The following is a 553,491-nucleotide window of genomic DNA, read 5'->3' on the forward strand; positions in this document are numbered from 1 at the left end:
GTTTTTGCCTTGAAATACCCATGGTCTACTGCAATGCCTTGCAACTGTTATTGCAGTGTGTTGCAAAACCAATTAATGCATGGAGACGTTCTTTTTCTACTGTTTACTACTCTGCTTTTTCAAGTGCCATGAGGACTTCTGATTTAAACAACATCACAAAATAGTGGCTACTGGCTGTTTTGACACAGAAATATTGATATTTTATCCTTCTGGAAACATGACTGTGAAAAAGCCAAGACCTTTATGGCCCTCATCACATAAAACAACCTTCTTGAAACATTTCACGCAGGTGCGAGAGCACAGGACCAGTCAATATCCACAACCCTCATAGAGCAGCTACTGTATTCATTGTCTTGTACCGGTAGATAACTCCATCACTCCCACTACCACAATAATTCATTCAATGGTGGAATATGGCAAATGTTTCTCATTACCCCACATTAAAATGCATGCAAATGTTCTGTAATGACTACAGAAGAGCATATAAAAATGATTTCTGACTACAACATTGCCGAAAGAAGTGAAGTGGGTGGTTCAGTTGCCTTTCAACCATAATCTTGCTCTATGACTCTCCGTTCCATTGCTGCAGGAGCGCTAAGACATGAATAATTACCTGTAATCCACTTGCGACCACCTGTCCAAGGTGCACCCCCTTTAGTCCACTGCATGCAGGGAGAGGCCCCAGCCCGGCACACTTTAACAGTTTAGGCAGGCAATGTAAAAAATGGATGGACGCCTGTTTTCAGACAAGGGAATCGCACTCCGATAATGCCATGGTAAGTCAGTTCCTGCAGACTTGAGACAAAGACAGGATCTGACAGTAACCAGCTTCTACATTTATATCCAAATTGTTAACATGCTGCAGGGCTGACAGTTAGGAACACTACATCTTCTTCAGGCATAGGACTTCCTAATAAATTAGTGCATTAGAGCATGAGCTGCTCTTGAGATTAAAACTGACCTCAAGTCTTGTCAAGTCCATTAGAAAATGACATTTTAACTTTTAAGATCCCCAAATGGTAAAACAAGAATTGAACAGAATGTCTGTTTTAAAGAGGCAGGCTCCAGCTGGGGAATATAAAAACATGTAGTTATGTGCTTGCCCAAACATGCCGCTATGCTGATGGTCATTTTCTTTTTAACTGCTGATTGTTTTAATGAATTTTAATAACTGTTTTCTTTGCCTCTGGAAAAACTGAATTCATACCAGAGGACAAGATAAAGTTGTTGTGTTTTGTCAGCAAACAGGGAAGTGTGTGATAACTTAAGCAGCAAACAAATAAAATCTGATTTTTTACTAGCATTCACATGGTCGCAGCTTTCACCACTTTCGACCTTTGATGCATGTCTTACGCCCCCCCTCTCTCCCCCATTTTCTGTCCCTCTCTCCCTACATTAAAGGCATAAAAATATTATTAATTAATTATTAATATAACCAAATATTAGCATTTATGTGAAGTCTTCTATTTACCCCTGGTAACAGGGCATTTTTGTTTTCAGCACAGTCACAGGTGGTGTGGAAATTCTACCGTCCAGAGACTGCTCCATGTTTGAGTTGCAAATATTGTGTGTTCCGAATGAGCTACTTCCTGATTGCCAATCAGCCAAAAACTGTATTCTGTGAAAGTGAGGATGTGCTTACATCTGAGGAGCCTTTGCAAATAGCACTGGTATGAACCCATTAACAGGCTTACCATATGCAATGGGTGAAATGTTTCAGAATTTACAAACTGTTGGAATGCAACATCGGCTTCAGGTAAGAACTCAGTCTGTAACCAGGTCTGAATTTAGAATAGACTGGTCCCTACGGACACTGAGCAGTGTACAGTGTACTGCATTCACAAGTAGAAACATGCAACAACACAAAATCATTCTAAAAGCTTCTGATTTAATTTGACTTTGGTCAAAAACCATCCATGGAAATAAATGACAAGATAAAAGTATGTGGTCACTGCTGCACTGCGATTCTCAATTCTGCCTGACTATGTCTAAAGTGCCCTAATGGCTCGAACTTCTCCATTCATGTGATCAGTGAGAGACCTTGGCTGAAGTCAGGAAATCTTTGAAACAGAAGTGATCCAAAACAGCTTTCGCAGCAAAGATTTCCCTTCTTAAATGACCCCTTTGCAGACACAGTGCATCTTGAAGGCTATTGAATGAGTTGTCTGGCGAAATCTGGAGCACCTGGCCTCAGTGCTCACTACCACACAGCCTGACTCCCTGCACCTGCAGCCCTTCCTCTGGTTTTGCTTAGGTTTTCGTTCCATAGCCTACTTCACACCACACTCCACACACAGTTATGCTATGCCACTATCTAACTTAAAAATCAATCCAAATTTAGCGCTGCATTTCCATTTTTACTCCGCCGTGTCCCCCCACAGGCAGGGCTATGACAGTGTGTGAATTAGAAACCATATGAAGTACCTCCATAAAATTGTCATTAAAGTCTGTCATCATCTTCCCTACATCGCACCCAAAGGGTGTTCAGCTGCTTCATGCAATGACCAAAGTAAACTAATATATGGACCAACAGGGTTTCATCATCCATCTGCAAATCACACCAGATCTCTTTCTAAAATGTATCTTGATATATTTAAAATACCACATTCTTCATTAACCACATTGAGGCTGTATTCTATGGCTGGGCTAAGCACATCTGCCACACTGACAGCAGCCCTACTAAATCAAATTCAACTGCAAGCTCCTTGCGGCAGCGTGCGATGAGTATTTCAAAGGTTCTGTACAGAAGACAGTCACACTCATGTAAATGCAAATTAAATGCACATGCTCGCCGTTAATTGCTATAATTGCCTTCAACCACATCCTGAGGCCCTTAGCGCCAGCGGGGTGTGGAGAGGCTGACCAGAGCCAATCAAAGTCCGCTGAGAACTTCATTTGAGGCTCGGTAATGGCCTGAGCTCGGGCCCTTGTTTTGAAGCACTCAGTCATTCTGGCGGTTACTCACATGGGACACGAACACCGCGCTGCTAACCCACCGACGCCGTCAGTCCGGCCACCGACAGCCAAATAAGGTAATTAGAGGGGAGAACCCGGAAGACTCTCCATGGCAACCCGCTCCCAAACAGGAGGGGCAAAACAATGGACGAGCGGGGATGACATGATTGACAGGTCGTTGCGGCTGGCGCTCGCTGCATTCATTAGCGATATGAGCTCCCAGCAACACACGCAGACACAGAATACGGTGATATTATCGATGGATTTCATGCAAAAAGCTTTACAGCAGCAGTTGCACACATTAAAAACACGCCGAATATCTAACAAAAGCGTCATAAATCTTCTCCAACACACCGGGTCCGTGTGTCCTCATCAATATGCCTCCTCCGAGCACCTGCTCACTTCAGAGAGAGGGAGCCGGTTTATTTCCACTTTACACGGGAATTGCATTGTTTATTATTATTACATTGCTGTCACGCCCTCCTCCTCCTGAGTTGTAATGGCACAGGCTAAAACTTGGCTTTGCAAGATAATCACCACATGGATTTGCCGTGTCGATGTTACCTCTGGTCCTCCTGTTCCTCGTTGTTCTCAAAGGCGAGCAGACTCTCCGGTGTGATGTGCGGTAGTCCGAGCCTCGGCCCAGCACCGTTATTCTGGGAGCAACTTGGCGGCTGCGGTGGACACTTGTGTTACAACCGGGGAAACCTCACATCGGAGCTACTTGTCAGGCTGCTGCTCACGCGTCCCCTCCGTCACGCGCCACACGCAAAGAGAGGAAAAAAAAAAAAAAAAAAAAAAAACCCGAAGTATGCTAACTGGTTTAAAAGTTAGTTCCTGCACTGGACTACGGTTAATTCTGACTAATTAGTGCCTGCGCCGTCCTGCTGTATGAAAGGCAGAGCAGCCTCTATCCCTCTCATCCACAACAGAGCTGGATGCTGTCCGTCACAGCAAGTGTCTCCGCCCCATCACCACCCGCACGGTGTTGGAGGAAATGTGCGACTGATTCTTTATGATGATTTAGAATTAATAATCAAGTAATTTACTGTTATTGGTGCGTAATCAAAGCTGTAATTACTGATGGAAAAATATAATTCAGTCAACCTGGCCATTAAATGCCACAAAACACAGAATATTAGTTCAGTCACATGTATCAGGGTTTTTTTTTTCCAGTTTGTTTTAGTTATTTTTTTTTTAATTGTATGTCATCATTTCCTCTGTTTTCTATTTTTCTAGGTAAAACTAGGAACAACTATTGTTATAATTCAATAGTGCTTGTGGTATCGTCAAGTCAGCTTACATACAAAAGAAAACGTGTAGTGAATATTATTTTCAAAATAAGAGTTTTCAAAGCGACACAAAACACCAGAGGAAAGCACATACAGTAGCCTACAAGATAAATCTGTGCAGAAGAAATTCATTGGTTTTATTATTATTATTATTTGATTATTATTTGGGTTTAGTTTACATTTTAAGATGGACAACCTTGAAGAATTATAATATTTGGTAAGCACTGGATTGCGTATTTGTTGTATTTGTTCAGCCTATCCATTTTCTTATTATTTATTTATGTTTCTAAATTGCCCTATAAGCCCCAAATTAATGTGTCATACAGCACTGAAACTCGTGTGCATCATTGGGAGGGATGAAACCAAAAGTGATAAGAAAAACCTCTGATTTTATCATATCAAAAAGTTGATCCGTGGACCTAATAAAGATATTTTCAAAAAGCTGTATACTAAAAGTTTTCGTCTGGTTAAAAGCTCAATCAATATTTTAAACCACCAAAACGTGTTTATTATATCAATGCTTTTATTTTGAAGTAGTATAACCGGAAAAGCAGTCATTACTGTTTACTGTTAACTTGCCGATCATTATAGAGACTAGTAAACCATGTATGCTGTAAATTGACCAATCAGAGCGAATTTCAGGGTTTTGGTGGAAGTGCGCTCGTTTTAAGTATGTACAGTGCCCGGGTGGGCGGGATTGGGGACAACGCACGGAGAATAAACCCTAACTCCCGCTGTAGAGGCTTATGGGACGACTGGAGACTCAAATCCAGGTCACTCGATGTGAGCACTTCCTCTCAGCTGTCAACATCGACCGTAACGGGACAGTGAGTGCAACTAGCCGACACTACTCAGCAGTCAATTGTGTACAAGACAACAGGCAAACAATTAGCTGAGCAAACACTATTTCCAGTCTCGTGTGTTGCGCGTAACTAATTTTAGGTAGGTAGGTAAAGTTTGCTTGGTTTGTCTCGGTGTCATGGCTAACTTATGTCATTGGCTTTAGTAATGCTAACGTTAGCTACGTTTTGCAGGGGTTACCAAGTTACGCTGGGTCTGCTGTTAGCGGTAGAAGTAGCCACATGCAGCTACAGCGTTATTTAATCGCCGTTTGTTCTGTAAGGAAAGACTTGTGTGTTATTAGCCGTGTACGTAACACACCGAGGCTATGCTATGTGGCTAGCTCATGTTGAAGCAGCACTGTAGCGACCAGCGTTATTAATAGCTTGACACGTTGCTAACGTTTTTTCACTTATTCAACACAGTTGTATTAAATCGTCAGCATTTGCAGTCAGTGTTAAAGACCAAATCACGTGGCTGTAGTGGTACCCTGCCTTAGCACATCATTGAATGACACTGTGACTCATGGATGAGCTTGTGTACGCCTCTTACTTAATTGCGACCTTAGCACTCATTACAGTTATAAAGAATGATAAAGATAATAAATCTCTGTGATATTAACACTTGCTATTCTGAACGTGGGTCAGCTTCACAGGCGTACACAGCATGCACTCTGGCTGCTCCATTTGTTTGCCCTACAGCCAAGTACACAATGTAAGTATTGAAATGATCACTGTTTAGTGAAGTATATGTATGTATTTCCTCCACTTGTGAGCTCTGTGGATACACAGAAGAAAACCTGTAGCTGCTGTTATCTCTTTCTGTACAAGAATGCACAACTTAAATAAACCTAGGCCACGATCCTGCTTCACAACATTTATGCTGTGTCCACACTCCCACACATCTACACTGTCAAACACTAAACACAGGCGCTTGTTTCGCTGTCTGTTTCCTCCTCTTTGTCAGATATGACACAAATTTGAAGGCAGATCCCCCAGTACACCCATGTGCATCATTTTCTTCAAGTTTGATCCCCGGCCTGCATCCAAAAATGCCTACAGGTGAGCAATTAACCCTTTCAGCAGATGATTATGCTCAGTGCAATGTAAGTATATAAGAGGTGTCATTTGATCAGCCGTGCATTACAGGGAAGGGGATTTCAAAAAACTCAACATGGGTCACAACGTAGGCCATGTTCCCAAAAGATCATGAAATGCATCGTCTGCAGAAAATGTATCTTAAATGCACTTAAAGCCACAGTGTAGCGCTATAGCTACAGACATGGTCAAACAGTCACCGATCCCTATAAGAAGTTCTTGAACAAACAAGGGAGCTGCCTCCAAACATGAGAAAAGTATTGGCTAACTAGAAATACTCTGTGCACTGAGGCTGGGAGCGACACAATTCTAACCAAACACCTTGTTTTCTGTAAACAACCCCTGTTTATTCAGAGGTCAGAGCGCACAGTCACCCACTGAACTGTACACTTTGGGCTTGTAGAGATTTAGTTTAGTTTAGTTTAAGGAAACTCTGGAAGAGCAGCCAAAGAATGGTGTCTATAAGTAAAATGTCTCTTCCAGCCTCATAAAGCACCACAGTGTGTTTATGTTAACTTCTGCCACCCACTGCTGCACCCACTGTTTGGTCCATCTTGAGCAAGAATATACAACAAGAATAAACAATATGTTAGGCTGGATATTCGGGGAAATGGGCGTACAAATTATGCATGATTTTTCTTTTTTATGTGGCTATAAAAAAATTTTTTTAAAAACTCCACAGTGTTGGGTTTGAATATTTTCACTCAGTTTGCATCATATGGCCTCAGTGACGTGTTGGAACATGCAGCTTCAGAACATACAGATAAATATATTTTCAAAATGAAAATAAATGTAAGGGGGGAAAAACTCTTACAAGCTAATAAATCGGGTAGTTTCAAGTCTTGGCATCACTGCTGTCATGCAGACAATGCTGCAGTCTTCTGTTTCAAGGGTGTAACATGGGGCTTTGAGCAGATGTGCAAATACACACAACCAGCAGTACCGTAACAAAGAGAAATATATTTCCTGTTGTTTTATCATCTGTTTTATAAACTTGTGGAAAAGCTGTCAAGTTTTTTTTTTTCAAGTTATTTACTTAATTACATGCTTCCTATAGAAATAGCATCACATCTCATGCTCAAGTCTACCATTTCATAGCATTGAATGAACCTTTGTGCAACCTCCATGTGTCCTACCCAGCAGTAAATGCTAACTTCTTTCAGTGGGCAGAACAAACCAGTGCGTTATGAGCAGTCAATGTGAGTTACTGGGTGATGTTGCGTCCAGCTTATTATAATCCCCTTGAGCTCGAGAGAGAGCTCTCTACCTGGCCACAGTCCATCTCTGTCCTTCCCTCTGGGAGTTTGACCCTGCCTAAGGAGATCGCAGCAGAGGTGTGGTGCGAGTACTGACTCAGACCTCAACCTGGGGAAAGGTGAAACGTACTGTGTCCTAATGTGGTTACATCAGTGCTAAATATAGACTACTAGTTGCAGAAGTATATTTCTTTTCTTGCAGTGATGTGTAAATCAAAAGGAATGTGCGGCAATACTTCAATTAAATTGGGTTAATTAGTAGATTCCTGCAGCACAAAATGACAAGAATGAATACCTGCAGGGGGTTAAATGAGTTCATGTTCAGCACAAATGGCTCAGTGATTACCCACATGCTGAGATTTCTCTATTTCAAATCTCAATTTCTAGCCTGCTCTGTTTTTAATACAACTTCTTGAGCTGCTCAAAGTAGTGCCGCAATTGACAAATCAGCATTGTAATATGAATTTGACCTGCTGCTATTATTACACTTCCTTTAGGCAAGTCAATGTCATTTGAATATCAGCAGCTCCACTAGCAGTTCCTAGAGGCCACTGTGTTCATTGCACCCGGAAAGATTAGAGTTTTGGACTAAACAAATAACTTACTGATAGTTTTCATAGAGATTTTACAATGGTAGAGATAGAACTATTTAACCCCTTAGGAGTATGATGTCCCTCATGGCAATCTGCTAATTACATTATGATATGTACTGTAAGATCCTTGTGGGAGCATGAATAAGCTCATTATATTTCATGGCAGCCTTTCAATTATATATTAACATTTTTAGTCACAGTAGTGGTGTGGCTCTAAGGATGTCAGTGTCAGGGTGTTCAGTCCATTACTTTGATCCAGACTGAAATACCTCATTAGCTATTGGGTCTTGGACTGCCATCAGATTTTGTATTGACATTTGTGGTCCCCAGAGGATCAATCATAATGACATTGGTGATCCCCAGACGTCTCCTGTCGTGCCACCATGATGTTGACATTTCTGTTTTTTCTGGACATGTATTGATGACCACTAAATGGATTGGCATGAAATTTGATATCGTGGGTCCCCAGAGGATGAATCCTAATGACCCCCTGACATTTCCTGTAGCACCACCAGCAGGTTAATGTTTTCACATATCCAGTGAAATATCTCAATATCAACTCATGGTTGTACAAGTGGGAAAGTCACATCATCACCAATAAAACAGTTTCCTCTGGGGACAGTAAATATCTGCAGAAACTTTAATACTTTTACATTTATTATCCAAAGGAACTCATCTCAGAGCAAATGGTTGGTCAGAGGAAATTTAATATGACAATGTGAGATCAATGGTCAAGGGCTCCTAAAAATGATATAGTATGATATGATGATAATCGTGAATATCCTTGAATGCACAACTCCACCTGAAGTGGCTGCTGCCAAGTCCAGAAACCACTGTGTTTTACTGATTACAATAAAAACCATCAGAGTTCAGTGTTCGTTAAGAGCTTTGATACTTCTCCGCTTCTCAGTATCCCTCCTACATGATGCAGCTGGCTGGCTGACTCTTACTTTGATTGGAGCTGCTCACATGTGATTTTCCCCTCAGGATCCGATAGCAGATGCTCTCTCTGGTGTAGCATCATTACTGTTAGTTTTGTTTTGTGGAGCACCGGTGGCTCACACAGCGCCATGGGAACACGCTATCATCAGTCCTTTATGCACAGAGGCTGACCCCTATTAGGCCAGTTTGGTTTATCTGTTTGCTCTTAACAGGATCCAAGCTTCCATCTGAAAGATTAATAAGGGGACCACTGCCAAGCTTAGAAGGCACATACAGCTATTAAACAGGTCAATAAATTTAATTGGCCTTTTATTCCTCTTTTCTGTCCTGTGTAGTTTCAGTTTGTCCAAAGGGTATATAAATACCCGTGTGCAGTGTTTAAATCCTTGTCTCAATGATCTTTAACTCCAATTCTATAAAGGTGCCGCATTTAGTTTTACTGACAAAGACAAATATTGGTTGGTGCTTTGCATGCTTAGAATACGTAAGTCTACAACCGGATTCTCAGCTAAAATGCTATCTCACGTTTACAAAAGTCACACGGTGCAATAGTGAGAGGTCATCTTTTCCTCTGAGCAAAGGAATAATTGTTTTCTGTGTTTCATAACTGCTGAATGGGCGAGATGAGCTGGATGGAGACTTGTGTGCATGTGTATTGCTATGTGAGTAGTGAATAACAGAAGCTGAGTGAAGATATAAAGCCATTAAGTGATGTTATGTTTCCAATTGACAGTATTGACCTTTTAGTAAAGGCGTGTAGAAACGAATGGCTAGTATTGCATTAAACACAGGCCACAATGCAGTTTGAAATTGTTAATGGGCTCGAACATAATGGCATTGTTACTCCGTGACACGCTGAATAATAATGCAGGTATAGTGCAGTGCTTAACTGACAGGCAGCATGTGTCACATTCAAGGTGATTTATTTCAAATCAGATCTCACTCTTGTTCAGGCTGATTATTCTTGTTTGTGGCAGTGAATGTTTCTGTTTTAGTCGTGCTTTGCTAACAAGAACAGATTTGGCCTTGGACAAAACACATTGAAAGGTTACCAACGCCAGACAGGCACAGACGGCTTTACAAAATGAGATGAAGATGAGATGGGTTATCTAAAGGAGTCACACATTTAGGTAAATGTTACGCATTTGAAATTGTTTCAACTGTAAGGTTAAAAAATGATCCTGTATTGGCTGGTTGACTCTCCATTGAAGCTGTATGTATCTTTTTTTAATGGCTACACCATTACATCAAATGGAAATATTCTGGGTGTCTTGTGAATCATTTTACATGCATTTGCCCGAAATGTAGATGATTTGGTGACTCTGGAAGATGCTACAGTTTGAAATGAAGTTCTGTGGATTTGATTCAAAGTTTGCCTGCATAGTTTAACTACAGATTCACCAGTGGGTCAGTTGGGTTTAGGTTAAAGATTTTGGTTTTAGATAAAGACCTTATAAATTAGTTTATATGGTTTTATAGGACTTTGCTCTAGAACTTTATACAACCTGAACACTTTAGTTGACATCATACCGTCAGTATTGATGTAGCAGCATTGATATACCAACATTAATTTTGTCTAGATCAACCAATTGCAGTATGAAAGTCATTTATAAATCTAGAGCAGTATTGAAAGTGGTCATGGTCATTTAAATTACCTGTAAAGCATCAGAAACATAAAGACCAAAAAGGCAATCGTACCAAGCTGCTGTATTACACGGACACAAACATGTTTCTCTCCATGTACTTCTATGCACTTTATTGAATTATAAATGTTGATTTGGATCACTCTGGGTGTTTAAGATGGTTAAATGCACCTGCCATCATAAAGCTTGTCAGCCCATTGGTGAAAATGATGTAAAAAATATGGGTGTGGTTTCCATCTTTTAAGCATGTTGATCAGATGAAGATCCAAAGTGAGATCGAAACGCTGTCAGTAATTAAAAGATTTCTGCGGCATGGCGTGAGTGTGCAGGCGTTCCTCGTACCTCGCTCCGCTTCAACTGACACAGCTTGTACTCAAACCTGGTGACCCTGAAGTTATGCTTCACTTTACTTCGTCTCTATTAAGACTGGCTGTCTGTAACTGTTATGTTGGCTTGCCCTTTTGATGTCACATTGCTTTTGATCCTCTCTTCTTCGGTCGTCATCAAATAACCTCCTCCTCCTTGTAACCTCGACCTTTTGTATCTTCTGCATCCTGCTCAATTAATTTGTGATATCACTGTACTTGAAGACTCCTGGATGCATCTGACGCCTTTATGAAGCCAGGAAGAGACTCCGTTTGTTACAGCAAACCTGTGACACTGAGTCCAGGAGTCAGCAGCAAACAGGCTGTCCGTCTGTCCACCAACTCTTTGACTTCTGGGGCTGGATATCGTGTGTTCATGGTCGTTTATGATGGATCTGTTGTTGAGACCAGTGACGGCGCTCTGTAATACCTTGTTGGTTCATGTCAAACACGATAACAAAAACCCCTCTAAACCCCCCCGCCCTGTGTCCATCTCCTCAGGCTAATTTTGGCTGCAAACAGAGATGAGTTCTACAACAGGCCATCCAAAGCTGCAGACTTCTGGGGAGCCAACAGTGACATCCTCAGCGGTAAGCTAATCCAGCTCACCACTCACCATTTCATAACTAGATGGACTTTATTGATCCCCCATAGGGGGAAATTCACGTTACAGCAGCAACAAGGCAGGGGCAAGATAAGCAACAATAGAAAGAAAAGAAATGAAATAAGCAACAGTAGAAAAATGAGCAGTATTAGATAAATATATATTGTAATAACCCCACAAATACACAGTTTTAAGAAAATAATGACATAAATAGCGCTGATTGAATTACTCCTTGCTCACCTTCTTTATCAGGAGATGATAAGTAAATATAAAGCAAGTTAGACTAGTTAGTTGTGTTGTGATGTATGAAGGTTTTGCATCTATTTGACCTTTATTTAACCAGCTATCTCCCAGTAAGGTTGGCTGGCTCTTGTGCAAAGGAGCCCTGGCCCAAACGGTAAAAAGTAGTGAACAAAACAATACAGAATCATGCAATAGATAATATGTTAAACTGATGTAGGAGAATTTGTTTGAAATCTAGACAAATGGGATATGTAGCTCTGACTGAAAATGTTGGCTTTTTACCTGTATTTGACTACAGTTTTATTTAAGGCTAAATAGCTTTCAATAACTAAGGAAAAATCAGTCTCCTTCAACCCAAAGTCCAGTTCTCCTCCACTCCATCACGGGACACCCCCACATGCAGTAAACTATATTTAATTGACTGATGTCTAATATACATTATAGCCAAGCAGAGGAAATCAATCACTCTTTTCCTTTTTCTTTTCCTGGTGAAGGAGGAAACGCAGAGATAGCCTCGTTGTTCATCCGTCTCCTTCTCCCCTCTATAATAGAGGGGTCAGGACTCCAGTAGTGGGCCCTTAATTGATGGCTGCTTTTATGCGATGTGACAGGAATAAATGGCTCTGCCTTATCTGCAGGGCTGGGGGTAGCGGAGGCAGGGCCCTGAAGGAGACATAGCATGACGAGAAGGGAAGTAAGCTATAGCTCCCAGTGGGATAAGGCTAGCTTTCAGTCCACCTCCCAGAGGAGTAGGACCGTTTGGCTCTCTTGGTCACTGTCAGTGTAAGCGGACCTGTCTTTATTGATCACCAGGAAGTGCACTAGACTTGCATTGCCTCACCTTTTTCATGCCACGGGAAGAAGAGGAATGTAAAACTAAGACAACCTATTTATTGATGGACTGACTGAATTTCATTACTGCCAAAGCAACACAAGGGTTGTCCAATCAAAAGACAATATACTTCTTATATACTAGTTCTAATTTGTGACTTTTACATGTCAATCGCAGTCAATGGAGATTACATCAGTTATCCAGCTCTGTATCTTAATGCAGGCTCAAAATGTTTTTTGTTACTGCCTCTGCCAGTCTTTTGTTTTGGAAGGACATCAGGAAATAGATTAAGGTCTGTGTTTAATAACATTTACTTTTGTTTTTATGTGTGTATGATTTGCTGATAGTTTTCTAGGATGTTTCCCTCAAAGCTCAATCTAATAAACCAAAATAGGTAATTGTATATTATTCATTTGTTATTAGAAACTTTATTTTTTTTACTTAAATTGCATTTCCAGCTGACCTCCTTAAACCACAAAATCTAGCAATCAATTATAGGTAATCAATTGGAAGTTGAACACTGTCTCAATTTCCCCATAGCTGGTTCCCCTTCTTTCCAGGAAAGAGGTCATGAAAATGATACCAGTAAATAATTTGTCACCCAGTGTACTACTTAAAAGTATTCAGGAAACACTGCAAATAATCTCACAGTAGTTGAGCTGTTTTCAATTGATATGATGGCTTCTTGAAAGGCTACTAATAGCGTACAATATAATTTACCTCCAGGTGAAATCTGATCAGCATTGGTGCTGCGTTTATTAAAGTTTTTCCCACTTTTGTGTTAACCAGGCCTGGATCTCGAATATGGCAAGGAAGGTGGATCATGGCTGGGGATTAGCAAGTGGGGCAAGCTGGCTGTAATTACCAACTACATGGAAGGACGTGCCAACCCAGATGCACAGGGAAGAGGTCAGTCAGCGGTGAAAAAGTCTCAAGTATATTCACTGATAAGATGGTTAGTGTTGCATCAGCAGCACAACATGACAGCATTTTTACTGCAAGTTTCACACATCTATCTTTTTATTATTTACATGTACATATGTACGTGGTTTATTGAGTGCAGAATTTATGAACCACTTCTGCATAATTTATGAACCCCTTCTTTTTACGTTTGCCGTTTTGCAGGATTTCTAGTTTCTAACTACCTTTCGGACAAGGATCAGGACAGCTACTCCTACTTGAAGAAGGTGTCGACAGAAAGCCACCTGTACAACGGCTTCAACCTCATCACAGCAGAGTTCAAGTGAGTGAAAGGTGTGGTGAAATCCATCTGAGTGTGAACTGATACAGCCGAGTCAAAGATGTGTTTACGTTGTGCGAATCTTCACACTGAAGTTTGGTTGCAAAACGGCACAGCCATACTCTCAATGTGATACTTTTCACAATTTGAAATGTATTCCAGAAAGTTAGGTAAAATACGTAACATGGCCACCTAAGGCAGTTGTTAAACAAGTGCTTCATTGCACTACATGGGTGCCATGAAGTTGTAGAATTCTTGCACACTACAGGATTTTAAATCTTAGATTTTTCAGGGCTGTAACTCTGTTCTTCTGAATTCTGGCCTCATCTTGGAATGAAACCACAGAGACAGCGTCTTCATCTCTGGAGTGCAAAGCAGACACGACTGAAAAGAAATCTCAGATCCTGAGCTGTGAACGAGCTGGCATTAAAATTCTAAAGGAACACCTGTTCATATTTCAGGGTCTCAGACAAAGAAATCTAGACAGCAGTAAAAATAATGAGGGTTTTTTTCCTTTTTCTTCTCCGTGTCTGCTTCACCAGCCTGACTTGACTGAATTTGGTGATCTGTATGAGGGTAAAAAAATCAAAGTTGGATCAGTGCACACCAGGATAGCTGTCATGATGGAGGCCCCTGTAGACAATTGGCATGGAAACGGGTCTCCGTGTCTGCCAGCGAAAGGTTAGAAGTTCAGCTCCAGCGCACACCCATACCAAAGTATATCCCTGTTGGGGGAGAAAAAAAATCAGGGTTTCCACAGTGGAGTTTGGTGTCATGATCCGTGTATCCTGGTAACATTGCCTCAAGCAGGATCCACACTCAAAAGGGTTTTTTTCTAAGCTTGTACATCCCATCCTCTACATTTTTAGCATTGCTATCAGACCAGAGGTACATTGGTTTTCTGCCATATTAGGTGCGTAATATATCATTTCACCATATCAGCTACTCACTGCTGCAACCTTCAATAAGGTGGATATGATACAGATTATTGAAACAATAGATCCTTGATTTCAGACAGAGGTACACGTTCTCATTTGTAGCCAGTGACAGGCTACATTTCATGGCGAAACTCAATTGACGCCTCTGGCTGACATTTTAAAACCCTGTAAAAAGATCTTAAATATGAACTCGCATACAAGATATAATTTTAAAAGCCATAGGCCCAAACTGCTGGTCCCAGAGAAAAAGTCAGTATCCTCAGCAAGTTGAAGAAAAGAAAATAAAGACACAGCATTGTTCTTATACAGCAGTCTAAAGCTAGTTAGTTATTTCTTTCTCAGTCACCCAGTTTAGCTGTTTAGCTTACATACTTTGGCAAGCTAGACAGAAGTTAGAGGTAGAAGTTTTACATACAAGAGTCAGTGCTTTTAGCTTGAAGACTAACCAGTGTTTTTGGCAAACATAATGCTCGCATGTCGCATAAAGTGTTTGGCTGGTGTTTCTGGAGTGTACACTTCCCAAATCCAAAAAAGAGCAGGACAGAGTTGCTAATATTATCCTAAATGTATTTATAGAAGGATCCAGTCCGAACAAGACGCCACCATCCAAACACACAGTATCTCTCATAGGTCAGCCCCATGCACACCACTTCAACATGTGAAGAAATCCAAAGCTTGACAGATGTGCCTTGTCATAGTTCTTGTGTTGTGATTGGACAATTTGGGAGGGGGGTTTAGGAAATGGACAAATGAGTAAGATGCAATTATTTTCTTTACCTGGTGTGCCAGATGGTTTGTTACACCGAACCATTTGTTACACAGAACCATCTGGGAGGTTTTCCATAGAAACTGTTTGTAAAGAGGCAGGCACGTTCAGACAAGTACTTGGCTGGTGACTGGATGAACCATCTGTCAGTCACCGTCTAACAGATCAACGGACCATATAACATAGTTACAGTTCTTTTTGGAGGACAGGACTGTTCTTCATTCTTCCCTCAATAAAGAATTACTGTCCCGTTCAGATCTAAGTGATGCTTTAGCAGCACGTGAGCCAACCTCTTGTTGTTTTTGAACAGACAGTTGCATCTCGCTGTCGTCACACCTAAACTGCACCTGTGGCTTACGCTGATTAGTCGCAACCACTGTGGTTCGGCCACAAGCACATAGCTTGGAGTCTGGCAGGATGGATATTTGTGCAGTGGTGATCTTGTGAATCCAGCTGCCTCACAATGTAAAAATTGCAAATTTCACAGGAGAGTTGCAAGTCGTCATGGTCCCAGGTTTTTAACTCCGCCACAAAATATCAGCTACTTGCAGCCTCGGTCCAAAAATATCCATATTCAGCCTTTAAAATTTCACAAATGACTAAAATACAGCTGGGCGGCTTGGCCGTCGTCTTTGATAGGCTGAAGCCATCAAGATATGCAAATGTCCTCGTTAAGACCAGGGGATGTAGTCACGCCTGTGCTGCCCCAGTGGTATTCTACTTTAATGTAAGAATCAGGTGCCACAACACGCTTATGAGACACCAGCAAGGAAAGACGCTCTGCACATGTTGTATATGTCTGCCACTTTGACTGGGCTGGTTTTTTTTTTAGGGAGCCACATTCACTGCAAATAGAGAGGACACACAGTGACAGAAGGCAAGCTTACATCTTTTTAATAAACACCGTCATTACCAGCCTATTTGTTTTCCATTGTAGCGTGTCCAGCAGCCCTGAGGAAATAAGGCATTGAGTTTCTTTACGAATCAGTAACAACATCTGGTGGAGAGAAAGTAGTCTATATTACAATTAGAGGGCTTCTCATTCATCTGTAACCAGAGGCATGATTTATGATCTCATGCCACATTTCACCCAGTTTGTGAGTTTGCGATCAACCTCATTGAGATGCATATTAGAGAAAGGGTGTAAACTTATTACACAACCCAGAGGCAATAAAATATTTTAGGCTGATTTATGTATTGATTCTTTTTAATTGTGATGCTTGTAAAACCAATTCTGCCTTGATTAATAATCTATAAACATGTTAGGTTGAGTTCTACATGCAAGTAATTTGGTCAGTGGCAGCCGCGCGTTTCCCTGAACATCACACCGAGCCTTCCCTCAGTGGAGCTAACGCCATATATATTTAAATCTTGATATTAGACATTCTCAGCTTGACGCTCTCAAGGCTCCATATCCAACATTTCATCTGACTTTTCTATAGCTTTGGTTTTTGATCGCACTTTATGTGACTCTCGCTTTTAAGTCAGTGCCCAGAGATTATCCATTTTAATGAATATCCCCTCTGATGTTTGCTTGCAAAGAAATGCCTTGCTTAATGCACTTTCAGTCAAGCAGAGTGTGGCTGCTTTATAAAAACAACTTTAAAAAGTGTTTTCAATCTGATGGCCTCAAACCATGTGTTGTAATTCTTGGCAGAAGTTGTTTGAGCTGAAAAAGAAAAACAGCGGTGCAGCAGATAACCACATTCCAGAGTATCAGGGGTGGATGAACTCTCAGCATTTTAAAGAGCAACAACTAAGTATTTTTTCCAAGCGCTATTCATCACATTTTCTTTGAGTAGAATAGAACATAATTTTATACTGAATAGAATCATCATTAGATGCTTACAGTAAAAATCTAAAAATCTAGCCTGTTTTGTTCATTGAGTGAATCCAGATGTCAAACAAATTGCCACAAAAATCTAAATAATGTTGGTTTTGGCTTTGCGATTGTTAACATGGGGTCACATGTTACATCAGGAGGAGAGCTGAATCCCGCTTTATTTTGCTGCAGTCTATCTGATCCAGTGTGGGACTTTGATTTTGATTAAAAAAAAAAAAAATTACCAAAGTTACATAAAGACATTATGGTATTCTGTCCTGCTGCATTTATCAAGTCAGGAGTCACATTGAGGTCACACGCAGTAGCTGATTTTGAAATGGGGTTGCACATGGGTATATCAGTGTTATTTACAATGATTAATTAAAGTTAATCATTGTAACTGTGCATCTCAATATAGCAAGACTAAAGCGCTGTCCCAACCAAGAAAGATAACTATTATGATAACTATAAATATCTCATTGTAGAAATTGTTCTAATTCAAACGGATGGCAGAGACCACTCCACAATTTACATAACGACAATGACAGTGGGAAATGATATTGTTAGGATCACTTTTAGAACGATTTGATGAATATTAATATCCATTTTATTAAGCAGCCGACACAGCTGGAGCCATGCTTTGTGTCATAATTTAATAACTTTATCATTCATCAGTGTAAATGCTCACATCGTTATGTTTACCATTGTAGTTATCTTTCTTGGTGTGGACAGCCCTTTAGTCTGCAGCCTCACTAGCAGTTCTGTGAGGCTGTATGTAGACACAGTGGTGTTCGGAGCTAAATGTTAACACCAGCGTGCTAACAAGCTGATTTAAGCAGGTACTATGATTACCATGCTCAACGTTTTTAGTTTGATGTGGGAGCACGCTAACATTTGCTAATTATGAGTGAATACATAAGTATTTCATCATAATCCAAAGTATTGGAAGTCAGGATTCATCCTCTGGGAATCATGGATATCTGAACCACGGTAATCCATCCAATAGTTTTTGAGATGTTTTACTTGATGCAAAGCGGTGGGCCACATGGCCGACCAACATTGCCATTCCATAGACTATATATAAAGATGGATGACATGACAGTTCCCCAAAAGTGAATCCATACATCGTGGTCGCCCCCTGGTGGCTGACTGCCGTATCGGTCATAAGCCCCACCCACTCTATGTTAGCAGATGGAGCATGGGCCAAACTAAAAGAATCAAAGTGCGTGCCAAATACATTTTTTCTCACTGATATCACCAGCACAAGATGGCAGATGGATATTTTGGCTTTTTGCACAGTTGAAGGAAGAGTGGGCGTGTCGTCTATCTTTATATGCAGTCTTATGTGCCACCCGCAGAGCCATGAGGCTAGCATGGCTAAAAATGATTGAAAACGAACAAACACCAAACAAATCAAGTGTTTCCCCCCACTCCATGCCTTTAATGCCTGCATGTGTGTGACTGGATAAAAGAGTATATGCTGCCGTTACCCAGAACCCCCAACAACCTGCCCATTCACATTCATACATTCTGAACTGATAATGTTGAAAGCTCTTCCAGCAATCTCCAGGCAACTACAGCACAGCTGGCGATGGGGAAACTGCTCTGCAGCCTCAGTATAGAGGACTCTTCATTAGGACACCTCCCAGCCAGCATACTGATTACTTCTCTGACTGAGACCCGAAAAAGCCTCTTCCCTCCTCGTTCCCTCTCTGCCCAGCGGCCTTGACCTCCTGCTGTTCCCTCATCTCAGCCCAAATCAACCCACAGCACACCCGATGGAACTTTCAATATTCTAGCCATCTTCAAATGGCAGAAATAGAGCTATTTCCCTGCGAATCCTCCACCTGCTACCTCCATGGCCAATTTGATACATATCACAGGCAAAGCATATATGCAGTCACCAGACCTTTGAGGTGTTGCTGAGTTCGGTTGACAATACCGAGATCACAATAGTAATTCAGCCTTTGTGTTTGCCCACAGCAGAGCTGACAACACATAAACGCTTTACAGATTCTTCCGTTTCCCTTCAGGTCACAGTGCAATCTGGTTCCATTTTAGCAGCTGCTGTGCACAGGCATGTATGAGGGGTGAGTGCTATCACCCGAGTCAGCATTGGGCAGTGGTGCTGTCTTCATTGTAACCATAGGAACACAGAAAAAGTAGTCATCTATTCAGACTGTTCAACTGGTTTGGGTACGAGCTGGAGACAGTATTGAAGGTCTTTGATTTGTTGTTGTCAGAGAGATAGTGTAAGTCAACCTACAGCTTAGGGGGATCTCCCACAGCTGCTTGGACACATATTGTCCTGCCTTTAGAAAACGCTCTGCTCCAGGAAATTCACACAAGACAGCCGAGTTCTTGCTCAAACAGTTACGGATGACCTCTGCACAGGGCCCACTGTTTTTTGTCAAGTTTATCGCTAGTCATTTGTAGGGAATAAAAATGAGAGTGCAAGTGAGGTTTGCTCTTGTCGGTCTGTGTCATCACAATATTTCCTCAGTCTTTGGTAGTCTGCTGAGATGTGAAATGGATTGGAATGTCCCAGAGGAAAGCATGGAGTGAACTGTGATGTACAAGAGATTAAACTGACTGATGAGATGATTTTAATCCAGTCAGCACCTACATGCTAAAATGCTACATGCATTGATGTCATGTCACACTGTCTCTTAAATCATTCTGGTTAAGTATTTGGGTTGACATAATAGATAAAGATCCTCAGTGCCTCGAAGACATTTGGCAGAGGAAAATGAGAACAAAAATGTAAGTCTAACTTGCTTCTTTTATCTGATCAACAGTTCAAAACCCAGAGATTTTCAATTTACAGCAATATAAAGCAGAGAAAAACTTAATCTTAACATTTGAGAAGCTGGAACAGTCAAATGGTTGACATTTTTGCTTGAGAAGTCAAACGATTTAACGATAACGAAAATAGCTGTCAGTTCATTTTCTGTTGATTAACCCAGCTGTAAACATCAGATATTAGATGTTGTTAATGTGTTTTACGGCAAACATTTTCTGCTTCCAGTGATATATGGTATAGACCAAAGGCCAATTTGTGTTTTGGCTTTTAAAACATTTATGGCAGAGCTACAAGCGCAGCAGCATATTCTGTTCCTGTCTTGGCAGCTCTTTACTGGGAAACTTTCCAAGTTAGATGTTGAAGCAGTGTTGCACCACATTTCAGATTGACTGATGCCACTGGTATGGCTGTCATAAAATTGACTTAAAAAAAAATCATTCCCCTGCTGGTTCAAAAGATTTGGTCATAATTTATTATTCACTGTCCTGTACCAAAGCTGTCACAGATGCCCTTGATGTCAGAGGGAATTTATGCAGCCCGCAAAATCTGTCTAACTGAGGACTTAGCAAAGAGCCTAACACCATAACTAAATGGTTTTGTGGTAGTCAAAGGTGTTTGCAGCACTAATTTGTATTTTGAAGCATTAATTTTACCCTGTTGTTCCTTTAGGATAGTTTTAAATGCTGCAATTAACTCTGGTGTTAGGTATTTTCCCATTTAAATCTACAAATAAAGCAGGCCTCTTAATTCCTGTTTTTCAGGACAGTGGGGAAAAAAACCATCATTAAAGAATACTGAATGGTACACTGTTGATATTCTCTTTCACCCTGAGCACTCACTCTACACGATTCCTTCAGGAGCTCTCCTTTGAACATTGCTGTATTTGCATTCATTTCAAGAGCAAAGAAACATTATGACTCTTGACACAGTCTTCATAATTAGACATAAACAAGTTTTTTTTTTTTTTTTTTTTTTTTTTTTTTAATCATGCAATCTCTAATTTCCCACCTTGCTGTGTCCCATGTAGAGCCAAACAGGACATTGTGTGTTACTATGGAAACAGAGGCAGCCCTGAACCCATCCATCTAAAACCAGGTCTGTGTTTTTAATGTGGTTGCTGTAGAAACCGTTCATTTCGCATTTACCTCTCCTCTTGGCCTCTGGCCCATTCTTCTTTGCATGGCATTTCCATGTCGATGTTGCTCTCAGATTATTTATGTATTGGAGGATGTGCCACAAAACCACATACAGAATTTACTAGTCTGTATATTTGTCTGTATTTTTAATTTCCCCTCAGCAGGAATCTACGGCCTGAGTAATTCCTTGCTGGACACGCCATGGAGGAAACTGCTGCAAGGCAAGCGGCACTTTACCAGCATTGTCAGCGACCAATCGCTGTCCTGCGATGGACTGGTGCAAGAGCTGCTCGGCGTCCTAAATAATGAGGAACTGTGAGTGGAGAACGCCCACTTAAACTTTCCTTTGTCGTGGATTCACACATCATGACAACACATTTCATGAAAAAAAAAGCAATTCTGCAGGTTAAATATGGTGGTGAATTGCCATTGATGGTGAACATTGCTGAATATTACCAGGCCGGGTGCCATATGTGTGGTAAAACGCTGATTGATTCAGTGTACACAGAGCTGGAATATGCCAGATTTTATAGATAGTGTGTCAGTGCTCTGAATGAGCTGTTGTGTTGGACTGCAACCCAGCGTTGTTTCCTCTTGATAACACTGACTTTTGCATGATGTTGCCAGAAGGGTATAGCAAACAATATTGAAAAAATGGTTTGACATTTTGGGAAATACACTTATTCACTTATGAATTGGATGAGAAGATCGATACTGATATGTAGGGAGCAGTAAATATGAAGCTACAGTGCCGTCTAAACGTCACAGTGTAGAAAAGAATTGTGGTTTTATCTTGTCTCGAGTTTGTCAGTCAGCCAGCCGAAGCTCCATGAAGTTAATGCAATACCAAGAAATAGTCTGGTGCACAGCCCCCCCTAAATCCACAACTTATTGTTTCTACAATTCCACGCTTGTACAGATTAAACAGCCAACATATAACACGTCAATTAGCGAGCTTTAGAGGTGCTGAGAAGCTGATTTTGTTACCTTTGGACAGATCCAGGCTGTCAGTGTCCTCTGTTTCCAGACTTTGTGCTAAGCTGAGCTAAGCTAACCAGCTGCTGGCTATAGCCTCATATTTACTGTACAAATATGACTCTTAGCAAGAAAGTGAACAAGTATATTCCCCAAAATGTGGAACTATTCTTAGAATACATAAACAATGCAATAAGCATGTGACTTCTATATTTTGTTTTGATGCGCATTGCTTTTATTTCCAAATTCATGGTTTAGATAATTGGGTCAAACTGGGGATTTGTTTAAAATCTGTCTGATCTGTGGTGATTTGTGGTGTTGTGGTTTCCACTTGCGCTCAAGCTGATTTTGGTCCTGACAGCCACACATCTCAACAAGAGAATGTCAAGTGAAATGTTTTTCATACCTGACAGAAACGATGGCCCATCCTGCAAAACTCAGAATTCCCTTCTTGAGCAGATGAAAGCACAGAGCTGTAACAGAGTTTCAAATATCAAGCAGTGCTTTTGTCAAATGAGATAAGTATAGTAGACGTAAATAATAATTGGGAGCACCCAGTGTGTCTTGCCAGCTCTCAAACATTATGGAGAAACTTGTAAACTAGCTCTTATTTATGTATAAATGCATCCAGATGCTACTGCATGGCCTATTTTTTGCCAGAGATATTTTCAGAGACACGTTTGACTGAGCTGTGAGTTAAGAGAAACTTTGGAAACAAGCCAAATCATTCAAAGTTGAGACTGAAATTTAGGACAAGCAAGTTGAGGAACCGTTACATTATTTATGGATATTATGGATCGGTTGATTGCTGGCTGATTGCTTACTGCATGGGCAGCATGACAGAGAATGATAAGCAGGGTTTTGTCATGGGTTTTTTCAACAGGAATACACCTGATCCAGCTCAGGAGAGCCAGGGTGATGGTTACAGCAAGTCCATGATCCAGGCTCTGTCAGCGGTGTGTGTTCGCTCCCCTCATTACGGCACAAGGTCAGTGACCTCCACCCACGCCAAATCTCCTGCTCTATCTCCTATTGTTTGTTTCCACCTGAGTTGACTGACAGGGCTGTGCTCGCCCGCAGGATCATAGAGAACACAGAACTGTTAGTACACAAAAATCCCCAGTGTAATCAATCCTCCAGAGCGAGGAAATGAAAGGGGATCTTCTGTACTGTAATGCCACGGTGATTAATGGATGCAGAGACTGTTCTGTAGCCAAAAGGTCAGATGGTCAGTCTTTGATGGTCAGCCATCAAAGTGTCCTTTAGCAGGCCGCTGTCTGCCACAGCCTGCTTATTCTTGATATGACTGATTGTTAAATACTAACTCTTGAATGATCAGAAGTTATACTCTGGCCACATGCATATGCTTTTTGCTTCTTTTTTTTTTTTCATTTAGTCATTTATTTTATATTTTTTTGTGTTTGTTTGCTTGTATCTCCTGTGTCCCTGTCCATTTAGGACCAATACAATTATCCTGATAGACGCAGAAGGTAACGTGACCTTCACAGAGCGCACCATGCCCAACGGTGACACAAGCAAATGGAGCACCAATTCTTTCCAGTTCAAACTACAGGCGTGAAGAAACTGATGGAGGAAACTCACTCTGTGCCTTTCTGCATCCCCTTTCCTCCCATCACCCCCACTTCCCCCGCCCCCCCTCCTCCAGCTGCACCTCACCGTCGCAGCTATGTGAACATGAAGACTGATCTGCACTTTTTCTACAGCTAGTCAGCGCTAGCTGCCTCATCTACACCAGTGACATGTATTTCTTATTCTTGATTTAAGTTAAAATGCATCTTTTGATAATGTGTGCTAATGTAAAAGATTGCCAAAGAACATTTATAGTTTTTTACCTACATAACAGCAGGGTGGGGTTGCATCAAAAAGTCTAATCCATTACAGATTGCTGGCAGCCTGCTTTGAACAGCAATCAATACCTTTGTGCTCAAGATTATTTTAATGCAATCTAATTCATTCTTATCGGTGTAAGATTCTTTCCTTTAAATCCACAATGTGGAGTGAAATTAAGTTCCAGACTCCAATTATAAAAAGCGTCGTTTAGCTACAGCAGTTAAACAACAGCATTTTAATGTCAAAATCCTGCAAAGGTTTTCTGTTTCACACAATGAGAAGCCATAGTCACCAGCATTTTTCAATAGAATGTGTAATCCGATTTAAATTCACAGTAATTATGGTAGATTAGAGTTACCGACTACTTTTGACACTTCTCCTTACTGTAACCCTGTTACAGGTCATTCATTATGTATTCCCCAACCCTGCACAACACTAGTACTACCGTTGGCTACAACAGATATTTCAACTTTGATGCAAATAGTTTCAGGCACTGGATCTCTGACTGCTTCCATGGTAGATTAATACATATTACAGCTGTTTGACAATAAAGACACTGTATCCAAACACTCACATGTGCTTTACCAAATAATTATTGTTGTCTGCAATACACAAGTACGCTGTGAGGAACCCAATACCCCTCTATATCAAAAATCTCGGCTGGTTCCTCCTTTTACCACATGTATTTTACAACACATGTTACTCTCACTAAACAGCCTGAAGGACACTATTAAGTGGTTTAGAAACTAAAACAGGAAAAGACCAGCTATCAGTAGTAACCCTCAATAAATTCTTGAATAAGACTACTGAAGAGGCATTTAAATGACTATTTTGAACTGAGTGGTAATTCAATGAGGACAAACTTGGTTAATGTCACCTCTTCAGCTGTAGAGCCCACACCTTTTTCACATGCTTTGATCTACTGTCAGTTTTTGGAGATTTCATGAAGCCTTGTGGCTGTTCCAGCCAATGTCTTTATTCTCTCTCAAAAAGCCATTAGGCCTTAGATGACATCCTCACAATGACAGAATTACAGACATGGCCAACATCACTACATTCATTTAAAATGTGTTGCTTTGAGAAGCAGCATCATTTATCTCAGCCTGTTCAAAATCTCCTTGAGTGACCTTGAAGCATATAAAGTAAACAATTATTTCAAGAAACCATCTCTACTATTCCTGTGTTTATAATAGAAGAAAAAGAAGAAATGAATTAAACTGAACGCTGGTTCTGCAGTCTTTACTTTACTGTTTCCTGTTGGTGAATAGTGACCCCAGCTGACAAATGGAGATATTGCAACTCACATGGCCCTCCCGTAATGTGACTGTAGGACAGGCATGAGTCTAATTAATTTATACTATAGGTGCAGAACATGCACAGACACCATGATCTAGAAGATGAAAGCAGTAAAAAATAGAAAAGACAATTTATCAGACTAAGTATTGGCAACTTAAAGGTTTATGGCAACGCAGCATCTACAGATCAACTCTTTCTTATACATACCTGACAAAGAAAATGGAATCATTATGATGATAGAGTATTTTTAATATAAAGAGCAAACGTAAACAGCCTTTTCAGACCTTTCTGATGGAGACATACCACCACTTTTTGTCTTCTATACATTGCAGTGTCCTGTTTGTGGTGCAGAACCTGTGCAATAAAAACTACAGCTCCAAAAAGCCTCACGCCGACTGTGAAAGGAATCAAAGCAGAACATGTTTCCATCCTTCATGTCTTCGCTATTCAGGCGTTTACATGTCAACGTGTTGCTCATCGGAGCAAATGTGTAATGTTCTTCACGCTGATTGGTTCAATCATACCAGTAGCTGTCTCGCCGGGACGTTGTGATTGGTCCACTGATCGATCAATAATGAAAAAGCCGGTACTGGGAGGCGGGGCTTGGATGTTGGTTTGCCGCTGTGGTTTCCTTCAAGATGGCGGCGCTGCAGCTGAGGCAGTATGGCGGCGCGTCCAGAATTCAAATAATTTAGAAACGATAGTTAGGTGGCCAAACGGAGACAGTCGTGTCATATTTATCGGTAAGTATTTCCCGAATAAACTGTTAACAAGGTAGCTGAGCATTTCTGCGGACGCAAAGGTCTGTGCAAACTGGTGGTCGTTTGCTAGCATGTTAGCATTGATGTTAACGTTACCAGGGGCCCGCTGTGCAACTGGGGGCTGAACAGATGCGCTAAAACTCTCCTTTTCATCTCACGATAAATTTGGCTTTATTTGAATTTACATAAAGGTTGCTCATATTGCCAAGCAGGAGGACCTTTATGTTAGTTTGTCTAAGTTTGCGGCTACATAACGTTATTAGTAGTGGTAGCACGTTAAATATCCTGTCATATTACGCTTTTAGTCAGGAAGTTGCACTGACTAACTCTGTTAACTCTCATTGATCCTTTTTTTTCTAGCTCCCAGAAGATACCAGTGGAGGATGAACAGTGCCTAGATCCCATATTAAGCTGAATGCATTGTGATTTCCAATAATTGAGACAGTTATTCTGAAAAGCTGTCTACATTAATGAAAAGAACAATGTAGTCAGCTTAGCATTTTCACCTCTGGTACGTGGTCTATGCAGGGATGTGCTTCTGCATGCATTCTGGGTGTAGATAAGAAGAAAGTTTCTCAACAAGTCAGATTTTAGAATAAATTATTAGTCTGTATACATTGTAGTGTGTATTGTAGAAAAAAATGGAGATAGATGATGTTCTACCCCCTCTCCCCTTGGAGCCACCTGATGATTTTGGCCAAGATGAGGGCAGAGCACCTCCACCACCTCCCCTGCAAACGTCCAGTGACGCAGAGGTAATGGACGTTAGCTCTGGTGGTGATGGATATACATACACCCCAGGGGACGGGGAAGCCCAGCCACAACAGCCCCTCAGCATGGGCTCAATAACTTTCTGTAGCCACCTCTCAGATGAGGCCAATCCCAGCCCACCGTGCCCCAGAACAGCCCGCCACGCTCCCCCGGTCACCAAGTTTCTACCAGACCTCAAGCTGCTCAGAGACGTTAAGATCAGTGTAAGCTTCACTGAAAGCAGCAGTAGCAAAGACAGGAAGGTTTTGTACACAGGTGAGGGGCAGGAGGGAGGAAGTGATGACGGCTTAGACAGTCTGAATGGTGAGTTGCATGACTCGACTAGTGAGCAGGAGGTAGCTGAGGGTAGCTCTGGTGCAGGAAACATAGCAGGCAGAAGTTCAGAGGAGGCTGAGGTAGACCTGGAAAATAAGGTAGAGTTTGCTGTCCTGGATGAGTTGGACGACTTCTACGAGAACTTCCTGGATCATGACGATGGGGAGCATGGCGGCTTTAAGTCTGAGGTCATAGTTCAGCAGGAGCAAGCAGATGACGAGGCCGTGACATACTCCTATGAGGTACGTGTGTTCTCCTGTCTGCCGTCGTCATTATCAGCTACACGCCCAGTTTTTCCTTACTGTCGACCAGAAATAATTAACGCCGAATACAACCTATACAGTACAGTCAGTGCAAAAGAGGGTCTCCCCTGTGATTTCAGTTCTGCATTTTAACAGCAGTGGTGCAGACACGGTGTCAAAAAAGCCCAAGTTTCTCCACAGAAAATGATGGCTGCTGTAAATTGACTGAAGTCCAAACAAAATGATTAAAGCTGCGCTGTATTATGGATTATTCTCACTGCACTCACAACCCACGAAAGCCTGCATAATCTTTTTTAACAATGCAGTTTTTAGCAGGAACACAACCTAATGGACGGATCGTTGGTGGTTTTCCAAATTCCAAGAGACCACACATCAGTACAGCATGTTGTATCTTATGCCAAAGAGGATGCTGCTAATTAACTATCTCCCTAGTTTCAGGTTACGCTTTTTTTAAAAAAAAAAACAAAAATAAACTTCCTAGTTGTATGAAGCCATGCATGTTAATTACACCTCTACCCAAACACAGTTCACCAGAAATGACCCTTTTGGAAAAACTCAATAGCCACCTCTCAGAAAATAGTACAAAACAGGATTTTGGTAGGAAAATCGGCTATTTGGTTTTTCTTTGAGTGTCCTCGCAAATACAGGCTGTTTATAGATATTCTATTGGCTGCAGAGAATGATAGCATACACATGGTTAACTGTGAATTAGAAGGAAAAGCACAGATAGAACTAAATCAAAACACCAATAAAAATGACTGTTGTGATCATTTGTTGATTTTTACACTGCATTGCTAGAGACCTTTTTCTGCATCGTTAAGCTGGACTGGTAAGGCAGGATCCAATGTTCCATTAAAGCAGCACAAGTTTAAATAAATGTTTGTTTTTGTTTATTTCTTTGTTTTTATCACTGAAATGATAAATGAGATGCTGGAAGAGGTTAGTGCCATTTTTAATTTCTCCATTAAACACAGGCTCTCCCTTTGACACAAAAGTAATCAACTGTAATAACAAGGGAGGAATCAAAACTGCTAAAAATGTGCCATTTAATTTTTAGTAGGAGTTAATATACAATCAGTAATATCTGTTCAGAAGTATTTTACTCATGAAAGCAGATATGATAATTTTTCCTGAATTGTTGTAGACTGCTGTGTGGTTTTGTTTGTTTCTCTGCACCAGCTGTTCACTTTATGGCACAAAGCTGCTTCTCAGGCAAAGCACTCAAAAACTCCCTTAAAGTGGTGACCCACCCTTGTCTTCCGGCCTTAACCATTGACTCTTCCAGGAGGAGTTTGACAATGATGTCGATGCTCTGCTGGAGGAGGGCATGCCGGTCCCAAAAAAGATGCGTCCGGCAGAAGACAAATACGGTGGGGACAGTGATCATCAGTCAGATGGCGAAGGAGGTGTTCAGCCCATGATGACCAAAATTAAGACTGTCCTGAAGAGTGAGTGGTGGAGCTGTCTGTTTCGGGGGCAATATCAAGGAGCTTGCGATAGAATGTGTTTTCAGTACTATTGGACACAATAAACCATATTTTAAACAGTATCTGCTACGTTTGTTTTACATCAGTGTAATTTGTATGCAAAGTATGCTGTGTGTTGTACTGCTCTGAAATAGCGTCACAATCTAAAAGCACTCGCTGCCAGGGAGGTTTTTGACATGTACACACACGGTGGTGAGATGTAAAACACCGCATGCAAGGACTCAGTAGACTAATCGGGTTCAAAATTATAGTTGAACAAGTAAACATGAGAATTCAAATGGCACTGTCTTCACTACGTTCAAAGGAGCTCAGTGTTCAAAATATTATTATAATATAATATAATATATTATTCATAGTTAAAGGTGTCTTACCTAAACTTCAAAATGCTGTGATACTTCCTTAATCCAGCAAGGTGGAGGTAGAGCAGCAGCTCCTTTTGGGTAGTGTAATGTTTATTTACTGTTTGGTGACAAAAAGTTGAGGTTCTGTAAGGTTGGTCCTAAACCTGATTTTCATATCTTTTTATGATTTAAATTAAGATGGTTTTTAATATTTATTCCAAGCCTGAGGTTAATTGTTGCCCATTGTGAGTGTCTCTTGACTGCTTGTCACATGATTGGCCTTTAATAATTATAGAACAGTTCACCACATAATGTAATGGTGTAATGATTAGTGCCTGCGTTGACATTTTGCCCTGTGCCAGGTCGGGGGCGTCCACCCACTGAGCCTTTACCTGATGGATGGATCATGACATTCCATAACTCAGGCATTCCAGTCTACCTGCACAGAGAGACCAGAGTGGTTACCTGGTCCAGACCCTACTTCCTTGGGACCGGCAGTATTAGGGTAAGCTGCAACACAAGTGTCATGTCTAATTAACCTGCCATACCACTAACTGACAGTACTGCCCAAGCATTTTGTTACAACTCTTGGTTGTCTTTTTGATGCAGAAACATGACCCTCCTACCAGCAGCATCCCTTGCCTACACTACAAGAAAATGAAGGAACAGGAGGAGAAGGAGCTTAATGGGGAGGTGACAACTAACGCACACCTGTCTCCAGCCAAACCTGGTGAGGAGCCCAACGGTGAGGAGAGAGCAGGCACGTCAAAGGTTACGGCTGAGGAGCAGGACGGCATGCCACCCTCCAGTCTGGCTGACGGTGTTCCAGATGGAGAGGGCACCTCGAATAACATCCTGCAGACTAAGGAGCCCCAGCCCTTTGACACTGCCCAAGGAGCCTTAGGACAAGTCAAGGCCAAGGTGGAGGTCTGCAAGGACGAGTCCATGCGTAAGGATTTTTCATCGTGCATTGTCAGTGATGCGTTTGAAAGCGTTTTGATCATTGTGTGTTTGCTGCTGTAAGAATTCTGGACGAAGCTGCCTTTCATGAAGTGATCTTGACTCAAAACTTCCTCACAGATCTTGAAGACTTCCGTGTGTACCTGGAGAAATGCTTTGACTTTGAGCAAGTTACTGTGAAGAAGTTTCGTACCTGGGCAGAGCGAAGGCAGTTCAACAGAGACATGAAAAGGAAGCAGGCAGAGTCAGAGAGACCTATCCTGCCTGCCAACCAGAAACTCATCACACTGTCAGTCCAAGATGCACCTACTAAGAAAGGTAACACTTATATAGATTCATGGGTTTTCAGAAGAAAACAGTTAATCATTAGTTATCATTGAAAACCATGAAAAACAAAACTATCAAGCTATCTGCAATTACATTCCTTTAGACCTACTGCAGTGTAGTTAAAGAAACTTGTTGTAATTCTCCTCTTTATATCTTTTTGCAAAAAGGGTGTAAGTTAAGTAGAGTTCAAATGTACTAAACTTTAAAACATTTCTGATTATGACACCTATACTGTAAGTGTTTGAAGTCCTTTTTAAGTGTATTGTTTGTTGATGTATTTCAATGTTTCTGTTTTAACAGAGTTTGTCATCAACCCTAATGGAAAGTCTGAAGTTTGCATCTTGCATGAATATATGCAACGTGTCCTAAAGGTTCGACCTGTTTACAACTTTTTTGAATGTGGTAAGTTCCTCCTTTTAATTGTTCTGAGGTATTTTAACTCCTATGCCACCATTGCCTTGTCAGGAATAAATCGTTTAAGAAAAAAAGTTACCAAGGTGTCTGAAGAGAGGAGATCTACACAATATGTACTACATTCTGTCGTCTACAGCTTAGTACACATCACATTGCTGTTACCTCCCTACCTCCTGCTTTTCAAGTATGTTGTTGAGTGTGTAGTGTGGTGCAAGATATTCATAATAAAGCCAACTGATGTCTGTTTGTGTACCCCACAGAGAACCCAAGTGAACCCTTTGGAGCGTCTGTCATTATAGATGGAGTGACGTACGGCACAGGAACTGCAAGCAGTAAAAAACTTGCCAAGAATAAAGCTGGTAGATTCTATTATTTATTATTACTTGCATTGTGATAGGTTAGTTTGCATATTTCATGAATGAATATACACTGTACTAGTAACAGTGCGATTAAAGTGAGGTCTTCTGGAGGAATTTTGAAATGAACTCAAACTTGCACATATTTTGTTACAGTTGTGAGGTTGTTGTAAATTTACAGCATTTAAATCAGTTGAAAGGTTTTCATAAGGAACTATGATCCTGGGGTATTCTAATCAAACTGTTTTATACATCATACTGGAGGTGGGTGGCACTGCCTGGAATGTGATTTTATATTGGTTACCACAAGAATGCTAATAAGTTGAAGTCCACCCACTTAATTTCCTCTCATAACAGTCATTTATTTTTGTTGCACCTTCCTAGATAAAGAGTACAACCTATATTCTTACTATATACAGTAGAAAGTTACACTGGTAAATGAGTGATATAATACGTCACCAGCTCTGCTCTCACTTGTAATCTGGTGTAAACTTCAGCTCGAGCCACACTGGAAATCCTCATCCCTGACTTTGTGAAGCAGACCTCAGAGGAGAAGCCTGTGGAGGGCGATGAACTGGAGGTACTTCTTTCTTCCTATGTTCTTACCTGGATCTTTTTCAGTGAAGTGGAATACAGTAAGCTTAAGTTCACGGGCAGGTAACAGGAGTTCTCACAACGAGATCTGCTGCTGGAAGTAGAATATGTGTCCCTTGAAATTTTAATGCACCTTTTTAGAATTGAAGTTAACAGTCCATGCACTCTGCTCCACAGTATTTTAATCATATCAGTATAGAAGACTCGAGAGTTTATGAGCTGACCAACAAAGCAGGACTACTTTCGCCATATCAGATTCTTCATGAGTGCCTTAAAAGGTAAGGGATGATGCAAAACGTCACCAATAAAGTCCATTTCTGATTATTTTTGTTTGTGTAATTGTTTTAAGTGTTTATCTAATGTTGTAATTATTATGGTATCATTGATATGTCCGTCTTTGTGAGTAGCATAAAACACACCCAAAAATACCATACATATTTCCCATAGTTAAAGTGGGTGACAGTTCTAGTTTGTCAGTAGAATCCCACACAAATGCCATAATCACTGTTATTGTTTTACAGTACGGTCGTCCACATTAATGTTCCAAGTAATTTGTAGTGAATTAGTTATTCTTTAAGTTTTTGTGTGTCATTATTTTACATATGTTCATATCAGAGATATAATAAGATGACGTCTCTGTTCTCTTGTGTTGATAAAGACTGTCTGCTTGTTGTTTGCCTTGCTGGGCAGAACCTGTGCTTGTTGGCAGTGCCTTTAATGCTCTCACACAACCTGTCACGACAACTTTGCCATCTTTCACTGTTGCTGTTGCTTAAACAGCCTGTCTTCGCACTGTTGCCAAGGAGGACAGCGTGCCAGGTTGCAGATATATATATGCATATATTGAAAATGTACTGTTTCATCTCTCGTGTAGAAACCATGGAATGGGAGACACCAGCATTAAATTTGAGGTGATCCCAGGGAAAAACCAGAAGAGTGAATATGTGATGACTTGTGGGAAGCATACTGTGCGTGGCTGGTGTAAGTAGGCTGTAATCCTCTTCTACCCACACGGTGAGACTGATGTGTAGAGCTGAGGAGAGTGTTTATTTCAAGGAACATGTCTTTTACAGAAGAGTAACTTACTTAATTGTAGCTTTCAATTGCATGTTTTCTACATTTGCTACCAGGCAAGAATAAGAGGGTCGGAAAACAACTAGCATCTCAGAAGATCTTGCAGATGCTTCATCCACATGTCAAGAACTGGGGCTCACTGCTGCGCATGTACGGCAGAGAGAGCAATAAGATGGTCAAGAAGGTGAGTGTCCTCTTAAGCACTTCAGCAATGCAAAGCTTCTGTGATTAAGGAGAACTGTGGAAAGCAAAAGTTTGGCTTCATTTATCTTTTTCTATAAATACATAGCATCTGATTTAAAGTGCATTCTAATACACACATTGAGTCAAACTCTAAAGGCCTAAAAAAGAGTCAGCAGTTTTCAGGCCAGAACAACCAGTGAAATGTGGTGATATTCTAGTAATAAAGATGGTCCTCCATTGCAGGCACATCTCCCTGACTTTTAAAACAACTGATCTTTTGCAGGAGAGCTCTGACAAGAGTGTGATCGAGCTCCAGCAGTATGCCAAAAAGAACAAGCCAAACCTTCATATCTTGAATAAACTGCAAGAAGAAATGAGGAAACTGGCCACACAGAGGGTGAGGACTCCTCTCTCATTTTATAATGTCAGCTCTAACAAGTTAACATTCATCCTGACATCGGCGACCCCCATCCCGTTAAGCCTTTTAGCAGATTTGCACTGTTTTCAGAATGCCCTCCTCATTATTATGGGAACTTCATTATTTTTTCTGTACCAGGAGGAGACCAGGAAGAAACCCAAGATGACCATAATGGAGTCTGCCCAACCAGGAAGTGAACCACTCTGCACTGTTGACGTTTAAGTCTCTGAGTCACTGATGAACCACAGCACTGAAACCCAGTCACTGTCAGACATCACTCACCACCATCCATCACTCAATTATGCATCTCTGAGATCTAATGGCAATATAGTTACACATTGACCAGGCCGGTAGAACTGCTTGCTTCCTTCACTCACGTTTTATTGGTTCAACTGGTAGATGAAAGGGTAGGATTAAATGCACTAACAGACAGTAGAGCAAATATCGTCTACCTCTCTAGATGCATCCTCGCTATGGCACTAGAAAAATAAAAAATAAAAATCACCCAGGCTGCAGGAGAAGTTAGCACGAATTGATGACACATGAACCACATCAAAAATACAAATGCATGCTTTTTTTGACGGCAAAAAAAAAACACATTGGTTTTGTTTTGAAGTGTTGTTTTCAACAGTCGCAACCTTAGTACCAGTGAGTGAGTACCAGCACCTGTTAGTTTTTGTTTTGTGCTTAAAGTATTTGAAAGGGACTACTAATAGTTGTGTATTTATACCAGTCATTTAATTCGGGAAACAAAGTTGCGTGTGTGTTGGATATTTTAGTGGTCGGTGTTATGGATATTTTGGGTGATGAATACAATATTTGCCGTTTCCTCAGAATGGACAGTTGCTGTCTTGGTTTGCACGATTAAAAACATGCGTTGTGAAGTGATCACTATTCAGAACTGTTGTTATGCACTTGTGTCCTGTCATTTCTGTTGACTGATCATGTTGGTACAGGAACAACTGCTTTTTGGATATTTGGGGTGACTTTTGTATTTGGAGCGATTTTGTTGCCTTTTTTTATCCTCTTGCTTTGTCAATACAAGAAACGGACATCCTGCTCCCCATGCTAACACTGCAGTAAACCCAAGCACAGGGCCACAGGGTACTGTTATGTTTAAGGTAAAGGATCATTTCTTTTATGCTCTTAGTTTTTGCTAGCTTTTTATTCAAATACTAACACCATGCACACCCACTAACCCCTTAGTTCATGTCAGTAGCTTTTCATTTTGGTGCCCTGAACAAGTTGTGTTGGCTACATGTTGCCTTAGTTGATCCATTTCATGAAGGGCTCAGAGTAAATACAGTGCATTGGACCTAAAACACCCTTCAACAGGAAGTGGAAAGACCAAGCCCCCTTTACTTGATAAAGCATTTATTCTTTAGCCAATTAGTATTTTAATGAAGACAGCCCACAAAACACCAGATACTTTAGGTAAAATGCCTACAGCATGTGCAGATTTTTTAAGACTTGTCTTAATGGATTGTGCATTTTGTGTGTGTTCACCATCATTGTGACCGTTGATCATACTTTCTAACCACAAGTAGAGAACATTCTTCAAAAGGCAGTCTTGCGAAACGTAGTTGGTACACTGACATGAACAAAATACGATCAAGTCATTTAGTCCAACACAAGCTGGTGAAACTGTGCATACCAAAGCTTACATACAGTCTTATGCATTTTATAGAATAATGTTGCTGCAAACTGTACAGTAGAATCATAAGGAAATGCAGAGAAGAATTACTTGCTGGAACAAAAACTGCTGTGCATTCTTTGTCAAAGATTTGGCCTGTGGTTTTTCTACAAAATGTACGAGGACACATCAGTTTAAACACAAGGCTGTTGTGATATTGTAGATCGCTTTAAGAATGTGCTTTCCCCTCTGTGCGTATGTCGTCTTGCCAAGCGTGTCAGTGTGAGAAGAGAAAAAAATACTGCTTTTACATGTTACTGTTGAGTTGTACCAATGAGTTGTTTGAGATGTTGCTGCCTAGAAATGAAGTATGTATTGCAACCTGAGCTCCATGACTTCAGTGATATTTGTTATGCAAAATAAAATGTCTTGACTAATGACTAGAAGGGCTTTGCTTTATTCAGTCTCACAATGCTGAAACACAAAGAAAACAGGTTAACAAACTGAGGTGGCACTTATAGGTAAAGCTATTTATTCCACAGTATTTTATGCAGCACTGTTCCCATCAGTCAAACAAGGTATCCATTTGAGGAAACCAAAAACTAAGGTTTTCATCTAGGTAGCTTGAAGGTCTAATTAGTAAATACAGCTGACAAGTTCTCAAACTAAAGGCAGAACAAAGGGACATAAAGCTCAGCTAACAGCACAAAGCTCATTTCATTAACAGTTTGAAGCACAAATTAAAATTGCATTATGCCAGAAGTGGATGAGACATTGGTGAGTGGTAAATTGTTATTTGGATGAACTGACTTAGAGGTTAAGACTGGAAGGCCTTGTAGATACTTAAATGCCAGGAAGGAATACTGTTACTATTCCTTTTTCCTTGGGGTACTGTGTGTGCATACATTTCTACTTTGGAAAGCTCATGCTACCTATCGAACTGCAGCGGGCCTGTTTCTAAGGCTAAGACCCTGTCTCTTCCTGAGTGTGGCTGGTCTTCTGCTGCTGGGAATTGTAGTCCACTCTCTCCAGCAGCAGAAGCATCTCCACGTGCATGGTCTGAGGGAACAGATCCACGGCCATGGCCCGCACCGGACGGAACGGAGCCCCATGAACTCTGTTGGACGGTGCTCTGCAAAGACTGACAAGATAAAAAAAAATCCAACATGAAAGATTAACATTTTATAGAGTTGGACACTTTAAAATTATACCTGTATGACTGTAGCAATATCTATTTAGCCAATACCTACAAGTGGACTGTGTTTAAATGTGGCTGATTTAATCATGACTCACTCAATGAAGTTGTTCATGGCTGCCTTAGCGTTGCATGCCACATAAACCAGCCTCTTCAGGTGCTCTGCCCTCCTGATAGCAAGGATCACCTTGGAATCTGTTTCAGACAAGACCTGTTAGCATGTGACACATGTGGAAGTGAGTGGCACGCATGTTCGTGTTGTGGCTGTTCACTCACGTAGGCCTGCCCTCGGTGGGTCCACGATGGCTGTGATGTTGGGCGACACGAGGGCACTGAGGATGTTGGGGAACACGTCCTCAGCTTTTCCACAGTGCAACTCAACATTAGTTAGACCTTCGAATATGAAAGCAAATGAAAAAAAACTGATTTAAAAAGAATATAGAAAGTACACTTGAAGTCGATCTAACTGCAAAAGGGTCATTTTATGAAACCAGGACTGCAGGATGACCATCTATCTACCGGTGCAGTACACAATCAAGCTCACAGCAGCTTTATGAGCCCTTTACCACTGACCAGAACACTGAATAACACATCTGTTGGCACCATCATGTCCTGCACTGATAAATACACACACATCACTGGTGGTAGTTTGATGTTATTTGGTCTCTCACCATTGAGCTTCGCATTAACTTTGGCATCCTCCACTGCCTCCTGGCACAGCTCAATGCCAATCACCTTCTTAACCCTCTGGAGGCAAAAATCAACACATATTAAAACCTCAATTTTCATCCCAGAAGCAACATTTCAAACGGGTATTGTGACACAGCAATTAAAAACAGTGCAGAGGTCTTTGGATGCGAGGCGTTAGGACTTGAGCGTCTGTTACGAACTCGTGTCAGCTGTAGCTATCAAAACATCATCACAGGGGAATTGAGTTTCTATTAGGAATAGCTACGGTCACCTTAGCCAGAGAGATGCCGATGGTCCCTGTTCCACAGCACACGTCCAGCACGGTGCTGTCCTGATCCAGCTGGGCCCATTCCCCCACAGCCGAGTACAGCACCTCTGCAGCTCCTGTATTCACCTGCCAGGTAACACAGACACGCTGAACACCGGCACCGTTTGTGGATGGAGGCTTTTCCAGCTGGATCCATCATGTATTTGTGTGCCATAAGATAAAATACACAACTCTAAGCGTAGCTGGAAACGGCGCACATGGTTGTGGTAAATCCGTCTCACCTGGAAGAAGGAATGAGGAGATATTCTGAACTTCAGACCCAGGAGCTCCTCGTGAATGCAGCTCTCTCCAGCCACCAACTCGCAAGGCAAATCCTCCAAGTTAGGAGAAGTCCTTCAGAGCCAAAGACACAGATTTAATTCAGCATTCAGGCAGCTTTTAGTCGGTCGTTCTTCCTGCATGATGTTCTTACCTCTGACCCTCTCTAACAAAGTAAAGAGAGGTCACCCCACTGTCTTTCCCCTCTCCTTCTGTAAAGTACTTCCTCATGGAGCTCTTCAATGCACCGACCTCCTCTTCCTCCAGTTTCTACAGGAGTCGTTGAACAAGTAAGAGAGAACTCTAACAATGCATGATGCTATTTTCAGACATGAGATCACACACACATTTTGTGGACAGGACATTTCCTCACCTGTGGGTTGAAGAACGCCACAGCCATGGCTTGTTTGGTCCTCGTGGTGCGTACGGTCAGCTGCTTCCAGTGTCCATCGTATGTTTCAGGACTGTACACCGAGTACGGCGTCGTCCTGTGTGCAAACACATTTTCAAACCACTATTTTAGTTTTCCGGGTCCAGACTAGGACATGAGACCCTGTATTGTGTTTTTCATCTGCATATCTTGCTGTGGACAATCATGTAATAAGTGAATACCTGATGAACTTCTGAAACTCGCTGACCACTCTCTTGGCCTCAGCTGAGACGTGGCACGTCTCAGCCGGCCCCACCACAGCGCAGGAGCCGCCTTTGTATTTCCCCAGACGGAAACCGATGGTCTTATCCTCGCCGTCAGCACCCACCGAAATGAGGAACTCACACTTGTTCCTGTACTCCGTCTGCCACGATAAAAGGTAGAGAAACATGAACATTAGACACTACTGCATTACAATTAGTGAAATAACACAGCTGTGTGCATCTCAGTAAAACCAAGCCACCATGTAGTTATACCTGTGTGGGAGATGGTCTGATAGATTCCAGAGGACAACACATTTTGTTGTATTTCCCTTTCTGTGCGAACAGCCACGGCAACATGGCTTTGTTGGTGCTGCCAATCTCTCTGAAAGACAAACAGTGTAGTATTAATGTATGTTTGACACAGAAACAGAACTTTTTTGTTCAGTGTTTTGTCAACAATGTTTTTGCAGAATCAGGCAGTAAAATACGCCATCATGAGCATCATAAGAATAAAGGATAGTAAAACTTGGTGCTTCCATAGATACGGTATTAGCTTTCAGTGACATATTTGGCCTAAATCTAGTGCTGACAGAGCACAACACCTGTTATGGACACACATGAGGGTGTATTTGCGTATCAGGCTCTACAATAAATGGCAGCACTCACTTGGCCAGCCTCTGCAGGACCCCCACCACCTCCTGCTCCTTCCTCCTCAGCTGCTCCTCATAAGGCACATTCCACAGAGGCGTCACCACGTTGGCTATCTGGACACTGAGCGGCTCTTCTTGCTCGTCCCCCTGCGTCCGCTTGGACGGGGGCTGCCCTCCCGCGCCCTCCCCCTCCTCCTGTCTCCTCTTCCTCAGGATGGGGTCTGCTTTGGGCTTGGCCAGCTTGACGCTCAGCACCTGGCCCTTCCACTGCATGCCATGGACCATCTTCATGGCCTTGTCGCGCTCTTCCTCATTCTTGAAGGTGACGAAAGCAAACGTCTGCTTTCCAAACAGCTTGATTTTGTGCGGGTTGAGGCCGTGCTTGGCCAGGAACTTCTTCAGGTCGTTAAAGCCGATGAACTTGGGCAGATTCCTGATCTCCACTTTGTAGATCTCGGATGTGAAGAGGTCCTCCTTGATGTAGCGGTACATGCTGGGGTCAGAGGCTGCCTCGGCTCCCCCTTCAGCTTTGACGTCAGACTTCCCATCATCCTGGCTGGAGTGCTGGGGGGGTTCATCTGGCTTCTCCTTTAAGGCTGGAGTGTCCTCGGCCACTGGGCTGGCACTAACATCTGCCATCACTCTGCTGGGTGGTACAAGTATTCATTATCATCACTGAGATAGTCAAAGAGACCAAGCATATGTGAAAACCAGTTACTGACCAGACAATAGTTATTTTACTTTTTAGCAATTTTGACAATTTAATTACATGACGGCTGGACAGTATGTACATGGAAAAGGAACACATTTTTAAGATAGCAACATGTAGATGCAGTAACTTGGCTTGTAGCTTGTATGTCAGGCTAAAAGACTGTTCGTCAGACTGCTTAAAGAAGCTGCGTTCATCTTTACACAAACCTTTTCGTCAGCATCTATTTTACTACCGGACAGTTAGTAGTTTCCTAATGTGCTAAACATCAGCCACGACAGTCCAGATAATCATTATACATGTACCTCAACGTCTCACATTTACTGTCAGTCCCACTGCTCACTGAAATGTGCTGGGCGTCGCCATGTTGAATTCACCACGTGAAGAGGTGAACTCTGAACTCCTTTAAAGTGATAGTCGTCGTGACTACGTAGTTTCATTTTTCATGTTTTCAAAATCCTTTGTGTACACTTATACGCCATGTGAAATTATTATTCTTTCAAAATAAATAAATAATGTAACCTGTCTTTTTGTAAAGTTTGGTTACTATAGCAACTGCCCGGGATTACCCGTGAGGCAGTTCATTTGTAAAAATGTAATTTTTGTTTCTTAATGCTTTACAATATCACCACAGTATGATGTACACTTATTTTACGAATGCTCAGTAGTATTCATAAAATTTCACGCATGTATTTTACAGTTCGTTCAATTAAAGTATATATATACTGCAGTATATTCACAACAAATTGTTACATTACATTACATGTTCCGGCTGCTGATCAGCCGTTAGTGAATATATGATTGAAACTGCATCTGGCACGTGGGATGGATCCAGGCACGAGACGAGAGAGGCGGTGCGTGCGCCGTCACGATGTGGGCGCGGGCATACGTAGGAAATTCGGCGCGCGAAAGCTACAGCAGGAAGTGAGGGTAGCTGAAGGGAAACGGCGGTCAGTCCGGGATTTGAATCTATCAAACTACTTCCATAATCTACAAACATCTACATTACTATGGCAGACCCGAAGGTGAGCTCGCTCATTTTAGGTCCTCTAATGTATTGTGTTCGCTTTGAAGTCGTTATTTTGTGGCAAATGTGATATTTTACATGTCATAATTCGTCAAAGTTTGCAAAGGAAGCTACGAGCCAGATATGTCGACAATGATGTAGTATTTTGCGATGCTAGAAAAGCTAGTTGGTGTGTTTTCCAGGGCTACAGGATGTAATAGAAGCTTAAAACTTTCTGCCAGATAATAATGTCCAGTACAAGATTGTAAACTCCTGCGCATTTTTTCAGAGTGAAGGTAGACTTAACTAAAAAGTTCTCTGAAGTATGCAGCTAGTCAGCATGTTAACATTAGCATCACTCTGGTCATTAGCTGCTTAAGGAGGCAATGGACACAACCATCTAACGACTAAACTACATTATGGCAGTCGTCTATCAGTTGAACAGGGTTCTTTACAACCTGCACGGAAGCGGCTGGACAGCGACAGCGGGGTCAGCTAAGTCCCCAGTCTTTGTCTGCCAAGCAGCTGCTAACAGTAGTTGGCTAATGTTAGCTTAAGTAGCGGGGCGCTGCAGCCGGTGACTGCGTATTATCCGTCAGCAAACCGTTACACGGTTACATTAAGCGGAGTGCCAGTTAGCCCAATAATCATGTCACCAAAGCTCCTGTCAAAGTCCCTAACAAGTGTTAATTAGCGACACGCACCGTGGTGCGGAAAGCCAGATGATTAGCTCTCGACTAGCAGGCTAGTGAAAGGCCTCGTTAACAGGCTAGGCAACTTCACAATGAGTTGCTTTGGAAAAACAAAGTTGAACAACTATTAACATTAATGAAGGAAAATGCAACATTGACAAATCCAAACTTGTCTAATATCCGCCTAATCATCCAAGGTAGCGGCCTTGTTGAATTAATTATACAGTTACTGCGATATTTTTAAAAGTCAGTAGCGCTACTTTTGGCTAAGGCGCAAAGACTTCACGTTGGGATGCAGCTAACTTGCTATGTCGCTAACTAGAAAATCCCGTAAGCGTACTAGGCTAGCAGAGGGTTTAGCAGCCCGCAGAAAGGAAAGTTACCGGCGTGTGCTCGGTTTCTTAACCGCGACAGATTTCGCACATCGTGTTATTCACGCGGTGCTCTTTTCGCACTTTGTCACAGGCCGTGGACGTGCACGCTTTTCTGCATAGCCGTCTTTGTCCTTTTTTGCATGAAGGATATGTTTTTTTTGTTTTTTTTCCCTGCCTTACTAGTAATGTGCATGTTCTCTCACTCAAACGTGGGAACATGTAACCCCCAAATAGAAAGATGCTTGGCTCAGCAACAACGATTTACTAAAGGCTTTGCCAGTTTCCCCCTACAAAAGCTATACTTAACCAGTGAGCTCTTAAATCCCTCTATTGAAGCATTCATGGCCTGTTGGTCAGTTGTCAGAAGTCACTTATTCCCACTGAGTTTTAAAGAATCATACTGACCCACGCCCCATGCCCACTTAATTAAACTTAGTATGAGTCTCAGACACAGATTAGTGGAAATATTTGCTTTGAATTAACATACTGATGGCTTTTCCTTTTTAGGACCAGGAGGACCACGACACCACTGCAGACAGTGCAGAGGACTCTAATCATGATCCCCACTTTGAGCCCATCGTGTCCCTTCCTGAGCAGGATGTGAAAACATTAGAAGAGGATGAGGAGGAACTCTTTAAAATGTAAGCTGATTTAATGACTGCTTTTGTTCACTCGCACGTGTTATGATCATGCTATACGTTTAGCTGTGAGACTGTTTGGTAAGCCAGTACATTGGTGTCTTCACAAGCAGTGGCATCCTGTTAATGAAGTATACCACTGTTTTCCCAGGCGGGCTAAACTATATCGTTTTGCCTCTGAGAACGACCCACCTGAGTGGAAGGAGAGAGGAACTGGTGACGTAAAACTGCTGAAACACAAAGAGAGGGGCACAATCCGTCTTCTGATGAGGAGAGACCGAACCTTGAAGATTTGTGCTAACCATCACAGTGAGTCAAGTCAATTTAAAGAGAAAATACAATTAACTGACTATAATAATATACATTGAAATAGCTGTTTCCAAAAGCAAATCTATTGGACTGCAAAAAGGTATATGAAGTGTACTTGTACAGGCTGATGCATGGGCACATGTACCTTTTAGGGGAAAAAACAAAGCCATGTATATTTTCTGATGTCCCCATAGGTCCTTGCACTTCTCAGTTAACATGTCATCCTTTCCCCCTTCCCAATTATTCGTTAGTGTGTCAGTGTATCTGCAAGAACCAGTACATCTTGCTTTCTCATTATAATCTGCCCGGTATTGGTACAAACGTTTGCAACTTGGTGAGCTAGTATTCACTGTGTTTTTGTTCTCATCAGTCGTGAATTATAACTTTGATGTTCCAAAGTGTGGTGGTTGTGTTCGCTGCTTGGATGCATCACATTTACATGAGCAGCAGATTGGCTCAGACGAGTGCTTTACACTGAATGTTTGTGTTCCCCCAAGCAAATAAGAGTCAAATGAAGGACAAGAAAAGTGTAAGGAGACAGAATTAATAGTTTTGCTTAGTGTAATAAACACACTACTGGTTCTGGTAAGAACAGAAATGGTTGCTTGTTAGGGAATGTAGTTCAAAGCGGGTGGTAAACAATAAAAAACAGCAAGACGGATATGGTCAACATGTACCTTACAGGAAAGTTGAAAGGAAGGGAGTGAAACCAATGATTGGGATCTGAGCAGTCTGCCCAGGGGATTCAGCTCAGTTGGTAGCTGGTGGAGGATCCTCTCGCCAGACCTCTTCCCTGGCACTGGCTACAGGTCGGCTGGAAATGTTGGGTGGGAACGCATTACTTGACATGGTAACTAATAATAAAGCGTTGCCCCCAATATTAGAGAACCACTACATGTGATGACCCCATCCAGGGTATATACTCGTATATCTGCCTTCATGTGTTAACCTCACCCCCCCCCTTGTAAACCACAGTTGTACCCACGATGGAGCTGAAGCCCAACGCTGGCAGTGACAGGGCATGGGTGTGGAACACACTAGCAGATTACGCTGACGAATGCCCCAAACCTGAACTCCTGGCAATACGCTTTTTAAATGCAGAAAGTAAGTATTAATACATCTAAACCAATATCACACATGAAAGGTGTTTGTCTCTTCAGGGTGACTACTATATAGCCCAAACAGCTGTAAGAAAACCACTTTGTCCAAGTTTTGGGTAACAACATCCCACCCAGCAGCTCTTCTTACTGCAGCCTCATTGGCCACCGTACAATAGCATGGTGATGTGAATGCATGCCAACTCTCTGTTCCATTTGCAGATGCTCAGAAGTTCAAGGTGAAGTTTGATGAGTGTAAGGGGGAGGCCAGAAAAATTCTAGAGGGAACAGGTATGTAAAACTTTGAACAAGTTTGTTTGAAATGTTTGCTACTTCAGTAAGAAAGTGCCTTGGTTTATTATTTGCTGTAATCTGTGTTACATGGTAACACAGCAGTATTCATTATTTTCAGAGTTGCCAACACTGTTTTGCTCGGGTTTGAGTTATTTGTGTAAAGCTGCCTTTTAAATTAAATTCAGTCTGGAGGTAACATTGCGATCTTGTATGAGTCTGCAGACTCACTCTGTTCTTCGCTGCTCACTCCAGCCTGGAACTTTTTCTGTCTGCTACATGAACATGCAGAATGTAACACTTTACTGGCTTTCTAAAAGGCTGGTGTCAATATGTTCTGCTACATTACAGTTCACACATTAATAATATTCTAATGTGCTCACATTAGCACAAGGCCCCACTGTCCAGCTCAAATTCTAAATGTAGAGGCTGTAGGAAGAGGTGGGATATCCCCAAGACAGTGAGCTGAGATGCAAAGTGAAAATAGCAGGAATGTTTTCTCTTAAGACAAACTTGCATTCTAGGCAAGCTGACTTACATAGCTTTTGAGTTGACCGCACACTTCACTGTTTTGCCACAGGCAACACTGATAGCGCAAACAAAGTGGCCGAGAAGCTGGAGGAGCTGTCCGTAAAAGACAAGGCTTCAGGAGAAAAGAAGGAGGACAAAAAGGAGACTGAGAAGAAAGAAGATGAGAAAAAGGAGGTGAAGGCGGAGGGGAAGAATTGAGAACCAAGAACTTGCTTTGCAGATCTTCAATTTATCAGTTTTTCCTCTTTTTCTACAATAGACTCTAAATGAGCTGAATTTGGACACTTGCATATTCTTAGTTTTTTTTATTATCTGTTTTGCCTCAAGATCACAAGTCCTTGATGCCACTGGGGGGGGAAAATACAATATAGTGAATTTATGAAAAAAGAAGCCCTTCCCTCCCACCCTTTCCCCCCTGTACCATGGAATGCCACACTTCCCATCCTTTTCATCTACAGTTCAATGTTACTTTTGACAAACTGTGAAAAGAGGCTTGTGATAATTCCCACATTGGGGTATTATTTTTTTGTTTTGTTATTCTGAACCAGAGTTTGTTTGTAGGGAGAGAGGATAATGTAGCCTGCTTGTTAGCAGCACAGGGTCAGGGACCAGGCATTATGGAGGTGCATTTCTAAAATCAAATTCCATGATGCATCTCAGTGGGCCTTCTTACCCTGTCCATGCTTCCACGGTTAGAAACAGCAAGTAACGTGAAGACTTCTCAGTGGATGCCTTGTAGACATAGTTTCTTGGTTGCTTCTTTCTATCGTCAGTTCTGTTGGGAACTGACTACAAGAGGAATCTGCTACAGACAGTTGAGGGGCATCAGATGCGTGCTGCAGATTGCAGTGTCCACTGATAGCTGACTGATAGGAGATCAGATGCACTTAGCTAAGCGTTTCATTTATTTCCTTTATTTTTTTGTTTTAAATATTTGAAAATCATTAAGTCCAAAGTCAACGGTTCATCAGAGTTCGGTGCAGCTAGCTCTGACTTAAGTTCCTCACCAGGAAAACCCTGTTTGTATTCTTTAGATCATAACATTCCCAGACTTAAAGCATGTAGAGTATATGTAACAGTGTGCCCTATCTGATCTGTGTGCTCACCACCCTCTCCTTCTCTTTCCACTAATTGAGTTCTTAACCTTGCCTCTAAAGCGCATCTAAGTGCCAGTGCATCTGTAAATACATGTATATGGATGAAATGTTGCTTTTCATTTGCACTCAAATGATTTGAAATGTTTCCTCCACCTTCGAATAAAAGCTGTCAAAGACCACACGTTCGCATTCATATAAAGTCACTTGTTCTTTGTATCGCTAATGATAAAATGTGCACCTCATAAATAATACTGCTCTATGCTAACACATTGTGTTGAGGGTAGAAACGAGATCATGTGACTGGTTACATGCAAGCAATCCTGCAGATTGATGGTGTTTTAACTTCTAAAATTTGATTGTTGCATAACAGCTGTGGCCCAAAGAAAGAACTGACTTTACCAATATGGTGCAGGTGTTCCATGTTCCAAAAATCAATTCATTCACCCAAAAGAGTTGGAAACTTTATTTACTCTGCTCAGGTCATTGGGAAATACTTCCTCTTCACAAAAATAGGAACACATGTACATTTATAGTATATTCTGTGTTTTAATACATATTGAGCTTTCTATTTTGAGTTTCAGAAAACATAATCAGCTTGTGGCTGATGGAACAGATTCATTGCTGACTGTCAGGAATGGTCCCTGACCTGCAGTGATGTCCATTCCCAAAAAAACAAAAAAAGGAACATTGGACTAATGGCAGTCATCTTAAAGAGGAATGACATCGATAGTGTTTTGATATGTGGTCAAACGGGAGTCTGAAAGGGTGTTTTCAGGCAGCCAACGGTCTATTCAGGTATTTCAAAATGTTCCAGTTAGCTGTTCCACTGAGACAGACTTACCAAACAAGAAGCCCTGAATACCACAACCTTACAATAGACAATTTAACAATTCAGAAATACATGACTTGAATAGAGTATCCTGTGTCAACGTCACATTACTGTATCATGCTAAGGCAGCTGGGTGAGAACATAAATGGGAGACCATACTAGCCAGAAGGTTGTAAACTACAGCGAGCTTTGATAGCATCCAACCTTATCAGGAAGTAAGACTCTACCTCAGCTACCAGCCTTTATACTGATCTCTGGAGAAAGGGATCTACGAATGTATGAAACAAAACGAATCCTGTAAAATATGGTGTCATCTGATAACTAAGCACTGACTTTCTTCCAGAACTTTGCCGTAAAAATTTTTTAACCCAGTTTTGAGTTACTCACAATTGTCATTCCTACCATTTGCTGCTCGCTACAAAATACTAACGGTGTTTCATTTCCCTAAGTGTACAGGAGTGTTCCAACTAGTCACATGTATGAAACAGCTTTTCCTCTCAAAAGGCAACAATGGTTTAATCGTAATGCAAAAGTAGCTGGATCCATGTAAATTCTGGTATATTCTTTCATATTCAGTTGATGCTAAATATAAATAAATACCTCCCACTTAGATATTATCAGTTCATTTTTATGGTCAAAAGTGATAAATGTTATGAGATTATTTTTTTTTTTTAAATCAACAGCAAGAAAACAAGATTTTAACTGAGTGGCAGGTAATACTGGAGCTGTACCAGACAGCCGCTGCACAATGATTTAAAACGTTCAGTCTTCATGATGTCACCCTGTCATTTAGACATTAAGGGCTGTAAATCACATGGCAGCTTCTACTGAGGGCCCAGTCTTTGGCTTGTGGACAGCACGTATTGGCAATTCAACGTGGACCATGTGACTGTTCACCAGCCAAAGATTGTGACTTTAATATTTCACTTCCTCTCTTAGAACAAGCTATATTAACTTCATGGATTTCACCCATGATCATGATCTTATTTACTGAATTTATAATTTATCAACAAAACACTCCACTCAAAATAAAACATCCATTTCAGGCTTAATTATCTGTATAAAAAAGATGTATCAAACATAGCTTTTGAAAGGTCGGGTATATAAAAAGGAAACAAAACGATTAAAAAAAACCCTACAAAATAATGAATGGGTGACCGGTTCTGTTCATTTTACTACATGGGACAATGGCTTGTTTCACTACTCTTCTCCATTCCTATGATTATAACACAAACATGGTTTACATACTAAATCATTTTCCTCTTTTTTTTTTAGACAGCATACACAAAAAAAAGTTGTTTTGGTTGTGCGAGGCTGGACTCATTCTGAACTCACTGAGAACTGTGGGGATGAGGTATTCTGATCTTTCAGAACATATCTAACGTACTCTGTCCAGCACTTGCGTCATGGGTCATGAAATCAGCTGACTGAACTTGACTAAAACAAACAGAAGCCTATGATGATGTGCTGCACCTTCATGAAAGGAATAAAGGGGGCTAAGCTATAATCCAGCCCTACAAACCTGCACTCGACTGGGCCAAAGAAGGAGACGTTCATAATGTATGAATTAATATCTGCTAGCATCTCTGCTGGTTGCATTCAGTCCTGAGAAATTTCTCTTTGACAAGGAAGAAGTTTATGTTTACTTGAAATCGAAAGCAAGTCTTTCTCATTGAATTTGGAATGCAACCACCAGACATGATAGGGTGACCTTCCCCTCTTGGTATCCCTTTTCCCAGCTTGTCACCTCACTGATTTTATGTTGCCTGCAGTTGCAGTTGGTGCTAATCTAACTGATCCGTCCTCCGTCACCTCTCCAAGATGTACAACTCCACCAAATATGCTGGAGATGACATTAACAGCGCAAGTTAATGTGAAGCACCTTGACTTTCTTGAGGTCGACTGACTTAGAAAGGAGCTTCGTCTGCTCACGGAGGTCCGTGGTGAAGATCTCAGTGTTTAATTCATTCTTCAGCACCTGCTGGAGCAAAGTTTGTGTGCGACATTTGGAGCAACGTACGCTTCATGACCACAGCTGAGAGACAACAGTAATAATATTGACAACCTGTTGGACGGTCCACTCTTACGAAGATGATGAGCCACAAAATGTTAACATGACACTCCTCACACATAAAGCCTGCAGCGCTATCAACTGACAGCCAACCCCTCCGGTACAGACACACACAGGCATTTGGCTAGACAGACCCACACAAGAGCAGACAGATCCTCTGATTGGACAATAACTCCAAAGCAGGGAGCGCTATGTGCCCCTGACTGGCCGTTATCTAGACTTCACAAACACAACAGAAGAGGGAATCTCTTTGTAGCAGGGTGGCCATTGTCGTTGGAGGTGGATGCGGTGCTCCTGCTCACACCGATATCTCATATGTGGTGCCTCCTACACCTGTCACCTTTTTGACGTTACCGTGGCGACTGGGGCTGAGGGTGGCACCCTGGGCACTGGGGTGGCAGTCCATCTGCCCATTAACTTTCATGGCCTCTCTGACGGGAAAGAAAAGAACAGAGGAAAGTGTTCAACACAAACAGTCAGGATGCAGATTAGCTGTCTGGAGCATGACACGTCTTAAATGGCAACAAAATGCAATACGGGTGATTACTTGACAGTGAAGTTGTTAGTAAGGAAAAAAGCTTGGAAATGTTAAGCAGGTGAAAAGCATGCAAAGGAAAAAGAGACACACAACTTTATTCATCTGACATTTGTCAAGTAACACAAAATGGATATTTTACTAGCAAGGTTAACATATAAATCAGAACAGAACATGTAAGAATTCATGCCAGACAACACTTAATATGGACACAACATTTGGACAAATACCATACACTGTTTACAAATGCTACACATTGCCTCCATTAGGACACTAGTGCCAGCCAGTTGCTGACCGCGTCCAGCCCATCAGTCCCTATAAGGGCAGTACAATGCATGCAGTCCCACAGGGGTAACATTAGGATTCATACCTTGGGCCCCCCAGACGAGGTGAGTCTGTCCTCTCATGGGCATTGATGTAGGAGAGTTTCTGGTGGGTATAGGAGGGGGATCGGGGCATAGCAGGGGAGTGGGGCTGGTGGGCTGGGGAGCGGTAGGGGCCGTCGGGGCCAGTGGCCCTGCTGTGGCTGCTGTTGCTACTGTGATCTGTGTGAAGGGAGCTGGATGAAGTCCTAGGGGCGCGGCCCAGCGTGGAGCCTGCGTGGCGCAACACAGGGGTTCGTTGCCCATAGCTCACCAGCCCGACCCCCATCAGGTTGTCCCTGGAGCCTCCATAGGCCGGAGGTGTTGGGCCTCTGGAGCCGGGGCCACGAGGCCCATCTGGGTAGCAAGCATTATGGGGTGCACCGTAACCCCCATCAAACACACCAGAGTCCTGGGCATAGATATGGGTCTGGGAGCGCCCATGCAGCATCTGACGCTTCTCCCTCTCCTCCATCTCCTTTCGCTCCTGGATGGAGGCCATGATGGTCTGGGAGAGGTTGTCGTAGCGCACCGGGGATGGGTCCCTATCCCTCGGATGAGGGGATTGCCTGCCCACCCCCCTGGGCAGCATTACTGGACTGTAGGTGGAAGTGACCTGCTGCCTCTGCATCTCAGGCTCCCGGATGTGGCACATTTTGGTGGGCAGGTAGGGTGAGTGGAACCCCATGGAGGGCGTACCACGGTGGGCCATGCACTCACTGGCAGTGGCTGGGGAGATGCTGGGGTTCAGCAGGCTGTCGTACGAAAGGCTACCATTCCGGTTGGAGAGCGTGTTGGGTGAGAAGACACTCTTGTACGGGGTGGAGGTGACTGTCTGCGGTTGCAGGGCTGGAAGCTGGCCTTTCTCCGGCCGGCGGTGACCCTGCTTCAGGCTGAGAGAGCGGGAATTCATGGAGTCAGAGTCCAGCTGGAGGGGAGACGACTGGAAAGTGCGGTGGAGGGGAGTGTTGGTGTATTCAGGCAGGTCCAGGTTTGGCTCAGATCTGTAGTCATGACCCCGTACACCCTCTTCCAAGATGGCAGAGGTCTTGCAGTCATCGGGCATGACAATCTGTGGATCAGATTAGTAGAATAACATCTCAGATCTTAGGGAAAATGTGACTGAAGTCCTTTTGCACCAGGCAATGAAATCCTGCTAATCTTACTACCATAATAATGATGCTGCATTAAGAACGCATCTCGTACATAAGTGCCAAACAAATCATGTCTTACCTTCTCTCCAGCAGTGTGGTAGTGGACTTTCGGCATGGTGCCAAAGGACGGCCTGAATTTGTACATGGCTGGAGTGGAAGGGTGGGTCTTACCAGAAAGAGAACTCTCTACGACACACACACAGAGAGAGGACCAGAGTTAAGACTGCACAGACATTAGAAATGACACCATTACACCGGCTCTGATTGACTTTGTTCATTTCTGGGAAAGAAGACAAAACCTCAGAGATGAATTCCAAATTAATTCATGAATTATCAAAGTAAAGAGGCTGTAGGGATCGAGTTCTCAAAAACCACACCATCGCCATTCCCGCAGAATGAAAATGAATTGGACTGGGTGGGTCGTCCATTCTGTAACTGATATGAAACATATTTAAGGCCTGCAGCTGCCAGCGGCCCATCCTCGACCGGCAAGCATGTAGCTGCTCCTTTGCTCTGGTGCACAAGTGTCTCTGAGGGATATGCCAAGAACTCTTACTTCCTCCAAACTGTTTATAAAGAGGGAGGCAATTCAGTTTGTCCTGCTGCAGTACTTTGAAGGACCACCAGGCAGTGGTGGTGCTCCACAGAAGAGCATAAAGTGTTCACTCCCTGACATAATGCAGCATGACACTGGAGATCCTCCGGAGATAACCTGCCGTAACGATATCTTATTAACATTTAATACTATTGACTTCAACAGTATGGAGAACACATTAGCACTGGCTAACTACAACCACACCAGGATCTGTCACAGTTCCTTATTTTTAGCAGATGTCTTCCAAAAGCAGGTGGTTATTTTTTGGTTAGAGTCCTGGTTCTAGACCATATTCCTCTCTCATCCCTCCATTTGACAGAGCTCCGTTGCCACACACAACCAGAAAAAAAGGTGGTGATTCATGTTGCAATGCTTCATTGTGAAATCTTTCCATTGTGCCACAAATCAGGTGCTGATTCAGTAAACACGGCTTGCTTTTTTGCTACAAATCATGCCTATTATCCAGCGTGGCATATAAAAAGCCATTGACCTGCCATTTGGGTGGACATTTATCACACTGAACTAGGGCCAAGACACACACAGGGACACTGGTGATGCACAGAGGGAGTTTGGTACATCCCTGACGGCGAAAGAGAAATGGGATTGACGCTGCCTAACAGGAGAGTTGTTGGTGAATACAGGGAAGTTGCGTTCCTGTGTCTCTTACCTTCGCTGGAGGTCAGCTGACTTTTCAGCTGGTTGTACCTGTCAGCTTTGGGCGGCAGCGGCGGCTGGGTCTCTTTGTCGTCCAGGCCGTCCAGACTGCTTTTGGACTACATGGAAGAACAGCAGGGTGTTAAAAGCATCCAGAACAGGTGGGGCAACAGCAGAGGAATTAGACGGAGCATGTGTTAGTGTTGGGGATGCACCAACACAACTCTCGCAGATGGTTGTAGGGTAGCAAAGCTGCACTAGGCAGCTGCTCTACTTGAGCTTAAATGTATTCTTTTTCTGACTAATGAAGTGGAAATGGGGAAAGGAAATGAACAGTTGTTTCTCTCAGTAGAGCATTAATTTGGTCATATTTTGATTGAGCATTACACTTCTATAACAATGTCAGACTCCTGATGGAGAATTAATTTAAAAAAAAATCAGTGTGACAGAACCAGAGATGTCTTCTTTTTTATTCCACGCATTCTTCATCCTCATCAAAAACCTGGTGACTACATTAACTACAATGCAACTGGACTGCAGACAGTTCATGCAGAGATTCGGCTGCGCTGTGCTACAGTAGTGGGGACAGACGATAACTACTATGCCTGTAAGGACAATGAATTAGCAACACCAACCAATTACAAACTGTTAACTTTAACAATAAATGGCATGAACGGAAACCAACGGCTGCATATCTGTGAATCACTCAGCTTTGATGTCAAGTGCCTAATAATATCCTTTTAATGAAAAAATGACTTGAATGTAATAATCCCAAAAATAATCCTGTTACATGTTGCCTTGAGTAGGAGCTTGTTTGGGAAATGGGAAACTAGGAACAGAACTGTGACTACAACCCATTATACGTTTGTGAAACGAGACTATGGGAAGAAACCAAAGCAAGAGAAAACGGTTACACCACTGCAGATGAAGGACTAAATGTAGGTCAGTCGGATGATGGAGTAAGAGAGAAATAACAGCGAAAAAGCTCTGTAGTAATTGTGAACACTCACCTTGGAGCTGACGATGGTGCTGTGGATGCCGTTGTCGCTGACCTTGATGGTGATTTGTCTGTCTGACAGGTCAGGTCTAATGAATGGGGGCTGAATTTTCATATGGGGCTTTTTCCTCGGGTCCAACATGTACCTGCAGAGGAATGGCATGAGTAAAAACAGCCTCTTTATTGTCACGTTCACACTACTTTTCAATTTTCAGTTTTCATATGTATGGTGCAGCAGTCAGCATTGGCATTATACTTGCAACAGTGTCCACTGCCTCTTAGGAAGCAACCAGGATGACAAATTTGCAACTCTGTCACAGCCAAACCAGCACAGGCAAATTCTTAATGTAGTCTCACTGCAGCCTAAATCTTTAGAATTTAGTCTTTATTTCTACATGAAAAATACTGTTTCCTGTATCTTATGTTCACCTAGAATAGCTTCTATAATGTTATGTGCAGTGAGGCTTGAGATTCTTTATGAATAAATGGAAATAAAAACAATGCCAGTTTATATTCCATGGGATTGTTACATATGTATATACAGATATATGAAGTGATGTATGTACTGAACATGTATGCCCATCTATGAAATAAAACATATCGAAATGTACAGTAAAACAGGTAACAATGACAATGTGATCTCAGCACTCACTCCTCTCTTACTGCACCTTATCTCCCTTCCACAGATATACAGCAGAGTACTATGATGAAATTAGCAAAGCACTTTGAATAATCCCATTTGGCTGGTTACACACTTTAAAACAGACATGTCCAACACCACTTCCTAAGTGAGTCTTACAAGGTTTTTGTTTTAATGTTTAATGTCAGTGACTCGATTAATGTTTAATAGTTAGCATGAAAACTTGGGAAGTAACATTTGGCATATTTTCCGAGCCGTCTTCACATATTTCAAGTAATCAACTCCAACATATGAAAAGCCCACGGCACTAAATGAATGGCACTGATCTGCTGCGGCACTGCTGATTATTAAAAGATTCTTCTGACATTTCATTCACTTTCAGTCAGGTCCAACATGCTTTGAGTGGTTCAGTAAATAAAAAGCCTTCCACTGGGGACTAGGCAACAACTTTGAAGGAAGATGCTTGTAACAGCATTTCACCCCCACCTGCTGTTGTCTCTCTGCAGTCACACTGTTGATTTTTATGGAATGGGATTTGTCCCTATAGGTTGTAAAACTGGCGTTCTGGGTTTTACCCATGTTTTGTGTGTGTGTGTGTGTGTGTGTGTGTGTGTGTGTGTGGAAGCACGTTGACTAGCTCTGTGCTTTGTTTCTCATTAACTGTTGTTCTACAGAGTGATTCAATTCTCTCAGCCATCTGCCTCCCCCCGGGGTTGCTGGCTGCTTTCATACAGAACTGGATACACACCTCCACAACCATCTAAGAGCATGTGCATACACACACATAAATGCTGCCAACTGTGTTACTATTGCAGCTATTGCGATGGTGCTACGGCATGGATGGCATGGGCTTTTATTGGCCCTGGTACACATGCATATGCATAAGAGTGCATCTGCATAAAAACACACAAACAGCGGCACTCATTAAAAATCATTAGGAGTTAAATCTGCACTGACAGAAAAAACCCTGGAAAGCATCTACTGCATACATACATACACACACATGCAGCATTATAAAGCATCTTACCTAGGTGCCAGGGGACTGCATAAGACATACTCCACGTTGCCACAGCAACCCCTGGTGAAGGGATTTACTCCTCCACGAAACTTGCCCGTCACCTGAGGAACACAACGCCTTGTTTAGATCCAGCAGCAAGGGAAGCACAAGGCCACAGTGCACACACACACACACACACACACTTTTCCATACACACAGGGGGCTACTGCTTGAATACAAAATAGGTGATTCATGTTGTTGAAGCATCACATAATTAGTGCATATGGGATTATTCGTACGGCTGCTGTGTTGGCCCTTTTACTGGCTGTTTTTACTATCTTTAATGAGGTAAATCTGTTTCTGTGCCCAGTTGCCAACAGTCAGGCGGCTCCGGGCGTGAATGTTTGGACCAGTGTCAGTGTGGAACAGGGCTGCACGGCTCTGTTGATCTTCGCTGGATAAACAACAGACGAATGATTGTTTGTGTGTGTACTTTCAGAACAAGCTCCTCTGCTGGTCCCTCCTCACCTGTTCGTTGGTTGTTCGACCTCGAGCAACAAGCACCATATGGAAACCTGTGAGTCCCATGACTGGAATAAAGAAAAGCCCTGCGATGCACATCACCACTAGACTGGACACAAAGGTCAAGCTCAACAACAATATAAAGGTGACAAGAAGACGAGCTGATGTATTGTAACAACCATTGACTCCGCTAGAAGGACAAAGCTAACAGCACCAAACGCTTGTCCACTCAGGAAACATTATTCTGAAAAATAAGATGAACAAGCTCAAGTGCTCATTTAAAAAAAAAAAAAAAAAAACAGAAGTAGGCTTTGCAGTGTGATTTCCAGTGAGTGAAAGGATACGTGACAGTGGTGTGCAGTGCTCCCAGTCTCTCTCGGTGGTGGAGGACAAAGATGAGGCCGAAGGAGAAAACTCCCACCATGTGGATGCTCAACGACAGCAGGAAGAGGAAGAAGTAGCGATAGTTCCTCCTCCCGATGCAGTTGTTCACCCAGGGACAGTGGTGGTCGAAGTCCTGAGGGAGGAGGGAGGGAGTCACACTTGTGTTTGCTCCTTGTGTCGCTAGTCAGACATTGAGCCTTAATAAATAATAAAACATAGGAGGATACAACGCGGTGTAATTCTGCAGCCTGTGTGTAGGAGTGTATTAACGTCCTGATGTGTGTGTCTTACGTTTGTACGACCAAAATGAGGATTTGACAGCCAGTACTGACGACTGTATTTTACGGTTGAAGCTGCCAAAAGCTTTATGTTTATGCTTGATGTTTATGCCAGTAATTATGATCTTTAATGATGACTGTTTTTTTTGTGCTAAAAACACAGATATATCAAATTATTTATATATATATATATATATATATATATATATATATATATATATATATATATATATATATATTTGTTTTTTCAGTGTTTGTCTAGAATCTTGATTCTTGGCAACACGTCGTATGTACAAACAAACTACATCACATATCATATCAAACATGCCCAGTGCAAACAGGATCACATAGTTGATAAAAAGCTAATATTGACTACCTTGATGTTTATTTAGATTTTGGTGTCTGCATGTAATTGCGTTTGTATCCCCCACCCACACACCCACACACACACACACACACACACATACCTCCACACAGTTGTCACAGACGCTGCAGTGCGAGCAGCGAGGCGGCCTGTAGAAGTGACAGGTAGCGCACCACTTCATCCGGACCTGAATGCCCTTGATCTCCACATTCTTGTAGAGCGGCGCTCGGAAATCATCGTCCTTGTCCTCGTCTTCATCCGCTGCAAAACACACACACACACACAGATGGGCACATTAGCAGAACAGATGCATATTGTGTGTGTGAGGAAAACAGTCACAAACGCAGGGGAAAAAAAGGATGATTCTGATTTCTGTATCTCAGTGAAGCTCACCCCTCTGCTGGGGGCCTGCAGAGAGAAATGAACATTAAAGACATGACCTGCTCCTTCAGGCCTGTTTTTAACATTAAGACTGATGAACAAGCACCCCCATAACTTCATACATTATCAGAATGGAGGCTTTTTTATTAGGGTTAAACCTCTAACCCAGGCCAAGCTGGTTCCTTGCTCTGACACAACCATAAGCCCATAAGCTCTAAACTACAGTGGCAGAGTACAGCAGTGGCATTTCTGCTGTCCTGCAGTCAATCAAAGTGTTTATGAGAGCCTTTGTACAGGGTGCCACTTTCCTGCGACTGAGAGCTTTTTGCTTTGGAGCTGCTGTGCAAAATAAAATGTCTTTCAGCTGATCAAAGGGCACTTTCAAATGATCTACACGGTGCTCCAACCTGAGAAAATAATTTCACAGTATAATAATAACTACAGGGAGATCCAGGTACACACACATACACACACAAAGAGAAAAAAAAGAGAAGACAAAGGTACAGCACAGAAATAAACAGTACCACAAGCCAAGATTGCTCTGTTATTATGGCTGTCAAGTCTCTTCAAATAGATTTTAAAGGTAAACCGCCTGCCAAACCAACAAACACAAAAAGCAGCTACGCCTGCGTCTCCTCTGACAGCTTCTTTTCTGTAAACGCTCCATGTGTAGACTATCCATCAGACAAAGCAGTGGCCTAGTTCATACAAAATACAGTTACACTGCAAAAATAACATGCAGTTTGGTTCAATTACAGCTTTGGCCTGACATAAGAGAAACAAATTCACTATGACCTGAAGTATTTTCACCTCTTTTTACTGAAATTGTTGATTTGCATTAACAGCTCTTTTACTCATTTATTCCTGATGAATTTCTCATGTCTACTTACACCTCATTGCATCTAAATACATGTAGTGTCTCAATCTTTATCAAGTACATTTCAGGCTAAACCCTGTTATCACCTTTCATGTTAAACTGTGTTCATCTTCAAACATACCTGCTGGTGGTATAAAACTATAGAATTTAGTCCTAACATTTTCTTTCAACATCCTCTGGGATCAAAGACAAAATATTTTTTCTGGCACGCTGCACTTCTCGCGGGTCAAATCCAATTAAATGAAAGTCACCACATCACCACATCCCCATGTCACAGTGGGATACAGTTGTGGCACAACTCTACAGTGTGTTAAACTTCAAAGTCAGATCCTGCATAATGTCAGAGCACCTTTTAACCACGGGAAACTTTTCCAACAGACAATGTCACTGAGTTCTGCTAAGTGAAGTACATTTTGCAAAATTGCACTAAATTGTGAAAATTGCAGAACCTCCTGATGTTTTTTTGCTTGTATCTGTGTAGCTGTTAGCCACGGTCATCTCTCTCTTCTCTCTATTACCTCACTTTGCAGTTTCGGCAAAAAAGAAAATGACAATAAATTGCAGTGCCATTCGTCGATGACCTGAATGGAGAAATCCTTGGTGCACACCAACCTTTCATTCTCACTTTTATAATCTGGATGATGGAGTGATTTTCTGAGCAGTTCATGGCTCTGTCAGTTCTTTTCTTTTTTTTTTTTTTTTAAGTCAAAACTTTACTGGTGGGTCTGCTGCCTTTGAGATATATAATCAAGAGAAAACTCCTCGTCCCTCGGTAGTCTATAAAACCCAGCAGGGCAGTGGAAGCAGAAGGCCACCGTCACCTCTGGGGAGGCAGATAACCCGCACTTCATACAACCTAATGATTATTACCCTTTTATGGGGAGAGAGAGACAATTCCTTATCATTTACTAGCGCATTACAAACATCCCTGGGGATGAGTTCAATCATCATTACTTAACCCAGATAGCGCCAAGCACAAGAGGCCTGAATCAGTCAGCACGGCTTGTTTGACAGGCTGAGCAGCTGAGAGATACTCAATACTGCCTGCTACATGAAACCTTGTATAACTTCCTGCATGTAGAGCATGCTGACTTTAACAGGCTGTATGGCTGATAATGGGGTAGTGGGTTTCCCCAGAATTCTGCTGTGTTAAAAACACCATTTACACCTTCACCAGCATGCGTACAAACCTCTGGGGTAAACACCAGGGTCCATGAAGGTTGCCATGCTGAAGTTGGCCAAGACGAAGAGGAAGACCAGGCCATTGTAGAGGGGCACAGCGGGAGAGATTACCTTCGTCAACCAGGGGCACCTAGAGACACAAACAAAGGAGCAGAGATTAGGATTCTTTCTGCCTATCACGTGGCACCAAATCACATTCAGTCACATTTTAATTATTGATGTGATGTGATTCTCTTGTTCAAGTATGAGTGACCATGACATATTGAAATGTGCCTTTTCAAATGAGCCCTCTCATCCTACTCTTATGAGTCTTGGTAATAAAGTGGAGTGATAATCACGACAGGAAACATAAGGAGAGTGACTTAGAGCATGCTTGGTATTTATACAATAAAAAGAAATGGATGTGCCTCAAAGACAATTGCTTGCTTCCTTCATGCTTCCTCCTTATTTAGGTGTCCATCTTAAAGAATAGAAAGATGACAGCACCATGAAGAGAATGACAGCGCCACGCCCATCTGAGCATGTAAACCAAGCTGAGGTGACGCTGCAGTGGTCTACTGTTAAACGGCTTTTCCCATCAGCCAGTTTTTGGCCAAACTACACCCAGTGACACAGGACACTGCCACATGGCAGGAGGGGACTTTGGCTCTCTGTGATGACAGTTACAGATAAATATTCAATCAGCACAAAGGCCAAGATTGAATTTTTGGATTCAGAGTAGATGTCACACTAGTCCGTGTTGAACCTTCATCTGATGACATTTGCATGTGCAGGGATCTACTAACCTATGTGTATCTATATGTGTATAACACACTGAGGGAAATACAGGAGGAGCACTCACTGTTATCCTTATTACCTGGTGCATATAACCCTATCTGAATCGTGACTGCATGATGCAAAATATAGCTATGAGTCCACAGCAATGCTAGCATTATTTCAGGTCTGATGAACTCCTCTTGCAGTAAAAGCCTCCCTCTGAACTGTGGCTCAACCTAGCTGTGGGGCATTTGCCTTCACATACATGTGATTTAACGCTCTGCTGTGCTGATAAATTAGGCTGACCACCTCAATAGTAACGTGTCAGGTCAGCCGCTGGGGTCATCAGTGGAGAAACTCCTTTAAATTCCACCAACATTTGGCATCAATACTGACCTTCTCCACTGCCTGGAAGTCATAACTCAGTCAGCGCTGTAAAATATTCAACTGTGGAGACACCTGAATCACACCCACAGCCCTGCTCAATCACTTGGACTGAAATGTCAAGACACTGCATGCTTCCTAGGGTGCTATCAGTCGAGCCAAGTGTTTGTACGGTCGCTGTAGAGATGAAACACCGCCCAAATGAAGATGTATTAACGCCTACAGTTGGACATAAAGCAGAGATCCTGCAGGACAGACACTCAAAGAGAATTTATGAATTAATAAAGTATCTTGCAAGAGAGGGAGGCGTTTCAAAACGAGACGTTCATTTTCCCTTTCCAGCTCTCTTTCCCGACACGATGACTACTACGCCCATGGCCACTTGCACACATCATATACACACATACACACACATTCTGACGTCAAAAAGTCAATTCCTGTTCCCCGTGCCCTGCGATCGTCTTCAATCTATACCGCCTTTCCTGCTCCTCCAGTCCGCTTTTGCTTTGTTGAATAATTCAGAGCTGAGAATCACTGACAGAGAATAGAGAGGTGCTAACGGGAATGAGGTGGCCTCCCATAACCAGTCTGCAGTGGTCCACAGCTTGGCGAGGGGCTCCATTCATTCCTGTTTTCATGTTCATTTTTGTTGAAACTATCTGTTGCTGCAGTTCTTGGCCAGGTCTGCATTGTAAAAGAGATCACTGATTTCAACAGGACAAACCTGGTTGAATAAAGGCTAAGTAATTAAAAAAAAAAATCTTCCAAGGTATCAGTGAACACATCAGGACAACATTGAAGATGATTATAAGTGACTTCATTCACATCACAGCTCACATTATAATCATTGTCTTAATACTCCATTACATGAACAGTATAAACTCATTAGAGGCAAAGATACATTTCCTTATAATTAGACAATCACCAGGAAATCACATTCCGTTAAGAAGGCATGCAGCGGATTTACAGCTATAATTATGTCTTTTTTAAAGATTTTTCGCCACACTAATAGTGTGGCTAAAAACTACTCGATAGTTAAAGAGGTTAAAAATTGGATGGGATTTGGCTGATTGGATATAATGATAGTAAGTGTGACTCTAGTGAGGAGTAAAGAGTAGTACCATGCTGTGTCATCACAGCTTTGGCAGCGAGTAGACAAGGTACAAGTGCCTAAAAAAAAGTGATCAAAGAAAAGCAGTTCCACCATCTTACAAAATCCCAATTTACTCGGCTGTCAAATGATCATGTAGTTTTGCCCACAATGATTCAGTCGGGCCAGAGAAGGGAAAAAAGCGCAGCTGACAGCATCCATTTTAGGAGCCTGGGAGCAGACAGCGTGGGAGGAAAATGTGACTGAGAAAACGGCTGATTAAGGCCACAGACATTGGTTAATTGTGTAGGAGTAACAAATAACCACAGAGCGCTTATCAACACTGTTTACTAGCCACTTGTACTGCTTGTGAAACCATGGGGCAGAGAAGCCTCTTTACTTGTCAAAAGGTTTGGACAAGATTTCTAAAACTGTAGGGACTTTTGCTGCCAAAAGTGCTCTAATGTAATGAGGTTGTGTTCCTAGTTCAAAGTCCTGAGGCTGGCTAAAGTGGAAGAAAGGCCTGGATTCTGTTTGGTAATTAAAATTGCCTGCAAACAAGAGAAGGAGAGGCAACGAAGCGGCCACCTTGGAAGCAATCAGCATTTAAATCAGCAGCTCAACAGCCCCTGAACATGCTCTGCACACTGTCACGACGGACGTGGAGAGATAACATTCATGCTGAGAGATAAAAGAAATGAAAATTACATTTCATTCCCAGGTTGAAATGAGGAGAAGAGCCAGGTAAAAATGAGGGATTATTCCAGGAAAGAGGAGTAATCCACAGCTTGGTCCTCAGGCTGGCAGAGCAACACACCGTCTCCTCATAACCTTCAGGTCAGGAGGAGGCAGCCTGCCACCACAGCTATGAGCACAGCTCTCACACAGCAGCTTTCACTTTCTCTTTGTACCTTAGCACCATCGAGATGAGTTTGGACTCTTTTCTGGAGCGTACTCAGTTTAAAAAGGACTCGTGGACATTTTTATCCAAAGTGTTTTGTCATGATACGCTTGTGATTCAACTAAATCAAATGCATCAAAACAGTTTAGTTAATGTTTCACAATCAACTGCTTGAATATTAACATGAATGATATTACAGTGTGTCATCGTATATCTAATTCTAATGGCATTATTATTATTATTAGGATTATAAATGCTTGGAAATTTGTGAATTCATGATGATAGAGTAGATGAAAAAACAGCACAGTGGACTTACAAACCTGAAGTCTCCAGAAATACTGTTTGTTAACAAATTCACAGTAACAAAATACTACAAATAAATAAATGATTATAATAAAACAATATAATAATAAAAATGAATAAATGAATTGATGCAGCTTTAATTGATCCCTTCCCTTACTCAGTATTCTGGTCATTCGACTTTCGCTGCCCAGTTTCCAGAAGTGAGCAGTCAAAATCTGTGTTTTAAATATTCATGATAGATTCCTTTAGGTGTGACACACACTCGGATCAAATTCATGTAAACTTCAGTTTTACCTCGCTCTAAGCTGTATGGTGGCACTAGTTTCCCTTTCTGTGTTTTTTTTCCTTTTGCAGGCCTCATCTCATTAGTGGATAATAAAGATGCTGCATCTGAAATCCACCCCTGAGACGTGGTGAGATCACAAAGCACAAACACACACTTAGCTTTGTCCATCATTAGCTTAGGGACTGAAAGACAGAATCTTAGCCTAAGGTATCTGATCATGCCTTCTCATTCGCCACAGCAGTAGGGGAGTCTACGGTTGGGTTTTAAGATTAGAGAAAACACCCCGGCTTTCTGGTGATGATAACCCAGCTGTCTCTCAAAAAGCCTGGGCACAAATCCTGTCTTAAAAACCCAGCTGATTGCCAGCCACCCTAAAAAACACAGGCCTTGAGTCCGTTGATTAAACAAAATCTGGGTGGAAGGAACACTTTGAAATGAAGCCTCTAATCCCACTGCTGAGGAAAACCTATGGAGGGAGGAAAACGGTACGTGGTTTATGTAAACTAATTAGGAGCTTGATGAAGAACTTACAGCTTCTTATGGTGGTAGGATTGGTGTGTTGGCACGGTTACAGCTTTAAATAAGACTGCGATAATCAATCACATCTAGCATGGAAAGCCGTCTACATGCTCGCTACACACTACACACCCCGAAAGCTATTTGGCTACTCAAATCTTTCTGTCCTTCATTTGCCTGCTTTTGGATCGGAGCAGAAAAAGCAGCCATGCCTTTGAAGTTACTCTTATCTGTTCTTCTAGTGGCTCTGGGACGAGGGTGGGGGGATTTTGTGGGTGGAGGGCAGTGCCATCAAAGAGAAAACTGAGTCAACTGAGTCCTTTTGGCACTGACGGGTAGCACTTTTCTTGGTCCAACATGAAGGTAGACATTTTCCCCAGATGCCACTCTTTGTGAATGAAGGGTGATGCACTAACACACATGCATGTGTCTGACTCATTCAGGAATGAAGTGCAGGTCTGCTGCTCAGTGAAATTCAAGTCAGCCACCTGAACTCAGTCCATTATTATTGTCAAGATTCCACTTGATTGTCGCTCTTGAATCCTTAATGTTAATCTCTCTCTAATAAAAGAGTTTGGTCTAGACCTGCTCTTTATGGAAAGCGTCTTGAGATAACGCTGTTATGAATTGGCACTACATAAATAAAGATTGATTGATTGACTTATATCCACTACATCCAATCTAGAAACACAGTATCATGCATGACAGTTACAGGACTCCTACTATTTAGAATATTACTTCCAAAAAATTGGGAAACTAACAAAAGACAGACCATCTTTTTTGACAAAGTCCCTACAGCTATACAGAAGGCATCATACAACTGTTTTCATAAGATAAGTAGTACTGTGTGACCTGTGAAATCAGTCTCTCCTCTTTAAAAAGCAGCTTAACACCAGCTGCTTTAACCTCCCTTCTTTCTGCCGTGATGTGAAAGTGAGCTCCACTTCCAACCAGAGAGGGCAGTGGCACTCTTCTCGGCCCAGTATTCTGTTACGGTTTAATCTCAAATACAGTAGCTCCGACTTGCTTTCAAAGTAGAACAGGAGAGGCAGTAGACTACTGAGCTAAAAGAAACAAAATCCCAGTTAATACCCAAATTAAATAACAAATATCTGATAATAGAGCTTAAAAGATTTTCTAAAAGACTTACTCTGTTTGGAACATTTCATTCTCACAAAGAGCCAGACAACCTTCAGCCGCCACTGTGGTTAATATAGTGCTGTGTAGACTAAGAGAAAATAAAATACAAAGCATCTCCAGTTTAAGGTGTATTCTAAAGGATCAGTGTATAACCTATTATCAGGACCAGAAATCAGCTTAATCAGACTGTAATGTTAGTGAGCATGATTAACACCTGTAAGAGGAGACAATGCTGCCTAGGAACAATCACAGTAATATGTTCAGTGGGGCACACATGGAAGGCCTGTTCTCCTGCCGACTGCCAGCTGAGACCCAGTAATCCAGAAGCTGTTGCGAGGCTGATGTCATTTCACCTCTGAAGAAGTGTTTCTTAAAAAGGATTAAAAATGTTAATTGCATTCTAATGGCTTTGGTCCTGATTGCTGCATTAAGAAATCTGTCTCACCGGGCCCATCATTAACAGTCTGTTACATTATTTTACCCCCCATCTTCACCCTGCACCACCTGAAACACCGCTGGGATTATTTTCCAGATTCATTTCCACTCTTCGAGATCTGTCAAACTTATTTTACTCCTCGTAGGACTCATGAACAGCAGCATCACTTGCTGCTGACTCCACTGGGACCTGCCAATCTCTGTTGCAAACCCATCTCTGAGGCTCTGCATTCACACACACGCACACACACACACACACACACACACTTGTCATTTAGTATTCTACACTCCAACAGGCCTGTTGTCAGTGCAGACAGTGGTGATGTTTGCCGGAGGCGTGGAGCTGAGCAGTTCAGATGGGAGGCATGAAATCCATTTCCTCAAACCCTAAGTTATTCATTGGGGATGGGTATTCTCTCTTTTTTAGCCACAAACTGGACAGCAACACGATATCTAGCCAGAATTGTATATTCGCATTTCCCACCTTTAGTCTAGAAAACGTTCCCAGAGCTGAGAGTGATGTCTTCAAACTGAATTGCTTCTTTTGTCAGAATTGACGGTTGACAAAACAAGCAATACATTTGAGGAGAACAATGGAAATCTAAATTGTCATTTTCTACTGAATCCCATCAAGACATGTTCTGGTGAGTTTTTTTCCACCAATAGTTCAATTACCTTGTTAAAAATTCTAAACACTACATCTGTTATTTTCCCCCATTGATAAAAACATTCACATCACTAATTAGACCACTGTTGTCTCCTGCACTAGCTGTGATGCCACAAAAATCTCGCTTTGTACGTAGACACGTTAAACTCCGATTTAAGGTGAGCACAGGGGGACTAGAACAATGACGTAACAATCAAGCAAAACACATTTTTGATTGAAAAGGGGCGTCAGGTTTTTTCTAATGGTTATTGTGCATGAACAGACTTGAAAATTACCACAAACCTTATAGATTGGGAGACAGAAAAAAATCAAGCCCCATTTTAGCTGTGTTTATTGATGAGGAGACAGCCTTCAGGAATGACTGCCTTCACTCTGAGAGAACAGAGCAGAGGAAGGACCTGTGCAGCTGCAGGGTACACTGTGCTCCATCTGCATTTCAGCTCACTGTGATTTGCATTTTCATAATTGCACAAGAGGTCCATTTGAAATGAAATAGAATGTTTTGCCCCCCAAATGCTGCCCTCTTGTAATTTACATATTCATAACTCCGTCATTATTGTGTGTAGAAAGAGGAAAGCAGGATAGCTGTCCCATCCGGAAAAACATTTCCATTCCCCTCAGCAACAGATGTAGTTTAACCAGTTTACCACAGTAAATTAAATCACACTAAAAATAAGCCCAGTGAGCACTGATACTATTACCTACACTGCCTGGTTCCTTACCTACATGGCTCATGTTTAAATCAACAGTTTGACTCCAGGCTATATTTACAGCCGCTACATAACAAGGAGCTCAGGAATTCATTTTTTAAAATGAATTTGATTTTGCAGATTTCGAAGAGTCAAGGGTGTTTTTTTTTTTGCAACACTGACTGTAACTTAATCTACTTTAGAATAACAGAATTTCATTCATATTCCCTGCAGAGTTTCCTATTAATGTGGATTAGCAGTTTGTGGGAGCAGATGTCACATTTTTCAAACGTGGATCTCGCTTTGTGATAGACCACATATTTCCATATAACAAGAGAAATACGCTCTCTCACACACAGTCACACTTTGCTATCTTCCTGTTTATTTCCCCCATTAGGAATCCATGAAAGAAGAAATCTCTCTCTCTCACACACACACACACACACACACACACACACACGCAAAGTATCTCCCAAAATGACCTCACTCACTCCAGTAAACCTCCAACAAATCAACAACGTCTGCTCTCATAATCCAATCAAACAAATGTCAATCACTCATCCTCATGGAAAACAGTTTGCGTTGAAACGAGTCCAATAACTGACACAACAAACACAACCATGTGAATGCATTCACAGACACAGTGTGTGGTGTGAGCTGGTGTGTAGTGTAATCTCCCCAAGGGGTGATGACACATGTGCTGCCCATCTTTCAGGCTCCCCGTGGGAAACTGGAAACCAGCACAGTGCCCCTTAGTCAGTTGGAATAAATGAGGTTTATGGGGCCAAAGACACTGAGGCTTAACTAGACAAGTATAGTAAATATCTATGGGTGTTTAGACCACAGTGGCGAGGGCAGTCAGCTCTGCCAGTGCAACTGTTGCCTCTGTGTTTGTGCGTGCATGTTAAGCTCCGCCACTTTGAAATATGCATCTGTGTGAAACCCTATCTGGATATTGACTTTTGTGCAGGGATGAGTGGGTGGATTCAGCTAACATGGACGCCCCTCCCGTCAGACAGCAATTGGGGCTGCTCACTCAGTTGCCAGGCTGATATGTACAAGGGGAAAGCAATGCCTGCAGAAGTTGGCTGGCCCTGTGTCACATTCCCAGCCACTCTTATTCTAAGCCCTGAGCACAGCGGCCTGCGTGTGTGGAGTTATGACTCAAAGAGGCGACAGACAGAGTCACTTAGTCTGCTTCAGCAGCTTGTTTTCAGGTAACTGGGTGCAGGACATTGGTGTTGCACAATTAATTCAACAGAGGCAGTGAGTTACATTCAACTCCATGAAGACTCTCTAAGAATGTTGATCATGCAAGAGTTGAGCTCATCCTACTGTAACAGCTGCAGTGAAGGCCCGCTCACACCAGAGAGGGGCACAGTGAAATTCGTCCACACGCCTTCTTGTAATACGAAGTTCTACAGGCTGGTAATGTTGTGACCACTCAGTTAATCAGTGAACTACTGTAGTTGGCAAGGGGGAAGAAGGCCTAAAACATAAACTTGTAATGATGTGTGCCACCTGTCAATGCATCTTCCCAATTCATTTTTACATCAAGATTAATCAGACAATCAGGCTTAGTTTGTGAATCAACTCCATGACAATTGAGCAAACTCCTTAAGACTCTTTGGTCAAACTACTGTCAAGAATGAGCTTTCAACTCTCTAGCCTGAATGTTAATGATTTTGAAATAACAAATAAGCAAATCAAACAATAAGACTTCAAGTCCCTGTTTCTTATCCAACACATCTAGCTGACAGAGGCCAGTCAGTGCACTTTGGTAAATGTAGATTTATTCTCAGCCAAAGCAAATGGAGACAGGCACCCGGCTGGGACAGACTCAGCAACTGTGAGGAGAAGATAGATAAGAAGGACTGAGGTGAAACCTGAGGAGGTACTCCAGAAATACAGCAGATACACAGACACAAACAAACACACACACACACACGCACAGAGGGAGTGTAATGTCAAATGTAAAAGCCAGAAAAGCACAAAACCTTCAGAATTTTGAGCAGCAAGACAAGTCGCTGACCTTAATGTCCTGGCCTAAATACACAATGACCTTCCACCATCTAGCAGACCCCTCAACCCCGCTCTCCTTCCAACGCCATTATGACTATTTATCTGCAAGCGCCATCTGCAAGCTGCTTCAGTGAGGTCAGTCCAATTCTCTTCTCACAGGAAGCTGAGGCTGAGCCAGGACCGGACCAACACACAAACACACACACGATGTGAAGATTTTAGAAAGTTTACTCATGGATACAGAGGGCTGCACATCTAAACACACACATAGCTGATGGTAAATTGATCTGAGGTGAGCATGAATACTAAGAGCTGTCGGCAAACACATGGAAAGTTGAATTTATTTGGATAAATTAAGCCTAATCACACAAACATGCACTTTCACACCATGCTATACACAGTCACGTTGCTTCTCTGTGGGCAGCGTTGGCAGCTACAGGTGAATCAGCCTGCCTTCTGGTCCTGGTGATATTTACAGTACAACACTCGCCCACCTTTCCAAAAACCACTGATTAAATGGCAAACAGTGTTGCTTTCACATCTCTAGCATGTCCTGTCTGCTAATCCACTTAATCACATAACCAATCCATAAAATGTGGAGCACAATGGCAGTCGCGATGTAAACACACCTCAGCTACTTTTGTGGCTAATAGCAATAATAACAGATTTTCACATTCAGGAAATTGTCCTCACTGCACACAGTCGATCACGAAGGCTGCACAGTCATGCCTAACCGCTGATGCAGCAGTTGTCAAGCCACAGAAAAGTCTGGTTGTATTTTAAATCCACTTCATGTTGCTAGATGCTTGTCTGGCCCTGCAGAGCCCATCAACCTAATGAACTGTTCATTAATCAGTTTAATGTACACACACACGCACACACACACACACACACACACAGGTCCTGGCTAGTCCAGAGGTTGGCAGGGGTGGATGGCACAAGACTCGACTGGTACAACAAAACAAGGGGAGGTACACAGATACATTCTCCAGCTCCCTGACAGCCAAAGCTTAAAGTAGATATCAGATATCGGGGTGTTGGGAATCATCCTGGAGAGGCCTGTGTAGACACAGTTTGTGAGGCAACATCTGTCAGAGTGACAGAAAAGAAACAAACCAAAAAACTGCATCACTAAACTTTTGAGTTATCTGTTGCAGAAGCTGTTTGTTTATGTACATCATTTAACTCGGCACTGATCATTTCATCATTTCATTACTGTAGTCTCACTTTAATTGTCCTCTCTGTGTCTCCGAGCACTGGTTTATGCGAGCTGATGTTCACTTCCGCCGTGGGGGGCAGTAGTTTGAGTCAGACACAGTTACAGTCCCAGAGCAGGACCTCATGCCTCATGCTCAAACTATTTTATTACTAGGCTCACCCAGTGCCTCACATTCTAAACGAATACTGCAGCCTGAACATCCCTAGCAGTGGGACCACTTAAACATCAGTCCACCCTTGCAGTAAAGACGATATCAAGAAGTTGCTCTTTCAATTCACCAACAACAGTAAGTTCAACAAGCCCAGATATACTCTGTTAATTCTAAACTCAGAACACACAACTCTGACTAGAGCTGAAATACCCCTCTTTCAGCTCCAACATGTGCTTTGAGTGCTTAGTCAAACCCAGTCATCGGGTCCAACACCTCCGTCAATTTCATTTGGAGTGATTTGACCTCCCGCTCACCTCTAACAGATTTGACATCATGGCAAAAAGTCATTATTGGACTTTCCCATGAGACAATATTATGAGATATTCAGAGCCAGAGGAATATGACATTCTTAATCCTAAGCGATTGTCCATACGCCTCTCATAATGATGTACTTTCCAATTCAACACAGCTGCTGACAGATGTGGAAAGAGATTGAATCCACAGTCAGACTGAATATACAGTATATTTAGCACAAAATACCATGGTGCACTGGGGGAGAGGCTGAGCCAAAGTTGCTGTGCAATACTGACAAACTATGTGCTGAATGTTACAAACCTGATATTAAAATTGAAACACAAAGATGCATCTCTTAAAAATGTGCATAAAATATCTCTGCGTGCAAGGTGAATGCTTAAAATATACAGCTGTGGTTTGAATAAAATAAGAGACTAACAAGTCTTTATATAGAGTGTCTTAATACAGCACAAGAACCCTTTGTTCAGGAAACTGGCTGAAACACTGCCGTCTCACAGGATTTTCAAAGTATAGTACACGATTTATTTATTTTTTTCATTTACTGTATGGTGCATGTGTTCCATGTGCAGTGCATGGCCTTGGACTCTGAAGAGAGGTTTCTGTGGTGCGGTGGTGGTGGGCTACATAATGGCCCAGCCTCCGCAGCAGCACACACGCCCATGATGTATTATGACAGGCTAGGCCCAGGACCAGACCCGCTCTCCCACCACTGATGTCCAGATGTGCTTCCCCATGGGCCTTGATCTGATGTCTACCATTGTACAGTAGGTGGGAAATTAGTTACGGTTAGCATAGGAGTGCATGTGTCTTCTTCACGGAAAAGGTGCTTAATATAGCCTTTATGAACATCAATATATTACCTCTGATCTCTTGGTATCAACTAATGTCATAATGCTTCAATCTTCACTACTTCTAAAAATGAAAAGAATGGTTTGACATTTCAAACACATCTGTTAACTATCTTGCTGAGAGTTAGACGAGAAGAATGATACCACTCTTGTGTCTGTCCATTAAATATGAAGCTACAGCCAGGAGATCATTAGCTTAGCTTAGCATAAAGACTGGAAGCAGGGGGAAACAGCTAGCCTGCCACTTACCAACACCTCTAAAGTTCATAAATGTTTCATCTTCTTTGATTAATTTGTAAAAAACTGAAGAGTAAAAACAGCATGTTGTGGCTGTACGAGGGTTTATATGCAAGACCATGTCTTGGCTGGGTGCACTGATCGTCACAATGAGGCTGCCGTGCAAACTATCTGAGACACAATTATGTTTCTTTTTTTTTTTTTTTTTTACCTTTAAACAGAGCCAGGCTAGTTGTTTCCCCTGGCTTCAGTCATTATACTAAGTTAAGCTAACTGTCTCTTCCTTGTGAGAGATATACCTAACTCTTTGTATAAAAGAGCACAACACCACATTTCCTAACAAACAGTACCTCCTAATCCTGTTTTGTATCATTGAAGAACACTCCCAGCAAACCCAGCCAGTTGGCAGGCAATGTAAAATCCAGTCAAGACTAATCTGGTTGTTTCATTCTGTGTTTAAAACTGAAGGCAGCAATGGTTGATTGTCATAATACAAGCAGAAATTTTAAATTCACTCCACTGAAAATGTAATTCCTAACGTTGCTCAAAGGTTTAAACATGAGAATTGATTTAAATTAGAGCATCTTTGGATTTAAGAAGCTTTTCAGAGCAAAAAAAAAAAAAAAATCCATCTTGGGACCCTTCAAAAGAATCTCCTTCCTGAATTGGACGGATTTAACATGAATTAGCCACATCCCCAGTGTCTTTGTGAAGAATTTGAGGGAGGCCAAATTGTCCTTCACTTTAAGCTCAAACCTTCTCCGTCCCCCTCCCTTCTTCTCTTTCTCAGTTGTTCCTCTTCATCCATCATGAGCCGGGGAGCTGACGCAGGTGCTTTCTCTAAACCTCCCTGAAGAGCTGCCATCCCCCTCGGCTCCCCCTCCTCTTCTTCCTCTCTTTCTTCTCCTTCATCTCTGTCTCCATGCCTCCCACCCTCTCTCCTCTCTCCTACTGAAGGAACTCATCAGTGGCCCCTTCACATCTGCAGGAATCTTAATTGTATGTTGTCAAACGGGGATTTTTTTTTTTTTACCCAGCAAGGGATGTGATCTAGATCAGCTGGGGGACTGGAGAGAGGCTGAGCATGCACATACACTCACATACCCTTGAATGCATAAACACAAGGTGCATACATATATACAGTACATATGGATGAGCATGCTTGCTGTACAGAGGCACAGAGAGAGAGAGAAAGCAGAATGAGAAACCTCTAAGGAGATGGAGTATGGCAGCTACGTGATATCTTACTTCCCTATTCCTTCTCTGTTTGGATAGCTGCAGGGTTTGGGACGAAATGTGACTATCTGCTGGTCCTTTTGCAACCCTTGTAAAAGCACAGAGGACACACAAATATGGTCTGCCGGGTCTCCGCTCAGCAGGCTGCAATTGTGACACGTCAGTGTGGGCCAGGGGACCACGTCCTACGTGCTGCAGAGGGAACAAAGGCTCCCATTGATTTGCTGAGCTTCAACAAGACGAGACAATGATTCCTTTTAGCAACAGAGGCTGGCAGCACTGGGCAGAACCCCACCAGTGTTCTCTCGGAACTTGGGAACAAAGCGAGGGATGGACAGAGGGTGGGAGGGTCAAAAAACTGGGTTGACCTGTCTTCAATGCAAGCTCTGTGGCTCCGGCATACAGCACAGAACGGTATGACAGCACATACATGACTGGGCACATTCACGCCAACGCTGAGCGGTTGCATAATTGATATTAGAGCAGCGTTAGCTTTTTTACGGAGAGCATCAATATATTCTTTTACATCGAGTGCCGATTCACACGCCACTGCTCAGAGAGCCTTGCTTAGCTGGCAGACTTGTTACTAGTGGACAGATGTAAATATAGGTTGCTGACGATAAACCCTCACAGGGTTACAGCTTCCAAGCCCCGCCACCCAAAAAAAGAGCTCCCCCTGTGATGCAGACTCAATTGAGCACCAATTCTTTCCAAGGGAGCATTTATGGACCTGCTGAGTGAAACATAAGAGGGATGGATAGCAGTTAGAAGAGCTCAGGCTAAAAATGTGCCCTGTAGCAATGTAAATGGTGGCACAGAGGTGCCATTCAACATAAAGGGCAAGCACAAAGTATCACGGCCAATTATTCCATGTGTAAGTGGTTGGATGATTTGGGGAGTGTGGAGCACAAGGGTTGAAGAGCCAAAATGCCAGTGTACCCAGTCCACAGACAATTGGAAATTTTCTATTGAACCAAAGTGTTTAGTCACAGCAGGAACAGTACCTCTAGGACTTAAAAATGGAGAATTACAAATTTCAATGCGCATTGAGATCAAAAATTATAATATTTCCACATACAAATGCTTAAATATAAGCTCAGCTATTGCTGATAGAAACTGATTTACCATGAAAAATGAAAGGAGTGACCCCCTGACTCCTTGAAAAGCCAAACCAAGATTTACAATTTTATCTGGCTCTACGCACACACCCAGGGATTGTGTGAATATCATATGAAAAGGCAGGAGTTATCTTCTAAAGCGCCTGCTGCTGGCCTACTTCCCTTATTAAGGGGATTCCTCTGGATGCCTCTCCCTTGACGCTCGGGTCGCGCCATCTGCTCCGGCTGCACTGGGGAGTTTATTATGGCGCTGACAGCCCTGCGAATTGTTACCCTTAATGAAATTGTGGAGCAATATGTAAGGTCTGATCCGCTTAGGGGGCTGTTGAGGTCTTCCTCCCTGCAGCCGCGGCAGGCAAGAGCTGGAGAGTTAGAGCAATGGGAGTCTGGCTGGAGCCATATGCAGGGATAAACGCTGATGTCAGGTCACCGCTGATTCAATAAAAGGTACTCCAGGGCTGCTCTGCTAGACTTTTACAATAACAACATTTTCACATCAAGGATGTGGGATTTCATTACTGAATTGTTAAGTGATTCCTGGGCATATCTTTTGCTGAAAGACTCAGCGCAGTGAGCAGGCGACATGCTGGAATGAAGACTGATGGCCTTATTAAGATAAATGTATTTTCGTCTTTCACAATACTAACCCCTGTTACTCTGAGAGTACGGACCTGGAGAAGATTTTGATTGATTTTATCTCCACTTGTTCCCTTCTTGCAGTTTCACTGCATCTGACATGAGCCTCAACAGCTGAGTGTTTTATTCTGGGTGATGCTCTAAGTGGCTGTTTCACAGGAGGCTAATGAGAGAAACTGGTAATAGCTGGTGTTTAGTTAGAGCACAATTCAGGCCATTTAGTGCAACGAGCTCTGTTTTGCGTTTAATGCGTTTGGAAAGACAGTCTATGTCTATAAATACACATGCTGACCCAATTATAGGTGGAGTAAAGTCATCTGTGATTTAGTCCGTTTGAAGCAAGCCAAAAAAAAAAAATCCCCTTGTGCAGGCTGGGTGGGGCTAGCCAATACTCTGAAAACAATTAGAGCCAGATATTTAAAGAAACAGTCAAAAATCCATTATGATATGTTGTGGAAGAATTTGACTTACAAATGCTGTTATACTCTTTTTGCCCTCCCAGCATGCTGTTGGTGATTTGCAGGTTAAAACCAGACACGATTAGAATAACTGAATAAGTGTTGTTCCAACATCATTTAAATAAGTGTAATGCAGACCACGTTAAATGTTGCTACCATAAACTGATCAGTAAAATACTGAGGCAAAATACCACATGTGGAAAACATTGAATGTAGGTGTGAGTTTATTGGTAGCCATGTGTGTCCACATACTGTACAGTACGGGCTGTACGTGTTGTGAATCTAAATCAATCAGGGTCCTCACAAAAGAACTGCCGAGCCGTATGGCTGAGTGGACGTGTGCATCCTTTTATCAGGTCCCTGAAGGGAGTTTTCTGAAGGCTGGATTTAGGTTTTTTCCACTTGCTGTCATCTTTTCCAAATAACACAGAAACCAGAAACTCCCCGTTTTGCCAGAGAGGAGGCTTTAATGAGCTGAAGTAAGGAAGCCACCATGGGCGAAAGGTGGAGGCTCAAAATTACCAGCAAGCCAGAAAACTCGTTGGTTTGACATTTTGGAAAAGTGTTTTCTTGCAGAGAGTTACATGACTGTAAAATGGCAAATTGTCATTTTTAGACGTCACTTATTGAACCGATAAACGAGATTTGACATTTTAGTTAGTGAGTTTCACAGGTGCTAGTAGATGGACTTGGTTACCTTCAATTTATGCTAAGCTAAGCTATGCTAGGCTAAGCTAACCGGCGGCTGGCTCTAAGTTAATATTTACTGAACAGTCATGAGAGTGACAGCAATCTTGTCATCTAACCACATGAGAAAAAGTTTATTTCCCAAAATGTGGAACTGTTGCTTTAAGGTGACGGCCAAATACTTTCCTGAAGATAAAATCAGCAGGAAGCAGAAAAGCTAAATCGGATTTGAAATGCATGTTTATGCTGGATGTCCGCTACAACTGTCACAGCTGGATCTAACCTAAGCATAAGCACAATATCTACAGCACTGTTATGACTTTAAGCACACTTTGCTCATGCCAGTCTTAACACAGCATTTGACTTCATTGTCGCCTGTGTGATTTGTGATCTGCACTCACACCTTCTCAGCCTTTCAACACCTTACCAGCAGCACAGTCCCTATAGGGCCAATCACATCCCTTAATTCAACCCACATTCATCCAGATCATGCATACTATTTCAGCACTGTTGCACTTGTAATTAACACAGTTATGTTCACACTTGCATCTGGGAGTTGACTCATAGTTCTGCTGTTAGACAGTGATAAGCAACTGTTTTACTCAGGGGCATGGCAATTGCATTTGCTGAGAAAAGTTTCCCCCACTTGGTTCAGGCATATGCACACCTGGTGTCAGACCAGATGGGGAGTCCTCGCACACCACAACCCCAAATCAGTGCACCAGGAATCTGCCTCACACCCAGGCACACATTAGGACCCTGGGCGTAATGGGCAAACATCCCCGCTGAACCAAAATAGAGCTCTACTTCTTACTAATCCCAGATGAACAGGTGCTTCTATTTAAAGGACCAAATCCTCTCCAATCCACCCACTGGAATCCCAACCCTCTTTCTCCTCCCCCACTCTTTATTGCATACGGTTTTTTTTTTCCTCCCTATTTTTCTTTCCTCTTTCTGCCTTTCCTGGATTGTGGACAGAGAAACAAAAGAATTAATTCCTGAATGAGCTGTGGAAATCTGCATGAGGAAAACCACTTAAGAAACCATGGCTTCCACCACCCTTCGCCCTGAGAGAGAGCCAAGGTGTTTGACTGAGCATGCTGTTATCAAGCACAATAGTGAATGGGCACTTCTCATTCAATTTAACATTTTTCTTTGAGTGAAATCAGTAAAACCTGGAGATGATAACCAATATTAACCAGTGCAATCATAAATGCTCATTGTCTGAGGAAACATGACCACATGAAGCAGGTGGTGCAGTGGAGATTTGATTTAAAGCAGCATTAACAAATATTTTTATAATAACAGTGGATTAAGTGAAGTTACACGTGTGATGTGAAAGGGGTCACTCGTAGTAATGAACCCACGGAGAAGTATCAGCCAACTCCACACTTTAGCTCTACTTAGCATTTTAGCATCTGTCAACTCTCTCCTAAACCACATCCACGCATATAAGGACATTTCTAAAAAAAATCCACACAGAAAAACAAATGCTCATGTAAGTACGCCAGGCCAGTAGGTGGCAATAGTATGTTACCATACCACCATAGAAGAACAGTGTGAGCATACCTTTGCAGTGTACTTATAATACATCTATCGGTGTACTTCGAACTGCATACAGAGAGGTGGATTAAAACTATTGGGTGCAAAATATTTGCTTGCCTCCAGGCCACATTGTAACGATGAAGTATAGCTAGGCTGCCTTGTAAACGTACAATTAAACTAAGTAATCTCAAACACACAGAAACAAATCAGTAGCCCACCATCTTGGCTGGCATGCTCAAGCCACATAAACAACACTTGCCATATTTCTGTTGTGGTCCTCATGCAAGTAAGGAAAATCACATAGTTTTAATTTGAAAAGCATGACAATAGATGAAGCATTGCATAAATATAGATAAGGACTTATATTAAGAGTAAGAATCAAGGCACTCATAAGGACAGAGATTCTAGGAGCCAGTCTAAGCCTTATTCAAAGCTGGATTTTGTTAATAAGCAGCTTGGTGGCAGAGTGTCCCGTTCTGCATGTCAGGAATAGAAAAGTGTTTATTTTCCAGTTGAGCAGTTAATGAAGCAAAGGACATTGTCAGAGTATTATTTGAATGGGCTGGATTTTTATCAGCTCTACCATTCTGCACTATCTGCACTTCTACTTCTATTGTACATAAAAGAGTCAATAACAGTCAGGGCAGCAAAGAGTGGAGATTTCCTTGATCCCACACTGAGTTCTTAGTAAAGTTCACGCAGAGTGCTAAGGCAACATGGATGACAGAAAAGGATTGGAATCAGAGGAAGAGGGAGAAGTGGAGGGGGAGAGGGCAGTTACAAGGTTTACTTTAGGCTCTCCTCTGTTTTCTTTGACCTCAAGGCCTCTTGAAAAACGGAGAGGCCCGTCTGGCGGTGCAACACCTGGCAGACACTGAGTGACGGGACAATATGGTGTGCGTCTGGCTTTGACAGCAGCTTCACGTGGCATAAGCACAGCATGGCCGACCGAAGCTCTCGTGAAAGCAGCTGAGTTTGAGCTCTGCTAATTATAATTTTCCCCTTCAGCCAGAAACCAATTTGTCTCGTTTTCAATACCTCCGAGTTTCCCCTATCGCGCTGACAGAATGGCTCAGGGCACTGTTTGAAAAGCTGTAATGAAAACGATTTCTTCTGAGAGCCAGAAGGGGTCTGGATTTAGCCTTGAAAAATGCAGCAGGAATAATCCCTCCACTCCTATCGCTGTAAGTGGGTGGAGGAGGTAGAGAGCAAGTGGACATAAATTCTATTGTAGCAGTCCAAATCTGTTTTGTTGTTAAAGGGGGAATAAGGTTGACAGGCCCCTGGGGCTAGTCTGGGGAGCCAGCTATTCACACAAGCACAATAACGACCTTTCTAAATATGAATTTTGTCCGGCTTGTGCAGTCTTGGCTTTTGTTGCAGACACAATGTGACATGCATTGGCTGTCTCCGCTCTGCAACATATAAAGAGAAGGAAAAGGCCGGGGGTGTCTGAGTGTGGGACGGTGTTCCTGGCTTTCTTAAAAGCTCCCGTTTTCTTTTTTGTGGCCTGACCTGATGTGCTCACCACGAAAAAAACAGAACAACACACTAGGGTGGTTTGTAGGGTGGGTATAACTCATAAGGGATTTTGAAGCCAGACAATTTGATGTTTGTACTTTGGGACTGCTGCAGTACTGTTAGTGTGTGCGGTCACTGATACATATCTGATATTTCAAGACAAACAGCTAACATAGCACATAATTCCATTAAAAAGCATGACAATAACACTTGAAGCTGACGCTCATGGCTCTACGAAATAAAATCATGTGTCTGACAGTTAAAAGAACGATCTGGGAGGGAAAAGATTGGACCCGTTAAAGCCAAACCCATCCCAGCATCCCTTTGGCTGAAGATTCACTCTGAGATCCAAATAACTGGATCCCATGAGCGAGGAAGAGTGTGGCGCTGCACCCTTCATGACTTGGCAGAGAAACACTCAGCACTTTGTGTTCACACTCTTCCTCCTGGCGCTAGAGCTCAGTGACACAGAAGCCCCGCAAACGTCCACCGAGAGACGACAGAGAGACAGATAGTCAGGCGGAGGGGACACTGACAGAGCAGTGGCCTCGGTGGCGTGACTCTCCAGGTGGGATATGAAAGAGTGGAGAGGATGTCATCGGGAATCAGCGGGTGTGGTGAGACTTCTCCCACTTGAGGGTCTGGTAAGGCCCGGTAACAAAAGCAATTAAAGTTTTGGAATTTTGCGATGAAATCAATCAATTTCACTCTAATTGGTGTAAGAAAAAGGCAGATCATGTAAAGGATCAATAGTAAAGGGTCTCGACAGTGCTGACTTTAGAAGGACTGGAGAACCAGAAAGTCTGAAAGTGGAGAAGCTATTGTAGCTTATTAGCTGTGTGTTCACTATCTGCCTTTAGGCAGGGCTCTATTGCAAGAATATAAGAAGGAACTTTGCTGTGTCATATATATGTATTCCATCATCTCACCAGCACCTGAAACAACACGAACCCACCCAATGTAAACTCTTTAAACTCTCTTCTCTGCTTTTTAATGGACTGCTCTCTCTTAGTACACATAATAAATAACTTTGTGTTGTGGTTTCATAGCTGTGAAATTGTGGACTCCTGACACACGGTGTTATATACGATTAACTGTGCAATCCAATATTAACGATGTTGATTATTTCCCTTTGCTGACAGCAGAAACATGCAAATGCAGTACAGGAGTGAAGAAGGCAAAATTATGAGACACTGATGATCCTATCATCATTATTATATATATTATGTAAATGGGGCACATGAAACAAGTCCACCTTTGCATGTTTGTCTCCCTCTTGGCAAATGATTTATAAAAATAAACAGACTGTCAAATGACAATTAAATCTTAGTACGTTAATTTGCCGAGTCAACATTCTGTGAAAATGTAATAACAGTAGAACAAGGCAATAAAAGACTGAACGAGATGGAGTTAAACTGGAATGCCTTCGCCACATTCCTGAATCTGTGCTGCCCATGAATTCATGTGTTTCCACAAGGACTTTATGCAGACAGTTTCTTACATCTGAGACTCAGCTGACCAGCCTGCATGGTGCATGGACAACGCTGTGCTCTGCTCCAGTGTGTACCAACATGAAACTTGGGTGCTGCCCTCTTGCAACATTATCAGTGAGTGATGAGCCAGATCTATGCTGCTCTGCCCACCAGGCCTCAGAGCGAACAGCGCACTCATTGTGACTACCATATGAGGCCTGACACCATCAGTGGGTCCCATGACAGGTCAAAGGATTTTTTTTAGGAATCAAAGTGAAGTTTCCCACCACTGATAACAAGTGTATGAAGAACAGATATGAGCAGATCCGAGCTCTCCCCTCTGTGAACTCAGCTATAACACATTGAACCGTTTCACACGACCCATTTTGATGTAACAGGATGCAGAGGGCATTTTCTGATCCTCCTTCCAAAGAAATCATTCTCCAGGCCAAAACTTTCACTTACTCCCCTGTTCTTGGCAGGCATAAGGTCAGGCAAAGGGAGGCACCGATGAATGAGAATTTTTCACTTCGATTTTTTTCCAGTTTAGAAAAATTTAAACTGTGTACTGCTTCAGGGACTGCACTGGCTTCCTCTGCCCTGCAGTAACCCGGCCATGACTCCACCTTGCTTTGCTCTTTTCCCCCTTCCTCATAGACAGCAAGGAGTGCCTCGATATCATCTCTTTCAAAACTCCTCATCTTGTCGGCAAACACTTTAACGCCATCTATCATTTGAAATCGCATCCCTCCTCTTCATCTTCCTGACATTTCTAGTTGTTAACGAAGAGTATTCAGCTCACTGCCTCAAATGTTGCAGTGTAAAAGCCAAACAGTTTATCTGACTCGAGCTACCTCCCTCCTGGCATGACATGCAAGAATTCAATTCATTTTCCACCAGATTTAAGTAGATAGAATCAGCAAAGGGATTCTTTGAAGTGACTTATTGCTTCACTGGGGAAGGCTAAGCTTTTGGCTTCATCTCTGATGTCAATGCTTTAAAGCAAGAGTCGCAAAGTTGAGGAGAATGGAGTGGGTGGTAAAATGATTTTTTAGCGTAGCAATCATAAATAAATATGTAAAAATTGCATCTGCCAATGTAATGTGGCTTTTAAGTGTGAAAATGACGAGGAGATTCAAGTCTTGATTAATTTGTGCAAACGGCAGACAGTCTTCAGTGTCAGTGTCTTTTGTGGCTGGTAAAGAAAGCTGGTGGTTTGGTGTGTGCGTGTGTGTGTGTGTGTGTGTGTATCAGGAGTGTTACTAGCTCTTCACAAGCCATCTCTGTCAATCATGTGGTTGCACGCCTTTGAAACGGAAATTTTCCATTTCCGCTACCTTGCTGGACTGTTAAATAGAAACACTGTTGAAATAACGCTCCCACTTTCCAGCCAAAAAAAGATTTAATTAGAGGATTATTTCGCTTGTTTACTGGCCCTGTATCTTTGTGTTCAGCAGTTTTCTGACAGTTGCTGTGGGGTGGTGGTGGTGGTGAGGGGGCTCAGTCTCATTCTGTCTGCGGAGAAAAGCAGCAGAGTGGGGTATTAATTGTTCCGCTGTCAACCACAGGCACTCATCTCATCCCTGAACCATTAATCATACAGTGAGAGGCCGGCCAAAATCACAGATCACATATGTATGAAGGCAATTTGTAACACCAGGAATGTGATCAGAAAAAGCTCATTTTGATTCCCATGCTGGTGCATATTGGCTCAGCAGTGATTTCTTTGGTTTCTTTGAGATAGTCAGTAGAGCACACCTTGCTCATCAGTGCATTTCAGACTAACTGGCAGGCAGGGTTTACAGTAAATACACATATGTGAATGAAGGAACTCATTAAAACGACCACAGACAGAGCAAAGGCTGTGTCTCTCCACGCAACAATGCTGCCTCTCTTTTTCATTCCACATAACCTCCCTGGAGTCTGGATTATAACCAGCGCCGGCCTGTCCTGAGCCATGAATAAAACGAACGGTTCATGAGTCAGAGCCTTTTACATCCACACCTATTCACGAGGAGAAGAGAACAGCAGCCGTTACTGGGAGCAGCCTCCACCTCCCTCCCTCGGTTCAATGAATGAATGGAGGCTCTATTGAGCCTGGATGGTCTGTTGCTTCAACCCACAGTGGAAAATATGATGACCCAGCAGCAGGTAGGAGAAAGAAGCTTCTGGGACGGCATGAGTGGGAGGTCCCACCGCCAATGTGACCACTTTACACACAGCTGCTCGTATGTAATTGTCAGTTACAACTTCTACAAAGACAACCAGAGTGACTTCTACTCTCAAAGCTAAGGGTTCACCTTTGTATTGAAATTCTGACCAACTTAGGGAGTTTTTTCAAAAACTCACAAACATCGCCCCCATTTGCACCAGAGGAGCCTGCTTCTCTAAAACAGTGAATTTTTTTTGTTTCTATATTGTGAATTGTGAATGCAGCGTTACAACCAATAGAATCAATATAAGGTATTAACATAGTGCTCATGGCAACAACTGCTGCAGGTAGTGAATGCTCTGATTATTGCAGCTTGCAGGAGAACACACAGTGCCTCTTGTGTCATCTTCCTCTCCTCTCTTTCCACCTACCTACTCACTCAGCCTTTATTGCCAGAGGGCAAGTGACCATTTGTCCGGCACTGAAAACAAGTAGGACTTCACCTCAAATGTCTCACTCCCTAACAGTGAAGTAGCTCTTCGGTCAGAGAGCGTTGTGACATTTTGACTGGGGGAGTGCGGCAATAATCTGACACGTTAAACGACCCACGGTGACAGACTGTGAGAACCAGCAGCACCATTTACTAGTAATTAGTAACACATTAGTAACACAGCAACACAAAGGGCAAACGTTTGACTTTTAAAGAAGTAGCTTAGATTGATTTGTTTGTGTTATAACAGCCTCAAGGCGCCTTTTTCTTAAAAATCAGCCACTTTCATTTTCAGTGTCCCATGATTTCACTGCTGTTTCAATGTGTAAAAAGGTCAAAATTGCTCTTTCCATAATGGGATTACTTCAGTCAGTGAAACAAACAACGCTACACTGCAACACAATACACTTATCTAACTGAAAAATCACTTATGTGTGAGTTAGATCATTTATTAGACAGTATCCTTTACAGCTATGGTTCTACCCAAACCCTGTCCTCGCCTAACCGAGCAAAGCAAATTACTTTTCAGAGGTGGTGGAAGAGAACAACATGACAGGCTTTGGATCCCCCGCCCTCTGTCTCCTACTACCAATCTAACATAAAAGTGACCTGTCAACTCGTGGCTATAAACCATAGTACTGTCTTCATCACAGCCGTTGCATCATCCAACAGAGAGCCCGTTCTTGTTGCAATTGTGCAGAACAAAGAGAAAAAGAGTTTTCCATTGAAGGCTGTAAAATATTCATAGCTGTCAAATATAAGAGGAACTTGTCCTATTTCAGTCAGACCACTGAAGTGCCATTTAACAATATGTAATCAAAACACATTCGGTTTGCTGCTGCAATCATTGAAGAAGTATCATTATATCACACATACAGTAGAGCCACTAAATTATGATTCATGAGCGACAGGGTCAAGGGTGTAGAGGCGCACCAGCTATGAGTAAATAACTGTGTAAAGTTCAGACAACACAATAAAATAAGATATGGTGGCCTTATTGGTCAGGTGCAATGTTCTATTCATGGTTGCAGTGCAATTTAGATATTTATAGTTTTCTAAACCACTGTAAACTAAACCACTGTACGTAATGTATGCTGTTCTCTGCTTGCGTCCTTGGAATTCTTGCCCTTATAGTAATGCACACACACACACACTCATTGCAGCCAGGTTGTGCTAAATTAATGACCCTTATTGCCAGGCAACAAGGTAAAACTGGACTCAAGTCTCTCCAGTTGAAACGCTGCTAACTAACTTTAGGTGGGTTCATTTGACACTGCTTTCATGCTGCCAGCGATAGTGTTTCCATTATTCCTGAAGCCACCCATACTAAATATGTATGGCTTCTAATGAAGGCACTTTGGATAAAAGCAGTACATTACACCGGGAGAGTGCCTACATATTTGGTATGGGTGGCTCCAGAAATGTGCTTCGGCTAAAAGCGTCCATTAAACAGCAGATAATATTATATAAAGCAGCAGAATGTGCTGATACAATGGGCAGTAATAGGAACGTAATCAGTGCGCTGTGATTATGTGGAGCCAGGCGTCCCATCCTGCAGGGATTAGTCAGGGAAAACTAGGCCTTGCATTCACCTTGCCATGACTTCACACCTTTTTATAGCCGTGACAGGTCACAGTTCACACTCACATACACATTCACAGCTGCATAGCCAAAAAACCACGACAGGCTGAAGCCTTAGTTAAGCACCTTGCCCTCGGCTTGCCCCTGCATTGTGCGTGAACAGCTTGTTTTGTAAACTCCCGTGCGTGTTTGCTCTGTCTATTCAAGCTGTTAGGTCTCACAGTGGGAGCGTCGGTGCATCTTTGTGTTAAAAACGCCTATATTTGGGGTTTAGCACAAAGCGAACATTTATGTTGTGTTTTTTTCTTAACGCTGACTCTGCTCCTCTGTGTACCTCAGAGCTGACCTCTGCCCTGTGAGGTCAATCTCATAAAACACCTCAAGCCAAGGGGGACATCATTGTTACTAGCCTGCTGACACTTGTATTGCAACAATTTCCTGTGGTTGACTTCACAAAAGAATGGAGAAAAGCTATTAAGCTGGCATCCAAAGATTGCAAATAAGGAGAGGCGGTGTTAAGCCAGGTGGCAGATAATCTGTGCTTGGTGAAAGTGCCGACACACACTACCTACAACAAGAATTCATTTCAGACCCATGAAAGCATGTGTCAATCACCCTGCATCACTGAATCAAAAGCAGTGATTGAGGAAAAGGCAGTGACGCCTGCAGTGTAAAAGTCTTCCAATTTGCAAAGAGCAACTCGTTGCTAGTACCAATCAATTAGCTGTTTCAATAGCGACATTCATTTCAATGTAGCATTAACAGGCATCGCTGGAGACCCAGTAAATGATTTGAAACCCATCCAGTACCATCATTTTAAATGGGGTATAGCCGTGCAAATAATTACTGTTTCCTAGGAGCAACAATGCTTATGAGTATAGCTAAACGACTGCTGGAAGGCTCTACTTTTCTACACAGGGAAGCACCAAGTGTATTTGCAGTGTCGATCTCTTGGTGTTTGTTTATATAATGTTAGTTGTTGCCACCCCCAGCAAACCTGATTTCCTCGGCATGACTCCATAGATTGAATTGCTGTTGTGTGCGTCACAGGAATGAAGTGTCCTCGTTGGATCAAAATGATCTTATTCATGCAATGAAGTACGGTACAAAGTGTTACAGCAACCTGCTGCATTTGACTGTTCAGTCCTGGTTAACAAAGCAGTGTCCAGTTTCTCCAGCTGCCACTGTTTTTCCAGGAGACTCGGTTTATACATGATAACCAGCCTCTGCCCACTGTGTGTGTGCATGTCTGTGTGTGTGTGTGTGTGTGTGTGTGTGCATCTCTTTGCGCAAATGCACAAGCATGACTTGGGGCAGGTGTGTGTGTGTGTGTGTCTATCTATCACTGCTACACATGGTGTACTGTATTGGCCCTGTATGGAAACACCATCTCACCATATCAAACTGACAGCAGAAGTGTCCTCTGTACATACAACCTGTGCAAACCTTTGAAGGAAACATTCAGTTAACTAACAGTGACATATAGTCATCATTTTTTCTCTCAAACTTTACCCTGCTGTGTTTTGCTGACATAAAAGCTAGACTCATTAGATAGTTGGGAAGCAGCTAGCAACAGTAACAATTTGGCAATGCTACTGCATAATGAATAACAATATTTCTAATTTTATCTTTTTAATTTTTTTGATTAGAAACTGGACTGTGGACTATAGAAGGAGACAAGCCTCCAGCAGAGCCCTGATCCTCATCTCCTGAGTCAGTATCCGCTGTTAGGACTGGGCCTCAGCCAGCTGTGGCATAATGCAGGCCTCATTAGGCCCTGGCATCAAAGAGACTGGCAGCACCCGAGCAACAGAGTGCCGCTAAGATACTCTATTTCCTCTGAATCCCAGCAGGTGTAAGAAGAGAACAGAGGTCTGATCTCCATTATAGGCTAACGAGAAACTCTGCAGTATCCAGATTGATTCAAACTGTGCCGTGTCACCGCTTCTTAACATAGAAATGTCTTTATTTGACAAGATAATACCTCGGCATCCCAGAATTGATAATATACTGGTAATTTCAGTACTATGACTTAGCAAAGATGAGTGTTATAACTGACTGGTAGAAATATGGAGCCAAGTTTAAGAGGTTTCTAGAAATGTTCCTTGGAAATTGATTCCGACAACCTTAGTTCGTTGTTAGACATGAATAGTGCATCAAGCATATCAATCAATACAAGATATTTGTAAATGGAGAAGAAGAAGAAGCAAAATATTTCTCTACAGGCACTTTGCTTTGATTGTGTGCCACCTCTTTTCTACTTCTGACCAGATTTTCCTCTGACTTTCTCACCTGATTGAAACTGCCACTTTTTCTACCTTTATAGTTAGGTGAGTTTAAAGGAGTCCATACTTTCTAGTTTATTTTCAATCAATCACTGATACACTGTCTTGGTCCTGTATATAATCTGTAAATACTCACGAGAACATCACATGCGTATAACTCTCAGTAAAGTTTGTTAAAATAACAGTGTCCAGCTGATAAAGGAAAGTACTGAGCCTTTCATAAATTAAACTACACAGTATAATTGTGGCCCATTTTTAATGATTTGCAGGAGTGATCAGCAGAGAGTCACAGTGAGGATAGGGAAAGGAACTGAGAAGTGGAATTGCTGATTTTGGTGTTTTAATGGGATTTTTTGCCTATAGCGAAAATGTAGATGAATGCCAGACTTTGATACTTAGAACCAACATCACCATTGCATGTGTTGAATTGAGCTAGGACAGGCCTGAGCATATCAAACAGAAAGACTGTCCTTGCTGAAAATGCAAAACCAACAGGATGAATATGCAGGGATGACACATGTCACCTAAATCCTGTGACTTCTGTTTGGAGCAAAACATCTGCATTTCGATAGACACATCAGCTAATTATGCCCATCTGGCGGAGACTGATCTGACCTCAGCCTACATTACAAGATCAGCGTGTGTGTGTGGGTGTGGATCTGGGTTCACGCAGCGCCAGGAGCACGAAGCGCACTTGTGATGCACAGGTGTCATCAGCAGAGTCACTTCCCCACTTAAGCCCCAGGCCCATCTGTTCCATTCATACCCAGTGGAGACAGGTCGCAGCCAGAGCCAGGCATTACAAGTCGACTGATGATCGCCAGGTGCTCAGACCTTATGCAAAGAAGAACCCTGTGAATATAACAGCTTTTGATATCGCCGAGAAGTAAACATCTCCATCAAGAAGCTGAAGATTTATTCATGTTTGGACTCTCCTATACTTGATGATGTATTTGGATGACTTGTTCAAGTGGAGGAAGATAAAGAGTTTATCAGAGCTGTTTGCTCAGTGAGCTGGCCGGGCCGTGTCAGGCCCTTGGGTTTGTACACAAGAGGGTGATAAAAATGTCCTCTGGATACGGTTTGAAGATAACAGCTGGCAGGAAGCCAGCCAAGCCAGCCCAAAAAGCTACTGAGATTCCTGAGTCAAACAGCCAAGTTAAACTCCTAAATGCTCCCAGAAGCACCATTTATAGTGCAGCACAGATCTCAGAACTGCCACGCCGTTGTTTTAGATTTAAAAAAAACATTTTTGAGCCACTAGTCTGTGTAGAAAAAAAGAACAAGAGGACCAAAACGGAGATGAGAAATGAACTACAACTACCAGTCCAGTGATTGACAGTTACCTGCCTTTTAGCCTTGTTACCCATTTCAATGAGAGAGCGCTGTGCTCCAGTTACGGGGGGGGGGGGTTAAAAATAGGCCTCACTCAGTCACCACTTAGCCTGGCAATGCGGAGAGCAGATTGTAAATGAGCACAGAGAAGTGCTTGAATGGCAGCCCTTGTCGCTGACTCTCTGGGCTCTGACACACATGCTGAATGTAAAGCACCAACACACACTGCTAACGACTGAGCAGTAAACACACTTATCATGCATTAAGGATCTGTCCGTGGGGCAGATAAGGACAACAGCAGCTCTGTCTCTCCAGAAGTGTGTGACAAGAAATCACGCAATCATGCAATCACGCTTAGTTATATACTCAGACCTCCATTCTGGTTTGCAAATGCATCATCTGCAATTACAGCATCAAACAAAAAAATCCTTGTTGCACTGCCATACTTAAACTTTACTTTTGTTCCTCCCTTGCAGGCACGTGAAGCGGCTCAGTACACGTCATTCTCTGTAAAAGTGTCTGACAGGTGACGAGCTCCCCAAAGTGACCAAAAACTGCGTTCTGATTGACGAGATTGTGGCAGAGAGCCTCGTTGGCGAGGTGCTGCCTGACGCACAGGGGTGAAATGGTTCCTCTGGGCTATAGGGAACGTGACACACGAATGCAAAAAGCACCTCTCTCATCCCCTTATTACTCTACCAACAAATTAAATGTCAGTTACAGAATGTTGAAACACTGATGTTAAAAAACAGCTGCTGGAAGAGTCTGGAAACAAAGCTGATGAGAGTGACTAGAATGAACCAAATCAGAACAAAAGAAAGTAAAGTTGTGGCACGTAAAACCAAAAATGCACCATAGAGCTGAAAGAACTACACATTATAGGTGATGCTTCTCTATTGGCTCGTCACTAGGAGCCACACCTTTCATGTTACAGGTATTTATTTGACCTGTTGTTAAAATATAAATGTATTGATTAGTTCAGCTTTGATATTTTCTATTTGTTAACCACCTACCATCTTTTACATTTAATCACAGAATATTATACTATAGTCATACATAGTAGTAGTATACTACAGTAAGTGTGTCTGCTACTGTCGTGAACCCAGATTGTCTCCATTGTATAGTCTCAATATATATAAGAAAATAATTAGCTCCTGCTTCATGCATAACCCATGAGAGGGAAGATCAATAGCCCTGCTCATTCTGCCTGTGCTTCATTAAGCGCACCACGAGCCATCACTTCGACAGGGCTTGAAAAATGTGTTGGCAGCACCAGCAGCCTCCCTCCTAGTCGACGCCGCTCTCGGGGCAGAGCCACATGTCTGCAAACACTGCTTTAAAATACAACTGTGAGAGAGGCAGACAGTATCACATGTCTGACTGCTCCTGCGAACCTACAGGCTCAGTCACATTGAATATTGACCCCGCGAGCTACGGAGAAGTGATTATGCAGTGATTGCATTGATGAAACACTTAGAAGTGCACAGGGTCACAGTATATAGCACTTTTCCTCCAGCCACACTTAATGCCCTTGCTGATCATGGTTGTTCTAAAAAAGCAGTTAAGAGTTCGCAGGCTATGTGAAACAAAAAAAATCTGATTAGGCCTTTAATGTCAAAAGCAATCAAAGTCTTTTACGCAGCACCATGTGTTTTTTGTCTTTGTAAATCTGCGTGTATACGAGGTGCGAGGTCGTGCCAAGCTAGGGGGCTGATGCGAGGACGTGACCCGGAGTGTGACTCAAGGAGTCTATTAGCAGCACCGACCTGCTTCCCTGCTGCCTTTCACCCTCCTGTCACCTGATTCACACGGTCGCCTGCAGGCTGAGCTACTGTTACCACGATGAAGATACAGTGCTGATATCACTTGGTTCAAAACTGGATTTTGTTCAGTCACTGAAAGCCACATCTGCTATGACTGCTGGGATACAGTATATATATATATATGATTTCTAGTCTCTGTGAAGCTATCCATCTGTTCCAAGTGACTCTAATGTGATGTTCTGCTAAGGTACAGTACAAATATGCATACACATGTCCCTTAATTTTACAGAGCATGGATGTTATGAGGTGGAAATGCCATTCCAGAGCTTCTCCTCCCTGCCAAAAATCTAATTATGTGCGAGCTCTGAATGCATAATTTTTTTTATGACATGAAAGCTGTTACCATTTACAAATAATTCATACAATTAAGCTAAATCAAAAATCCTACCAAAATGTAGCATATCAGTCAGTAGGTAAAAAAGATATCTTCATATGTTCATGTTTCCAGATCCATTTATTGAACTTCTGATGTGTTTGACGAGCAGCCTGCTTCCCAGTCTGGTTTGCTGTACCTTCTCCGAGCTTAAACCGAGCTATTTTTCATGATGGTTTTTACATTTTAAAATATGTATACTATATAGACTGTATTTTTCTCTCACGTGAAAACTCATTTTCTGCTTCTTACCATAACAAATTATGTATTACTAAGATTTTACAGACAATGGCGACAGACACAGTGGTTCAAAGTCTACATGACTAACATCATGACACGCTCCTGAAATTGTGAGACAGATGCTCTGATTTCTATTAGTGATGGACTAAAAATATCATTTGGTGGGAATGTTCAGTAGAAGCAGGAGGCACGTTGGGTTTTTTTTTTTTTCTGTTCTTCGGCCTCAGCTCTGCATATCTGCACCAGTGCTTTCCTGTTCCAGCTGCCATCGCACCTCACCCCATGCCACATGAAAGCAGCCTGCACGGGCAGCTGCCGTCACGCTGCTGTCACCGTGCTGAGGCACGGGCCGCAGACACAACAACACCAACTCCTTCCCCATCATGGCCAGAGCTGATGTTTCTATCTGAGGGTTTGGGCTGAAAATTTACATTTCAGCGACACTTATGTACGGGATCCTTTGGCTCTGTACTTGGCTGACTGGTTGAGACAGCTGAACCATGGCTACTTTTGCTTATGCTGAACAATTTAGTTGGTGCTTCCCAGAGCCAGGTGTAGCTTCACACTGCTCAGCAGTTTCTTTATGATTCCTGCTGCTCCTCTTCCTCCTCCTCCTCCTCCTCCTCCTCCTCCAGTTTCGGGAAACTATTCATTTGGGCCTTCAATCCAGTCAGTCACAACATTGTTGATGGGAGTTATTGCTCCCTGGTGGGTCATTTGTCCTGCAGTTCCTGCACTCAGGCTCCTATAATATCCCTAAAGATACCAAGGTCAATTTAAGTCCAACCAAACGCAGTGTGGATTTCCTGCAGCAAGGACATCTGAGACCTGATTACCAAAACTAATGCAATTAATATAGTTTGTTTATTACACACATTACAGTTAGCTTCATCACACTGGAAAAATACAATGTACTTTGTACTTAAGAAAATGCTCAGAAATACAGATGCATGCAAGAAATGTGTGTAATAACGTGTAAGAGTAATACTGCAATGCCTGAGTAAAACAATAATTAAAAACAGTTTGCAAAAAAACTTTCAGGGTATTTCAAGAAGTGCGTCTGATTCTCCTCAAATCAACGAGGAAAACTTAGTTGTGAAAGTAAAATGTGGCAGAGGTCTCCAGGGAAGACCTCAGACTCACTAATAACATTCTGCACACACTCTCAGGGGGAACTTCTCAATTTGCACCCAGCGTATTAGTGCAGGCGGAAATATGCTTAGGAACGAGGAACGCCGGAGCCCGTCACAGATAAGCTCTGATTTCATTAACACGGAGCAATGTATATTATGCAAGGCAGGTTAAAGCCACAGACACATATCAGGGGAGCTTTAACCTGCCACAGTGAGAACACATAAACATGTTCATCTCAGACTTTTCCCCATGTCACAAATCATCACTCAATGATGACATGAATATACTCATCGCAGGTGTTTGTGAAGCACTTGTCACTGTAACGGCAACCTAACTGCATCCTCTTGCTCTTCACTTAGACCATGGCAGATTAAAACTTCCACATAGGTGATATAGCTGGGAGAAAAATGTGAACCGACACTAGCCGTCATCTTCGCAAAACACATGGCGGAGGAGGAGGAGGAGGAGGAGCAGGATCAGAATGTAAAATGAATAAAGGGGGGCAGCGGGCACAGAGCTACACATGGCCTCATATAAAGGTCGATAAAACAAACCAATTGATATTCACGGGTTATCCGGCCCATCGTTCAGTGATGCTAAAAGCCAATATGCTCAAGAGCTACATTATGACTGCTACATTAACAAACCTATGTGGGTAAAGTGGCACTGAAGTAGACTTTCTGTCAGAGAGAGAGAGAAGGGGAGAGGCTGTGAGACAGTAAGATGAGTAAATATCTGATTGGTGCAACAATTTAAGCAAATTTCACAAAACATATGCTAGAAATTTAAGCTTAGGGGCAAAAGGTGCCTTTATAAGCAGGGTGGCCCTGATGTCAACACAACGGGAATACTATTAAAACCATTTGAGGGATCAGCTGGATTTGGCCGGGTGGCTAATAGTTCTACAGCAGTTTAATCAGGACTTTAGCAATTATTCACACTGCTGAGAATGCTCACAGTGGCAGTAGTGGTGGAGGCAGGCTGCTATGCAACAGACTTTGAGCAACAAGTCTGCTGTACATGTCGGATCTGATCAAATGGTTTTAGGCTGCTGGACTAAGTGGGTACAGCCAGGTCACTAAATTAGATCACTGCCGTGTGCACGTCGGATTAAGACTCAGACTAAGATCCAGATTTGCAGTAAAGAGGCACAGCAGTAAAACCAAGGGCTCTGTTTCAGTGCACCTCTCATTTGGCTTCAGGTCTGAAGATATTTTGCACTGAAGTCAGAGCATAATTTTCCTGTGCAGTACAGCCAGTGTGTGAAATCTTAGCTGTTTTACAAAAAAAGCCTGGCTCTGGGTTCCATCTCTCGAGATGGACTATTCCAGCTAAGTCCCCCACGACAAGAGGCAAAACAAACAGAAAACATTCCTCCCCCTGGAAGAGATAAAGCAGGATGAAGCTCCTTCCTTGGGACTTCAAGTAAGTCTTAAAGCACTTAAGGCTGCACAACCACATGGCACACTGCCTTACAAAAACATCCCGACAACCCAACAGACCACTCACTAAGCCCCACTCTGCTTAGTTATAGCTGCTTCTCCTGTCAAGCTTTCCAATCTTTGCACATGATTATGGTGGCAGATTTACAACTCAAAGTTTTAATTTCTAGCCAGCCATCGTAGATTGTTTCGGCTGTCATGACCAGAACCCCACAGACTAAATGTGAGCCTAGTTAATGATGTGCTCCTTGGCCTTGAGAGTGATTCTTGGTCAGGTTACTGCTCAAAGTAGTAAGCTAGTTATCTGGCTAGTTAGATGACGTTGAAGCGCTTTTAATCCATTTTGTTCTGACTCTTTAAATGCAGGCTCATGCACACTGCTTTGCCTTATGGGAAAATTTAAAGCTTAGCAGACCTGCTGGGCCTCGGTAAGGTGGAGGGGGTCAATAAGCCAGAGCATCCTGAGAGCTGAAGGACCACGTGGCACGCTGGTGAACGAAAATATCCAGAGCACCCAATGATAATGCTTGACTGACCCTTGAAATGTGAAAAGGTGCTATGCACACAACATGTTTTCGAGGGGAGCAACTGTCATGGTTTCGGTTATGTGAGTAACTGTGGTTTCTGTATGTGCATCACACTGATGACTGATCCTCCAAAGAGGTACGAGTGAGGAGTGAAGAATCCTCTGCTTATGGATCCAAAGTGGAACTTCCTGTCCTTGTTTTCCTGAAGATAGAGCAACTATGGCTTTATCAGCTGGACATGGATGACACACACAAAAATTACAGGCCTTTCTGCAGAATTTTGTACACTGCTGAGCCAAAGAAAACAGTGCAGCAGAGGCAATCTACAGCTCAGAGCTGGCTGGCTGCTCCCCGACAGATGGTTCTGCATCGGTCACAGATGTGGTCAACAACTTCCTTCCCCACCATCACGAGTATTAATTCACTACTCTTTATTGGCTGTCCACACTGTGTCATAAAACTGACAGCTGAATAAGCTGGTTCCTTTTTACTGGTTTGAAAAAAACAATAACTAAATAAAACAATCTTTGGGACTAAAATTGAAGTCAGTTCAAAGTGTCAGTTAAAACTGAATTACCTGGAACCTCAAACACAAGTCCAAACTAAATCCACACTCTGACCTTTCAAAACAAGCTTAAAGATTCAAAGTGTGGCAGAGATTTCTTTCCATGAGACACTCAGACACTCTGCACTAGATGGACCTGGAGTCTACAGAGAATGGTGAAGGCCTGAGGGCTGAATACATGTGTCCATTGTGAATTTAACCCCATTTTAAAATATCCTCACTGTCAAGCATGATGCCTTTCCTTTAAATAGACACTTTAAAAAAAAAGAAAAAAGATAACACAGTAACTGGTTGGAGCACAGTGTCTAACCTAAAAACTGGTTCATGGTGAAGCTTCACCGAGATTTACTTTCTCTACTTTCATTTTCACATGTGCCAGAGGAGTTCGATTACAATTTCAGATATGAGAGTGGATGATGGAGACTGGGTGAAAGATAAAAAGGTGAGGCAGAAGGCAAACAGCAGCTACCTGCAGGACACTCACAACCTCGAAATATATAAAACAGCTTTTGTGCTTTTGAGAGGTGACCATTTTTTAAGAAGATAAAGCCACTGAAGGAATTCCCTCCATGTCGCAGCAAAATGACTACAAAATAGTCAAAATAGCTTATCATAGGGGCTGGTGGGACGGCCCGCATTTATTAGCCTCTATGTTTATGAACAAAAATGGACATTTCTATCTATAAGTACATGGCATTTGGCAGGCCAAGCCCTACATGTATGTATATAAAATGGATGCCTATTCATAAACTTTCCAGAGAGGTGTGAAATAATAGCATGAGACAGACATGACAGGATAAGGTCGCCTCTGCAGTGAACTACAAAGGGACTGGGCAAAAGCCTAACAGAGGCAAGCCTGGCTACAGTCCCCTGGATCCATGGCTTCAAAGAAAAGAGCGACCACTTGTATTTATAGAATGTCACCTCACACGAGCACTGATGGATATATCTGAGCAATGGTAGCTTGGAGTCATATGTTTTCAAATCTATTATAATATTATTCTGTTTTCCAAGAAATTATCACATTGAAAGCAGGTTTAAGTAGAATAAAATATGCACTATTGACATTATGGCACACTTGTTAGCAAACGGTTGATTATCTACACATCCAGCAGGACAGAGATGGAGCAACAGCATCCATTTCACTTCTTGTTTTAACTCTGTTTTGGTCTTCAGTAAGTTTGAGCAGTAGGTTTGTTTAGCTGGACAACGACAGGAGCAACATTCAGGTGATAATTCTCTGTAGGTTCATTACTACAAGCGACCCCATGCACATCGCTTTCAAATGTTATTTGATACATTGCTATTATAAATTATCGTTATAGCTTCTTTAAAGGCATTATGAATAGAAACATTTTGGAATTTGGCACCCCCAGTGGTAGTATCAAGAGGACATCAATATACACCACAAAGACTACACCAGAAATGTCCCACAAATGTATTCAAAGTTCACATTTTGTGACCAAAACACATACCCTTAGAATGAATTCACAGATGCTATGAATCACATAAAAATTCTACCCATAGTAGCTTTAAATCAGAAATGTTGCATCTGCATGGTTCTGTGGTAGTTCTATGTTTTAACTCGGCCACACAGATGAAGGGGCAGTGGCTTTGTTTACTGTGCCCACTCATTATCATCACAGACTTGTAAAACCGCTTACTTCAAAAAAGTGGCTAAGATGCGGAAGACCTGCCCTTCTAATCACAGAGCCTATCAGCCTGTCCTCCCCGGTGTCCCAGAGATGGACACTGCTTCTCTTGTCAACACTGGGAGCCTCGGCTTCCTACAGACTCTCAGAGAGCCACTCCAGCCGAGGGTGTTAAGACATAGAGCTCTGTTTCTACTTATTACCAGTCATGGTCTCCCTCTGGCAAAACAACATTAGGGGAAACAGGGTGGAGACACCCATGGAGGGAGAGGCTGGAGGTCTAAATTAATCCCACATGCTCCCTGAGAGGAGACTTTCCAGGCGGCCTCGGCTTATTCGGTAGTGGGAGGGTGATGGAGTGCAGCAAAGTCTGAGAGCACCTCGCTGCACTTTCCCGCACTTTTCGCCCACACACTGCTGTGCACTGAATCCACATGGAATCCATTTAGCTCAACTACGGCATCACAAGGCACCATTTTTTGGCAAGCACCAGAGCTCCAGAAATCACTGCTTCAGAGAAACCCAAAGGTCTTTAAATAGACATGCAGAAAGGAGCACAGTCACGAGCTGCAGCGGGAAACAAAATGAACTCTATTGATCCAGAGTAGAGCTGACACATTCGGACAAGTTTTAGAAAATTTCCTCCCTATTCGTAAAGGCATATCAAAATTTTCTGACTCGCATATATTGAACACAACAGTGAACAAGTTACAAAAGGAAAAAAACACAAGTTCAGAGCTTGGCAGAAAGAGGACGGGCTAAATTTAGAAAGCACTAATTTCTATTGAAGCTCGTCATCTGCTTGGAAATCATGCTAAGGACATGATGTTCCATTTGGACTCTTCAATACCTGCTGTTGCAGATGTGTGTGCATTTGCTCATTTATGTTAAATCCTGCTAATCTGCAAAGATCTCACCCTGCTAAACACATATGGTGTGATGTAAATAACTTTCACTGGAAATTAGCACTCAGTTACAACCATTAAATTGCACAAAGTAGGAAACATGTTTTATAGTGTGAAGAATTGTTTCAGCAGCAGCTCTGTAGCAGTGCTGTATTTTGGGATTCTCATTATGTATTTGCAAAAGGGTACAAAGACAGAGGAAAGTGTTGCTCCTTAGTACAGTTTAACAAGCTTATTATATTATACCCATCAAACACGACCATTAACACGGAGGAGCAAACAGTTTAAAAAGTAGTAACTGTGTTCATCTTGTAGAGTGGTATGTCTTTTGGTTTTGCCTTAACCTGAAACATCATGTCATTTCAAGTTGGCATCGGCTTGTGTTTGCGTGGTGTGTACAGTAGGCAGTCACCCTGCTCACGGACACACAGTAGCCAGCGAAGAGGATCTGTCGGCTTTATCTTAACCTAGTTGTCATGCAGTGACAGGAGGACTGGGATGGAATGAGATTAGTAGACCTGGCCTTTTATTCACTCGGCCTCTTTTACTCACCAATACAGATGAGGCGGACTGCTCCGGCGGTATGAAAGCTCTGCCAGCGGCCTGCTGCTCAGGCCTACTGGAAACTTGATGGAGGGAAGACAAGGTTGCAGTTCAGGGTTACTTTTCTTGTCTGTTTGCCTTTGTATACTGGCCACTGGCTGTACTGCAGGTTGGGTCCGAGCAGGACTACGAGCTAAAGTGACCAGGGAACTACTTCTTTAATTAGGAAGCAATAATGGAGAAATGAAATTAGCCACTTTATTTTTCTGCTACACCCCCTAGGAGTCTTTAAATGACCTCTGTTGGACTCCTGACCTCCCGATGAGAACCACTGCTCAACAGCTTTACTCTGAGGAAACACAACAGCTGAACATACCTAGGCTCGACAGATATATGGCTTCCCTAGCACGGTAGACAGGGCTGGTTTTATGTGTGTGTGTGTGTGTGTGTGTGTGTGTATCTTGTATGTGTTCACAGTTTAGTAATAGTTTGCTCCCATTCAGACGTCCCTTAAGAAACACACTATGTTAGATCATTATTAGATCAAGACATTTTCCTGAAACTCACATTTGACCACATCACTGTCAAACCGTCAGCAGCTAAAAATACTCTGCATCTGGAGTTCAGACCACTGGAGTAACACCATCACTTCTCTCTCCGCTACTGAAATGAGACATCAACAGAATCCATTCAAGATTTTCTCTATTTGCATTTTCACCATGACGTATGGCACCAGAGATCAAAGTCACTGCATGTGGAACAGCCACCTCAAGCACACTCCCAGTGACCTTTACTACATAATGACTCCAAAATAGCTTATTACTTAATGCAGAAGCGTCACATAATGATGCTCAAACATTCACTGACAATCATCTAAACAAGTGTTTTAGGGACAAATATGTATAAGGAGCATAAGTGTGTAACTCTGTACAGGCAGAAGAATGAAACCTTTTTTCCTTACAGTACACTGACTGGGATAAGTTCAAATGAATTCTAATACACTGAACTCTCTGATTCCCTGCAATCCTCTCAAGGAATCCTGAGGCCCCCCGACCACCACTCGGGACCAGTGGCATCTACAGCTCTATGCATAACAACTATAGTTCCTGGAGCAGTAATGTTCTGCATTATAAAAGGAAACAACACAGTGCTGGTGGATTTCAATAGAAAGCATCTCAGATTGGAGCTACATGATGGCATCAAAGAAAAAGCATTTCAAAGGAGTTTCGCTTCTGTATTGATGAAATCAGGGCATTATGGGAGGGGGTGGAGAGGGGTGGGGGTTTAACACAGGGACAGACTATTTGTAAGTATAAATACATAACAGTGAATTAATTCTCTGCCACACCATGAAGCCGTGGAACAGATTAAACCATGTTTATTTAGAAAGCTATATGACTAGTGGATTGGTCCACAATCTGTGATGTTTTTACAGTTAAAAAAAAAGCTTTGGGTCAATATGACTGTGTCCTTATCTTGTGTATTGGCTGAAAGTGAAACAAGACCCTTCTCCATTCACTATTGCCTGTCACCTGAAGTACCTTCTGGGAGCAGTAGTGACACAACCCTGTACTGCAACTGTCAGTCTCCAGGCCCTCACTCGCAAGGTGCTGATGGATGAGGACCTACACAGGAAATTACATCGTTATCTAATCTGACAACGCTGGCCACACTGTGCCGGCCTGCTACTGGTTTTATCCCCACTGAAGAAAATAAAGTGGCTATCTCATCAAACCAGGAGACTGCGCCACATAGATTTTACGAATAAGCCGCGGGAATATTTTTGGCCCTGGCGAGCTTGTGTGTCTATCGGCTCATTTTGGCTCCGTCAAGATAATCAAATCTTTATCCTGCGTGCGACATGAGCACAGGACAGGTCCTTATCCACCTCAGCTGAGAGGCTGAAGCCTAGAGCTGTGACAGTGTGTGAGGATAGAATAATAATAACTCAGTGAATGTTTCTGATGGCAAGATGAGGGGGACATGTTGAAGACGAATACAGATGAGCTTGCCTGAAGATTCACTTGGAGGTTAAAGTTGTGTGAGCATGTCATAAAAGTCTTCATGTTCGTGCTGCAGAGGAGGTATCACATCGGGGAGGCTGAGATTCTCCAGTTTCTGATGTGAGGTGCTTGCTCAAGAGCTACTAAGGCACATTAATAACATGTCAAAAGGCAATTTCCTCCTTGTGAGAAATGCTCTGCCCTTGCTGTGTCCCAAACTTGGAAATATATCCTCAATCGCACATTTAAATAAGCAAACTAAACACAAATCTGTCCAAGTGCCATGTGAGCAATATTTAAAACAGCCAGCCAACATGGTCTGGCTCCCACAGTGAGTGTAAACAGGACGGGTTAAACCAACAATTCATTTAACTACAGTCAAACACGGAGCACTTCGAAGCGTGTAACACCACACAGGAGGAAGGCACACAGGCTCTAATGGACACTTATACCGAGCATTGACGCATTAGTGGTTGCAGGCTTGTTTACAGAACCCCTTGACAAAAAGACAACAGCCGCTCAGCATAATCACACGCCGGACGCGGATTAGGATCAATGAACTAACATTCAATTATGCTTTTAGACCCTCAGTTAATAAGACACAGAAGACCATGATGTTACACGCAGCAGGGTGAAGAGGGAACAGGTGGACACAGAGACCATACTGAAGACAGTTTATTCAACCTCCAATGCAAATTAGGTGTATTGGAGAAATTAAAAACTTTCAGCTGTGTTCAATGAACAACTCAAACAAAACTCAAAATCCCACCAGAGATTTTCTATGGGATTCAAGTCAGGCGACTGTGATGGCCACTCTAGTATCTTCCAGGACTTTTTCTGAAGACAAGCCTTGGTGGACTTTGAGCTATGCTTGGGATCATTGTCCTGTTGGAAGGTCCAATGCCACCAAAGCTTCAGCTTCATCACAGACGGCCTGACGTTTTCTGCAAGGATTTCCTGACACTTGATTGAATCCATCTTGCCCTCCAAACACTGCAGGTTTCCAGTGCCAGAAGAAGCAAAGCAGCTCCAGAGCATCACTGAGCCACCACCATGCTTCACTGTAGGCAGGGTGTTCTCATTCTTCCTCCTCCTCCAGACATACCGCTGATCCATAGATCCATAGTCCGTCTTGGTCTGTGGTAGGCTAACCCAGGGTTTCCACTCTATCACCTCGCTAATTAGTTCAACTTCTAACTAACTTGTTAACTTGTTAACCATTAACTGAAAAATGAAAAATGATGTTAAGTAAATTAGGTGGGTATCCAAGCAGCGTGTGGTATGCAGGGCTAGTTTTTCAGTTCGTGGCAGTATCACATCACCTGGTCCCACAAAAACTGGGCGATTGCAACTCAGCTTTTTTTGAAGGTATTCAAAAGTATGTGCAAATGCTACTTGACAACATACAATTAATGAAACGATAGCCTCCTGAAGACCTAGCTATGTCGTTATTAGTCAGAGGTTAAAAATCTAACTTTTCAGTTAATAAACGGTGCTCTGTGCCTTTTATCATCATTTTTTAGATTAAAAGAGGAATGCTTCACTTCCTCTATACAGCCACGTTTGTTGTGAGGAAAGACCAAGTTCCTGTTCTGTGGAAATGAGGTAGCCTCTGTAACCATTTTGTTCCAAACACCAGTTTCCCAAATATTTTTCAGTAAAACAGAGGTTCTATATAATTAAACCTGTAAACTGGTTTTACATTGAACCATCTAGGAGTGCCACATATATAAACCAAGACATAGAACCGAAAATGGTTAAATATAGGAGCACCTTGTTTTTTTAATGTCATTGCCCTCTCTGCCATATTTCAACAACTCCGCACTCTCGGAAATACCTTTAAAAATCTCCACAAGAGAGTGGAGCACAAATGCAAGACAATGCATTGGGTAGGATCTGAATGAAGTCTGACTAAGTGGCTATACAGTGAAAAGGAGGAAACAGATGTGGAAGCGGTAGATTAGATCCCGTCAGGCCCATTCTCATGTGCAGCTCTGCCCTCAGCCTGGTGATATGCTGGCTCCAGCTGCCACCGCTGACTACCTCTCTCATAATTCACCTCCACACAGCAAGAACTGCTGAACACTGGTCTCGCCCAGATGATCAATTGATAGTTGCCACACATCCATCCATACCTACTCAAGAGTATGGACTTTTAGGCTTAGCAATAAATGATAATGGCCAGCCTGGCAGTTTGGTTTCCTGAACAGGTTATTCGTTTGGCGTGCGGTCAAGGGCAGTGATGAAGCCACTCCGAGGAATTACGGAAAGGTTAAAGAAAGCTTCTTCAATGCAGCCACGCAGAGCTGGGACACATTTAGACATAGCGAGAAGTCTAAGCTACTGTATAATACAATCTCGTTATGGAGCCAGATAAGGCTGGGATAATATTATGATGGCTAAACCGTGACTAAAAGCTTAATTTATCATCAGTATTTTTTGTGATGAGTCGTGCTCATGCTGTGGAGATATAAATATTTCTGTGCTAATGTGTTCTAATTCAAACTCTGTGGGAAACACAAACTGTAAGGTGTCAGTAAGCCAAACACAGTAACACACCATGGACAGTGTGTGTGTGTGTGTGTGTGTGTGTGTGGCCAGTGATGGCCCCAGGTCTCCTCCTCCATTGCCCATATGATACCAAGTGGCCTGCTGGCAACAGTGAGACCTTTAACACACAGCGTCCTAGGAATAAAAAAAGATTTATGTCCCTAGCAATCTGCTGCATATGAGTGTGCATGAGGGACTAGTTTAGTCCAGCTTTAACCCCTGCATGTCTTAGTCTGTAGCTGCCAGATAAAGTTTGTAACACATAATACCTTTTAAACAGAGGCGTACCGCTGGTCTGTGGTTTGCACTGTAAATGCGTAACTTTGCATTGCAGCCAAAGACGAGGCCGGACTGGGTTCAACATAATGGACTCTGTGTGTGTTTCAGAATGAGGAGGCATGGCCTAGTTTGGACATGCACGGCTCCCCAGGGGACTCCATTATGCCCGACTCAATCCTCTGGACCTTTTACTGTGAAATGAAAGAGCAACAGAGTAAAGTCTTAATCCTCACCCTCGAACCATCTGCTGAGGGGATGCACCTTCATGTGTGGATTGAAGTGAACCAAGAAAAACCAAGAACCTCTCGGTAGAAAAAAATTCTGATTTCTACTATTTGCGATACAATATGGCTGACGTGCAGATCCCTGCAGATAAATCACAACACATTCATTTTACATCAAGAGTTGTAAATCAGGCCATTATGCAAACCCCTAGACCGAACACAGAGGAGTGCTGGGATTTTTAAAGCTACAATCTAACCTACAGACACAAACACCGTGTTTCCTTCAGTCTCACTCACTGACCTGAGACTGAGAGTGCGAAAACCTCTCAGAGTGCAGCTAAACCACGTTCTATATTTTCCTGCATTTGTCCACAGGAGACAAATCATGTTCAGAAAAGTGAGGAACACATATTGTGTCACACTATTGCATCCAACACAGGTGCAAGCAACACACAGCAGCTCCTATTAGGAGACATGTTGGGTAAAAATGTGTTGAAACTGACACAAATATCTTAGTATGCAAATATAGTGACAGATCCAATATGTCGTCATGAGCCACAGTGACACAAGGCCTTTGAGAGACTGGGGGCCTGGGAGGGGCGAGAAATCATTCAGCAATTTTATGTTCTGGCAGACAAAGTCTAAAGGATGGTCAGATGATCTATCCATACGGTCCCCAGCTCAGGTCCACGTCAGAGATTCCCAAAATGATTTTTTCACCCCCCCCCCCAGGGCTCAAGCAGGGATGTGAGCCTGAGCATTGGCATTGATGTCACTGCTAATCCATTCACCTGGGGGCTCAGACCAGACACATCTCTCTATCTGCTCTTATCTCCCTTCCTTCATCACACTCAGAGCACTAACTTCCTCATTCATCAGATCAGATGGGGGGGGGGGGTGCTACATGACATGCGGGTCCTTGTGATGCAGCTGGTGTGAATGACCCACCATCACCTGCTTGTCAGAAATTCACATGAACCGAATTAAGATCCGTGAGGACCTGTTGGTCAGAGGTCACCCATGATCCTCCTTCCCTCCACAGGAAAGCCTGACCTGCTCTACACACACTGGGTGAGATATGGTGGAAAGCAACTGGACACTTGTGCAGGACAGGAGCACAAGCCTGCACTGATTATTACTCTTCTTGATGGGTTGTGTGACACTGTAACTATCCTGAATGAGTGTGTGTGTGAATCAAACAAACCAGCCTGCTGGCCCAGTGAAACCATTTCTATTGTAACGACTGGCTGCAGCAGTTCTTCCTTTGGAAAGTGAGTGTCTGCGGCCTAAGCTGTGGTCTCCTGCACGATCACAGCCCCGTTAAACTTGCATGGCTTATTGGAAGTTTGCCTTGCACTTATAATGGCTGAGTGCTCTGTCTGAGGCTGCAATGAAAAACTGCTTTATGCAAAAAAAAATCGCTGCTAGATCCCCCGTTCATGTGGATCCACTCACAGAAAACACTTCTTCTGCCTAAGTGACTGATTCCACCCGTGCAAACTTCGAGCTGCTAACCCACTCCTGTCCGTGAGATCTGGGCTGCACACAGTGCGTGAAAATCCCGGCGTGCAACGAATGAGAAGAAGACTCGATGCAAACTTACGTGAAAACGAAGAATAAAGTGGTCGATCCCACAAGGAGTGTGGCAGCAGTGGACACTGGGATGTATTTGGTGGGTTTAAATCTCTTTCCAGCGCTGTTGGGCATTCTGTAATTTCCACATTCCTCAATTATTTATTCCGATTGGAGTCGCATGTAGAAAAAAGATCCAGTGTGCAGTAAGCAGGCCTTGCTGTGGCTTCTAAAGGTACAACCGGTCCGTCTTTGCTATCGTTGAAGCCGCATAGATCCAGGCAGAGAGGAGCAGGAATACACAGGGCTGTGTGAAAGCCTGGAAATCCCACCCTTCCAATCCAGCCCACTGGTGAGGTCACTGAACCGCTTGAAAAGGTGGAGCCTGTGTGCAAACCTCCGGGTGTCTCCACCAGAAAATGATCGGAGCCTTAACGTTGATTATCCTGCATTACGTCGGAGAGCATTAGTTATAGTCTGCACTCGGTTCTTTTTAAGCAGAGGGATATAAAGGCTCCGGTCTCCTGCAGTCTTGCTGCAAATTAAATTAATTTGACATGAAAACGGCTGTCAGAGCCCACAGAGAAAAGCTGTTTAATGTTTAGGAAGCTGCACTTTACATGCAGCGTTGCTTTGCTGGAGGAGAGCTGCACCAAACTTCATTTAGGATCTTGCAGTTTATTGTTGCTTTGCTCACCTATAAGCACACGCACGTGGACATGCCAGGTACAATAGCTTTTAAGAAGTGTCAGCCTCCAATCTTAGATTCGGTGTGGTTATACTATACTTTATTTAAATGAAACTAGAGTTGTTCAGATGATTTTACTCAGTCCATCCACAATCGTCGGTCACCTAAACAGACAACAGGAAGACGAAGTAGCAGACAGAAGATATTGTAAGAGCTGAATTTTTTTTTTTTTGTTTTGTTTTACTGCTTTTGCATGTTGATTTGTGTGGCTTTAAACTGTTCATAATGTCCCAGAAGCTCGTACATTTAGCCCCGCTGGAATAACGCATGTTGAGTGGAGATTACAGAGCAGAAAATAACCAGGGTCGTGAATTTAGGGGTCAGAGCGCCCTCAAGTGGCACAATTCAGGATTTATGCGATTTACAGTTCCAACTGTTTTGGCTCAAGCGAGCCACCGTAATGTTGTGGGATAATGGGATCCTGCCTAGATTAGCTTGCTATCTCCTATGCCGACTGTATTTTTAGTCTCCAGTTTAGAGCCACTGCTCGGTAATATCTGTGCCACAGAAACGTGTGTTGGTTCTTTTATTGGAGGGGGAATTAACAGCCAACCGCCATTTACCAAAAGAAAGCCATACATTTGCGAGGAGGAAACATTTACACCCTGTTAACCGTGAGCGCGTGAAGCTCGGCCAATTAGCTAGCAATAGTTTGCTTCCCCGGCGGCTCGCAGGATGTCGTACAGGAGAACTTTAAAACTTATTTGTGGGTTCGCCGGAGGCTCTGCCGTCCTGGTGTTCGCGGCTGCCGCTGCCGACTCCCGCGGATACTTTGGCGAGCAGCGCGGAGAGGTGGCTAGTCGGTGGTCAGGGTTCACCACCCTTCAAGCTGCGCAGCCGGCGTGGACACCTGCCAGCCACACACCAGCCCCGAGTGGATACTCCTGGGACTTCAACTGGGATAAGTACGTGCCCTTACACGCGTTGTTTCTTCTCTGTTTGGTCAGCTGAATGTAGCTAGTACTGTGATATTTCCTCCATTTCCCTCCTTCCTGTTTTGGACAGATTGAACGCCACACCAAATCACTGTCAAACATACGTCAATTTAGTAACTGGTCTTTCAACCAGGTTGAACTTTAGGTGGATTTTGGTGAAGGTACATATGGGACAAAATGTGAACACTCTGCTAATTGAATTTGTGTTTGGGAAGCACCTGAATTTGTGAGATATCATGATCCCTGTTCTCTGAGCAACAACGTTACTGACAAGTCAGTCAGCCTTAAATAGCTATTGTTTAAAGTCGAGCAGCCTTAAATTGCTATTTTTTTAAATTGAGTTTGGCTTAGAGGTTCTTAAAAACGTTCTGCATACTATCATGCTGACTATCTTAAATGTGTCAACCTGGTGTTCCATCCTTCAATTTAACCATGTGAGACAAAGCCACTTCTAATCTCAAGATCCCCTCGTCTTAATGTGTTCAGGAGAGACCCATCTACGCTGTCCAATGGGAAGAAGAAAGAAAATGCAACTGAAGACCCCAGCACCGAGCAGGACAACGGCAAACCAAAAGCTACACGCAACATCCTCCTCATCAGACACTCCCAGTACAACCTGAGTGGGAACAGCGACAAGGAGAGGATCCTCACTCCATTAGGTCTTTATCTCCAGCTATATCACTTGCACAGTTGTTCGAAACGAGCTTTAATAGGTGCTGTTCTGTCTCTGATAGCATAACAGCATGGACGTACTGTGCCAAACTTTGGAGGAACTACTTGTTTGATTGCCTGTTGTCCTACTCAGATTTTCCCTGACTGTCTGTGTGTTATAATAACCATTGTGTCTCTTCTTTCAGGTCGCGAGCAGGCAGAGTTTACGGGCAAGCGGTTGGCAGCTCTGGGACTGAAGTACGATTTTCTGATCCACTCCAGCATGGCCAGGGCCACAGAGACGGCACAGATCATCAGCAAACACCTTTCAGGTAGTGGATAGATGCACACTGGGGTGTCTGTCAAAGCACTATTTCACTTCATAGGATTTCATAGGATACATTTTCTATGAACAACACTGTCAGTAAACCACTAGAACTAAGGTTCAAGGTATTGGTGTAATGCTGCTTTTGAACTCCAGTGCATACTTTAGATGTTAGTGGTATATTGTATATCCACAGTCATCATACATATTTATATACGTGTGGTTGTTAAAAGTACCTGTGTTTGCACCCTTAATATATCAGGATTTACCCTAGTGCAGTACATTTTCAATTTAAAATCCATGTTTGATCTACACTTTAAGTTGCTGGTTGATACGTTATACTGTCCTGTTCATATCTGTTGTAACCTCTTATCGTTTCCTGTTTAGCAGCTGAGATTGCGTACAGTACCCGTCACAGCTGGTGCAGAAATACTGAACAAATCACAAATGTATACTGACATTTTTTCCTCGCCCCGATTGTATTACGGGTCCAGGAGTGGAGCTGTTGAGCTGCGACCTGCTGAGAGAGGGTGCACCTATCGAGCCGGTTCCACCCGTCACTCACTGGAAGCCCGACGCTGTGGTGAGACACGCTACACCCACGCTCCCTGCAGAGTGGGCTGCAGGCCTGATTTTCTGTATTTACGTATCCTTGTTTTGATAACTTTCTGCTGGCCACATGTCTGTGCAGGTGTTCTGTCAAGTGCTTGTTAAGGCTTACAGCTGCAAAGATCAGCCAATACATCAGTGCAGTGTTGCAGGAATGGCTCAAAGGAAGAGTTGATTATCAAAATGCCAACAGTACGACAGCTTAGGATCAATCTTTTTATCATCCTATTTATTATAGGTTATAGTTTATTACAGTTGACGCATTTAAATAGACATTTTGCCATTCAGTTGGTAAGTAATATTTGATTGTTGAGGAGTTTGGTTAACAAACTGCAAAAACCTCCCCCAGTGATTTCTAGCCATGCAGGCAGTTTTGGTTTTCTTCACACCTTTGAAAAACCTCAACAGCTAACATAATTAGATCATTAATACCAACAAAATGAGACCGAGAGCAGTGCAGCAGCAGGTTTGCGACCTCAGTGATTCAGTGCTGAATTAGCCTTTAGTAGAAGTTGCTTTGTCCACATAGTTGGCCTTATTTTGGAATGAAACTCTTCATACATTCCCTACAATGCACTGCGGCACCATGTATTGACTCTGTACTGACTGAGGGGTTCAAACAGAATCCTCTCACGTGACAAAGGTGGCTTTCAACCTCTCTACCGTCCTCCAGCAGTATCACGAAGATGGAGCTCGCATTGAGGCAGCCTTCCGCCGCTACATCCACCGGGCTGACCCCAAGCAGAAGGAGGACAGCTACGAGATCATCGTGTGTCATGCGAATGTCATCCGTTATTTTGTGTGCAGGTTTGTGTTGCCGGCGGAGTCGGTGGTGGCGCACTCAGCTCAGGCCAGAGTCTGGCCTTCTTGCTTTGCCAACCATTGTGTTTAAACTATGCTGCAATTGTTTTTCATATTTTTGTATTTGACTGAATATGTGCTTCACTTGTGTCATTGTGCTCTGAATGGAATCTTTTAAAGAAAATCCCTGTTTAATGCAACTATTCTTGCTGCCAAATACACACATGTGCATTTCCTGGTGACTGCTTGTCCTGTGCGTCTGGTTACAAGGGACATTTACTATATGTAGTTAGTTATAACAAGGGATTAATATCCTCCCAGTGGCTACTTACTGGACAATATCACACATGCACACAAATCAGATCATTTGTTAAATACATGCCCTGTGAAGATGCATTTGCTCCAGGACTAAGCTGCTCATATCTCTCTGTTCTTCTGCCAGGGCTCTGCAGTTTCCCCCAGAGGGCTGGTTACGTATGGGACTGAACAACGGCAGCATCACGTGGCTCACCATCCGCCCTAGTGGCAGGGTGGCCCTCAGAACTCTGGGAGACACAGGTTTCATGCCCCCGGACAAACTAACACGGACCTGACGGCCCAACACTCCGCAGGTTTCTGGGTCGTGGTGAGAAGCCCGGTCAGCTGGTCGCAGGGTCAAAGCTCAGTTTTCTCCTTAAGTGTCTTGAAAATTACTGTTGTTGTTATTTTGTATTTGAACCACCATCACATCATGAGAGAGAGAGCCTGTGGTTGTGATTACTTCCATGCCATAGAATGCCAGCAGAGGTGATTAACAGCTGCACAGCAACTCCTGAATGTAACGGAGGATTTTTTCCGCAAATGACTGATTTTTAAACCAAAAGAAGTTGTATTTGTATAGCTGTTGTAAATGCGAATCGTGCTCTCAGCTTTGTCATGATGGTACGCTGAAGTGTGGTACGGTCCAGCAGTAGTAAATAAAATGATAGCTTCCATTTCTCCTCTTGTTTCTTTCCTCAAATGAATTGAGATTTCTCCAAAAAGCACGGACACATTGGCAGTAAAGTAGGAGTGATGTTTTATTGATTAGTTGAAAGCAAATGAGGTCTAGACATACAGAAAGAGAATTCACCATGAAAGTTAATTTGTAATAAAGCACAGAATGCTAAAAGCACAAGAAGCATGTTTTAAGTTTTTTAGGTGCATTTTTGCAAGTTCCACATTCATAAACATTCAGAGACCAGAATTAAATCTGTTGTCACCTCAGAGCACAACGATGACAATACAATCTTCTCAGTGAAGTAGTTTGTGCTCTCGGATAAAGGTTAAGTTCACAAAAAAATTTACATTCAGAACACTTGTTTCTCTCGACCTAAGTGGAGTGGCGATCTGAAACTTTGAAATGATTGGCTTTTTTGTCCTAGACATAGTTGACAAGCCCTCATACGGCGGTGAATTCATCCCTAAATTACAAATAATTTGGATACAGCAGGTTTTTGCGTCATATGCCATCATTTAATATGTTCTGGAAAACTGCAAGAACCAGTCACGTGTGCGCAAGTTTACTATTGGCCAATCTGAACAACCTAAGAGATTCATGACATAAATTTGGGCATTAAAGCTCTATGTGCTAGTTTTGAAATTAACACTGAATCAAACTACTTCTTGTACAGTTAAAAGTACTGCTGATCCCACTGGGAATCAGCGCCCAGCTCTCAGCTCATCAGTTGGGTTCTCTGTAAGCGTAAGGCAGTTGTTCCTTAACATGGCCATCATAAGCAAGTTAATTCTGTCAGGGGTCTGTTTTGGAGTCTGCCACCTAGTGGTTGAAAATAACTTGATACTGCTTTAAGGTGGTCTCAGACTGGGCAATTTATATTTCGCCCTCCGCACAAATTGGAAATTACACATCACTTAAGGGTGTTTTGTCATTCATACTCAAACTGTGAGAGATGCTTGTGAATGAAAGATATTTCAGAGAGAATAAAAATTGCACAGCCTCAGGCCGCCGATAGTGGCACAAAGGAAAAGTCAAGACATGTCCAGGAACCACCGAGAAAAGATGGAAAATGTATGCATTTATTGAACAACAAAATAAAAACATGGAGGGTCTGAGTCTTATCAGTTTTTCCCCATGTTTGCCGTGATCATCTGTGACCGACGCAGCCAGTGAGGTCGCCATTTCCAGATGTTTCATGTATGAGCTAGAGAGTGTGTCCAAACTGACAGAGAACTGGTCCATCACTTCAGAAAATTAAGGCAATTCCTGAACTGAGGAAAACATAGGAAATGGCAGTCGGTTTTAACACCATTAATAAAAACATTTAAATTTTGTGCTACTGACCAACATACAAAAAATAACTTTTAAAATATTGACATTTTTACTTTTTTTAAGAACGTCCTCAGTGACAGAATCCTGTTGAGGATTCCACACTAAGGTTTTTGTGATGAACTAACTTTGGGGAGTGCGGCTTGTATTCACGATATTCAAAAAAGTTGACTGAGGCTATGATACAGGTGCTTCACACTTGCAACATATAACATTACCATCAATTCAACATGGTCCACACCCATACAGTACATAAATTATCAGGGTTTCTTCTTTCCTTTTTAAAGTCTTGAGTGAACATCACAACCCAACGTGATGAGAATTCCTGTGTTACATAGGAGTAGTACCATACATCATTATACAAATCTTCCAGACACTTGTGCATATTTCTGTTAGGTATGTGGTTTCTGAGCTCTGATGTGGCCACCTCGGTGCAGCTGGAATTGTAGTGGGAAGGGGAGGGCGGCGTTAGGGCTTAGAGAGGGTATGGCCGTAGTGGTGGGGGCAGGGGGGGAGTGGGCAGTTAGACTGGTGGCTCATTTAAGTGCTTGAGGCGGATGCGCTGGATGTAGCTAGGGTTGGCAGGGCTGTAACGGCTGGGGCTGAAGTCCGGCGAGGCGGTGTGCCGGGCAGGACTGAAGCGACCAGAGGGAGACATCAGGCCGCTGACCGGGGAGCCGGGGGTCTGATGCGGCATCCTGAGTCGAGGTTTTACCACCGCGGGGCTGGGCCAGCTAGACACACATCAACACCAGTCAGTGGTTACATTTACAGTATCGTTCCTTTGCTACTAATGCTGAAAGGTAAAATTAGTAAAGATTTTATTCAAACGTCTACAACCTGAGACCTGAGCTGATATTCAGGCTTCTATTGTCCCGCACGTCGACAGCACGTTTCAGAGACATTAACAACACCCAAGGCGTGATGTTCTATGACTCACTTCAACTTTTGCACATGAAATAAACTTTTTTTTTTTCTTTTGCATCTTAACAGCCTCTTCCCTTTTTCGGTCAGTGTGTGGGGATTTTCTACAAAGAGATGGGACTGTTGATTTTACGCTACTTTTTAAAAAGCCTGAAGAGTGGAAACTCTTTCACAGTCGTTTTTCTTGTCTTATAAATTCTCCAGAACAAAACGCTCCACCCCCAGTCTGCAAAACTGCAAAAGCTGAAGAGCATCTCTGCACCAGACAAATCGGTAGAATTAGCACACTCCTATATTTTGTAAAAATGTCTGACTTTACAAAAATGACAGACAAGTTGTTGTTTTTTTTTTTCAAACAGACAAATCAAATATTGGGCAGTCATCACTGTCCACATATTTGTCATTTACTATTTCAGGTTGCTGGCCAGAGAAATCCTTTCAGTGTGATGTAGGAGGACTGTATGAACGACCCAGTGGAGACAGACTGTAAAAATAATACGGCCTTATGTTAATGTATTTAGTCTCTGCTTGAATGGACAGTTTTAGAGTCTGAATACTGTTTCAAGGCTTGAGATTTGTTAGTACATTTATATTGCATAAAGCATTCAGCTTGCAGTCTATCTAACAGGCCGGTATCTGAAGACAAAACATGTAAATGTCAGTGAGATCATGGTCCAGCAACAGGCCATGCATTTCTCTCACAAAATTAAAACTGAATTGTTTCTCCACACAATAACTAAGTATTCCAGTATTTAGCGTTTAGTCTGATTTAACTGGCCACTGAGACCATAAACCTCTGACTGGGTGGTGGTGGTGTCCTCGGGTGGGACAGCATCATAAACACACAGTAAAATAAGCAGACCAATAATAGAGAGTGACAAAAGGTGTCAGCCAAGCCCACTGACCTCTGCATGTCTGAAGCAGAGTACGGCTTCATTGTGCTCTTCCACTTGTGAATGCTGGGATACTTCTGGGGATCGAGCTCTATGCCTTCTATTGCAGACAGCACCTCTCTGTCCAGCTTTGTTGGCGAGTCCCTGTAAAAAAAACCACAGGATTAATCTACTGTATTATTATCATGAATTAACATCGTCTTAACTGACTGTGGCTCTAAGTTCCTTCAACATCAACCCCAACCCCATCATGCCCTCTGTAGGGAAACCAGCGTGACTCACCCATCAATGAAAAGTCCTCTTCTAATGTGCGGTGGGGTCCTGGGTACAAACTCATTGGAGTTATCTAAGGACTTATAGGAGGACCCAGAGGATCCTGAGCTGCTCAGGTCCCTCCCCCCGTGGTCCCATGACTTGGACCTAGCACAGACGTTGCGTCCCCCTGATACTGACCCCCTAGTCCTGCCCTGCACCTCCAGGCTCTCCTCCGTTTCAAAGTACTCCTCTGAGCTGCCACTGCTGCGCCTCTCCTCTGACCCTCCTGCCTCCGTTCTCCAGCCTGGCCCCTCCGCGGTCTCACCGTCCTGACTGCTGTGACCGAGAGACAGGCGGTTCAGCCCGGAGCCCAGCTCTGTGAGTGAGGTTGAGCTGTAGGAGTCCCGGACCTCCCTGTGCCGGCTCCCGCCACTGCTCCTCCTCTCCCTGCAGCTGGTGGGGCTGTCCAGCGGCTCTTGCAGTGACATGCGCTCAAACTCTACCATGAGGTTGGAGATGGGCGACAGCAGGCAGGACGAGGACGGGGAGGTGCGAGGGGCTACTTTATCTCCATTCTGAGTCCTATCTCTGGAAGAGGGGCACACCCCATTTTTGCAGACAACGCCGGGCGACAGGAGGCCGTTGTCGCAGCAGCACAGCAGGTCCTGCTCGGCCGCAGTCTCAATCAGATCGGCCCCGCGGTGGTGCAATTTGAGGGGCAGGATGTGGAACTCACGGCCACCCACTGCTCCCTTCAGGCCGTCCTTGGATGCAGCAGAGGAGGTGATGCTGGTGAGTGCTGCGTTCTGCCGGTTCTTCATCTCCTCAAGGCTGATGTCATCACCCTCATCCAGGAAGGCACCAACAGAGATGGAGTTGCAGAACTTTTTGGGCTTGCCTGCAACCAGAGACGGTGAGTCAGCACAACGGGTTTAGAACTAGTCATCATTACAGGGTAGATTCATCGTATCATTTTTCATGGCAGGAGATTAAGTAGCTTAGCAAAAACCTCTGTCTATTTCATATCTGACATGAGGCAATATCTGAGAACATTACACTGATGATTACACCACAATGCCAATTGACAGGCTGAGTTAGACTGAGCTGGAATCTCTGCAGCCAATTTCTTATTTCAGCAGTTAATACATTTTTCATGAACAGCGGCTCCCCGGATACAGAGCAGGTGAGGGTACCTGGAGATGGGGTTTTGAACCTGTTGCTGGTCTCATTCTCCCCAGGCCCTTCATGAGCCCGTGTGCTGAAATCCCTCTTGTTAAGGTACTCTTCCAGCTTGCGGAGCCCCTCCGTCGATGACAGATCCACAAAACTGTCCAGAAAGTCCCAGTACTCAGCCCATGGGTGACCCATCCCACGAGCCAAGTCTCTGTAGACAAAGAATGAATTATCATCTAGACTATCACACATAAAATTCAGCAATATTGCTGTATTTATTAGTCAAGACACTGGTGTCCTCGTAGTTGCTGGAGCATTAATAAACCTTTCACTGACTGACTAAAAAGAACACATAAGTTTGAATTTCCCTGCAACTTTTTAGACTGATTTATGTGTGAGACACTGTTAATATTACTGCATTCAGACAACGAATTCAGATGCTTTTGATCATTTCAAGCCAAGGTCTTCATATATATTTGATCCAAACAACAGTATTCATTAATTACTGTATTCTTCCTCTACATTTATAACACTGAGGATAGGCTAAAATGTAGATGCAAGACAGAGTGGAGAAGATAAACATGTTTATCCTACAACTGCAAGAACGAGCTCTTCCCAGCAGTATCACCCTTACTGTTGCTTATGTTATAAAGACAACATAAGCAGAGTAAAGTTTTGGACGTACCTGCCCACTCTCTCTGCCCCACGGTCAGGATCAGACTTCAGAATGTGGTGGAAATGCTCCGCCCTGTCTCTGGGCGGTGTCTTCCAGGACCGTCGAAAATCATCTGCCTACAGGGGAAGACAGAGTGTTTGTCACTCAATTTGTTCACAGACCCAATGCAATGATGTGGCGATGGACTTCAGTGAACACAGGCAGGTAATGAGGTAAAGAACTTGCTTTAGAGGGACTCAGCGGGCCAACAAAGGCTGTGACGGTCATCATTGGATCTATCGGGCTTCTTGTATGCCGCTGGAGCAGTGAGGGACTTTCTGAGGACTCAGGTGACCACAGTGCACCAATGATGGGCTGAGAGGTGTTGTCGGTTGCCCTCAACAAAGGGACATAGCAGCGGTCTGTGAGAGAATGGACAAATTTAGATAACATGTTTGATGGACTTTTAGTCACCACATGCATTTTTAATCAGGGTGGCCCTGGTGGGAATGAATCCATAAACTAGTAGTGTCCTTCAAAACAAAATCAGATTTGGTGTATTGTCAAATATCTGTTGCATATGGTGCTGCCACTCAGGGCTCAGCATACAGATATACAGAGCCTACTGCAATGTTCACACACCAAAGTCAGTACAGTACAATCTTAGACTGTAACTGGCACATTTATCCAACTTCTTTTCACACCCCAGACTGGCTCTCAAGTGACTGAACAAAAAACACACAACTAGTTCTTGTTATATCCATCAGTCATAAGCATGGAGGGGATCATGTATTTGGTTGGGTGTGTTCAGCAATTCTTGCTATCAGTCAACAGGACAGAAAAACTAAGAGGAAAAATGTTGAGGCAAACAGCCAAATTCAAACTACATGCTGTAACATGTTGCTTCTATTTAACCAGGCCTGTGTGTGTGAAATGTTTTAAGAAATGTGTGCCCTTACCCTCCAAATATTCACTTATCTTCTGCTTTACTTCCTGGGTTTTATTTTTTCTGCTACAGATTAGCTGTGGAAAAGAAAGAAAAACAATTGGGATACAACAACATACAACTGTTGCTGTATTAGCTGGGGAAAGAATTTGCTCATGCTCGTCTATGTTTAGCCTTCAACGTGCAGTGAATGATTGTTGCCCAAAGATATAAAAAGCAATCTAAAAGGTCACAGCCTCAAAACCACAGTGAACATAACTGCATCTCCCCTTAGCAGCTATTGGCAGGACCAGGTCAGTGTTCAGCAGTACTGTACAAGCTTGAGTAGCTGCTAGACAGCTCTCATACGTATGTGTACACATTCATGAACACTTTCTGTGTAATAAGTCCCAGCAGGACAGCCCTGGCTACACTGAAGGTTTTTCTTACTAAATGTGCATTTTAGTAAATAAGGGTTAAAAATAAAAGTCCTTACATCACAAGGCCTCTGGCCATCCTTGTTCTTACAGTCCTTATAAACGCCAGGATGCGAGCACAGGACATTGACCACCTCTGGGCACCCAAACTTACAGGCAAAGTGGAGTGGTGTTTCAAAGCCCTGGAACATACAGACAAACACAGCAGGACACAATATAAACCAAGCCCATTAGCTACCTCTTGAAAGAATTGAATCTGCTATTGGTGGTATGGAACTTACAGCCTTATCTGGAGTGTTGAGGTAAAGATCTACAATGTAGCAGATGCGTTTCTGCAGCATAACTTCCTGGTCGTCTGGGTACATGAGGCGCATAAACTCGGGGTTTTCCAAGGTGTCAAGCAGCAGCTGGGCGATTCCTGCCTGGTTCTCCTTGGCTGCCACGTGCATTACATTGTACCGGCAGCCCTCCTAACCAGACAAAACAAGCTGTATGGATCAGGACATAATCCTCTTTAACCTCCTATCAACAGGAAAGGATGCTTAATTTTGTCCAAAAGCAGCATCTGCCCTTAAAATCACCTGCCGAAGTTGGGGATTTATCACCTAACATTTATCTCATATTTTTAAAGGTTCTCTATGCAACATTCAGAACATTAACATGGTATAAAAAATTATTTGTTTTTTTAAAGCTGCAGTTGAGTAACAGCAACCTGAGCAGAGTATGAAGTCAATCTCCCTCTGTGTGTGTCAATCCTGAAAGTACATGAGAGTCTGTGAATTCTTCCCTGAGTGAACCCGTAGCACGGTGAAACCATGCTGAAAAACATCTCAGAGCTGCTGCCCAGCGACAGACTCAGCTAAGCTACTAAGCTAACACAGTAGCCCAAAAGCTGAGAGAGGAAAAGGTTGAAGTAAGAGGTTGTGTAGAGACGTGGCTGCAGAGCTGCAGTGGCAGGGGTTGGGGGAGGGGAGCGAAACATTTGTTTTGGACTGAGACTGATTATTTATAATATTATAGTAGCATCAAATTTGCTGGTTTAAAATAGCAACATCTAAAGACTGATTTAATATGGTAAAATCTGAATGCAAATGCAGCAAACAATGCTGCCACTTGAGCACCAGAGTCGACCAAGAAATTCACTTGATGTTCTCACCTGCACAATAGTAGGATTATCTCCTGAGCCAATGAGATACCGTGGGTTGGTCATCACAAGGTCACTGAAGGCCACTTTGTCGCCCTTTTCCACAGCTTTCCTCAGTTTGGCGGTCAGGTCCTGTGTGCGTGGGCTCTTGAAACTGTTGGCCCGCTCCCGGTTGATGGTATCAACCTCCATGTTGTCTGGTGTGAAGAGAGCGAAAGACAGACATTGCTGTAAAAAATGGTGCGTCTGTTTGTGACACATGATATCTCTGATACAAGTGACCTCACAAAACATCACGATTACCTCACCGCTATAGTGACAGTGAAAATTACAATGATCTGTTCAGAGAAGGCACTTAAATTCAAAGCAGCAAAAAGATGCAAAAAAGTAGAAAAATTCACATTATTACTGTGGATAAAGATCTGCCATACAGTGCTCTATCAGACGATCAGTGTGCCAGACTGTGATGAAACCTTGATTGAACTTCTGACAAAGTATGTAACGGACTGATTGATAAGGGCCCTTCTACAGTAACATTCTCACACAATGGATCTACTCACCTTTGCTAATGACAAGACCTGGTTTGACAGGAGAAACACAGGGTGTGGATTTGTTGGGAGAGGGGAAATAGTCACAGATCCCCTTCGCGAACTTCTCTGCATCCTCGCGGTGGGGAAAGGCTTTGAAGCGGGACCCCTTTATCATCTTTAAAACTTGAAGAGCATCTTTCTTATCTGTGTACACATGTGCTCTCTCTACAGAAAAAAAACATAGAGAATCAGCTTGTTTTTCCATTTTCAACACTTCCTTTAAAAAGAGTGCCTGGTTTTTCTTGTTTCATTCATTAGTTTGTCAATGTGACTTTCTAACCAATGGTTGAGGGAGTTTTTTTGCTCCCCCCCTTCTATCCAGTCAGCCTGTAAAGTCATATTTTGATGAGAAGGATCTACAAAGTGCCACTGCTTTTGCAGTTGCAATGAAGCCTTTCCTGACAGATTAACATTACCAGCACTGATTTTTGTGGTCACTCAAGATTAATTTAGATCAATACTCTATTCCAGAGAGGTCAGTCCTACTGCCCTGCTGCTTACCATCGATGACATAACAACAAATATCTTCATCCACTCAGCAAACAAATGTGGATGTCAGACTACATGAACAGCAAGTACTCAAATACAGAAACTAGGCGGCATAGCAAACATCACAGATAAACAAACAAGTTAAGCCTATCAAAGAAAATAGCACTCAAAGGAGTTATGTATTCTTCTAAGGCTGCAACAAAGAGAAACCTTCAAGAATTTATATACTCTGATAAAACTGTTGCCATTTCTTTAAATTGTTGTTTTAATTCAATTTTAATGTACATATGTATGTTTCTATCCTGTAGTTGTAACAGATGGCCTTTATTTGATAGCAGACATTTCAGAGATGGCAGGAAATAAGGGGAAAGAGAAGGTCCACATCTGGAATCAAACCAAGGACATTGTGATTACAGTATACGGGAAATGTCTTAACCACTGAGCTACAGCCATTTAAGTGTTAACACATTACTTCCTCAATGTCAACGTATTATTGTTGAACACCACTAAATTAAGTTAACTCTGAATGAGTCACTGTTGTGTTTGGAGTGCAAAGCATTTATTTATGTGTAACAAAAAAGATTTTATTCATCTACCTCACTAAATCATTGATATGAAATGATGAACTTGAACAGTGGTACCCAGTAAACTACAAAGCTAACTATTTTAGTAGATTTTTATGTTTAGACTGATGATCCATGTACTATGTTTCCTCCTTCGTTGATTAAATTCTGATTTTGTGCAATGGTTTAGAGGTATTCATTTATTTAGTTACTACACTTATCTAAACTCTTTCACTCTTTCAATTCCAAAATTCAACACTATCTGGTACGTGAACTGTGATGAAACTTTTGCAAACTCACGATATGCAACACTGAAATCTGTATGACACCACACAAAGTAACAAGATGAGCATCTCTTACCATTTCTAGCCAAAACATCCTCCCACGGTGGACATACTCCATAATAAAAGGTTGGAGACACTTGTTCCTGCCGTGAAGGGGTTGCGGTTTCGGACTGAGAGTTACTGCCCTCAGCAGAGCTGTTTGAGGTTGTCTTCACTGAAATCTCCTCTTCCTCTGGAGGGTTGAGACCCACACCGTAGCCAAAGTCCAACTCCTCACTGGCAGCCTCAATGGGGTTGCTGCTTGCAGCAGTGGTGGGTGCAGCTGCTGCGGTGGCACATGACACAGGTTTGGCATGATCGGCAATGGTTGTCGCACTGCCCAGGACGCCTGCTGAAGAGCCGCTGTCCAATTCATTGGCACTGCTCTCTGGCCCGGCCAGGACTCGGGCTAACTTCCTCTCAAAGGTGGCTCGGGTGGTAGCTGTGATAGGGCCGCACTTGAGGTCTGCTCGGGCAAACTCCTCTCGCAGTTCATCAGCACTAAGCTTCCTCAGCCTGCTCAGAACTGCCTCCATGCTTCAGCTCCCTACAACACACCACGCAATACACTTCAGCAAATTGACCAGCAGTTGTTAATAAACCAAACACCCTCCATGAAATGTGATATTCAACATTAGTCTCTTTTTTTGGTGTTACTCAAGTACCAACAATCATAATGTATAATTTCTTGTCTCAAATAAGACTTTTACTTTTACTAAGTGAGATTTCTTCCAGAATGATGCCTTCAATAACAATTACTAATGCTTAAAAAAAAGTTGATGTGAATATCAATATTGATGTCTTCTGGCTTTGCTAATGGTCTACTCCATACAGGCCCATCACCATTACTTACAAATGACATCCATACATTAAGAGAAAAGATTCAATTTTAGTACTAGCCTATAATCAGCCTGAACGCATTGCTTTATTTAATTTGGTATGATTGTGTCAACACAGCTCGGTCGGCATCACTCGCAAAACCACTAGCACATGAACCAAGACACTGATGAAAATCTAAATAAAATGACAAAGTCAGTTTAACAATCAAACAATCCAACAACTGCAACTACTTGGTGTGGACGTAAATAGTATATGACTTCACCGAGCTGCCATACATCGTAAAACACAATACTGACTGATTTTACCAACAAGGAAGCCCTTCAGGGCAAAATATTTCCATGTAGGCTGCATAAATCTTTTGCAGAGCTCATGTGAGCTCAACAGCTGCAAAGTCTTTTACAAAAATAAATCCCTGTAATGCTATACAGCAGGTGATGCTGAAGTTCCTTATACCACTATTATTAACCCGACACGTATCTTATCAGAACCAACCACACTTGAGTGAGACTCTGCTAGCATCTGCTAGCTAGCTTGCTAACCAACAAGTCAGCTTTAACAGCCGGGAGCGTGCAAAGTTAGCATGAGGGAAACTACTCAGATGAAAATCAAAATTAAGCGCAAAGCACGCAATTTGTTGCGGATCAACGATTACAAATACACAGATATCTGGATAAATTATTACAATATTGGTCGGTTCATTCCCGTGCTGTCACGCCCAAGTATGTCATTCGAGGTGGGTTTTCGAGCTCTAACGTAACAAATTTGATACGTCTTGGTGGTGATGATGCCGATAAAAATCAAAGAGTACGTAATGACATCTAGTAACAAATGTGTCCCCATACTTACCAAGGAACATTTTTATTTAATATACGCGGAGCTTTGAGAAACCGCTGTTAGTTTTGCACAGATAAACTGTTGGATAGACACAAAGCTAGGGACGGTCTGGAACAGTCTCATTGTTTACAACATGTTCTGCGCATGCTCAGTTTCAAGGGAGGGAGCACGCTGCATTCCCGACCTGTGGGAAAATTCTAAAGTGGACGCCTTGAAGGTGACAGGCGCCGTACATAAACTGAATTATCACATTTCTCTTTCAAACACTACGCAGTGACAAACTATCTGCATGATACCTCACAGTGGTATGTGACACTATTCTGAAGAAAGTCACCACTAAAGTCCCTCTACACAACGCCAATGTTTGTATCATTGCCGTTTATTTCGGTAATTACTACATTCAAATGAAACGTTACACAAAATGACTTGCTGGTCCTTGTGGCTGACAAATTCTGAACCTGGTTTATATTTAAAAGAAGTTACGTTTGACATCTTTACACATTTGATGTTAAAAGCCACATCACAACGAATGTAGTTCGTTCTGTAGTACAGAAGTTGTCGTGCCTTGCCGTGACGATCGATTTTATTCTCACAAAACTGGTCCAATATTAAAAAAATAAATAAATAAAAAGCTAAAGTCGCTTAAAACTGTATTTTGAGAACGTCTCTTATATTTACGAACTTTCCCCAAGTTTTGAATGTAGCATCATGCTCTCCCTTAGAAGACGTGACTAATCCAAGGAAACGATAACAAAACTCATGACTAGATTTGCTGGTTAATAACATGTTTGTCTGTTTAAAAGAATAAAATGAAGAATTGGTGTAAATGCAATGTTGGTATAAACACCACGGTAAAGAATATTCGTGTTGGCACTATCCCATGCATACAGGCCAACTTGGTCTGGCATTTATGAGGCGAGGCAAGCCAACAACAAGACGTGACCATTCTGAACAAAATATAGTTACCTAACTGATGTTATATAACGTTATATCATTATCTGCTTAAGGTGGACGCAAAGAAAACGAGTAAGATTGGACACACAACGCACCCTAGGAAGCTGAGTTTGACAGGAATGCTAACAGTCATTAGCCATTTAGCAAGACACGAAGCTAATCACTCGTGCCACCGGTTAGCCATAGCAAACGTTGATATGTGCGGTAAGAACTCAGTTCTTGTCTTCTTACCGTACACATGTACCATAGTTAACTGCAGTGCACTGCTTGTTCAAAATGTTATCATTAAATAGTGACATTCCCACCTCCTCCTCCTCTCTCCCCGGCTACTGTTGCTAGGTGTCTTCTCACCGCGATGGTTTCAAACAGCAGAGGACGAGGACCCGCGTTTGTCTAACATAGTGCCTGAGCAAAAATAACGACTTTAACGTGGGGAAATAGGACAGAATTTGACACCTATTTGTGAAGTACTCCAAAATGTTCATCAAATGAGCACAGACTGCAGTGACAGATGAATAGTGCAATTTTATGATAAATACGATCACATCTCCCAACACAAATGTTAAAACAGGAATGAATCAATTCAAATCTTTGAAGAAAAAAAAAAAGATACAGCAGATACAGCAAGGTTTATGCATAAAGCGCAGGTGCCCTAGCTAATGTTATTACATACTACCTAACGTTACAATGAAAGGTAGCTAGGAAGATACAGTCCAAAATTTTATTTCAGAACACAGTATATATTTGTTATTTGCCACAATAAGCAGTCTCGTTAAAATATGTATTGTCCCTTTGGAATTGCATGAACATACAATGGTGTTCAAAGTTTTAGTGTGGGAATGAGCACCAACACAGCAGCTGCAGCACAGTTGCATGCAGAAAGCTACTGTACCAGCCAATGACCCCTCTACACGGAAAATTTAGTGCAGCTGTACCAGAATTACTATTGGCTTTGATTTATGGTTTGCATTTGATATCTTGCATTTCATCTTCGTTACACTATTAAACAATTACGATGACTTTACAATCATACAAAAAAGGAAGTGTATTATATATTAACCTCTGCAGTCAATTAACTTGTCCCCTTACCCATGAAACAACCATAAAACATGTAGAACATCTGATTCAGGGATAGTCATTTTTTGTAAATACAGTATGTACCAAACGTAACAGAAAATGAACACATCTGATTGCACCTGCTGTTAGAGAAGTAACATTTCTGCTTTATCTTTCAGCTTTCTCTGTCAGTTCAGTTCTGCTCATCTAGTGTGCAACGTCAGTTGATGTGACCCACTTATTTTACAATAGACTATTCTTCAGTAAGGATTTGCACACATATACAATATTACATTACATCTTGCATACACCCCAAGTAGAAATATGCTCATTCAAACCAACATAGTCCTTTACAGCATATTAAAGATTGCTTAAGGCTTTTTTTTTTGCTTACGAATTACTGCAGTTCATGCTAGACAAAACTCCCCCATATATAACTGAGATGAATGTTCTTAGAGTTCAAGAACCCAAGATGATATGGTTACAACATATGTAATTAACACTGCACTTTAAAAAGAGGGAACACAAAGAAACGGACCCCACTTTTAACTTAGTGAAAAGTACTGATGTTTCATCGTCAACTGCTTAGAAACCATGTGGATGTGGAACCATGTCAGTTAAATCATGGATGCGTGACTTCACTTGTACACAGGCACAAAGAAATGGAAGAACAGTCCACAGCCAGTTTTGCCAAACTCATGGTTTGTTTCTGTCACCAAGAACTCTTTCGGAAATAATGTCAGCAATCATTAAGCAGCGCCAAGGGCACTGTTTTTATGTCACAGGGAGGACGACTAGATACCTGTTAGTGAGGAAAACTGCAGACTCAACTGGAGAAAACTGGCCCAACAGATCAGTTTAACAACTAGACCGTATTTGTAGCTATGACAACACAACTGAAGATGGGGGATCCTCTTGGAGAGGCTTTCAGTAAACCTGTTAATCCTGAACTCTAAATAAATAAATGTGACAATAGCAAAACAAAAATATTAACAAACTTCAAATAAAAAGGAAAGAATAAAGCTATGGTATATAAAGTATTACTCTGCGAAAGCACGTCTGTGCTGATGGGAGAACGCCAAATGTTGGCAGCAATTGTTAAGAAAAGAGAAAGGGAATTAGGGGCTAAAAAGTGCCTTTGTGGTTAAAAAAAAAAACCACTCTCCCTCTATTGGCCTGAGAAAAGTTTTTCTGTTATGACTGCTGCTGTTCTGCTTCATTGTTATTTTCCACCACCCTGTTGTTTAGTGGCGTTGGTGATTTGGAGATGTTGTTTTGAAGCCCCAGTTGAGCCAGTTCCTCCTCTGTGTTCGTCCATGAGCTCATTGACTCATGAACTACAACTGTGTGTTCCTCCATCTGCTTTTGGAGGCTGTCCATCTCTTCCCTGGGAGAGAAGAAAAAAAACAAACATTAAATGTAGTTTGGCATTTGCATAACTGCATAACAAAAAGCTTCATATAGGTGTGTTGATAACCAAGTCATTTGGTCTGAGCAAGAGGCTTACTTGAGCTGCCGTAGACAGTTGTGCAGGTTGTTGAGGGGCTCCTTATTGACTGAAGTTGATGGTTTCAGCAACTCGTCCAACAGGGAGGCAGGCACTGGGCAGTCTGGGATCTTAACTGGCGTCACTGGGTTGGATGGGTTCCCGTCACTCTTCAGCTCCATCCGCTGCTGCTCGAACGAAACCATCATTATAGGGATGTATTTAGTCATTCAACAGGCATTTCTTACATGGCATTATACTTACAACAGTGGCCTTTGCGTCATTATAAAAGAGAGGGGTGGAGGCTTTGAAAGCATTACTCATAGAAATTAATGGATACACCCCAGCTGTGTAAAAAAAAAATAGCCAGTACCCAAGCTGTGCATGAAACAGCTAAAAAAGGACACCGTTTGCATGTCATTACTTCAGTAATGATGTTTTTTTTTTTTTTATTAAAAATTGGATAATTCACACTAATAAAACATATCAGCTAAGTACCTGAAACCCTTCAAGCCAGGACAATTAAAGCTACTTAATACTGGAGCCTGACGAGTATACGAGTAGGCCAAGCTTATGCGTCAATATGGTCTCAGTTATATTAAAATGATGACAGATGAGCAAATGCAGATGCCATTTAAATCAGAACCAATATTTAGCAGTTTCTTCAAAATTCAAAAGGTGAAAAAAACACCAAAAATAGCACAGGACACAACACAGAGAAAAAACAAGGTGCCTTACCTTCCTTAGCCGGCTCTGTTTGAGGTCCTGTTTGAGTTGCTGGTTCTGCAGCAGGACCGTCTTCATGCTGTTTCTGAGCTCACCCACTTTGGCCTGGAGCATAAACTTGTCCTTCCTGGTGCAGCTCAGCTCCTCCTGCACCGTCTCCAGCTCCACCTTGATGTTCTGATGAGACAGAGAGTAACATTTGTTAGTTATAAAACCTTTTGAAAAGGGGAAAGTGGTGGTAACGGTTTAAATATGGTTGAGAAATAACTACAGAGCTCACTTCAACCATCGTCTCCCTCTAGACACTAACTGTGTACTTTAGTTTAAGTAATCCTGTGTATTTGTAAATACGGCATTTTATCTTTTTTATCATCTAGTTAAGCAGCTACTTATACATGGGGCCTTTGTGTCCATATTTCACAGTTAAATGAATACTTGCCTGCAGAGCTCTCTGTAGGTTGTCCAGCTCCCTGTGGTGACACTGTTCCATCATCTCTGCCTGCTGCTTCTGAGCCTCAATCTCCCTCTGCCTCTGCTCCACCTCCCACTTCAGGTCCTCCACCTGAATGAGCAGACAGTGTTAGACATCAGTGTCCCTAAGAGGCTGAAACTGATTTTAGAGAACTGGCACACTCTTCATGAAAATGTTGGCCAATAACAAGAGAGGACATGGTCAAAATGTTACATTATTATCAATTCAGGCTAATCAATATTATTTATAAAAGCTCATAATAAAAACACACTGCACCATGCTGATCATATCAGAGGTGAATGCCCATGGCTTCTCTTGGCCAAGATATTTAAATAAAGATCATCCCAGCTAAATATTTCAGTCCATCCCTGATTTAGAATCCGCACCTCTTGGTTAGTGAGGGGCTGCTTAGCCAGTTCATCGTCCAGTTGTTTCTGGAGTATCTGGAGCTGTGAATGGGCTTCAGCCAGCTCCTCTTGGAATCTGGAAACTTCCTGAGCATGCTGCTCATCCCGAGCGCTGCACAGTATGAGAAATTCACCAATAAGATGTACAACTAACACAGATTTTGCAACTCAATAAAAAACAGTAATATGCCGTATTTGCAGTATTCTTGAATCAGGAAAAAGTATGTACTGCAGTTTGAGGGATTCACTCTGCAGAGCTTTAACCAAGTCCTCTTTGGACTGCAGGTCCTTCTTGATCTCTGACAGCTCTAGCATGGCTGCCCTGTAGTGTCGTCTATTGTGGGCTGCTTCAGCCTTTGCCGCTGCCACCTAAAGGAAACATCACATCATTACAACCTGAAAGACTCCAGGAGAGCCAAATGCTCCAGATCCAAGACTGGTGACAAAGCTACAGGACTTATTACACATGTATGGCACAATTAAGCTTTCTAACTTTTCAAGAGGCTTCTTCTTGTGCCTAATGCCAAGCAAGTTACCTCAAAATAAATAATCAAATATGTTTAAATCACACACTCTGGATTATTTGAAAGACAAAACCGAAATGCTGTGCAGTAGGCCTTTTGACTTCCTGTTGTATGATTCAGAGCTCCTACCTGTTCTTTAAGGTCACTGACTTTAGTTTTCTCTTTTTCCAAGGCAAGCTGTAGAGTTTGTACCACCTGCTTCATCTGCTGGTCCTCCTCCTCTTTACGCTTGAGGACAGCTTGAACCTTGAAAAAGCACGAATAGGACATCAATGTTACAAAAACACACAAAATTGCATAATTTCTTGACCACTTTTCAAGTTTAAAACTAAGCAAAATTTAAGATGCAAACAAATTTTTCACCTGCAAGTTGAGCTGGACAAGATCTGCCTCTCTCTTTGCTAAGGCGGACTCCAAAATGTTGGCATGCTCCCGCAGTGAATTGTGAGACTGTGCCAATCCAGCCAATTTCCCTTTTTCATGTTCCAGCTCAAGTGCTAGCTTCTTGTTGGCATCTTCTAACTTTCGAATCCGCTTCTTGAAGCATCGTGACTCTTGAAGCTGTGAAATCAGTTCATGTCGTTAATACGAAAAAACACTGAACAGGCCTGTGATCAGTGCCAGAAAATGGAATAATTGTTCACCTCATCCTCGAGTTCCAAGACCTTCTCCTGGTACTCCTCAAGCTCTGTGGAGGTGAGGGTGATCACTTCCTGCAGCTCCTTCTCAAGCATAGTCTTGCTCTTAGTGACAGCCTGTAGTTCTGCCTGGAGAACCTTAATCTTCTCCTGGATGATGAATAAAACCACAATGCATTTCAATGCAGTCCAGTTACTCAACAGACGCATTTATTTACAATGAAATGACAAATATTTTTATAATAAAGAAATATGAGTAGATGACCGGAGCAATAATATCTAAGCAATAAAAAAAAAAAAAACATTAGTTGTTAACTATATTAGCGTTCATCTTTGAGACTATGGGGTATACAATATAACAAGTGTAGCATACAAGTTAACTGCAATTAGGAATGTTAAATGTTACTTAATCTTTAGTTTTGCTTGACTGTGGTTAAGACTAATATCTCTGTATTGTGTGGCAGAAAAACAGGTGTTACACACTTTGTATCTCCTGATGTATGTAGAGAGCATAGAGAATCATACAGTTAGTCACACATGTGAGAATGATGCTTCTCCTTATGCCAGTTGCCTGAAACTCTGTGCCAAACTACAGGGTCTAGCTGCAGAGTTTTCAAGGAGCTCTAAAGGTCTGGCAGGTCTATACAGTACCTGTAAGACCTGGCTGTTTCCTCCATCCGACACCTGGGCCTTGAGTTTGACCAGCTCCGCCTCGGCCGTCTCCTTGTCAGTGAGAGCCTCTTGCAGCCTCCTGCTCAGGATGCCAACAGCGTTCTCGTAAGCCTTGTGCTTGGCCTTCATCTCCTTCTGAGCGCTTGTCAAATCTGTCCCCAGCCGCTTTACACGCACCTTCTGCTCTGATATGGCCCTATTTGATGCAAAAAAGAGAATGATACCAATAAAAGTGTCCATGTAAAAACTAGGTTGTTCTGACAGCAGGTCAAACAAACACAAATACAAGATGCAGGTGTGCAGATTGTACATCTTTAAAATCATATGCAATTCACAGGTATAGATGACACAAATACAGAGCGTGATGGTGTGGATGGATGCGCTTTTCAAACCACACGGACTGACTCATAAGTCTATGTGGAGATGATGAGTTGTATAAGCAATGCCCTTTCTTTGTATTTATAAATAGCACTTGACAACAGAGATATGCATCATAGTCCAAGTCATTACTGAGGGAATCATTCCGCTCCCCAGTTCTCCCAACAGCACATGACTCACTTTTTGGCTTCTGTCTCCAATTGCTCCACCTGCTTCCTCAGGCCTTCGTTCTCCTCTGTCACTGCTGCTAGCTGACTCTGATCAAACTGTAGAGACTGAAGTGGGAGGAAACAAAACACAAATACTTCACATCACAGCGAGATTCACAGTAATACCACTGACCACAAACTAACAACTACTTATACTACAGCCAAAACATCAACATTTACTTTACTTTTATGAAGTAAATTTGATCAGAAATATTCTACAAATCAAAACATTTCTAATTACCTGGATCTGGGTTTCTAGCTGATCCCTCTCATTCTGAATGGCTTGCAGATGGGCCTCCATGTTGCTCATCTGTTCCTGGACTCTCGCCACTTCCTTCTGCAGCCGGGCCTGCTCCAGCTCTGCAGTCTGCTTCTCCCCCTGAACGCTCAGCAGCTCCTGCTTCAGGTCCTTCACTTCGGTCAACAGACGCTTTTTGGTGGACTTGAGCTCACTGATCAGCTGGTCTTTGGAGCTGGCATCCCGACGGTAGGCTTCCACCATTACCTGTCAAGACAATAACTGTGTCTAGCTATTGATGGGAGTGCTTTCTCATTTTAAAAAAGGAATGTAAGCAGTCATGCTCATATTTGTCATGACTGAGACAGTAGGCAAAGGACTATTTGCAATATACAGAAGATGGATGAAAGAGAGGGCTGATTTAAATCCCACACTGCATCATCTCTAGGCTTGAGTGAGATATATTTGGCATGGTTATGGGAAACTGAACAAAAGATTTATATATACAGAGTTGTACTGGCTTTATTTTTCCAGCCAAAACAGTATTGTGTTTGTTCCTAAACAAGTAGTTCATCAGTAATGCCACAGTACCTCACACATCACTGACTTCCCATTGACGTAGTTACTTTAGATGCAGTAAAGAGATGCAGTTTGTTGATAATGCAGCCACATTATTATTCTTCTTTGCCACCAGAGGTACACACTAGTTTGCTTTTCATGGATTGATGAAAGCCATCCCACGACAATTTGATGGGTCGTGATGAATGTTATTGCATGAGACTGAAGCGTCTACAAAAACTCAAAGAAATCCAATAGAATTCACATTTCTGTCATTCTGTCAATAAACTCCTCCCTCTTTCTGACAGCCGTTCAATGCAAAACGAGCAACATCCACCATTGCTAAATCCTCTGAGCCGTGTCAACCAGCTCTCTTCTGAGACAACAGCCATCTGGCCATACAATGCATACTCCCACAACAGCATAAGCCTTAGCCAGCTGCTAGATTCCTGACAAGTGTTTTATAAATGTACGTAAAGTCTACACAGTTTACGCTTCTCTTCCTTACCCAGTATGAGAGAGCTCTAAATGATCTTACATAAGAGCAAGGGAATTGCTTGCCTTTTGTTGTTGGAACTGCTCCTTCAGTTTCTGAGCTTGTTTCTTCAGGGAACTATTTTCCTGTTGAAGAGTTTCAATCTGTAACACAACAAATGCCTTTCATTATTCACTTCACCACAAAAGACAAAACAATATGCATACTGGTACTGTTCTATTTAAATTCTTGAATTTTTGTACAAACTGATCTCTGCTTAAGCTAAATAGAAAACACAAGGTTAGTTTTCTATGCCATTACCTTTTGTTTCATTGGCACTTTCTTATTTTCAACTCCCACCTGTCTCATACCTGACTGGCTTTGACCTGGACTTCCTGTCTGAGCTGATCCAAGACATCTGAAGCCACCAGAACATCCTCTCCGAGTTGTTCAGCGCCCTCGTCAAGTTGGCTCTTGTCGGCCCGAGCAGCCTGCAAAGCTACCTCTAGGACAATCTTCTCGTTCTGGAGGTACTGGATGTTGTCATCCTTGGCGCTGCTCTCTGTCTGCAGCTCTGCCAGCTGGGCCTCTAGCTCCAGGTAGCGGGCCTCTAGCTGATTGATGGATTGCTCTTTGGTGTGCAGGTTCTCCTGAGTGGTGGTGAGCTGGCGCATCAGCTCCAGATGCTCTTTCTGGAGTGACTGCAGCTGCATGTCCTTCTGGGAAAGGGTCAGCTTCACCTACAAGGGGAGTGTGAAGGGCAGTTAAGAGCAGAATACAAAAAGATTTGCACTGCCCATGTGAGTAATAACTGTTACATTTGGCATGACTACCTGCTCCAATTCCCTTTCCAGGGTACTGGCTGTGTTGGCCAGTTTAGTTAAGCGTTCTCGTTCTTCCTCAAACTCGTCCAGTTTGTGCTGCAGATCATCTTCCACCATGGACTTTGCATCCTGGATCTGCTTGTAAGCAGCTTCCTGGGTCAGCATGTCGGTCTAAGTCCCAGACGGTAAAGGGTTTTACACAAAGACAGATTTTTTTTTTTAAAAGACACCTAATAATCTAAAATTGTAGTCCTTGTAATTTAGTAAAGTCTGCTTTTATCAAAGGACTCAATAATGAATCTTCAGGTGTTGCTTTTTCAGTGGATACAAAAACTTTACAAACATGATGATGGCGTATTCAGACAGGGATGATGTGGAGTATACCTCAATGCTCTGCAGCTGTACAGCAATGCGTTCTTTGTCCTTGATGGAGCGTTGTTGGGTCTCAGTGAGCTGGTTTGACAGAGTCACATTCTCCAGCTTGAGATGTTCCACAACACCAATCTGAGTCATCTGTCCAGCCTGTGCGAGGAAAAAACCCAACAAACTTGTCACGTCAACTCTGAAAATGTCAGGCCTTGATGAAAAACCAACCACATTAGCATTAACCTTACCTGCATGTTGGCCATTTCGCTTTGCAGTCGTACTCTTGCCTCCTGGGCCAGTGCTAGCTGCTGCTGGTACCACTGTCTGAGCTGCTGGAGTGAGTCAATTTCAGCCTGGGAGGTCTTCAATCGGCTCTGCAGGGTGCTGCGCTCCAGCTGCACTTGTTGAAGCTGGCTCTGAAGACCACCCATCTGCTGACGCAACTCCTGAACTGCGAGTGTGAGACAAACACATCGAATTTAATCATGAGTGGATATGCAAACAGGTAGTCAGTGTGTTCTCCAACATAAACTCAAAGCACAATAAAATATTTTGACTATTTATTATTACACTCAGCTCTCCGTCACTCACCTGTATTGTCTCTGGAGGTTACAGTGTTTTGCATCTCTTCCACCTTCCCCATCAATCTGTTGTACTGGTCTTCAGCTACCTTCAGGTCATTGCTTAGAGAAGCCAGACTGGCATTCTTGCTCTCCAGACTGCCCTGGAGTTCCACCATAGCTTTCTCTAGCTGGCCGCAGTTCTGCCGCAGTGTGCCAACCTCTGTAGTGAGGGAGCTCTGCTTCTCCTGGCTGGCCTGAGCTTCCTCCTGCTTAGCCTGCAGCTGAGCATTCACTGTGGCGAGCTGGGCCTGAAGTTCTGTCTTCGCCTTGAGAGCCTGGGGGACAGGACAGCGTGGTCAGCACTTGAGCCAAATTATTCTTTTTCGAATTCAAATTATGATAGACAATCTGGCACCTATCAGCCGTATCTGTCCCCACACATCGAGTTCAACATGGTGGACAATATATTAGGGTGTAAACTTGTCCATATCCATATTTATGGAAACCCAGCCAGTTAGTGTACTACAGAAAGAGACTTCAGTGAATGAAACAACACATACTAAATACAGGTAATGCACTTCTTCTAATACAGTAAACCTTCACTTGTCCATTTGGCAAACAAAAAAACTATAGTTTTATAGTTGACGTGTTTTTCTAAATCATGTCCTTAGGTTAGCATTTACCAATCACCAAGATCTGATGTTGCAAATCTGGCAAATATAGGGAGCACAGTTCGCCAGCCAACTACCTGATTGATATTATGAAATCATGTAAAGGATAGATGCACAGCATAACAATTAATGATTATAAATAAATTAATTTATACTGTGACTCATAGGAAGGTCTAATGTACAACAGGTTGACAAAAGAGGAAAAGCTTAATATGAAACTGTGAAAGACTCGACTAAAACCTGTGCTCAATTCTGAGGGTGTAATGGGGCTGTATTGGATGATTTTTGTGGTATATTTTGTCCATTCATGTACATATTGTGTATTGATGGGTGATTTCTGATACTGATATGTTACACTACCTGATTAGCTTCAGATGACAAAGATTCAAGCTGACCCTCCAGCCTCGTTTTCTCCTTCAGCACCTGCAGCATTTCATCGTGGCCCATCACTGAACTCTCCAAAGAAACACTGAAACAAATGCAAACAAAATTAGTGCTCAAATTATTAGTCTGTTGACAGAAGACTGACAGAATTCTCTAACAATTTAGACAATCAATTCAGTTTTAAGTAATCTACAGTTAAAAAAAACGTTTTGTAAGTTCCTCCTGCTTCAATGTGAAGACCTGCAGTTCTCATCAAGCAATGTTAATGCCTAGAACTGACGACTGTAGTGATTATTCTAATCCATCCCAATCTGATATTGACAAATACCTGCTGGAGAAACTGTCCCTGCGGCTGCGAGGCTCCGCTGTCCCTTCTCTGTCCTGCTCCAGCTCCAGCTGGTGGTGTTCTTCACTGGCTGCCTGCAGCACCTCCTGCAGGGATGGGAACTGACCCATGGCCTCAGGGGCAATCTCCCTCCCCTCGACCGTGTAGGGCCCCCGCTGCCTTTCCACTGCTGCGGAGAGCATACCGTATGTCCCCCTGGTAGACACACTGCTGTAAGATGAACTGTCACTGTCATTGCCGTCATTCCCCGGCCTCGTTCCTGATTCGCTGCCGTCAATCTCCGATACATTGTCCCCGACTTGAAGTGAAGCACCTGGCTGGCTTTCTGTCTCACAGGTGCTGCACTCTGACATCACACTGGCCTCAGACAAAGTGGACACCGAGCTAATGGTGGACTGGAGGGAGCTCATGGTGTTGTCTGCTGTTCTTACTCCTCCTCCTCCTCCACCTCCACCATCACCATCATTCTCAGGAGACTTGTAGTCAGCCAAGGAGTGGATCTTGCTCGGGCGAGGTGATTTGGACTTTCTCTCCTTGGAAGGGGGAATACCCAAGCTGCCCAGTTTGGGACCACGGGGGACACTGGTCCTCAGGAAAGAATACTCCTTGGTCATGGCAACAGTGTTGGCCCTAGGCAGAGCCTCGGGATGCAGCATGAGCTCTGGATCCAGGGTGCTGAATGGCCTGTTTTTGGAGGTGGTCCGGTGAGACTAGAATCAGATAAAAAAAAATGAACCATGGTACTCCCATCCTGTCAAAATCTGACACAAGGCTGCCCAGCTTGAAACACACAGTGTGAAGGAATCAAAACAGGAATAGTGATGACTCTAAAGAAAAACTACATAAATATAGGGCACCAATGCTCAGTGTTCTATTGGCCTACAGCTTCAAATCTTCTTCTGGGTTACATTCTCCAGTAAAATAGCATGTTTAGCATCCAACTTCACCTGAGTTTAAGTGTTAAGTCCTTCCACAAGAAACACAAGTTAGGTTGAAGGTACCTAACCTGGCAGCTACTCCGTTCACTCACCCTCTCCTTATGTCTTTGCACCCTGTACTGTTTGAGCTGTTCCTCCAGACGCCGACGAGCCTCCAGGCGAATCTTCTCCTCATTCTCCATCTCCAGTGATGGCTTCTGGTTGGCTAAAGGGAAAATATTTTGGGCCAAAAAGCGGAATGTTCCTTATCATTACATTCCGCACAACTACGCCACTTTATTTACACATTCTGGTTGGAGTCAAACTGCCTTGAATCCTGCATTCAAACAGCAATAGTAAATAAATTATTCAAACTGAGTTTTTTGTTATGTTGATCCCTGGGCAGGACAGTGACTAATAAGTCAGAAAACTGGACTGCAGCGTTCTCCATCTTACCTGACAGCTACTGCAGATTTTAAAAGGAGCAGTATGGGTGCAAATGTAAAAAACTTGCAATAGGTGTGCAGCTAGTGTTGGAATGAGTTAAAGGAAGACTTCTGTAAATGCATTAATGACAAGTACATTAGATCAGCCATGTTGATGTATTATGTATGTACTATGAACAGAGATATTATAGCATATGTTGTGTGGTGCTACATATATTCTGTGTGGGACTTAGGATGCAAAGTTAAACAAAATCACAACAGTTCATGCTAAGCCTAAAAATATTGCATTTCATAGAAACTGTGCCCAACTTTAAAATGCCACCAAAAAGATAACATACTGAAGGGATTAGTTCCAAAACGCAGCCATTAGTCCAAATAATGTTCCAAATCAAGCAACCCACACCAAATTCTAACCAAGCAATGCCAACATGAGCTGCAAGAGAGAGGGTAGATTCAAACAACTAATAGCAATTCCCACTAAATCCTTTTGTTCAGAAAAAAATAAAGACAGGGGAGTTAAAAAAGGATGCGTACATTAGCCAAACAAGCAAACATCCCACACCAAAATGAGGTTAAATACATGGGGGTATAAGGGGGCATTCACTCCACATAAGTTTATGCTTACACAATTCAGTCTCCTGCATAGGTATACTGAGTCTGAGTGACTGCAACGAATCACCCGTGTGAACCGTGACCCCAGCACTAGCCCCCTCAGACTTCTCTATCATCATGGGTGGATAAGCAGCCACACCTGGGGAGGGCTCTTGGGTCTGAGAGTTGACAGGGGAGCTGGTGCTCTGGGGAGGGGCTGTTGGGGGCAGGGACCCATTTATATGGTTGTTCCCCACAGCATTGAAACCCTCTGCCAGTCCATCTCCATTAGGCATCACATCTGAACCGACAGGACCTGAAAAGGAAGGGGAAGAGAAGCCCCGTGGAATGTGACAATTAGTCATGATAAGTTCTTGTGAACTAGACTGCAGAGTGAAAGTTATTCCACTTGGCAAGCTGGCTGCGCAACTTTGTCAAGCTACAGTAGCTTAAGTCAAAAAGGTAGCATGTGGCTACTGAAGCATCCGTTAGCTGCCTGAACCTCTAATCTCGTATCAAGGAGCATAACCAGGGCTCATCAACATTCACAGGGCTCACATTCAAAAGCCTTGAAAACCTGTTTTCTCCATCAGCTTCAACCTTTAAAACGGCATGGTCAAACAAAAGCACATCATTTTCGGCCAAAGTTGGAACAGTATTTTTTGTGAGAATTTCTGTGTGTGCTTTTCTCACTGGTTTGAAGTGGGATGGGTTCCACTGGAAAGAGGTGGTGTCACAAATGTCTGTGCACCACCAAGAATTTAACAGCTGAATCAAATCTGATGACAGTTATGGTTATTTTTGCTGATCAAACTAAACAGACAAAGTCCTGTCGTAGTGTATAAGTTAAGCTTTTTTGTATGATGATGTATGATACAATTTTAATACAAAAGGATGTTTTTTTTTCCAACGTACAACTTGTAACTACCTACAATCGAAAATAAAGCCCATATGCTACTTAAAGGAGAACACCAACAAATGAACATATTAAAATCAACACAGTAGTCATGAGGAGTTCTATTGAATATGTGAAAACATATCGGAGTATGTCTGAGAAAAACCTTTGTGAAAGCACACGTCAGAGTCTCTCTGTGTTTGTGTTTGACAGTTTTTATTAAATCTACGTCTTGTCTGTCCCCCCCAACAAATATATTCAGCAATTTTCATATTGCCCCGTTTTTTCTTTTATAGACTATTGGCAGAGTGTCCTGCCTGATGTTGACTAATTAGAATTCAGTTCAACAATTTAACACATTAGTTCAAAAAGCCTTGTCACATGGAGCAGCAGATGGCCTCAGGCCTTGTAGTAGCCACCTGAACAGGTCATTCATTGTATGCATGGATACAAGTTCTACAGTAAAGTAAGACCAGTAAAACGGCTGAAGGGGAAAGAACTTTGGAGATCAGAGAGCAGAATTGGAAATGAGCTAATCGCAGCACTGAGAGTTATTCTATTATGAATATATCACAAATAGGCCCAACACAAACAAACTTCACACAGTCCTCATCTGCCATTATACGTTCACATAGAGGAAACGAATCCAAGAAAAGAATCCAACCCATCCAAGTGTTTGCTAGTAATTGCATATTGAATGAATAATTCAGAATGCTTTTCTTACAAATCTGTCCACAAGTCTTTGTGGTTGTGGTTGAATTCTGGCATGGCAATGATTGCATATTTTAATTTTAAAGAAATGAATTTGTGTACTTTGTTTTTCTCCACAGCTCTACCAATTCATTGCTACCACCTTTCCATTTGTTTTTGCCTTTCAGCTGTAATGGGGGGGTGGCGTCATATTAAGGCATAATTTCAGCACACTCTCTTATACACAATGAAACCTAATCATATCCTATTGAAACAGCATCAGTACTCACCATTATGCAAATCCCCTTTTGTGTTTTGAGTGTTCTCCAGCCCTTGTTTTTGTCTCAGTTGTGTTTCACTATCCACAGCATGGGCTCCAGCTTCTTTGGAATTTATAATGTGGTCCCCTTCATAAGCGTTCACCTCCATCTGAGCTGCTTCTAATTCGTTTGTATCCATTTCCACTGAGAAACTGAACAGTAACAATACTGCTGGTGCAACTTTGGAAAGGACTTCTCACAAGACCATCTTCTTAGAAGGCGGGCCAGCTGGGAGCATGTCAGTGACACTGGACACAGACAGCACTGCGGAGAGAATACACAAACACAGCTTAACATATGGCTTATAATTTGCAGATCTGTTTTAGACAGATCTCTCCTGAGGATTTAGACATAATGTTATGTAACAACACAGAGTGCTTTAATTCAAACATAAGCTAGAGTCAGTGTCTAACTAGCTGTCACATATAAACTTAGTTAAGATTAAGGGGAATATCTGTTTTGCTGTGCGTAAAACAGCTGCTGCTTCTGATACGAGTTTGCCGAATTTATGCAAACAATTCAGAACAATACGAGCCATGCTTACAAAATGTGTACATTAACCGACAGACAGGTCCGGCTTGCATTTATGAATTTTAACGAGAGTCTGGAATCAGGTTCCCTCTTTATTAAAAATGAGCTGACAGCACAAAAACTCCTGCATGTTTTAAGTTATGTAATTATCGTATGCTACCTGGTATTTTAGCTGTCAATGATAGCGTTAACCTTTGACTCCAGGCTGTGTTGCTAAGTTAGCTATCTGACAGTAGTTAGCTTCCCCTCCTAGCCTCTGTTGAGTACGGGTTCATGCCGTCTTTCTGGAGTTACCATTACAGAAGACATAAAAACGAAACAGTCATTGATAAACCTAAGTGTGAATGCTGTCACATTGCCCTTGTGTGTTGAGTGGGTTTAGTGAAGCTCTGCCGGTCAGTGACAGAGAGGATAGACTTCAGGTAGGGTGGGATATAACTGGCTCACCATGCTAGCGAGACAGCTAGCGTAGCTAACTATGTGTTTACGACGGGACCTGTCAAGCTAAATTTGCTAACTTGCTAGCTAGAAACGCCAGTGCATGGGGAGGATTTCTCAAATATTCTAAATAAATCAACGAATTAGCTTCTGTCGCGTAAGTACAAAGTACAAAGTTCATGTGTTAATTACAAAATGACAGTTTCGGCAAACATTACAAAGGACAATAAATACTCACCTCTTTGCGAGCTTCGCCTTTCACTACGTGGCTGTTTGGTTTCCGTCCCTTATCTGTCCGACTAGAAACAGAGGGCGCACACACACATCTGGAGGATAAAATAAATCTTGTCAGACAGCTGAGTGTCTCCTGAGTACACTCCCAGCTTCTGGATCTCGAATACAAAAAAAATATATTGCGTTAATTTAGTGAGTTAATTTTATGGCCAATGCACGTGACAATGGTTCATGTACAACACGAACTATAATAAGGAACGGACAGAACCATATCTGGCACACAGGTAGACAGGTTAATCTGGTTAATCTGTCTTGTGTCACAGTGCTTCACTATTATGGTCAGAGACCTGCGCCCAGTGAGGCCGCTGTGGCAGCTTTCAACTACCATTTGCCTCCAGAAATGTCATTGCATGCTGCCAGTACCAGCTTTTGATCCCAATTGTTGCACAGAATACATAAATTGCTTTAATTACCTTAATACACGCATCATTATATAATACCACTGCTTGAAGTAATGATTTTATGCTGGATTTCACATAGAGGATTGAAGTTAAGATTGTTATATTGGCCTTTTATTTAAAATATCAATCACTGTCGTCCATAGCCACAATTTGTTGGACTGCGTATGTGCTCTAGGCTTTTATCATTACTCCACTGGTTGTGTGTTGGTTCTGTGTATGTAGGAATCTACAATATGTAAAATGTTGAACATGTTTCCAGGAGTTGATTCATTTTTCGGACTACATTGTGAATAGATTTGTGCTTCAGTGCTCTCGACTGTTGACGATGCTCATGCACTATATTCTATCTTTACATTCATCTGTGTAAAAAGCAAGTTTATAGTCGGATCTGAACTCAAAAATTGTGTCCAGTACGCATGTTCATGCATTAGCTGGACATTGAGGACTGGCTGTAATTTACAGATCACAAACCCCAGCCACAGACTCCTTTCAGGGCCCTGTCACCACAACAGATAGCTTAGGTATATTACATCCAAGTCTCCAATCAAATGGCACAGTCAAAGGAGTGAGACACACTAATGTCATAGATTTACAATTTATTGCAAAAAAGTATAAGGCCGTGGGTAAAATCAGCATTTTTAAAGAAAAGCTTTAACATTTTAAAATTTAAAACCACTGTGTAGGATTCCATACGGCCCCATTTTGATGCCATCTAGTGGTGGTATCCAGAATGACACCACCTTAGCCATGAGGCACACAGTGAATGGACTGAAAAAACACATTGACCTTAACCAATTCTCAGAATTACACGAAAGATCTTAAACTCTCTTAGGAGGGAATGTTTCCAGTCTGCGTTGCCAGTGGCCCTCTGTATTTTTAAATAGTTTGTTTAGATACCATCCCCTGCATTTCTGCATTCACTAAACTAAGTATTTGACATTCTACCAGTTTTGTCCACATAGGCTTGACAACAGGTCGAGCCACAGTAGCTCAGATGCCTATCTGAGGTCCTGTGTGGAGGAGTGGCACTCTGGAGCAAAATTAAACCGTGTGCATCTACCACACTTACCAGTCTGCTTTCATGCCACTGACAAAAGTATTTTGTCAATCAGGTCTAGCAGCTGAGTCCCAGGGATTTGGTGCAGTCCTAAAGACATATCTGACAGGATGACTAATTAAAGAATTTTGGAATAGCAGCTCAGAGGAAACTATGCAGGCCGCACTGTGTTTTCTACACATCACTAAATGAAGTGTTTGTTCTGATTGTTGAAGAACTCACCAAAATTATAGCTCACTCTTAAGTTGATATGTCTTGGAATCAACAACAAACAAGGTATACATTAGGTACATTTGGTTATTCTTTAAAAAAAAAAAAGTATTATAGAGCATGATTCATTTGGAAGGACACACACTCCTTGACAGAAATTGAGAAAAAGTACAAGACATGAGGCTTCAAACAAGATGGAAACAGATTGAGCCAGGCTATTGTTTCCTGGGCTCAAACAGAGTTCTGAAAGAAAGACGAAATAATTGTTCATTTATTTCATGTAGATTCAGATATATGACTAATATTATAATCGGTAATATAATGTATATTTCTCAGTGCACGATAAAATACTATATCAGACAATAGCAACAAAATAGCGAGACTTTTATTGTCAGAAACTGGACTGGACAGTCATACACATAACAACAATAATATGACTTAACTATTTGAATGCCATTTAAAAACGAATTCGATGTAAATAATGGTTAAATTCCCGTACAGTGGAGCACAGGAGAGTTTTTAATCTGGGGGTCTGGTCCTGTGTTCGAGTTCGCCCATGAACGATGGAAGCGCGCTCCCGATGCTTCAGGTGAATGAGAGGGAAGCAGAGCGGTGGGATACGGTTCACTGTGCGTCGCATTAAAAGGAACAATTAGAGGAAAATGAGTTGTGTTACATCGCTTGGGGCGCATGCTTTCATGACAACATATCTACTCCTGGTGATGGGATGCGTTGCACAGAAAGTAAGTTGATTTGTTGACAATAAACTGACAATAATTCACAAGCGTTACCTCCAGCCCTGTGGAGTGTCGTGCTCACTTGTGTGGAGAGAATCACGCCACGGACTCCGTTCGAAAATCCTGATATTTAACAGTTGATTGCTTCTCGGCAAACATTGTGATCTCAGGGGACTTGAAGCAAGGCATTTTAAGAAAAGATAAGTACCACCATTCACTCCGGCATACACCAGATACACAAAGGAACATTTGCGTCAGCTGCGTTTTAAATTAAAAAATTTAGTCCGTCTGTTTTGTCAACTACTCCGTACAACCAAAATACAGTACACTGTTGTTGGCGGTAGCGAGGTGCATGCGCATGAACCATTTAAAAAAGTTGATATTTTAATACTCTAAGTGTTTTTGTTAAATAACATTTATGCCGACTATATTAGAACATAACTCTGCTTCGACTAACGTCCAAGTTAATCTATTACAGTATTAAATTGATTGGCAGTTAGCGATGGACTTTCAAATTTACAATTTTTACAACTGAGTTTTGCGCACATTCGGTTTGATACACAATAGTACGTAACATTACTTTCTCAAAGAGAGTCTTACGCTGCCACTGAAATTGCGAAAGTTGCGTGGGAAACTAAATGTATTGCATTGAGAAGTTATCAAAATGGTCCTGTAGTTGGCTTGTGATTTGAATCGGTGTCTGTCCACAACAGTCAGCCAGTACATCCGCCTAATGGAGCCTGTACTGTACTTTAAATGAACAGGAATGCTTCTTTTTTTAAAGTTCGCATCTTGAAGTGGGAGGTTCAAGTTCAGTTTCCTTATTTATTTTATTAAAAATACCCCATGAGGTTATTTGACTATGAACCACAGTGAAAGACCCTGTAACGTTAGCCCCAGTCAGACTTCTGTAATCACCTTACATCATGCTCACTTAATCCTGTCTACCTTTGCCATTCAAGGAAAGTTATGAAAGTGTCTGGCTATATTTTAACATCTCCAAACTTCGTGGCACATTATATCCTCTAGGGCTTTCAAAGGGATGCTTTGATGGCACAGGCATGTTTTGATGTTACTGCACTTCACAGAGTTGGAGAATGGCATGCAGAGTCCAAACTGCTGAAATGAGAACCACATTGAGAGCATGTAAACCTTATGTTGTACTTTTCATACTCATTGAGGCAAATTCCCAAGCTTCTGCGCCTCTGACATGCGAGGGGCTCATGATCAAAAGTTTGTCCTCAGTCAGGGGCTGCTTCTCAGGCTTGTTTTTCATCTTATCAGGCTGTGATTCATGTTTGGCATGTTGTCGTCTCTCCTGTTGTAGAGTTAAAGCTCCTGCCAGGTCATAGCGAGGCTGTGTGTGTGTGTGGGTGCTTCCAGTTTCATTGGCTGAGGGTTAAAAGTTGTTTAGATGCCATAACCTTAGGTCTCGCTCTGTAATTTGGTGTGTATGGATCCTTGCGCCGTAAGATGACTAAGGATGAGAGCACATGTTGATGTGCAGCCGCCTGGAACAGTCAAGTTTACATAGACGGTGGCAGAGGTGGGCCTTGGTGCTCGCTCCTGAATATAGTGATGTCACTAATAGCTAGAGCATGTATTTGTTAATATGTCAGTATGTCAAGCTGAATATGTGCTCTATCTTATTTCTGGAAAGAAGCAGCACCATTCTTAATACGACAGGCACGTTCACTGCCTGCGATGTGCTTTCCTGCCAGATTTTCTAGCGGAGTGATTAAAGTGAAGCATCCAAACTGTAGACACCCACGCAGTCCTCAGATCCCATATTCCTCTTTTTCATTCACATGTGAAGCAAGATAATGTCCCCGTGTGGTGCAGTGGCTTGGTGTTGCAGCACAGAGGGATTACCCTTGACACAGATGTCCTCTCTAGGACATCAAGACCACATTGCCAGCTAAGAGAAGCTTCCACCTGTCAAGAGTCATCCTCTTCCGCTGATGGACAACGGTGGCTCAGCAGCACAATTCTTAGAACTGGACAACAAAAGCCCTTGGTATATTGAATTGTCAGCGTCTCCAGCTTTAGTTCCTGTGTGCATAGGGTGCTCACTATCTTTGCAATTATCTGCCTGAGGGGACACGGTAAATGATGTCTTTGTCCTCTGCTCCCCTTTTGTATTAAGTTGATTTTTGGAACAGCATAAACAAGTTTGGAATTTATTCCACCCGCCACAGAAAAAATGGGAGGCATCCAAGTCTGTCGGTCCACAATTCAGCTCTGTGGACGAGGGAGAATGAATTTGATCTTTGTTTTGTTGCTCCACTCTGTCTGTTAGAGGGTTTAATTTGCAGTGGAAAGGGGGGGCATTCATCTTTAATTGAATAGATTTGTAGGACCCCAGTGAACTGTAAATTCACTTATTCCTCCCATTAATTATTTGACAACAGATACACATGGTCTGTCAACAGATAAACATGTCACGTGTCATGTGTATCAGTGAAGTGCAGTGGGTCTGAAGAGGAGATGGGATGAAAAGGCCATCAGACCATCAGAGTCAGAGAGACCGAGAGAGTGAATGAAAGCCATCCTGTGGTAATATCAAAAGTACAGGATGTACACTAGATGGGAATTTCATGTTGTTTCCTAACATTAGAAAGGCCAAACCTCACTGAATTGAGGAAAACATTTTAGCTTTCAAAATAAAAGCTCTCGGTATGAACTGAATTTGTTTCACTTTCCTCGTCAGAAGGTGAGAGAGTACTACACTGCTGATGCCCTGATCCCAATTCTTCATTATTGGGTATCTGCAAATACAGAGTCTGATCCCCTTTCCCTAAATGTTAATTAAATAAGCCATCAGTTGGAGAAGGCCTGTCACTCTGTTGGAGGTTTTGGGGCTTTAAAAATCACTCAGTCCACCAGCGGTTGTAGAGTGGTGTCACAGAGTGATATTTCCTTTACCTCATAAACAACCTTTGGCAGAGTACAGACGCCAGCTTGCAGAGAGAACACAAACCAGACAACAAGTTTAATTTGGTTCTGCCAGTCAAGGTCAAAGTCAGTGCTTGCCCCAGTCTGAGCCTCTCATGTGTCACCATCACATTCAAATCACAGAGCTAAGCATCTGATTTGGTCTAAAAAAGAAATGCCAGACATCTCTGAAAAACCCAGAATGTCATTTAACAAAAGTCAACACTCTTCTGAAGGTATTTCCAGAATGTTTAAAGACTCCTCGAACCACCTGGATAAATAAAATATTCCATCTGTCGCATGGCAAGAAAAGATGCCCTCAAGTAGCAAGTAGTGTTTTCTTACCCAAAGCAAGCAGAGAGAAAGAAATATGTCATTTCCGGCTTCCTGGATAGGAAATAGAGTTGCAGCTTGAGAAACGGGTTACAAATCTTTCTTGTCTTTCCACAGAGGGAATTTTTCTTTTCATCCACAAGGTTAGAGTCTTTGTGGAATCTTGAAATACCTTTTAGAATAGCAGGAAGTTTTTTTTAAAAAGATCGCCCTGTGTTTATTTTCTGGAAAATCAGATTCCCCATTATGTGCCTCTCATGTATTAACATTACATTCGAGTCACATAATGGGGCTGAGTGAATACATCAAGACAGCAGGTGAGACAGGATCAATAAATAGGATGATATAAACGTTAAAACTTAATGTGGATTGTAGTGTTATCTAGCATAATGAATATATTTGGAGCAGAGGGTTGTAATGTCTTTGACGATAATTGTCAAAAAACATGCTGTAGTTGAGGGTTTATCAGCGTTTCTGGAGGTGATATTCAAAACATAAGCTTGTCGGATAATTTGGATGCCGTGGCTGCATTTATACATGTTGTGTCCATTTAGACTCTGGCCATTTAGACAGTGTCAGTACAGTGCAGCCCAGCCTAGGCGACTGGACTTGTCACTGAGGTGCTGCTGAAAGACTTATTATCATGGATGATGGATGGATCACATTCCGAAATCTGGAAATAATTTCTCCAAACTGGTTGAAACCACAGTGCAGATAAGGTCATGATTCACCACAGGGCTCCACAGGTTTAACAGCTACCACAGCAGCAGCAGCAGTAACAGCAGGAAATATGTTAATAGGTTTTGCACCACAAACATGGAAGAGAGAGCCTGCATCTGCCCGTCCTCTCGCTCGCCCAGTCACACATCTGTGTGAGTTTGAGGAGCCCTGGCGGTAATAATTTCCGGCGTTCCACTTTTCCATGTAGGCTACAGTGATTGTCCCATGATGGTCCTGTAAATAAAACTGTTGATCAAACATGCATGGGCTCAATGAGGCCTTTCATAAGTCACCCATGATGCACAGGGTGGTGAAAATGTGCTGAGCCAGTGCCACAGTGGCCAATGAGGGCGACCCTAGAAATGCCTGAGCTTAATCAGGCCGCCACACCAGTTGTTTGTAAACTCACCCTGGCTTGAACTAGAGCCACAGACATGAGCCCACCAGGAGAGGCATTGACATCACAGGGGAGATATGTGATAAATCCTGGGCTCGAGTATCAGCGCTTTTCACAGCTGTGGAGAATGACCTCAAGGAGCTTCGTCTCTATCTGTGTATTCGTGGGGAGCTGTACAAAACCTAAAAACATATATGGGGCGTCTTTACTGACATTGAGTCGCAGCTGCTGGTTCAGTTGTCTAAAACCTTCGAAATCCTGCTGCAGCTTGTTTTTTAGCTGCATGTTTCTGTTTATGATTGGTATGATAGGAACTGTTCCTCTTTTTAAAAAAACATCGGTGTCTTCTAACTATTTCTGTCTCTAATTGATGCTACTGCAGAAATTCTTTTGATTTTCTATTTTGGTATAACTTTTATGTGTTAATATGTAAAATAAACTGACATGTAGCTGACTGACATAGTGAAGATATAGCTGTATTACATTTGTCCTCACTAGGATGTCAGGTCTGTGTCACTCAGATCTCAAGCTCTGTCCATTTACTTTAAAGTAAGGATAAAGGAAATGAATTCACTCCAGGCTACAAAATATCGATCCACAAAGCTGTGCTATGCTGGCATTGTGAAATGGATAGACCTGTGAAATTGAGTGTGATTGTAAAGCCTCCTGAGTGGACGGGTGCTGCTCAAGCGTTAGCCTGTGAAGCAGTGTCACTTTTCTCCTCCAGTAAACAGGGCTGGTGAGGATTCCTGCCCCCTTTTGAGGGGCCCGCCTGCCTGTTTATGAGCCGGTCCAGGGCTGTTTGTGCATGAGAGGCACAGTGTGTGTGTGTGTGTGTGTGTGTGTGTGTGTGTTAACAGTACTTCAGCAGAAGCCAGCTCGTGTTGCAGAGTTTTCGCAGCGGTGTCGTCAGCCTGGGTGGTTTAAAAAAAATCCACGTTACAGCCAACAGTTAGGTCAGACTGCAGACTTCTGTTTTGTCCAATAAAGATGTACAGACAAGTAGTCTTTTTTGGCTTGTTTACCTCTATAGTACAAAGCTAAACAAGCTGTAATACTATGCATTTTTATTTTGTTTTGTTTGCTCTAGCATTGTAACAGAAGACAGCTGTTTTTTTGCTGATTTCTCATCTTTATTTCTCATCGTTTACATACCAAAAAATCAGTCTGGGGATTTAAAGTTTCCTCTGTGGTAATTAGACACACTTATGAACCCCAACATAGAATGTGATTTTTTTTTTTTTTGTGTGTGTGTGTGTGTTTTGTTTCTAGCTGGAGTGACAGAAAGTGAAAACGACAGAACAATCCTTTTTGTGAGGGGCCTCTCAGTAATGACAGCAGCTGGTCTGACATGTCACCGAACAAGTCATTTCAGACAGCTTTGTGCTCAGTTGATCTACTTCTGTCCAGGGAAGCCCCTGTCAGTGGCACAACTGGGGCGCAATGACCAGCCGGCTCTTATGTAAACTTTCAGCTTGCCTTGTACTTATTAGCATCACTTCATTAAAATATTATCTGCCCTCCCAGTTTGTGGAGTGGCTCACAAAACGGCACTGCGGCCCATTGTTTTGCCATGAGAAAAGGCACCCTTGAATAATTAGCGGCCTGCCAGTGGAGCGGCCTGTGATGTAACAGAACTGAGATGTTTGGCATTATAAGAATGTCCCATTTCCATTCGACACTGTGGCACTTTAGGGCCTTTTCATGTGTAGTCTAGCATGCACATCCCAGGGTGCTGGGGACCTCCCGGCCACCACGTCCTCGTAGGAGAGATGATGGTCTCTGTCCACGACAGAGTTATCTTTCATCAGATGCAGGATTTCACATCATACAAGAGACTATTAATTTACAGATGAGCTTTTTTTTTAGCCTTTTAAAGTTTGATTTATTTAGATATTTAAAGGTGAAAAAACAGGATGAAACAAGTCCTTAAGGGAAGTTGAGAAAAGTCCAGTGAAACAGCTATCGGGCAAAGATAAACTAACATTACTTTCTGTAATTAACAAACATACGTTCTCTCACCACGTACAGAAGGGGACACGCTGTCCTTCTCTTCTCCCTATTATGCCTCCATATTGTGAAATGGTTCCCCTCATTGCGCAACCTCGCTGCAAACACTGCGAACCCCAAATCGGTTAACTCTCTTTAACCTCAGCAGGAATGGCATTTGCCTGTTCAAATGTCATGCGTGTAATCTTTGCTGGAGCACATTCATCAAACGTGCACAAGTGTAACATGTCATGCACTAATGTAATTGCTTCCAAATGTCAGTCAGGGAGAAAAACGGCAAAATACGACTATCATTAAGGATTTTATTTTTATTATGTTTAGGATTAAAATATATGTCAGAATATTCGACTTTCAGTTTGTGTCCATTTGAGTTTTATGAAAAGTGAGCAAACATTTGATTAATTTTGATGCCAATCATATGCCACCATCATCTCACTGTCTTTGACAACAGTACTACTGTTTGCAAATGTAACTAGAAAACATGGCTTGTAGTAAGGTTGATTATTTGTGTCACTTACAACATAGATAGTGCAGACTAGTAAAAGTCAAATTAAGCCAAAATGCTACTAGAATCAGTCATCTTGTAATGATCAAGGCATTTAAAAGCAGGGTATTCAACTTTTTAAATTTTATTTATTCATCTTTTTTTGTGAATTACTGAATGCATCCTTATTTTGGTGCTTTATGAATAATCTTAGCTGTTATTAGGTGTTGCTGGGGGTTATGATCAATTATAGCAATATTGCGGTTATTGGGACAGCCCAACAGCAATCAATAAATCAAGGATTTCACAAGAAAATCTGGTGTCTGTGGCTGTCAAAGGCCTGTAACAAGCACGTCAGTTTGTTCGGTAGAAATGATTGGACAGCTGGCCTGGATACCTACCTACATATCTGAGTACCTATGCACACTATCATTGTGCGTGAGCAGAATCTTCCACAAGGCTAGGCTAGTAATGCCTTTGCTAAATGCATTCAGGTGGAGATAGATGGTCCACGGAGCAATCAAACTCCCTGGCTCCATAGACTTTAGCTTTGCTTGTGTCCTTGTTGCCCTCTCTCCCCCTCCAATTTGAACTGTATCTTCAAAGTGATCCCTTCTGCTTTTAGTCCAGTCCAGAGCACAAGTGTGGCCCGCGGGTGTTGGTTTGTTACCTGTCTGGCATGGGGGTCTGCCGGTCTGGGTCATTCCCACAGTCCAGAACTGAGGCCAACAGGAAAGCTCATAAACACACAGGCCCCCTACAAAGGTCTGGTCCTTAGCTCCATGGTCCAGCCACACATCTGCCTCTGTTTAGGCCCCAGGTCCCCTTTACATCCCCACACACCTGGGAAGAATTACAGCCAGCATGTTTGAAGAAATTCCCTCCCCAGGGTTACCCAAGCAAGCAATACAAGCAAAACACAGGCTTTGATATAAAGGCAGAACAGCAGGATTGAGTAGTTCAATTTCAAGCTGGTTTGCGTCAGTGAGTAATCAGACCACTAGTCGAGTGTATTATTTGCTGATAGGTACCTTGATTGTCGGTGCCTTTGACATAGAGAACTTAATCACTTAGTGGCCATTATCTGAATACATGACTCATCTTAGAAGCGTGTAGGCAGAGTGTAATATAACACCGGTCAAAACAAAATGCCAAAGAACGATATGAATGCTAGCATGGGTGGCACCAGTGGGAATCAAAAGCCTTGGCAGTATTTGTGCTGAGCTGTATGAGTCATGTTAATTGTCACCCTGTGAAGGGGTGTCAGTAAGTGTGCAAAATAACCCTTCAAATGTGAAATTCTTTGCTTATAGTGCCTTGATATTAGGTTTCAAAGTATAACATGACTAATTTCATCTAATTTACGTCGCAGGTATACTTTGACTGTGGTGCCAAGGTGGATGTGGTGGATGTCCAAGGCCTCATTCTGTCCCCTGGCTTTCCCTACAACTACTCCTCTGGGACACATTGTGTTTGGCAGTTCTTTGTGCCTGTTGATTACCAGCTTATTCTGGAGATATTTGACTTTGACGTATTTGAAAGCCATGACTCTGCTGCACAGTACTCTGCTATCTCTAATTTTGAAGAAGAAGAGGCAGACAGAGAGGTGACTTTCACTCCTGGCAGCTTAGCAGCAGATGAAACTTCATCAGCAGCTAAAGATCTTGTGCCTCAGAGTGTCGGGGATGTCACAAAGACTCAGCAGTCCTCCCAAGATGGTGAGGTCAAACAAGTAGTGGTCCAGGAACAGTCGACAAAGATGGAGATTGCCAAAGTGTCAAACTCTGCCAAAAGATCTGCAGATGCCTCCTCTGGCCTGTCCTCGCCTCCTTCTCCCTCTCTTCTCCTCTTACCTGGGGCTGTGGCTCCAGGAGACAAGGCTGTCAACTCCGCCTCCTCATCCCACCTCAGGGGAGAACTCAGTCCCACTTCTAAGCCAAGCCCAGTGGTGGAGGAGACCACCCTTGCCTTGCCACACTCCACTGACACCCCAGCTGTGAGCCCCGAAACCCAGCACTCTGTGCTTGACGCCTGCCCCCACGACGTCCTCTACATTTCAGACCTCATCACCTTCTCCTCCAGGTTCTGTGGGTCCAACCGGCCTCCCAGCAGCCAGCTGGTTTTCGGCTCCAGCCAGGAGATGGTGGAGGTTATCATGGAGCTCATCACCACCACCCACTGGGGCCGAGGCTTTGCTCTCCTCTTCCACTACCACAACCTGACCGAGCCAGGGGGGGACCGCCGTGTCTCCGCCCCCGCAGCCAGCAAGGTAGACACTCTGCTGGCTGCTGTGAGTGGAGCAGCCTTCTTCGCTATGATACTTACAAGTGCCCTCTGCATCGTTTTCAGGTAACCAAAGTAGATCAACTTTATTCAGAAAAGCAAAGAAAATACAAAAACAACAGACAAAATAGATTAGAGACTTGAACTGTTGAAACTACCAGATAGTCAGCATCATCCAGTTCTGTTGGTTTTTGACTTCAGTTTGCCACTAATGAATTGCAACAACACTGTGAGGTTTTTCTGATTACACTGTGGTTGCTGTATGGGCCAATAGTTGTCATAAATCATCAGTCACATTTAGTGCTGAAATTATTGGTTGACAATAAATTTTTATAATTTTTTTTAAGACGTCATGAAATTAATGAATCCTTTTGGGATTTCTAAGGTGCCTAGGCTCAGATTTGGACTTCATTATTATTGGGTAAGCATTTGTCCTTTTTCAAAACGCAAGCTCAAAAGTCATAATAAAAGCCAGAAATTATGCACCAGGTGAAGCCAGTCATGAATATCAACTCCCTGGAAATATGAGAGAGACTAGTATGTATTGCATGTTTTTTCAATTAAAACCAGAGAGCAAAAGTTTGTTTATTGTTTTATACAATGCAAAATTGTATGAAACAATGGCTCAAAGGATCTTTGATGGTTGCTCCGTCCACCACTTTGTTACAGGGCAAAATATTACACCAAATACTTGATGGATTGCAATTGATGACGCCCTAACTTTTCCTCTAGTGCCACCAGTAGATTGATATTTTTGATTTTGAGAGTCTTTACAACTATCAGATGGAATGCAGTGAAATATGACAAGACCCCTGAGTTTGGGTCCTAATGAGGCTGGTTTTCCCCCTGATCCTCCATGTGGCACCATCACCAGGACAATTTTTTTCATTCTCCAGTGAAATCTCTCTGCATCTACTTGATGGATTGGCACATTTTGCACACATTCACAGCTCCTCAGAAGATGTTTCCCAATCTTTGGTGATTCCCTGGCTTTTCCTCTAGTATCACCAGCAGGGTGACATTTTTGGTTCAGATTGGAACGTTCAGAGTGACTGACTTGGACTTTGGCACAGGAAATTTGTGGCCTTTTACATTTCTAGTGTGTCCAATGGCCAGAAACCTGCAAGACTAATAATATTCCCCTCAGCTTCCACTGTACTTTGTGTTAGCATGCTAAATTTAAATGGTGAGCATGTGAAACATTGTACCTGCCAGCATGTTAGCATTGTCATTGTGAGCACATTGCCTTGCTGATATTAGCATATAGGTTATATAAGTACAGGCACACAGAGCTGCTAGCATGGCTTTAAATGTACAGTATCTGGCAGATAAAACTTACACCCTCTGGTTTTTGTCCTCAGTAGATATTCTCCTGAGAAAATTCACAAGTCATATCTTTGATTTCTCCCATGAATGAAAATGGGATGACCTGACAGCAAATGCACACACACAGATGCACACAGTCGCACATACACAGTCACCACTTTGTTATGTTGACTCAGCTGGAAGCCTCAGTCCCTGATGTGGTGACCCTTGGAGATTAGGTGGGTTTGGCTGCAACTGTGCGGCTTCCTTGATGTGGAGCATTCTCACCATAGACAGCGGGGCATTCAAGGTACAGCACCTGGCATCAATTCCAGCACACAAAAACAGAGAGGCTGCATGAAAGTGAATGGGCGGGGAAGTAAGGGGAAAAGGGACAACGAGGAGAATTAAAACTCAATGTGAGTTTTGTACAAATAGCATTGTCAGACAATCAAAAGGTGTAATTTACAAACTGTTCCCTCTTGGCCATCCCAGGGGACGATGAATACAAGCTGTGGGGTTTGTAATACTATCTGTTCTGACAGGGTGGCTGTTTTACCCTACTGGTGCACATAGAGTCAAAATCCAGCAAGATTTAGATTTGTGCCGACCTCACTATGCAGCGTGCTGTGAGAAACACCCCTGTGTAATGTGATTTGTGTTAATTTCAAATGCAGCTCAGTGTCTCCAACTTATCCATTAGGCACAATAACTCTGCGGGTTCTCACCATTATAGACAGGGAAATTGGAAACACGTTTTCAATAAAAAGAAAGTGTAATTAGCAGGAACAACAACACGAGTCATTCAGAAGCCAGGAAATGCATTACCATGAAACGTGGAGCTCATGAGTTCACAGAAATCATTGGAAAACAACTAGTCTGGCGAGCTAGTTGAGTTTAAAGCAGCTGGGAAATTAACTGCCAAGATCCCCTCTGGTCAGAAAACAGCCAAAGGTGGGTTTGAGTCACAGCATGGGATGCCCTCAGTTAACCGGGGGCTGCTAAATAACTCATTCAGCTGTAAGAGTAATTTTTAATAGCAGGGTACTTGCTCAAGTATTTCTGCATGCTTCGTTGCGTCATATGGACTCAAGAGCAGAGCAGAAAAGCATGATAAGGGGTGTTAACTCATTTTCTCAGGTGTAAAAGATTCTTAATATTTGCAGCTGCCAGTGTGTCTGTGGAAACAAACACGTGACATGGTTATCGGCAGTCAAAAAGTGACAGTGATGCATCCCTACAGGAAAAAAGCAATGCATAGCAATAATGTTTACAACCACTATGTGAGTTGTGGCATGTGTGAATGCAAGATTGTGGTGCAGCCTGCTCTATCATCCAACACCACAATACAGTAACTATTGAGGGGGAAATAGCCACGGGTATGTTGGAGCCATTATATACTGAGTGAAGTGGTTACTATGTCAAAAAGCTCCCATTTCAGTGTAGTTGTATGGGATAGTGTCCATTTTTACATTTCTGGGCAAGTTGTGAACACCAGAAGGATTTTTGTTCTTGGGAAAAATCTGCTAAGAGTGAAAAAATAGGGGACATTCATAAAATCTGGTTTTTGAATATGCCTATAATTACAAACTGAATTGCAGTACTGTATGTTTTCCAGACCCAAACTGTGTCCAAAAAGAGCCAGCTCCTGTGCATCCAGCAACTCTGAGGTACAGACACTCCTGTATACTCTTTCTTCCCCCTTTGTTCTCTCTACATGTCCCTCTCTCTTTCTCCCCTACCTGCTTTCTTGTTTCTATTGCCTTATTTTTTCAGACATTCCTCCTAAAACACAGCTTTGTCTGGGATCACCAGACATTTCTTCTAATAAGCTTTGGTCAACGCTGTCTGTGGCTGTAGCGCTGCCCCTCCACTCCCCACAGGAACCTCGGGTTCACATCATGCGATACAGTCAGAACCTGCTGACATTGGTACTTGCTGTTATCCACATTTATCACATCAATTTATATGATCCTGTCTTTCTATGAGGAGGAACGTTTTTGCAGTTGACACAAGGCTGTACTGTCTCATTATCTGTGTCACTTGTGTCTTACTGACAAATACAGTTTTGCATCTCAGTACTTTTGTAGCTCATTTTCTAACCAATGTAAAACATTGTCCATAAGTCCAAAAGCCTTTTGTGACCCAGAGAAAGCTGCATAAAACCACATATTGTCTGAATTGCCTTAAGGATGAGTTCTCTTTTAAAGGGTCAGTTCACACTAATCAAGAGCTGTGACAATTAGTTGATTGATTGATTACTTGAGTGACAGAGAGTTAATTGGCAACTACTTTGATAATCAAGTAATGGCTTTTCTATAATCATTTTTATTTTTTAGCTAAAACACTAAGCATTATGTTGTTCCAGCTTCTCACATGGGAAGTTTTGGTGCTTGTCTTTGTCATACATGATAGTAGTTAACTGTCCCCTCGTCCTGATTTTGGACAGATTAATCAAACCTACTCCAATCACAAAAACATGTTTACTCACATTCCAGTAATGCTATCGGGTCATGCACACAGTTTTGGGTTTATGTGCTAAGTATATGAGGTATTAACCTTCTGTGTTGCCAAACTGTTTCAGCTATAGAGTGTTATAGTGGGTTAGATTGCAGGAGTATTTCTAATACACACAAGGCAAAAAAATGACTCACGTGTTTAAGTGATTAATGTAATGTAATATAATCATAAATTATACAGAATTTCCACTGATTTAACTAAAAGCCTCATCATAACCGATTTACTCCAAGTATAATAAGATCTCACAGGAGAGTGATTTGAACTGTAAACACACTGTTGGATACTCTTTTTATACTGTGTGTACATGAATTTGAGTCGACTGCCACTGTGCTGTGTGAGTGGCTTTGGTTTGATTTCCTCTGTGAACACGTGTCCTGAACATGTTTGCACTGCTGGTACAATGATGAAGCACTGTGGATAAACTGAATGGTGTTGTGCTGTGTGCTTGTGCTGTAGGTGCCAGAGGGAGTCCAGAACACTGGGGCTGAGGTCAGCGAGCTGCAGCTGATGGCTGAGAATCAGACTAACCTGGAGGCATCCACAGAGCAGGACAACAACAATGACAGCATACCACACACAGGTCAGGACACACTCCTGCACACACACACACAGGGGAAAGACTGATATATTGCACTGCTGATGTTCAGTTGTTCTCACTTCCTCTTGAAAATGTTTAAGATATATTGTGTGACAAAAAAAATCCCAAAGAGCAATTGTAGCAACTCCAAAGCCCACAATTGCTCATTACTGTGACTATCATTCATTTTGACTTACATTTTAGAATTATTTTAGGAATGATAATGATACCTTCAGGAATATAAATCTGCCGTTAATTCATTTCCTGGCAAAGCTATGATCAGAAAGTTTTAGTGCAGTCATTTCAAAGTGAAGGCCTGGGGTTTGAAGAATTTCTGTTAAATTTTTCAAGTCAGTCAAACAGTGTGCTGTTGGATTCTCTGCTGAGTATCTCGAGGTGGTATGTGTGTATGTGTATGTGTGTATGTTCACCTGTGGTAGTTATCTAGACTGTACTAGAAATATGTCATATTACTTGACATTAAAACAAACTGTGTATGAGGAACCCACTGTGGCCTGGGTGGGTGTGCAGAGTTTTCAATGGAAAGTAAAATTGCATTAGTTTTAGAGCAGCACACAGGCTTGATCCTGGAACAGTTCGAAGTTCTCTCTCTCTCTCTCTCTCTCTCTCTCTCTCTCTCAGTGGGACTGAACCCAGGCTGAGAGATTTGTGGGTTGTGGCATTTAACCCACAAAGCAGCCTGGGAGTAGTTTGAGCAACAGGGGAGTACAGTCCCCCTCTCTGTGTGCTGCAGTCACGGTGTAAGGAGTTTACACCAAAACACACAGCTTATAAACAGTGAATTGAGATTAGCCTACTCTGCATGTTGTTTCATTTAACCATATAAATTGCAGTGCAGCATCATAAGCTCTACTGCTTTTCTGAGTGGAAACAGTTGTTACTCAATGTGGAGCATTGGCATAAATAAAAATTCAATGGTGAAAACTGTTCAAATGTACAAAGTCTGAATTTACACACAATTACCGTCTCAAATGTAAATACTGCTTTACAAGTACTGCTCTGAGTTGATTGAATGCAACTATGCACTATTACCAACCATTATTCAATAAAACTATTAGAATGGCCTTGTCATCAGTGTTCTCAATGTATTTTATGTTTTTTTTTATCTCTTTTTGTGTTTCTGTAGTCAGTCCTGGCAGTAACATTTCCCAGAATGCAGAGGTGGACCTTTCCTGCAGTGGTTTGACTGAACTCGACCTTGGTGCGGATGAGGTTTTCATCGTGTCTTCTGCCCCCAGCCCAAGCAGGCTACCATTCTCACCTCACACAGTAAGGCTGAAGTTCCTACCAACACAGTTGTCACCTAGTTAGGACACTCAGTAGCCCTTAAAATCTACATGCTAGCAGCATGGCTCTGTGGAGTCTGTCACTAAGTCTGTCAGTCCACCACTTTGGTCCAGACCTGAATAGCTCAACAACCATAGGATGGAATTTTCCATGAAATTTAGTGCAGACATTCACGATCCCCAGAGGATGTCTTTGGTCATTCCCTGGCTCTTCCTCTGGCCCTACCGTGAGGTTGGCATTTGTGGTTTTGAGTGAAATGTCTCAACGAGCAGATGAATTGCCATGAAATCTGGCACAGACGTTCATGTTCCCCACAGGATGAATTGTAACAATTCTGGGTAATCCCATCACTCTTGACCTGGTCCATTTGGCTCCTTTGATCAATGACCAAATGCAAAACTAATGAGATTCCCATCATCCTCAGCTGGACTTTATGTTTTGTGCTAATAGTAGATGTTAGCATGCAAACATTCAAAACTAAAATGATGAACATGGTAAACACTATTTCTGCTAAACATCAGCATATCAACAATGTCATTTTGAGCATGTTAGCATTTAGTTCAAAGCACCTCTGTGCTTACAGCTTCACGGACCGGTTATGGGTGTAGTCTTGTTTCCTCATTTCTCCAGGCAAGTGGAGAAAGTAGCTTTACGGGGGACATTGAAGTAGTTTATTTGAGGCCAAACTCTCAGTGAGTGATTTCCTCCTAAAGTAATGATAATCACAAGTGACAGGGCATTCATTACTTTGAGTTGGTGCACAGTCCCTAATAATGCTGACTCCATTTTATGGTCATACGCAGCGGTTAAATAGACTTGGTGCGAGCACATAGACCTACATAATGGCGTCTCCAGTTTATGTTGTCACGACTTAAGCCCTGAATATTTTCAGTGCACTGCCCTGAATATGATTTTAAATGTGAGCCCATTGCTAGATTGACAACTTCCCTCCAAACCTTCCTCTCTGCACCACATGCATTCACTTTCACTGTCTGCCGCTCACTCTCTCACTCGCTCAACCTCACACTTGCTCAGCCTCATACTGGCTAAGCATATATACTACACACTGCCCTATTATTTAAAGGAGTGGAACTACTCTTTGAACAGTGGCTCTGACTGTCTGACAAGTTACAGCGGGAAGAGTAGAGGAAAACTAGCAGAGTGAACAGGTCCGTGTGGAAAAAAATCAACTCATTCATTTATCGTTCATTCATTATCTGTACCGCTTATTGTTCAGGGTTGCAGGGGGGCTGGAGCTTATCCCAGCTGACATTGTGCGAGAGGCAGGGTACACTCTGCACTGGTCTCTAGTCAATGGCAGGGCTGATCCATAGAGACAGACAAACATTCGCCCTCACACCTACAAGCAATTTAGAGTCACCAATTAACCTAACCATGCATGTCTGGACTGTGGGAGGAACCCGTGCAAACTCCATTTGGAGAGTTCACAGCCGGCCAGTGGGTATTCACCTGGAACCTCTGTCAACTCAGTCTTTTTAACATCACAATTCATATTTACTTTCCAGATTAATTATGAATTGGCACCTTACTTACTTTTTAATGTAAGTAAGGTGCCAGAGTGCATAAAAAGCATCAAAATAGAACTTGTTTATAAGAAAAAGAAGTCCTTGGTGAGAATCCCCCAACCCCCCCTGCAGAAGTCCAGGTTAAGCCACAACTGTCCTCAAATGTTAGAAATGCCCCTTGGCCTACACTCTTTTGTGCCTTAGGTTCACACATCTTCAGCAATCTATATATTTTTATACTTCTCTTTATCTTAGTAATTCAGCTGAAGCGTTCACAGGCCTAAATGAGTTGATGCAAGAACTTGGGAACATGAGAATTTTAAATGGATTTTCTGTTTTTCTGTCAGTGGGTTTCTTTAAAAGCCACCCAGTCAGACAGCACAGATGGTAGAGTGGTGGATGGATGGCAAGGTAGGAAGAAAAGCAGGGCAGAAACTGACAGGTTGGATTACACAAAGTAAATTGCTCTGATACTCTGCTTTAGTGATGTTTCAATGTTCTGATTTTACAACATGATACTATAACTTGTATTGAAGATAGTTTGCAGCAGGTTGCCTGCACTCTTTGGTAGCTGTTACACTTGCTTTCAAGCTCTAGATTGAGTTAAACTGTCAAGCACGCTGGCACCTATTACAATCTCAAAACTACAGGATTAGGTAACCCTAACCCTCAAAACCACAGAGCCTCCCCACATGACAAATCCCAATTTAATTCCTGGTTGTTCACATTGTAAAGTCTAAAACTATGAGGCGATAAATGGGAAATGAATAATTAATAGATAGGAGAAGCGGTGAGGAAGAAGCAACGGTTCGACCAGGCATTTTTTTCTCTGCTCTCTTTTGTATTCTCTTGGAATAAGAGTTGGCATAAAACAGCTTTGGCAGCTTTTTGAAGGACTGGCAAGCTTCTCTGCAGCCTAGGCTAATGGAGTATTATCTACAGAGCCAGATTCCCAGCTCCAATTGTGTGTGTGCATTTGTGTGTCTGTGTGTGTCATGCTTTGGCACGTAGTGTGTGGTCTGCCTGTGTGTGTCCTCGATGCAGACGTCCATGTAAATAGTGTTTGAGAAATGTTGGTTGGGCTAACAGTGGCAAAGGTCACCTAAAAATGCCAAATTCATCCCATCACTGTCGTTGCCAAGTGACCTTTAGGATTAACGTGGTATTTTCATGCCACTCACCCCCAAATATGTTTCATTAAGCCTTGAACTCTCTCTTGATAACATTTTGTTGCAGCAGACCCCTTCTAATAAGAGCTTCATCTTGGCTACAATAAAGCAATGAGTAGGCTATAAAACCTTCCTTGCTGCAGGCAGAGTGATGAGATGAAGGCAGATAAAATCTGGATCAAAATGGTCTTGTACGTTCCTCGCTTTCCGAAATTCGAGAGAGTTAATACAACTTCTCTGTTTGTCCAGGCACCCCTTAAGGTCTTAAGGACCCCATCTTTTGAGCCACGCTTTGTAAGCCACAGTGTCTGCTGGCTGAATTCTCACCTTGTGTGTCAAATCTAAAAGTTGCCATTGTGTTTGTGGGGCTTTAGTGACCAAAAGAATATTTTATTTAAACCCTCAGCTAATACTTGTCTAGACAAAGCTAGCTGCTAGTGATTCTGTGTGAAGGATTATCTGGACTGGTTCACTGTGTGATGGTTTCACCCGCTAAAACCTTCCCCTTTCCCCTGATCAACAGCAGCTGACCAATCAGGGAGGATTTTGCACATCTAACCTGTCGATCACAATTAGCCTCTCCTGGTTGCTCAAGCAAATATGACCTAAACAAGTCTCAGTGAAGTGAAGTGTCCTCTCAAATGGTCGTTTCTTTGGACCTGTAATGCACAGCTTAGATGGCAAGAGTTGCACATACACAAGACCAAAGATGTGCGTGCTGTTCTTTTGACAGCTTCAATATACAGTACTTAGTAAATAATGATTGAGATTGGTACGTGAGCCACACATGCTCAGCTGGCTGGCTGTGTGACTGAGCAGGCCAAGCTAATCAGCACAGTTCCTTCTCATTAATCCATTAATGTAGTACACAACACAGTCTGCAGGGAGAAATTCAGGAGGAAATGTAGCAGGTGCAACGAGCAGACTGGCAGTCAGTCAGTCAGTCCCTACCCTCAGTACTATGTTGCTGCATGCAGTGATACTATTTAAGTGCTCATTCTGGTTGACAGCAGTTTAAGGATTAGACAATATAGAATGTTTTTCTTACCATATGAGATGTTTAAGATCTTTACTTGTATGTCTCAATACTTGTTTGTCAGGTGTCTGTCTTCATCAATGAAATGCACAGATCTGTTACCTTGTGTTGCATGTTTGTATTATGCATCTGTTTTCATTTACATTAATATTATGAGATGAAGCAGTCTTTCCATCAATGCCCAGTACCAAAGACAACAAGCCTGCTGCTCAGTGCAGGTCATTGACCATGTGTTGGTGCAGTTGAGTGCTCGAGCATAATGCCCCCTCTGATTTGAGTTATTTATGTTGTGCAGTTGTCTTCATTCCTAATTAGTTTGTTTATTCTCTCTAAGCCATTCTTGTCCCTTTAACCTTTGTTCTTTCAGGGACGGTTTGTTTGCTACACATTTTTCAACACATTCTTGCTTGGTATTCACAAGTGAACGCTTGAACTCAGTTTTTGCACCTTGACACTGAGCAGTTGGGGATCATATACATTAGAGACAAAATTAATCTTTTTCCAGGCAACTCTCAATCTCCCCAGACACCTAAATACACCCAGTATGGCAATTAAAAGCCCGTTGCAGACAAGCCCACACTGCTTATTTCATGTAATCTCTGTCTCATAGCAGCGGGAGAGGTTTCTGCGGCACAGTGACACCGGTCCCGGCCCTGCAGGTGACTGGCCTTCACCAGACTCTACAACCTCACCGACTGGTACCAGGTCCGCCAAGGACGGCAGCGGTGGCTGTGCCAGGCCGAGAGCGTGGAGTGTACGAACCTTCCAGGACTTCTTTCCTCCGCTGCCGCAGCTGCATAAGAAGTGGTGCAGTTGGAACTCCACTAGTCCCTTCACCAAGCTGGTGGACAGCGTTAGTATTAGAACCTTTGATGCTTTTCTGTGCAGGAGATGATTTCAGTTGCAATATACTCTGAATACTGTCTGTAGAATTGTCTTCGTGCTTAAGTTAAAAGGTCAGTTAACCAAAAGTACAAAAAGAAATTCTCACTGACTGCCTGTGGTGTGTCAGTAGTTAGATTTCAAAACTCAAAATGACCACAATAGTAGGAAAAACTCTCTTGCCTAAAACACCAGCACGGAGCCATCTTACTGTTATTAATTACATCAGTGCTTAGCCTTTTGTGACAAGTCTAAAAACAGTCTCCTATCATTCCAGGCTCCATCTGGTTTGGTAGGTGACTGCAGAGGGGGCGACAGCAGAAAGGTCTTCTCCGATGTTCACCTGGACGCCAAGGCAGACAACAGCACCATCTCTGACTCATCCATCAGCAATGCCTCCTACCCTCTGACGCAGCCTGCCCAGAGGCAGCGGCGTCTCAACTCCACCAGCAACCTGCGGCGCTCACGCTTCACGGGGCCTTGCTTTGGCCTGCTCTCAGAGGCGGCAGACCCTACAAAGGCCTCCGGGGTTCCTCATGTCCAGGGCTCCCCCTCAGAACCCAGCTCTGGCTCTTCTTCCTCCACCCAGTGTCACATTGAGAGTGGCCAGACCGGAAAGAGGCGCGAGTTCCTAGGCGAGGGCGATCACATCAGCGTGCCGGTGTTCGCCATCTCTGAGGAGGAGGACCGGCAGCCTCTGGTCTCAGCTGAGCACCTGGACCAGACCTCTGCTGTGCTGAATGGATTGATTAGGGGAGCATATGAGGGAAAGAGGCCTGTCATTGGAAGCACCAGCATCAGCCCCCAGAGCCAGAGAGCCAGACCAGAGTGGAGGCAATGGGGGAGCCAGGTGACAGGAGGAGTTGGCCCACCCCCTTCCAACGAGTCAAACACAGTCAGTGACAGCCAGCCGTCTCTCAGTCAGTCCACAGTGCTGTGCAGTGTGACCAACCAGATGTGACCAGACGGGGCTTTAAGTCCGTGAAAAGAGCAGGGACTCTGGTGGGCCAGTTACGAATTTCTGAACTCCCTTAGTGCCATTTTGTGAAAAATATAACCCACTTCTTTAATTTCTGAAATCAACTTTTACAAAATGATTACTACATATACTGTAGCCTTCTGCTGGCAAATATATTCCTCTCACGTTAGTTGTTTTCTATTTTTATAATACTGTGTTTGGATAAAGATGGAATAATATGCTGCTTACTATGCCAAGGCGGTGCCTGCTGTGGTATTATGTGTTTAAAAAAAGATGAGTATTTGCAAACATGAACAAAAAAAGTATTTTGTCAGTGAGTATTCCATAACATCCCAACTCTTAAGAGCACTTTTTAAACCAGATTTATTAACCAGTTTGATGCTATTCAGTGAGTTATAATACTCCAACCATTGCTCCGTGCTTTCAATAGCTCATTCATTGTGGATTTTGTGCTGCCTTGTGCCAGTTCTCTGCTTTTTTTTCCATTAATGTGGTTCTTTTTTAGCACAAGCTAATAAATGCTTATACAATTACTTATTACCCAAAAGCGTAGATCGTACATTAATATTGCAACATTGTATGCATACAGTATGTACTCCTAAGGCTCGTACTGGATTATAAAAGGGAAATCAAAATAAACGCATACAGAGTACTAATATACACCATTATGTAGTATAAGAGAGCTCTGGCAATCACAATAGTATTTAAAATGAGTTATGAATTAATGTAAAGTTTTAATAAAGGCTATGTCATTGACATGTCGTGTCCTTATCTGATGTTACATGACCAGTAGAACCTCAAACAAACAGAAGCCAGAATCATTTTGATTTTTGATCAAGCACTTGTTGAGTTTTTTAGTAGGGTCACACCCCAAACACCAGGTTCTGACAGTGTTCCTGAGGAATCTTAGCCCATTCCTCATGAACAACAGCCTCCAGCTCTCTAATATTCTTGGGTCTGCGTGCTGCAACGGTCTTCAAATCCCACCAGAGATTTTCTCTGAATTTTGCCCTGGTGATCTTTGAGGTGTGCTTGGGATCATTGTCCTGTTGAAAGGTCCAGTGAAGCACCAGCTTCAGCATAACGTTTTCTCCTAGGATTTGCTGATACTTGATTGAATCCATCTTGCCCTCCAAACGCTGCAGGTTTCCAGTGCCAGAAGAATTAAAGCAGCCCCAGAGTATCACAGAGCCACCACCATGCTTCACTGTAGGCAGGGTGTTCTTTTCAGTGTCTGCCTCATTCTTCCTCCTCCAGACAAACCGCTGATCCACAGACCTGAAAAGTTCCAGTTTTGTTTCATCGCTCCACAGAGCAGAATCCCAAAACATCTGTGGCTTGTTTCAAGCATATTGGAGCCGACTAGTCTAGTTCTTTGGGGTCAGTAATAGTGTACGTCCTGGAGTTCAGGTATGGAGGCCCTCAGCATTTAGTATGCGCCTGACTGTAGAAACTGAAACCTCAGTGTCTGCTGCCACCAAGTCTTGCTGCAGGTCTTCTGGAGTCACTCGAGGGTCTTTGGCCACCTGCATCCTCAGAAATCTGGTGGCAGCCGTTAAAGCTTCCTCTTTCTGCCACATCCAGGTAGTGTAGCCAGTGTTCCTTTAGCTTTGAACATGTCAACTATGCTTCCAACGAAGAAGAACATTCAGTGCCTTTGCTATTTTTTTTTTTTTTATCTTTTCCTTGTTTGTGCAAGGCACTGATCTCCTCTCTTAACTTTTTGGACAATTCTCTTGACTTACCCAGATTCTCTCACTGTGGACAAACCTGCAGCCAGTCCGGGTACTTGATGTGTTCTATCTCAAGCACTGTGATGCAACTAATGAGGCCCTTGATGAGTTGTATCAGGTGTGCTTGAGACAACACCTGATTTGCAAATGAGTGCTCTTATGAGGGATTCTACTTAAGTTGAATCATTTTGAGACCAGTAGTAATTTAAAGTAGCATATTGTGTTGCAATTTTAGTTGTGTTGAGTTATTTAAATTGTTCTCGTTTGAGTTTGAGATCAGCGAATTTGGCCAATACACCTAATTAGCAATGGGGGTTGAATAATTTTGAGCGCAACTGTAGATACCATAGTAGAAAGTGAAGCTGTACATCACCACTACTTAAAGAACCACTCAGCATCTAGTCCCCCTTCCTCATTAAATCACAAATTTTGTCAAATCTAACTGTCAAATGTCTTCTTCTTCTTCACGGAAAAATTAATTGGGGGGTTTCAGGTTTCTGTATCACACTTGTGATATAAAAGTTATTGACAAAGCCAGTCAGTTTCTACAGACAGCTACATCAGTCTTTTAATATGTAAAGGCAAATCAGATCCATAAGCATTTCAGAGACAATTTTAGCACTGCTAATACCACATACAGGGTAAAGAGGCATTCATCAAATGCTCAAACAGTCCTCAAAAAATGATTGCATGTGCCTAGTGCTACTCTACAGACTTAACTAGACGTCGATTATAGTCTTGACTTACTATTCAAATAGTGCATTGCATACGAAGTTTACAGACATCAGTAAGCACTTCCATCCCTCATGCTGAGAGATGCCTGCCCAGCTTTGAACTGATGTGAATGATGCCTGATGCCTGTTCAGTCTCCCATATTCTGGGGAGCTACTATGAGGTAGAATGAAACCTGCCTCTTCCATACTGCTGAGCAGCCTGGTCCAGACTTTTGCACATGAAGTGAGTAAATATTTGCCTTAGTATACAACACACCCCACTCCAGGGAGAATGCAAAGCACTCCTCAAAGCCTCTTTAATACCAATTCCTGATTGGAGCGGCTTGGGACTGTTGTTGGCTTAGGGTGCCCAGATCTCCGGTAGAGAATAATTAAAACTCAGCCACTCTGTCAGGGGATCGACTGGGTTTGTGCTGAGAGCCTGAGCTGCTAAGGAATGCCAGTGCAGACCCACCATGACTGAAAGGGTGAAAGAAAAACAAACATCTAAACCACCTTGCTAACAATACAAATGAACTCAGGAGCTCAGGCAGAACCCTGGAAAGTGCCCATTTACGAACCCATTTTGCCACCAACAATTACAATTTAAGTATGAAGAGCTAGATTCCGAGACAACACATACTGTGTCCATAATTCACTATGGCTAATGTTACCAATATATCAAAAATGCACATACGTGTCATACTAGTAATTCAGCACTTAAACTATCAAGGATATCCTTTAAAAAAAAAGTAATTTTTCTTCAATTGCATTTTTCTTCCATTTCTGGCGGACAAGTTATGTGCAAATATCGTCATTGTTGTACAATATAACCACATCTAGCAGACATCTTTAGGACATTTAAGTGAACTGAAAAACTACATTAAAAAAGGAAAAATGAGACCAACATAAAGGAGTAAAATTATACAAAATGTACTGGATGCAAGCTAAGGCCCTTTAACATTTTCTACCTGCCCCCCTCTACGCACTAATAATAGTAAGCCTACAAAAAAAGGGAAACATCAAGCCTATTACCTCATCCTTGTGTTCCAATCTATAAGGCCTCATGAAAATAATGTCTGGATGGTTTTATGTGACTAGGCTAAAAACATTTTTTACAGTAGACACCATTACTAGCTTTGCATGCTTGCATGATGGGGACTAATTGACACTTGGGTGATGATAGTCATAAATGAGGTCAACAGGTTCAACATGACTGTCCAGTGACAGCTTTTTGCATGTTGACACAGACCATCAAACATGTTTAACCTGCAATTAAAAACAACAAATCAGCAGCTTTGTGTACCTGAGGAGCCAGAGGAAATCTACCCAACACTCTTATCATTCAATATCCCCAAAACATCTGAATAAACCTCTATCAAAATTCTTGCAAGGTAAACTGTAAGATATCCTGTAGAACTGGAGCACAAATGACACCTTAACAGAACATACTGATTGGCACGATTTTCCAAAATGTTGGTTCTGCAAGTGTATCCTCTACTCTGTGGGCCAGTGCCACTGAAAGCAACATCACCTTCAGCATATTTAACACACTGGTTGCCTGGAGTGCAGCCTGTTTTTCCCTCTCAAGAGTCTACTCGGAGTAACTGTGCATTTCATCACAGCTTAGCCCTTACTACAAGGCTCGGAGAATGCGTCCCTTCTACACTACTTTAATCACCTTGGAGATGATTATCCAGAGCAAAGCATACAACCGAGGCAACAACACAGCACATTGATCTCTTTCCCAATCCTATACAAATATCACAACGGATTATGAATCTACCCTAGCAGGTATGCAAGGCTTTTACATGGCTTTTTGCCCTCGTCTGGGGGCACAGTAATGCCCTGGGAAAACAAGAAAAGCCCCTCAGAGGGGAGACATTTTCACTTGATAATGCAGCTGTATTGTATCTTGTAATACTCTATATCACTTTATTGCGATATTTATTACAAATGTTTTATGGGCATTATGTTGCAGGAAGCCCTGGATTGTTAATTCTGCTTTTTATAAGATGGTTAAAATACATCACAAGCCTCAATTACCAAGCCTGGGGGAGGACATGGTATACAATATGCTCACCAACATGTGTAAGCGTACATAAATGCCCTGAATTTATAGAGACTGCCTCACTCGCTCATCTTCTGGGAAAAGTAACATTTTTGCCACATAGGCTGGGGGACGTATACAGAAGCAATTTTAAAAGATAAATTACTCTAACGACTGGTGGCTGGTTACCTGGTAGACTAAAAATGCATCTAAATTTAAAACAGTGGCTGGTGTTAAATGCCATCACAGGTTTTAACTCTATAAATCAGTTTAAACCTCCAGTAAACATTGACATGTAATGTTATTGTGCATAGCATTGTTTCACACAGCCCTGCGTCAAGAGAGACACTGGTCACTAAATGGATATGGATTGTGATTTCTGCATTAGGTTATTGCATAACATCTGCAAGGCAGCTACCTACAATGGACACAACAAAACGTAACAAGATTGTGTCTACGAGATGCTCAGTTATCTACATTTGACACTTGGGTGAGGAGACAAACCAGTCCACCTTCAGCTCTTGAAACGTGTCTGCTCACATATGTGGTTGAATTTCCTGAAATTAGAAGAAAGAAAAGAAACCACGTTGATCACATGCTGCATGTAGGAACGCAAAACCAAAGGGATGAGATGACATGGTTTTCAAACAGCAGACACAAGGAACGATAGGACCGATTTATACAAGGACTCCTTCTAGTGGTGCAATAAGGGAACAACAAGCACAGGGCTGGCACCCACCCATGTCCCTTCAAAGTAACAAACTCCATCAAACTGGCTCAGACAGCATGCTATAAAAAGGTGTGCTGTCTATTTATGCCATTTCAGATAGACTTCTGAGCGTTTATAGATATGTTAAATACAACGGAGAAGAAACACAAACCCATTTATAATTTTATATATCTGACGACCAAGTATTAGTTGTATTACAGTCCATTTGCCTTTGATTGGTGGATGCAGGTGGGGTCCACTACATAATGTTTGTACTGTTCACGGGTCGCAACTATTTTTTAAACAACAAAATTATGGCTTCTGATAAATATATAGGTTTTGTGCAAAGTTGATTTCTTAAATCTTGCAGTGCTTGTTGCACCACATTGTTTGTCTTCTATATAAATTTCAATGTTTTTTTGCCTTCCACAAGAAAACTTAGTGTCACTGTTGCAGACGACATGAGTCGACGATGCTTTTTCATTGCACTTCTACCCTCCTGAGGGTATTTAGGCTATCGGAGACTAAACCAATTTCCATATAAAGGTGCTTTGACTGCAAAAAGACTTACATTGCATGATGTGCCTTCACCTGCGTACGACAGTTACGTCCCCAGTAACAGTCAGGACGAGATGTTGCAGCAGCTGATGGAAAGAACAGAAAATGTCTTAATAATAATATAAGCATTTTAGATAACTTACAATGAAAACAGCAGCCTTTTATGCCTGTCTGACCTGGCAGTTCAGATGATGGGATGTTCTGTCTGTATTTGTAGGCCAGCTCCTTGAACGCTCGCTGGCCACAGCACAAGCACAGGATGGCATTTGCAGTGATACGACGATCTGATAGAGACAGTCAAGGACAGGATGTCACCACTTTTTATATGACAGTGTGGACTGTGCCAACATTGCAGTAAATGAGGCACTGTCACAGTGGATCTTCTGAATATATCTGTATCAAAGTCGACGACTTACTAACGCACATGCCCTGGGTTTTGGTGTGAAGGCTCACCTGTCAGATAGTACTTTCCCTGCTGCAAGCTCTGCAAAGACTCCTGGTGCAGATCTTTCCATGATTTCCCTCTGGAGGACAGGTAGTTCTGTTGGAAGGATGGAAATACACAAACAAAAGCATTTAAACATTGCATATGATAGGGTTTCACAGAAAAGCCAACTAGTTGACCATGAAACCACCAGTCGATGGTGAGCATTACTTTAGACTAATTGTTTCTGTGGCAATGCATCCACAGCAGATATGCAGTGGAAGGTGCTGTGGCTAGTAACTGTTGACAAGCCTCTTGAAATGAGTTATTTGGGTAAAACGCATGTTAAAAATCTAAACGGTCTATGGTACACAACCACTGACTGGCTGTAGCTGTATTGTGCTACTATGTTAGCTGACTGACCGAGTCTGTATTTGAGCAGCAGCTCTCACTTGTTCTTTGGCTCGGTAGTGTGCCGTTTACTATGCAGTGCACCTATGCAGTGTTACTATATAGTGTACCAAAACAAATGTGAGCCTCCGGCTACAGAGGCACACATTTGTTTTGGTCTGAGATGCTGAATATCAATTATATAACCTTTAAGTTAACAAAAATTAAAAAGTTATTTAGAGAAGGAAAGACTCTTGGCATTCCTGCTGAAAGCAGTTGTGTTGTTATTGCAGTCAAACAGCATCAGCGGCTCAGACAAGCTTGCTGAGGGTTGAGGCCAATCAGATTGGGCTCATAAAACAGCTTCTCTGAGCCAGTTGAAAACGCTGCTATTTCACCTCCCCTCAGGTTGGTCCCACCTACATTAGTTACCTGTTCTTTGGTTGTATTGGAGACCATTTTGGAGGAGATTTTATCATTGTTATTGCATGAAAAAGGGTATGCCTCACACAATTGATCAAATACTTTTTGGGAGCAGTTGATGACCACTACAATGCAGCAGTAGCCTCTGACAGTGGGCGAAGATATGCATTTCAAGCATCACACATTCTTAGCATGGTTCTATCTGCAAATAAGGTAGCAGTTGCCCTAATTAGGATCAACCACCCATACAAATAGCAAATGGTCTACACCACTCACATACTGACTGTAATGCATTCTAACATATAGATGAATAATTAACCAATTACAATATTATTGGATTATCTACTCCATTTTACCTGGAGGATCTCTGATTCATAGTTGTTGTTGTTCAGAACACCATCCAGGCATTTGTCTGTCAGATTGAGCTCTGAAAAAAAGAAAACCATGAAACATTTTGCAAACTATAACACAACATTAGCAGTACAAATATATCTACATCGCAGAAGGGACTTTGTTTTAGGGTTTGCAGGTTTGTACCACAGATGCAGCTCAGGAATTCAGAGACATAAAAGCTCCGTGAGCGGAGTTTAGTTCATCTCAGCTGCTAAAGCGTAGGTTTCTCCCACGTTCAACCAAAATGACTGAGTCAACCTGCATTTTAATCTCATACTGTGTCTTCTTACTATATTAGTATTACTCAAATACCTCGAACATGCTGGACATTTAATGTACATATCTATCTGTGTATATGCCATGATGTTACCTGACACAACATGTGTACATGTTGTGGAATTAATCCTGATTAAGACTACACTGTGCTTGTTGTAAAAGGAACAGTTATTCTGCTGTTTTTTCACACAAATATGCGGGAATGTGTTCCATTCGTTTTCCAGTCTGCAACAAATAAAATTTTGTGGGAGACACAAGAGTGCTTATAATTTGAGCCTGCAAAACATCCCATAATGGTAACAGCAGAGATCCCCCTGGGGCTGTTTTGCTGAAACAGATACATACCACTGAATCGAGCCAGACAGCCTTGACAGCCAATCCTCTGGCAACCCCAGTACATATGACAGAAGGGTCGCTGGCACAGCACACCTGCCAACACACAGCGCATCATGCATATGTAGTAGAGTTTCTAAATCTATCATATGAATGGCTGGTAAAGTTGTACTTTAACTGCGATCTGATTTTACATGTATATTTAATATCTCATCATACTCAACAACCTTACACAGTTTGAGATGTACCAGCACCAAGTGACTTAAATTATCTAACTATTGTAATTTGATATATTAACTCCCGGTCTGTTTCACTGTGGTGCAGTTTTCTGACTGACAGCATAATTTCATTAACCACATTACATCACATTACATTTCTGCAGAGGGACTAACAAGGTCAGGGACCACTCACATTGTTGAGCAATAACCTGCTGGCTGTTAAGCTCGGCCCGTCTGTCTGGCATTGGCTGGAGGCAGCAGGTGCAGATGAGATGGCAGCCCTGAGGGGGGCAGCGGTACTCCTGAGGATCTGCAGATAGGACGGGAGCAGAAAAGGGTTTTAGACAGCAGTCTAATTCTCCAACTACTGAGCACACACATTCTTGTTTGTTGTTTTTGGTAACAGGATTCTAACTGTACCCTGCAATGTGCCACCGAGTGAAAAGTTTAACATTAGCTACTGATCTTATTTAATCTACACTCAATCACCTGAGGGGATATCAGAGGATGTTGAGGGCTGCTCCCCTGCCGGCTTTGCAGACCCCTCCTCAGTTGCTGGTTTGGGTGGAGGCGGGATCGGTGGTGGAGCTGGCAGCCCAGTGAACCAGTAGTTTGAACCTGTGGCAAACAGCACCTGACTGACATCCATCCTGTAACCAGGACACTGTCTGCACATCACTAGAGGCTGACTGAGGACAAGAGACACAAAAAAAATGACAAGGAGTTGTTCACAAAACAAGCAAAAGTGTCTACACTTGAGATATTTTACATGTCAAATTTAAGGCTGGTTTTAATCTTTGCCCATGCAAAAGATTAAGAGATACATTTTTAACTGAGTTGCTTACGATGTAAATTCTCGTTTTTGGCGTTAAAAATAGGTCAATGAAATATTCATAGACAACCTATTTTTCATTCAAAAGACTGAAACAGAATAACAGAAACCAATGAAAACAAGAACCATGACAAAATGTATTCCAGGTTTTATCTATAAATAAGAACTGAATGATACTGTGAAAGATTGATGAATGATGAAATGGACTAACAATTGTTTCAATGTATTTTAGTGAAGAGGTGAGTGAATCGGCTTCTTAATGATTCTGAGAGAGCAGGTAGTTGTTAAAATTAATTAGAAAAACTTAAAAGAAAAAAAAATTCCACTGACGGAAAAACAAGACTAAAATGACTTTAATTTTTGTTCACTAAATTTTGTTCACTAGATTTCTAGTACAACACTTAGACTACATCAAAATCGGCCAAAAATGAACGCTGGTTTCCCACAAATACAAACAACCAGACCATTTACCTAAAGTCTGAGGAGTCACTATCGTTGTCAGAGAGCTCGAAGAGATAATCTGAGCTGCCCTCCTCATCTGAGAATGAGCGCTCAACTTTTGGCTGCAACATGTCCTGAGTTATCTTGTTGCGGCTGTCCATGCTCTTCAGGTCCTCCTCACTGCGACACTTTTCTGTGGGGACACCAATGTATTTAAACTCAGTATCATACCAGGCAAGCAGATAGTTATAGTCCTTCTCGGTCATGTCATCTTAGGTAGAAAACCCAGCTGCATTTTGCTAACAATTTTAAAAAGCTTGTTGTGTGAAACCAATAAAAGGAGCTGACATGCTGAATAAAATAAACTGCCAATGTGTCATTAAGAGATACTATTAAAAGGATGTTTATCTGGGCAAACCTGGGTGCTGGATGAGGTAGGCCTCCACCAGGTTGTTCAGGATGTGGTTCTTACGAATCCTCTCCACAGGACAGCGGCAGGTGGGGCAAAGAGAAGAACGCTCCATCCAGCCAGAGTAGCAGGCAGCACAGAAGACGTGCATGCAAGGCTGCAAGCTAAAGCAAAAATTAAGAAACTTAAGAATCAATCTGACACACCGCTGGCCCTACAAGACTACATATTTCACTCCCCTTACCATGGCTATCTGTGTATATGCCATGATCTTACCTGACACAGTCATGCAGCAGGTCCTGGCAAATGACACAGGTCAGGCTCTCCTCCATTTTGTCTGTCTTAGTCCCTTCCACTGGTGGTTTAGACAAAACACTTCCCTTAGCTGAACAAACCACTTCTGTGCTGGAGGTGTGCGGCAAGCCCAAATCATAATCTTTTTCTGTAAATACAATAACTGTACATTACATGCTACACTGAGTGTGGGTTGGCTTATAAAAATCTCCCACGTCGGGCTCGAGGTTGACAAGAAGCATTCAGGAATCTCCAGTTTAGAAAAAAAAAACCCACAAACATACCGTCATCGGTTTTCCTCCTCTTGCTTTCTGGCTCCATGTTTTCATGCTGTGCTACAGCAGCATCTTTAGCTTGGGCTGTTAAAATGGAGGAACAACAGACGTGGGTCAAATCAGGTAGTCTCTGTTTAAACAAAGTGCTTGTTCTGACATACATAGATGATGGAAGAACTTAAAAAGTTTAAACAGGGGGCAGGACGTGTCATTTCATGTCATTCTGTGATAAATACATGTCATAGCAAAATGTTAACAATATTGCAATGTGGTTTACATTATGACCATTTCCAGCAGCCACATGCATGGCTGGATGTGAATATATAAACGTCGCCATCAGCTTCACTGTTAATGGAGTTGGAACTTCTGTAGCGTGACATTAAGAGAAAAACGCCGCACAAACATTGAACAACGGCTGCTTATTGTACCATGCAATAACTAAACTGACCTTAGACAAGAGACGCCAGGACCTGACTCAGCTTAGTTCTATCAATCAATCATCACTTTGTTGGTGGTCAGTCAGAACAGCACGTTCCAGTGTCATGACAGTCACAAAAACCAACCTTCTGACATTTTAAAATGTTGGGAAAAGGGAGATGTGTCAGTTAAACAGTGTGGTGGGGATTTGAGTAGACAGCACTGTCACTTTAACACCAGGCTGGATGTACTATGATTACCCCCAGCTGGACACGTTTTACCCAATACGCTCTAAGCTAAAGTCAGTTTAAAGTTCAGTATTGATCAGCTGCAATCAGCAGGTCTGTCTCCATCAGTGACTGTGATCAGAAAGCTATTTCAACAAGAGAGGACAGAGCAACAGCTCTCTCTGCCCCTATTTTAATAAGTACTTTGCAATATCATTATATTATTTTACGGCCATAAAACACCAAAGGCCAAACACCCCAACATCTGACAAAATATCAAAATAAACTACTTAAGGGTTGAGCCAACACACATGTAGCCTACACCGTTGATAACAGTGCATTTTAAAAAGGAACAGTTTGGGGAGCCAGGAGCTGGTTAGCTTAGCTTAGCACAAAGACTGAAAACAGGGGGAAACAGCTAGCTCAAAAGATACGACATGTTGTGTATTTTATTGGGGGAAGTATCTAATGTATCTCACCATGAGGTTACCAGACGGGGAAGTCACTGCTATCTGCTAAGAAATAGTCCTGAACATAACCATAACCACACTCCTGCCACCAAAGGAACTGCTCTGGGTGATCATTAACAACTCGGCCACATAAATTAAAATGACTTCACAAGCTTGATGTAGAAAACAGAATGCATACAAAAGCGATGCACTGTTTATTTCCAGAGGGAGAGCTGAAGAGAAAGTCCACAATGCATCAGCCCTGTTCAGCAGTGTGTTAGCGGAGAACCTACCAGAGGCAGGATGGCCTGTGGTTGCCATGGGACCAGAAGTGGTAGAGCTCCCAATACAGAAGTGGGAGGTGGAGGTGGAGGGTTGGGGTTCCTCCTGAGTTGGATCACGAGGAGCCTTTGTGAGCATTACAGGCTCCACAGAGAGTGACATCTCTGAGGGTGGAACAGGAGCGGGGCTGTGGGCGGCCCTGTCCATTTCTAAAGTTCACATACAGGGAGGGGGTTATTAGTGAGGCATAGTAAAGCTGTGGAACTAAAGTGGTTGTGGGGAACTACTTACCGTAACTGTGCTGTGACATAGGTTGCTCCGCTTTGATTGAGTGGTAAACATAGGCGATGTCTACAGGGCGACAAGAGAAGATGTTGTCTGTCTTTTCCTCTTAGAGATTCATACAAAACATTACCCTGACGGCTAACAAAATGAGCAGCTCACTTTGTTCCGGTTCACTCTTCCTGTATACAAAGTAGATGACATCGCCGTTCTGCAGCATGTGAGTTTGCTTCTTGACCAGTTTGGACATGTTGATCACTGTGCCATTGGTGCTACAGACAAACAGACATCCAATTGGATGAGTCAGTGTACAATGTAAAAAGTGTCCTGTAGAATTCACTGATGGGTGAATATTCAGCATATGGTACCTCATGTCTTCAAGCCACACCAACCCTGAGCTTTCATCTTGTACAATCTTGCAGTGCTCCCCTGATACCAGTTTGTTGGCTGGAAAGGACAGATAACATCCTGACAACAAAATGATGAAAAAACAACACCATGAGAACACAGAACAGACACAATACAGGCTCTCTAGGACAGAGTCCTTAAGAGGATCTACAACATATGTTCATGTGCATTTCCTTTTTTATCCCCTCTGAACATTCAAAAATGATACTCATACGGTAATACAGTTGTGCGTATTCAGCCCGCATTTTAAAATAAATAACTTGAAAACTGAACCTCATACTACTGAGATTCGCCATGACATTTCCAAACCTTTTATTACCCAGACATAAGCAAACCAATTAAGCCTAGTCACTTTGCGCTGCAAAAAAAGTAGACCCCCAAAGCTCTCAACAACAAAGACGACACAGGGGAAAATATAGGCCTAACCTTTTCTTAAGCAAAACCAATACAAAAAAAAATCTACTTAATATTCTGCACACATGTTCTCAATGGAGGCCCTTTGTTATCGTCACAAGAGGCTGTCTAAGTTTGGTGCACTAAAGAAGTCTTTGTGTTTTCAAGGGGGAGGCTTTAAAGGCCCCAGACAGAGACAGCAATGTCTGGGGTCTGTCTTTTGTTAAGAAGCACCACCACATTTAGAGCTTTTTAAAGCAGGTTAAAAATATGAACAAAGTTTCAGAAGATTGGACTTGAGGTGACAACAAATGTTTTTATTTTTCATTCCTGGACAGAGAGTAGCCTACCCTTTTTCCTGCCAACTGTGCATTCCCTGTTGAAAAGCAGGACAGTTTCGCTGGAGTCCACTTTGACCAACTTTCCCCACGGCCGTCCTCTCCTGTGACTGTCCATCTCACCCGGTCTTACTATGAGAAGACAAGTTTGGGAATGTTTAAACTCAAAATGATAGCAGCAACGTAGCATCAATGTTTTCTTTGTTACTGTTCAATAGACTATTACACGGCAGCAAAGAGAAAGCGAAATTGTTCATCATTCATCAAAATGAAACTATGCACGTGGCGTGCACACACACACACACACACACACACACACACACACACACACACACACACACACACACACACACACACACACACACACACACACACACACACACACACACACACACACACACACACACACACACACACACACACACCAACCAGATGGATTCTGATGTTCAATGTTAAAAATTAGACACTTAAATACACTCAGCCTCTCTGCAGCTCTTTAGCATAACATTAACTCTTTCGTTAAATTAACACATTCATCCACTCTGCATGTCATTATTCATCCAAATTCACAGCTTGCACATATTTCAGTAAGATGGCTGCTTAAAGAGCCACAGTTCTCTTAAAATTTTCTTTTTTTTTAAATTTGATCTGAAACACAAAGCTGTAGAATATGTTCAATTCACATAAGCCGAACTCACAGGTGGACTTTAACTATTCAGAAAAGATTATGTACAAATGATGTGCAACTTGCCAATAAACAAAGCTACATAATACAGAAAGTTTCCAGTCAAGTTTGGTGAGGAGCCCATGAGGACAGGATCTGCTGTGGAGATCTGGCTCTCTCTAAGCTTGCTATCCACCTAGCGTCAGTAGCTCACTTTGCTGTGTGACAAGCTGGAAAAAAAGGATGAATTATTTAAACCTTTAGACTATAATCGTGACAAAGTGGTTCCTCCTTCACATGCTGCGGGATATCCCCACACCTGAGGCGAACACACTCAACTTCGCTCAATAACAACACTAAGCTAACGGGAATGCTAACATTAGCAGCCAGCCGTCCGTCCGTGTGTGTCCAAGAGAAGCACGAGAGGACACCGGGACAACAAACCGGTAACGTGAAACTTATCTAGTGTCTGAAACGGCTACTTTACCGTCAAAAGCGCAGTTTGAAGTCGCAGTTTCTGTGTTCAGAGCCGCTTGTTCTCATGTTCCAGCTAGCAACAAGATGTACTTCCTGGCCAGGGCAGGGTTGACACTATATTCCGTCATCAGCTGATGGAGGAGGGGCAGCGGGCTCCGGGTTTAACCCTTGTATGGTGTTCGGGTCTGCGGGGCCCCTTTCAGTGTTTTATCAAGAGAAAAATGATTCCATTAACTATTTATTCAAACTCAGACTCATTGGCCTTGGCTCATATTGATGAGTCTGAGTTTGAAAAAATGATTAATCGAGTCAATCTTTTGATAAAGAACAGGAAAACGGATGAAATCGTAAAACAAGGGTTAAACTCCGACTTCATCTGTGTGAACTGATGCTGGCATCCTCTCACACACACACACACACACACACCATCCGCTGGTAGAGCTGATGTAAGAGTCACATGCTGAAATTCATGCAACAAGAAGCGTTTGTGTTAAGTGGCACAAAATACACCTGTAACTAATACCTGCAACAAAAAGGTGCACAACATTTACATCTGAACCACCTGCTGAGGGAGAAACATGTTCACAAACTGCACTTCCATGAACAAAAGTGATCTTTACTAGTCGTAACACTGTGGCTCACTGCGGGTTGAGACAATGTAATGTCTGCAGGTGTATTTACACTTTCTACAGTGTATAAATGGTGTACACCACCTCTGTGTTTGCACTTTTATTTTTCTTCTATTTATTTTTCTCTAGTATTTAGTAATCGCCCAAAATATGAGGAGCATTCTGGGGTTTTAAGTGGCCCAGATAAGGGCAATACTGACACTGATTACTGATGCAGTTATTGGCTGTTCCACTTGTCTCCACTTCGGTCTAAAATGACAAATCAAAGAGGAGAAGAGCAGTTGCTTCCCTTTATTCTTTACCATTAGTTACTCTGGATAAAGGCATCAGATAAATGCCTGAGGTGACATGCTAATTTAAAAGTGAGGGAAAAGGAAGTATTCATTTTTCACCTTTACATCAGTTCAATGTAACAATCAACACATCAGCTCCTGTAAGTGGATGAGGAGAACTGGAGGAAGGGGCCAGATGGAGAGAGCGGGAAGCATGGTGTGTTTGTGCCCTTGGGGTAGGTGTTAGGCATGGTGGTGGTGATGGGTGGGGGCTGGTGATGTTTGCCACCAGGACACCAGAAGTCCCACAAGGTAAATGGCCCCTCACGAGTTCCTACAGCTCCCTCGTACATCGTGGGGGTGATCTCTGAGAGGAGCAGTAGGATTTCAGGTACATCTGCCTAAACTAACTCTGAATCCACAAGGATTCTCTGCAGACCTTCAGGTACTGCAGGATGGGCAACATCCCTGCCCCATGCAGGCTGAGGTGAAGCAGGCTCCTGGGTTCTTGTGACATGCTGCTGCCCTCCAGTGTTTAGTCCACAGTAGTTGTTCTCAAAAATGACAGCTATGAAGCGCTGTTCAGGTGCACCACAACCTTCTCTGCTTCTGTCACATCATCACTGGTGAGGAAATTGATGATTATTTCCTTCCTCTCTTTAGGAGAGGAGTTGTCCAGCAGGAGCAGACTGGTGTCTGTGGAAAGCATGCTGTTTTCATCACGCCTCTCCACTTTTTTCTGTCAGGTTGGATAAAAAGTCCTAGTAAAAATTGGCCATTCCATGACAATAGGCACAAAATACAGCAAATCTAATAAGAAACATAAAAAATTATGTTTTGTATATTATATTATATAAATATTGTAATATATTATATATGATATTATTCTAGAAAAATATTGATTAATATCCACATTTAGCCGTTATTCTCCCCCCAAAACTTAGGTGGAACATATTCCCTACGTTTCCAGCTGCTGTTAACTCCCACTGCGCCTCCTGAATGTTTGCATTCTTGCAGTGATTTTGGTCAAACTCTGAGCGAGGAAGGTAACAATCGTGCCCAGCCTCTCTGTGGTCACCTGAAGAGAAACAAGCCAAAAGAGATGGAGAGTCTCTGGTGATGGCTTAATTGCATTTGTATTATGTAATAAAGCCTCTATAATGTTTCAATTTCAGCTTTGATTCTTCCCAGGAATATTGGGAAAATATGATTATCAGAAAAATCACTATCAGAGTATAGTAGATACAGTAGTAAATGTCTAATGCAGTAAATATGCATCCAAAAACATAAATATGGTCCTTTTACATGTGTAGATACCCATAAGGAGCGTCTTGGTCAATAACCAAGCAAAAGTAAGAAATAAAACAACCAGTTCTCAATAATGAAGCCCTGATTCATTGTCCAAATGCAGATTACATCACAGGTTTGAATCTGCTTTGAGGAGAATTCACATTCACAAATACAGGTGCAATTTATTGTACTAATATTTGTTTTAAATGTAAATTTACCTGAGTACTGTACTTAAGTATAATTTTAAGGTACTTGTGCTTTACTTGACTATTTCCATGCAACTGCATACTTCTTATATCCCACTTCACTTCAGATACTTTTTTACTTGACTGTATTTCTTGGACAGTTATAGTTACTAAATAATTCAGGTTAAGATTTCACATAAAATTGCTCATAAAATACAACATGTTGTGAAAGAGTAAACCAATGATTTCCAACATTTTTGGCTTGATTTTGGCTTGATTTTGGCCTATTACAAAAACAGAAGGTGTCTAGTTGGGGCTCCTTTTTGCATTTCAGATGTCTGTGAGTTGTCAGCACTAGAGTTCTGAACTTCACAGATGGTTTCATTTCAATCTGTTTGAGGCTGAAAAAGGCTGAATTACAGATAACAGAAAAGCCCAATAAATAAATACAAAGTTATGTAGCAGAACTTTTTTTTTTTCTCCCTTCGAACTCCTTTGATTATCTCATGACCCCTCAGATTTAGCCTAACCCCAAAGTTTGGAACATCTGGACTAGATTACTTAACTGTATCTAAAGTGGTTAAAACTAGCACCACCTCGACCAGCTACAACAACATCATGTAACTTACACATTGTTTCATAATAATATATGACTCACTGGGCTATTTACATTACTTTTACCGCTGATATTTTAGGGATTTTTGCTGGTGATACTTATGCTCTCAATATAGTATGTAAGGAGGAGGTTGTGGTGGTGGTAGAGTGAACTCCAGCAGCAAATGGTGAGTATATCAGTAATAGTGAGTGTCACGTTGGATTGCACTATAAAGCTGCAGATATATAATTGGATGTTACTCGTCAGCTGATAGATTAATGTACCAGTGATTGTCAAGCATGAATGAAACAACTGATGTCAATCAACCAACTGCTTCAGTGCTCTGCCTGAAGTCAACTCATTTTGCAATGTGTCATACAGTACGTCAGTCATTTTGTTTCTTATCTCATCCTGATGAATCCTGTTTGACCTTGTAGCCATTTTAGAGACATACAGTGATCGAAGTTTCAGCTCGTTGTTTAAACTGTCCGGCCCACAACGTTACCGTCTAGTAACATGGACATAATGGAACATTTAGAGTTAAAGAGACAGATTTTTGCCACAGGAGTTGGTAGAGACCAAAAATAGAGATAAAAGAGGGAGAACATTGGACTTAAATTTGGCATGCTGCTGCCCCCAAGTGGCCCCCAAGTGATCGGAGTTATTGCAATAATGGAAAGCCTCGTTCCATTTCATACTAACTGCATTTGCTATGTCCACATATGTAGGGATTTCCAATGCTTTGGTCACTACTATATGAAAAGGTATTACACAGCTTGCATTGTGGGACCACTGACATTTTTGATATAGGATCTTACAGTCCAATTACAAGTGGGCTGATCTTTCTTGTTTAAGAAAGCCCAACATGTCTCTCTAATAGAAATAGCAAGTGAGTCCTTAATGCAGGACTAATCTCTGCAAACCTCCATCTATTCCCTGGCAGTGCATTATTAATGGGCAGTGAGGAGGCTGGTGAGTACAGGGGCCTCCCCTCACTAATGTGTTCATTCCTCATTGTTAGATGTCTGGTGAGGAAAACACAAACACATGCTGCCTTCTTACAGACTCATACCTACAGGCACACAGGCACACAGGCACACAGGCACACACACACACACGCACACACACGCCCGGCTACACAGTAGTGTGCCATCCATGCAGAATACGTATACTCTTACGGGAAATTATTATATTTTTAGTTGGCATTCAGTGTTGAACACAGAATCCTCTGCAGATCCTCTGATAAGGTCACAACAGCAAATTGAATGCAGCTTATTGAATCCCACACCCACGCTGTCAATCAGCATTTCATAATTGGATCAAAGATTACTTGTGGCAGCTGTATAAAACATCAAACGAGTAATTAAATGAAATAATTAGAAAATAAACCTTAATGTTGCCTAGTGGGAATGGAGGCGGGCTGAGGAACGTGATTCTGCTGTGCTCTCTGAAATTATCTGTCTCTGGCTTGGGCTAATTGCTGGAGGATGTCCTCTTAACTGAGTGTGAAAAGCTGTGTCTAATTACGGCAACATTAATCAGGCATTAGCATGTTATCACAAGGTTAACTTATCAGGAGGGGCCCAGAAGCAGCTGGAGGTACCATGCTGCACTGGGTCAACTGGGCCACAAGGGGTAGTGCTTGTTCTTTCTATAAACCATTACTCAGCCCCCTTGAAGTCGAGGGCTGAAATCAAAGGCAACCATGTTGGATTACACTGAGCGAGCACTGTGGTTTTGAGACTCCTCTGTGTGGAATTAGAACGTCCAGAATCAATACCAGCTATTTCCTGCTTGTAGTGGGGCTGAATTGAGAACATTCATCCTCTGGGGATTCAAATTTTTAGGTCATAATTTGTTAACATCTTACTTAGCACAGACACACTAAAGGAGAGATCCTTACCATACACTGAGTGAGGAATTACATTGACTGAGAGACTCTGCGAAATCAATGGCAAGCAATTGTGTGCTTGGTGGAGCAGTTCAGTTCAAAGTAATGAAGACTGACTGGACGGATATTGCATTCCAAATTACCCCACTAGTCACATTTGAACACAGTTAAAACATCAGCCATCACTTATTGTTGTGAAATGTAAAATGTAAACGATTTGCTGCTGCCACAGCAAGCAGTATGGATTATTTATTCACCGTTTTTATCTTAAATGTGCTTTTGAAAATGCAGTGAACGCGTTGCTATAGTTATTCTAATTGTGTGTTTTGACCTATTTCTATAACAGTGAAAAATGTGCTGCAAGTAACAGCACAAAGGTGTATGTGCAATTTTGAGTCATCGCATGCCAAATGACCTGCATGTGTGTAGATTAAAGGTCACTTCTGGCAGCAGTTTGGTTCTGTGCCCTGACTTCATTACCAGCAGCTCCAGCGTAGTCTCATCAGGATTCCAGCAGGACAGAGGAGCCGTACCTCCAGCAGCCCTGCCAAAGGCGCTCATTTGTCAGAGAGGCATGGAGATCACAGGCCGACAAATCTCCCACGTCTCCCACACTGTCAAGCTCTTTGCCTGCATATCAAAGACAAAAGAACAGAGCCGGAGAGCAAGAGAGCAGAGCAGCTATTCTATTTAGAGATGGTCCGCCGTTTAAACTCCCCGAGCGTGCCCTTTGAAAACGCCTATTAGCCTGGGTGAGAGAGATTACAAGCAAATAAAATTACATTCATTGTGATATTTGATTTCATAATACCCCCAGAATTATAATTACACTGCACTCACACTTTTCATTTAAAAACCATTCGGCGACAACAAAGAATCAGAGATGGGAATGAGCAGGTTGTGCATCTAGCGAACGAGAGCACATTATCAGGCCTGTTTCACTAGAAATAACAATAATGGGAGAAGAATGGAAGCACTAATAAGAATGTAATCAGGTGAGAGAGCTGGATTTAATGATATGGAACAGAGGGCTTTATATTCATCTGTCAGTCTTCTGGTGGAACAACAGGAGAGCGTGTTGGGAAGAAAATGGCTTTTCTGGTGTTACATTCCCCTCAGAAGCTGCAAAATGGAAGCAGATTTTCTTTTCTTTTAAAGCCCGCTTCTTACCAACAGACACGGGGGTTAAATCCCCCGTCAGGTGTCAGTTGCAACCTGTCTGTCTGTCAGGGTTGCACCAAAAGCACAACAGTGTATTACAGGGGGAATGTGGGCATATGCTGTCTGGCTTAAACCAACAAGCAGAAGGGAAGAGATAAGAGACATTCTTGGGCGGCGCAGGAACGAGGCATGAGAAGGGCCAGCTTGATAGCAGTACTTGTTGTTCTGATGTGTTAAATAGCTGGCCTTCAACACCCCAATCAATCGCTGAGTGAGCCACTGTGTAGCCAAGGGTTGTGTGAGATAGCCAGATGGCTGAAGTCAATGGAGCTTTGCCTGGTCTCTTGTGTCACAAAGGGATGATCATGACTGGCCACACAGACTGGATAAAATATATGAAATATTGCAGTTTGTCTAGGTTGATAAGTGCAAATAGTTGTTGTTTCAGGCTTTAGGCTAATCAGGAGCAGAATAATAACACATACATCCCCAAAATGTTTAACAACATAGTTGGCCTTGGGTGGCTATCATGGCCATTTTTGTTTTGGCTTGCACTCTTGGCTTGTCTGGTGTGATAAATATTACTGTAGATCTCACTTTGTGTAATGATGCCTACCAACCATTGTGTGGTACTCCTGCCATTTGACACAGGGAAGTGGGAGGCAGCCAGTACGCCAATGTGTGCATACAAGAACGTCTGTGGGACAAGACAAGCATTTTGAACACTCTCCAAGACCTCCAGAGGCCTGCGCTGACTAATCTGCAAACAATCCGCTCTGCAAGCCCCATTGCAAGTGGAAGAACAAGCCCCTTAAGCTGTGACATTAACGAACACAGCGAGATAAGATAGGGTTTGTTATCATGGCGCATGGAACTCCTGCCCAGATAGGAGATAAGAGCCTTTCAAAGCGTGTTTGCTGCCAGACAAATTTCCAAAGAAGCATGGGAGGCGGGCAAACTCAGGTGTGGAATGCTGAGAAGCCTCGTCGAAGCAGGTCTCATGAAGAATACGATCCCTCTGCCATCTATCTCATCATAGCCACCTTTGGTATTTTGGTGAGTGAGGGTTCTAACACATTGACGACACAAATGTGATCTAAAACCAGTGGCCACTCTGTGCACAGCAGTGTGGATCTTCCTGTGCTGAAAGAAGCAATAAGAGATATGCGTCAAGAAAATGACCTCACAGTGGATGTGAGATATCAGAGTGAAAGAAGGTTTTCAGGGTTTCATCAAATAGGAAGTGCAGTGTTAGAGCATTATTTTGAGTTCATACATTATTCACATGCTCAGGGCCAGTGGAGTGCATTTAAAAGTGTCTCCAAGTGGTGGTGACGCCGCACTGACTGACAGAAATGATGTTTCACTTAAACATTGGAGGAATCAACATATGGCATTGCTGTATATTTGATTTATGACTTTTTTGCCACTGAGTGACCTGGTTTTCCCGTGTTCATTCATTTTCATTCTAAGCATTGTTTAAACCACAAAAATTACTGGGCTCAAAAGCATACTCCTCAATACTTGGAAATTGTAAATGTCCACATGTAGGAAGAATGTCACTTTTGAGAATGTGCTGATAATTCCATGTGGTTGGCGCACAAAGACCAAAAGCAGACTTTCCAAGTTGAGCATAGATGTGCCATACAAGTGTTTATCACGCCGCCGTGCCAGAGAGGACCAACCAACTTTGTCATGCAAAATGCAATCGGGAGTATCACAGAGATCTCCTGCAATGAATCTGAGGGCTGACTGATACACTGAGTCTGAGGTTTGAGAGTGGAGGCAGAAGCATGTCGGTAGATGATATCACCATAATCTAGGACTGATAGAAAGACTCCCTCAGTTGTATTTCTGCTTAAAAGGAAGCTGGATTCGTTTCTGCATAAAAATCTGAATTTTTGCCGTAGTTTACTGTTTAGATTTTCAATATGGTGTTTAAATGTAAATGGTGTCATCGTGGTTAGGTGTAGACTTTTAAAATCAATACCCTAGTTACCCTACAAAAAAAAAAAATATGTGATCTGCATTTTCATTTTGTATTAACATGTGGAAGACATCAACTTATCATCCAAAGGTCTTCAGATATAAAAGTGTGTTCATGCCCACAATTTTGTAGATAGAAGCAAAACATTTTCATGTTATAAAACGTTAAAATAATTAGTTTTCTACAACAAGAATTTGTCTTCAATTTGAATGAATTGTGTATTCATCCCATGTAATCATTGTGGAATCCTATGCCCTTTTGCAAAATTGTAATAGGGCAGTCAGAGATAAAGTAAGGAATTGGGATGCTATTATTCAGTCTCTTTCAGCCCCCAGAGTCTTCCTGCTGGACCAGGGACAGAACCAAGGTTTCTGTTCCTGTATCTGGTTGAGCTTGTTGAGGTGAAATGTGATCTGACTGCAGGTAATGTGCACTTGAGAAGTTAGCATTTTTTGATGATAAGAAATAATATCAAACATAGAATCAGGCACACAGTGGCCTCTTGAAGCTGACTGAAATGTAACCCTATCAGCCAGCTAAAAAAGCATTCCTCGATTAGTCGGTAATTCATCGTATCAAACCAAATGAAAACCACTCCATCACTCATCAAAGCTAAAAACAGACACTGCTGATTTTAGAGCCCTGCCTGTGAGGGAACACTGACAGTTTAATATTTAAGGTCTGTGTTTTCAGTTGAGGGCTAGATGGTTTTATGTGGAAAGATAGGATGTTTTATTTTTAAATGTGTTATTAATTCATAGCCTGTAAAAACAACCTTTTTGTCAATTTTATAATTTCATACTGGAAAGGAAATCCTCACACACGGACGCCAAGAACTAGGTGTTGCGTTTCTGCCAGCCAACTGCATAAATGCTTATGAATATGCCCACACCACCAGAGGGGATGGACTAAATCGTAATTCTCATTCTGCGGCTTGGAAAAACTTCCGCCTTCCTGGATGCCAAGCGGCTCTGAGGCGATCCCAGTGATGAGCCAAGGAACGCTCTGCTAACTGAGCTCTGGAGAAATACGGTCACGGCAAGATCCATATTCAAATAAACTTCACTCTTGGCCCATGCACACAAGCCATGTTGTCACCAGCTGGCAGTGCCTCTCACCGCCCCTTCAAATACTGAGCCACTTTTGATTAACGTCTCTACGGCTAATCATGTGCGTTGGCTGTGCCAAATTGGACGAGCCGCGTATGGCCTCCATTTGCCTTGAAATCTCTTTTTTTTAAAAAAAAAAAAAACTCATTCGAAGCATTTGAGAGCCTCCCTTTCTACCACCCACCCCTCCCCTTAGTCTTCTCTTGTCTAGTGCTCATACATAGAACAGAGAGGGTGGTGTGGCGGCACGGTGCCATCCTGTGGGTCCCTCAATGAGAGGACTATCGCTGCCAGATGCACCCAGCTGCATAAATGTTATTCATTTTTTATGGCTTGTGTACATAATATGGCCAGTGTGGTAGATTGTGAGGTTCCACTAAAGGCTGGAAAAATCCTCAAAATTGAATCAAACTGGAAAACTTATTTTGGCTGGTGGCTGTTCTGAACCTCCTCTTTTTCCATCTCTCTTAACTCTCTTCCACTCCTCCTCGTCTCAGATCATGCTCTCTGAGGTTCCTCTGTGAGTGATTTACAGTATATTCTTTCTCCGATGCTGCATTGGCTGGTCTCCTTGTGCAGCCATAGTGGTGGTGGTGTGAGACAGCCAGAATATTTGTCATAGGTCCAGAGGTGCAAAGACATTAGACAGCACTTTGTCACTAGAGTCTGGAATTCACACCATTTGGCTGTTTCCAAGTCAGCTCCTTAACCGCTGACTGGCCTGGTTTCTGTCAGCTGCCGCTCTGTTGACATTGAGGGCTAAAAAAAGATGGCAACATGGAAGGATGTATGCTGCTAGCCTTTTTAGGTGGTCGAAACAACATGCAGTCTACAAGGAGTGCTGTCACAGGGATCCACAGTCAAAGCCCTTGACTTGGTGCTCTCTCTCTCGGTTAACATTTCAGATATAGTTTAGTGGTTTAGAATGGCTCTCGTCAGGGTTTGCTAACCCCTGCAGAGAGATGGGCTTGAACTCCGAGCGGAGCCACGGTCTCCCAAATCACCAGGCCCAGCTGAGGCCCCAGCAATCCAAATGTGATCATGGCGGGGGCCTCCCGTCTCATTACCAATCTCCATTTCAAAAAAGCCTTCAGATGGGAACTAATGCATTAGCGCTCGCTGGGGGAAAAGTCTAGGGAGCCACTGCATAGCGGCTCAAAAACGCTTTCATACATGTTTTATCAGCGGGGGAAGAGTGAGCAAGAGAGAAAAGGAGCTTGGACTGAACCATTCATTTGTTGCCCATCTTATTAGCTTGGCACTGTGTTATTAGCTGCCATTGTGCTCTATAAAAGCCCCTTAGGCCTGTCCCACTGTTCGCTGAATCTGGGGTGAGCTCTGTGCCAAGTACTTTTTGGAGGTATTTGAGACCATGAAAATTCAATCCCAAACCCTCAGCATTGAGGTTTCTCACAGATAAATGAAGAGGATTAGTGGAACAATAAAACAATGTCTTACCTCAGATACAACCGTATCCTATTAATTGGGATTATAGTGGAGAAATATGTAAAAGAAAAAAAAAATTCAATCTTGTATCAAGCTGTGACAAGCAGTACACGAGGCCCTGTCACTGTAACAATGCTTTGTCAAATAGAATGCGTTCCAAATCACAAACAAGTAAATATAGAAAATCATCAACAATCCCACAAAAAAGCATGGACATGTGAAGAGCGGCTCTGGAAAAGAGCTGACAATTGCAGAAGCTGTAATAACCCACCTTGGGTTGGATATGCTAGGCAATGTGTCAATTGATTCCTATCTGATGATGGACTGTGTGCTGAAATAAATTGACCTTGCCAGACGATGAGTGAAATTGATGGAGCTTTTCATCTCCGGAGGGCCGTTCCACACTCAGCTGTAAAATGGATAGAGCACAGGACAGAGTGATTGAGTCGGGGGAAAATGTAAGGTGTAGGTGTTTTTTTTCCTTCTACCAAAGCCTGCTTGGTAAATAATAGTTACGGGAGAAATGACTATGCGGTAACAAGTACAGGGGTTAAGTACCTGTTGTTGACTAGATGATTAGGACCAAAAGCACACAGCGCTAAAGCGAAGCTGGCCACTGACAGATGCTACCCGTCGGAGAAATATGTGGCTCAATTACTGAGAGCCTAAATTGAAAGTGATAGTGATTTAAGTCTTCCCAATACGGCAGCCTCATTCTGGCAAACAGTCTTTTCAAGGAGCCCTTTTAAAAAAGCCTGCTGGAGTGTGTGAGACACAGGAGCGCCATTGATTTTCAATAACATCCCCTAATGACCTGGCCACGGTTTGATCCACGCTGTCATTATGGGCTGATACCATGGGACAGGATTGGTTGGTCTCACAGCACACAGCAGCGAGATGAGTAGTGGGGGCATTATCAGGATGAATTGGCCGTCTCTGGACAGGCGGCGAGCACAGCCGAGGTCTTGTCAATAACAGGATGGGGCACCTCAGGGCTCCCGCCGCAGCCCACTCCAGAGTGCCTTCCGGCCTCATTAGAAAAGCAGATGAGTGGTGTGCATGAAGAGAGGAGGTGTATGAGAAGGGAGAGGAGCCTCTCCTCCACCATCCAATAGCCTGTCTCCCAGGCATTGCTCCTCTTAATGAGTACAGACCGCAGGTCAATATGCCGCTGGGCTGCCAGTCAATACCGGTTACCTGCAACACAAACACTCAAAACCTGCTTTCATACAAAATCAATGTCCTATTAGTCCCTCCCTGTATTGCCTTGGCCCAATCTCATCGATCCCTCTGAGGAGCTCTGCAGCCCATGTATGACAGATTACGGTCAAATGATCTGATGGCTTAGACTACTCTGCAGCCAAGTATGTTGCCTTTATGCTTTCAAAGTAATAGCTTGATATCAGATGAGCAAATGCTCTAAATGCCGAAAAATAAGGCCCAAGCATTATTGGCAAACCTATCAACCTCACAACAACATTCAACATTCACTCAGTGGGTTTGGTTTACAGTCAAATTCAGTACTTATAGCCAACACTGACAATGAGTACCAGGATGAAAGACAAGCAACAAATGTATGACATTAGGTCCAAACTTTATTCCGTACATTTTAAACCATGAATGTTCATTTTCATTTTTTGCACGCCTAAAACTCTACTTGTTTTGTATACAAGAGTCTAAGAAAAACAACTGCACAACACCACAAGGTTGACAGAGAAAGTCCTTTTGCCATCCACTAAAAAGTGTCCTTCTTTTCTGTCTGGGGCTGGTCCAGTTTATGACTTGGAAGTCTTTTTATAATTCCATCATTATTTTATTGATAATATAAACATGTGTTAATCCAAGTTTCTCTCAGTGTCACCAGTATCATCTGCTTCCTCCATGTGATCTCTTCGTTAGGGTGCTGTGTGCTGCTTTGCATAGATTGCAGATGATCCTTCTAGGCCCCCTTACAACACCCTCCTGTCATACTTCCCATCCGTTGGCCAGGCTTGTCTGTTGCCATGAAATTCAACAGAGAAGTGATTCCCCATGTTTCATTTAATTTTGTTTTTCTAGAAATGGTTAAAAAGACTAATAAATTTACACGGTAATTTTGCAGCGAAGGAATATCAACAAGTTATTTACATCTGTTTTCTTTACAGAGACTGAACAAAGACCTCATAATATATATTTATCTGCATATCTCAAAGGCAAAACAAATGAACAAAACAAATTGGTAATGTAACATTGTACATTGTCATCATTGAGGATATCCTGGTACCATGAGGTTAAATTACGGAAGGTTGAAACCAAAATCCAGTCTTTACAGTGGGTCATAATGGATATGTCTCACAATCAACTGGGATAAATATTGTAAAAGGCGTGACTAATGCACAAAATACATCAAATTCATAGAAATGATATCTATACATGGAACAAGGATAGGAAATGTACAAACTCATTTCAGGACCGCTCTTTTCGCACAAAGCTGAAAAAGGGTATTGGATTAATATATTAATAATTATCAAATATTTAAGTCGGGTATAAACATACACATATTTGTGTTCTCTTTACCGACATTATTCAACCTCCAGTCCACTAAAAATAAAGACACGGCATGTGCTTAATCAGCCTTACACACCTTTGCTTTGTACAATCATACCCTTTCCCTTAGGGAATTTTGCTCTTCTCTGGCGAAGAGCAGTGCATTTTGTTTACAAGAAGATTTCAGATTAGGGGAGTGGGGCTTGTGAGTGCATCTATTAAGACCTTGTGCACTTTTCTAAGAAGCTACCGAGCCTCTACCTCTTTGGGGTTGCGAGATGGCGAGTAGTCCCGTGGGTCCTGGGTGGTGGTGAGGGGGGTAGTCCTCCTGGGTGAGGCTGGCCTGGCACTGCCAGCTGGCACAAGGGGTGGGGGCGCACTGAGTGCGGCAGTAGGGGGTGTTCTGTTCAGAGGGCCGTTGTGTCCTGTGGAGGGGCTGAGTCTAGGGTAGGGCATGCCGCCTAGGTGGGGCATAAAGGGGGGCATGTGGGGTAGATGGCCCTCCATGGGGGACTGGTGCAGCTGATGGAGGCGTGCTCTGTCCAGCTCCTCCCTCAGGTGAAGGCGTTCTCGCTCCTCTGCCTGCTGTCTCATCCTCTCATGCTCCCGGCGCACCTCTAACAGGTGCTCGTGGTGAGAGTAGTCATGAGCCTCTCGTTCGCGGTAGGCTCGCTCCTGTTCATACACACTGGGGAACCGATGTCCTTGCTCGGCCCTGAGCTGGAAGTCCATGCGCCGCTGCAGGTCCAGGCTGCGGTAGGCCTCTCTAAGTGGGTCCCAAGGGAAGGCCGGGTGGGGCAGGCGCTCTCTTCCAGCCAGAGGACTGACTCCCATGAAGGGAGCCATTCGAGCCCGGTCCAGCACATTGAGGCTTCCCATCTGGGGCATGGCACTCATGGAAAGGGGCAGAGAGTGAGCCATGGGGACACCGTGCAGGCCAGGTGCTGGGATGTCACTGCCTCGTGGAGAGGGAAGAGGGGGCTGCTGGGACAAAGGTGGGTGGTGGTGGTGTGGGTTTCCTGGTTGGCCGATGGGAAGAGAAAGAGCTTGGCCTGGTGGTAGGGGCGCGGGCTCGGAACTCACCACCATGACCTCCTGCTCCTCCTTCCTCTCCTCCTTAATCTTCATGTCATTTTTCACCTTGTGGAGGAGCTCTGCAGGTGGGGGCTCTTTCCTTTCACTGTCCTTGAGTGTAGGTGGGGGCCCACCTGCCATCTTCATGCCCTGCTCATTGATCACTGCCTTGGAGTATGGAGAAGGAGAACGCTGAATTGGTTTGATGGAGTCTTCTGAGGATCTCCTCTCTAGCATCTCCTTGCCAGGCGAGCGGCTCTCCTTCACCTTCACGTCAGCCAGTGTGGAAGACTCTCTGTGGCGCTCCAGCAGCTCCTTCTCCGCCTCACGGACCCGGTCTACACTGCCACTGTGATGTCGCCCAGAATCACTGGAGTTCTGGCTGTTTGAGCGAATCAGGCTGCTGATCTGGTAGCTGACCGGTGCAGAGGCCGGAGATGAGCGGTTTGAGTGGCGGTTGCGATCCACAGAATCTCTGTAATGACATCATAAAACATCATCATACAATAGAAGCATCATGTAGATGGTTTGTATTTATGCTTTCACTTTTCACATTGAATCTGAGTTGTAATTATCTTTTGAAAAATACAGGTCACCATGCTGCGGTCTTCCTCTGGTAATGTTTACTGCCTTTAAATTTGACAGTAACCCCTATGTTAAGCTATATCATCCATGGCGACACTTCCAATTCATTTTTGACCGATACTGTAGCTTCTCTCTTCTGCCTGATTGATTTGTGCCTGTTTTGTTGATGGATCCATAAATTTAATTTATTTCAGTTTCAGCGGGCAGTACTAATGGATTGCAGAGCTGTTCCTTTTTTCTTTGGTCTTTAACACTACATCTCTTTGCCTCCAGAGCTGATTTGGGTGATTCAAGTGTGTTCATTTTGTCCAAACATTATTTAATCATCTTGTAAGTGGTCATGCTGGCTTGTGGCCATGTCTTTAAAGTTGTGATCATGTATTTGAGTATTTACTATATCTGAATATTCACAATTTCTGTCCTTCACATTTTGTGATCAAGTTCTGATCAAGTCAAATGTTGAATTTTGACTATAACAAAAGTGTATATCAAATGCATTATTGCAGAAGTCTTATTTTTCTGAGTTAAAATCCTCCAAATGACACCTAAAGAATGATACATAAAAAAATTGCATTTGCCGCAAACTCACCTGTCTTTATCCTTCTCCTCTTTTCCAATGGATGAGTCTCTTTTCTCTCTTTCTCTCTCTCTTTCTCTTTCCCGTTCTCTCTCTCGCTCTCTCTCATGGCTGTTGGCTGAGTTGCTTCTCTCAGCGTCTGTGGTTTTGGGCCACTGTGGCGGGGTGGGGAAAGACGGAGGGGTGCGTCGAAGCCTGTTCCAGGTGTCGTGGTGGGGGCTGCCAAACGTGGGCAATCCTCCTGCCCCCTCCTTGGTGCCAAACATATTGTTGGACCCTGGAGAGAACGGGGAGACAGGCATGGGACCCACTGTAAGCTAATTGGACACAAAACCTTCTTGAGGACACATAAGATGAGAAAGACTCAACAACAAAAGCTGCCTTTGTCTTTGTCTCTGAAGGTTCTCTTACTGAAGCTGTTTGAAAGAGTTAGAGGTTAATGGCTCCCCCACCACAGAAAAAACTCTTCTCATTTGCTTTTGGACTAAAGGGCTTCTCCCCCTCCCTTCTTTGGACTGGATGAACAGGGGATACTCACTTGCCCTCTGGAGTTGAGGGCTGTGAAAAGCCAAGGGAGACCTTAGCATTCCACAGCATGTCTATTCCAATCACATCCATTTTCACAACAGGGTGACTGATTTGGCACACAAAAATAGGAGGGATAAAGAGAAAGAGAGAAAGGCATAGAGAGAAGGATGCAGGGGGGAAAAGAAAGCCCTCTATGGCGGTGCAGAAGGGGCTTGTCAAATAATTATTGGATGAACGGCCACCAAACAGCAGACCTGAGAGTGCCTGTTGGCAGCAGCGCAGCCAGATTAAAGCCAGGCTGTTGGGGACATGGTTGGTGGGTGAAGTGAAGGCAGGGAGGAGGTTTGCTGTGGTGTGTTGTTCTGCCTAGTTGGACCTCCTTGGTCTTAGGCTGTTTTGACACAGAAACTGGAGCTAAGTGTCTTGATTTTTTTCCTCCCCTCCTGGCCCTCCCTGTGGTCTAACGCTGCCCTGCTCTGTTCTGTTACTGGCCATAGGGGCCAGATTGAAGGGGGGAGCGGTGGAGGAGGAGAGGGGGCCAGCGCTTACCAAGCGAGGGGTTGCCTAATCCTCCGAAGGCACTGCTTGAAAGGTTGCCGAGGCCGCCAAAGGAACTGGAGCGACTGAAAGGATCTGTAAAATGCCAAACAGGGATTAGCAAAAGGGGGGGCTGGCTAGCGGTGCTCACCCCAACACCAACCCGTTCCACTCGGCTTTTCTCTTACAAGCGAGCTGTGGTTTTTTTTAGCGCTGCCACCCTAACTCTCTGCCTGGTAATCCTGCAGTAGCCAGGTCGCCTGGATGCTGGATTCACTGCCACTAACTGGAGTGGAGTGTCTGTGACCCTGCTGGGGCCAGTGGAACAACACTGCGTGATGGGAAAATTAGTTTGGAGTTGTTAGAGTTCAGCTGAAAATAGACTGTGGTCGGGCAGGGGGATTAGAAGCTGTAAAAATTAGGCTAGACAGACCACAATGATTTAACTGGAGAATCGGTGACTGATGGGCTCCACTGATGCAGACTAGAACCTCCAAATGTATAAAAATAGCACAAATATTTACCCTGAGAAGTCAGTGAACAACATTCACCAACTGATAATTTGCAGTCCCATTTTAATTCGCAGAAAATCCATCAGGAAATGCAGATATCAACAGATTAGGGTTTAAGGATTTTCAGCTGTGGGGCTTGGTTAGTATATCAGAAAAGACAACAATTGAGTAATCTCCTCTGCCTCACACTTGAATTCCCCGGACAGGAAAATTTTGTTTGCTAAATCTTCCTCCTCAGAGCGCCATACATTCATAAGCACAAACTGGATTGACTCAAGGGCTTATTCCATGAAATCAACTTTCCACTCTGAACCCAAATTGCTTCTCAAATAGAACGGTGTAAAATAAATGAATACATAAAAAATTATTTAATGCACAAATGACTCCAACAACATTAACTACCTTCCATTACTTTTTAAAATGACAAAATCAACTTTGCACGCATACGAAAAAATAGTGTCATATATACTGTTGCACTGTGTGTTGGTTTTCTGAAGAGTTATGAGGGAGACTGAATACTAGGCTAACTACATCTTTAATAACACTGGACAGAGTTATTGAAGTCTGTGTTATGAATCATACTGTCTGATTAAATGATGGCTACACTCTCCATTACAATGAACTTTGACTTTCCTCAAGAAGTGCTGCAACCAACTGACTACAGTGGCCAACTGGACTCCCGTAAAATAAACATGAGATCAAAAGTAGAAATGTCTAGGCTTCCAAGTACACCCTGGTGGCTTGTAATGTGTTTAAAACATGAGCGCAAAAGCGAGAGAGTGAGTGAGCAAGAGATGGAGAGAAAGAGGAGATAAATGTATAAAAAAATTTGATCGGGGGGTTACTTACACTTACCTGCCAAATGGCTAGGAGGCAGGAAGCCGCTGGGGTGGGGGGCGTGACCATATGGAGAGGGAGCTGGGTGGCCAGAGCCTGTCGAAGCAGAGGGGATATAACAGTGTTATTATTCTCCGGTCAGACAGTCACAAATTGTCAAATTAGCCATTAAAATACAAACCAAAATTATTCTCCATCAAAATAACCACAATTCTGACCCGAGTGATTAGCCAGGACTAAAACTGCAAATTTGAGTAAATATCAACAAGCATTTTTCTGAAAACTGCTTCCCAAACCTGTTGAATACACATGTAAGCTAGAGGGGTTTAGGGATGGCTGAGTAATGCCATTGACCAAATTAGCAATTGATATTTTGCTTCTATTTCAGCTGTTGCATGTTTGTGTGTGAATCTATAGTTACTTATTAAGGTCAGTTCCTGACTGCAACAAGCTGGCCACTTTCACAAAACACTGTTACCATCATCCATATTCCATGAATTGTTAATGAAAGAACCAATTACAGGAGTGCCTCTGACACACGACTGCATAATTACCAGTCAAAGGCCCTTCGACTCTCTGTTGCCCTCCAACGCAGGGCAAATCAGTCAATTACCTAACTGAGAGTCATCCATATTCATAGACATATCTGACTCCCTTTACTGGCAAAACATTTGGTACAAAAACACTATAATTAAGTGAACATTATGTGAGAGGAGAGAAGAAAAATTATGCCATTTCATTACAGTGGTGGAGGAACAATTTCAACATGCAGCTATAAATGCTCATTTGCATAGAGACAAAAATGCCATTGGAAGGCTTTGAGAATGGTATAATTGGAGTGTTTTGAATGATTTGTCTCTGCAGGTGCAGTTCGTCACCCTACTTTGGATACTGTGAGTCCTACTGACCTGTCGAAGAGAAGAGGGGTCGTGCCAGGTCATGAGGGTACGGGAACCCTGGGAAGACTCCTGGAGCTGGGGGTCGACTGAACAGGTCCAGCTTCCCGTTCATGTCTAGTTTGTGAGGATCCAGCTGCATTTGCTACGGTCGAGAGGGGCAAAGACAAGGAGAGGGAGACAGACAAAGAAAATTAGGTCGGTAGACAACAGTACCAAACATTTCCAGCAACACAGTGAGAGGGATTTATCCTTAGCTACACTGGGTGGGAGATCAGAGGAAGACAGATACATTAACAATGGCTCAATGTCTCCAATTCTGGCCAACTGTGTTATAACAAATATATGTAAGCTGATTAGGGAAACTAAATCCTTGGTAACACTGGTTGAGGGCCCATGAAGGACTGACACCACTGGGCCACTGGCATTAGCAGATCTCCATGGCGAGGCCACAACTCCCTCTATCAGTGAATATTTCCAGACAAGCATTTTTTGGTCAAACAACTATTACTTCAACTACTAACTCTGTCACTGAGTGCTATAAATGTGACGGTTTATGATCCTTTCTCTTTAGGTGAAGTGAGCCATGCACATAGCCATCACTTATACTTAGGAAGTGTAACATGTATTCTTACTGTATTTTGGTGAATATGTTGAAGTCTTAACAAGAACACTTAACAAGGAGAGACATTATTTTTGTTGGATTTTTTTGCTTTTATTATCTGTTATTAAACTTTACAGCACACTGTTTATTTTTTGTAATCTGCCATTTTTCCACCCACATGGTCTTTCTGAATCTAGTAATATGATTATACATTATTTTAAAGGTAAAGATCAAACTATCCGATGTGATCCGCCCTTTATACTCCATTATTAATATACTGTGTCTGGTTTTACATGACAGCAAGATTCTTGTACGACATCGTTATCCATCTCACGCACCTTCATTTTCTGCTGGTGGTGGTAGATCTGCCATGCGATCTGGACATGCACTGCGCACCACTTGCCAGGTTTCTAAAAATTTAGAGAGAAACTGAGGTTAGCCTGCTGGCTTTGAAATAGGGAGCTAAAAATGGATTCTGGCACTGAGATTTTCTGGCCAAACTACAAAGTGGGAACTCGTCTGAATTTTCAACCAAGCAACAGATTAAGAAAATCTAACCCTGACTTTAGCCCAACAGAGACCTCAAAGATAACCTTAAATGCAGCCAAAACCCTGCATTTCCTTGATCAGGACTTTTAAAGAATTTGCAGTTTTAGACTTTGTGGCCTGGCCAGAGAGATGAAACATTTGACAAGAGATGGGCATGGCACCACTTACCCTAACAGATGTCCTGAATGGATCTGTTATCTGTATGGATAAACAGACAATAATTATCATTAACAACAAAGACTAGTAGCCAAAATGTGCAGTTCTGCAGAGCTCAAAAATCACAAGTGTTGGGAAGAGTCAATTCACACTGGGACAAAATGTGCCCACAGAGATGCCTGAAGAGAAATGCCTTCTCTCAAAAAGATGTTAATGCAATTACAGGCACCCATACCTCTCTAAGACACATACTGTGTGTACTGCAGATGTGTGGTTTTCACCAGAGGGAACAGACCTGAAGCACACTGGCTTGGATGAAATTAGCCTGCTTACCCGTGGATCTTTCTGTAGGAGTGTGTGAGGTACTGCTCCAGGACGTGCCGCTACGTCAATGGGATTAGATGCCTGACAAAGAGAGAGACAAAAGGAAAGAGATACATGGTGATCATGTCAAAATGTTTATAGATCAGAGAAAGAAAAACAGAATTTGTTAAAAACTGTACACTACAACATAGACAAAACGTTTTTCATAACTGGATCTAAGGATGAGTATCATCAGCTTAAAACCGACTGGCTTTATTTAATTGTAATTTTCTACTAGGGAAGGCATAAGAATAAGTGCTGTAATCATGGGCATCACTCCCACTGTTTCAGTAGTAGAAGAAGATCATCGAGCGAGTGATGCCAGCATCACTCTAACATTATATCCTCTTCCAGTAGCACTATAGCTCACTAATCCTCAACGCCTGCTACTGTATGGCTGACATTAGTAGATAAAACTCCAATGATGCTGCAGGCGCTGAGCCATGCCAGAGTAATGCATCTCTGATCTCTCCAATCTTCTCTTTAAGTCTTTGGAGCGCAAGTGCCTAGATCAGCCTTAATAATCCACCCCTACATCAGGGATGGGAAGATCCTGCAGGGTGACCCAGGTCACCAGCCCCTACAAACAAACACACACACATCCAAAGCCCCCCCCCCCCCCAAAGCTTCTCTCCAAGAATACTTAGCAGGGGCTTTGGACGCATAAGACTGTTCCTTGAACCATCTGGAGGGGCGTTCGACAAAAGGGCCCCTCCATGACAGAGCCCCCTGGGAATAGGGCCAGTGGATTTAGGCCAGCTTTGATTGGTGGCTTACATCAGGTCACAGCCGCTGGGCATCTGCCAGACAAACTCACACCCTCCCACCCCCATCCCTCTCATCTCCACCACTCCTGCATCTTCTCTCCTCTGCTCTCCTAAACAGACAGACATCGTTTTCTTATCTTTGGCATGGCCGGTGATGGCCCGGGTCAGCACACAGCTCAGACCCTGGTTCAGAGGGGTTTATGGATTTAAATGGGATGGAGGGGAGGGGGGGGGGGGTTATTAGCACCCTGTTCCACATCTTCAGTGTCCAGAGTTTTGCTTTTCTCACCCAAGACAGTTCAGCAGAAGGATGTGTGGTAAAATATCTACTGTACTGTAAGTGTAGTGTGTAACCTAAACTTTCTTTTACTTTTACGACTATACCCTTCGAGGATATTTCTTTTATGACACACATACATAAAGTGTGCACTAAGAGCTACGGGCATACAGTATATTACAAATCTGATTTTACCACTTCCGTGCAGAGTCTATTCATTATTCCATTTATCAATTTCCTATGGTGAGAGTGTGCAGCCTTTTGACTCTTATATATTGCATTTTTACACTGACACTGAAATGGTGACTCTACTTAAGTGCATGACATTTTATAAAGAACAAAACAGCCAACTTGCATGATAATATTTTGGTTTCCTTTTGTGTGCCATTAGTGAATCTTTGCTTCAATCATGTACAAGCTTATGTGAGTTCTCTTGTGCCAGTGATTCCTGAAATTCATTGGCTGTTGTAGATCGTGGGTTCAGGGTGGGGATGTGGGGCTAACCTTGGGCTGGAAGGCTCCTTGCAGTGAGCTGAAGGGTCCTGAGTGTGGGAGCAGCGGGGGCATGCCTGGCATGGTGGGGGGATAGGAGGGGAAGAACTGGGGAGAAAAGAGGAGGATGGGAGACACAAAAAACAATCATACAGAGGTATGTACAGGACTCAAGCATATGCACACACAAAACCACAGCCACAAAAAATGCTCTCACGGCAACATTCAAATATGTCAAATATTTGATTTGCCAAATGCAAATAACAAATTTAAATTAGAATGACAAAAAGAAACTCACGTTTGAATGTCTGATGAATGGATTGTCCAGTTTGGGGGCGTATTTGTCGAACTGGAAGAGATAGGAGAACAAAGAATTAGGAGACAAAAATCTACAAAATTATCTACTTGTCCAGAATCCTCATAGGAACGTCGCATTATTTTTACATCACAAAAACAAAACATATGATTAACATTAGTGAATGGTAATCAGCAGGGTTTTGATCCAGAATAATAAGCCCTGGAGTAAAGCAGCTGGCTTGCACCAGTCATGGGTTTACTTAAACTGCATGGTCACATAGGCAGTTAAATTACTAACAATACGACTGCTTTAGCAGACTGCCAAGATGAAGACAGCCTGCATGATTTTCCAATTGAGCATACAAGGGTTGGGCGTGGAGGCCCAGCTTGGGAATTAGACCATTTTAAAACCAGACCAGTTGGTTCTATTCACTGGAAAATTTGTAGAAATGTGAATCTAATTGCTTTTGACTGCTATGCCTTTTTTTTTACAAGCTGCCCTGATGGTATAGATGGAGGGGTAGTACATGGAAATGTATAGTTTATTTTTGGGTGTTAGACTTCAAAAGAGATTTAGTCAAAAAAACGGGCCAAATCTCGGTACATAAAATCATGGAAAGAATATATGGAGCCTCTTGTGTGTCTGTGTTTTATGATTAAAACCGTATTGAGAAGATGACATTTGCAGTGGTTAGGAGCTTAATTCAGGACATCTCAGCATGAAACTGATATAACCTTTAAATACTGAATTGATGAGAGGAAACCTTTTCTGTGACAGGCCATATGCCCACCAGAAAAATCTCAATTGAAATTTTTCATTTCTGATCGTGTCCTGAACACATGAGAATCTAGTCAGTAAACTGAGAAGGAGCGGTAGGAAGGAGAGAACGGAGAATGTTGCCCCATGAATGAATGGGGACTTTGTATGTCTATTTGCAAGCCAGTACTGGCTCTCTATTTTGAAACAGGCTAATTACAAGTGACAGTAACTTATTCCTATTCCACAAATACACAAACCATTTGCAGGTACTTTTTGCGAGTGTTTTCACAAAGCTCTCTTGGCAGGCGTAGACATTTTGGGTTTACATAAAACAGGAAAATTAGTGGGTATGAATCAGTGTTTCTGTGTGCGCGTGTGCAGCGACACGGGTGGTTGAGGGGGGAGCAGGAGTGGGGCTGGCTAAGCTGCTGGTGGAGACACAAGGTTTGGGTCAGGGGCCCTCTGGTGAAGCAGGGCCATTCACATCTGCACACAAAATGGCTGCAGCGGCATCTATGGTGTTGGCGGCCTTGTTTGTGGGCTATAATGGGCCCAAATCAAAGACAGACAGCCTACTGAGAGGAAACGTCGAGCCAGCTTCCGAGCTCATTAAACAGCTCCTCTGCATTTCTGAAGGCGCGGCCTGTTTAATGTCTGACACTGGGAGAGGGAATTTGGCCGCTTTACGGGCTTGTAAAAAAAAGAAGAAAAAACAAAACTCTTGCCCTTGTAATTTATGGTGCCTGTCAAGGTTTTGTAGTAAACAGCTTTGGCTAATTAAAGCTTAATATTTCATCTTATAACAATTAAGGATATTCCTTGTCCAAAGACATGGCAGGGGCAAGGGGGCGGGGTAGGAAAGACACTCAGTGCTGCCATTTGGCAAGCCAGCTGCTTGAGGGCGTAGAACAATAAACAAAAATAGAGGCTTCATAATTTCATTAATTACAGCCATTAGCCAAGGACTGTTACATAGCTGAAATGACATGTGGCGTCTAGAGAGCAGGAGAAAATAAAAGAGGGAGTGAGAGAGAGAGAGAGAGAGAGGGAGAGAGGGAGAGAGAGAGAGAGAGAGAGAGAGAGAGGATGCACGACTGGGCCATACTTGGTGTGCCTTATCATAACAATACAGTAAAAGCAACCACAACATCATCATTACTCCTGCCTCTCTAAGAAAGCACAAAAGAGAAGAAAAACAGCATTGTTACTGAGGGGAGGAAGGGAGGGGAGAAGACAAGTTACAACACAATGTCAATTAAAAGGAAAAAAAACAGCACTCTCAAATCCCATCGTAACAACACAACAAGAGACGGGGGTATGTACATCATGGGCCACATATTGCCAGCATTAGCAAGATGAAGAAAATTGTCTCTTTCATCTTCAAAGAGAGGGCTGTGTACTGTATACAATTCCTACCACGTCAGGAATGAACAGCAGACCAGATAACAGCGTGTGTGTTGTTAGAGGGGTTCATATTCTTATCTGAGACTGGGCCATAAATACCAGAGCTTTGATTTCTAATGTACAGGATGAGGATAATGTTGGAGTGGGGCCTTAATGGGACCACAGGCTTTTAATCAAAGGTCATGACATGATGGATCGGATTTATTAGACTAATGCCAAAAAGCTACAAATGTCTGATCTGACTGTCAGAGATTGCTGGGCATTTGAAATGATGGATGAATAGTCATTACCTTTTTTCCTTTGTACTTATTCCCTCCCTCTCCCCAGACTTGATGGCAATCAAAGCACGGAAGCAATTACAAACATTATCAAAACAGTTTTGCAATGATGTCACCCCCCTCCTTCATCCGCAATGAAGTCATTTGTCTGACTGTAATGCTTTTAATTTGTCATTGGCAAGTATGGTTCCCGTTGAGTTGTTCACACACACACATATACAAGTCTGCAGGAATGCATTAACACACACAAACGCAGATCTGTTTGCCGGTGCCTTTGTTGGTCTTTGTGAAGAGACTAATGAAAACATTCAAAACCATTTAAAACACATCCATATGCAAAAAAAAATGAAAAGCCTGCCTTCAGGCAATTCTCCTTTTTTGGTCCTTAGCAAACATTGAACAGCAAACTCCATGTCAAAGTTAAGATGAAGGTGAATAATTTAAATTTGGTAATGTTGGCTCGTTTTGCAGACATACCACAAGTCAGAAAATAGCCTCTGTGGAGAGTGATGCATATTGTGTGTGTACGGTTTTAGAAATAATTCCACTATGGAAGAAGAAGTTGCAAAGCGAAGCTTTGTCGGGTGTGACCAACCTAAACAGAAAATAGCATGTCTCTGGATGAACTAGTAGACGTGTTAGCATGTGTATTTGTGTGTATAAAGGGGGGTGACAGCCAGTTGGCCATATCTGCCCAGCATTCGTCATTATTATAGAGGAACAGATGTGATGCTCCCATCTTTAGCAGCAGGACAGTGTGCAGAAATCAAAGAGTAAAATCCTAAGCTACAGTCATATCTTCTGAAGGGAGGGGTCCCTACAGCTAAGGGACATATTTGGTGAATTTTGGGGTAAAGGAAAAAAAGGGAGGAACTGATTGAAGAGGAGATCGGGAGGGGTGACAGGTGGGTGGGTGGGAAGTTACGGGAGCTTTTCTTTTTTGGTTTGTTTTTTACTTATCCTCACATTTCTGGCTTGGGTACGCACCATGGGGGGTGCGGTGGGCGGGGTGAGGATGGCGGCCGGGGGCAGACTGGCGGGGAAGGGCGTGAAGGTGTGCTGGTGGGTGTGTTGGTGCTGGTGCATGTGCTGGTGTTGGTGAAACTCGGCCCTCAGGAGTGACACGGGGGCCAGCGGTGAGGCGGACGGCCCCCGGCCCCGCTCTGAACTCTGAACCAGGAAGCGGTTGTTCAGCTCCTGCCTCAGGAGGTCATGCTCTGCAAGAAAGGAGAGCGAGGAAAACCAAAAAAAAAAAAAAAAAAAAAAAAAGAAAAAAGGGGTGGGGAGAGGGAAGGGGGGACACAAGAAAAAAGGCACGGGCGCCCAGTCAGTCTTCACAACAAGGGTAGAAGAGAAGAAAGAAAATAGTCACCTGGCATTCTCTGTTTCTCCAGCTCATGCTGTGAGGGTTTTCTACGTGGGGACTCATTGGTGGTGGTAAGAGAGTTGCCTGTGACAATGTGCCAATCAGAATCCCCGAATGAGGCTGGCAATACATGATTGGTTGGTTGAATGATATCAACAGGCTGGTATCTAAAGACAGGAGAGAACCAAGAGTCATCCCAGCAGAAAACACACACACTCTTGCCCTCTATTAGAAAGTCAATGCACAACTGGCATATTCATTACATATTTTGGAGACACCCATCATCGCTGGAGACATTTGTTTCCTTCTATTGCAGCATGAAATTGCTTGTTTTGATGAAATCATTGAACATACTATCAAATTATTACAAATCATATATTGATATCAAGAGAAAACACAATTCTGCTTGTTGAGGTTGCATCAGGTTGCTGACTGAGTGCATCATTTTTCAACATGCAACTGTTCAAATGCTGCTTTCAATGAGCTGAAGATGTCTCAAGCTGTGACGACTGTCCATTTGTTAGCTGACATTTCCCAGTGATGCATCCAAGCCCTCCTACAGTGACTTCTAAAATTTCTAAACTACTATAAATAAAGTCCAACTTAAAAGCCAGTGAAAATAAGACCTAACATTAAGGCATGAGGGAGAAGCAGCATACTATTACTTTTTACACTAAAGTCTGATTTATTTCCAGTCTGTATAAGGGTGATTTGCTTGTGAGGCCGTTTGGGAAATTTTGAATTCACTGATGAGGTTAATATGAGCTAAACATGTGCTGCACTGACTGGACTTTTCTGATACACAGGAAGCCAGAACAACTGACTTTTTCACTGACCTATTATCTTACTACTGGACGTCTTTACATACAGTGCTTTTGAATTTGGCGCTAAATTATAATTTACTATTCTAGATTCATAGGCACTTAGAAAACAAATTATATTTTAAAAAAACTAGGAAGAGAAGAATATTCGAAGCCCTTGTTACCAAAATACCTTTTCCTTTGACAATGAAGCCTGTGTAACAGTTCCATGTACAAAATCAGTAAAGGAGGAAATAAACCTACATACATTTAATAATGCCATTCATGCATCATTAGAGAAAAAATATAGGGTTGGCTATACTCTACTGTAGAGTTTCAAAGGATAAGTAGGTAAAAAATGTAGCAAATGAGCACTTACCATTTCAGCAAATCATACATGAAAACTTGACTAGCTTCAACACCATAAAACACATATTTTGTGATATTGACATGATTAACTAATTCACATCACATTTTGCAGACTAGTATGCACTTAGTATGCATACTGTAGCATTGTATGCCTATGTAAATATCAACATGAGCAGTCTAGTAATACATACACCCTGAAATGTAAAATCATGCAAACTGTTACAAAGCCTGTGTTCTGCGTGCATTTGTATACTATTACACGTCAATATTCAAAGATGCAGCTAAATGTGTTCAAGCTTTAACTCTTTACAAAAATCTGAAAATGTTTTAATAAGGACACTTCTGATACAGAAATGTCAGAAATTAGTGTAATTAAATAATTACTACTGTTGTTTGCCGCACTTTGCTATGTTAACTGTCTAATTAAATCAAAATGGACACTGAAGGCCAGTGTTGGTCTTTTAAAACCTTCCATGTATCCTAAGAACTTGTGTCCGCACTAAAGCTGCTATCTGGCTTGTGAAGTGTGAGGCTTTACCTGGATATGGGGTGCCGGCGGGGTGCCCAGGCACCACTAAGCTGTTAGTCGGTAAGGTTGGTGGTGGCGGCAGTGTGGCTGGGGTTGCAAACATGGCCGGATGGCGATGGGCCGGGCTCCGTAGGGAGGAATAGTGCGAGGTAGAGAGATTAGCTATGGACAAAGGCAAGGCAGGGGCTGAGGAAGGGAGCCCGCTGAGGTGGTGGTGAGGGGATGGGGGCAAGTGCTGTTTGGGAAGGCCCACTGGACTGCTCCTGTGGCTGAAGATTTAATGGCAAAAAAATACAATTCTCCATTAAAAGAGTGATGATTTAGTAATGCAAGTGAACACTCTGTGTCATAGAGTGTTGTTCAATGAAAAACAGCAAATCTGACAGGTGGTCATTGCAAGTTTGTGTGTGGGAAAATCAATATCCACGTGAAAAACAGTGAGTATTGTGTAGAATAGAGAATTGTACAATATCTTGTTGCACTGGACTACATTATATTAATTTGGAAATACTTTATTTTGTTGCGGTCTCCACTAGACTGGTAACACATTAAAGGTAAGTGGTGTCTGCAGTCTAACGACCTGATTACAAAAAGTACAAAAGGTGAAACTGCTCCCTTATTGTTAGTCACAAGCATTTCTATTTCTAATGGTCTTACACAGATTAGTTTGTTACACTAATACTGATCGTAGTAGTACTTTCCTGCGCCTGTGACAAAATGTGCCCATTCTAACAACCTACCTGATTTCGTGGAGGCTGTTGTACAGTTGGTGATGCACCTGGTGGCTGATTATTGGCCGTGTGTGGTGCTGTGGGGGCGGAAGAACACGGGGCTCCGGATGGGAGTGTGGGTGAGGAGGGTGGGGCTGGGGGTGGGGTTGTGCCCTCAACAGGGCAGGGGTAGGGACAGGGGACGGAGGTTGCTGCTCCCTCTTGACACTGAGAGGAGGTGGGGTGGGGAGGCGCGACCTAGGGGGCTCAAGGGGGGCCGCCGCTGCTGCGGGGGCAGGGGAGCCCGTGGGCGCCGAAGCCGGGGTGGGGCTGGGCACGGGAGGCGTGAAGGGCACCTCACTGTTGCTCTGCTCCTGGCTGCGCTGGAGCCCTGATACTTTGGCTGAGCTACAAGTCTTGGACTCAGGACTCTCATTCGCTGGCACACCTGAGGACAAGAAACAGAATAATGTAAGAAGCACATTTGTAAACCCCTATTTGAAAAAGTTAATCTGATGGTGTAAACTATGTATTGGCCATCTCAGATGTCAAACCTAAAGCACGTAATAGCCATACAAGGATAGCCATTTGCTACTACGTGTTTTCAAAGGAGTATACATAATCAATGATAAATAAAACATAGTTCCATTTCCTCCTTTAAAATGTTGTCCCAATGTCATCTGCCCAAGGTTCCTCTTGTTTCCCTCTCCCTAGGTTCCATTAAGTGTTTAATCAGGTCATTTTCATGCTTGACTATAATCAGATGATCCAATTTCTTCCCGCAATCCAGTCAGTATGAATAAATCACAGCTAATTAAACTTAAATGTCGGCCTCTATTCAGGGCTTTGCTGAGCACACAATCTGGCATGAAATAATTATGTTTCAATTGTGCTGTGAAGGGAGATCGTGGCCTCTTATCTTGGCCTCTCTGCCATTGCGCCTTTCCATCCTCCCTTCCTGATCTTTCAGGGGATTTGGGAAACCACAGCAAAGCACTCTGAACTCGACCACTTTCTCTTTACCATTCATCAGGGTCTTTTCAGCAGAGAAGAAGGTTTTATAATCAGCATTCCACTGAACAACGACTTTTCATACTTAGGCTTTTGCAGTTTAATGACTGTAATTATATGCTGTAGAAGCAGGAAAATGAAAATGGCAGAAAATGCAGCATCTCGACACCTTTCACATACCAAGAATCTCAAAGCACTTAATGAAAAAGAAAAGGCATTTGGCGGTGTATTTTGAGTTAAAACAAAAACAAAATGGGCCACAAAGAAATGAGATGGTAGTGCTACAATTACAACTACAACAGCTAAAACTCTACGATGGCTTCTGAACTCATTATTACCGCTAGTGGTGGAATTCGTTTTAAGCACAGAAACATAGAAAAATGAGAGAAAGTGTTCACACACGGAGAAAGATAGGGACAGAGGAAGCGAGAAGACAGCCTGGTGGAGATGAGGCTCTCTAAGCAGCTCTAATCTACAGCTCTGATGCAGCAGTACTTCAGTCAGAGGGCTTACTAGCGCCTCAATTAAAAAAGCTCCACGGGCACCCTCGACAGTAACAAAAAAGAGAAGAAGAGAAGAGCCGGGAGCTGCTGTCAAGCCAGTGAGAACTCGACATGCAGCCCACTAATGGAATATCCAGTCCCTATTAACAGCCTGCTTAATCTTTCAAGGATCCTAACACCCATAAAAAGACCAATAAAAAGACAGGGCAGAGCTTTTATTTTTTTATTTGTTGAGCTCCCCCCCTCCCTCTCTCCTTGTGTTTTATAGGAGAGCTGGGGCTGGCTAAGGTGTCACGATTTTCTAATGAATTTCAGGGTCCAGGCGTATATAGACTAAGGGTCTGGGATTTGGTTTACAGAGTTGTCAGGCTCTCATTCCTGCAAGCGAAAGAGAAAGCAAAAGACTGAAGGCAAAGACAGAGAGACAGACACAGACAGACAAACAGGCAGAGAAGCAAATATCCACTGTTGAAATGTCGTCACTGGGTGATGTTGCCGTGGCAACCTGTTCTCCCAGACACAATGCGATGCAAGTTATACTGAAGGAAGTCTCACTACGACCAGTATGAGATAGAGTGGGGTTTCTAATACTAATGCTGGGAAGCCAGGGCCACAGTGAGCGGCGGGTTATCTTAATGATGATTCTAATGGGCTCTAATGGAGGCAGGGAGGTATCAGCTCAGACCGACCCATCCCTCATTAAAATCACTCTGCAAGCTAAGACACACACATGCACACACGCACACAACAGCAGACGGAAAATCCAAAAAGTTTTTTAGTGTTGTCATATAACACACACAAACACACACATTAACACACACACATAATAACTTCATTATAGTGAGGGACAGCACAAGGCAAAAAAAATCAGACCAAATCTGTTGAAGAAAGCAAAGGATATAATATACATTACTTCTTTGCTTCAAAGCCGATGACAACATGTATGTGTTGTTCCTGTTCTATAAGTATAAATACAGTTATTGTGTGATAGCACTTGAAACTGCAGGTGCTTCAGTTTTTTTAGTAGCAAGAGCACTAAACAGCTAACAGTAGGAAACACTGGTGCTGTGAATACCCCTACTTAATAGATTACTTACTTTTATACGTGTTTCAGCAGCAGCCATTTTGAGTGTAAGCTACACCCAGTGGTAACAACATGACACAAATGCCTCTCTGACACATGTCACCTAAGGGCTATATGTAGCAAAATCACTGCTGTTTCAACAAACAGCGTCCCCTCGCCACAAAACCCCACAACTGTCAGCTTAAGTTTCAAGCATTTCAACAAACTGCCAAATTTGGCATTGTTTTGTTCTTCTTTTCCTTGGGAGATGGAACACACTTTCCCTGCAATCACATACTGAGGAAAACAGTAGGCAAGCCACAGGCAGTCATGTGAAACAAATGCCATATGAGTGTCTGTACAAAAAATGTGCTGTCCCGAAGCCCTGTCCCACAAACCTGAGCAGATGGTGTGAGTGAGTCAGGCAGGTTGGAGGGCAGCCTGGAGGTGGGGGGTGGCACCCCCCTCCCACACCTCTCCCGTTAGCTGGGTTAGTGCACCAGGGGGACAGGGACATTCCCTAGGGGGGTGTTGGCAGGTCTGCTCACCAGATGACATCTCATCCTAGTATTGATCTTTTTATAGTTGTTTCTGTGGCCCTGCTGACTCGAGGGAATTGAGCCCTGCCTTGTGTGCACGTGCCTGTGTTTGGGGTTGGTGGTCGGAGGGGTGGAGAGGGGAGGGACTATGGTAGCAGACGGATAACACTGGGCCACTGGGATTCACTGGTCATGACTGATGTGTCCAGTGGGGAGTCTGAGGTGAAAACTGTGTCGCTACACAGCTGTTTCTGCCTCCAATATCCTTCACTTGTGACCCCGTTTGTCCCTGTGGAACATCTGGAGAACTGGCACCGATCTGGTCCTATGTGGCCTTTACGCAGCCAGATGGTCCAGCTTGAAATGGCTTGGACCAGTTTGGAAAGGCTTGACCATCAGTGGGAGGAGGATGGGTTGGTTTCCATCATCCAAGAAACCTCAATAAAGGAGTAGCTCCCCCACTGCCTCGAGGATATGCTTCTGAAGCACGTGTCATGAGGCATATGTCTGTTGACACAATGCACACAAAACACAGGACAGCACTGCACATTTTTGGCCTCAAATGCTTTGAGTTGCAAAACTGTAGCTGTTGAAGCATTCACTTTGAAGCTTTTTTAACACATTTTAAACACACACCTGGCAACCTGCACATGGACCCAATGACCTCATAAATGAGACAAGGGCCCTAGAGTATATTCTCATTCTGCCTCCAACTAAAACCCTCGGCAAACTAATGCTGTGAATGCAAATAAGTGTGCTACATAAATTACCTGCTCACTGCTGACATGATGCCAGTATATACAACAGCTAGGGAAATAGAACCAGTATGCAAAAAGCCTTTTCAGCTTAGATATGAGACTATGCAAATTCTTCCTGGAGTGGCGTTGAGGGGGGGGTTGGGCACCAAGAGAAGCTTAAGGCCACTGGGCATTCTCATTTACTAGGCAAACACTGTGGTTCACTTCCTTCATGGCTTTGCCAAACCATAAACAGTCAGGGCACTGATAAAATAAGGACATGAACAGACACATATTTAAATGAAGCGGCATATCTGCTGAAAGACGTTGGAGGATGCAGAAGGTATGTGAGAAAGCACGCTGCCTTGATCCGTCTCCCGCTGGCTCTGGTTGACAGAATATTCTGCTGCTCTTGACGGTTGAGCTCACAATGATTTGGTTTTCTAGACAAGCAATCTGCACAGAGCCAAGGCTTAGCTCACGAGTGAGTGACTGTGGAAGATGGCTATAACAGATACTGGCAGAAGGCAGGAAACCGCAGTCTTGCCAATCAACACTTCATTGCCGTGAGGTATTCAGTCATAAAAAAAGGTGGGGTGATTTCAACAAAATGATTTTGTATGAGAGGAACAGAAGGGCTGAGCAGTGTCGAGTCATCGTGCTAATAATAAAATCATAGGAGAAATTTGCAACGGCTTGCTTTCCCTCACACTATTTAATCTGACTCGAGCATCTCCAAGCTGGTAACAAGGGGAGCCAAGGCGACGTTTTTGCAAATCACACAGAGATGTTATTGCGGGAGTGGACAAGGAGAAAGCTGGCCAAGATAGCTAAAGAGTGGGAACTGCTGGCACGTTTCAATTATTTGTCTCTGTCTCTTTGCTGCAGTTGACAAAAGGAGTGGATGGCAGCAGAATGTGGATGGGTGTTAAGCTGTAACACGTTTACAGTCAAAGCCCAGGCATAAATTGAGAACCTAATGCTCATTGCGGAGAGCTGGCAGCTAGAGCTGTCAGATGAATCAGTTTTTCCTGCGCATATCGGATCACAATTCAAATACCAGCCATATGGTGCAGGACACGTGTCATTCACCTCCCATGGCACATATACCAATATGGTGGACGGACGACAAATGACATAGAGCATATCTAAAAATCAAAGAAGACAGAGCGAGGGAGAGAAACAGATGCTTAAATGTTAACTTTCCAAATCCTTTTATATCAGTGGTGCTCCAAAAGCATTGTTAAACCTTCATTAACCCCCGACTACAATGTGATTCAGAGAAGTGAGACGGCTCGACACATCCTTCCCTGTATGTCACTGAATCTTGAGCGGAGCCCATCCCCTTGCGGAGCTGTTTCCAGCAGAGCTCATGGGCTCTGGGACTGCCATCAGTCTTAGCTTCTTATGAACACAGGCGGGTCATCTAAGGTCACTGCCACTGGGTTCTGGTAAATAAAAGGGGGGACTTCTTGGAACTTTCAACAGAAAAGCTCATGTCTAATGGCTCCTCTGACATGGCCCACCCTGCCAGCCTGGAATTTGACCCCTTTCACTGTCACTGACCCATCACTGACCCTGGTGACCATTCTTGGCCTGAGGCTACTGTGGACAGACAGCCAAAAGGCAGGGGAAGGGAGGGGCAATCTGAACTTAAGGATGAATTTTGTGTTGAAAAGAAGGGGAGCCTTCAGGAGTTATTTGTGCAATACTGCAAGCACTAGCCTTATCATTTCATTAATTAGCATGGCATGCCTGCCTGATGGACTTGAACGCCGCAGCGGCAGCTGTCTCAATTGATTACAGCAGTGGACGTGGTGCTGCAATTATCGAGGTGACTGGAGACAACGCCTGCCACTTCTAATAAAGGACTTAACTCCTGCTACCCACATCACAGCACAGCGGTGGGAGGACAGTGGCAGCCTCCCTGTGTCTCCCATACCTCTAAGACCTTTTCAGAGTCTCTCCACGGGCTGCTGTGGAGCTCAGTGTGGGCTGTAGTTCTTGAGCAGCATGTCAGCTTTACTTAAGCTCGCATAACGCCTGAACAGCATCACTTTGGTGCCCCACAGGAAAGCATCCCCTATTAGCCCACCAACTGGCTCACAATCCATGGAGAAGGGAAGGAAAGGAGGTAGGGAAGAAAGAGGGACAAAGAATGAGACGTAAGAGACACAAAGACGGGGAGCTTTTGCCAGGAAGCTTCAAGTCCAAGCAGAAATGGAGGGAGCGAGTGCTCAGCAATGTAAACAGAGGCACTGCTTTCCAGTCTCATTTCATGTATGAACATGCATGAAGCCCACATGCTTCTAAGTGGATACAATATTATCTTTCAGTGCCGTACTGATTACCTCTCAATGGAAGGGAAATGGCTGAGTGAAAATCCTTCAACAAATCCTAAGTGGCATGACAGTGGGCTGAAAGAGCCCGCATGTTTTTCTTTTCCTCCTCCTCCATCTCCATTTTCACTCCCCACTCAGAAAGCAAAGCAACAATTGGAAGCTGACAGCTCCTTACTGTTGGCCATACTTCATTCACTGTTTTGACATATGCAGCCATTGTTATTTAGTGCCATGAAAGAGGTAGGACAAACATCTTTGCCAACATCATCATATTTCCTCAAATGTTTTTGCAGATACAGGGGCTTGTCGGTATGAGTATCACAAACTGTGGCTTACACCCAGATGTTGCCTCAGCTACTCACCTGCTTCATACAAATATTGCAACCATTTTTATAATGTCAAATAATACCCTCTGACAGCCAGGAATGCTGAGGTAGCTAGCTTTTCCAAGTGGTGGTATTCTATAGGTGGCACTAGCTAAAAACAAATATGTCTTTATCAACAACTGCCAGACAGCTAAGTCATCAATCAGCCACAACATTTCTTCTTCTTGTCATGTTTACATGTTGAAGCATCCTGTTATTACAGGCCAGGGCTGTTGATCTCCACTATGATGATCACAGCTCCGGGTTTTAAGTCATTCAAAGGATTACATTGTACATTATAGCATACCACAGGAATTTCATTGCACAGAGCTGAACAAATAATTAACTTCAAACAATCTGTTACCAAACTATTTGCAACCGCGGCATCAGGAAAAGCTACAGTAAAAATATAGTATCAAGTTTAACTTCCCAAACTCATTCTGGCGCATTTCAAAATATATTTGTTTCATGACGATAATTTAGTTAATGAAAAATACACTTTTCAAAGCCATTGAAATCTAGAACTAATGAAAGTTTGCGACATTTTACTTGATAGATCACTTAAATGATTAAATGCATTTGTTATTTACCATTTTTTCATACTCTGTAGCAAATTGTATAGTATTCTGAAGGATCTAGAGTTTATGTGAAATGTCCTTCACAGGAGGAATGGCTGCAACAGAGTAAAATCTTGGTGGACTTTTTGTCCAAAGATAGTGCCCCAGTTTGCTTCAAAGTGCTCGTACTTAAGTTTCACATATCTGTGAGCCCCCAGGGAAACACACTGCCCAGTATAGATACACTGATGTAATCAATGCCTCCTCTATAGGAGAATCCTGCTGCGGAGCTGCTCCTGGGGTGCTGCTGGGTAATTAGGCTTACAGATGGAGACCCAGCAGCTGTTGAAGACTAGACTAGAGCTGCCATTTTCTCCTGTTAATGGCTACATGCCAAAAGAGCTGCATTCTTATGAGTTACAAGCCTTTTTTTCTGCAGCAGTCAGAGATCTTGCGATATGTGAAAGACAATTTAAAAAAAAAAGAAAAGAAAAAAACGTACACTAGTCTGAGTTTTCTTTTTTAGGGGGAGCGATGAATTACATGTCAAAGCTGATGACACACTTAGAGGGCTGAGGTGGAGATGTTTGAAATAGCTTTCATACAGAGCTTAGTTAGACAAATACACAAAAGCCTCTTCAAAATCACTCCCCTTGCTTTCCCAACTATCATGTTCTCCACAACTGCAGAAAAAGAGTGACAATTGGATGGTGTATCAGGTTCGCAAACATTTGCTGTCCTTCCTTGCACCCCATTCATCATTCTTGATTAGAGAGGGAGCATCACAGAGAAAGAAGGATAAAGTGACCCAGATTGGGGGAGAAAGAGGTTAGTTAATAAGGCAGAGGAGAGGGAAGAGGGAGCAGGGGGCAGGGAGTTGTGTCAGGTAAACTAATGGAGACAAGGCCTGGATCCTGACCTGTTGGGCTGCTGCTAACTGTCTGCCCCCATCACTTCTAAGCCCTAGCCACACATATGGGCAGGCAGCAACACACACTCACACAGAGAATCTCGGTCTGGCCTCTTCGAGCCATAGTGGACAAGGAACGTTAACAACAGCCTGCACGTATTTGGGGTTGCAATGAACTGCCACATTTCACTGGGGTGTTCCAAGTGCAGCAAGTGAAGAATTGATTTGTTTGGAGTGTGAAGGCGGCGTGTCAGTTTGGGGAAATGTGTGAATGTGAGTACGTCTGTGAGGAGAGGGGAATGCACGGTGAAACAGGAGCAAAATTGGACTCTGAAATGAGCCAAATCGCTTGTGAGATGAAACAGACTACACCAGGAAAAAACAAAACAACACAAGGCCCCAGAAAAGTGTTGAGCAAGGCAGGCTGGCACGAAAACAAAAAACAGAAACAAAACAAAACAAACACAGTTTTCTTTCTGCTCGACATATTTCAGACTGCAGATGACAAAACAACACTGAAAGAGTTAGAGGAATCAAAATCAAACCGCCAAGTGTGTCTGACTGTTTCATGAATCCGTGTCGAAGTGGAGGCTCCACACCACATCAAACCCTGTAAATTCTCCTGAAAGCCTCCTCTTTCCCTTTACCAGCCAGCGCTTAGATTATTGTGTGCAGCTAAAAGGTAAGTACTGGGAGCGTCACACTTGAGAGTGTGCTTTAAGCACCATAAAGTATGAAGACCCAGATGGCTCATCCTCCCTTAAAAACATGTCCACTCTTCCTCGGCTCCAGTAGCACCTGCTACCAAGATTAGGTCAGTGCTATGCCAACCCAGCACACTAATACAGTGTACTGCAGCTGATAAGCAGCCCAGGGCACTTCAGCACTTGCCCCACACTTAACAGTTGATGAATCAATACCTGTATCATTAGTAATAGCGATAGCAATATAGATCTTTACCAAAAACACGGAAAGCCATAATCTTGATGTAATTTGTCACTGTTAGACTACAACAGATGTGGTCTTTTGAAGGTCGATATCAGTCCTGATAGGTTTGGACTGAACCAGAAGTGAAAATGTTGAAATATCTTATTCCTGCACCAGTAAGATCAAAGCATTTAAAGATTTCACTAATACATGGAACACACACACACACACACACACAACACAAAAGTACATAGAGGTGGAAAAAAAACTGATCTAACAAAAGCATCAGCGAGACCATGTAAACGTCTAACTCAGGTTGATACTGGTGATAGTGTTCTTGTATACACTTCACCATGGGTCATGTGGCATTGGAGCAATTTCTCCCACTCCTCCCAAAGCAAACAGCAGTGAAATCCCAGTCCTGCTGCTCAACCCTCAACACAGCAGCACTAACCCAACAGCCAGGGAGGATGGAGCCCGTGCTCTGCTGAATGGGGTATTACAGTCAGTCAGAGGCCATTAGGGGCCCCACCACCAGGGCCCAGTGCGGGGAATTCACCAGTAGCCAAAAACAACAGCCAAACAGATGACCGCTTGAATATTGGAGGAGACCACACTGTGCATGTTTTTTTTTAACCTTCCCTGAAATGGCCAAAATGTAGGCCTCAGTGTCTCAGCGAATTACTGCCTGTCTGTTAACAAACACTGGAAAGATTAATGGCACTCACGCCCAGTCAAATAGAGGACCAAACACAAGGCCTTTCTCTGCAGTGCGTGTCGGGTTACCTCTTTCACCAAGTGTTGAGTTCAAGGCTAATAACTAGGCTCTATCACAAACTTCTACAAACTAAACCCTCTGTCAAACATATTGTAGTAGTCCAAACCTGTGGTATTGCTTCTAGACAGAGTGGCTCTGATAAGCCCCTGAAAGAAATGTGGATACTAATATGCTACCACTGGAAAGGTATGGAGCTCAAAGAAACTGAGCAAACAGTAGAAGAGGACCACCCACCTGGAAATACTTGGAAAATACTTTATAAGGTAGGCTGATATTTCTGTTTGATTTGGGAACTTGTTCCTTGGGTTCATCTCCTTTCTCCCCAGAATCCTCTCTGGCACATTCTTCTAATGCATGGATGTCCTTGTCTGTCATGGAATCTGAAGCATTTTACATCCGTTCTGTTCCTGGCGATGGTTTTCCCATCTTTATAAGCCTGTGTGAACTGCTTCCCAAAATGTCCAATCCATTACAAGCATGTTTGTAATATCCATCTAGGCTGACGACTGTCCCCTTGCCAGCAATTGTACATTATCCAAGCGTCGTGTTTGGCCACAATCGCCTACCATCTGGCTTTGTCAATGAGCGTTACAGCCTCATCTGCAAACAACATTGGCTCTGAACTGCTCAACACAGATGAGCTTAAAAACGCACATAGCAGGGAACTGGGATCTTCAAACAAATGCAGGGTGGGGGGAAAAACCCACTCTTGCTGGCAGAATGACTGGAGCTTGGTATAAAGGATTAAAAACAAGAAAACCTGCAAGTGATCACAGGCGACATGCTTTACATTTCAGGCCTGACAGTAGTGATAAGACGCTACTCATGTATTCTCCCAAGTAAACAATGAAAATGCCTTCCACACTGCAGCTGGCTGCATCTCCATTGGAGGAGGAGGAGAAGGATTAAGATTAGACAGAAGATGTGATGAGAGCTACTGCTCTCTAGTGCTATCCAGTCTAAATTCCTCCCTTTATCCCCCCTAAAGAAACAAAAAAATAAGGAGCCTACATCCATTTAGCTTCCCTGTTGAGAGGAGTCAACCTGTGTTTCACAAGTTGGTCAGCTAACTGCAGGGGCTGCAGCTTATCTGCCAAACAGCTTTTCCCTTGTCAGAGAGCCTCTGATTTCTGAACTCACTGGTGAAGCATCAGCTCCCTACACACAGCTAAGACCTTGGCTTACAGCGAGGCAGTTAGTGAACTAGCCCTAACACAGTAAGACTGCTGCTAAGAGGGGTTGGGTTCAGCATGCAGCTTTGCTTGTCAATGGGATTTCTTTGCTTATAAAAGTCATTTATTGAATTATCTTTTCTCTGCAATGCTTTACTCGCTGAGCTTAGCCAAAAAACTCATATCAAATAATATCTTAACCTTTTGTCTCGATGACAGTAATCCTGTTACATGGTTTCAACATTGAGAATTCTCCCTGTTGTGTGCTTGCAATTGATGATTAGGCCAATAGAAATGTCTGAGTACAAGTGTCACATCTGGGTCGAAGCCACAGTAAAAATTCACATGTGCTTTTGTTCAGCATAGTGTACAATGCTGCTGATGGTGTAGTAGCTGAGGTGTAGGTGAGGGGAATCGTGCATAGAGAGGCCAGGATGGCAGTAAACTGGCATTTTATCATTTAACCTGAAGTGAAGAGACAGCATTGAAAAGCCTCAGGGGAGTACTGGCCTCTGCTGTGTACAGGAGATGGCTTTGAGGCTGCACAGTAATGCTCAGTATTGAAGTGACTCAATATATTTACTTTGACTTATCCCATACAGTGTGAAGCCCTCGGTATATGCCAGCCTTAACAGTAAGATGAGATGCACAGCTCAGAGATGACAGACCACTGCCATTATAAACCAAAGATGTATAGTGAAGGTGCAGCAGCCAAAAAGCTGCTCATGCCCCTGACAATCTACACTTCTAGCCTACATTCCCCTGTGGCCTTTAGTGATTTTGTAATTGCACCCCCTGCACAGCTGAAGCTGAATCCATATTCTGCCAATAAGCACAGAGCCACACAATGGAGCCTAATCACAGAGCCTTCAATGTGACTCCCATTTTCTGTCACAATAGCTGATCACCACCCACGGCCTGCAGACACTGATGACAGGGACTGATAGGACTGACTGACAGATGTCAAGTGTCCTGACATGTAATGGCTAACATACACAAGGGGGGGAAATACACCGGCAATCTCACATAGTTTTTGTTTCAAGATTGAAGCTCAGCCAGCAGTGACCCAATACTCTAAACAGGGGCTAAGTTAATATTTCATACATGCTGGGCTCTCTGCTCAGAGCAGACACTTTTCTAATGGACATTTTAGTGGTAGAGGGGCCCCAGAGTGCACAAAGGGATGGCATGACATATCTGCAATGACTTTACAAGGCAACTAATTGCTGTGCATAGAAATTCAGGAGTGTCTTTGAAAACAGGCGGCTTGTAAGAGCCGGGGAAATTCAACATCAATTCCTGAATCATACAAAACCACACAATTCCCTTCAGTCAGATTTTCAAGGTGCTGGGCAACAGACGGATTGTGGGTAATGTGGCTTGGTCCCTTTGACTGCCTGCCACTCTACGTAAATAATACATGGCGATGTTATCGTAATTTAAAACGCTATAAATATTGAAGAAGAATTAAAATAATTTATGGAACACCGCAGTATAACAGGATGTGTGTGAGTGTATGTGTGTGGGAGTGTTTTGTCTACTTTCACTCCCCTCTCACAGCTTATGGTGAAACGATGGGCAGCAGCAGTGCAAGCTGGGAATTCTGTAATTGCTTTTTCTGTCCCTGAAGCAGCCCTTCCTGCTTTAAATCAAAAAAGGCAATCTCTGTCAGTAATGGCTCAATTAATAATTAAACACGTGTCTTATCTCCGCTGAGCTCCCCCTATTTATTTTCATCTCTCTGACAGGGATGGCTGCACAAACAGCATTAGCACTATCAATAAAGGGAGCATTAATATCAGCCCCTTTCTCCAAAAACAAATCACCCTGCTCGTGAGCTGTCCTACGTCTGTGAGCAGTAATAACCCAAAGATTAATAAAGAAACAAGACATATTCTTTGGTTTTCTCCAATTTCCAAGTATTTCCAGTGTCTGAACTGAGTGTCAGCTAACCCGTCTGCCTTCTGCTAGGAGTTTGTAGCGTTTTAGTATTTGAATTAAATCAGGACTTTTTCAAACCAATCACAGTAGGAACCCAAGGTGAGTTTCACCAGACTCAGGTTCCACAGCATTGATGGCTACTTTCAATTCCAGCCTTACTAATGTGGCTGTGTGAAGCCTCTGCAGCCCTTGTGTTTTTCCAACAACATGTCTGCCCTCCAGACATCTAGCTTGCCTGCTAGCCAACCAGCCACACTCTCAATCTACTTCCACTCTATCCTGATTCAACGCTGGCGAAAAGGTGATTTGTTGGTCAGAGGGTCAACCTCCATTCATTATTTAATGGGTGAGAGGCTGCAAACAGTCAGACCTGCCGCCGAGGTTAGTGATACATTACACTGACCTGGCCAGAGGAGAGCTGCCTGGCCGAATACAAACATGCTCTCTCATCTACTTCACTATGCCTGAGCTGCCCTCAATCCCCCCTGTGCCTGACCTTGCTGCTCACTCTCCAATCTCTATCCTTCCTTCCTTCTCTGGCATTCAGAATCCAGCAGGTGAGACTGTGTTTCATTTTCCTGAAGCCTGCACTGCAGGAGCAGGCCTGTAGCCATGGCTGACCCAGGTAACAAAAGAGGAGGAGGAGCAGGAGGAGGCCATAGCTCTTTTATTGACATGCAGCAAACAGCAGTGGCGGAACAAAGGCCACTCAGCACCTATTGAGAGAGCAGGCCTGCAGACAGGGTGGTTGATTAGCGATTCGACACGGGGACCCTGGACTGTGTAGCACATAATGAGAGCTTAGGGAGCAAGCCATGAGCTGATGGGGGAAGGAGGTATGGTGGAGGTGGGCTGAGGATAGAGGAGGCGAAAGGCGGGGTTCTACCAAGGAATTGATTTCCCACAATATCAGACTGATATATGAGTAAAAGAGCTCAATAGAAAAAAAAAAAGAAAGGGTATGGGCAGATCCTAAATCCTTAAGCTACAGCATTTGTAATGTGTTTATATATAAACAGTTAGAGGATAAGCCCTAAATCCACTGCCAAGCTAAATGGTTTATGCATCTTTTTTGTTTGTTTACTTCTGTGTCAATTAAGCAAATTGGTCCTACATCCCTGACGAGCAAGTGAGTGGATTTTGCATTCATGTCCAAAAGCTTCTATCTCTCTGAGCACCACGGTAACCCTGTCTTCACCTTTCAAGTGGCCTCAGAGAGATGTTAACGGAGTCAGATGTGCATGATGGGAAATGTGTGTGTCCTTTTTTTCTCTTCTTCGTCTGCACACTCTCTCCTTCCTTTGTTCCACTGGTCTAATCCAGTATGTGTGGGCCGGTAAGTTTAATGGAAACAATTTATTAAGTCCGGCTTAAAATGCCATCTGCAGCTAAGCCTCCCAAAGCCGCTAAGCTCCTGGTTTTGCCCCGGAGCTTGCTGTGTTCACGCTTACTGTAATGCTCTGTTTAAAATGAGCACAACGGGTCAAAATTAATCAGGATTACAAGGGCACAAATCCACTTCAGAAATGGGTTTTCTACCAATCTTTCTCCTGCAATCCCAAGATGCCCCAGGTTTGTCTGGTGGACTGCACACCACATGGGTTTACCCTCACACCATGGCAGGTAGTACCCAGCTAGGTCAAAAGGACCTGAGAGAGCACAAGGGGCGGTGAAAGACGTTGCCTAGACTGTACCTACTGCTCTAAAACCCACAGATACAACATTCAACATAGTCACTGCAGATTCCAAAGTCTTCTTCTCAGATATTTCTAGCCAGTCACAGCGAGGTGATAACTCCCCACCACTTCCATAGGCGCAGCACCGAAATGTTATAAGACAGCCTACCAGTGAAGTGTTTATCTGGGCTCTGTGGATGTGCCCCGTTCATGCTCAGCAGCTACATTTAGCTTCTCATTCGCCTTCAAGCAAGCGACAGCAGTAAACTCTGACCTGCAATTCAATAAGAGTAGCCCTGAGTGGAGCACAAGTCTTCACAGCGCTTTTACTTAAACATGCCATCCTCCAGGAAATCAATAATTTGCAGGAGGTTTAAGACAGGAAATAAACAAAAACCAATAACTGTTAGATAATACTTGCCCTTTGCTGTACCTTCCTACCTCATAACCACCAACACAGGCAGACATTCAGCAGAACTAGTTCTTGGCTAGTTCCTGGGTAACAATATACAAAGAGAATTGCATAGTGTGTGCTGTGTTATTAAAGATACTATTAGCTTGTCCTATTATCGCACTATTAGCTTGCATCTATAATAGATTGTCAACAGACTAGAGATATAGAGAAGATAAAAAAGGAAGTATGAGAGAAAGAAGGCAAGAGTGTCTGGGTTTTGCTCAAAACCGTGTTCTGTGTGCATAATTACAGCGCTCTGCCTTCGCTGATTACAATGTTGGTCTTTCCTCTCCTCTATTAATCCTGAACCGTTTCATTAACATGACAGACTGCAGGCCTGTGTGCAATTTGGACTTAACCTCAACTGTTTGTACCCGTTAATGCTCACCAAAATAAAGTTCAGAAATGAGCACAATGTTGAAAAGCAAAGAGGAGGTAAAAGAAACAACACTCATTACCTAGAGAAATGTACAAGCCAAACATCATCAAAGCATTTTATATTTATGTGTGCCATAATGTTTATGTGTGTGTGTGTGTGGTTCTGTCTGAGTGTCTCCCAGCGAACAACTCGACAGGCCTGGTGATCAGAGGAAAGCGGGCTTTTCATTGGTCCCATAGGACCATGAGTGAGACCGGTAATGGGACACATACGCCGCATTCTAAACCAGAGGAAAACAGCCTGTGGGGTGCACTGTATTACACACACACATTACACACAGAAAAACCAGTCTAGGACAAAAACAAACACTGTCCTAGAATCTATAACAGCACAAAACAACATCAGGATGGGTGAAGAGAGCTGGCTGGTGGCAGCTCAGCAACTGTAGCGTAGCTAACTTCTTCCTCATCATCACTAAATCACACATCAAACTGCTGATTTCTTTGCTGCCTCACCCTTTCTAACCCATAATTCTTAACTGGTGCCCTTGGTACACTGGTACATTACTGTTTCTTCCAAACAGGATCTAGTTGATCTGTGTGACAATCAGAAGAGACTCTGATTGGATTATCTGGATGTAATTCCACGGTTCTAATCCTCAGCCCTGTGTGCACATTAGCAAGATCCACAGAGGCCTTCATTCGCCAGCTGACATGGAGGGGGTGTTTGTGTGTGGATGTGTGGAAAATTCTGTACTACCAGTTCTTTACAGCAGAGTGTGTTTATATGCAGCCATGTTCTGTACAGGCATGCAGGGAAAATAAGTCAACACCCTGACAGCTGACAACAGCAGTAGTCCAGTAGCCCGGTGGAGAATAGATGGAGTCGGACGTGGTCTAGTTGTTTTCTAAACCATGCAAGTCTGGAAGTCATTGTCATTGTGAACGCTGGTTTCATGAGGCAGACGCTGGTCACAGGTCATCTACATCACACAGCCGGCAGGCCTGGTTTCTCTCCTCCTTGTCAGCAATGCTTTTCCACTCAGCAGTCAGAGCTACTGTACTAAACCAAGCAACACCTTTATGTGTTATTAAGAGGGAACCTAGTTTATATGGTGAATGTTCTGACAAGTAGGTGAATGAAACAGAGGGAGGCAAAAATGCTCACTAATTAGCAATTATCAATCATACTAATATAATACAAATATATAATCTATGTAGCCTATAGAGTGCTACATTTTTCAAAACATGTTTTCAACATATATTGTAAGTGGTATCCCAGGTTACACTGGTATGGCGTCACTGACATTTTTAACAGCCCAGTTGACGCGAGCTGATCTATTTGTCCAGTCTGTCCTTCAGACGTTCCTCCCAAAACCCTCCTCGTGGCCCTAGTTTACACTGTTCTCCACTCCCACCTCTTTCTCTCTCTGCCTGCGTTAATGGTCCTGCTTCCTGGCTTCTGCCCCGGGGGGACGTGGCCTGCATGATGCTATCTGTCACTAGTAGGCTGATCGTGCCTTTCCTCCCTTCTCCGCCTGCCTGCATCCACAATTTGTCACCTTTCTCCCTGTTCTGACCTGGCAAGCGTCATTGCATTGCGTGAACGTACACATGCAGACAACATTCTGTGCCCATATGGTATACACCAGCACATGTATGCTGTGGGACTCCCATAGACAAACAAAAGCGCAAAATCACATACCATCATGCATGAACATATACAAAAGCAAAGGCCTCATAATCCACATATGTGCAAATGTGACCGCATACACACAGAGTTTGTGTTGTCTGGGGGGCTGACAAAGCTCTTTCTCTCGCCTTCCTTTGGCATCCATTATGGTCCAGGCCTGCTGTCAGAGAGCTTGTATTGCCTGAGGGAAGTTCCCATTTGTGGGAGCATGTGGCAGGGAGACTCTAAATCCCCTCTAATGAACCAATATGTAGGAGGGCTAAGCCTTTGGCGGGGTCGCACAAGAAACACCACTCCGCACCCAAGCAAAGATGTATGCATATGTAGTCACCAGACCTTGTTAATGTCTGCTGACATTTAAATCTGAATGGGAGCTGCAGGATTAGAGCGGAGGAGGTTTGGACTCATTCGCAAAACCCTGTTGTTGTTATGAGTGTAAATGAGACAGAAAGAAAACAGAGTGGGCTTACCTTTGGGTGTGGTAGGGGAAAAGAGCTTCTCCGATCCTACATCAGACACCTGGAAAAACAAGACGGCAGACCGTTACTGGATTTGTCTAATGAGCTGAATCAGTGGCAAACTTCGGTCAATCCTATTTCACCAAAACCGGCTCATATAATTTAAGATAATTCATCAAAACCAATGCAAGTACTGACACACGTTTTATCTGTCCAGTAAAAGGCTTATTCAGCCACAAATGTAGCCACACGTGTTTAGAGGAAAAGTCACACAGCATTATACAGTCAATCAAAAGACAGCCAAGGAGAAGACTCTCGTCTGGCTTTTTCCTGTTGGTATAACATTAGGTGGCACTGTTGTGCCACCTGAAAACCCTCAAAAGTAATGCTGTCAAAGACAGAGGAAGTCAGTAAGGTGGCTATGCAGCACAAGAGCACAAAGGCTCCTGCATACATGCTGCTACTCAGAAATGACATTTTGTTCTGCAATATTTTGAATGGAACAACATGAACAGAACGTGGTTCCACTCTAAAACCAATATACTTATTTGACAAATTCAACATCAAAGACAATATCAGCCCCCTCGGGAAATAAACAGATGAGCACAGAAGATGATCTGTCAACAAAATGAGCATTTATTGGGTCAAAACCGTTGTTACTGATTTGGCTGATGTGACTGACATTGAGCAGTGGAAACCCTCTGGAGTGAAGTCAAATGGAGGTTGAGTCACTTGAGGGAGAACGACATCTTGCTATGAGGTGATAATGGAAACCTCTAGACTAAACACTGAAAGGTATTTTCCTCTCTGCTTTAGATGGATATGTAGATTCTGGCGAGGACCACCTAAATCAAAACACACCATACGTTTGTACAAGAATACAAGTTCAGTGGCCAGATGGAACATTTTTAAACACTATGAGTGAAAAGCAGTAAATCAACACAAAACCTGGTATTGTGCAATATACCGTAGCAAAAGGTCTGTGTGCTTGGAAGATAATATTAACAATGAAAATCCTCCTCAGCTGTAATATCAGCCCATATAGGGGTTTTGTTTAAAGCACAGTTTCCCTTTGCTTTAGATAGTCTCATCTGGGTTCTGCACACTTGTAAAAAGCTGCAGGAGCTGAACATATGTTCCTACCAAAGGGCCCGAGTGTCCTTAACTGCCATGCTTGTATTTTATGCTTCACAAAGGGAGCATATGTAAAGAATGAACAGTGAATCAGAGTGAGTGCAAGAGAGACAGAGACAAAAAGAGAAAGCAAATGATTTTGTAAACACAGATGGCTGTCCTTGGCATCCGTGTTAGTTCTTCACAAGTGTTTTGAGGACGTCCTCTTCTTTCCAAGACCTCCCAATTTCTACTTGACTGCCACTGTGTTACTGTTCTGCACAGTGTTTGTCTGTCTGTGCTTGATGTCTCGTCTCAGCGCTAACCACAACAGTGTCGAAGGAAAGTGCTGATTCTCTCAACAAATTGCTGTCATTTGCTGTCAGCAGCCATATAGAAAGCATAATGAAATACCACATAAGCAGAAGTGTTAACTTAAAACATGAAAACAAAATGGGAAAAAAAATGGCCAAATTATCTGTTGATAATTATGGAGAGATGTTAGTCAAATTCTACAGTCGATTGCTCAAAGCTTCTGATGATGCTCTGCGATTTTAAATTTGCAATATGCAAATATTATACTTAATATCATTAGATTATTTAACAGTGTACCTTTAACTTCTGTTACAGCCATTTTTGAGATTATATTATTTATAGACAGACTGGTCTACCGGTGTGTTTGAGGTAGTTCACTAAACTGATGGAACTGTAAGAGGAGGTCAGCAACACCACTTGTCTTATAAGCGGGACATTTAAGTAGTGCTAACACTCAGCTGAATGGAGATGTTTCCCATTTCCTCTCACAGCAGACTATAGAGGAAAGACAAGAGTGTTGTGCATTGCCCTCTTTCAGTCTCCCAGAACCAGGGCGCCAGGCTACAACACAGGCTCTTTGTTAGCTTTGGACGACATTAAACGCTCCAGTACCAAGCCTCAGCACTGCAGCAGCACAACCTCAGCCTTGAATCATGGCCCCGGAGGCTGTGGAAGAAAAATATGGGCTCAGAATGAAATGAAGCTTGTCAAATGGACACGGGAGCTGGCTCAGGGACTTGCTTAGTGTGGCACGGGGTCACAAAGGCAAAAAAGACTGAGTGGGTCATGCCATAACTCACTATAACAGTTAAAACAATTCTTAGGACCAGAGTGGTATCCAGAGAGCGAGGCAGACATAACGTTCCTGAGGACGAGAACAGAAAATGCTGTGTTTACCATGTGCCAAGACGACCTAGTTCTCCTTATTCCTATTCTGGCCATTCTGAGTGTGCAGTGAGCTGTTTTATATTCCAAACTTATTCCAAGGAACATCAACAACCAATATTTAGATTTTAATGCTGTGTTTTCGACCTGCCAAGTCTGCATGAGTCAGTTGTATAATCCACAATTACAAGGCCGGCTTACAAAAGCGTTTCTTAAAAAGGCATGTCAAAGCAGGGCCCTGATTTGGCTAGCTGTTGTTTTTGTAGAACTTTCTGGGTTTTGCTGGTCAAGTTGACATTTTTTCACGGGGCTGTGCTGCTGGCAGTCTTCGCTGCCTGCGGTTGTGGTGTACAGAGGTCATGTATAACAAATTCTTCACACTCTCTTTGTTGAGGCAACCCTGGCTGCCATTAAAAACAGACAGGGAAAGACGAGACAGAGGGAAAATATATAGAGAGAAAAAGAGACAGACAAAGAAAAAAAAGAGGAGCAAAGGCCAGGTTTTCCAAAGGAAACAGGGAAATTTAACCATTTAAAAAAATAATGGGGGAAATTCAAGCCACATTGCCTGGGAGCCAAAAGCCCTTGGAGCGGGCCGCAGGAAGCCTGACCTTTGAGGGGGCCGTCTGCTATCTGAGCCTGGGGCTTCAGGGGCCTGGCCTCCTCTCTGGAGGGCCGTCAGCAGGCCTCAGCTTTCCTTCCCTATTCTATTCATTAGCCATGCTTTATGATTCAGCTTCCTCTGAGCCACACAAGAGCTCCCTGAGGAAAGAGACTGCTGGAGAGAGGGAGAAAAAAGGGAGTGAGACTGAGGGAGGGGGAAAAAAGCAAGAAGGAGGTCATAGGGCCCAGCCGGGGCCCAGCTCTCAGCAGCTGTGAAATCCTTCCGTTTCCTCGGCAGGCGTAAAAGGAATGAGGGGGAGAAAGAAAAAGGAGGAGGCCAGGGAGGGAGCTGAGCCAGTAAACCCACCGTCAGAGTGCTAACTCCCTGAAGAGCCACATGCAGAACCATAATTCCCAGATTTAAGGAATGCCAAATTACAAATTACACTGCTGTTTGTTTTAAAAAGTCCCCAACTTCCCTGAACACCAGTGACTTATTGGCTGCATAAATCTCCAGATAATAGCAGAACCACAAAGGGAGAGCAGAGAGGCAGAAACCATTGCTAGCAATAAGTGAGACATTTACTGAGAAATCCGAAATGCATTTGCTGTCACAGCAAAGGGAAAAAAATCTTCTTTGTTCACATTGGTTTTCCTTTACAACACAGCAAGCTAATTAATTTAGAAAATATGAGACAAGCTTAATGGCACTTTCTTTAGTGCTAAAATGCTTCCCCGCTTAATTTCAGCACAATGGGCCAACTGAGCAAGGTGATGCAGGCAGCGAGGGAGGACAGTATAATCAACTGAATGACCTTCAGGCGTAAATTTATGAAAGACATTGATCAGTTAAGGCTGTGATTTCAGCGAGACAGGAAGGTCAGCAATTACCCAGATTCAATTAACCTCATTTAGTAAAGACTGCTGAGAGACCAGTTTCTCTCCCCTCAACCCCCACCCAGCAAACCCCTGCTTCATATCAAACGATCCCCAGGCTGTCCATCTACCTTTGATCCGAGAGCTCCTATTGCCCTGCATTCTTTGGAGCTGAGCAAATTATCTCCAAAACAGGCATAAATCTTGCAGCCAGTGGTTAGGTAACCCCCCCCCCCCATCAAAGCAGGGAAAGCCCCTCCCCTCCCTGGTAGAGATATAATTTTTACACAGGCTGGAAGTGCTATCACAACAGCTGTAGCGTGAAAACAAAGAAACCTGTCAGTAGGCTTTGTTGTGGGCTCATGCCTGCAAAGACTGTAATTACAATTTAGTTCTGAGTCATTTGGCGCATGCTATGTTCTTGACAGACTGTTGTAGGACAAGAAGTAAGGCAGCTAATCTTAACACTTATATACCACAAACCAAATATGAGACAACAAGTTTTCAAAATGACATTTCCCTTACTTGAGAAAGAAACTAAAAAGATTGGCAGCTCAATATCAAAACCAATTTACAAGAGTGTACAAAAGATGATTCATACATTCGTACAAAATAATACAAATTAACAGCCATCGGTGCAGCTATAGCTACGAGCATGTTGTCCTACTGTGTGTTATAGAGCATAGGTGACAAACACAGCTCATTGTTGTGTGTACTGAATGAGTGGGTTAAAGGTTTTGGCGTAAACAAAGACACTTGATGGTCCTGTTTAAGAGTACACGGCTACTCTGTGTTCTATTGATGTGACAGGTCTCGGCACTAAAAGACTCAGGCAGCTAAAAGAAAGAGAGGAAAAAACAGAGAGTGAGAAAAAGAAGGGAAGAGGGCACATATCCAGGGATAGGCTCTCAATTACCATGGCCGAATCCGTCTGTCCATGGATTCATACTCACCACATCCCCCCACACACACACATACACACACACTGTTAATTTGCTTCCCTGCTTGGTGTTTCATCACTGTCAACTTCCTCCTTCACTGCCCTTTCTTCCAATTTTCCATTTACTGTCACCTGAAGTCCTGTGTTGCATCTCTTTCAGGGTTGTACTGATACATATTTTCTTTAGGCAAATATCAGATTTTAGAAAGTTTCTCTCATTCAGCTTTAATGCGATGAAGATGATGCCATTTGTTAGAACACAATTATTCTTAAACTGACCAATGGCTGTCTTAATATTTTGATTTGAATTGGTCATATTTATTTTCTACGAATATAATGACAATCCCACAATGATCTTGAACTTATCAGTACTGATATGGTAAGAGTAAAAATCAGTCAAACCCTTGCAGGGGTCTGGTTTTCTTTATTCCTGTGGGAGCAGCTCCCTGCTTTGATAAACCTTTCAATCAGTACCCACTCCGGGCCCTCAACTACTGTCACCCTTTCAACCCAGACGCCTGCTAATGCTACTTTAACAATAAACGCCGCATTAACTATGCACAGTGGGCCTACAGCTCCCAGGCTGCAATGGAAGACACCAAATTAATTATCTCTCCTGCATTTGTCCTCGCACTGCTCCAGAAACTTAATGACCTCCCGAGCGGTCGTTTATTATAAGCCGCAGCAGCACTAAGCATTCCCAGGGCAGGGAACAGGCACCATCTACCTTACCTCCAATTCCCACCCACCACTACCACCAGTGCCGTCACCGCCTGCTTGTCAGAACAGGTGTGGGCCAGCAAGACTGCAAATCCCCAGCGAGCATGATGGGATATACAGCATGAACGAAAAAGAGAGAAGCAACCTCCCACGCAACTGTCAACCAACAGATACTCGCCTCAACTGGAGCATCATTAAGATGATAATGAATTCCATAGTGACCGTGTAGAATGGAGTGGTCTCTCCCTGCACACACACACAACGCACACACAAACCTCTTTATACTTAGCCCCAAGTGCCATTCTCATAGCCACGTATAACACGCTCATGTGTGTGTATGACGGAGGACCAGGGCTGACAACTCTGCTCCCTCTCCCCCTAGCAACAGACGCAGGGAAATGAATGCCGAGAGAGGAGCAGGGGGGCTTGAGCTTTGTGTAAAATATTACCCTTCGTCTCGCTTACCGCACCCCACACAACCACTCCCCCCTCCCCTGGCTGTGCAGCAGTTGCTAGCCCTTATCACGGCTGCCTGTCAGTTTAGTATACAAATTAGCAGTCTATCAGGGGAATGCAGGGGCCTGTTTCATCAGTAGGGAGAAGGGCAGAGGCACGCATTGCATTAAAGCCTCTCGCCGCTGCAGACAGAGAGGGTCACAAATCAACGCCTCAGCAGGCCCACAGCCAGCACTAACCAGATAAGGAGAAATGAAGGAAAAAGGACAAGACATATTTCACCGGAGAGGATCTAGACCTGCTCAGACTCCCTGCGAGGGCTCGGGAAGAAGGATGAAGGTGGGCTGCTAGGGGGGTATAAGGATGGAAGAGGTCACAAATCACAATTTGCAACCTTACAGATTAAAAAAATAGAACCAGGTATGGAATTAAAAAGGTAAAGAAATCCTGGTTATAAAATGCCAATGACAGAGTCAGAGGAAGTGCTTCCAGTTGATTATCAGCTAAACTCTTTAGGAAATTAGGACTTGCACATTCCCACTTTCTCCTGTGAAGTGAACCTGTGCATGTTAATACCAGCAGAGACAAAACGGCTGCGAAGGGCTCTCATTAAGTGGCATAATGCAATGAGGCACAGTCTAAATTGCAGCAATAAAAGCCGACAGACAAATCATCTCGACCATCGCAATCCATTTAACTCAATTAATGCAACACCAGGTCTGAGCTCAGTGGTTTAAAAGCATGTGTAGCTCTCCTGCCTTCTCAGGCTTAGGAGACTTTTTTGGGGGGGGCGGGTGGGGTGTGTGTGGGGGGGTGTACCAGGAGAGGGACAGGGTTAGTAGTATCTCTTTTAGGGTAAGATAAGGGTCAGGGTCAGTGTGGCACCACCATTGTACTTTGATTAAGCCCCGCTTGAAACCATGGAAATGGGGAAAGGCAGGGAGATAAAGGCAGTGGGAGATGGAAAATAAAAAGCAGGAGATTGTAGAAGCTCTGTTCAGCACAGCACAGCTGACTATGGAAAAGGCGTGGCCTCGTTTCCTTTTTAATGTCAAAATGTGTGCCAGCAGCGATAAGGACCGCAGGTAATCTCCCAGTGGAATCAGGGAGCTGCTCGTCATTATTCTCTGGCCCTGATATAGATCAGAGCACCAGTAGCTTCTTCTGGCTCTCCAGGTTTCTCGGCAGCTGAGATGGCAGATAGCCCTTTAAGACACGGCTCACTGCCCCCTGATTGGCTGGTCAACAGCCACAACCAAATCCCGGCTCCCTCGGGGCCGCCGTGAGGAGGTATGATAGGACGGGTCACGGAAACTCACTGTCCCCATATCCACATCATCCTTTTGTCGTGAAGCCTTTACCCCATTGTCAGTGTGGGTGGTGGAAAGTAAAAAAGCCTTTCTGGATGTTATTGTCTGAGAGGCAGGATAACAGACAGGCGGATTATTTCAAAAACAGCTTTCTCCAGAGCTCTCACAATGCGGCATCGTTGTTGCTGTGGAGAGGATCCTGGAGGAGATAATAATAATATTCCTAGTCAGAGCCTTTGCTGCAGTAGAGCTGCCTTCTAACAGAGAGATACACATCATTCTGACTGGCCCACTGTGACATAATCGCCCTGCGGAGAGCTGCAGGCAAGCTTGGTAGGCAAACCACCTCTCACTGCAGCTTGTTAAGAGAAAGGTGGCTTTAAGCACAGCTCAATAGAAACTCCTATTGAACGTGTTTTCTTTTCTCTCCATCTGAACAATGTCTAGGTGAGTCATGGCCCACCTCAGGCTACACAAGTTACATTCCTCCTTTCTTCCTCTCTCTTAAGATTGTACTGCGCTTTTGACTTGGATGAATTTGCTAAGAGGGGGAAAAAAAACAAACTCGACAGGGTCTTAAATAATGCAGTGATAAAAAAGCTGTGACCCTTTCCCTTGTCTCAACCCACACACAGTGAGTTTCTTCTGCAGTGAAAGACAGCACACAAAGAGAAGAAAAGGCAGAGCTGGCACTACATGGATATGTGTGGTAGGCACTGGTTTGCTCCTCTGGGCATGGACACCTTTAATGAGAGGAAAAAATGCGCAGCAAGAGGCAAATCTCACCAGTACTATGCCAGTGATTTTGAGTAATATGAATCACCTCCTCTCTAACACATATAAATATTGTTCTAATACCAGTGGGAGTTTGAGGCTGGCTCTGGGTTAGGAGAACTATGGGGGATCCAAGCACAACACACCAGCCTCCACACCAGTCATTCTGCAACCCACAGCCTCCTAAACCCTATACCATGCACACACTAGATGCCGTGATCCCTGACCTTTCAGCTTGGCTCTCTACTGAGCTCACAGTTTATCAGTGTGATGGGGGGTGTGAAGTTGTTGATGCTGATTTAGCAACACCATCTCTCCCAAACTGAAACAGCAGCTGAAATGAGGCAAAGGGAATTTAGGAATTCATGACGGCATCTTGGTACGGGAGGTGGCAAGTGGGGGAGTGGAAAAATGGAAATGGAACAGGGAAGACTGGCACCCATTGCCAAATGTCCCATCGGTCTCACACTACCACCCCCATGCCACTTTAAGGCACACTATCTCCCTGCTAGCACAAACAAACATGGTATGCACTATATAAAGGAGTCTCAGAACTCCAAAGCCCCCAGGTCATGTTGGAAAGGGATGTGGCACGTTAAGTGGAATGTACTTTTGATGCAGACATCAGGCCTCAGGTTTCTGGCAGATGTAACCCAAGCTTCTCTCTGAGGCCTCACTGCAGGGTTGGACAGGACACCCAATGCCCAGGCAGTCACCTTTAGAAATGCCTTCACCGATTAACAGCCCTTATAAAAGGGGGACACTGGCTGTGGTGGTTGTTGGAGGTCACCGTTTCCAGTACAAGGGGCTGTTTACAGTGGTCAGTCTTTCATTTCATTTTCAAACACTTGAAATGATGAGATTGCTACTGGAAGAAAAGAAAATATGTTCTTTTCTTCTGGTATTTGCTACTTGTTTGATATAAGCTGCTGTGTAGGTCCGTTCTGTTACTGGGTTGAGTGTATTGTGTTCTCAAGTCACAGAAGGAATTTCAAACAGAACATGGACCCCAGCAGCACACAGTATGCCCACTGCTTCGTCACAGTAATGCATCCATTAGACTGTGGTGTTGTCTTTCTATTGACATCTTTATTTCTCTTCATTAATAAGTGACAGGGTTTTCACTAAATGACCCCTGCAACACACATTCACATTCACTTTTGTTACATGACATAGTGCTTGAGCTCCTCTGTCACTGATAGTCCAGATGTGTGACTTCATGTAGGGTGCATGTGAGTGTATAAATAACCATGATGACATATCAGTGGGACATGCCAGGAGGTTTACTGTGTACGGGAGGAGATGATGGAGGGGGTGCTGAGCTAACTGTGTACCTCTAGGGAGTCCAGCACAAGCTAGTTTAACGCCAACGCGACAACTGCAGAGACCTTGTGAGAGAGCTTATGGCTTTAGACTTCACACTTACTGTGTAGCATCATTGTAGCACACCACACTGTGATCTGACCTTGACAACGGCCATGTTACTCTTGGTTTTCAATTTCAATGATCACTCACTACTGCAATGGCAAATAGTTAAGAATTGTACAAACTTATGGTAAGCGAGCTTGTAGTCTCATGAGTGATGACAGCTTGTCAGTATTTGACAGGTCAGTCACTTTTATTACCGTAAACTCACAGTAACCTACATTTTCAATAAATGCACAATAACACCCTAATGTGTTGTAAGTGTATACTTAGTGAGCTTAACTTTTTTTTATGGGCCCTGGTGCACTTTGTGAAGAACCCAGCGGCTGTTATCTCAGATAATAAGATAACACCTGTGGAGGAATTTGATCTGGCGTCCATCTGAACACTCACAGACAGTGTGGCACAGTGGCACAGTGGACAGAAGAAAAGGGCTGAGTGAGGATGACTTATCTGATGTGCCTGCATTGCTTGACTAGATTCATGAACAATCGCTGCAGAGAGGACTCTTAAAAGTTGTTGGCCATGCCAAGTGTATGCAGAGCATCATTTGCTCTGGATTAAAATATAATGAAGCAAGTGAATGCAACGTTGTCTTACATGCAACTCCTTAAATTATTCAGGTGAAAAGGAAAAACAACAGGCACAGAATATTCCCTGGAGCACTAATACCCTTTCCTGGGCTTGTTCATGATGGCAACAATGAATATCTAAGCGCTTGTTAAAGGCTTTGTTTTCCTTGGGAATCTCTGCATATAAGCAGACTAAATGAGCAAAAGGGACAGCAAGTCACATGCAGAGGCCACTCATTTTCACTTCCAGTATGTTGGCTCTGGTGATGTTATTGGACTGTGTACATAGAGCATTGGATTGATTATTTTGCAGTGTAGCAAGGTTAAACAGCTCATTACCGCTACACTGGATCACCTTAACAAACCAATTTCCTGCCAATAAAACAAACCTGACAATTACGCTCTTAAAATACCTTTTAAACGTTGAGTTGTCTGCATTTTCAAAAGGTCTAGCCACTGAATGTCTAAGCCATGCTGATGAGTGGCTAGCTGTGTCATTTAAACATGTGTGCTTGGTAATTCTACGGCAACCTCTATTTCCTTGAACCTCACTTCAACATCTGCATGTCCAGAAACACTTGGCCTGGCTCAGGTGGCTCCTGTCTGTATTTGAATAGGAGATATGCTAACAAATGAAGTCACGGCAGCAGTGCTGTGTGCTCAAGCAGCCTTTTCTCACATTTGAGAGAATCCTTGGATTAGTTGGTCCAGACTCCAGGGCCTTTATACTGCATGCTATTCATCCATCAGAGTAGGCAAAAACAGTGTTTGCATTTATACCTGTCAGTGGTAAAGATGTGTGTGGTTGGACAGTAGAGACCAAAGTGAACAGTCCCAATGAAAAAGGTGAACTTTATAGCCAGCAGAACCCAGATGACCCATAATGCCAGGTCCACAGGAAAACCTCTCAGACCATCTTCCCCTTATTACAAGCATTCTGTCAGTGCAATTAAGGATTTAGTTGAGAGATAAGGGCCTAATCAAGTGTTAAAAGCTGTGAGGCTGGGCACAGTAGGATGAAGGTTGTGAGGTGTTAGCTCAAATCATGCATACACAATAGTTGGAGCACAGTCAGTTAAAGATCCACAGCCATTGCTAGACCCCTTTTACTGTTTCTACCGTTAATGTGTGTAAACATGCTCAGGTGCATCACAGCAGGGGCTGCCCAGCTGGCTTTGTGAGCCTCCGTGGCATCCTACCCCATGGCACTAACCAACATGTAACTGGAGACCGAGCACACTTTGCTGCACCCGTGTAACCCCTCTCTGAATATTCAGATCCCTGCCCAGACTGTAACCCAAAATTGACAGGACCCTGGCAGGATGCCAATGTGGGGAGGAGAGAACTTCTGGTACAGTGCCCTTGCACCCACCGCAGATCAATACCTCCATACGCAATTAGAGTAGCTAAAACAGATGTGCTCACAGGCTTCAGTGCTCTACCTACACTATCGACCACTATGCCACCCCCTTCTTCCCTTCACAGAAACACATACACACACGCATCATAAAAAAAACCTTCCACTTCTCCCATTGATTATCTAGACAAATTCTACTTTCAGTAGTTTGTACTTATAGCAATGTTTCCACAATAGTAGATCACAGCAGGGGAATGAGGCGTGTGTGGCCTAATGTGGTGGTGATGGGCCAGAAGTTCCCATCTCCCTCTTCCTCCTGCTGGGAGAGATTTTGACCTGCCTCTCTGACAGTTACACTTGTTCTGTCAGCTAAGCCCCCACCCTGTCACTAACAGGTGGCCTGTCCCTCACAGCAAAGTCACTTGCCTTGCACAGCAGTAGTCAGAAGCCTCAGCCAAGCTGAATTCTGTTTTCCAGCATTAGAGCTCAGGCCGAAGAGAGAGACAGTGGCAGAGTGTAGAGGGCAGAGTTGGGGGGAGGGAAGGAAGAAAAACTTCCTCCGATCAAATAAATGCCACTGTAAGCACAAGTGACAAGTCTTGTTTGGGGTCGTCCCTGCTCAGGGAATGAAAGGCCAGCACTGCCTCATCTCCTCAGCTATGTCTGCAAGCAACAGGGGTAGGCGAGAGAAGGAGGGAGAAACGTCTGATTGGTGCCATAGCCAAGAGTGAGAGCAGCCCAATTATATTTCCTATCCCTCAAGAGCTGGCCAGCCCCCTCTGGTAGAGCGCAGCCTCTGCCATCACTCCTCTCCTCACCTCTCAAGACACTGTAGATAGATAAATAAATGACAGCCCCGCTGGGGCTTGGCCCAGCCTCCCAGAATACATTGCAGAGGCTGGCTGTCTGCCTGTCCGTTTGCCTTCACCTGGCATTAGTGCAGATAGACATTTTTCACATTATTATCGTTGCATCGTCTCCGTTACCCTGTTCACTCACTGAATTGTGGTTGATGATGGCGGCAGAGGACCTGAGGAGATTGGAAGGAAATGTCTCTTGTCAAAGTCAGCATAGCCTAGCTTAGCAGAAATTTAACAAGTTCCCTGGGCTCTCTCCATTCACTCTCTGATGGAGCAGGGAGCCAGGACATGGCCTGCTGACAGCCCTGGGCATGTCACTGTCACTGAAACTAGATAGGCCAGAGAGAGGAGAGCAGAGGCAACAGGACTCAACCCTACAAGATTCTTATTTTAATACACAGCTCTATATTCCTATTTTGCTCTTGCCATAAACAACCCGCTGTTTGGAATTCTGACTTGATGTAATATAACACAAATGTAGACTAGTGTTAATCACACATGTTGCCTTCATTACTTTGCAAATGACTATCTTTGGGCTGTCACTGAAAAATGTTCACAACTTGACAGGGAGCCAAATATCCCAGGATGTTTGTGTTTTTCCAGTAATAATCAGGTAGAAGCCAACAGAGAAATACTCAAGCTTAAACTTCATGTGTACCAGCACTTTTCCCCCCACACTCTCACCACTCCCCGACGGTTAAACCCAAAACCAGATGTTGCGGATCAGTGAGGATAAAAAACAAGGCGAATAAAAGTGGAGGATGGAATGGAACGCATTAACTATAATCAAAAAGAAACAAAAAGGAGACCAGGATGCTTTAATTACTTCTCACATATAATTTGGTTTTGTGGGGGCAAGCCAGGCACTGCCAAGAAAAGAAAGATGAAAAGCAACTTAAATTACATAGAGAGAAAGTGCAGAGGCTTTTTACACATGGTCCATCTATTCCCCACAACTGTAGACAAGGCTGATGACTAGCCCCAAAACCTTTTTGTAAATTGCCCATAGAAACAGAACTTCAATCATGGCTGCATCTAAATTGTTCCGCATGGCCATGACTCAAAGTGCGGTGTTGAAACATTGTGACTACAGACTGACAAAAAAAAAGTTTGCACTGTTTGTATTTTAAAAAATGTGAATTTTATGGCACACATAGGCCACAAACATGCAAATTGCAATGATAGTTTTCTGTTATTTTGCTTCAGCAGTCACCATCTAAAATTCCCTTAAATAATGTGATTTTAATAATTTGTTGTGCCATTCTGCCAAGTAGCCAAGGATAAGCATTATGTTTGGCCACAGGAGAGAGCTTGGATGAGGCCTGAGTGAGGTGCTCTATGAATCTACTTCATAGCCGTCCTCTGTTTGCAGAGTCTCTCTTGACTCGCTGGTGTTGCCACAGTGCTAAATTGCACAGCTGTTCCACAATCTGTGGCGGTGTTAATTACCCAAATGTGAGCGGCAGCTCGTCAGTTCCTCACTAACGAAGGGGCCTGCTTTCCAGCGAGGGTGCCGTATGTTTGGCATGTAGGCCCATTTCCACCCAGCGCTCCCCAGGCTGTGCACGGACCACCCGACACATCCGCATCCTGGAGAAGATGCATCTAATTAAAGCTCCCGACTCAAATCTGCTTACTAAGGGGGAAAAACACGCAGGCTGGATTAAAAGACGGGGAGAGGGGTGGAGTGGGATGGGGGGCTTTAATACACTGTGAGTGAAAGGGCTTAGGAGGAAATATGAGAGCTCTCAATAGTAAGATCCCAGGCAAGGCTGGAAGGAAATGCTCTGTGAATGTGAGCCGATCAGTCAGCGTTTGTCAGTCTGATCCCTTAGCACTTTCAAAGCCCCCAGGCAGAGACCGACAGGCAGGTTGTTTTCTAGAAAAGTGGCTTCTTAACTGTCCTGGTTAGTCCGTCTTCCAAGGACATGTACATTCATTCTCAGCTATTAGACCACTGACTGACAGAACTCAACAGCCTGTGCTGGATGATAAAAACACATAATGATCAAACCAAAACTAAGTACAAATCATCATGTGTGGCTTAATTAAAAGTGGATGCACATAAACTTGCCTTTTATCACTCAGTCTCACATAATAACAGTAAGGGACTGTTATTATTGAAAAGTACATCACCCCACTTCTTACGTGTAACGTTCATAACAAAGGTGTTAAGAACTCCCCCCATGAATCATGCCTGCTGGCTAAAAGCCTAGCTTCAGTGTACCACCCACCTCCAGTTATACACGAACACCACAGCCTGAAGTAGCACTGGGAGACTACATAATGAATGCATGAAGCTAGGTGTCATGGGGGCTCGTATGGTGCACAAAACGATGGGGCAATTAGGCCCACACGACACCTCGGGATGGCGTGATGAAGGACTCCTGGGCTCGTCTCCTCCGCCTCTGTTCCTCTATCATTAAGGATTGAGCAGCCACATCTGGCTAATGGCACGCCTGGGGTTCCTGCTCAAACACTGTGCCTCGCCGTGCACATTTAATTACGCCTCATAAAGGTAACAAAAGACACGACCTGCTCTCGGGAAGCACTGTTTGGAAATCGTAAGGGGAGACAGAGAAAGAGATGAGGAGAATGCGAGGAACTGGCTGGATGCCAGAATTACAGGTTGACCTAGGTCAGCAGCTTCAAAAGAGGGGGAATTCGCTCAAGTGTCTCCACCTCTCCTTGAGATGAGTCCCAATGAGCAGGACAAGAACAGGAGATGCTCGGCAGCTGAGAATCAAAGGACCTCTAGTTTGTCTCCCCTTCTTCTATTAGATCGTGAACTGCACTAGGCGCTGCTGTCAGTGGCTAATTGCAGAAGCACAGAGGGATTAAGGGGAGAGCTCTTTTGAAACATGTATGGGATTTAGCAGCTGTTTGAAGTGAAGATGGAATTCTTTGTAAGGAACAACAATAACAACATCATAGGAGAATGCCTGTAACAGCACTGTGGCCTAATGTTGTGACCTGTTCCACTTCCACCCTGCGTCTTACTTAGGCACTGTGTTGCTCAGCAGCCCCTGCAAAGAGCTCACCACATTCATCCAAGAGCATGAAACACACATTACCCAGTGACTGAGTGACAGGCTGACATATGACTTCAGTAGTACCTGGAGGTATTCAAAAGACCTTGGATGGCTGCTTTGTGCAGCACACAGTTGACATTTTGAGCTGAAAGAGAAAAAAAAATTAAAAAAGGAGAAAAAACACAAGCCCCAGGTCACTCAGTGAGCAGATGCCCACATTTAGGAAATAACATAAAAGCAAGAGATGAGGGACAAAGAGCTGCAGCTCATTGTCGAAGCAGTCCATTGTCTGGCAGTTTGAGAACTTGCTAACGCCACAGGAAAGGTCACTGGTCACTTCCATTTGGACCTTCACATAAATCCCCTGCTGTCCGGCGCAGTTAATAACAGCCAGTTCTGCCATGCAATAAAAAGAGGAGGAAAAAATGTATTTTGTTTTGACAACACCTCCCTGTCCCTTTACAGCTACTGGCCTTGTGCGGCCCTTTGCGTTATTTATAACTTAAATGTTAAAAACAGACATCTCTGCAGTGTGCATTAAAAGACAAGCCTGCCAAATGCCTCGCTCCACAGCGGCTTCCTCCTCTGTTAAGTCTTCCTCTGGTTTTGGTGTAGAGAGAGTGTTTTATGGCAAGTCCCTTGTCAGGATAAAGATGTAGATCCAAGTGCCACAGGGACAAGCATAAATTCTGCATCTCCCACTGTGGACCCACAAGTGGTGGAGCTCAGGGAGTGTCCTTGAAGTATGAATAACATCACATGCTATGTGTCATCTGTTATACAGTAATGACATGTCCTCGGAACCATCCACATCTCTGGTGGCCCATAAGTCTGTGAATGAGAGAACTAGTTGCATCCCTGACAGTGAATCTTGTTTAAGTCCATATACATTATAACATATACAGTCCATATATCCTTCTAGTTTTAATATGAACACTGCATTTGCACCAAGAAATTAATGCAGGATGTAACATGAACCACGGGCGAAGCTGTGTCAATAGATCTACAGATATTCAGCACGGGGGAAACATTCATCAGGTTTAATGCAGTGGAGCGGCTATAGTCAAGAACCAGGGATAGACCTGCTCTCCGTCCAGTAAATCAGAAGGGAACACTGGGTGAGGTTGGGAAAACACTGTCTGAGTACTGTGCTAGTACTGCTGGCCTTAACTGCTCTGCAGCATGAGTGGAGCGTTGTTTTGCAATTCTATAGCACAACCCACTTCCATATTTCTTGGAGTTTCTTGCAGAGGGCAGCTTAAGTCTCGCAGTATAAGCCAATTTGGATTAGCTCCACATTTTAGACAGGTTCCAGTTGGGATTTACAATAATTTTAGAACAGGTTCCTCCCTAAGCACAGCTTTAACCCTATATGCATCAACAACATATTTAACTGACATCATTTATTTCTTTTTTCCGCTGTTATTTCACAGACTGTTGCATATTCAAAGCTAGACAACACTCGTAAAAAAATAGCTGAATAGGCTGAAACATTACTTTATAACACCAACCGTTAAAATTCTGAGGTTTTAGGCACTGCAGTCACTACTGAGAACATGGTGTTGCATCCAAATACTTGGCTATTTTCCTGAATGTCTCTTCAGCTCGTTTTTCACTTCTGAGTTCATGCACAGATCCAGAATAAATCTCCATTTCTTCTTCTATCTCGTATCCAGGCTTCAGGGGGCACAAGGCATTAGTCTCATGATGCTGGGTTTGTCATGTCTTCCCCAGCTGTGATCTGCCTGAACTCTTCCATTACAAATAGCTGGAGGATTTTTCACCCTCTTATCACATTTGCCAAGCAGGCCTGTCTCTTATCAGCTTTCCGCTCAAGATAAATGGGCTTTTGAAGATAGGAATAAGAGAGGTTTTTGCAAGCTAATTCCAGAGCCCCATCTGCAGTAGATTACAGATAGGTGCTGGGGAGCAGGGAAAGATACATATTTTAATATGTAGGTGGTGGAAGTATCAGGTTGTGGACTGATTGGTTTTACAATGTCATATACTCTACAACCCAAAGACATGCAGAACTAACAGGCAATAAGAAGAGATAATGGACTGAGAATATTTTATTGAGACTTCATCATTGACCGTATCAGTTACACTGCTGGTTTTGCACTAGCCCTGATGAGAATAAAATGACATTTCCAGCATAGCCTATCTAGGGCCACAGCAGAGTAAAAGATGGTGATTGGCAAACATAACACTGAGTACAAAGACACATTTCTCTGTGTGTCTTATCAGCGGAGGAGGTTTGGGACATTTAGCAAATAGAAACTGGAATGATTCAAAAATTACCACCCGAATGTAAGTCAGTTCAGGAGTAAGGCTACCTCCATCTGTCTCAGCGGCAAGAAATATTTTAACTTAACAATTTCTAACAGACCATTTCCTGAAAAAAACTATTTTGTCAACGGAGCAAGAGACATTGTAAATAAACAACATCTGTAAATATGCCAAAACATACATTATGACTCTTTGCTATTCCAAAGTGGATAGATTTTCAAACCACCTTCAACCAGAGAGTTTGATTTAAAAAAAAAACAAAAAAACTGTAAAATAGAGGAGCTTTACCAAAATTAAATACAAATTCCAGAGAAAAGTGCAAGTGATTGGGATATCAGAAAAAGACTAAAAATGCCACGTATGGGCTGGTTTTCACATGAACGTTACAATAATTGCCACTGTAGGAATGGTAAAGTGACACTGAAAGAGACAGAAATATAGCACAGATTAAGGAGGATAGTGTCACGACTCAACACAACACTTGTAGGTCTCTATGGAAATATCATAGTAATACCCAGGGAGAGCCTAAAGTAGGGCAAATCACTATAAGCTCACAATTGGGACGTGTCTGAGCCCCTATAGGATTATTATGGGGATGTTATAGTGAATTCTTCATAAAAGCATAGCATTGCAAACAATAATACATGTTGGTTTCTGAGAGATCCATGACATAGTGACGACTTGTGTCACAGTGTTGAACTAATATTAACAGGCGACATGTGATCCAGCCTGACCTTGATGGCTGAGATTCTTGGGCGCGATGGGGGAAGAAAATAATTAAAGAGCTCCTCCCGTGGTTGTGTAAGTCAGACACGGGACAGACTCATGTTGTGTTAATGTCCTTTGTGGTGGATTTAAGGGTGCGTGATGATAGCCTATTGCATACTGCAATAACAAGGCGCCGATCTATAAAACAGCCAAGGCTTTGAGTTTAAAGAAGGAATGTACGCCACGCAACCACCGATATTATGGTAAATGACACCAGTGGAAATTAAAACGTATCCACAATTTGTTCTCATCTCATCACGACACGACATTACAGCTCACAGTGCAGAGGGAATGTTGAATAGAAAAATCTATTAATGCTTTTAAAACGGACGCCAGTCTTTGCGTAACTTCACTAGTTTCTGCCAACCACTGCGCTCGGAGTTTTACGGTGTTACGAATTACGGTGACCCTTGCAGTCGTGACTAAGCCCTATTTTGAAATTTAAAATGGGTAAAGTAAGTTTGGAATCTACACCAGCGTCCACTACATCTTCGCTTACAATAAACGGGGCGCCTCGCTGGAAAGGAGAATGCGCCTGCCACCGGCGGAGACGGGCTGGAGGAGAACAGTCTAACAATGAACAGCTTATTCAAACATTACAATCATTCATTTCGACGGAAACTCAGCACATTATTTTTTGGGCTCATTCTTGGCGAATAATTCACCTGAAAACCAATCAAAGCAACAGAAGCATCGGCGGAATTTCATTAAACCTTACCGGGTCCAAATGCGCTGAGATCGGTCGCGGAGGATATCCAAATCAACCAAACTGGAGCACGCATTCATAAAGATATTTACGTGAGCCTCATTGGGTTTAAATCCAATTTGGAAAAAAACTCACTGTTCAATGGTTAGACGGTGAGAAAACTCTCAGCACAGAATAACCTGCCGGAAGAATAAATCTTCATTGGGGGATTTTTCCTCCGTCTCTCGAAAGAAAAAGCGGCGAGACCTACGGGAAATTGTACGAAAATTCAGTTTCTTTTACTTAATCAAAGTTCTGTCGGCATTTATTCGGGGTCCTTCAGAGAACACAGTGGATCTTTGTCAAGCCACAGCACCGCTCATAGGATTCCAAGTCGGATAGCGAAAGCGCCGATGACAGATCGTCCACAATAGATTCCCCAAAGTGTTTGTCGATCTCAAGCAGAAAATGCGACGAAATACACATCCAAGAGCCGTGCGGGTGCTTAGTCGTTCGTTAAAGATATCATTTGACGGTTATCCACAAGATCCCAGCGCGTTTCGTATGACGAGAAGTCCCGAAAAACGCAGTGCGCTCCGCTCCTCTCCGACCTGCTCTCCGTGCGCAACAGAGAGAGAGACTGGGCTGCGCTTCGCGTCAGCCAGGGTGTGTGTGTGTCTGTGTGTGTGTGTGTGTGGCAGCAGCTGTTGAAAATGAGGACAGGACGAGACCAGAGCAATCAATGTACGAGGGCTTGATCTGATTTGTTAACACTATTTCCAATAATGGACTCGGATTTTTTTTATATATATTTCTGCTCCTTTATGTGTTGGCTTTATGCCCTTTTTTCTCCTGGTTGAATAATTTATTCTTTATCCCAATTTTTCGGTTTCTATATTTGGGCATTTGAACATGTTTTTTGTGCTGCATGTTCCTCTACTACAGTACAGTGTGCAGTAGTGGTGAGTGTGGACATGTGGCACATTAATGTAGTACAATACTGTATATTCAATAATGGAGCTGACTATGTTTTTCTATTGCCTGGCTGAAATTGTTTCATTAAACCCCTCAATAAGCCATTGTGCAAGAGTTAACCCATACTTATTCATGAGCCAAGTCCATAATGCATCATACAGTATTGCTAGGTCTTTAGTCTCAAAGTCATTGTATCACGACAGAATCTCTCTGAGGAAATAAAATTGCTGTTTGGAATATTTATTTTTGTTAAATGTTTTGATGTTAACTCCTGAGGGTGATCCCCAGTAATTCAGAAGCTTCAACCTTGCACACATAGATATGAAGTGGGCAAAAATCTAAAAAAATTAATATCCCCCCTACTGACCCCTCTAGTCTGTGAGGATTGCCTAAAACTCTCAGTAGCCTGGGGAGTATGGATTGGCATCATCCTGACCGGGCAACGCTATCCATCTGCTCCTTTTCCAAAGTGAAGATGTTATTCTTGAAATGTGCTTTAGAGGAGAACTCTTGGAGGCTAAAGAGGAGGAGGGTAGAGCTTTGACGTCTCCTACAAAGTTAGCCCTGTGGTTATCCTGTTCACTCTTATGACCTGCTTAACTTAGCCATGATTGAAGTCAGGTTGAAAGAGGCTTATGCTTGCAAAATGCCAAGGCAAAGTAAGGGGCTCCTTTACAACTCCACCTCCCAATGGAGTTTTCTGGAGACGAGTAGAAGATTGGTGTTTACTTTCTGCCATGCTGTGTTATACTCCACAGATACCCCTGAGAGAATGGCAGCTCTGTTATGTGTATTTTTTTTTTTATTTTTTATAAAGAATGATAAATAAAGTATTGTGGATGGATGAATAATGTACTGTGGTACCAATCCCAAACTGGGCATCTACACATTTTGCCTGTAGGTTAGGCACTGTCTTGCATGCAGCAACAATAAGAATTGTGGCCTACTCTGTGGGTTTGTGTCAGGAATGCAAGACTTGTAATTATTTCCCAGCTGACTGTGATTAAGGGTCATCCCCAAGCCTTCAGACCTTCCTTAAAAACAAAGGGCACTACACATACAGACTCTCACAAAAAGATCAACCCCCACGCACACAGGTCGGAGTAAAAGAAGGAGCTTTTGGCATTCAACAGGGAAAATTAGACGCAACTAAATTTGACTTTGGTCAATCATACAATTGGCTGTGGGTTTGTTTATCCTAGAAAAACAAAACAGCTTACCAAATGCTGCTAAAAAGAGCCTGTGACCCAAAGAGAGAACACACATGATGCTAAACATGGGACACATTCCGGGACGATGTATGGAACAGAAAAGCAGATGTTGGACCAGCAGGGCATCCTGGGAAACTGGCCTCATATACACCAGGAAAGGAAACCATCGATGTTTAAGTCATCATCACCCCTAGGGTCATACTGTATGTGATACATGCACCTAAGAATCAAGTTGCAACGTTCATGAAATGTTCTGATGTGCTGTGGACTTCTGAGATGCAGTGTGTAGTAACTCAGACAAGCTGTTGTTGGCCAGTTCATAGTTCTAATGCATAAGCTCCTTAAACCACAATGACTAGTTCTCCTTCTTCGTGCCTCAAAAACACGTAAGACACACTATTCATGCAGCTTGTGATTTCTGACTATCACAAGAAGAGCATTTCCGAAAACGTCAGAGTACTCCTTAAATATTTTTGAAACATTTGAGATGGACACATGAGAGAAAGTCTAGTAGGATTCAGTCTTAAGCTAGCAAGGCCACATATAGTTCCCAAGGTAGGGGTCTAACCGCTACATCACCTCTGGGAGAAAGGTTGGGTGTATTTTCTGTCCTTCAGCACTTTAACAGCCAGCTTTTTGGCTTCACGTCCATTCAGCGGTGGGCCACTAATGCTGCCAGCCTCAGCCAGGAGAACAGTTAATCTTAGGTAAGCCAGCGCTGACTGAGTGGATCTAGAGGCCTGGTCCAAATATCTGCCTTGTGGAAATAGCAGCTGGCATACAATACCCCCCCTCCTCGACAGCTTCCTAAAATAGGTGTGTGTACAGTATTAGCTATTATGTAAAGAGAGAAGTGAGGAGTGCAGAAACATGTTGATTCCAGATTAGATGTTGACAGGAAGTGTTAATATTGACCACAATGAGCAAATTTAATATGAAGCCATTAGCAAAGTATTTCCTCCTGTAGGATGGCACGGTATTACTACCAGCTCATCGCCCTGTTCTTGAAATCAAGACTTTATCAAGAGCAAATAACCTCCTTTAAAGTAATACCAAAGCCTGAAGACACTGGGGTGACAAAACAATTAGCTCAGTAGCTGATTTCACCGTGTTACAATGTGTTTTTTTGGATGGAGACATAAGCATGGACATTCGCTGAACTGACAAATACCTCATATAGTACAGCATTTATAGGCTCAGCTAATTTTGGCGATAAAATATTTTCCTGTTATTCAATTAAACAGCAACGCTGGACACTACAGTTACAAAAGTACACTGTAAGTTTGAATTGCAACTATGTCTTCTTTGAAACCTCCTCATTTCAAGTAATGATGGTGCAGAGGCACAACATAGGCTGTCACCGCCAAAATGGAACACAGTCATGTTTTATTCCATTTTATTTCTGCAGCTGTACATTGTAATTTCTTTCTGGAGAGTGGCTTGCAGAATCCATGATTTATTCATTATGGGGGCTCGAGTAGCATAGACCAACTATGTGAGAATGAGCACCTTATTCAATGACTCCCATCTTTCAATACGGACAACATTTCTAGGTCATCCATTTGGAGCACCAGCGTACTCCAGAATACAAGTAGTGCTACTGAGAACAGAGGCCAGAGGATGTCAGACACTTTGAAAGACTCTCAGGAGACCCAACTAAAAGTAAAGGACTTTAAAGTAATAGAGGAGCTCTAGAGATGTGCAAACGGCTGCATAAGATACAGAAACAAAATACTCTTTAGGACTACATGTTGAAATAAATTCCGGTAATGGTAATGGATTTTCAATTACATGTGGTCTGCAACTCTTTGAAATCATATTTCTGAGTCTATTGCATGTATAGGGTTTGTCAGGCGGCTCGTTTTTTAACCATCTTGAAAGTTGTGCTCATCAAGCCCTCGTGGCAAATGTTTCTGGAGGTTCCTGTTCGACATGAAAAGTCGTCCTGATTGATCGAGGCGATGTAGAACAAAAAGCGCCCTCCGCAAGGCACATTAAAAATGAATTTTCTCTGGGATTCAAAGGGCTGCGCTGCTAGGGCAGAGAGAGATGAGAGCTGGTAACTCTGCTAGTTTGCCTCGGGAGCCCCTCCAGCAGCTAGTCCCAGCTGATCCATCCATCAGCCTTCAAGCTCACAGAGGTGAGTGACTGTTTGAAGGCTCTGCCGGCTACCTTATCCTGAGGCTTAACAATCCAATATTGGTTGTTGCCGAAGATAATTACTCTCCATTGATGGTAGAATACCCAGGGCTAGCTGCAGCCATTTGCATTGCCCAACACCACAGATCGATCAGGGAGGAAAAGCAGTTGGAAGCTGATAACGGTGTTGCGTTAAACTAGCATCTCTGGGATGGATGTTATGCTGTCTCTGGCTTTTATTCTTCTACACCCCCACCCTCTCATGGCCTTCCTCCCCCACTCCCTCCTCTTTCAATGAACAAGGTAAAGAATGGCTCCCACTGATAGAATCAGCAAGGACATTGCTGTCTTTATTCTTCCTCCAAAAGCATGCACATGTCACCTTGACATTCTTTATCTTCTTCACAGTGCTGGCAGGAGAAAATGTGCAAACTAGATCCTGCATTTGATACACGATTGTTTATGGACCTGCAGCTTTCATTTTCCACCCTCCTGAGCTGTTTGGAAGATTGACAGAAGCAAAAACTACATTTTGTTGCTCTTGTCTAGAAAACATGAAAACAGAAGGCGCAGCCTTGTAAGGTCTTGTTGCTGATTTGTCTGCACCAGGGTATAATTTACACTAAGAAAAAAAGATGGAAATTGGAGAAGTGAGATTAGCAAGTAATTTATGGGCACTTAGCAGGGTGCCTGCAATAACAGCCTATGATATGCTTCACTGCAGCGCTGCATTTTGAAGGGGCAACCATGTCACTTGCTCCAGAGTTACAGAGCCTACACATAGGACAACCAAACCCCAACAAATTATGCGTGAACACAGAAAATGTTCATAATAATCAGAGCTATCTACATCTAGCCCGCTGCTTGGGATGTGAAACGGAAAATGAAAAACAAGTAGTGTTATTTTCCCTTGTAATAAAATTTCCACTCCTTTAACAAGATAAAAGTGAATTGTGCTCCGACTCAGAAAGTGTGAAAGACGTTTGGAGATGAATTTTTCATGCACATTGATAATTTAATACAGACTGGTACCACTTTATTAACATTCTATGACTTCTCTTGCTCTCTAAGAATAATAACCATACATTCTGTCGCACTTGGAGGGAACTGCCATTACTGCCTGATCAGGTGGTCAAAGGTTTTTGCTGTCAAATACAATAATAGAAGTGTGAGGGCAACACTGGGGGCTGTAAGTGAATCTGAATAAACACAGAAAATGCATTCTTATAACTGCGCAAAATTCTCATGAAAATGAAGAAAAAATTAACTACATTGTCTGACCTCCCATTAAGAAATACTAACATGCTCTTATCGGCATGCCAATGTGAAGAAAGTAACTATTAAGGAAATACTAAGCTGTTGGGGAAAATGGATAATGTCTGAGCCAACAGAGGACTCTTATGAGATGATAAGGCAGAGCAAGGTGAGCAATTGCATCCAGGTGCTGGCTAAGAACAACTCGCACAGCCAGCTTGTTTTTTAATGCATGTCTGACATTCACGGCCAAGTTGCACAGATAAGAGACACTCTAAGATAAGTACTGTGCTCTCCATTCCGCCTATATTAGAAAAAAACTGATAATCGAGAGCAAACAAAGACTCTGCAGTAGTTCAGATGCAACAATGGTTAAAGACATAGGGAGGAGAAAATGACAGAATATTTGTTACCATGAGAAACACAGAGTTGCCGGCAGAGACTGGAGTGAGATTAAATATAGGGTTACCAGAGCAAAGACCTAATCCATTCAGAGACAAATGCAGGGTCTCTGAAGCACATTTGTTGTGCGGCCTGAGGTTTAACAACTAGCATTATATCTCCATTTCTCATCATTACCTCCCTGTACTGTAGCACTGCAGAGATAGGGTCAGCGCCGGAAAAGAGCAGAAAGAGTGGGAGCAAAAAGAAGTGCAAATAAAAGACGACGGAAACCACAGAGGATATACAGTACATACTGTATACATTCCTCTATATATTTCCAGTCCAATTTCAGATTTTGATTGTGTGTGTGTGGAACATTGTGATTGTCCCCATGCGAAAAAAAAGCAATTGAGTGAGTGTCTGTGTATGATTGTTCATGGTTACACACAATTGTGCATGCTGGAACACAGTTGTGCACATGCGATGTCTCTGTGGTCACCATATGCTGCTGCATTTCTCTGTAGAGGATTGAATGTGGGCACAAGTGCTCCCAGCAGTAAGTCAGTGTAGTGTCAGATATGGAAATCCACCAGCATTCATGAATGATACAAGGCCTGCTCTTTAGCCTCACACGTCAAAGGATTTGCCAGGGTGGATGAGGCAGATGCTTTGACAGATTTAAGGGAGCTGGGGGAGGGTCTTTTGGCTTCCCACTGTGTTGCACACTAACTCTCCAGTGTTACAGAAGTGTATAATAAGACCCCTTGAGGAAAAGTGTTAGGGAAAAAAAGAAGCACACAGGCTTAAAAAAGGACAAAAACAACAAAATCTGATTGCATTCAAAACCTTATTAACATATCCTTTCACCAGCAGAGGATGCCACTGGTTTTAATTCAGTAAGACACAGCTGCTGGGGCCCCACAATTTCTATTTTGACTCTATGATTTAATCAATTATGGCTCTAAAACTATGGCTTAATTAACTCCATGCACAGGCGGCTCCTTTTCACAGGAGCCATTCAGGAAAACAGGAAAACAAAATGGCTGCTGGCTTCCCTCATGCTCAAAATAGAGGCTAAGATGGTGGTGAGTAGATTAACTATGCCCTGTGCAGTTTTACTCATTCACAGTTTTGTCTCATAGGGGATGTGGAACAGGAACATTGTGCTCTTCATTCTGTGTGTATAGCCTATTCCTTCCTCAAAAAAGGATACGCTGCTGCTTTCACTGGATAGCTGTGACCTTGGCCCATTTTCAGACTTCTAGAAGAGTGTTTCTAATAAAGAAGCTCAAAGACAAGGATGGTTGATAAAGATAGTGAGTCTTATGAAGTGATTACAAAATGTTGTTTTCAGCTCACTTTAGCGTGTAAGGACTGTTGCCCAATGATACGGTTTCGATGGCTTTCTCATGATAGATTCCATGACGCTGTCTAGTTTTTAACTGTGGTATAGACAACACAAAGACGAGCTGAATAATCTAATATTAACTCAAGTCAGGACAGGAAACAAGCCTCCATCAAATAGGAAAATGGTCAAATAAAGTCCCCCTTGCAAAATACAAATCAACAGCAAGTAAATGAGTTTAAATTAAGTTAGGCATATCACATTATCATCCAAAATAAAATTTCCAATGATAGATTTCAAATTTAATTATGGACTAAGACGCCAGCTGTTTACACTGATCTCTGCACTGAACTGGTGGCAAACTTCATAGTTGTTTAAAACCCCCGTCTACTTGGAAAACTAAAGGTAAACAAACCACTAGTCAGCTAATTGCAGTCAGGTGAACTGAGGATCATAACACCACCAAACCGAGAGCCAAAGATGGAACCAATGTAAAACCTTCAAAGAGGCCAGGCTTTAATATTGTGGCCATTTCACAAGCAATGAGCGTGCGACACCGCACATGAACTTTTTTCACTTCAATCAACCAACAAATCAAGTTGGTGAATTCCTCTTTTCATCATGCCACTCTTCATACACTACCCTTGTTGTACTCTTGTTTGGCATTTCACTGAAGAATACACCCTTTATACTGGAAGCATGAGGAGTCCTCTGGAATATCATCCAGCTAATGACAAATAAATGATGAAGAGACCAAGAAAATTACTGAAATTAGATTTCAACCATTTACAGCACATCAACAGAAAATTCAATCACAACACATTATTACATAAAGTACAGTCCATGTTGTGGAGGCTCAATAATTACAGCCTGGCTGCTCTCAGTTACAATCGTGGAGTGTGCATCTAATAAAATGCACTCCCTATGTACCCTCAGGACATGATGTAAATAATAATTTCTGAGATCAATTTATTGCATTTTAATGCAATATAAGCATTGTGTGTGTGTGTGTGTGTGTGTGTGTGTGTGTGTGTGTGTGTGTGTGTGTGTGTTGCTGAAAAATAAGACAATACAAGGTAACTCTTATAACAGCTCACTCATAATAAATGCAATGGCATTCAGTATGGTGGCTGTGGTAAAGCAGATCATCCGCTAATCAGAAGATCAGTGGAGTTGAAGTATCCTTGGGAACATACTGAACACCAACTTGGCACCTTGCATGGTAGCTCCTGCCATCAGTGTATGAATCAACATAATAGGTGATTGTGAAAGTAGTGTTTAAGTGCTCAGAGTGGTCAATAAGACTAGAGAGTTGCTATAGAAGTACAGTTCATTTAGCATATATGGCCTTCAGCTTGGCTGCAAACCTAACTAAGCTAACAAGCAAACGTTAGACTAACAGCATCCTAGTCACAGTAGGCTAATATAACCTTGGAGATCCCTAGAAACTTGAATAATCATTCTGAAAACCTGTATGCATCATTGGCAACATTACATACAGAAATCACAAACAGTAACAAACCTTAGGTATAAGCGTAAACATTAAAGGACCATTTGGTGTTGTTCGCACTGGTAAAAGAGACACTTTGCAACTACTCATTCTGTAATCCTCCTGCTGATTCTGCTCATCCGGCTGTAATAACAGGATCATACAGCCAGCGCAATGACAATGTATCTGGTGAGTAAACATCACAACTTATGCTTCTCTTGACGCACACAGGAATGCAAGTGGTAAATCAACTATGAAACTGAGTGGCAACTTAAACTTGAACAGACAAACAACAACTGTATAATGCAGCACCCTCTTCACTCTAAACTGGTAAGACTCTGCCCGGCCACGTCTGTGTTCAGTGCTCCTTGTGGCGGACCCCCTAAGCAACCTGTCCTGTTCTATAATGGTCAGACCAGTCCAACTGAGGCCACGCCTTAGGTCATGTTTTTTCTCTATATTGAACTTGCATGTGAGGAAGAGTAATGAGACAAGAAACACATTTCACTGCTAGCTTACTTGTCAAACCTCAGCGAGTGTGGAACAGAACCACAGCAAATGAGTTAAGACATTAACACCAGTCACATGGTTTCCATTTTAGCCGATAATTGTGTGTGTCAGTACCCTAAATCCCATATTCTTAGCCAAAAGACCCTTGCCCTCCAAACTAATGGCTTCCACATCAGAGGTTAAGGTTCTCAACCTGAATATCTTAACCTGTAAAGAACCTTAGAAGGAAATGTCTTTTCAGCAGTTCTTGGAAAAGCCCATTTTCTCTCTCTTGACTCAAATGCCCACCAAAATTGATAAGTTTTAATTCATTTTGATGAAGCTGTCTACTAATCTGGGGGGCCTTTGTTCATGTAATATGGATTAGGCACTTTAGCTCAAGGAGCTCAGTCATGATGCCGGAAAAGCCTCTTTGCATCACAGCTCCCTCGTTCATCTGGCCACAGGCCTGCCATGACTTATGACCCCTGTCCTCCCTCGGGACCTACCCCACACAACCACTTCTTCCATTCCACCCAGCATGGCCTAGTCAAGCCAGATCCCAGCGGGAATGGAGGGATTGATAGAAGACTGGCGCAAGGGTAAGGGCCTTCCTCGCTCATTACACACATACAACTCCAGAGACAGAAGCCAAGAGCCTTTGACATCAGTTTCATATTTGTCTTTTGTTCCTTTGTTCCATTGCACCTTTATAGACTTGCTGCAGGGGTGCTGATCATAACTTCCTGCCTGCCTTAGTTACATTTCTTGCACTGAAAAGTGACTGGATGCATAAAGCCCACCATTTTCAAATTCAAAGAACTCAATTGTGTTTAGTGTGCGAAAATAGAGTGAATGTAATTTATTTGAGCTTATTATTTCTTTTCCCTCACACATAGGTAGAACATGATAATGCAGCTCTGTCCAGTAGGGCTTTCCACTTAACAGGTTATCTAAATTCAATAACACAGAAATCCCCCAACTAAGTGCTTGCATGCTGCGCTGTATTAGATTGAAGTGACGTACACAGAAATGAAGACAAGTACAAAAGCAGACATCTTACTGTGCAGCTAAAAAAAAGGTTTTTGGTTCTTTGGACCAAAATCAAGAATAGATCACAAAAATGACAAGGAAAAAATAAATAATGAAATCTAGCCACTGTCACTGTGTTACAAATACAAAATGTTTGGTTGGACTTTGTGTGAGAGAGCCAGCAGGGGTCTACATTTTCCTCCAACTTATGGCTCTTTATTACTCTCTGTCTGAAAGCCTGTCAAATTTGAGAATTTCTGAGATTTCTGAAATGGCGTGATTCATTAAACAAAAACACCAGGATGTCTCATAGCTCATCATGAGACCTCCATCAGGGAAGCCTTTTGGTAAACAAATGTATTCTGATTGGCAAAATCACTTAAACAGTCCAGACAGTGTACTTACAGCATGGGGATGTTCACAGAGGTAAGCTGTTTACTACCTCAAAAGTCTACAAAATCTGGACTTCCGCCCCTCTAACAGTATGTATTTCAGCAATAAAAAAAGGTTGTTTATATAGCAATCAAGCCACGGGCTGGAAAGCAGGGGAAAGACTGTAGAAGGGGGAGGGAAAAAACTTGACACTAAACCACTCGATCCCTCTTTAATAGAAAACAGAGCGGTGGCAGCTGACTGGGGTTCCATCATAAAGACAAACAAGCATCAACTGGGATGTTTTAAAGGCAACAACAGAGGGTTTTTATTTAATGTCTTAAAGCTTTAATTGGTGCCTCTGTTATTTCCTCTTCAAGGGACTGAGTGTAACAGTAAACCCAGTGTCAAGGAGGAGGGCCTCATTGGCTTCGGCGACCCAGCAACTGGCTGCCCTCATTGGGCCTCTACATCTGTGATCTTTACCAATTGAGCTCAAGAGGCGATGCTCCCCTGGCCCCCAGCTGCCAACACGGCAGGTCTCTCAGCTAGAGCCTGGGAGCCTAATCAGCCTAGAAGGGCCCTGTCAACTACTCACCCTCAGGGTCACATATGGAAGTGACTAGAGCTGTTCTAAGTCACCAGGGGGATTTTCATAAATCTCTAGACTGTTTCCTTAAGCTAATAATTGAGGAGAGCCACCTCTCCTTGTGAGCTGTGTCTGGTGATATTATGGCACCAATTTTACACTTTCCACTTGCTGTCGCTCTCTCCCTGCCAAACAGGAAGTAGATATCTATGGTAATAGTGGTAACTAAATTGCTCTATAAACAGCCCCAGGTTTAGCGAAAGCTAGCTTTTGACTTCCAGAAAATATAGACCACCACCTCATGCAGACTTTTAAATTTGGATGTCAAAGCAAAGCTACTTCTCCCAGGCTTTGACTTGATACATCACAAAATTATTTCAGTCAATGAACTTTATGTACACCAACTGTGTCTCTCTCTTGCATGTTTTCACTGTGTTAATGTGCTGAGGGCGGAATCTAGCAGACAGACTTTGGAGCCAGTAAATCTGATACTCTCCTCAAGGAGAACAAGTGCTCCTTTATGCAAACGGTTTACGGCTCCATATGTATTTTCGATTCAGATTTATTTAGTGAGGGCCTCGGTAAGACCCCTGAGGGATCCATAAGCCTCACTGCTCGATCTCCACCTCTCTTGTCAGATTTACGTCCTACAACAACACAAACAAAACTCTTGTTTCTTCCCCAAGAGCCCAACTGTGAATCACAGCAGCTTCTATCTGAACTCAACACGCAAAACAGGAGGAGGGAGAGATTCACACTGTCTGGGCTAAACAAGGTAGGAGGAGTTACAAGAGATGGTGGATGGTGATAGGAATCTCTGCAAAATGCATCAGTTGTTTTGTAGTGGTGACACATGCAAGCCAGTCCATAATCATTTGAGAGGAGACACATTTGAGGAGCTTCGGCCAAGTGAGGGTAAGTGGGATTGATGGAGCAAAGCTCAGGCACTTACCCAGACTGAAGCCACATTGAGGTCTACAGTGAATACTGAGCTACAGCCTGGACTCACATACAACATGATCTGGGCTTTACACAGTCAAAGCCCTCCATCCTTCCTTGCATTGTCTTGTCTGACACGTTGAAGGATGTGAGGGAGTCGGGTGCAGACAAAGGCCTCTCCCGGCTGGCCCATTAGCTGCAGAGAGCGATGTCCAGAGCACTGGAGCATGTCCCCTGCTCCGGGTGGGGGCTGTTTTATTAATGAGCCAATCGAATGAGTGCAGGCTGGGGGCTGGTCACTGCTGACTGTAGGAAGCACCTTGGGCGGCCAGCCTGGTGAGTGAGTGTGGCTGGGAGTCAGAGGACCGATCCCTGCAGGGGCCCCAGCCAGTAATGTACTCCCTGGCGGGCCTGGGTGGAGTCACATTTGACAAATGGACTCCTTTAGCAGAGCTGTGCCGGGGGGATCTGGGCTCTGGTGTTGGCTCATGGCTGGTTTACCTGCCCACCGCCATGCTCGCTTCTTCATCTGCACTGCTTCCCCTGAGCTCACACAACTACTGACTGATAATGAGGCCATGTGCACATGAATGGATGGGCTAGGCTACCAAAGACACAAAAGTGCCAGCACACAAACATACACACAGACGCTGAGCCTGACTGTGCTTAGATAGGCAGGACTGGCTGGCTTATGTTGTTAGTAGCATGGAATTGTGTAGTTGGAACTGCTGCTATGATGTCTGTGATGGATTACAGTGGAAAACTGGCAGTGAAAACCTTACACTATCTTTGGAAAAATAGATTAACAAAATGGAGCTTAACGTACTATGCTGCGATTAGCATTGGTCATTTGTTAATATTTGGATAAATGTTTGATTAAACAAAATAATTTATCACAGCAACCAACGACAATTTAATTTGGCTTTTGGAAAACATTTTATTTTGACAGATATACTCATTTACTCCTGAATTCCATGTGTCATGTCTAAATCAGACCGAGACAGAAAGTTGGTGATTTGGCATTTGCAGCACACTCCCTTTCTACAGATTAAACTTTTGTTGACATTTATCTAGCACAAAAAAATCTAATCTTTAATGGACTTTTTTGGCAAACAATCTCTTGTTTTCTAGTGTGGTGGCAGATGCTGAGGTGGGAGACAAGCATTGCGACAGATCTGGATGTGTGTAAACAAGGAGCTGAGTGCATTTGTGTTTTCTTCGTGTGGTGCAGGATTGTGACAAATTCCAGAGCAAGTCTCTAGTGAGTCCCACTGCTTTGGTGTCAGCACCGAACGGCTGTCTACGCGTGATGGAGCCGAGAAGCGCAGAGCACCGCAGCCTCCCTAGGGATGCGTGCCGAACAAGATGTCGCCTGTCAAGCGGGGAACATTTGAAAATAAATAACATCAATGATGATTTCAGTTTACTTGTCACGAGCGTGTGCGCTTTATAGAAGTGATGCCATCACTCTGCTGGGGATGCAATCATTCCTCTCCCCCTCCCACCCTCTTCTGAGACAGGCCTCGGCTGCTAGATGCACTCCATTTCCTATTCAGATTCAACATCAATCTGTTTGAGGCTCCACATATTAGTCTTTACAAGCTGCTGGGTGAGACGTGTGCAGTGATCATTCATTAGAACCACCGCGATAACAATGGTGGATGACTCAGTAGCCCATCTCTAAATTTTTGGGTCCACTAAAATGGTGGTGTGGTATCCACTAAAAATCTGCAAAGAAGGTTACTTACATTAATTTTGATAACCTGAGTGCATATGATAAAATCATGATCATATGTGCCCTATTACACAAAATTAAAACAAAACATATTCCATTACTTGCAGTATTACAAATGATTTAGGGCATTTTGGGAATTTGTATCCCTTTAATCTGTGTTATATTGAATTGTTAAGCAAAATTTATAGTCCCACTGTAGCCATCTGAAATGTCAAATGACACGACCAGTAATTACAGTCTGGTTCCAGAACAATTCCAAGGACAATTTATTAGCCTTGACTGGAACTCCGTTTGTTCAGTAACTCAAAGAGAGAAGACAGGTGAGACCATTCATCAGATACCCAAGTGTGTGTGTGTGTATGTGTATGCATGCCTATGCACTCTTTTGGCCTCAGCACATTGGAATGAAGCCCAGCAGGGGAGCCAGAACCGATTGGAGTCTCAAAAAAGACCAAAGAGCACTTGTAACACAAAGAGTTTCATCTCAGCTCCTTAAGGAGAACCATCTGTTGTAAGGCAGCCTTTCTCTCGCTCTCTTTCCACAGCTCCACAGTCGATCGTAGGTCAAGAGCAGGAAAACAAATGTGCACTGTGCACATGTGTCTGTCTGTCTGCCATTCCTCTAGCCAGAGATTACATATCAGAATGTTCTTTTGGCAGCGCTGCAAAAGAAAGAAGGGGAGAAAAAAGATCCCCAAGGTATGGAGGAAAGATCTAACTTCCTTAGAAAGGCATCATAAATTGTTTGCAGTGCGTTCATCTCTTAAAGACTGGGGCTCATCTCAAGTGGATGGAGACTGTAGGGAAGGGAGGTGTTGGAGAAAATGCAGAGGGACTGGATGAGGTGAAGGAAAATGCGTGGAACTGAAGAATGGGAAGGTTAAGCATCTGGGTTTGGCGGTTGGGTAGAGCCTCATTGTTTGGAGGTATGACCTGCACTGTCATGGTCAGCAATCCCACTCACCCACAACCACTGTGACAACACACACAACAGACAGAAGGAACTAAGGGAGGTCAGGTTTAACTGTCTGGAGCTGTGTGTGTACTGTCAGGGAGTACAGACATGCATTTTGACTTGTCAGCATGCAAGCTTGTTCCACGGTCTTTCATCAACCCATGACCCCCTCCATGTCCTGTTCCCTAGCTGGCCTACATAAACTGAATCAACCTCTTGCTGTGCATCTCAGAGCCACAGGCCTCTAATGCTTCCATGTGTTTCCCTCTCACTCAGCACATATCTGCCTTTGATTTGAGGCTGATCTGAAGGCTGATCGATCACAGTTTAAAGGCCCCTAATCAGGAACAGGAAGGATGGATGAATAAAATCATACATCATGGCTCTCTGGCTGTTGGCCTCCTGCTATTCTCTCTGTCTAGCTTTTTCTCTCTTTCCCCTGTCACTCTCATGACTGTGTTTGATGTCTAAGAACAACTAGAAGTGCACATCTTTGCATTGAGGGGTGTGTGTGTGTGTGTGTGTGTGTGTGTGTGTGTGTGGCGTGGGGGGGGGGACAAGATAACAAGCAAGAAAAAAAAAGATGAAAGAAAGATTCTTATGCAAATGACGTGGTCCTGTTGAAAAGCCAGTTGTACCAAATATGTCACTTTGTTTTGACCTATTGTAGTGCCATCTTTGGGAGAATCAGTGCACTTTCCAGGAAAAGAAGAAGTCTTGACATTTATCTTTCCCAGGTCATCAGTCGGATGAAAGGCATCTGGGATACAGCATGCAACAAACAAGCAAATGACAGAGTCAATGAAGAAAGACTGGTCTATAGCTCTCATAATGAAACCCCCAATGCAAGAAAGAAGCTAACAAATGTAATCAAACTTGTGTGATAGATCCTGCTTCCCTTAGGTAGAAATGAAGCATGAAGCAGAGGGGCTTATGATGTTGGTGACCAAAAGAAGGAAGGGATGAACAAAGAGAAATAGAGTGTGAGAGGAGTGAAAAAACAATGTAATAGTGAGTATATTGAGCAGAAATCCAGAAGTCCTCCTGCCATTTGTGACCTGGCTGAGCCTTTTATCTATGCCTTCTCAGAAGGAGTCATGTCGAGAGTGGAGAGCGGAGGGGAGGGTTAATGAGCAGCATTGACTACTATCAGCCTCAACAGTGCCCAAGCCCCTGGCCTTTATAAAAGAATCATATCCTTTCACCCTGATTAAAAGGCAATGCTTTTACCTGGAGGGTGACCCCTCTGAACCTGCTGCTTCTCGCTCTTTAACATCCAACCCCCCTCTCTCATCACTTTCAATATGACCAACTGGTGATTTCCTTTCTTCTCTATCCAGATCCTATGAGAATTTTGGGCTGGAATTGGTGAAATTTATATTTCAACCTCCAAAAAGTGAGAAAGACAGGGGAAAGAGCATGCTTAATAGTCACAAGACGGCAGAGTAGATGGAGCTTCTGGATATGTCTATCTCACCCTCTCCCTTCTCTTGTCACCAATCTCTCTGTCCCTGTTTGATCATTCTCACTGGTGGTGGGATTAACTGACTGACTGTTCTGTGGTATTGGGGACTCATTGTTAATTTGGAAGGCCGTCCTATTGGATTACCAAAGAGAGCAGAGAAGTATCCCTGAATTCCCCTTCATCGTGCTCCATCTCTCTGTGTCTCTTCCCTTGAAAGTACGAGGCAACAAAATAGCCACAGCAGGCATTATTAATGAACTAGAATGGGCAAGGAGGGAGGAGCTCATTTCTTATTTATAAGACGCTAACCAACTGGCAACCTTCCTGACAGTCCTATTAATGATCTTTAGTGGCCCTCAGGCCACTCCATCTCCCTGTCTCTTTCCCAATACCTGTTTCCCTCCCATGCTCATGTCCTGCAAACCCAACTTCCTCTCTTTGCAAACATTCCAGCCTTCGTCTCTTAACATGGCAGGATTGAAGCAGGGAGGGGGGTGGAGGGGTGGTGCAGGCCTGTAATTTGTGCAGGGGATTTAGACATTACAGGGGGAAAAAGGGCTCTCTTGGGAACAGGCAGTTGATCAGCCGTGGCCTCGGTGGAGCAAGCCAGACAAATAACAAATGACAGCTCTGTGATTAAATCAAACCTTCTACTTTAAGTGTTGAAGTATCTGCCTGTCACTAACAATCTAGGGCTTGTTAAAGCTCCCATCTCCTCCTCCCCCACTTAAGAGCCCAGTCTCCCTCCTGCAGCGGAGTCCCATCAAGCTCCCATCCCCTCCTCATCCTCAAAACTACCCCCCCCCCCACCTTCCTCTACCCCCAAAACACATCAATCAAACAGCTCCCTCTGGACACCCTCCCACCTCCTCCTTCCATACTCCTGGCTAGCCCTCTACTCTCAGGAGAATGTATGATGTGACACACGCACACACACGCGCACACACACACACACACACGCACACACACGCACACACACACACGCACACACTCTCTCCCGTATGTGAAAAAAAAATAGATACTGAAAAAAGAGGTGGTTTAGCATGACATTAAGAAATTAATGCAAAATGGATATAATGGCAAATGCAGTAAAATAAAACAATGAAATCATCACTATATATTTCAATCTACAATAAAGAATTACTGGGAACTAACCAACTAGTCAAGTTGCAGTTTACATCCATGTCTGTTGACACTCATAATACATGTAGTGAAGCCTTTGAAGGAAATAATAATAATTGACAGTAATGACAGTATGCATGTAAGACGAGATATAACTTATTTTAGCATTAGTGTTATATTTGTTGAAATTCACATAATGTATGCCACAGGCTTGTAATATACCCATCCAATCAGTTCATTTGGCCTGACTGTAATGACCTGCCTGACTAACTGACTACCTATACACTCACTGTACATGACCAGAGTCTTCCACAAGGCTGGGCAGACATAGAGGCTATGACAGGGACCAACACACTGGGAGTCAAACTTGGGGTATTGAGGGGAAGAGTGGGGGCACCACAAACACTATGATTTTCATCAGATCCAGCTTGGCCATTACTCCTGGCCTCACGCTATCAGCAGATTTTATTGTCTGCTGGGGTAAATGGAGACGTCATTAACCCCATGTGGTAAACCCATATATCCTGAACAGTGAAGCCAACAGTCCCTTGAATAGCAAACAATTACAATAAGTGCCATAACTGGCTAGAATGAACTATGAACAGGAAGAGCTTGGTAAGGGAAGTTAGCTGACCTTATAAAACGTCTGGCTGCTTAGCTGCTCTGCTGCCTGTTGGGCAGGCTAGTGATGTCTGAACGGTGACATGATTTAAGGCTAAATTAGTATTCATCACACCAGTCACAAGCCATTAATCTAATATCCCCAACATGAAATGATATGCAAATTGTTGGCCATTGTAATGCTGCACCATGCGTCAGTGCTTCAAAATGGCTACTGCTGCATCTGCATCACAAGTTCGGCACAACGAAAAAATACAGGTGCCGTACCCTGCAAGCATGTAAAAAAAAAAATGTAGCTGATCTTGATATTACCTGTAATATACTGTATATATGAATTTGATTTTGGAAAGGCTGATATGTTCCACATAAAGGGCTGAACTGTAAATTGCAGCCACCCAGAGGCTATCAACCAATGTCAGTTACAAAGATGTGGGGTGGAACATGTTGTTTACAAGTGGCATGTTATTTTAGGTGATACTGTGCTTGACTATTTCATCCAGTCTTAAAAATGTTATGAACCTTTCACATTCAGAATCCACTGTAACAATGCTGACCACAGCCACCATTCAAACCTACACAGGGTGAATGTTTACTGTAACATTCATTAGATTTTCTGTGGAATATCTCATCAACTGCATTTGTTACCCGTATTTTCAATATTTACCCAGAATTCAGGATTCTCAGTTGTTACTGTGGGCCCACTGAGCCCTTTGACACTTGTAGTAAGGCGACCCAGAGGATGTTTTACTTAAAATCCTAGTCCTTCATTCAGGACGTTTTCTTGCCAGATGCCAATTTGTGTAAGTGTCAAATACAAAGATTATTGCTTTTCTTGCTTCAAAAGATGTTTGAGTATGGATAGCACCACACTTTTAGTATTTACAGCATACTCTATGTTGATAATTAATGGTCATTCACAAGAAAATTACTTCTGATAAGCAATTTTAGGCTTGGTTTATTCAAAACATTGCGAAAATATTGGCAGCTGGAAAGTATGATTTGCATGGTTAGTTTTCAAAATCTGCTAAATGTCTATAATCTCGCCTAATGAACAGAAACAGAACAATGGCACCATTTCAGATGAAACTGGACCACAAGATGTCAATCATTCACACCTGCTCCACAGCCCTGACACCTGCGGAGACTGCAGCACCTGGGTGCATAGAGCAGCCTCTCTCTGACCACTGCTGCTGTCTCTCTGTCTTTCTCTCACTCTTTACAGAACAATACAGAAATCTTGTACCAAAAGAATACGGTATGTCATTTTGTCACATTGTAGAAAATCTCAGATGAACAGCAATGATAAATATGTAAACACAGTATTATAAGTAATTTTGTGATAAAAATATGTTATGAATAAAATAGATTAAGATTAATGGAGCACTAGATTAATTTTAGAGTTTCATTTCATTTATCATAACACATAAGTCAGATGACGTGGGTGTTTGTGATGATGTGGCTGCAGACACTGCCTGCTCCGTAGAGGTGTGTCATTTTTTGGGGTCATGCTGACATCCACCCTGTCCTGTCTTTATATAAACCTGCCTGCACCACAAAGTCTTACTCTTTGTCAATATTGTCTAGCTAAAAGTTTGTCATACTCAGGCCTGGGTATTTTACTAGGATGAAACTAGAACAGTGCATATTGCTTGCTTAAATAGTTGCCAGGCAGTAAGTGATATCTAGATTGTACAGTAAGAATGTTTGCCTACACAGCTGATGTCTAATCAAAATAATTTTGTAAACAATATTCCAATAATTCTAGTCCTCCTGATATATTACCCAACCATAAAATGCCCAACCCTTAAACAATGTGGACTGTAGATTCAGCTTGGAGGAAAAACTAATTTGCATTGAGCACAGAGCATTGATGTGCTTCACATGAATGCATTTGCCTATGGGTGAAATCATAAAACGCAAATGCATGGCCTCCTTAGGTTATCAATAAAGTTGATATTGAACATTCAATAATAATTAGGTATAGGCAGTGCAATACTGTTGCATTATATTTTGACTATCTCAGTTTGAGCCTGACATCCCAGCATGGACATGTCCAGTTTTACCAGGGTGTAAATTTTGCAAAATAAACAATATACCTAGATAATGTTTTTTCACACCTAACCGTAGTAAAAGGACACCAGAGGACAATTGTTTCTGGCAATGTGCCCGGCTTTGAGGCTGAGGCCAGGGTCTGAGCTGTGTCGGAGAATATGCCTGGTGACAGATGCTCGGGAGACATGGGCCACGGCAGAGGTCCAGAGAGAGCAATTAGCACAAACGAAGCGGCTATGTCGTTAGCTGGTCTTTATTAGCCTCAGTGATCAGTTCAGAGGCCATTAGTCTCCCGTGATCACAGACTTCCATAGCTTGCTCGACACATTACTGGTGTTTGTGACTGCGCATGTGCAGGGGTCCAAGTTGGTGAAACCCATGTACTGCTTATTGGTCATTTAGAATCAATTAGAAATCAGCTACAGCAGTTACTGATGCTCATTTCTGATTTATGAATGTGATGCAGTTGGGTGATTACATACAAGAGAACACAACAACATTGGGTGGCATTTGAGAATTGAGAAGAAATTATTTCAGTATTTTTCGCTGAGTAGTTTTAGGACCCTGTGCTTTAAATTCTAAAGACTTCCAGCCTGACAAGAATACAATTTTGAGGCAAACACAAACCAATGAATTGGGAGGTTGCATGAAAATGGGCAAATTTGCAACAAAAAATTTGCAGCTGTACTTTTAACAGCTTACGGTTTACTTCTCCGGTTGGGGGTCTAACAAATCTTATGATAGAGCAGGTAATTCTAAATACAAAATATGTAATGCTTTGGATGTAGTAGGGAGTCATAATGAATATCATATGTGAATGATGACTGAAGTAACCAGAAGGCTATCTTCTGTTCATTTGGTTCTGCTTTGTGTTACTTAATTTCAGAACTATTTTAAGTACCTTGTCTACTCAAACTTGCCTAACATGTTGGAGATCATAGCACAGAACGTTTTGCTCTATGCCTTGTGTGATATCACTGGCTAGTGGGGGGGGGCTCTGCGACATCTTATTGCACACCTCTCATCTCTGTCCTGTGTTGCATGCTGAGAAAGAGCCAACCTGCATGTTGTTCCTCTCCTTTGCCCAGGGCTTGAGAGACTTCCCTGCTAATGTTCCCCTCCTGTTTTACAGCAGTACTTCCTGGAACAGCCCCACTACTAGTCATCAGATGCTACATTAAGGGAGCACTCTGAAGTCTTCCTCCACCACTAAGGGCCCCTGATAAATAACTTATGGGGGAGAGGATTCAAAACATCTCTCCTATTACTAGCCTCGATTCATTTTTTACAGTCCCTTGAGCCTCCCATCTGTCCTGCACTTCAAACGCATCTGAATGCTCTGAGATACTTTCCCTTTTTTATCCTATGGGATCCATGTGAAGGTAGAGAGGGAGGGGAGGTAGGGATGTGAGGGGGGTAGGTAGAAAGAAAAGGGAATATGACAGAGCCAGGAGCTTTGAGCAGCAGAATGTGCCGAAAGCATCTCTCCCATCACCTTCCTTTCTGACTATTCTCCACGGACGGGAAGAAAGAAAGCATTTGAAGGAGAGTGAGAGGAGGGAGGAGGGAGGGACAGATTTGTGGTTGAAGCGTCATTGTCCAGCTCAGAGCTGCCACTCTCTGTCAAATTATAACACGTCTAACAACTCAGCTTTTTCTCATTCGCAATTACAAATTAGTCCATTAGGCTGTCGGCTGCCTGTCCCTTTCCTCCCCTGTGCTGGAAGGGGATTCGTGTGGTTGTGTGTATAGACCCATAAGGGTGGGCAGATGGGAGGAGACCATCCCTGGGTGGGAGATGGCAGTTTTAAGTCACATAACGAGACAAACAAGCAAACCAACAGTTGTAAGTTGATGTGATGTTGACAGTAATTGTCTTTGATGTGCTAGGGTGGAATAGGGGCGCAGCGGATTGGCCTTAAAGTGGCAGTTATAGAATATAAATTGGAGCTGCCTGTTTTCCAAAGGTAAGATAAAAATACAGGCACAGATTTTTGCGAGGGCAACACAACAACCTTTTAGTCAACCACCCTATCAGCTTAAATGGATTTTAAATTAGCAGTGAGAGCATGGCTAACAGCGTACCTCAACTGAGAGCAGCCCATTCTGCGGCGTATACATGTGACATGTATGTATTTTGATGGAGTCAAGATTGCTTTCACTGATCCCTCTTACTGAGGCTATGATTTTTCCCAGCTCCCATGAATCAGGCCTATTCACATTTCAAGCAAATTCAATTTGAGCTCCAGATCAAAGACGTGCATGAGACCAATTTAGTGTAAGGTAATATTAACCGGGAAACACTTATTCAAAAAGTGACAATCTGATTTAACCAACATCACTATAGATCAAATAAAAATGTAATTATTATGCCTTTTCCCCAAATGAATCATCATGACTTCTATCAAACATGTGCATTTATAAATAATCAAGGTGGCACCTCTGAAAGGATATTCATTACTGAACATCCCTTGTCTTTTCACTTCTCTAGTGGGCCTAATAGAACCTCTCTTATTACAGTACATTCTGATGCAGATTACTATTCATGCAATTTGGGCTTTAACTTGGTAGTCGCTTCACAGAAAGATTGCAGCCGGTTACTAAATGTCAATGCCCAGATGACCATTTCTGCTTTGAATAGCACACTGTGGTTCTAGAAGGGAAGCACAACCACAGTGTCTTGAATTCATACGGCCAGTTTCACTTTTAATACTAGGAGAGTAAAGCTAATGAAATCTTGCAGGAATTAAGTTGTTTAAGGGCTAAACTCTGGTTGTTGGCTGACGGTAATGAGCATGCTATGTGGGAACCCCCCTCAATCCCCCCACACCCCAACCTCCTTTGTCTAAATTGAGCTACCAGCATTGCTTTCATCATCTAGCCGGTCAAAAAAAAGGACACAAGCAAGTCTTTCAAAGGACAAATACAGTGTGGGGGATTTTGGGGAGCCAGGGTGAACTTAACAAGCAGGGATCTTACAGATTTAAAGGTACTGCTAAAAATTTATGGAGGCATGTTTGGACGGGGGCCATGGTGAACAGCTTGGCCAGCTGAGCAACATCACAGCGGGATGCCTAATAAGCTGTGTGCAATTTTTCACCCCATATTTTATCAATAAAAAAGCAGTTTAAACAGCCTCCCCCCGAACCGCAGCCGCTGCACTGCCTGCCATCTGGAGCCCTCTTTCATTTTATAATCCAACTGTCATTAAAATGCTTCTTGGCAGTTTACAGCTCGTTCCCCCTGTGCAGATGTGGAAGCGATCTTCAGACGGGGCCCTCTGATCAAAGTGTTCACTGCTGTCAGACATAACACTTACCACCCTCAGGCTACCTTCTAGTCCTATCCGGACTTAATGCCTCCCATTATTTATTTATTTCCACACTTCTGTATTTATCAGGTGCACCACTCCCAGCAGAGCTTGTGTGAGCTCCAGAGGCTGGCAGCAGTGGCCTAGAGGTTGAAGAAGCAGGCTTGGAACTAGGAAGTTGCAGGGTAGAAATGCTGTTAAGGTACTGTTACGCAAAGCATATAACCTTGCTAAATAAAAGTGGAAGAGTTCACATTAGCTGAGAGTAGACAGCTAAAAGAAAAGAGAAAAGGAAAGTCAAGCCATTCAATCTGACCTCTGTAGTGGTATTATTTTTGGTTGCTGGGCTGAAAAGATCCAGAAACAACAACACAGATTAAGATCAACTTTCAACTGAAATGCGCTGATTTATTTTCAATACTCGGTCCATTAGTTTAACTTGAAATATATTTTACCGTCAATCACGCAAAAAAGCCACCTCCAGTGTATGACGAAATGGCACTATTTATGCCCATTAGAAACGAGAGTATGCTGTCTGCAAATGTGCTCATTAGACTGAAATTTTGTCAACACAATGCACTGCTTCCCTGTCTGCAGGAGTTCAGCCCTGTCTGTAATTTAATGGATTTAATTTCCACCAGTAAAACACCAGTGGAGGACAAACACAACAAAACTGCATATGAGTACAGTACATGATGAGTGCTATACTCATCATTTGGCATGCAAGATGTAACAACAAATATTGCTTTAAAATTGCTGTGACATATATCATTGATATAAGTCACTAACAAGAGATAAATGTGAGCTTTGGAACCTAATAGCATGAGCGTTTCTGGCAGCAGACACAAAGGTAATGGCGGTAGGTCAACCCGTTGGCAGTGTCTCTGTATCATATCACGCTGCCACATTCACAGTGTGCATACGCATGACTTACAGGCTGCCCAGCGACCCGCGGCTTCCTCACTGATGTGGCGCGGCACGCATGGCGTTAATGCTCCAACCGGGTGTTGATTGAGCTCCCCTAAAGCCAGTGACGCATGTTGCCTTTGTTTGGCAGCCGTCCCGGTGTAAGAACTGGGGCCATATTCCGCCTGTCAGTGCCATGTGTTCGCTCTCCTCAGAGCACAGCAGCTGATGCCACTCAACCACCATCCCCTACCACCCACCCCCTGGCATCTCTATGGGCACCCCAGGCCTAGCAGGTCTGCACTAATGAAGTCAAATTAATTTAATGGATGCCCATGCCGCCTGCGTCTGTGGTGCTTGGCAGGGGGACTGCTTCAATGCTGGTCTCTGTCTGTGGCTTTAAACCTCATACATATCCCAGAGCTGCTGTACCTAGCTGCCGAAATTGACGAGCATATCAGCCTCAGTTGTGCCAAAGTGCCCCGCGTGACTCACAATTGATCTTCAGTGCCCATAAAAAACTAAAGTGGCAGGGAGAGTTCTAAAGTTAACTTCGGAGAGAGGCCAGGTGTGTCCATTAATTAAGGCTCACCCAAAAAGCGAAGGGGAAATAACTGGCAAATGAACGTGAGTGACAGCCATCGTTAATACCTGCTTCCCGCTGCCCCCTGAGCCTAAAAATCCTCCCCGTTAACTTTTATGGTGCACCCTTTGATACAATAATTACTTTTTTTCCTGTAATCTCTCAAGCCCTGTACCTTTTCCCCTGGCTGGCACAGATCAAAGCAGGCTGGACTTGTACATACGGGACTGCAGTGGCTGGGGTTTCTGGCTTAATTGGAGGCAGCTGGCCCCCGTGTGTGTTTGGGCCTGAGCTCAGTGTGCTCTCTGGGGTTCTCAGCTTTCCACATCACATACACATTCGCCCACGGAAAGTTCGCTCCAGAGCCCGAGTGACGCGAGGCCCTGCAGGGCTTGAGGTCTGGCAGTCACCATCCCATCCGCAGGCATCTGAGTGTTTAGATTGACTTGGAGATGCTCAAGTGGTTAGCAAAAGAAAGATGGAATATGTTTCTCTCAGTGGGTGGGATAGAGGCTCAAACTCAGTGCTCACTTCCTTTACTGTCCATCATCACCATTATGAAGGCTGCAGATGATCCTTACCATAAAGATGTAAGGTTGTGAAACTCGGCTTCATTAGGAACTATTTAGTAAATGAAGACAAAATACAGAGCCTCAAGAAATAACAATGGCCTATGACTTCATGGTTAATGTGTGTTGATTTTCCTTATAAAATGTCTAGAAAAAATATGACTGGCGTACTACTTCACTGACTGGCCTCATTGTCTGAGAAGGGAATTGTGGCTCTCTAAACATTCTTTTCGCAGCCACAGTGGACCTGAGCTCCATTTACTGATGTATTCCTGGCCTAAGAGGAAGCAACGCTTCTTTAGGGAAACATTATCCACGATGGCACTGATTCCTAATAACAACAGGGAATTCTATATTTATCCCTGATTGCATATGCCATTTGTTGGAGGAAAGGCAAGTCCTTTTGCATTAGGAAGTCTTGTGCAGACAAGCCAAGGCTGGGACAGACATGAGTCTTGGTGTGCCAGCTCTAAACGCACACAAAGTCTGTCTTGCATTTCCAGCCAGAAGAAATGTGTAAGTAATTAAAGTCCAACCATGTTTATTGAATAAAAACCCTCTTAGACATTATGTTTATGCACGATCAGAAACACTCAAATCTTACATCCACGTACACAAAAACATTTGTGTCTTTTTTCCCTTTCCACAGAACATCTGCACCCAATATGGAGTCAATTTTACTTTTATTACTCATGTGGAAAAATGTATATACTGCTTGGATTGTTTTTCAAACACAGGCCACTTGAAAAACAATGAATTCTTTGCCATGCTGCTCTGAAGCAGTGAACACACACTGAACACTGACGTCGGTCAGTTTAGCTGCCTGTTTAACGGAGGGTCACACAACTCACTCCCTGGGCTATGTGTTATACTTAACTTACAATTAAATGGCCGTGTTTTAATTGCTGCAACATTCAAATTTAAAAATTTGTTACACATTGAGTGACTTCAGGTTAATTACGTTAAGCGGTTTGTGTCTTTGATTTTTTTGTTTTGTAATCTTCCAAAACAATCATTTTGAATGGAAGTTATGTAACCAATAAAAGCTGTGGCCCAACATTTTCAGTCATTTTATTCTATTTTATTATTGGAAATATTGATAAAAAGCAGACGTGTAATTTCATTTGGATTTCTGAAACTCGTTTGTTAACAGCATCACAGAATATGTTTGTGTGAAAGAAATGCAACGTGCATGTACAATTCTTTTGCACAGCACTAACAATGTTCTACAGATACATACAGTGCCAGTTAGGTGTGATGTTGCAACTGCAGTTGGTGTAATACTTCACAACTTGTCTTGTTTGATATGGCATGCCATGCTTTCTCTATCACTGTATCATTGAACTGACGACATCTGTAGCGAAAAATTGGGCAATCGAGTGTTTCACCTGGCCATTGCAGAAAACTCGCCTATTACAGAACCAGAGCTCTCAGGTGGGAAGAGCAGTGTTTGAAGAAAACCACCTCTAAAAATGGATCTGGTTGAGGTGGAGGAAAAACACATACCAAGACCTGGTGTTCATCGAGGCAACAATAACTCCCTCAATAACAATGATCACAAGCTGTTGAACATGGCTGAGTGCTGACAGGATTTTCTCAAAGAGTTAGCAGAGCACTGGTGTTTCAAAGACAGAGAGGTAGGGTGTGTGTTATGATTTTAAGAGAACAAAGGGACGACTATTTGTTCTATTAACACTCTCTGCCAACACAAACAGCTTCACTGAGAGGAGGCTGTAAGTGAAAGAAGATTATAGTCTTGATGCCATGTTTTCACACCTCCCCTGTTCTGAGTGGCTGGCATGGTTTTGCTTGCCAGAACCCTTCTATTTTCATCTGCAATGCCAACATCAGTGCTAACCTTTAAGAAAGAATCTGGACCAGGCTACTGAGTGCCACATCAATGACGCCACAGCCATGTTGACTGTCCCTGCATTGCTGTATGACATGCATTGCTAGTGACAAGCCGTCTTTGCTGATGTAAGTTGGCTGTGTCTGCTGGCTGGCCCTGCAGAAGCTTCAAGTTTTTCCCTGTCATCACGCCTCTTCTTCCCAACATGCACTGGGGCTGGGTTTCACCGCTGAGCATGCCCTTACACTCACTTCCCTCCAAGCTTGTACACACACACACACATTCTTTTAAGACTAAAGGCATGCTTCCTCACTTCAGAGACAAATCCAAATGTGCTCCCTGATCACCGCATACTTATGCTCTAAATGGACAACAGATGTATCACTTGACAACCACGAAATGAAAAAAAATAATACATTGCTCTGTAGAGCACACATGATTTGGAGCTGAACAGGAATGCATGTTGCAAACAGGTCAATATGAATTAAAGAGATAAATGTTTCCAGGTTCATGATAATAGCTAGTTGTGAGGAACATCATGAGATGTTTATTTCTGGCCAACCTACGAAGCTAGACATCACCATTCTTTTATATTTATAAATTCTGATGAAACTAACCCTAACCCATCCAAACGTGACAGAAACTAGGGGGAAATGGCTCATCTTTAAAGTTGTATGATCTTTCTCCTTATTTCCCCCCCTTGTCTGTTTTGTTTTACTATCAGACTTGGCCAGAAAGTGAAAACTGTAGTGAATAGAGGAAGGAACTGAGTAAGGGGAGGGAGAGAGAAAGACAAAAGCAAGAGGAGAAAAATGACATCTCCATATTAAGGCCTGTGTTGCCGGTGTCAGTTCTAATTTCACAGTGCCTGTGGGGAGCTGAATGCAACCAGTCAGCTCTGGTCTCATCTCGCTCCTCCTCCATTTTGAATCAGGGCCGGCGAATCCCAAGCTGGGGGGAAAGAAATATTACTGGCAAATTGGTTTTAGATTAAAGGAGGTGGCAAGGCATTCTGCTTTCTCAGCTCTTTCCCAGGTGCACTTAATCTAATTTCATTAAAGAGATGAGGACGGATGATCACTTGTGTCGAAACATTAAGCCGGTCCATTTTTCCCGTCCATAAAAAAACGTTAAGGTTGTCAGCAGCTTGGTGGGTGGCCTGTTTGTTATTGAATATGATGACCCTAGGAGACCAATCTGGATTTTGCAAAGCAGCAGGGGTTGGGTAGGGGTATGTGGGAGGGGAAGCATACCTACATGAATATATATTACTATTGCCTTCTTCCTTACACAAGATGGCGACCGAGGGGAAGAACGAAATAAAAAGAGGAAATACCAGAATATCATGAGATTTAAAGAAGAAATAGAGAGGTGAGAGTGGTGGTGGTGTTAACGGATATGTCTGAAACCCCCACAGCATGCTTGTTTTTCGTTACATGGCTAACTTCACAGGGTGTACCCCCCAATACATCAGCTGGGAGGATACCATTAGCTGACGAGCCATTACTGATAAGCCAGCAGAGACGCTCCAACGTGGTGATATGACATTCATTCTGTACACAGCAGGAAGATAAGGGGGTAGAGGAGGAATTAAAGTGTCAATCAGAGGCAATGCGTGGCCCTGACAGATGAGTACACTGGAACCATAAAAGAGCTCATAGACAGGGTGTGGTAATGGTCCTTGGAGACTCCCTCAGAGACAGATACACTTTCTCCTGAGTGACTGCTTGGCAAATAGGACCAAATAGAATTAGCCAACCTGGGTGTCCTCCGCTGTGGCTGTGGTCCTGCCACAAGGGCAGCAGAGAATATAAGCAGCTCATGCAAACAATTCACACACAGACAGACAGCCACTGTTTTATTTGCACAGGAGAAAGAGTACAGAGGAAATTGGAGGAGCCAGTGAGGATGGCAAAGTGGGGCCTAACGGAGATAGGATGACACTTCAGAAGGGTGCATGGACAAACTGAGAAGGGATAAATCTCACTCCATTTCTTTCTCTGCCTCTCCAATGACAGAAAATGACTGTCTTGACTTGGAGTATCTCAGACATGTCAGAGGTTGACTGGCTAATAGATTACAGGTGGACTAGGGAGGGGTGGGAAAACCTATGCAGTTGGTTAAGAGGGCACTAACTCTTAACAAGTTTTTCACAAAGGAAATTAAAAACAATTAATGTCATCAGATTTCTTAACCTATAACATTTTCACTTATTACAAAAATTATATAAATTACAAAATGTAATCAATAAGCTGACTGTAAGGAGCATTCAAAATGAGCCAAATAAAAATGTCTAACCAGGATGTATGTTAAATGACACATCACATTCACAGTTATATCAAATGCTGTCTTTGTGATGTTTTACACAAGCATGGCCATTCATTCAATGCATTTTTGTGAAGCCCGAAACAGCTAACACATGTTCTGGGTCATCTAAGCACATTTTGATCAACTGATAGTCACACAGAGACATTAAGTGACTCAAACTATTTGGATCAAGAATGAAGAATGAATGACGTTTCCAGTTCCAGAGCATGGCCTCAAACAAACATAGTCCCTGTATTGCCAAGCGATTTTCTCAACATGTGGTTATTTGCTTCATGAGCATCTATTTTAGCATGTCTACACACAGACACACCAAGTGTTGCTTAATAACAAAAAAGACGGAGAAAACATAATTGTCCCTAAAAAATCCTTCATTGTGTGGATTATCCCCCAGGGTGCAGACATAAGCAAGGCTGTTCTTTTTTTTAAACCAACACTGAATACTTGTCACTGTCAAACATCATGTAATCTCGGACATCAGACGACAGGCCTCCCAAGAAGAAATGCCAGTGATGAAAACACAATACCCAGATTCTGATTACTTGTTTCCTCAAGGCTGAGCCAATCTACATAAAAATCCCCCTCACAGCCTTGCGCTGAACTGGAGGTGACCCTGCAATCTCTGAAGAATTCAAGTCTGACACATTCTGGAAACACATCACTGCATGCCATCTCTGCATTGCTTTGATGCAAGCAAGCTTCACAAGGTGCAACAATCTAAACTGACTTTGCTGTGGCAGCAAATCGTCAGTTTTATTCAAATACAGAGTAACTGATTGCACCCTGGTGGCACACCTGGAAGCAATATTCTAATTAAGTTAATCTGTGAAATCCTGACAATGTGGGTGTTCAGGTGTCTGGTAATCTGATGTGAAAGGAGTCTTTGTTTTCATTGGAGAGATACGGAAGGAGCCGGCACCTGTTTCAGCAAAACGTTGCAGAAAATTATCGCTGTCGAGTTATCCTGAGTGCGGGCAATTACAAATGACAGTGTTTGTCTTTCTCCTCATGGAACCCAATTTTTACACCATGGTGTTTTTTTCTGCCTTTGGTGATGGCCTGTCAAAGTATTTTTTCCCCCAGTCTTCTTCTTTCCTCAGCAATTTGCTACAGATGGTTCACAACTCTCATCAACCTGATTATGATAATATGGGTTTCTGAGGAAATGAAAAGGTCAGCACTGCTTTAGCCTTCATCCAGATGTTCTTTTCTTCTTGCTCTCTAGGGAAACGCATGTACATCTACAGTGTATTTTCAAAGATTCCACAACAGTGAAACTTAATTTGGAGTCATGCTGTTCATTTACATTTCATGTTTACCACAAATGAAAGCTTTTCTTTGTTTGATACCTTAGCTCCTGGAAATAGAACATCAGAATCATTAAAACTATGGAAAATACTTACCGATTCTTACTTAGATAAAAAACTTTCAAACGGGGTGTTTGCATTGAAACTATGATGATGCAGAACAGGTTGTTACTGGTCTATGTAGTAAATATTAGTTTGAATATTATTTGACTATTTACTATTTATTTATTTACTTTATTACTGCCTTTCATAACATAATGTAGCTTTGTTTACAAGATTATTGTATCACACCATCACTGTTCCATCACACAACCAAGAGTTATAACTTTAGAACTGAGACTGAAAACTGAGAACTGAAACCAAAACTGTAAGAAACACAAAAAGCAAGAAAAGGAGTGAAAATCAATAGTCAACACGAGCCAAGATAATTGATTACATGAGTGCAGACCCAGTTACAACTTTCTTACTAGCAATTATATTTTTGTTTAACAGTATCATTTTGCTGCCTATGGGATTCACATTAATAGTATAGGTACCATGCTTAAAGAATAAAAACACAGTGCCTGATCATTGTAACAAAAGTGATATTAGTAAAATTGCATTAGTATTTTTCATAGATTGCATTCAGAATTATTTTTCATGAACCAGTAATACATTTACAAATTGTGTTGAAATACCACTTCCTGACGTGAGGAAAGCCTGAACAAGTGAAGCTGCAGTCTGGCTCTTGACAGTGGACTATGTAATAATTGGTACAAAATTCAACAAACAGACAGCTGAAAACTTGGCAGCAATGTCCACCATATTTTGAACTGTATCCCAGTCAACCTAAACCGGCTGATATAAGTGGTGCCAACTGCCAAATATGGAGCTGTTGCACTGAACAAGACAGAGGCTGACACTTAACCAACTACACAGCAACACTGCTGAGTTTCTACAAAACCGCCAAAGCATGGTTTGTTTTTTTCTCTTCTCTTTCTTTAAGTATTGTTGTTTAGTATCAAACTTTTATACATTAAACGTCAAATTTTGTGACACTATATAGAACTGTTACAAGTCTCAAGTAACTGAACGGGCAGGAAGGAAAACAAAACCCTGAAAAGCTGAGACCTGCCCTCCTACTTTATTTCCCTCTCTACCCCCCACAGTGATGCCAGGGAGCCGTATGGAGACTGACAGTCTCTATGTCATGTCAACTAGCTAGCGCCCTCGGTTCCTTCTCGCTTCAATGAAGAGATAAAAGCCTATTGACTTGCCAGGCTACAGTTAATGCAAATTGGGCCTGCTATCAATGTATTATTTATGGGGAGAGCTGCAGACATTTCCACAGAACTGGGAGCTAAGCTTACAGGAGATTAGGCATGCTATCTCATTCATTTACCAGGGAGTAATTGCTAAACTGTGGAGGAATTAGAATGCGTGAGGTTCCCCAAAGGCGTTTCATCTTGTAACCAGGTGGCTGCCATTAGACAACCACCTCCAAGTCTGGGAGAAACAAATACACAGAAGTGAAACTGATAGACTACATCTGTCAAATTGTCAAATGGTTAAAACTTGATGAGGTCACTACTAAAATAGTGTGCGATTGTTTTTAAGCACACTAAGTTGCTGATAATGCTCGCTCCAGGCTTAGATTTCCATATGTTTACATGTGAGACTTTTGGAAAATGAAGATGACATTCTAGTCACATTTAGCCACTGTTTTGAAAACTAAGAAATGTTTTTTCAAGACATGCTCAGAAACTTCAAAGACTGTCTCATGAGGTGATTCTACTATTACTTCTTATTACTATCATTCTGTTGCTTCACCCAAAGCAAAAATGTAAACTGCACAACTGATCGAAACAAAAATGATAGATCACAACATAAGAAAACAAACACTGAAAAATGGCTACTTCCTGTAATTTTCCTGCAAATGATCAAGAGTGGTGGAACCAACACAGTAGTCTTTTACTCCTTGTCTTTTTTTTTTTTTTTTTACTAACAACACACTATGACTATCTGCCTCCTCTAGTTGAGAGCTCAAATTTGTTATTCACAACTCTCAGCCACTTCATGTGTTGGGTGAATAAACACAGGAAAAGCAGTCTTACCTTGTCGTCAATGTCACTCTCGCTGTCACACTGTAACAGAAAAGAGACAGACATTGGAAATACAAGGAATTATTCATTTGGCTCCCCCCAGTAGCCCATAATCAGTGCAGATGTTATTTTTGTGTGCAACCTCTCATTCCCTGACAGCTTTCAGCACAAACAGCGGAGGATAGGGAGGGACAGGAGAGTGTGGTAGTCTACGAGAGTTTTTCAGGTTTCAAAAGCAGCACAGTCACACAGAACAGCAATCTGGTGTTTCTGTTGCAAATTCAATACTGAAAAATTTCTAAAGGGTGAAAAAATGAAAAATACTATACACTGGGTTCTATTATAAAGAGTCTGTTCAATGACTTTGCATTCAGCTGCAGATTGTCATTTAGCCTTTTAAGAATGCTTTAAAATTGGACGATAGTATCTCAAGGTCACAGAGAGCTTAGGCTCTCTGAATACTCAAACACAGTGCCTATTAAGTGTGGTATTTCAAATCTGCCTTATGACAAACCAGTCTTTAATTTGTATGTCAGACTTCTACAGGGATAAAGGAGCTAAATAAAAAGAAAGGTTGTACTTTGAAATACGCCTTGTCTAGCATGGCCAAAGGCCAAATCACCGTCTGTTCAGCCAAGAAGTGAAAACACTTCAAATTTCACAAGTCACTTTACCATTAAAATACTAAGTGATCAGACTCAAATATCTTGAGAAGAGGTGCAGCCATAAAAAAAAGAAGACAAAAAGTCAGACCTTGTAACTGACAGAGGGCCACAGTCTTTTATTCCTGTTCACAGGCAGAAAACTCTTTTGTAGCAAAAACTCAGATTAATACTAGAAATTGTATTCATCTATCGTCTAAAAGAATGTGTGAAGTTAAAGTAAAGTCAATAACCCTGGCTTACATCAAAGCTTTTACAAATCATTTGTTCAGTACCTTCTGGGTAACATCCCATCCTGTCCATTCAAAGACTATAATTTTAATTCTTATGGCAAACATAACAGCATTCTTCAACTTCAAAACCACAAGATCTTTGCTTCCGTTTCTCACAATAATTTGCTGCTAAATGCTCTTGGCTGGTAACTCTCTCCCCCAAGACAATAGATAGTAAAGTTGTGGAAACAGGAGTGGTCGAGCTGCAGGCCAGTCCCACTGGACCTCACAGCAGGATGCATGAGAAGCAGAGCAACTCAAGCGGAGAGCGAGTGAGAGGGCCCCCAGTGAAAAACTGCCATCAATCTGTCAATTAAGTTCCTGTGGCAACATATTTAAGTGGACCCCCTTTATTTTGTTTGACTCCCTTTCAGAGCCGGGGACAATGAGGAGGGAGCTGGGTCAATGGAGGCACAGCAGCTCTTTGTTGTGAGTGCGGTGGGTCCAAATGTATAATTAAGTAACGAGAGTAATCAGTGCAAAGGCTCAGTGGCCAAGATCTCTCAGGAGAGGAGAGTGGGAGAGGGGCAGGGGGCTGGGGTGTGTGTGTGTGTGTGTGTGTGTGTGTGGGTGTGTGTGTGTGCGTGGAGGGGGGGTTGTCTGCCATGCTTCATGATTCATCCTACTCTGCAAAGACAAGGGCTACAGTAGGAGTCCTTGCTGGCAGAAGCTTTAAGTGAAAAACATTGCGGCTCAAACCCTTAGGAGGGTTTATTGTTGTGCTTGCATCTTTATCTGCACAATAACAACTCAAAGAAATGCCTGAGCTCCTGTTCTCCATACTGTAGCATTCTTACACAAGACATAGAACATAAACCTGCTGGAGGATAAATACAGTAAAATGATGTGTTCAGTATGAGGCTTTACACTGTGTGTAAGCTAAGGAAGGGCACCTCACAATACTGTAGAAAATGTCCACGAGGAGATGCAAAAATAACCTGACAATTGTATTATGTGTGTGAAAATATGGTTTAATGTGTGGTTATCTGTATTAGATAGCCAAGCAAAAATATGTTAGTGTGTTTTCTTTATTCCATGTAAAATTATTTGATTACTTGCTCTAAAATAAAGGAAAATGGTCCAGAATCTATGAATTGTAACCTATGAGTATTTACCCACATGTGCTTGGAATGGAAAATTAGAAAAACACAATTTTCTGTGCATCATGTCCTCTTTTTTCTTGGGGAATGTTCACAAACCCTCATTTCTGGGCTTTTGCTTGTCAAAAGACCTTCATTACAGAGTGCGGGGCATTAGGAAACAGAAAGTGGCTTAGGCTTCTTGTCAATCAATTCCCCATTCAGATGACGGATTTGGGACAAATTAATTGTCAGCCATTTCTGTTAGGGGCACATCACAACCTGTAATCACCATCCATTTGTTCCCTCACCACTCTGGCATTTTATCTGAGAGGAATCACATACAAAACAATGTTTCTCTCCATCTTGATCAATCTACAAATAATAAAAAAAAAAAAGGAAAATCTCCAACTTCGCCCAACCCCTTGGAAACTGGTGTAAATGTATTCTTAGCATGCAGTTGAACTGATCTCTATTACTGGGGATGAGTTTAAATCCGAGGTGATGGAGATGAACAACTGGCTCAGTCTATTCCCTGGGTGCATGCTTGGCCTTGTTGTTGCAGCAGTAGCCATGACACTAGAGATGAGGCCTCACAAGGCTGGAGCTGGCGAGGAGGAAAAATAATATCAAAAGAGCACAGCATGGTGCTTATCCTTTTACAAGAAGCATGAACTGCAGCACAGCGTAAAGAGGGATACTAGCTACGGCTCAGACAGAGACACTGCACAGCAGGGGAGAGAGAGGCAGGTGGAAAGGGAGAACAAAACAACAGTAAGAACAAGCAGGGGGGATGCTATAGAGATGAAGGGATGGACGGATGGAAGTAGTATTTTTGTCAGTACTGTATGTGATTGCCCTGTTGTGCTAGTGCGAATGGTTGAGTGAAAGAAAATAATACAATGAACCTATAAAAGTACAAAATTGGCTTACGGTTGTGAGTGCATAGGTGTGAGAAGAGAACCACGTTATTTAGCCGTCTTTGAATATCTACACAGGGTAAAAGATTCTCAGCATGGCTATACATGAAAAACTAAATGGTGGAAATGCAAATCCACAACCCCAAACAGAAACCTCCCTCAACAGCACGCCTGGTGGTCAGAGGGGACTTTGTTAAAATCGGAGAGATATGCAGCTCACTAAGCTGCCTGACAGGAGCCAAGCCCCCAGTGGTTTGTGTCTCTCATAGATGTTCACAAACCAAACAAACCATAAAAAAAAAATAAAAAAAACTGGCTGGCTCTTCAGAGGCAGGGAGCAAGCAGCAACATCTGCACCTGGCAACCGCCAGCTACGAAGAGTAACGGGGGACCAGCTTCAGCGGATGGCTCATCCACAACCCCCCCTCCCAGCATCCCATCCCCTCTCCAACCCTCCCTTCCCCTCAGCCAGCACATCAGACGGATGCATTTGACATTTACACAGCTTTCAACACTTCAGAGACAGGAGATTTATTCCGCCAGCGGCCCTGGCTAGAGCCAGGCCTCGACCTGAGCTGGCCCCCATGACGACCCTGTAGCTCAGCCCTGAAATGAGGCAGGGCTGAGGAGAGAGGAGCAACAGAGAGCGAGGGAGGGAGGGAGGGAGGGAGGGATGGATGTCTCGATTCTCCTGGACATTTTCTCTTGCAGATTCCAATAGACGTGCAAGGAGAAGACAATAAGCGTTGCGCATCCCGGAGCACATTAAAATGACTGGCCAAATTAATCACACAGTTCCACTTGTCACACTCGGAGGACAGTCTGCCATGAATTCTGCCTCAGAGATAAAGAGGGGAACAGAGGAAGAACTTGCCCAGCTACGCAAATGCTGGCATGGCGTCAATGACTGTCTGCCTGAATACTGATCGCAACCCTGTACTTGCTGCAAGAAATCTAGAAAAAATAGGCAAAACATGAGCTGCTGGCATCCAAGTGTCACTGTTGGTTCCTTCTAAAAATAAATAAACTAATAAACAAAATTTAAAAAAACAAAAAAAGAGAATATGCATAAAAGTATTTGTGCTGTGATAATACAATTTGTGACAAAAGCTTGCATGACTGAAGTTCAATGTGTCATTGTAAAAAGTGTTGCCACCAGATTAAGATTATGTTATATAACGCATGCAAGGAATTCAGGTGCAGTGTTAAATGTGAGATTAATGTTTCCAACTGCTTTCCATTAATAGCACTCCAAAGATATTGCATCAATTTTAACACTGAACTGAGTAGTTTGGGATAATGTTACTACATCTTGATTCCTGCAAATATTTACATAGTTTTGTACCACAGATTGAATGTCTTAAATCCAAAACTTGAAGAATGAAAAAAAACAAACGTATGCTTCATGTAAAAACTGAACTGGCTGAATTGACTGAAGGGCGCCAAAGACTGTGACTTAACAGTGGAGACAGCAGTAGTATTTGATCCCTTGTCCAAGTGAATATGATGACAAGCCAACAATGCAAAAATGTAGACATCCTCATAATGATGATAGAAAGAGCTTCAGTTTAGAAGACATCTCTCCAGGGATCTTTATTGAGAAACCCCTGATTGTAAGGGAGAGAGTACAGACAAACCCAGATCTCCTAGAGTGAGAGCACACAGAGGGGGTAATGGTCCATTTAGATAGTCGCGGACCAAAGCAGTGTTGGATACTGGTGGAACAACACCAATTTCCTCCTGCAATTTCCCCCCTGTGGATGCTGCGATGAGGTGTGGGGACGTAGCCACCGTGGCCACTCTGATGGGGCTTGGAAGCGGAGCCTCTGCTAGAGGACCTCCTGTGAGGCCTGAAACATCTGCGGGATATGTGAAGGTCTCTTTAGCCTTGTGGCAAAGGGTGAAGCCTTACTTCAACTCAGCTTTCATAATTAGCCAACAGGATGTTTTGTTGCATGCTCTTATGTTTTCACCCTCTCTGAAACAAACTTGGATAGCCACGAGTCACTACAAAGTGAAAGAGTTGGTGTATAAGTATGCTCACATGTGTGTAAGCATGTTAAGTGCTGAACTTTGGTTGCAGTGCTGTGTTAATATTAGGGGTTACATGGCTCATATAGCACCACTGCATTTAACTATCTCAACCACAGATATATAAAAAAAAAATCAAATGATTGCTCTTGACCCCAATAGCTTTATCTGAAAGCACCACCTAGCAAAGTGATTTGATCACGGGATCAAATCTATACAGCCATTTGACCCCTGACCTCTCCAGCATGCAGCATGGGAAGTCAGCTGATTACCCTGGGTCAGCCTTGGAGCACTGGATTAGGAGAGTATTGATCCCAGTGAAGATGTAGAATCCGGAGGGAATGAGACTGAGAAAAAAAGCTCTGCCGGGTAGAAATGATATCGACCAGCAGGAGAGGCCTAGACAGGCTCTCATGTAAAACCATATTTGAGCTTGGGACCTCGCAGTTGGCTGTGCAAACAGACGGCTTCAGCAATAGCTCCTTTCACAGAGGCCCATTGACAGAGGACAGAGAGAGAATGAGAGTGAAGGAGGATTGAAGAAGACAAGCTCAGAGAAATGCTCTTTGCATTAGCCAGACACACAGGGGCCTCTGGTTCAGAGCTGACACACTTAAGGGAAGAGTCAGCGGGGGCCATGTAAATCAAGCTGGGGTGAGGAAAGATATAGTCCTGACCAGGGGCCAAACTAAGCAGACTTTAACATTACCCAGAGTCCATGTAAACAGCACTGAGACCTGGCAGCACTCTGTTTCACTTCCATGCAAAGTATGTGGTGAGGTCGAGGAGGAAGGAGGAGGGGGTGCACAGACAGATTGATGGTGATAGTGGTGGGGGTAAATTTGAAGAGCTGTCCCCTTTCTTCAGTAAATTAAAGGGCCGCCTTGTCCTTTCCAACAAGAAATCCCTCAACCTTTGCTTTCAGCACTCGCTGGGGGAGTGACAGAGCCGACTGGGCTGCTGGTGTGATCCTTGGAGTAGTTTGGCGAGGGAAAAACAGACAGTAATGGCAGATGTACGAGGGAACAGGGAGCATTTATTCAGCTCAGAGAGAAAGAGGAAAACTGCCAGAAACCTGAAGGGACAGGGAATACACAACTGTGTTATGAATATAGTCCTGGTGGAAAAACGGGGACATAGATAAGACAGAATGACAGAAAAAAACAACACTGATTTATGTTTTTTTTTTTTTTACACCCCGTCTTTCATGAGGCTCCCTTCGACTGCTTGTCTCTGCTGACCATGTGACTGTAACTAGCTCACTTTCTTGCCTTCAGAGGTGATCGCACAGACACATACATGCATGTACAATCCTCAGCACCTCCCAGCGTTTTGACATGGCCCCCGGGCCCGGTGCTGCTGAGTTGCAGCGGCAGACACTGGGCATTGGAAATTTAAGTCGGGGTGTAGGAGAAATTAGGCGAGGAGGCAAGGAAATGGGATGTTGACTTGAACTGGCCCCAGGGGCAGCTGAGAGTCTCCCTGTGCAGCTCCGCTGGCTGCCTGACAGTTTGATGGAGCGAGTGGAGGCTTCCCTGCGGCCCGAGCCGCCGTCTCTAACACTGATGTAGCTCAGTGAGGAACAGATTGAGCCTCCAGGCATTGCTCTGTACTGCTACTCCCCTCCTCTCTCACTCTTCTCACTCTCTGTACTGCTACTACTAGCTTTCTCTCTTACTAATCCTGTCAAGGCAACACACACAAACATGCACAGTATATGCATACTATGTGCATTAACACAAAATCACATACTGTATGCACACATAAAGTCACTTAGACGCCTTCTCTTCCCTAAGACAGTAATGTGATGAGCACTACAGATGCTGTTTACTGAGCTCTGGCCAATGCACAGAGGCAAGGGCGGGTGTGGGGTGGGGTGGGGGGGATCAGAAGGAGGTAGAGTAAGGGGGCTGGCAGGCCACAGCCATAATGAAAAGAATCTGGCGGTGGCCCACTGTGTGCTGGTCATGAGAAGCATGTGCCGCCGGGGGGCTCTACTGCTAATTTCAGGGGGCAGCCAAGCGTTTCACGCTAGACTTGTCATCGGGCCAGAGGGGGCATTCATACTGGGTGACAGCAATTGCGAGAGGGCGGGTAGGGGGTTTGAGGAGGGGGAGTGAAGAGGGAGGGAGAGAGCTTTAGCTCCCTTCCCCCCCTGCACCTTATGTCCCCCCTCTGCAATGATCAAACGTTATTGTAGGCAGGGAACAGAATTACAAATGAGTGTCCTGTGGAAACGGCTGGAACTGGATTCAGCTGCTCTCTCCACTCTGCTCTCTCCTCAGGTGGCCACCAGGAGTACACCTCATCCTCCAACCCCTGCTGTCCTAACAGGATTTAATACTTGCATTTTCCTGGTTAACATGTCAATAACGATCTGTTACAAAAGCCGGAGGTTTACAAGCCCACACATTCAGATCACAGAGGTGCTGCATGCATGTTTGGCTGCACCCAATCTCAGGGTGAGCAACATGGATAAAATTTAATCTCTGTCTATCACTGTAAATACAATTTATATTGTGATAAAATAATAATAACAGAAACTCAATTGTGAAATGATTGACATGACAGGGGTGCCTATTTTTGGATATTCCAGCAAAAGAAATACCTGAAAAATCAAGGTATTTCTTCTGTTCATTGTTTTCTGATACACCCACAAACAATGAAGGGATAGCTGTTTCAGTATCAAAGTATGACATAATATCTAAGGGAGGACATCATTTTATGGTATCTATCATCATAATGCTTAACCCTAGTCCCACTATGTCCTTGATTTCTAGCAGCTCCCTCCATCTTCACATGCTGGTAGTCTGTTAAAGGTGAAATGACTGACGGGCACATCTTTAATCAGTGCCATTGACTGGCCCGAGGATTTGGTGCACACTTGGGGTTTATCTCTCAACTTGGCTAGATAAAACGAGCACAAAGTCACTGGAAATCATTAAAGAGAAAAAAAGAAACAAAGGGGGAAAACACCCTGTCACCCTGAGAGTGACGGAGGTACAGAGAGGGGGGAGAACAGGAGCCACCAAGAAGTTGATGCTAACAGCTGGCAGCCTCCTCCTTAAAAAAACAGACGGCTGGCTCTAGTCTGGCAGCCAGGAGAGTCAAGCGAGGGAAGAGCAGGGATGAAAGGAGGAGTGTGAGAGATGGAGTCAGTGATGAAAGGTGGGTGGTTGATGGTAGATGAGTGGTTGAGGGGTGGGATGGGGGGATGAACCAGCGCGCAAGAGAGAAACGTCTGTTTGCTGCCTCTGAAACAAGCCGTCACATGAGAAAAAGGAAGGGATGGAAAACAGAGAAAGAGAGACAGAGAGTAATGCAGAGTGAGGGAGGAGAAAGGAAGGGAGGAGGCAGCCACACTGCACATCTTCAGGCTGTGAATAATTTAGAGGAGCACTAGGGAGACGAGACGAAGATGAACACAAAACACTGGCAGCGTTTGACCTAGAGCTGCAGCTACATCAGTGCACATCACAGAGTGGAGAGCTCTCTCTCGCTCTCCCTCTTCCTCCCCTCCCTCTTTCTCTCTTTTGCTCTTCATCTGCCTCCCTCTGTGTCAGGGAGGAAACAGCTGTACGCTATTCTTGTTTCGCCTCACATTCTATGAAACTCAACAGAATGGCTGACAACTCCCTTTCATAAGGATCTCTCTTTCTCCCTTCCTGCTCTGGGCACATCAGAGGAGTCAGAAAAGCCAGGCACAAAACGCATGCGTGTACATCTAGGCCATACGGGGCCGTAAAGGTGGATGCATGTCAGTTTGCAGATCCCCTTCCCCCTGATACCATCACATCATATCAGAAAGAAAAACTAAACATCATCTAACCACCTTAATGTCATTAAGACTTCTGTACTTATCTTTTCCAGCTTTAACACTGCACGTATGCTGAAACAGTTGGTTAGTTTCAATTATTGATTCATCTCTATCAAGCAAAAGGACTTAGATTCACTTACAACCTCTAAAATGTGAGGATTTGCTACTTTTCTTTCTCTTATATCTTATATGTTAAGAAATTAGTTTTGATTTGGATGCATTTTGAAGATGTTGGCTTGAAGGGCTTGTGGGTTTTTCAATTTTTTTCTGACAATTTAAAGACTAATTACATGAGTCTTTACACGATTTGATTAGTAGAAACAATAATTAACAGATTATTCTATAATGAAAATAACTTAGTTAGTTGAATGTGGTCACATTCTAAGAGCTGTGATTTCAAAACTACTTACAAGATATACATGATGAGCTTTGTTATTCTTATTTTGAATGACTATATAATTAATGTACTATTTACCACCGGTAAACATTTTCTGTGAATAATTTCTTGGCGAACTCTCACATCAACACAGTTTCTGTCCTAAGAGGAAATGCTGTGTTTCAGTGAGACAGTGCTGTGAGCAACCAAGCAGTGGAAACTGTGGACAGCAGCCGTAAATAACAGCTGCCCTGTGATTAGGCACAGAAGAGGTTAAACAGAGCTCATTCACGCCGCCTTTGTCAAGATGCCATGAATCACCTCACCTGCTGAAGTGTGTGTGTGTGTGTGTGTGTGTGTGTGTGTGTGGTGAAAGGGCCAGTGGGCATCTGTGGAGGGAGTGACAGTTGGGCGGACAGAGGGCGGTCTGATCAACCCAGAAGGGAGGGTCCATTTATTACTGTAATTAAGGAACCGTGGGAGTAGAGGAGCAGACATTGTAAATGGATACTGATATGGATCTAAAGAATCTCTTCAACTTCTCTTTATTTGGTAGAAATTATAGCATGAGGCAAGTGGCTAAATACTAAATACAGTTAACTAAGTTCCCTCTCTTTATTTTCTCACCCCTTCCTCCCTCCGACACCCTCTCATTCCCTCTCTCACTGTCTCCTGCTCGGTCTGTGTGGCTGATATTAATGGGACGTCCCTTGTTTGTAAATGTGCCAAGTTGTGTGCACCGCTGCGGGCTGTCTATTATAGCAGGCCTCTGGGGCAGCTTTTCCATATGGCGTCACATATGGCACTCAGCAGCATCAATTAATGTTGTTATAATACTGATTTTTATGAGCTAGGGTTCTACTCCTTTCCTCTCCTCTCTACCCCTCCAACTCCTCCCTTTTTTCTTCCAACTGTCACTGATTCTTTGATTCTTCAAACTGCCTCTCTTCGATCCCTCAAACCTTCGACAACCTGGCTTATGAACAGTAGAGAATCGGAAAAGTTTTCTGTGCCAAATTCAGAAAGCTCCTACCAGTTCTACTGAACGCCGCTCAAAGACCTTGAACATGACTTTGTTCCTACTATACTGCAGAAGAAGGGTAGCACTATTGCCAATGTGTCAGAATTTTTGCATCTTCACTGAAGCTAAAAGACTTCAATCAATGAAATATGAAAGAGAAAGAGAGCAGTGAAGATAGTAATTATACAGACTGAAAATCATTCTGGATAATCTCACATATCTACAACCAAACACTACATTTACAGCACCTATTGTAGTTCTGGTCACATCAAACCAGCATCGGGGCCTATTAGTGTGTTAAATTAAGCCTGTATTTATGCACAAAGCAATAGGCAGATGGATGTAAGAACAGAATCTGAGGGGCCTTTTTGTTCCCTGGTGCCTTTGGTGGTGGATCTGACAGGAAGGGAACAAGAGCGTAGCAAAAAGCCCCGCTTAAAAAGCTCCCAGCCACACCAGCCTTGTCAGCGACGCCACAATTAGAGACTAGATCACTGGCGCTTCCCAGCGAGAAACATCTCACCACCACTCCTCAATGGAACTCTTCCGTTTGAGGAACACACTCAAAGCAGGGTTTTAAAACGTTTCGGATGGCTAATCACTCTCAGGATGAAAGGCCCTGGCGTGTTCGTTTGTCTCAGTGTGGGGAGCTTCCCTTGCCGTTTCTCTGTCTCTGATTCTGATTGTTTTTGTTCGTTTCTTTTTCAGCAGGCAGGCGAGGCAGGCGAGCTGGCAGGCAGCGCTGTTTGAAGGTGCAGTCAGACCCGAGTGCAGGCCTGATGCTTTGTAGTGATATTTCCAGCAGCACAATCTCATTACTTTTTGACGTGGGAGATGCGTGCAGGGGCGGATTGTCATTTCACGCTGTCAAAAGTTCCGTGAGGGAACGGAGACGGGAATGGAACTTCAATGACCTGCATGCCTCTGGCTCATCAAGACTGAATATATTAAACCAAATAACACAGATAAAATCCAATGAACCGAATCCTTGAAGATGCTTGTAAACTTAATGTCCAGTCCCCAGGGATGTTGAAGGAATCTCTCTCCTCATACAGAATCTTAGTAATTGGACCTGTCTATACAACCTATACATCCCCTGAACCTAATCAACCTAGATACAGCAAGGCATTTACATTCAGGCAGCACATGAAAATGTTGTGTCTTGAGAGGACAAATCCTGAGGGCAGCATCCCACACGTCTCAAAGACGGTGAGAGCTCCTGGATGTTTTCACATGGTACAATCATTGGCAGCTCCCCCTCCCTTTAAAAAAAACTAGGGGGTGTCCCTCAAAGTTGATTTCACACAGAGTTCTTTCAATACAGGGAAAACTTTTCTCTGTTTAAGATGCTGCCAGGCACTGACTGAAGCGCCTGGTTACTATGCGCACCCCAGCCTGTTGCTGGGGTGACTGTCCCAAAGTGCTTCCTGGGTAATTTTCGAGGTCACTGGTTTGTGCACGCCTATGTGGTGCAGATGGGCCCACCCTCATTCAGGGCCCAGCAGGAACTCTTTCATTAAACCCAGTGAATGGCCTCATTCATCCCCTTCACCTCAATTGGTCACGCTGTGTCTCTGCAGAGCGCCCAGGACAAACTTTTCTCTCTTTCCACTCCCTGATCTTCCACGCACCACCCACCTTAGTCATGCTTCACTTTAGTTCAGGAGCATGTGGTGGCTGGAGCTTCATGGCTCATCTTTGGCTACAAACTACCTTAGACAGCCTAATAGGTGGAACATAACAGACTACTGACATTGCTGTCTTTGTTTATGTTGATGAATGTTACAAAAAAAAGGCTGTGCGAGACACGTTACTTACCACGAGATCATTATATAATATAGTCATAAACTGCATTTTTCCATATATGGGAAAATGTGTGGCAACATCTAATACATACCAACAAAAAGAATAATTATTCATATTCAAAGATATTATTCATTTTCAGTATTTTATACAGATCTTTATGACTTGTCAGTGCATTAACTTCATATTTTATACTCCTTGCTCTATCTCAGTGTTGCACAAAATGCCCAGAGGAGCTGTTCCAGCAGAACTCAGAACCATTTCATCCATAAGTTGCCTCTCTCTTCACTGAGTCGCTCATGTAACTGTAGTGTTTAGCCATGCTAGTGGGTCTTGTACTTCCTGCCTATTTTTGGCTCTCAAGTGAGTCTCAGGTCTGGCCAAGTCAGAAGTGACTAATTGTCTTGAGTTGTTAGTGTGCCTGGAATGAGATCCACTTCAATCGGTGACAAGGTTCACAATAATTTTGTTTCTCCCTTCCTCTTTCCCCCTCTCTCTTTCTCCTCCTTGCAGTAGATTTACCCCCTCTGCTTCTCAAGCTACTGAGCTGTAAAATTGAGTGGACGGCAGGCAGGATAAAGAATGAAACCTGGCATCATGGACGCACTAACCTTGAGGAGGGCCACTGCTGCTGGCTGCACCTAAAGAGATGGAGACAGAACGTCAGCCATATTGGACTGAGGAAGGTTAAAATGAGGAGGGAGGAAAGACCAAAGGTAGGGACCCTTGCTGAAGAAACAATATGACAGCTTGGCAAAGCATGAGAATGGAAATTCACATTACAGATAGATGACAGGGTGTCAACCACAGCCTTGTTCTTCTCCACCACCATCTTCATTTTATAATAGACCATGCAATGTCTAGCTCAATTAATAGCTTAGCTACTGCAGTGCACATGTACAGCTAGTGTACATATCAACCTTTGCAATTATAAAAACCATATTTAAAACCTAAAATGTCTGACATGACATATTTTATGAAAACAGTGTATCATAAAAATTCCCCCGTAGCATATTTGCTTGCAGTTCTAACAAAACTGTCCTTCATAATGAAATCAACTCGTATTGCTACTCTTGGAATGAATCTGAGCAATCAATTACTATGAATCACAAATACACTAGCAGCGGTTTAGATGTGAACAAATGGAGCCTCAGTCGCTTACAGATGATATTAGTGCTCTGAGCTGCTCTCTCTCCACGAGAGATTAAGCAGGTTTGTACTCTCCCAGGCGGGCAGCGCTCCCCCTCCAGGGTGCTGCACTATCATTTGCAGGAAAATTACTTCAGTAATGAAGAATCCAGGCCCATAAATCCTCATGGCCTCACCTTCCTTCGCCTCCCAAGTCTCGCTGAACAGCTAGTAAAAATTCCCTTTAAAAAATTCATAGCGCAATTTTGTTCAAATCCCTCCCAGCAAGCACAATTATGGAACTTTCATCTCAATTGATTTATGTCCTGGGCTAAGGGAGGGGGGGGAGGGGGGCATGGGTTGGAGAGGGGTGGGTGTTGTGAGGGGGGAGAAAAAAAACAAGTGGTAAATCATTGTTTTTAAAAGGGAAGGCGTAAGGCCTTTTGTCACTTTCACTGCATGTGTGTTGTCGTGCAGGCGATAGAGAGGTTCATGGATAAGAGGAGGAGGAAGAAGGAGGGGAACATCTAAAGGGCTGAAAGCAGGAGTGAAATGGTAAAAAGGAGGAGGAGAGGGAGATGGGGGTGAAAGGAGCGGTATTCCACTTGATTAATAACACTAATCAAATTATACAGTGTTCCACTGTGCCCTGAGATCTGGGGCCATAATGTCCTCTAATGGTGAGGTTCATGGAGCTAAACTTCAGAGGGAAAACACGGTGCTGACTGCTGCATGCCTTAATGAAGGCAGTAAAACATCCATTTCCAGAAGCCATGAAATGAAAGGCAAGATTGTAGATGTGCACCCAGTGGCTCTCCCACTGCAAAAAAATGGAAGGCAGTTAACACAAAAGACAGTGTCGGAGAGGGAGAGAGAGAGAGAGAGAGAGAGAGAGAGAGAGAGGGAGAGAGAGAGGGAGAGAGAGAGGGAAGGAGAGAGTGATACAGACAGAAAGACCCTAGACCTTAAGAAGAGAAATGAGGAGAAAATAGTACAAGTGAAGAGATTTAAAGGGCAAGAACACCAAGAGTAAGGGGATACAAAAAGAAAAGGGATGATGAAGTAGGGATAGAAAGACAGATTGGTAGATGCTCTCAGTGCTTTATTTCCAGAGAAGTTCTCTTCTGGCATGAAGACAATCTGTGTCTGCTGATTATGGATGAGCCAGGCTTCTTTACTATGTCTGTTATACTTAGTGCTGCTGACAGCAGCCACAATTCATCTCTATTTAGTTGTTGATGCACCTAACCACAGCATCCTCCCCCTCATCTATCTCAATACCTCTCCATTAGAGTATTCCCTCTGTCCGACCAGGCATGCATTCTGTTGATCCATCTATCTATTCATATTTCAATTCGTCCATCCATCCATCCATGTGTGCCTGCATCCATCCATCCATCCATGTGTGCCTGCATCCATCAATCCATGTATACATTTGTCCGTCCATCCTTCCATCCATCCATCCTTCCTATCTAAACAAAATTCTGCTCTGAAAGATCTGACACATACAACAATATTGCTCTGACCTCAGGTGTCAGCTAGTTGCTGTAGGTAAGAGGTTAACTTGTTATTTCTAGGCATAATGCCAAAAGACAGTATGACTTCTGTTGGCAGTGGGACACTATATGTTTCACAACTGATAAAATCTAAGTACAACATGTAAAGATCACTATGGCTCTAGTCACAAAGGATAGTCCTTCAAGAAAAAGTCTGCTGCAGTAGACCTAGTGGAGACTCCAGACACTTACATTTATACAAAAGCATTATTGTTTGCATTTAATCTACTAAATTGCACATGCTGCAAACAATCAAATCAGCCTTTGCATCTTGAGTAAAGCAAATGTTGTGTGTAGTCCTTGGGGCAAAATTTCATCTAGAGAGCAAGGGGGAAAAAACAACAAAGCTGAGAAAACACAGATTGCTATTGTTATTATTATCATAATTACAGTTGCGCTTATCATGCAAGCAGCCTCAATCAGGATGAAATACAGTTTTATTTGATGAAGCTTCCTGTTTTGACTGGCTTCAGTTTGGGAAACACACACTTGGCTGGTGTGCCAAAAACTCAATCAGGCGCAATTACATAGCCATCAGATAGAAATGTAATTGATTTGAAAGCTGACATGAGATATAACTACATTACAGTGGAGGCACAGTGGGGAAGCTCCTTGGGGACAGGGCCTACGGGGAGCTCATTACCGCCAAGCCTTGAATTATTGAGTGCTAAGGCAGTGACATTGAGGAACAGAGGCGGGCGATTGGCTGTTACAACTCTGCAAGTGTTTATCTCAACTTACAGCAACCTAGGACATCTGAAGCAGTGATCTGCCTGTGCATGAATATTGCAGGGAGAGAAGTTGTAATGGTTCATAATTGAAAGGGTTCAGGCCAAGGTAGAGTCCGCCGGTGCACATCCCACCTGCTATTTCCACATCTAGTATTTGCAATGAATTAAAGGCAAAACACAATATCATGTTCTGCCTGTGGGTCATTTTCACAGAAATAATACTACCTCGTCCTTGGGTCACATATTCAGCATTTAGTTTGTGGAAGCGTCACGTCACACCGAACCCTGCACGATGGGAACTGTGTTGGCTAAGCGTGGTGCTTTGCAAAACGTACTTTCACTTCAGTAAAATCTGCTTGGTTGGTTTTTCTGTTGTATGGTTTGGTTGTTGCTGAGCTTGCTAGCTAGTTTCATATCTAGCAGCAACAGAAACATAGTGCTAATACATGCATTAATTTGTCTATTTTTCAAAGGAATTTACCACTACTGCTGTTATTTACTGAGACCTATTTTCAATGTGTCCACCTCTTTGCTATACAGATACAAAGGGCTTAGATTAGGTCTCAGCCTCACTTGGGCTGAGGAGTGAGGAAGTACATCTGCCCGACCCTGACTACCAGCCTATGGGTCTTCCCTGAAGTACTGAGGGGTGACTGTTGAGAGGATAAAGATATAAGTCACCGCAGAGGGGCCTCACCGTCCCCCAGGAAACTGGTGACTGCCTACCTCTGGGAGAGCCATGCCCCCGCTACTGATCCCTCTGTCTCTCTCGTTCTTTCTATCACTCTTCTCTCTCTCCTCATACAACCCTCCTGTGAGCTTTCTCACAAAAATGAGAACTCAATTAATTCAGGCGAAATGAGGACGAAGGAGGAGGAGGATGAGGCCTTGGGAGCCCAGGGAGACAGAGAACAAGCAAGAGAGGGAAGCCTAACAGAGCTGCTTGTCGATCTGCGGCCTGGAAACAGCAAACAGAGCATGAGGGTGACTGTGCATGTGCATTAAGTCTTTAGCCAAGTTAATCCTGTCTGCAGTTTAAACATGGCTGATGCACGAATGCTCCTCATTACAGAGGGGGATACTGGATAAACAGACAGGTCAGAAAGAGACAGACAAAGAGAAAAAAGCCAAGGCTGAAAGCGATGAAGACAAACCAGACATGATTTAAGACATGCTGACACTCAATCTTCTGCGTGTTGTTTATTTACATGGATGCTGGGAGTTTCTCACAGGCTGAGAGCGCAGTGATGACTTAAACTGACCTTTAATCTGTTATGACCCAATGGAGACACTGTAGACATAAAATTACAGTTCTAACTGGAGTTGTACTGTAGTTGCACTACATCACCTTACAATAACCTGTGTTATTACATTACAACTACAAAATTCCTTAGCCACTGTTTAACCCAGGGGAATGTGGTGTTAAAATAGCTGCATGTACGCCAGTTTATGAGTGTGACCTGTGACTTAAGACCTCAAGAACAAGGACCTAATGCTAAAGATGCAAAGTGCAATTGAATAGACAACAGTCATCACTCTTGAATGAGCCCGGTCATCCTGCTCAATGTTATATTAGCAAGCTGCAAGCCACCACACAGCTCAGCTAATTTTCTCATAGCCTTGCAGAAAAACACACACACACACACACACACACACACACACTCTATAGACCCACTATGTGTGATGTGAGGTGGCGTACAGCAACATTCCAGAAGCTACATATGCTAAGTAGGCTATAAACAAATTGACACTGCAGCCACTTCTTTCACCTAGATTGTTGCTTAAAGTACACAACTGTTTTCTGTGAAGTAAACTGAGAACTAAAAAAACAAATAAAATCAAATGACCCATTTTTACTGTGAGATGACTTCTAAGCTGCGAAATGTTGTCTCCTCTGCGACAGTGTTATAAAAGTAACCACTTCCCTGTGACAGAGTGTAAATCTCATGGTATTCTGGGATATTTTTATGTTCGATTTTGACAGCAGTAAATATATCACAATGTTTTACCAGTCCCAGCTCTAGAACAAGGCAAGTAAGATAGGCAAGCCAGATAGTTCCAAATTTTCATATGATAAATACCTTGCATGTAAGGAGCCTGAGGGGATTTTGGCAAATGTATTTCCAAGAAATTCAGTCTGCCACTAGTACTTAGAGTGATTGAATAGCCTGTAAACAGAAGCAGCAGACTCACTTGACACTCTCTGGGAGATACTAATATAGTCGTGCTTTCAGGAGTTGAAGGGAAGGAAGGAGGTGGGGTGCTGAAGTTCATGAACCAAACACCGATAGCAGGAGCTTTTAAAATTACCCTGTCTGTGCTGTTGGCCTTTTCTCTGAACTGAAACTGCAGAGTAAAAGCACAAGACTCTTGAGTGAAGTACGTCAAGTCAGTCATAAGACACCCTTGGTCAATGGCTGATAGTGTTCCTTGCATTAGCCCAAATTAGAATTAGATCTATCTTTAACAATCTCATTAAAAAAAAGCCATATGATGACACTTTCCCTCATTTATGCTTTCCATCTTCTCCGCAAACCTCTGAGGAGAATAAATTCTCCTTTGTTCATGGTACTCGTAAAAGGACCTTTTTGCTTGCGTGCCAGCATCTTTCCTATCTATAAAATTCATCACAGTCAGAGATAATTTTTTCCAGATCTATGTCCAATCAAGAAAGTGTGGGGACTGCAGATGGTCTTGCTGATGTTGCAGGTCGAATTAGAGGCAATATGAGCATGAAAATGAATTAAGGACAAAATTTAGCACTTTAGATGAAGGCATGTCTTTGTGTCTTCACCACACATCAGCTGACATTGTTACTATATTGAGCCTAAGGATATTACACTAATAACAACCTAAAATCAGGCTTCAAAAAGAGTTTGAAGCCTGATTCTAATGAACAGAGGCATGGAGCTTTTCATTGCTAGGCAAACAACTAAATATGCCAGCTATTTGGTCAAAAAATATATCCAGTGTCTTCCAAAGCTGTGAAAGCAAAGGGAGTGCCAACAAAACATATGTGTGAGAGATATTTTAAAATTTGGTTCACTTTCTTGATGTCAGCTCTCTGATGAATAATTGGTATTTTTGAGACAGTAAACTGTAACAGGAAGGAGGAGAAGCGGTGAGAGTTTGAACTCTGCAGCTACAGCAGTTTCGTTGGTGGTGAGCCGTTGTCAAAATGTGAGAAAAACCACAAACTATGTGCCTGTTGTGCAAACAAGTAAAACCGCAAAGGGTGCTATGAGTTGCTAGAAGAACAGGTTATCTATACATGGGGTTAAGCCACAACCCAACATAAACTGAAGCCCTGGCCTGTGAAATAAACACAACAAGTTTGGTTTTCTAGCTTCTGGCAGTGACATACATAGTGGAAGAACTTGATAAATGAGTGGAGCAACATAATGAGTACAGGTGCTTGATGAGGGATCAATAATTCATTTGATGTGTAATATGATTATGTAAATAATATGCTATGGCCTTTCTAGCCACCAGGAATCAACCCAACTGAGCTATTTGTGAAGGAGCACTGATGCTGTTCTGGAGGCCTAGATTGGCATAACATCTTGCAAACATCAGTTGTTGTTAAATAAAACTGCTCCATGATTCAAAAAAGCCCATAAAGAAACAGTTGGAGAACAATAGAAATGTACATCATGTGCCTGGCAATAAAGCTCTTTGCCCATTCCGTCGATACATACCTGAATCCCTAGACACCTGCACCACATCTCCTCTGACCCGAACATAAAACCATGACAAGAAACACTATGCAACCATTTGGTTTTGTTTGTCCTCCTGGGGCCGTCTTGGCTCTCGGAAACCCTACCCTGGCATTCGCTCTAATCCCCCAGAGAATGAAATGCCAGGCCAGCAGCATACAGATAAAGCACCAGGGTATTGCATATCTGTGACAGACCACCATAGAAGTCTCCAAATGTAGCCCCTGTGACACTGCTAATTTGACGGCCCTTCTCCTGTTTTGCACTTGGGCTCAAGGGTAGCCCCCGTATAAACTTACATCTAGCCATTTACCTTTGAATAACAAGAGCTGCATCAACTTAAACTGACTGAGTTGACCAGAATTGCACACAGTTCATTGGCTTTTGGCTGGTGCTGGCAGAGTAGATGACAGTGGTGTGTGGAGCCAGAGAGTATCAGGTGACGCAGACTAATTATTCATAAGACCTTGTTGTGATGGCTGCTGCTCCCGTAAGGTCAGGCAGGGCCAGCTAACAGGAAAACAAAAACATTTCCTACTAAAACGGACTTGACACTGCTGGGTATCTACAGGAACTATGAAAGAAAATCTAATGCCTCAAACGGAGAAGAGTAGTAAGCCCTCTCTGTGTGCTGCTGTAAGTGGATAGCAGTGTGACAGTTATACATTCCCAACTGGAGGTTGTGTTTGATACAATGGAGGATATGATTTGAGAAGGGAGCTTATGCTTGGCTAAAAGGAGAATGGTGCAACTCCTTAAATAATAGTACACTCTGTGTCCTCACAACCACAGGAAGGCATTGCCTTGAATTTGTAATTACAGTAATTGTGATTTCGACAAATGGGCCTCCAGTATGCTCTTCAACGATAAAAATACAGGTTGTGCTACCCATGAGGAGTCTGCTAAAAGCATCTGTCAACAAAGCTTTAATTTATAAGCACTTTGATAGAAGACATTTCCAGATGTATGCAAACATATTCCAAAAAACACTATTTAGATCTAAGTCTTTGTCTGAGGCAAAAGCTCAACGACAACAGTTTTAACAGTTTCAACCTAAAAGCTAAGATGAACAGCTTTCTGACCACTATTTACAATCAAAATGAACTTCAGAAATGTGGATCCACGACAACACACAAAAAAAGGCCCTCTTATGAGCAAGCACAATAGTGTGGCAATTAGCGGCTAGAGAGGAAGAATGCTGGATCGGTTACAGTTGTTGAATGTTAATTACAGCGTTTTACGGCGTCGAGGAGATAACGAGTTAGCGCCTGGTGACAGCAGCGACACGTCCTTTAACGAGAGCAGTGGAAATTTATGAAACTTGAGATCAGGGACAATGAGCCGTTACTGGCTTGTCTGATGCTCTCCTGCTCACCCTCCCTTTGTCCTAATGAAGGCAGACACTCGTGTCTTCGGCTCATTCCAGTGCTGTTAGTCTGGAATGATTATTTTTCATCGAGAAAAGGTAAAAATCAGCAGATTGCGATTCTGTCCTTGTCCACTCTAAATACCTTACCATCTCACATCACCACTGGCATGGCCTAATGAGCCTCTGTTATAGGGAAGGGAAAAAAAACAGAAACATGTGGACACATAAAGGCCAATGATAAACATGGAGTCATATTACAGATAATTCCCTGTCTGGGGCAGGAAACATAGCCGGTAGCCAGACAAATGTGAGTGACCATTCATTCCCATCTATCTAAATAGCGAGGGATCAAGAGCTTGGTGAAATCCTGGGGGTTAATATGGTCATGTTGTGAAGCCACGTTTGGAATTTAGGTTAATGGAATCATTGATAGGGCTCAGCTCTAATGCCAGTGCTGCTTAAGAGGATCCATAGCTCATGATTTAGACAAAATCCTTGGACATTCTTCAAAGTTTCCCCCACTGACCCTGGCAAGACTTTTTTGAAACAGACACACACACAGAAGTCTGAGGATTTCTCTGAGTCTACACAGCCACTGCTAACCAGACTCCCCCGGGCTGTATCAAGAGACTAAATGGTTTTTATAGAATATTAGTTGAGTTACACTGGGGCAAATGTGGGCCCCAGTGGAAATATTACGACTAATAAACAAATATAGAGAGTCTGTTTTGTTTTTCCCTGGCAAATTGAAACATGTGAGCAAGAATGTACAGTAAAGTCTGGGATTCTTGAAATTGTAGCTCATGTCTAGACTTGGGGCTGGCAAGAAAGTAAGTAAGTCACTAGTGCACTAGGCCTAGCTGTAAACAAGTGATTTACAGTATGCTATCCTGACTCTAATGTAGCCATATTACAAATATGGCTGCAATAAGCATGCTTTGAGAATGTAAATGTTCTCCCAATCTCAGAAGTAAGGCTGCTGACTTGCTACCAGTACTTGTGACGGGAAAAACATTCATGTCATTTATGTTGACTGCAGACTAGATGAGGAGGAGTGACTAGCCTGTTGAAGAGAGCAAGAGAAGATCTTTTAAAACCACAGAAGACGAGGCGCCTAGGATGGTGTTCAGATGTCAATAAAAACAGGTGTTAACCAGCTTAGCTAAGATGTTAAGAGCTTGGATAATCCTAGCCTGGATCCAAGAGGGATCCGACTCTGGAATACTAATGCTTAGGATGCACCGTTAAATCACACAGAGTTGATTAGGAGGTTGGGTTTGAGTGGCATTGCTGCTACAGGCTGTCAAAGCTCAATTTGCATTTGCTGGTAATTACCAGGGATCGAAGAGGAAAGGATGTTCACATAGACAGAATACTTGGCTGTAACAGGGGGTCATCCAGGTCTACAACCAACTACCTGCCTATAAAAACCAACTCCACATTTTACTATAAGACCAAAGGCTCATCATCACGCAGAGCCAGCAGTTTCATACCTTCAGTTCTAATCTAATCAACGCCACCTATAGGCAAGAAAAGTAACAGCAGCAGGTTCTGCAATGACAACAGCTGCCACCTTCAGGAAGTTAAAATGATAGAAATAATTGCAATACTTAAGCTAGTCTTATATAAACAGTGTCACAACTTTCAATAGCTGCTGTTTATATTTTCCATCTTAAAAGTGATGTTAGACTTTTGAGACTATCGAGCATGTTTTGAGCTAAGGAGAGGGTTTCGAACCAGATTCTGTTTGTCAATGTGTCCATACACATATGCAGGTTAGCAGGTCTAGAAATGGTCTGACAATGACTGGACAACTCCCATATGTGGAGAATCTAAAGCCTGCTGAGTGAGTTTGTGAGACAGTAAATTACATGGCAGTTTCATGAGGTGCTTCACATACAATTAATCTGTTTTTGACAAAAGCATGAGGAAAGATCTCTAAAAGTGAAACATAATTTCAAAGAACCGCAGCTATAAGCACTAACATGCTGTAATAATGACATGCCATCAGCACTCAAGAACTTTTCTTTGATATAACTTCAGAAAATGAAGGGCAGAAAGATACATCAAAATACTGAACTGGAGAATGTGCAAATGTTCTGCTACACTTATCTCAACATAAACAGAGAGCACTTAAAGCTAAATCTGCAATCGCACCTAAACACAAAAAAAGAGCATCTTCACATGGAAGAATATGCCACAAGCAGATCAACAACAAACATGGTCTCATCCAGCAAATATACAGTAACTCTTGAGCAAACACATTCCTTTTTTCTGAGACCACTCCCATGTTGTCAGTCTCACAGATGATGCCTCTATTTGGACAAAATGTAAATAAATACATGCGACACTCATCTCTGTTTCACTTAATTGACTTTGAATGTACCACCTTGCCTGCTCCATACATTCATACTCTCTTACATACCAATCCCATAATCAAATCAGCATCTGGTGTCAGGGTGGCTTGCGGTTTGAGGTGTTCTCATTTGTAAACACCACCTGCCAGTTCTCACTCCCTTCCACTCGCAGGGTGACATTAGCGCAAGCGTGAAATGTGATTTTGCGTTGAGCTAACCTCTGCACTGAGCACATCTGAGTCTGCCCACCTGGAAAGCAGGCATGAATAATCTACGGTCATCTAAGTCAGAGGGAGTTCTCATGCATAAGACACTAGCCAGACAGCAGCAGCGACACAGTCCTGTAGGATATACTGTGTTAAGTCCAGTTGATTTCATCCTGGCTGATGTAAGAGGAACTATTTTGTAACCGCAAGTCATAAAATATGTGAAAACCGTATGTTGGTGACACATTTTACATAGTTATAGAACAGTAACACAAGCTTACAAAATGTAACACAAGCATCTGTCATTGCACGACTGAAAAACCAAAAAAATATATAAAGTTGTTTCTTTTTAGGTAATTGTGTGACAGAAAGGAGAACAATGCTCATTAATGCAGAACCTGTGCCTGCATGAGTGCTGTTGTCTACCTTAAAACTAGGTTAGATCCAATTTCATGCATTGTCTCTTGTTGACCACTTTAGTTGCCACCAAGCCGTGACAAGGCCCCTGTTAATCACACATTCAGTTATTGATACAAAGTCCAATAGTGCCAAACAATCCAAGAAGATCAATCATAAGACAATTTATGCTCGTTGGCTCGTTGCTCGTTAATACGACGCTGCTGCACGCCTTCTACATGATCACACATAATGCAATCACATTTTCATTGACAGAATACCTAAGCAATGATTAGATTTCCCTGTGGGGGGAAAAAGACACATAGATTTTCACTGCTCAGCACTCTATACCTGCTTTACAGCCAGGGAACTTATGTAGTGTGTACTAAGTGCACTGTAACATGGAAGAGCAGACACATCACCTGCAGCATAAATTGCTAGCATTTTGCCTTTTGATGAATGTCAACAAAGCAGTTAGCAGGGAGAAAATGAGAAAAAGAGAGAGAGGACAGGGGAGGAGAGAGAGGGGTGGGATGTGGGGGGAGGAGAACACACAATTATAAAAGCTTCATTTCTTCAGAGAACCATAAAGTCTCGTCCCAGAAGGGCAGCTGAGCACAAATCAATTTCTTTCAGTCGATTACAAGCACTGAGGTTCTAACCTTCATTTGTGAGTCTAATACTCCAACAGTTATGTAGAACACATACCAATTAAGCAATTCTGCTGGAATAAGAGGGCCGTGAACTGACGTGATTATGGAGGCCGGGCCCCTGGGGAGGTCGGGTTATCGGCTCAGGAGCAGGGAAGACGAGGGGAGCAGGGCAGGAGAGTATGGGGGAGAAAGATGGCAAAGGGAGAGGAGAGATGGAAGCCAAGGAAAAAGTCATTTATTAAGTCTAATACTCTGTGAAATGTTCCCATGGTAATAAGGCGGGGAGATTGCGTTAATATCAGGGAGCCATGCAGAAAAGGTCACTCGATATCTGTACCGCCCACCGGGGTCGTGCTGATGGGAGCTGCTCAAACACATCTGATAATGCTCTCAGCGTCGTCGCTCTGCGCCAGAGGTCGAGAGGATGGGAGCTTGGGAAAAGATGCCATTTGTGGAAATTGCACTGATGCACCGCTGTGCGCTGACACAATTCTCAGTGCTGGCTTTTTATGTGCAGACAGCTGCACAACGAGTCAATGGAATAAGCATGATGACACCCAGTCAAAGATTATCAGCCATAAATGTATAGCTCTGTCGCGCATTATGCTTTCCACTAAGTTTTGATTTTGCAATCATTCATCTGCACAATGACATGAATATAAGGGAAAGGCAGCCAGCATCCTCTTTTTGATTTTCAATATCTGTTTGCACACAGGTTCATGAAAGGAAACGCATTAGAGGCACTCTCCATCTTTCTATTGTCACAAGCTAAATCTGATGCCATTTTCCTCTTGATTTAAAGAGCCTGGATGCATCTCTCCAGATATGTGGAGATCAACACATTGTCATTCACTGCTGAGGCGCACCTTAACCACCGCCCTCGCTGCCAGAAGATTTATGGTAATTGATAGCATGTGATAGGATGCAGTCCATAAACCCATGTGAGGTATGTGTTTCTATGGTAACCCTTCTCTCTATTCGCTAGCCCTAGCGCCTTGGTGTTTTACTTTTTCCCTGCATTGTAGGCGCTGTCTATTTGGATGCCAGCGGTAGGAATGAGATGCAGATTTGTGGCAAAGCAGAGACACAGATGTTTCCTCATTGCCTTTTAATCTCCTATTCCCTCAGTGCCTGGCAAGAAACACTCCCCCTTTAGAATGGTAATTGGACGAGATGAATAATAAACAAAACGAAAACAGACCGATGTTTATAAGGAGCATTTTAACACTTTGGAATGATCATACTTTATGGCTATTATTAGCAAAGAGAAAAAAACAGTGCCGCTTCTTCTGGGAATAATAAAGGACTGAGCTTTAACCAGTCTAATCAGTAGGACACCTATCAGGGTCTGGTAGAGGACTGTACTTTGCTCATTAAGGCAGAGCAGTTCCCAGTCTGTCATTAAATTTCCCTTTGGACTGATTTCCTCTCTGTTGTTTAAGTCCGCACTTATACAAAACAGCAGCCATCTGAAAACACACGACGGCAGTCATACCCTTTTCATTCTAAAGCTTTATCTTCCTTCATCTCCTCCACAGCTTCTCCTTTTTCTTATTGTCTGTCTTCCATATGTATACCATATGCGCAATAAAAACACACTGAAGTCATACTGCAGCTTGGTAGATTCATTGCTTGTAAATTTAAGATAATGATTTCATTAAGTGCTGCCTGGCCAAATGTCATATGGCGAACACTTTCCTGCCATCTCCCATCTAGCCAAACAACCTCCATATCAGTAGGTGCTCTGTGTGTTTGTTGACAGCACAGAGATAAATGTGGATATTTCGACACGGTGTGATATCAGAAAACCAGCTATTTGCATGAAAAGCCTGTCCCCCTTTCTCCCCGGAGAGCTTTATTACAGGAGGATATTTCAAACGCTATCAAATGTGCCAAACATTTACTTTGATAACTCCATCAGATGGCTCCCTGGGTTTAATGGTAGCAATCTGAGAGTGCTGAGGCACATGACTAAAGCACAGACAATAATGGTGGAGAGAAATACGAGGAAGGGATGAATAAAATCTCTTTTAAAAGTTCATAAATAATGCACCTTGTGCACTAGAGAGTTGTTGCCTATTTCACTATGCAGGCCTCTTCCTGGTTTCTGTGTTGGTGGAGACACAAACACAGCATGTATTGTGGGTCAACATGACAGCACAGGAGGAGGACAACCTAGGGCTCCATCAATCCTCTCAGTCTCGGCTTCCCACCCACGTGGAGCAACCCCTCCCCATGGCAAATGTCCAGCCACAGGATGACTACACCACCTTCTGTATGTTCTTGCTGTGCTCAAAATCATAATGACAAGAGGGAAATCTAGCGAATGACCGACCGCTTGCCAAAATGAGGAAGAAGATTTGAGAAAATGGGAGAAAAACAAAGTGCAGGACTAATTATCCAATTAATGTGCAATTAAGCCCATGCGGCCTAATGGTCTGTGTTGGATTTGGTAATAGCTCTAACAGACTGAGGAGCCTATTAAACTCACTGTAGGCTGTTGTATGGAGCAGACAGACTCAAAAACTGTCTCATTGACAGGGTCGTACACTGGGATGTTACAGCAGCTGTCTAGATTTTAACTCAATAAAAAAGTATATAGATTGTATTTTGGGCTCAGGCATGCTGACTGCAAATCTGAGAAAAATCCAACCCCCATGACACAAAATTCAACAAAGCATTTCATTAAGATTTTCATTATCTGCAATAGCAGAGTTTTCTAATAAATGCTAATTATATTCAAGCTAATATTTAATCACACACAATTTCTCCAGTCAACTCAGTTTGAGGAAATACTAATTCTAATGAAAGCATTCACAGTGCAATTTGTGAACTTCAGCAAAATGAGAGTGGAAACAGATGATGTTTAAAAATGCTTTTTCAACTATGAGCGTTATTTGCTTTGACTAATTTCCTACCCTAATGAGATCCTCTTGGAGGGATATTTTGGTGCAATTAATAATGCACATAGATTAATTAGAGGCATAAATATTTATCATGTTGTATTTCTGTCTAGTATAGGTTGTGGTGAGTACAGACAAACCTATTGACTGTGCAGTGTAGAAGTGCTTGATTATGTAATACATGTATTACATCAGAACTGGGTACACATTTGGATTCATTTGGGGAATTTTTTTAGATACTCTGTTACAATTTAGTCTCATAGAAGAAATCCTGAGCCATCATTGCGTTGACTTCGATGAATGTGATTCCCTGTCTGTTGAAGTAATGTTTTTGTTACTTAACATCCTCCTGCCAACAACAGGTCTGGAATTGAGTCATTTTTAGGTAAATAAAACAAATTCGTTGAGGCATCACAGACAAAATGGCCATGGTCTCCGTGGCCAAAGCCAACCCTGCTGGTCTTCTTAATACACAGACTTATGATTAGGTGCCTTAATTGTCATTCAAGCAATCAAAAGCATTAATTCAGATAAGAGTTAAATATAGTGGCTATCAACTTGGCACACTTCTACATACAACTCACACACCAGCCACAACTCAAGAGAAACAGGGGAAAAAGGACAAGGTACAACTGAGACAAGGGTGAACTCTTTTTGCCCTTGAACAACCAACACAAAAGGTAAATACTGCTAGAATACACACTCCAACATGAAAATGTCAATACAAAAGGGTATAATGTGTAGCCAAACCCAGATAAGACACTTGTATAAGTAAGGCATTTCTCAACATACCTGGGCTGATTATGAGCCTTCACAATTTTATCACTACGCTGAGACAACTGTGCAAATACACTTAGAGCAGCCAAAAATCTCTCAAGGTTTGAAGCAATCATCTACCCCTTAGCTCACTCCGCCTTATCCTTCAGGGCCCAAGCAGGTTGGGCTGAGACTCAGCACAACTCATCAGGTAGAGCTGCCTCCTGAGCCCGGGGAGGCCGCTGTCAACAGGACGGAGTAGAGGTGGAAAGACAATCAGGGTTGGGATGGGCTTTAATCCAGGTTCAGAGCCAGCATAATGGAGTGTCTATGTCTGGGTGAGCGATGGATAGCGAGGCAGTGGCGTCCCCTGAGCCACAAGCCCTCTGACTGTAGCCATTTGGAGTTGATCTGTATCTTGTTCACCTCAAACCCAGACATAAAATGGCAGTAATTTCTCTCCTTTTCTCTCTCTCTTTCCCTCCCAGTACCAGGTATGTAAACAATCAGACACACTTTGTCTGGCCATGTTTCATTGATTTCTTGTCTCGCTGCCTCTAATCAGCCCTTCACTGGTTTAATTATCTGTAACTTGTGGTATTTGGCCTGCTTGGATTACACTCACACAGGTCACGTCAGCCTCCTGCAGGCCCTTATAATCTTTAAGTTAATCAAACATTCAGCAGAGTATGTGAACTTTCGTTCCAAAAAATACTTTGAAAATGGAGTGAGTTAATAGTGTGTTTAAGTGCCCCAAAAGGAGGAACCCAGAGCGGAAAGGGAGGTGAAAGACCTCTGAACCCATTCTGAATGACAGATTTCTCGTAATCATGTTCCCTGGGGTTAAAAGGGAGCTGCTTGACATAACTGTGCTCTGCTGGAGCAGGGTTAGACCAATAAAGGTGACTGGGTCACAAAATGCCCTGGAAAAGCTGGCAGCTTGTGTTAGTTATCAGACTGTTTTAAATACCTCTCTCAATGTGAATCCAATTACCGGCAGCCTTTGTTTGTTCAGACAAAAGCAGCTATGTTCAAGGCCTGTCTCTCTCTGATTTTAATCAATTCTCTGGGGAAGTGTGTGCTGGAGATACAGATCAGGACTTGCCATACGTCAGTGACAGATGTGTGTGTGTTTGTGTGTGTGTTAGACGCTTGAGTGCGGGCTTGTTTGTGAGAATGTCAGAACAACTGACTGATAGAAACTGTCAAAGAATAATAGCTTTTTTATAACAGCATTCATCTCAACAAACTTTTTAATTTCTCAAAAGCTAAAGTTTTGTCTAGTTTTTACTGCAACTTGGAGTTCCAGTTAGGAGTCAAACCCAGAGGCAGACAACATTTATATTAGATAATTATGACAGATCATATTGTCTTCATTATAATTCCAACGTCTGTTTCTCATACCTAGAGGGTTTAGCATGTTACTTGACTACTTGGCAGATGCTCTCATCTGCTGCAGCATTAGTGCAGCAAGGGACAATCCACCTGTTCCATATGGGAATTTTGCAGTTAGCGAGCCTGTGGATGATCGCTGTCATCACATCAACGTTCATAGGAAAAATTACAAGGACAACGACATTCAGTCAGGTTGGACTCATTTCTTTCCATTCTCTTTCAGAGACAGAATTTGCAAGAAATGAGAACTCCCCTAACCCTCTTCAACCATGCACGTTCATTTTTTGTTTTTGTTGTTGTTCCAAGGGGCTGTGTCAACCCTAATGAATTCCAAAATGTTAAGATTTGCATTTCAATTTGGTAACCTCCTTCTCAAAGGCGATAAAGTCCTGCGCTCCAACCCTGGCTCTAAATCACATTAAGCATACAGCTATCTTTTGTAAGGCCTTGCAACAATGTCACTGTGGTTCGGCCTCTCCATCATTATGCCTGCCGCTTTTTGTCGGCCTGTTCACAAACTAAATAAATAGCTACACAAAACATCTGGAGCCACAAAAGAGACCTTAAGTGGGGCTCTTAAAAGGAACCGCCAGGGCAGAGTGAGGCCTGCTTTAACCCTTGTCAAGCTTGAACCACTGCAACTTCGGAGAAAACAGAACTTTGGTTTTCTCTGGTTTTGTTTAGTAGTGCAGGTAAGAGAAATGCTGCATAAAAAGAAAAAAATGTTTTTTGACTTATTTTGCATATTCATGTTTTTTTTTTTTTTTAAAAAAAAGGGTTAATCACATTCTGGCTGTGTGCAAACATATTTCAACGGACAAAAAGTCTACATGGAGATTGTGTATGGGTTCACATTTACATAAACTCCAACAGGTTGCAAAATGGATAGTAATCTTTTTGTGTGTGTGTGTGAACCTCTTGGTATAATCTGTGCTGCTATGACTGAGATAATGTATACAAATTGCTGGCCATTTATTTACCTCTACTTGACACATCCACTCTTCATACTAACTTATAACTTGCTCTGTATACCTGAGCTGTAAGCCAGTGAGGGTGATTTTTTTTCAGGATCTTAAAATAATGTCAGTAAAAACTGTGCTCAGCAATTATGTTCATATCTCTCTAGTCAGTGGTGCAGGTTATCGATACGGTGACTTTTCAAAGTGCCACTGATTCTCACTACACACAGTTTGAGAACTGAAATCTAGTCCTGATGGCATCTGTGAACTTAATGGTGCGTGGCCCATTCAACGTCCTCATCCTACAGTTCAAGCACACTTTATGAGGTCACTGTGTAGATTTGCAACCTGAATTTCTTAATTCAGCAGCTGCTGCTTTGTGCATCCAAACAGGGAGGCTCAGAGAAATGTGTTCATGTGGTTTGGATTGTGACCTGGAAAGCTCTCATAGGGAATAGAGCCAAGGAGGAGGCAGAGAGGAATATGGGTTGTGCAAACATGCAATCAGCTCCAAGGGCAAACAGCACAAAAACTTATGAAATGTTTCCCATCTCCATCTACACAGGAGGATAAGTCATGTTGTGAGGAGGTGCTGGTGTAATTTCTTATGGGGGTACTGCTTGCGTAAGCTGTGCTTCACATGGAAGACTAAGCCCAGGAGTTGGGCAGTAAACCTGCAGAGATCGAGTAAGAAGAACACGTCATCCAGCAAACTGATCAGTGCTGTTGGTCATGGTGAAGACATGATTTGAAGCTCTGCATTAGGACACATAGCCAATCTGTAGTAGAATATCACAAAGCACTGCCGTTCATGTCTGTCCCCTTTTTTACTACACAACACAAGATGAATGGACAACAAGAGACAGAAAAGTTAAATGCTAAACTATTTAAGTAGGAGAATGGGGTATTTTCGACCCTGATCCTCTATGCCTCATTTTTACAGCTCTCAGATGCAGCAATCTGAAGTGAAAGCAACTTCCAGTCACTTTAACTCAGCTTTTGTATGGGAAGCCCCATGGAATAGATTCTTAACAGAATAGAGGAATGCAATAACACTTTTACAAGCCTTTAGGAAAACGGTCAAAGTTGAAAAGCTTGCACATGGATAACAAGATCTTTCTGGATCAAACTCATAACATCATCTTCAATAACAGGAGCCTTGTCTCTGCCTGCTTCCTACTGATTAGACATAATTTTTTAAAGCAGACAAGCACAAATGAAGGAAAAAAACATAATTAAGTACAGACCAGGCTGCAGATCTCTCTACAGGAGGTAGAGACATCATCTTTCATGTCCAAAACAAAAGGTCAAAGTCTCAGGCAACCCACGTTTAGACCCAACAGCTAATCGCCTCACTTCCCCAACCCATCTGAGAGAATTACAGTGGCTGTTAAGTGTGCATAATGAATGCCATAAAGCTGGCCTATAAAGCAGGCTTTTGGCCAGCCGCTGGCAGTGAGTGGGAGCAGGTCTAAGCACAGATCTGACTCTGCACACCCTCATGTACGAAGTGATTGCTGATGGGTTTTTGCGGAGGGGAGAGGCGGGGCTGCTTCCACATCATTAATGAGTGCTAATATTTCAAAGGAGGACGCAGGGCCCGAGCACTGACCGTTATATTAAAAATCAAACGGTGTGACCTTGTTAAGATGGATGCCTGGTTGCTATGCCCCTTTGGTGCAGCTGAGCTGCAGACGGCGCACCGCATTAAAGGTGGCTCTTTGCTTTTTAAAACATCAGCTATGGCCGCAGATATATGGGGTGCACCAGGAGCATTACGAGTGGCATTTAATTAAAGAAAAGTAAGCTCTGGGATTTTATAGACTGGCCGGGGATTGCTTGATCTGGTAAGTAAGTGGAAATGAAGGATGCTTGAAAGGCAGCATAAATCTAACACAGTGCTAACTTAACCTTCCTATCATTGTAAAAGTCAGAGTGAGGACACTTTAAACCCTGTCTGCTGCTGAGAATGTCATCTCATTCAGCTTCTTTCAACTTCAAATGAGTTCACAGTATAACAAAATGAAAAAGCAGGGATCCTGCAATGCATACAGGAAATTAAGGTTGATTAGGTTTTTAGCTCATTGCTAATAATTTAACAAAATAATGGAACAAAAGGAAATGTATCAAAACAGTTAACAGTGATGCAGCCGATGTTTGTTGATAGTAGATATAAATAACACATTAAAGACGGGAAACCATCCAGGGAGGGTCGAGGTTCTGATCCACCTTAACAGAGCCCAGTTCCTTTCAGTCGTGGCTGGTCCAGGTCAGACTAGTGATTTATAGACTTGTAAGTAGCCCCAGATGACAATGATGAATGCGCTACACTAACACCTTTGTGGGCTGCCTTGTTAGGTAACATCTGAGGAGCCTGACAAAGCGATCATTTTACAGAAGGCTCTTAATTACCCTGGCACAATTATGAATGGACCACAAACAGACACCCAGCTGTTTGATGCAGTGCAGAGGGAGGAGATATGGAGGATGGAGGATGGAATGAAAGCTTTGGCTGACAGTGCTTGGTGTAGATGTGTTGTGAGATGAAAGCAGCAAGACAAATAGCTCAAGGACATTTTTTGTTCCTGCGCTTCCAGGGAGTCAAAGAAGCCATTTTTCTCAGGGATAATCAAAGATGGGTTAGGTCAAAAGGTGGGAGATGGAGGACAGGGAAGGAGGCAGTGAGGAACAACTATGTGCAAAATCAATGTTCCTCTGTTGCAAAGGTAGAAAGAGGTAAATAACTGGTCCCACAGCTACAACTCTACAGGTACTACATGAGGCCACAGCTCTAAGTTATCTAATCTTTGAGAATTTGGCACAAGTGAGAATGCATTTCATTAGTGCATTCATAGTCAAAGAAAGGTTGAAAACACAGTGTTTGCTGATTCACTGGGGATACTTCATAAACTTGTGGAACCTGAACAAAATATAACATTGAAATAATTGTATTATCTAAATTGTCAAAGCTACAAGATTACATAAAATGAGGGTTTAAGAAATCTACTTTCCAGCACACTTTCCTTTTTTTTTTAAAACAGTTGCAGCAGCCTTAATATTACATGGTCTAGTTCTTTAGCATGTCAATTTGATTAATTCACTTAATGTAGCATTGAGATTTTATTAGTGGCACCATATACTTTGTTACACAGATAGTGCTTCATCTTATAGCTCCAGATGGTAAATATAATGGACTGTCCAGCTCTGGACAGGAACAAGAAATGACGTGTATTGGATTGCTTCCCTATCCATCTCAGGCCATCTGGCAAATACTGCATTGGCAGTTGCACTGCTAAGTGTCATAAAGGAGAGACTTCCTCCACTTTGAGGCCCGAGGTCCTTGTTTAACACATAGCATCCTGTGTAGAGAGCGAGCCCTACTCTAAAATCAAAGAACACACTTCCATAATCGCCCCTGCCATCTTGCCTGTCATGTCACCAAGGTCAACAACAGGGCTGTCTCCCAACTGCCACATGTTTATTTTCCTTTTCCAGCCTTGTTTAAAGTCCAAATTAGAGTTTCCATACAGGAAGTCAGTGTAGAGAAGGAGGAGGCCTCAATTCATCTCATTCCCTAAATATTTGCACCACTGGTAATTTGCTTTTTGTAATATGAAACAATTTCCTTTCGAGTTAAGAATGGAATAATGGCTTCCTTCTGTCTGGGTGCTGTGAAGTGATGCTGCCATGTATGCTGAGTATGCCTATGTGTGCATATGGGTGTCTGGCAGTGTGTGAATAAGCGGATGGAGTCAGACAGAGGGCAATGTGACCTGTGACTATGTGAACTGGCCTGAAACAGATATAAGATGGAGTACATGGGAAAAACAGCGGTGGCTAAGATGGGTTTTTAACAAAGACATTTTCCTAAGGTGATTGTGATACCGCTGCTGCTGGAGCCACCATAGTCTCTTAACTGCAACTTTATTGGTTTGATGATTTCCATTTCTAATTAAATCTACTTAGCCTATGTCAGGTGTGATGGCAGAATAAAATCAATCCATAACTTTTGACAAACTGGCAAAAATAAATCAATGTCCATCTGAAAATGAGATCATGACACTGTTCATTTCTCTGAAAGACACAGAAATTAAGATTAATTACAGATAAATGTTCTGATATGGTCACATTTGGCACAACTAAATCCAATGCATTTACATTACCTCTACAATCTGCAACTAAATCTAGTGACTCAAATCAATAATGACTTGTGATCTACAGCTTCATCAAGCTAAACAATTACAATGGTGAAAAAACCCTGCAGAGCTCTCTGGGGAATCCTCCCGAGATATACAAACAGCCCAAAACAGTGCTAATTACATTATGTTTGACAAGCATTTAGAGCCATATGTTGGGCACAGAAATGTAAATGTATGGTAATGTGGCTATTCATGGCCCATCATACAAGCATGCTAGGGCCTGTGATTGTCATGGGTAATAAAACTGCTGTTGTTTGATCATAAGATAAAGAGATCCATGTGCAGGCCTACATCCAGCCATTCATATGTGCAAGGCTAAGAGACCAAAAACAGAAGTCCTTGCGTGTTTCTGCTTTATTAGACAGCTACAAGACAGATACACACAAGACAAAATGGCCAAGCGACAAGTGGTGACACATGACACAGGTGGATTCAAATATGTAGTGTTGAGTCACAAATCCACACTTTGCCCATTAGTCTCCTGAGCTACCAGGATATCCTCAGTAAGGTTTAACTTAGAGGTCATCAGGCACTTTGAGATTCACTCAACATGCTGCCTCTACACAACACAAACGAATTTCCCTTGAGTGTGTTCCAGTTGAAATCCATCTTCATCTCTTCCTGTGTGAGGTCTGTTTATAAAGATATAACCCACAATGGCTTCTATATGCTGTCATTGCCAATTTCATCTCTTTCTGCAGTGGGACAAACTGTCGTTGAGCTGTTGCACGCCGTTAAATTAAACCGAACCCTGTCCACAGGAGAGGGATTGCTCCTTCAACGCGAAATGACACGTCTCTGGACTAGTTCAATAAGTCACATCTTTGAATTAAACCACTACAAGGCACAATTTCAAAACACAATCCCAAACTAGTATATGAAAGTTCAAGGCTGGGAATTGGTAATACACAGAGTTTATATAGTGATATCAGAGCAGGTAGTAGTGCTTTATTGATTGAAGGATTTTCCCATTGCAGGAAATTCCCTAACTGTGAACACTAAACACACTGAACTAATATCAGGGTAAACAGGATAAAATAACAGAAATTATACAGATGATAGCAGAATAAATTACAAGATTGAAAAATTACACTAAGTAGTTAATGAGGTGAAAAGAGGCCATTTAGATGTGAACTGACATGTTTCTTATCGATAATTATTTAAAGTTTATGAAGATAGTCACTGTCCGACTTCACTCACAATTGTCTTTAGTTTATTGGACGTGGATATTTGACTTTCACTACGCAGCATGATGTTTTTACAGAGTTTAGTATTAGTATCTATTACCACATTCACCTGTTTAAACATGCATGTAGAGGCTTGATATCACAACTAGGCTGGATATGGTCAGATATGTAAGTTATAAAAGTGTGAAATGGAAAAGTTGAAACATCCAAACATTCAGAATGGTTAACTAGAAGACTTTTTGCATCAACTTTAAAATTGCCTTGCCTAGCTATTCATATGCACACACAACAACTCAATGTCAAACTTACAAACATGCTGGGAGAAAATACACAATGCACACATGTTGTAGCAAGAAAACCACATGGAATAAACAGCAAGAAGAAACCTGTGAGTCCTGTCACAAGCAGTCACTACATGCAGCTGAGTGTGAGTGGGACAGAGAGAGAGGGAGAGAGACGGAGAGAGAAAATAAAGTAGGGTGGGTGGGGGTGGGGTGAGTGGGTTGTTAGATGGAGGGAGGCTCCTGTCTCTAACCTGCCCGGTGGCAGTAGCTGAACTGTCATCGTCTGGCCTTGTCATTTGGAAACTTTGCTGTTTAGAGGTGACAGCCGCCCACGGACACACACTGTACACACTCTACAGTTCTACAGTTCTACACACACACACACACACACACACACACACACACATACGCTGAGGATGAGGAAAGGTTCGGGGTGGTGAGTGGGCACTGTTTGACACTTCCATGTTTGACACCTCCACATCCTTCTGCATGTTGTGGCCTCCACAGGCTTTTCTCGTTGTGTTGATGTGTCCCTCGCCCATTTTAGAGGACGGTGGATCTATGAGTGTGTGTGTGTGTGTTGGTGCAAGCAAAGGATGATGTGGAGCTATTGGTGTGTGTTAGTCATTAAAATGTGTGCACTTTGCAATTTAGCTACTTTATTTATTGGCTACTTCTTGTAAAGAAAGTTTGGCCCTGAGTATTTACTATGAATAATGAACGGAAACGTCGATACAATTCATCCATACAAACTGATTTTGGTCTATAATTATGGAAAACAGTTGTACATTTCTTGTACGTGCTTCAAGAGCCACTGCAGATATCTTTTGGACATTATACTAACCATTATGTGAGTATTTGTGTGACACATAACTGCCTAATTACAGGTGTCCTGCAGTCTGTGTGTGTGTGTGTGAGGAAGAGTTTGTCTGTTTGGGGCGTGTTGAAGGAGACGGATGAGGAGGAAGGGGTGATGAGGAGAACAGCAGGGTTTCTCATCAGTAAGCTGTAAATGGTCCCGCCACCAACAACCCCCTCCGGTCCCCACCCAACCAACACGGGCACCCCCCCCCTCCACACATACACACATAACACACGCTCACACACAGACCCACATTTATTCTCACTGTGGTAATTGCCGCACTGGCTCATTTGAGCTTGTCATTTCTCCCGATAAGACTGCAGTATTAAAATGACAAAAGATTGACATACACTCTTTCACACACATACACACGTCGCACACCGCATCTCCCAGCGTCCACGAGGCAGGCGGGGGTGGGGCTGTTATTGCAGATTCTACAGGCGAGATAGAGGGGAAATGTGATTTAACACCTTTTGTTTTTCAGAGCTGGAACAATGAGATGTTGCATAAAACAACAGAAAAGAAGTTTTGGCTGAGAGATGTTTGGGTGCAAACAATGCTGTGAAATTGAAAAAATAATTATTGCCTTACTTGGAGGAGATAAATGTGAGAGAACTATCTACACCACATCTATCTATCTATCTATCTATCTATCTATCTAACGTATTCAGCTTTCATGGTCTACAACAACTAGTTACAAAAAGGTTTATTGGCTCACATCAACAACAACAAAATCAGCCAAACACTACACAGCAACGGGCATCATAATGTCACAGCTCATCCATAACCAGGCATATCATCATCATCGATGTGCTGAGAAAATGGAGCAAGTAGTCATTCTTACATTGAATATCAACATAGGGGGATGAGAGAGATGCCAGAGTTAATTGGGAGCGGTGTACGGACAGAATAGTAATAGAGTGTTTGGCGGGGGAGAGCGAAGGAAGGAGCTGATGTCTGGTCTCCAAATGGAAGGAAGCAGCACATTCACAGTTCATTACCACTTCCCTTTTCTCGCTAATCAGAACGCAAAGCACTACAATGTGTTAAACAGGAAGTGTTTTCATTTTTACTGAGAATGTATAGGTGTGTGTGTGAGTGTGTATGTTTGTGTGAAGGAAGACGTGGGCTGGGGCCATATTCTATTAGTATACGTATGTGTCTAGCTGTACGTGAGGGTGTGGACAGTATGTGGTGAGGAGTTTGTCACTGTGTGTCTATATTTTGTGCAAATACCTGCAAAGCGATCATATCAAGCCATTCACACTACTGAATGACACTTAACCAACCAACTGAAACCTGACCTGTGAAGCAAAGGGCTTTAAAGCAGGTTAGTTAATTAGATACGGCAAAAACGGAAAAAGACATGCAGTCTTTAGAGAAAAAATAAGAATTAGATTAGACTACATCTGCTCAGAAAGATAGATGGTTTTTACAGTCCAACCATAAGTTTTACTTGTTCCAACATTATCCTCTAGGAGAATGTACGTACTGTATCTGGACACTTATGACACAATGTGCCTCCATCGAGAAAGCTGCCTGGCTGAGAGCCTTCAGTCATCTCACACTTCAGACAGGCAGCAGGACGAGCCCAAGGAGGCCACAACTCATTTATGCCTTTCTCTGGGCTAACTCCAGTTATTAGCTGGAATCAAACGATCCAACACGTCTTATGCCATAGGCAGGCCCAGCACAGAGTGCGTGTATGACGTGAGAGAGAGAGAGAGAGAAAGAAAGAATAGGAAAGCGAAAGAGAGAGAAAAGGAGAACTGCGAAATTCCATTAGAGGAATCTAAAGGCATCACGCATAATGGATGGGCTGCAATCCACGCCTGAGAAACTGTGACACTCAAAATTAAAAGTATTTTTCAACTCAGATTGTGCCCTCAGAGGATCTTCATGTGGCCCCTGTGAGATGACAGCCATTTCCTTTTAAGATGGCAGCTGATTAATTCTAACTGACCCTGTGACTGATAAGTGCTGGTAATGTTGTAAACTCATTCTCTAAAGGCCCACTTATAGATTAGTAAGACGCCACAAAAGACGCTGTGTGTGAGATCAAAGCCAAAGGCATTTTGCTGTGATGTCTGTTGAAATAAAATGCAACACTTAACCCCCCACACAGACCTATGAAAGGAAGGACAGCAGTATAACAGTATAGTTTAAATTTGGAAAATGGTCCTGAGGAAAAACAAGACAAGCCACAGGGGCCAGATTCCTGCACCTGGAGTCAAAGCCACATTCGCATTTGTTCCTTGTCATTTGTGCCTTTTGTTTCCACATTCTACTAAGTCAGCTACTATGGCGAGGCAGCTAATTTGCCCTCCAAGGTTGTTATTCCACCTCTTCTCCTCTCCTTTCCCTCCTCTCTCTGGCAGTTAGGGCAGTATCCTCTGTGAGAGCTGGACCTCATTACTCTCTGCTGAGTCTTTTGGCCTTAAGGCTGCAGTCTCTTGTCCTCCATTCCCCAGTCCCAGTCTCCCTGTCATGCTGTGGGCTCCAGCCTTATCTCCCTGGCCCACAAAGCTCCTGTGGATGTGTGCTGCTATCCACTCGCAGCACGTTGTTCCCAATCATCTCATTCCCACGTCAGTGAAGGCAGAATATTGTGCCAACTTGCCCCCACAATTAGGACAGAAAGACAGTATGTCGTACAAAGCTGCTTTGACTGTGAGAGGTTAGGGCAAATGGCAGTTCTATACATAGAGCAACTAATGGCGTTCTTTATTTCCATATGTCTGGTTTATCTAATTGACATGTTGAATAGAATTATGAAATAATTATGATATTCCAATTAAACTTTTTCCAAACGTGCCTTGTCTGCTTTCTCTGTATGGAGTGATCAGCATGAAAAATGTTACAAACTATATAGGTACAAAGACATGCCTTAGTGCTTGAGGTTGCATATAAATAAATGGAAAACTGACAGAAAAATCAAATCTTTCAGCATACGAAGACTGAACATCACTGTAACAGCAGTGAAAAGCTTGCAGCCAAGTCATATTTGTGATAAACACAGTGTCACAAATTTAATATGGATACATACAGTAAATAGACAAATAAATTCTCTCAGAAGTTAATCTGCATTTTGCTAGGTCATTTCCGATTTGGCATTCAGCCCCCTCGATCCAATTTAAAGAGAATGTCTAGTGTCAGAGAGAGGGGGAATTTATTCCAAGCCAATAAAAAATAGGCGCTTGGTGAAAATCACCATCGGCAAGTCATTAAAAGTGGGAGAGGAGCTGGGTGTGTGGAAATGGCTCATCGGCTCCCCGGGTGCTACTCACAACAAGAGACCTGGACACGTAGACCAAGGCCCTGATGAATTGAGCCATAAAGGTGATTGGCTCAAATGAAAGTCTGCGCCTCTGAGGCAAAAACACATCTGTTTGATTTGAATACATCACTGTGCAGAAAGGACGGCATGCTCAACCTGGAAGAAAATGATACATGGGCATAAACAAGAGATTTGCACAGTGGCTCAGCGTGAATTCCAACATCAAACCTGGCTGGCAAGTGAGACAAACCAAGCCTGTGGGATACATAAGCCTTCATTACTGTGCTGCTACTGGTTGTCAGGTTATGGATGCGAGGCCTCGGGTGCAATGTGTGATTTTGGAGCAGCGGCTGCCTGCTAATTACCAACCAAGGCAACACGCAGCCATTAAAAACGCAACCCCGAGTGTCTGCTGAGCTAATTTGTCTAATTACATCTTTGTAACTTATGAAAAGACCTAACATTACCCTGAAGGCTTGCTTTCGGAGTGGGATCTGCGTAGATGGTAAATGAAAACTTTGCTGTCTTACTACAGCCATACAAGTGCCTCTATAGCTGCAAGGCACTGAGAGTATAGGAAAGATTGTGAGGAGGAGGTGGCGGAACCCCTGTTGGGTGATGTGTAACTATTTCTATATCCTCGAGACTCCTTTCCCATGGGACAGCCACCCACATCCTGCCGACAAGCCTCTTGTTTATATTTCTCATCATTAATGTGGCATTTTTTTCAGAATTTATCAGCAAAACCAATATTTGGTGCCAGTTATGAGATGCGTAGGCTCCCAGTCAGTGTAATAGATTGTGACTGAGCCGTCACAGCAATGAGGGCCTATGGCAGCTCTGCTAACAAGCATCTCTAATGGGAGGAGGAAAGGAGAGTTGGGTGGACCCTTCGTGACATGTGTCAATTTACTGAAATTTGAAAGCATTAAACAAAAATATTCCAATTATAGTGATTGTGAAATGTGAACATGTTTCCAAATTGAGTGCTCTGTTCGGGAACAATTTACATTCAAAGCATCTGGGTCACATCTCACATATGTTGTTGAGCGAGTCAAATCACTGTGTCTGTTAGTTAATAGCTTAGACACTCCATCATATCACCTTGGCTTGAATGACAGCGATGAAATGGAGCACATTAAATCAGAGGTGATCAGACATAAAGAGAATAATCATGGCAGACTAAGTCAGAAAAAGCACTAACAGGATGATGCCATCCTCTGCCGTCCTTCCTTTTTCCTCTTCTCAGCGACAAGAATGGCTGGTTGACTGTGATAGCATCTGAGTTTCAGCATAGCACCTCCCAGGAGCCAGGCAGCTTGGCTCTTTTGGGGCCAGATCTCTTGCCTATGTGGGGCCAGGCTCATTTTTCAGTGCCTGAAGTATCCCCTCCTCTCCAAAGTCCCACATGCCTGGTCTTACTGGGGCCCAGTGCCAGTGATCCACCACCCGGCAGCCAAAGGGTGCAAAACTTTCAAGGTGGCATAGGTGACAGTTGTAATTATTAAATATGAAAGACTTCCTCATGAAAATGGTTGTAGTTAGATAGGATTAAAAAAGTGTTGACCTGGTTTGCTCTAAACGAATCTGAAAGGGAAAAAGATGTAATCATACTTGAAGAATCTCTGTCTCAAATTTGCAATCAGAAGATAAAGCAATGCCAGTGTGGTTTGTAATGCGTCAGTCTTGACTCTACCAAGTCATTTGTGGAGAGCGTGGTGCACTCAGGGCCAGCCAGAGATGTGTCAACTGAAACCCAGACACAACCTCAGCGATCTGATGAGGCCTGCTATATCCTCTGATTTTTACTCGTCTTGCCTCAACCTTTTCTCACTGCCTCTCTTACGCTCTTTTTTCTAATCAGGTGAGATTTTATCAGGCCCCCTCTGTCAGTAACCACTATCGGTTGTGAAATTTCAGAAGGCAGAGCGTGTGGGAACCACAGTATCAGTTGTGCTCATCTCTCCCAGCACCTTTACAGATGCGCGGGTGGTTTCTGAAAAGGCGAGAAAAGACTCACAAAGAGCATATCGGAGGCTGGTTTAACACAAACTGACAGTGGAAATATTTTTTACAATGTTCAACCTCTTCTCTCAGCTCCCCCCTTTTGTGCACTTGTTTTCTTTGTGTAAGACCTCTGCCAAACTGTACTGGATCATTGCAAGATCGATTTACAACATTGAGAAACAACATGTGGGGAGAGGCCTCCATTTGCATGAACCTGCTGAGTAGATATGGAGAAGAAATGTGAGATGCAATAGTCTGCTGGCTTAGAAATCCCTATCAATCATATCATTCTTAGTCATGAATACAAACACCCAAAGGACAAAAACATGGAGCTGAATGATGGCCTCTCCCTGTGGACCCACATTATGTGGACTACAGCACCATTCAGTGCAAATGTATTCTTCCACAAGATAAACTGATGCTCTACATTCAATATCACCATCAAAGTTAATTCTTTGCACTCACAATTGAGCTGGCTTATTGAATTTCAGGGTTCCGATAAATACAGCACGGGCTCCCAGCACGGATGCACACTAACACAAAGTAATCCCCTGGGTGCTACTGAGATGCACTCTCTCAGTGAGCAGAGAAGTAATCCAGCTGAGAAATGGGGTTGTGATCAAAAACGGTGAATCTCAGCATGAGCTGGTAAAATGTGCGTGGGGAAAGCAATGAGTGTTGTTCAACCGCTCTTGGATTTTCTGTGGTGTGTAAAAGAATTTAAAAAAATCTTGTCCTGTGCAGTTGGAAAAAAAATCTCAAAAGATAAATGAATCACGCAGATGCAGAGTAATAACAGAACCAAGTGGGGTGTTTAAGTTACAGTGACAGCATATGCCCTCCAACCCCATCCCTGTTGTAGCAGTGTTGGGAACTATAAACAGTACTCCTAATACTTTTCCAATCGATGATTTGATAAAAAATAAAAACAACTGTTTTAGAGTAAGCATTTTACGGGCGGTATTAGACAGGATCAGCAGAGAAATTACAGGAAAAGAGAGAAAGAGATGCAATAAAGCTCCCCAGTCTGACTCATAATGGTTGGTGTTGTAACCCCTAATCCACAGGGATGTCACATGTCCTGATATCTTTGTTTGTGAAAGTTGAATGAACGATTCAAAGCCGTGGAACAGTTTCCTCATTCAACATTCCCTAACCTTTAAAGAAAAAAATGTTTCAAGGGATTGTTTGCAATTGGTCTAGCACTTAGACTTTCAAGAACTAATTTCTAATAGGTGATCTATTCTTGTCCTCCTGATCCCTAGAGGTGCTGCCATCTCTTTTCTTTCCTCCTTCCAAATGCATTAGCATAGCTTGCAGTGCAGGGGCGTTGGTGGCTCCATCAGTAATGTCATGGGCACTTTAACATGATGAAGCACGCCATGGCCCCGCTGGCATGAATAATTCACATTACCACGCGCCCATAGAGAGAAAGAGAGAGAGAGGGATTGACTTTGCAACAATGAATTGTGGGAACAGATGTGTGATTTTTAAGGCGCACAGGCCTCTGTTTTGGGTGAGCGAGCAATTTTAATTCAATTTGATATTTCTCTTTTAAAGTGAGCTGAGACCTTGAGCTAGGCCAGGAAAAATGAAGGAGGAGGGATCAGAGGAGGGAGTCATGGTTATGGGGTGGGAGGGGAGAGGGGTGGAGGTCCTCCTCACCATCCATCACAGTGGCACTTCAATGATTGTCAAATAAGTAGCCCTGTCCAAACCCATCTTTTATCATTATGTATGAATGAATCTATCTGGGGATCACATCATCCAGCACATAGGAAGGCTCCATCTCATGTACATGATAGGGAGATGATATGGAAATGGGATACATGATAGCAGAATGGCTTGGATGGGGAGATGGATTCACATCACTGGCTGGGCAGAATGGACCACTATTTGATCTGAGCGCTCTGTCTATGCTGTCAGTCCTGGAAATAGAAAATGTACAAGCTACTGCTCCCATTACAATAGGCGCAGTCTCTCTGAACTTAATGCAAGATGTTATTTTTTGTCTACTAATACCTACAGAATAGCTCCTCAAGTGACACTGACAAATTGCTCTCTTTGCAACACGTTCCATTAAAAGTCTTGGAGATACTTAACATAATATTTTCCATGCTTCGGATGCTTTGAGGTTTAGGCAGTTTAGCGAGTGCTACCTCTAGGTCCTTGACTCCAAAGCTGACATGAGAACTTTAATGTAAATAATTCTGCAAAAGGTGGCACTCGTGGCACTAGATTAAGGAGGCTGTGCTTGCAAAAGCTGCTCTCAATCCATTTCCAAATTGTCACGGGGCCTTCTAAGAGGCAAAACAAACCCACCTTAATCTCTGCTAATCATACTTAAGCATGAATGTTTCATGTGGAAATGCCTGGTTACAATTTAGAGGCTTTTGCCTCATTCCTGGGGTAACCCTGTTAAAATCCTGAAATCCTTTTGGCCACAACAAAGACAAAATGTGATGTAGAGACATCAGATGCGGTACAGTGCACACAGCATGTAAGTAGGAGGAAGCAGAATCCCACATTACAGACACCATGTTTGTTGACTACATGAAACACTGCAGATAATGAATTCAGGCAGCCAAATTTCAAGATGTGCCAAAAGATAAACCTGTTATAAACAAGGAAAAAAACAACACCGATAACATCAGTGATTGGTTGTGATTAACATCAGCCCTCTTACTTGCATCTCAGAAATTCAAATTACAAGCCTGATGTAGGCAATGCCAGGGACCAACCTAATATTATTATTATTCGAGACGGAGCATAACCCAACGGCGGGATGATTACATTTGACTTGCAATGATTTTCCCCCCTGCATGAGAAAACAACAGCTTGGAAAAACTAATAGACGTATTCCCCAAAGTAGCTTTGTTGCTCCTGACTTGCTTTAAATAAATCTCATCACCGCAGTGAAAAATGTTTTGATTTCTCTGGCATTTAGAAAGCGGAGATAAAAGTCCAACCCATCTGTCCCTCAACTTTGCAGGGTGCAGTGCAGCGGAGGGAAGGATTTATCACACGCAGCACGGTAAAGTGCATCTGCATCCGCCACACTGTTCCCACTCGCATCATTATCCTCATCGCCTATCACTTCCCCAGCTGAGCCCCTTTTTAGAAACAGGGGCTGACACATCGACGGCGGGTAAACACCTTTAAAAGGATCTGACGCCCCGTAATGGAAGAAAAAACACTTCCGTATTGTTCGGGACCCCTGGCGCTGTGCTGGGCTTATGGAGGAGTAAGCCATTGTCTGGTGTCACCTAATTGGATCAAGTTTGTGTGGAGAACAGATGTGTATGGCTGGCTGAGGTAAACACTGGGCCAGAAGATGCCAGGGCTGAAATTGCTTTGAAAATTGTTTCTGCCTACATAGAACGAGTGAGAATAGCAGGGAAAAATACAGTATATGAGAACATTTGTGGCTCAGTCTGAAAAGTAATAAACACTTTGCCTTTGGTGCGGATTCAGAAAGGTCTCTGTTTTCTTTTGTTCATCCGAGGACCCAGCCATACATCTGTGTGAAAGGAAATGTGTGGTACAGAGAGATTCAGAACCACACTGAGGCAGTTAGCATGGCAATGTTCATGGCACAAGTGATGATCCTTTGCACAGGACAAAGTATACCTTGGAAATGGAGCGCTGCTGATGTAATTAAGAGTTGGCCAAAGGGGTCATTATGATTTGACAGATTTCAGCAGTGAGTCTTTTCTGCTTTCAGTGAGCTGCCACAAATCAAAAATATCAGCATAAACAAAGAGAGATGAAGTGAGACACAGAGAGACAAGAGAGCACTATTTCCAATCAAGCATCTGCCTTTCCTCCGACACAGCTCGATTTAACCTTGAAGAGTAATGAGATCTGACTTGCTTAAATGTTAGCATTCTTAAATCATCAGGAAGTGCCTCCAAGGAGCCGATAATCACTGTGCCAAATTGCTGTGCTCGCTAATTTCATTTCTCCCTAGCATTTGCTTGCAGTTAGTGTCGATTATTCAAGAACAGGCATTTAATGCTGCCAGGTCCCAGGGGTGTTACATTAAAATGTAATAACTTGCAACATAAATGAAAACAAAAACCATTACTTTCTTCCCCCCACAAATGTCTTCCCTCCTCCCTTTTCCTCCGCCACCTCTCTCTCTTCCTCCCTCCTCATTCTCTCTCCACTCCCTCCCTCCATGGTGGGAGTTCGAATCTAATTCTCAGCCCATCTGGCAGGCGTAATGAAGGCGGGCCGGGCTTGTGGTGCCCTGCTGCCATGGCTCGGTGGAGCAGGAGGCTAGCTGGCAGATTGGGCCGGCATGAGTGCAGGGGAGTCGGGGAACCTGCTGAGTGAGTAAGCCGGCCCAGTTAATCTCCCATGTGCCCCGGTGTGATCGGGGCCAAGGCCAACCACACGCTGGGGGCACAGTGGATAGGGTCTGGAGTGTGGATGGTCGTGGACAGAAGACTGGTGGGTAAGTCTGGCACTAATTTACATTTCTTGTCATTTAGCTGACTCTTCTATCCAAAGTGACTTTCATTCAATACAATATTAAAACAGCCTTCATTCTGAAGACAGCCCAAAACATAAACAACTAACAGTTAATGAGAGGGTTACAGCTAAGCCACGGCATCTACAACATAACTCCTTTAGTAGCTTGAGGGCATGTTTTATATTGTAAACTGAGTCAGCAGCCATAAGTGACAAAAAGGAGTGCAACAACTGCATGTAAGTTATGTTATGTATATTCCTCATTAGCATCCTGTCTGTAGGACTTGTGCGGAGTGTAAATGTTACCTTCACAAATAGAATACTGGTCCAACTTTGTTTAACAAGTCAGAGGATACAGATAGTCAAACAGGTAGATTCAACCCCAACAGGTGCAGCCTCAGAGGAAACAAAAGGCAAATAATGTCTCAGCACCATCTGGCACAGACAGAAGTGCATAAGGATTTACATATGGTCAAACATGGCAAATAACAACTGTAAGGTAGGGCTACACAACACGACTAAAAATATACTAGATTAACATAAATGGGTGTATCTTTGTATTGTAACAAAGAAGTTGCAGAGATTAGATTTATTAGATAAATATATTTGATATACAAACTAATTTCTTTATTTCAGTTTTGCTTTTACTTTAAATGAAATTTGCAGCGCCATAAAAAATCATTTTACTGTTAAAAATATGTTGTGATATGTATTTCCACTGTATCTCCCAGGACTGCTGATCACTAGACAGTGCACCACTGCAAGACACTGGAAAGCCCATGCAATTATGATTAGGCTCCTTTATCTAAACACAAACTCCTCCAATCGCTGCGATCTGCTTGCCGTGTGTGAAGGCACGTAGGGGGGAAGTGACAAGGCAGCCAAAACCCTGGAGAGAGACATTCAGTTGCAAACACTGGCCTGTATGTATCAGTGTGTGTGTGTGTGTGTGTGTGTGTGTGTGTGTGCGTGTGTACAGGTGTTTACCTATATGCTTTACAAAGTAACACCGTTATGACCTTAAGAACCTTAAGCAATCCAGTCACCACCCGAATGTTAGTTGAGGACATTACAGGAAATCTGTACTTGTGCGCTGCCTCTGTTTGCCTAAAAGGCAAAAACCACAGCAGAGGCAGTGCAACACAGAGGCACGGCAGCCCAAACTGAATGCTCTCAGAGTCGACGGGGCATTGGAGAGAGAAAGAGAAAGAACAAAAGTCAAGCAGACAGAAAGAACTCATCTACAATAACATAGCAGGTAGCTAGACTGACAAAAACAGCAGGCTTCCCTAAGCTGTGCTCTGGCCTCTGGAGAAACCACAACACTGTCATTAACAGTTACTCTCCTTATAAACACACCGGCATCAGCTGGAGGTATAATTGCCCCTGCTTCTCCTGTAATCTTATACCTTACCTGCTGTTACTGTCAGACACCTTCTCCACTGAGAGAGACGGAGAGACAGCGAGAGAGAGAGACATGGGGGGAGGAGGAGGGGTTGTGGTGCATATGTGCGTGTGGTGAAGTTGCAGGCAGGGTGGGTGTTGCTTATGTACTGTCAGATACAAGGTAAGGAAAGTAAAAAGAGGGGTGTAGAGAGAGAAAGGAAAAGGAGAAAACACATGCCAGAAAATCAAATGAGTGTATGTTGCTCACTGAAATCCCAGGAGCAAGGCTCAGGGGCTCTGATGGAGGGAAATCGTGTTCTTTTCGTTGAGTGATTAGAAGACGAGTGGCAGAACATGACCTACTTAGTATAACTTTTTTGTACAGGTTTTGGAAAAGGTACTCATGCGGGTAGAGTTACTGAGGTGGGTGGGGGCTTTAACCCTAATAGATTCATAGAAACATTAAAGATAGCAGGAATAATTGCCAGAGGGTGTTTGTGAATATGGAATACAGCCTCTTCATCTCATGACCTCTCAAACTCAAACAAGGGCTTCCAGTCATCCTCTATGCTCTGGCTTTGCAGCCAAAAAGCACAGATGGATGCGTTTGATCCTACAGATATGCAAGGTTAAAATGCAAAACAAAATATGAATTAAACATCATGTGACACCCTCTACTGGCTACAAGAGGAGGTTTTAGTACCTTTAAAATTAGCCTAGAAAGTGTGGTGGGAGGTGTGAATGCTGAGAGACGGATTTGAGTAGAGAACAGGAGAAAGAGAGACCTGCTTTCTGAAAATCTGTGACTGAAAATGGCAAAGCGTAATTTCTTTCCTCTGCCCGATTACAATCCCATACTGGAAATCCACCGAGGCCATGAAAAAGGAACACTTTAGCTTTGCTGTAGAAATGGGCCTGCCTCTGGCTCCTCTTAATTTCAGGCTTTGTTTGTGCAGCGTCGGGGAGCTCTTGTGGGTTTGCGGGAGACCCGCAGGCCTTTTGTCTCATCAGTAGAGGTGCTTTCTGCATGGCGCCTGAAGCGATCTGTTGGCGTATGCCTTTTGTTCTACCTCTCCATGCAAGATTTGGTCACAGGTCGCAGATTACAGGCAACACAGCCATCACAGGTACACCGCTGTTTGTTTCCCCTACAACAACTGTTCAGGAGAGAACTCACTGAATCTCCATATCAGTCAGAGAAGGTTAAGCCAGGACATGTGTTGAGAGATGGAGAGTCTTGCAAAATATTCTCTTTTTTCACATTAGGTTTTGCCCGAACTAAAATGGCTTCCTCTGGATTCCTTGGGGGAGACTGGCAATGCTGCAATGCTTGCTTCTTTAAATGACACAGACTAATATTACACTTGTGGCACTGAATTAATAAGCTGCAGCATGATAAATCTCTATGATTTATTATGTTCCCTCCAGTGTATAATCAAGTTGAATGAGAGAGGGAGAGAGAGTCAGACAGAGGGAAGAGACATTGCTGGGTCTGAATTGAGACACAATAGACGAGGCCCTTGCTCTGCACAGCTGAATGGACAGGCTTACATAGCTTTGAATGAGAAGTGTGAAACAGTCAGCCACTGAAATCAGTGGGTGCTGTGCTTAGCAGAAGGAAAGCGATTAAAATACCAAAAAGTTCAATGTGCAGAGCGCTGTGAAATATGACATATGGAACTGCCGAAACAGAACTAGCAGACGTTCTTTCCGCCCAAAACGATCTATTTCTTTTGGAAGCATGAATTCCCCATAAGGGTGGTTTATGAGAATATCACACCTCTATGGAAGTCTCATCCCACAATCCACAGGAGGCTTTCTCTCCCTCCTGCCTGCTTCTGGTGGGCTGCCATCATATTCATTCCCCGTTCCCAGATAGATGTTTGTAATTGGAGCTCTAATTTATGATCGGGCCTTGGTGCGGGATAATGATATGGAGCATTGTAATTTGCTGATGCAAATTGTACGTTATAATGGGGAGCCATAAAAGCCCTAGCAACATCTCGGAGACTTGCCAAACACCCTGAGCGTTCATTACAGCCCTCATTAAAACATCCACGTCGGCATTGGGAGCTCTTACAAATGGAAGGAGCATGTAATTGCTGCTTGATTGTGGTATATGTAACATATGATAAAGTGGAATTACCACTTTATTTGTCTACAGTGTCCGTGAAACTTAATGGGGAGAAAGCCTGCAGTAAACAAATCCTCAGAGCATTATTTGATTGTTACATTATATGGCTGTTTGTTTAAAGTGGGGCAGATGTGAGTTAGGGGACAGTGCATCCAGGACAAACTAAGAGTGATGATTATCAAGGCTGGGCTTAGGGGGATAAAACTAATGCTTTTACCCACGAGAGCCTGTGTTTCATTTGGACTGACACCAACATGGGTGATAGTATTGTTCTTTTTCATTACCAAGCACCAAAGTCATCACCATACATTTGCTTTAAGGGTGGTGGAACTAGATTGAAAAAGGTTAAAATAAACCGTTAACTTTGATGAAAAAATATTTTGTACTAGCGCCAATTTGGACCTTTGGAATATAGCTTCTAGCCGTTTCCAATCATTGATCTCAATTCAGTCCTAATGAACAGGGTATGTGGAATGCGGTGAAGCTGAACGTCCTAGCTTTTAAGCAGCCTTAAGAGCAAAGCCAAGTGGCAAAAGCAATTAAGAGTTCATTTAGAACAACTGAACTATACTGGGGCTGGTTTTTCTAAGGCCCAGTCAACACTAATTCACAGTGTCGCCTTTTTATTCAAATGACCTCTCCCAGAGTCCCCTTTGTGTTGGTGCCATTCTAATGCATCTCCATTAGAACAAAACCTGAGCTGCATTGCTGAAAATGAAGTTTCCCTCCTCGACTCTGAATGATAGCAGGCCTCTACCACCAGAGCTGTGTGTGCTCAGCCACTGGAAAAGGATTTTCAACCGTGCCATTCAGTCGGGGCCCCAGAAGCCTGCAGCCTTTATCTGCAGAACTGTTGATTGATGTGTTGTGGGCCCTGCTGTGGTTAACAGCAATTTTTATCTGTTGCTAGCGGCAACAGCCCAGATCCCCGGTGCGCAAAGAGCAGCAGGGCCCAGGATCTTAAGCCAGACCGCACACGGGGATAAACAAATAGGTTTTTCAAGGCGGACAGCCCTCATAGAGGGGCACCTGACAGGCAGCGCCCCACCCCAAGGCCACGACAATGTCAGGGCCCCAGCCCACTCCTGCTGGGCTCTTGGTTTCCTTCACTAATTTTCACCATGTGCAGAGCCAGTGGTATGGAGACACCTGCACACCCCACTGAAAAAGTAAGCAGAGCACAAGAGACAGAGAGAGGCAGAGTGACATACAGAGAGAGAGAAAGCCACATGGATACTCATACAGAGGCAGTTGAGAGATTTCGTACAGTATAGCGTAGAGGAAGAAGCCATGTTTTTCTGTTACAGCTCTGTGTGCTCACATTGGTGTTGTGACCAAAAAATATAATTTTAAGTACATAAGATACAACATTTAATTTGCACTCAATTTTCTTTCAGTCGCTGTGTTTAGCATTTAATCCAGTGAATCTGTGTCGTTTTGTTAAATAAAGCATGAAGCTTTTAATGGCTTCTATTATAATTAAGTGACATAATCCTTGTATTCGATAAAGATCTTGTAAAAAGACTTGTCACTCAGACAGGGACGTGTATTTGCCACAATGTGGAGGTTGTGAATGCCAAATCAATTAAAACAAGGCTGTTTAAGAATGCACAAATGACTCCGAGACTGCTCTGTTTAGAGTGTAGACTCATTTAGCGTTAAATATGATTATGACAACCCGAGCAGGCAAATGAATAATGGGTGTGTCTGAAAGCTCTGAGCATTCTCTCTCAACCCAAACATTCCGGCTAAGGTTTTACTCCCTGACATCGAAGAGATAAACCCACCCAAAACAGACTAGTCAGATTATACTGTCACAGACAAAGCTCAATGCTTTCATCGTGTGTGAAAACATGAGCTGTAGCTTGGCCTTGGGGTGGTTTTAAAAGATGGGGGGTGGAAGACTGAAGCTCAATCACTTCATCTGAAAGGAGAGGGAGGTGCATTGTCTTTTTCGCTTAGCTAAAATGTCTCCTCCTCTATACAGTATATCGAGCTGAGGGATAGCGACAGGATGGGCAGATAGTTACAGTGAAATTTTTTGACATTTTCCCTGCCTCTTACAGCCCGTATCTTCCAGGCACAGAGGGGGATGTTGGGTTCTTTATCAAGGAGCCCCTCAGAGAGGATGATAAATCGCCAGAGCCCAGTCCCATCTCCAGTGGAACAACAAGCAGGTAGCAGTGCAGGAAACAAGGCACAGATATTGTCTCCCAAACATAGCTGAGGCTATAATGAAGCCTGCACAAAGCAGACAGGAGAGAGTCGGCCTGATAAACAATTCCATTTCCAGTCTTCCGCAGAGAGCGAGATAGGGAGTCTCAGTGCTGCTGCTACATATCGCTGCAGGACTCAACAGTCCAGAGATTAGCCCTCATCCCTGAATGAGAAATGAAGGGGGTGGGGTAGAGGGTTGGTGGGTTTGTGCAGTGATTTCACGTCTAGCGATGTCATCACCTGGATAAACGCATCATGTTTACCCAACCAAGTGAAACCTGTTTGCTGAGACAGAAGATGGATATTGGCATGGAATTACAATCTGTTAACACTTAAAAATGTACATTGTTTTTTGCTTATCTTTTATACTGTGTATTTTTCATGTTTTATTCTATCATGGTTTTAATGGTATGTAGTACTGAATGTTGTAATGTCTTTCCTGCAGTATAAGCTCCACAAAGTAAAGTCCTAACAATGGTTGTTGAAAAGTTGACTCACTCAGATATCAACAAGTCACTGCTTAATACCTCTGGTATAATGGTACACCATATGGTCCTGTATTCTGGTGCTGTATATTGGATGACTAGAAACTGAATTAAGACAATGCTTTTTTTGGCATTTTGCCTTTATTTGTTGTAAAGTAAACACTTTAACTAGGTTGCTATTACTGTATGTTCTATAAACAGAGAATGTGGTGACTTTTAGTGCTCCACTGTCTAACTGTGTTCACCTAGCAAGAACAAAAGTCAATGGCAAGTATTTTTAGCATAATGACAAATGGTTGTCAGAAAAACATCAATAACCTTTTGCCACTAAAATCCTCAAACGTGTATGTATTAAGTATTATAATTATCAGCCACAAGCAGCATCATTTTAATAAATATCTTTACCAACCTGCAGAAACTCATATCACTTACACAACAGTGATTGCAATCCACTACATACAACTTGGTACTACTTGAAAATTTGGATTCAGTTGTTAATTAGCCTTTAGTTTTTCCAGTTTTCAGTCAGCTTGCCCTTTAACATAGAATAAAGTGTCAAACAGTTAAACAAACATACAAAGTGTACTGTATGTAACAGTCAAATTATTTTAACACAGTATAAAGTTATTTGCTGTGTCTAAAACACTACGGAGGCTCAAATGTCCTGGCACTAAAGATCAGTAACTGCCTTTACATTCTTGTGTAAGCCATTCAAATGAGGCCATTCAAGCCTGGCAGGCAACTTAAGAAGGGAGACATATGGAAGCATAAACAAGAGGTGGCATTATCACCCACAGAACTAGAAAACAAACTGTCAGTGGAGATAGCCTTTTTTTACCTCGTAGTGTCTTGTGACAGATAACCAGCCCCAATCCAGCAGCCTGATTTCTGAGTGTTTATGGAGCGGCAGAGCAGTAGATGGTGATCACTGCCAGTGGCCAACCAGCATATAGCCACGTCCATGCTATTGGTGGCTGGTGGTGCTGCCTACGCCTGTGTGCCCACCTCGCTGACCCTCTCACACCCCCCACCCCCCCAACCTCAAAAACAGCCCTCCACCCACATACATAGCCTCTCTCTTCCTTGTCCCCCAGCATTTGCGCTCTAACCAGCCCCTGGCCTTCTCCTCGTCCATCCTCTGCCTCTGCCTGGAAGTTCCCTCGAGCCCCCCGACCCCACACCCCATGCCCCTCCTCGAAACCATCATACTGTAAAGCCTGAAGCACATACTGATAAGGAAACCCTAGAAATCAAGCGGGCCTGGGAGCAGAGCAGATAGAGAGTCAGAGCTCAGCACCCAAGAGGTGCCCAGAGGCTACAAATGCGGCAGATAGCACCATCTGATAGCCAGAGAGGGAAGCCAGACAATGTAAAACTTCCTGCCCTCGTTACTGGACTTTCCTTTGCTTGAACAATGCCCACGCCTCCACACTTTCACCACCACCAAGCCCCCTCCACCTCTATTTCTGCCCTATCTCTCTGAATCCTCTTCCTTTCAGATAAAGAGAAGGCCTTGTTCCCTGCCGACTCAAACTGACAGCTCGAGCCAAAGGGCTCACATGCTTTTTTGGAAGGTCTTGTTTGTTTTCATCCATCTGTGAGTGTGTGGCCACTAGGGAATAGGAATATGACATGTTCTATTAAAACAAAATCCAAAAAAAAAAGAAAAAAAAAAAAAGATCGCACAGAGATCAAGGTCTTTTGAAGTTAAGCTTTGTTTAGCGCTTTAACTGCAGTCCTTTGAGGCAGATTAACGATGACAAACCATTTATAGTTGTTTTGTTTGTCGGGATGATTGCTTCCAAGCTGCAATAAGAACTGCCATATGCCAGTCATCAGCTAAAAGTAGCACACTTTAAAGAATGTTCCTCTTATGAGTTCTCCTTTAAGCAAAGGACATAAAGGACGACCGCTGTCTCTATTACCCAGAGACTAGACACATCATTGAAACAAAGGGAGGGGAAGAGAACAAATTTACGGTTTGAAAACGCACAGGGGCAAGGCAACAGATGCTTTCAAGGGATAAAAATAGTTCTGCTCTGACAACTCGAGAGCTACTGTATTTTTGAAAGGATTGGGTTGACGTTTTCCAAGGCATCACTAAATACTCCTCTCGGGCACATTTACCTTGAACAACAGTCTACATGTTCTATGACAAAAACCTTCTCACTGACTCTCTTTATTGCACAGTCAGTTGTTTCCAACAAACCATAAGATATGCTGAACTGCTATAGATCTTCCTGAAGGTATGAATGTAGTTAAATTTCCGTGGTGGTGAGAAATTATGTTTATTGCATAGATAGCCCCTTAAAGGGCTTTTAGGCATATTGTCATATATGTGGGCAAAATGATCCTCCATTGACAGTCACTGGAGGAAGACATAAAACTCTGACAGCCAAATTGCAGCACTGACGACCAGCGCTGATCGATGCCAATAAAACGAGGCGCTTTTCGCCAAGGTAGCACAGGACACCTTTCTGCAATTTAATCAATCAGTCATCCAGAATTAATGCTCCTAATATCATGATTTCTCCATTACTCTATTTAACATAATTAAAATGTCGAGCGCCGGGGCCATAAAGCGGATCGTTGGAGATTGTAATTCTACCGTAAAGCTATGAAGCATGAAAATGCCACTTACCGAGTAGCCACGGCCTGACAGCGAGTGAGTGGAACTCTGTAGGGAGAGAGAGGAGAACAGGGATGACCTTTAAGGAGCGTTTCACTCGCTGACACAGACATGATGAAGCAGCGGCGCTTTAATATCAATATTCACGTTAACCTTTTACCCGCCCCGCCATGTACCCCACACTCACACACATCATTCTCATACATTCGGGCCTCCACCATGGGGGTGGCTGAGCGGCACCCATTCTAAAAACAATCACTCACGTCCTGCTGAGAGACTTAATTGTTGTCAGTTGTCATAGAAATATACTGTGGAAAATCTTAATTATTTTGTAAAATTCTAATTAAAATGGTGCACAACTGTAATTCTATGACTATGTAAATGCATTTTAAGCATAGTGTGAATTATACATGCTTTACTTACAAATAGTTGTGAGACTCTGTGATAGCTAGGACACGTAATGTGACAACTGGATGGTTGAACTAATATCTGTGAGCTGATTTTATGTAGACATAATTCTTTATGCTTATGATGGTTTTATAATCAGGTAATGCTTTACAGTGCGCATCAATTGTCACCATTAATTTGTTTGAAGTCACTTGCTTCTGTGCCTTCAAGAGGGTCATCTTACATTAATAGATACATGGGAGTGAATCCATCACTTGCATCAGTAGGTAAAACGATCAAACACATCTTGATAGAGAACCTGTTGTTTTGAGAGAGAGTAAAAGCTCAGGTAACCTGCTAAACCAACGTGTTGGCCTCTCCTCTTATTCAAAGTTCTAATTTTCCAAGTAAGTGCTTTGCATCAACAGGCAGTTTTAGACAGGAGGGCATATATTTACGTATATAGAATCTGCAAATATAGTGCATTTAAAAGGCGGAGATCATTTCTGAAGTGTGTGATCCTTTAGAGACAAAAAGACATTTTGTCGTGTTAATCATTAAACATTTATTATAAAACACAATACAAACTCAAACTACAAATGTAACTTATACCTTCCTACATTAGATGTAGTAGTCGTTATTTTGTGGGATCTGTTTTTATAAGGGTTTTCATCACATATTGGAACCAAATCAAACCAAATGTTCTTCATCTTATCAGCCCCTTTTGTGCTACGGCAAAATATCTCTTTGTAAACACCTCTCTGCATTTAGGGAGGTGTTTTGGCCCATCAAACTCCTCCTGTGTTTTCTAATGCAGTCCTCTAAGTGCTGAACAAGAGCAGGATGAAGACAGAAAAAGCTGGGTTTTGTTCTGTTCTCTGGCTCTGTCTGTCAGTGCCCAGCACGAATACCAATCTCCAAATCCCTCCCTCCACTTCCACTTTTCACTTCTTTTATTCCTCTGTCTAGATTGGCAATTTCTCCCCCCCTGGTCTCTGGAGGGGACTTTTCTGCTAGACCAATTTCATCCATAGGTCCACCTTCAATCCAAGCGACCTCCCCCACACCTTCACCACCATTGCCTCCCTTGTTTTGCACCCTCCCAAAACCCCTCATCCATTCTCCCACACCTGCTCTAGGCCTCAGCCCTCATCAACGCCTGTGTGCCCCTCTGATTCGCAGGACAGCTCCTGTGGAGACGATTACGGAGGAGTCCTGCCGCGAACCGGAAAGCAGGCTCTGCGGGAATCAAAAGGCTATTCCCACTTTGCTCAAACTCTCTGCTCCCTTCACTACCGCGACCAGAGAGGAGGGCAGAAGAGAGGGGAGGAGCAACTGCACAGAAGGCAAAATCTATGGATACAAAAGGTGCCAAAAGTGTATTCCAGTGAGAATGTGGTCTGTTGTTGGTGCACTTAAATATGTCTGTATATGTATGTGTTTGTGTGTGTGTGTGTGTGTGTGTGTGTGTGTGTGTGTGTGTGTGTGTGTGTGTGTGTGTGAGCGCATATGTGTATAGGTGGTAGGAGGCCAAGGCCATTTGGAATTAGCCTTACTATGTAGAGTTCATTCAACTTGGAGCATTCTGAGTAGAAAGAGAGGCTTATTTAAATGATAATGAGGGACAATCCATTGGATTTAGTGCCGGTGAAGGGAGGAAAAGAGGGGAGGGAAAAGGGGGGATCCATTAAAACGCCAGCAGTTCATAAGCCATAGGGTCGGCATCCAGCTAAACACTCTCTCTTAAAAGCCATTATACATGGCTCTCAATGGATTTCTGCAGCGCTTAGGACTTCAAAAGGATTTAAGAACCCGCCCCAGAGGGGGAGTGTGGGGGAGGGAGGAGGACGAGTGTGTGTGTGTGGTGGTTATGGTGGTTGGTGGCAAGAGGGATGGGGCGGATGCTGGCGGCATTTAAGGGTTAACTAAACAGCCCCAGAGAAGAGAAATGTTGCTAAATCCGCCCCCTAATCCTCTCCCCATTTCCATGCCCCCTCCTCCACTCTCCTTACAAAAAAAAGAAAGAAAATAGAAAAACATGATGACAAGAGGGGAGGGTCTAGTCCATCTTCTCTCAACCAAAACTATTGGTTTTTGTCGTTGTAGGGAGGCCAAGGGGCAGGCCAATCAGAGCTTGTTGGAGCATGATGAGGAAAGGGATGCAAACATGTATTCGCTCTGTGGCAGGAAGATCAGGTAGCTTGGTGGGTTTGGGTCCATGTGGGTGGATACAGGAGGGTGTCAGAGATCCTGACAGCACCACAACTGCCACCCTCTCCTCTACAGGACACAGATGCAGTGGAACCCACCCCCTCCACCTCCTCATATTTCCCTAATCCCTGTGTGGCATAATGCCGGGGCCCTGCTGCACCGCAGGCACAATTACCTAGTCAAAATAAACAGATAAAGACCCAACCATGGCAATGAACAAACAGCATCCCCTGCATTTTCTTTACCCCCTGCTCCTAAATTGATGCATGACTGTTTTTACAGGCGGGCAAGCAGGCGCGTCCACATGTCGCATTTGTCTCTATTTCCTTTGGCGGTGAGACAAGAGAAATCCATTTTACTCGTTGCAGACGTGGCATCATTAGTTAAGAGCTCTCAAAGCTGGGGAGCCACTTTGATGTGGTGGAGCGCGTTTTACAAAAATTAGCAGTGCTCTCAGTGTGGTGGCGGAGATTTCATGGAGCTGGAAAAAGAGAAATATAGGGGAGAACGTGACACGATGTTTGGGAGGAATTTCGCTGTGTATTATGTCCAGGCCTTCATTGAGTGAGATGCAATAACAAGACTAGGATAGACAGACAGACAGACAGACAGACAGACAGACAGAAGAGAAAGGTGAAGACAGGCAGAGAGAGAGAAATGGAGAGATATGAATGTTGTGGCTACAACGATCAGCGTCTGTGCACCATTTATTTGGCAGCAGATTAGAGAGACATGCCACATCTAACACCGTCGGCGATTACAGCGTGCAATTTTCAACAGAGCCCCCCCACCCCCACCCCCATCCCGCCCCATCACCACTTCCACCCTCACTCTACCACCCCTCTCATCTGTGCCCCCCCTCTTTCTCGGTGCTTGTCGTATATTCCTGTCAGAGCTGTCAACTGGCTTTGGTCTTTTATCTGACAAGCCCGCCTCTTCCTCCTGACTTTTTCATTAAAAGACAGCCTTTTACACAAATTCAAGAGAAATAGCACGAGGGGAAGAGGGGGGACAGTGCACAAGAGAAACAGAGCAGCGAGGCTTACAGAAAAGAGGATGAAGATGGGAAAAATTAGGCTGGGTGATTTTTTTTCTCCATCAGGCTGGATTTTCATTTGGAATGCTGAATAGCTTAAAACAATGTATTTAATAAGTTCATTAAAATCTTTTTCTTTCCATTATGTTACAATTGCTGGAAAAGGAAGCTGCATATTTTACTTCCTCTTCTTTCTTTCTCTCTCTCCTGCTTTCGTCAGCTAAATGAGCAGCCTGATTGAATTTAGTTAGGTTTGGGAGGCCTGCTTGACAGGCATTAGTTAGGAAGCATATTTCTACATTCATTTAAAATGAGCCGCTTGGGATTTTGCATAAATTCTCATTACTTCCCCTGTATCTAAATTGCATTATTTCATCCCTTACGCTGAACCACTGCCTGGCCTCCATTTTCCTTTGCCACCTACTCATCCTCTAAATCTGCTGGCATATGGATGCCATTGCAGTGATAATTGGAAGTTTCTTTAACTCCTTCCATTCTGGGGTTGACGAGGTCAGCCCACACCTGGCTGAACCTCGTTAGGTCATGTCTACATTTAACCGCGTCATGCTTTAAATAATGCCAGGCCAACTAGGTGATGCTGTGTGACCTGCCTAATAATTTCCTGTCTATGTGCTGCCAGCCAACCAGGCTTTTTCCCAACGCACAGGGGATTTATGAGGTGATAGCTGGAAACAGCAGGAGCTACTGCACCAGTTGCCCTCTGATCTCAGCCTCAATGTTGCTGTCGTCTGCCTGCTCTCTATATCCCACCTCAGGGATCCCCTGCCTTGGCCTGTGAAAGTGGATAGCCTGGCTCTCTGTAGGAGGTCTGTGAAAAGGGAAAGGTCTTGTCCAAGGACTCACCTCGCTGAGCTGCTCCTTGGAGTTGCTCCTGTGTGGTCGGCTGATCTCCTGCACCGTCTCGTCCTCGCTGACTTTGACTGGACGTAGCGTCAAAGGTTTGATCTGCAGGGGACACAAGAGAAGAGAACATATTCAAATCATTTAGTTCCTCATGAACAAACCACTATGTTCACAACTAAACATACTAAACTATACCCTGAGTGATTTATGGTTACTTTTCAGACTGAGAGGCATAAAGTATAATCCGGAAAGCTGCTCTGATATAACTGTAAATTACTGCAGTGGCTTATTACTTTTAGAAATTGACAAGGGGAAAGATTCATTGTTATACATTAAAAGACCAAGCCAGTGTTGTTTTGCCAGTTTAATACAAATGACATGGATCCTACTATTGCGAACCCTTTTCAAAGTACACCATTGTCTTATTTTGATTTCATACGTTCATACAGACCTAAATGTGTTTCATAATAACAGTGAACATAATGTTTGCTGTTATTTCTGTCATAGTTTCGTTATCATTGCACCGTAATGTGGACGATGGCAAAAACTCGACACAATAGTCTTTGAGAAAAGGGCAGCAGAAATGTCAATGTACAAATGCAAAACACTAGTACAGTTGTTGACAAATGATTAATATTTAGAAAAGCATTAACTATTTATTATCTATAATTCAGTTATTGCATTCTTGTACTGTCATTAAAACAAGAGCAGCATTTCAGGTGATGTTTTTTGGGCTGTCTTTAACTGACCTCTGACAGATTATGTGCTATGTATGTGAAAATGACAAGAGCTTCAAACCTGACGCAAACTCTGAAGACATTGCAATACAATAGTAGGCCAATAATGTGTGAAGCAGGGGCCACAAACTAAAGTTACTAATGCCAGTTTGTTTCCTGTTGCTCACTCACACCTATAAATAAATCCATACGTTAGGCAATGATAATACAGCATAACTACAGTGGCTTCAAATGACTTTTAATGGGCTATCTACTCATAACCTGAGGGAAACAAAGTTGGTGTGGTGTCTCAAAGCAAAAACACCTGCAACCCTAAATCTGGACTGTCTGTCGCTACTCATACCATTGAGCAACGGGAACCCAGCCGCAACAATGTCAACAACCCAACATTGACTGTGTACAACTAATATTAGCCATGCAGATTCAGGATATTACTGCAAATTCAGTTGATCTTTTATGGACTGTGTTGAATTTTACTGATTTAGAGGACAGAGTTTAGTCAGTTGTATCATTCTATTATAAATATATGTTGTAATCAAATGTGAAGTGTATTTTTCCCACGGACGAACTACATTCAAATTCAATGCAAAGAAGCAAATAGACGGGAGAAGACACGTAATTGTGGCAGGTGACATTAAAGATGTGAGTAATGCTAGATTCACGTACCATGTGAATTGAAAATATTCAACTGAAGCGAACAATTCGCCTGGCAGAAAGCCCCGGTTTCCCACAGAGATGGCTTCAGTAAATGTATCCTCGAGGGGAATCTCTACACTGATAGGGTGACCGAACATCCTGACGCTAAACCAAACATGGAGCAGCCGAGTCAGAGCTCTATGATACGTCTCGACACGCATACAGAGAGCAACCGGAGGAGAAAAGGCTTGGAGAAAAGTCAGGAAGACAATTGGACTACCTGTTAAATTCTGAAAATATGTGTCTTTTACTTGATTCTAGCTTTTGGTTGTACTTTAATATGAAGCAAGGAAAGAGAAAAACAGTCATACTTTCAGTTTCCGACTGTGAAATTACAAATGTATTCATATATACATAATTGTTATATATATCTTAAACTTTAAGCTACAAATGCCAGTATCTGCTTTCAGCCACCCACATCATGGTAAGTCTAATGCAAACATGGATGGCTTGTTTTATTGCAGGCCATCAAGACCCACAGTTGGCATGTACCCAAATTCCCAGCCAGATGGGAGGTTGGCAAGCTCAGCAAGGAAGACCGTGTGCTGGTGCAGCACCAGCCAATCACAATATCCTGTGCTGCTTCCCCACCTTGGAGTACAGTGGTGATGGCCGCGGGGTGTAATCCATTTGACTAGCACTTTGCGTGTAGCAGCTCCCCCGGTGGTGCGCACGGTGGCTGGCCCCGTTCTCTTGATCTCCACTGTAATTTAAGCAGATCACTGCTACAATTAACCTTTCCTGGTAAATATCAATTATGGCCCCCGGCTGGGCTAGAATTAAAAGGGTCATCAGCTAATCTGACAGGTCCTGTACGCTGCCACCTGGCTGGGAGAGAGGGAGGGAGGCAAGAGAGAGTGTTTGTCTACCCTCGTGCCCACCAGCTCACATGCCAAGTAGACACAATTCCCTTTTAATTACCCTGCCGCCGCCTGGGCAAGCATGCTGATTGGCCAAGGGGCATTAGCAGTGCGCTGAGGTCAACAGTGACAGGACGGGGGTGGGGTGGGGTGAGTGTGGCGGAAAAGATCGAGAGAGCTGCTGCCAAGCAATCAGGGTGTAGACATGGAAGGAAGAGAAACCTGCAGGTGGGCCTAATCAGGTTTGACTTCCACCTCTACCCACCTCTCTCTCTGCCACTCTTACTCTCTCTCGACTAGCTGTCAGCCTAATCACTCCTTGAATCTGAGAATAGATGGTAGCCTTTTTGATTTCCTTTTCTCAAGGAGAGCACAAAGAGAGCAATCCTCCATGGCAGGCAGGCGGGCAAGCATGGAGGCAGTGACAGAGCGTCAAGGTACAGTCAGCTTCACGTTGCCATCAAGTGCAGCCGTTGATTACTTTGTTTACCCAGCATCAGTGTTGCTGACAAATTCCTGAAGGCGTCCAAAGTGTTTCCGTCTCCTCTGGGGCCTGTGGCTACATTACCCAGTCAGCAATCAACTTGGCTATTGATCAGAGCACGGCGTCTAATTAGCCACCTAGGTTAATGATGCAGCATGCAAGGACTGTTCCCTGAGCCGCTGTTCGACGGGACAGAACAGCTATTGATCTAGGCAGGAATTCACCAACTCTGACAAAAGATTGGCAACTCTGGCTGCCTGTGATTAAGGCAGGGACTAATATCCTGTCTAGGGAGGTGTTTAATTGGCCCTAAGCTCCCAACTGTATAGCTTTCATGCGTTGTTTTTTTTCTTTTTTGTGTACTCATTAATGTTAAAGGACACGTTAGTGAGCGTGAGGGTGGGGCTAATAGTCTCTACTGAGATATGATCGGTTGCAAGTGGTGGCACAGTTCAAGGTCAATGCCTTTCCATTATGCTTAACATCTATGCCTTTGTAATGTATTCTGGGCAGCCGTGCGAGAGTTATAGTTTGGGATTTTTTTGTGTGGATTGAGTTTGTTTATATACAGCTTTGACCCACGTAGCATTGGTGCAAGGTTAATCAGGTTGACGAAGCGAGTGAATGTGGTTAATCTGTGTGTGGGGGGGGCAGTTTGACTGAAGACAACGAATAGAACAGACGTAGAAAAAACATAGCTAAGTAAGGGCCTGTGTTTTACATGAATAATGTACTGGAAATTAGCTCCATTAGTCTCGGTATTGAACATGTCTGCAGTCCCTCTCTGGAGGCTGCCGCTCTGTGCTCTTTAATTATCTTCAAAGGGCCCTCCAGCATCTTAATTTCCCCCCAAGTTGAGTAGTGCTGACTTGAGTCTGCTAATTTATACTACTCTATACACCCCCCCCCACCTTCCCAATGCTTGGAAAGGGATGGTCAAAGCATCGGTGCAGACAGTAGTGGTTCACATCAGTTCAGGACATGCTTAGCTAACTTTCCTTTTCCGTTTACTCTAAAATAAAGAAGTCTAAAGTCTAAAGTCTAAAGTCTAAAGTTCCTCACTGTCCTTGCAGTGTTGATCAATCAGTAGCCTGCCAGTAAGGAGCTGGCTAGAGGCAGGCGGTTGATGCTTTGTTGTCCTACCCCTTTAATCCTCCCTCCCTCACAATGCAGGGGGTTTCAAGGGGGCATTGGATGGCTGCATGGTCTCCCACCTTTTCCCCCCTGAATAAGAGAAGCTGTTAGTCTTGACCTCACTTTTCCTCTTCTTGCTTCAGCTCCTTTCACTCTGCATCGTCTCTCTCTAGCCTGGCGTCACCTGTCAACAGTGCTCAGGATGGCTGTGCCTCAGCCTTGTCCCAGTGTCAATCCTCATTACCCTAGAATCTTAGACCTTGCCCCCTGCCTGCCTCTTCCTTTCTAGCTGCATTGATGCTCTTTTGCTTCTGCAATACGACACACCTCCAAACACAATGTGTTCTGGAGGCTTCCCATGTACAAGGTGGCAAGGAGACGTGGGGCAATATGGGGAAGAGAGGGCTGAAGAGGATGGATACAGATCCTTCCTCTAATTTGCTCTGAAAAGTGTCCTGCGCAAAGGACCCTCACCCCCATTAACCCAGCGACAGGCTGCTACTGCTGCTCAGGGACGCATCTGCAGTGTGTGTATGTATGTGTGTATGTGTGTGTATGTGCATATGTGAGTGGGGCCCAGTGGTGCGGCCGGCGAAAGCATCTCAGCGCTCAGTTCTGGGCTCCGGCACTGGCTCAATCTATCGGCTCATTATCCCCCCCGCCCAGGCTGGGGTGCCGACAAGTGCACTTTAGGGCCACAGGCCAAATTGATTCATCTGCCTTCATTTTCTTCAGGCTCAGAAGTGGCAGCTGCTTGGAGGCAAGGGGAAGAAGCTTTAAGATGGTAAGAGACAGAGACAGGAGAGAGGGAGAGGGCCTGGGATAGAGTGAGATGAAGGAAGAAGGCATCAAGAGAAAGAGGTGTTTCTGGTTTTGTTCCTCATCCATGTCTCATTTCAGTTTTCCTCCTCTCTCTCCCTCTCCTTCTCTCTCATTTTACTGCACAACTAACACCTCCCTCCCTTAAAATTGCTATCAAGACATGCACTCACTCCCCCACTAAGTCCCAAGTTGGAAATTAGCCCAAGGACATGCTAGTGGATTTACTACAGGGAGAGCAAATGGATTTTTGCTTTTATTTTGACGAGTCCCAGTGTATCCATTACGCCTTTTAATCATACATTATTCATAGAGCTCGCTTTATAACAAATGACCACATAAAAGAGGTACACATATTATACAAGGCCTAAAATGCCCTCATAACTCTCTCCCCTTGTGCACTCAGAACTATGTCACATTTGTAAGCTGGTTCACAAATATGAGCCTGTGAAATTGCAGAGATGGTGTTTCTTTTCCAAGCAATGACACTCGGACATGACAAGAGTAGGCAGATTAAAAGCAACACTTGCGTACAAATGAGGTACAGCGCAAACAAATTAGAGGGCGTGACCTATACGCCAGTCGGCATGTGTCCTGCGCTCAAAATTGCAGGATACAATTTTGCACTGTGTAAAGCTAACTGAGGTGGCCACAGCGACCGCCCAACACCGTAACAAAGCAGTCAACCTGAAAGTGAAGCCGCTTACTCGGCCTGACTCCCAGCCAACAGGGACCTCAGGAGAGCCTGAGTGTCCCGCAGGGCCCCGTCTGGAACAGATGAACTGGGGAGAGGAGCATTCCCTGCGGACCCCGGGTCTCTCCAATCACTCTCACCATATGCCTCATGGGGGAGTGAGGGAACAAGGCAAAAGAGGAGGAAGGGGGGTAGGGGAGGTGCACCTGCTCCCAAATACGAACCCATCCCTCAGCACCTGTCCCGGGGGTTCACTGACAACCGCAACCAACAGACACACACACATGCCTCACCTGTCAGCCAGGACCAAAGAAGCAGTATCTGCCCTGCACTGATAAGCACCAGGCCTTACAGCGGGAACACCCCAGCCCCCTCCTCTCCCTCCCGACTCCCACTCCAAGGCAAGTATTTCTCAGCGCTACCAACAACAATTAGGCCGATGATGTCAAAATGCTAATGATGTTATTGGAAGGAAAGCAAGGGACCTATGCTGTGGATCTGCGTTTTGCTTTTCATTGCTGGAGCCAACATTATGCAGATCTTCCTCGTGTCTTGTTGCTTTGCAAAAATTGCTTTGATTTCTGTACACACTTTAAGCGTTGAAAGCAGTGAGAGCAATTTGAAAAAGATTTATGCATGCTAACAAGAAAAATTCAAATGTTCAAATGTTCACTTTGGAAGTTGTACTTCAATTTTTTTTTACTTGACGTAATAATTTGCAAGTCAAAGTTCACTTTGGCTTTCAAAAATGAGGACGCACTAAAATGACTTCAGGTTGTAGTCCTGAAAATGCCACATTTGCACTTAGTGGTCAGCAAAACCTACTGGAGAGTGAGATAGAGAATGATTTATTTATTCATTTTCAAGTGTATGCTGCTGTACCTCTTAATGCTGTAATTATCTCAGCAAGCCTTTCAATCACCAAGAAGTAATGGGGAGGCATGGAAAGAAAGGACAAAATAAGTATCTCCCCTAAATAGCAAAAAAAGAAAAATGTGATTAATAATTTTAATGTATTGCAGACATATTAATTCTAATTCACTTGATTATGCATTTTTGCATTGACCAAAAACCACATTCTTTCATAAGTATGTTGTTTACACACAATGTCAGGACCCAGTTGGCATGTCCCTGTCTCTCCTAGCAAAGTGCAACTGATGTTAACTATAATACTAATGATGAATGCTGTTTTAAGAATAACTCAATACTATTGAGGTCCAAATGAGAGACCGCTGTGTGGCGCTCCCTATCATAACCACCATTCTAATAGTGGTACTGTTAGCTTATATTTAATCAGGTTAAACGTGATTAGAATGATGAACCATTGTAAAGACTTCCACCAAATAAATCACTATCAAGTCTTTTACAAAGCCTGGGCAAAATATGATCTAAAATTAACTACACTGGAGCAATATTTTAATCAAATCATTGATTGTATTTTTCAGATGTCTGAAAGTGTGAGATAAAATTTGCTTCCTACATGCAGGTTAAAGTGTTGTGAAGTGCTTCAAAACCGTGACAATAATAATTCTAGGTATGCTGCATCAATCATAGATACTGCAACAGTTTCATGTGGAAAGGATTTATCGGTTATGACTCTCAACTCCATAACCCTTAAATGAGATAACATTGCCGTTAATACTCTCACCAGCTGATAAGAGTCTGTCGGGTGGTCTAGACAGATTTCGAAATGACAGAATGTTGACTACACGCAGAGATTTTCACAACTTGAACTCAGAATGCTGAATATCAAAGACAACACTGCTCTCCTTAAATAAGACAATCCAGATGTAGGTCATGTAACACAAAATATCATCCCAACCCCTTTTTTAAACAATTGCACATCATGTTTGTATAAATTATAAGGAATGTCTTTTCTAAATATCACTTTGTCTTTGATAATCTACTCATTTTATACCAACAGTGACTTTCATCATTGACTGCTGTGTACCACTAATCCATATGCTAAAGACCAGAGTTATTCCTTACCTGCTGTAACACCATTAATTATTTTTTAACACTTGAAAATGATCTTATTAGCAGTCGAAGAAATTACCTTTTTGGAGGTGCAACATTCACACTCTCTCCCGCGATTGCACTTGATAACTTTGTCACCCTCACATGCACTTTAAAAAATGTTTAATTTCCTCTAATATAATCTGAAATAATTATCAGCTGAAGCCCACATACACGCCGCAAAAAAGCCCCTTTTAACAAGTCCACCAAACACACACACACCTTAAAACTATCTATCATTCACTACAACATAATTAAAACACTGAAGATGAGATTGTGGGGTAAAGGAAATGAGCAACTGATTAAAAAAATACTAGATGAAGAACAGTCTGAAACTTCAAATCAGTCTAACTTTAGACTGTGTTCTTCAATCAGGTAAGGAAATGGCTCTTTAATGGGATGTCTGAGTAAAATCGTGCTGTGTTTCCTAATCTATATACTATGGCTTTAGTACCACTGTGCAACCAACCAATGACCAGCAGCAACTGAAACACAATTCTGAGGAGAGTAACCTTTTCCTCAGTTGTGCTTAATTTTTCTATAATTTCAAAGTACTGCTTGTGTCTTTGAGCAAACCAAGGACAAAATGGAAAAAGAAACCTTTCAAATCGTGATTTCCTTAATCAATGTCACAAGTTTCAAAATAGAAAAGTAAGTCAGTGATGATCACTGATTGTCTTTAACACCTGCTCCTTGAATGACAACTCTTTTGTTTGCAAAAGAGACCATATGTGGTCATGTCTCAGTGAGTTGGAATTTTCTTAGTAGGTAGTAACTGCATTTTACCATATATCGTGTTTGTGCAGGTTGCATGGAGGACATGGAGTCCACAGTTTTCCTAGCAGGAAAAGGAAAGCAGCTAGCTTTGGTGCCTGGGTGCGTTCTGTGCAGGTGAAGAAACAGGACTTCACTGCTTTATTCATTACAAAAAACATGGTCATTTGTGGCGGTCATTGTAAACCAGTGGAGTATCTTTCCAACAATATGATGGAGTTTAGGATACCTCATACCACAACTCAATTTCTCCTCTGTGACGGTTATTCCTTCTAACCCTAATCTGCTCCTGATCTCTTGGATGCCTATCAGGCAAGTATACTGCTGTGGTCCGTCTTAATTGTATGAATGAGCAATTTACAATGTCCTCGGTATCAAAATTAGTTTCAGATCCATTAATTTCTATTGTTTAAATCTACCACTCTCCCTTATGTTACGTCACTCGTGCACACTTTTCAGGTGCAAAAGTAAAATTCTCTCACAAAAACGACTCCAGGAGTCATTGTTAGTAATATATATTTTTATGAAAGTCTAGTTCCTCAGTCATTTTCCTACACATTGATTGGATGGAGGTTTCAGTTATCATGAAAGGTGATAGCAGTCAACACTGGCATTACGATAGAAATCCAACCTGTTACCAGTTTCTTACAAATTTATTGGTTATTTCAGTTCCCATTAGTTATCTTGACAACAACTACTCTTCCTGGGTTCCATATGGCCAATAAATGACTGTGCCGGTTTATGAAAGCACTCAATGGCAAAATATGGCCATATTATGCATTTTACATCTTAAGCAACAGAAGCAGTGCCTATTTAGAATAAACAGAACTAGACGTAAATACATTTTCATAGGATCCCTTTAATTAGGCTATTAAAGATCTGTGACCAAGATATGCACTATGCAGGACATTTTCTAAAACAAAACTGTTTCTAAATTATCTATGCCATGCCTTTAGTTAAATTCCTTATACTCAGTACCTGACATATATCCCAAGACCAATATGTCTTGGTGGTCTGTCTTGGGCCTGGGCCTGGACCTTTACGCCACACTTCTTTTGGAACTACTCTTTCAGCCCTTGGTCATTTTCAAGCTTCTCATGTTCCTTCTTCCTGATGTTGCTGTTGCTCAAAATTGCTACATCTATACCCGCTGCCTTCTTCTGTCAATCGGGTGTCATGTCAGGTTGGTTAGCCATCACCAGTTTGTTAGTCTGGATCCAGAAGTCGTACAGGATCTTAGCTTGGTCATTCTCAACCACTTTGGGAGGTGTCTTCCATTCTGACCGTGGAACTTCCAGCCCTTCCTGTGCACCATGCCAGCCACTTGGTTATAGTGCCCCATGTATGCTGTTCCTACCTGCATCTTACACCCTGCTATTATGTGCTGGATTGTTTTTGTCAACCCAGCCATTTCCAACCACTGGTAATATTTCTTGATATATATATATATAGACACACACATGGGATGGGCGCTTGGTAGTACGTCAGGAGCAGTAGATTGATATGGGGCGTTGAGATGAAGCCAGGTCTTTGTAAAGACGTGGACACAAACAGTCTGATATTCTGTAGCTAAGGCCCATTTCATCCAGCCAATCTTCCCCCTACCGGACATTAGCTAGAAGCAGCCTCAGGTACTAGCATTACTACAGTCTAATGGTGCCATGGTCTAAATGTTGTTTTCCATGCTGGCAAGAAAAGAATTCTAGGTTATACACTGAAACTTCTCTGGCAAAGAATGGTACAATTTAAAAAATATTCTAAATAAGTACAATATTTCACGTCTGAACAGTTTTGATCCTGAAATATTTGCATTAGACTCATACTGATTGAACTTCGTATTGTACTACTGTATGCCAGAGCTAATCTGTACTACTTAGTGAGGAGCTAAGGCATGTCATCACAGGAGAGGGAGAGCTTAGAAAGAGACAAAGACAGACAGAAGACTATGGGAGTTTTTGAGAGGGAGATGAGGTCTAGGCAAGGTATCAGGAGGTAGTTTGCAGTCAGAGAGTGAGAAAGAGAGACCGGGAGAGACAGCCAGAGTGCTCTGGGCTTTTTAATAGGAGGCAGATGCAACACATGTAATGAATCAGCTTCGGCTCGACACGTCTTCCCTCTGATGTCTGAGCACCCGTCCTGCCCTTGAAAAACTTCTGGGACGTTATCTCATGCCTGCACAGCAGACACTGCCAGTGAATTTTGCAGGAAGTGTTATGTGTGGGATGAAGGAGGGGAGGATAAGGTAAGGGAGTTGAGGTGTGTATATGTGTACTGGCATATGCATTTACCTATGTGTGTATGTGCTGGCATATAACAATGTATTTGCATGTTGTATGTGCTTAAATGCTGGAATGCATAATACATTTACGGAATACGGAATGCCTCCGTACATTTATATATGAACTGTTTTGTGTATGTGTATATATAAATTCATATATATATTATATATGTCAATGGGCATTTTACATTTCTACATTTTTGACACAGACTATCTCTTAAAAGCCTGAGCTTGACCTTTTTCACACCTGCCATTTTAGCATGATGTAGCAGAAAATGGACAGATGTAACTGATTACATTAATAGGTGATTTTAAGAAGACATTTTAGCTTATCATTGCAGGAAAAGCAAAGCTGTAACCATTAATATTAACGATGGCTGAGCATTACATGTCCCAGGAAGCTTCCCTGGTAAGCTAGCATGTATAATACCAAACCATGGGACCGGCTCTCCTAAATGGAATACAGCCATCATTTATGATATTGATTATACTTGTGCTTTTTTTGCTTCGCCACATCGAAAATGTCTTTAATGACTGCATTCCATTTATGTGTTTCAGTTCCAGGGGGGCCTGGAATTGAACATGCTGGCTTACAAGAATAGCTTACTGGGACTCTTAATGGGACAGAGCATTATTAGTGTTATTACTTCCATTCATACTATTCCTTACCATACTTTTCCATACTGTATGTTGGAAAATATGGGTAAGTTAAGAGAATTGTCCAAAAATTTAAGAGAGGAGATCATTGCCTTGCACAAACAAGGAAAAGGATACAAAAAGATGAAGGAACACTGGCTACACTTCCTGGATGTGGCAGAAAGAGGAGGCTATCAACGGCTGCCACCAGATTTCTGAGGAGGCAGGTGGCCAAAGACCCTCGAGTGACTGCAAAAGACCTGCAGCAAGACTTGGTGGCAGCAGACACTGAGGTTTCAGTTCCTACAGTCAGGCGCATACTAAATGCTGAGGGCCTCCATCCCTGAACTCCAAGATGTACACCACAATTTATCCAAATGCACAAGACAAGTTGGCTCCAATATGCTTGAAACCATATAAATAAGCCACAGAAGTTTTGGGATTCTGCTCTGTGGAGAAACGGAAACAAAACTGGAACTTTTCGGGTCTATGGATCAGCAGTATGTCTGGAGGAGGAAGAATGAGGTATAAACTACAGGCCCCACCTACAGTGCGTTGGCTCTGTGATACTCTGGGGCTGCTTTGCTTCTTCTGGCACTAGAAAACTGCAGTGTTTGGAGGGCAAGATGGGTTCAATCAAGTATCAGCAAATCCTTGGGGAAAAAGTTATGCCCTCTGTGAGGAAGCTGAAGCTTTGGCATCATTGGACCTTCCAACAGGACAATGATCCCAAGCATAGCTCAAAGTCCAACAAGGCTTGTCTTCAGAAACAGTCCTGGAAGATACTAGAGTGGCCATCACAGAATATCGCTGTCAGAACCTGGTGTCTGGATATGCATGACATTTGCAGCAGGTCATGGCTGCAAACGAGTGCTCTACTAAGTGCTAAAGATACTTGTCAAGAAGGGGTTGAATAATTTTGAGACTGCAGTAGTCATTAAAAGTGGCATATTGTGTTGAATTTGGAGAAACCATCTGTAATATTAGCTGTGTTGAGCTATTCTAATTCTTTAGTTGTTAATTGAACACAGCTGAAAGTTTGCCAACATACCTAATTTGCAATGAGGGTTGAATAATTTTACAACTGTATGAGCACAGCTGTATGTTATCTGTAGTTACACTTTCTATAAACAACATAATTTAGTCACATAGTTTTGTGGGCATTACAACCACCTGTTAGTAAATTCATCATGGACTGTATGGAAGAAGTGGACATAGCCACCGTGACGTCACCCATTGGTTTGTGGACTGCTGTTCTGAAGCCTTGAGTTGAGCATTTTTAAAATCATCGTGTTGGTTTAATGGCTGTTGCCATCTTGATTTTGGAGCCAGAAATGGCGTGTGGGTTTTTCCCCTACCTCTGATTGGTCAGGTATTGGTAAGGTATTTTGTTGATTTTCAGATGCTTTGTTGGAAGTAAAAAAAGTGAATGTGACCAAACACAAAAAAAACAGATTTTTTACATATGCAAGTGCAATGTAACAATCACCCCAATTATAGTAATGAGCACAGAAAAAAAAGTCTTGGCACAGTCCTCCCCTTCCCCTTCATAATCCCTTCTAGCCAAGTCTTTTTTCCAAGCAAATGATCATTGCTCTTTTGACTTGCAGCAAATTGGTAGATTGGTTGCGCATCACACTGCCGTCACACTGGCTTTTATCTATCTCCATATGCAGGCTTGCATAAGGAATGTTTTAAATCCATATAAGCCCAGATGCAGAAAGCACGCAGCTTGCGCACCTGACAGGCAAAAATATGAAGGCTGCTGAGAATAATGGGAGGTCAGGAGAGGGAGGAAGAAGGCAGAGAGGGAAAATGCAAGAGAAGGAAAAGAAGAAAGACTGAAGGTATAGGATTGATGCATTCTCCCTTATAAAATTGAAATCTTAAGGGAGTTTGTACATGTCAGACATTGAAGAAGTGAGGACAGTTGGAACTTTCAGAAGAGGAGAGGAGATGGGAAGAGGAGAAGAGGAACAACGCAGGAAACCTCCTTCCTGTCACTTGGGTGTTTGGTTGTGACATCTGCTTCTTTGCTGTCATTTCCATCACTCCTGCTTAGACCAGAAGAGATAGGTTGGTGGAGGATATCACAGAGGAGGAGGAGGAGGAGCTGAAGATGGAAGGATGAGAGGATTCTAGAGCTTTGGGTTGGTATGGAAATCAGGTCTTGAAAAAAAAAAAAGCCGACGATAAAAAGCAGATGGAATCAGCTGCTGACAAGACAGCATCCAGCCTAGAGAGCGCAGATCTACTACTTGTGCAATTACACCGCTGCATTTGCATCTATATGATCCCTCAAAATGCTGTCATGCGCTGGGATTTGAGCCTCGCTATCTGCGAGTGCCTGCGCACAATTATGTGTGTGTGTATGTGAGCATATTCACAACATTAGATGATCTGACAGGCGCTGCTTGTCACAATGTACACTACATAAAATGAGGATGCAGCTGGTAGAGGAGGATCATGTCCATTGTGTTAATAGGGATAATAGTGATTTAATAAGCTTACAGGCGGATTCACTGTGCATTCTAATTGGCAAGGCCCCTCACATGAAGCTGCCTCCTGTATCCCATGACTGCAAATACATGGAATGGTCCAGGGGATAAATAAAGACTAACTGTAAAGCTGTGCCACTTAATAGTGTGGGAAGTTAACGTGACTTCATTAAATGGAAGCTTAATCTCGGATGAGTAGGCCAATTCTTGTTGTGGGATTGAGTGATGGCAATAATGGTTTTGGTTAAATCATGTAATGTGGTGCCATATGTGAAGGGCATTGTGCTATTAGAATTAAATTTGGTGCTAAATGACTATTGATGTTACTACTGGAAAGTAAATCAACATTTTTAATCAGGCAAGTGAATAGGGTCTCTGAAATAGAAAAATAAATGAATTATTTGAGTTTTGTCTGGGTTTTGGATAGACAAAATTGCTCCAAAGAATATTTGGCAACTGTAGGAGTGGAAGAATTTAAGATATTTTCTCCGTTTTTATACAGTACATCTGTTTTGTGTCTAGCAGTTCCATTCGAATGGTGTTGGGTGATTTATTTTTAAGCTGTCAGTTGTCCTGCAGGTTTTGTGTTCATCAATATGGAAATATATTTTAATATGCATTCTCATTTCGGGCACCAAAATCTGAACAACCACTTGCGATAGCTGCAACTCACTTTTCTTCAACATAGCACAGGCTACCTTAAAACGCTGCTGTGGACATCACGTCTTATATTAAAGGTTTAAAGAAAACCAAAGATGACCCATATTCACAACTCGCTGTCTCACTGTTATTTTTTCCTGTATTTGTGCTTGTCGTGCTCCCCTTCCAGCAGCAAACACTCATACGTGAAAGTATGCAGACTGACACTCTGCCACTTCCAGCACCCAAGAAAACACAATGTGTCACCTCTGTCTCCTTCATGTGTTGTTTGGGCTTGTGTCATTGTACATGCTCGTGAGCCACTTGATGGCAGTAACACACGTAAGTATACTCCCAAAAACACTTTTGTGGAGTTGGCGAAAACACTGTCTACAGCATGGAAATGACTGCCGCAGGCTCACCGCATATGAACGACCAAGCAGAGGAGGAGGAGCAGCAGAAAAGAAAGGGAGGTGTGCAGTGAATGTGGAAATGACAGGAGGATATTGGAAGGCTAATTGTCTTGAGGAGCAACTCCGGCGACCTTGGCAAGATGAGAAGTCAGGGGCTTTGGCCTCACAGGGCATGGTGCTGCCAGGGTAATTGTGCCACGATCTTGACCTTGCATTGCTTAAAAACCCGCCCTCCATTCTTCATCTCCCCATCCCTCTCTTTTTTTTAACTCTCTTTCTCCCTCACTGAAGCAGAAGAGGAGCTGGGATCTGCTTACTGCTCTAATGATGTCAGCTCCCCAGAGGAGGCGTCTGTCTGCTGAATCTCAGCAGCTAGCCTTCAAAGTGTCAGCCTGGGCCAAGAGCTGGGGGGAGGCTTGTAGGATGGCAGAGCAGGATCAGTCCACTAGACAGTACAACCACAATGACCAGCAATCCTCCTCAGACAGTCAGAACACAAAAGTAGGGAGGTAGGAGGAGGCAGGATAAATTCACAATGCAAATTAAAGAGGCGAGAGAGAAAGCGTAGGTACTGCAGCACTAAAGTACGCTTAAAGCAAAACCTAGTTAGTGACACCCTTCAGTACTAAACTGATCTCAATATGTCTTATGTCATATGTCTTGAGATGTTTGTTATGAATTGGCGATATATAAAGATTGATTAGATGGACTGAACTCTCTCTACAGTAAACTATCCCAAAACACAAACTGGTTTAAGGTGTCCTACTATACATACAAAAAAACCTTTGGTAATCACAGAAAGAAGGTTCCAGGTTTGAACCTGGGGTCTTTCTGTGTGGAGTTTGCATGTTCTCCCCGTGCTTGTGTGGATTTTAAGCAGAAGATCGGTGGATCGATTCCCGGCTCAGCATGTCGAAGTGTTCTTGGACAAGACACTGAACAACTTGCTCCTGAAGCACAGCTTCAGTGTCTGAAAGATTAGTTTCCTCCTGTGTGAATGGGTGAATGAGTATGTATATGTCTTTGAATAGTCGAAAAGACTAGAAAGGCACTATACAAATACAGACCACTTACCATTTGGTTTGTTTTTCAACTTGGTTTTGTGTTTATGATTTGACTGTGCTCTTTGGACTAACCAAAGGTGTGTATTAACACTAATAACAAATAGAAATAATTACAGAATTGGTTGGTATCTGTTGGTATTTATCACAGGTAATATCGAAACAACAAAATTAATTTAACTGATTTGGCTACTATCGGCCAGAATCAGACCTATCTGCACCTGAATATGTTGAAATATGTTATATTAACCTCATAAACCTCTTCAGCCTCTTGACTGAAGATGAGTACAGGAAAAAAAGGTACATAGTAACCTCTCAGTTATTGTTTTATTCCTACCTCCTTGAACTTTAAGTTAAATACATGTTGGTAGCAGCCTATTAAAGGTCTGATTTCATTTACATAAGACAAAATGATCATTAACAGCAGAGGTACAACAAAGGAGATCCTGAAATGCATGGGAACGGTGATGCTTTATATTAAAGGTGGTTGTAAGAAGCAGTAGTCTAAAGGTAATAAGAGCCTTATAAGTGCTTATAATATTAACATTATGTGTTAATGACAGCATCACAAGCATATTTATTATTAAAAAAAGGAATGTCTAGGAACATAATGTATTATATATACACACTATAATATATCATACATTTGACTACTGCAATATGCTTGGACAATTGTGTCACAAGAGGAGTGTCACGCAGAAGTGTGATTGATCTTCCCCCAGTTCTTGTCTTGTCTGTTGAACAAGGATTATCTTTCATTCAAATCACAGCTAACCTCACCTGCCAGTCGGCCGGGTTTCTATCTACAGAGACCACATTTGGCCTTAAATCAATACTAAAGCAGCGCTAAAAGAAACAGGTTGAGCGAGGGAAGGAGCAACAGACAAGGAAGTCTGATTCTGCTTGACATTTACTTGTGCTGTGCTCTGTCAACAATCAAGCAAAACCTGGGTCGTAGACCACCAACCCCGGATTGTTGCTTATCACTCTGCTACAACACCTCCAAGTCGCAGGACTAATACTGGTAGAGGTCACACTGAATAGATAACAAAGGATATGTATTTTACTAATGATTTATCTACTGAAGATGCAGAACACAGGAAATTGTTGTGATATGAACCCAAAGTCTTGACAGATGCAGGCACTCTGATGACTGCTTAGTTGTTTGTAGATACTTTTCAATGTGTTGAGACATAAAGCAATCATCTTTGAGCTTAAAAACACTTAACCATTCGTATATGTATTGAATTTCATCAAAAGGATGGATACAGTGAGACAAATCGCATAAATCTATAGGGCAGCAGTAGTGTGAGGAGAACGACTCCCATAAGACAGCACTCCTCCTCTACCTTCACATTACCTCTCTGTGTTTTCTATCATACTGCTATTTACTAAATGTCTGCTGGAACTATTATCACAGAGAAAGGAAATTTAGTAAGATTGCCTGTCTACTTGACCTTCCAGGGATGGAAAGGCTTTTTATCCTCCACCCTTTCATTCTTTCTTCATCCGTTTGTATTGCAGCAGCTGCACATCTTCTGGCAATCAAAAAACACACAACTGTTTCCCAGGACACCATACGGGCACATAAATGCCCACAGTTGGGTGCTATTTAGCAAAAACAATGCCAGAGTTTTCACTGTAGATACATCTGTATGATCACTGTACGTGTGTGCTTACCAGAGCTTCTGACCATCTGCTGCTGCCTTTAACAACAGAGATTTCTACTGAGGGCAGATGTGATGACGATCTGACCAAAATAAGGTCACAGACAGATATCTCCAAAACTAAATATCACACTACGGTACTCTATAAGCAAAGATTCATAATTAAAGCACAAGTATGATAATGTATGAGTGAATGCTGATGCCATGCACAGATGTAAAACAGTTACTGATTTTAGTTTAGCATAATTCATGCACAGGGAAAGTGGTCCAAAGTGAAACTATTATGAAACATTATCACTTCTGTAAAGATGATGAAGATGGGTTGTGTACTAAACCAGTTCAGATTTGAGTGAATTTGACTCCAAAGAGAAGTGACATTGTAGAGTAGCTTCCAGGCCAGGTTCAGGGTCTGTATTAGTCTTGCCTTATCCTTTTAACAGCAATGTTCTCTGTTCAAGGACAAATGTCTGGATTCAATCTGACCATCTACCCAGGTCCCTCAGTGTAAAGTGCTAAATGGAAAAGCAAGGTCAGTCTTATCAAGGTACAATAACTCGGTAATGCCTTATATTAAGGTCCTCGTAAGAAGCGGTAGTTTAAAGATAATTAGGCTCTTATAAGTGCTTATAATATGCTTACTAACATTATGTGTTAATAGGATTATATGATTGTTAATAACAGCATCACACATTTATTATTAAAAAATTAAAATGTGTTATTACATCACAACAAAAACTGCAATTGTAGCATAAAATCCATACAATCCATTGATGATACATCTCAATTATTAGAGATAACAGCTTGTTTAGTTCCACATGTTATATCTTCTACCACGGCTACAATAAGTTCCAACTACACTATTCTTCTGTGTTTGTGATTTACATGATGTTTTCAGAATATCTTTTATATCTTTTGGCTGCCATTTATGTGAAATGCACTTATAAGTAATTTCTTATTCCCATTTTATCAACCTTGACCACAATTATAAATACAGTTATAAGAAACTCATAATCCTCTTATAAGGCTTTCATCATGTTCTCAAATGGTCTATGAATTGTTAACAAGTTTCTTAGAAAGAGCTTATACATCTTTAATTATTTAACAATGCATTTATAATGCTATTAACATTTATTTAGGTTACTAACACATAATAATGTTAATAAGCTTCCTAAAAAAAATGTGAGGTTAGTTACTGGTTTCCATAACGTAGGAATGCTCAGGAAATCCTCATGTATTCATGTAGGAATACATGAGGATTAATCCAATCGTTGCTTTGCCAAGACATTGTTAGATATACAACTTCCGGCAGAACGTTGGAGCTATGAGGAGTTGACATGACATGGAAATATTGTATTTAACGCTGTTAAAGACAAATGTTTCAATTATGTGGCTGGACTGACATGAAAAGCTCCCATGGATGCTTTGACTTGGTTAGTCTGGGTTGCCAGTGGAGTAACTGCTGTGTGTTCAAGCTGACTACAGCTGTCTCTGCAAAAGACCTCTCAAGACTGCAAGCAGTGAATATTGATAGTCAAAAGATTGACTTTGAGTAGAGTATTGATTTAATTACTATTATATTACTAAAGGTACATTGTGGTTGAATCAACCAGCTACTTGTGAGCCCATGTGAGCTTTCTTCATAAGCTCTTGCTTCCTTGTAACTGGACAGGATGAATATAAACAAAACAAATGGAATAATGCTCTGGAATAAAACTTCCACTACAGTTTGGATCAAAGAAAACAAATTGCTGATCTCTTTCCTACCCTTTGTCCCACTGCTCTATCTCCAAAGCTCTAAGCGAATATTACAAATTAACCCCTTGTGCAAACACTCCTGATAAATGGTGATGGGAGGCCAGACCTTTGGGAGTTAACAAAGCAAACACGACTTGATGTGCTGCTCTACACCTTTATCCCTAGTGTGTTTCTACAAGGATGTGAACGCCTGGTCGTCTGGGTCAGATCGATGGCACATCAAGGCCTATTTGACGGCATTAACACTGCAGTGAGGCAAAATTTCAAGAGATCCCCCTCTATGGTTTCACACATGGTATTTCACAAAGACTGGAGTTGGCGTCTAGTATATATCAGGCTACCTTTGTTATACTTGATACTAATTGTTGGTTTTGGTCTTATCAGATGACATTTTTTTTTAAAGTGTGAATGAGACACAAGTTAAACTCTTTAAACGCTTTGGAACTACAAGCTGATCTGGAACAAAAAGAGCAGACATGACAAGACAGAAGAACAGAGAAAAGAGCCATTCTAGTCACAAGTGGCTAGAATGTCCACTGAAGAGAATAGTTGCGATTGGTGCCAGTACCTGCAGTGCAGCAGAAATGCAACAGCTGGATTACAATGCAAATAATAAATAGATAATAATTGCAATATGTAAACCACTGCATTCACCAGCTATGTCCAGTCGACAAGCTCCTTTTACTACAAAACGAGCTTGTATAATTTACCATTCTGCAAAACCAAGTGTTAAGCAATATCTAGATTTTCCTAAAAAAACAACTGTAAACAAAGTATGCAGGTGTTTCATTGCTACACCACAGCGACATGCACATATACTTACTCAAAAAATTAAAGCCACATGAAACATTGACTGATGGCATTTTCTAAGATACTTGCTCATCTCAACCAGGAGTTAGCTATTTGAGTTAGCTATTGTTATGACACATGATTAGTGGCAACAGCTCGGTCAAGGTTAAAGTGTGGCCAGGCCTTCTGACGACATTAGCAATTCCTGCAAATACACATTTCATACATATAACATAGATAGCAAAGCCTACTGCAGTGACACAAACAAAAACATCATGAACTGCAGATCTCCCTAGATAAATTAATTAATCTTTAGCTGCTTTGTTATAACTTGTCCATTCCATTGCTTGGTGTTATATTAAATTACACCAGTACTAGATTAGCTAGTTAAGTCAAAATTCATATAATCTGTGAGATGACTGTGTTAGTACAATGTATGAGTTTTATTAGATAGTGATTTTCAAATTATTGAACTGTCAGTCTACTGTATAGACAATCAGGTGAGGTAACTACATGCTGAGCTTATGACAGTGAGTCAGTCAGTGATATTACAATGACATGTAGTAAGGTTGAAAAAACATTTAGTTTAGTAAAATCATTGTAAAACCGAGTGTCTAATTTATATACTCTGTAGGGTTTGTTTAATTTGAGACACTGGATTTACTCTTGAGAGCCTACCAAACAGGTACAAACTAACTGGATGTGATCACGATCATTTTATCAAAGCCTTGTTTAAGATTATGGTCAAATCTCTGACGAATGTTTACCTTTATCATTATCTGGCATCTACTGGTGTGACCAGCATGACCAAGTGACGCCATAAAAACAATGAGCTCAATAAACAAAGTCTAATCTGTTGCAGTGTAGTTTGATCTTATCTGGTCTGATCCTGCATGGCTTGGTCTGATGGACTTTGACCTTATCTGATTTGATCTATACTGGTTTCCTACACAAGGTGATGTGGATGGCATCATGTTGGAGGAGGCCGAGTTCAGAGCCAATCCAAACAAGCACTGAAATAATTTCCAAGGCTATCATATTTGATATCAGACAGCTCTGCAAAATCATTTCCACTGCATTTGTTTGGCCTGAACTTCACAAAAAAGTGACAGTAGCTGAGTTGGTTAACTACAGACGTCAACAGTGTTTCCAAAGTTGGTGCAGGACATCACATATGCACCAATTTAAAGTCATCATGGTTACTGAGCTTTGAGTTCTCAATTTGAGTCTATCGAACTAGTCTAGCCGATCTAACTGTGACCAATTGTCATCTTGTTTCTCTTGTAAATCCCTGCCAAGCATTCCTCGCCCTCATGAGACCTGGGTTGACAGAGTGACAACGTGAGGCCAGCCTGTGTCAACTTCATAAGATAACACTAACAGCCGTATAACAGCAGTTCAGAGTGTGAGTATCAGTGTGAGTGTGAGTACATCATACCTGTAAGCTGAGGAGAAAGAGGCTTTTCCCAAGCTTCTCAAGCCTCTGTGGGCTTATAGCTGCCAGCTGAGGTAGAGTGGCTTCGTGTTATCTTAAATACTGTTCCATTTGTATTTCGACCATAATTATTTGCATGTATTTGATACACGATGTAATCAGCTTTATCTGAGTGACAAGCAGTTTTTCCTCTTCTCTTGTGATTTAACTTGTTAAACAAGAAAAGCAACTCTTACCCAGAATGGTGGCAAAACACGTGACCACACATGACCACACATTACGAAATGAACAGCACAAAATACACGTTTAACTTAACAATTTAACTTGTGCAAATAATAAATTTGAGTGAATGCAAGTTTAGGGCCAGGGCAGGACAGGACTCAACTATTTTTACATGGACAAAAGCCTGCACACAGGCACAATGTGAAACAAAGCAAAAACACCTGCTAGTATGGTTCTGATGGTAATCCAATAGCAGGTGTAAGTAATGGGGACTTTGCATCTGAAGGAAAGGCAAGCTCCCCAGGGCTTCAGGGCTCCTAAATAACGTAACACGCTTTTGTTTTAGTCGAAACAGTAGATAAGGGCATGCATAAATCCTAAGAGCATAGCTCCATCAGCAGCTATGTGATTTTGATTACCCCTTTCATCCTGCCATGCACCACCGCTCCTAATAACGTGAAAAATGGCTGCTGCTGCTCAGGCACATTCACTTGCACTTTTGAACACAAGCATCCTTAAACATATGCATTATTTGCATATTTATTTGTATGAGTACATACAATACATGCATGTGCAAGTGTGTACATTATACACATTTGCACATGCATATATACTACTTGTAAATCACATATATCAAAAGCACACACACACACACACACACACACACACACACACACAGCCAATATTCCAAGCCAGGCATCTGGAAAACATCTAAGCTAGTAAAAGGCCTGCATAAGGGCAGCTACAGTCCAACTGTGTAGGCATGTCAGGGAGACTGAAGAACAGCAGGGAGCCAGAAGGATGAGGTGAGAGGTGTAGCGAGCATAGCGCCATGTTGAAAGAAATCAGTACTACCTGGGGAGAGAGAGCTGGTACATTATGTCCTACCACTTAGCTTTCATGCTGTTATTTTTGTAGTATTTATTGCCTCTGGCACTGAGCTCTTACGGATGCTGTGTTAACTGAACTGTTGGATGTGAAACACTAAATTTCAGTTAAGGCTGATGCTAAATCTTTATCTTGAATATTACAAATGAGCAAATATACAAGAACAGAAAGTAATTTGGCAGTTAAGAGCAAACCACTACTAAAGTTACACATACAGTCTGAACAATTACAAAATATATATTCCCTGTTTTATGGAGCATCATCCAAGCTGTGAAATGCATTAGGAAACTACAGGCCTGGAAAGCATATTAGGGAGCCTGACAAACGTCCGCACATACATAGCACAGTGTTGAAAAGTTTTCACTTCAGGTCAAAAAAAAAAAAAAAAAAAAAAAGAAAACCACAAAAAAAGACTACAGCATCAAGAATCACAGTTTAAACCATTTAGACAGCAAAGACCTTGGGTTTGTAAAGGTCGTTACGGATGTCATACACATCAAAGTTTATGATATTTCCAATGCTAACACTGCATCATGGCCCTTTCACTGTCATTCTGAACCTGGAGAAGGGACGGCACCTAAAGGGTGCTCTCTGCTGAGCATATATCTTGAAACACATGCCCATTCAGCAGGGAGAAATGTTTGCTTTCTCAACAGGCATTGATGATATGGCCTCCAGAACTGAAGATGTGACAAAATAAATAGTGAAATGCAACATATCAGATCCATTTTATCCATCTTTTATGCCTTGTTTAAAATCTTACTATAATACATGGATTACTGAGATGAATCTACACAGATATATACACCACCAACACAGTACGGATCAGAAGAAGGACCTCTCACTGGACCATCCATCCTAAAACAATATTATGCACTTGACCCTCTATCAATACCCATTATTTTGACTTTGAGTAGATGCATTTCTTTACAGACTGTGTTAAAATCAAAACAGCAAGATATTCCTGAACAAAAATAGTGGTAACGTTCATTGAGCGCAAAAAAAGAGCCTCTACTGTATTTCTACTGTATATCAGACCATCTACTGTAGCAAATGATTGCCCCAGAGGGATTGTGGGGTGTAGGTGGGGTCTATCTTTTGAAATGACTGATGTCTGGGGGGAGCAAGGTGTCAAGGGGGACTTTGGTAAATGGCAGCATGTGGCAAGGTCGCCTCTCCATTTGTCTGTCAGTGGGATGGTGAAGGGCCGATGCGTAGCGGGGCTATAGCTCTGTGACTGCCTGACAACCTCCTGCGGCCCTGCAAGCAATGGGGGCCCTCCATCTTGTGTCACTATGGGGATGTCTAGGACTGGCGTGGTGCAGAGCAAAGTGCCCTCCCCTCCCTTTCAATGCTTCTCTCCACCTCCCGGAAGCATCCATCACAGTGTTCCCCGGTGGGGCGTGGGTAACGTATCGACTTTCCTCCGGAGCGCTAATCAATCCGACTCTCGCTGCCTCTCCCTGGGAACATTTATGGCCTGCCATAAAGCAGGCCTTTGGGGCATTACGGCACCCAGTAATCCTGCTAAGTGAGCAATATTTCCCATCTCTGGGGCTGCAGTTAGACGGGCTTGGGCCATAAATAGCAGAGTTAATCTGTGGCCATGACTTCTCGGCCAACCCTCAGCAGTCATAACCCTACTGGGGCCAAATGGGAGCCACCCGGTGGCCAAGGTAAAACAACTTGTGAGGCAAAACGATGAGATGGCCTTCCCCAATGAAGTTGGCATTGCATAGCCACCACTCTCTTTTTTTTTTTTACTTAACTCTCTGTAGCCTCCACTGGTGGAGAGCCACTAAGGGAGCAAGCATCTATCATGGAGGATATAGGGCCCAGCTGGAGCTGATGCAGTTCTCTCTATTAGCCAGCAAGTTCAGGAAGAATCTAACAAGAAATCTGTTTGTCACTGTGCACTCCAAACACCTTTGATTGCAGAGCTTTGAGTTCATAAGTAGCTACCAACAGTAGAATGATTTAAAATAAAGCAGATAATGGAAAAGCCACAATAGTCAAGAGTAGGATTTAATGGTATAATAATGCTGAACAACTGACCTTATTTCTACAACTGTCTTTAAACATATTTTCATAACAACTTTATGAGATGTCAAGTGAAAGCCAATGACCAAAAACCCAACATGCATGTTAAAAATAAGCCACAAAAGGAAAACACTGAAGCCAACAATCTCGCTATATTCTTTCAGACTTCCTGCCAAGGTCAGTGAGTTCTCCTCAAAGGGGAGCCACTTCCCCATTTTATGCCCAGCTGAGTTAAAACGGATATGTCGATGTGATAGTATTTCTTCAGAACATCTTAAAACAGGCCGTTTTCTCTTAGGGCACCAGTGGGACTTCCATATAGTAAAACATAGAAGACAGACGGCAAAGCTAGCCTTAGGTTGAGTGTTGCCAGAGGGCTACAGCAATCACCTCCCCTTCACCAATAACTGCTGCTGCTAGGGTTGATCCCATTCTATTTTATCTTATTCCGCCCATCATGCATCAAAATGTTTCCCTGAGGTACCTCGGCTTTGAGCAGAGGCCTCCGTCTCTTTTTTGCTGGAAGGCCAAGTCTCTCCATCACACCACGGGTGCAGGAGTCAAGGTCTTCAACCCTCGGCCCTCAGCAGCCCTGCTCAGCTCAGCCAACCCCCCAGGCTGCCTGCTTGTCAGTTAGAAAAGCTTGCTGACTTTTTTAGTCTTTGGTTCAGGTCAGAAACCCAACATTGTTTTCCCATTCAGAGCTAGGCAGAAACATGACAGGTGTCCATGGAAACAACATTTGTGCAGATGTTTCCAGTTCTTTGAAGATTCCAGAGGATTTTTTTAACAAGTAAGGTCAGTTTTTACCATGTTGCCATACCTCTTGGGCAAAAAATGGAGGATAGGAGCATTATTTAATCGAACAGAGGACAAATGATGGATATCACTATGAAAATATATATATCTATTTACCATATTTATACCATATAACAAGCAGTGCTAGGCTGTATTAGACAAAATGAAAACTGGCAAATCAATGTTGATTTATATTATATTGAACTATATGACAGATAATTCAACAGAAAAGGCAGGAATGAAACACAAAATATGCAATCTATATCAATACATTAAGTATGGCAGTGGCTGAGATCAATATATGTAAAATACAAAGTCAAAGCACCTGAGGCAACTTTACTCTTTTGAGAAGCGTGATGTGAAAATAATGTTGTTTTTTTTGTCTTTACTGTACACACATACATCACTTCAAACAGTAAACATTGAATATTTTGAATACTGGCCAATTAATCAAACCTTCAAAAGAATTAAGACTGTCTTTCAGTTTTAAGACCATCTTTCATCATCTGTTATTTTTCCAGGAAATCCAGCTCCTGTCTTATCAAACTGGGATCCTGCAGAGTATAAGGCAAAGACCCTGAAAGCCTATGACATGTTCTTTGATTCCTCCATTTGCTGTTCTTCATTTTATCTCCTAAGGCCATATTTATAGTAGCAGCTAGCATGCAGCCATTTGTGGTTCACATCTGCTGATGAATCTTGTCAAGTGTATTGTTCTTCTCTCTATCCACCCTCCCCTTTGAAGCAGTCTATGTGGGCCTCCACTCTGTTTGAGACCTGGGCACCATCCAAGAGGGCTCTGTCAGAGCTCTGTGCAGCCCAGCTCCAGCTCAGTGAGTTTCTGGGATGGTGATGGGGCCCTGAATGATACTGAAGTCCCACAAGTCAGTGCTGTTGTTGCTGTTAATGGTCCTCGCCAAGCCTGAGTAATGCTCTGAGGCTCCCAAATCATTTCCACTTGGAGTAAGAATGAACCCTAGTTACAATTGGATTCATATGGTGTGTACGGCTGAAAAGAATCCCTCTCATCATCTAAATGTATGGTAGCTCCCTCATCAGGCAGAGGACTCTCATGCTCTTTGTATTTATGACCAATAAAGACACAACAACTAATGCAATCAAAGACCATGGATACGGGCGCTGCACTGTAGCTGGAAAAGATTGGACTGTTCCCCTGAAGAGATGCCATCATTGTAAGGCTCAGTAACCATGAACCTGTGATCCACTCTTACCCTGTGAGCAGGGATTTCAACCCCCTTACAGCTAAAAGAGGAATAAGGAGTATTAACTTTGTACAGGGGACCATGCCACAGAGGGGGGATTGGAAAAGAGGAGGAGGAAGAGGGATGATATTCTTAGCAGTGACAGTGCTGCTGCACTCATAAAACCTTTGCTTTATCTCTCCCAACAATCAGTCTAATTATGTTCATTGGAGGAGTCCAATTAATCCTCCATTGTCAGCCGGTGGCTAAGTGTTTCTCTACCCTTCACACTGCCACACACAGACACAGTGGAATCTGCAATTAACACTACCCAAATTTATTTAGCGCTACTTGCCTCAGCTTCTGACTCCCTCCAATTATGCCTAATCAATTCCACCAGGAGGTGGCAAGGGAGGTCACTGTCATTTGCTGCGACAAACCCCTCTGCGCCACCCAAAGGCCAGACATGTCAGCGAGGTTGTCATGTGGCAAGACATGTAAGCTATCTTTGCAGAATAGCAAACTAATAACCCAGCTACCCCTACCTTCGGTGTCTCCTGATGCTCCACTGTTGGTGTTAATTGAAAAACTTGCAATATAGACTAAAGGCGGCAGCACTTGGCTTTCAAAGCCCTCTGGACGAACATGCCCGAACTTGGCCAGTCCTGGACGCTCCCCTCGTGCCCAGACTGGTAATTAAATGAGCAGAGAAGAACTGTAATATACAGACTTCAACCTGTCACTAGTGCCCAACTGATGATGTCATCACTCAACTGGTCAACTGTCTATTCTACAAATTAAGCTGTTCTATGTACAAAGTGGATAGAAGTACAGGCTCTACACAAATAGGACGTCAGATAATATCACATAAAGAGTACTAACAGAACAGAACAGAAGGTTGATGCTTCTTTGAAAAAAAAACCTTCATAAATCTGGAAATCATCATGTATTTGTATGTCTAACTGTTTAACAATATGTTCTCTACTTGGTGTTGTTACTTCTACCTTAGATTGACTTATCTCTGTACTAAGCTCTTTCTTCTTTACTAATTCACAAACTCTGGCAGTGAAAGAATGTTTTTGTAGAGACATTGGCAAAACATACAGTAATGTCTTGTACATTTCTCCTTACGCCACCTGCTGCACCTCTCTGTTTCAAGTCATGCATATGGGTAGACAGAATTAAAGCAATGGTCAGTGGCTTTAATTCAGTCACATACCACAACATAATGGACAACAGCCTTGCAAAGCTGTCGTATTTACCGATCTGACTGTGGATATGTCCATGCTATTGTGCTCAATTCCTGTACATCGTGTATGATGAATGCATGACGTGCTTCTGAATGTTTGCAGCATGTGGGGTAAAATATACAGCTGCTGTATGCTCATGTCTCATGTGTCATCAGTATGTATGTATACAGGCACATGCACTGCCACATTTTTGCAGGATGTAAATGTATGAAATTTTATCTGCCCACTCATGCTAACATTTCCATATTGTATGTGTGAGTGTGCATGTATTCACTGCCCAAGGCTCACAGGCAGGTTGGCCTCCCTCAAGATAGCTTTTTGCCCCAGTGCTGTCAAACCAAAGCCACGCAGTAGGCGCAGACACTGGGAAGGCAAGCCCACTGACTGGAATAACCATGTTACAAACCCGCCGTAAAACGCCACTAATATTTAATGCCTTGCTGTCAGGTCTGAAGGGCACAGGCATATGGAGGAACTGTGCAGCCAAGTGTGTGTTCCTCTGTAAGGCTCACTGAATCTGAATGTGAGCGGAAAGAAAATCTGAACAAGGGTGTGTGTCTGTGTGTTTTTGTGTGTTTCTAGCTGACAAATATGAAAAACAATCTTGATTTGCCTGATAGGCAAAACCTCACTACCTAAACTTTTTTTTCGCTCACAGCATTAATGTTTTCACTGAGCCATGTCAGCTTCTGCAGACACACTTGCAATGCTTCCTCACCACAGAACAGCCGGCGGCAAGTCCCTTACTAATCCATGGGGTGTATCAGGTGATGGAGGCATCACTGGACCTGATAACATCGAAATGTCTCTGGCAGGATAAGGTTGAAGAGGCACGTAGTGGGTGAGGCCAGGTTAATAGCAATGGATATCAGATCATGGCCTGTCACTGTATAAATCCTGGGCTTGTGTAATTCTCCAATAATAGACACATTTAGAACCAAGGATGCTGGTGAAACTGTCAACATGCCAGCCATTGTGAATCTAATGAAAATCAATGTCAGAGGAGATGTGTGTGTATACAGTGTCTGTGTTTCTGTGTGTGTGTGTGTGTGTGAGGGGGAGATAGATACTAGCACTCTGTGTGTGCATCCATACCTGTGCATGTGCATATCTGCAATTGTGAAAGCATGTAGATCTGTGTATATGTGCATCATGTGTGCAAGTCATTTAAAGATATTTGAGTGTTTGTGCTAAGACACTGTTCGGGGGTTGGGGGGCTAGCACTAAGAATAGCGCTCTCCTCTTGACCCCAGTGCGTGGCGGTGGTAATTCTCCAGTGTAGTGTATTACTTTCACGCCGACAGCAGTTTAAGCACAGAGACCCCTGCACCGGTGCAGTCTAAACACAGGCACCTTGGGATGCCTTCCACTTAAAACAAGCAGTGGGAGCGCATTAACATTTCAAGGTATTATTTCAAATGTGGGGGAAATTGCTGCTGAATATTTCATGCGCTCCAGTATGAGCCGTACGTATCCCTCTGTGGCTGAGGTCGGGGTTGGCAGATTGGGTGTCGCTGCCGAAGACGAGACCAACTGGGCATTTGAAGTGAGACTGGTGTGTACAGTGCTGTTCTACTTCAGTGTCAGAGGGGTCTCCACTTTGAAGAGCAATTATACTACCATTACTGGCTCATTAATTAAACTGAGAGCGACCAGGCTAATTCAGCCTTATGACCCTGCAAAACGTGCTCACAGCTCACTGCACCGCTCAGATATTATCCAATCAGTACTGCAACGACGCACTGCTAATTGGTGATGTTGTTATGTCTACGGCTCAGTGTCACAGCTCAAGTCTGCGAGCCTGGCCTTTGACTTCAATCACTTGTCACACCATCCAATTACTCCCTGATGCGTACTGCTGTGTGCTATCTAATAAAGAGAAAATGCTTGAAAATGAAATAAAAGATTTGGACTCTTGAGTGTAATTCTGAGTCATTTGGTTTTGAAAATTAATATTCAAGCCTCTGAAAAATTGACACCTACCCCAGCACATAAAGACAAAATTTGTTATTGTGGAGATTGCATAAGAAAACACAGGTCCTTAGTTATCTCAGCTAATTGGATTTTCTCAATATCTTAGACAGCCACTAAATGCTGAAGCTGAAGCTGCTGCTAACTGCTCTCTGAGTAAAGTAAGCCTGGGACTTCAGACTGAACATATTGTACTGAGTCTAACATCCCTTGGGCCATCTCTGCCTCTCAGGGCCCAGGGGACCAACCCTGACCCTCTTCTCGCTAAGGGGTCAACCAGAAGAGCCGCACCCCCATCTAAATCCAGCTCATCAGGGACTGCTAGGGGGGCATGTCAATCCCCAGTCTGCCACTTCAACAACCCCCACCCCCCACCTACCCGCCTCAGGGTATACAAGTTCTATTGCACAGAAGCAATCATTCTTACCCTCACCCCCCACCCCCCCACCCACCCCCCGCCTCCCCTCTCTTTGTTTTGCAAATGGCCTCTCCCACATCATTTTACATACACACTCCAACCACTGAGCTCTGGGGACTGTCCAGGAAGTAATTGTGGCTTTTGTGCGTGTAGTCCCCTGCCCCCCCTTCCTCAAAGGAGCCGCGCCCCCTTGTCAGCTGTCATCATATAACTGCCTGCAGACCCAGGGGCCTAATGACAGGATCTATAGTACATGAAAACACAATTATAGCCCTTGGTTCAATTGCTACTGTGTGAATGGCCTTTAAAAGAGGAAAAAAGGAACCAAACACATGCTGTCCGCTCGAAGGCATATAAGTCTGAACAATACGCACTAAATCACAACCCATTCACACATACAGAGCCTCATTCTGAGCATTTTAAATATGCACTGTTTAAGCGACTCTCCCTGCACTAATTATAGGATGTGCTTCATGCAAGGAGATTTCTGACTGATATGGATACATTTGACCTTGTGTGGCATCGCTACTTGCTGTTTTAATGAGCTAATACGAGCGAGGGCGCTGGCATATTCAACCCACACATGAGTCTCAGTGTTCCAGCCGCATTTCATTATCTCTGACGATGTTGTTTTCATGGCAATATTTTGAAGCCACATTAAGCATCCATTACAAGACGCTGCAGGAAACATGTTGATGGAACCTGCAAAGGATCCACCGCTTGGGCTCAATGTTGCAAACCCTTACATACTTTACATTAGGCAGTCAAAATGGCAGAGGAGGAGAGGAGAGGCCTCATCTTTTTCAAATGGGAACAGTGACCCCCAATGGACGATGCTATGCAGTCTGCCAAAGGGTTAACACAGCATCATCCACCACTTCCTCATGCATGTGGGTGCAATGACACTCTAATGCAGCAGGGGTCAGTGTTGTATCACCGCTAAACTGAACACAGTTCGAAGAAAGGGTATGCTGTGGCTGCAAAGATCACATCTGTCTCAGTGACACCACTAATCCCATTTAATCTGTCTGAGTTAATGTCCAGCTTTGCTACTCACCAACCCCTCCCAGGCATGACTACGAAAACAGGGGCATCGGCAGATCCCATCAATGTAGTGACCCTAATGGGCTAAAATGGCAAAGATAACACTTAGACACTTCTAACGTCCAGACGCCGCCAAGAAGGCAAGCATTTCATCACAGCTATGTAGGAACGCACACTTTTACAGGCACACGCACAGTAATATACACATACAAATAAAGTAGAAGTAGATATGTGCGGACACATGAGGACACAGAGACCCTGTTAAAGAACATACACAGACATGATGGAGGTATGTGAACAAGGTACTGTGCACGTTGCAAAACATGCGTGGAAACACATTCTTCAAACCAAGCAACAATTAAATATAATCTAATAGAATAGGTGTTGATTGAAGTGCTAATTAACTAAAACAAATTGATACGACTGTGACAAGGACAGAATGAGTCTTTTGTAAACGATGGCAGAGAATGCAGTGGATTGTAGCAGCCTACTGCAGGAACGCATCAGGATACGGCCTGGCCTCTCTATTGTCTTACCCCCTCTCAGGCCTGTCAAAACACACAGGCCTCCAAACAAAAGACCTCTCACAACTACAGGAGGCTTCTCTTTTCAGTAAAAGCTCAGGACTGCCACCCACTTCCATTCTATCCAACAAACACCGGATCCCTTCATCCTTAAAGCCTCCAGTGTAACACAGCACCACACACCAGAAGCCAGCCTACGGACTCAGAGGCAGCCATGAAACCGGATCCCTGATAGTGCTGAGTTACAGCCCTGCTTCTAACGTTTAACTAATGCGTGATTTTGTAGGCCGATACCATCATTTTGTACTGAGGCTGTAATTCTGCTCTGATATTCAGTAAACTTTAAATGCTTATTCTGAAGGAACACTTTAAACTCACACAGATAACATTTGTGTCTCCTCATGTCTATTTAATGCTTGAATGAAATACTGGAACAGAATGTTTCTGATTTGTTTCCATTTTAGTAAATGTCCCACTGCAACAGACATTCAACACAGCTTTCACATTTGCAGACACCTGCTGCCCTTTGGGTGATTCCAGGGAAGATTTCTCTAAATAATAAGTAAATAGGAAGTGCTGCCATGGCTGAGTCAATGAGGAAAAGAGCGTTTATCAAAATAATACACAAGGAAAGTGAGGTGGCGTTAACTACCACAAAGCACAAATGACAAGCAATGTCCGGTCGATCGCGGAGGTAGTGCGGGTAGATCGCGTGACATTAAAAAAAAGAAAAAAGATGCGTTTGCGACTTGATTGACGTACAGGACGGCCAGTCTGTGATCTCTTCTCTGCTACGGGTCGCGGGCAGGAACATGCACGCGGTCAAATGCGCTAGCTACTGCAAAACTCCAGCGAGCGAAGTGACCTAGTTAGCCTTCCAATTTATATCTACTAAAGAAGGGATACTCTGGGATGGGGAACAGGATAGGAAGGGATATTTGACTCCATTCAGTGCAGGTCATTAGAGTAAGGTAGTGACCATAAATGTATTGAATGTTCCCAATTCCTCTTGTCACTTGAGAGCAATATTGATGGTTACATCACTGTTTGTCACCTATGTGCATTACTGCTGTCAAGTTTTGTGTGTAATACCAGGGGTTATATTAGCTGCAGTTAAGCAGTGTACCCCAACATATATTGTATATATAAAGTATACTCAGTATATATAGAAATAAATATATGTTTAGCATTTCTAATGTAGGTAGATCATTTTGACCTGGTCTTTTTAGAAGTAGCTTGCAAGCTGAAAAAGTGTGGGCACCCCTGATCTAATTCATCTTTACTAAAAAGCCATTATTGGCTGGCTTCTACACATCAGTGTGAAGAGACATGACAGGGAGCACAATCTGGGCTACGCATCCTCTTTTCTAAGGAAACGCGGCTTAACACTTTCTTCTCTGTTTCCCTAAACTGTGGTGTTCAGTGTCTGTTGAAGGTTGTTCCGCTTCAAAGCGACAGTGTGCATCCAATGACACCTCAAGAGAGAGGTAGATTTAGATGGTGGATTTTTTTTGTTAAAGTCGAATTTGATGAAGGTGTAAAAACTGCACATGTGCATACACACAGCTATGGCTTTGCAGCCTACTGTTTGTGATCTTCTTCCTCGTTTACATCCGTTTAGGACCTCTGTGGATGACCTGTTTGATAAACTCATTCCACAAGAAATCTGACTGGCAGCTCATAACTTGTTCTTTGCAGAAAGCTCTTGCAGGAGGAATATGACCCCAGGCACCCAAGATACCCAAGATATTCTGGCACACACATTTCTGAACTGCTCCCCAAACATTACTGTAATATAAAACACAATGATACTGTAAATCATAAAGCACGAGGTGTAATAAAGTGTTTCTAGTGTTCTAGTTAAACATCTACCAGGGGCAATACATCTGTTGCTATAGCTACAGATTCTCTGCTAGATGCAAAATCGGAATATGATGTAGCCTGGGAGGTCCCACTTTAATAAATTACATAAAAAAAGAACATAATCACAACTAGCCAGCTAACAACCACAGAGAAATAATGTCCTGACAAATTTATTATGGCTAACATTTGCCTCCTGAGTCCAAACCTAATGACTGCACTGAAAAAAGCTGCACCCCAATGTAACTGTGAAATTAAAAATTGCTCTAAAATAATGCCCTTACCACGTTCTGCAATATGAAATACCACACAGTATATCCAGGAGGAGTTTCTCCTTGCCTCTGTTACCTTGTCCAATCCCAGCATGCAATAGCCCCAGCTCCAACAGAGCATGACTTTAGATCCCTGCTAATTTAATGTTCCCAGACCTAATTGTCCCCAGAGTGGTTGCTCTGAAGTAGCCCTGCTGTATCTCAATGACTATGGCTTGTTAAAAGTGATGGGATGTGTATGTATGTGTACGGACGTGCAGCACAGCAACCCGACCAAGCACCTTACATGGCCTGACATTAATCACTGTGCACTGTCCCATGCAATATTCACCTGGCTAAGCACAGCGGGCGCAAGGGTTGTCTCGGTTCGGCCATTCTTTGTCATTCTCTTCCCTGTATTTCCAGTTCTATTTTGGTCCCTGTCTCTCTACCTATGTGTCTCTTTCCTTATCTAAGGGGTTGGGAGGCAGCAGCTGTGGGGAGTGGAGTGGTGCTGGATCTTGAGCAGAAATCCTGAGAGAGATGAATATTCCTCAAAGTAATTTCACTGGTGTTCCCATTGAATTCTTTAGTTGAAATTGCTCCTGTGGGTCACATTTATCATAGCTGCATTTACAATGTTACCCTTGAATTGAAAAAGGGATCTTTTAGTGCATCAGTGTGTCCGTCTACAGAGCCTGCATCCATTTTGACAAGTTAACAGGAATATCTGCCACCTCTGAGTTTACTGACTTATCCCACCGCCTGGGGCCAGTTCAACTCCAAACTGTCCTCTGGGACTGAAGCAACGGACATGAAATCCTTCTACGCCCTCCCTCACCTCCATTTCAACACCGGTGGGACTGTTCCCTCATCCTTTCCCAGCCTGCTCCTGGCATGCCAGGCAAAGTCAACACCACCAGCCCCAGTGGAAACCCATGGGGACAAGTTTGGCTCCTCACACTAAATCCACTGTGGTCAGGCTGTCTTTTGAGCAAAAATAGGTGGCATTTAGGAAACTTGAAAACACACACAGAGAAAAGTGAGCGCTCCCAGACACTTATTCATATAGGAAAATCATCTCAGAGTAGTATGAATAAGATATGTGACAGTTTCACCAAGGATTTAATTTGCAGAATAGATATTTGTAATTCTTCTCCTATTATCTTTGGGAAGTCTTCAATGAACTTACAATGATCAATACCAGTGGCTCGAAGATTACTTCACTTGGATTTTTGAGCAAGTGGTTGTAAGACACGTTTCATATACAGACGCCTTGTTTGTGAGTCAACCACGAATAAAGCCGTGCTATTATGGGAACATTTATCATGGTAATATATTAGCTCAGCACTAAACATTCTCTGTCTGATCTCTGTTCCAATTAGCTGCCTTTACTGTTCTCTGCTGGGAAAATATGTTTCTTATCTATATCATACATGCTATATGCTTTGCTGAGGACTCATCAAATGTTCTTGCAATTCCTTGGTCAGCTATTTGAGTTAATGATGTTGTAAATAACTTGTGTCAAACATTACAAATGTGTCGTTTTACTGTATATTCAAAGCAATTAGATGTCTTTTATCTAAACACGGGCCTTTGACTTGAGTCATGATTCACACTGGCATGGCTGAACCACATCAGTGGTTTTGTGAATATGGTCTGAATATGGTTACTGGTTCAAATCCCTGGTACAGCTGGGAAGTAGTTCTGGTGCCCTGCAGCAAGACACTAAAGTGGTTTAAGGGAGATAAACTATCAGATACCTTATTGTTTGAATGAACTCTGCATGTTGTCGTATAGATCTCTTCTTTAACAGGCACGTGTGTGATCATTTGCTAAGCTTGTCTTTGATGTGGTGAGGACAATTACCCGCTGTGTGATCATGCATACATGTTCATGTTACAAGCAGCTAACTAATTGATCTGTCAAGGTCTATTACAAGTCACGCTCCACCACTCATCTCATGTCTTTCTACTCTGCACACACATGCACACACTCACACATGTGATGTGCCTGCACACCTCAGCGTACCTCATTATCCACTCATCTAATAATGCTCTTTGTTAAATTGCAGTGTTAACCTGAGTAACAGGAGTAAAGGCCTTTTCTATCACGTTACCACTTACAAGCTTTCCAACCCCATAATTACATCAAGGATTTCACATTTTAGGGTTGATCTCATTACAAGTGCAACAGTAGTTAGTGTTTCAGCAGATAATTGCAAAGTGAGCAAAAAGTGTGCGTCTCAGGAGAGTAAGGGGAACAAATATTTCTTTCTGTGGAGAAAAGTCATGTGGAAATCGAATTTCAGTTACAGTAAATGAAAAAATCTTGTACCCTGTTGGCTTGATACATAGAATACATACATAGGATTAACTTCCTTGTGATGATACTGATGTGACGTTTCAATATGTCCAGCAAAATCTGACATCTGCTGTTTTAAACATTTTCTGAAAAAAAATGTGACTTTTTTTTAAACCTACAATAGTCAACAATATCAAATTGCAGCTCAGCGACTTCTTCAGAATGACTCAGGTGGGAAGGATTCACATAGATCTCCAGTTTAAACGGGCTGGAAGCTAGGCTAACCAGGGGAGATTGGCTGTTGGCCATCTCCTGAGCCGAGCTGCTACCGCTCAGGGTCGCTGCTCCCAAGATAACAACCAGCGTACCGTTATCAGTCATCCTGATCATCTGCCCGTTACGGCTGCCACACTGCCGATGGTCGCAGCTCTCATGCTGCCCCTGAACTATGCTCCAGTGCACCGTTAATGCTCAAGCTAATCTGATCTGTGTATGGTTGGCTTACTGCTTATAAACACACCTAGTTATAAGAAAGGGAAGTAATCCTGAAGCAGCTACAGTATGACGGGGGCATGCAGGATGCTGGCTCCACGTGCACAGGCTAGCCTGATAGTGAGTGGGTTTTGCCTGAGGGACGGGGTTTGGAATAATGCAGTGAAGTATCCATATATGTTTTCCTGTATGACATTGTTAGTGAGGTGTGTGTGCAGCACAGGGTAAGGCACTGCACTAATGGACAGGGATGGTGATGTGTATGTGTAGCTATCAGCGTGTTGCTTGAGCGAGTCAGCATTATGTGTTATTCATGACCCCCATTTGAGGTATATTGAAGGTCAAAGCCATGCTGCTGCTAGCTGGGTATCTTACAGCAAGGAATGTCAGATAAAAGCAGCAGTGCAGGTCAGACTGTGCATTAGTTTATGGATATTCACCTTTATAGCAATAGCATACAGTAATGACCGATAATATCTATGACAAATATTTACCTAATTTTCTTGTTTTGACAAAGTGTAGAGGTGTGTGTGTGTGTGTGTGTGTGTGCGTGCATGTTTGTGTATTAACAGTTTTGAAGCTGGCTAAGTAAAGGAGCGACCTCTCTAAGTAAAGGTGCTATGACCTTCATTATGACTTTCAGCAGACAAGGAGGTGGGCTGATAATAATTGGCCCTTTAAGTGTTAGTTAACACATTCAAAAGAAAGTTCATTAGCATAAATTCAGCAGTAGGTAGCCTTGTCAAAAATCTAAATCAAATGAAAATGATTTTGTTTCCATTTTGGCCCATGCAAATGGTTAAACTGTTAGTTCAAACAATATCAGAACTTGCCCTCAAAGACAAGAAGAACAGTCCTCAGACCTTGGTGTGCACATACACACCTACACACACACGCACGATGCTCAGCCATTCCAGAGGTCCTGGCAAGTCTCAATTGGATCAAGTGCTGCCCCCCCAACTGCCAGCCTGTTCTGTTCAAACCCTGCTCTGACACTGCAGCCCTTGTCCTCCGGCAAGCTCCTGGTACCCTGGGGTGCCTAAAGGAGACAAACACATCACCTCGCAGGCCGATCAGTGTGACATCAGAGTGTGACATACACAAGGGACACCTCCTCTGACTGGTGACACAGAACAATAGAAAGAAATATGGACAGGGAAAACTAAGCTGGACACATGGTGAGGAGGGTAGCCTGAAGGGCAAAACAGAAAATGCACCAAGTGCCTGTGAGCTGATTGTTGTGGTGGACAGCATCCTCAAAGTATACATACCTACCAGTGTATTCTATCAATATGATTTGTAATAATGTGTAAACACCTGCTTTAAAGCTCAGATGGCTGCTCGATGCTGCCCTGTTCCCACAGTTACTACAAAGGTCTTTATATACTGTATGTGTGCGCATCCATAAGCTTAGTGTTTGTAGGGTGAAGGGATCTACGGTATGCTCTCATGAATTCATGGTATTATTAAGTTAACTTGCCAGAAAAGAGAACTGTGAATATTAAACAATCAATAGAGTCCATGGGTGCTGTTGCTAAGAATGTTTTCAGTGGCAGGCACATCTGGAAGCAGATGTGTTTTATATGCATGGGACTCCATCCATCCAGAGACACTTAGAGTGCATGAAGACATCACAGGGGCGGAGGATAGAGTAACAACAGATATGTCTATCTGTTGCTCTCTCCTTAGCTCGTAGTGCTTAAACTCCAAGCATCTGCTCTTACAGAGTCACTCCAGAGTCACAAAAATAAAACGAGGCTTTGAAGTTAAACTTTTACTACCGCTCTGATCACTGTAAGCTGCTCTGAAAATCAGGGTAATAATTCCTCGATATGTACGGGACAGAGACTCATAAACACGCCAGAGGAGACAGTAAACAGCAGAGTGTGAGAGGGCACTTGACCCAGAGAGACTGGACGCAACAACTGTTACTTTATCAACACCTCCATAACACAATAATCTGAGGAAATAAGCCTATATTTGTAAGGATACACAGGAATGAAAACTCCTACGAGAGGTTTTCATGGGGCAGGATGGCCCACAGGTTCTATAAGATGTTGGTTTGGCAACTTGCACCACACAAAATCCTATTTGGCAACAATTTCTAAATCATATTACAGAAGCAGGTGGGTGTGGGATAAAAAGCAGTGAGAGTGGGCACGTATGGTCTTAAGAAACAGACCCTCACTAAAACTGTACTTAGAACTAAAGTAGAGAGGACCTATTCAGCTCTCAAAGGCTTATTTGAAGGTGCAGATCAACTGTTTCACATTTCACAGTGTTATATATTATTAATTAGCTCTGCAACAGGATCATGTCATGAGTCAGATCTGCCCTGTCATTATGACTGGAAATGGGTGCTTCCCAAAGCATGTGAACACAGCATTATTGTTACTTCTCAAAACAATGATAATGTAGCTGGGAATTGGGAGTTTTAGTTATGTATCAAAGGCAGGCTTTAGTTCTCAGCATGCAGAGACCTAAAGCCTGTGCAGATCTTCAGATATTTTAGCTGCTTGTTTTAACACACCGAACCAGTCAAACATTGCTGCAGCCAGACACTGAGATTAGAATCGGCAACTGATACAAGAAAAAAGGATGGAGTTGGATACTTTAGGAGCAACAGAGACCCACCCAGACATAGTTAGCCAGCAGTACTTTATAGATCAGTCCAGCTCTGGAAGGAAGAAGTCTACATTTATCACGGATCACAGGACTGAGATGTTTTTAGGAGAGGGGGGTCAATGCGCCTTAACCAGTCAACTAAGCCCCAGACAAATTCTCACTTTAAGCTGCTGCAAGGTGCTGAAGAGACATTCAATACAATGGTTCACTGACACATAAGCCTTTGCTGATAAGTGTAGTTTCATGAAGTTCATGTGTACTGTCATATCACGGCAGAGCGTGTAAAAACCCCGCTAGTGCACTAGATAACACATGTCAGTGTCATGTATTGTGCACTTAAGCGTCAAAACCACATCAGCTTTGTAATAATAAATATACAGTGTCCAGTTACTCTTTCAAAATAAAGCACCAAAACTAGGTGGTTAGCTTTAGAAAAACATGATTCTTTGGGTTCAAACAAGTGTTACTTAAGTAAGCTAAGTTACATGACGTACATGATGTATTTACATGTGTTGAAGAAGTGTGTTGCCTCCTCCCTACACAGCCATCGTCACTACTTGTCACTGTGCTTCTCCTTTGCTGCAGTCATTAGCGCCCCCTGATGGTACTGCACCTTCATACACGTGGACTTTACGTGCTTCGGGGGAACCAAGATGTAACACTGACACAGTATCCTCTGGTGGATATGTGTGTATATTACACGTTTTGGCATGGGCCTGGGCCGGTATGAGGTGCATTCCTCAAAATAGATCAGATTTGTGGTTTTGCTGACGACAGTAAAAAAAAACACTGAAATCTGAAGGTGCATTTGTTTATGTGCCTCCAAGGCATTATTTCAAATTCTACTAAGGAAGAACAAAAATCACGACAAATAGACAGATGGAAGATGTCGCTACCTATTCAATACGCAGTAATATCACTTGGGAAGCAAGTGACTCTGTATTTCCCTAATATATATATATATATGCCAAGGACAAAGAAATATCTCACTGCTGATTGGTAGAGAGAGATAAATAATGAAAATAAAGAAATGTTTATTTTTCTGGGACCTGCTTTCATAATCTTTCTACTATCGTAATCTCTCTAGGAGCATGAGTAATACATTTTCAGATGAAGTTACTATAAAAGTTGAAATTCAGCACAGCTGGAGTCTCAGGCTCGATAACCACAGTTTGCTGATCTTCTGCAGTTCATCATCTCGACTGGAATGTCGACCTGGTTCAGTAATTGCAGCCACATTACACTTACACTTTGGATAAGTGCAGCAGCTAAATACAAGATTTCTAACTGTCACTTGGTAAACTAAATATCACAGCCAAACTCATTTTCAGCCATGTTAACTTCCTCAGGAAATCTTATCAAAGAGAGATATTTTTGACTGTGGAGGAGGCCTTCAGGCGACACAGCCTCATTATTTAGTTTGGCTTCCTGACTACATTTCCCCTCTTATCCTCAACAGCACTATGGTGGATCTTGGCCTCGGACAGGAGCATAAAAACATCCGCCCCTTTAAACAAACTGTTAACACATAGATGGGCTATCTCACTGGGACAGACTCTGAGTCTGTGGGCTCAGCAGTGTGCTTGAAGCCGGGGATATTGGCAGTCCTCTATCTGCATAAACAAACAGAAAACCACTTCTGCAGTCATGAAGGAGAACAAGAATAGGGTAGCAGAGTAAACCCACCTGAAGGCAGCATACCAACAATTTGTTCATGAAACACAAACACTTTTGGTAGCAACACGGCTCAGCAAGGTATAAGAGTCCCATATTTCACCCTTCACTGATGTTCAAATGCTATTCAACTGATTCCCAAACAAGTACATAACTCACATAGTGCACCCAGAGTGCAGCCTATGTATCAGCCAGTTTGTCTACACAGACTATTGACACATGTCCTCACCGCTGTATTTGCTGGTCTGTCGTAGTGCACTGCTGTGCCAATACGTTCTCTTTTAACTTGGTTTTTCTTTAAAAATTAAACAAGATGCTATTACCACCAAGCAGACACTTACAAATATACAAGTACTAGACTCCATCCACCTAGTATCAAAAAGGGACTGCATGATCATACTTTATAGTAGTCCAAAGTGCTAGTCAGCAGCATCCTGAGAAAAATACTGACCATCAAGTGAGGAAAAGATTCTTGCTGACAATAAAAAAAGATCTTAAAATAAAAAAGTGCTGCACCAACTCCAATGCAATAATCCGAACCATTAAAAAGTGCCCAAAGTCACCACAATGTGACAAACATGATTACTAGAAACGAGCCCACAGTGCTTATGTGACAATGACCTGGACTTCCATCAGGGACAACATTAGTAGTGTCAAAAACTTCTATTTCAGAAACAATGAAAACCAAGTAAATGATAAAAAACATAATTACAAATGACAGATGTAGACAGCTCCAAATGGACTACAACTCTACATGACAGCTGCTGTTCACAAGAGAGGTGAGTGATGAGGTGAGTATTTGAAGAAAATTATTTTATCCAGTGCCAAACAGTGAGCTGTGGTCAGATAGTGGGGACTGAGGTGATGACAGCCTCAGCACTGCAGTACAAAGTCCCTGCTGACAATCCCACCTGACATGTTTTCTGTTCACCCTTTTCTGTCAAATCCCTGTAGCTGAAGCTATGGAGGCCGACACACTGACCATTTTGTTCTTCTTGGAGTAAGTCTTCTTCAGCAGCCTCTCGTTCATCCTCTCCTGCTCCCGCTGGGCGTGATGAAGGAAGCCGTTTTCCAGAGGATCCATCACAGGCTGGACATTCTCCTCTTCCTCCTCCACCTCCTCGTCTTCCTTTTTCTGACGCTTAGCCACCTTTTTCTCCTTCCACCGCTCCTTCTTCTCCTGTGCCTTCACAACTCCGGCCTTCTTCTGCAGGGAGAAGCAGAGAGCACATTAGAAATCCAAACAATAAAGCATGAGAACGTGAGTGTGAGGGGAAGATATATGGACCAGTACTTCCTCATAATATAGTATGAACTGTGTAGTGGTTGATGGGTACAGAAATAAAACACTGCTACTGTAGTCCTTGATAATGTATGTCTTGTTGTTAAAAGCCATTAATAGGAGAAATTGAATGATTAAAATTCACAGAGGCAGTGTTAGAGCATGTCATATAACCTGTTGCACAGAGCCATATAGACATATTTTACTCTCCATAGAAACACAGACTCAGTGACACAGATAGTACTCAATGCCACACTGACAAGAGAGATTTACTGCCTTTAGTGTCTCAAAGATTCTTTTAAATCCTTGAAACAATTGTACATCAGGTGATGACAAGTGTATGACAAAAGGATACTTCACACTGCCTTTGAACAACAACAAAGCAGACAGATATCCAGATGGATAGACCGAGTGGCGGGAGATGAATGTGTAAAAGAATGGAGGGAGGGTGTGCCACAGCTGGCAAACAGTCAAGCGCGTAGCCCCTTTCACTGCTGGCTTATACAAAGCAAGCAAACACTCAAGCAGAGAGCGGCGCCGCTCACTCTCTCTCTCTCTCTCTCTCTCTCTCTCTCTCTCTAAAGTCATCTTTAATCCTGTCAACAGCAGAACAATGCCTTACTGGAGCCCATAATCACTTTATGGCTCAGATATAATGAGCTTATGATATGAAGTGCTGCTTTAACACACACTGGAGAAAATAGTCACTCTACACTTACACTATGACCAAGCAATTTCCCCCTTTAATTAATTATTCCTTTCATGCTTCGGTTACGGCCTGCATGGAATTGGTGTTTGTTTATTGGAATTCAAACACCATTTGTAACTGCCTGGGATCTTACTCAGTGGTTTCTTTGCCCACCCCCCCAGCGCACGTCCTTACCAGTATTTCATAGACAGACACAAATGACGTCATGCTGTTTATAGGCGGCGAATACTAGTGACTGGTGTTTGCCTCATTTCAGCAGCTGTAGATGCACTAAGCTGGTGTTCAAGTGAAGAGTAGTGCACAGAAAACTAATATGATTTAAAGAGGCGACACAGCATGTTACTATACCCAAGTGCCCATTTTTCCTGGTGCTGTAACACGCCATGTGGCCTTGTGTAGTGTTCATGGCATATAGTAACATGAATACCATTATTTCTGACTTGTCTACATCCCAGTTGTAATAATGAATAAATCCATCCGTCCATCCATTGTCTATACTGCTTATCCTGGATTGGTCATCAATCACAGAGACAGACAACAGCTAAGGCTCACATTAACCTGCATGTCTTTGGACTGTGGGAGGAAGCTGGAGTACCCGGAGAAAAACCCACGCAAGCACAGAAGAACATACAAACGGACATTCAAACCTGGATTTGAACCTTGAACCTTCTTGCTGTGAGGCAACAGTGCTAACCATTATATATATATATATATATATATATATATATATATATATATATATATATATATATATATATATATATACTGTATGTGACAACTACAACTTGGTGTTAAATAATACATAAGTGCCTGAAAACGCAAACAAACACTAATGCCAGCCAAAGTGTGTCATTTATGTAATTCAGCGCTAATGGATGGGGATGAGAGTCATATTGTTAAGAGCTTTGTCCGTTAAGGTAAAAAAGTGCTATATGAATAAAGTCCATTTACCATTTTATAGCACCATAATATTTTTCAAGCCCTCTCTCTCTTTATAAGTAGGCATTACTAGGAGTGTTTTGTTAGAAAACTATTTGACAGCTGTAGATGTTTGGGCCCACTACACATGATCAAGAGGAGGATGACTTTTTTACTGTATATCTAAGAAATACAGCTAAGATTTGTGATTCTTTTTCTACTTTGTTAGTGTTTGCAACACGACTGACACGCTAATACGCTGATGTGAAAGCTCAAACGTTGTAAACATGGAAATCTTACAAATTACAATTTGTCCGACATTTCAAACAGTAATCAATATTCTAAACATTAATATGACATTAAAAGGAATTAGTTAATTATATGTACACTTTATATAGCATGTATCATCTATTTACATTTCAGCAGGTCACATCACTACTTGTGTGTGTGTCCCTAATTAATACATATTGGGCCCCGTCTCCTTCTCCAAAGAGTGATTTTATTTGGAGAAGCTCTTTGAAATCTGAGATTGCAGAGATGAGTTTGGTAAAGTAATGAACAAACGTCTCTCTCTCTCTCACTTCTATTGGCTCTATTGGCATATGCACACTGGCAGTGTGGGCAAAGTTAAGGTTGTGGCTAACAAAGACACACGAATTGATGCACATGCACATCAGCATGTGGAACACGCTGCTGCCAGCCTGCCTGTCTGTCTGCTTGTTTGTGTGTCTAGTGATTGAATTTTATCCTCCTCCCGGGCTTCTGCTGCCTCTTATTTCCAGACCTCATCAGGCCTGAGTGGAGCTGGTGACTCGCTGCTGCTTGGTAAACCCTGTCGGTAGAGATCACTGCATGTCTGAATGGCAGAGGACGACACACCGCTGCTTGAAGCTGCGTGGAGTTCAAGGCCAAAGGCTGCTAGTTCACGTTTCAACATCTGTTCACAGCCAGCAGCACCCGGCCCCAACTGCAGTTGGCACAATGTTCCATATGAATAATCAAATTATTGGCTCCAAGGGTGGGAGGTTAGCAGATGGCTAGCGCATTAGCCCCATAACTGCTAATGAATGGCACCTTCCATGACAAAAGGTGTTCGTGTGTCAGGCACTGCAAAAAGGTGGCCATGGGAAGAAGGAAGGTTTCCATGACAAAAAGCTATTTTGATCCACGCCAAAAATTTAAAAAATATCTAATTGGAGAAGCAAAAATTCTAAAAACACCCACACAAACAGCTTCATTACAATATTTCAGTCCAGGAGTCTTTGCATGGATTTGTACTGAAAAAGTCTATAGCTAATTGTTTTTTTCTTACTTGCTGGCACAATTCCCAGCTTCTTGGAAACATATGCAGTGTTTCTGGTTATGAGATTTTCTTCTCTCTCGTATGAGGAAGATTTATTTTTTTTTCCATTGTGAAAGGAAAATGGTTACTTTCATATTGTGCACAAAGTGCAGTTATAAAAGTAGACTTGATCAGAATATAGATCTACTGTCCTCATTTTAAACCAGGACAAACAGTGAAGACATTTAACAATCAATGCTGAATTTAAGACTAAAAATGTCTTAAATAACAGTATTTATGGACAATTTATGGTCATTAAGCTCAGAGTAGTGACGATGCTGCCCATAGTAACAACAGTTCATCTTTGGCCCAGAGAAACTATGAGACAAACTATTAAGAGAAGTGTGTATTACTGTATTTTTTCACATTGTGACAAAAGGTTGCTAAGCTAACAGCTCACGGGCTGCCACCAATTTGACATTTGGATTTAATGTCATCGCACTGATATCACACATCAGCTCCTTCTCAACCCACAAGACAACACGTTAATTTCTCAAGAGGGACCAGACAGTGTTAGCAGGCCATTTGTCACGCCTGGGGAGCCATCTTTAAAAAGCTGTTACAAGGACGACAGAGCTATAGTCTGACAACAAAGGACGCTGAGAATCAGTCCAGGAGCTTTCCTGTTTAGAGCTGAAGCTCCAGTATGATTGCCCATCAATAAACACCAAGTCATGGAGATGGATAGCAATTCAAGTTTCCCATCTCTTTAGTTATAAAAACATGTCTCTGTAAACAAACTGGCAACTCATTATTGGCAGGGTGCATTTCTTATATCTGAAATATTATGATAACAATTCACCTGCTATTCTCACACATAATAATTGGTTATGACAATTCAGTAAGCAACATGTAACTTTAAGCCATGCCTGTTCTTCATTTAGATGAAAGATTAGACTACTGCTAAACATCTTTTTACTAACTAATGCCCTTTTTTGTCAGTATGTTTGAATCGACATGTTTGTCTAAATGGGCTTCAGACCTGTGTTTCTCATTTAATCCCCTCCCTCTTCCCTCCCTGTAATATCTTTTTCACTTCTTTTCCTTGTAAAACTTGTGTTCAATGAAGTTGAAATGTCATTAAAAATTATTTCTGAAAGGGCATCTGATCGTAGATTTGTCTCAGTCCAACATCCAGTCAAGCAAGTACAAGTTCAAATCAATTTGAATCACGTGGCCTTTCTCTCATGCCACCTCTCTACAGTAGCAGTTAGGTGTGTCATAAAATTGGCCTAGGGGAAAAAGTATAAAAATCAGCCGTTCCAAACTCAAATATGTGGCTTATGTGCAGTGGCAGGTTGTGGCAGAGCCTCTGGGGCAGCATGGGGAGGCTTCCACTCAAAAACACTTGAATCAACATATTTTTGAGCCATTACTGCAAACATCATCCCTGTGTGCTACACATTACTAACTCAAACTCCATTCAACGTCAACACAAAGTTCCTTTCCAGCTACAGAATTATGCTGTTAGCCCACATACACATTCATATTACATGTTCTAAGGCACTTACATAACATCAGCTCTGAAAAGCTTTGATATGGGCCAAATTGGACGACAGGCTTTGTTAAACACATTTTATTCCTCTCTCATGTTTTAGTGAATCACTGGATAACTGCATGTCCTTAGATGTATTATAAGCAAGCAATAAACAAACTAAAAATAAGCCAGTGACCTCATTTCAAGACAATGGTGAACTGATGACAAGTACAATACATATCTCTTTGCTCACTCCAAGACAGAAGACTGGTGGCATGTACAGTTCATTACAGTTTAAGTGAAACAGATGAGTCTTGGTGTAAAAAATGTCATGCCTCTCAATATAGTTTGTATGTGACAGGATTTTGCCCACTGTTAATTGTACTATCTAAGCTTTAGCACCACAGAGCAATTAAGACTTTGTTTAGCACATTTGCACCTGCTCCCTTTGCTGTCTCATGTCTGCTCTGCTCTATCAGTAATAAACAGATTTCAATTGTCTATCTGTGTCATTTCCATTTATTCACAGTCCACGACTCCGACAATAGATCTATAATAGCTGCAAGAGAAGAGGGGTAATCCATCACTGTGTGTCTGCCAGCAACGGCTTAGTTGTGATATAATTTCCATATGCCAAAGGCTTGAAGTGGGGTTTTTCTTTTATAAAATGGTTACTAAATCATTTCTACACATAATGGAGCAGCCTTATCACACTCTGTAGTATTAAAAAGCCATTTACAAATGAAAAGAGTAAAATACTGATGCAAATAATTGCAAAGTAAATGTTTTGCTGCTGGTAAAAATGGTATATATGTATTCGGTACATTTAGTTGAGGGTTAGGCCTTTTAAATGGGGAATGCATCATCTCTTAACCTTTCTCTGTCACTACAACCTGCATAGTCAAAAAACAAAACTTTCAGCCTTTCTTTGTGGTTTCCCAGGTGTCTCTTTGGTCCAAAATGAAGAGAATGCCAATCATTTCTACAGACCTTAATTAGACCAAATGGTCAGTTGTGGTAAATCATTGTCATTTTATCCTGTTCAGCCCGGGGCAGAAATGTGACAGTGACCAAAACGCAGGGAGGAAAGGCTCAAAATGCAGTGAGCCAGGGGAAAGTGACAACAGTGAAGAGGGAAAGAGGAGAAGAGAAGGAGAATGGACAGAAAAACAGAGATAGTGCGAGTGAGTAGAGGGGGAGTGGGGCTCAGCCTGGAACAGGAGAGACCGCTGTACTAGTTTGACCCGACCACGTTACCCTGGCAACAGAATGGAAGAGCTTTGTTGCTGTTCCAGGCTGCATGGGGACTGGAGCATGTGTGTGCGTGAGAGTGTGCATGTGTGTGTGTGGGTATGAGTGCATAAATTCAACACAAGTTTTCATGCCGGCAACAATAAAGTGCATTGCTTTATGTGGTTATACTAGGGCCTTGAGATCCACTGTGGAAGCACATTCAGCTCCCAAAGGAGGGTTTATGCATTCTGCTCGAAGGAATGTCAGCAACCCTGAAGTTGCTTGCAAAGGGTAAGGGGTCTTCATGAGGCATGCATAAACCAAAAGGCAAAGGAGACTCACAAATGGAGCCTGCAGTGCAGAAAAACAGAGCGGTGTAAAGAGGGAGGGAGTTAAAGACAGGTGGTGGTGTCTAATGCACATCATCACACTTTCTCTACTGCACTCTCTTCTTTCTGAGGCCAGTAATTATTTAGGCACAAAGAGCTTTGCGGGGTACACCTCCCTTGACATTGTGCAGTGCCACAAAGAGATTACAGGGCCCTCTTGAAAATTCACCGCTGTAGAACTAACTACTGCTCAACAATTGAGCTGCAGCAAAAACTAGCAATTAAATACTTCAAACCGCATTTTACTGAAGGTACAGTAAATGCTACAAAGGCTTTATCTAACCATAAAGGAAGTAAGCTGTGCGTATACAGGGTGTACAGCTGAGGATCCAAGCGACTGCAGTCTAGCGTGTGAAGTTGATCAGGTGAGCAGTTGTTGACATCGCTGCAAGCAGCACTTCTGAGCCACAGCCTCGGACAGCCATGCCCCTGCTGGGCTCTGCACCAGTACCTATGAAAAAAGGAACTGAATGTACTGTGTCATGTAGTTGCAGAAAACAACAAGATTTGGGATTAGTCTGAAAAATATCTGATAACTGCCAGTCAGCTCTACTTTATTTTGTCAGGATACTGTGGTAGAAATGTAAACATGAAAGCTCAAAGGGGGATTTGAGTTCTCAAATGAAAGCAAGCAAACTAGAGGTGTTAAATAGCGTGACAGCGTCTTATAGAGTGCATTAAGTTTACTCTGTGGAGCAATGTTTTAACAAGGGTGTCTCCATTTAGTGGTGTAATACATGCAGAAACACATGAGGATGGCTACAAACAATGGACAATATGAAATATTATGTCAGATCAATACCAATCTCCATAACTGATTGACCTATTGGTTTACACTTACTGTAGGACTGATCCATCACTAATTAATGTCTTGCCACCCAACATTCTGCTTCAAAATAATTAACATCACATCAAGGGAAGCAATGGTACAATTTTATTGGACCTTTAGAAGCATTATGTTGCTCAGAAAAGGCAATTTTCCTGCATTATATCACATTATGATTTAACTTGCTCTGGCATAATGATGAACCCATTCAGTACACTTTATGAAGTTGGACTTACTTTGCAGTATCAAATTTCTTGGCCATGAAAGAGCTGGTGTAACAGCAGCATGTCCTAGCGGGTGACATTCAATTTCAAAAGGGCAGAATCACGAAGTTTATCAGCAAAAGCCAATTTCCACTAAGCCTTTACCCTCTGTGAGCTGAGGTGGACTGTTTTCCTGAGCTGTATTTAGCATCTGGTAATAAGGTGAATGATATTTTCTAGTCACCCTCATGTGAAAGGTATCCAAGGAGGTTAATATTCACACAGCAAGTTCACCTTTTTCATCTTTCCATGCGATATAAAAACAGCAGAGCAGAGTCATTTGTCGCTGTGTTTAGCTCCTTTTAAGCAGGCTGAGGAGTGGTTGTTTAGATTTATCACACAGTTGTTGGACTGATTCTGTACCGGCGCTCTTGGCATGTCAGATAAATCACTCTGACCTGTCATGATTTAAACTGGATTGATTTAATCATGCAGTGCTCGCTTGCTTTTATAGTCCTGCGCATGTGAAGCTCCGCAGAGACAGCAGAGCATACACAGCATACACCTTCCATCTAATGCTGCTGTCAGCTACATCAAACACACCTTTGATTAACTTAAAGCATACACTGGTTTACCCGGCCTCCCTGTTCCTCACAAAGCATATAATCAGAGGGCTACTGCCTTGAAGAGAGAAAAGCGAGTGCACTGTGTGCCAAGAAGCTTATCAAGCTGTGAACAAGAGAAAGGACACATTTCTGCAGTGATCAATGTAGTATAATTTGCTTGCACACAGATTAAATGAACCACATCCTTTTCACCTTTTGTTAATCAATGTGGTATATTTTTCCTGCTCATTTAACTTCATGGTTAAAAGGCCTAATCCTTTGTGAGTGTAAAGCTAGGTTTTTTGGGGGTGTTGCTGCATGCAGTGTGTTATGGGAGAGCAGAGGAATGAGCAGAAGGTGTTAATCCCAGGCAGGTCAGCTCGCTGCTACATTCGTCTGGCTAATAGGAGCCAACCTGTGAGCAGGCCTCCCCCCTTCACTTTGTCACTTCCTTTGCTTTCTGCTTCACACACTGTTGTTCGCTTTGTAGCTGCGCTTGTTTTTCCTCTTTTGCAGCGGCGCACATAATGCTGAATTTGAATCATGTGGGAATAGCTGACAGGATGATTCGTGAGTGAAAACATCAACTTGAAAGCAGTTGTCTGGAGCCGACAACATGATATTTTCTCTAGATTTTGGTTTGTCATAATTATCATGGTGATTTGATGTTTAACTCCAACCATTACTGTCAGTGAAGGACCATCCACCTGATGCTAGTCAAGAGCTCAGTTTGTTATTGATTGGGTGAAGCTCATGTAAACACAAAGACTCAAAGACAACGTGAGCCACTAATTTTAATACACACTGATCGCTTTTCAAGACCTTGAAGGAGACTAATTATGCTCCATTTCAGGTTCATACTTGTATTCGGGGGTCCTTTTAGAATATGTTTCCATGCTGTCATGTTCTAAAATTACTTTTCTCATCCTGTCCATACTGCATGCTGCTCTTTTCACCCTCTGTCTGACTGCTCTGTTTTAGCTCCTGTCTCCTCAAGGCTCCCTGTCCTAGAATGCCTGGTCTACTCTGGTACGTCATCTCCCTTCACCGTCCAACAACTTCGTCTCCAAAGGGCAAATATGGCCGAGCAACATACTAACTCTGAACAATATCATGTGATCAACACATCCCTGCATCTCACATCACAAGCTGGGCCAAAACTAAACAGCATATTTTCACTTACATTGCATAGATTTTTAATGAAAGATGGAGCAGGAGAACCAGAGAGAGGATGGTCTTTTCTCATAGTTTGAGGCTTTGTAGACATGTTGACATAGTGTATTTTGCATAATATGTCATCTGTAAAACACACTTATAAAATTGGATGTAAACTGCCATGTAAATCTAGTTTCCTGCCAGCATTCTACCACCTTCAAGAGAGTTTATAGACACAGAATGAGTCAGTCTGAGTAATTACAGCATGCCTTCAATAGTTTTACACCTCCCAAATAATCCCTCCTCCACTCCCACTATTTGAGTCAGCTTCATAGAGATGAAAAAGATGACGATGACTGATTATTGACTGATAAGCCACACTGATGCTAAACAAATTTAAAACAGTACCTGCTACAGTGACTCATTTTGGTGTTTTCACATACTTGAGAACGTACATGACAGCCTTTAAAACTGCCACTAAGATCACAGCATATTGTTAAATTTGTATTGTGACATATTATATGTAAAAATCCATGATGAAAGCTATCATCTGCCGAAAGTGACACTGGGGTTGCCAGTTCTGCTTCACCACCCAAATAAGCTAATTAAAAGACAAAGCAACAGGTGAAAAACATCTTACAGCTTAATCTGTGGCAGCTGAAAAAGTCCATTGCAATTTTTTTCTGGTAGTATTTCATTAGACACGAATTTAAACCAGCTCCTTTCAAAATTGGAAAAATAAAAAGAAAGTGATCAGGGACAAGAGGGATCTGGAGATTTTCTGCTGACCTGGCAACGCTGCTGTGGTGCGAATGCAGGTGGTGATAGTCCTCCTTTCTCTCTTTCATTCCTTACGCCCTCTTCTATTGCTCTCTACACCCAGTTAATTGTACTTTTTAAGACGGTGGAATGAAACTGCAGGCTTTACGACCCTTCACGGGTTCTTATTGCTGTGCAACCAGCTGCTTGTTTGTGTGTACGTATGGAAACGTGCTGTATTTGCATGTTTATGAACCTTCCATGTCTATGCACGCGTGTGACTTAATAAATAAATGAGTGTATGCATCTTGGGTATGACAAGAACTGCACATGTTGTTGTCTATGTGCATGTCAAATGTTTTTGTAGTCGTAAACAAAATAGCTTTACACTCTATGATGCATGTTTGTGTCCATGTGTGTGAGAGTGTGCTATTTCAAATCTAACAAAATATATTGCATTCACAGTATGTGTAAGTATGCATGTGAACAGTTCAGTAAATCCTAACTTGTGTATGTTGCTTTGAGTGTGTTTGTGTCACACAATTGTGCGAGGACTGAAATAGCTCCTGGAGTGACACCATCTGGCCAGCGGGTACTGAAGGGAGAAGAATCGGGGGAATGCAGTGATAACACGGCGGTGCAGCACAACAATAAACACCTGCTTTAAATCTGTTTAACAGCTCTGACAAACACCCAGGAAACAGGAGCGCAGAGACACAGACTCCACATTGCAGGAATAAAAGACACATTAGGTGTGACAGAGGACACAGTTGGAGTCTGATCAGGATTTCTTCACTTTCCAACAGACAGCATGTGCTCATATAGCATGTGACGTCTTTATTGAAGGGACAATAAGTGAGTTGTAAATATTGTAACTATTACCAGGGGTTTACAGTATATGTTGTAATTTTGCTTCCTGTCACTGTACTTGTAGTACAAATAAGCATTACTTATGACTAATTACCTATATTCTCCACAAGCCTTTATGATAGTCATAGGTGGCTCAAAGGTGGAGTGGGCCGTCGGTCAATCGGAAGGTTGGCAGTTCAATCCCGCCTTTGAGTAGTCGAAAGGACTAGAAAGGCTACAAACATTTCTTTCTTTTTCAATTTATTCTCTAATGACATATTAAAGTGCTTGTTATGCATGACCACTCATGTTATTTAACATTTCACAAGGAGTAATGTGATCCCTATGTTGATGGTGTCAGTTCAGTGGGTGGACAATTACAGCAGCGAGTCAAAAATTATTTGCTGATCATTTGCTGTACAGCATCTTCTGAGGAGACATTTGTTAATTGCTTGAATTTTGAAGACAATGTAATCCTGGTAAACCTCTTCAGTGATGTTCATCATCAGACAAGAGCCAAGTGGCGTTTCGCTCTGCATCTGCTGACGTGGTGGCTGAGTTGGCCGCCACCAGTTGAGCAGTTTATTTCAGCTGTCAAACTCACTTGCTCACCCTCCACTGCTGATCACTTTGCTGCTGCTGCAGCTGATGCATCTCTCTAATCTCAACTGCCGTACCAGCATGCACCTGTGGGCTCTGTTTCTTTATGCTTCCCCACAGCTGGGTGTATTGATCTCTGCAAGCTACTGCTCTGGTGTTCTCAGGGTGTTAGGCCAAAAATAGGCCAGCACTTAGATTTACTTACAAAGAAATACTATTTCTCAGTTTGAGTTTGAGTTGCCTGACTGAATTACAACTTTGCAACAGCTGAGTCTAAAGCAGAAGACACATATTTACAGCATAAGTAGTTGTTGGACAATTGCTGACCAGTCCAAACAGACCACATCAACAACGCAAGAATTGTTATTATCCAAACATGATTCAAAGTAGAAATCACATGCTACCAGATATCACAAGTGTCGCCACCCACAGGCTCCTCTACACTATTAACTAGATTGTCTGACAGATAAGAGGCTTTCTATGGAGGCCAATATGTCCTGTGAACCTCCCACCCATTGTCACAGGAAGCTCCCTGCTTTCTGCTGCTCAGCCTACACGCTGCAGCCCAAAATACAGCCGAGTGTCATTCCTCGGAATTCTCCTTTCCTCACATTCTCCAGAGAGAGGAAGTGTTACCTCGGCAACAGCTATTCCCATTGGTGGAGCAGAATAAATACGCTCCTATAAATGTGTAATGTTGATCTCACACTGTCAACAAATCAGCTCAACATATTTCCGTACCAACTGTTGAGTATGTTTTTCATGGGTAAAACAGCTAAAAACACACCAGTGACGTTAATGGCAAGCCTCGTCAACACAACAACACAATAAACAACGTTTCTGAACACATATTTCTGTCTGAATTACTGAACGCTTAGAGTTTGACAGCCATTCTCTTGGTCTTTTCAGTACAAGTCCAGATCAAAACGCAAATTACAAAACGCAGTTTCCTTCCCACTGCAGACTAACTCTGGAGATGGCAGAGATGTTTTGACGTCAGCTGAGTGTGTCCTGCTGTGAGCTGAACCGGTGTGAGGAGTCGGCTTTGTTCACACAGCAGGAGTCCGACAGGGCAGAAGAATCCCAGCCAGAGATGATTGACAGGGGAGGAGAAACCTCAGATCTGCCTGCATCCTCATCTGTCTCCAAACAGTACTACTCTTTTTTCAACGTAACAAACACACACATTCTTTATATCCTTTTCAGGCCTAATGATGAGGAGTCTCCCTGACACCAGACACACATACAATACGGTAGACCTGACTTAAGTACAAATGTGAAAATCACTCACATTCAAGTCTCCATCCTAACCCTCGGGTAAACCCCTGCTCAGTCCTAAAGTCTGCCCTACGCTGTGGAGACGAGGAAAGCTTGTGACTGGTATAAATAATACTGTGAGTGCCATGCAAAGCCTTTTAACTTTCTAAACAGATCCATTATGAGACTTTTCAATACTTCAGATTTGTTGTATTTTGGCCTGGACAGTGATGAATTCCACTCCAGAGTCCAGGAAGAAACCTTCAGTGATGGAAAATGAATGAACTGCATTGCACAAATGTTGATGTCTTAGCATGTGTTTCTGAAGCAAGACAGACTCCACATTATGTTATTTCTGTATATTAGAAAATTGCACTAAAAAGAGGCATTCAAAGGGGAAAAGAATAGTCGAAATCAACAGCAGAGGCTGAGATGTCTTCACTTTTAACGCCTAGTATGCTTGGCCTACGACAGACACAGCCTGTCATAGTGGCTCTAACTGATATTTTCATAATAACAATGTATCAAATGACAATGTGAATCATCACCTGAATCTGGCTGCTGTTCACAGCGAAAAAAAACTTCTAAAAACCCACTGGAGGAGCACAAAGACACAGTTGGCAAGTAGCTGGTGACAGGAGAGGAGCATTTAGCAGCTAAAGAGCCTGATGTTTCCCTACAGAGTTGGTGGAGACAGAAAACTGCTAAGAGAGTGAATATTAGACTTACATTTACCAGGTGGACAGACTCAGTATTAATGATGTTACTCCATAACCAGAAGTGTTAGCTAAAACATTACTGCTACTACTTGTATTACTGCAAATATTGTTTGCAGTTTTGCAGTCTGTATTGTATTCTTTCAACCACCTTCTTAAAAAGACATGTCAGACATTCAAAAGCCTGTTGATGGGTACGTTTCTGGCTGCTTTCCTTTTGGGCATGCATCTCAAACCCAGCCTTGCAAACTGTTGGCCCAACTGAGAAGCATACTCTGAATGCGCTGCCCACAAGTGCCCATTATTATTGCAGGTTCACAGTCCAAAAACACTGGATCCTCCACTTCCTATAATGCAACTTGATAGCTGAGATAAGACAGGATCATCAAATTTTCCAAACTTTGGAAAAGTTGGTCCAGAGCCCTAGAAAAATCATTTTTTAACTGCTTTCACAGGCTATATAGTACTTCCTGTGACAGGTACACTGAACATGATGTCTGAAAATCAGTAAAATACACCTTTAAAGGTTTATTCTATTGACATCGCCTGTAATATCCAAGTCAGATTCCTTTTCCCAAGTTTCTTTGAGTCTCAACAATATGAGCGACTACAACAATTGTCAGATATTACAAGGCAAATCTTTAAATTGTTAAAAATTCTTACAGCAATCAATTTGGTTTGTCATTATAGAAAAAACATGTTTTAGCAATAATATTAAATGACACCAATGTTCTATTCAAATGTGCCAGAAAGCTATACCAGAGTAAGCCAGCATGCATAATACTAAAGCAGATGAATGTAATTCAACCATCATTCCTTTTATTATTGACGTGTGTTATTACTATTTCAGCAGCCTCTTGCACTGCACAGCAGCCAGAGATGTTATATTCATCTGACACTTGTATTAATTTGCTTTTACATCAACCTGACCTGAAATTTTCATCTCTGCCTCGGCAGTCACCATTAATGAAGTATGACAGGAAAGACGGGAGTAAAGGTTGATGAGCATCACCTATGTGACAGCAGAGCAGCAAATGCTCATGTCATGGCTGTTCAGTGTGCACTCCCGAAGACTAGTGATACCTTTAAAAATGAGCCAACTCAAAGTCCGCACAGATTAAAAAAATACATCTATTATTTTATTCTAGAAATAAACTAGCTGGACAGGGCATGGAAATTGTTATAGAATTTTTAAACTCTCTCAGCTACAAGAAAATTTGACATGATGAGTTATTTATCACCCCGTTGTGTCCTTGCAGGTACCTTTTGGAGACTCCTTGTTATAAACAGGCACAACCTGTCACCTGAATGGATGTTAAGTGTTTGAATATTCAGACTATTACCAAAAGAGAAATCAGGGTGATCCTGTTTGACAGGGAGGAAAACGAGCTGTCACAGAAAGAATGAGGCATCATGTCGGAGGCAACAAAAACAAACGCTCCTGTTGGTGCTAAAAGCCGCCCCAGAGGGCTCCCAAACCACTGAGCCAGCCTTGAACTGATGCTGCCACGCTGTTTGCTAAATGAATGAGTCTGTTTGCATATGCAGTTATGCACACAAATACACACACACAGTAATGTGTGGCATTTAAATAAACCTCCCTCGGTGTGTGTGCTTCCATCAGAAACAACCAGCACCATGTTTTTAATGCTTTACAGTCATTTCACATCATGCAACTGTTTGTTGCTTGCCCACACACACACACACACACACACACACACTCCTACTGTGTCATTTCTTATCTCAGCAGTTTCCTTTCTTGCTTTTCCTTAAAGGCATTACTTTTCTGTGCCTGTGCACTTGTTTCACTTTCACTGATATCCCCCTCTCACGCCTTACACCCATCCGCACACACAAACACACAGTGCAACAGCCTCATTCTTTCCCACGCAATACACAATGTGAAAATGACACTCGAATACACACGTACAATGGAGCACTCTCTTTTCCTCATTGTCTCTGGCTGTCACACAAACACACACACAAACACGTACTCGTCCACACATCCACTTAACACTTCGGACTCCCTCTCACACCTCTACCTCTCCCTTCCTCAGCTGTCAGCCTGGCATTTCTCCCACCTCCTCTCCCACCCCTTGACTGCTTAGGCTGCCCTGCCTTGCCACCCCAGTGTATGTGTGTGTGGGTGTGTGTGTGTGTGTGTGTGTGTGTGTGTGTGTGTGTGTGTGTGTGTGTGCACGTGCGTCATGTAACTCCAGATGAAGGCCATGCTGCTGAGCAAAAGAACATTTGGACAGCTTTTGACAAAACAATACAATACTGCTGGCACTCTATAGCAGCCTGAGCTAGAGTTAGCTTCACAGACTAACAATACGAGCTCTATTCTAAAATTCAGAGCCTTTAAAGCTGCAGTAGTTATACTGAAAATGGATGAAATGATAAACCCAGAGTTGTAAGAACACTTTTCTGATCTCCCTCTCTACGGAGCTTCATAGCATCCTCCGGTGTTACAGCCCTTTTTTGGTTCCCTCTCAACTCTCACGTCAAACTTGCTTACGGATAAAGCAGGCAGCCACTTTTAGTAAAAAAATCTCAGATAAACATATTGTACGGTGCCTGTCCAAACAGTGGACAACAAGTTAGCGACTAGCTGACTAGCGTGTGGAGCATTTAGCAGTTGAAAAGCCATGAAACCCAAACAGAGCGAAAAGGAGAGTGAATAATGGACTTACATTCACCAGCTGACCGGAAACACGACTTCAGGAAAACAAGCTTACGTCACAGTGACGTCTATGTTCCCCCGCCGGAATACACTAGTGCTAACTACTGAGTTAAGGTGGTAGTACATAACGTAGTGTTCCTGAAGCTTTAACTGGCAGATTAGACAACTGATCTCTGTCCACCAGCTGCAGGTCATTTGCACACTAATCACCACTAACGAGCTAGCTGCTACCTGCCTGTCTGAAAATGACACCCTGCAGTCATCTGATGCTGGAGAAAGACTCGCCACATCATTGGTCTTTCTGAACAGCTTTTCTCAATGGAACCACTTCTGGAGGATTGTAAAATAGTGCCAACACACACACACACACACACACACACACACACAGCTTATTAACCCACGACAGACTTTTGTAATTTGATGGACTCACTGAATTAATTTTGATTAGTTACACCTGGAAACAATTGCCATTACAGCCAGAAAAATCAATGAATTCTGTCACATCCTACAGCTTGTTAAGACATCGTTAATAATGTGTGTTACAGTTGAATTTCAACCGTGGCTCTTGCTGTTTGGAAATTGGAAAAAGTGATTAAGCTTTCATGTCAAGGTTGGAGGGATGATTAAGGAGAGGGGAGAAAGCCCAAACTTTGCACACAAACTCATCTTTTAGTTCAGAAAGCAATTCCTGCATGATGAATCGCTTTGTCTTTTAGTTCAAATGTGAGTAATTTCTGATCCTTTTTATTTCGGCAGAAGAGCAGCGGGAGAGAATGAAAATACCACGTTAAGAATAACATGGCGAGATACATACAGCGCAATCTGTGTGTTGCCTGGCACTGAGCTGCGTATCACGTCTTGTTGTCCTTCAGCCGTGCCTATCAGTGTGCACCGCTATCACGGTGCTTCTGGACCGATGTCACCAAGACAAGACAAATCCCCGTGCGTTTCATGTACCAAACAATTCAATTGACTCAGATGCTGATTTTAAACTGAGGCAAAGAACTGCACTTAAAGACGCGGTGAGGAATAACAGAGGACATGGGGGTAACAAGGGCTATTAGAGGACTAACATATTTATCCTGCCTCCACCAACCACAAAAACAAACACACACACACACACACATGCTTGCAGGACATGCATACACCAGCCACCCTCTCATCCCTCATCTTCCCAGTGCAGATCCTTGACCAGGGCTCTTGTTTGAGAAACCAGAGGTCAAACCGTAAAGTAATTACACTGGCAACTCATCAACCAAGGGCTGACAGCAATACAATTACCTCCAGGCTGCAACGGCCTGTAGCAGATAAGTTAGCAGAGAGAGGGTTGTGTTTAACTCTGGACGGAACAGTGCTGGCTGCATAATTGCACCCTGCCGAGTGCACTTTAAGTCTGTGTTTAACAGGTATAGAGCAGTGCTGAGTGAAAGAGAAAGGAAGGGGTGGGGGGGTGGTCTATTAGGTGTTACCGAAGGCCTTGGCATCAAGCCACTTCACCGGGAGGAAGATAGAGAGAGATATGAAAATGGTGTCAGGAGAAAAGAGAACACAAAGCGATCTCCCTGCAGTCAAGGCTGGCAATACAGCTGCCTGACAAGTCAGTCCTGAGGGATGTAAATAATTACTGGGGGTGAGAGAAAGAGAGAGTGAGGGAGGGTCACTGCACTGCCGACTACTAGTGTCTCATGCACCCTTACAGCCTTTACATGTTTCTCATGACCATTTAACCATGAAATAATGAAATATTTATAAGGCAACGTAGCTATGAAACATCATCATCCAACATGATGAGGAGATAAACAGACACGTGTCACTCGTTGCACATTGTCACTTTTTCCTGTTAAACAGCATGTGCAAATCTGCAGATCCTCTACATTTGTATCTAGACAAATATAGATCAAATGATAAATTAAACAGCTTTTAAAACACTTTCAGTAGGAGCCCGGGCATAGTTATTCTTTACATACACCCCCGCATCTGTGAGTGAAATTAATTCCCATCTGTGCATATATTTAATAGATATGCATTGTTGTTATTTCACACGCAGGGCAGAAATGTTGTTTTTCATATATTTAATTCTCAGTCCTTTGCGTCTAATATGTCCTTATGTGGTAAATCACAGCTCTGTTATGTTTAATCCCCTGATCTGTTTCACTTTAATTTATATGCTTTCGTTCTTTTACTATCCAAGCTATTCAAATGATCTTGCTGCTCCAATGACCCATTTTCCCAATAGAGGCCATTAAAGTTTTATCTTAATCTATGAGAAAAACTGCTTTTAAAGGCCCTTTTAAAGTTCCAATTACAGAGAAACCTAGCTGTTGCAAATAAGAAATGCTGACTTGTTCTTTTAATGTCATTCAGGCTGATCGGGATAAGGGTGAACACAGACTGGACAATTTGGCAGCACTTCAGGTGGGAAATGCCTCGTCTTGTCTTGAAGTTGAACCCTTTCTGTACGAAAAACTTGTATGTAATTGTATCCTATTCTGTTCTCCAGGGTTCTCCTTGTATGGACCCAAACAGTTTAAGAGGAAGCTTGATCCAGATCAGTGAGCATGCATGTCAGTGAGATATGGACAGCTCTACGGGAAGATAACATTGTAGGGAGACTGATTAATGAGAAACGAGATGGGAGGAGGCTGTATGTGGAGGAAGTAATGAGTAACAAGATAGCAGCAACCAAGCTACCAAACAGAAGCAATTGAAATAAGTTTGACTGAATCGGCTAATGACTGATTGAAGTGGCACCTTTAACACCCCAGTGGGAGAAACCCGATACTTGAGTGTAAAGCCTGCTTCCCCACAAGCTGCCTCCCTGTAGGAACCAGCCTGTCACTCATCCAGTGGGGCATGTAAAAGTAGGGCGTCAGTGGCCCGGGTATGAGGAGTCCACTGGGCCTGAATGATGTCTCATCAGCTGCTGTAGTGTCAGTGCAGTGGTGTGAAGCCAAGGTGTTGGGCTGGCTACTCAGGTGTGGTGAGACGGGACTGAGACAAGCTAAGACAGTAGAGGAAAGCCTGCAAAGCAAGTAGGACTGTGAACTTAATCCATCTGAGGTGAAAACAGGTGAATAGATCCAAGTTTTTACTCTCAGAATTCACTTGTTATCTACCTTGCCTAAGATGCTGGACCACCTGCCAGATATTCTAGTGTGTGAGTTTCTGCGTATGCGTGAAAAGTGCACGTCTAGTCGGTCCATGTGTGCCTGCGTAAGGCCTGCTTCCACTCAGTCGGATCAAACAGCAGCAGTGGCTGCGCGCCTCTCGTCTCTCTGCCTGCCCCATAATGAGGAGTGATCCATTCGCCTCCTGTGGAGGAAGGACATGTTTATACAGCTCCTGCTCACAGGCAGCGAGAGGAGAAAAACAGATTACAGAAGCACTCTGGTCAAATGTCAACACAACGCCGCACAAGTAGCAAAGAGGCACACATCAAACGCCGCCGCAAGAGTGTGAACAGACGGCTAGCGCTTAGTGAATCAGCTAAAAACAAACAAACCTTTGAGTTTACAAATAGAAGAATTTCCTCTGTGTTGACCCTTGCTCAGCCCCGATAGAGGATCTAGTTTTCCTGCCCTGTGGCACAGTAAAATGGGAGGCAGGATCAAGCCCCGCAAACGGTGGAGATGAAACAGCTGCCAGCTTGTCAGGCAGCCCCGATGAAGCCCTGCATGACAAAGGGGCAGGCTTGTTGCAGGGGCAGCAATTCATTACAGGAGCCCCCCCTCTGTGAAAATTAAGAGCGGATGGCTAGCTGCAATTCATCTTGCTGCCCTTTTCCATTGTAGCTCAACTGCTAGCATGATGAAATAATCGCAGTGAATAGGCACTCCTGCACAGCGGGACATGAGGGAATCTGTATGCTGGAGGCTAGCAGCAGTAATTGGCAAACACAGGCAGGAAGAGAGATGTGGCCCACCTGCTGTACAACCCGGGTCAGTGAGAACCACACTGCCTGGCCCTCAGTAAGTGCAAATGTGAAATTGACAAGATGTGAGGCTGCAAAGCCAGTGAATGCCCACTGACGCTAGTTGCCCTCAGTCAATGCGTGTCTTGAGGGCACACACCCACTGCCGCAAAGGAGATCCTGCAGTGCACTGGGAGGGGAGAGCAGAGAGAGGGATGAGAGGAAAGGAAGCAAGAGTGAGTGAAGACAGAGCAGAGGTGTACTAGAGTGAGCCCAGCCAAAGGTGGAGTGTCTGGGTAGATGCCAGATCACAGACAAACTAGGCACAGTGACAGATCTATTCCCCCTGCTGCCTCCAGCCAGCTGTCAGTGCAGATAAACACAATGGGCCCCTCTCTCCAACAACAGCGCGCTGTAATCTGGAATTGACAGCTGACTCTGCCTCACAACTCTGAGGGAGCTGAGGGAAAGACGCTGTGAGTCAATTAACTGAAAGAAATGAATTTTCATTTGGATGGCCCTGAAAGTGGGATAAGTAGACGGAAGAGAATGGAGTACGCTCAACCACAGGAACCGTAGCTCAGAAGCAGGGTGGAAAACCGGAGAGACGGGATATTAAGTGCATCTTTTACAGTTCTGTGTTACAAAGGCAGACTTTGGTTTTAAATGCTTGAGATGAAAAGCATACTGGGAGCATGAGCAGGCATATGGGAATTCAGGAAGTCCAAAACTCAAATCCCCACACTCATCTGCAGCTAATGTATTTGTCTCCACATGTATTCTCTAATCTGGCTCTGCTTTCTCAGGTTCCGCATGAGATGGCCTCCACCCAAAAACTCCTTCACCACTGGGGTGTGACACCCATCCGGTGACACATTCCCTCCACCAACGCTGGCTGCCAGAAGTTTGATGCTTTGCTTGAAAATGCTGCCCGCGCAATCACTTTATATGGAGGAAAATGCCTCCTTAGCCTCCAAATCGCTCGCGTTGCCAGGTTTTGCTTCAGTCTTTCCACGGGGCATTATGCACAGAGCAGTGGATCAGTGTGCTGTGTGCTAGTTGTGACTGTCTGTTTACGTTTTCACAGGGAAAGTTGGCAGCCGCAGTGTGTCTGGGCCTGCCAATACAAGCCCAGGCCTCAGCTGACCCGGCTTTGTGTCTCTTTACACAACAAAACTTTTTACAGCCTCTATAAAAAGTAATATCACACAAATACACATACTTAAGTTCAAAGACCATCAAACCAAGTGAAACATATATCTTCACTGACTCTCTGGAGAAGTGCTCTTACTCTCATTCATTCAGTCTCACCCAGCCTCCCTCAGCCTGGTTAATGACATCAGGGCATTGACTTTTAAGAGGTCTATTCCCCTCATGTCCGGCGACTTAATATTCAAACTGCCTTATAAAACTGGTGCTGCCAATCCCGCCCCCATTTTTCAGTCGACTAGCACCTCATTTTATCCCTATTACATTCTGCTGGAGTGATGTAACCCCTCCTCCCATCCCCGGAGTCCCTCTCACAGCCAAGGAAGTCATCCATTCATAGCGATCTGCAGCTCGTGTTATAAATACCTGTACGGTTGACCTCTGCCAGACCTATTTCTAGAGATTCAGCCCACAAATCAATGCAGCCCAGCTGGATCTAGATTAGGCCAAAGCTCTCATGCACCAGGTCGACTGAAGCCAGAGATGTCATTTTTTCATTTGTGGCTGCTTTCTTTGCAGACCTGGGTCAAATCATTGGAGCGCTTGTGTGAGAAGGCTTGGAATACACAATGTGTGGGTTGTGCCACACAGGGAGCTACCAGTCCAGGAAATATAAACCAGTTGGCCATTAAGCCTACAGGTTATTGAGACTAGTTTCCAAAAACTGTTTCTCAGTGAAGATGACAAACACAGTCCTATTGGGAAACTTTCCCTGAGATACTGGTAGCCCAAGGATAAGATCTCTCAATTCTCTGAGGTGTTCCCTTTTGGGAAAAATGAACCATGAAACGCTTCCAGTGAAGCAGAACATAAATCCCACATTTGTGTAACTTGTCCTGGCACATTTCCTGTCAGACTGGTGGAAGGTCGCATAACTGTCGGCTGATTTTAACAAAACAAAAGCAGGACGTCTTATTTACACCCATTAGTGTAAACTCTTATACACACATCTAACATCCTCCTGTGTAATTAACAGTGTGTGCCCTTGACATTCATTAAATTAGTATGCAAGTGCATCCACTCTCCAGGTCCAGGAATCACAGGCCAGCCTCTCTGCCCACAATGAGTCTGTGTGAACCCTTACAAATAAAAACAAGTCATGAATGCACATCAATTAGAATGAAGAACTTCAATGTTAAAATCTTTGTGCAGCTGAAATTGTTAATTGAATCATTTCTTTGTCCCCGTTTAAACCATAGCCGAGCACCACAAGCAGCTGAAAGCAAACACTGACTGTATCAAGGAGCTATTTGAGGCAGAGCTGTTTTTGAGAGGAGGGCATTTCACTGTGTATTGAAAAATGTGCTACAGAAGCTTCATACTAAATATGTACAGTAAACAAAGAATGATCCACCGTCCAAGCTGTGAAGATACACAAACACCCTGTAGGAAATGCAGGATCTCAACAGTGAAAAGAGCAAGACTGCAATATTGATTGCACACTGCCGACTCAAGATGTGTGAATGGCTGACCTTCGTAAAAGTTAATAGCAAAAACATAAATTCCCTCTTCGCCACAACTAAATCCTGCTGATAATTCACATCTTGTACAAATCACCATCACCACTTCTTTTCACTTTGCTTGCAAAGGATAATGATAATCACAATCATCCTCTTAGTTTATTCCCACTCACCCACCAGCCCCCTCAAACAAAAACAACTTAACCTTCCTCTCCTCTTTTCATGGATCGGAAGCAGTTGACATTACTGTGACATTTACCTCAAGTCAAAACACTGCAGCTTTCTGACTGTCCTCTAAGCAAACTCTCCCCTATCCTCCAGACTCACTCCCTTCAAATGTTACCTGATTTTTCTGGGGGAGGTTACATACACAATAGCTTTTTATCATTTCCTCTGAGTGTTGATGTGCGGACGAACTGCATCACTTAGAGCTGGGAGTCTCTGTGAGCCTTGTTAAACCTGACTTTAAAAGGCATCCTGCATGACTGGATTCTATTTGGACTGAGCAAAAACCATAAAAAAACCATCAAAAGATTCACTGATGTTGTGAGGGCTAAATTGCCTTCACAAAAGGTCAGAGACACACTGGGCCACAGTAATAATAATAAAGTGTAAATACAGTGGAAAAACCTCCTGTGTCAACAATTCACGACTTTTGTCTACAACTGATTTCTTTGTTGTGGTTTTTTTTTGCCATTTCAGCAAATCAACTACTGACAATACCCCCAGAATCAAATCACTTTTCTTTATTCTAACGCAGCAACCTGCCTTATTCTATTTTCACATACTTTTCTAAAAAATTCTTCAAACAAGTGCATTTTTATTGGAAAGAAATATTCAAATATTCTTACTGAACTGTTGCTTTTTGAAGCGAAATAAGGCTTTTAGGCCTCATTTACAGATTTTCCATCATAAAAAAATGACTTCACAAAAATCCGGCAGCTCTGAATGCTTTTGACGACCATTTCACGGAGAAAATGAGTTCATCTGGATGAATGTACATGTTAAAAGAGGACCTGGACTGCAAGATTTGCAGAGTCTAATCTGATTTCTTTAAATATACTGGACATGCGTGTTTATTCCAACGCAACCAGGACTGAAGATGATATCATTGGCAGGGTGGGAGAGGAGCCAAGGGAGCAGGCACAGGCTTTGGCTGGCTCGTCCACACGTAAAGAGGTCTGCTCCAGGAAGAGAATCAATGTTGATGTGACAGCAGAGGTTAAAGGTTAACACGACCCCGACTCCGTCATGAGATGTGTGCGCAGGTTTGTGTTTGAGCATAAGGAGCTGCGCATGCATGTGTGTCTGCTGGTGTGCTACGATTCTTGTCATTTGTCAACCGGTCGAAAAGGTAATTACTGTTTCGAAACATTGACTCATTACAATATGGAGACAAATGGCTTGTCTGTTCTCCCGAATCATTGACAGCATAATAACAGACCATCTGCCCCCCCGAAGCGCTAAATGGTATACATTCATCATACAGCACAGAGAGGGAGTATGTAATTACATGACACCAGCTTCGTGTTATTTTACTAACAAATGAAATAGATTAGATGTCTATATTAGCGGAAGTAACTAGAGTGGTTGAGTATGTAGGATGACCTTTGAGACCCACTGACGGGAAGCCAAACATTTCTGAACTGTTCCTCCTCCAATAATATCGAAATCTCCACTAAGTGAGTAAAAATAACCAGAAAAAGGTGAGGGTGCCATTTGGAATCGCTGCTGAATTCAATAACATGATGTATAAAACTCCACGTGTGGAGCTCACCATTCTTGGGCTCCTGGAAAAATATGGCAGGAATGCAGGCACACAGTGCTGCTGTGTGGGAGAGTGGTATGTGTGTGCATGTGTGTGTGTGTGTGTGTGTGTGTGTGCACAAGTGAACAGACATATCTTCATGTGTGTTGTATGCATATGTCAGTTTTCTGTCTGCCTTCATCTCCATCTTGCTTGCCAATCTGTCAATCAATGCATGTGTAGAAAGAGTCCAACACTTCTCTGTGTGGGTTGCAGGCATCTGTCTGTCAATAGCTCTTGCTTTCTCTCTGTATTTTTATGTCTGTCTGTCTGCCAAGCTGCAAGTCAGAAGTGTGTGCAGAAAGAGAGAAGCCATCTTTCTCAGCTGAAGGGCTTCCCACAGAGAAGCCCATCTATCTCAGTGGGTATTTGTGATTGCCAGCGGAGTGATAAGATGCCCCCGGGGCAGTGCTCTGTGCTCTGGCAGGCAGGATCTTACACTGCACTGATGACTGCTGTCTAGAAGCTTTATCTGGGACAAAAGCGGCCTTGTTAAAGCTCAACACCAGCGCTTAAACTAGCCGTGAAGAAACAGAGAGAGAAGTACTGTGGGGGAGAGGGAGGAGAGACGTCTCCGGCTGAATATAATTACCTAGTTCAAACGATGCTGAATATGGTAAGTAGTACTTATCTCTTCTGCGACCTTCCTGGCCCGCGCATTCCACTGTCATGGAAACTTAATAGAGGGAAAGCTGGCTAATCATACTGTTCCATGCGGCAGTGTACTTCATCTGTAATGTACAGTATGTGCTAGATGATGTGCAGTCCAGACTCAGTCAAAGTGGTGGTATAATAATGTCTATTTAATGCTGCTGAAACAAAAGCATGTCACACTTTCTCTTTAAAGACACAAATTATTGTAACGAGAAATGCATTGCGAGAAGTGGAGAGGAAAAAAAAAAAGCAGGCAAGATTCGCTCTGTTGCCTGGCAGCTGAGTTTAATCAAATGACAGGTTTGGTTCTGTGGTGGTTCACAAGTCCATTAGCTCAGTGGGATGACTACTGCATAAATACGTTCCTGGAATTGAAAGGTGCATTGGAAGAAAATGCTCACTGCACGGATAGAGTAAAGAAATATTCTAAGCTCAAATGAAAATTGCCATATTATCAACTCATCCTCACAACAGTCAAAACAGAGAAGTGGGTATTTGTGAATCTAATACTCAGTGGGTTAGCAGACTTATGTGTCAGCACCCATCAAAGCACTTTAGAGGAGAGGAAGTATTTTGCTCTCTACATTGTCTCAGCCTTGACACTGCAGTTGACTCTATTGTCACTGTATCAAGTGCTCACTTTGTATTCTGCACAGTCCCCAAACCTCAGCATATATCACAGATTACATTAAATAACTTCCTCTGTAGTTTCAACAGAGATTCAAACATTTCTGTGATGACAGTTCACGTCAGAGATGATTTCACTGAAAGGATGTGCCATTTCTGAGCACTGGTAAAAAGCCTGAATGCAAGCCAAGACACACGTACTTGTACCCTAAAGATAGTCCTACACTGAAAATATGTTCCTTTCCTGTAATGGGATCTTCCTTCAAAATAACAGCAAACAAATAATAGCACAAGTAATTAAAAGACTACGTGATCTTTTAACATGTAAGGCCATGACGTCGGGGGATTTACAGAACCACTCAGCAGTAATATAATATCTGAAGATTTATCCAATGATATGCCATGAGTGGTACGCAAGATGTGTGCTCCCTTGGGTTTGGTGAAGAAAAATTCTGCAAGCCCTCATCTTGACAACTGGAGCCTCACAAATGTACTCCATCAAAAGCCAGCGTCGGCTTGGTAAAGCAGAGTGCTTCAGTCGAGTAGTGTGGAGTAGTGTATGCCCACTGCAGAGCATGATGAAGTGAATGTTAGACTTCTGAATCCCCAGTGCCATCATGTGGGTTTAGAAAGCATGTGCTGCATAAGCAGTTTGATGTCATTTATACAATTTTTTAGTATATTAAATTGGTAGTTTTTCATGCATTTTATAACTGCACAACCACGACCTGTTTCCTTTGTGTGGAAGAACATAGACGGCTTATTTGCTGTTATGTTGATATAATGTAATATTAGGGTTAGTGTATGCTACTCCTTGTCCCTTTAATGATATCTTGTGATAAGTTGCAGCATCTGGCTTTATTCTATGAAGCAGGCCTGTTAACACCTGATCATATGGGTGATATCTGAGAGCACCTGTTAGCATAAGAGGCTACTCTGATATGTTTTCCTCTGCTACTCTGCAAGCCAAGCTCCTCTACTCTATATTTAACTCAAGGAAGTGAGCGATAGAAGTGAATCAGAAATCTCAAACAAATCACGTCCTGCACTCCAGATGAGGACAAATCAAACACATGCCTGCTGTTTATTACAACCAATGTAGAAGCTTTCCTGGCTGGGCTCTTTTTAACAGAGCAGGAGAAATGGGTGTTTTATCATATGGAAATGCCACAGATACTTTTAATTCATATTCACGTGTGAAATGAAAAAAACATGACCTGAAAAATAGGAAATGAGATGCTTTTTATAGGCACAGTGAAGCCAACAGGCATATTTGATGAAGAGAGAAGGAATAAAAAGAATCTCAGTCAAGAGCGAAACAGTGTTTTACATGAGAAATACGCTTTTGCACTGATGTGCCAGTAAAAAAAATCGCCATCTTTTACCTATATCATAGCATAGTGTGACGGTAACGTGTCACATAAAGTCTATCCTATTATTCAAGATACTGAATCATCAGTGTCTTATGAGCAACAGTTACTAGAGCCTGCTGTAGTACAGTGTATATCTACCAGTGTCTGTGTGTGTGCATTATGTGTGCACACACTCAGGGGCAGCTGGCAGGTTAATGAGCTCAGTAATAGGCCTGCAGACTGCCGTTCACCCCTTATTAATCGGAGACTCGGCTGTTTGTCCACACAGTTTAGTGGGCCCCCAAACAGCCAGTCACAGGTAGTCTAAACACTGACATGCAGCCAACAAAAGCTTCTCTAAAGTGGAGAACCGAGCCTTGGAGGGCATACTGTATGCTGGAACACCGAGTCCAAGAAGATGGTTGTTCATTAACTGTATTAATTGTGCAGACACATTTGACTGCTGACTGCAAGGAGATAAAAATGGATAAAGTGTAACCTGCATAGTACACATTAGCCTGTACAAAGTGTACATACCATTGAGTACTATCCGATCCAATTTCCAAGAGGAGATCGATAAACTTAATCTTAACATGAAACCTATATAAATCAAGATGCAACCATTTATCTGAGCCTAAGTGGTCCCGCATGGCTGTGCAGCATGAACATATTTTCCTCCACATTGACAGCAAAGAAAGCAAACAATGGCCACCGAACACCGAAAGTGAGCTTGACAACAGAGATGCTATCATGGACAGCCTACCGTACTGCATCAGCGCTGCAGTCGGCTCATTCAGAACAGGCTATCATCAGTTTTTACCGCTGATTACATCATTGAAGTTGGGGAGATTACACCGTTGTTTATGTTCCCATCGCGGCACTACAAATGAGAGGCTTGCAAGCTTCCAGCTGTGTACCTAATAATGCAGTCTGTTTAGGATGCTCATCTCCTCCATCAGCCAGCCTCTTACATGTTTCAACAGCTAACAGCACACGGCTGGCAGTTTACATCAGGCGCATAATAGAGGAAGTGGAGCCAATATGTTAACTGATGGGTTCAGACATTGGCAGTGTGTGAAAAGCTTGGCAGAGCAGACAAGCCTTAAGAGTTTTCTCTTTCCAGGTTGAGGTGCATTGTGGGTCTTTTTTTGTGTTGATATCAAGCAGAGTGGATTGCCATGACAGCAGATCATACAGACAGAGTGGAAGCAGTATAATCAGAGCAAAAGGCTGTGTAACTAAAAAGATTGTCTGGAGAAAACACAATAGGCCTCCCGTACCCGAGAGTACATTAGCTGAAAATAGGCCACAGGCATTTTAGTCCATAAAAGAAATAGAGAAATGAAAATCCTCCTGCAGCAAGGCAATAATGCAGCTTTTAATGACAACAAAAGGAATCAAAAGGAATCATCAAAGCACACAGTTCTCTTTCTGAGTGTGCTCTAATCAGCGTCGCGTCAACATTGTTCAGATCACACGAGAACATTGAGATGCTTTATTTGACACAACTTAAAAAGCCCCGTATTTTGGCTTTAATATAATTTAATTACAGAGCTGCCAGCACAGAGCTGGCATAACAGCTCCCTGTCTTGGCAAAAAACAAACTGTAGCTTAATGTGATTAATTGGTGCTTTTCACATTTCTATATAAGAACTGTCATTCAGCAATCATGGTGGCGTATTAAATAAATGGAAGAGTGGCATCTATCAAGCAGCTTTCTTACTGGTCTCATCGGCATGGCTGCAGAGACGCCATCGGGGACTGATTTAATCCTTAGCACTTGAGTGATTCAATTTGCCTCAAAAATTACACTCCTAGCTTAGTCTCCGATGTCCATTAAAATAAATCCACTTGGAAATCATGGTTATACTTTGCCTCATAATCATCATGTTTAGAAATTTTCCTCAGCATTAAAAGTAATAAGCTGATGTCTGTATGTCCGTAGTTACAGTGCAAACAGAAATACAAATAGGTAATTCAACGTGACTTGTCAAGTGTAAAACAAATACAGATTAAAAAGCAGGCTTGACGTGTAGCCCACAGCTGACTCACTGTTCTCATTGGAATGTAGTTGCAAGACTACCAACATGGTTATCCACTCCAGAAGTAAGAAAATCAATAACAATAGGAGTGATAAACTCCATTCATAGTAGTTATTTTCTTTTTTAATCTCATTAGATTCTCTGACTGCCACATCAACATGGTCCTCACATTCTGACACTCTCCTTCATACATTCATACACAGACATTTGCTCCGTGCTGAAAACCTGTTGACATGAAGGCATAAAACACACAAATTCTCATAAAACTGGTATCTAATTATGTCCTTCTTTTGTAAACCAATGTTTATTTCTAAGACCAGCTCACAACATGGACGCATACAAAGTTTTACAAAAGCTGAAGGAAAAAAATGGAAAAATAAGACGCAGAGAGAAACCCAAGCCTGTTAGTGTCACACTGAGGATCTATGCGGAAAGGCACGAGTCAAACAAATCGCCTCACATCCTAAATATTTAGCGGATGTCTTCATACAAATCCTCCCTTTGAAGATTTGCTGTAGCTTGGCTGGTGAATATGCCCTTGTCTCCGGCAGCCTGGTGCTTCCAGCTCTGTGCCTGCCTGAGCTCGACAGTGTGAGCGGAGGCACACGACAGCTTTAAAAAAGTTAGCTAGATCCCTGTCAGCCCTGTCACTACACCTCTGTGTGGCCGGGCTGCTGCTGCTCCTGCTGTTGCTCTGCCTTTCCCATAACACTTTTACTATTTCACACTGTTAAATGTCATTGCACAGGGCAGCTGCAGCTTGTTTTGACCTCGTCATGAATAGTGCTTCATATAAAATTGATATGCATGTGAAATGACTGCAGTTCAACAACCTTCACTCACCTAGCAGAACAGGCATCAATAGCTTTTGAAAATAAATTCAACCAGTCGACTACACACCGAATTGACACCGGAGTAGTTTGACACTTTAGAAAATATACCTATTTGCTTTCATACTGTGCATTAGATTAGAAAATTGATACCACTCTCATATCTGTCCATTAAATATGTAGCTGGAGCCTGGAGGCGTTTAGCTTAGCTTATCAGAATCTGGAAACAGGAGAAAGAGCTAATCTAAGACAGACAGAGCCAGGCTAGCAGTCTCCCCGTTTCCAGTCTTGATGCTAAGCTAAGCTAACAGTCCTCGGGCTCCAGTTTCACACTGAAGAGAAATATGAGAGGGGCATCGATCTACGGATCTCACTCTGGGCAAGAAAGTGGGTAAGTGTAGTTCCCAAAACGTTGAACTATTCCTTTAAAAGCAGGGTCTGTAACACAATTTTGATAAATATGACAAGAACTAAAATAAGTTGCATATCCTGCCTTTAGAGGTCCTATATTCTGCTCTTCTTCTCTTCATACTCGTGTTTAGTGGGCCTACTAGAACAGGTTTACATGGTTTACTGTTGGAGGAACACTTACTTTTCCCAGAGCAGACGTGCCTGCTGCAGCTGTTTTCACACTTTGTCTCGACGCTCTGTTTTAGCAGAACAGAACAATCTGTGTGCTTCGCTTTCGCCTTCGACATCCTCGTGTTACGGGGGGGGGGGGGGGGGGGCATTACTGAGGAGGATTCAGGAGGTTTTCAGGGGGCGGGAACAGTCAACCTTCTGACGGGCTGGAGGAGGTCACATGATCAACCCCTTATGATATCATAGAGGAATACATTTACTGAAAGATGGAGCAGGAGAAATAGAGAGAGAGCATGGTCTGTTCTCATAGCTTGGCGGACTCCAGGCACACAGGGGACACATATTCATGTTGAAAAGACATTAAAAGTGCATTTCACAAAATATGTGACCTTTAGTGCTGAAACACAACGTTCTATCACTATAGCACATCATATCAAAACGGATTTCATTAATTCAGCAAGTCCCTTATTCTCCTTTTGGGTTCATGCTGACTATCCGACAAAGCTGTTTAAAGACTGTGATGGAGAGGAGCACTAGAAATCGGATAATGTAACTAAGAGCAATACACTCTACTCTTAACAGTGACTTGTTTTGTTTTACAATTACCATTCACTTGTAAATACAGCTCCGCTCTACAATCATAGCTGGAAGGCAGAGTGATTCATGAAGCCGTGAAGAACAGATCAACTGCCCTACAAAACAGCTGCGGCTCACTTGACATGTAGTCTGCCTTCTGTCGGCTGAGTTTCCTGAACAGACCTTTCAATTCCCCTTTCCCTCAGCAAGCCTGGTAATGAAAGGCCGTGACAGGCTGGAGGTAGTTGTGGGGTTCATACATTCCTCATCTTCTCTTCCCACACGTTCAAAAAGCAAGGCAAGCTTGATGTTTTTATAAAAAAAAAAAAAGAAAAAACAACGCTCCCTGCAGTCACATTCATCAACAGGAATGTTTGGTTTCAAACTGAAAGGCTTGGTGCTAAAATGGAAAGCAATGCTGTTTCCCTTGTGGTGAGAAAATTAGTTTTTTTACATTCAGTGCTGCTGATACACAGTAAGCAGCTGCTGGGTTCATAACCTACTGACTCACAGACGAAGGGCTTAACAGGGGAGGACAGACTGGATTCCCTGTTTGAGATATGTTTGATAAATTTCATTTGAATTTTCAAAGCCAGTCTAAATTACACAAAGCACAACAGTGGAAGGAGAAGCGCAGATCAATCACCTCTTAGATATCAAAGAAAACCAACTATGATTGTCTCATATATCCTCATGCTGTTTGGGGATTTTAAATATGAAATCACCTCCCTGCAAAGCTGCGCTTCTGAGAAACAATGCAATCTGTCCATATATGCTGCAACCAGCAAATCTATAAAGTAGCCTACATGTTCTCTGTGGCCATCTCACTGTTTGATGTGGGTCACGAGGCTTTCATGAGGCTCCTGCAGCACTGTGAACTGACAGGCTTTCACTAGAACAAGAGAAAGCCAGGAAATTGGGCCGCATCACCTTTGAAGGTCTGTGATATAAACTCAAGCTGCTGATATTATGGCTGTGCAGAGACTGACTAAAAGCATTCGTAGAATACTCCTTCTTAAATCACAGTTCTGCTCGGATTAACTAGAAAATTATGTCAAAAGATTTGAATTGAACCATCTCAGAGTAATGCTATCTTGTCCGATATTAATATAAAAGTCAAAATGAAAAAAGCGGAAATGATGTGCTAGCGGTATCTTTTAAGAGTATCACCATTGAGAGTACGGCTGTCCCAGCGCCGGGAGCTCTTGGTGTTCTCGCAGCACAGTGTGGAGCCTCAGCTGTAAGATGTTTCAACAAGCACTGCCTCCCTCTCTCAAAGAGGCCTCAATCAGGGGGCAATAATGGCAGCTGAAAGTCATCCCCACCCCTACAATACTCCTCTTTCAAAGGAGGTTGCCATTAATTGGTGCACAGCACATTCCACCCTGGCAATTACACTCTTGTCTCCTGTCTCTTGCACCGCTTGGTTCAAAGAGCTGGGAAGCGGAAGTCCTTCTGGTGCTAAAAGCAGAGCAATATCCTGACAATGTCTGGCCTCGATTGGCAAAGGCCTGCAATATTTATCACAGGAGGGAGAGGGAGTCGTTCGGTGCCAGCAAGACGGTAACTTCCCAGTATGAGAACGGACTGGAGGAGGGAGTGATGATAACACAAGGATGCGGTCTGGAGAAATCAATTCCAGCTGCTGAAGCCACTACTAGAGGGTCGGTGAACACCTGGGCTTTTTGGATGAACACAATAAAACAAAAAACTGTCAAAGTAAAAGATGAGCAAAAAATTTAACATACATAACGATGATGTAACACTGCAATGTTGAAAACTGGACAGTTCTCACCAGCACTTATAGGTTTTCACCCTCTCACATTCAGACTGCTCTGCTGCTTGCCCGGAGCCCTCCCACTGAAATTCCCCAGCAAACTAAATAAAAAGAATTACCAGAGAATTTGTTCACAGTGGTTGCCTTTTGCCTCAGGCTACAACATCCTCTGCAGCTACAGGTCAACATGGGGTTAACGCTACTGAATGACAGACAGCTGACATGATCACCCGGAGTAGAAATGTCTCTTTATCCAAAAGGATCCAGCATTAACTATGGGCAGGAGCTAAATAGGCAAAATAACATTAACTCATTTATCCATTCCAAACAAAAAGGCTAATGTGTCATTTCCATTACTTCGGTCTGACTCTTATTTCTTCATCACGTCTAGCCGTCTATGGACCGTTGAGCTTAGAATCAAATCTCAATACTTTTTGAGTCCATAGAAACAGTCATCAAAAACTGTCAAGAAGATATTCCTTGGTTTAGAGCTGCTATCATGCAACCAATATTTTTACATAAACAAAGGACCACATATGAAAGAGGCCGCTGGTAGTGACAAATCCTCAGAGAATTTTAACAGGACTCCAGTTCCCATCAGCTGGATGTTTTAGTGTCTTTCAGCTCGTCGTTTGGGTTTTGTGGCCCACAGGTTTACTGTTCTGGCTCTGACAAAGTACAGTTACAGTTGTTTTCATTTAAAAACCTCTAATAAACCCGTGTATGCTGCCTGTCTGGCACACCAAGTTATCATCTAGCTAGTGAACATAGCAGAGCAATTAGGTGCTAGAGAGTGTTTGGTGGCAACCTAATAAAGAGCTACAAGTAGAGTGAATATTAAAGTTTTTGCCAGGAATATGACTCAAAATGAATGCCAAGGTCGCCCTGTATCTGTTGGATGTGTAAATAAGCTACTATAAGCGAACAAGTTTGTAATATCAACTTAAAAAGGCGATGATATGTCAGTGGTAACGGCTTATTTTCACTGCCCCCAAGTGGTGAAGAATTCTTCAGTTAATGCAAGTATAAGACATAATGTCGCCAATTTTATATGACTCTTGTGTTGAGACATTAAACCCAGAATGGGTTTGGGTTTTTCCCCTCTAGTATGCAATAGCTTCAATTTCTCTTGATAAGCAATCTACTGTGGCTGTAGTTTAACTCAAAGTTTTTTTGAATGTAGGCGACTGCTGCAGTAAAATACCAGACATCTTCTGATGTTTCCTGCCTTTGTTACAGACAGGACAAAGAGGTGATCATGGAAAAATGTGCTTTGCAGAACACTTGGGGCTTTTCAACCCACTGTAAACTCTGTTCCGTTTCCTCTGCCATTCAAATCTCTAAGCCTTACCACATGTACTCTAGTACCGTACAAACCACTAAAGGCTTCTCTCATACTTGTCCAGCCACAGCTAATTCAATCTGGTCTTAATCTGTGCAGGGTGCAGCTCCTATATCCTAGCAGCTTGCCATGTACCATTAAATAGAAGAACAAGCATCTTGTTGATCTGCCTAATGTCAGTGTCCAGTGGTTCATTGCTAATTCCTATCATTAGTGCATATTGATGGCGTGCAGCTCGGGGAGAGCTTCGTCCAAAACCAGCAGCCAGGGATCAGAGCAGAGGAAATGAGGAGGGATTGATGGTCACTTCCTGCATCGCTCACACTGCTCCCAGGGCAGCTGACAGTGGCTTCCTGTGGCTTTCTGTCAGCCGCTGGAGAGAGGGACAAACAGACAGAAAGGCAGAGAGACAGACAGAGAAAGAGAAAGAGAGAGAAAAGGCTGTTGCTGGGTTGCTCCCAGTGTTTAACAGTCTTGGTAGCAGCCCAAATCCACTTCAGGTTCAGCCAAACTGGCAGAGGAAATCAGCTGTGCTTAGTGTAAACACTTTTATAGTGATTATTTGCAAGCAAAATGAATGTTTGGAGGTTCAACTTTTTCAGATTAAAGAAATAATTAATACCCTGTTGGGTGGGGTTGGGGTCTTATATCTGGTTCCATCTTGGGTTAAAAGATGCACTATTACAAGTAAATATCTTATAAAACCTTGCTCTTCTCCTCCCTGTGTTATATCTATATTTACAGTACATCAGGAAGACCCAGGTAACATTAGAAGTCTTCTCATTCCTGCCATTACTGACCTGTTGTCTAGTTAATGTGCTCTCTGCAGCTTGTGGCTGTAAGATTCTTTGTGACATAAACACCACTTTGTAAAACCACTGTGGCCGAGCATGAACCATGCGTTAATGCGGTTCAACAGACCGACAGAGTGGCGAGTCCTCTCCAGTTAAATGATCTGGCTAATAGCGACTCTCGGAATTAAACTTTTATGAAGCTTATCAGCTTTGTTGTTCTGAATCAGCACCTACAGCAATCACAGCTGGTAGGTTGTGAAAAACAAGGTGTGCAACATAAAGGCTACATCAGATATTCAACTATGTCAAAGGCATATTTCATCAAAGTTTCATATAACATGCTGTTCAACTCATTTTCAGCCTGTGAACACTGATTAGACAACTGTTAAAAACTGTAGTGTTTCTGTTTTCTAAGCAAACAAAAGGTGACCGTGGATCTAAACTGGATCTTTAGTTCATTTTTAGTCCTTTATAACTTAAATCACTTGCAAGTGTTGACAACTAAACATAACTATACTTAATAAAGAATTTGGAAGGATTCTGTTTTGATAACGGTATTCAACTCTGGATTTGATCAAATGCTACTGAATGCCCTAAATGTCTGGTTGGTATGATTGTGAATGTTGCTGAAGTGGCCATATGGTGCGGCATAACCAGTTTTAGCAGCAAGCAAGGCCGTGAGCACCACAGTGTAGTTAACTCATAACAATAAAACTACTGGAGGAAATGACTTATAAGGGTTCTGCAGCAAAACAACTCACAAAGGTATTTCAATGAAGGAAATAAAAGGGCGAAGAAGACACATGCAGCTGGTATGTATACCGTGAGAAAACTAGGACGCTAGCCAGGTTGCAGTTTGCAGCTTTAGCCTCCCTGGTGCTACTGTGGCTCGTGTGGTTATTCATCAAACAGCAATTTGGAGTGATTATAGCTACACAAGGTTAATACTCTCTGCAGAGAAAATAAATTCACATCTGCTTAACTCCTCGCACAGAATATTTTCTCTTATCGGATGTTTGAAGTTTTTATACAGTGAAATAATTCAATGAGTGTTTTGAGATAAAAAGTGGGAAACAGAGATGACGCATCCAAAGCATATTCAAATACACTAAATGCTTACTCTATTAAGCCATCAACTTACAACTGAACATCTTTCATGAATTGAAGCCTACTAATTCTACTGCTGCCCACATCCTCTTTTCCTGTTTTGTCTCTGTTTCAACAATCCAATGCCATATTATATGTTATTCATACCTCCCTTGGTATGGTGATATCCTGGGCCATGTGTCTTTGGTAACGACATGAGAGCTTTTCCCGATGTAAGCAATCAAGGTTCTCGGTTAAAATTGAATGTGTTGGCGTTCAATATAGAGGACGTGGAGGCAACCATCTCAAAGAACATGCTAAGCAGACCTGAACGCATGGTTACTCTATCAGTACATTGCAGACAGAGACAAGTGCTTCAGTGATTTTTGAATTATTGTGTTTTTGCGGTAAACGTATATCTTACATGACACGTGAACAAGAAACCCAGTAGTGTGCACACAAACACAAAAACTGTGGATATAATAGCAGGTGGGAAAACACACGAGAGGATTCCTTCTGAATCTGGACCTCTATTAGCACAATTCCCACAGTCCATGGCTCAGACCAGGAGTGCAGGATGCCTCTTCTTCGAGGAGAGCTCCATTAAGCCTCTCTATTGTTACCACAGAAGCACAGTGACTGCCAACTGGCAGATCTGATGACTATCAGCTGAAATGAGAGTGATAAGAAATGGAACCAGATAAGATCTTATCAAAACATACTGTACATGCATTTCTTAAGGCAACATGCCAGAGAGGGCAAAGTCATACCTCATTAGTCTCATTGTCAAAACCACTTGCAGCTTTGAGACAGTGGAAAAAAACACAGCAGTTAATGCCGAGTGCTGTTTCAGCAAATGTATCAGTCACAGTTTTGGGTGGTGTTACACAAACAAATGAGCATTTACAGACAGTTCTTTTCAGGAATTAAATAACAATTTTCCTTCTCTTTGTTAGCCTATTACCTGAATTTTGCTGTAAACCTATTTCAAAATCTGTTGATATGTGTTGATGGTCTGAAACTAAAATGATGAACCCATTAAAGAAAAGCCACAGTGTAGAACCTTATGTGAAGTATAATTTGCACTAAAGACAAAGATCCCTATGTGAACACTTGCGTTCAGAAACAATACCAGTAGCCCCAGAGACCACAAGGTTTAATGCCATTTCAGAGGAGGGCAGCCTTTGTTGTGTGAGCTGGGTAAAATTGAGAATGAGGTTTTTGGGTTTTTTTTGCCGTCCTGCCTTCAAGGACATATGAAGTGTTCCTCTTAGTGAAATGTCCTCCCTTTATGGTGATTTCTTTTGGCTGTGTACTTCAGGTCGGGATCCTTTTTTTGTAGCAGGTTGCATTTGTTGCTTAAGGTCGCTTGTAACTTGCTTGTAATTTTGTAAAAATGAAACGATATGTGACCTCTGCAACTGTACTTTTGGTGCCTTGTTGACTAGTGGGGGTTGGACAGCGACATGAAAATAAAATAAATCACCATCGCCAATGTTCTTACAACTAACCATAGTTCTGATTTAGTCCAACACACTTACTGTAGCTGCTTTCTATAGTTGTCCAGCTGTACATGTGATGTAATTTACATGAAACTGTGGGTCTAATTAGCTCAGGTGCTAAAGAACAACAAAAACACTTGAGATGAGAAACTACGCACTCAGCTTGGCTATGAGGGAAATTCTTAATAGTGGATTGTTTTCCCTAAATGTCTTGTGGCAGTCAAAAACAACAGTAACCGTCTAACTAATCTACACTAATCAGCAGGAGAGTGGTTGCAGCGTTACTCAGGTTTTCCAAAAGAAAGAATAACTGACACATCTCAACCCTGCCTCCTAATGTTGCTAATTAATGCATCTGACAGAATCACAAAAATATTTACACACTGAACATCAGGAAGTGCTCACTGACAATCTAAACCATTTATTTTACGCCAAAATACGCAGCCTTGCAATACAATATCAGCTCATAGAGACTATAGTATTATTAAAAATGCAAAAGCCAAAATACTGGCTCAGAGCAGAAGCCAGGCAGTGATTACATTTGTCACCACAGCACAATTTGGAGAGCAATTTACAGTAGTAATATATAAATATATAAATGGAAGGGGACAGGGTTGGAAAACAACCTTTTAGTCACATTGTGCCAGTTTTAGTAAGCAGGTACACCTAAGTGCCTCTGCAGCCACAGTGGTCCCACTTCACCAAAAAATTCTCCACATCACGACTTTCAGAGTGATACGAGTAGCAGCAGTGTATGGACATGTGGTTTTGGGTATTCAATCCCAGGACAGCCTTTTGTTTTCATATAACAAGAAGTAGGGAAGGATGATTCACTATCCTGGAGGTAGAGAGGTACGAACAGCAGCCCACTGTAGTGAGAGGACTGGAGCATAGAGCAGCCTCACACTGTGTTCTTCCAACAGTGTAATATGATGTTAAACTGTAAATGTCTGCTGCAGTAAATATCTGTTCCGGTACTAATTTAGTTATGTGTAAAACTCAAATATCTCCTCTCCAAGTCATGCTCCAACGCAATATATTTTTTCTTTTGGAAATCTGCCAAACCCTTGAACCAAATTGAAATGCCACTACCTTGAGGCATACAGTATATAAAACTCATATCATATGGATTACACAATCAATCACTTCTGACTTTATCTAAAATACATTTTTTTTCCCAGCATATTAAGTCTCACCCAGTGGTGCAGCAAAGCCCTACAGCCCTTAACAGCTCTCAAAAAAGGCAAAGCTAGCAATCTGCCAAATACAACAATCTGGCATAGGTGGGTCAAGAGGTCACAGTCATTTCTATGAGTGACAGCTGTAGAAGCCCAGCTGGACTAAGCCTGTATGCTGAGGTGTAACCAGCAGCAGCCCAGTCCATCTCATTGTATGTGCAGAGGCCCAGACAAGGCAGGCATTAGGAATGGCCCACTGTGGCTCACTCAGTTAATGGCTGTAAAGGTTTTATTATCCCAACCCAGCCTGCTCCGAGACAAGATCAGAGCCGCCACAGGAGGAGTCCCCGGGGACGACTCCTTACCCCCTCCTCTCCACCTTCCACTCCGCCACCCACAACCATGATAAATGACTTCACACTTTCCACCCGACAGCTGTCTTCTTTTTTTCTTCCTCTTCTTCTCTACCAGGCTTACAGAAGCTGATATTTTCCTAGGAAGGCTGAGATTTGCACAGAAATATAAGTGGTGCTATAACTAAGTGGAAAGATCAGTCAGAAATGAACAAGAGCTGGTAAACAACCCCCTGATTGCTGGAACACGCTTTTTCATTGTGTCAACAAGGTGTTTACAGGAGACAGATTTCAGCCACGTCTGTCTGACAAAAACATTTTTTTAACTGATATAGTAGACTTGTGGGTTGACGAGTCACACTTCAGCTCAGTGGCCCAAAGTCTGCACTTAGGCATGCAGACTCTCCATTTGAAACTATTGCAGCCAAAGAGTACAACGCATTTTTTCCATATTTGCCATAGTTTTCTGCCAACACTAATCCACGGGAGCAAGTGTTGCATTTGTGGAAGCCTGTTAAACTTTTCTCCCTCACACCAATTCATACACATCCCTGATGGCACTTTATGATTGTCTCAGGCTGGAGGGGATAGTGTCCCCCCTCCTCTAGCCGATCATTTATCGGTGTTGGTCTCACCCATCCCTAAACATGCTTACTGACATCAATCTAATTGTGTTTTTGGACTACACATTTCTAGCTATCAGGGTGTCCCTGGAGGAGGCGTGAAACAAAACACTAGCCACCCATAGGACACAGACAGAACTTGCACAAGGTGCATATGCGACTTATCTGTGCACTCTTCTCTCTGTTTTCCTCTGTCCTTTGATATCAAGTGTGATCCTGTTTTTTTTTCCTCAGGGTGACTCAGATAAGATAAGTTTCCAAACAGAAAAAGACGAACCACGATCACACCTACACTGGGTGACTCAGTACAAAAGGATGGTATTTTGGTATCTTCTCCTTCCTTGTCAATTGTAACACTGTGTTCTTAGGTCAACTATCTAAGTGTTGTGTTTACATCCAAAGAAAAAAGCCTTTGCCCTTCAGAGTTATAATTCAAAAGTGTATAACGTATAATGTCAAAAATTTGCGAAAAAATGAGCATCAAAACTTCCCACAGCTGAAAGTGACCTCTGTACATTTTAGCTTACCAAACCCAAATATATTCATTTTCATGACAAAGAGTATAAGCACATCCGCACCCTGAGGAAGCTGCAACCAGATAACATTCAGCATTTTTTCGGTTTTGGCTTGAAAAATCGAATAAATTAGTCGCCTAATGGCAAGTTAAAAAACTGTATGTGTAAGACTGTGAGTGCATCTGATCATTTTATCATTGCATAACGTCAGCTGCATATTGGACTGCAATTTGGCTGCTGGCAGTGTTTGTAACACACAGCTTTAACTTTGACTTGAGCCTGCTATTGCACCCACTCTAATTTCCTATGGATAAAGGCATCCACTAAATGTGAAGTAGCAAGGTCTTTCATTTTACACAAATGACTGCTGGGGGCCTGATTTCCTCTGACTCTTTAGTTTAACTCAACCCTTGGAGATGTCTATTACGATAAAGGGAGCACAAAACACAACAACATCGCTTGTACATCAGCACAACAGCATTAGTCACTGCAAATTATCGCACTCCTGGAGCTGAAGCATGCCGGCTCCTATTCAACAGATCAATGACAATTATTTTTTTTTGCTAAACTGAAACAACAGTTCAAAGCACAACACATATATTTTAGTATGACAGACAAATACACGAAAGGATGAAAGCGGAATATGGAAATTGTCCTGTGCAGCACTATCTGCTGCTCTATCTCACACAATACTTGTATTTCCTGTTGCCAGTTGCTGCTGACTCATTCAGTGGAAAGGCAGAGTCTCACAATTCTTCTTAATGCTCACCTATATTAGCTCTGGAGAAAGACTGTAATAGCATGCGCTTACTGGGTACAGAAGTTTCCCCCAGGCTGCGTTGTGCTGCTGTTGTGTGCATGAATAGCTCATCAGTTATTCTTGAAGAACTGTTCTTGAACCGTTTTATGGAGACAGAAAATGTATCACTGCAAATAAGTGTGACTTTCTAGAAAACCACAAATGGCCCAATCACTACACCACAAAGATGATTCAGTTATTCATGCTTACATAAATACTGACAATTGAAACAATCTGGTCCCTCTGTCAGTGTGTCAAACATGGAGATTAGCTACATCTTACAAGACTGCACATAACAGCCTCAATTGCGTAAAAAACTGCAATTCTTTATACTGAATTATAAACACTCGAAGCATTTCACAGACCAAATGGATGAGAGAACAGAGAATGGCTGAAAGAGTAGGGTGAGATTACATTTCTTCTAAACAGCAGGCCAGGGTTCCATCTTAATTACTTAATCATCAAATCATATGTTGTCAGAGGAAGGAAGCTGCACATGGAAATCTGTCAAAACACACACATACAACTATAAGAGAGCTTACAGATGAAGGTGCTGCAAGCTGTCCAAGACACAAGTGGGTACACAATATAAAAATAGCTGTGTAATACACTGAAGCTCTACAATAAACACTTCCTGTGTTTAAGCTGATAACATTTAAGTTGTGCTGCCAAAAAAGTCTTGACTGAACTCTGGTTATTCTAGGGATCATACAGTAGGCTGTCTTACCCCATCTCTACAACAACTGATCATTCTAATGGGAATCCACATAGGAAGCGAGACATAAACAGCGTGATAGCGTTCTGTCGTTCACTCCAGACTGACTCCATCTTCTGTAAACAGCTTCCTGCGGTGGTCAGTTGCAGCTCCTGGGCGCTCAGTGGATAGAGGACAGCTAACCTGCCTTCACTAGGCTGACTGACAGTAGACAGTTACTGAACAAAAATAGGTTTCATGTCAGCTCCATGGGAAGAAATCAACAGTGTTTGTATGTAGCCTGTTTATTTATTGATTTTATTTCCCCACCCACCTCATGAGTGCGCAAATTCAGCTGGTACAAGCTCAAAGACAGACTGGGAGCCTTGGTCCATCAATGGATGCACGATTAATAAATTCAAAACACATAAACAGCAGAATATGTGTGTGGTTTTCAACAGCTGTCTGTGCACTGCAAGCTACAAAATTAGACTCTAAGCATAACAAACGTGGGGGGGGGGGTTGTCTCCGAGTCAGTATGGACTGATTCATTTGACAAAATGGAAGCATTCACAGTGTTTCACAATGGTAGGTCTGTTGTAGCGGATTGTATTAAAATGTACATGTGTTCATGATTTTGCATTCAACCCCCTGCTATTACATGGGTGGCTGCAGAGGAGCACACTGGTATGGGATAAGTGCACGGGCTTGGATGACCAACATTAACATTTTGTTCTTCTGTATTTAACCAAAATAGGTAATTCTGCAAAATGTAATGCAGGCATAAGCAACTTCTAAATCTTTTCCCCACATATAGATATGATAAGAGCCTTGGGTCATTCTCCTTTGAACTATAATATAAAGACAAACTTGCAGTGCTATGTTTTAAGCACACAGAGTTATTCCCAACATGACATGAAATGTAGACATGAAAAGAGCATAAAATATTATTTAGCTCCAGTCTGAGTAAAGCTGCCTTTGGTTTATAGAAAGGTCAACTCAGCAGGTAGAGGATTAGCAGAATCACTGAGCAGGACCAGCTGAGCTTCTGAACCTGATGAGGGATGGCTAACCCATTCAATACACAACATTAAATATGCATTTCACTAAATCAGCAGTCGGCAAGGCAAGTCAAAAGGAATGGGCCGTATATTTGCAGATTTAGAGACTTGCTTGTGCCAATCTACAGGCAATGCAGTGGTTCAGCAGGTTTGGGGCCTAGGCAGCCTCTGCTGTGCACGAGTAAATGTATAAACTGGAAGTAAAAACTCAGTGAAGTGAACGGCATTGTGTGATTCAATGGAGACATGTCCACCTACGTGTCAAATGAGACCCTGCCATTCTTCAGAACGGTCTGCTCAATGTAACAGGAAAGCCAGCCAATAACGGATAGCAAAGAGGAAGAGAAAGTAAGGGGGAAAAGAGTCACAAGCTTTCATTAAATTGCTTTTGAAAAACCTCACTCTCACAGAAAGACTGAAAACAAGTGGACGTCTTCGGAGCGAACCTTTGTTCTTGGCCAACAGATCCATTTTTCAAACGGAACATGCACTACAGGAAAAAACATGCTTCGCAATCACAACATTTTCCACTACACCCCCTCTCTCAATTACTACATTCCGAGAGGCTTCCTCAGAGCCCATCATATTGAGCAGAGAAGAGCTTTATTGTACGTGGCACATCCTGGAATGGAGCCATTGTGGGTTGCTGAGTGTATTCTCATTCCATCCCACTAAGAGGAAATCTTCAGGGCCGAGGCAGCCGAGCACAATCCCAGCTATCTCCTGGGGGACTGCAGCGGGGCGAGGAGGTCGAGCCGTGTGCTAATTGAACCTTTTGCAAGTGTTATTGAGGCAAAGAGATTGAAGGAGTGAAACGAGAGGAAGGGCGAACATGACATGGCAAAGGAGGTTGGTAAGCCTATTTAAGTTGGTGGTGGTGGTGTGTCAGTGTGTGAGTGCGTGTTTGTATGTTGTGGTTTCGCAGTGCCCAGCTGGCCTGGGGGCAGGGCACATGACTGGAGAAGTGGAGGAAGGGAAACAACCTTCACTTAGACACTGACCTACATGATCCCGTTCATGTTCCCTGGGGATCACCGTGTCATCAAGCCAAAGACACACAGCATGTGTGATCACAGTAATTAAATGGAAGCAATTGGTCATGGGTCAACGAACACTTCACGGCCAAGTGTGGACACAGGAAGGGGAAAGCCAACACGCAAAGCAGACATGGTCAGGCCATTAAAATTGCTTCCAAGTTGTCCACGAAACTGTACTTCACAGTACACGACAGTAAAATCGCTTAATTAAGCTGTCAATCAATAGAAAATTAATTGACAAAAATTTTGATGGTGAATTTATCATTTAAATCAAACAAATATACAGAACATTTGCTGCTTCCAGCTTTGGAACTTTCAACATTAAAGGTTTACTTTAGGTAAACTTTAATTATTTTAACTGATTGTAAATTGAATATTTATGAGTCATACATTGTTAGTTTATAAGCAAAAAAAAAAAGGAATCACAAGATGTTACCTTGACTAATCCAGACAGAAAGTAATTAGCAACTGCAAAATGGAAACTCAGAACTAGCTTCTCCAGCAGTATGCTGGGGCTAAACGAGTCATCGATGTGTGCCACTTTCAAAATTTTAATCATAACATAGTTTTACAAAAAACTAACAATGTCTCAAAATAAGCAAAAGTCTGTGAATACAACTGGTTGTAGTTTACTCAGCAATTGCTGATTACCATTTCAGTTGGTCAAAGATGTTTTTGTTTGACAAAATATGCAACTCCGTACAATTTTAATGTTTGAAAAGAGAGACCAACAAATAGATGAGTCTTTTTTTAAACACAAACAAACTAATCTTAATGTTAGACAAGGAGCTAGCATGCAGCTTGGTAGCTGTTGAATGTAAAAGACATACAAAGGGCAGATTTGAGCACATTATATGATTGTCAGTTAGATATTTTCTTCAAATAGCCATTTCACAGTATGTCTGGTGGTGATGTAAGGAATGATTAGGATAGTATAGGCCTATTTCAAAGGCGCTATTGTTAACATTGAGACTGCTTTTACAGCAGTGAAGATGTAGGTTTGCAGTATGTTCTTTGATGTGTTGGACTCAGAAATTGTAGCTAAGTGGTCCTACTCTGGAAAAGACATCAGCAGTGCCTGAGTGGGAACCTCTCTTCAGAGCACTTACCTAAAGACAGACTACAAGACAGATATGGAGGAGGGTAGGTAAGCAAATGCCTCTGTTTGGTTTGTACCAGTCTCATGCAGCACAAGCCAGTCTGTCTAAGCTCCTAGACACTATCCTCGGCCTATAAACAATGTCCTAGGGAAATAGAAAAGCTGTGTTCCACCCAGTCTACTCACTGCAGCCTGTAGCAGCAGCGCTTGAGTGATGCTCTCCTGGCTCTAACAAAAGACTTTAAAGCCAGTGTGCAAATCACCCCGACCCTCTCCAGCCCATGTTTGCCAACAAGAGCCAATTGTGGCAGCCATAAATACTTACAGATACCAGCTTAACAAAAGAGCTTTGGTTTCTGTCTGCTGCCCCACTGAAAATCTACGCTCCTTGATGGTGTCAAAGTGCATACAATTCCAGGCAAGTTTCTTCTTCAGTGTTTTAACCTGGAAGAGTGGGTGGTGAACAAACCACTCCAATGACATGCCAAAGAGATAATGTGACTGCAAATTTAGAGTTCCTCAATGCGCTGTGATTATAAAGAAATACAAAAATGGACTTTCATGCTAGGCAGCATGGGGTTCTGCACAATAGAGCGCAGTGTATTCCATTAAAACGACAAACGCCACTGCTGGCCTCTCAGTCCTAAATCGTCAGGCCCAGAGAACAAAACAAGCCTTTCAGAGGCTAACTCTGCAAAATTGATTATTGCTTTCTCTTTCAAGTGGCGCTGCTGCTTTGTGACTTGCACATGACTTGGCAGGAAAAGGACAGCTGGCTCTCCATTCTGGGCCCTATTCACATGACTGGTGTCCCACAAAGGAGGCAGGCTGTAAGGCTGCAGGCTGGGCTAGGTTTCACTCACAGAGCTGGACTATGGGTTATAGCACAACTGGATGACCCTAAGTTTTAAGAGAAAACAGTAAACATGTCTCTAGTGAGTAAAAAAAAGAAAGACAAAAATAAATAAGAAACCTCTGCAAAATGAACAAACCCTGTAAATGTTCATAAAGGAGTGACTGCAGGAATTGGCCAGCATCCAATAAAAGGCTTCAGCTTTCAAGTATTGCAGGAAGTGATATGTATCCCTTTTTATAACGTCCCTCTAAAAATGAAATCAGAGTTTTATGCCTCCTCTTACTATTACTGTTTGCTCAGAAGACAAAGGATTGCCTTGAGCCTTTGCTGAACCAGACTATATTAACATCTCAGTGCGAGCCAGCACTTCATACTCACACCCACTCATTATTGTCATCCAGGCAACTCAAAGATCATTACAGATGGTGTGATATTTCACTTCTCCCCTGTCTTATAGCATGTGCTAACAGCCCCTTTAAAGTGATGAAGAGCTTTATTGAGTATCTCCTTGAAAAGACTTATTGAGGGATAAAGAATGCACATCTTCACCACCTTTTGTGAGCTTCATCCGGCTTCACAGACCACTAAGCCTGGGTTCACAAATCAAGCTGGAGTCAACTGCATGTTTGGAGTTGGCTAAACAAGAGATCAGTGTTCCTGCTGACATATACAATAACACAGCCCTCACATTGATCCGTATAGGCTTGTGACTAATCAGACCTACCAGCAAGAAAAAGAGAAAAAATCAAACATCTGTTATTACTAGAACAAGAAAACGAAGACACCCCCTTGTTGCACTCATTTGATATTTGTATTCCTGTGTTCTCTTCTTAATTCCCAAAATAATTGCAGTTCTTGTTGTTGAGCAGCATGTTGCTGCTTAGCCATGGGAGGCGGGAAATGAGTTGGAAGCCAGTCCTTTTAATTATCCTTCAAATGCTTCCTGCGCTCAGCAGATGTTGGGCTGCGGGGCAGGCAGCCGAGCAGCAGGGCTCTCTAACACTGCATACACAGATCAGGACTTGGCTGCTGACTCCTCTGCTCCTCAGGCTGGGTGGTATACTGTATTTTAAAGTATAATGTTATACATCTACATAATGCATTTCCACATTACCATCATCGGCATTGATTTATTGCTTGTTGAAGGTTTTTCGTCACCATTTGATTATACATTGCAGCAGTGTTGAAAAAACTAAGAAACAAACCATTAAACCGCTCCACTCTGCATGTCGAAGTCTTCTTGGACAAGACACTGAACCCCTGTATAGTCTCTTCCACTCAAATTAGATACCGCCGATATGACTGGTATGTGAATGGGTAATGTAAATGTAGTGTTAAAGCACTTTGAGTGGCCGAAAAGACTAGAATGTAAAAACCCCGTCGTCCCGTATTGCAGCATTTTTACAATGCTGAAGGCGTGATTTCAGATTCCAGAAAAGAACAGTTTCCTCTCCTCATCACAGCTTTGTCCTCCTCTCTTGGCCTTTTTGTTTTCTCTAGTTATTCATCTCCTCCTACATGCAGCTCTCGCCTCTCTTTGTTTGACTGTTCACAACATCTGAGTCACCCTTGGCCTTCAGCACAAATCTACCTCCTCATCACTAATCAGCTCCTTGTGCCTTATAATGGTGGCATCCAGTGAGAAGATGTTGTGTGGGGGAAAAAGGTGAATGGAGGAAATGTATTGAGAATAAGAAGCAGATGTGTCTCCAGTGAACTGGATCACTTCACACATCCAGTGTAATAAATGTACAACAGCGAAACAGGAGTCACACTATGGACACAGACCACAAGAGGAATGTAACTACAGAGAACTGATACTATATATTCACTGTAAACTGAGCACAATTGTTATAGCTCCAGTAAATCAAATGCATACATTTCTAGTTGACATTTAGTCCAAGAGACTTTTCCACAAGTCACATTGCCACATTTTTCCATTCAAGGAGCCTCTACAATCCAATTTGGCAAACTCACTGACATACGCTATGTGAACCACTGAGCTCCTCAAATTTGACAAGCCGTTCTGAACTCAACTCTAGCAACAGAATCCAAAAACGCTTGTAATGTTCTCCCAAAACAGCCAAGTTCTGATATTCCTGACTTCTAATTTCCATTCAAGCTGCAGAAAATGAGGCTTGTGTTGGCTGAATGGCGCACTGATCTTCCCACGGGGGCCGCCTCCAAACATTAGCAACTTATTCGTGCCTGCTGGCACGCCCATATTATCTGTAACAGGTCAGTCAAGTTGCCAAGTAGGCTACTCATACCGGAGCTGGCAAATGAAGCCGTCCTGACAGCCACACTTAGCTTGTGTGCTCTGCATGCTTTGGTAAAACAGAAAACCTTTTCAGCTGGAGGAAAATATCTCTTTGAGACCTTTGAGAAAGCTGAAATTCTGCCAGTTGTAAGTTAAAGAGTCTGTCATTTAGAAGATAAGCCTTGAAAGATGCAGGATAAATACCAGAGAACAGTGTGGCGTGTGCACCTAACTCACTGTTTAGTAACTGTTGATCCATTCTGACTGGGCAGGTTTTACTTGTTGACCTACTGGCAATGAGCAGGTTTAGAATGTCCAATATAAGACATCAGCCTATAAAATCTGAAGCTTTATGCTCTTCAGTATGGAGCCTATTTTCTATTTGATCATTGTCACATATAATTTGTTTATGTGTGTGTGTATATATACATATATATATATATATATATATATATATATATATATATATATATATATATATATATATATATATATATATATATATATATATATATATATATATATATATATATATATATATATATATATATATATATATATATATATATATATATATATATATACACATATATGTGTGTGTGTGTGATATGATATAATGGCTAGTTCATAATTAGATTCAACAAATGGCTCCAGGCAACTAATGCACTTGTTTCTTCATTGTTTTATAATTAGGCTGAGAACTGAGCAGAATGTGGGTTAATGGCTCTGTCAGCCAATCTACTGAATAAAAAACTCATATTAGGATAAGAATGGCTCTGTATGCCGCATGCGTAGAGGGGGTACGAAGCAGAAGGTTTCAGTAGAGACAGATCAGTTCGATCTATCTCTAAAATCAGTCAAGTTCTTTCGTACTTTCTGAGTGAAGGGGCATCAGATAAGAAGAACTGATTGATTCCGAGTCTTTGAAAGGCTGCTTTGACTGAGCTGCTGCAGGCTCCCAATGACAAATTGAGACACGTGTTTTATCCACCCTGCTGTGAATACATAACACAGTTGTCGCTAACGATCTAACAGCGTCTCAAAAGCCACCGGGCTTAGATTAATCTGAGAACAAACATCACCCCAAGTGCAGGAACTTCAAATGTAGCATAGCAACTCTGCCAGAAAGAGGAATGGGGGATGAGTGAGCTACTCAAAGCCAAATTTGAACACATATACTGTATCTTTATTGTAAGGCAAAGGCCAACAGGCTGGCATTTGGCCGAGGTGCTGTAACTGCTCCATTAACAGGTGGTACTGTAAGATAATAATTAAAAATCTTAATCATGCCATTTTTTTTTTACAACTCAGGGTCATTTGTAAACTGACACCACCTCCACCTCTTTATGCTAAATGCATGCTTACTGTTTCCAGAGGCAGACACAAACTTGCAAAGTTAATACTTGTATTTGACACCTGCTTTGTGGAGGAGTGTGTGTGCATGTGGGTGTGTGTGTGTGTGTGTGTGTGCACACGTAGCTGCAGAGTCAGTGAGGCAAACAGCAGTAGCTCCCCGGAGCAGCAGGGAAGTTAGGCAGCTCTATGTAGGTAAATCAGTCTATTACTAACACTCCGCCTGCCTGGAGCAAGTCTTCTGGGACGCTGCTGACAATACACACGCAGCCTGCCTGCTGGAGCATTCATCCATAGCTGGATAAACATACACACACACACATACGACAGTCACAGAGTCACTGAGCCTCTACACACGGCCGCATATGCTTATAAATATACAATTGGGAGCAGGCATACAGAGGCATTCACAACTCATACACAGGACCCACGCTTGGTAGAATAAAGCAGGAGCGCTGAAATGATATGAAAGGCAGGTAATTAATGGACAGCAATCTATTAAGTTACGCATTGTGCTGCCTCTCAAATGTACGGGCTTTCTGCTTTTCTCTTTGTTAATAATCGGCAGGTGAATATCTTTGGGTTTTTTTGAAAATATTAGAGAAATGTTGGTAGAGAGCAGAGAAATACAGACAGATAAGCCAATCATATAAATAAGTGTTAGCTACAATCCTCATGAAGCACAGAAAGAAAAAAAAATAGCTACTCTGATGAGAACAAGGTCTAGACAGTGAAATGTCATCAACCAACAGCATGGGAAACACTGGCCTTCATGCAAAGATGTATATTTTAGTGCCTCAGCATCTTTAGGTGACGACCCTCTGCTGTACACTGCTGGACACTGTAACATCATATTTCCTCTTGCTCATCTGCGTGACTAACATCCCTTCTGAAAACCCCCCCAACTAAGTCAGGCGCCACTTTCTGCTGTGTTTAGCAAGACGCCTTTTAGCATCGAACTTCACGTCCAACTATTCCCTCTTTATTTCTGTCACGGAACAGCAGTGCTCTGATGACACGTCATTAGCAGCTCTGTTCATTTTAAATGTTTCAGATGCCCTAATATTGTTTTTTGTCTGCTGATTTCCAACAGCAGGGCGTGAAGCTCCGTGGTGTGAAATACTTCTTAATGTTTATCTAATGTTTAGTCTTTATCAAACCTCACTAAAGCGCACATCCCCTTGAACAGGTGGCATTAATCAAGTTGAAAGGACCACTTTATGACAAGTGTGTGCAGTTAAGAGAGCGACATGGCACACTTGTACAAGAATTCCTCCGAGAAAACAGTACAAGAGGTTTTGGATAACAATACAAAACTGTTCTTCAATGCTATTCACTGCCATAGGAAGTGAATAAAGAAAATGTAAGACAACAGCACACTCAGCACATTTACATACAACAGGCAACATGCAATCAACCAAGCTAAGCATATTTCCAAATGCTTCTCTTTATAGAAAGCAGTCTAATTATAATAAGGAAATATGTTTGTCTGACTGCCATCCTCGGGGGGAGAAACAGGAACCAAACGGGAAAATGCTACAACAGCAGCCCTGGTAGCCACTGCCAGTATGAAATCCCAAGCAAACAAAGTTGCAATTCCACTGAGTGGGGAGCAATTAGGTGGATCAGGGCTAGCCCATTTAAATCACACTTTGGACCATTCATTATGCTGGGAGCCATAAACAGAGACTGTGTCGGATGTCCTGGAAACCGCCGTAGAGCCTCCTGAACTGCATGGTCATCAGATCTGCCTCTGACCCCCTTTTCTGGCGCCTGTAATCAAATGAGGCACTGTGTGAATCATGCAACGTGATACACAGTGTGCAACCAGAGCAGGAGCCAGCAGTTACAAGCACAAAATATATTACCATAACCATAATGGGAATCCATACTGTAGCAATGATTGTGATTAGCTTAGGTTGCTCCTGTAAGCTCAATAGGTAGGAGGGGCGGCCGGCACCACAATCTACTCCCACTGCTGAACACAATAGGGATGTGATGCCCACCAGCACCACATTACCTACAATGTTACCTAAAAATAAAGCTTTTCATTAAGCAACATGTGAATAGATGAAAATGGCAAGTAGAATTTACTCCACTAAAGCAATTTCCATTTTCCAGGGTCCAGGCAGCGACCGCGGCTCCCGACTTTCTCCCTTCAGCCTAATGCTGAATGACAGATAGTAAAAGCGGCGAAACCCTGAAGAGTCAATTTGGAGCTGGAGTGGCATTTCAAACCCTGCTGCTAAAATGTTAGAGAGAGTGGGGAAAAAAATGTTCAATCAGACACCAAACTCAGCTCTGGGAGCTCTTCCCTCAGAAAAGCAAAGCAGCTTTTCCCTGAGATGGTGTTCAGAGGCTAAAAATGATGATATGCCTTACAGAACTGTTGCTGAATGAGACCGCCGTTGACGTCTCTTTCAGATTGGTGACAATGATTGAATTTGAATAGTGTGTGTGCACATGTGTAAATGCATTTGCACATTTATTCATTCATTTGTGTGTGTAAAAGGGTTTGTGTGCTCATGCATTCGGAAGTCTTTGAACATGAGCACATTTTTGTATTGACACTGTATGTATGTGTGTGCATTTTACACATGCACTAAGAGCAGAAACCAGAAGTTGATTAATAAATTAGTGGATCTACAGAAAATTAATCTGCCATTTCTGTAATTTTTCCTGCTAGTGCTCTGATTACATCTTCTCAAATGTGAGGCTTTGTTGCTTTTCTCTGTTTTGTATTAGTGTGGCATAAACACTCTACAAAAGGAATGTCAAAATGTCACCTTGGACGCTGGAAATTAGAATGGATTTTTTTCACTATTTTCTTTGGGGAGTTCTTTTTTTTTTTTCTTTCTTCTTTTTTTTGGCCTTAATCCTGAGCCTAGCCCCTTAATAATGGGTATATAACAAATCCAATCCCATACCTCCATTTACCCAAATGTTGATTAAATAAGTATCACTCTGTTGGATTTGCGGGAACTACAAAAACACTCGACAACAGACAAGTTGAATTTTGGCATGCCGTCAAGTAACGCATTAAACTAACATTACTTAGCGACAGATGACATGATCTGTCGCTGGCTATGATTGTCGCCAGCTAAAATGAGAGGTTGCAACCTGAGTGTTTTCCACACTGGTCTTTGCTACTAAGAAAGATAAGTGAGAGATAACACATTTGTTCTCCCCAGAGGTTAGTGAGTGTGTGTGTATCTTGCCAACTTCTCTTTCCAAACTCAGAAACCACAAAACCAAATAATTCTGCAAATTCATACACTCTAGCTTTCACTTGGCTACATAAGTGAAATTCTGCACTGTAGAGCCCAGCTGTACTATGACGAGGAGCAATGCTGCAACACTACAGGGCTGAGCCACAGTAAAGAATATATTGGAATCTGATCATCTTTATTCAGCCCACATTGATCCATTGAAATGTGTCCATATTGGCCCAGATACAGATTCTTGGTGCCAGACTGGGAAATGTGTACTATTCTTGAATTCTATAGACAAAATTATTTGTCGATGTAGTGATGCATATAGTCAGCAGTTAGCTGAAGCCCTGCATGAATGATGTGTGCATTGATGACTGCATGCGTGTGTGTGTGTGTGTGTGTGTGTGTGTGTGTGTGTGCACACCTAGCTATGACAGCCACACCTCAACTTCTCTAGATGAATGCACAGGCAGAATCACTGCAGCTGTGCAGCCCTGTATTGAGAACCACCGCTCTGAGCTGTAACCCAAAGCCTGACACTGGTGTTCACCCCGAGTAGCATGGGCAACACAGGAAATCCGACTCCACCCCCCCACCGCCACCAATCCCCTCCCCTGAGCTGCTCACTTACAGCACAGCAGAACTCTCCTGGGCCCTGGTTGCAGCAGCTAGCAGTGGACTGTAACACTGAAATCCCAGTGGAGCGCGTGCACCCCATGGCATCAGTAAATACAAACACTTGCGGACATGTTAATGCGTGCATGCACAAAAAAATCTGCACGTAAGCATTAGCGCAGGTACACCCACCCTAACTGCTTCAAACTGCTTCAAAAGCATGTGAAAAGAAAACTGCATTGCTGCGGCTCTGCGTGTGTGTAATCCTACTGCATTGAAATCCCCGCAGCAGCCCACACAGCACATACACACACATCCACACACACATGCTTTGACTTTCTAAACCAAAACACATGTGGAGGGTAATACGATTACATGGCTCTTTGACAAGAAAACACTTCCTTGCTCAGCTAAAACGCCGGCAGTGACGCAGGAAAAGGAGGAGAAAAACTCCCCTAAACAACAACAAACAGAAAAAGAAACACAGCAGCAAGGTCAGACAAGTATTTGTCACCTAGATTAAACAAGTCAAGCTGGGGATTGGGGGGGGGGGTGGCAGTGGTGAAGAAAATATTCCAGCCATTTCATTCCTGCTGCCACCATCCAAACTCATTCTGTCAGCCTCTGAGTCACATTATTTATAAGGCAGGGAGACAAACTATTGACCTCGCCTCTTTTCTCCATAGCATCAGCTGACTCCGACACTGACAAGGACGCTCGGGGGAAGAATGCAAGATGGGAGCAGAGAGTGCATGTGAGAGGAGGAAGAGAGAGAAAGTGGCAATGGAGAGAGAGATAAGGACAGAGATGAGGAATGAAACATCTTGTTAAGATTTCAGCCAGATTTTCTGGTCTCTTTCAGCAGACAGAACATTTTTATAAAAACATTTACATCATGTAGAGTGAGAATGACTTTGGGTCGGACTTGGATGTTGTTTCTTCCTGCTTTCTGAGGATATTTAGGGATTTCTAACACATGTACAGCTCATGTCCACTGAAAAGAGGTTCACACAGATCCATTCACAGAGGTTTTAGATGTTAAATCAACTTGCTTTATCTACCTTTAGCAATTTTACTTCCAGAATATTAAAACCAGGCTGGGTATTGGAATTTGGCAGTCAGCACCGGTGCCAATACCCGATGTAAGTACAACGTTAGAACGATACTCTGATTCCTTACTTTAAGAAATCTAAACATTTCAGCCGGCACCTGAAAAGTAAGTAAGTTCTGGGCGCCGCATTGCAAAAAGTTCACATTTCTTGACCGTTAACATGAAAAGAAGCTGATAATGATGGAAGGTGAGAGTCAAACTCTCTGCTATTCAACCTTTCATCTTTACATCGCTACATAACCTGCAAAGCCAGAAATCAAAACTGGAAAAAGTAGGTCAGACGTACACAGCAGCGATTGATTAGGATATCATCTGTGACTTATCAAGTACAAGCACTGATGAAAGAGCTGAAGAATCTTGTGGAAAGTACAGAGTAAAATATGTGCTGAGTCATCATAACCTACCAGCACATTTCTTTTTGGTTATATTTGTTGTGTTTTAGAAACGATTCAAACATACTGAGCCAGCGAAGAATTTGCACATTTGGAATTTGGAATTAACTGAACTCGATCAGTGCTTAAGACACGAATTCAACGGAGTGAGGCCAACACCCCAGTACTCGTCACCATCTTCAGTGACGAAAACATACATGAAATGTGTTTTGTAGTGAGTCTACAGTGCAGGAACCAGATAGATGTGACTTAAAAACATCACACTGAGGAATAACTCAAAAATGAGTCCTGTTTTTTATGGCCTTTTATCCTAAGTGATTTAAAAAGCATCAATGCAACAAAGCGTGATGAGTAGAACTAATTGGTGTGTAGGTGCGATGGGTACACTGACCCAGATCATTTTGAACCCAGCCCTTTTTAGAGTGTTGTCAGTCAGACAGACAGATTCAGGCCAGTCACCAGTTCAACCACTAAAACCACAAACCCCCTTTGCCAGCATGGGTCTGGAAACTGATCCCCAGCCAGATGAGCTCTTCCTCCAAAATAGCCCTGCTCACTACAAACAGTGCTCCAGACCGTGGGAAACAAAAGCCACACCAACAACAACAACGGCATTCAAGTTGGTCTGGACTCACTCACAAGCACGAAAGAGGTGAAACAAAAAGCATGATGCAATTATCACAAGATATCCAAATGAAAAAGTGCACTAAAGCCACAACTGAGCATAAAATCGAAGCCTTAAATTAGCGAGAACCACCACTGCTATGAAACAACTTGAAAATAAATACTTGTTATGATGATTCTGTGACAGCAGACTTAACAAATGTAGAATTAGCTGCTTTCTGTCTAGAACACCACAATATATTACAGGCACAATGACAGTGAACTCAGCGGTACCACCTAAGTCCACCTAAGTCCAGACTCCCTCTGCAGCCAAATATTTCATTTCCTTTATTGTAGGGGAGATCTCAAGTTTTCAAATATCATTTCCACTTGATAGAATGGTGGAGCCTTAGAGGCCGTGAGGTATTGGTAATAAATATATACGTACTTCACTCAGTGTGAACAGCAGCGTCAAACGTTTTCAATAAACAGATAAAAAACAACAGTTTATATTGTCAATGTAAAGACATGTAATTCCACATATAATACACTGACAGTATCAAGAAAATGTAGAATAATTACAATGTCATCATTAAAATAATTAATCTTTTAGGTGCCAAATCTTTCAATTCGGCATATTAATCATTCCCTAGCATGACAGCAGTCTAGCAGGAACTCTGTATTTTCCAAGAAAATCCCTCTTCATAAATAAGGACATGTGTAGCAGTGCACCACCATCACTTAATAATGTTATATTCCCAGAGCTTTGACCCAGGGATACTCTTTATGAAGGTTCTCCACACGTTTAATGCAACACATACTGGCTCCTGGGTTTCTGTGTTGAGGTGTAGTGTACCTGTTACATTTCTGCTCTGTGTTAATGACTGGTTGGTGTAAAGCAAATTGCCCTTCAGGGATAATAAAGATTTACACAGGGCTGTTCCGTGCTATCAACGCCGCTCTTCATCTCCCACATATCTGAGGAGGCGATCACAGTAACACCATAAAGCAATATGAGCTTTTTACCACATCACATCCAGCAGCAACCAGTCCAAAGAAACCCTCTAATAACTGTAACAAAGGCTGGTTTCAGTACACTCAAGAGTCATCTCTCAAATTCTTTCCACACAGGCAGGCTTTTATAAAACATGTTTTCCAATGATTTTATTGCAGGTGTTGTGTTCTTTTTGTCTGATGATGTTGTCTGTTGACTTTTTTAATGAGGTGTTGGTCTAGACAAGGTTGATTTTTTAAATTACAACTCGTATTTTTAGTGCTCCATATTTTTCTTCTGTTCTCATCTGTATCCTGTGATGAACCAATTTCCCCACAGGGATCATTAAAGTTTCATCTGATCAAATGGACATTTAATTTTACCATTTCATTCTCTGTAAATCACTGTGTGACAAGTGCTACACAAATAGTTTTTATTATGATTATTCAGACTCGTGGAATGAAATATCACACATCGGTACATGTAGTAATCTTGTTGGATGAAAGCTTCGAGATACTCTACATTATTTGTTATCTTAAAATGTGACAATTTGCAAAGAAAAAAAAACTACGAGCATATCATGTTGTGCACAGAAGATGGTTCTTCGGCTACTGAAACTGCTAATGCACTCAGCCATGCTCAGTGTATTATGATATCATACATTGGGAATCAATGGAGATTCGACCCTGATTGTTTGCCTTCTACATAAAGTGGTGACCAATTACACAGAAATACTGCAATCACAACCACCAACCCCATGACAGGTAATTCAAACTGACTCTGTATGCTTACATCCCTGGTAGCATTAGGGCTGAACAAGATATATATATATAGATATATAGATATATATATGTAGATATGTATCACATACTATAAATAAGAACAAAATAAACAAGAGACAAAAGCGAACCTATTCTGTGATCTGGATTACAACACTGAAGTCCTGTACTTTAAATTTAAGGCCAGCAGAATGAGCATACTGGATATTCCCATAATCCAGGGTTGATAGTAGATGGATTTTATTATAGTCTTTCTGTTATGAAAAGGAGAAACAAGCTCCATTCGGGTACACAAATCCAATTTGAATTTTCTATTTTTGAGCAACTTGTTCAACACGAGTTCAGAGTAGGAGGCTCAGGGCTCTGTGCAATGCATGAATGTAATCTTTTTGGATTTAAGAATGGGCTTTAAATTAATAAAGTAGATAAGATAAGATAAGATAAGATGAGCTTTTATTGATCCCTAGAGGGGGCATTTAGTTGTACAAGAATATAATAAGTACAGATAAATAGAGAAAGTAAAAAAAAAAAAGAAGAAGAATATAAAAACCAAGACTAGAATACAAAGAATGTAAGCAATATAAAACAAGATTACACAGAGTGACGCTGGTGTGATTAATAGCAGCAGAGTCAGCAAAACTAGTATGTATACTATCCAAGTTAGTCTGGGGGTCACACTGACAGCACTGGATTTTGGAGAATTGTTTTTGGCAATTATACATAACTGAGCCTCTCACCCTAAAACAGTTCATGGGTGTTTTAGCTGCAACCAGCCTCCAAAATTCAACACTGAAGTCAGCAAAGAATTCTTGTGCATATTTTAGTGGACAATCAAACCCAAATGACAAATAATAAACAGACACACTATCATTATTCAGCCTTAGCAGAGGTTCGGTTGTCTACAGAGTAACTCCTAGCAATTATTACGAAGCTTCTCATTATTGTCTTCATTATTACTAGCTCTAGATCTGAATATTACATTGGCTCACTATATCTCCTCTGCTGGTATTTCTATACCATCATAATTCACTGTTATGGCCCGACGCGCGTGGGCTGATGCCAGTATTCCTCCGCCTGGCCTGCATACCAATTAGAGGCTGATTAACAGCAGTGCAAATACACATTTCATAAATTGGTGGATGGTTAATTCTCTAGAGCTGAGGGTGACCTGATGGACAGGGTCCATTACATACACAAACACATACAGATATGCATACACAAACACACTTGGCATCCGGTTAGAGCTATTTATTGTTTGCTCTCCTCAGCTATTTCATGGTGACATATACGTACAAGCAGGGGAATTGTGGTTTTAGTTCCCACACAGCACAGCGTTCAGTCTTCAGTTGATGGGGACCATTATGTGGCCGCCTCGCTCTGAGGCCACAGCTGATTTGAAACCATTTAAAGAGTGCCGCTTTGCCAATTCCAGGTGAATGTGTGATTAATGATGGCTGTGAATGCCACTGTGCTGCACTTGTGCACACTCCTCACCTCGCACTTTATATTTCAGACATGTTGATATACTGAGCAGAAGAGGAGCTCCACGCTGCATGATTTTTTTACCACTGTACGCATAATACCATGCTCATATATTTTTTCACGACCAAAAATCCGTAATTGTGTGAAAGTTTTAGCTCAAAACATGGAAGTCTCTGAGGTGTAATAACTACTATATACAGAGCATAACAAGTTACTTAGGTAACAGTAACATTAGCCATCGATATACAGCAGGGCTACGGCTATGCATTGGCCCTCCCCTACAGACACACAGGGGATCACCAAAATCATTTAGGTTCATCCTCTGGGTGCCATGAATCTAAAATTTCATGGCAATCATTACAATATTATTTCAGTCTGGACAGTGGTGGACATTGGTGAATCATGTCCAAAAACAGTGTTCCAGTAAAACTTGCTCAGTGGTATATATATGGTAATATCCAAGGACAGTGTCATCCCATCCATTCCCTCCTTACACCATCCAGACTTACTATAAAAGGGTTATTCAAGTTTGCAGTAGAATCACAAACCTTTCATCCTGGTGGGCACTGTAAGTAATAAGAACTTTTATTTTTTTCCTCCTCTACTAGCAACACTGCACTACAGAGAGGAACTGGAGGGAAGCAAGGAGAGATCAACAGTTCATCTCGTTTGAATAAATGCCTTCAGGCATCCAATCCCATTAAAGCTCTAGCTCAAAGACTGTAGTGCAGCATTGTATCCACGCATGTCAGAGTCACCATAAGCAAGCCTTCATTAGTGGCTCGCCGGCGGAACGAAAATCTGTTCACAGCTCTGTTTTATCCTTTATACACACGATACATGAGCATCAACATATACATGTTAGGCTACATGTTTATCTGCCTGCCTTTGTGTGTGTGTGTGAGAGAACTGCACTACAGTCAGGATGTCTGTTTTTAGCCAGTCGTTGTAGACTGATTAACTTTGACAGGCTGCCTCTCAGACCCACCACAAACACAAGCAGTAAAGAAACCAGGCAGCATTTCCACTGCAGAAGAGTCTGTCCATGCAGCCTGAGATGGTTTCTGTTCAGCTTTTGGTTATTCTAACAATGAATCCACTAAAAAACAAGTTAAAATCACTCTATTAACTCCTACTGCCAAACTGCAAAATGGCTTGAATCAGGATTTGTCCTTATTTTACATGGTTTACAGAAAAATATGTGATGCCATGCTGAATTCTTGCCCGATGAATCATTTTGTATTTCTCATACCAACTGGAACTTAACCTGGATGAGCTTTGCATGCTTATGGGTGGCCGGAGCTGGTAACTGTAACAGCGGAAATCATTTAATTGGGGGACCTTACACCAAAGAGCAAGAGATAAAAAGGTCTATCTAGGCTGAGGAGTCTAGCATTTTATGCACATAGTAATTACTTAATAAGATGTGAGTACTGTGTGATACAGGAATTATCAAGTTTTATGGTAGATTAAGCAATAAGATGCAACTTGTTACTGGGTGGAAACTGTTCATTGGAAATGTTTTTTCAGGACAGCAGGCAAGGGGAATAGAAAAAGAAAGCTATCTAGCTTGTGTTGCCTATCTGGCTAATTACCAGATATCAGGAAAAGAATACTGTTGATGGAAACCAAGTATGCACAGTGTGTATGGTAAAAGACAACTAAAACAGATGCTGTGCTTTGCAGAAAATCTCCAGAGACAGAGCACTGCAAGTTGTTTATCTTGTTTTACTTACTAACATTCAGCAACCCCGGCTGATATATCTGTTCCATAGTGTGCTACAGGAAAGCAGAAATAGCATTTAAAGACTCCTTACTCATACCTGCCAACAGTGTTATATTTGGGCAAGTGGATGTGTATATATAGGCTCTAAACTAATGGGCATGGGATGCTCCTTTCTGTGGTTTACAAGAACAAAACAGATGAATCAATCAAACTGTTCTGTCTTAAACAATATCTCTATAGTGCAACCTGACACTAATCAATTTTTCCACCAACATATTTTGAAGGCAACAGTTCATAATTGAGAGCAGGGCAGTTTTAATTGGAACTTCACCTTTACTACTAACTTCAAATTATTCCATGAAGTGTTTGCGTGCTACAGATACAAATGCATTTGGAGCAGATAAATCATAACCTCCATGACTAACACTGTGGTTACCGTGGCTGGTGCCTGAGACTGCACAAAACCAATAACAGTGACAGTAGCAGTGGTCTGTGCTCTCTCTCAGCAATTTGTTAACTAGCACATGCAAACACGTGGTGCAGCAAACAGTGGTATCATGATTGGATATAACCAGGTTCACTTGAGGATATGTGGAAAGGTTGAAGAGTAAAGGAGCCAGTGTGGAGTTTGCACTGACAGCAGTGCAAGAAGAATTGTATTAAACTCGAAACATTTTCTTTTTGAAAAAAAAGGACCAATATATTACATGCGGGGGCGGAGCTAGAGGGGTGGCCGGGGTGGCATGGGCCACCTCTGGAACCTGATTGGACACCTCAGGTGCCACCCCAGGTGATTGACAGGTCACTACACGTTGCATTGAAAGATGTGCTATTAGAGTAAATGAGGAACACAGAGTAAGCCTTTGGTCATGATTACACTCTGCACTAATTTGGCACATTCAAATTGCTTGCTGAAAAGCAATAGTGTGTTATTAGTGTGTTGTTAGTGTATGTGTGTGCGTGCGTGTGAGAGAGAGAGCGAGAGAGAGAGAGAGAGAGAGAGAGAGTGTTCCTTAGGTACCAGGTTAGAGAAACAGAACATCTTCCTTTATTAGTATATGGGCCCCCCCGGATAAAGCCTTCTGGCCACCCCTTGTACAAAAGTCTAGTTCCGCCACTGGTTACATGGGCTGTAAAACTCCAGCTCCAAGAAAAACCGATTAAAAGGCCAGCAGTAGCAAGGGTGTAGGCACCTTGAGTACTGTACGAGGTGCTCTAAAAAGTAAACAGCACAGTGGACTGAAAGAAAAGAAAAGGAGGCATGCTTAATGCATTGTTGTGTGGAATCTGTTGAGATGCCACATGAGGATCCAATTAGATTAAGGGCTTCCCACAGCCTGCTGGTATATTGAGTAACATAGGATACACGATTTTTAATAAGAGGTCAACACGAGTCCAGCAACCTTATTAGCGCAAACTACAGACGTCAGTGATTTCAGTGGAAGGAAAAAGCTAGAGAGCTACACCCCCAATTCCACACTGTTCACTTGACAGCAGTGCTTTGCTGGTTAAATAACCAGAGCCAGCAGTATAACAGGTTACTTTTGTGAGCATGTGCTTTTCTCTCCCCCTCTGTCTTTTCACCCTCACTTTCCGCAGCTCTGACAAGCTTTCACTTGTGCTGGTTTTGAACAGAAACACCATTGTGCCTTCTCCTGCAAACAATGCCTGCCGATTTGCCGAAGGGCTCAAAAACACACATTAGCTGACTTTTCCCCTTTTGTCTGCTTGAGATTCTAGTCATGGTTCTGGCTGTAAGGCCAATACGTAAGACTGGACTAGTTAATGACAGCTCAGGGCATGTAACAATGTCAAGTGTGGGGCATGTTGTTGAAGTGCTCTTGAGCAAGAGCCTGAATCCCTTCCAGCTTTGGAGGTGATGGCCTGCACTTCCATCTTCCTGTCAGCATTCTGAGTGAGCGGGAAATGATAAACCTTCTCCCTGAAAGGTCAACAGATAAATGTGGTATTGCTACCCCTTAAATCACAACACAATATCATGGTACACGAATAGGTTCTCAAGCAATGCATGGGGATGCCTTCTATCATAAATAAAGCACTGCAGGGAAACATGCTGTACCTTTGGATCCACAGCAGTATATATCTATTCAGCGAAAGCACAGACACAACTGAGCCTGCCCTTGGTTTTAACATTCCTGCCTGTAGCTATAGAGGCTTGGAGAGGCCTCCAGAGGTATGTGACCCTCAGTTACATTTATAGGCTTCAGAACTGATAAAGGCAATGCCACAGGCTACCAAATGACTGGCAGCTACTAGAAATACAGGCTTGTTCTGGCAGCCATAAAACATGACTTTATGCCTTATTAGTCGACACAAGAGGAGTAAATGATAGGGAGAGGCAGGAGCAATGCACAAATCAAGAGATTTGTGCTCATGATGCTCATTTCCTTTGAACCATTTCCAGGGCACAAGGCACAAAAAACTATTACATTTTCCTCTACAGAGAACATGACCATATAATGCTGTTGCTCAATGACTGATTGGAACACCGATTGCATAACTTTCTCATTAACTGACTGATTTACTAACTAGGTGGCAGACTAGCCGAATGGTTCAGACCGAGTGACTGATTGACAATCTGTCTTATCGACTGAGTGAGTGATTTATCGATTAAATGTACGACCGACAAATGAACTGGTCTCTTTTTTTCTGGGTGGTACCACGTTTCACATACACATACAGTATATGCACACAGTGACACCCACCACCCTTTTGGTATAGCAGTGGCAGTGTGTGTGACCATTTCCAACCTCTTGTATTATTGTGCAAATTGAAACGCCAAGGAGAGCAATTCTCTCTCACACACACACACACACACAGACCTAGTGGTGTGTGTGAGTGTGAGTGTTTGTGTGTGATGGGTTGAAGGGGAGGAGGAGCTCTCAGCGTCTTGGCAGGCGGGAAGGGGAAATATCATTATCCAGTGGGGGAATTGTTTCATCAACACCTGGAGCAGATAAATGAAAATAGGAGGATTTATGCTCGGAGTACAAGCTTACTTCTGCTGCCAGGAAGCAATTAAGCAGGAAGCTGGAATTCTACCCCCTATACTTGCTTCACACCAGTGGCACATTTGGAGCACTGATAGCGAGCTTTGGGGAAGACCAACTGGAAAAGAGGGAAGGTATTAATTCCCACAAAGTGTCCCATTAACGGCTGATAACAAAGTGTCCGTGATGTGTTGGGATCTCATTTGACTCCGTGTTGGGGGGGAAGCTATGGATGCTCGCCTCCCGCATAGCTACAGATGGGAAACGTGGCTCCTCCTGCCTTCCCACTGTGACTTCTGAGTTGTGTAAATTGTAAATGTAATCATCGGAGTGACATGTGGTTCACTCTTGTTAGCCAGTATGCTCTTTATCTCTGAAATCACTCCTACGGCCTTGAAGACCCATGCTGCTTAGTGTTCCTTGTTTCTACTCGACATAAAATTTGCTTAAATTCTTGCCAAAATATGTTTTCATGCAATCTAAATTGAATTTCTCAGTCACCATTATGACACAGTAGCATACCAAAGCTGGCATTATAAGGTGACTTGTTGCAGATGTGGTTTAAGGAACAGCATCAGGTGTCCATGCACCATATATGGTGAAAGCAAAGAGTGGCTGGTCTCTGCAGGGTAGTTCCATAAAATACCAACATTCACTACATATTTTTCTCTCTGCCTCATGTGTGCAGGTTGAGATTAATAATGACTATCTGCCATGCTTGATTAATTAAAGATTCTTGCACTTACATCTGCTGCACTATAGTCTGCAACCACAGCACAACCTTGTACGATAAGAGGAAGAATGTTTCCTTCACTGGGATCTGTGAAATTGCGACTGAAACGATATCTAATATTGAGACGAAGTACCACTTCAAAGCTGTCACCAACATGCCCGCTCACAGACCAAAAGCTGTACAATTGAAGGACGTCATTCCAAAATTGCCCCTTTAATTAAATTGGTTTCCAAATGGACCTTGTGACTTTTTACGGAGCTTCTTCAAATCACATCAAAATCATCTCAGTATCTCCAGAACATAGAGTAACTCTGTGTGAGTGCTCCAACGATGAGTCACTTATTTTGTTTTCAGGTGGTATGAAGCAACGGGCTGATGAGTAATGACACAATGACCACAAAAATCCATCACAGACCAGACCAGATTTTCATGCCAATCCCATCAGATATGTGCTAAGCTGACGGACGTGCCAAACTCCCCAAAGTGTAACATTAACCTTTAATTACGTAAGGGTCGAGTTCACAGTGCCCTTCCTCTGAACCTGGAATCTCAGTCCTGGCATGCTGGTGTATCATTGAGCTAAACCTTCTCAGTTGAACAACGACAAATGATACTATGGAAAGTGCAGCCTTTCTTTATTCACAAATATATCATCTATCTATCTAATATCATCTTGTTAGTTTATATCTTTCTCAGTCTTTAAAATGATTTTGTTTACATGCTTACATTTGCAGTGTACACTCTGCTCTTCCAAGTGAAAAATAAAAAAACATGTTGGTTTGAGCTGCTCATCACCTGTTTCCTGTGTCAATATTCAATATATGGGAATTAGAAAAGTAACAAGTATTCCATGTTTCCCTATAAAATAACTTCCACTACTACTGTTATTAACACAACCATATCAATATTTGAATGTTTTCTCATTCGTATGAATTAATTTGAAGGGTTAAGGTACTTTCCATGGACATGGAATATGTATTTACACACACTGCATTGTGACAGTGACTAGCTGGTACCTGCTTTTTAATTACAGGCCTTAACAACCAATCATAGTATCAGTGTGGTTATGAACAGTGTGGCACTTGAACTGCACATGGCTAAAGCAGCTGCTGTGCTAAGAGGCAGAGAGATGTGGAATGCAAACAGTAGCTTGGCAGACTTTTGTTTATGTTCTCTTGCTCTCGTACTCTGCCTGTTTTCTTTATTGACTCAACAACTGGCCTTGTGCTCAGGCCCCGAGAGTGTGAGTGTGTGTGCGTGTGTGTGTGTGTGTGTGTGATTCTGATCTCATTCCATGCCTTGGGTAAAGCCCTCCTGGCTCTGAGGTGCCTGTCCTTGTTTCAGATGCACTGACAAAGTGGCCTCTGAAATAAGCTGAGTGGGTCTTTGCGAGAGGGGAGCTGCCTTGGAAGTATGGGTAAACAACTTGTGGACTCAAAAGAAAAAAGTGATCAGTGGATGTACGTGCTGTCTGCAGAGTGAATAAAGAAAGAGGAACGCAGTCAGTGAGAAGATCGACAGAGACAGACAGCAGACCAGACAAACTGTAACGCTACTTTTCTTTGGCAGATCTGTCAGCCAGATCTCACTGCGGGTGACAGAGCTTGTCTTGCCCTTGCAGATTTTACTGCAGTGCCTATGTTACATATGCCTTATTATATATCCCATTATATTTCAAACACATTCTCCCTCTTCACTCTGCTGAGCACACAGCCGCAACATTGACTTTCATAGACTTTCAGAGGAGTCGTAAAGTGAGGAGTGTCTGGGCTGGCAACAGGTCCAGCCTGTTAAAAACTGATCATATTCAGAAGCATGCAGACTCTCGGTAGGCTGAAGTGTAAAATCTGCCTCCTGGAAGTGGCTTTAGCCAGCACTGGAACTTGAGTTCTTGTGGTACATATTACATTTACAGTGAAGTTAAAATGCAACATTTTTCATGCCAAGTAAATGCATAATAAAGAATGCATAATGTTTTAGTGTTTTCCCTGTCACTGAATCTTGGCAGCGCCAAAAGCCTCTAAAACAGCATGTGAACCATAAGACATGAAATAATACACTACTACAACTACTTCCAATTATACTATAAAAATAATGGCTTTATCTTTCAAAACTTAATGTTATCTTGCATTGACGATTCAACCAGAAGAGTTTCATGCCCATCCAAGACATAAAATTGTCAGTCTCTTAGTCTTCAGTCTCTGATTGTCTATGGAAAAATGAAAGGACTTCTAACTGTTTCAGTCCTTCCCATTTTGCAGTTCTATCGCTGGTGTTTTATCCTGGGAAAAAAAGCTGTGTTTACCAGGATGTATGGAATGCATTTTTGCACAGAGCGCGGCATTTGGATTTTGTCCCAGAGTTCTTGGAGTGTGTGGGCTCTATGGTTGTTCTGCTTCATAGCTAGTGTGGGGAGGAGGGATGGTTCAGTGTACAGATGGCATGTTAGTATTGTAACACAAGATATACTTGAAAAATCTGAGACTATGCTTTAATATTAATGACTTGTGTGTGAGCAAGTCGAAGCACCAAAAGGTCAGAATAAGATATTAGTAAAAATGTCCCTTAAGAATCAATTTAGAGAAAAGATCCATGTGAAGTATCTCACAGTGGATCAGCAAACGGCCCCACGGCCATCATGTAACACTAATAATGATGTGCTGATTTACACATATGAGTGATAGGAGCAATAATCTATTCAGTTCTTCTCACCTACAGTGTGTCAGCAAGGACGGACTCCTCCTCGTATGCTGTACTCTGCCTGCCAAACACAGCCATTCACATTCCATGAGTAAAGTGTGGATGGGTGACAAGGTGCTTCATTTCATCAGGAAAACCGAGTGTGGCAGCTCACAGCTCAGACTTGTCAGGCAAATGTCGTCCAGACAGTGAATGGAAGAGAAGAGGTAATGGGGAAAAAGAGAAATTCCACATTGCATAACCACCCTCTTATCTAAGCTCTATTATCTTGGCCATGGCTTGTTATATGGCTGCCAAAGCTATCACACAAAAAGAGAAGCAGTCCTTATTTGGGTTTGCCTGCACCCACACATAAACACACAGACACATAGAAAAGGCTAAAGGCTGTGAATGAAATCGACACATCGACAAACAATGAGCTGTAATAAATTGCAGACTAACATATCACCGTATCTCATTTCAGAAGGGGAGCTGAGTGCTGAGCAGTCATTGTCACCATCGCTTGGCCCATGAAGACTATTCCCCTCAGAGCTGGTGTTGGTAGCAAGTGTCGGTAGCAGGAGAGCATGCTAACAACTGTTCACGCTAATTGCTTTCACACTAAGAGCGATCAATTAAGAAAACATGCAGCAGGACTCTGCACAAAGTCATGACTGTGTGAGTCACGCCTTTGAAAACATGACCGCCTGGACTGGAGGCTGGTTTTTAATCTGCACACTGATTTGGTGATTTAAGATTTGCTCCAGCATGTTGCAGAATCCTCCCTGAGCCTGTAACATACCAAGCTGTCTTGTTTGAGTCCTTATTCACTATCTGCTAGCATTAGTTGTTGGTCTGCGCTGCTATCTAGATACAACGCACGGGGCCGGAAAATAACAAGGACGAGCAGCTTATACAAGATTGTTTATTGACCGACAGACTCTCTAACCCTCAGAAACTTTGTTGGTCTTTGTAAACAGCAAAACACACCAGATCAAAATGATACTAAACGTCCCAAAACACCTTTAGAGAAGCAGATGTTTGACAGCTAAGAGCTCATTTTGTAGTCTGGCTAACAAACAAAAGACAATGTCAACACAGTGGACACCGCTAACTGCATTAACTGTATGAGGACAACTGGGGGCAGAGATGGTTGTATTAACAGGATTTTTTTCTCCTTTATTTTCATAGTGCCATGCTCTGGATTTCTGGCTTCATTTGACAATATAAACAGGAGATACGAGCAAGGGATTCCACCACGGTAAGGGTAAGGGTTAGGATTGAGGCTTCTTGTACATCCTCTAACAGGTGAGCTATTTGGGCCACGCGTGTGTCTGGCAAACTCATTGCTAGTGAACTGCGAGCGTTTACAAAAGCTTTTTTCGCTCTTTGTTGATAAGTGCGATGGCTAAGCAAACCACTTAATTGTAAAGTGTTCACCTTGGTTCGCAAGAGAGCATTGATAACATCATCGCTGTTACTTTCCCCCAAATGCAGACGACTCGGTAAGACCAGTCAACAGACCATTGTGCTGCATGAGTCTGCGCGGCTGGAAAAAATGACCCTCTCATGCAAACAAAATGTTGAAAAGAGATTCAAGTGATGTGAAGGTTGAAGCAAGCCAGGCTTTCAGAACGCTCCCTTTGCTGTCTGTCAGCGAAGGACATGGCTGAAAAGGAAAAAAAGCCATTACTTCATGAGGTCCTTAAAAAGCGCCCTCTCTATTTAAGTTCCATTATTTTTATTGTAAATCCTTCACAGCCCTCGTCTGCTAGTCAGACGGGGCTTCTGCGGCCAAAAGCGGCATAATATATTAACCAAAATCACAGGGCTCGAAAATACCTCAGCTGGATGACAAATATGATTACTAGGAAGTTATCTCCAAATAATTTCTTTTTCTCAAAGTGCTCAAATGAAATGTCTTTTGTTAACATTGTTTAATAACATGCATTAATCAAGCAGTCAAGGAACTGGAGAGGGGGTTATGAAAGGCAAAGGGGGTGGGTGGGTGGGGGGGCAAATCAGCAGTGGATAATTACCGGGGAACCTTCTAACAGTGCAGCTCCTAATCCATCGCAGGCTCGGAGACAGCATCTTAATCACAGCATAATTACATCCTGTCATTCACCGCAATGAAAACACTGAGACAGGAAGATGGAAGACGGCTCGGGACGACAAGCAGGAAATGGATATATATGCCTACAACAAGCTACCCACGTGCTTTCATGTGCCACTTAATATGTGTCAGCTATGTTGTTCTGTCTGTGCATTTGAGCGATTCCTCACCACTCATGTTACCTGAAAACAAAGAGGCTCTTATTCAGAGGTTTTGTGCTGCTGGTACATTCTGACAGTGGAGTGATACCTCAAAATAGATCACTGACAGCCCTTCAAAAAGGACCCTTCAGGCCAGCATGCATTCGTCCCACTGCCTTCGAAAAAAATACACTAGTGCTGCTGGCTAAAAGAAATTAAGAAAATACTGATAGAGATGCATCTCTTTTCCCACTAGAGCTGGATATAGACTTTCAGTTTTATTTCTTTTTTGGTACTGACTGAAATATGCCGTACTCCGACTGCTGAGTACCAAAAGCTGGCATCAAATACGTGCACAGATTAATTCTCTGAACAAACTGTTTGATCACACATCTGATTTCAATCAATGACAATTAGAATTTTGGCATCTTTAAACAATAGCGACACTTTTGGTGAAAGTTCAGGCAGTAATTTGTCATTATCACGCCGAGGCTCAACCCCAGAGGTACTATGCAGTGATTCCACTGTAATCACCTTAGCTGAAGGATATTTAAAGAGGACTCCGGAGTTCTCTTGTAATTAAGCAAAAGTGGCATTCTTTCTTACCAAAGCACATTGTGTGCATCTTTGAAGTCTAGCAAACATGTTGAATAAATTTCCTTCCTCATAAAGTATTTGCAAAGCAGATTTTAAATGAAAAGTCCTACCCAGTTACATCAGTATTTGCTAGCTTGCAGCCTCCACTGACTTTAACAGGTGCATTGCTTCACTCGCTTGTCATTTGCTTGTGGTGTTTTTCCTGATTTTTAAGAACGCAAAGTTCTTGTACTGCTGCTACTTAGATATTCCTCAAGGGAGGGTATCAAGAAAGTATTATTTTGACACCGGTATCAAAACTGGGAATAATATGGGCTCCGATTATACATCAACACCCTTAGAGCTGATATAACAAGTTGTTTAATAAATTAGTCATTAGATAGAAAATGAATCAGCAACAATTCTGACAAGAAAAATGCCCAAAAAAAACACTGGTTCAAGCTTCTCAAATAGGAGCATTTGCTTGTTTTCTTATTTCAATATTTAACTGCAGATCTTTGGGTTTGGGGATGTTGGTTGGATGAAATAAACCGTTCATAGACATCAACTTGGGCTCTGGGAAACAGTGAGGGACATTTTACAGACCAAACAATGGATCAATGAATCAAGAAAATCATCATCACATTACACACATACTGTTTATGCTACAGCTGTTGTCTTAGCTGGCATCGACTCCTCTTTAATGTTTATTATGACTTGTTAAAAATCTATAAACTGAAGTATTTTCTCCAGTTGCCTTTTATTTCATGCCACATAAATCCTCCATAATCGAAAAGGAGTAAGGTTTTGTAGGAACAGAGGAGGCTGAGAAGTGATTGCCATTCTTCCAGACCCACATGAACACACTTCCACCACACACTAGAACCTTCCTCGGTGGATATATTTAGGTCACTGGTTGATGGCTTGGGCAGATGCACAGTGGAGATTCAATTCTGTGTTTGTGTGTTTGAGAGAGAGAGAGAGAGAGAGAGAGAGAGAAAGAAAGAGGGCTTGTGAATGTGACCATGCATTTATCAGCCATGCTGTCGCCTACAGTGTGTGACAGTTAGAGAGAGCCGGGCCCAAGGGACATCCTACTGGCATTAAGAAAGCTCTCTCCATGGGATGCGTCAGCCAATGAGCAGCGGAACCCTGAGGGAGGGGGGGGCTTGTTAATTAAAGCTGGAGTTGTTTGTCAGTGCCGGCATATGATGCACAGCACTATCACCGTCGGGGGAGAGAGAAAACACAGAGCAAGATTGCTGCAACCCCTGCAACAAATCTGCTGCCTCACCATGGAAGCAAGACATCTTACTACAGCAACGTCTGCTGTGGCTTCGAGTGTCAGTGTCAGTTTGCACTGTGTTACCCAACCGGCAATCAAAAGCACACAGCTGACCAAAAGGAAGAGACAGGAAAAGATGAGATTTCAAAAATACCTAAGATTTTGTCTCACCCATTAATCTCAAGAAGGCATCAGCTCAAGCTCACAGGTGCCAGTGCACCTCTGCCTAGGTGCTACTAGGGTGTTAAATAATTGTCTTTGGGATTTTGGCAAGTAATTTGCGATTTGTGTCAAGTGCTGTCCCTTGACACAGCAATTCTGTCAGCGGTACTAATGACTGCTAAAAAAGGAACACACTATCTGAGCGCTAACAGTGAGATGCCCAATGAATGTGATGGGAGCGGAGCTGCAGAGGGGAACATTTTGGGTAGATTTGGGGAAAAATAGTTCTTGGTAATTAAAATAATTCTTTCTAACAGGTGCTCAGTTTGAGGCCTTCGTCTCAGCACTTGATGAAACAGAAAGACACACACTTGTGACTGGGATGTTGCTGGCGTGGGTCCGCGCACCAGCTGGGTAAAATATGGGTGGAGAAAGTGACGCAGCAACTCACAGCTTCCCTAACAACTACTGTCAAACTCCCCTAGGGCAAGGGACTTCATTTCACCAAATTGCTTTGGTAGAGCTGCTGTGTGGCTGATGATTAGTGTAAAGATGCTAAAATGAACGCTTACCAATACTTCATTGGACGAATAAAGAGACAGACTCTAGATTTCATCAGGAGCTTCCACAAATGAAAACCCGTTTTTGACTGAACGACTGGCCTTTCGGCTTCCCACCCCTGACACTGTTGTAATATCACTAAATCAACTAAACCTAAATCCCCATTAGAGTGAATTTAGAAACTCATGCTGCGGAACGAAAAACCCAAACAAATCTGTAAATTCATGTTAAAGCAGATGAACAGAAGGATTGTGGATTAACGAGGGGGGATTTGCCACTCCAACGTCACTCACGCAGCAAATGGAGCAAATCAAACAACTTATTAATACTGTGACAGATGGATAATTGTGTCACTTTATTATCTGCTCACTTGTTCGATACCCACAGGGAAACTTGTGCAGGGTTTAAGCCACAGCCGGTAATTGTTTTATAGCGCTGCTCTCAGGTGAAAACCCTCCATGAGAAATTCTTAGGTATTAATCGCTCTGATATTTATTCTAAATATTTTAAAGTGGTATCTCTAGAGGGATAACAAGAGCAGTGACTGATGATGTGAATTTTCATTCCAAGAATGAAAAATGAAAACCGCCTAAACAGCCGATACTAGGTTTCCTTTTTCTCCTTGTGTGCTTACACTTCGAATCATCCCTAACATTTCTCTAATCACAATAAGGTGCCCGTGAAAAAGCATGATGACAGTGTTTGTTCTGTCTATTTGCACAGGTAAGTAAGCGGCTTTCCTATGAGAAACAGGGGGGATTCAAAGCAAATAAACACACTGTAATCAAATGCGGCCTGGGCTACAAATTGCTTTCGGCTGTAATGAAACAGGTTACGCCAGCGGACGAGACCACCGTACAGCCTAAGCCTTCATCAGGGGAGCTTGATCCTATCAGCGCGGAGCTGGAATATCAACAACAACAACAACCGAACCGATGGTGTTTACAGTCAAAGTTCTCTGGGAGAAACCTATAACCTCGGGCTCTTATGAACAGACAGTGGCAGCTGTGCACAACTTACAGACTAAAATAGGACAATCAAGTGACAGTGACAGCAACCCAAAGGTGACAGGGACTTTATGAAACATGTTCATCCTGAAGTGCTTTAGAGAACAGCAAAGGGCTTAGATAGAGATTAAAAGAAACAAGATAGAGTAAATATTGGTATGTTGGCCATGAGGGCTCGCTGAACCAAGGGAGGATGGGATGTTGATGTTGGCAGAATGCTAATGAGACTCTAGCTTGACTGTAAGCCCCGACATAAACACAACAGCGGTGGCCATCAGTCACTTTAAAGAGGTCACGGGGACCACACACACTCCCTCCGCCGACTGTGTGTGAGCTTATCCGGGCATGATGCAATAGGTCAGAGCTATTCCCTGGCCAAATGCTGCTGTGTCCTCCTCATAATTGATGAGCAATTAGCACAGGTAGCGTAGGTCATGCACTCCACTCAAGCATGGCGTAAGTAGGTGAGAGCATGAGTCATGGCCGATAGTTTCCAGAGGGTACACGTTTCAAACGCTGCATTTCATTCACAGTGGTGCAACTTATCAATTGAAAACAAAAATGAGCATTGCTGTCACTTACAGTATATGACGTAAGTATAAAATCTGAATTTCCTTCGCCACACGCGGGGAAATCAAGGGGCAAAGCACAAAAATCTGTGCACATCCCCTCATGTAATTGTACCAGCTCCACCAACATCATTTAATAAGCGCAGGCCATTTGCATGCAAATCAGACCAATTACCAACAAGTAGCTGGCATGTGAGTATCATTTCACATAAAGCCATATCATGCCTCATTTGCGTAGCCTTGAAACATAAGCTCCTATGTAGAGCACATTGTTTCCTCTGTCTTCATTCGACATGGATTTAGCACTTGAGTGAGAAAACTATTACTGCTCTGAAATGTGTAAAACAAAAATTGGATAATTTAACTTAATTTCCCTCTCAAACACAGAGCGGCAGCATTTTTTATTGTGATAAAGCATCCAAAGAAACACAACTTGCTCAGCAACAACAAACAGGACGGCGGCAGGGACATTTATTGAAATTTGGGAACTGAAATTGCCACTAACTGTGTCACACACACATGAGATTATTCCTAGAAGTCAATAGGGCAGGGCACTGTGCTGACAGCAGCAGGGGCACCAGGGTGCTGGCAGAAGATGCCAGTGAGAAGCACTTTGCTGTGACATCCTCAAAGTCTTTCACAGTCAGCAGCTGTCAGAAGTGGCAGCCACGCAGCACAAAGGGCAGAAACGCTCGCACATGAAACATCAGAGCACGCCGCACTCATACAAATCAACAAGAATGGGCACTGACACGCACACACATTTTACACATTTGCACATTTTGCACATTTGATATCATGTAACAAGGTTATCTAAGGGAGGCGGTGCTGTGGCCTCGCCGTGGTATTAAATGGGGACTTTATCCTACTTTATGATGTTCCTGGAATCTCCTACTGTGTAGGATTTCACGAGGAGTAATATTTTTGATCCATGGTATCCGCAAAGTCTTTTCCGGTGGTGTGTAGCGCCTGTTATCCTTCTTATATTAATTACAAGATAACAATGGGTCTTTGTGGTTATGCACACTTACTTCACACTAACACCCTTCCTCTTATTTCTCCCCTATCTGCTTTCACACCCACTCTAAGCACCACGAAGGGACGAGCTAAATGGAACAGCAATATAACTGCTGATGACCCCAATAGGTTAACCTTGTTAATATATGGGAGGCGATAATAAGCTCCAATTGAGCGAATCCTCCATTCTATAAACGTGGACGGACAACTGGTTATATTTTGCTGCAAATCTGCATCCGACCGTTATACTGACTCAGCACTATGTAGGAGGCAGGAGTCAATCATGGCTGATTAATACCACTGCTTAAGCCTGCATGGGAGGCCGTCATTGAAACGAGGTGGCCTGTGGTATGATCCATGGGCTTTCAAATGAGGTCATCATCTCTAAATATACAGCCCCTCGGTGGGCATCTAATATGTTAGCTATGTTTATTAAAGCTGGTGATTTATATTTCAACTACAGTAGAGCTACAATTCCCAGAGGGAGCCATGGAAAACACACACAGGCCTGTCTGCTTCGTCAGTCAGCCTGACGTCCCACAGGAAGCAATGTTTTATTTATCATTTGGAATGTAATGAGATAAAAGAGATAAGGGGATGTCACTAGAGAACCTCCTTTATCCCTGAGATCACTCCTCTGACATCAGACATACCACACAGCTAAGACAGAAACTGGAGTTATCAGCACATGGTGCATCAGCCTGTGACAGATGAGCGGAGCGATAGGCACTTTATCAAAGAGCAAAATGTCAAAAGTGCGCTGACAACTCGTGGAGAATCAGAATCTAAAACAATCCGAGCTGGAGACATTACTGACACAGCAGCACCTGTTTATTTCCCTCAACAAACCATATGCTGCCAATGATTAACATCTTATTCACAGAGCCTTGAACCTGTAATATTCTGTAAACAGAGTTGTGTGCTGCAGTGGTTGTCAAACACTTTCATTTCAAGGACTTCAAAACAGACACACGCACGCTCTTGGTTCCATGAACCAGGTAGGCTGCTCCAACAGGGGGACATGTGCAACACCTTGGCGAGGGGGGGGGGGGGGGGGTGATCTACACTATTAGATAATTGGAAGAGTCCTCCTCATCCAGCCTCTAATTAGCATCATCTCAAATAAATTAGAAACAAATTAGACTAGTCCTCACGTTCCTGGGGAGCAAGTGGCAGGGGGGGGGGGCTGAAGGAGCCCCACTTTGAGATCCACCACAGTGATGAGGAATGCAGCACACACACACACACACGCACACACACGCACACACACGCACACACACACACACAGGTAATGATCCTCCTTACCTCCAGACGGTCCAGGCTGATGAAGCTGGCGATAGCAAATCCATCAATGATATCCTCCTCCTGCGAGCTGGACTCCCGTCTCTTCCGCCGGGGGGGACGCGGAGCTCTGGCGGCGGCTGCGGGGTGCGGCGCCTTTTTACCGGGCAGGGAGGCGGCGTCCCTCCCCGGACTGTGTCCCTCCCTGTCGGAGCAGGAGGAGTTGGGGTCGGGGCTGCGGGCGTCTCTGCTTCCTGCCTCCCGCAACCTCCGCACCCTCTCCCGCTTGGACCGGCATCTCCGACCCTGCTTTAATTTCCCATCCATGTTGTCAGGGGGAGGGGAGGAGGGGAGGGGGGGCTTGCAGTGTCAGAGAAACAGAAATGTAACTCCACAGTAGGTGCTGGCAGCACCGCGTAATAACAAATAACACACAGTGGACCGGGAACTGTAGGCTGCGCTAGAACGGGAGGATAGCGCCGCGTGTGTGGAAATAACAAGGCAAAAATAGCATATAACACTCAATGACCTTGAGTATAAACCTCCCCAATCTCCATTACGATAAGCAAATGTTCAAGTATCCCACTCGGGCGATAGAGAGCGAGCAAAGCGACGCGGATCCACGCGTTATTTTGTCACGAATCTGCACCGTGTCGACGCGGTATCCGTGAAAGCAGGTGCAAAACGGTGAAATAGTTAAAATCCACGCATTACACTCGCTTTGGAACTTTTGTTGCATCGGAATAATAACACGCAGCGTTCCAGCCGAACCTCGCTGCATACCGCAGACAGCGCAGAGAAATCATGTCGCTGCCCGTTGTTGTTTTCCACCACCCCGATCCATGATCCAAGGCTGTCAAATAAAAGAGCACGGGAGACTCTGCGTCCGACACCAAACGCCTGGCGGACAAGTACGTATCGATTGTGGCTGTCGGGGGAGTGAATAATCCCGTACGCGTAGAGTTTTAAGCCATATTCCTCTCTGCGCTTCAGGGGCAAAGGATCCCAAGTCTGAGAGCTACTTATGCGCAATATTCCCTAAATGATCCCAACCGTCCGAATAGCACAAACATCCAGTGTGTGATCAAACTCCATGAGGCGATGAGGCGGTCTATTCCAGTTTAGGCAATGTTGAGTTTCCTATAAATCCACTCCAGTCCGTCCCTTGGCTGCTCAGTTGCTCAGTGGCTCATGGTATTTTCTATTCGCATAAGAAGGCTTTGATAAGTGTCCTTAAAGCGACAGGAGTGATTAAAATCTCCTCCCCCCCACCTCCTCTCATTCCCTCCATCCAAAATTAAGAGACACAGTCAAGCTTCAGAGAACCCACATAACTGACGTATTTCCGCCACCTCTGGCTTACAATTTACCATGGGAAGGAAGCTAGTGTAAAAAAAAAAAAAAAGAGGTTGTGTGTGTGTGTGTGTGTGCGTGCGCGTGCGTGTGAGTGTGCGTGTGGGGGGGGTGGGGGTGGAATCATCCTCACAGTTGGGCACACTTTGTCACACTAGGCACTATTTTAGTCTGTCTGTCTGCCAGAGCTGATGCCACATCATTCATATCTCACTGACTGTTTGTGTTGTCACTGGTAGAAAATACACACACACACACACACACACACACACACACACACACACTTATCAGGTTTTGACAACTCCTCCTTTCTAACCATCTGGCCATCATCCTCCCAAGTATCCCCCAAGTTCACCAACAGACGACTCAGAAGAGGAGAGATACATTTCGTTGTCGGATTAACGTCGTGTTTTCACGAGTGCACAGTAAATATTTGAGGGATGGATTGCCGTACTCACCTCGCCATGTGCCCCAGTTTTTAAACCCTGGAGGTGTGTTTCCTTATCTGCAGTGTGGGGACTTCCGCGGGGTCCCTCTGGGAGTTCCAGGGAATCCTCTGCAGAGTAAAGTACAGCCTAATTTATCTACCTTCCATCAGTAGAAATTAGAGCATCGACATTATATAATCACTTTATTGTGTAACAATTATTTCCAATATAGGTTTCACTGCCCCTGCTGTGTTATAACTCAACCTCCACTTCGATGGACTCTTCTCCAAGCCTCAATAAATGCACAAAAAAACGTTGTGAATTGAGCCGTGAGGTTGCATGGTGTAAATTGCGTTGTTTTGGGAGGTCTTTAATATGCAAAAGTGTGGGGATCACTACAGTAGATTAAATTATAGTAAATAATACATATATAGATTATGTATTTGTCCTAAAGTATTTTTTGTGGTGAAAAAAAAGTGCAACCTATTGAGATAAACCTTTAGGAAAGATAGACTATAAATGATAAAACCCTGTGACTTCTACAGTACATATTCACTATAACATCAATCCCACATGAGAATATAACCCCAGAAAGTAATAATCAAAGAGATGGTAACAAAGATAATCTGCTATACAGATTGCAGGTAAAGTTTACTCTCAGAGGACTGTATCAAGATGAAGTTATCAAGTTACAGAAGTCAGAGAAGTGGAGGCTCCTTTCTAAATGCCTGCTTGGCATTTGCATAATGCTTTGCTTAACTGGAAATCTGCCCTCTTGCTTGAGGGCAAGCGTGCTTGAATAAAGGACGCTTGCTGGAGCTGTGAAGCTGCCATCTTCTAAACCAGGTTTAATTCATACTAACATTGTTTTAACTTGATCAGAGTTTATACATTACACCTTAATGACTTACACTACTAAACTCACACACTCTGAATGCATTTTGGATTACAGCATGTTGCAAAAATACAACTACAACGACGTAGTTTGGCATACGATAAAGATGAGCTGAATTCACTCGCTGTATGATGCAAAGTCATGCTCGTAACGAACACGGTAGTCTGAGTCAGCAGCTCGTCCTATTGGCTACCTGGGCAAGAGAAGACTCCTGTGAACTGTATCGTGACTATTTGCAGCTCTCATTAGTAAGAGTCAGATGGGAACATGTGAGGAGAAATGCTGACGATCAACAGTTAATATCAGAGGCTTACTGGTAATTATCTCATGTAAAGGTGTGCGAACTGGAGAGAAATTACAGCATTCAGCCAGCCTGAAATATTGCACACAAGAATCCTCTGGCTCATTATTTGATCTTCACAGTACAGGAAGCAGTGAGAGCCGGGCTGAAATATTTAGACAGTTAGTGCGGTGGTTCAGGTGTGAGAATCTTCTTTTATGGCGAGACTATCCTGTGAAACTGCAAGGCAACGCATCAAAATGCAAAACGAAACTACTTTTATGGAAATACGGCGTGCTGCGGGGTGAATTACCCAGAGCACTGTAGGTGATTAAACCAGAGACTGCACTGAGTGAGTGAGCATGATGAAGTTTTTATGACACACTGCTGTGCCAGTTTACACTGGGTAATCTGCGCGCAAATATCAAAACTTTATACTTTGTCGCTGCTTATACACCTGGCTGCAGTTCTAGGTACGAAACCAACAATGCCCTCATGCGCTTTTTCATCCAAGCAGCAACTCTGAAGACGTCTTTGGCCCATATGTTGCTGTGGAGAACAATAACCAGGTGAGCAGCACATCAATCTTTGAGCAAATGGACCTTACGGGAGCTTGAGACGCTATCTTTTTCATGTTACTTTAACCTCTGTAACCACTGTGAATAAACCCCTCTCTGTTTGAGCAGCTTTGCGAGAACTAATTCAGTAAGGAGATTAAAAAAAGGGGGAACAGGTATGGTGAGAGGGCCGTGGAGGAGAGGGAAGAGATTACCTCTGTTTCTTCCATGCTACTATTTGCTGTGAGCTTAATCCATAGCTACAGACTCTGAGCTCCTACATCGCAGTCATTCAAACACTAGTCTCTTTGAAACGCTTAGCCCTGGCTGCGCTGGAAGCTAAGGGGAAGGAGCCTGTCGTGCTTTTATGATGTTTAAGCGGTGGAATTGTTTTTCTTTGCCTCTGCCACCACGATAAGGATTCATTTGATGTCGCTGGGGTCAAGGTGCTTCTTGCTTAAAGGGTTATTTTCCATTGAGATAGGTCTGGGAGCGTAGCGTGTGTCGGCATGGGAACTGAGAGGTGGGGGATCTGAAGCTAGTGATAAAAAAAAAAATTAGTCTTCAAGCACACACCGTATCCTTTGGAAAGAATATGGCCCCATAGAAATCAATAAGCCTAGGTTTCACACTACAGCACGTGGGAGTTGTTAGGCACAAATCACACTGATGTAAAGAAAATACTTGGGGAAGCCATCTCTAGGTTTTTTTTAAAAGCACCATAATGGTAATTGTGTTCTGCTGGGTGGGCTTGCAATCCTTTGTCAAACAATTCAAATTCTGGCTTTCTACATTATCTGTGAATGAGCAGTGCTTTGTATGGTTCCAGTGAGGTAAAGAATGTAGTAATGATAGACAGAAACTACAGGCCCGTAAAGGGACACCAACTCCAGTGTCCTGCATCAAGTTCAGATGTGCTGCACACCTATGCAGGCGTGGAAACATCCGACACAGAGGTCGTTTACATTGGATACGGTCTCCTTCAGCCCGTCCTGTCCTTAATCACTGCTGACTCAAAGTGCCCTGGACATTATTAATCCATCAAGTGTTCACCGCAGATCAACTTTTGCTGCTGGAAGAGTTTGTTTGATTTTCTTTGACATGTATTAGAGTCTCAAGAAAAAGATTCTTTGGTCCAAACTAAAATGTCTCGACAAGTGCTGGATGGATTGCTGTGAAATTTGGTACAGGTATCCACTGTGCACAGGAGGTAGGTCCTAATGACTTTGGTGACCCCCCCGACCTTTTCCCTTGCACCACCATGAGGCTGACATTTGTTGGTTTTCTGTTTGAGTGAAATATCTGATCAACCATTGGATGGATTGCTATGACATTTGGTGCGGACATTCACGTCCCCCTCAGGATGACTTGTGATTACTCTGGTGATCCCTTAACATTTCACTGTAACGTGTACAATACTTTGGTTTGTCACCAAATACTTGCAAAACTAATGGCATTTGCACACAGCATGAGCTGTACTTTATGTTTAGTAGTCATTAACATATGTTAGCATGCCGATATCCTAGACTACGATGGTTATCATGTCCACATCAGCATTCAGCTCAAAGCACCACTGTGAGAGAGCACACAGAGCTGCTAGCATGGCTGTGCACTCTTCTCAGTCTCAAATTTGCAGTTTTCCTGACAATCTATCCCAATATTTTCCCAAAAATGATTTGCTATTGTCTGTTAAACCATAAACACATGCTTGTGTATTTAATCAATCAGAAACACAAGCAGCAATGGCAGCCAGCTGTTTTGAATATGCAGTCGTTGGATTCTAACTGAGACATCTCAATTTGCTGCCCTGGCTGTCACTGAGGAATTACTGTGAGGGAAAACATAAGTCCGTGGCTTTATGCCTATAGGGCTTTCGGCTGCCTCTGTGACACATCATGGAGTAATTCACTAGTTTGGTGGCAATTTACAGGCAGTCTCAACAAGAAACCCGCCTGGGGGCCTCGAGCAACAAGCTCTCTCTCGGGAAACCGTGGCCAGCTATAGGATTGCCTGGGCCGGGCCCTGCAAACCACCGCATGAAAAATTAACCTGCTCACTCCACAGACAGAGCTTACGCATCCTCCCTGCCTGAGAGCCTACTTACACGCTCCCTTCATCTCTTGGCCTCTCATTCTCTCCCACTCTCTCTTTTTTTAACCACCCTCTCTTCCTTTCTTCTCCTCTCTCTTGTCTTCTCTCCCCGCGTGTTATCTGCACAGTTCGTGTTATTTAGATCTATCGCAGAGCCAGCGCTCTGTATCCTCGCTTCAAAGACAACAGCTGTTTGTTTCATGTTGAACACAGACAATTATTTATAGACTGGCAGACTTAGCACAAGCCTATCCAATATTGCATGTGTAATGTAAACATGTGCATAGGTGCTGCCATCAAGTAGTAATGAATCACTCCAGAGTAGTTTATCACTGAAAGTCAAATAGAAGTCACCAACATAAATAAGTGCGGTAACAACAGGAGATTAGTAAAAAAACTGATAGCAAAGGCAGTGAGGTGTCAATAATTTAACGGAGTAGGCTGTAAATCTAAGTGCCTTTGGATATTTCATACCACTGGGGAGCAAAGTTTAATCAAACAGAAAGATTGGCCTCAGAGCTGTGTGGGTGAGAGCTGAATTTATTGGCAGCCCTTGAACAGGCAGTAGGGTTTTTATTACAGGCATCATTCAGGGCGAAATTAGCAATGTGACCTGCTATTTTAGAGAAATAAATTGAGTTAAGAGATTGATGTGGATAAATGTCACGTTAAATGTCATCATAAAAAAAACTGTGTTTCTTTGAGTTATTGTACAGCGCGAAGGGATATCTTTCTGTTCCCGTTCCTTTTTACTGTATTCCTTTTTCCACTCAGAGGATCCTTCAGTCAAGAATTCCCACTTTTCTTGTTTTGGTTCCAGGCGCTGCTCAGCATTTTGAAAGAAATGCCATAATGGTTTTTATTGATCCTTGATGTCTGGTGCCCTCTCTGATGCTAAAGTAACAATGCTCTCTGCCTCTCCAAATTGCATCAACAGATGTTGTGACAGCAGAGCTTTTCATAAAAGACCCCAAAGGATGTCGATATTTCCCAAGGACCACGCTTCGATTCCTGTCCGCTGGTGAGAGGATAAAGTGAGGAAGTCATTTGAGTTCATAACTGTGATGACTGTACTCACTAGACACTTAGTGGCACTTTACAGTTCCTCTCATGCATTATATCTAAAGTGTAGGACAAACAGAAAACAGGCAGTGAAGGTAAAGCCCTCTGGGGAAAAATAATCAACTAATCGCCCTCTGAGAGGACTGGCAGCAGCTTCAAGCTGTGTTAAAGGAATACTTCAACATTTTGGTAAATACACTTATTTGCTTTCTTGCCGAGTTAGACAGGCAGATCAATACCACTTTCATATAGTACCTGTGTGGTAAACGTGAAACTGGAGCCAGGGGAAGGTTCGTTTTGATAAACAGAAGGAAACAGCAAGCCAGGAAATAGTCGGGCACATAACCCGACACAAAACCACAAATTGTATTACTTAAACTGCAGTTTTTGTTTGCACAGTTTACACGAACACGTTATAATTTATAATTTGTGATATTTTCAGTGATGTCTTTGTATTTGGACATGGCCAGGTTATCTGACTTTCACCAGGAAAGTGAAGAAGCACATCTCCCGAAATCTCAAACTACTTCTTTAACTGTGAAGTTTGTTTCATTCAGAAACTACTAATGCAGGCGTTTTATCAAACAAAGTTCAGTTAATTAAAAAGCTTATTTGCTAAAAGGTCAATGCACTCCTTTAAGCAAAATGGAGTAGATTACGTAAAATATTAAATTTTAAAGTACTTTGTAATATATTTTGCATGATTTGCATGACAGGGTGCGGCAGTGATTAGACTGTGGTGTGACCTGTGACTCAGTGGAGAAGGGAGAGTAAAAAAAAAAAAAGAGGTTGAATTACTTGTTCAAGGATTAGTATCAAAGTGTCACATAAAAGAGGCACTCAAGAATAGGCTGTGCAACTGTCACAGCTTCTCTTTAAATGGCTGACCCCCGTTTGCATGCATATAACTTGGTAAATAACTTGGGGATAGACAAAGATCAATGGGGTGCGTGCAACATCTCTTCTCTCTGGAGCTTTGTGAGAGATGGAGAAGTATTCCCGCTGGTCACGCTGCAATTAGCACCCGAGCCACCAAACCCCAGAAGCTGCAGTGATCACTCGTGCCAAGTCCCCAGGCAACTGCCTCCCCAAACCTCCCACACACACAAAGCCCATTCTCCCTCCTCTCACTTTGCTTGCGTTCTTCTCCGGCTTGCGGCCGTGTGGTAATGTACCCTGTAACTGTTCACAAGTGGCAGATTTTTCAACCTCGAAGGCCGTGTCACACAATGCCACATTAGCAGAGGTGATGTTTTCTCAGTGGCACTCAACGGGCTGACACAATGTGACAAACTGTCATTGGGGAGGGGGGTGGGCGGTGGGGGGGGGTCTTCCCCACACAGGACCTTGCTTGTTAAAACTCATAAATAAGTGAGCGAGTGGCACTGAAAGAGAGTACCGGAAAGAGAGAGAGAAAACGAGAGACTTCTCTCAGCTTGTTTTTCACGCATATCTGCAGCTACGCAGTATAATGAGCACAATGTTAACAGAGAGGGTAAACATAGAAGGCAGTATAAACAGGCTGACGGGAGGCAGCAGTGAAGACTGTCTGTGTCTGTGTAATGAGGGAGCTGCACAGACGAGCCTGTATCCATCCTCGCGGTCTGGAGTTCGTGTGGATGGAGGGCCGCCGTCACTTAAAAGAGGACGTTATGAGGAACCCTGACAGCTTATCTTTCATTTTATTTACGCACAGGCAGTTGGCTGACCATTTTCTACAACTACTAGGCAGTTGTTAGGGGTCCATGGTCCATCATGAATGTACTGTATGCTGAAGGAGAATACACGATACACATATCCAGTTTTATACTTGAACTGCGTTTTATAATAAACCTATTCTCAGAGCACATAAAGAATTTAACACAAAGTCAAAATATTCATGAATAGATGCATGCAATGGAACATCCATATGTTCTGTGCACAAACTGTCCTTCTGCACTGCATATAAAGGTCCAATGTGCTATAAAACTCTGGAAGAATCTGTTCACAATTTATGGGCATTAATCCATAAATATCAGCTATAAACATTTAACCAACAGCAAGTCAACAGTACTTAAGGGTAGGGTTCGTTTTACTCTGCTACATGTGTACCTCGGGCATGTTTTAAGACTCAGGGTTATCATGCTTTGCAGTCAGCAGCCCCTAAGCTTTGGAATAGCTTGTGTCTTGTGTACATTTCTCCTTGTGTTTGATCTTTGTGTTTAGTTTTATTTGATTCTAACATATTTCATTTAATCTTCTACTGTGAGGCATTTTGTGACTGCTGTCTGCAAAAGGTGCTATCTAGAAAAACTTTGCCTGCTTGCTAAATGGGCGGCTGCGGCTCAGTGATATGGCCAGTGGTTCAGCGTATGCCATTGAAAGTATGAATGCATGTGTGAATGTGAATGTAGTGTAAAAGTGCTTTGAATGGTAGAAAGACTACAAAAGGTCTATACAAGTGCAGCCCTTTTTTTCCCTTTCCCACTGCCAAGGACCTTGTGAAGTGGTGGATGAATTTTTAGTTAAGACATAAATCTTGTCACAGACTGTGCATCATTATTCTTTGATGCCACTAACTGATGCTGTGAAGACTGTACAAATTGATCTAATCATCTCAGCAAATAGCAGAACCCCCACGTCCCCCCCCCCAAAAAAAAAAATGCCCCAGTGTTCTGTCCCTTTGAGCAGTGCTGATATGCATTATCTCAAGTGTTAATACAGCGCATACATTCAAACAGCAACTGAGAGGCTTGCTGAATAACAAACGAGTGGGAAGAATAGAAAATCAACGACGGGCAGATTGAAAGTTAAAAGGCTGTAAAATGAGCGTGTGTTCAAATAGAGAGAGAGGCGGTGAGCGGGCGTATTATACTCGGCTTCTTATAACGCTCCCCTGGCTTTCACAAGGCTCTTGATTAGCAAACAGCAGCCCCCGAGATAAAACACACTCATAGACATGGACTGGATTTGCATGTAAAGAGACTTGGAGCTTTTCATGCATGCATCTACTCCAGGCAAATGAGACAACATCATGCTTTAGATGCTGCTCCTGCTCGAAGAAAAGGATTCCTTCTTTTGTTTGTGTCCTTGTGGGTCAACTTACGGGACGACTACCAGATGTTTATTCTAAGCCACCTCTAACAAGCTATGCTAACAGTGACAATGTGTGCATCCTCTGTAATAGCTCAGTTGTAAAGAACTAGTGCTCTTCGCACGCTTGTTAGGGAAATATTGCATTAATAGCATCAGTAGCTTATTTGCACTCACAATCTCAGGTCACATTTGATCACACACTCAAGTGATAAGAGTATCTTAAATGCAAGTTCGCGTAAGTGTGACTGTGTTTCGTGAGCTTAATTAATCATATTGATATTAGCACAAGCTGGCTTTGCATTCATACATAATGTAATTCCTCGATGCTTACATGCAAGGCTAGACACATTCACAGGTCTCATGCAAACTGGGACAACAGGACATCGTGTAGGAGGCAAACAAACACAGCAAGACATACACTGCTGCCGCTACATGTCATTCCACTCCACAGCCGCTGTGTGTACTCAGACAAGATGCTTATACTAACACAGAGGAGATGATTAAAAAGAACCTCACCAGGATTTACATAAACTGTAAGACATTGTGAGCGAATATGTGGATAATTTGGTTTATAAATGAAGACGTGCTGAGGCAACCCTTGCGCATTGCTTTCATGTGAGAGAGGCAGTTGCTTCTTGAGTTCACCCCTAGTAATGACTTGGCTAAATATAATTTATGACTTGGATCATAAGTTATTCACCAACTTGCTGATTAATTATGTAGGCTGGAAACGTAATATCTGTGATTATGTGTGACAGTAGATTTTCATCGTTACAGATGGAGGGAGTTTCTAACAGCGGGTTTATGCTAAGCAGCTTTCTTTTGTAAATTGATACAGACGCATTTGAGCAAATGTGAAAAAAGTGTTTATCCTCTTGCTTGATTGTATAACACTAAAGGATTTCCTTCTGCAATACTATGCATTCGTCCATTAAAAATCATTACTTTAAGGTCATCTTTTAATCCCTCTGAAATATAGAGGATCCAGTCTGTAGAGGCTAAGCTGATTTGGTTCTACTCTCATTTTTTAAGAGAAAACGCCACTTCTTTTCAAATGATTGAATCTCATTTTTGGATAGAAGTGAAATTATAGGCCTGCAGCAAAGTAAAGTCATTCTCTAATGATACCAAATACAGGGAAGACATGGTCAAAACCTTTCATCCATTTGTCATGCTTGTTCAACTTTTTCTGCACACCACACTGAATCAATTATCCGCCTGTATTTTGAGGAGCCTTAGCTCAAGCTTGGTGCAGACAGCTTGTTAAAATATGTATCTGCTGAGCAGTGGGCATCCTGCTGAAGTGGCAGTGTACTTCACCTCCAGCTGAACACAGTGAGTGAATGAATGATGGATCCTACAGTGAATCAGAATCCCAAATTCTGTAGCCTTACACAAAAGGCTGGTGTGCCACTTCTCTACATGTGCTGGTTTGTGGTGGGAAAAATATTCAAGGCGCACTCAGTAATCCCACAATATCACACAGATGCGATGTGCCAGTAGCATGTGCCAGTAATGTGTGATTATATATTATCTCATTTCAGTAAATAGTGAAAAAGGCATCCATATTCATTCATAAAAGATGTTGATGTCTCCATTAGTCTTAATCTCTTAAGTGGTCTGCAAAAAGAAACCATAGTTTTTTTGTTCCAGTGTAGTTCCTTGTTCCAGTGTAGTCTATTCCTGTGGCAGTGGAGTGGCACAGTTGAGCTTTCACCAGCAGTATATATAATATACTCAGCAGACATGTCTGACAATGGGAAATTGTTCAGCTGATTTTCAGCCATTTCAGTGTCAAGACTACTTTGTGTTCCTTAAATCAAACGAGGTATTGTGGGTGTGTTCCCAAATCCAGTGAGGCATCATGTGTGTGTTCCCTAAATCCAGCAAGGCATCGTGTGTATTCCCTAAATTAAACGAGGCATCATGTGTGTTCCCTAAATCCAACAAGCAATCATGTATGTGTTTCCTAAATCCAACAAGGCATCATGTGTGTCTTCAAATCCAGTGAGGTATCATGTGTGTGTTCCCTAAATTAAATGAGACATCATGTGTGTGTTTCCTAAATCCAACAAGGCATCATGTGTGTCTTCAAATCCAGTGAGGTGTCATGTGTGTGTTCCCTAAATTAAATGAGACATCATGTGTGTGTTCCCTAAATCCAACAAGCAATAATGTGTGTTCCCAAATCCAGCGAGGCATCATGTGTGTGTTCCCTAAATCCAACAAGCAATCATGTATGTGTTCCCTAAATCCAATGAGGCTTCATGTATGTTCCCAAATCCAACGAGGCATCATGTCTGTGTTCCCTAAATCAAACAAGGCATCATGTGTGTGTTCCCTAAATCCAACAAGCAATCATGTGTGTGTTCCCTAAATCCAGCAAGGCATCATGTGTGTGTTCCCTAAATCAAATGAGGCATTGTGTGTGTTCCCTAAATCCAACAAGCAATCATGTATGTGTTCCCTAAATCCAACGAGGCATCATGTCTGTGTTCCCTAAATCAAACAAGGCATCATGTGTGTGTTCCCTAAATCCAGCAAGCAATCATGTGTGTGTTCCCAGATCCAATAAGGCATTGTGTGTGTACCCTATAAACTCATTTGTTCTACCATGCGATACCTAGTCTGTCTAACACACAAACACACACAGAATGCACATCATCCCCAGTGTGCCTCTCTGTGTTGCTGTTTAGTGAGTCACTGTCTCTGCAGTGCTGTCTCCCAGCTGATCTGTAGTTAATCTCTCTGAGGTCTCCGGTGGGAGGAAATGAAGAGGGGAGGAAGAGAGAGACACAGAAACAGAGTTACTCTCAGCTGCAGCCCGATGAGCTTCCCTAAGCTAAGGCTCCCCAGGGAGTGCTCATATGTCCAAAACCCTTGAAAAACTTCGCCGACTCAAGTGATTATGGCTTTAGTGTATGTTTACGTGCCTAGGCTCATGTTCAATGTTTACTTATGGACTGAAATATACTCTAAGCTTTTTGATATTTCAGTCTCCTTATCGAGCAGACTACCCACAGAGCTGCAGGGAGTTAAAGGGTTTCATTAAAGCTGACTGATTTGGAGTATCAGCAATAAAATCTACAAAATGTAATGAATTGGAGCCTGTTTTAGTGTCCTCGGTGCTTTAAAGACAGGCTCTTTTCTTTCACGTAAATGGTGTCTTCATGATTAAAGCTGACTGAAAAAAATCAATAGTCAGCTTTTAGTGAGTGTCTTTCATGGAAAGATTGATTTCTAGCTGTTCAGATACGGCAAAGACCCACAGTTTCTCTAGTGGAACCAAGAAATCCTCAAAGTAAGTCAACAAGTACAGTCCAACAGATTGAGGACACAGCTCTGTTTCTGGTGATGCCTCCACTTGGTGGGCTTCCAGGCGGCAACCGGGCTGTTCTGCTGCAGGCTGTGCTCACTGATCTCCTCTCTCCTGAGATGCAGTTCACCTCCAAGCACAAGAGATCTGCCACGGCAAAGACAGAGAATCGTTTTCTCCGCTTTCTTCTGCTTTTGCTTTCCCTCTAAAGAAACTCCTCTTTGTCTGCGGTGCAGCGAGCAAGATGAAGATCAAACTTTTATTCGAGCGAAAACAGGTAGACACATTCATAGACAGAGAAAATGCTTTCACGCTTGCTGTCCCAGCAATGCATACTTTCTCATCCCGCTGTGCCTAAAGGAGTTCTCACAATTTGTACAAGATGAGAGGCAGAAAGGAGAGAGACAAACTGACAGAGAGAGAGAGGCAGAGTGAGATTGGATATATTCTCCACCTTGCTTCACTTCTCTGGCACCCAGAGGCTTCTCCAAAGCTTTTAGTAAAGAAACAAGCGGCTGTGTGATGGATCAAACAGCAGCGGCAGCCACTTCCCAGCCTACCCAGCAGACTGCTGGCTTTGATATTTCTGTCACTATCAGCCCCAGTGTTGCGTCTGTTTTATGCACTGCTGGGTAAATGAATCTTTTCCTTTGGTCCTCTCTCCTTCCCCCATTCCCCTTCCATCACCTCTATCCCTTACCCCCTCATCTACTTCCCTCGGCCGTCCCCCTGTCTCTGTCTACAGATTGTCCCAGGCTCCTCCTGGCCTCTCCCAGGATTGACTTGCGGTAAAGCTCGTTGCATTCCACGCTTTGGAGGTGAACAATGCACTTGCTATTGTGCATGGCTCCAAGCTGAGGACACAGTACATGACTTTATCAGATTAAGGATCTTACTATCTCACTAAACAGGACTGTTGATGTTGATGTTCTTTTTCTTTGACTATTACAACATGAATCTGAAGTCTTGGCATCCTCTTGTAATTTACAATCAACAGCAAAGAAATCTGATTGGCGGGAGTCAACTGCATTAGAGTACCAAAGAAAATGAAAAACAATTGCAACATGTCCAACCCTCATGTTTGTTTTGGTTGGGAGGTACTATTTTCATTGGAATGGGAGGTGGTAGAGTGTTGAAATACAGATGCTTGGTGTGGATAACACTTGTCTTAATCATGTCATCAAGCTTGACATTGTGTAACTATTAAGTCTGTGTGCTTGAGTTCTGAATGAAAAACACTAATTTAGTTGTCTTCCAGTTTGTTCCTGACAGCTTTTAGGGTTTTATTTATTTTACACAGTATCTCCACAGTATTTCAACAATAAGAGCAATCAGTGTGCCTGGTCTAATGTAACACCTTACCGTTTGCTAGAGCTGCAGCTCAGCTTCAAATTGTGCAGAAGTGTCAAGCCAGGCTGCTGAAAACAAACACTTTTCCCATAACGCCATCCTTTTAGCGTCTGTGGAGCAGGTGCCAATTTCTCTTCAAATCCATTTTAACCTCTTACAAACTACTTGCAAGGCTTTACACGGCCAGGTGCTGGATTACATCAGAGAGCCTTTAACTCCCCACTGTCCCAACAGACCGAACTAGAGCCAGGCCAGAGCCCCACTTAAAATCAAGCGTTGACTGAGCTTTTTCTATACTTGTACCTTGACTTTGGAACAATATCCTATTAAGTATTCAGTTCAGCGACAGTATATTTTCTTCCTCAGACACATTTTATACAGTCCTTCTCCTAATAGACATTTTGTTGTTTGCATTATACTTGCAGTACATGTAATGTTGTTGTAAGTCTTTATGTTACTATTCCGCCATTCTCTATTATCTTGTTTTTTACTAGTTATATAATTAGACTGTGGGCCTGTTTCTCTTTGGTTGTTTGTATTTCACTGAGGCTGAATTATTGTTGCTTTTCAACCCTTTATTTCGTTGTTCTCACTGTGAATCTTGACAGCGCTCTTTATTTTCCGAGTGTTTTGGGGTCTGAGGGTGGATTTCTCCTTTAAAGATCAAATATTAGCATGCTCTGTGCCTATGGCTGTGGCTATACAAGAGTATTCAAAAGCGTGTGCCGTACAAAATTGTATCTCAGACCCTTATTTTAAGACATTATTTAGACAAGGATTTTAGACATGCTGAGCAGGCATTCCTATACTATGTACATACATCTTTATCCGTCTCATACTCACTGATTTACACACTTGGGAGCTGTCCAAAACAAACACAGTCACCTCAGAGCTCCTTGTGTTAGTGAGGAGTGCTTTTGTACAGTTCTGTTTAACTTACAGTGAGCGAGGCACTGCTACTCTTGTGTTCCATTCAGTGTGCATATAGTTATTTGTTTCAATGCATCAATATTTATGTGGGTTTAGAGCAGGCACCAGACACTTAAGACTTAATGTATTTATTCACTTTGGTTTAGAAATGACAGAGATACTTGGTCCAGCTCCTTATGTCTGTAATCAAGAAAATAACTTGTATTTTTTGAATCCCACTGTGTTTTTAATAGACATCTAGTACAGGGTAATGTATTGACTTGTTCCTAGAGTTCCGCGGCTAGCAGCTTATGGGGAAAATGATGCATGAGTAATTGATCATTTCCATACACACGGGTGTGTGATTAAATATTGAACTAAGCTGCGATATTGAAAGAGAGTAATCATGGCCCTGACGTTCCTGACAGGAGACAAGTGGTATCAGTGTCATGGGGACTGACGAATCAGATGCCATTCTCGCAGCACAAGTGGCACGCTGAATAGGCAATAATCCAGAGATTGTATAAACCTAATTACACCAAACGTCATCCCATCAATGATCTCCTATCTTATCCAATATAGATTAGCTACAAGGTTACAATTGGGAACTAATGACCCGCTGAAATTTGCCTTGTATTGTCAGAACCTCTTGCTCTCTTTATTGCTTGCTCTCTTTTAGTCAGGAGGCACATTTGCACTCAGGGTCAGCCTTTCCTCATCCTGCATTTCCAAAGAGCTAAATGAGACTCTTGCTGTGGCCCCTGCCATCCTATTGATTCCTCTCTCTAGTTCTCCAAGTGGAGTTTATGCACTAAATTTAGTTTAGTGCTAAGGGCCCTCATTAATAATAGATCCGTCAGTGGGGGGGTGGAGGGACCATCGCTGATTGATTTCAAAGGGAGGGAGAGTGTGAGAGGCAGAGGAAGGGAGAGAGAAGATTAGGTTTATTTATGTGAGGAAAATCACCTGAGTAGTCGGAGTCAGCTGTCCTTAAAGCCTTGTCCTACAGTGTAGGTGTAAGCCCCCCCCCCCCCCCCCCCCCCCCCACACACACACACACACACACACACTTAGTGAATATATTAGCAATGCCATTATCCATCAGCATTTTCATCCACAAATTCCAGCCCTGAGTTATTTATGCTGAAAATGACGACAATAGGAACAGAGATAAACATAAAAGCAACAAAATGAGATGAATAGCGAGCCAGTGCCTGTTAAATGCCGGCTGAGCAACAGGCTTACATGAGGCTGCATGCAAACACACCATGTTTGAATCTGCAATTAACAGGTGGGACGCAGCTCCAGTCATCGAACAGGCATATTTCCATCCTACAGCAATCACATGGTTACAGCAAAACTGTTTGTGACCATCAGTCACAGATAGACAACATATGACTGTACAATGACGTAACCCTAAAAAAAACTGGAAGATTTGCTTGTATGCTATGAAAGTGTATGAACAATGATGTGTGGCAGTAATAATCTGTATAGAATAAATAGATCAATCAGTCAGTTCATGTCTAAATACACATCCTTATATACAGATAAACTGTATGTACAGAAAATGAAACGCCTGTGTTTTGTCAGAAGGGATGGACCAATTACTTATATTTACTTTTGTAACCATTATCAAGTCAAATGTTTTAACATAATTCAAATGTTGGCATTAGCTAATAAGTTACAACATTAATATAACCAACATGTTAGCATAACTTCATTGCTCTGCAGCCATGTGCAAGTCGAAGTGTATGTGACATACGTGAAAAATACTTATATTATACATGGCTGGAATATACAGTATGTTGAATAAATCAAATCTATAAATTTGAGTTTTTAAGTTACAAACCTCTGATCCCTGCTAACACCAAATAGTAGTTTAATCCAGACAATAAAATAATAGAATTATAATAATGGTACTGCTACGACTAATACCATTAACAATAATAGTAGCTGATGATCAATCTGCTGTATGGAATCCTACCTGAAGTTGTGAAAGTGATGAGCTGAATGCTGAATGCTGTTGGCTGATTTCTAGACACAATGTCAAGAGCAGCTTCCTGTGCAGTATTGGTATGAGCTGATATGTATAAATATATTCTGCTATTATTATTATTATTACTTGTGTGATAGGCAGATTGATGTTTACTTCAATGCTACAGACATTAATCAAATCCCGTCAGAGATATTAACCAAATCCTCCAGCCTGATAAGTGGGTTTAGGTGGGCATCCAGTTGTCAGAGCCCATCTTATTTGGATTGGATCTGGCTGCCTTGCCACAGGGTGCAGCTGTAATGACAGGCCTTTCAGCAGCCACACAACCACACTGAGCATGGCTCATCACAGACAGCAGCCCTACAGGGGAATTATGTGGAGCGACCTGGCACCACAGCACTAGATTTTCCAGCAGACTGCCTCTTGGGTTGTGTTGACAGTGAGTAAGCCTTGAATTTACTCTGCCAGTCAATAAATCCCCCTCTCACCAAACCAATGGGAATTGATGGATCATTGGCGGTGCTCTTTTCTTCCCGTATGTTGCACTTGTTTTATGCAATGAACAGCTGTGAATAGTGTGCAATGTGGTCGTGTGCGTTCACTTCCAATAGATGCAGGTGTACATATATATATATACATATGCATACAGCCTTCAGCTTCAAAAGTACATGTGCTTTGACCTGTAGGATTAAACTGCTCATACAGTGGATATGATAAAGTTTCATGCACATGGTGCTAAAAGAGAAAACAGCATCTGTGGGTCGTATTTGTGTTTAAAATCAAGCTCCACTTTGAATTCCCTGAAACCTCAGCCATCAACAAGGTGTCCACGGCAACATGTGTATCCGCCTGTGTGTGTGTGATTTTATGTGTCTGTGTTTGAGAAAGCTCTTGGATCAAAGTGTCAAACCAATCCCCAGAGCAGCGCAGCAGGAGGCAAGAGGTGTTTGTGCTTCCTAATCAGCCTCCTGCACAAAAAGCCACTGGCTTTGTCTCATGTCGCCTCTGCTTCTGGAGATAATATGACACATGCAGTTATGCTGGTTTAATTCATAATAATGGGCTGACTTGTCAGGATTATTAATCAAAGGAACTCCCGGAAAGCAGAGGCTTCTGTGAGCCTTGTGGGGAGTCGCGCATTCAAGAGCTGCACATCTGATTAAAATGCTGTCGGTGCTATGAGCTGAAGCCCCCGAGATCAGATAGTTAAGCAATTATGCCTGTGTGAATACTCCGCAGTAAAGGAGGAGGATGGTGCATGTTCCAGCTGTTCTGTCTTTGAGTGTGACAGGCATCAGCACAGCCAGCCCTTGACCTGGCAGATCCGAAACAGCCGGCCTACCTGCCATTTACCAACACATCATTCTGCCAACTGTAGCTCTACTTAGCTTAGTTAAGCGATCTCTAGAATAGCAGCCTCTCTTCTAATTCCATTACAGCATAGCATACTGGCAGTAAAATGCGTCCAATTACTTGTTTTTGTATTTGTCTCAGGACATGAGTTGTGCAGGACTGACTTGGAGAGCGGAAATAGAGCTTCAACCAAACCGGGAGCTGAGCATCATTTCTTTATTATACGGTAGATTTACTAAATAATGGAAGAATCATGATGATGTACCATTTGCTCTGAAATGGCAATCATCTTTTTATCTCTCAACAGAGATGCTTCATGACCAGTTATCCAAAAAACACCCCAAACACTGTTGTTAACAACAGTGCAAATGTTCAGTGCCAGTTCAGGAAATAGTGTGGTGTTCATGCAGCAAAGCGAAATGTAAGTACAAGGAGATTTGTTAGCCGTAGGCACCAGAGGCTGCACTCGTCGTCAACATCCTGTTTGGTGAGGTGTTATTCCTTATGTGAACTTCTCCTCTCCATTGCTTTTTAGATTTCAGGTTTTGGATTTTACACTGTATATTGTACAATTAATGCTCTTACTAGTTAAAAATAATAAACTGCAAAACTTTTTGGACAACTTTCTGGGTGAGAAGATAGAACATTTTAGAATCCACTGACCAATTAGAGACAGCCCCAGCCCATGCTGTGATCTCTCTTATGTCATTAGTCCATGCAGTTAAAAATGAAAAATGTCCAGAGTGAGACCTTAGAGGAGTGCACCGAAATTTACATTTTTCTAATTTGGATTCTGAATCATAACCTTTAACTGATAAAACATGCGCGGACCGTTAATCCTGTTTCACTGCGTCATCTGTCTCTACAGTGACGACTAATGAACCAATGCAAACACCCCCCCCATCCCCCCGTCCGGTCCCTAGAGGGAGGGGAAGCCTCTGCAGAACTGCAGCAGGGCTGGCTGGTCTTGTCAGCTGGCTGTGTTCAAGTGTCAGCTCGGTTCCCTGGATCAGCTTGCTTTTCAATGGCACCACCTCCCCTCTAATCCCTGCCTGTCATTCCGCTGCATTCACAGCTCAGGCCCTCCCCTGCACAAGCCCTCAGCATAACAGACTTCTCAGTGTACTCACACATCTCTCTGCCTCGCTCTTACTCGCTCTTTTCCACTCTGTTCAGTCCAGCTCATTTAATTCTGATTAAGTATGCTTCAATGGCTGCATATTTAGATAGAAACCTGTGCTTCCAAAGCAGTGTGTTATCAGACGAAGAGGTACTACAAACAACAGGCTGTCAGACAAAAGAAATCAACAACAAAATAAGCAAATGAATTTAACATTTAGTCAATTTGAGTGTTTCTCATCATGTCATATTTCTCTCTGCCTTTCTCATTTAACTTCGGAGTCTGAATTTGCTCCGTAATGTGATTTAATGTCATGCCAATAAAAACTCAAAGCAGTTCCGTTTGCTGCAAAATGACATCATTGGACTACATTTTGCTCCTTTTCAATCTCTCTCTCTAGTATGGTAATGTGCATTCCTGTCTCAGTTCAGCTGCCATGACAACTCTTGGGTTTTCTCGTCATGCAGGATTGTGGGACTGGAGGGACTTCATAGAGTACGTCCTGTACTGCAAAAGACAGCACAAGACACCTCAACCGAGCGAGAAGGCTATTCACGCGTCAGGCATGGAGGCCATTATGGTATAACAGCAGGGATATTTCTCCATGCAATATGGAGTGAAATGTACAGCGTTTAATGTGCCGAGTGTGAGGTTCAATACAGTGGGATATACACACTGGTCTGCAGTGTTGTCCTCATGTGCTATATGTGAGGACTTCTTGTGTATGTGTTTCAGTTGTCATAGTTCATTGTAAATGCTGTTTAAAAAGGTTTTTGGATGCTCTGCAAACTGTCAGTATTGTATATGCACAGATGGAGCGCACATTCAGGATGTCATTTTCTTTGATGGTTTCATCCACAAGGATTCACTTGTAGTTTTGCACTGTTTTGCTGTCAAAGGAATACCGTGCTTTTGGTAAAATAGACATCCTGCAGTTTAAAGGAATTTTGAATGTTGAGCTATACCTCTATCATTGGGCCAATTACAGTCCAAGGCTGGTTTCATACTTATCACAAACATTTTTAGACAAAAGTGAAATTTTTGATGGCATAATAACACAAATTATAGTGTAATTCAAATAGATCAGCTAACTCGCTGTCATGTTCAGTGGAGATGCTATATGATACTACAGATATCTACTGCTAGGATATTCTCACCTTTCAGCATCCAGTCAAAGTACATGCGGCTTCAATTAAGACGAAGAGTCTATAGTCATGGTCTATAGCCAAGCCAGTGGCTTAATGAGGAAGAAACGTAAGGGGAACAGCAACGCCATTAGCATTCATCTTCTGGGCACCATTAATATCTCTATCAAATCCAATCCAGCCAATAACTGTCAAGACTTTTAACTAAAAACCAAAAAGGTCAGCCGAATGGTGGTGCTACAGAAAAAGTCAGGGAATCACCAAAGTCAGTAATATTCTTCTCCCAAGCGAATGACATAGCACCCTTTGCGACATGGCCCTAGTGTGGCTAAAAAGATGGCTTTGCCAAACTCATTAAAAAAAATCTGTATAATTCGTCCACATTCTTTTTTTCCATGGTAAAAAAAATGTTGTTGCTTGTGTATTTAGAAGTTAATAAAAGATTCAAAGACCTACTTTCCACCAAGAGAGCATAAGTCAATATATTCAAAGTCGTACATTGTTGAACCACAGAATCTTCCTCAGCTCAAAACCAGAGTGTATGTGAAAAGTTTGTATTGCTGGCAGTGCTGTATGCTGAATGTTCAATAAATCTATTGGTTTGTATTCCCAGCTGGTCTGGCAGCTCCATTAGCCATTTAAGAGCTTCTGCAGAGTTGGCTGATGGCTGGTTCGGTCAATGTTGCTTTAGATAGTTCTGTCAGTATGGCAAGGTGACTGTGGCTGAGAGCAGAATGGGATTGACCTCTGAACCTCCAGCTACTCAGCTGTGATAAAATGCTGACACTATGGACCCCCCCCCCCTTCAGTATCTCTCTGTCTCCGCCTTCCTCGCTCTCTCTCTCGCTCTCTCTCTCGCTCTCTCTCTCCAAAGTCCAACCCTGTGTATTATCTACTTGCTTTAAGAGCAAGCTAATTAAATCACACATCATAAATACACTACTCCTGATTTCTGTGCTTCTGTATGTGTGTGTCTATCTCCAAAATACACCCCACAGTGCTGGAGAGATGCCTACTGTTGCCTGCCAAAAACATTAAGCAGTGAATCTAAACTTTGTGTGTGTCCATATGCACTCACAATCTGTGAATATGCGCAGCTAGTGTGCTGCAATTTGAATAAGGCAAGTGGAGATTCTTGGCGAGGCGATTTCTCTGTGATTAACAGCAGTGCAGATGGTTTACAGCTGCCTTTTACCGAGGGAATTAACTCTTAATATTTACAATGAGGCCAACGCAGAGCCCTTGGCAGCTGTTCTGCGGTCCCCAGTGCCAGGAACAAGCATGAAACCCTGAGCCGCTCTCAGGGCACAGATCACACCCCAGCCTGCTGTCGAGCCTTTTACACAAAATACTGTACTGGGTGGTTTGGTGGATCGCTTTGATCAGATCTTTGCTTTCAGCTCGTTAGAAACAAAGCTCAGCAGTGAGCAGTAGCAACAAAGCAATAGATTACAGGTGTTGTTGCTGTGTAACTACCCAATTAGATTAATTACATTTTATATAACAATACGGAAAAGGTAAACTTCCATGTCAAATATAGAAGAGAAAGTGTGTATTCTATTGTTAAAAAAAGAGGCTGAAGAGCTGCAGGTAGAGCAATCGGTGCTTTCCTCTGCTAATCATTCATTTTTTATAACCATCGTCTCCACATATCGACAAAATGTGCAGCCTAATGATGAGATATGCTCGGTGTCAGAGATATCTGGGCAGCTCTACACAACACTAAATGTGAAGTAGGTTGCTGCAGAGATTTGTCAGTAAACGCTTTTGGAATGAGCACACTGATAATATACCGAAGCTTCCAATAAAAGAGTTACTAGATTTGTCAGAGTCTGTAAAGTCATTAAATCAAGCATCCAACTCTCCAAACTGCCAAAAGTGGCTACAGCTGTGTTCAAAAAGCAGTCCTGTTTCATCACTGCCTAATACTGAGTTCACACTGCGGAGCTTTGTTTTTAGTGGCAAATTTAACCACTTGGGACCAAAAGTGCTCCCTACTTTAGTTTTATTCCACTGTGCTGCTGACGACACCACCCCTTACAGTCCTCTGCCATGCTAGCAGCTGTGTTTAGGCCCAGTGTGGCTATCTGCTAACAGGCATGCTGACATGCTCATGTTATGCGTTCACCGCCTTAGTTTGGCATTTTACCAAGCTAACATTTGTTAATTAACACTAAACACAAAGTACACCTTACACCAAATGACTTTTCAAGCAGACAAATTTCCAAGAGAGTTTTGATAGAGTTGGGGCGCGCTCCCGTCATCTCGACCTTCAGGTGCAAGGTGGTCAAAACTATGTCCACACAGTCTTTTTCTCATTTTGACATTCCGATAAAATCAAACATCAAGCAAGTAAGTTTTTGGTCTTGGCTCATGCAAATAGTTACTACTACTGTCTACTGTCAACAGCCAATAGGAGCACGCTCTTCAGCACCAAACAGGAAGGAGCTGACCAGGTGAAAAACAAACAAGAAGGGAACTCCGGGCGTCACAAAAGCATGAACCAATCTGGTGGAATTGTGGGTTGCCTCTCTGACAAGTCTTCCTATTTGGACCACAATGGAAAAAAGTGGACAGAAATTGCTGGACAGGTGTGTCTCTCTGTCAAGCAACGACCTGAAAACACCACAGCAGCCAGCATCGTCATGGTAACCAGAGTGCTCCATCACCAGCTGACCCGTCAGTGGACCAGAGCGCCTTTATCTCAATGAGAATATGATCTGGACAGTTTGTATAAAAGTTAAACCTTCGCTACTCTTACATTTCCATTTCATTGGCTTTGAATAAAATGCTTTATTTTTTAGAATTTTGGTCATTTTTAAACTTAGTGGCAAGGGTCCTGAGGTATTTGAAAAATATATCACATTCTCTCACAAAGGTTTTATGTAATTTCACTGTTTAAACAGGTGATGTGAAATAATCGAAAATCTCAAAAGGAATCCAGTCTCTGACCATGCAAGATCCCCAATCTTTAAAAGGCCCGTGACCAAAAAGTCTGTGACATCTAACACATTGTCTTTAGATGTGTGACGGCGTCAGACTTTAGTCTTTTAATAGTTTTTCAAAAGTCTTCTAATGTATGGGGGGCATCATTTGTACAATAATTTAGTTTCTGACATACAATATAGCTGGAAACTTAAGGCCATTTCCATCAGCCTGGTGCCTTCCATACACTGGGGATCTTGCATGGTCACAATTTACAAGATTTCAACTAGATTCCTTTTGTGATTTCTCATTATTTCCCAGGTTTATCACATCACCTGTGAAATTACATAAAACCTCTCACAAAGAGAGCTACTAAATTTAAAAATGAACCAAAACTCTCCTTAGAAATAAAGCACTTTATTCATAGTCAATGAAATGAAATACAGCATAACGCACAGGGTAGCAAAGCCATAACTTTTATATTTGTCGCTTGACAGAGACACACAAGTGTTCAGCATGTACAGCATAAGTATAATTACTGGAGGCTGCAGCAGCTCACTATAGCTTTCAGTAGTCCTGATATATCAGGCTACAAAGCTGTACTTCTGATGTGAGGCTAAAGAAGCACTGCTGAGTCCAGCAGTGGACAGACGGAGCACTGCAGCCCGATTTATATGGATCAAGCTAGAAAACTTCAGCTGAGAAGTACGGGCTAATAGCAAACAGAAGTTAATGATAGCTTAATCACATGTTACAGTATGTTACCACATATAGCATACTCAGTGGGGATATTGAGGGCTGCAGTAAAGCCCGCCCACTTTTTTTCTATCGTTATGCAAATAGGAGGGCACGTCAGAGAGGCACAATTTGGAACTCCACAACTCCACTTCTCCTCCTTTTCCTCAGTCCAGGAGAACTAAGACTTGTTCACATCACCTTTACTATCTATCCGTTTTTGAGGACATGAATTTCTTATTTACCACCAAGCAAAAGCAAAAAGCAAACCTCACCAGACAGACAGGATGTATCATTACTCTGTTGTACTTCTACTCCCAACTTGACTTTGAAATTACATTTAATAGTGACTCAAACATATAAAACATGTTAGCTTTAAATGAAATCCTCAGTGAAATGTTCCCGGTGTAGTTTATAGTCCAACTACTTTGCATCCTGCAGTTGACTGCTGCAGTTGAATAAGATCCCAGTGTGGGGTTTTTTTTCAGCCACAATGAGAGCATAGTAAAATATACACAAATGCAGCAGGAATGACCGCAGACCAAAATACCCATATTTTAATCTTGTAATACACTGTGTCCTAATGTACACTGTACTGAGCAACGCTGGTGCTGAAAAATAGCACACTGTGGGCGTATTACAGCCACACTGGGCCCATTGTGTATGAGCTGTATAAAACGTCAGCTTGAGATCCATTAAAATGCTGCCCGGCTGGCTGACCAACCTGCTCTTAATTCACTGCAAAAAGGGAACATGTGCTTAAATTGCGTGCTAAGGCATGTGTCTCTCTCATTGCTTTTCTCATGCATTCACACTCTCAATCAAGTGAATTTCTGTAGGGAAAATGGGGGAAAACTAAACGGCACTTCATCATCCATGCCTTTGGACAGCGTAATTGGTGTTATGAGAAGTGTGAGTATTGTCATGGTCATGTGATCTCCATTAACAGCCGCAGTGTCACCCGGTCTTGTCACCCTTGCTCTCAGAGCGTGTAACCGCTGAAACGAGAAGCAAGAGGAATTATTAAGTGCAAATCATGGCGAGGTGCTCCTGCTGGGAGCTGTGCTAATCAGAGTAAATGATGACTTTAGCAAAACACACAGGGTTTATCTGACTGGGGGGGGTAGGAGTGTGTGTGTGTGTGGGGGGGCGCTCAGTTGTTGAAGGGTGGAGCGGTTAAGATAGAGAATGCAGTATATCTGTTTAATATCCCAATGAATTATTGCTTGCCTGGTTGCAAATTTAATGCATCGCCATTGAAATCAAATGGCTTCACTCCAAAAGGCTGAGTGCACATGTGACGGGTGCTGCATTGCGCGTGCTTTCCGTGAAACATGTAGATATGTGGGCCAAAAAAATCAGCATTTACCTGTTTTTTTTATTTTTTATTTGATGGGGTGAATTTATCATCATGGAAACGCTGAGTGTGTATTTGTGCAGTCAGTGTGCTCTTGCAAGATGCATGAACGTCTACTAAATGTGTGTGCATGTGCATGCTTGGATTCCTTTGTATCTGTCTGTGTGTGTGTTCCTGTAAATGGCTCACAGGATGAAGTATGTAGGTGTTTCTACTATTGCTCATATATTATTATGAGGGAAACACATCCTCCCACAACTGCACATTCAAAACACATGAATATCAGACAAAGCAGAATATACGTCTGTTATGTGACTTTCCTTTCCTTCACTTTTGCATTGAGAATGAAACAAACACATTCAAACGTGGCAACGTCCTTCCATGGAGGCAGCAGATAAGTCATCTCGCATTAAACTGTGACATGTAAATCATTCTTGAATATCACATTAGGTTTTATGGACAATAAAGCCATCATCCCAGCCCAAAATGTATGAACTGTCAAAGAATATTAGTCCTAAAACGAATGGAGTGTTTTAATGGCAGAAAATTGGAGTGAGAGTGGGCTAGAGTTGCGTAGTTTGAAGATAAGGCCTCAGAGTGTCTGAGAAAGACGTCTTCCTTATCTTCCTCTCTTATATTCATACAGCGCTGCATTTTCACAGCTCTTCACGGAGACAAGCTGAGACTGCAGAGAGGAATGGGTGACTTTGAAACCACTTGTGAGACAGAGAGGGAAGAAACTGAGGAGGTCAGAATTTCTTTCTTCTCTGTGCCAGCCATTCTGTTCCGACTCTGGATGTAAAATGTAGCCTTTTAAGAGTTGACACGCAGGAGGTAAACACACTCAGTCCCCCCACTGGCATTAAGAAATATTTCATTTGGAATTATCAATCACTTTGACCTACAGTTATTTGGCCTTACATAACCTCAGGTCAAGTTAATAGAGCATCTACTGCTGAGGGCACAGTACACAGGGACCGATAGCTTATAGACTTTCAGTCAATAACAGGTGCTGACAGGAGCGAGAGCCTCGAATTCAGCAAACATCTGTGTGACGCCACCACGGCCCTCTGTTCAGCTGCACACCGACCGCCAGCTCAATGAGACTCACACAGTCTTCTGCCCGGTGATCAGCTGGGGAGCTTCAGCCTGCAGAGTCCTGGCACTCGGAGGCCGAGACTGAGAGAGAAAGTCATGAGGAATCTTCCTCAGCTCAGTCAGAGCAGAGTGGTGATGATAGCGATAATGATGGTGATTGAGATGATGAATCAGAGCGCTTCGAGAGCACACGCGACAGCGAGGAGTTTAGCACATCTATTATTCCTGGTGGCCGGAACACCAGCGCGCCCCCTCCCTTCTCGCTCTGGCACCAGTTCCCCCATGTGCCTTTAAAAAACTGGCAACCTGGACTGCTAGAAGGGTGCAGGCAAGCTTATCATATGTTTGAAACTGATTTTCTGCTTGTGTTTACAGGAACTCTTATTAGAGCAATGCATAAACTTGGTTATTATTCTATTTATGTACGGATATTAAAAGCACCAGACTTAGGGCCTGGAGCAGAGAAAAATCTCAGTCTTCAAATGTAGCGTTGATAAGCAAGAGGTACCAAGGGTTTGATCTTACGCCACCAGACCAGTGTAGCCTATAAGATCTAACATGAGTTGTCTAATAATGCCCGCACAGAAGATGTGCGACATGTTACACAAAGCTACAGCAGACTGTATGTAAGTAGCGTCAGCAGTGACGCTGTGAGCAGCATGACTACTTTCTCCAGACAACACAAAATGAGACTAGAGCTGCAACAGCAGTCATAGTTCAGGAGTTGTCATGGGAGGATTGCATCTTATTGCCTGCCTGCCGTTGCTGGAGTTCCTCACAGTCACATCTTGTGAAACATACAAACTTGAAACAACTGGATCAAACAGATATGAAAGAATAGGAGCAGCTTCAGCTTCCCCATCCTGGCTCTATAGCTGCTTACTGTTGGGTTCCTTTACGCTTAACATGGCCCCGTCAGTCTTACACATACTGTAGCTACACTGCATTAGTTTTTATCACCTCAAAGCGCAGTGATGCTTCTGAATCTTCCCTATACCATTTTCCCTTTCATTATATTTTCTCAGTAGCCTCTCTCCCTTTATTTTTATTCTCCCCCATTTGTACTTTGTGCTTTATTGACTATCTCTTGTTATGTTATTTGTAAAGCACTTTAATATGAAGTGCTTCGGAGGGTAGAAAAGTCTTAGCATTATGAGAAAATGGTTTAGAAGTGATGGCAGAGCCGGTGTCCAGAGCTACCTGTCAGAAAATGTCACACAGCAAGTTCATCAAAGCAGAAAAAAAGATTAAACTTTAATGAGAAACTTGCAACAACCTGTAATGGAAGAAAATCCTTGCCAAAACAAAAGTCGTGCAGCACTTGAGGTATGTTGCTCTGCATCATTTTGAACCTTGTGGACTGATATTCAGCCTGGAACGGTTATGGTTTATTGAACTGTGCTGTGATGGATGCCGGTACTTGTTTGTCTTCTGTGGTGTTCATATTGTATTCATGATGTAGAGCTGTTACTGATTCATGGCTGAGTGGGCCTAATGTGGTTGGAGGTGTCTGGTTTCTTAATGAAAGGCTGTGCAGACACTTCAAACAAAGCTCTCTGTATTTCTAATACTGTCATTCTAAGTAGATTCCCCGCTCATAAGGTTTGATACCTCCAGTCTGATACCAGAATAAAATTTAATTGGCAAAAGTGAAACAATAGCGATCACTCTTCCCAGCTTCAGCAGCTACTTTGGAGCTGAAACAGACACATAACCCCCCCACACATACACACACAAACACACACGCCCTCTGTGGTTGTACTGAAAACCTGCAGACACCAATATGTGTACAGATATCTGAGCATTTTCTTCTCAGATAAATAATAGACAGAACAGGATGGCTGACCTGCCTCCTTGAAATGCAGAGCCGTACAAAGCACAACAGTAAATACTAAATATTCTGCCTCGACCTCCTTGGAGACAGCAAGCTACAGAAGAATACTTAACCTGAGTGCTGCAGGCATTATTCACAGACACTCCTGCAGCAGTGCTCGGGCTTTTAAACAGCCATTTGTAAATTCATTCAGTAGAGCACCATGAGCAAAGTGAAACTCACACATACACACATCATACTGGTTATACATAGAGCATGACTTGGTATGACCGAGCTGTCCCCTTTTTAACTGGAAGGTCCCATAATAACTCTGTTTTGATCCACTGTTCTCTTTTTGAACAACACAATTACAAGAAACCTTTCAAATCTGCAGAAGCCATGAGCCGTCACGCTTGCACAGATTTCCTAAACCCCGTTATCTCACAATCTCAACTTAATTATCTTGTTATCACAAGATAACAAGCTCTTTCCTCGTGATCACACATTCATTATCTTGCCATCCCAAGATAACAAACTTTGTGTTTTGTGAAGCTTTTTGTGAAGCTTACTGATATTATCTGACTTGATTAATTAGAATTTTTGTTTTGCAGAATGTATAAAGTATCTACATCATGAAAATGAAGTTATCAGTCATGACGCTGCGTAGCTAGCCGGTCCTGGTCCCACATGGTCACAACTACAGGAGAAAGAGACTGCAACAAGACTAAACACACGTTATCTACTTTGTTTCAGCCTGTCTACACCTGCAGAGTAGCTAACGCCAGCTAGCAGCCGATATCTGCAGACTGCTGATGTCAAGATTTACAAACAGTACAAGTGGATGAATTACTGTTCTGCTCTGTCTGTGCTGACACTGACTGTTAAACTGGATGTCTGTGCTCTACTTAGAAGCATCTGGTGTTAACAGTCCATGGGTGTACGGGATAACCTGTATTTTCAAAGATGCATACTGACATGATGACCTAAAAAAAAAATCACGTTTAGTCTTGCTGCATTTTGAAGGAAAAATAATCCCTTCTCAGTGTTAAATTAAAAAATGTCATTTTACACACAGATTTGCGTCTGTACCTGGGGCTCAGTATCAGTATAGAGGTTAAAGGGTCATTGAAGTGATGCTATATTTTTTGTGTTGATATGGTTTTACTTATTTGGGCAAAGTGGTATAACGGTAAAAACATGGTACCAAATAATTAAACTTGCTTAAAAAAGGCACAATTCTAAATTAAACACCATATCAACTAGTTTGGCATAATCTTACATTAGTTTCGTGCCAAACTTGAGATAATTTGACATTTTTAGGGCATGGTCAGGTATGCTTAGGTTTGCATGCCAAACGGTATGACCCCAGAAAAACATAGATTATCCATAATGATTCTAAAGGCCATGTGCTTTCTTAGATATCCATGATGATGGCTGTCAAATTTGATTTCAACAGGTTACACCAATTACAAACCTTTATGTTAGAGGCCAATTGTGTCAAAAATCAGTGATTTATGATTCTGATTAAAGATGCAATATGAACTAACTTACTAGGAAGGACTATGTGTTCAGTGTTATATACCAATTACAGCTTTTTAATCATAGCATAAGGCTAGGATTATGCAATGAAATGTTTAGCTTTAATGCATGTCTGTTTTCCATTCACTTACAATTTTAAGCAATCTATAACTTAACATATGTGCATAATTTCATAATGTCGCAAAATGAATTGGGTGAACAGTGACACCTACTGTGGAACACGAACAGCAGCTTTAAAAGTCCTAAAAATCCAATAATTCAGTGATGGGAGAAATGTAACGTAAACGTAAAAACGTAGTAATAGAGCCTCTTTTGCCCCACTAGATCCACTTTGAAGCAAGGAGAAAATGGCTGGTCACAGAACACGAGTGAATGCTGATCCTCTTGCTACGGTCAATAACCTCGCCAAGAGACGTGAAAGGTGGTTTTCTCACATAAAAACAAACACGCGTGAAAGGATGTCAGCTCAGAGTGAAGAGTGTGTATTATACTGTGTCCTAACAGCAAGCGACGCCAGCACAAGCAACAAAAATCAGTTTGATTGCTTTGTTTCCTGTTGGACTGTCCTAACTGGAAATGAGCAACGCTGCGTGACGTTTCGAGCTGAACTTTTGTTGGACACTCTGCTTCCATTTCTGTTTGAAAGCGCCATAAGGAAAGGACAACAAACAGCTTAGTGGTGAAGCTGAAATGAGCAATTATCTGTCCAGTACCTCCTCATTTCACTACAGAAACCTGAATATAAAACATGTGTTGTCAGTTTAAAAAGTACAAACGTGGGAAGAGAGACAGTCCTCGCCACCTTTTACTGGAGTGATTACGTCTCTGGTCTGATCAGCTGGCAGCCACATGGTTTGATGCCACGGTGAAAACAACAAAGGTGCATATCTGACAGACTCAGTGTGGACAGTGAGCTACCGATGTTACACAGTGAGATGTGACTGTCGGACATTTGTTTGCTGTTAGGACACAGTGTTAGCCACTGTGCTAGGGGACAGGAGTTCATCCTTGTTGTCAGATTCTACACTGAAACAAAATCAGACAAGTTCAGTTGATCCTGTTGACTATCGTGCTCAATTTTCAGTGTCAATTTCTTCAGCAAGCAACGGCCTTTGACTGTAGAAGCAACACATTTAGGAGGTGTAACCGGTTTGTGTCAACTGGAGTAACCAGTATTTCTCATAGATATGATAATATACAGGGAGATTAATGTGGAATGAAATGTAATAATAAATAGGTGCAGTGTTTTAACAAGGTCTTTACATAATTTGTCAAAGATTATTTAGAAAACAAGGTGTTGTTATATGTCCCGCTCAACAAAAAATGTATGTTTAGAGATAAGCCTAATAAAATCTATTTTAATGTGATATTTTAGAATGAAGTAATTATCAAAAAAGTACACTTAGATACACTTGGAGTGAATAAAATATTTAAAATGTATCATTCTTTTGTGGTTACACTATTTGACATCTTCAGACACATTGAGTCTTACCTTTTGTAAAAAAAAAATTGGTGCAAATGTCATTTAAAATGACTTGAAACCATCATAAATATGTAACGCACACATGACGTATGCTTTTAAAACAAGCTTTTAAAAGATTTTTTAATTGCTCATCGTGCTAACCCTTATCATGAAACAAATGCTTGTCACCTATATTTTGTCTGCATCATTGATTGAGTGATCCGCTAATTTATACTTCATTATATATATACTTCATTCATTTCAGTAACACAGAGAGTACTGTGAGGGAATTTTTGGGGTTTGGTCATGTGATCTTCGCTGGGGGGGGGGTCACCCTCGGGCCAAACTGTACCCTGAAGTTGCAGAGCCCCGTCTCTGTCTTTGGAGCACAATTTAGTCGTCTGATTGTTTTGGTTTGATTGGCGCCTCCAGATAGGGAGTGACGCTTCGTTGTCAGGGTTACCAAGGTTGCAGGTGATGGCTGTGCTGTGCTCCAGACACTGCAAGATAGACTGTCGTCTGTTGAATAAACATGATCACAGTTACCTAAAGATTCATACAACACCATCTGGGGTAACTTGAATGGTCATAGTTCCTTGTTTAGATTTCAGAGAGCCAATAGAACACACACATATTTGTGGTACATGTAGAATGACCACATTTGGTCATAAGGAAAATGTGTCACACCTAGAAGGGTTGAAAGACGGATCACAGGAAGCAGCCTGGCAGAGCTGTGGTGACATCAGACAGTGTTCACGCTGAGTGCTGTTGTCTCACTTCTCCTCCGCGGAGCATCAACAAACTTTGCTGTGTAAGATATCAAGGTCTCTTTTCCTCTGCGACTGACTTCGCTACCCACATCCGAAGATTTCCATCACAAGCACAGGACAGATATCTAGAAGAGGACACAGTTTCAGCAGGGACAGAGCTGTTCCTCGTCTCCCTGCTATGCGAACAGCTTACTACAAATGACTCCTGTTTGAGCACAAAGTGGAGACATGGTTGCTCTGGCTGTGAGGGCGACCTGCTCTCTGCCTGAAAGTCGTCCCCTTTAGACGGGCTGTTCCTCCGAGGGGCCCCCGTGCACGAGCTGCTGAGAATGCCACAATGACGCAGCAGGCCCCCGACAGCAGCCAGCAGCCATTATCTCAAGGCATTGTGTGATCATGTCCGGGAGTGGAGGGAGAGAGAGGCGTGTATGTGTATGTTTTGCCGTGTATATTGTCTTGGTAAGCACCTCTAAAAATGTGTTGCAGGTGTGTGATAGTCCTTGTTTATGTTGCGGTGGTTGTGCTGACCGTTGTGTCTTGTCCTTACAAAAGACCAGCTCACAGTCCTGCTTGCCTCCTATAGAAAAGACCTAAGTGAGCACTTATATCCGCCTTGGTAGTGCATAGGAACTTGATTAATGGTGTTTAGATGGACTGCCTTGGTGGGTTCGCTCCACTAAATCATAAGGCAGTGGAGGGCTTATTAAGCAAACTAGAGGAAAATACAAGTCTAATAGTCCCAACACGACAATAAGTCCTTTAGTGTTGAGCTGCAGCAGTGTGTGTTTAATGGGCGTCTGTAAAATTCAAGTAGGAACACAGAGTTTCATGTTATCTCAGATATGGAGATTTCCATTTTATTTGCCTTTAGGAGATTACTTTGCACAGATGTCCTAAACATTTGATTATTATTTTTTCTGTCTTTTGGAGCACTCTCTGTGAGAAACTGCTTTGTGCAGCTATATAGCATCTGATGATCTAATCAAAGTGAGACAAACAAAGACATAAGCCTTTGGCATCTTTTCTCCCTTTGGGTTTGGTGCATCATGAGTTGTAAGCAACACATTTCAAATTACAGACTAGTGATTCTACTCTCACTCTGACAGAGGTCATTAAAAGTCTGAAGCTGTAATCCATCAAAAGTGAAGTGGACTGTGTCCATTATTTTTGCAGCAATAGTTTCCATTCTCCACTTAGGCAATAACTCAGGACTGGCAGCAAGTTCGCTGATAAGAAGCTTTGGGATCTAGTGTTCTTTTCTCTGCAGGAATAATACAGTTTGGAGTAGAGTTCAATGGAGGACATATCTGTAGTGCTGTGTGGTTGTACTGGATGTATTAACTGGAATATGAACTGACTTGGGCCTTTAATTCTCCTCAGGACACCAATACTATCAACAGGTCTCCCTGTAATGTTTGCACACTTTTGAGCGCATCTGCACACATAAAACATTGGGACTAATTAAGCCTACAGCCTAATGCTCGGTTCAACAATCACACACCTGTTTTCAACATTTGCATGAGCGCATCACCCATAAATGTGAAGCGCTCCCAAATGGACCATAATTATCATCAATCAATACAAATACAACAGTATAACTGCACCTCCTTAGAGTTCAGTGCATGAAGTATAATTTATCTGCGGTTGTTCACATTGTATAATGAAAAATACAAATGTATCAAGTGTGTGAGCTTGTTCTTCGATAGCTGACGCTGCCTAAATGCTGTTAACACTTTGCCTGTGCATGAGGAATTCAAATCAGCATGCCAGAACACCGTCAACTTGATCCATTATCCTACTTGTACAATGAAAAACTGAACAAGGAAGTCAAGAGCCAGAAACTGAGACAACTAGCCTTCAAAATAAAAGTGTGTTTTCAAACGCGTCGGCTTCAGTGATCAGTTTAAGGAAAAGTAAACAACAAATAGCCTAAATTATTACCATAATTCACAATTGTCATACAGAGTATTTCAGCCACTTTCCATTAACTGATAAATAATAACTAGCCAATGGGCATGAACACTGAAATTATTATTCAGTGCTGTGATTCTGACTCAGTGCTGAGTAAGGTATAAATTGCATTTCATATAAGAGACATAAGAGCAGACCAGAGCTCCTCATAGTCTGATGAACAGAAGTGAAGTGTATAAAATTCCCTCTATTAATGAATCATGACTCACGCATTTGGAACGCTCAGAGGTGTTGGATGAAATCATAACCAAAGTGGTAAAACATTTTATCTGTGAAAAACAATTTAACAATTAAAATCTGCTTAATGAAAGCCAGCGGAAGCTTATAGTTGCCAGAATGGCCTAAAATGGCCACTGTGGTTATATATTTACATTTGTATCTCTAGGTCAATATTAGTTCTAGGATGTCATTATGTTGTCAAGATAAAGACATATAGGTGTCATTCACAACAAAAATGACCAGACTGTGATTCTGATACTGTCTCTGACTGTCTCTGAACAATGTTCATTGTTCCATCAACAACTGCAGTGTGAAGTATATAATTACCCTTTCACACACTGCCCCTACAGTTGTGAAACATTCCTTCCCAATGGCAGATTCTTGGCTCTTGATACCTGTTCTGCAAGTGGTGCACAATGCCAGCAGTGACAAAGATGGAGATACAGAGTTATTCCAGGACACTGAGAATATGTAGGCCTATTATACTATGGAGCAATAGGCTGACTGCTCCACTCATCTCCTTTCGCTTCCATTATTCTCCACTGATAAATGACTCTCGCAGCTGGCCCTGATAAGAGCCTTCCCTGCCTATTCATCAGCTCTCAATTCAAGGTTTTACAGTTGTAGCATTGAAAGATCCACAGTAGCAATGTTAGTGACTCATGGCTTGCTATCGAGGAAAAGGCTACTGCCACATGTTCAGTTCTTTAACAGGGTGTTGATAAGTACCAGCTACATGTAAGCAGGTGCACACACACACACACACACACACACACACACACACACACACACACACACACACACACACACACACACACACACACACACACACACACACTCACAGATATAGCTACACAGTCACTCTGAACAGCACTGTCTTATGCCTCAGTTTGAAATGGAGTTAATGCATTATGTTTCTTCCCAAACTTGATTAGTGAGTTAGTGAAAATCACATACCAGGCATTCAAAGTACTGCTGATTGTATGATCTGAATAATGCAGCACTAAATAAGGTTTTAGTGTAAGGTGTAGTGTTTATGTATTTAGTTTGTATTTTAGTGTTTATTTAGTAGCAATGGTAGCTGCAGGGCACTAGTGAAGGCAAAGTCTCTTGTTCTGACCACCATTTTGGTCTAGAAGGATCTCAACCACTATTGGATGCCATGAAATTCAGTGCAGGCATGAACTGTCCAGAGGTCCTCATGGTGTTGGTGATCCTGTGACCTTTTCTGCAGCCCCATCAGCAAGTTGACATTTGTGGTTCAGGGTGAAATATCTTGATGGCTATGGGATGTACTGGTGTGAAATCTGGCACAAAAAATCATGGTCCCCAGAGGATAAGTACTATGAGTCCTCCTTTAGTAATGCTTTTCATCTAGTGCAATCATCAAGTCTTCACTAATTTAGTGAAATGGTGCCACATATACAGGATGGATTAACACAAAATTTTCTTCAGACATTCATGGTCCCTGCAGGATGAATCCTAATGACTTTAGTGATTCCTGACTTTTCCTCTAGAGTCATCATGTGGTTGAAATCTTTGGTTTTGTGTGAAATATCTCGACAATTCTTGACAAAGACAGGCATGAAATTTGGTAGCGATATTCAAAGTCTCCAGAGGATTCTAATGACTTTGGTGATCCCCTGACTTTTTAGCTTGTGCCTATTTTGTGACTGACATACTTATGAACCTGGTAAAAACTAACTTTTAACCACTGGTATATTAGCATTCAGGATGCCCTGTTAGCATGATGTGCACCTTAGTTCACTCAGTCTCTTGTTCACCTCTTGAGCTCTGAGCTTATTTTCTTAAGGGTGCATCGCAGTAAAGGTACTTTTTTCCAAGTTGAATCCAAGAGGAAGGATAACATCCAGTGTTTTAAGCCCAGGCTCTCACTTAAATGCTTTCTAAGAAAACGTTTTTATGTACAAAAACCTGACTGTACGTGGAAAAGGGCCTCCAAATGCAAATAAACATACAGTGAAGTATGTTGTAGGAGTGATGAGTATGTGGGGTGGGCAAGTTATTTTAGCTTGGGTTGCTTCCAGAGGAGCAGCCAAGAAGCAAACTCCTCGCAGCCTGACTCACTGGTAATCCAGGATGGAAGGCATGTCAGCGACAGTCTATATCTGCGCTGTCACATCCCATCGCTCAGACAATGTATCACTCCATTCATAGCACAACCAGGCTTTGATGTGCCTGAATACACCCAGTAACACTGTCCTCTTTTAAGCCGCTAAGTGGGTGGATGTAGCTGACTCTTAATCTGTATATCTACATGGTTCTTTTCCCTGTGATCAAGCTAGCAAACTTCAAATAAGAGCCCCAGGGCCTGTAAGTGTATTTGGCAAGGGAAGGGCATGGGTTTATGACGCATAATTACCGTTAATAACCTAAGGGCTTGCAGGGTTTCTATTCAACACTGCTTATGTAAATATTATCTTAAGGCCCTTGGTAAATTAAACAGTTCCACTCGCTGGCATAGTCTTGTGCAGATGTGTGAAGAGCCAGAAAGGAAAGCCTAAAGGAGCCAAATGATTGTACAACAGTCACCGTGGACAGAAAGAAAAGATATTCGATGACTGAGGCAGGGTAAGACACTTAATGCCTTCACAGACTGGAAGCCATATATTTTAAGGCTAAAAGATAATCAACTTCAAGAAATGATTTTCTCCCAAAGTAAATATGTAGCAAAAAAGACTCCCAGTGCACTGTTAACAGAGAAAGGTATTTTCGCCTGCCGTGTTTGGCTCTGTGCTTGCGAAGTCATCTGCATGCTATTTTGAGAGCACAAACAAGATCTGAATTATGGCCATTGTACAGTAATGTGAATGCTTCTTTTCCCCTGAGTTATGCAAATCATTTCAGTGCACGAGGTGGAGCTTCTACATTGTAACCAGTAGTTAGAGCCAACCAGGCCTGCAGATAATAAAAAAGTATTATGCTGTTAAGATGGAGCAGTTAGAAGGGCTCATTATGTGTTTTTCTGTTTCTTTAATACTAAAAACGCCGACTCGCTCAGTTGTCTGGCCAAACGCCAGAGAAAGATCAATAGCCTTCCTGTTCCTCCTTTTCTGACTCAAGCATCTGGGATGTATGAAGATTGCATTAATGAGCACTACATAAAACACTCTCCCCCTGCCCGTCATTGATTTGAGCTCATCAAAACCTCATTGTGAGAAAGTGTGGTTAGCCTCGAATGAACTCAACTGGCTTCAGTCAATTAGGCTGCGAATAAGCCTATCTGTGGCTGACGCCTCTTCTTGTTAAGATGCCAGTGATGACAGGGGACATCAAATAAGGGTTATTGATGAAAAACATGTTATTATGCCTTAGTGCTGTTGATGGTACTGTGGGGCATGAGTCTATTGTGAGAAATCCATTGAAGCAACTTAATTTGATTTTATAACCAGCACACGAGAAGCAACGTGTGACAATGAACCAGATTTCATTCAGATTCAAGATCTTATTTTCCACCATGACTGCAGCTGGTCTCGTTCTGTCCAAGTTATTGTCATCATATTTAAACCCACATTACATAAAAAAAGACTGATTGGAAACACCTCTCCCTTAAAAGGGACATTCAGGCAATATTAGCTCCAAAAGCACAAAGTTCTACATTTCCTGAGATAATGCTGGCTGAGATAACTTTGATGACACCAGAGCCCCCACAGAAGCCATTCAACTGTTTTCATCAGAGTGAGTAAACTGACCTTTGACTTTAGATTCAAGGGAGTTCTCCTTTAATAACCCGTGCGCACAAGAACAAAAACAATCTGGGTTGTCAGATATGATAACACTGTGTCTACTGTGTCCAACGGCCACACTGCCAACCTAAGAATCCCATTTAGACTGTTTATGGCTGAACAGTTTTCTACCATGTTACACAGTAGCATTTGACTAAACAAGGAGTGTACTTAAACTTCCAATATATGCATCAAAAGGCTGTATAAGGACAAGTGTGTCAAGAGGACAAAGGCAAATGGAATTAATAAATGCATTCACCAATTTGGAGACTCCTCTACATTCAAGCGTAGCTGCTAACCTGCTGCTAACACTCCTTGACTGGTTGAGCCAAAAAAAACTTGTAACTTGATCTCTTCCTGCAACAACAGTGTTAAGTCAACCGTTTGGCAAACACAAGAACACGAGTATGATGATTGATGGTGGGTTAAATGGTTCTTTAAACGTATTTTTCACCTCCATCTCAACCCCCAAAGCACTTGAATTATATCCGGATTTCGTGTGTGGCGAAAGATATTCCAAATTATACCTCTTAAAGGTCTGAGTAAGAAGGTCTGACCTCTGGTCTTTACTAAAACAACTTCAGCAATTAGACAGGGAGGGAAAAAGCTGAGCAAGGGAAGCGATGTGTGCATAAAAACAATTCAGAGGGAGCCCAGGGAAAGCACTGCCCTCCCCTCTGCAGCGAGGATATAGCCACATTTGTCTCCAAACAAAACAATAAAACCAGCCAGCCAGTAGTTGTTAATTTCCTCTTTGCTTCAATTGACTCAATAAGCTTTTTTTCCTCCCTTGGAGACAGCAGCCGCTACTCTACAGGTGAAAGCAGGTTAAAAAAAAAAAGAGAGGAGGAAATAGAGAGAGGAAGAAAAGAAAGAGATAGAGTGCCAGCGGCAGAAAAGCAATTGAGGACTTGACTTCCACAAAACCCTGGAAGAAGTTAATCTCGACTGCCGTGGGAGTTTTTCATTAGCCTGGCAATCTGTTCCTGCGGTGAAGATGTAAGCGAAGTTATATTTTATAACTGTCACACCAAGAACAAATATGGGAACATTTCACTGGACCAGCAGCTCGCCTAAACCTCGACATCCTCCTGGCTTTACAGAAACATCATGTTAACCTGATTTTGTCGTCATCTGACACTCTGTTTACGCAAGACTAATGCAACCATACATGAAGCACGGCAGAAAAGATCATACTTGATCATTCAGGACACGACAGCTGGATCTTGTGAGTGTCACCCTGGTTTAACACTCCTCCCTTCTATTTGGCTTCAAAATGATCCAGGAATTTATGCTAATTCTACCACTGTGTTCATTGCAGCAGCATGACAGCATTTACTAAATGTCTCATGTAAAACGCAAGCTGGTGTGTTGCTAAATGTCACATTCCCAGCATCCTGCCAAATGAGGTAATCACACAGACAGACTCCCAAACTGCACTACAGTGGCATTATGACCTGCTAACATTTAATATGTCTTTTAATCCTGACTCATAATACACACCCTGTTGTCTGTGGAGGGGAGTGTGAACTCTCATGATAGCAGAGCCGGTGGAGGCCAAGTGCAGAATTATAATCAGCTCTTTCTACCAGAAAAGTCATTCTGCACAATGGCACACTCCTGATCCTTGGCAACTTTTAATTAGTGTTTGTCCTTCAAGCCTGTGCTTCTCACAGCTATTAAGGCCCTTAAGCCCTTTGCAAATTAATTATAAAAGACTAAGCAATCACAGTAATTCAATTTGGCCCTGGGCACTAGCCCCGGTCTTTGACCTAACTCCAGTGTGCCTTTCTATGGGGAGTCACAGGGTGAGCCAGGGCCTAACAAGTGTTTAAAATAAATAAATTCTGTCATCATATGTTCTGATGAACCACATCTTTTATTAAATACCATTTCAGTAGGGGTGTCATGACTTCAATTCTAAGTCAAAAATTAATCATAATGAGCTTTTCAACTTGGATCATCAAAATCAAAAGCAGGATCAGTGATTCTCCCGTTATGTTTTCTTTCTCTCCATCCCCACCACTTTGTGCAAGTCTGGAGAAAAATAAAACACTTCACAGATGATGCAGCGTAGCTTACCAGTAGCCTACAGCTGCACTTACAGAGACACACTGTGTGAATGGTGTGTATAATGGTGAATGTGAATGTGTTGTTGAAGCGCTTTGCGTGGTCGAAAAGACAAGAAAGGCACCATACAAGTGCAGTCCACTCACCACGACCTCCGCTGGAGTCGGAGATAACAAAGAAACAACAGAAATGGAAAATTCTCCTTGGCTCTGGACAGTGGCCGTAGGCCGTGCAGCCTCTACTGGTCAAGCAGGAATGTGGAAGAGCCACAGTCCTGATGGCCATTAGCTTGCCAATCCCTGGAAATGAGAAAAAAGCATCTGTCATTTATAGTTTTATCCTCCGACAACATCATCCTCAAGTCTGCCGCCCTTCCCCTGGAGCTGACTGTGCTATGGAGGTTACGTTGGTTTCCTAGAGCTCCGCTAAGCTGGTTTATTAGTGCAATGGCCATCACTTTGTTTTGTTTTCACTGGCAAAGTTTTGCATTAAGTCTCAAACTAGAAGCCCAAAGTAATTCTGGGCTACTGCTACTATTACTACATATATATATATGCTTTATGTATTTCATTAGACACATTAATATCTAGTAGATAATTAATATCTCAATCATATTATTTTTCCACAGGGTGGGGGGGGGGTCGACCTCTAATGGTATAGCCGTAAGTGCAGAATTGAATTTCATGGTGGCATCCCTGCATGTACCTGATGTGCTCGTCCACTTTTGTTGTTATTGTACTTGCTAGTGGATATTTATTGTAATAAAAGTACAGTCTTAAAAAGGTGTCACGTCTTGTGACGGATAAGGCCGACGAAATTCTATATTTTTCTCCACCAAATCCGTTTAAAAAACAAATCCAACAATGGATACACCTTAGAAAGTACAGCCTGTGTGTTGCATCCTACAGAAAAATGATTAAGGCACATACTACATAACAGTGACATCTCCAGTTAGGTTCCCTCTATCTTCCTCTTTTCCTTTCTGCCGCTAGACTCTCCTATTAAAATGTCCAAAAGATGAAAAAAGTATAGAAAAATCCTGATGTGAAATGACTCGGTTTTTTTATAGGATTTATGTCTTCAGTAGCAAAACAGGCTTGGGGCTGTTTGCCAGCCAGGTTAGGGAAGTCAGAAAACGAGAGCTGGATTAATACATTGTTGATTTCGGTCTGTTAATGAGATTTGCTGACAATAAGAAAAATATACAATGCTATCAGCCTTATTTTTTAAAAGTCTGCACACCAAGTTCTACACAGTCTTGCTGATGGCTCTGTAAGAATGTACTTAGTGCAGCGGTGCTTTGAGCTAAATGCTATTACTCAATAAGATGATACTGCTAAATGCTGCTGTTTATTAATGTTCATCACCTTAGTTTAGCTTGCAAGCATGAAAACATTTGCTTGTTGGTACAGCTGAGGCTGATGATCATAAACCACAGTGCAAATTAAAAGCATTTATTTTGCTTTTTCTGTCACCTGAAAAAAGGTATAACACAGAATGGCACTTTTTTTTTTTATTTCATGGTATTCTTGGTATTTATTGATTTGATTTCATGCAACTCTGACACAGTGATGATTCTCTCTCATGTCTGTGGATAGAAATGTTTTAAAAGCAGTAAGAATTTCACAAGCAGAGCTTCAAGATCTACTTTATGATGTCAGGAGACAAGCTTGATACATGACTAAAAATACTAGAGGCACAAATCAAAAAGGACCAGACCAATTACTGCGATCTAGCTGATCTTGAGCAGCAGCTGGCAGCATGGCAGACGCGCACACACACACACACACACACACACGCACACACACACACACAACCACGCTGCGTGTCGCCTCAGGGAAACATCATCTTTTTCTGTCTCTCTCCTTCAGCTAAGGCTCATTCATAAATGCAGAGTTCACTTCTTATGAGATTTTTGGAGGATGTGAAAACCCTTGGAAAACCTGAGCCTGTTGGAAAATATTTATGACAGAAACAAGCAACAGTAAAGGTAGAGAGGGCACAAAGAGCAGATAAATATTCCTATGTACCCAATAAATCCACAAATAATACAGGAGAGCTACCATAGGTAAAGAAGTTAGGCAGGCTCTTTTGATGTGGAGTTAGGTCTAGTCTAGAGACCTCATTTTGAGATCTACCATCATCGAGCAGTGCCCCACAGGAGCTGAACTGCACACACAGCAACACAGTGGCTACCACAGGAAGGTAAGTGTTAAAGTAGGCCAATTAGACTGTGGGGATTGGCTGGTCTGAGCTGGAGCTGCGGAAAGGAGGCCAGGACGTGAGATGATGAGCAGCTATTCTCCTCCACTCTGCTGGTAAAACCCGCCTGGCCGTCAGAACCACGGACCTGGAAGTTTCAGCGCCCCACGGAGTCCTGTTCTAGATATGTCATTTAATAATATGCGGCGCCTGAGAAGCCGCCTGTAGCAAAATGATTGTTTCCCCCGTTCCTCTCTAACACAAACTGATTGCGATATCTGCAGATGGAGGGGGTAACTGATCAATACTAATGATTTTACCACAGTGCTTTTTTTGGGGCTGATATATCTAGTTTAAAAACCTCGATTTTGCGGAGCTTCAACTCATTTGCAGTCCCTGCTCAGTGAGGAGAGACAGTGCAGTAAAAAATGATACCAGAGTCACTATTTCAGCAAGAGTTGAAAAAAGCTTGTACCAGTTTTTAGCCTGATGATAAATGAAACATTCACTTCATTTATCTATTGGATCTCTCTTCATATTTTAAGCTGTAGGTAATTACCACAGCTTATTGCTTTTAAAGCACTCTATTCTATCTATCTAAAATACAAATAACTACAGAAGCTAAGCAGCCAAACAGATTTATAGTGGAATGAAACAGCAGTCTGAGCTGTTTTCCTTATAATCCTTAACAAGTTCTAAACTGCAATAAAGTCTACATGTATCAACAGGCGAGGGCACTTTGTGAGGGCTTTTTGCCTGAGAGATGCAGCTTTAACCTCAGTCTTTTAGCAACATGTCATGTATGTTGCCATCAAGTGCAAATTTAAGCTCGCTACAGCTGATTAAAATCTACCAGAGAAAAGGGGTGGAGGGGGTGACACTGGGGCTGAGCACTCACCACAAGTACTTCACTGGCCCCCAAATAATGCTGCTGTGAACAAAACAAAACTCTATCAGTAGTGCCCGAGTTTGAAATTACAACCTGGCAAATGTGTGGGAAAAAAAACCTTGGCTGACGCAAAGTGAGCTGTCAGTGATCACTATGAACATAATGAGAAATAGCAACCCGCTTGTATTTTACTAAAAAGAAAACAGCATGTTGTGTCAGGATAGATTCATGTACAGACACTTCAAAACAAAATTAAATTATTGGGACAAGAAACTTTAAATGCTTGGATGAAATAAAACTGTTGATTGGAATAATGCATAGTTGTCCTCTTACTCATTGTCAGAGGACAGATGATGATTGACGAAGCGCATGCAGATACTTTTTCTGCAATTCCCATGACAGACATTCTGAAGATAAACACGTAGAAATGTTTTGTACTGCAACAGGCGTGAACAACAACAGAGTATTTTACATTTCCTATGTTTGTGGCAGATGAAAGCTGCTCTCACTGATGGAAACAATGTGTGCAGGCATGTCTGCATGGTCAAGCCTGGTGTATATAATGATTATTTCAACCCATGAGCGTCAACCATAAATAATTTGTAGAGCAAATTACGTGGATGAAAGACAAAAGAAAGCAAACGTTCTCCACATAATCCCTAATCACTGCACAATAGCTGCATTGTGTCTTCAGAATGATCATGTATGTGGAAATACGAGCCATCAACCGCTGATGTGGTTCTCCACCAGCCAATGGATGTGCGTCTGTCCAAGGCTACAGCCTGTCCGTCCTTGGGAGCTGGATCTCTCCTTCACTGTGGTGCTCCCGGAGGTTTCTCTTTTCCCACTGGGTTTTTTGAGTTTTTCCTTCCCGAAGAAGGAGGGTCATAAAGGGCAGGTGATGCCTCGGACTGATCCACCGGACTGATCCATTGGCCTCATCGACTGCTGGACTCTTTATTAGACTGTTCGTTCGCTTCTGTGAACTTTGTAAAGCACTGTGAGACACTCTGTTGTGATATTGGGCTATACAAATAAATTGAATTGAATTGAAAGGCAAAAACAGATTTTTTAATCACCCCGAAAACAGTGCAGTATTTCTGCACTGTCTGTTGCAGCCCTGTGAGAATGGGCAGTTGTTTGATTGCAGAGCACAGATATGTGTATATAGCAGGGCCTGGAGGTCAGAGCGGTAAACAATAGTCCCCGTGATAAATCCTCCTGTCTGCCTCGCGCTTTTGATTTATTCCTTCAGAGAGCACGAGGAGAAGGCAAAGAGAACACACAGATAAATAATTCACGGGGACATTAACATCAAAGAGGGCCGCGGGGAAACAAAAACACGGCCATTTGGGTCGATGTGCCGTTTTGGATTAAACCAGACATAGTGTGTGTCTGTGTGCCCCTTAGTGTGGCCTTGCCGAGAGAGCCTCGTTGCAAGACAGGTGGACGCTTAAGCATGCGCGCTAACACACACACACACACACACACACACACACACACACACACACACACACACACACACACACACACACACACACACACACACACACACACACACACACACACACACACACACACACACACACACACACAGGATCAACGGCTCCATTTCACTGCCGAAGATGAGGCTGCAGATCAGAGAGGAGAGCAGGACTAATTGATGCTGATGTTTTTGTATTACTTCAGTTGCAACCGCTAATCCCCTGAGAAAGACAGCGCGCTCTTAGACCCGCAACTGTTGTGTTGATGATAAATAAGGAAAATTAGCCCCCAGCTGATTGTCTTGGTGGTGTACATGCCCACAGGGACGTGTCTCACTGGCAAATAGCTCCATGTGGTGGCAATGTCTCATCAAGTGCTGTCATAACATTCCCATCCAGAGCAGCAGAAGGGTCCCCGCTAATTGCCTCAGGCCGTGGCACCTCTCTCCTTGATAGTTTCCTTCCCCGGGTGTCTGCTCGAGCCTTTGTTTGGTGCAGGATCAGCCTCTGTCCCATATGGAAATGAGGGCTAATTATGGGGGGAAAAAAGCCCACAAGGCTAATTTGATTGGAGTGAACAATAAAGGTTAACTGAGCCAAAATGATGCAGCGTTTATGTGTGAGGCGTTGGGAATCAGAAAATGAGGTTCGTGGTGAAACACTGAGGTAAAGAATGACAGACAAACACACCAGTGATGCTTTAATCGCCCTTAATTCCTCTTTGTCAGTCAATCATTTGTTAATCCCTAACAAACACATCCAATAGATGTTAACAGTGGTTGAAAGAAACAGCCAGTGGAGGTGGCTGTGAGGAGGCCAGTCTATCTTTCACTTACACACATCCACCTGGAGTAAACACAAACGGCAACGCTGACTCAGTATGTACAGGCGTTCAAACATGACGTGCAAAATGCTGCTTCAGTGTTTATTAATCATTTGTAAATATGCCCTGGACTGCTTTCTGTGCCCCTGTTTTTTCAAGCTGAGCCCATACAGTATGTGCTATAAAAGATGTGTTAGCAACGGGCCACTGAGATAATAGCTGCTGACCCATGGAGACCACTAGCATTGGAGCTAATGAGTCTGGGAACTGACTCCACAGATTTGTTTATTTAGCTGCGGAAAAGAGAGAAAATTGCCACACACACACACACACACACACACACACACACAGTACCGGGTTGGCAGTTTGTTTTGTAGGCAGTGTTTGGTCCAGATATGGCCCAAGAAGCAGCAGCTGGTCTCAGTTTAAAGCTGAGTTCTCTGGGTGACCTTGGAAAGTCTCTGGGGAAGTTCACTTATTTATCCACAGTGTGGCTGCTCATATCTGGCTGGATGGCTGCACATGTACCTGCTCATCACACTCTGACTGCCTCATGTCCTGTGTGTGTGTGTGTGTGAATACCGTCTACCTGTCCATCCGTCAAAGTGACATATCATTTACAGTTACATGTTATTACGTTACGTCTACAGAACAGTATGTGTGCTCCGAGTTCAACTTGTTTTGGAAGGATTTAAAATATATATGTATATATTTCTTTCTGGCCTGCCAGCAGAGCCTACGTGGGCAGCATTCAGTCAGATGGGGGTGTGGTGTTTCAGGTCCAGATGAGATAATGGAACAGTCTGGTTTGAGTAACAGATCCAGACGATTTAAGGTTTATCACTGCACATTGGTGTGCAGAACAAAAAGGAAGGATTTTACAACTCTGGCTATGGCTTTCACTTTACAAAAAAAAAAAATCTACCAGAAATGTGTTTTTCTCATATTTAACTGACCAGCACCTTGTTAGTCCCTCGCTGCTTTGTATGATTTTCATGTATTTCACTTACATTTCTTGCTAAGTGGCTAAATTTAGACATCAATTATTAAATAATCAATCCATTATCAATAATTATTAATTGACAAAAAAACAGGACTGCAGCTCCCCAGAGGGTAAATCATTTCTTGGATAGCTTTGGATAGTCATTTCCTCTATTACCACCGTGGCAAAATTGCCATGCAGTTGCCAGCTTGTTGTTGTTTCAAATGTGATAAACTCAACCAATTGCCTATAATTCTATAATTAGAGGAATCAAAACATTTACTCCCAAACCACAGCCCAAGCTCTACAAATGACAAAATTGTCATTGCTGTTTGCTCTGTCACGTCAATAATTTGTTGCTGTGTAAAAACACTAAAACTCTAGTTAGGTTATTCTTCTTAGGGTGGAAAAACCACTAAAAGAGTGACCAGATGATGGTAGGAAAATATGTCGCCGTAGCCAACGCTAGATGATCCAAACAGTCAAGCATCGTTGTGTGGAAAATGCTAAAATCAATTACGATAATCGTTTAACCATTGATAACCAGTTTTGACAGTATTGATCAGTTATGGAACCAAACACAACAGATCCCATCCATTATGAAGAGGGTGGATGATGAAGTTTTAAGCCACGTCAGATATTTGTAAAGTGATCATGAGTTTAAACGTGGCAAGCCCTTTAGCTGACAGCTTGTTTGTCAGTGTGCTTGTGTTTCTATCCACCTGCTGACTGCCGCCTAGCCTCTCTTTCAGTCTGAGTGAATGTCGAGAACTGACGGCAGGTGTGATCGACTCCCCTGCTGTTGCAGAATGCTTGTCTGTGAAGTGCATACAGTCAGTGTCCCTACATCAGTCCGCCTGACTGACAGCTCTGGAACCTGTTCAGCTCACAGCATCATGCAAGGCCACGCTGTCTTTCCTAAAAATGGAGAAGGTCGCAGTGCTGTGAAACCTAAAGGAAGTTTTCTTTTAAGACGTAAATAAACAGGCAAGTTATAAGCACAAGCTGGGTAGTGGTAACAAGGTGAGCGTCTGACAACATGGAATGATTTCTGTTGCTACACAGAATGTACTACCAGAGATAAGCAGCTGTTCAGCAGCATTTCATTTAACTGTATTTTATCACATTTAAGTTTCCACTGGGTGTCTTTGATCTCTTTGTAACATGGGCTTTGTGAGCGGCTGTGTATGAAACAGCCAAACTGGTAAGCATGAGTGCTGATGCTTACCCAGTGCTTCATTTAATATCTGCAACACCCAGTTTTGCAAAAAGGTGTCTACATTTTTAGAGGCTACCTAAAAAACTGAGCTAATTTTTTATTTGTACATTTAATAGACTCATAGAGGGATGATCATATCATTCTACAGTCTTTATACATTTTTAATTTATCATTAACTGGTACTGTGAATGTTAGCACAACGTTGTACTGTCATGGCTTAGTAGGACACTGAACAGAGTGTCATTAGTAACACCTGTGCTTTTCCTACAATGACAAGTCAGCATGTGTGCTGTGAGAAGCATATCTGCATACATTTGCAATACTGTGACACTCTGTGTATCAGTATCAGACTGATTTCCACCATATTGCTTAGGTCTCCAGATACAGTTTGCCTGTGTAAGGCTGCATTTTAATAGTTATGGCAAGCTTTGGTGGTAGCAACATAACAAATGTATACTCTGGTGTAATATTCAAATTCTAAAACACAGATGCCCTGGTTTAACAACACACACACACACACACACACAATGTGTGTGAACCTCTGTCTGCCCTCCAGAGGTTTCTTTCAGAGGTTCTTTCTTCTCTCTGTGGTCATGCTGGTGACCTCTACGGGACTGTGAACATCTTCCTACTGTGTTTCCCATTTCCACACCATATTTAATGGCCCTTCTGTGGATTTCTGTAAAGTATTTGGCTCTGCATCAGTCTTTAATTCTCACTTTTTACTGCTTTTTATTCCTGTAAAACTGTGGGATAAAACCAGCATGCAGCACGTCAAAGGAAAATGTATTCTTAGGAAATCGTGGCAAAATGTCCATCGTTCTACTTCAATGATATTTCGGACAGTAAAGTCAACATGCACAGAGATGGAGAGCTCTTTGTCAAAACTGGACAGTTTGAATTGATGATGTTATCAGATGACACTTTCTAGAGTTGGCACGAAATTAGTGACCGACTCAGTGAGCTTGTAAATTTTTGGTTTGAGGTATTACAGTCACATGGGTTTTATTCGAACACCAGGCGTTCAGCTGAGTCAGAAACTGTCCCCACATCCCACTAAAATCCCCGCAGCTGCTGAAAGTTTCCATTATAACTGTCTCTCTAGCAGCTCCCAGATAGATTAGTCTGTAAATGACTCCTCACTACAATATCCTGCTGTTCAGCTCAGCGGAGACTTGTTAAAATTGTAAAATAAGTGTCTAGTGTATCTATTGCTGGATATGGATCTTATCTGATGTGGTAGTGTTCCAAGTACAGTACGTGCTTTGTGTATCTTAATTCTATGCTCTTATATTCTGCTTTCCTTTGCTGGAGCCTATTAGTTCATGGTGTTAAAGAGATTACATCATCGTTCCTTATGTGCAACAGACTGTGAGTGGTTCCAGTGGACCAGCTATTCAGATCTTCAGTGTCAGCATGCTATAATTTCCCAGTAAATATTGATATTATAAGAATTAACGGATTCTTCCTCACTGTTTTAGGATTACTTGTGCTTGCTATTGTGATGTGGTTTGAGAACAAGCAGAGAATACTGATGGTATTACGGGTGACAGATTTGCAAGGATAATCTCTTCTAAGGGTTTAACAACAATTTGTAGAAGGACTTATCTCTTTATCCCACTGCAGTGAAGTCTATAGGAGGAATTACAGCGTTCCAACATGATTAATCCTGATGATCAATGATTGTGAACTTTATAGTGGTGACTAAAAGCTTGACAATGATAACAAGCATACAGACAAGAAGAAGCTGTCAGATGTTTATAATATAGTAGAACTGTTACAGGGGCTGTCTTCCTCTGTTGGTGGTTATTTTCTGACATTTTGATCTACTGTATTTCCATTATCAGTGGTGCACAGCAAGAGCAAACAGAGAGCGGTGTTGTGGTTTTGGGCTATTTAGAGATCAGAGGTGGAGCTGAAAACAAGGAGGAATGCATTATAGCAGTGGGAGGCCTGCCTTCAATCATGACCTATCGAATCACTTTTCCTTCCTTTTTTAAAAGAGTGATTACTCTTTTAGTCAGTGCGGCTCTGGTCCAAGGAGAACACTTGCTGAATGTAGGAAAAGGGCTCAGTAATATTTGACTTGGAGCCAAATAGAATTTGGCAGAAAATCACTGGGACAATGAGAAGGAGCCAGTTCCTGACACCTCTAGAGGATATGGCCATCTCCACATGTTTATGTCAGGCTGACTGACAGCACAACCAAGTGTGTGCTATTTCACAGTTGGAATTACACATGTTGGGAAATTAAAGACAAGCTGACCAACACATTGCTATAAAGAGAGATTTGCTCATGTAAAAATGAGATCTGCTCATGTACGTAATTAAAGTACTACAGAAGACACTTATCACCGAGTATGTTTGACATTGGTTTACGCAGCAGATGACACAGCACAAATAATCAAAGCCTTCACACCAGGACTCCTCAGCAACACTTAAATCAGGGAGACATACTTGTTTCGTGACTTCACTGAAGTAGGATGAAAGGAAATGAGGTGCCCAGGGTTTTACACTTGACTGATACTTCATGTTCATTTCAAGGTTGAGGAATAGTTTATATATTACAAAGTAGAAAACCCTACACAGGTAAATGGACTGTATAGCCTTACTAGTCTGTTCAAACACTCAAAGTGCCACATCCACATGTTCACACATCATTCATATACTGATTGGAGGATGCTAATCTGCTATCAGTTTGCCAGTCGGCATCAATCACACGCTAACACATACTGAGGCACAGCTTCAGGAGCAATTAAGGCTTCAGTGTTTTGACCAAGGACACTTCGGACACGCAGACTGTAGGATACTGAAGGAGCTGGTGATCGAACCGCAATCTTTTGACTGGTGAACGACCCACTCTACCTCTGAGCTGCCGATGACGCTGTGAGGCTACACTCTGGTGCTTTCATCTAAACGCTAACATCAGCATGTCTGCACAGCTAATGTGGTGTTCACCATCTTAGTGTTGGAACTGTAGTAAGTACAGCTGAGACCGACAACAATGTCATAAGTAATCATTTCATCATAAACCACAGTGATGGCAGCACTCGGTTAAAAGTCAAGTAATTACCAACGTCAGAAGGGTTCATCTTCTGGGAGACATGAATGCCTGTACAATATTTCATTGGAATCCATCCAATAGTTCTTGAGATGTTTCAGTCTGTACCAACGTTGATCGACCGACTGACCACCAACTGTCTGACAGCAATCCCTACAACTACAAACTGTTTCAATTCATGCAGTGGATGCTTCACATTATTTATTTATTGTCTATCGGTAGCAGAGTGTGTGTGCTCAACTGTAATTTTATGTGTTTGAGTGTTAGTATGTATTTTAGAGAGTCCTTCCTTGATTTGGCGCCAATTAATCCTCAAAATGATCAAGAGAAAATATTAGATAACTAAAATGTTTTGAGTTATATAAGAAGGAAAAAAAAAAGGTTTCTAATAGTTGCTACTATTTAGTTCAGAATCAGAAACTTCATCTGAGGAGCTAATAAGCTACGAAACAGAATTCCCTCTCTGTCTTCTCTTTCTCTCTCTTAGTTCTCACTGTCTCACTTGGCCCAGAATTGCCATCTGGCATAATCCAGGTCTGGAGGACTGAGTATTTGGCCGGCTGTGTATTCTCAAAATAAGTTGAAACTTAATTAAAAAAAAACATGCGATTGATTCTAACGAACAGAAAAACATTTTTGGTCATAAATGGTAAAATATTTTTTTTTTCCATGAGAGTTTTCCACGACTGCAGACATCACAGCATATCAATTTTAATCTACAATTGAATGATGTGTTTTCTTGTTCTTTTTATTTCCTGTGCTGTCACTCACTCTCTGTCTCCCTCTGTGACTCTCATACACACATACCGGTTACAAAAACAACACACAAACAGCGCAGCACACGCCATGATTGCCCACTCATAAAACTCACATTGTGTATCGTAAATGGTAATGATGACAGAAAATGGCCATTCAAAAGTAGTTTAGCCTCACTCCACTCTGTGGCCCTGTACTTCCTTCTGTGTGTTTATGTGCCTCAATATTCCCCATTCTGGGCTCTTGTATTACACAGAGCCCTGGAGATGTTTTTGTAGCCAGAAACGGCGTCCTAAAATGCCCTGCTGCTGCTGTTACCATGACAACCAGGGAAAAAAAAAACAAAAAAAAAAGCGAGGCCCATCCTGGTCCAAAATGCCTCCCTTGTTTTTTTAACCTGCCCAGCGAACCTCATCATCAGCCTGATGAAAGCTGCACCTGCAACAAGCCAGTGTGGCTACTTTAGCTGTTTACTAGAGACTGTGTTGTATGAACATATTGTTAAATTCCCCACAAGACAATGAGTAATATGGAGTCTAGTATTCTGTCACATGGGATGATTGTTCCCCCCTAAATCTGTTAGGTGCATCTACTGCTCAATCTGAGGAGGCATTTGACAGAATGACACCACTGGCAGAACACACTACACCACATGGAGGTGCACATTTCTTTGATCTATTCTCATGTCTTTCTGCTACAATGCATGCTAATAACATCTAACAGCCATATGGATTTATTATATCTATGTAATATCTGTTGCAGCAAAACACTGTATGTAACTTCAACTCTAATGGAAACATTATCAGTGCACATACTGCGAGGGAGGCTGCAAGCATTCATGTTAGTCTTTCGCAGCAGAAGTCCCTTCCCTTGTTGTTGTTCCATAACCTTCGTGGGATGAAATGGATGAGCATAGTTAAAACACTAGTCGGTAGCCAATCAGGCACACTCAGCGACAAATATGAAGCGAACACACTGAGGCACACTTAGAGGCATCCCTGTACACCGGTTTAATGATCTGCATGGTAAAACGTACTGATGGTAACGACACTGCTGACAAACTCCAAACTATCGTCATTACTGTGACTACTGATGTTACTGGAGGGCACACGCATCTATCAGCGGTTATCAGCGGTTGTATTTTGAACGGCCACTGAGGAGCACGTTTCAAACTGAGTGACCACAGCAGGACTGGAGAACCAGGCCTGTGTCTGTCCGGCTCTACTGTGGCCATCGCTTGCTGTGTAGTCTGTGGGTGTTCGTAACCTGTAATGTGACTGACTGAGAGGGAAGTCCCTGTGCTAAGGTCATGTGCATGACATTCTTCCTCATGGGTCAGTTTCAGCCCTGCCTGAGGTATTTAGTAGAGCATCGGTAGCGTGCAGACAGGCAGGCGATGCTAGTGGTTTTAAGAGCCCAATATAACTGTACCACAGTACATTTTGACTTCACACCCCACAGAAATCAGAAAATATACATATAATTTAAAAAAATCAATGGATACATCTTGCATAGAATCTAGGAGACAAGGACAGGCAAAGCTGTAGTCATTGCCATACATGCTCACTGTTCAACTTTACTATATCTAAACCTTAACAGTTACAATTCAGGTAAGTTTGCCGTGATGATTTTAGGTCAAAAACCTGTCACATAAATGTAAATGCAATATTTCCCTTTGAAATATAGTGGAGAGTAAGTACAAAGTAGCATGAAATTGGAATATTCAAGTAAAGCACAATTTGAGGGGGCATGACAACACATAATGGGGGGAGAGAGCCTATAGGATAGAAGCCACACTATGCCCACCTACCAACACAGCACTACACCACCGACTGTGCTGAGGCTTTTTCTTAAAGGCACCAGAATGAGAAGAAATTACTTTGTCTCATGTAGCCTGAGTCTTTACTCCAAAGTCTTTGTAGCTGGGGAGAAAGCGGTTCAGCCTTCCTTTGTTTGTTTTTTTTGTTTTTTTCTTCGACTAAACAGGCTCTTGAGGCACAGCACATGCTGCTGATGTTAATGTGAAGTTACAAAGCTCTAACACACATTTGCTTGTGTGCAAATCAGATGTGTACACCCGGCAAGATATTTGCTTCTCATTATGCATTCTTGTTCTTGCGCCTCGCATGATGTGTTTCATGTAAAGAAATCCAACAGTTAACAAGTAATGTCCTCGAGGTACAAGGCTGAAATGAAATTGAATTGTAATTGTAGAGAGGAAGGTCCAGAAGATAGTTTCATTTAGACATTTATGATTCCAAAAGAAGGGTGGGCAAAATTCACAAAATAAACTGTGATAATAAAAAATGGAATGGAATTGTTAACAATGGAGCAGAAATACATCAAAACCACAGCTGTAAATAGTAAAAGTTATTGTGTCTTCTTATTTGTTCGATCTAAACAGCTTACATCACCAACATCGATAAGTTGGTGTATGTATGCGTCAACAGAGAATTTCTGGTACATTTATTGCACATAGTGCTTAAATTGCTTCTTTTTCTCATTTGCTGCTTTAGCCAACGGTCCATGACATCTTTACTTTGGCCCCGTAGCCACATGAAAGCCTTTACTCTCTGCTGAATATGTTATGACCTTTCCTGCAGGTCCTTGTAGAATACCGCAGACAAGGCAGGCTGCTGCAAGGCTTTGGGTGCGATCAATACTAATCAATTTGTCAGTCTGTTAGCTAATGACAAGCTAAGAACCCGCTGCTCGGAAAAATGTGGCTTCCAGACCTCTTTAATTTGTCATAACAGGAGGGCAGAGGAAGCAAACCCGATTATCTGGCTCTTGGTCTCTGATTCCTCATGTGAGGCAGATACAATTTGAAGCCAAGCAGGGTTATTTAAGGGGGCCCGCCGCCTTTTTCTGTTTTATGCTGTCAGGTAGATTCGATTTGGAAATTGGACCGTCGCTAATCACATTTTTGCGCCAGTCAAACTCTGATTTGTGTGTCCCTGGACACCTACAGAAAAAAATACAACATCATGAACAACATATACTAAATGGTGATGAAGCCTACAATATGTCATGCAAAAATAATCTGCGTCCATCAAAATGTGTGAACAGCCACTGCGGTCATTCAACAAAATGAAACTGTGCAGGGAAACAATCGTTCTGAAACACGTTGTCACAGATTACAAACTGAAATAGGTGTATAAAAATACTACTACAGCCTTGTTGGACGGTTTGATGAATTCTAAAGGCCGGGGCAATCCTTCAGATAGAGTCGGTAGCCCTTGACTAGGTCCGGCCCTTTCAGTTCGAGATGAATAACTGGATGGAGGATGTATGGGTTTGTGCTGGGTTTCTTCGCCTGTCACTTCGCCCCTTCAACGCCCAGCAGCTCCCTGGACTACTGCTACAGAGCGGCAGAACAGAGGGCCCATTAATCAAACCCCAAAGGTCAGGAGCTAAACCCAATTTACCCGCATGCTCTCCTTGTCGCTCACAAGAGTAATGAATATGTTGGTGGCGAACCAGGAGGAGCCCGGCTGAGAAAGTGTTCACAGGGATTTAGTCTTTCTGAAAAATGTAACATGGTTCATCTGCAGCCGACTCTTTCCCAGGAGGGGTAGAGGCAGCGTTGTTCTGTACTTAGCTTTCCATGCTCCTTTCTTTTGCTTTGTGTTCCTCATAAAGCAGAGGAGATGAAAGTGAATTTAGAGTAAATATAACCCCCCTCTGATTTGGTTTGAAGTAGCAGAAAGATAAAACTGCTCCGTGAAGTCTGGGGGCTTAAATATTCATCAAAAGCAGACAGATTGCAACAAGCTGCACGCTTTGTTGTTACACGATCTCAGGAAAAGAAACCAGCATATGTAATATGAATGTCTATTACTGTATACATGACATTGTGGTATATATAATGACACCCGGCAGCTAGTCATGGTACATCTAGCAAATGCCCTTTAGCCTCACAGTACGCTTTCATATATAGTGACAAACTGACTGCAGATCACTGTAGACGGCTGAAAAAAGTGCAAAAAGATACACATAGTATAGAGGGTTGAGCTGAAACTGTTGCCCCCAAGATTAAAGGCAGGATCGATGTTGTTAGCAGCCTTAATTTGGCTGTGCGCACACATCATTTTCAGTCCTCTATAGCTAGATAACAGTCGGAAAGTGACCGACCGCTAATAAAAGGAAAGTAAACAGTGGTTGGTCCAGTTTTCTGATTACAGACGATGACTTCAAATAAAAAAACTGATGAAATATTTGGAACACTTAAGCCCTTATCTTATTGGTTTGTACGGGGGCACAGCTGTCAAATTATCTTTTGTATATTCCCCTGGAATGAGCAGCGACCCTCCAAGACACGTGCGAACGCCCCCACAGACAATTCTGGCTCAAACACTTCAGGCTGCTATCCACTGTGTCTTACACTGCGTCTCTTGCTGTCCTTGTATCATCAACATAGCAGCATCCAAACTTTTGTAGAAAGGCCAACCTTCTTAAGTGAGACAGTTTAGTTTTTTTATTCAGAAATAATTACTGAAACAGCTTTCTAACTGTGCCACAGATCTCCCCTTACCCTCTCGCCCGTCCTTCAGCTGTCTGCCTGTTTGTCATGCGTCTGCAGAGAGCATCCTGTCACTACCGTCGGCTTCCTCTCAGCACCGAGAATCCAATGACTTTCCCCTCATCCATAATTGAGAGGCCATGCTAGGTGCCTGGAGAGCTGAAATGAATTAGCTGGAGGTATTAATAGCCCTCTAAAAATACAGCTCCAGGTCTATTTCCAGGGGGCCTCAGAGGCGAGGTTTTCCTGCTATTAGTGGCGTTTAAAATTGCTGGAAGGTGCGAACCTTGTGGAAGACATTGTGTGAAGAGACAAATATGTGCAATTATGCAAAAGCTTGAATGCCGTGCGCTACGTGTATCAAGTGATCAGCAGTGAAAACACTGATTGGAGCTAATTGCTCTCTTTAAAGCTGTTGCAAAAAGTGAATTTGTAGTAATATGAAACACATTAAGAAAATACTTTGCGAGGCACCGAATTTACTCCTATTCTTTCTTTTCAGTTCTGTTCCACTCTGCTTTAATTAAATCAACTCACCTTTCTCCACCCATAAATCCACAATCTACTGCACCATCAAATGCCACCCACTCAGTCTAATAGAAACAAAGGAAGATCATCAGGATAATGCGGGTGACTTGCAGTCCAATGAGGCAGACACATTTCAGCTCTAATGATCTAAATGAACTCGTCACTGTCTCTCTCCTCTGTGTCTGAATGCCTCCGCTGACCTGCTGTAATTACACCTTTCATTAGCCATTAGCAGGGATAGCCTCCTAGCCCTGGTGGATTGATCGGGCGCTAACAGGGGTGCTGTTAACGACACTGCAGAGGAGGACAGTAGCGTTTCCAGCCGCCTGATAAGGGCAGGTACTTCAGGGAAGGGGAAATGATGGGGAAGATAATGGCAGTGAACTGCACTGAACATCAATGCGACGAACATTATAACTATCTCGGGTAACACTTCATATGAAGATTATATCTATAATATAAATCTATGGCCCTACTTTACAAGCATTAATGAAGACTTCTATATCATTTTCCCCTTATCTGTCAAGGAAAAGGTTTTGCACAATTACTTTTTTCTCTTAAATCCCTGCTTTGAATTGCTACAATCACACTTGGGTGCTTTGCAATTCTTATGATTCCAATAGATTTAATACTTGTAATGTTTAGAGTAGAAACTGCATACTCATAACACATTAGGCAGCAATAAAGCAAGTGATAATTCCACAGAAGTTTGCCCTAGAGCTCTGTTGGACAGGGCTGCGTGAACACTAAGACTGCACTGTAATGTTTTGATTGCTAATGTTAGCTGTGGAGATCCCACCTTTGCACAATGTGGGATGAACACAGAGTGCGCAGGACTTAACACTCAGCAGCAGGCGAAATATCACGCACGAAAAATAACATCATAACAACATTGGCATGCTGGGCTATCTAGCTTTTGCTTTCCAAGAGGGAGACAGATTGTAATTTACAAACCTCACAGCATCTTCTTTGGATATACCTGGTGAAGTTGAGCCTGCGTATCCTAACAATGCTGGCAATGCTGCCCACTGGCATGAGAAACGCCCATCCAGAGACACAAATGTGTCCAAAAACAGTGGGCTCCTCTTTTAGAACATGAAAAAATACACAATGGCTGTAGTTTTTTTCTCCTGTAGTTTATATTCCGTAACACAAAATGTGAGAATTCAAATTACAGTCCAAAAATCTTCATTCAAGCAGTACATAAACAAACTAAACACCCTTTTCTTTAAAAAAAAAAGTCAAACTACAAAAGATAAATGTAATTCTATGTGACTGATATTGTGAAATGGATAACTACTTCCAGCAGGTTTTGGACAGCACAAGCTACAACACTACAATGGAAGTCTTTTAATAGCTAAAAGAAGATACATGATTACTGAGAACTGAGGCATTGCTTTATTATCCTGTAAACCACCGTACACTTTCAAACAGTAAACACAGTTTTCATGGGGAATTTTCTGACCTCAATGAAGGGTTCTCTGCCAAAAAAAAGGTTTGGGAACCAGCAAACTGATATTAAGGAGGTCAGAAATCTGGCAGACTTGGGAGAAAACCTCCCACAGCTATCATGAGCAATATTTCAAGAAAGTTTCCATTCTCAACTGGAGTTTGAGAGATTTTACGAGGCTCGAATGTGATTTCATGAAGTGCACAGCTTCCAATTAATTCCCTGGCCGCTGCAAAACTTTCTACAGTGCAGCTAGTATGACACTGAAAGGCACTGTGATGCAGGGTCCAAGCAAAGCAAAAATATCTGGTGCACTACGAGCTGTCATATCACATTACATTGGAAGTCATAATATCCACAGTGTGTCATGAGTCATGAGTGTCTTCTGAGTGTTGTAATGCAACATGAGACAGTGCTGGATTACAACCATCATTAACTAAAAAAAAAAGAAAAAGGAGGGGTGGGGTGGGGGGGGGTCATCGAAAGAAGAACATCCACCATTATGACAGATGGTCTGAATGCAGCGTTCATGTGACTGGGATTTATTTTTAGTCTTTCAATGAAAATCTGCATTAGTTTTAGTCATTTGATCATTATTAGTCAAGACAGTTTTGTCTGGTGCTCAGAAGCTGTATTCAGGATCTGTTCACTGAAACACGAGGCCAGCATATAAAAAGGCTGGCTAATATAAGCACATATTCCTTCAGCAACAGTAAGACAAAGACTTACTGAAACTTTCTAAAGCTACACCGAATAATCAAAAACAAGAGTCGGTGAAAAGGAGCATTAACATCCATTTCCCTTTTCCTGGTTTGGCCCACTGTTATTCTTACTCTTTTCTTCCAAGAACTGGGTACATTAGATAACATTAGAGATAGATAACTAGTGGTACATTAATTTAGTAAACAAATTTGTCCACTCGTCTTTTTTCAGTTTTTATTAGTTGATGAAAATTGTAATTGAATTGAATTGTATTGTCACACAATCTACTATTTCCTTTTAGTGTCATTTTCTTCATGGAAAAAAAAACATCTTCTCTATTTCTTTTAAGTCCTCAGTGATAAAGTGAACTGTCTGAACCAGAACAGTTTAATCATCCCAAAAATTAATTCTATTCATATTTGAAAGTACTATTAATTTCTGACATCTGTAGATTCCTTTCTGACAAAGGAGAATATGGTAAATGGTCTGTATTTGTATATTTTCTAGTTATTTCAACTACTCAAAGCGCTTTTACATCACATCCTCATTCACACATCATTCATACAGGAGGACTATTCTTTCATACTCATTCACACACTGAAGCAAGATGGGGTTCTTGCCCAAGGACACTTCGACATGTTGACCCATAGGAGCTGGGGATCGAACCCCCGACCTTCTGATTGAGGGACGACCCACGACACCACTGATCCACATATGTTTTCTTCTCGACATAAAAAGGCACTTTCATGGTCCCACTGGTAATTAACTGCAGTTACAAATAAATTCTTCTACAGAGTGCAGCAAATTGAGATCAATACTCCTTGTGCGTGGAAGGCAGGGTAAAAGGAAAACAAAGAGAAGTGGATTCTCTGGCATTGTAAGCTAAAAGACAAACTATTTGGGTTTGCCCCTGGATCATGACCTTGGTGTCATAAAATCTCTCCTCTCTCTGTTGCTGTGTCTCTTTCTCTCATTGTTGCTGTCCCTCTGCACTCCATGTTTAAAGTTATAAACCAGACAGGCCTTGAGGTTAGGTTAACAAAGAATTAACCTATCCTGTTGTGTTTTCTAAAGGCCTGATCATAATATGCCCAGTACCCCTTCAGTTATCCGTCGAGAACGCTACCAACATGTAAACACTCTGAGAAAATCAGAAATAGCTGTAGGGGGATCAGCTCCTCTCTCTGCGCTGAGCAATTCTTTATCCTGCCAAAATTCATCTGCCATGCCTTCCTTCTCCCTTAACTAAATCCGTCAGCTCCCTTACAATGTACTGACAGGACCCCTCATTCAGCATCATTCGATTATCAATTCTCATTTCGCGAGCTGCGGCTAAGCTCGTTTCAGATTTAGATCCCAGCCTTCAAGCAGCCATAGATCACCTGTCACTTGTCAGAGCTCTGTGGCACGAAAGGACAGAAAACAGTCAGTGACTTTGGGCAGTCTGCCAACGACGCCAGAGAAATGGCTTCATTTTATGTGCTGAAATTGGGACTTATAATGGAGGTGACAGAAACCAAATAACTTCTGCACGTTCACGGGTGGGTGTCGGGCAAAAACAAATCTTAAAGTTCTTGTGTAAAATGTCTGCACGTCAAAACATAAGAAAAATCCCATCATCTGCTATCTGTGTGCTCCAACTCTCTCTATATTAGCATTCGACAGCGACAGTTACACAATCATAGAACTGGTGAAAACTACAGTGCCAGTACTGAGGAAACTGTACAGCCTCTTGTTTGGCAATCAGATCCGAGTGCAAGTGTGTGAGTTCAGTTATTGCCAGACGTTCTTTGCCACAAGGGATATCTCTCTTGTAGGATTAGCATAGTCATACAACTGAATAGACATACAGTATTATCATCATTATGAAGCACTTAAGGATAACAGAAACACAGCAAGCCCCACTTTGGTTTCCCTTGGCTGCATGAAAAGCACAGAGAGCCTTCCCTTTGCTCTCTTTCCAGTAATGGTGCAATTGAGGAGATGTGAATTCATTTCTGTGGCAGCCTGAGAGAGGATTGAAGAGGTTCTCTCATCCCCTATCACTCATCCGCCCTGATAGGCACGTCACTCTCCTCTGGCCTCTGTTTCTCCCTCTCTTCCCCACCTGACAGACAGCTCTTCTGTTCTATTACCCCCAGCTGTAATTTCATGTCAGTTGACAGGAAAAAGACGTATTTACAAATTTAACACCGGATCTTGACATCTAAGCTGCAGCTGTCAACCGCAGCCAACCTGCAGACAGAGAGGATGACGTGTAAATGTTACGCCATCGATTTTCACGGGGCTTAATTGAAACATTTATACAAATCTGATCCAGCTTGCACTTCACTGAATAAACACAGCTTGTTTTCTGCCCTGTGAACAAATCTGTTAGCAGCAAACATAAATTTGCAGAAAGCGTCCCGCTGAGAGATGGAGAGACTATTATAGTCTTTCTAAACGCAGTAGCTGCTCGGCTTTGTGCACAGTCCTGCCCCTGATGTAAAAAAGAGTGCCACCCTCTATTTATTCATCTCTTTACGCCACCGTGTTCTCATTTATTGGCACTGGAGGCAGACAGCAGGATATTGATTGTGTGCTTTCCTCCGGGGGTTTGTGTAAAAAGGGGGATCCATCACGTCCCCACAGCCCACCCATGAGAAGGCCTCCCTTGGACAGGCCCTGCTCTCCAGGGTGGGCCCTTCTGGACGAACAAAAGCCCTCTCCATGTCTCTCACTAGACCTTTCTACAGACTGAGAACTCTGCACAAAAAAACAATCCTTAATCCAACGGCGTAATCTCAACCCCAATACGGCTAAAAGCAACATTCACTGTGAAACATGCTTCAATAGGGAATTAGAAAAATTGCCATCTCCTTGAAAGGCACTGTGTTATGATTCGCGTGGAGTGTTTGTCAGGTTCGAAGGAAGAGGCAATTGGGGGGCAAAGCCAGAGAAAAACATGTCAACCCCTAATCCATTTCTTCCATTGATATACGTACGACGGGTTTAACAGAGATTTAAATAATTCAAAGTGCTTGGACTGCCAAAGCTCCATAATCAGCTTGCGAGCTCAAGGAAGCGGCACGACAGAATGTACAGAACCGTACAGGGAGACTGATTGCTCAGCCCACATGCATAATTAAGCAGAGGTTTGGAGTTCGGCTTTTTTTTTTGGGGGGGGGGGGGGGGGGGGGTTTAATGACAGATCTGAGGTCAGCTCGTTGGTACTTGTGCAGTATTTCTACATGGACGAGCCTGTTTACATGATCGGCTGCATAATGATCTGAGAAGTGAGGATGTGGAGGGGCTGTACTGTGGAGTGTCTTCTCAGTGCTGTGGTATGTTGTCAGCAAATCTGCAGTCCAAAATAAGACTGAGTGTCTCAGCCAGGATTTATGCCTCCATATGGTTCGCATTAGAGGAAACTTACTAGATTATCACAGATGGAGTTGTTTAAAGCCTTATTAGTCAATGGGACATGGCTTACTGTATTGGTCCCTACTGCTCTCATTCTGCAATTTAATGTTTTGACTTGCTACAGCATTCAGTAGACTGTACACAGCCCAGACCAAGCCATGACATTCAGCTGGTCAACAGAGTAGGGTTAAGTTTGATGAGGAGGATGTGGAAAATCTTTTATTCTCTATGTTTATTTCTTCAAAATATTAGTTAGTCAGGCTTGTTCTGAGAAAAAAAACATTCAATTCAGGCTGTTTCAACAGAAAACAAAGTGATTACTGTCTATGGACCATTCTCTGTTGTGTGTTTATTTTGGACTGACAGCTACTGGATGATTTGCCATAAAATGTAGTTAATGTTGGCCATTTCCTACAATGGCTGTAGCGTGTTAGTCTTGTCGATCTATCTGCGTGTCATGAGCACCCAGTCAGACGCTGAGGCATTTTGGCATCTTTAAAAATCACTCAGACCTGACTAAACCTGTCCAATCCAGTGTTGAGACAGAAAACCAGAGAAGCCAGAGCAGCTATGTCAGTCAGTCAGTCAGTTAAACAGTAAGCCAGTTAGTAGGCCAGTGTGTTTATGACCTTAACCCGTGTCCTCCCATTGGCATGTCCCTGTCCTCCCCTCTCAGTGCAGGGACCCAGATGGCATGAGGCGGCCGTGACCAGGGCGAAGGCCTGTCTGTCTGCCAGACTGACAGCAGCTCAGTGCCAGAGGCTCATTATCAAGCAGCAGCCACAGCAACAGCAACAGCAACAACAACAGCCACGCAGCCTCCAGACGGCTGCATGCAGCTGACCACACACGACACAGACCCATCTGTAACCGCGCCGTGGCAAAAGAGCCCTTTTTACTGTAGTCTGTTGCTACGAGCGACTCGACTGAAAAAATTCCAACTGAACATGAACAAACATGAACGCTCACTGAGAATTTATTTTGCTAGCACTGGAAATTTATTAGAATGTAAATATCAAAATCTGTCATAAGAAACTGGTTAATGTCTGCAAAGTCAATTTGCCTGCCAAAAGAATAAAGTGTAAGGCAATTTGCCTTCGTGAGACAAGTGTGACAGCATCAGTAATATTTATTCATACATCACTTTGAACCACAGACTTGACATATTTTGACATTTACCAGAAATAATGAACTCAAACAATAATAAACAAGAGGAAAATGAAACTAACGCTCTAAAGTACCAAACAGCTAAAGCTGCTCTTTGCATCACAAGACTGTGCTTTTACTGCTGTTACTTAACAAGCCTTAACAAATCATTATGGCCGCTCAGTCATCCCACTTGGCACTGAAGCACAGGAGCAGATTACTTATGTAGCAAATTAGAAAAAGCTGAACCTTGACAGCCACTTAAAACAGTTGCAATTCATTTGTACACATTATTTTTGAGCATTCACCGTCTTTTTTCTGTTTACATTTTATTTTGCCAAAACATCTCCTGAACCATTTTCTGCATGTGACTGATAGGGCCTTGTGTATGGAAGTCCTGAATTACACTGAATTAAGTTCCCACTTAAGAATAAGAGTACTTAGCTACAAGTTATCATTTGACCATTTGTGGAGGAGAGAAAAATAGACAATTTTTAGACACAATTAGCTTTCTGCCAGATTTCCACTTTCATCACTAGATAAAACAAATGTGTAGGAATCTTTCTATCATGCAGAGACATACAGCCAAATGCCTGAGTTTCCAAGAGACGACAGGATGTCTGATATAATGCAAACAGATGGTGCAGTATAAACACTGGAAAGTACACACAGAAACACATTCTGAGATAGATTGAACAGTATTAGAAGCTAAAAATAATCACAACATGTTCGTCAGATCCAAGCTCTAATTCTGCAAGGACTTCTCAGAGACAAAGCTATCTCCAAGGGAGAAATAATCTCATTGGTTGATTCAAACCACAGTGTAAGAATTTCAGACACTGGAGACCTTTGGAGACATCGCCACGGTACAGTAGCTAAGTCATTTAAGAGTCATATTTCACGGTAATGAATGCATGTTTCAAATGGTCTTTAGTACAATGAAAGCTTATTGACTGAGAGCACTACAAGTGGAATTGTGTATTTGGCTAGGTAGTTATCAAACTACGTGATTAGTGAAATTATGATGGAGGTCACAAGATGCTGACACCTAACTGTTAATATACAATATATATATATATATATATAAAATGTTAAAAAGGGGTTCTGATTTGTTATCTGTTCCCTACTTTATAAATAAAAGAACAAGGCCAACAATGAAATGCTGGTCAGATCAATTTTAATATGGTATAGATTGCTATCTCCAAAACATTTGGTGCGCCTCACTTTTGCTGTGGGTTACAGGATCTAAACTACAGCTAAGACCTTTAAATGTATAATTTCTGCAACTTAAAACAGAGACATGTCTAAAGCCTCTTCTAAGGTTTGAGACTGGGGCCAAAAACAACTTGATGCACTACTATTAAAAACTGCAGACACTATATCTTATCTGTGACCACTTTTCAAAGATGTACAGTTTCAGTTGGAACTGGGTGCCACAGAAAGGATAGGCAAGTCCAAAAGGACTGAGAGCTTATCTTAGTATTGTTCATGGGATTTGTTGTTGATAAGAAATGAATAGAATCCCTCTGAAAACACATTTTTTGGTCCCTTCCACTGAAGCTCAACTCAACCTATGAAATCACTTTTGCCTCTAAAGAAGCTCTGCACTGAGAAATCTTTCAATAACCAATGTGCAGATGGGCACACAGGCCCTTTGTAGCCTCATCCATGTGTTCCTTCATTGTGCCATATAATATAAGCCCAGTGTTTGTTGACTGTGTGCTATAAACTGGCACATTACAGATTGTAGACCGAGCGTGAATCACAGACAAATCCTGGCAAGCTTGTTGCTCCTCGGAGCCTATGATGATGTCAACACGGAGGCGGCCAATCAGCTGGGCCCTCTTTCTGAAATAACTCCAACCCAAATTAGAGCTCAGACACATTCCTGCAATACAGTGTTCACATGCGCATGCAAAGCGTGTGCAACCCAGCCGATGCACGTAGCAATAACACAAAAACACATGACACTCCCACACTTTAGCACGAGTGCAGTTCCGAAAATGCAAAGCATGATCAAAAGAAACTGTTGACACTCACACATACTAAGAATACACACAAAGGAACACATGCATACACACACACACACACACACACATCCTGCCAACAGACAAGACACAGCTGTGGGCCCAGAGCAGCGCTCCAGCCAGCACGGCATCAAGCCTGCTACTGACTGACAGGACCTAAGGGCTTTCCTGCCCTACAATAACATATTTTCATAATCATCCTTCTTGCGGCTAATAATAACCTTTTGGGGGAATTGTGGCTAAATAATGAGGGTAGTAAATGCACCTCAACTCCTCTGCTTGGAGGATCTGGCTGGCAGAGGCCTTGAAGTTTAAAGTGGAAACGCTGAGTTAGAAAACAAGCCTGTTACAAGCTGCAGGCAGACCAAACCCTTCATCCGCGCTCACTGTAATAAATGTTAAACATATCAACCTTAACATGTTATTCATTCTGAGCAGTACTTGTGGTGCTTCACACTTCCACTTATTTTCTCTGAAGGGCACACCAGGAAAGATTTTTAAAGAAATACTCACTGATCTTAGCAACTCAAAATCAAAATGTAGCAGCATCCAAAGCACTCCTACTGAAATAGTGATTCATAAATCAAAACCAGTTTAATAACCGTCTACGACTGAGCCCGTTTGAAGAGGTGAGTCTAAAAAGACTATTTTTGCCCTCATGGCTCGACCACAACAGGAGGTTAAAAAAAAAAAGATCTCAAGATCCCCCTACATTCTTCTATTTCACTCAATATCTAGCAAAGCACTTTACATACAACATGTATGTATGTAGCAGCGTCAGAATTTTCTCTCCAATAAGGTTGAACGATAAAACAGATCCAGGAATGTATCAGTGGATTTACTTAATGAAGTGAGCGTCCCTCAGGTCATTAACTAATGCACCAACAGCAAAATAAGTTTTAAGATTTAGTGATGCAGTCTGTGAGTGAACAGTCGTTTTCCTCGCACACGCACTCTTTCTCAAATATCATGCGAGCACTGCACCTCTTTCTATAAATGTCCTGTCACAAGTGTGTCATTTTTTATTACCTTAGCGGAGGCAGTCTTTATTTCGGGCACATTACACTGCACGAAACCCTGATATATAGGAAGTGATGATGGCAGGAACAACAGGTATTTTTCACAGAAGACATTTTGATGTGTTACAGTCGGAAAAGCAGGGGTGTAAATAATAAGATAAATGATGGCTGAAGTCAGTTTCAGGGTCCTGCTATTGTACATGCTGCTCACACTCACACTGGCTTACAGACACACTTGACTAAAACAGAACCACTGTTATTGTTATTAGTAATGCTGGGATTGGGTCGGTTTCCAGTTTGGCGGGTCCAGTCTGGTGTAAGACCTTAATCGGGTTTGATTTTATGTGGATCGACTGAACAGGCATTTGTCATAAGGAGACGTTCTGCCAAATTAATAATTAGCTTAGCACTAAATATAACTTGTACTGCATTAGCAATAAGAAATAAGACAGCATGATTAACATAAAGTTAATATTATGTTTCTTCAGGATAGAAAGGGAGCCACTAATGTCTGAGTACAGATCTTTGTTTTTAGCCTTGGAGGCTAACACAACAGGGCTAATGTCTGGCTTGTGTACACAGCATCCAGAGGCTGATCCTGCAACAGTAAGAATGGAGGTTTCTCTGGATAAACTTTGTATGACTTTGTCACCTTTCGGTAAGGTATATTTCATTTTCCTGTGTGCCTCTTATTATACATTCTACACAGCTGAGCTCTGGCACGCAGCACTACTGTAACGCAATCAGCAACATTTTGTCTGCTGTGGAGAATGAAAGCAAAATGGGGCCGATGTTGTAATTTGTTGGAGTTATGCTTGCAGATGGAACCTTTCTTGCATTGGTGATTCACCTCCTCCCTTTATTCATTATGGATGAGGTCCTCTTGGTGCTTTCATGACAGCCTCTTTCATCCCCACAGAGACTGGAGAACTTTGAACTTTCCTCCCCCTGTAGTTTTAACAGTGCTTAGAGTAACAAAAGCACTCAGTTTCTTTGGACGGTACGTGAATACTAGTAAAGCCCTCCTGGCAGTTTACAGAACATGCTACCGTGTGTGTGTGTAAATGTGTGTTCAGCAGCTCTTAATTAATAGCAGCCCTGAGGACCCGCATTGTGTTATGCATGAGCAAAATAAACCTATGAATACATTATCCTGTATGTTAAAGGCATGCTTTCCGTAGTACCTGCAAATGCCAAAGCACACACACTCACACACACACAACTCCTTCTTTATGGAGAAATTTATAGATGACAGAATTCAGTCTGCTCTTGAAAAATGGGCGAATGGAGCTAAGTGCGGCTTTCCAGGGAGCGATTCCTTGAGTCTGTGGTCCTTATGTCGATGGTTGTTAACGGCTCCCTCTATTGCAAAGTCAACATCCCGCTTAAGTCTGTGAGTGAAATACCTCCGCTGTCGACATCGTAAGTCTGTCAGAGGAGACTTGAAATATGGCTCTCCTCGGACCACCTAGGAGTTAAACCCAGAATAAGTGCTGATGTTTGTGTTACAGCTGGGGAGTACTGCAGCTTTCAGCTCAATCATAGCACCGCCCTCTTGTTCATCTGTCTGCTTGTTCTCTTCTTTATCATCCTTTTCTGCCTTTGTCCCACTGTGGCCACAGTGTGGACACCAGACCAACAGGAGACCCGACTTTGCAGCAGCTGATGAATCCATAAAGAGATTACGACCCTACAAAAACCCACCAACATATAAAAAGCTCCGGTATTGATTGCACCCTGGTTGGATTCCTCCTTGTTTTCCACCCACCGGAGCATGCCTGGAATATGAAGTCATGAAAAGCTCTTTGTGCTCATGTTGGAGTGATCACTAATACATGTGTAGGGATTTTATTTTTTTCCTGCAGAAGTTTCACCCAACTTAACATGGGTTTTCCAACAGATTTTTGCTCGTCATCTCTGCTCCCGCTTTGATGTTGTATCTGCGTGAACTGTTGCACAGACATGCGGATCATAAAGGGAGGAAGTGTAGCAGGAGTTCAACAGGATGGATTGTCTTGGGAACATTGTGCTGTGGCCTGCATCATCAAGTGTTTGGTCAGTGATAACTTTCATTTCTGCAAATTTCATAAACCCTAAATGGTGTAAAAGCCTCTCATCTAGCAACAGGACCAAATAGTGAATGAGAATTAGATCATCCCAAAAGGATCCTGGCAGTGGTGTAATCTTTGCAGTATTGTAATCAAATATGAAATCAGACAAACTGCCTTAAACTGTATGCATCATATTAGATTTCCTATAAAAAGCCCAGTGCTGGCCCTGTACATATTCAGGGTTAACCATTCGATGTACAGTTTGTCCTGTATTCTGAATCTCAAAGTCACAGAGGCAAAACTCCTTCATTGAAACAAATTGTAGTATTACTGTTTTTAGTTTTTGAACAATCTGGGAACATGTCATTTTGAAATGTAAAAACTTGTGAATAATCTTATATCAAAAAAATCCAGGTGTTAAATCAAATCACAAGAAGTCAACATGAGATGTAAACGCTTAGCACTGCTGTTTTAATAATGAAAAAGGGACCCAAAGTGCACCAATTCTGCAGCGTGTGTGTGAACAAGCAATTAATGATGAAAATCTGTTTAAGCCAATCTGCTGTTTTTTAAAAAGAATCCAGCTATGTTCCTATTAAATTTGAAGAGAATGAAAAAAGGCCTGACATTTTTTTGTACTTTGCGATTGTGTTGTTTTTGTCTCTGGGGGCCCAAAAGACAAGTGTGTTCTGTCTGCAGAAAACCCACAATGAGGAAGCTCTTCACCACAGTGCGTTTCCAGACGAGTGGAAAGTGCTTGACACATGCCATTAGTGTTTTCTTTGTTACTGTTGTGTCAGCGAGGCCCTCTCAGCTGCCATCACATCACAGGTTATCTCTGGGACGAGTAAACACTGCGACCCTTTGACCCGTGGCGGACAGCCACCCGCCGGCTCCGACATTCCTCACCTGCTGCACTGCTATTTCACCTACTTGGAAGGTCACTGCCTGTCATGAGCTGTGCATATGTTTGTATGTGGTTATTGTTTCCCTCTGAATTTTGTTCTGGTCAGGGTGAAGCTCTTTTCTGTTGATGGTTATTTGTTTGTATCAGTCCCCTAACACCAGTGCTCTAACATACAAATACCCATCAAAAGACCATATAGGCATACACTTTCCATGGACAACATTTAGTCTACTATGGGACACTGAGCATATGTCAGAACCCACAAAATGAGCCCACAAAACCCCCCAAAAATAAAATTCAATATTGAATAAACCTCTTCTGAAAATGCAAATTACTGAATCTGTGAACTAAAGTCTCCTCTTTTCCCAGCATTTTAGACTTCTCCAGTTTGAATCACAGTATCAAAGACATTCAAATTAGAGCAGCAATGATCCTATTAATTAACTTCATCCTGTCAAAGTATCAGGCAAAGAGAATATCTCATTTGCAGCTCAGCGTGACATTGAAAAGAATACTGCTAATGAGCGAGTCATTTTTGTCAATCGAGTATCTGCTTGATAGCTCGACAAATTTGTCTCTACAAATACATTTATCTCTGTGTACTTGCTGGACAAGAACAGCCGCAGCTGCTGCACATGTAGGTCAGTCATAGGGAAGGATTAGTCTGTGCTGGTTATTAATGCCGCACAGGGAGCTAATTGGGATTTTGGGGGCCTTCATTTAGCCAGAGAGAATCAGCTGATGATGTGTGTTCCTTTCAGCTAATCCTTGGCTCCGATCCATACAGCTTTCCACAAAAACACCTGGGAGACAAACAGTAAACTCGCATCTCCAGTAGCTCCACTAGGGTTGCCTTGCTCAAGGTATCAATGGCAATGTTTTTACCAGCAATCGTAATTCAAACCGTGGTAGAAACTTTAGCTGCTGTCTTTAACATGGGGGATAACTGTGATAAATGGCTTTTTGGCCATGTGGGCGCTTCAGAAACGTGTTTTGAACACAATGTTGACCTATCGACATCCAGCAGGTGCGGAGTAGCATCACAATTCTCTTTCTTTTAGCTCTGCTGTAAAAACACAATCAATGAACTCACACACAAAACCGGCAGAATTACAAGACAGCAGCCACTATTCTGCAAGTATGTAAGATTTATAATAGCGTATACTGTGCAATAACAGATGAGTAGACAAGCTTTAAACAAGTCAATATAAGACAAGCTTATATTGACTGAGCTAGCCATTATTTCCTTTGATTTGCTCAGCAATTCCTCATTAGCCAATCAGTCAAAACCTCTCCTACAGTGGAGCAATCATTAGATCCCATGGCTCTTCACTTTACACCACTCTCAGTAGTTCAAAGTAGTTTCATAGTGTTAAAATAGGTTGCAAACTCTAATTGCAGTGAAATCTGTGTCTGTTTAAAGGATAGATACCACGACCTGAATCAAAAGCAACTTCCACATTCATAGGGTCCCAGGGTTCAGTGCTGCAGTTTCCTGCTCTTCATGACGTGATCTTCATGCAAATATTGCAATACAGTGAGGGATAATGGTTCTGTCTTACATTATCCCTAACCATTATGCCAGTGTGTATATACAAGAGTACACATGGTCTAATTACTCAAGGTAGAATCTAACCAGTTACTATATTTTGGTCCTATTAATTAAAAGTTTCAAGTCGATAGTTTAGAAAGTGTTAACATCTCCCTCCTCCACTCTCTGCATCAGCTACTGATCCAATGGCAGGGCTGCCAGAAGAGTCGGAGGAGAAATGGAGGTGGGTATCCAGCTCCTCTGAGTCACTCTGCCTGTTTGTGAAGGTCCAACCTGCCTACTTATGAATGATTCCTCCTAAAATTATGCCTTCACAAAGACTCCTCACGAAGACGTGTCAGTTCATTTAGCCTTGATGACAGAAAAATGAAAGCGTGCTTTTCACCACACTGGATTTGCAGATGACTTCCACCAACAGAGGGACATCCTCTCAGTTGCCCACAGTGGCAGCAACAAGCCACCTCCGTGCTTATTCCTATTCCCTCCTCCCTCTCCTCCCTCTCCTCCCTCTCCTCCCTCTCCTCTCCTCTCCTCCCCTCTCCTGTCTCTGTGGTCTGTTTAATGAACTCACTCTGAGCTGTGTTTAAGCTCATTAACCTTTGTGGGTGGTGAGTCCCACTGAGAGGGAAAGCCATTGATACACAGACACAGATATAAAAAGGGAGTTTTTTTACACTTCAAACACATTGATTTAAACTCATTAACACCCTGCAAAATGTAATTAGAAATACTGACAGGTTCAAAATATGAGGACATCTATTTTTCATAAATCTAAAAAGCCGAGAATTTGAAATGCTTCATAATTTGTTTAACTAGTTGATTTGGTAAAGGAGTTAATTGACATTATTCAATAACTGCTTTACACAAAGACCTCATTTTCTCTTAGACAAGTAAAATAAAAAGTGTTATTTTACATATTTATCCTCTATTGAAACATTTTTAACATCACTTTTGACCATTCATTACATCCCACCCCCTTAGTTACTGTCGCTGCCCCTTCAGTAACCTGCCCTCACATGGTACGCACAGTTTTCAATAATAACATGGCGGAGTTAGCGCTTGAAACTCTTAGTAGCTTCTCAAACAATGAGTCAGACATCAAACAGAGGTGGACAAATGTATGAAATGCTATTTGTAGCTGCGAAAACGACAACTGTCACTGTGACACTTCAGCAGCAGCAGCTAGCTAACATTAGCTCTGCCAGATGATTATTAAATCTTGTCTCAGGCCATTTTCAAGTCTCCTGGTCACTTGTTTCAAAACGAGAATGTTGTAATAAGGCGTCTCACATATGCACACGATAACGATAGGGAGCAGCATTATTCATGTGTTGCAGTGTAGAGCAGGATGGCCCCAGTCTGATGTGGAGAAAATCTAAAGACTGCTGTTTTGCTTGTTGAACAAAACACTATCTTGGATAAAGAGTTTGTCTGTGGCTGCTGGAGTGTAAACTTCCCAAATCCAATAAAAGGCCAGACAGAGCCCCTAAACTCTGATAGCTTTCAGGACCGGCCTCTATGTACTGAGGAACTACTACACAGTGAATGCTCTAAGCACAAGCTAATGTAGTCTGTTTATGATACGCCCTTTGGACTTGGAAGTAACTGTGGTCTAACACTGTAGGTAGTAAGTTAGTTAGCTCACCATGCTAACAATGGTGCCTCACATTAGATGAACGCCTTTCCTCCATTCTTGCTCTCGTGTTATTTGGTTTCGGAAAATAAGACACAACCCTCCAAACTCTTTAAAAGCAGAGTATTGCTACACCCACAGCCCCACTCACCGGCTTTGGCATATATAGAAATCTAAATGTTGACAGGCATGCCTTGCCTTAAATATAATTGGGAAGTTGGTGGGGTTGGAGGACAGTCAACTGCTGAGGTTGGACCCAGGGCCGATTAAATATACCATAATCAGCCCTTCCTCTATTTAATAAGGCAGGATGTTTGTTCTACTGAAGACAGGGGGTGTAAAAAATAATGGATGAATTATAAGAAACTTTGCTGCACACACACACACACACACACACACACACAGACAGAGAAAAACCAGTGAGTCAGCTGCAGCATTGGACTGTTCTCAGTCAAATGTTTAACAAGCAGGAAGTAGACAAGAGAAGTGAAAATGGTGTCAATCTCAGGGTGTAACATCCTCATAGTTGGTCAAATAATAAGCGTAAGTGGGTGTCAGCCTTTATCTGTCATTCTACAGTAGGAGCGAATGACAGAGAAGCACAAACCACAAAAAAACCCACCTCAAAAACAAAAAAAACACGAGATACAAGTGGAGCGTGTACTGTTGTACAGCCTCAGATCAGACAGTCTGCAGTTTTCTGTCTGCTCAATTTAGCCATTTTGTTACACAAACAGCCTTGTACATCCTGCTTTTCAGCTCATTGTTCTCCACATTCTGCTCTTTCTGAGTGACTTTGAGCAAAAACGCATTCACACAGACACTGCCGCTGACAGATTATCTCTGCGCGCACACAATAGTAATAAAAAGCGTGTGAAGTGCATTAGCTGTGGCTCTGACATCACATGCTCCATTACCAGCTGGCATGATGCCCTGCTTTAGAGCCTCATGCTACCCCCTCCCCACAGCAGGCCAAGTAGAAATAGGAACCTCTTTTCACTTTTGATCTTCGACCTGTAATAGGGCAGCTGAACTTAGCTTACTTCTCACCCTTTGTCTATAAAAAAGGTTAACTGCAGTTTCTCAAGGCAAACAACAATAACAGGAAAAAGATGCTCTAATTCAGCACTAGGCAGACATTCTTTCACGAGATTTGTGTTAATTAAAATGCAATGACACTTTGCTGTTAACTAAACTTTACTATTGTAGACACTCTCATCATGTCTCTTTCACATCAAATTAGCAGGGACTAAAACTATATTGTTCCATTGGTGTTGTGAGGTAAATAAATTGCATACATATTAAATGAGTTTATAGAGTGACAATCCCGGGGAAAGAATTATCATCCCCGCCATTCTCCCGTGGGACTTGTGGTTATGATGTTTACATGTTTCTTCAAGAAAGCCTGGTTGTTTCCATCCCTCTGTCTCTTTCTGATTGTCTTTTACAGCCACTGCTCCCCAGGGAGGAAGCCGTCATTTTGTTTCTCCCTCCAGCAGATGCTCTCCTCCTGCCGTAATCTGTCTGCCGCTGAGCCAATATTATTAGGCGCTGATTCTTACGGGGGGTACGGGGTATGAGGGGGCGGGGGGTTGCATATTCACATCTTCACAGCTCAGTTCACTTATTCGGTGGCAGAAAAGGTTAAGAGCTAGTGAGACCGGAGGAGAGGATTAGTGCTGTGAGAATTGCTTTTTATTACTGTTAAGGTCACAGCCATATTTAAAATCCATGAGAGAGCAGCGTCAGTGGATATGTGGCCAGATGGGAGAGCTCGCCTCAGCGCTGCGCTGCAGAATCACTTCTGACTTTGATTTCATTAAAGAGACACTGTGAGGCTTCTTATGAATACCAGATAACCACATAGGAGCGGGAGATAACTGCAACAATGGTATCAGCGATCAGTGGAAATCAAAGTGTATCCACATGGAGAGCAGCAGAGAGCGTGTTTGTGCCATGTGATATAATGGTCTGAAAAGGATTACATCACCGTTTGGGATGTAGGTGGGGGGGCTGGAGAGAGAAGACTTGTACTGCCACCTGGTGTCAGTCTCGTCAACTGCATCCTCGTCTGATCGGAAACCACCCGTGTTGAAACAAAGCTCCCTGTGGGTGCTGCTGAATGAGAACATTTGTTCTCCCAGACGTGCTGCATGAATTACCAGCAGCACCACTCCTCTGTGCTAGATGAAACAGGAAAGTGTCCATACGCAGGGCGAAGAGTGGCAGCCATGCTTTTCCATATGAGAGCACGGTAAATGGTGCTTGCCTGGCACCTATACATCCTCACTCTGGCTGAAGTGTCGCCATTGCTGAGATGCCATTAGACAGCTGCGTGGTATTTGCAGAGCTGCAGCATAATGCCACAGAGGGCTGCGTTTAGTGCTTGTCATTACTTGGGGATTAGGTCTCCTCTTTCAAGTCGACACATCACTGAAGAGCCTGCAGTGTGCAGCCAGCCATGAGGGAGCCATCGGGCCTTGTCTGGCGATGAGACGGCAACATGTTCTCACATATTCCCTGCACAGCACGCGTGTTTGTGTTAGTTTGCAGCCAAATCGGGAGCAAATCTCAGAGAGCCTCTTAATGGCACTTACAAACTAATAACAAAATGGCTTTAAAGCCTCGACTGCTACCTCAATGGGACTCTGGCACTCTGCCATAGCAGCATGAAGCCTGTTTCTCTCCTACCTATTAATCAGTTGGTTCTTGTGGCATTTCAGATTTTCATTGCCATATCTCCGTGAAAAAATCTGTGGTATATTGGACAGATTAGACATCATTATTCAGATGCTTGTGGTACATTAGGGAAGTGAAAACTGCAGCTGATTGACAGGAAGCTGAAGGCTTACTGGGTGACACCCAGTGGTTAACTGAGTGCTGACTAACACTTGTTGAGCCTGTAGTGACTTGATGTCATTAGACTTTTTATACTCTGCTTAATGTTTGGCTTAGCTCGTCTTTGAGAGCACATGGATACACTTAAACACATTTACATCTTGCAGCTATCAAGTCTTCTGGATGCTGAGAAACTGAACTAGCTGAATTAAAAAAATACAAATGCTATAAGAAATTAGAGGAACTGGAGGGATAAGATTAAAAATCTATATATCATATAAATATTACATATTCTATATAAGAAAATTGTGCAAATATCTATGTGAAAGAAATCCACTAGTTCCTCTGTAGTACTGAGGTGGAGTAGAAATTGTGCACAGGATATCTCAAACCTGAGCAAATAGAGTTACTGTCAGGGCCACTAAAACTAAAACTAAGTGAAGAGTTGTTTGTTTTGTTTTGGTTTTATTTTTTATATAATTTTGTTGTACCGATCCTTTAAAATGAATTGTCGGCACATAGAAGAGCACTATGGACTGGTGCTGAGACACTTGAAATGATGATACGCAGTCAGTATTGGAAGCACCCAACCTGCAGCGATACTTAAGCCAATAACATTTTAAATTCATTTGGTCCGTAGCCCTGCACTCAGCCCTGTCTGAAATGTAAAAGCAAAATTGTCTCTTAAATACACAAGAATGGCTCTGAAGTGATATCCATCACTTTTATATTTTTTAAAGCCCTTGCTGGTTGAGAGATCCCAGCAGCAGCATAAACTATGTCATCCTGGACCTGCCACACTGCTCATTCTCAAAGAAAATGTAGCAGAACTAATAACTCCAAATATTAGTTCAATCATTCACAGCGGCTAACCGCCAGCTTTGCCAGCTCTGAACACTCCACAGGCAGAGATATTTCATCCTTGCTTTGTGATTTCACAGCCACCTCGCAAATGCTGCTTATGATCTCATTTCGGTTGCTAATGTATTCCCGTTTTTCCGACTCGCTTTGTTCTCGGGGTGGAAAGTGTTTAGTGTGCCAAAGTAATGATTTCTGAAGAGTGGTGTTTACAGGCTTGAATGGGAGCACCGAAAGCAGAGTGAGGGAGGCCTTGAAGCTGGATGTAAATTTAATTAGCTTTTCAATCTCAGCTGGTGATTTTACCCTTTTCAGCCTGGACACCCAAATAAAGACGGCTGCCATGCAATTTATGTTTGACAGCAGGCATAGCTACAAATTAAGGAAATATTTTATATACTACATACCCAGTTCAGCTGAATTTGCTTTAGACTATGACCAGTCCTCTTCATTCCTTTACAGCCTCACTTATGGGATCTGTATTTACATACAATCACGATTTCATGGATTTATTGTGTAAAAGCTCACAGGGTTAATATTTCTCACATGAAAGAGGGAACTGTTTCAATGCAGCAAAGAGAGGATAAATGTAGAAATATTCTGAGGACACTGGTTATTTGCATATATAAACTAGCTGATGCAACATCACAGCAGGAGACTGTTTTGCTTTCTTGTGACACTGTGGTTAAAAAACCAAACAAACTAGATAGTACAAAGAGTTTAGAGGAGCACACTCACTCATAGCATATAGCGAGGCAATGCTAAAGTTGTTATTCAGGTCAAGTACTGTACCATGCTACTGAATGAGCACATTTTAATAGCGCAGGATCCCCGAGGCAACAAACTCTATTCACATTCAAAACACTGCAGTTTCATTTACTGACCTTGAAGAGTCTTGTTTATACAAATTGAAATTAAACGGCAAAGAGGAGGAAAATCATTCCCTGGTTTAATTTACCGTCATGAAGTAAACAGATCACACAGGGAGAGTATTACTTTGCCCACAACTGAGATAATGAGCATTATTCCACTGACAGGACTGCTTACATATTCAGTGCGTGGTCACGCCAAAGGGCCCTGACCCTGGACCAACGAAGAAAAACAGCATCTCCTATCAGCAAACTGGTGGAAAATGTGCACTGGAGTGTTATGATTTGTAGTCTTTGGGTTTTAATGTCTATAAAAGTTGCTGTAATGGAACTGGTTGGGTGGCGGGCACGGTCGAGGGGGGGGGCAGCATCTCTAGAGCTCACTGTAAAAGCCTGGGTCCCAAGGGTCCTCTATATGTCACCCAGCTCTGCATCTCTTAGCCCCTTGCCGCACACACAGGCCAACCTTTTGAAATGTCAGCGCGATAAAACTCGATGGATTCAATGTGCTGGACCTGGTGGTGTCAAACGCCATTAGTTTTAATCCTATTTGCAGCGAAATTGCTCTTGAAAGGTAAAGGGATCTATAACTGTCTGGGGCCCTGGGCTAGACCATTGTAAATCTCTGTGTGTGCTGATGACTCCTCTCCGCAGGTTTATAGGGTTGGAATGAGAGTGTCTACATGCTGTGTGGAGACGTCGTGTCCCAGCGAACTCTTGGCTAAGTAATGGAGCTGTAGTGGCTTGTGGGAGGCCATGCATCTCACTGCACAGGGGTGTGTTCCAGTCGCTGAGAAAAGAGCTGTCCTTTCCACTCTGCCGCTCCCCATTTGTGAGGGCCAGCGGAGCACAGAGATTCATTGGTGCTGTGATGACTCTATATGCTCCGCTTTGCTGTGGCCCCTTTAAACTCAAATTGCCGCTGTTCACTTGTGTTTGCTCCGTGACAGAGACGTGGAGAGGAATAAAGAGCAATACTGTGCAACGGCAAGTGTTCACTATGGGAGAACAGAATTAAATGAATGTAATACAACGGGAAGAAATATGTGGTGGGATGAAAAGATAAAATACAACAAAACAGAAATATGAAATCTTTTTACATGCTGATGTTTACATGCTGATTTTCACATTTCTGTTTTCATTCTGCTGCATTTCCAGGAAGCAGCACTGCCTGGAGACATTAATGATCTCATGGGCTCAATTAAACTAATTTTCTGTCTTAGTTACATTTGACTGTGTGCCAGTGAAAAACACGAGTTTAAAGAATCTTGCTAATGGCTGAAAATGCAGTCTAATCATACAAAATAATCTTAGGAGTTAGGTTGCCTGAGGCAAAAAGGCAAAAAAGCTAAATGTTAGTGGGTCGTGGAAATATTTTTTTGACTCACACCAGGTCAGTACTTACGAACTGACTCGGTCCAGTAGGCTGCGGCGCTCTCTACCTAATCTGTCATTTAATTTAGCTCAGCTGAGGAGGTAGGAGGACAAAAAAGATGAGAATATCTGGAAATAAAACATGAATTGTTCTGGTTCTGTTCTCTCATCACCAGGGAGCTTCATCAGATGGACTTTATATATGCAGATGTGACCTCTGAAAACCAAAAGGAAGACATAATCAATTAGTTTGAGTGACTATTAGAGACTGAGAATGGTCTTAGCAAACTGATATTCTGTCTTTATTCAGTGAGCTGGCACTCTAGAAAATTACTTTCAGCAAGTTCACTTGTATGAAAAACTGAAATATTTATACTGTAGGAGCATATGTGACAAAATGAGACTATTAGGAGCCAGTAACAAAATTGCTTACTGACTTTTTTATGGAGGAGTAAACTGGCAGCCTTTGGCTTCAGCAGTTATCTTGTACTTAGGTAAATTAACAACAACAAAACTATCATTTCTAATCATGACTGGGCAAGTAACATTTACTTGGAAGTCAGATAGTCTTGCTCACTTCAAATGAGATCATAAATCTTCACTGAACTAGTCCAACAACATTCTAAAACGTGATTTTCTGGCTTGTTTAGAAATAGTTTCAGCAGTGTATCCACTCCCTACGCAGCAGCCACAAACAGTCCCTCATCACATTATATTGTATGTCTGACCCATTTCCTTTCTCAGACACAGAAGGATGCTGGTAGCTGCTCTCCACTTCCTGATTCTATGATGAATGTGGTTCACGTAGTGAGACTGACACAAGTAGCTTTATGACTGGTAGCTGATTCAGAGTAAGTACGATTCTGCATAGTGTGCATGAAAATGTGCAGCACAGTGCACAATAAATAGCAAGTGTACTAACAAAGCGTATATTCACGTAAAAATAGCTGAAAACATGATTAATTTGAGAAACATGGGGATACTCCATGTGCTTATGCTCTGGGTAATGTGGCCCTGACCTCTGCTCTCCTTACTACTGTTCGCTTGGGATGTTGTTGATCAAGTTCCACGGGGGAATTCAAGGCAAGTAAAAGCCCCACCCAAACAATTTAAATGCAAATGTAAAATTGAGTTTGCTGGAATCGTGGGGTAGTTTTGGGTTTCACGCTTCGCCTCTCCTTTCAGCATACCCACTGCTGATTTGGCTGCGCCCACTGTTGCCCCTGCTACTGAACACTGCCCAAACAGCGCACTGCACAGCTCAAGGAGGACCGCAGCTGCTGCCTGCATTGTGCAGCCGACCTCATCGTGCCAGCGAATCACGAGTGGCTGCTTGTTTGTGTTTCCGCGCCATCTCGCCACGGTCATGATTGCATTTGAACCGCGGCAAAAAAGTAGCGTCAGGAAGAACAAGTCGAGCATGTCTCGCTCTCCCCGATGTCCTGTAAAGCCCTGTTACGCTGCACAGATGCTGCACAGCCGCTTAGTCTTGCAGGAAATCATCAATGACTGGGAAGAATAACATCCTGTGGCTGTGGATGAGCCTCTCCCCGTGTTTGTGTGGTTGCCAATGCTGCGGACTGTATGTGCCCCTGTGTGTTAGCGGGGACTAATATGAGCCAAACATGAAGCGTGGATGTGAGGACACACCGCAGTCACAGGCCACAAGAGTACACTGTGGTGTCATGGTAATGTAACTAAACCCCTCTAATTTCAAATATCAAGGGAAAGCTTCTGAACACCAGATGGTCCCTCTGCAGCCTGCTATCACTGCAGAGAGAGTTTCTAGTTTTTGGATTCTGATGTGATTCTGCGCAAGTGGGCTTTTCTGGCAGGCGTGCATGTACAGCCAGACCAGAAAATGCACAAGGGGGAATTTCCACCATCCAAAAATGTTAATCTAGGCCTGTGTAGGCACATGCACAACACAGAAAGAGCTTGACAAACACACATGAACTCAGGAGCCATTCCAGCCATATTTATATTGCAAGCGAGCCACAACTAGCCCTTCTCTGGGGGCAAAGTGAAACATCCTCACACCTCGCTGGCATGTAAATCAATTGTGAAATAACGCTTTTTTTTTCCCCCCAGTGAGTTAAACGAGCAGCTATTAAAGGTAACACAGAGGAATGCGCAGCGTCACAAACCTAATCTCATTTAAAGCTAAGTCATTCAGATTGCAGTGTCAAATGTATTCAAATTCAACATCAGACATGCAGGTTGTACATGACACTGAATAAAACATTTCTGTTGCTGCATGCTTGGCTGTGGGTGGAAGGAACAGGGGGGAGGGGGGACTGGGCCCACTGGTAGGTGGAGGTGTATTGTGGGGGAGCAGCAGGTACTTCCAGAGCAATTTAATGAGGCTGGGAATAAAAACGTTTCATCCACAACCTTGCTGTCTGTCATCTGCAAGACACTCATGCAGACAAACAAATAGAACAGGAGAGATCATTTTCTCGCCACCTACGTATTGTTTGTTTGGCATTCTTCTAAAGACTCGTGACATTTGGAGATTCTGTTCGACTCAGCTCCGTCTGTTAGAATTTCAATTTATGTGGAATTTACGTGGCTCTGTGAAGCTCAATGAGCGCAGCAGAGTTAAGGTGGTTTTTCTTTGTCAAGGGCCGCTCCAACTAAAAAGAACGGTTAGGCCTTATGAATGGAATCTGAATCTTTTAATACAACGCAATACTATACTTTTTATATCCAAATTAAGACCTAACCGAGTGTGCAGATGCTACTTTTATTCAGGTATTGTGCTGTAATAAAAAAATATCCAATAAAAGAGACTTCAAGCTCACCAAGTCACATCTTGCTTAATGTTATAATTGGAAATAAATAATCAAACACTACTAATGACTATTTTCATTGTCAGTAATCAACAATTACTTTGTTGATGACTGCTTGGTCTGTAGAATGACAGAGATGAGTGTCAATGGCAGTAATAATTTCCTAAACTTCCTTAACTCTTAACAATTCCAGTTTTTAAGGAAACACTGACCTCATGTGGTGGTTTGGTCACACAACACTCCATCTGCTGTGGTACAGCCATTGTAAGGAGCTGCTGTTGCTGCTCTGTAGCTCTGTCAAAAGAAAAAATAACTTAATTAAAAAACTTGAATTAAAAGTCCCTGGAGGTGCATCTCATTTTTACATGGGTCATCAGGAACAAAAAAATGTGGAAACTAAAATAAATAATAATCAGAATCAGAATGAAATAACCAAACAACACAGAAACACTCAGTCAAATGGTGTTTGACAAATATAGTGTCATTTCCTGAGCTAAGTTCTGAGTTTCAAACTTAATTCTGCTTCAAACTAAGAAAAAGAGTCAAAGTAAGTAACGACGGCTAATGTTATAGAGGCAACATTACAAATAATTAGATGCAGGCCACCAAATGACAAGAGATAACACAAAACTCTCCCACTGGGGTTATTTTTAGATATTGCTTAGATATGGGAATGCTGCAATACTTCAAGCATCTGGACATTAAACACTGTCTTTACTTAATTTGGTGCTGTACTGCAGTATTTGAAATAACCCTTTTATAGAGCTACAATTCTACCAGCAATAGGGAGGTTACATACCATCATATCAAAGCATTTATTCCTCACAGACTGCAATATATTTCCACTGATGTTCTTCCTCGATCGTAACTTTCCGTTCTAAACAGATAAGCCCTGTAGAATGCTCTCCCTGCCGACATCCGCAACGCTGCATCTTTGCACATATTTAAGAGACTCCTCACACACCACCTGTTCACCACAGCCTACACCCTCCTCTGACTCTGCTCTGGCTCTCCTTGTTCTCTATGTAAAGCATCCTTGGGATTCTTGAAAGGCGGTATATCAATACAATATTAATATCATTATTATCAAAAGCTCCTACAGAGGATCAAGAGGCTTTGACTAACTTACACTGAGGTATAACTGCCACACCTTACTAAACCATTCAGTTACACCTCATCCATACGCGCAGGTGAGAGGGATGCTGTGGGAAAGGAAAAGGGGAAACGTTGGGTATGTAACATCTTAAACAGTACGAGGGTCATTTCCCCTCTACCCCCAGAAATGTCACAACAGGTTTGTGAGGCAAGTGATGCCAAATATTATTATATGTAGGAGGCAAAAACTAAACACATCACTCAGGGTCAGCAGGGGGCAGCATCTACCCATCCTGTGTATCATCCTAAGCTCTGGCTCTTACTGTTCTCTGCTGCTGTACAAGCCCTCCCATCACCATGCAATAGTAGGCTGACTGCTGAGCTCGGCTGCCTTTAGGCACCGTCTAAAACATCGCATTAAACTTGGGATCCACATGAATGACCTAAAAAGGTGTGACTGGGAGAATCTGGACTTCCACTGATAGCTGACTTGATAGGACGTAACATTTAGGTGGTAGCCACGGAAGCCGGGCCAGCCACAGACAAAGATGACTCTTCTGTTACAGGATATATTTAGTCCTGATTACCCAATAAAACACCATTTGTATTTCTGATTGGTGAACCTGCCGCTCAGATTTGAAGAGAAGCACTCGAATATATACTGTCTGATAGCTGAAGGGCTTCCAACACGTCTGTTTCCATGTGGTCGTCCTCTCACTCCTCTCCGCCTCCCTTCTGTTTCTCACTATAAAATCCCTGATCTAATTATGTGCACAATTGATCAGTGGAACCATTTCCGCTCTGTCTTCATTAGTGGCTAATTAAAAGACACCTATAAAACCAGTGAGACTACTCTGTGGCCCCCAAAGAAGGGAGATGCTTACTGCCTCCTGAGGGGAGGCTGTGCTGTTACATATAAAGTGTTAGAAAGGTACAATACAAAATACTCAGGACCAAAAAAACAAGCATGTTTAAAATGGATTTTTCTGTGTAGGCAATACAAACCGTTTTCTGCAGATACGTGATTAAAGAAAACAGCTGTCTTTTAATTTTCTTTGATTGAATGATGCTGGCAACACCGAGACTACACACTGACCTTCTTAGAACTCACAGCAGCTTGCGAGGTAATTGAAGTTGTATTTTCTGAGACACCTCATAGTTTTAATATTTCCAGAGTCAGGGGCGTTGTACTCTGCAATTTATCTCAGTGAGATAAAGCACTAAAACCAACTGTCACTGCACATCTGCCAAGGTCTTACCGCAATGAAAAATTCTATTCATAGTTGTTCAGTTTTGCATGGGCTCAAGTATAGAGTTTTAATCTCAGAGCGACTGCCTGAAGGTTAAGTGAAGGTTTTAAAAAAAACGGCTCAGTTTAAACAACTATGTGTCCGCATGCGTCAGGAGGTGCATGTGTACTGGCCACAGGGCTTCGTGTCCCTGTGTGGACGCCTGCAGCGCTCTGGGCTGTGGAGATGCAGTAGTTCACACTGAGCCTGGGGTCAGATCAGACCCAGAGGAGGAGAGGTGGATTCATCAGCCCCCGCAGAGCCTGTAAGGCTTATCCATCACCACGCAGCCTTGCTGCTGTACTGGGAGAAGAGGAGGGAGGAGGAGAGAGGGGGAGGAAGACATGGAGGACAAAGGCATGGCCTCACTCCTACTATAAAGAGGCTAAGGTTCGTGTTTTTAACTACTGTGGTGCCCTATAGCCAAGACTTAGCAGAAATAGTCAATATCTTCAAGTTTCACCAGTGTTTCCTCTGATTAGATGTGGACCATCATGAGACAGTGAGTCTGTCTATAGAGAGACATACTAATAACAGGTGTGATGGAAGCCTGAGGCATTTGAGGCACGTTGTACTCCAGGTTGTACAGACTGAACCCGACCCTGAAGCTGACGAGTAAAATCCTCCCACAGTACAGTCAGACATTCAATATACTGTAAAATAAAAGCAGCTTTTCTAGCTGTTGTGATCACCGGTACAAAGCTGCCCGGTCGATATGACTATTTTGGTGCCACCTTTGCTGCCAAGCGATCCAGTGCTGTGCTGTTTTGGGCCGTTTTTATCCAGTAGGGAAAAGTCTTATTTATGTCATTATTTTTGGTTTAAAATCCTATTTCCCCTTGAGGGTGAGGAGGGGAGACCCTTTGACCCTTTACCCACTGCACTGCATTAATATAGACTACATTCACATGATGATTCATCCAAAGCACTACACTTTTCCCTTTGAGGAGGAACTGGGAATCAAATCCCCAGCCATGCAATGAGCCACAGAGTCCTGTAGCACATCAAAATATCCTCTAGACAAACATTTTGGTGCAAATTCTGGTACTAATTCTGTGAACAGATGAGTCCTGATGTTTCCCCTGACCTTTCCTCTTTACACAAGCAAAATATATGATGAAGAAGGCTGATAGTAATGAAACTTGATGAGACAATACAAGCTCCCAAGGGGATAAACTTGCTTGATTTTAATGAATCCATGATGTTTCCTCGAGAACCACCCAAAGGACACACTATTTTCTTTCTAAAAGGGAATATTTCTTCTGCCCAGCACTTTTGTATTGTGATTTTTAAAAAAACATTGTAGCTTATCAGGGTCTCTAGCTTGAATTCTGACTTTAGTCTTTTTATAGAACACTGGTTTCTTCTGTTGAAGATACTGAAGGAAATCAAAGGAAAGCTGTGATGCAAGTTATATTTTCTTATTGCAGGAATATTCAGCTGTCAAACATATATGGTATGAATTTGTTTAGCAAGACATGACATCATGATATCTCAGAAAGACCTGGTGCATTATGAAAAACTGCAGCATTTTAGTGCTCTTTGCTCAGCTTTCCTGGCAAGAGAACAAAATATATCGTGATGTTGGTTTCTCATTCAAAGCTCTGTCCTCTGTTCTCTTGAATATTTTCAAATATGCAACAACATTATGGTCATTCTGTGCCACTGGGCTAGAAAAATTATACTTATTTCCCCTGTAATCATCCACCGGGATACACTGGCTTGGTCCTAATAGACTCCACAGTCTTTTCCATGTGACTTTCCTCGCCACAGGTAAGACTGATAGCCCAGATCTGACCAGTCCCACCTCCTTCAGTCTTACAGGAAGTGGACCACATGTCTCGGCAGGGCCCACCATCACATTAGTTGTCATTCGCAGCAGGGTTGGCACTGGGAACAGGCAAGAGAGCTGTGGGGTTATTAAGGGACTCAGCTTGGCATCACTGAACTCTTTGGCTCCATGCTGGAAAGGGCTTACACTGAGCTGATGGGTTTGGGGGAGAGGGAGGAGCGGGAGGGGCAGGTGTGAAACAAACAATGTGTGTGTGAGTGTGTGTGTGTGTGTTTTAGCCATACTTATGAGGACTGATTCTTCACAGACTGCCAGTTTCAGGTTAACAATGTTGAGTGTGAGGACACTTTGCCTCCTGGTCTTGCTCATGATTTTACGGTAATATTAACAAGAGGCCATGGGAAGGGTACAGTTTCACTTGTACAATTATTGTTTTTCACATTACGAAGAAAGGAAATGTCATAGATTAAACAAGACAACAATCTGCAGCCATGCTAGAGGCTCTGTGAGGTTATACACAAGCAGCTAAATGCTAGCGTTGGCATGGTAACATGCTCACACTGACATGTTGCTAATACTGTGCTATCATACTAAAGCTGCTTTACATATTGTATAATATTGTGTTTATTTTGCATTATATATCACAGTTCCATGCCTTCTTTCTATCACCATTATTCATTCTGTACATTACTTTGTCTGTATATACAGTACCAGTCAAAAGTTTGGACACGCCTTCTCATTTAATGGTTTTTCTTTGTTTTTATTATTTCCTACATTGTAGATTAATATTGAAGACATCCAAACTATAAAGGAACAAAAAAGTGTTAAACAAACCAGAATACATTTTATATTTTAGACTCTTCAAAGTAGCCACCTTTTGCTTTGATGAGAGCTTTGCTCACTCTCAGCCAGCTTCAGAGGTCGTCACCTAGAATGGTTTTCAGTTAATGAATGTGCCAAGAGATAATTTGTGGTATTTCTTGCCTTCTTAACAAGTTTGAAGACCATCAGTTGTGCTGTGCAGAGGTAGGGTTGGTATACAGCTCTATACAGTCAAGACTACTGTTCTAATCCATATTATGGCAAGAACCACTCAAGTAAGTAAAGAGAAACTACAGTCAATCATAACTTTAAGACATGAAGGTCAGTCAATCCAGAAAATTTCAAGAACTTTGAACTTATCCTCAAGTGCAGCCACAAACACCATCAAAGGCTGTGATGAAACTGGAACTAATGAGGACCGCCCCAGGAAAGGAAGACCAAGAACATCTGATGCAGAGGATAAGTGCATTAGAGTGGTGGTGCACGCACGTGTGCATACTTCGATGTCGCCACCGCCAGATGCAGCAGACATAACTCCTTCAGCTACGTTGCTTTTGTACACAGTTGTTATTATCTGACAATTTTTCACTTTATTGCTGACACACATTACTTGTGGCAGATTGATACGACTGAATTAAGCATTTGGATTAAGGCAGAGGTTGAGTCAATTGCTTCCCATGACGTTTTCTGGGCCGTAGAGGGAGGGGCAATCTCTCGGGGAGGAGAGGAGAGAGAGCCGTGATAAGAGCTGAGGTAACCCAGCTGCTCCTAGCTACTGTCCGCTCGTGGGAAGATTGGCTGGATGAAATAAAAAAAATCAGAGACTGTTGGTGCCCACAACATTACACAGACCTGGCCTTATCTCAGCACCCCCTTTCAATCTTCTGCTCCCGACGGGTGTACTTCCAGGCACAGGTACCAACAGAGGAAGACACACTTCTGAAAACAAGACAATAATCATATAAACTACTCGATTCTTCTTAACAATTATTTGAAAATCGAATTTGAATATTTGAAAATCATGGCCCATCCCTGCTAGGTGCATACCAGATGGGATGGCATGTTGCTGCAGAACGGTAGCCATGCTGGTTAAGTGTACCTTGAATTTTAAATAAATCATCAACAGCACCACCAGCAAAGCCCCCCCCACACCATCACACCTCCTCCTCCGTGCTTCACGGTGGGAACCACACATGTAGAAACCACCTGCCCACCTTTTCTGCATCTCAAAAAGATTCCCACTGGCCTAATATCAATTCCTTGTGTATCTTGGCCCAAGCAGTTCTCCTCTTCTTCTTCTTGTTCTTCCTCAGCAGTCGCTTCTCTACAACAATTTGACCATGAAGGCCTGATTCACATTCTCCAACTCTGCACAACACAACTGATGGTCTCAAACACATTAAGAAGGCAAGAAATCCCACAAATTAACTCTTGACAAGTTCCATGTGTTAACTGAACACCATACATAAATATAATATGTATATGTAAGAAATATATTCTGGTTTGTTTGACACTTTATTCACTACATATTTCCATGTATTCCTCCATTGTTTTGACGTATCTAATATTAATCTACCATGCAGAGAATAGTAAAAATAAAGAAAAACCACTGGATGAGAAGGTGTGCCCAATTCTTTGACTGCTACTGTATCTCTATATGCACCTTTGCTACTGTTTGTACATTCTTCCTCTCTATCCTCAGGGACCCATGCGCTGCTTTTACTGCTGCTACAGCACGACTTCACTTTGCATTTGTTACTTGCTTACATTTACTAACATTTATACTGTTATCTATTCAAAACTATTACACAGTTATCCCGTCATTGTACTGCACAGTTGCGCCTTGTTTTTGGATCTTGTGTCGTACCTATTTTGTATCTTGTTTGTACTCTGCACCTTATATGCAGTCTGAATGTTTGCTTCCCTCCACTGAATATTGCATCATTCATTCTTTTGTTGTTTTGCCCTAGGGACCAGGAGAAACACAATTTTGTTCCTCTATGTATTATACTGCACTGTATACAGATGAATGGCAATGAAGTCTCTCTTATCTCTTATCTTGAACCATCTCTAATTTCATCTAATGCTTATGTTTAGCAGGTTTGCTTACCATCTTAGTCCTGCGTGTTAGTCAGCCAAAATCTGTAAACACCAAGTACAGTTTTCCTTAAGTACTATTAACCAATTCTGACCTGATGATGGCGATGTCCAGACCAATTTTTATAGCAATCTATTCAATGTTTGTTGTGACATGTCATGACACATTCAAAACTACAAATGGAAGTATTATGATGGTGCCAAAATAGAAGTCAGGGGATCATTAAACTCATTAGAGCAATTAAAAAAGAGAATTGGTGTAAAATGATCATTGTCACGTGTTATTGTAACATTTTACCCCAAACTGGTGATTATGGAGCTCCTGGTTTAGGCAGCTCATACGTTTGTGTGTGATTTCTCTATTTCAGTGGCAACTATGAATCAGGTGGTTATGAGGTACAGGTTTCTCTCTGTGTTTATTTGCCGTTTGTGTGTTTCTCCATGTGTGGGAGGACGATCACAGACCCTGTGATCTGACAGAGGCAAATGCCACATCACACTTACACTTCTGTCTCTCCCTTTCTCTCCCTGCCTCTTTTTATCTTGCTGTCTCCAGAGAGAAAGTGTGTGTTGACTACGGAGACATCTGACCAGGGAAAGCCTATGGGTCCCACTGTGGCGCACACAAACACAGACATGGTGAGCTTCTGCAGTGCAACCCCTTGTCTCAACACCTGAGGCTACACTCGGAGCATAGTTCCAGTGGCCTCAGGGCCAATGCCGTCTCACCAGAGAAGTCAGGTGGAGGGTAAGAGGGAACAGTAGTTAAATTATCCATTGAACAGTATTGCACTGGACTGGCATGTAAACACACACATTAAAAGTTTTGCAACTAGGAATCGGTCATGATTTTCGAATATTCAAATATTATATATATATATATATATATATATATATACATATATATATACACACACACAGTTTGAAGGATCTAGCGGCAGTGATGGTGTGTGTGCACGCACAGATGCACAAGCACGGGTGGGGGTGCGAACTATTCAAATAATCTTTGAATAGTTCACTGTGACTATAGAATAGTATTTTTGCTTGAAATGCACGTCCCCTATTGCCACAAGACATCTAATTGTGTGACTGAAGTGAGGTTGATATATTCATACTAAGCAGTACTTTCCTCAACAGGACTGCACTGCAATGGGTCCGCACCAGCATTATGGAAATAAAAGCAGCAGTGTGCAGAGAAAACCCAAAGCAATGTTAACAACCAGATTGAGGCAAACAGCGGTTTAGCACTGCTGTCGGTAACAGAACCTTTGTGGTGATGCAGAGTGTACTATATATGGATTGGGTGTATGGTGCAGCGGGGGTGAGTTGCCTGGGTGACAGTTGTGAAGTGTTACGAAAGGTGGCAGCTCTGGGGAAAAGGCTGTTCCTCTGTGTAGGCATATCTGTATTGCCCTCCAAAGTATGGGAGAACATAAAGATGTGCGTTTGCTGTTGGGGCTTTCCAGAAGCCAGGAGTGCTGTAACCATCCTCTAATAATGGAAGTTGTGATCAAGGGATATGCTGGGCAGTTCAATAACACTGAGGGGAGCTTTTTTATCTGCAGTGGTACAGCAAGTGCCACACTGTTCTGCAACACATCAGTGTCGATTAGATGAGACACCGTTAAAAGTTGTGTGCAAGAGTTGTGGTCTCCTCAGTCTCCTCAGGAAGTGAAGTCTTCCTGTAGACTCCTTACGCTTCAACAAGAAATGATTCAACGATTCAAAAATTCAACAAGAAAGGCTATAAGAGACCATGGCAAGTTTTAAGTGGAGGAACTTGAAACTAGAGCCCCACTCCACCTTGTGGATGATGCAGAAGAGGTGGTTCTGGCAGGATTTGGGGTTGTTAGAAGACAGTGATAGTCCCCTACGAGTGGCTGTGCTACAAGTATGTCGGTGCTTGTTGGTGTCTGAGTATTGGCGCACTGAAAACATGTTGCCTTGTTGTTTTCCAAAATTTTACCCAGTATGACTATTTTACAACTCATTATACCGAATTTTTACATCTCACTATCTCATTTTTGAATAATATACAGGTATGTGTGTTCTTCATGTCTGGGTAATGAAAAACTTAAGTACACTGAAACATTTCTTGATACTAAAGAGTCAAGCATAGCCGTGTTAGTTTTAGCCTCCTGGTCACGTTAGTGAACTGCGACTCCTCTTATATGGCTTATGCTGTCTTCCCATATTCTTTTATCTTAGCCACATTTTACAAACATCGTTCATTAAAAGGTAGTGAGGTAGGTAGAGTGTCAAGCATAAACAATACAGACAGCATTACAGGACTTTTTTGATACAGCAAGGTATTAATCAGTGACCTTGCAGGCTGGTGAATATTTTTCTTTTGCACTGATGTAAAGATCGACAGTGACTCAAAACCTAATATTTGCTAAATATTCAAATTTGAATATGAAGAAGTTATATATATATATATATATATATATATATATATATATATATGATAAGATAAGATAAAATAACATAAACCTTTATTCGTCCCACAAAAATTTGCAAAGCAGCAAAGAACAAGAACAACAGTGCAAAGATAAGTTAAACAACAGGTGCCAATATACGTAGAATATAAATATAAATAGAATAAAAAAGCAATGCAGTATATACAAATACAAAAACAGAGATTGCACTGTAGAAGAATGGATAAAGTGATGAATTATTGCACCAGTCAGAAAAACAGTATCGCACAGACTTGAATGAGGATAAGATATTGTGAGTCCAGTATAAACACACACACACACACACACACACACAGTATAAACAGTAACCATGGATACTGTAGTACATTCACTCAAGTCCTGTACTTTAGTACGAATATGAGGTACTTTATACTTCTACTACACTACATGTACATCACTACATTTATCTGGCAGCTTTACTAGTTATTCTGCAGAATCAGTTGAATAATACAAAACATAAATCAAAAATAAATAATGTTATTGTATCAATAAAGCTGTACTGGTCTCCAGGGGGAATCACCCAGCAGCATGTAAAGTAATGCATACAATATGTATATATCATAAATGAAAATGAGTTTCAACATTAAAGTGATGAACAAATTATAGTATCAATAAATATAATAAGATAAAATAAAGCATATAATTGAACATTTTGTCTTAGTCTGGAGCCCTGCATTAGGATCTCTGTCAATACTGGACTTTAGTCCTCTTTGTGAAGGTACCATGTACCGTTATAAATCTACCCTTCATCTTCTTCTAAACATCCAATTAGTGGAGCATAACTTAACTCTGATGGTACAATGTAGGCCTTGCATACAATAGCGCTAACTGCATCTTGTCAACACCAGTTGGGTGAGCATCCGTCACTGCTTACAAGTACACTGACAGTGTTGTTTTTGTGCTATATGGTAGAAAACATTTCTTTACATCTTGGTCATCTGTGTTGTTTGCAGGTTGATGTGCCAACTGGAACAAAACACACTGATGCATTGGTAACAAAGCCTTAGCAGAAACGCCTTATGTTTTAATTCAAATTCACTAATATAGGGTCTGAGGACTTTGTGTTACTTTGCATTGTTGAGAGGCAGGCGTCCTTAGAAAGTACAGGGATATAATTTACAGAGCAGATAAGCAGTAACGGGATAATAATAGCTGCTGAGACTGAAGATGAGTGTCCATGAACAGGAGGACAGGAAGATGCTGCTAATCTCTGGAGAGACTTAACGCTATGGTAAATTCAAGTCCTTCATATTACTGACATTAGGAGGTATAATGTTAACTCAAATGCCACACTTGATACTGGCTCTGTGCCTTAGGAATAAGAAAACTGTCAGAGTTTTTCAAAATGATTTGAAGTTTGAGCACACTCCAGTTGATATTCTTTTTAGTAAGTGTGAAAATTCATCAATACACTTTTCTGACAGCAGAGAAGTGCAATACAGGTACAATGGCATCAGCAAATTGAAAAACCCTGCTGTCATTTGCTCTTCAGGTACAAAAGAAAATGCTTAGCTGCAACAAATATGCCAGCCTCTCTTTGGGAAAACAACAGGATAGATTTTTAGTTTTTAGTTTGTTTGGTTTTTTTTCATGGCAGTAAGCTTTGCAAATCAACGCAGAGTGAAAACAAAATGCCAGTAGGTTTTTACTCCAGGCCGCCAAGGCCACACATCACATCACAGACTTTCAAGGACAAGCTTTAATAAATATCAAATAGCTTCCAGAATAGCATGGATGCCTGGCCACAATAACCTTGCAGAGAGTCAATGTAAATGCATAATGTAATAATATAATGTGATAATGAAAATGTTGATATTCTAACTTTCTGCGTATAATCTAATGGGGAAGAGTAAGAGAGATAAACACACACCACAAGGCAAACAGCCAGCAATATGAACCCAGATAAGTTTGTTTTAACAACTAGGCACAATTAAGATTCATGACTGCCTACAGAAAAAGGTGTTAAATTCTTTATTTAAAAAAGTGAGTAAACTGAGTCCCTGCAGCTACACACATACACATCCCTTAGCAGACTTCCTTTCATGTAACAATCTTTTCTAACCTTGCTTTGATGCTTTGCTTTTATGTCTCTGGCCTTGGTTTTTATATCTCTTACCTTGGTTTTACTGTGGATTTTTTCACTTTGTTGGCAAAGCACATTCTACTGTGGCTGTGTCTTGTGTTTGCTATTGTTTTTTTAGTATTATCATTCAGCTCTGCTAAATTCTTCACTGATTTGAGAAATTTCTTATCGACCCCACACGCTTTGGAAGCCACATATTCACTACACAGACTACTGATGCAACTAAGAGACATCCTTCCAGCAGATACACTGAGATGTGGAAAGGTGTACAAACCCTTCAAGTGAAAGCTGAGCTGGTAACTACCTCACTGAAAGCTATCCGGTTAAGCAATATCCACTATGTTGTGTTTAAAAAGCAACTGTCCTGTAAAATCAATCATAACTTTGCACCCATAATTAAGCACCGCAGGTCTATCAAACTTTGGATTTCTCCCATGGATGTAGAGGTGGGTACGTCACCGCCACTCAGCCTTCTGCCCAGAAAGCATTTTCACCATACACCATCATTACAAAAAACTATAAATAAAACTGTAAATGTGTTGACAACTCCAACTGCAAACAAGATCAATTATTCCTCTTTGAACACGAGGGCAGGCAGAACCACTAATGCTCATGTGCAGCGGGCTGGACAGTGCAGAGGCAAACCCAGTAACTAGAAAACTTTTTTGCCCTATTGTGCTCAGCGAGCAATTTTACCTGCAGGGGCACTATCTTTCAGTCTGGTATCCAGCTGTTACACTGGGTACATCCATAATTCATCATTTCTCCACATGCTTAAATAATGTCCACTGGCCTCTGAAGCCAGCGATACTGTTGCCTCTTTTGGCCTTTACAAAATCAAAATCACAATGGAAAAATTGTAAAGAATTGAACGGTGCCTGTACTCTAATGTCAGCTGTAATCTTTACTGTACCGGGCTAACTAGCTCACTTGCTGCAGTTTTTCCAAAGGTCATTTGCATGTCATTAGCTGGTTGGTCTTCTTAGCTGTAGCAGGAAATGAGAAACCATTTTTGTTTAGTTCTGAAATCAAAGACATATGCCACATTTTGAGTAGTAACTCTGCCACAGTCACAACTGATGAGTACATATGTGCAATGGAAGAATAGACAGTCTGACAGGAGTTAGCAGCTGTGACCTTATTTCTATACTGAACAGTGTCTGTATACACCAGTATATGTATAAATGTATGTACAAAGGTCTGCTGTACACCCATCTCATCCACCGCACCCCCCCCAAAAACCCTCTCCTTCCTTTGCTGACACCTGAGAAATAGAGCTGATATCTGTCCTTGGAAACCAGGATGCCTGAGCCTGCCGTCTGCCACAATGCCGGCTTCCCATGGTGCACTGCTCAGCCAGGCGTAAGCCCATGAAGGGCACAGGGAGTAGGGTGGGGTCGAGGTGAGGGGAGGGAGTGAAGCAGTCAGGTGTAAGAGGCTTTTTCCGCAACCCAGGCGACTGGCCGTCAACCTGTGCCTTCACCCCTGCCCCGGGGTCACCCACCACTCACGTACTGTCCACCTATCTCCCTGCCTGCCCCTCTGCTCTGACCTCGACAGCATCTCAGGTCTGAGACAGCAGAGTCTGAGCCAGTGGGAGGCAGGAGAAAAATCAGCCGCTTTGTTTTAATGGTCCAGTGATAGTGAGGTGGAGATGGTAAACTATCCTCTCTACCCTCCGTCCTCCTCTCTCCTGCTCTATGAGCTCAGAGTTTTGAGGTGATTGAATTCCAACGCGAACAGATTTACAATTGCAAGCCCGGCGCCATTACTGAAGCCTATTCTAGAGCCTTCAATCCCTCCGCTGTCTCCGTTTCCCTTTCTTTCTTTGTCTCTTTCATTTTTTTTCCCTTCCTATCCTTGTCAGACATAATGACACACTGATGCACTCTGGGTAATGTGCAGAGGAGATGGAAAAAGCCCTGTAGCATGCCCTTGAGATTCCAAATCAAATAGCATCTTAACTGTTACACAAATTGATTCCTTAACCCTTCCCAACCTTGAATGGTGCTATTGTTATACAGGAAATCGTGGGAGCAACACTTCGTTTTCATCTTGAAAAGGGGCTCCTTCCCTCAGACACACAGAATAGATAGATCGTTTCTCTTTGCTTGAAATATTCGTGATAGTCAGCCCCAAACAGTGCAGGAAATCAGATTTCATTTCTCACTCACACAGCCCTCTGCCACCTCTAATCCAGTGGCAGCTTCTATAGTCAGCCCCCCAATAGGCCTGGAAAAACACAATTTCCCCACCACATCAATAAGCGGGGGGGTTTATTTGGCGGCATGGTGGTCCGTGTGGACTGGCTGCCTGCCCTGTCTATGACATAGTTTTATTAGTGGGGAGGGATAGTGAGGCAGGCTTGAAACAAGGAGATGGATGCTGCCATGCGAATAAAAAGCGACAACAGATTATCACAGAGGAAAGCCACACTTGTCGTTTTGTGCTAAGTAAGTAAGAACTTACTGTAGAACTGAAACAATTAGTCAATCTATTAGTCCATCAAGAGAAAAATTATTTTAAAAGATTAATCGGTTAAGTCATTTTTCAAGCAACTCCCCGTCTACCTGTTCTAGATCCTGATCCTCTGAATTAACACTTGATATTCACAAGCACTTCTTTGGCACTCCTGATCCATGCTTAAGGATTTTATGAAGTGCTCAGTGAAAGAGATTGAACAAAAACTGTCATCCATGATGTAAAAGCACACGATAACCCAGAGAACTCAGCATGAGAAGGCTACTAAGTGATGATTCATATTACACAGTGACAGCGACAGATGGGTGGGGGGGGTCATGTTTTTTAATGGCATACTTAATCTCTATTTCACCTGTCTGAGCAGACTGGTATGTAAAGGTCAGTGCTCTATTACATTTATTTTTACCCCCTGAAGCAACATTATTTCAGAGTGGAACTACTGATAGCCCAAAATACTGAAAATTAAAAATAAGAATCGTAAATCAATTCGCTTCCATGTTAGTCTATGTTCATTTCCGTGAGTCTGATTGAAAAAAACGTGGTTATCATTGTTAATGACGCTTTTTACAGACTGAAAGTACGACTGCCACGTGGATGTGTCGTTGTGCAGCCAGCAGCTGCAGTACTGGCTGTAATGGAAGGCAGATTTACTCATAAAGCACCATGATGAATATAATTATTCTGTAACAGGATTCTACCATTAGCTTAGAGTCGTGTGTTATAATAAGCTCAGATGATCATAGAAAACCCTGACAACCAGCACATGCATTAACCCGCTCCACAAAACATACCTGACACACTCGCGCACATGCAGGAAGCAATGTTTTTTTCACGTGCCACTTCACTTTTTCATATTCATGTCCAATCACATTAAAAGGATTTTTAATGAGCAGAGGTGCTCACTCAAAGCCAAAAACGTCACAAGTGGATATAAAAGCCTTGCTAGACTTAAGCAATGTGACTAAATACCATGCAAATACTTCTTTCCTTTCAAATTACATCACCTCCAATACACTCAAGTTTATTTATTTATGTTGTGAAAAATGTTTCATAAACCCACAAACACTTTGGATCAGTAAAGGGATAATTAAATAATAAAATAATATGTGTGACGGATGTGCAGAACAGGCACACTATTATTATCCAACTGATCTATTATTATTAACTAACAGAACACAGACAAAACATACATCAAAAGTTGCGGCTTCATCTGGAATTGTGTGCTATGCCTTTTGTCAGAGCTTAGCCCAACCGTTTTCATGCAATCGTAAAAAAAAAAATGTTCACAGCTAGAGTGGCTGACATTATCGCCAGGGTGCAGCTGTGTTTTAAAATTATCTAAAAATCTCCTACTAAACTTGCTCCCACTGCCACAGTTTTCATTCCACAAACATAATTCATACATCAAAATGCAGGAAAACTTGTGCCGGTAACTATGGAAGCAATCACACTCTCAGTTTTTATCAGTTTTGAAGATCACCAAATAAAGGCCCAGGTCACAGGCTTGACCTCGTGAGCGTCGACCACTCCGGCTGATGCTGTGGAGGCAGAGAACTGACCAACACCCAGCGCAGTGTGCCATGTGTCGTGTTACTTTCTGCTCTAGCCTGAAGCAGTGAGTTCACACTACAGGATTGTATTGATCCTCAGTTTTTTAAGATCGCAGACAAAAGCTCCAGATCATACAATACAGGAAATATTCTAGTTAACTGATATGATGCACTTACAGCCATTAGCATCATTGTAATGCCCTGTGAAAGGGCTATATAATATCGCAACTGCAATTCCTACATTTAACATTCAACTTTCTCTAATGCTTGACCTAATTCAACGTGCCTAGAGAAATGTGAATGCCATTACCCATCTTTATGTGACAAAAACATGCAGAGATGTTCATTTTAGAGTAAACACTGCAGTCAACTGTGCATCCCTGATGCTAATGTACAATATTTTACATAACTACAGACTCAATACTCAATACAACCACTACTACTACAGTTAAAAAAAAAGCATAACCTTTTTAGCCAAGAACTAAATAAAATATGTATCTGCATATAAATAAACCACCACAAAACAATGGAGACATATAAGCTAATAAACAGAGCAACAAACACAGGACATTAGCTAATGCTAGCCTTGCAGCTAGCATTAGCTTACTGAAGTAAGCTAACAGCAGCCAAACAGAGACAGGACAGTAAATCATGTAGCCTGCTAGCAAAGGCAGTAAAACCCAACAGTACCTGGTAAGGTGGCGTGGACGGCTTTGGTCCATGGGGGGTGAACTTTAAAGCTGTGGTTCTCCACAAAGCTGTCTTGAGGAGATGTGTCCAATGAAAGTCCAATGAAATGTTACTGAATGTGAGCAGGAGCAAAAGTACAACAGCAGTTAGCTAAATTAGAAAAATAACCGTGCATTACCACAGAGTGAGTGGGGAATTAAATATCTACCTAGAAGCATAATGCAAATAGTGAGTTGGATAAACTGTGCTGTGTGTTGCAGACATGTCCAGGACATAGACTTAATTAAATTAGTAGCTCGTGGACCGCCATTTTGGGGCCTGTTCGGCTTTACAGGCGCCGCCATATTGGCCGGAAGTGACGTTAGTTCCGCGAAGGCCGCCTCTGATTGGTTAGTCACGACGGAGTTCCGCCCTAAGACATTCCCTACTTTATTACAAAGTTTACTCTAAATGGGACCAACATTACTTAAAGAACCTGATGCTGTGTTGAAGAAACAAGCGATTGGTAACATAAAGTTATTATGAACGTGTTTACTGAGGTGATAAATGGAATGAGAAGACTTCAAAACATTTGCCCCCTGCTGGCCGGTAGAAACAATGCAGGCTCTTCCAAACATTTCAGAATGGAATAATATATTTTTGACTAATATATTTATTCCACAACAACAGTCATGAGTCTGTTTTACTTCTTCATACAAAGCATGATCATCGCATCACATGATGCACCAAACTAAAAGTGTGAGTGTTTCCCCTCACTGTGGCTGATTGCGTCCTCCTCATATTGGATGTTAGGCAAAGCTATGCTGTTTCTGTGGGGTCACTGAACCCTGTGGAATAATAGCATGATCGAAGTGTAAGAATTTAAAAAATTTAGGTCAATCAAGCCTGGCCTGTACGCCCCCACACAGTGCTGAGAGTAACTAATCAGTAACCAATCAGGTGGAATAAACATCAGTGGGGTGCAGGTCCTCTAAACGATACCTCACAGTTTATAGAACGGATAAAATGAGAGCGACCTTAACCAGCTGCCTTAAAAATGCTGCTTACACTTTGACCAATCAACAATAATAATCCATTATTCTAAAATATAAAATAATATTACAGTTCATAAAAAGATATTTTAAGTGGAAAATATTATTAAAATATTATGATGTGTAATTCAAAAAAACCTAACAGAAGTAACAATTTTTAAGACAGCAAGAGTAAGACTTGTATTATAGATTTTTAGCTGGGATCTTTCAATAATATCAGAGGTTAGAACACATTGTGACTTTTTCTTTTTGCAGTTTTCAGAAGCACCGGTGAATTAGGGAGACAGTGAGAGTTCCGCTGCCTGAAATGTCAACGTCTGTTCCCTTTTCTTTGCCCAGCAGTGTCCCGGTGGCCAAACATCCTGTCTCACACTGCCGGGCTGCTGTGAAGGGTCCATTTTGTTTGTCACCATCTGTCTACACCTGTCAGACATGTTTGTCAGTGTGAGAGTGTGTGTGTGTGCCGCTGTGTGTCTATACGCACACATGCATGCTATTGATTTTCCATATGTGTGCCTGCACATGCACGGACATGTGTTCCCCTGGAGCAGTGACCTGTCAATCTCAGATGCCGTCTGAGCGAATGGAGTCCTGCTTTTAGATTCCTCGGTCTCTCTGACACAGCAGCCTGCGAGGCGGCTATTCACACCCCCACTGTGGCGCCTGTAGCTGAAAGCATTCCTCGACTACTGGGGCACACAGAGAACGGTGTGTGAAATACATGTCATATCCCATGATGAGAACTTCGATCAAAAAGGAGAAAAACAGCTACTGCAGGAGCATGACAAATAAACAGACCTGAGGGTACTCATTGATATTCTAATCATATTAAAAAGCTGCCATTGTAGAAGCTACACTATTACTGTTATTGGAAGAGGCTGACTGCTGCATTATTTTTTCTTTCCGCCCAAGAGAAATTGTTTGGAAGGATGCAGCTTTGTTTTTATTTTAGTTGTCAGATGATACAAGGTGAGATCTGGCAGCCAACTGATTGAAAAACATGAGTTTTGTTTTTCAATATTCCTGCTTATGGCTCTGCTTTAAGAAGAGGATGCTGAAAGGTAAGAGTGTGCAGAAGATCCACCGGCTGTACGTGCTGCACGCTTGTGCGAGTAGCTTGTTGTCTGTGTGCACAGCAGAAACATAAAGCTCTGTCAGAGTCAATTCTGGGTTTAAAGACTAGATAATAGACCAAACTGTGCAGTCAACTTTGCAGTTTTTGTCCTTGCATGCTCTCACTCATACCATATATTCTCATTCCTGCACAATGAATTGTGCGGTGTCATTAATAATACACCCACAGAGGCCACAGGGGGTAAATAATAATCTATTTTTCATGTCACACACATAATAGATCCCATGAACCAGAATGATATGTCCCCCCCCCCCTCCCTGAAAGCAAAAGCAAGAAAATCATGCTTTGGAGTTGCTATCGATTGGAGATGCCTGGATTTCCCCATTTCATCACTTTCTATGATTACCCCAGTGATTTATGGTGTCTTAGTATGACGGTATATTCTACTTGAGTGACTGGGACACCTTGCGAGAGGAATGGGAAACTGGTCTGCACACCTGCACATGCTAGGAAAGAGAGACCAGCTAGAAGTGAAGGGGAAATTCACTATTTCTCACAGCAGAAAGTCTATTGCATTAAAGGACAGCAACTAATTATACCAAATTCTAGCCACTATCTACATTGCATGAATTGAAGTAATTAATAAGGACTGGAAATGATGGAGCATTTCAAGTGTCATTATTATAAACAGCCAGATTCAAGCTTAGACAGTGTACCACAATAGACAAATAACCAGCAGGAATTCAAGCAACGCTTTAATTATGTAAAAAGGGCACATAAAGTGCAAATGAACAGAGTTCACACAATACATGATGTTCAGCAAATCACAGGTGCAAAAAATGTCGACTGACTGTTCCAATGATTTGTTTTGTTCAGCTGAGAGTTATTTATATTCAGAAAAGAGGAAAATCTGTTTCTGCAGGAAGAAAACATTACTAAATAGTGAAATATTTCTTTGTACAGACAAATATGTCTGTCAAGAGGATATCTGATGGGGTTTCAAAATAAATCCCATGAATGCATATATATTGTGTATAATCTCATTAGCCATGACAATAGATGGGTCACAGAAATTGCTAACTACTTAGTAAACACTAAGTGTGTGTCGACACTGAAATCATCTTCGAAATACAGAAAAAAGAAATTGCAATGCATGTCTGCAGCTCCTTCACAGAGCATATTGAGTGGGTTCTGTTGTCATGTTGTTCTGTGTGACACTTGTGGTGAATAAAGTGATGAGGAGTACACTTACTACACGTACTTCTTATTTTCCCCTCACCATCATAAAAAAAACAGAGATAAAATATTGAAGTTAAATGATTGCCAGCTCAATAGTGTTGATAGCTGGCTTTGCATACATGATGCACAAAGTGAGGGGATTATATGAAGCACTTTGCTGTCATTCCTGCTGCTGATTTTTAGTTTAGACCCTTCTCGTTTACAATCCACACCTTGCTGAGAAGAACTGTATTCCATAAAAGATGGGCCAAAGATGAGTCATGAAGATGATATCGACCGCAGACTGGCTGAGCTGATGTAATATAAACAATATGTGATGTCCCTTCCTGCAAATCCTCTGTCTTGTGGTCAAAGCTCAATTTGTCATCAATAAACATGTCCCGATATTTGTATTTGTCAAGCTGCTCCACTGCTGGGCCCTTGACAACATTGGCATCTGAAATCGATCAACACGTCCTGATGCTAAGCTCCAAAAATGAATTCTCGCACCACTGACCAAAGTCCACCGGCAGGTCCAAGGCTGCCCATTTATCCTGCGGGGGGGTGTTTGTAGACGAATATGGATAGTCTCCCTGCTCTCACCTGCAGGGGAGGAGTGGAGGGATGCAGGACTAAACTCAGTTTAATCACATGTTTAGGCTCCTATGAATCTTGTAAATTATGTAAATGCATGTTATACATCATTACATACATGAGATATGTGCACAATCTACAAGAACAAGACTTGAGAGGCACTGAGTTAACTAGAATAGATATTTAATTAAGATCAGACAGCAACTTTTGACTCACCTGCACTGATTTTATTGCTTTATGTGCTCCATTTGTTTTTGAGGTCATGATACACTTGCACTGTGTGTGTGTGTGTGTGTGTGTGTGTGTATAATCTCTCAAAGTGTTTTTGGACATAATGCTAATATGGGTTTCAGCAATAAAGGGAAAGAAAAACACAGATTAAAATGAAAATGCTGCAAATTGAGTTCCTTGATATCGTCGATATGAAATTTAAAATGAAGCTACAGCCTGCAGGTGACTAGCTTAGCTTAGCATTGGGACTGAAAGCAGGAGGAAACAGCTAGCTTTGCTCCTGGTGACTTCCAGGAGTCTCTCAAACTCTTGGTGACTTAGAAACGTACTTCATCCTATTTTATTGATCCTATTTTTCCTGTATTTGCATATAGTAGAGTTTGTTTCTATTTATGCTTAATTCAACCGTCCACTGATTCTAAGTTTGTATCATGACGTAACTGTTTGATTGTCCAATGTCAAGAGGGGAAGACAAGCTCAGTGTGCTAACAGTCTCTGCATACACAGCACTCAACATTTAAGGATAACACATTATCATGTATGCATTTGATGAACAGTTCTGACAGCTTCACTTAACTCACATCTAAACAGTCATGCAAATGAGAGCTTTAATGCAACAAATTACTTGCTCGTGAAAGTCCGGCAGATTGACTGGGCAGGCCATTGTCAAAGGAAAGCATTATGCTGCAATAATACATCATGCATTGGTATTTATCTCAGCTCTCATTTACCAGACAGTGCAGGAGCATTGGTTAATAGCTTCATTTAGCTGCCTAGGTGTCAGATGATGAAAACCCTTTGTAGTCTTATCGGTAAATATGTAAGAAAGCACCCACGACACAATCAAAAAGAAAAATATGACAAACAAAATAGTTCAGCTTGCCGTCTTTTCTATTTCTAGACTGGCTTTCTAAAAAAATCTAGTTTGTCTTCTGAACACAATCCAAGATAACACTTTCTGAAATCAGTTTTCTGGGGAAGATTCCCTGGTTAGGTTACGTCCTTGGATGATGTCTAGAGACTGGTCAGCCATATTCATTTATGATGAAATGCTTTAAAACTGTGAATTTGACTCCTGAGCTTTTGTAACAAAATTCCTGGGGGGGTCGAGGTGTGATGGCCCTGATGTGCCCTGCAGCGGCTAATGTCACAGAAGGCTTGCTCATAAAATACAGCAACTTCATGGACTCCGAATCTCACTCCAAACTAAAGTGTAAAGTTGGGTGCTCAGAACGGATCATTGTTCTCATCCAAGTCTTGGCAACAAAATGAATAACTCTGTTATTCATTTTCAAAATTCAGGATTAAGTGTTCTTTTATGGGTTAAGACATTTTTACTACTTTTAAAGCTAAATAAACCATCGGGGAGTGTGGATGTGGAGGTGCTGTTTTTATTAGCTCACGAAAAGTTGTTGTTCTGGCAATTTGAAGACATGGTTTTCACAGCACAGCGATTTTAGACATGATAAAAGGTTAAGCTAATTAAGACGGTTAAAATAAAATAAAGCTGATATATAATTAACTAATGCTGCATGGAGGTCATATTCATTTTTAGATTATAATAATAACGCACCCTTCTACACTTTTAAGACTTGCTCTAAGACGTGATCATGGCTGACTTTTAAAACAAAATGGACGTAGAAGCAAGTTGCAATAGCTCTGCAAATTACAAGTTACACTGGTCTGCTTGTCTTGTGCATCACACGTGAGTATAGCTCATAAAATAAGTAGTCAGAGATAAACATCAAGGACATGAACAACTCTCTTCTCCTCACATCTTTATAGCAAATGGATTTGTTTTTTTTAATGACCGCAGGCATTATCTCCTGTGTATCATCTGAAAGAAACAAAGTATGGTGGTGTTTTTATGCCTGAGGCAGCATCGTAAAGATCAGTGTGTGGCTAAATGTTCCTCGACAATCAATAGCATGTGTTTCCATGGATATAATTTCCCCTGGATTGTTGCTGATGGCGTCTCTTTCACCCCATCCCTGTGTGGCACTGTTAACCCCCTCCCCCTCTGTGCTGAGTGGACACCTGCCATCCACAGCTGAATCTGCACTCTGGAGCTTTAAGTATTTATCTCTGCCTTTCCCTGTAATATTTAGCGGCTTGGAGCTTTTAGTTTACAACCCCTCATCCAGCTAAACCCATAAAACAAACCAATCAAAAGCCCAGCACAACACTGAGGCTTAGCGAAATCCAATGGCTTTCCTGGACTATTGATCTTGCCCTCCAGAGCCAAGGCCGTTCTATCGCTCAGAGGCTTTACAAGAGAGATAGAGACACATCTTTGCTTGTAAAAAAATTACATTGATTTAAATAGAGCTGCTTACCTCTTTAAGAGGCATAAATTACCTGCTGATTATTAGTCCATGAGGGGTCACGCAGCCATGTG

General features: G+C 42.6%; 11 protein-coding genes and 1 non-coding gene across 31 annotated transcripts; 6 read left to right on the plus strand and 6 right to left on the minus strand.

Moving 5' to 3' along the window:
* Window positions 1–4,954: 4,954 nt before the first annotated feature.
* Window positions 4,955–24,766, plus strand: tango2 (transport and golgi organization 2 homolog (Drosophila)). 6 transcript variants are annotated; one of them, XM_070833503.1, is made up of 10 exons: window positions 4,955–5,030; window positions 5,735–5,801; window positions 6,054–6,148; window positions 11,485–11,573; window positions 13,452–13,571; window positions 13,788–13,905; window positions 21,259–21,326; window positions 21,529–21,682; window positions 23,226–23,330; window positions 23,801–24,766. In XM_070833503.1, the coding sequence occupies exons 3-10, from the start codon at window positions 6,093–6,095 to the stop codon at window positions 23,919–23,921; spliced, it is 831 nt and encodes a 276-aa protein (XP_070689604.1). In that variant the 5' UTR covers window positions 4,955–5,030; window positions 5,735–5,801; window positions 6,054–6,092; the 3' UTR covers window positions 23,922–24,766. The 6 variants fall into 6 exon arrangements, with proteins under 6 accessions (XP_070689604.1, XP_070689603.1, XP_070689605.1 ...); XM_070833502.1 differs by having other exon boundaries at window positions 5,000–5,074; XM_070833504.1 differs by having other exon boundaries at window positions 5,004–5,020.
* Window positions 24,767–26,134: 1,368 nt separating this feature from the next.
* On the plus strand, window positions 26,135–35,832 carry dgcr8 (DGCR8 microprocessor complex subunit). Its single transcript, XM_070833139.1, has 14 exons — window positions 26,135–26,232; window positions 26,611–27,578; window positions 28,885–29,047; window positions 29,790–29,932; window positions 30,037–30,376; window positions 30,508–30,705; window positions 31,015–31,116; window positions 31,389–31,487; window positions 31,982–32,064; window positions 32,256–32,356; window positions 32,953–33,059; window positions 33,209–33,336; window positions 33,619–33,732; window positions 33,892–35,832. The coding sequence occupies exons 2-14, from the start codon at window positions 26,892–26,894 to the stop codon at window positions 33,973–33,975; spliced, it is 2,349 nt and encodes a 782-aa protein (XP_070689240.1). The 5' UTR covers window positions 26,135–26,232; window positions 26,611–26,891; the 3' UTR covers window positions 33,976–35,832.
* Window positions 35,833–35,914: 82 nt separating this feature from the next.
* Window positions 35,915–40,226, minus strand: trmt2a (tRNA methyltransferase 2 homolog A). Of its 2 annotated transcripts, none has more exons than XM_070833140.1 (12): window positions 40,155–40,226; window positions 39,157–39,781; window positions 38,764–38,872; window positions 38,470–38,651; window positions 38,231–38,345; window positions 38,012–38,127; window positions 37,821–37,932; window positions 37,543–37,665; window positions 37,253–37,328; window positions 36,858–36,974; window positions 36,680–36,776; window positions 35,915–36,527 (listed from the first exon to the last, which is right to left on the minus strand). In XM_070833140.1, the coding sequence occupies exons 2-12, from the start codon at window positions 39,777–39,779 to the stop codon at window positions 36,350–36,352; spliced, it is 1,848 nt and encodes a 615-aa protein (XP_070689241.1). In that variant the 5' UTR covers window positions 39,780–39,781; window positions 40,155–40,226; the 3' UTR covers window positions 35,915–36,349. The 2 variants fall into 2 exon arrangements, with proteins under 2 accessions (XP_070689241.1, XP_070689242.1); XM_070833141.1 differs by having other exon boundaries at window positions 39,157–39,786; window positions 40,155–40,206.
* A 542-nt stretch (window positions 40,227–40,768) lies between these two features.
* On the plus strand, window positions 40,769–46,063 carry ranbp1 (RAN binding protein 1). The gene is made up of 6 exons (XM_070834507.1): window positions 40,769–40,874; window positions 42,429–42,562; window positions 42,711–42,868; window positions 43,844–43,972; window positions 44,188–44,256; window positions 44,837–46,063. Exons 1-6 carry the CDS (start codon window positions 40,860–40,862, stop codon window positions 44,983–44,985), a joined length of 654 nt encoding a protein of 217 aa, XP_070690608.1. The 5' UTR covers window positions 40,769–40,859; the 3' UTR covers window positions 44,986–46,063.
* LOC139204546 (small nucleolar RNA SNORA77) lies at window positions 44,478–44,606 on the plus strand. The gene has a single exon (XR_011584432.1). It is a non-coding gene; the product is annotated as a small nucleolar RNA SNORA77 (small nucleolar RNA).
* Window positions 46,064–47,371: 1,308 nt separating the features above from the next.
* zdhhc8b (zinc finger DHHC-type palmitoyltransferase 8b) lies at window positions 47,372–103,258 on the minus strand. Its single transcript, XM_070834450.1, has 11 exons — window positions 103,045–103,258; window positions 58,715–58,836; window positions 56,370–56,527; window positions 55,585–55,757; window positions 55,247–55,349; window positions 54,749–54,840; window positions 53,095–53,227; window positions 52,098–52,203; window positions 50,915–51,021; window positions 49,690–50,753; window positions 47,372–49,215 (listed from the first exon to the last, which is right to left on the minus strand). Exons 1-11 carry the CDS (start codon window positions 103,146–103,148, stop codon window positions 49,083–49,085), a joined length of 2,295 nt encoding a protein of 764 aa, XP_070690551.1. The 5' UTR covers window positions 103,149–103,258; the 3' UTR covers window positions 47,372–49,082.
* Window positions 103,259–104,181: 923 nt separating this feature from the next.
* pgam5 (PGAM family member 5, serine/threonine protein phosphatase, mitochondrial) lies at window positions 104,182–108,056 on the plus strand. Of its 4 annotated transcripts, none has more exons than XM_070833377.1 (6): window positions 104,182–104,666; window positions 105,183–105,355; window positions 105,554–105,679; window positions 106,167–106,255; window positions 106,955–107,088; window positions 107,525–108,056. In XM_070833377.1, exons 1-6 carry the CDS (start codon window positions 104,437–104,439, stop codon window positions 107,673–107,675), a joined length of 903 nt encoding a protein of 300 aa, XP_070689478.1. In that variant the 5' UTR covers window positions 104,182–104,436; the 3' UTR covers window positions 107,676–108,056. The 4 variants fall into 4 exon arrangements, with proteins under 4 accessions (XP_070689478.1, XP_070689479.1, XP_070689476.1 ...); XM_070833378.1 differs by having other exon boundaries at window positions 106,958–107,088; XM_070833375.1 differs by having other exon boundaries at window positions 105,554–105,678; window positions 106,160–106,255.
* Window positions 108,057–109,102: 1,046 nt separating this feature from the next.
* Window positions 109,103–120,763, minus strand: ankle2 (ankyrin repeat and LEM domain containing 2). Of its 2 annotated transcripts, none has more exons than XM_070833374.1 (13): window positions 120,695–120,763; window positions 117,799–118,308; window positions 116,357–116,551; window positions 115,809–115,993; window positions 114,934–115,122; window positions 114,712–114,834; window positions 114,250–114,313; window positions 113,533–113,712; window positions 113,321–113,423; window positions 112,656–112,846; window positions 111,490–112,360; window positions 111,220–111,351; window positions 109,103–110,124 (listed from the first exon to the last, which is right to left on the minus strand). In XM_070833374.1, exons 2-13 carry the CDS (start codon window positions 118,295–118,297, stop codon window positions 109,914–109,916), a joined length of 2,943 nt encoding a protein of 980 aa, XP_070689475.1. In that variant the 5' UTR covers window positions 118,298–118,308; window positions 120,695–120,763; the 3' UTR covers window positions 109,103–109,913. The 2 variants fall into 2 exon arrangements, with proteins under 2 accessions (XP_070689475.1, XP_070689474.1); XM_070833373.1 differs by lacking the exon at window positions 120,695–120,763 and adding an exon at window positions 119,448–119,533.
* A 133-nt stretch (window positions 120,764–120,896) lies between these two features.
* On the minus strand, window positions 120,897–136,493 carry golga3 (golgin A3). 2 transcript variants are annotated; one of them, XM_070833674.1, is made up of 24 exons: window positions 136,449–136,493; window positions 135,212–135,505; window positions 133,497–133,652; window positions 132,413–132,525; window positions 131,365–132,092; window positions 131,013–131,121; window positions 130,010–130,316; window positions 129,667–129,869; window positions 129,437–129,574; window positions 129,062–129,223; window positions 128,600–128,968; window positions 128,315–128,392; window positions 127,199–127,462; window positions 126,929–127,023; window positions 126,350–126,566; window positions 125,705–125,848; window positions 125,424–125,621; window positions 125,190–125,306; window positions 124,766–124,905; window positions 124,516–124,648; window positions 124,097–124,219; window positions 123,670–123,834; window positions 122,953–123,119; window positions 120,897–122,832 (listed from the first exon to the last, which is right to left on the minus strand). In XM_070833674.1, exons 2-24 carry the CDS (start codon window positions 135,378–135,380, stop codon window positions 122,640–122,642), a joined length of 4,488 nt encoding a protein of 1,495 aa, XP_070689775.1. In that variant the 5' UTR covers window positions 135,381–135,505; window positions 136,449–136,493; the 3' UTR covers window positions 120,897–122,639. The 2 variants fall into 2 exon arrangements, with proteins under 2 accessions (XP_070689775.1, XP_070689774.1); XM_070833673.1 differs by having other exon boundaries at window positions 133,371–133,652.
* Window positions 136,494–138,784: 2,291 nt separating this feature from the next.
* On the plus strand, window positions 138,785–159,848 carry LOC139204209 (uncharacterized). Its single transcript, XM_070834191.1, has 7 exons — window positions 138,785–138,915; window positions 147,160–148,136; window positions 150,994–151,045; window positions 152,352–152,475; window positions 153,620–153,762; window positions 158,122–158,364; window positions 158,671–159,848. Exons 1-7 carry the CDS (start codon window positions 138,835–138,837, stop codon window positions 159,352–159,354), a joined length of 2,304 nt encoding a protein of 767 aa, XP_070690292.1. The 5' UTR covers window positions 138,785–138,834; the 3' UTR covers window positions 159,355–159,848.
* Window positions 159,849–161,674: 1,826 nt separating this feature from the next.
* Window positions 161,675–173,876, minus strand: chfr (checkpoint with forkhead and ring finger domains, E3 ubiquitin protein ligase). Its single transcript, XM_070834251.1, has 18 exons — window positions 173,791–173,876; window positions 172,652–172,771; window positions 171,869–171,968; window positions 171,663–171,772; window positions 171,510–171,569; window positions 171,230–171,427; window positions 169,853–169,927; window positions 169,551–169,716; window positions 169,284–169,438; window positions 168,896–169,058; window positions 168,082–168,281; window positions 167,786–167,902; window positions 167,387–167,470; window positions 166,729–166,799; window positions 165,589–165,676; window positions 165,312–165,419; window positions 165,149–165,221; window positions 161,675–164,425 (listed from the first exon to the last, which is right to left on the minus strand). Exons 2-18 carry the CDS (start codon window positions 172,755–172,757, stop codon window positions 164,383–164,385), a joined length of 1,917 nt encoding a protein of 638 aa, XP_070690352.1. The 5' UTR covers window positions 172,758–172,771; window positions 173,791–173,876; the 3' UTR covers window positions 161,675–164,382.
* A 12,044-nt stretch (window positions 173,877–185,920) lies between these two features.
* On the minus strand, window positions 185,921–450,018 carry fbrsl1 (fibrosin-like 1). Of its 9 annotated transcripts, none has more exons than XM_070833124.1 (20): window positions 448,872–450,018; window positions 373,398–373,622; window positions 331,468–331,569; window positions 326,982–327,017; window positions 284,313–284,342; window positions 271,733–271,762; window positions 219,655–219,703; window positions 202,169–202,586; window positions 201,438–201,697; window positions 199,331–199,581; window positions 195,924–195,974; window positions 195,638–195,733; window positions 194,060–194,131; window positions 193,739–193,768; window positions 193,360–193,431; window positions 192,430–192,562; window positions 191,540–191,617; window positions 190,185–190,268; window positions 189,120–189,384; window positions 185,921–188,420 (listed from the first exon to the last, which is right to left on the minus strand). In XM_070833124.1, the coding sequence occupies exons 1-20, from the start codon at window positions 449,172–449,174 to the stop codon at window positions 187,118–187,120; spliced, it is 3,888 nt and encodes a 1,295-aa protein (XP_070689225.1). In that variant the 5' UTR covers window positions 449,175–450,018; the 3' UTR covers window positions 185,921–187,117. The 9 variants fall into 9 exon arrangements, with proteins under 9 accessions (XP_070689225.1, XP_070689224.1, XP_070689232.1 ...); XM_070833123.1 differs by having other exon boundaries at window positions 191,534–191,617; XM_070833131.1 differs by lacking the exon at window positions 199,331–199,581 and adding an exon at window positions 199,737–199,897 and having other exon boundaries at window positions 191,534–191,617.
* Window positions 450,019–553,491: the final 103,473 nt, after the last annotated feature.

The sequence above is a fragment of the Pempheris klunzingeri genome, chromosome 7, assembly GCF_042242105.1.
Source record: "Pempheris klunzingeri isolate RE-2024b chromosome 7, fPemKlu1.hap1, whole genome shotgun sequence".
Lineage (NCBI taxonomy): Eukaryota > Metazoa > Chordata > Actinopteri > Acropomatiformes > Pempheridae > Pempheris > Pempheris klunzingeri.

What these genes read in the sequence shown, in the direction of transcription:
- tango2 (XM_070833503.1), top strand. Translation starts at nt 6,093, where the DNA reads ATGTGCATCATTTTCTTCAAGTTTGATCCCCGGCCTGCATCCAAAAAT. An exon ending in GCATCCAAAAATGCCTACAG is followed by an intron (nt 6,149 to 11,484) that starts GTGAGCAATTAA and finishes CCATCTCCTCAG; the next exon opens with GCTAATTTTGGCTGCAAACA. An exon ending in GTCCTAAATAATGAGGAACT is followed by an intron (nt 21,683 to 23,225) that starts GTGAGTGGAGAA and finishes TTTTTTCAACAG; the next exon opens with GAATACACCTGATCCAGCTC.
- dgcr8 (XM_070833139.1), top strand. Translation starts at nt 26,892, where the DNA reads ATGGAGATAGATGATGTTCTACCCCCTCTCCCCTTGGAGCCACCTGAT. An exon ending in TTGGGACCGGCAGTATTAGG is followed by an intron (nt 29,933 to 30,036) that starts GTAAGCTGCAAC and finishes TTTTTGATGCAG; the next exon opens with AAACATGACCCTCCTACCAG. An exon ending in GCAATAAGATGGTCAAGAAG is followed by an intron (nt 33,337 to 33,618) that starts GTGAGTGTCCTC and finishes GATCTTTTGCAG; the next exon opens with GAGAGCTCTGACAAGAGTGT.
- trmt2a (XM_070833140.1), bottom strand. Translation starts at nt 39,779, where the DNA reads ATGGCAGATGTTAGTGCCAGCCCAGTGGCCGAGGACACTCCAGCCTTA. An exon ending in TCAGACCATCTCCCACACAG is followed by an intron (nt 38,652 to 38,763) that starts GTATAACTACAT and finishes TTATCGTGGCAG; the next exon opens with ACGGAGTACAGGAACAAGTG. An exon ending in CCCACCGAGGGCAGGCCTAC is followed by an intron (nt 36,777 to 36,857) that starts GTGAGTGAACAG and finishes TGTCTGAAACAG; the next exon opens with ATTCCAAGGTGATCCTTGCT.
- ranbp1 (XM_070834507.1), top strand. An exon ending in GATTTGTGCTAACCATCACA is followed by an intron (nt 42,869 to 43,843) that starts GTGAGTCAAGTC and finishes TGTAAACCACAG; the next exon opens with TTGTACCCACGATGGAGCTG. An exon ending in AAAAATTCTAGAGGGAACAG is followed by an intron (nt 44,257 to 44,836) that starts GTATGTAAAACT and finishes GTTTTGCCACAG; the next exon opens with GCAACACTGATAGCGCAAAC.
- zdhhc8b (XM_070834450.1), bottom strand. Translation starts at nt 103,148, where the DNA reads ATGCCCAACAGCGCTGGAAAGAGATTTAAACCCACCAAATACATCCCA. An exon ending in GTCGAACAACCAACGAACAG is followed by an intron (nt 54,841 to 55,246) that starts GTGAGGAGGGAC and finishes TGTGTTCCTCAG; the next exon opens with GTGACGGGCAAGTTTCGTGG. An exon ending in TGCAGTCCCCTGGCACCTAG is followed by an intron (nt 53,228 to 54,748) that starts GTAAGATGCTTT and finishes ATTCCTCTGCAG; the next exon opens with GTACATGTTGGACCCGAGGA.
- pgam5 (XM_070833375.1), top strand. Translation starts at nt 104,437, where the DNA reads ATGTCGTACAGGAGAACTTTAAAACTTATTTGTGGGTTCGCCGGAGGC. An exon ending in ACTGGAAGCCCGACGCTGTG is followed by an intron (nt 106,256 to 106,954) that starts GTGAGACACGCT and finishes ACCGTCCTCCAG; the next exon opens with CAGTATCACGAAGATGGAGC. An exon ending in ATCCGTTATTTTGTGTGCAG is followed by an intron (nt 107,089 to 107,524) that starts GTTTGTGTTGCC and finishes TTCTTCTGCCAG; the next exon opens with GGCTCTGCAGTTTCCCCCAG.
- ankle2 (XM_070833374.1), bottom strand. Translation starts at nt 118,297, where the DNA reads ATGGAGGCAGTTCTGAGCAGGCTGAGGAAGCTTAGTGCTGATGAACTG. An exon ending in AGGTCTTGTCATTAGCAAAG is followed by an intron (nt 115,994 to 116,356) that starts GTGAGTAGATCC and finishes TCTTCACACCAG; the next exon opens with ACAACATGGAGGTTGATACC. An exon ending in TCAACACTCCAGATAAGGCT is followed by an intron (nt 114,835 to 114,933) that starts GTAAGTTCCATA and finishes TGTATGTTCCAG; the next exon opens with GGCTTTGAAACACCACTCCA.
- golga3 (XM_070833673.1), bottom strand. Translation starts at nt 135,380, where the DNA reads ATGGATACAAACGAATTAGAAGCAGCTCAGATGGAGGTGAACGCTTAT. An exon ending in TATGCAGGAGACTGAATTGT is followed by an intron (nt 132,526 to 133,370) that starts GTAAGCATAAAC and finishes TTTTCCCTTTAG; the next exon opens with CCAACCAGAAGCCATCACTG. An exon ending in TCTTGGAACTCGAGGATGAG is followed by an intron (nt 125,622 to 125,704) that starts GTGAACAATTAT and finishes CTGATTTCACAG; the next exon opens with CTTCAAGAGTCACGATGCTT.
- LOC139204209 (XM_070834191.1), top strand. Translation starts at nt 138,835, where the DNA reads ATGAGTTGTGTTACATCGCTTGGGGCGCATGCTTTCATGACAACATAT. An exon ending in TGGGATGCGTTGCACAGAAA is followed by an intron (nt 138,916 to 147,159) that starts GTAAGTTGATTT and finishes TTTACGTCGCAG; the next exon opens with GTATACTTTGACTGTGGTGC. An exon ending in TACCATTCTCACCTCACACA is followed by an intron (nt 153,763 to 158,121) that starts GTAAGGCTGAAG and finishes TCTGTCTCATAG; the next exon opens with CAGCGGGAGAGGTTTCTGCG.
- chfr (XM_070834251.1), bottom strand. Translation starts at nt 172,757, where the DNA reads ATGGACAGTCACAGGAGAGGACGGCCGTGGGGAAAGTTGGTCAAAGTG. An exon ending in GAAGAGTGAACCGGAACAAA is followed by an intron (nt 171,570 to 171,662) that starts GTGAGCTGCTCA and finishes GTCGCCCTGTAG; the next exon opens with ACATCGCCTATGTTTACCAC. An exon ending in CTGCTGCATGACTGTGTCAG is followed by an intron (nt 169,439 to 169,550) that starts GTAAGATCATGG and finishes TTTTTGCTTTAG; the next exon opens with CTTGCAGCCTTGCATGCACG.
- fbrsl1 (XM_070833123.1), bottom strand. Translation starts at nt 449,174, where the DNA reads ATGGATGGGAAATTAAAGCAGGGTCGGAGATGCCGGTCCAAGCGGGAG. An exon ending in CCAAGGAGCAGCTCAGCGAG is followed by an intron (nt 327,018 to 331,467) that starts GTGAGTCCTTGG and finishes CTCTCCCTACAG; the next exon opens with AGTTCCACTCACTCGCTGTC. An exon ending in TGCGTACCCAAGCCAGAAAT is followed by an intron (nt 195,975 to 199,330) that starts GTGAGGATAAGT and finishes TATCTCTTCCAG; the next exon opens with TTCGACAAATACGCCCCCAA.